We start from the raw sequence: 558645 nt of genomic DNA, 5'->3' as shown, positions 1-558645 counted from the left end.
ATAAAGAACAAAGTTGGTTTGAAAATTCCACTGAGATACCTACATTTGAAAACACAAACAAAAAGAAATGATTCATATGAAAAGAAGGAATGGAAATGAAAATAAGTCACATTAACACTGGAAACCATCTTTAAATGACTGCTGCCATATTTTATCACAGTAATTTTTAGTCAAATATGGTATTTGTAAATTTAAACTTTCTGTCATAGAAAGGGGGCCGGTACCTGTTAAAGCTTTATTGTATGCAATAATATAGTTGCTTATTATTTTGGCAATTAGAAGTAGACTCAAAAGAGATTCTGATTTGGTTGCTGGCAGCCATACTGGGTTTCTTGATTTCAGTGCTCCAAAGAATATGGTGGTCTCATGGAGTAGCTGACCACTAAGGAGGGGAGGATTAAAAGGGAATGACCTGTCAGTTTTCAGCATAGAATGCATCAAGAACAATCAATGGATAACTGACATATTTTTGTTGATAAGTGAACTGTATCATAGCTCACTACTGCCAGAGCAGCAACGATGTACAACAAAAGAAATGCAAAATTCAAAAGTCATTAAACCACCTGATTAAAAGAACAATCAGTACTTAAAGGCATTTAATACCTACTGAGTACAAATCTGAGGAGAAAAACCAATCTGTATTACCAAAAAAAAAAAAAAAATGTTTTCATTTTCTGTAAGATACAATGAACTGGTAAACAAACATTAAAAGTCAATTTTGTGTTACTGCAGTATCTTTTGATTCTTCTGAGTTGTAGAATCTTAGCTATTATTCTTCAGTGAAACTCTGTAAGTTACATCATTTCAAGAAAAGACATTTAACCCATTCTTGTTTTCATACATTTCAGTTCAAATTGTAAACACATAACATTTTCCATTTCCTATTATTTTTGCAAAGCTAAGGGGGGGAAGGTACATATCTATAATAATGATAAATCAGCAATAGTATGTCCCCAAATCTATTGGCTTTTTAAAAAATATTTTTATATAACTCAAATATTTTATTTTCTTCACCAGGTTAGCAATCGCAGAAATCTGTGGTATTGATTAAAATAATGTACTTGAGACACTTTATGACTTCAATTATTAGTACTGAATTAAAAGAAACACCTTTATTTTCATAGTAAAGTTTCTATACTCTAGCAACAAGGAATGTACTTTTCGATGTTTCCATCCCTTCCCTGAACTTTCAACATGGAAAATAGTTTCTGGAGAGTGCTAGTATATAGAAATAGATTCTTGGATACAGAGGCTGTTGCTGGTACAATGAATGACTTGAATTCAAACACACCCAAAATAGTTTGAGGCATTGACATTCAAATAGAAAAGAGCCCTTTAAAATTTTACCCCTATTTATGTGGAATACAATGAACAACCTTGGAAAAGAAAGTTCAAGGGTAAATATCAAATTACATAATCTTTAAGTGTTTAACTTCTGGCAGAGATGAAGGATATCATCTTCAACTTTGCCAGCAAATTTCATGTATGACTACTGCCCGGTCAAACACAAAGCCTGGTTGGTACTAGCATCGAAGGGTCCCATGGAATTCCATAGTACTTACATTAAAAACAAGTTAAACTGTTCACATGTGATGTCCTTAGTCCCCTACCAAGTGTTAACACCTCAAACTGAGACTATTCTGAAGTAAAAGGGACCCTGTCTACTATGGTCAGATATGTAAGGAGACTAAAAATAGTAAAAGGTTATGGGGTAGTATGAGGGAGCTACAGATGCACTAAGAAGAAACTGATACCAAAAGTATAAGAAAAGGATATTTCCTTTCCTGTCTCAATTTCTTGGGCTTTCTATTTAGAATTGCTTAGAGACACAGCTTAAGATGGCTCCGGAGTCTTTGCTTCTCTATAAGGTGATATATTTAGGAAACTGACATCAGGCTATGCACACCAATCTTAGGGAGGAAATTCACTGCACACAGTTTTTTTCACTAAAGAAGCTAACAAAGCTTATTTATTTTCTCTATATTTCTTTCAGGCCAATAAATTTTGTCACCTCCATAGCCACTCATCATCTTAAACAACTTGGGTCAGCCCAGAAGGTGATCCCATGTCTTTCTTGAAATCAACCAATTTTCCTTCTCCGTTTATCTCTGTCCACTGGGGCTGTTCAGTATCACATGCTTCAGCTATTAAAAGATGGCTCTTTATTTAGTTGTTATCTGACTACAGGCTGAGCTCTATTTATCTAGGGGAGTATTCCCAAGGTGTAGGAAAAAGCTCAGATTCTTCATTTACCTAACAAGAAAAGCTAGTGGCTATAACAACAAATGCAAGATTCTTGGATGACAAGGAATTCTAAGAATGTTTTCTTCTCATATTTTTCTTTCTAAGGAAAGGGCCCCATTGCCAGTTCTTCATCCTGCTTGAAATATCTGGGTTTTTAAAATTTGTTTGTTTTAAAATTTTTCTCCTTTTGATTTTGGTCAATGAAAATTCTACCTACCAAAACCTATATATATATATATAGACAGAGAGAGAGAGAGAGCACAAGCGAGAGAGCAAGAGCGCAGAAAAAGATAAAAATCAAGTGAGTTTGAGGTTTTAGAGTCTTTGAATGGCTCTTCTTTGAAGATGCTGAGAATCTTACATGTGAATCTAAAATGGAGCTTGCAGAATGAGTCTTTTACTATTTTGATAAATAAGCACATTTGTGTATAATGATTGCTGTGAGCCCAGAGAAAAGATGAATTAAGTCCTTACTCCATTGGAAGGTACTTATTCCTGTGAGGAGAGTCAAATTTCAAGTGGCTGAGAAGCAAATTCTGTTGTTTTAATAGGAATAATGTTTTTAAATCCAACCTTTAAGTTCAATGTACATGAAAATTTAGTAATCTGTTAAAGCAGTTGTATTCACATATTGCAATTACCTAGGGAACTTAAGAAAAACACTAAGATTTGCATCTCTCCCCAACAGATTATGGTGAAGGGTGCGGGAATTGCTTAGAGACACAGCTTAAGATGGACTTTGGGAATTTTTATTTTTAAGTTTTTTAATGTTTTATTTTTATTTATTTTTTAGAGACAGAAAGTGTGAGCTGGGGAAGGGCAAAGAGAGAGGGAGACATAGAATCCCAAGTAGGCTCCTTACTGTCAGAGTAGAGCCAGATGTGGGGCTCAAACTCAAGAACCATGAGATCATGACCTGGGCAGAAATCAGATAATCTACTGAGCCACCTAGGTGTCCCTGGACTTTGGGAATTTTTAAACCACTCCCCCCTCCCCCAAACCACAGTCAATTCTAATATGCAACCATGGTTGAGAACTACCAGTCTTAACCGATTAGGAAACTAAGCCATTCAAGTGATACATGGTTCAATTGATATTTATAACTCACAATTAAAAATTTTTAAACTAGTATAATTCAGTTGAATTTATTGAACTTAGAATATTCTTCAAATATAAATATTTTATTCATTAGATTTGCTCTTTGTCTTCCAATGTTAATTCCAATTATATCAGCAAATGTGTATCTAGTAAGCTATTTATCTGTCTGCCTGCCTGCCCTATTATTGTCGCTCCTTCTATAAAAACTAATTGAAGCCATTATATGTCATCCTGAAATCAAACTCTATCCTATTGAAAGTACTGGGCTATAACAATAACTGTGTAGAATATTTTGGGGACAAGAATTCAAACTCCACCCTGAAGTTGACAGCCTCTGAGATTTCAGTTGTATCTCAGGAAGAAAAAAAAAAAAAAAGATCTAAGCCCACTGTGAGCTTTACTTTACAAACATGGACACTTAGACAAAAAAAGAAAGAAAACAAAACAAAACAAAAGGAAAGAAAAAAGACAACACAATGCCAGTAAGAGAAAGAAGAGAATTGAGGGTACAGGGATGGAGGGGGCAGAGAATAAGTAAGATATAGGAAAGTGAGGAGAGAAGATAAAGAATTCTACCCCTGCCCTAAGTAAGGACATAAGGTTCAATTACTTGATAATTCAGTTATTTGATAAAGTACCAGAGACAACTGTTTACTTTTTTAAACTCTAAGGGTGCACATGGCATGCATTCCTTATCACATTACCACGAATTCACTTATCAAATGAAACATATTGGGCTACTTATAATTTGAAGACAGAGTTCAATACAGTGGTTAAAAGCACAGACACTAGAGCCAGGGTCCCTCAGTTCACATCTAGCTCTGCCACTACTGTTTCTCGGAAAGTCATCTTGGCGTTGATTTCCCCCATCTAACAGTACAGATATTAATGTTAATATTAATGATCTCATAAATGCCTGCCTCATAGGGTTATAGAATTTGATTGAGGGAATATATTTTGGTAATGGCTAACAAAATATACCACACTATATTGAAAGTATTTTACATATACAATCTGTTTAATTAACTTAACCTTATAATGATACATGTATTATTACCTACATTTTTACAAAGAGAAAATGGAGGTCCAGAGAGGTTAAATGACTTGCACAAAGTCACAGAGTTTCTTAGAACTAGCAAAAAAAGATGTAAATCAAGCAGATGATCCAAAGAGTCACCCTCTTAACCACTGTATCATACGTAACCTCATGGAAAATGATGGAACAGCTCCTGGCAAATTGTAAGCACTCTGTAAGTATTATGTATTATATTAGAATTTATACACAGACTCACAAATCAAATAGAAAAACAGGTCTCAGTTTCCTCATCTCAGAAAAAAGGTCACAATACCAGCATTACAACTTCTTTTTTCTCATAATTAAATGAGATTATCTAAAGGCATAAAGTTATTTATCACCCATCATTACATACTACCATGAAATATCTTTATTGTTCATTTTGTTACTATGGAAATTTTTAATATATAATTATTTAAATTTTTATTTGCATAACTCTTGGACAATATGCTACATTATAAGCTTCCAAAAGCAAGGACAATATAATGCTGTTTTAATAATAGTTCATCTCAAAGGCTAGTATTAGGTGTAAATTGATAATTAATGTCTTTATCATAAACTAATATGTACTGATAGTAAAAATTCCAGAAAATACAGATAAGCATCCAAACAATGAAGATCACTCATCCAAATACCCAGAGGGAGAAAACAAAATCACTGTTAAATTTTGCCTTATAGTATCGTATTTTCCATTGTATATGTCAATAGGTCATAATTTTTAATAAAATTAAATTATAGATTTTGTTTAAACACTTAATTGATTAATCAATTCTACAAAGTATAAAACATATAAACTATGTCATTAATAAATCTATTAAGTGATTTCCTAATTTGCCTATGGCTCTGGTACAGCTACTTGAATCTGCTACAACATACTCCAAGGCAAATGTAAGACACGAACAATGCATAGCTTGAAATTCCGTTAGCCACCCTTCAGCCTCCTTAATTCTATGGCTTCTGCAGAGCACAGAGGCCAACCATCTGACCCTGGCAGAGGGGATAAAGGCCTGCCCCTTCATCCCTAGCTTTAGACAAAAGAAAGGAAAGATTAATGGCTAAAGACATGAAGACTTCCTATCAGAATACTTCCTATATGAAAAAGAAAGAATAAATTTCTATTTTATATCCTCTCCACTGGGAAGAATAACTAAATTTCCAAGAAAAGAATGATAACCAATTACTTGGATGGATTAAAAATAATAAACGTTAATTAGAAAGGTACACTAACCATATGACAACAGTTAGTTGCCACCAAAAAGATACAGGAAACCACCAAAGTATGACATTCATTGAGAGGTGACTCCATATTAAAGGCTCAGTGGAGGAAATCCCAGGCATCGGTGTTTGGAGGGTTTGGCGGAACAACACTGTTCAGGATGGACTTTGGAAACAGAAACATTGAGCCAGCATATAGCTTCACAGCATCCAGAGACTGCTGCCTATGTTTTAAGAGTCCATGGAGGAAAGCTATCAGGTAACAATTGTTCTGCAGAAATACCCTCATCTCACAAGGTAAAGCTTTACTGCACAAGTCAGTTTTGATGTGTAATGTAAATAAACTCCCTCCAATCTATTTGAAATAATACAGAGATAAATAAAACAATGAAAATATAATTAAAGCTTACCTCTATCTATCTCTTCACATATAGAAACCTTCAAAAAACTCCAAAATTTACAAGCATACAGTATTGATCTGAGGCTATGAGAGTTCTTCACTTCTATTCAAGTAACAAAAATGTCGATTTAATAAAGTCTGTTGTCTTTATGATCTCAACTAGCTGCATGTCAGTTCACATGTCTAGTAAAACTACTTCTAAAGTTTCCACAGCAAAGATATATTATTCAAAAATTATTTAACAAAGTGACATGCCACAATTTTAGTGCATTGTCATTGGAGCCTAACAATTTCCCAAAAACCTGGAAAAACATTCAACATTTAATTCTACAAACTCCCCCCTCTCCAACCGCATCATCCTCTATGCCAGTTTTGCCACTGTAAAGCCACAAGGACCTGAATTACCTCCAGCATTTCTCAAGAAGGGCCATGGGCATTTTAGATAAAGTAATTCTTTACTGTATGGGATTATCTCACCTCTCAGGACACTTAACACCCCCCACTCTTTGAGGCACTCATTGCCAGAGATTACCCCCTTCCAATCATTGCAACAACTCAAAGCATACCACACATTTCCCTACATCCCCAAGGTAGGCAGTAGTTCCTTTCTAAAGAAATGCCTGCCTTTTTTATTGCAAGGTGGATGATCTGAGTAGAAGGGGGATTAAAGGAACTGTAATGTTCCCCAGTGGAGCTGTTCCATCTGCTAAATGACCACAACGAATCTCCTGCCTTAATGTCCACCAGAGCTGGATGGGAGTGCTCCTCCCTCAACCAGCCACCTCTCTGTGGCTCCGTCAAGGTTGACTGTCTCCAGGAAGCCCGTGGATATTTTACCCAACCCTCATCTTTTATCTGGGCAGTCCTTTTAGGAGTGCCTTCCATTATGAAAGAAATGAACTCATCTCAGCATTTATCCCATCGGTTAAGATTATTTGTTAATTAAATGAGTTAATGTGTAAGCGCCTCTAAAAATGCCTGGCACTACCAAATGTTCAATTAATGCTATTTTCATCGTCAATATCATCACCACCATCATCATCATTTGTGATTTCCTTTGCAGGCACAGTACATCAAGTAGCAATTTTTTCCCAAGGTCCAAGCCTTAAAGCTTAAAATGATTACCCTTCAGTCTACTATATGCCAAGCTGTGTACAAAGCAAGTTATTCCTTCTCCAATCTGGCAATGATCACCTTAAGACCTAAAACAGTTTTTGCCCAAAGGTCAAAATGTGAAACTTGCAAGTCGTACTCATATTTCTAATAGACCCAATGAATCTGGCTTTGGCAATATATTTTTCAAAAAAAGATCACGAAAATTCTTAATAAATACGTGTTTTTACCAACATGTACTGAATTGTGAAGCCAAATACAATGTCAAATTTGTATCAACCACGTGCTCTGAAAAATTTTCTCATGGTCTGACCTGGCTGAAGTTTCTTAAAATAAGAAACAAGTGACATTTGAACTGAAAATATTTTTTCCTGCTTTAGCAAATCCTCCTGTAGCAAGTGAAGCTTTTTTTCATTGACTAAAGATCCTCTCTCTGGGACTTAAAATTAGAATCAATGGTCTCAAAATTGTTTACTGTCAAAGACATTGCATGAAAAGTTTGAGATATCATTAAGTGATAATCCTGAGACATCTCTTGTCTCAGCCTGTGTCAGTCAAGACCTTAGAGGAGGTAAATGCAGTATAGGTAGTTAGTAGATTGATTTACAATGTATTTTACAGGTATGGTTTAATTTCAGGGAAAGAATTTTTCATTCAATTATTCACAAATGTTTGCATCCTTCTAGTTCTCTCTGAAGAAAAGACAACATCATGGAGCATAGTGCTCACATTTATTCATTAGTCCTTGCTAAGTATCTGTGCATAGTCTGGGTTGCCACATTTTACGTCCCAATTTAAAAGTCATTCAAGTTCAAATTCTTTTCAGTTGCAAATATGGTCAGGATCCCTGGGGTGTTTGTGACTGAACCAGATGGCTGGCAAATATGCAGAGTTCCACCTAACCTAACTTTTTATCTTGAAATAATTGAGTTTCTCCTCTTGATGTAGCCTTTAATGAAAATGAAATTGTGTAAGGGGGAAAATGTTATTGATGCTTGTTCAAGTTTTGTTGGGTGAGTTCATGTGAGTTAGTCTTGGTAAATAGGAGAAGAAATTAGGGTCATAAGATAAATTTCCAAGTCTGCAAGTGTTCCTCAGCTTGGTAAATACATGAGTAGAAGTGTATGTAACTTGTCCCAGTGGAACTTACAAAAGTCCACAAATTTTAAGAACAGACCAATTTTTCCAACTTGACTGAAATGTTTCCTGATTGGTCCAGTCTGACAATGTTATGTATTTCAGCAGTTCTCAAACTATTTTCTGTTACCTCATATACCACAAACAATCAAGAGTTTCGTGAAATGGTGCAATAAGATTTTGAAGTATCAGTTTGCATCTTTCTGCCGAAATACTCAATTTGTTCACTTACATCCCCCTAGTGTTTCTCACCCGAGTGCTCGGAGGCAGACACGAGTCACCAATGCAGAGCCTAAAAGAAAGCTAAGATACTCAACTCTCCAACAACGCTCTGGCCAAATAGGAGCTGAGAGCTTCAGATGGATGCTTGCAGAGAGGTTGCTCCCCAGGATTAGAAAAATGATGGAAGACAACGGATGAAGAAAAACAGGAAGGCTCTGGTCTGGGCAGAACCGATGCCACCAATCTGAATCATTCAGCCCACTGCCTAGCCATCAACCATCCACTATGGTTTGCACCCCAAGACTTCCCAGCCCCCTAACCATCCCATCCAGAACAGAGGAGATGTGTTGCACCTTGTGAAAGAGGGAAAGCCCCTTCCCAGAGCAAAGAGGGCTACCCAGAATGGGCTCTGAGGTGGAACACACAGCCCCCAACAAAATCTCTTTCTCAGGACACACATGGTGAACAAGCCACCACCAACAAAAACAGCCTGTGAACCATATGCTAATAGGGACAACCCAGAATGTAATGCATAATTATGGACTGCCAATGACCTCTACCCTGGAATTCAAAGAATACAGCACAAGTTTTGTTTTGCTTTTCTTCACAAATTCAACTAAGCCAGTGTTTTCTGCTCTTACGTGATATATCCACAGAGCACACTCACCTCCAGCCTGTATCTCGTCTTTTTCCACTATTGGTCTCAGCCGTTCTCACAGTTCTCCTTCACTCAGTGTGGGCCATTACTTCTTCCAAGCTTTTAAGAGCTGTCTTCAGAACGTGTTGCCACCATCCCCCAGGTCCGTGTCAGAGTGTTACTTCCTCTGTCACATACTGAAAAACTCCGCTTGTCCAACTTCACATTCTATTCCTGTGCTCCAGCACCCTCAGAATCTGGTCCAATCCATGGTCTCCCGTCTCCTGGTGGTATGTGTTGGCTAAGTCCTATAGCTTCTTCAAAGTACAGTGTCTTTCCTGCCTTCTTTGGCCTGGCACTTTCTGGCCAGGTTATATTGTGACTCAACTCTAGCAATTGATCTGGTTTTCACTAGCAGAGGTGGGGTTATATCCTAAATGAGGTGCTTGTTATCTTCCTGTGTGTCATCTCCAAAACAAGGTCAGAGCACTAGCCTCTTACGGGGAGGAGTGGGTCACTTCCACAGGCTCAGAGGGTTCAGACATTTAAGGTACTTCAGTGAACCAAATACAAGTCTCAGGGTCCGGTACTTTCCCTCTGGCAGCCCAGACCTTGACATACAGACTTGCTAGGGGTGGGATTTCCACATTCCTTCTCTGCAGCTTTGCTACTCTTCTAATTAAGTCCTGAGCCCAATCCTTCATGCTTCCAAAAACACCTTCTGACTCACACTTTGCCAATATGTGGTGATTAATCACCCTCAGCTTTTCTTTGTCTTTCTCTAATGTATCAGTGGCCAGTAGCAACAGTGATGCCATTCCACAGCCCTTATAATTATCATTTCTCCCCGAATCTCTGGAACTTTCAAGATATTGCACCCACAAGTGCATTTCCTTCGCCAAAGTCCATAATTCAACACCAGTGAAAGTCTTCCCAATTGCAACACCATAATAAGCCAAGGGCTCTACAAATTCTACCTGTAAGTGGAGGTTGGGTTTTAACTGCCAGCCAGCAGCCCAGGAAGAATTCAAGTCCAGCATTTCATTTTACAGTCCACTTCTGTGGATTAGTCCTGGCAGCAGCTGTCTCAGGTCTATTTCTCCTGGAACCATCCAGATTCTAAGATGCAAATTTGCACAGGAAATGGACAGAGCAGTGGTCTCAGGAATAACATTTATGAGGGAGCCACAGCAAGCAGAGCTGGACAGAAGGAGAAGCTGAACTGCTGGGTACTTGCAGCAGAGGCCTAGGCCAACCCCACAGACATTTAAGAGCTAGGATAGACCTTCCTGAATTAATGGCTTTCCCAAATTAAGAAAGGGGCAAGGTCAGGGGAGCCTAGGTGGCTCAGTTAGTTAAGCTTCCAACTTGGGTCAGGTCATGATTTTATGGTTTGTGAGCCTGCTCAGAATTTTCTCCCCCTCTCTCTCTGCCCCTCCCCTGAGTGCAAGTGCACACACGTGCTCTCTCTCTCGCTCTCTCTCTCTCTCTCAAAAATAAATAAACATTACAAAGAAAAAAAGGGGCAAGGTCTTTGTGTCCTTGAGCTGACCAGTTTTTGGATGCAGGCTGCTCCAAGGAGAAGTCCCTTCAGGAGAGATCAATTCCAAGGGAGGAGCTCAGATGTGAGTCTTCTGCAGCCAATGTGCCCAGTAGCTGAGAGAATGAGTGCCTCCCCAAACCAGGTTCTTTCCTCCCTGTCTGCAGACCATTAGTATCAATCCCCTTGGCTTTCTGCTTACAAGAATTGTGAAAGTCTTGCAAATCTTATGATGTCAGCTCTTTCCTCTCAAGTCACACTTTGGATCTGACCCAAAGGTGTCTGGGTGTTCTGGGACCTGACGGTAATTACAGGTTTGGAAAAACAAGAAATGGAAAGGGTCCGTGAGGGAGGCAGCTTCACCTTTGCAGGTTTCCAGGCAAGGCAGCACCAACTTCCCCAACAAGGAAGAAGGGGCTACTCTGCTGGCAGAGGAGACCCTGAGGGGACCAGGACGCTCAGCATCATTGAAACTGATACAGATGCTCCCTTTCCAGTCCCCTTGGTCTTCCTCCTTCCCAACCACAGACAAGAGATCCAGGAAGGCTGTAAATTCAACTTCTTCCATCATCGGCAAGTCTCAGGTCTTATTTTAGCTACGACAACCCTGTGGTAATGAAAGAAACATCAGTCTAAAATAATCCTGATCCTCTGACCGTGCCCTGAGCCAACAATTTAAAATTCTAGTTGATAATTTTTTTTTCCTTGTGGCCTTGCCGAGCACTTAGAAGCAGCCGACCTGTATCCCCATTTCTGCCAGAAGGAATTCTGTGCAGTGTCATCAAGGGGCCGCATCTGCACCATCACTGTTCACCAGAAACAAGCTGGAGAAAAGAGGGTTTTTGTGACCTCCAAAGTTAACTTACCTTCATATTTCATCTGGTGGATCAAATGACTGATTTTCAAGATTCTGATCTACGTTAGCCATGGTGATAAAATGCATTTTTAACAGCTCTTTTTTACATATTCTGTTTCAACAAAAAACTCAAGTTAAGGAATTGTGTCAATAGCATCAAAGAATGGTAATTACTTCAAAGAAATAAGCAGTTTAAGTAAACAGCTTCCCTATAAGCATTGAAAAGGAACTTAATTTTTTTTCCACCTATATACATTTTTTAAGTGTTGAGAAGAGGGAAGCTTTGTGAATTCAGAATAAATTCTATATTAGCTTTGGTGACAACCTCATGATAATATAGGACTAGTGCTGATCAGAATGCTGGAGAAATGGGATGAAGATTGGCAGAGATACAAAACAAACATGTTCAAGTAATTCAAGATTAGGCTAAGGAAGAAGAGAAAATTACACACACACACCAAGATGCATTGATTTATTTGCCTTTAAAAACATAACTCTTTGGGGGTGCCTGGGTGTCTCATTCGGTTCAGTGTCCAACTTTGCTCAGGTCATGATCTCACGGTTCATGAGTTCGACCCCAGCGTTGGGCTCTGTGCTGACGGCTCAGAGCCTGGAACTTGCTCTGGATCGTATGACCCGCTCTCTCTGCCCCTCCTCCATTCACACTCCGTCTCTCTCTGTCTCTCTCAAAATTAAACATTAAAAAAAAATTTTTAAAACGACTATTTGGATTATTTTTATTTGTTAGACTCATGTCGTGTTTACGTAAAAAACATTTAAGCATTGGAGCACCTGGGTGGCTCAGTCACTTAAGCGTCTGACTTCAGCTCAGGTTATGATCTCATGGTTCATGGATTCAAACCCCACATTGGGCTCTGTGCTGACAGCTCAGAGCCTGGAGCCGGCTTCAGATTCTGTGTCTCCCTCTCTCTCTGCCCCTGCCCCACTCACACTCTGTCTCTCTTTTCTCAAAAATAAATAAACATTAATAAATAAATAAGTAAATAAATAAATAAAATAACTGTGTTTTTAGATAAATAGTCCCTAGAGAAAAGCGTAAGTTGTGATTTCACATTTAAACAAGAGAAACCTTCAGAAAGAATTAAATTGCTAACTGGTAACATTTCTGGACAATATGTTTTTAGCTTACAATGTATACGCAAAAGATATATAAAGCTTTAGAAGTCACCATAGATTTCCGGCACCCAAAGTTAACCGGTTATGACAATTTGTCTAATTAGAAAAATAAATTGCTTTTTAAATAATAACAATCATAACTTGCCATAAAAGAGGTAGGATAAAGATACTTTAAGCCCCCAGATAAAATTACTTTTTAAATAGTTGAGACAGAATTTCAAGTGGGTTACCAAAAAATGGAAATAAATAGAAAAGCACAGTAGGAAACCACTTCTAACTATTGTTTAATTCTATAAAGGCCCTAGACATGCTGCATATATTAACATTCTGATTAACATTTTAACATTTTACAACTGTACTTAAAGGGGTGAAGATAGATGTCGGACATTGCACATATTTTTATTTTTATATTATTTGCATATGGCTCTGATGGCCAAAAAAAGAACTATCTTAGCAACAGCATAAAGCCTTGGAGTACCCAGCTGACTCCATTAACTGTCATTGTGAGCAAGGAAGAGACGTGTTGTGTGCAACATAAAATTTTAAATTGAATATTAGGAGTGCCTATGTTTAAATGTTATTTGTCATGTGTACCATACAACCATATCTCTGTTTCTCTTCCACTTATGTCTTCCTTCTCCCCAAATCCTAATGCACAGCCACTCCCCATCTCTTCATTCACCTCCATGCTCTCATCTTTCACCTGATCTATTACACAAATGATTTCCCTTTTCAAGGTACTTTTTTCTTTAACAGAAATTCCACTATGGGTGATTAAAATCTTTTCTTCAAACCACTACCCAAGCAAAAATCTAGAACCCATAGACAGATCTACCTAAGTGAGGTTCAAACAAGTACACATGCAAGAGATTACCGGTCTTCAAGGAGACAGGTTGGAGGAACGTTCTTCCCAGGGCTTCCTCTGTCCTGACTTTGTGATCTATCTTGTCTGCTTCTCCTCTTCTGTGTTCCAAATTGGCTAGCAATGAACGTATCACATCTTTGGGTTAGGGATAATATACCAACTATGGAGAAATATTTTTCGGCCATTATTAACATGGTTCAGTTTCTCTGGAAAGTGTCCGTATGCAATATGTCCAGAGTCCTGCAGAGCTGGACTCTGAGAGGTTCACTGTCTGCGAATTCCCATTTGCAAATGCACCCTGTAGGGAAGACTCAGGCAAGGATGCTTCTCTCCCTGTGGCTCTATTGGTCATGATTTCCATACACTGCTATAGACTTCGGTAAGAGGAGAGAAATTTTCAGGTGGATCCTTCTTCAGAAACCTCCCTTCACTTCCAGCAAATACTACACTCTGTACTATACCTGTAAAACATTATCATGCACCCTCCTGCTTGCAAACCCCTGGGGTTTCTTGATTTAAACCCATATCTTAGCAACATGCTTAGACAAGATCATCAAGGGTAACATTGGAAGAAATAGGCTTGTGTCATCAAGAAAGATAGCTAGTAGAAACTCCTTGGTGAGAAAACAAAACAAAACAAAATAACAGCCTATAAATTTTCTATTTTTTTTCCCACGGAAAAGGGCCTAAGCCCTTTTATCTAAATAAAAACCATTTTCAGAGCAAAAAGATCTTTCCAAGTTACTCTGCCCACTATATTTAAATCAAATATATTATCTCAGCACCTCCTCAAAAATACTTAAATTCTGCAAACTAAAACAATGAATCAAATATGGCCCCTTTAATAGTGATAACAGCCAAATTTCGCTTCTTCCACAAGCCAGTTCTCAGATACTTGCAACATTATCCTCAGGTTCTGATATATACAGTAAATTAAAAGCCCATTTAGTAACTTTATTTGACAGCTCAACTGTCTCTAAGCAGCCTTAGGCAAAGGATACAAATGTCTGGTTCTCTCACAGAGAGCCATAACTTACAAACAACCTTACAATGTTTAGTCTTACATTCTTTGCTCTATAGGCTCTGCCATTAGTAATGTGTTTATCAGTGAAAATATTATGTAGGCTTGTTTGCTAAGGCACTAAGGACATGTTCAGAATAAAATGTCCACGAACATGCTATTAAAATGCAAAAGAATTATGTGAAAGTCACCTTTTCAAAAATAGTCGTTTTACTTGTGACCTTTATAAGTGAATAATAGAGTTTCATTTGGAACATAATTGCGTGATCTAAACCATGTGCACTCTATACAATGCTGTCCACAAAAAGCCAAGATACTTCTTGATAAAGTAAGCTGTAAGTTCCTAGTTTAAATAGGCAAATGAGAAGTGTTTAAGGATCTATAGTCATTGGTGCCTTTTAAGTGCTCTTAGAATTAAAATTTTTTTTAATGTTATTTCTGAGAGAGAGACAGAGCATGAGCGGGGGAGGGGCAGAGAGAGAGGGAGACACAGAATCTGAAGCAGGCTCCAGGCTCCATCCGAGCTGTCAGCACAGAGCCCGTCGTGGGGCTCGAACCCACAGACCGAGAGATCATGACCTGAGCCAAAGTTGGACGCTCAACCAACTGAACCACCCAGGCGCCCCTAAAGTGCTCCTAGAATTAAATAGTGTTTATAGCAGCTTTGTCTTCTTTCTCTTGTGACAGATTTGAGTCCTTTATTCATGGCTCAGGGAACTGTCTCCCTATCTCCACCTCAAACCTGAGCCTTTCTAGGGCTCCGATGCTGGATGACTCTGTTTCCAAATGGTCTCTGTCTGCTCACCCTCTACTTCCTTATCTCCCACACCCTGGAAGTTCTGGACAACTGAGCTGATGTACATTTTCTCTAGATAGGCATGTATGTAAGGACACGCATACATGCACGTGGGCATACATACACATCTGTGATTTGACCTGAAATCCCATGTTGTTCACTTGAGATGGTTCACCTAACTCCAATGTCCCCTACCCACCAGTCACAGATTCTGCCATGCCTATTCACTCACCTCAGGCCCCAAGTATACCCAAACGAATCACTGTCCCCATTCCTGCCAAAAATGCCCATGCCCACTTGTCCCTATAAAAACTCCCCAAGGACTTTCAAGATTCTTTTTTTTTTTTTTAGATTTTATTTCTAAGTAATCTCTACACCTAGTGTAAGACTTGAATTTACAACCCCAAGAAGGAGAGTCACATTTTCTACTGAGCCAACCAGGCACCCCTCAAGATACATTTAAACATCACCTATTTCTACAGGTCTATCCTAACTCTCCCAGAAAGATTTTAAAACGTACTAGTTATTCTTCCCACAATTCCCCATAAGTAAGACTCTGTACTGCTGTGATTGGTGGTGCTTTTTTTTTCCCCAGTATATCTGCCTTCCTGTTATAAGCTCCTGGACAGCAAGAGCCAAACTGAATTATGTTTTGTGTCACCATGCATCCACATTGTTTGAAACCATCATTTTAATTGAAGTATCTTTATATAGGCCCAAACTGGGAGCCAATCTTCTGAAATAATAGTGGATAAGGGAGAAATATTTCTGCTTTGAGATCTGCAATGCCTAGAAAGAGTTATTAGTGTATAAAGAAAACATAAGTGCAATGAGAGAAGTGGAAACAAAGCAGAAATAAATGGAAATAAGCATTTGAGGGGGCACCTGGGTGCCTCCATTGGTTAAGTGTCTGACTCTTGGTTTCGGCTCAGGTCATGGTCTCATGGTTTGTGAGATCAAGCCCTGCATTGGGCATCGCACTGACAGTGTGGGGCCTCCTTGAGATTTCTCTCTCCCTCTCTCTCTGCCCCTCCCCTGCTTGCACTTTCTCTCTCAAAAAGTAAAAAACATTTTTTAAAAATGGAATTAAGTTTTTAAATAAACCATTAAAGACCTATAAATTTTGACTAATTTTGGATGGGTCTTTGGGATTTTATTAATAGATATGATCCTTTTCCCAGAAAATGCAACTGCTTGTGCACATGAACATATAAACACATACACACAGACAAACAGACAGGCAGATACACACACACACCTCCTGAAAATAGTTTAAAGGGTCTTTATACTTATAGGGTCATTTCCCCTTGAAATTATCCGTGGATTCCAGTGGTAAGCTTTTGTGCTAGAATCCTCAGCCCACAGATTAAGAACACCGAGCCTTTGAAAATGATGTGATTTGGCCCAGGTCATGATCCCGTGGTCTGTGAGTTGGAGCCCCACATCAGGCTCTGTGCTGACAGCTCAGAGCCTGGAACCTACTTCAGATTCTGTGTCTCCCTCTCTCTCTGCCCTTCCCCTGCTCATGCTCTGTCTCTCTCTGTGTCACTCAAAAATAAATCAACACTAAAAAAATTTTTTTAGAAAGAAAGAAAATGACATGAGAGGGCAGAGCCTTATAAGACAAGAAGGAAAGAGTGAGCTTTAGGAGAAAGTGGAAGAAAACCACAAGATAGGCAGTGTCCCTTTGGACCACTCTGGCTTAGAAAGCTTTTGCCTCAGTGTTTGAATTTTAAGTTGTATCCGCCTTATAATTGCAACTAGCTGTTGAAGGAGTGTAGTTTTGATGTTATTGTTGTTGTTTCCTTATGAAACAAAAAGATACCACTGATTAAAGGCCTCTACCCTTTTCACCTGTGGAGGTGAAAGCTGAGATCTTGAGGAGCAAGTCACTCTTGGGAGAAATGCCAAAGGCAAGGGTTAGGCCGCTGGAAGGAAGGAGGGTGATGGCTTGCAGAGAAGAGGGGTGGGTTGGTAAGCTTATTTTTGTCTTTTGAATTCAAGTTCGGAGGAGTTTTGCAGTCCTCAAATCTTCTTAATAGAAATAGGATTGAGTGGGAGCAAGAAAACAAGATGGAATATGGAAGAAAAAAGAAAAACAAAAAGGGGCATCTGGGTGGCTCAGTGGGTTAAGCATCTGACTTCGGCTCAGGTCATGATCTTGTGGTTTGTGAGTTCGAGCCCTGCGTCGGGCTCTGGGCTGACAGCTCGGAGCCTGCAGCCTGCTTCAGATTCTGTGTCTCTCTGCCCCTCCTCTGCTCATACTCTGTCTCTCAAAAATAAACAATTTTTTTTAAAAATTTTTAAAAAAAGAAAAACAAACTTCAGCAAATAAGATGTAGAAAAATGTTAAAATTATATGAAAGGTTTACCGTATGAAACTACTACTTAGGGGAAGTATGACATGTTAGCAGTTAGCAATCAAAATATGTTGTGTCTACAGACTACAGGAACCACTGCAGAAGTAGAATGATTTGATTCTTGGCGCTGTACTTTCAGCAAGCCCCATGGTCTCTTCTTGGTCCCATCTAGCTTGCCAGGAGACCTAATTTCTTGCTGGAGACTTCCGAGGATTCTATTTTCCCCATCTAGCAACATAAACAATAACAGGTTGTGATCATTTATTCAGCACTCGCGCTAGGCCAAATACTGAGCAGAGAGCTTTCTATAAACATGATTTCACTTAATCCTTGCAACCGTTCCATGAGGCAGGTGCTACTACGACCCTAGTTTGCAGATGAAAAATAAAAATGTAAGCTAAGAAAAGTGTTAACTCTCTCAAGGTCAAACAGCTAATAAATGCAAGGACAAAATTTCTTCTTCCAATACTCATTTTCCTGCAAGGCAGTTGCAGACCTTAATTAACTGGTCAGCTAGTTAGAACGAGACATGAAGTCTGGAGCGTAAAATGACTTTTCTAACACTATGGCAGACAAAGCATAGTCCAACACCCAAAAGAAATTTCACAGTAACTCAGATTCTTTATTTGAACAATGCTTCTTAAAATCTCATTTCTTCCCTGTCTCTTTCCTTACCCACCCACAGCTTCTCTGGTCCTTTCTCCCACTAACCACCATACAAACCTCTTTTCCCAGTAGTAGACATTCTCTCTCTACCCCCTTTCCTTCTCTTTTTAATTTTTTTTTAACGTTTATTTATTTTTGATACAGAGAGAGACAGAGCATGAACAGGGGAAGGGTCAGAGAGAGGGAGACACAGAATCCGAAACAGGCTCCAGGCTCTGAGCTGTCAGCACAGAGCCCGACGCAGGGCTTGAACTCACGGACCACAAGATCATGACCTGAGCCGAAGTCGGCTGCTTAACCGACTGAGCCACCCAGGCACCCCTTTCCTTCTCTTGTCTTGCCCAGACGTCATCTGTCCTCCCAACCGTAAATCACAAAAGCCAACTCTGCAGGGCTTCTGCGCGTGTAAGACAAACATGGTGCCAACGGCAAGCACATCTTGGGAGGCTGATTATGTGCTAAAGCTCAGGCCTGCTCTCCACTGCCCCAGGTACCTTTGGGCAGCCGTCCAACTATACCACCAGCCAGTGGCTGTGCACAGGACACTGGAAGAACTCTCCTCAAAAGGAAAAGGAAAAGAAAACTCTGAGCAGGGCAGAGCCAGACCACTCTTCAGTTGGCAGAGAGAAGAGAAGAAAATTTGAGAGTTCCCATATGTTAGTCATTTTGGTTCTGTGACATTTATTTGTATGTTTTTTTTTCCCTTCAACTAACCTTAAATGTCATGAGATTTGGGTTTACTTTATAGTAATAGGAAACCAGTGATGAGATTTGATGAAGTAAGTGGCTTAAACTTATCCATATATATACAAGATAGTCTGGCTAAAAGGTAAAGGATAGATTATAAAGAAAAGAAGGGTGACATATGGCAAAAGAGAATTTTCTTTCCTTTTTGTCCTCTTCTCCTAATCCCCTGGAAGGAGTCTTTGCAAAGACTCATATAAATCGGAGACTTGTTATGAAGCAATGCATAAAGTTTGCATTGGGTGGGGAAGTCACTATTAGCAAGAGAAATGTGTGTGTTCGTTCTGCTCTGTTTGCAGTCATGGCTAAGACACTCACTTGGAACTGTCAGACATACTTGGATGAGATTTCAGAGGTGCTAGCCCAGAGCCTGGCACATAGTAGTTAATATTTATTCATTGCATAAACAATTATTTATTACAGGAGTGCATGCAGAAATACATGGGTGTGGCAGTCCTGAGTAGGCAAGTGGAGACATGTACTAGAGACATTTAAATTATTACTGTTACATGACTTCATCTATCCCAATAGGTTGGTGGTTCCAGGAAAAGGAAAGTTTTGAATTAATACTTGTGAAAAATTCGAAGAAAATCAAGTTTGAGGGAGATGATAATGACATTGATTTAGGATGTTGGTTGAGCTTTAGGGCTAGAAGACTATTATCTCTGTAATAACCTGCTGCTCCCACATGTAAATAAAGAACAGAATTACTGTCTTTTATTGTTCAACTAAATATTATTGGTGACTACTTTGGCCAAGAATTATAATAGGGATCATACAGAGATGACAAAGAGGGAGCAAAAATCAGCCACACTTAAATTAGACATAGAGAACCCATGGTCTGGGGTAAACAGTATAATATGAGGTGATAGGTGCTATAATGAAGGTATATACTGAGTCAGAGTAGGCCAAGGTGGAAAGGAGTGTATGAGATATAGAGAAGCACTCCTCATGGAAGGAAGGAAGGAATATTTTGTCAAACTGACATTGTTTAGAGTTGCCAATGCATGGTGATAATAAAAAGCAGCTGACCTCTAGTCAGTTTTATTATTGTTTTTCAATTGTCCACAGACAGTGTATCCCCTCTATGCTTGCTCTCAGGGAAGATTTCTCTCCCTTCTCCCCCACCTACCATCCTTGGTATGACACTGATTCTAACTGCTGTGTGATCCAAGTGAAAGAAGAGACTGACTTTTTTATGAAGGACTTACAGAAAGAATAACAAGGCCAGTGACATTTTAACTGGACTTTGAAAAGGACAAAGAGTTCACCTAGTTATCTAGAATCAAATATCATAACATATCAATTCCCTGCAGGATTTTTGAACCCACTGCTCTGTGTGGGGTACCGCTATTCATTTACACTTGTAACCAGTATTATCTTCAGCTGTAATCAGCTGAGAAGTACCACTACTATTCTTCAATAGAACAAGTCAATTACTTTGCTCACTCTCCCATCTCACTCTTGGGAGTACCTAGTTTTGCTCCAGGATGGGAAAGAAACCCTATTTCCCATGCACATTGATACAGGTTAGGTTCTCCAAGAAGCTGACTCTGAGGCAGAGGTTCATGTGTAGTATGTTTATTAGGAAGTGCCTGTAGAAAGAGGAAGAAGCAGGATTAGTTGAGGGAGAAGACAAGCTGAGATGCAAGCCTAATAAAAGCAGCTTCAGCTGATCCTATGGGAAATTCTGGAATTAAAAGGGTCTTTCAGAGTTGTCCTACACTGCACTGAGCCTTTCTATACCAGATGATCCTTGGATGTGAACCATCCCAGGAAAGTATGCCCTTGGGCAAGGTGGCCACACCTACCTGTAACCAGTACCAGCCCTGAAATGCTTAGTCATTTCCCACCTTCATCATTCTAGAGAAAAGGACCATTTGACCTCATTGAACCACATTCTTGGCTCCTTAAACATTTGTTCCCAGTAAGAACCACACTAGATAAAGAGCCAGCCCACCTATCCCCACTTCCTTTGGTTTAGATATCTGACCATTGGACTGCTTGTTTTTTTCTCCCCCCTCTTCCTGTGCTTTAAATTCTTTCTCTAATGTTTTGAAATTCATAAATACAAAGTGAGCTCTCAAAACCGTAGGCTTCAATTCTCTACCCCCAAAAAGCAGAAACAGAGGCCCATACTCATTCTCTCCATCCACAAACTCGTGGTGTACCAACCTCTTATAAAAAAACTTCCTGATGGTTATTGCTGAAAGTATCTTGCAATCGTAATGAGAACCACAAGCGTGGGTCCAGCCACAACATTGGTTATTGATAGGCTGAGACTGGCACTGGTCAGTTCTTCCCAACTTGACCCAGAGTTTCAGAGCAATCCCAGTCAAAATCCCAACAAGTTATGATATGGACATTTACAAAATGAGTCTAAAGTTTTTATGGAGGGCAAAAGATCCAGAACAGCCAACACAGTATTGCAGGAGAAGAACAAAGTTAGACCAATGTCACCCAACTTCAAGACTTACTACGCAGCTAAAGTAATCAAGACAGTGTGGTGTTGGCAAAAGAATGGAAGTAAAGACCAATGAAACTGACTAGAGAGCCCAGAAATAGACATCTATAAAAATAGTCAACTGATCTTTGATAAAGGAGTAAGACAGTACAACAGTCCCCCCTTATCTATTAGGGATATATTCCAAGACCCTGGTGGATGCCTGAAACCACAGATAATACAAAACTCTATATATACTATGTTTTTTCCTGTATACACATACCTGTGACAAAGTTTAATTTATAAGTTAAGTAACAGTAAGAAATTAACAACAATAACAAATAATAAAATAGAAGAGTTATAACCATATACTGTAATAAAACTTATGTGAATGTAGTTTCTCTCTCTCTCTCAAAATACCATACCACACTTACTCATCTTCTTTTGGTGATAATGTGAGATAATAAAGAAACTTCATGATGAGATGAAGTGAGGTGAATGACATAGGCATTCTGACATGGAGTTAGGCTTCTAGGAAGTTAGACTTCAGAAGGAAGGTCATCTGTTTCTGGACTGTTTGATCACAGGCTGACTAACACCATACACTGTGAAACCAGACAAGGGGAAGGGAGGACTGCTGTACAGTATAGCAAAAGTAATTTCTTCAACAAATGGTGCTGGAACCATTGGCCATCAATATGCAAAAAGTGAATTAGACACAGACATTACAGCCCTTCACAAAATGGATCACAGACCTAATGTAACATGCAAAACTGTAATACTCTTAGTAGATAATATAGGAGAAAATCTAGATGACCTTTGGGATGGTGATGCCTTTTTAGATACAAAACCAAAGACATGATCTATGAAAAAAATAATTGCTAAGCTGGACTTCATTACAACTTAAAACATAGATTCTGTGAAAGACACATGTCAAGAGAATGAGAAGACAAGCCACAGACTGGAAAAATATTTACAAAAGATACATCTGATAAAAGACTTTTATTCAGAATATACAAAGAACACTTAAACTCAATAATGGGAAATCAGGGGCACCTGGGTGGCTCAGTTGGTTAAGCGTACAACTTTGGCTCATGTCATGATCTCACGGTTTGCGAATTTGAGCCCCGCATTGGGCTCTATGCTGACAGCTCAGAGCCTGGAGCCTGCTTCAGATTCTGTGTCTCCTTCTCTCTCTGCCCTTCCCTTGCTCATGCTCTGTCCCTCTCTCAAAAATAAATGGACATTAAAAAAAATAAAAAATAACCTGACTTAAAGTGGACCAAATAATTCCTTAACAGACTCCTTACCACAGAAGATATACAGATGGCAAATAAGCATAATGATGAATATACGTCACTATATATGTGTTCAAATCCATAGAATATACAACAACAGGAGTAAACCATAATGTAAACAGTGAACCTTTGGTGATAATTATGTGTCGATGTGGGTTCATCCTTGGTAAAAAAAAATGTACCACTCTGGTAAGTGATGTTGATATTGGGAGAGCCTATGTATGTGTGGGCAAGAGGTATTTGGGAAACTCTGTACCTTTCTCTCAATTTCACTATAAACTTAAAAGTACTCTAAAAAAATAAATCTGTTCAAAATATTTTATTTGGTTTTTACAGAAGGATAATAGTGCATCACCATCTCTCCTTGCAGGAGAAATCGCAGAGCAGAGCAGAACACTTCCCCATGTGTGACATCTAGTGGCTCTGCATCTGAATGACAACCTCTTAGAGAAGGAAAATCTGGCCAAGTCAATAGTGGCTGTGCCTGGGTTTCGCCAGTTCCTAAAAAAACACTAAAGCATTCCTAATTTCCCAGAAGAGCTCAACAGTGTTCCAGTTTAATAGCCAAGTAGATTAAAATATAAGGCATTTGTCTGTCTGCTGACTATTTATTTGGATTTAGGAAAGCACAAAAGACAAAATGCACCAGATCTAGAAAATAATATAGATAGGGAAGAATTGAAAACCTAGTTCCCATCCTCAAGCTATTCCGTAGCACAAGAAAAACGAGTAAGGAGCCAGCTACCCTCCGTAGCAGCAACTTACATAGCAGTGGGAAGCAATATACAGAATGGATCTTCAGGCTGGATAGCTGGTGTCTTCACAGATGCTGGCTCCTTAGGAAAGAACTGGGAAATCAACCCGGACTTCAATCGTCTCTGTGACCACGTTGACTTGGCTAGTTGGTATCGTCTTTGTGTTTTACATATGTTATCTCATTAAATTTAGACCCCACAACAACTCTAGAAGGTAGGTACTTTGCTTCCTTATTTTGGTGACAATACAAAGTCTCAGAGAGACTACGACTGGCCCTAGTTACAGTTAGGAAGGAGCATTGTTGATATCCAATCCCATGTCTCTTTGGCTTCAGGAGTATGTTCTTCTATACCACATTCATCCAGATGGCAGTTTTCATAAACTAATATTCTTTGCTTTTCCACCAGTATTTTCCACTTTTCTTGTCCCCCCCCCCCATGCATAACAAGTATTCTGGGTTTATTGACTCAGGGAAGGGACATGGCCAATGGCTGCAAAATATTTGGGTTTTGTATTCCATAAGTCTAAGTTGGGAAGTTGGAGGATTTGGGGCATAGAGAGAGAGTGTAGGAAGAGTGTCAATAATCAAGGTGGAGGGAACTGGATCTACTTCTTTTTCCACCAAAGAGGTGGGATAAATTTGCAAGAAAATAGGTGTGTTTTGGGAAGAGAGGCCTGCAGAGCCCTCATGACAAAGAAGAACTCACTGTGGAATTGTCCTTAACACCGCAACTAGGTGTACATGCGTGTAAATTGCCTGTCTGGGAATCTCATCCCCTGTGGTAGGTTGGAAGCTGCTGGAGCCATCCGATCTCTAGAGGCCATGGGCACAGAAACAAGGCATCACCAGACAACTGGGTTGCACTGACATGCATACATCATAGCTTAGACACAGCCCTGGGAGGTAGGGGAAGCTTAAATGGATTGGGCTTTACGTGCTTACCCCCTGGAAGTACTGAAGGACAAAATAAACCTCATGTTGAATTACACAAAAATAAAATTATATTTAATAGCCACATTGTATTAGCTTCCAAGGACTGCTGCAATGGATTACCACGAAGTGGGTGGCTCAAAACAACAGAAATGTATTCTCTCAGTTCTGGAGGCTAGAAGCACAAAATGATGGTGGCAGCAGGGCTGTGCTCCCCCCTGAAAACTGTAGAGGAAACTCTCTTTTTGCTTCTTCCTAGCTTCTGGTGGTTGCCAGTATACAGGAGGAAAATAATTTTCCCTTTATCCTTCTAGGTTCTTTGCTAAGGTCCACCTATGATAGAAGACAGATTAATAGGAGAGAATCAAACAGAAGTCTAATAACACATGTACATGGGAGATACCCAGGAAAACTAATTTCCCCAAACGGTCCAAGTCACCACCTTAAATACCATCTTCAGAAAAAGACAAAAGAAGATGCTGAGGGAGGGTAGTGATGGGATGTTACCAGGCAAAGCTCAACAAATGAGATCATGGCTGTGCAGGTTGAAGTCCTTGCTGCCTCCACTGGTCAGAGTTTCTAGAGATTTAGTCCTCTTCCTCTCTCCCTGGGAGAGAGGAAGACACCCTAAAATTGGAGATTTTTTTTATAAATGTAAATGTCTCTTACAAAAGGGTAACTTCTACTCAGTCTTCAAAGCATTCCTGTGCCTGCTACTTCTTAAACTTCATCGGCCTAAAATAATCCTTATGCCAAAGAGGTATATTTTGGGATGGTGTATTCAGCTCCCCTTCACCAACAATGCCTGAGGTCCTGTATCACTTCCGTCTCTGCCTCCATGTTCACAAAGCCTTCTGCCCTCTGTGCATGTCCCTTTACGTCTTCTCTTCTTCTCATAAGGATACCAGTCATTGGATTTAGGGCCCACCCTAATCCAATATGACTTTATTTTGATTACATCTGAAAAGACCTGATTTTCATATTCACAGATTCTAAGAGTTAGGACTTGAATATATCTTTATGGGGGGCACACTTCAGTACACTGCACACCTGAATCTGTGGTCTGGGATTCATACCTGCTACACACATGAGTTTGGTGTGAAATAGGTGTGTCAGGAAGGCTGGTCCTGGTCAAGTGTCGAGGTAACATAGGATCCTGAGCAAGGCAGTTAGCCTCTACTGGTCTTGATTTCCTCATCTCCATGGTGGAGACTCTTTCTAGTGCTGACCACTAACACAGTGTGGTTTAAGAGGTACCGCAAGACTCTACTGGTCTGAAAACACTACCCTGCCACCATATGACCCTTCCTTCCTGCCCTGCTTTTCTCACCATTAGAGTGACAAAGGTATTAAATGACAAATAAACAAATACATTGTCACTTGAGGGCCTCTGCAAGGACAATCTAGATTCTGGAAAACCAACAATTCTCTTGACAGCAGGATCCAGTTTTGAAATGCTGAAGCTACCGGGAGACCTGCTTGGTGGGGGCTCAAGCTACATGGTTGCCAAGGGAAACGAGGACATAATTCAGAGAAAACACTGGGCTTAGGGGCTGCATGATTTCTTTGTTATAATTGCAAATGCATTCTAAAAAGAAAGCAATGACAGAAGAGAGCCAAAAGCCAAGGAACGAAGCCCAGCCCAGGCTGCACTACTCATCTCCAGGAGAGCTAGAGAGCTGTTCAAGTGGGCTGGAATCCAGCCTGCACCAGGAGGCAGTGGCGACGTCTCACTCTGTTATGAGACAATCTCAGGGATTTGCACAGCCAAGCTGCAGACGTTTTCAGAGGCAGAGGCCTGGCTGAAATCTGGGCTGCTTTTCAATGCCTAAAAGCTCTGTAAGTAAAAAATAAGCAGCCCTGAGAAAGAATGAGGTGTCTGAGAGCTTTGAATTCTGGAACCAAAGATGCTGCCTGGATGCCACGTTTACTAGCTGTGTAACTTCAGGCAAGTTATTCTCTTCTCTAAACCTCAGATAAAATAAAGATTATTGTCCCACAACCTATCTAGACACATCGTTGTGCGATGATGTAGGTCAAGTGCTTCGCAGAAGCACAAGGGAAGTATCCCGTTAGTGTTACTTATTATGTTACAGATACAGAACCAAAGCTAAGGGATACTAAAAATTAAGTGGTGCTAAGGCCACAAGGCTAGACAAACACCTCTGAGGTGAGAATCCAGGGTTGCTGACACCTTATTTCTTCCACAAAATAATACAGAAATTAAAAAGGAAAAGCCAGGCATACTTTATTTAATTTATTTAACAGTTATCATCATGTTTACACTGTGCCAAGTGCTATTCTAGGCACTTTATAAATACAAAATCACTTGAACCTCATAACGACCAATGAGGCAGGCACTATTATCAATTTATAAATGAGGAAAGTAAAGACAGAGAAGGTAAATGACTTGCCTAAGGTCACCCAGGGTCAGTGGGTACTGTGCTATGTCTTGGGGTTCTGAAGCAAATTGTACAAAAATAAAGAGTATCAATATGTTTAGACCATCTCTCATTTACTAAAGTATACTATTCTTTTTAAGAAGTATTTTAACTTTCTAAGACATTTAGTAGACTAGATGGCAGGCATAAACCTAAAACTGCCAGCCATATATGAATAAAATGAGCCTAAAATTTCAACCTGTGGAACACAAATTCATAGTCCAACCAGCAAGTAGCTGCTATGAGATGGTAACTATCTTCCATGAGACAAGCCTTATAGAATTTACCTTATAACCCCTATCATTAGCTTCCAAATTTCTAAAGTCTCTCAGAAATTATTTAAACATTAATCACAAATGTTCTAAAAATCTAAAACCAAGCATAGCAAACATAAATTAATCTGTATTCGATGGTTTTGGCCTTGCCTATGAACTTAGGTACCTGTCCTCTGCTGTGATTTCAAAGTTCACAGCCCCTATACTCTCAAATACCCTAACAAAAAAGACTCTGATGGGAACTGTGTACTTGACCCAGAGCAGAGAAAGTAAAGTCCTCAGCCAGCAAAGAGATGAACTCTCACAAACTTGAAAGACTAAGGAAAAGATGAGCTACTGAAACCTGGTGTGTTGAAATGTGAGGGAAGAATCCAGGTTATTCCCAAGTGTCTGGCAAGGGTAACAGGCAGGGCAGGGAGGGTGTGGAGGATGATGATGTCCTTTACTGAGATAAAGAACTCGGGAAGAGGGGGAGGTCAGCATACAGCACAAAAGTAGTTCAGCTTTAGGCACACTAAATTTGGAAATCCTTGTGAGTCATCCGAGTCAAGATCTCTGGTAGGCTATTAGATCCAAGTTGTGAAGCTTAGAAAAGGGCCCTGGTCTGGGAATATAAATCTGACAGTTTCCACCATAGTGTGGCAGTCATCAGATTTGAATGAGATCATCTACAAAGGGCTGTGGAGGCAGACGCAAAGAGCACCTATCAGAGAGCCTGTGATGGGCCCCAACATTAAATGTTGGATAAAGGAGAGTTAAGTCTACAAAGAAGACTGAGGAAAATGGTCACAGAGGTAGAAGGAATTCCAAGAGTGTGTGACATGAAAGCCAAAGACAGAAAGGGGTCAACTGTGTCAAATGCTATTAAGAGAGAGAGTAGAATAAGGCCTGAGAAGAATGCCCCGGAGAAGCACCATGGAAGTTAGTGGTGACCCCAGCAAGAGCAGTTTCACAGGATGAGTGGGATGGAAATTGCCTTCCAGTGAGTTGAAGAGTAAAGGGGAGCTGGTTCCAGCCATGGAGGAGCATCTTGTATTGGATTCATGCTATGACTGGAACAGCAGTAAGAACTGGATAAGACATGCAAAACAAATCCATGAGCCAGCCAGCAATACGGGTGCTGTAAGCCTTCAGAGGAGAAAGCACAGAAAGTGAGCCCCCATGTCCTCTGGCTTTTTCTCTAAGATGTTTTTCCACATTCAAGCATGAGGAAATAGGGCCCACATAGCAAGTGGCTGTCTTGCAGGGGTGAGGCACTCCAGAAGCAAATTTGTGGATAGTGAAAGAAATTCAGAAAAGGAGCCCAGAAACCCATGTACATATACCCCACAAGCTGTTGGACAGTGTCTAAGCTGTGCATGAGTCGAGTGAGATTCTGCCAAACCAGATGAAAATAGCAGCTGGAGATCTAAAAATCTGATCACAGATTTCAGCAGCATGCCGTACTGAGAAAACAGAAGTTAGAATTTAAGCCTTACCAGAGAGGAGATGCATCAGTAAACACTATAAAATTTTAGTCAAGACTTCAGAAGGGGAATGCTTTAGTAGCAAGAGAAACCAACCAGAAATAAGGTCAAATAAGGTAAAAAATTTAACAGTCTGGCCTTAAGAAAGCCTAAAATCACACCTCAGCAGGCTCTGTCTGCCTGCCAAAAACAAACAAACAAACAAACAAAAAACTAGCTCTTTTTGAAAGAAATCACAGAACCTCTACAGTTCTTTTTTTAACCCACAATATCCAAATTTATGAAGCATGATAATACATAGGACACACGATGTTTGCTAACAACCAAGGGGAAAAAGAGATCCACAGGTGATCCACATATTAGAAGAAGTTGGTTGAATAGCAGAAAATATTGAGAATTAAGCAAAAAAAAAAAAAAAGGAATAAATAAAAAATCAAAAGGACATTTTAGAATGGAAAAACACAATACTTGAAATTAGGAAATTATCGGGTAGGTTTTACAGCAGACTGAACACAATATAAGCCAGGGCTGAGGAATGGAAGACAGGTAAATAAAAATAGGCAAAACAGAGGCATAAAAATCAAATAGAGTAAACAAAACAGAAAGTAAGAGACATGTAAGGCATAATCAAAAGGTGTAAATCTGTGTAACTGGAGTACTGGGAGGACAGGACTGAGGGAAGGGGACAGAGGCAATATTTAGAGAGAATAGTCAATGCAACAACATTTTCTCCCTTATTTCTGAAGTCATCATTGTATCCTGAAGTGACGATTTTTGCTGAAAGTCTGATAACTGGTAAACATTCTCTTGTATTTTTGAATGCCTGCTGTCTTAGTCAGCTTGGGCTGCTATAAAAAAATAACATGATTGAGTGGCTTACACAACACACATTTATTTCTCACAGTTGTGGAGGCTAGAAAATCCAAAATCATGGTGCCTGCAAATTCAGTTCCCACTAATGATCCTTTTCCTGGCTTGTAGATGTCTGTCTTCTTGCTGCGTCCTCCTATGGTAGAGAGAAAAGGAGAAAGCTCTGGTCTCTCTTTCTCTTCTCATAAGGACACTAATCCCATCATGGGGCCCCACCACCATGACCTCATCTAAACCTAATTACCTCCAAAAGGCCCCCACTTTCATAAACCATTGCATTGAGAGTTAGGGCTTCAACGTATGAATTTGAGCAGGGGGTAGGGGGAGGGCACAAACATTCAGTCCATAACACCTGCTATGTGCATAGTGCAAAGAGAAGAATTGAGCTTGAAGGACAGGTCTGTCCGATACCAGAGTTTTATGATTGCTCTTTGCGGGCACTGTGCTGCACCTCTCCTCACCCACTGGTCCCTACTCTAAAGCTAATATACCCTCTATATTCTATCATAAAGGTAAGCAAACTACAGCCTGTGGCCCAAATTTAGTCTGCCAGTCGGTTTTGTAAATAAATTTTTACTGGAACCAAGCTGTGTATCTTTGTTTACACTGTTATCTATTGCTGCTTTCACACCCCCATGGCAGTGCTGAGTATTTGCAACAGACACCATATATCAGAGAGGCTAAAAGTATTTACTCTCTGCCCCTTTACAGAAAAAAGGAAAACGCTTGTTGACTCACGTCCTAGCTCATGGTAAAAAGGAATTTGACTACGGTAATTTACAAAGCTATTACTGCTATTAATTTCTTCATTAACTGGCTAAGTACCGTAAACTTATCACTCCTGAATATAAAGTAAGTGATGATGTTGATGCTCTGGGAGACAAGATAGAGGTTGGTGCTCGGGATGGGAAGAAGTACAGCTTCAGCCATAATGACCAAAGTAGATAATTAATTTTAGACCTATAGAGCAAAAAGTGTCTCCTCCTTTAAGAATGGGGAGGTGATTCGAGTGACGCAGTGGATCCCCATATCTCTCAGAGTAAAACCCAAAAGTCTAGCTCTGTATTACCTATGATCTTTTTCCCAATACCCTACCCCCATCCCCATCCCCAACCCCACCCCTGGCTTGTTCATTCTACTCTGCGCATGCTAGCCTTCTTGCTGTTACCCACTGTCTTTCAAGGAATCTCCCATCTTAGAGCCTTTGCACTGACCACTCCCTCAGCTTGGAACACTATTTCTTCTGATATAATTTAGCTAAGTACCTCATCTCCTTCAAGTTTTTAATCAAAACATACTTTTTGCATGAGATATACCCAGACATCATTGACACTGCAGCCAGCTTGCCTGCCCCTACTTCACTTTCTATTATTTTCTCCAAAGTTCTCACTTTCTCTACTTTGTAATATACTCAGCTATTAAGTTTATGTTTATTGTGTGTTTGTCCTCTAATAGGACTTAAGCTCTATCAGGGCAGGAATTATAGGCATTTTTGTTTTTGTCTACTAATGTTCCCAAAATACCTAGGACAGTGACTGAAACATAGTTTGTGCCTATCGTATATATATATATATAGAGAGAGAGAGAGAGAGAGAGAATGAATGAATGTACATTCACATTTTGTTCCACTGTCCCAGAAAAACTTTTAGGTCAATTTAGAACTATCATTTTGGGATTTGTCCCTGTAATTTTGATTGAGAAAATCATTTTTTTCCTTTTGTTCCTTGTCATAATTCTCCTATTGTATCCTACCCAGTAATAGCAAGTGTCTCCTAGAGATTTCTGATGAACGAGATTTTCACAAGTCAGGTCTTCTAGGCAACTTATTAACCAAAATACTTTAATGAAGCCTTTAATCCAAGTTAGCACCTAAAATCTAGACACTGATATCAGGCCACTATGGTTAACCTAGTAGTATGGAACAGGAAATTTCAATATTTTATTTACATCTAAAATTCAAATTACATTATAAAAAACTCAGTAGTTGATATTCTCCATTTGTATTAGAATTGTTCAGTGTAAATTAGTGTTCTCCCCTCCTTCCAGGGTATCGTTATATGTAGGGTATATACAACTTCTTGGAGCCAGACTAGGTCTCCATACAGCAACTGGCATCATACATCAGAACAATTACCAACAGAAGGTCTTTTTCAAAGTTCTTTATGTATTTCCTTTTGATTACACAAAGAACTAAATATCAAACAGTTTTCAATGCTGTATTAAAATCACCCGTTTTCAGCCTTTTAACTGATGGAGAAAACTAGTTTCGTTCTGAATGAAAATAGAAAGTGTAAGTGTTAGTGGTTGAATTCATGTCTAATTATCCACTTCTTAGTTTGTAGAAAGGCAATTCCAGGATATTTAAGTTGAAATATTTTGCCTCGAAATCAATGCCATAGAAGCCTGATTTTCTATAGAAATATTTCTTTTTGTTTTGAACCATATTTCAAATTCCAAGTATAGATCTATTGAATAAGACTATTTAATTTTAGCATTTAAATATTTTTCCAGGGTGGGAGGTGGGGGCATGCTTCTTACAACAAAAACTTTGTGTTGACTCTCAAAACAATTAAATTCTTGAAGGTATCACCTCAGTGTGTTCCCTTTTCTAGCACTGTGTTTAGAAACAGTCTACCTGGTTTAGGGAAAAATCAGCAAGAATTGTTCAAAGCACCACATAGGGTCCAGTCACATGTTGGATTGCGGGTCTGCAGCATCTAATCTTGGATCTACCATGGTTCTTCAACACACAAGATCTGAAATAACAGAGATGAGTCCTAGGGAAAGAGCAAGGAAATGCTAAATAGACCCTTCTAAGTTTGTATTCATACATCTCCCAGTGACATGCATGGTATCCCAAGATAGTAGTGTATTGACTTAAGTATCAAGGACCTGGGATACAATCGAAAGGAAACACAATACTATACACGAATTGCTTTTATTGAGATGCTCTCCATTCATTAAGGTCCATACAAAGTACATCCATTTGGCGTCATGAAAATCATATATGTGGAAGTGTTTAGTTTCCACCAAGACAGAGAAATGGGAATCAGATTTATTCTTTGTTTTTAAACAACAATAACAGCAACAATGACAAAACAAATAAAACATATAAAACAATGGTTTTCAGATACTGAATGACAGGCAGTACCAGACAACAATCCCTGAGAGAGAAGAAACAAATGAGACAGCCAAAAACATGCCTTCCCATCTGTGCAGCTGAAAAGTGGAAATAATTCACAACCTCCAGGAAAATATCTTCAATCATTCTTCTTTCATTTCTCAGAATATGTAAAAGAATCCATTTATTCAACAAATAGGTATTGAGTCCCTAGTATATAATAGTTATAGGCTGTCACAACTAGTAAAGAAGACATGCAAGAAACAAGTAAACAATGAAATAATTAATGTAACTTCAGCTGAGAAAGAGTCTAAAGTAAAAAATAAAACAGTAAATGATTCATAGGGATGGAGGACAAAGTATCTCGCTGTTTATTTATTTGTTTAATTAAAAAAGGTTTTATTTTAGAGAGAGAGAGAGAGACAGTGGGGGAGGGGCAGAGGGAAAGAGAGAAAGAGAGAGAGAGAATCTTAAGCAGGCACCATGCTCAGTGCAGAGCCTGACTTGGGGCTCCATCCCACAACCTTGGCTGGGGTCATGACCTAAGCGGAAATCAAGAGTCAGATGCTCAACTGACTGAGCCCTCCATGTGCCCCAGTATGTGCCTGTTTAGATGCAACAATCCTGAAAGTCATTTTTAAGAGGTTATTTGAGCAGAGAGGTGAAAAGTGAGGAGTGGAGAGCTAGAGAACGCACCCGCTGGAGATGGAAAATGTGACACTGAAAGTCTAGGAGATGAAAATAAGATTGAGACAGAAAAACATAGTGAGTGAAGGGAACCTGGTAGAAAATGAGTCCGGAAGGGTAGGCAAAAGCCAGGTCATGGAGGGCCTTAAGGCCCATGGAAAAAAGCTTGGTATTTTATTCTAAGTGGATTTATTTTAAATCTAGGAATGTTTTGAGCAGATGAGTGGTATGATTAAATTTCAATAAAAAACAATTCTCCCTGATTTCTGTGTGGAGTATGGATTATACTGGCTTGTGAATACAAAGAGCCAAAATAGAAAGCAGTTTTTTAGGAATAGGGCAAGAAATGGTGGTGGACCAGAGTAGACGCTGCACATGTGGTGAGAAGAAATTGAATTCAGAATATATGTTCAAATTTATATTAAAATATATACTACATGGCAAATACTGTTCTGAGTACTTTCATGTAATGGCTCATTTGATAACCCAACAACTATATGAAGTGGGCACTAAAAATATGCCCATTTTACAGATGAGGAAACTAAGGCACAGAGTAGTTAAGTAACTTGTCAAATATGACAAGCCAAATAAAAGGCGAAGCCTGGATGTGACCTCTAATCTCTTTACGATTACATGACACTGTAGAACCTATAGGAACTGTCAATCTCTCACTTCAAACACATTGGCTTTCTTTTGGTTTCTCAAAGATGTCGTGGGTTTTTGTTTTTGTTTTTGTTTTTGTTTTTTTTTTTTTGCTTTTGTTTTTAATTCCCTTGGGTCCTTCATATGGGTTTGTTTGCTTTCCCTGAAATGCACCCCCTCCAGACTGTATGGGGTCTGCTTTACTTGTTCCTTCTCATCCTCTACACCTTCCCTCAGCTCTAATGTATACACTATAGTACTGTTTCCGCCCTCATAATCCTTTACTACCATTTATAGCTTAAATGTATTTGCATTATTTAGCCAGTGTCTTTCTCCAGCAACCGTATGACAGGCTCCATGATAGCATGGATAATGTTTGTTTCATTACAGTATTTTTCATCACCGAACACAGGGTCTGATACACAGCAGTCCCTCAGTAAGCAATGAACAAGAAAGCAAGAAAGAAAGTGGAAATCTAGCTTTTTGAACAGACAAGTAACAAGGAATAGGGAGAAAGAGTATATTAAGAAACAGTTCTGGGGGCACCTGGGTGGCTCAGTTAAGTATCTGACTCTTGATTTCTGCTCGGGCCATGATCTCATGGTTTGTGAGTGTGAGCTCCAGGCTGATACTGTGGATCCTGCTTGGGATTTTGTCTCTCTTCCTCTCTTTCTAACTCTCCCCTGTTCATGCACACTCTCTCTTTCTCTCTCTTGAATAAATAAATAAGTTAATTAATTAATTAATTTAAAAAAAAAGAAACAATTCTGTAAAACAGGCCACACATTGCTCAAATGTTCAATAAACGACTAATAGGCTAAAAGTAAAAAATAAATCAAAGAAGGAGGGCAAGAAGTGTTGAACAAGAGAGTTATAATTTTAAAGAGATGTTCAGGGAAGTCTTCACTGAAAAGGTAACATTTTAATAAAGATCGGAAAGAAGTGAGGGAACAAGGCAAGCAGGTATCTGGAGCCAGAGTGATCCAGGCAGACAAAGAAGCAAGTGGAAAGCATTTAGGTGGGAGTGAGTGTTAACTATGCTTTAAGGAACAGCAAGGAGACCCATATGTCTGGAGCAGATTGAGCATGAGGCGGAGCAGTAGAAAAAACAATTAGAGAGGTACTATGGAGCCAGGTGTACAAAGACCCCACACAATTTTGGTCCATTCGTGGCTTCCACTCTGAGAGAGACAGGGAGCCACTGGAGAATATTCAATAGTGGAATGACATGTTCTGGCTTAGGTTTTAACAGGGTCCCTCTAGCTGCTCTCATAAGAGTAAACCAAAGTGGAGCCAGGATGGACCTGTGAGTCTAGATAATAGGCCATTTCTTAATCCAGGTAAAAGATAACAGTGGCTTGGATCAGAGTGGTAGCAATGGATGTATTAAGATAGGAAAGACAATAGAGGGAGGAGGGAGGAGGGAAGAGCAGGAGTTTGTATTGGGACATGTTAAGTGTGAAATGCTTACTAACATTCAAGCGAAGATGTAGGGTAGGCGATTGGCTATGTGAGTTCGGAGTTCAAGGAAGACATCCAGGCTGTGTCATAAACATACATATGATATTTACAGTCACAAGAGACTGGATGAGATCAACAAGAGAGAGTATATAAACAGAAAAGATATGGATGAACTAACAAGGAAGGGAGATGACCAAAGAGTAAAACAAAAACAGGAGAATGTGATTCCTGGAAGCCAAATGCAAGACTGTTTACAGGGGAAGTTTAATTGAATGATCAACTGGGTCAAATGCTACGGACATAAAACATGGCCGTTGTGCCCTCCTTGGCGAGGGTTCCTTTGGACAACCTTGTCTTTCTCAATTTCTTGTTTGTTTTAAAATACTAGACTACAAAGATTATTTATCTATCATCTATCTATCTATCTATCTATTGATTTAGGATAGCCAACAAGAAGTATCAAAGATCAGAAAGATACATTGTTTCTACCCATATTAATAGCTGCAAATCTTTACAACTATGGTAAGTTTGTTTTCATTACAACTGTAATTAGCCTTATAGATTGCTGCTCTTGTAGGAAACTAAATACTAGAGGTTAGGGTTCTAAAGCCCCCATAAAGATGTTAAAGGTCCAGAATTGGTTTTTGCTACCAATCCCCCAATGCAGAGAGATGTCAGAGGAAGTTAGAGCTCTAATTTTCACAGCACTATGGCATATTTGTACTGGAAAAGCGCACACTACAGAATTCTGGAGTCTTTTCTATAACTCATAGATCTAAGTTTAGCACTAGCGATTACTTGGACTACACTTTTAGAAATCTACACTTTTTTTGTGCTCCTGTATAAGATGCATCATTAACAGCGATGCTACTGTAGGATCCAAGTTGTCAGATGGACAATTTCAGAAGCAAAAAAACCCAGGAAGGATATTATATAGATACAGCTATAGATATAGATAGATAAGTTTATGTATATACTATATATTATTTGTAGTTACATATTTGTAATTACATATATATAGTATACATATATACTATATATATTTGTAGTTACAGTGTGTACATGTATAAACAATTGGTGATATGTATTGTTCTAATTAGACATTTTTCCATTTAGAAAATAAGTGAGTGATCAAATTTTATAAGATAATAATATTCCATCTTAAACTAAAATCTGCTCTCATATTCTTTTAAAAGAGTCACTGTTTCCGCTGAGGTTTGTGTTGGCAACATCAGAGTGTTAATTCAGCAAAGAAGATTAAATATTAATACACGCATAGGATAGATCACTTTCGTTATTTCTTGGATTCAGAGCTTTGTTCTGCTTTTCATTCTGATTAAATGAGGTGAGTGCAGATAAAATAAAATTAAACATAATTTTAAATAAAGTTAATTTAAAATAAATGAAAATAGACATATTATCGTGCCATAATTAATACCGAATGACAAAAAATAATTTTTTCAGGCTAACTTGAAATGAGCTTTTTTGGACCCATGTTAATTATCTGTAGTCTCAATTTTATTTTTAACCACTAACTGCTGGGGCTGACTTCAATTGGCTTCGTTTGTGTTTTAAATAATTAGTATTTAATAATGTATTATGCATTACAGTGACATTCATAGAGAACCCACGTTTCAATTACCTGTCACTTCAAATTACAGGCTCCCAGTAATTAGCTTCTGCCACATAACCCATAATGAAACAGACTCAAGTTAATAGAAAGTGGGAGCAAAAATATATAGCCACTTTGGCATGAGTAGATTTCAAAACTAACCGATTTGTGTACCTTTTAATATATTTCTCTGCAGAAATTAACAAGTTGTCTGGCTAACCTGAGTCTCCTTCATTTGTAATAAAAGAGATAATAATGAAGACGGTAGCTGCCTCATAGGGATTATTTATTCACCTATCTAGATAAAGGTATAGTTTAGTTGTCAGGATTTCATCAGGTCTAGTACATCATATTATATTTCAAATAACATCTGAAGTCCTCATGTGACCTATGAAGCCTTTTATTGATGGTTCTCAAGCCTTACTGAGCAGTAGGATCAGCCAGGAGGGTTTAGATCAGATTCTGTAAGAACAGAGTATGGGGAGGTGAAAAGGCTAGACGGCGGGGAGGTGCCTAGCCTGAGTATGCTTTATAAGTGTGCCAGGTTTGGGCAGGTTTGAGAACCACTGTCCTCCATGATAGTGTCCTGAGCTACACTGCCTGCAAACTTATTAGAAAGAAACGCAAATTATCAGAACTGCACTAGACCTACTGGATCAGAAGCTAAGAGTGGGGCACAAATAACCTGTGTTTTAATAGACACTCCAGAAGATCATGATATGCATGAAACGATGAGAACCAGCACTCCAAGATCTTGCTATTCAAAGTGTGCTTTACCTTCCAGCAACATCAGCACCACCTGGGAGCTTGTGAGACATGCAGGATCTCAGACCTATCCCAGACATCCCGAAGCAGAATCTGCATTTTAACTAAATCCTCAGGTGATCAGTAGGCGCATTAAAGATCCAGAAGCACTACTTTCTCTAAGATAATGGTTCTTGATGTTGGCTGCAAACTGGAAGCGTTTTGATGAGCTGTAAAAATGACACATGCCTGGGAGGCCGAGCAGGGAGCTCCTGGTTCTCCTTTTTCAAGAGAGAGTTCTAGTTTTGTCATTTTGGAACAAGCTCTCATTGTAAGAAGGGTTCTATTACAGCTAAATGCTTTGGGCCTCATCTATCCCCTTTTCACTAGGACAGCCTCAAAGTGAATTACAATGGCTGAAATAGCTAAAGTAGTCCAACGCTTGACTCTGTCTATACTCGAAGGGCCTCACAGTATTCCCAGCTCCTAAAGCAGCTTCTGTTTTGTTGTTGTTGTTGTTGTTGTTGTTGTTTGGTAGGGGGGCTGTCTGGACATTCCCAGTAATGCCATGGTGTATTTCTTGAAGCCCACACTGTGTTGGAGGCACTTAATTTGCCCCACCCTTCTCCACCTACCTATAGGTCACATTCTGTCCCTTTTAGCCTAAAGCAACAGCACTGCATAAACCTTGGTTTCAGAGTCTCTCATAAAAATAGTTCCTTCAGCTTCAGTGGTAGACTTAGATGGGTAGGTCTCTGCCTTCTCACTGCCTCACCAGGAACAAAAAGGAAAAATACCTTTCCCTTTAGTTTTCAGTGAAATGAAAATTCTTGATTTCCAAGAATTATCCCTTCATGGGGCATCAGACACCATCAGATCCTAAACATAAGTTTAGGTCCTGGTAGGAGCCAGCTATGTTATGGGAGCAAACTGAACCTCATAGGAACCGAGGCTCAAGAAGCCCCTTATGTAATGGATGGAGATGTTGGGGGCCAAGATCTACACGTGCTGATTTCACCCACGTCGGCTTTCTGCCACTATTGCCTGTGGTCTGACAACCCCCCAATGCACCCTCTGCAGAATTAACTTAGGAACTTTCGGTGGTATTCCAGCTACACAGGGGATTTTCTCACCCGCTTGGATTATAAGTACATGCTTTCCAACTCCCAAGCAAGGAACCGGCAGAACTAAGTACAGAAAGTTGGGCCAAAACGTTATTTGGAACCGGGTCAGTACTTTGTAAATCTACTTGCAAGATGGCAGAAGACATGACTTTAAAAGAAACCTTTGAGGCAGTGTTTTCAAGAAGGTCCTTATTTACCACAAAATTATTACAAACTACTTGTTGCTTGAATACAAATCTTCCTTCCTCCCCTCAAATATTTGATTTCATTCTGGACTCACAGGCTATTTCTAGTTCCCAGCAAACTTTTGTTTTGTTCCAAAATATCTTTAATCCTGAAGGAGACAATATATATTTTTACTATGTCAGTATAGGTGTAGGATGTTCTCAAATCATTTCTGGGAAGTTGAAAACTTCCAAACTTTTCAGGAGCAACTACTGAAAACCAGAAGTACCTTGTTCTGTTGTTGTAATAAAGTCTGAAATGAATTGAAGAACTGAAATAGAATAGTTCCTGGGGTATAGTTCCTGCTCAAAAAATATTTATTGAATGCATGAAAAAAAAATAGTGCATGAATGAATCAATTTGTGCTTTTACATTTATAGTCTAAACCTAAAGAAATTTCTAAAGGTTATGAAAACTTGGAGCACATCATTTTCATAATTATTTTTGCTAAATTTTCTTTGAAGGAAAAAAGTTGGATTTTTTTTAATCTCTGTTTTTACTTAAAAAATTCACATATTCACATACTTACACCAACATTCTCAGGCTGCATGGTAAAAGTATAACAGTAATTCACTACTGTGATGTGGGCTGTATTTGCAAATTTCCTGCAATACTTTCTTGAGATCTTGGATCAAATTAAATGGCTGTGTAGAGATTTGCCCAGATCTTCCTGGAAAGCAACTTCTGGTTCTGTTCTAATGGCAAATCTTTACCTCGGTTAAATAGGCAAGAGTTAAAGTCACAACGTACTGACAACCAGCATAAAATAACACTAATATTCACTCTGACAACGTAGGCATATATAAACATAAATTGCACCTGTATCTTTCTAAGCATTCACTTGTGTGATATTCTAGAAATCCCAGTAGTTCGTATAATTCTCACCTCCTAAACCATTCAGCTACTACCTTAGGTGGCAGACAACTGTGGATGGCATATTTCTGGAGCAGAATATTGAGAGACAGAGACAAACAACTTCACATTTTTCTTTCTTTCTCTTTCTTTCTTTCTTTCTTTCTCTTCTTTTCTTTTCTTTAAAAAAACTTTTTTTTTGTCCTCAGCTTCTGAAGCTGCTGGTTAATAGAACTGCTCAGTGAATAAAACTTAAGTCTTTGATGGCACCTGTGGCAAGGAGGTAAGGGGCTTCTGTCTTAGTTTCAGTATGGTGTTACTAACATCATCCTACTGACCTTAATTTCAACAGGCTCCCCCTCTACCTAAGGAGTAAAAACCAAGTGTATTAATGAGCTCCAGAGTCAGACTTTCCGGGTGTACATCCTAGCTCATGCGCTAAGTGACTTGGGACTGCCACTGTAACCTCCCTGTGCCTCTGTTTCTCCATCAGTAAATAGGAATGACAGTAAAATTGATGTGAATATTGAGGGAGGTCATTCATTTAACAAATATTCATTCATTATATTCATTCATAAATTAGTCATTCATTTAACAAATATTTATTGAGTGCCCGCTGCAGGCCAGACACTATTGCAGGTGTTTGAAACATAGTGATGATCAAGACAGAAAAGAAAGTCCCTGCCCTCATGTTCTTGTGAGAAGAAACAGATGGAAATACACTTAGGAGAGTGAGTGGCACCCAATAAATAGTACCTTCTGCAGTTAGTTATTGAACACTCTTTGGGGCCATGTGCATTAAAAATAGTAACCTCAAGCAAATATTCTCTTGAACACTTTCTTTGTTATTTATGCTTTTCTGTATTTTTCCAACACATTTACAATGAGCACTGATTACATAGGTAGTAAATTAACAACAAAAGAGCAAAGACATATTTTAACAAATACCTCATGGTGTCTGCTGGAGAGAGTTAGGATTCTGGTAATGATTCCATGCATGTTCATTGCCCAGGCTCTTTGCAGCCCAGATGTAATTTCCAGCCCATTCCTTCTGTTACTTCAGCATCTGTCATCCTTTGGTCTAGTCTTTATCCTGAATCTCCTCCTTTGCAGATGGACAGGACTGTTATTTTTGTGTTTTCAAACCTGCATTTAATTAAAAAAAAAATCACTCCAAATTTTTTTTGTCCTTACACAACCAGAAACTCCCAAGCAACTATTTGTCTCATTGCTAGTAAGCTTCAACTATAGCTTGTTTTTTCAGGGCAATTGTCTTCTCTTTTTAGTCCAAATGCTTGATAGTATTTTTCTTTTCCCTAACTGTGGATGCTAAATGCTATAATTAATAATTTTTCTTCTTTCTATCTTTCATCATCAGGGCCTCACCAGATTCCAATGCCTACTTGTTAATGACATATTTTGGCCCTACCTAAAGTAGTACAACTTCTAAAATCTCTGCAAATAGTCTTTCTTTCCTAAATCCTTTTACAAAACCATGATATTGTTGTCTTACCCTCAATCTTCAGAAATTTTGCTGGATTACCTTTTTATCTTGCTTCTGATGTTCATTTTTAAATTCCCAAATTACACTTTTGCCTTACATATCCTTATACAAAATAAAAGTATCTGTTAATTTATGTCATATTTGAATGAGAAAAGACTCAAAGTTAAAAGTCCAAAGTACTGCCACATAGTAAGCATTGAAAATACTACTTATAAGAAAGCCTATGTAAAATAGATGCTCCTAAGCTTAGTTTTAAAAAATTGCACTTCCTTTTGGTGCTAATACAATATTCCTAAGACCACATGGTACTTGAAAAAAAATCTATATCTATATCATCTATATCTATATCTATATCATGTGTATATCTATATCATCTATATCTATATAAATTTTAGCAGAATCCTTTCCCCAAACATTCCTGGCACACTGGCCTGTTTCATAAATCTACTTTGTGTGTCACTGTGCCCCCAGCAATTCTGGTACCAAGCATATGGCGCCAGAGCACATCACACCATCTTTATGTGACCAGCTAGGACTATAGCTGATCTTTCCCCATCCCTCCCCAGCGACGATAAGGTCCATCCTTTGCTTCTGAAAAGGTCCCTTAAGCCTTAACAAAACTATCCTGAAGACTTGAGAACACGTAAAGAATTCTCACATAGTCAAGAAACCAAACTGTGTACTTTATTGGACTACTTCCATTGTTTATAGGCTCCTCCACCGATCTCTACTACAGGTTCCCTTAATTTCAGTACATCTGCCACCAGATTGCTGAAACCAACTTCCCTCTTCAACAGAGGAAGCCCTTCTGCCAATAATTTTCCACTCCTTGGAATCAGTACCCCAGAGAAAATAAACAGAATATTTCTTAATGTAAAAGTTTGCTCTAAAAATAGAACATTTTACAGAAGAAGAAAATAACATCATTTTTTTTAAATGCAGAGCAGCTCAGCTCCTCCTTTTTACCAATCCATTCCAAAGTAGGAACTTGTCCTGAACTCCTAGAACTCAAAGACCTACTGGAATGGGTCCTCCTAAATCAAAGGGGGAAAATAGTCTTCACTGAAAGATAAAGGCGTGCCTTTATCCAAGAAATAAAATGGGCTGGCAACTTTAAAATAACCTCCCTTCCCTACTCTTTCCACTTTCCCCATATATGGCCATAAGGCTTCAAAAATACTGGGGTGTAGTCTCAGAGAAAATTGTTATGCACATTTATAACGTGACTCCTATTCTATTCTTCACTCCCAACTATAAGACAAGCATTGAAAACCATACCTGATTGTGATTTCAAGCTGAGGAGTATCATTCTTCATTTTGGAAATATAAGGCAGAGAATACAACCTCAGGACCAATCAATTGCTGTGTGGCAATTTTTATGCACAGCTGAGGCACAAAAATGACTGGCAGTTGCGACAATCACGTGGTTAGTGTTTAGTGGTCCTAAGGAAGGAACTAAAGCTATAATCTCATAAAAGCATCTAATGAGATGCTACAGAAGAAACCCAAAGAAACCATCATATAGGTTTCCAGACTGTAATGTAGCATGCCCATCCTATGATTGATGTGAACTGGGTCACTTACATAATTTCCCTAAAGAGATACATCTAAAACACTCTGTCAGTCAGAAATCCAGTAGGAAACAGATGACACAATCAAATTGGATAAGTTATAGACAGTTGAATAAAGGGACTATTTCTAAAGGTGGGCAGCTTAAAGAAATCACAATTTATAGGGCAATACCCCTGGGCCAATAATAGTGGGGAGGTCTTACTCCTCTAGTCCTGACGGGTCAAGATGAGAGAACAGCTGGGAACGAGGAGGCAGAGAAGGGATGTGGAGATGGAGCCTGGTAGAAGCTAGTGACTTTATTGAGGAATAGAGGCAGCCTATGGCAATCCTACAGGGTTTAGAAGAAGCCAAGAAGAAACACACACTGAGGTCACCCTTCTGTTTCCCTCTGATCTCCTAACACTGCTCCTCATGGCGGAACCCAATGGGAGCAGTGTGTATAGTCAATTTCACAGGGCACAAAGCAGGAAGAGAAGGGTGGAGAGTGTATCTGGAGGGGCAAACCTATGTCCCACTAAGTCAGATAGCATTTTTAGTCTTCCATTCCTGCCTTGTGCACAACTAGTACAAGGGAAATCTGACTTTTTATCAGAGACTAAACAGGAGGCAAAACTGATGTAATAAAAAAAATAAAACTTAAATTTAATGATTGATTTACTTAAGATAAATATCAATTTTTCCATTCTTCTTAAGCACATAATACCTAGAACAGGGTTTTTTGTTTTGTTTTGTTTTGTTTTCCCAATGCATTTTTCTATGCATATAAAATTTGATTTTATTTTGTTGGTCATAGGTTCTGAAGAATTTTGAGCTGGAGAATGCCAAGCTCTTATTTGCATACATAAAAGAATATCATAGTTTAAAAGATGATTTTGAAAGAAATGCATCTAGAGACAATAATATATGAGGTATTGAGGACAGTTGGGGAAAAGAGGTGATGGATGTGAGAAACTTTCAGAGGTAACATTAATAGAACTCAATCCTTGAGTGAATATGAGCATTAGATTATGAGTGCATAGTAACTCTTAGACTCCTAGTTTAAAACAACAAAAATGTGCAGATGGTTAGTGGGAGGTGTGGACACTGGTTTAATTTGGGACATGTGGACATTACTGTACCTACAAAATCCAGCCAACTGGGTACATACCCATCACACAAAAGAAAGAGGTATGGAATTTACCATAATGTAGGACGTAGTTAAGATCGTGGTTATGAGTAGAATCAGGTAAAGATGGAAGGCAGAGCAAAGAGATGGCCATGAAAGGAGGCTTTGGCAACAGCATTTTGAGAAATCAGACCTCTTCCTGTTTTAATGCCATTGGTAATCTTTCCCATGACTGTAAGGTCTATAAAGGACAGAGACCTGACCTGTCTTGTTTGTTCCCAATATCTAGCATACTGCGTGGCACACGGGAAGGGCTTATACGTATTATTGAATGACTGGTGGGTTCAGTTTTGCTAAAGGGCAGGGGAGGGGTGATCTGATTTAGGAACTGGAGTTATTCAGAGATTAATTCAATCCCAATGATTGTCCCACGTATGCCTCTTTTAGGGCTCCCCAATGAATCTGAATTTCCTTTTCATGAATGACTGTTGCTGAGAAGTTACAATATATCTTCTTTGCTTCTATTTCTCAGTTTTTAAATCTGCCATCAGAATGATTCATTGAATAATGTAGTTTTTAATTCCTGCCTTTCAGGTTTTGTTTTAGGTCTATCCTTTAAGGAATGAATGTTTTAAATTATGCTGCTTTATTCAGGTTTTTTTTTTTCTTTTTCTTCAGAGAAAGGTTGTCTCACTTTTTCTTGTAAAACCAGAGGTCCATTCAAAGTTTGCATAGTAATCATCACCAGACTGGTAAGACATATATGCTCATAAATATGGATGGATAATGTACTAAAAATCTTCAAGTACTTGAAGGACTGTGTATCTTAAAGCAGTAGTCTCCAAACCAGGGTTGCTTACCCCAAGACTTCCCAAAGGGTACATGGGCACATAAAGGGAAGCAATTTCCAGAACTTGAATTATGATTTGGCCTCTTTCCTAAAATTCATCTGCCTAAGAAAGTGTCTGTGGTGGAGGCTGCTGGTTCTACTTTTGCATCTCCTTGATCTGTTCTCATAAATTTTAGAATGGATCAGAATCATCTGGTGTGCTTGTGAAATCCTACGTTGCTCTCCCCATTACCAAAATTTCTAAATCAGTAGGGCAGGGCCTGAGGATTTGCATTTCTTAAAAGTTTTTATGTGGTGCTAAAGGTGTTGTTTCAGGGACAAGCTTTGAGAATCAAAGGCTTCAGACAATTTACCTTTTCCCACATTATAGAAAACAACCACCACATCAAACCCAATTCTAATCCATCTTGAGTCTTAGGATGCATTTCCATGGAATGTAAAAACTATGAGCAAACAGAAGGTCAAATCAGAATAAATTGTTCTGATGATAATGTACAAATCAAATCATGTTTAAGTCTGGTGCTTACAAAAAAATAAATAATAAATAAGACGGGCACCTGGGTGGCTCAGTTGGTTAAGCATCCAACTTCCACTCAGGTCATGATCTCGTGGTCCATGGGATCAAGCCCCATGTCAGGCTCTGTGCTGATAGCTCATAGCCTGGAGCCTGCTTCGGATTCTGTGTCTCCCTCTCTCTCTCTGACATCCCCCAACTCATGCTCTGTCTCTCTCTCTCAAAAATAAATAAACGCTAAAAAAAAAAAAAATAGAAAAGAAAAAGAAAGACTTCATTGAGATGTCAGCTGAAGGGCAATTGAAAATAATTTTGATAGACCACTATGCAATTTTTGGCATATAATTCAGAAAGAGGTAAAAAAATAGTGAGTAGCATTGCATAATAAAATTATGATTTCTATCATTTCCTTCTATGACATCAAGTTTCTCAGTGTTTAAATCTATAAAAAATAAAATAGGAATAGAATTGATGCTAAGCCATGGCACATTCTAATTTTTAAGAATATTTACTCACAGAATGTGAACTGGGAAAAACAGCTCTGATAATCTCATTGAGATATATTTCTAATAAAATTCTACAACTTGTATAATTATCTTTTAAGTTTTGTAAGAGCATAATATTGTTTTGATCAATTGTATATAAGAAAATTATAATAATACAAGAGAAGATTTTAAACCTTTATACCTTTATGTTCACAAGAAAAATTAATTAACTTTTAAATATAAATTTTGATGTATATATGTTTGATAGCTAAGTCAGTAGAAGATTACCAAGCACATAAATATATAATTGGATAAAATTCCAAGGGGGAAACTGAAATAAGAAAACAAGTCCAAAAAGAAGAAAAGAAAAATATAAAATGCCTGATTGTTAAAAGCAATCTTCAAGCATGTTTTAAATGGATAATCATAGGTATGAAACCACTATGGTATTTAGATTCCACTAAATATATTTAAAAGACTAATGTTACTTGTTTATTTTAGAATTGCAATATTTAAAATATGCCAAATATAACATCCTTTACAACTATTTGACTTTATGATGAAAATGTTTTTGTTGACAACTTAAAATGTGATGGGGATATAAATTTTAAATTTTTATTTTAGAGTAAACACTATCAAAAATCATTTAAGACTTCCTGCTTTAAGGCAGTAAACTTTAATCTTCAGCAGGGATCATGTGATAGGCTTAGACAGAACTCTGCATTAAATTTTAACGAAAGCACAAGCTTTGCTTGTTCTGTAAACACCTCAACAAAACCCATTTCTGTTCTTGTTTGGCATTTGCTCTTTCTTGTCCAGCTGGGACCCAAACATACAGAAATGAGTGATAATGGGAAAAAGATTATACAATCTTGAGTGACTCACTCAACAACCTTTAAAAACTTTCTATTTAGACTTGTTTTACAATTTTTTAAGTGTTTATTTATTTTTGAGACAGAGAGACAGAGTATAAGCAGGGGAGGGGCAGAGAGAGGGAGACACAGAATCTGAAGCAGGCTCCAGGCTCTGAACTGTCAGCACAGAGCCTGACGTGGGGCTTGAACCCATGAACTGTGAGATCATGACCTGAGCCAATTTTGGAAGCCCAACAGACTGAGCCACCCAGGTGCCCCAGACTTGTTTTAGAACAGAATCATTTTGGTGAATTCTGTTTTGTTTAGCAAATGGAAATTGCAGCATAAGAAAGAAAGAAAGAAAGAAAGAAGTACAAATATCAGCATAAAACATTGCTGTGGGCATTTGTCTTCAAAAATGATTTCATTGCATTTATATTAGGAAACACAAAAAAGAAACACATTACAAAACATTGACATCGTTGAGTCTTTAGCCACTTGATAATGACATATTTGCCTTCTTCTAAAATATATACCCTGTTGTAGATCATTTCCTTGGGAGACATTCATGCTCAGGTTATGCATAAAATCTACTCAGAACCTATTACATTTGTTTTTCTATTTCCAAACTCCATAACTTTATTTTACATGATATATGGCTTTTGGACATTAGCTCAAGGCTAACCCAGTTCCTATTTCCTGTACTGTATTGAAAATTCACTTAAGATCAGAAAAGGTCTACTTTGTATCACATTAAAATGATATATCCCTCCCTATATAATCTCTTACTTCTTTTCCATTTCAGCTACTCTGGAAGACTACCTATTCTTAATAGCCCCCAGAGGTAGGGGCATATTCTTCCTCCTGATATGTAACCTAGACTTTAGAAACAGAAAACCACCTCTAGCTGACTTTGAGTGGTACAAATATCCTCAAAATTCCATCCAAGTATTCTGGGTAATTGAACATCCTACAGACTCCCTTATTTGCACCTAGATCAATAAAAATATACCCGATGGGCTTATAAACATCTAATAAGGGTGTACATGCACAAGTAATGCAAATTCATATCTACTCTCCAGGGTAATTTCTGTTTAAAGTTCTGGGTAAAAGATATGACAGACTGCATTGCACATTATAAGGACAAGATCAGAAAAGAGAAGAAGAGGTTCTATTCATGCCCAATTCCCATATATTTTTGACATTCCAAGAAAGAGACCTCAAAATAATTTTGAACTCACCTTTGCCCTTTCTGATATCTTCGCTACAACTGCAGAACATATCATGGATTTGTTCTTCCAAATTATCCATAAATTTATCGAATAGAACAAAGCTCTAAAATAATCCCCATGGGATGTACCCCGCATAAAAAACTTTATGTGGGCAGAGATCTGTCTAGTTCATTCACTGCTGAGTCTCCAGGGCCCAGGACAGTGCCTGACACATAGTGTCATAAGTGACATAAGTGTCAGTGCCTGACACTTAATAGTGAATGAATGAAAAATGAAGAAATGGATGGATGTCTGGGTGGATAGAAACTTGATGCTTTTGAAATCTTCTGATCACTTTTTAGATAGGATCTTCTAGCCAGTAATTTAGCCTCCTAAACATATAACAATTGGAACATAATATTTTACATTTTTCTTGAGAATATCATGCAGACTCTGGAAATGACCTGCATTCACTACAAATTAATTATGGGACTTTGGACAAAGGACTTGAGTTCTCTACGGCCGATCCCTCATTCATCAGACAGTAACAGCACTGCTCTCACAGGCTGCTGGGAGATGATGCACTTGGCCTGGTTCATAGGAAGCATTCTGTAAACATGAGCTATCACTTTTCCTATTGAATGCATCTTTCACATTTGAGATTAATGGGTAACTATGTAGATGTAAACACTATCAGCATTACTATCTGAATTTTCACAGGTACATATATAATCACTTCTCTGCTAGCCACAAAATCAGTTCATCCAAGCCAGCAGCTTGAACTTTGTGATGGAACTAGGGTGTAAAAATGTTGGTGCATTTAAAGTTGTAAATAACCAGACCAGTCACAATATAGTAAAAGAAGGATTTTAGGTTTCTTTGGTGAAACAAAAGCAGGTATAAAAAGTTACAAAGATTTTAGATTTTCATTCACAAAAAAAAAAAAAAGAAAGAAAGAAAGAAAAAAAAACAACAACAGTCATTCACATTTTACACTATACATATTATAATATAAATACAGGAACGTATTGTGTGCATTGCAAAGAAAAAGGAAAATTAAAACCTAATAGGTCGACACTGTCATTCTGTGCTCTGGAACACCTAAAGGTGGATCACACTTAGTGTGACAACCAAGGAACTTACTTAAAGCCACAGAGAATGATGGTAGCTACTGTTGTTCTTTCTGAGCCAAAGGAGGTTTCGCGAACAAGAATCCATGTTGGGTCTGCTTGTTTTGCATTTTATTTGTTGTCTATTCTCCTCAAGGTTGTTCTAACTGAAATTAGGGAATGGCTCCTAAATGCCTTCTTTCCACTACAGGTTTTTCTTTAAACATTAAATTAAGTGGATAATGATTCAAATTCATCTTCAGCAGTCACTTTATTCAAATAAAGGGGAGAAAACACAGTGGGAAGAAACAGGGAGAAATGTCAACATGTACACTCCACCTAATAGGAAGAAATGCCCACACTCTCTCTGTAGCTCCTTGCTTAGAATGGGCAAACACCATTTGCTGAAAGCTATACATTTTTCACTCTTTTCATAATAAACACTGGATGCATTCTATCCGTCACATTATTTAATCAGGGACAAAATACCTAGATTATATGGCCCCAAACTGTGTGAGGGAAGCATAAAGGCTAACACTGAAAAATAACTAGCACACTAATGTCAATTTTCAGGTTTGGGGGAAAATAACATCCAATAAATTAAATCAGTATGGCTTACTTCATTTATTTATGTATGCTTCACAGCTGCAGCATTCATACATGAACATTCAAAACTTTATAAAAGATTAAAATGGTTATATATACAAAATTTCTTTCTTTGAATGCGTGTTGTTGTTTTAACAATCCCCACCCCCCCTCCATAACCCTTAGGTCTGTATCCATTTGAAATGTGTTGATCTGTAACCTTGTAAGTTAGTGTTATGAAAGCCATTAAAAAGGAGACCTGGTTGAGTTAATAATTAGCACTTTGACCCCTAAAAAATGCTCTTGGTCCTAGAAAAGTCCTCCATTCAGGCCTTTCGTGTAAGTGAAGAGAAAGGAATGCAGCAAAGAGGAGTTCCACGGTGCAGTCCCTAGTTCTGTCAGGATCCTATTAGCCAGGCTTCAGCACCGCTTGGAAGCAAACTGCACTTCAGGCTGATGTGGTGCAGTGACCTATAAGACCTTGTGTTTGTTAGTTGTCTAGGAAAAGCCGTCCTCGGTCTTGCTGACAAAGGGCAAATGAAACCATTTCCAGCCTAAACAAACTACAAAAAGCAGCCGAACCAATGATTAAAGACCTCTGAGGCTCCATAATCATCATTAAATATGCCCAAACTCAGTGTGACTTTTTTATTTTATATACAGGATTAAAATCAACATTAAATCATCTTATTTACATTGCCATTGGTGCTGAAATTGAGCTTTTTAAATAGTACAGTATGCTGGTATACACTATAAAATGGTCTGCACTGGAGGCGAATAGAAAACTAAAGAAATTAGATAGGCTGGAAACGGTTACTTTCTGCCCTCATTTTCTTTCATGTTGTTAGCCTTCTTACTGAATGTCAATACTTTCATTTAAAATGTTTTGGGAGCGCAGCAACCCCAAATGACTGGACGGTGGTCCAAAAATCCAAACCAACTGATAATACTTCTCGAGGTGATAGGAAAGGCACAGGAAGTTAGGACTTTGGCTGCAATGATGAAAACACATGTTCGCCATTTGGGGGGTCAGCGCCTGGACTCCTGCCACCTCCGGCTCCAACGGTGATCATGTTTTGATGTATTTATTGAATTGTCCTTTGCTGATGAGGAATTTTTAAAGTATTTCTTAGAGTAAGTCCTTTGGTATGCAGATGCTACATGGAAGGAAAGAAAGAAAGAAAGAAAACACAACAATATTACTTGCTCCATACCCTAAACTACCAATACCGTAGCTGTAAAATGAGGGTGTCTAGTAGCTGTTAGAGCACGGTTGTCCATTCTTTCTAAAGTACCACTTACGGTTCATGCAGGTAATTTTAGGCATAGCCCATCTTCCATTTCCTAGGCAACGGATAGTTGGAAGGTGGCGTTGAATGAAACCATCTTTGCAGTGATATCTAATCAGGGAGTTGATTTCATAACGAGGTTTCATCTTTCCAAAGGTCTTGGCATTTTCTACAACAGGGGGCTGGCCGCAAGCAACTGAAGAAAAGTAAATTGGGTTATTGCCAAATAATCTAAATATTTCTATTAGTATGAATCTTTTGCTTTCTTTCCTTTTTTACGGTACCCAATCAAGCACCTTTAGCAAAGGCAATCATTTAGAATTGAAGAATTGAAATTTTTCAAGAGCAAAAGCTAAATACTGAGACTCTGTGCCTAGTTTCAATCTCAGATTATATCACCTTTAACTGTGTTTTAGTAAGGAACCACTAGGCTAAATGATCATATTCATCTACCCATCTGGAAGGGCCACTTCCAAATTAAAAAGCACCTGTCTCATGCCAACATGTGGCTTATTGGTGTTGTGTCCATCAGTATCTTAAAGTTTTTATTTATTATATGCCTTCAGTTGGAAAACTAATGGGTTTGTGAGGTTAAGATTAAAAACTATCAATTATATAATTCACTTACACTTGATTCTGTGGTATGCTGACAAATTCAAAGTTGTCATTGTCAATATACAGATTTCTTCCAAAGCTATTTATAGATGAGGACTTATAATATGGCTAAAATAATTCAATGAGTACGGTATTGGGAAGGACAGGCAAATAGACCAGAAATGGATCCACACATATAGGCTCGATACTTGACAGAAGCAACATGGCAGAACAGTGGAGAAAAGGTAGTTTTTTCACTTGGACATTGGGTATTCATATGGATAAAAATGAACTTCATTCCCTACCTCAGGGAATACATGGGAAATTAATTTTGGATGGTTTAAATACAAAAATATAAAAGGCAAAAACCTTAAAACATTTAGAAAACAGTGTAGACTATCTTTCTGACTTTAGGGTAGGTAAAGATTTCTTAAGACACAGAAAGTTTTGAACCATAAAGAAAAATGCAACAAAAGGAAGAATTCTGTTCATCAATAAATACCACAGGGTAGGAGTAAAAAACAGTCTACAAACTGGGAGAAGATATTTGCAACAGATAAAATTGCCAAGGGATTACAAAACAGGATATAAAAATGACTCCTATGAATCAATATAAAAAAGAGAAGCAATCAATTTTTAAAAATAAGGAACAAACATGAATAGAACCTTTACAAAAGAGCTATAAGTGAATGCCATATAAGTATATGAAATGATATTCAGGGAAAAGTATCCAAGTAAACACAAATTAAATCACAACAGATAACATTTTATACCCACCAGATTGGCAAAAATCTCAAAGTCCGATAATATCAAATGTTAAAGAAGATGTGGGGTAACAGGACCTCTCACATATTCCTGGTGGAAGGTGCAAATTGGAAAACTAGTTTGGAAAATAATTTGGCATTTTGTAATAAATGTGATGGCACATAAATCCTATGACTCAGCAATGTCACTCCTGGAAAAATACCCTATGGAAACTCAGAGGTCTACCTGGAACAAATTGAAGAATATTTATAGAAATGTTGTCTGTAATAGCAAAAACACTCAATATAACCTAAATGTCTACTGACAGGAGAACTGGTAAATAACATGTTATATAGTTAGTTATACATAAAATACTATAAGCAGCAAAATGAAGAAATACAGCTAAATGTATCAACATGGATAAATCTCACAAATAACGCTGAACAAAAAAAGCAAGTCACAAAATACGTACAATATGATTCCACTTGAAGTTCAAAAATGTGCAAAACTAAACAATTTGTCGTTTACAAATACGAGCATATGTGATAATACTAAAGAGGAAAATAAGAGAATGAAGTCATTATCTATGGTTGGAATTGGGAAGTAAACAGATGGGACTGTAAGGAATCTGCAAAATGATCCAAAGATGTGTGGATAGTATGCACTGAGGTGTTCTCTAAAAAGTGATGATTCCAAGAACAACTAGCATCTATTCAAGAACAAGACACTACTGAGAGAATCCTTGAACATGGAGGGGAGGCTAAAGCACTCCCCTGCAGCCCAGAGACGAAGACAGACTCCATTAGCAGGATAAGAGAATGGCTAACCATTGACCACTTTGCTCCTCCACCAGGAGTGTGCAGCATCATGCGAAGAGGTCTTCTCTGAGCCTCAGGTTCTTCCAGTTGGAAAAAAGGAACGCCAGGAAGAAAACCAGCTTCCCCAGCATTGTGGGATGCTTTGTGGGAGCCCTACTGTGCTGTTGTACCACAGGTATTACAGGGGAATCTTTGGGACTCAGCCACAGGGAATCTGACTATGACTCCAAAGAGGGGGAGGGGTCTGAAACAACCAGCACATGAATCTTCGTAGACCAAATTCATACCTGCAGTGCCTAAGTAGTAATCCCAGCCAGCAGCATTGCTTATCTGCAGAGCCAAGTCAGAAGTGCACTCTGACCAGGGAACATATCTGCCTGATTCAGATCCTCAAATGAGATTTGCCAGCTCTAGAGCTTGGTTTGCTCACACCCAGGCAAGGTGCTGAGTCACAGCCTCATCTGTTGCAGACAGTGTCTTCCAGCCCCTCAGACCAGAAGGGCAGCGGCAACTCCAAATAACCCAATTAAAAAATGGGCAAAGGGTCCAAAAAGACTTTCTTCAATGAATATACACAAAGGCCAAGAGGTACATGAAAAGATGTTCAAGATCAGTAGTCATTAGGGAAATGCAAATTAAAATCACAATGACGTATCACCTCACGCCTATTGGAAAGGCCATCATCAAAAAAAAAAAAAAAACAAGAGATAAATACTGGTGAGGATGTGGAGAAAGGGGAACCATTGCGGGATTGTAAATTAGTACAGCTACTAGAAAAGTAGCAGGGAAGTTTGAGGGATCCTTAAAAAATTAAAATAGAACTGCCATATATCCAGTAATTCTGCTTCTGGGAATATACCCACAGGTAACAAAAACACTAATTCAAAAAGATATCTGCACCCTCATGTTCATTGCAGTATTATTTACAATGGCCAAGACACAGAAACAACTGAGTGTCCATCAATGGATGAATAGATAAAGAAGTTGTGGGTATATAATGGAATATTATTCAGCCATAAAAAATGAGAAAATCCTACCATTGGAGACAACACGAATGGGCATTATACAAAGTAAAGTAATTCAGACAGAGAAAGACAAATACTTACATGTGGAATCTAAAGCAAATCTAAAATCTAACTCTAAATATGTGGAATCTAAAACAAAAAACCAAACAGACTCATAGAAAGTGGTCAAAATGTACGAACTTCCAGCTTTAAGATACATAAGTAATAGGATGTAATGTAACACAATGACTATGGCTAACAATGCTGTATGATATACAGGAAAGTTGACAGTAAATCATAATAGTTCTCATCACAAGGAAAAAAATGTTTTCCCTTTATTCTTTTTTCTTTCTTTTCTTTTTCTTTTATCTATGTGAGAAGATGAATGTTAGCTGAACCTACTGTGGCAATCATTTTCACAATTTATGTAAATCAAACCATCATGCTGTATGCCTTAAACTTATACAGTGATGTATGTCAGTTAACTCTCAGTAAAATTGGAAATAATGGCTTTTATATACACATATTATAATCCTCTTCACACGTATTTAATTAAAAGTATAATTATCTAGGTCTGTATGTTTAAGGATGTCTAAAACATGTGAAAGGAGAAATGAGTCTTTTATAAAAGTCTATAGACATTTATAAAATTCCCCAGAGTATTTGATTAACAAAGAGTTAAGTCTATATGAATAAAAATCAGACAAAAGAGTGACAAAATACAGGAACCTTTCTGTTTGGTTTGGTTTTCTCCCTTAATCAAGTAGAACCAACGTCTTACAAATCTTTTTCCCCATCTGGAAATGTAAACCAGGATGCTGTTTTTGTAAAGCCTGTGTAGCTATAGGGCAGTGGTCCTCAAACTGGGGCAGTTTTCTCTCTCTCCCTTCCTCCCCAGGGATAGGTGGCATGGTCTAGTGACGCTGATGGTTCTTACAAAACAAAGGAGGAGGATAGGGGGGTGGAGAAGAAAGTTCCAGGCATTCATTGCATGGAGGGCAAGAATGCTGCTACACATTTGCAATGCACAGGACAGCCCCCACAACTAAGCATTACCTGGGCCAAAATATTAACAGTGCTGCTGTTGAGAAACCCTGCTTTAGGAAAAAATAACATGGGGCATACAAGAATGCTTGGATCACAAAGGGAAAGGCATGACTCCAAGGAACATTTGGAGACTTAAGAAGGCAAACATGACATTCAGAGAAAGACAAACAGTTCATTAAAGACTTCTTACACTAGAAACAGGGAAAAGAGCAAATACCTGATTTGCTATTTTCACCAGTCCCATGGCAGAAGTGCTGAAGTAATGCACAAAGCCAGGGAAGCTGCTCAGACAGAAAGGATAGTCAGAATAAATTCGACTTTAGATAAGACAATAGCAAAGAGAGTGACAGGGCTGACAGCTAAGTTTCATCTGAGCTCTGTGTATCTCAGTGTTTTCTTTCTTCTGATAGAATTTCTTAGTATCGGGGTTTAAGTTGTTCCTAAAATATCTGCAGAGTGTGTACTTTTAGTTTACTACTTTTATATCCAAAGACAAATGAATCCAATGAATTTTATATTTTGCAATTGTACTCTTACTTGATGAAAAATTCTAGGTCTAGAGGCTAAATTTTCATATTCTAACACCATTATCAATTGTGAAAGTTTAAAAAATTTTTATGGAATTCCTGCTTTTTTAAAGGAGGACGTCTATACAGTGTGCCTCAGAAATTCAAACATATTGGTCAGTAATAAACACTTTCTAAAATCAGTGATCTTAATTTTATCTGTTTAATGTTGACTAAGCAATTCTTGCTACAGAGCTTACATCACAAATGTTTTTATTTTAGCAGACGTTGAAGGTATCCAACAAAGAGTGACGCTGTTTTTGTTCTATTGTTTATAAACACATAATGAGCTCCTACAGAAATGATTATAAACTTCAAATGCCTACAAAATGAGGGAACATCCCTAGTGAGGGAGGGCAATGGTTTTTAAGCCCCAGAACTTCAAACCGCTGACACGTTCCAACATGGACCAAATGGTACCAGTTCTTATTTTTCTACCAGAGTAAAAAAATCCAGATTATTTCATGATATAACCCGATTCTTAGATGTTGACTTTTTTTTTTTTTTTAAGTTCTCCTCATCAGAATAAACAGGTGGACAGACTCTTGGGCTGGTACTTTGTTTTTCTTAAAGATACTGCCAGGTAGTTTTTTGCAATACGAATATGATATTGTTATCTTAAGCATCTGAAATCTAAGGTAAAGACATTACTGAAAATGAATTTTGCAAATGTATTGGAGGAGTGAAATATTCCATAAGCAGCAAGAGATGCCATATATGACATCCAGTTTGTGTCTTGAACTAATGAAGTTTATTCATCTTGAATATGCTTGATAATTGAAATGCAGATTAGGTATGAGTTATTAATTGATCATTACCTGTTCCTTTCTTGCAGGTATAGGTGAGATGATAATTGCAGGGAACATCATTCCACTGGCCGTTCTCATGCCAAATGATTACAACACAATCTTCTCCAGCAGAAAAGAAGCTGTCTGGCTGGTTGGGCCTCCAGTTCTCATATTGCTATAAAAATGGAGGAAGAACAGAATTAACTACTTGATAGTCGAAAAGTAGCAAATGATAAGAGCAACAGAGCCATTACATTGCAATGTAATTAGAATGACTCAACAGTTTTTGTTGAACTATCTAACTGAAATTATTTTAATGATAAAGAAAAAAGCTTTTACACTCTGAGTGGAAAATATACGTATTTCAAAGTGTCTCTACAGCAAACGTGTATTTATTTTCCTTTGGCAATGAGATACGTCTGAGAAATTTTGTTCTAGATATCGTACACTTCTAAATATGTAATGAATGCTTAACTTAAGAAATTTGATCATGTTATTATTATTAAGTGTAACAATATTAATGGGAGTGGAAGTAGAGAAAAAAAAATCCATAATCTCATCACTCTGTCATGTTTTCTCCCAGCCCTTATGGGCACATGTAATTTTATGTAATTATAATGACAGTGCAATAAAATTTGTATTCTTTCTTTTACCTCTTTGCCACTATAAAGTATGTTTTCTTGCCTTATTTAATGTGATTGGTTTTATCTAAATTCATTTATTTGGTTAAGAAAAATTGAGACATTTGCTAATTTATTTTTTATACTTACCCAATATACATGTTTCCATCATTTCATATTCAACCTTCCTTAGTAATTTTGTTTTATTTTTTTATTAAAGTTCTTACTTATTCATTTATTTTTACTTATTTTGAGAGAGAGAGAGAGAGAGACAGAGACAGAGACAGAGAGGCAGGGAGAGAATCCTTAGTAGGCTGCACACTAACAGTGCGGAGTATGACGCACAGCTCATTCCTACAAACCATGAGATCATGACCTGAGCCAAAATCATGAGTCAGAAGCTTAACCAATAGAGGCACCTAGGTGAACCCTGAATAATTCTGCTTTAGATGTGATTCTTATATGCACTATACAGTTAAGTTTTGCTTTACAATATAAATCTGGAAGTTGTTTTCTCTCGATTGGAACACTGACCACATTTAAGCATATTGATACAAAAGACAAACTGTTAAAAATATACCTTGCTAGGAGCATCTGAGTGGCTCAGTCATTTAAGCATCTGGGTGGCTCAGTCATTTAAGTGTCTGACTTTGGCTCGGATCATGATCTCATGGTTAGTGGGTTTGAGCTCCTCATGGGGCTCTGCTTCATAGTCCGTGTCTCTCTGCCCCTCCCCCTCTTGTGCTGTCTCTCACTCTCAAAAATAAATAAACATTAAAAAATAATAAAAAGTCATATATATATCTTACTATAAAAATATATTTGTTTTTCTTTTATGTTTTTCTATTGATTTTCTTCTTTTTTAATTAAAAAATTATTTTTAATGTTTATTTTTTGAGAGACAGGGAGAGACAGAGCACGCGTGGGAGAGGGGCAGAGAGAGGGAGAGACAGAATCTGAAGCAGTCTTCAGGCTCTGAGCTGTCAGCACACAGCCCAACACGGGGCTCCAACTAGAGAACCATGAGATAATGACCTAAGTTGAAGTCAGACGCTTAAATGACTGAGACACCCAGATGCCCCTCTATTGGTTATCTTTATAACTGTATCTTTAGATGGTATCTTTTGATTTCCCAGTCTGGGCAATGAACTATAACCAGAATTATCTTTTGCTTTCCATCAGAATAACACCTGTCATTTATTCAGCACCTATAATGGATGAAGCCCTCTCCTAGGTACTTGGTATGCATTATCTCTTACAAGAATCCAGTAGGAAGGATTTGGAGAAACTTGGACTTTGAGATGTTAAGCACTCAGGGCTCTTGGGCTTACATTCAATTTCTTGTTACCTTAAAATGTTGTCTCCATCATCAATAATTGTATGAAAAACACAGTCCCTATGTCTGTTGAAAAATTATAAACTTCAGACTATAATTAAGAGAGCAATTTCCTAGCCTTGGGTCTCCTGATAACTAGAATGTGATATGGGACAAGTTTGTTCAGTATCTTTCTGGATCAACTTGAGAATCACTTTTTCAATATGCTTTGCCTGCTATCATGTTGTACATCACATCTAATGCTACCAAATCTGATAGAGTCAAACTTTCTTCACTTGGTAGAAGGACAGATTCAGATTTGTGTGCAATGGCTGATATGACTATCTTTCTTGGTCCTACAGATCTATGTCTTTTCTTGAATTAAATTTAAAATAAGTTTGTGGCTTGAATTAAGGGATTTTATTTGGGAAAGATAGAGAAAAAAGAGTTGTATGTAAGAGTAAAGCCGTTGTTTCCAACTCAGAACATGCCAAACAAACAAACAAACAAACCAATAGCACTGTGGCTACTTTGTACCTTTTAAAAATGTATAATAAGTATACTAGACAATATCTGATTTTTCTTCTCAGAAAAACAAATGGCTTTTAAAACTTTTAAGTATGGTAAAAACCTTGATCTTTGATAAAATAATTTGTGAGAAGATCTAAAGTTTGAAAGCCTCCAGATTAAGAGACCTGCTACTTTTCCTTCAACCTCTTTTCCTAGCTTTGTTTTAAAATCCTCCTCAATCATGCCAAAAATTAAGATCGAGATAAGGAGATCCCCACTATGTAAGAGTCTTTGAAAAGCGATAAAATTGCAAAGAACCAAGGGAAGCTTAATAAAGGTGTGGTTTGTGTTTGTTTGTTTGTTTGTTTTTGCCAAAACACAGAAGGGTGTTTTTATTTTTCTGGTGGAGATCCAGAAATTAAATGGATTGAAATCCAACTCTAGTAGCCTGAATGGTACCACTGAGTTACTGCCTTGATGGCCTTGGGAAGGAAGATCAGAGGATCCTTCGACTGGCAGGTCTCCCTGAAGCCAGGAACTGACATTTGCTCTAAAAGGGGTTGCTAATTATTTCTCTGTTTTCCTTTTCTTTGCTTACTTCCTTTCCCTTATCATCTCTCACCCTCCACCCATAAAGCCTTTTGTTGTTTTTGCTTTTGCTACTCTTTTAGATAGATAATAAACAAGGAAACAGGAAATGGAGCGACAAAGCAAAATAAAAGTCATATTCAACCTGTTGCTGATATGTAACTAAGTTGTCTTTAACAGACCTATTAAAGCAGCATCAAAATAAAAATTCAAATTAAATTAAATTAAATTAAATTAAATTAAATTAATAAGCAAAGGAATAGGACTTCCTTAAAACTAACAAAGATCTGTATTGGATATTTTCTATAGCCAAAGTTCCAGAGTTCCTCAAATACTTATGGATTTTGGAGTGCAATCATTTCTAGGTTACTTTCTAACTAACCTCTTACAGGAAACACGTAAAAAAGTCCTCAAAGGTGGAAAACTTTCCCACACATCCACAGGATATGCAAACTGTGTAATGCTCCCTGAGTCCTTGTCCCTACACACACTCCCAGATCTCTTGTTTTATTTGTCTTCATAATAATTAACTTCCGATGTCCTATATAATTTATTTATTGTATTTTTTTTTCTCCTTAATAAAATGTAAGCTCACTGAAGACAGGATCTTGGGGTTCTTTTGTTTACTACTTATCCTCATTGCCAGGAATTATGCCTGGCACACACTAGTATTGTTTAATAAATAATTTGATAGTTAGAAATAATGAACAACAGAGTGTGTTGCATTCTACCCTATCCACATCTACTTCTAACTGTTTCATTTCTTTTAGAGAGAGGGAGAGAGAGGCAGGGGCAGAGAGAGAGAGGGACAGAGGATCCGAAGTAGGCTCCACACTGACAGCACCAAGCCCTATGTGGGGCTTGAATTCAGGAGCCATGACTTCATGACCCTGAGCCAAAGTCAGATGCTCAACCGAGCCAATCAGGCACCCCCACATCTACTTCTAATCAAAGATGTTGCTCACTGTTGGCAAATGATACGTGAGACAGACAATAACCATCCTGGAAAACAGTTGGTGATAGACATCAAGAACCTCAAAAAGTTCCACCACTTACATCCCATAATTCCACTTCTAAAATTCTATCTTAAAAAAATAATCAGAGATGTGAACAATAGTTTATCTAAAATATTAATTATACTAGCAGCAAATGGGTAAAAATCTATAGAGTGAATATATATATATATATATATAGTCTGTATATCTTGTCTGTGAAGAATATATAGGGAAATAGAAAATACTAAAAGAAGTTTTAAGTTAAAATTAAAAAGCAAAATACAGAAAATATGCAATGAAAAGCAAAATACAAAAAAAACATGCAATGATCCAAATTTTACACATACTCTCAGATATCTAAGTTATATGAGGAGGTAATAGTATATTCTATATATTCTTATATATTTTCCACTTCCCTAACGACAGCGTGAATTATTTTTCTAATCAGCAAAAATGAACACTATAAGATGGTCTATGCAGTTATCAGAAAGAACTTATAAATTTCTTAGCTAACCTTTTTCTAATCTAACCTCAACAAATATCACTTCAAGTTACTAGTTCCTGGCCTGTCATGTATTTTGCAGCTGACTTTTCCTCCTGATCTGAACAATGACTGCCTCATTTTCACACTGAAATGAGATTCAGATTCCATGCCACTGAAGTGATTCTCAGGGCTTAGGCTGCCCAGACTCAGACCTCTGGTAAAAGATTTAATTGTTTTTGGTGGGAATTACATTTGGCTTGCAACAGTGATTGAAAACCTGCGTTCTGTGTTGTTGCTTGGCAGAACTGTGGCTTAATGGGGCAGGACCAAATTTTGGGTCTGTGGTTTTTACAAGAATGTTGGATACCCACAGGCATGTCACACTATTACCTCATATCTGATAGCTCCATTGTGCAGATTTATTTTGGCTAAGATGCTTTGATTTTGCTCCATGTTATTGCCAACCTAACTTTAGCAAAGGAAACTCCAGTTTTCTGAATAACTCTTTGTTTCCTCCTGAATTCTTTACAGCTTTATTTTTAATATCACTTGCAGGGTAAAGGGTATAAAAAAATAAATCATTGACTTCAGGTTTAATAATATATTTTTTCACTGAAGTTAAATATTAGAAAGAGATCTCTCCTCAGGAAATCAATTCCAAGTTCTAAGAATGTACTAGAGCCTCTTTCAAATGGACAGTGTCTTATACACACAGAAATGTAGATTCTCAGAATGGGCAGAGAAAAATGCCCTACTCCCATCTTGATTTTTTTCCTCCTCATTTGGAATCATAAGCAAACATCCTGGCTGATTTACCCTAGATCAACCCTCTTCTAGGGCTGGACAGGCAAACTGAGAAATATGCCAAAAAGCCAGCACAGTTTACGGAGAATTCATTTCAACACCATTGACAAAAATAAATGCTGATCAGACTTCTGCACATTTGTCTGTGTCTCCGAGACTCATGTTCTCCAACCCAAACCCCAAACTCTCGTTGCCTCCCCCAGGGAACAGAATAACATCAAGGCTATGTCTGAAAAGAGAACTCTAAATTACTTTGCATTTTCATTCTTTCCTGATGGCAGAGAAAATTAGGACATACAACTTAAGTAGTTGATATAGAGTAAAGCCACTTCAGATATAAAATTTTCTACGTGTTCTATAACAAACTTGCACTTTATTAAGAGATAATTATTTTGTATCCAGTATGAAACTGCTTAATGTTGCCTATTACATGGTAAAGTTGCTCCTAGAGTTCCCGTTAAATGACTGTTCTCTGTCTCTGTAAAAAACCAAAGTGCTAAAAGAGACAACTATTTCAATTAAACTGGATTTTGTAACTTTTCAGTTGTTTTCTCTTTCTTTTTCCCCCCAAATGGATTTGAATACATCAGCTGCCAAAGGCATAAAATGATTCAAAAAACCCTGGCCAAAACCCAAAAGCTATGCATGGTTCTCTCACATGAAAATTATCTCTACAAACCAGAGAACTCATTTGAACCAATCTTAATACTGAGAGGGAAAACTCAGAACTGAATTAAGTTACTCATCAAAATCTATCAAACCTAATAAATACTTAGCTTATTTTGTTCCAAATAATCTGTATTTTATTGTCAAGAATTTGTTTCTGTCTCACATTAACATAAAAGCAAAAAGTTAACCTGCAGGTCTTCTGGAGAACACAGGACCTCCCAGCCTGCCAAAATTCTTCACTCTCAGAGAGTGACCTCAATTCCACAGACCTAAGAGGGACTTGACTAATTTTTGTCAAGCAGCATAGCTAAGGAGCTCTTCTCTCTCCCCAGCTCTTTGCAAGTCTTCCCCTGGATTCCATAAACACACTGGGGGGGGGGAGGGTAGAGTGTGTGTGTGTTTGGGGGTGGGAATGAGGGTGGAGTGTCTGCTTTTGAAAGTTATCTTTCAAAAGTAATCTACTAAAGTTAGACAGAGTTTAACATTCTTTCAAGATGAATTTCTGATTATATATAGTTGGGACTCCTAGAGTCCCATTCAGAGATACCAGGGGATCTTTTATCTGTAAAATACACACCACAGGGCCTTAATCAATGGCGCTAACATCTCAGCAGATAACTAGTATCACAAGCACGAACAAAAGAAATTGATGGTAAAAATGTAATACGACTAACTGACATTTTCCTTACACAGAGATGAAAACTGCCTTTTTTCCAGGTTAAAAAGCCACTGTTTCAGAAATATAGAAGATTTAGAAATAAACTTTCTAAAAAAGCTTTGTTTTGCTTTAAAAAAGGAGTTTGCTTAGGTTCATGGCTCTCAGTTAAAGAAAAGAAACAGGATATCCAGTATTAATCAGTTACTGCTGTGACAGTCCTATCCCAGCTGGTCCTCTACTTGATACATATGTAAGCAAATCAATTTATGAAGAAAAATGCAAACAGCTAGGTGGTGAAAAGGAAAAACTGGAGTAAGGAAGGTTCCTCAACCACGGAATGACTTACTCTTACCCCTCTATGCAACATTCCAAATAGTATTTGTTTTTCTGTGTCAAAATTTTGTATAAATCTTGTAAATTTGATTCAAAAATGAAAACTTTGAAAATACAAGATTCAAAAATGAAAACTTTCTTTCAACTTCTAGTGGAGAAAGAATCCCCAGAACATTAAACTCCTGTTTTTAAATCTCTTTTATCAGCTTCTTGAAAGGGAGAAGTTTACAAAGCAACAGGTCCTATCAAAACTTAATTGATAATTAACTCTTCTCCATAATATTTGACCCATTTCAAATTCTTCTCGTTGATAGTTTACGATTTCTTAACTTGGTCAAATAACTATGAAGAATAATCACTGGGCACTAACTAGTTCTCCTAAAAAGTTAGATACTCTGTTCAGAATCTCTTGATTTCTTTTCATCTCTATTAAAAAGAAAACAGAATTTTCACAGACACTAGATAAAATTGCAGTTCATCTTTTTGTGAGACACAAATGTGATATTTACCACTATTACACACACACATACACACACACACACACACCTACAAATACAGAACTTCTTGGCACTAGGGAAGAATTATCTAAGATCTTTAGAAATGTCCCTATTCCCACACACCTGGTGGCAGATAGGTTCCCGCCATAAATACGATCCAAAATGGTTCAAAGTTTAGCAGAATAAACAGCAATAGACCTCTGGAAATGCAAAAACTGAGCTACCCACTAGACAGATTTGATAGCTAATCGAACAATTCTCACACACTAGCCAGCCACTAGGTACACTTCAAATTTGTACCTGAGAAAAAAAAGTACAAATTATTTCATCTTGTGGATCTTCAGGGTATCTCATGTGTAACTGAAACTGCAAAACTTGAAATCCTGAATCTGCAGCTGCCAAGGGCCTTCTTTCATCTATCTATATAACTATCATCTACCTATGCACACTTTTTGCTATAATTTTTCAGCTTAGATAGTCACTTTTTATTCTTTAAAATTCACTATAATTTAAATTATCTTAAATGGCCAATTAAAGTCTCTATGTTTCAGAACTATTATGGATTTTGCCAAGCACATTTAAATAATCACACACATTCCATTGGTAAAAACCATTCTTGACGTTTGCCCAGTGAAGCTGTCCTATGACATAATATTTTATTGTAATTGATGGGAGAACATACTAAATCTAACAGTCCAGTCGCTGCTTTCTATCTACTCTCCCTCCCCCCAAACACTGCTAATTTAATTCTCTGTGAAAAGCTTTCATAAGAAAACCAAAAATGTCCTCTAGGTTCACATACCAATGTAAGTTGCCAAGGAAAACTTTCCACTGTGTTCTATTACTGTGTAAAAAGTGAAGATATGAGAAACGTTGGCTCTAATATTTGCCTCAGTTGCTAGGATTTTACGAAGCATGTGACTCTGTGTGTTAACTTCACGCTGCGTTTGAAAAATTATCTAATTTCACATTTAACTTTCAGGTTCACAATAAGTATATAGTATATTTTAAACTCCAGACTAAAGGAACTTAATTCACCAGGAATACTATTCCTTCGTAGATCTAAGTGGAATTCTGGGTATGTGAAGTTTTGAAACACAAAATACAATATGACCACTAGGTGGTGATATCCATCCATTAATATATCATGAATTACCAACTAAGTTACTTAAAACAGAATTTACAATACCCCCCCCCCAAATCATGATTATTTACTTCATGTATCAAGATGAAATGATTATATGTGAAATGTTCTCTCAGTTTTGTGAGGGAAAGCATGAAGAGAACACTTTGCTAGAAGATGGACCTCAGCTAAACAGTATTTAACAATGTGATTGCATTCTGTTCCGTTACAGGTCATGGCAGCTATAATCCGAATTTTCGATCTGATTAGAATGTTATCTACAATAGTTTATTTTTCTCCATTTTTTCTTTTAAAATTATCAGATTATTTATTTATATTTACGTCAATGGTGAAACTGCCTCAGAAGCAAAGTCAAATCTATAATACCCACCTCAAATCCTTACAACAGGGCAGATTATAAACAAACACATATGTGCGCAAATTACTGCCCGCGGGGTGATTCACATTTAGGTTTTTTTTTAGGTAAAAACTTACCTAGACTAGCCATAAAATGTGGTACCTGTACTAAAAGCTGACTTCTGTGTGCAAACCCCTATCATCACCTGCAAAGGACAGTGCCATGGCCGTATTCTCAGAGCTACAAGTATTAGCCAAATGCCACCGATGCCAAGGGGAAACAGATAACCACAAAGTATAAAAGCCAACTCCACAAATAGAAACACTTTCCCAAGAGGACCGCTTACCAGTTTGAAACGTTTGAAACGTATGCTGATAAGAAACCACCTTTTCACAAAATAAAGAACTCAGAGTAACCATTCTGGGTTACCCTCAGCCTTTCAGAACATAGGTCAACCAGTTATCTGCAAGGAAGTGAGGAGCACTACTTATTACAGAAATCAAAACATTTGGTAACTTTAAAATGCCTTTTCTCCCCCTAGATGGCTGTGCTGCACAATAGGCGTTTGTTTTCGGTCTGCGGGGGGTACATTTAACTTTGCTTTATTCAACTCCTAGGGGGCAAATGACCTCCCTGCGAGGTAGAGATCTACCTCTTCTGATCCTTGTACTTGCTTAACGTTACTCCAGTCTGGGTCCTTATTTATTTATGTTTTAAGGGAGGTTATAGTCTTGCTGTTGTCTTTTAGTTGAACAACAAAAAGGAAAAGAGCAGCTTTGTTTTAAAGGAGAAAGAGACATTTGTTTTGTGTCACTGCCCTGGGCTGGTAGGCTGGAGTTGGATCCTACAAACATGAATATGCTGAAGGGAAGAAAAACTAACTTGGGGTCTCCTGATAGCTGTTAAAATGGCAATATGCCCATTATTTTCCTAGCTGGCAAGTCTCTGTGCGGGAGAGACAATCTGGCAGCTCTTGAGTACAGCACTAATCTCATGTAATAGCGTGAGCTCACTGCCCTACAAAGCTGTAATTATCAACAGCATTTTCTAAAGGATGTGAGTTCCTCCCACCGCGAGAGCACTTGGAATGGGGGAGGGGCAGGCAGAGCCCCACGGAGCCCTTTGCATTTAACCCCCACCTCGGAAGGAGCCAGTGGGTTCCCTCACCCCAAGCTTGTTTGCACAGGTCTTCAGGCAGGAAGCGCTAACGATCCAAATGCAGTGGGAAACTGCCAAAACCCATTCCACAGTTTTGTTTGCCTTTTCCATGAATTGCCTTAAAGTAATTAGCAATTAAATTTAAATATCTGTACGTGATTTTAGAGTTTCATAGAGCTGCTGGGAAAGCATCTGTGAGAAGGAATTGATATTTATTTTTTTTTAAGGAGAATCTTGTCAATTGTGAAATGATTTTCCAGTGATGGTAAGTGTTCTTCCAGCCCTGTCACCTATGTCTAGATATCTGCGCACAAGTAAAGGCAAGGCGGAGATGAGGGTTTTGTGTTCCAGAGCTTCTATGACTGGTTATATTTCACACGTAGAATCACAGGAACCAGTTCTTGGTTTCAAATCAAACTGAACTGCAACACAAGTAAAAATTTTTATTAAGAGCTGAATGGTCTTGGGCAGAACAGAAACTGAGAATTCTTCCACTCATGAGTAAGGATGAGGAAACAGCATATGTTTTCCTTGGCTTTTAGGTTAATATAATGAAGTCTGTGAAGTTTAACATAATTAAATTAATGTTGATATGCGGTGTGACTTGTTCACAGACAAGTGGCATCTGACTTGGATCCCAAACCACACCACAGCTGACACATATCCATCTGCAAACACTTTACAGAGCGTTTTCTAATGTTTTAGGTAGACAAAGTAAAACTTAAGTTTTCAGTTCGGGGGTTTTGTTTTGCACTGTTTTCTGCCAAATCATGGACAATCCTTTCAAATGAGCAGAAACCTACAAACGAGTTTAGAAAACACTGGGAATTAGCTCATACTCTTGATTCTCTTTTCAATGTCCAAGACATCTGGGAGAGGGAGGAGGAGAGGAACCTTTGTGTTTATAAAAGGGTAATAATGATACCTTCCTGTAGAAAAAAAATTAATGGTTTATGGCCTGCAACTTGTTACTCCTTTTCTCTGCCCCTTTTAAGTGTTTATTCCTGAGTTAAGGGCTATTTCTTCATTGTTTCTACCTTTTTTCAAAGCTGGTTTTTCTCACAATACTTTGCTTGACAGACTGATGAGTTTATTTATGAAAAAAGGAAAGGGGTCTCTATATTTAAAGTCAATCCACAAATCTGGCGATTCTCATGCATCAACCCTAACCAGGAGGGTGACTGGGTGTCCCAAATTCTAGGTATGCCAGCTTGCCAGTGCTGAACATGCTTACCAAGATGAGAACAAACAAAAAAGGCAAAATTCAGTTACCTTCCAGAAATATTTTTTCAAGTAGTATTTTTTTAAGTGCAAAAGGCTACCAATTAGCCTTTTGCAACCTCTGTCAGAACTATCGAGGGGCAAGATGAGCTGGTTAGAGCTAGAAAATAAGACCTTTATGGTTCTGTGAATTAGTAACTTGTTTGAGAACTTCCTGAAAAGATTTAGACAAGTGCAGAGGAGAGGAAGGTTTTCTGTTTCCTCTAATAGTACTGGACAGTGAGAAGAGGGCTGTGGCTACTTCCCAGGAAGCTGACAAGCCAGCAGCCCTTCAGGGCTTGCCTGAGTGTGGACAAAATAGAGAATGATAGAAGGAAAATGTGAAAGAGACATAGAAAGATTTTTGTTTGTTTGTTTGTTTCTGCTTTTTGTTTTGTTTCTGGTTTTTCATTTTGTTTTGTTTCTTGCCAAACAAATCAAACACTCCAAGGCTCCTCAACATTTTTAAAAGGAAACTGGGTTGTCAGTTCTATTCAATCCTCAACCTCTGCACAACACTATCGAAGGTGACATTTTCCTTTGAAGTAACTGCTTCTGATCCACTGAAGCGTCCAATCCCCAGTGGTGAGGGGTGAGCTTTAGTGGTGCTGCAAAAACTCACTAAAGAGAAGAGAGAAAGGACCAAATTCTCCCCTTGTGAGAATTTATGCCTGGGGGTCAGAGAGAGGAGGGAGCATGATGATAACAGCTTTAAATCTCTGAGGTCCAGGGGTTGAATTTAAACCAATTGTTTGGGAGATATGTTATAAAAAGTAGTGTCATGAAGGCACCTAACAGTTTCCAATGCCTGATTGTGCTCTCCATGGACAGTTGTCTGTAGTCTGTAGTTGTACAGAAAGTTGTGAAAATGATTTTGCTAGGAAATATATAGATAGGACAGTATAAATGATTCCATGCTGTTCTCTCATGTCTGGCTGCCTCTATGCTTGAAAGAACAGACTCAGATAGAGGATGAATAAATGAAGCTCTGTCCAGCCTTAGGCAACCAATTCATCCTTAGTCAACCAAACTATAAAAAATAAAATAACATTCAGGGATAAGATTTTCTTTTGTGTGTTCTACTACATTTTGGATTTGGATAATATGGGTTTTCTAAGTAATTTTTCTGCAGAAAGTATAATGACAGAATATGTGCCTATCTTGAAAAAAAATCCTCCTTCAAAGTTTTGAGTAATTGTTGGTTTCCTAAAGCTTCATGGAAAATCTGCCCTGATATAACTCAAACCTGCAGGGGTGGCAGAGGCTGAAAGGTTTGCTTTCCATTTTTTCTTCCCAGAGCTTATTGTAAATGTATTCTTGGGACAACCATGGACAAAACTGTCATCATTTCCAGTAGGCACATCTGTTTTCCTTTGGGTTAATAACTTCTCTAAGATGCAGTACACTCAGCCAAATATATATATATATATATATATATATATATATATATATATATATATATATTTGTTTTGGGGGAACTTTTTTTTTCACCATTTTTGAAATCTCATCTATTATGTTTTAATGTTTTTCATACTGGTACAACATTAAATTAAATATTTAACTTAGATAAACAAGAATTGTCACACAGTGATTCACCCAAAAGACTTAATTGGTCATTTCATGATTCAGAACATAACAGAATAAGATGATTGAGCAATGTATAAATATTAATTATCATTCAGGGGTGCCTGGGTGGCTCAGTCGGTTAAGAGTCCGACTTCAGCTCAGGTCATGATCTCATGGTTCATGAGTTTGAGCCCTGCGTTGGGCTTTGTGCTGTCAGCTCAGAGCCTGCTTCCCATCTTCTGTCCCCCTCTCTCTCTGCCCCTCCCTTGCTTGCCCACATTCTCCCCCGCCCCTCTGTCAAAAATAAACATTAAAAAATATTAATTAGCATTCAAAAAACATTAAGTATCTATTTTTGTCAACAATTCCACTAGGTGCTGAGAAAATAGAAATGAAGGTTAATCCCTGCCTCAGAAAGCTCAGTGTCAGGAAATTAGCCCCACAGAGGTCAGTGGTCAGATGCAAAGAGGACACAAGAGGCTTCTGGAACAAGTAGAGGAGCTCTTAGTCACAGTCAACTGGGAAGGCTTCCTGGAAGGAGACTCTTGCCTAAGCAAGGCATATGAACATTTATTAAATAAAATTATTCTAAGCACTAGGGCAAGAGTATGCAAAGTTCCTCAGGAGTTAGATGTCACGGCTTATTCCAGGAACTGTGAGTATTTTGAGATGATATTGCTTAGGAAGTGGCAGGTGGAATAGTGGGCTTGGTATGCCAGGCTCATAATTAGAATTTTATACTGAAGGCAAGAGGAAGATATTGCAGGATTTCAGGAAGAGAGTAACAAGAGTTCATAGTAAGGGAAAGGGCAGGTCATAGGCACTGGAAACATATCCGGGGGAAACACTTCAGACTAGTCATTCATTTAACAATTAGGTTAAAGAAAGAACTTAAAACTCAACTAAAAGTATGGAAGCTAGATAAGAAATGTTTGTTTAAGTTTGCCAGGTTTAATGTGTATTTAACTTGGATAGTTTAACTTAGTGTCTTTGAAGACATCACTTGGGTGACAAGTGAAGTTATTCATTACTGAAGTTATTTGTCTGAGTTTCTAATAAAGTACTTGGGGCATTTTGCTATTAAGAGATCAATAGTCAAGTTAAAGAACAACTCGTCAATAGAAAACTAAGACACGAAGTGTGACTGGTTATTAGAAAACCTAGTGAGAAAATAAAAACTGGAATGTGTTAAGAGAAAATAACCTTAATAAAAATCACAAAGGTTAAGGCTAGACCCAATTTTCCTCTGAGTACACTTTTGTGAAACTTACTGGGTAAACCCCCCAAATGATAATAAAAAAGATTTTGAAAATACAACAAAAGCAAGAATTTGGCATATTATCCACACCATATTACAGAGGCCAATAACGTGGAATGAATCAATCAGAATCTGAAGAACAAGGGCAATTTAGATAACTTGGCCAAATAACACTATTAATGTAGTACAAGCATATAAATAGACATCTCGCGATATAGCATAATCCTGTTAACTACGATATAATTATACTGCAAGTTTATTGAAGCAGAGCTTAATTATTTTAAGAAAAGAAATTATTGAGACAGAAAAACCTAATAGAAACTTGTTTGCTTTTACTGAATTGTAAGGCTGAATAACAGAAGATAATATACAGTAAATATCAAAGGTCCTTTTTGTTTTAATACTGCTCTACCTCCCAAGAAGAATAAGCTCTAATAAATCTTTCAAACAAAAAATGGGGGCAAAGGGGAGAAGGGAGAAATCACTCTAAAACATAAACAAAGTCCTTAAAATTGCACACAGTCAAGGTAACACCATTTCCAAGTGTAAGCGGATACTGCTTTCTCTGATGTAGAGTTTACTATTAGGGATCTTTTCAAAGGCAAGACATTTGGAGTAAACAGCGAAACAAAGAAGAACTATTTTATTCAAAGCCTGCAAACATATGGAACCTGTTAAGGGGATGGTGGCTGCAGAATGAACTACAAACGAGTTTAAGAGACACCTAGGCTGTGTCAGAAAGGAAGGGATAGAGGCGAGGGTGGTTACAAAAGCAGAGTGGGCCAGAGATCAGTCAGATGGGAGGGAGACAGGCTGTTGGGCAGATGGTCTTTTCTGTTTCAAAATGTTCAAAGTTAGGGACACTCCTTAGCACACTTTTATTTGACACAAAGAGGGAATTAAGAAGAAACCAAGGGTCTGTCAGAGTGCTTTCTAGATTTGCTTGTATTGTTTCTTTGATACGCTTTGCTTATTTATGTAATTCATCTGCTCACTTCTTCAAACCAAGACCCTCACTTGATGCTCTCTTCATAATCCTTAGGTTTCAATGTAAAAACGTGAACTCATTTAGGGTAAGTTTCTTGTTTACACTGTACAGTTACCTACATGAGGTCATGTTATCTTCCCCTGAAAATTTCCTAGGAAGATCAATATATTTCTCTCTTGCAAAGTGCAATTCTTGCTTACTTACCAAGTTTAGGACCAGTCTAGGCCATGGAAATGGCAATTAAGTTACTTTTATACAGTATTTTTCACAGTCCATTGAAACTTAATGGACACAGACCACAAGAAAAAAGAAAAAAAAAGTTGACTTGGCTTGCTTTGGCATAGTGGAATAATGACATCTGATGAATCAAGCTCACCTGAATGGCATTTGACAGGAAAGGAACATTCCCTAAGATGTTTTATAGACCTCACCCAGCTGCCAGCTAGAAGTCAAGATTCAGTGTCATTAACCAAGTTCATAGGTAGTATAAGGGCCTTGTCCTACACACCATAAATAGTAAAAAGCAGGCAAGAAAACTACTTCTTTGAAAAGCTGAACTGCTAATGACCAGAATAAACATGTTGTAACACACAAAAATGCTAAGAATGAAAACAGACAAATCAGTTCCATAGAACCAATGAGAAATTGAAGTTGGGGACTTGGCCTGATCAGGTCAGTATGTAGCAAATGGCAGACTTTACATATACCACACCTCGCCAAATGCCAGGCTCAGAGCGGGAACATAGAGGTACACTTTCAGATAAGCTGTGGTTAAGGTCTGCAAGGAACAAATAAGCACCAACCAGAGCCCTACCTGAGTTCTTGGAGTTCTAACTTCTGTAATACAGATGGGACCTCCTAGGACTTGTACTTTTCAGTGGGCTATGTGTAAAGGAACATGTGTGGGAGGAAGACTTAATGGTGGTTCTTAAGACTCAAGTTACCCCATAGGACTGAAGTATTCATTCAACAAAAGAAAACTCGTTAAATGCCTATACTGTATAAAATACATTTGCAAAATTATAAAAAGTCTTAACTATCTATAACATACATAAAAAATCCTTTAATTTTATATTCACATACACATTATAAGTAAAATCAAAATAGTTTATCTTCAATTATAATTCAAATACAGAAGGATTCACACCATACCCATCATCATTAGTCTAACTGACCAAAATTATCCTCCCTGAAATATTTATTTATTTTAGCAAAACAAAAATACACAGATGCAACTTTTGCAGATATACCATCCACTTTGGACAATGAGAGAACAAAGAGTATTGATCCAGAGGATATGGTTGATAGATCTTATTGGGAATATATTTTACAATCTACCTTCCCTATTTTTTCTGCATCTTGCCAAAGAACCTACTTATGAACCTGAATGGCAAATAGTGCTGATTAAACATAAGGAGTGATGACAGAGAGAGGGTAAGCCAGACTTTATTTTAGGGTTGCTCAAAGCAAAATGTAATAAGGCATACCTTTTCAAATCAAGGACGTGTCAGCCAGAATAAAGCATGGCTTTGGAGACAGGCCTGAGTTCACATCCTGACTTTGCCACTTAGTAGAATTGTGACTCTGGGCAAAAATCTCAACCTAACTGGCATTCCCTCTCTTTACCTGTAAAACACTTAATACCTCTCTTAGAGATTATTACGGGGGAATAAACACACGCAAAATGCTGAGTATGGCAACTGACACAGAGATGACCTGAGTGGTATGTCCACAAGAACACAGAAAAGCTTTCTCGAACAGAGTAGAACTTCCAAAAGCAGAGGTTATTTCGGCATCTGTTCTAGGACGAACTTTACGTTTGGCCAAACTCATTACATCCAGATGAGTAGCAGGTAATGAATGAAATTTAAACATAAGAGCTTAAAAATTATTTTTAATTTTTCCTGCTATTCATCTAATTTAGAACTGAATTTATACCTATCGTTTAGCCCAGTGGATCTCAACTTGTCTGCATTTTAGAATCACCTGGAGAGCACGTGGAAAATATAGCTGCCAGAGGTTTTGCTTTAATGAATGTGAGCTGATGCCTAGGCACCAGTTGTTAAATTATGTTCCCCAGGTGATTCCAATGAACAGCCAGTGCCTAGAACCACTAGTATAGCTAACCACACTTGAACTATTTCTAAAAAAATTACACTCACATGTATCTAGAATAGTGACTCAAAACAGGTTCAGCAGTCCTAAGAATCTCATTTCAGCCTACTCAAGGTTCTGGCCAGTATTACCAAGTCATTCTTTAAGAAGCAGAGAAAGCTCAAAACTATGTAATTAGCAGTTTGAGTGGAAGAAAATCCACAAGATCATAATTCAACAATCTTTCTTAAGATGAAAAAAATGAGCATTTTGGTTTGGATAAAAATGAGCCATGCCATATAGCAGATTTCCAGTGAAATTATGTAAGAGAGAAAGGTATTTTTTTAAAGGCCTTTTCTCTTACATTTATTCTTTCCCTTTTTCCTTTGAAGCTATAAAAAGCAAAGATAACCATCTGAAAGACAAACTTAAGGCAATTCTGCTGATTATGTGGTTTTCCAGTTCAACAGAGTCTGATGTGCCACTCTTTCAAAGAGAGCCACAGTGATGGGAGCACTGTTTGTGGATCAGTTAGCATGGAACTCCATTCTAACACTCATTTATTTCACTGAGTGACCCTGATCAAGTCACTTAATTGGTCTCCAGTCAAATACACCCTCTGTAACATGCAATCAGCACACAGTACCAAGGTCCTAGAATTGGTATCATTTTTCATGCACAGTCAACATTACCAGTGTGCTGCCATCGGTCCAACGGAAGTCATGTTCAAACATCTTGTCATTGAGGCCTATCCACTGATAATCATGGCCCACACCTAAGAGAGGGGAAACAACACAGATATTTTTACTACCTTTCCCATATATGGATGAAATGTATTAAAGAAAATTATTTTCAGAGTGAATCATGCATCCTCTTTCCTGGCTGGATTTTTGTTTAGTTGCTCATAAAAATCTCTCATAGTCTAACTATCTTTTGTTCTTCTGCCCAGTGTGCTTTAAACTAAAAAGCTAATTCACAAACATTGAGAAACATTAAAATATCAGACATAAGAAAATAATTTCCCTAGCAGTTTCCTATAATTAAATATTTTTTCCAGCCTTACTCATGATAAAAACTTTCCATTTTTTTATTAAGCTATGCCATTGGCAAAAATTCAGTGACCTGATAAAATGTGACAGATCATTCCCATACTAGCCTCCCTTTGGAAGCCACATGTTTTTTCTCAAAGCATTTCAAACAATGAATACCTAGACCAGATAGTCCTGCAAAATTATCCTCAAAAATAATTACTTTCATCATAGATGAGTCACTGGCAAGAATACCATGCAAAAAAGTTAAATGAACCTCCATCCAAATTGCAAATTAACTATCAAACTTCTAAAAGATAGCAGGCTTTATGAGAACATATTTAACAGAGCATCAAACAATGCTTCATAAGCAAAAAACTTCTACATATTCGCTACATAAAAGCAAGCTGCTCTCCTCTTTGTTCTAGTTTAAGGAGTTATTCAACAGCTCTGGTAGTAAGTTTCATTAGCTTTCAGTCTCCATTTGTTCATGCCCTTAACATGAAGCCCACTTTCTATGGCTTAAAACCATTAGCGGTGTGGATAAGAACCAATTTTGTGCCGAGGGTAGGATTAGGGTGCTATTACAAATTCAGATTTAATTGGTGGGATAAAAATAACTGGAAGCAATTTTGTCTTTCACTTTAGACAACATATGCACATCTTCAAAATAGAAACTACGACAGCAGCTGAGAAGAATGAGATGGAACCATAAGAAGGGGCCATTTTGGTAAGTCAAAAAATGATCAAATAGCAATTTCATGTGACTCAACCTACAGGGTGCTGTTTCACCTACTGCTGGCAGATCAGGAAATGCCTTCCTATGTGAGAGGTGAGTATTTCTCAAAGTAGGGGACTCATGTAGGAGAGAGGCTTTTAAGTAGTTCAGATGAGGGACTTAGTAAATCAAAATGCAACGGAGAATGCTACTTCTGTTCAGTTAGATGCAAAGAAAACTAAGATGGTGACACTGAGTGAGCTTCAAAACCTTAGTATGCTTGCTACATACGGTTCACAAACATCTGTTCTTCATGAGACAGGATGCTTGTAAGATGCGCGCCCTGCAGACGGCATTCCCTTTCAGCTGCATCCCATGTGCGCCGATGCGCGAAGTATTTGTAGCACTGCCCTTGGAATTTGTGCCAGCCATAGTCACACGTCTCTGTGTCTGGAAGAAACAAGGCAGGAGCTTATTAAACTCACCTATGTCATTCCATCTTGCCTCAGGGATCTAAGTGCTAGTAAGAAGACCTAAGCCAGTATCAATGCAATGTCCCTGAAATTACATATGAAGAAAATTTGATCACGATGATGAAGAAAGTATGATAATGATAGCCCAACTGATTCCTGCCTAGCGGGTGACTGTACATCTCTGGACTGAAAAGTCAGTATCTAACTGCAGTTTCCTTGATTAGAGCCAGTTTCAGCAGGAAAGAAAACTGGAAGAGGGGCCAGACAAAACTTCTTAGGCTGCAATGTCTACTGACTCATTTGTGAAGCAACTGGGGCTAAGTCCTTACCAACACAACTTTTCTGAAGAGAATCATTCAAGTGATAAGATAAGAATTCCGGCTAATAGGATTATGAATGCTCTATTTGAAGAAGGACTTCAAAGTCTCTGGAAGTAGTTCCTTTACCACTTCCCAAAGAGATAGCTGGGTGGCCACGGGATCTTGTCAAGTAAGATTTACAACGAGAGAAAAAAAAATTCTTCATCGGTAGGCAGCTTCTGGGATACAGCTAGGATGGGATACAGCTAGGATTGCGTGCCTTCTTCCCCAAAGGACAGGAAGTATAGGTAACTCCTTGTGCCAATGCATCATGATTTTAAGTTTCTTTAGAAAGAAATAGCAGAAGTCACATCCCATCACGCCACACATGCATATGCATATTTTTTTTCTCTTTTGTAACAAGCATACCATAACCAGTATCCTGGTGGGATGAGAACATTTTTCAAATATACCTAAATTTTAAACAGGCAGTAAGATGCAGCTATACCTTCTATAGAGATTCTAGATTGCCAGTTTTTTAAATATTTTCACAGGAAAGCAGCCTTGCTCATAGCACCGCCTTGTCACCGGCAACCTTCTCTCAGACCCATCCACTCACAGGTGGGGTTAAAGTGTATGTATTAAATGATGAGCAATGGAAATGACTTTGACTATCACAAAACATATCTCACAAACATACTGAACTAGTTACACAAAAGAACTAACAAAACTGCAATGTTTATGGAATTTTAGGTACCAGGAAAACTTCCCACATTACCTATTAACCCATCCCCCCATCCCCTAATCTTACTAGTTGATGAAGGAAACAAAATCCTACTAGATGAAATAAATGTTTGCTTTATAGGTCAGGCTTAGTGGCCAAATTGATAGTCAAATTGTCTCCTGACTCTCACACCATTTATTCCCCTTTCTATAATTGTGGGAAAGTATGAATTCTGAGAGATTTTAATGTTTTCCTGGCTCCAGGGATTTAGACGATAGTCATACAACAGATGCAGCTCATCTCTGGGAGCAGTCTGTATTTCAGTTTAGTCTATCCAGTCTTGTTAGTTACAGCCAGCTGACTAATTGGTTTAAATAAAGTGCACTGGAGGTTTTAAGTTTTATTCAAATGTTGTTTGGAGACCACCAAATCTCATAGGAAAGGACTAGAGACACAGTTAGATGGTTTGGTATAAAAGTAGCATTCAGCCCCGAAGAATGAAATGTAATTTGGCTACTTGGATGTAGCCATTTTCCTTTTGCAATATTCATGTGGAAGAATTTAGAGGTGAGGCAGGAGGGGTGGGGAGGAAACGAATCTTCATATAAGAGGGAGTTAGTTTATAGGGGAGGACAATTGGAAAGAATTTTAGAAAACTCTTACTGCCAAAGTCAATAATGTGATATTATAAAAGCATAGCTTTCCTTAACCATGGGAATTAATATTTATTTAAGACAGCTTAAAATTCTAGAGAATCCTTAACTTATTGAATAGGAAGTTTAAAACAATTCTTCTACACACTCATATCCTCTATTAACCCAATGGCTTTAGTCCAGTTTTCTTTCTTTATCTTTTATCATTAAAATAGGTTATCGTTACATATGTTTTCCCTTATACCAAAAATCCTAAATGATCATAAAATTTAGATGCACAACCACATCATTGCTACAACACCTTTCTCAGTTAACAGGTGAGTATATTTCTATCAGAACCCAGGTCCAAACTGGACGTTTGTTTGTATGTTTGTTTATGTACGTATATATGTATGTATGTATTTATTTTTTCATCTGTACTATTTTTTTTAATTTTTTTTTTAACATTTATTTATTTTTGAGAGACAGAAAGAGAGAGCATGAACAGGGGAGGGTCAGAGAAAGAGGGAGACACAGAATCTGAAACAGGCTCCAGGCTCTGAGCTGTCAGCACAGAGCCCGACGCGGGGCCCGAACCCACGGACCGCGAGATCATGACCTGAGCCGAAGTCGGCCGCTTAACCGACTGAGCCACCCAGGCGCCCCTCATCTGTACTATTGAAACCATAGATTTACAATCCTGATGATTATGAATATATGTGCAAATGCCACTCAATAAACTTTTTATTGAAAAAAAATCAAATGTCGATATGGATTTACATAACTTTTATTTATGCATTCAATAAATACGTAAGGAAGGACTAGGTGTCAAAGAGCATCTCCTAAGGATGCTATTCTGATAGGGGTTATTGGAAGCAGCCTGTTTGTTCTTCCAATCTCATCTAAAAATAACACGATACACATTTCATTTATTAAAAGAAACACATTTGGATATTTTCTTAAAAATCATACATATAGAAATTCTTCTTATGCTTTAAAACTACTATAACTCATAGATTACATGATGAAGACCCAGATTCAGTTTTGCCTGGGTGTGCTGGCTATGGTAAGGAAGGGTATGATAATTCTGGTTCATGGCTACAGAAGCCAAGACTATCACTTTAGAGCAATTTTACTAAAAATGTATTCTCTTTATGTCATGTAGGTAACATTTTCAACATCTGTGACATATAGCCGTCAAGCCTTAAGAAACTGTTAACATTTAGGCACTTCTTGCTGGCAAGCTGTATCAATGACTTTAGTGTGGGGCAATCTGTGTGTACAGAATTGTTTCCATATTGTTATAAGATCCCCTTCTAGAAACTTATTTCCATTATCACTCTACCAAAACATTTCCCCTATTCCAGAGTTACTGGGACTTGGGAAGTTACTAATGCAGAGAAGAAAGGGTCAGCTGAAGAAACAACATAGTCATCACTAAAATTTGGATAGAAAACTGTTTAGACAACAATGCTGCTGTTAATGAAAAAAATATTTGTTCTTAGGCAACCTGAAAAGAGGAGAAAAAAATCTTTCAGTGTCCTGGCAATAAATCACAGGAGCACAGCTGCAATCGGGTAAACAGACTGGGATAGCTGTTTCTCAGCAAATGATGTGGATGAAAGTACACTTGCTTTAAGACAAAATAGAATGTACCCGAAAGCTAGTGGCACCAGAAATGAGAGAAAAAAAAAGCAAAACCTTTTTAAGATAGACATAAATAAAATGCTTATCCATAAGAGTTCCTTTTGAAGTGTGAAGATATCAAGAAAAATCTGGGCTTTGTAAAGCAGCCTAGGTTCATTTTCCCCACTCTCTAATTTACTAGTTGTGTGACCTTGAACACATCACTTTTCCTTTCTGAGCCTCAATTTCTGGCCCGCTTCCCACAAAGAAGTACTGTCAACTAAACAAAATGATGTACCTGGAAACATCTGGTAAACTACAAGGCATTCAACAAATAACATCTCTTTTTATTCCCTGCCAAGAATTATACTGAGTCACCAAGATTGGGGACCTTGTCTGTTTTGCTCAAAGTTCTACTTCTAGTGCCCAGGACAGCACTTGGAAGATAGTAGGTGCTCAGTTAACATTTGTTGAATGAATGATTTTTTGAGTTGCTCCTTGGACTTGAACTAAGGGAAGCCAGAATCATTTTAAGATAGCTGATGTTTCATATATCTCACACTTTTGTTTTCTTCAAAAAATGGTATCTTTTTGAAGAAAACAGTAATGTTTTCTTTAAGAAAAGGATCTTGCTTAGTCAATTTGCATATTTACCTTTCAAATTTTAAAACAGATTCATCCTATGCAATAGAGAGAAAGGAAAAAAAAACACCTAAAAATGGAGCCATCACCCATCCTCTTCGGCAATTCAATACATGCTGCTTTCAGTTTTGTTCTAACTGTGGTGACGTCTGGATTAACATTGCAAAGCAGAATGTGGGGCCAGACCAATGTGTCTGAGCGTCTAATACATTTTCGTTCTGTCTGGTGGAACAGAAGTTTGGCACTAGGCACTTTGTTCAAAGCCAAACCACTGTATGACTTTAAGTAAAGGAAATAGACATTTCAAAGCTGAGGATGCAATGTGTTTCTGATTGATGACTAAGAAATGTTACCATTAACCACCTAAAATACACTCTCAGGTTGGCCATAAAATACAAATTACAGGGATCATGAGATTCAAGCAATCCTGAACATAGGCCTTTGTTTCATTCAGAAAAAGTAGATGCTTCTTTAGTAAGAAAACTCCGGGTTGAGCAGATTTATAATACCTTTTACATAATGTTTGCCAAGCCAAAGCTAATGTATTCTACAACTATAACAATTCATTCTCCAGAGGTGATTACCTATGAAAAATAAGCCCATTGACCTTCAAGTGCTTAGGAGAAGAAAATAAAGGCAACCAATATTGAATTCCATACTCCTTGGTACAAGCCACAAAGATGGATTAAGGTCAATGCCTAGTTTGTCCTCAGGAAGAATACTTACAACAACGTTCCTTTTGTTGGCTAGATGTTCTGAAATTCAGCTAAGTGTTCCTGTCTGCAATTCTATTTTATCAACAAAACATCAGTGACCGAGTCAACACTGTTTTTCAGGTGTTGTGAGCTACGTACAGACACGTAAGGAAACCTAACATAGTTAGGTAACCTGTGAATTTCCCCTGCAGGAAAAAATATGCCATATAGCCAACATTGCTAAAAACACCCAAATAATTATGACAAAAAGCTGTCTAGAAGTAACATTGGAAATGAAATATCAATAATTTTCATCCTCCAAATGTTGCAACAGCTCTTACCTTGTTCACAAAGTGCACCAACATAGCTTGGAAGGCAGAGGCACCTGAATGTATTAAAACCGTCAACACACGTGGCTCCATTGCGACAGGGGTTAGAGTGACATTCATCAAAATCTGAAATAAAATCATAAAAGGCCACAAAAGTATTTTCAGAAAAGGTCAAAGGATCCCATTTAGTATAAGGTTGCCAGATAAAGAACAGAACAGCCAATTAAATCTTAATTTCAGATTTAATAATAATTTTTAAGTATAAATACGCCCCATGCTATATTTAGGGCCTATTTACAATAAAAATTTATTCTTTTCTTTTTTTATCTGAAATTAAAATTTAACTGACCTTCCTGCGTTTCATTTGCCAAATGTGGCAACTCGGGGAAAATTTCAAAGTTATTCATAAGAGGGTCATTGTCTCCATTGCTTTTAGATGAGTCACATGAATGCTGAAACTGATAAAGAATTGTATGGGCTTCCCACACTCAATCCTGGCTCCTGCTTTGATTACCTCACCTGTGGAATACTAAAAATATGTAACTGGCCTTACCGCCCCTGGGCCTTTTCCTTTCCAGTACATCCTTCATTCTGATTGTCATCTCCTTCAAAAGCAGTCATGATAACTTACTCTTTGGCTTCCAAACCTTCCATAGATGCCAACCACCCAGGGCAGAGATCTTCTACATGTAGTCCCTGAACCAGCAGCATCAGCATCAACTGAAAATGTTAGAGATGCAGGTTCCCAGGCCCATCCCAGACCTACAGAATCAGACCCTGTGGGGGATGGGAACACCAATGATTGGTGTTGTAGAAGTCCCCCACATGATTTTGATGATGCTAAAGTCTAAGAATCACTCTACTAGAATAGGATGTAATCTCTTGGATTGAGAATCTTCTCAGAGGGATCCAGATCTAACCTCCTTTCAAGTATTTTCTTCTAATACGTTTCTCTCCCACAAACCCATAAATAGGCCTACGTCAATACTCGCACTCAAATGCATTCTGCAGTTTGCGGTGTCTGTACTTATGTTTGCTGTGTCTGTGTCTCCCCCACCAGCCATCAAAATCCTCCTAACTTTAAATGCAATACTGAATGCAACTTTTCTACCCAGACCCGTATGATCTCTGATGAAATTAATGCTTTATTCCCATACCATTTTCCAATTCCACTCAAGATTTAATTAATGTTTATATTAAATAAAAGAGTATTAAACTATATAAATATAAAAGTAAATTAAATTTCCAAGAGGTATATAATGTATTGGTACCTAAAGAAATGGCCTCAGTAATGATGATATCATATAGTAGTGATATCAAACACTTTTATGATGCTTGCTAAGTACCAGCCACTGTTCTAACGGCTTCACATATATTAACTCACTAAACTATTTTCAAGTGATTTTAATGTAAAACAAAATGGGAGCCAAATAGACGCTTTTATACATATATATGTAAATATGACATTTAAGATGTTAGTTATTCCTTAAATGCATTCTATTGCTACCTCTACATCCCTACTAATTAACACAGAAATAGAGTTTACCAGCTCTATTAACTTTTTTTTAAAGATAAGCACTCTTGGGGTGCCTGGGTGGCTCAGTTGGTTAAGCGTCCAACTTTGGCCAAGGTCATGGTCTCATGGTTCGTGGGTTCAAGTCCTGTGCTGGGGTCTGTTCTGACAGTTCAGAGCCTGGAGTCTGCTTCAGAATCTTTGTCTCTCTCTCTCTCTGCCCCTCCTCCGTTTGTACTCTGTCTCTCTCAAACATAAGTGAATAAACATTGAAGAAAACTTCACAAGACAAGCACTCTTTTAAAATGAGTGTTGAGAATTTTATCTCAGTATTTTTGTGTAATCTAAAGTGTTATCATGGGCTTTCTTTACTCAATTGTATGAGAAAATCTTTACGGTACCTCTAAAAGGATCACCTGTCCAATGTATTCCATCATCTCTTTTTTCAGAGGAAAGGTCTATATTTAGTCAAATCAGAACTGGAGTCTTTTTTTTTTTTAAAGAAAAGGAAACCAAAATAAGAATGACAGTGAAAGGAACTGATTTAGTAAAGAGACAATATACTTCTTGAAACCCAAAAAAGAGGAGGACAGAAACTTCACAACTTCTTGAGGTACAGGTGGGTTAGGCTAGCCTCTGGAGACCAAGGCCAATTCCACCCCAGAGGAACGAGTTAGCTCAAAACACAAAAGCTAAACCCCCTAATTTTTTAATGTTTATTTATTTTTGAGAAAGAGTGCAAGCAAGGGACGGGCAGAGAGAGAGGGGGACAGAGGATCCGAAGCAGGCTCCACACTGACAGCAGAAAACCCGATGCGGGCTTGATCTCAAAAACCATGAGATCATGACCTGAGCCAAAGTTGGACGCTCAGCTGGTTGAGTCACCCAGCCACCCCCAAACTCCCTAATTTTTAAATACAGCTTTCTAAAGTTATTTTGTATTTAAATTGATTATTGATATGTCAACTGAGGGAAATAGATTAAAGTATTTCCTTACTATTTATGCAACTTTCCATTTGTAAAGCCTACCTACAAAAACTATAAAAAGACACAAATCACCTCAGGTAGCTTCACTGAGTTTTGGGTATATTAACAAAATTCCGTAAACACCTGTCCCCATTTCCCAGACTCTACTTGAATTACTCTATGATTTTAACATCATTTAACAAATAATTCATCCACAAACGGGTTTTTATGAAATCCTTTGAGCAATATAAATTCTGCCCCAATATATCTTCTGGAAAAGCATCACACTCTTTCAGGCAAGAACATCTTACCCAGTTCACACTGGTCGCCACTGAATCCTGGCACACAGGTGCATACATAGGAAGTTTCAGTAGGATAACAGGTGCCTCCATTAAGGCACGGGTTCGTTTTGCAACGATCAGGTCCTACCATGTTCAGGAAAGTAAGAAAGGCAGTTAGGCTCATATCCAAGTTTCAGTGTATTTCAGCATAAATTGCCACTTATTGCTACCATAAATATAAGCTTTACCATAGCAATTTAGATACTACACACAAAAATTAGCATTAACTTTACTCTCTGGAGTGTTTCTTGGCATTATAACTAATTGTTACGAATTGCATCTATTCATTTCTGGGATTCAGTCATCATTATTTTTAAACAATATTTTGTACAGTATCTGGCAACTAACATATTCTACTGCAGATTTAGTCGGCATGATAATGGCAATTGATTTTAGTCAAAAATGATTACACATATGTGCACAGTGAATGGAAAATGTATTCTTTTAAACGAGGTTAGTTCATGTGAAATGGCTGGATACACAGAACATGCATTCTTTTTAGCAGTTTGGCTGGTTATCATCATTTGAATTATTATTGCCTTTTACCACTTAATGCTCAGAAACTGTTTTTCTTCGAAAGTGTGCACTGAAGTCTCTTCTGCTACATTAATATGCTTTTTCCAAAAACACGTTCCAAATGTACTCCTTTAAACTATACTTGAAGAAAAGCAACACATAAATTAAACTCTACTGTACAAAAACAAACCCAAAGACAAACACCTCACCTAAAATGAAACCCCCAATTTTTTTGAAACCCCAAAGTTTTATTACAGTTTTCTTATTAAAACACAAATAACATTGACACTCCTAGAAGATAAATGTAAAGGTGACAGACACAAATTTCTGAGAAGAAAAACCTTTAAAATATGCTTTCTAAATGCAAATACTTTTACATAGTTTGAACACGTATATTCTTCTGTAATATCGCTTGGATAATTGCATTTACATGAATCACTTATGTTTATTACTTTACTTTTTCAGGATCCCCTATGTTTCAAAATGTACAAAAATACAGATAAGAGTTGAAAGTTCTACAAAATAATTGAAATAGGATATATTTGGACGAAAAACTGTATTTTCAAGAATCTTGAGTCCCAAAACCCTGAAATAATTACACATGACAAAAGATGTCTAGTCATGAAACATAAACTTAGGAATATTTGAATAAGCAAGCACTGCTGTGGAAGACAACTGAGCCTTTCCATATGAGAACGTCAAACTCAAACTTTCTGAGTGTTAAGTAAATCCCAGACTATGAGAAAGACTTGACAGATAATACACTCGCCTCTGGGGGTTCAACATTATAATCAGATGCTTACACCTACTTCTCCAAAAATGACCCCAATTATTCTAAGACTCTTTCTCCTATAGTCCTAAAAATATGTAAAATCTCCCTAGCCATTTTAGCCTTCTGCCTCGGAAAGTACACTGCTTGTAGGTCAAGGATGCTGTCAACAACACATCTACGTGCTGCCCTCAGTGCAAAACCAGAGTGACACTTATGCGACAGCGCTTGCTAAAACTGTGCCGTGCCACACGACTATGAAATTCTGTTACTATTTCCACCACAGGCTCCAGACACCATGCTGAGAGTATGGGACAAGGACTTGGCAAGAAAGCGGGGGGCTTTCTGTGAACTGAAAGTAGTTGGGATTAGGAGAAAAGTTTTGTTTTGGCAAATTTTATTCTTCCCTAAACAGTTTGTATTACTCTTCGAAAGTTGAACCTGCAACCGATAGACCAGGCAATCCATTATGCGCTGCTGTTTACCAAATTTGCCTGAAGTGACAACTGGCTTCGCAGCGAAGACGCAGGCTCTAATTCTAGGTAAACATTGTGGGCTGCATCACTGGCACACATTTCTCACTCATTTGTCAAACCGAATTCTCTCTCTGTGATTTACCAATGATTTCTGTATTATATTTTCACCAACCTGAAGTATTTGCAGCGAAATTGCAAAAGAATAAATATTGGCCAGATTACTAGGTTATCATTTACAGACTAAATATAGAGTGACAGTGAAAAATTCCATCAACCACCTTTGATTAGTTTTCTTCAGAAAATACTTTGAGTCATTTATAAAAGTTGCACTTGACAATTATTTTACTCTATCCGAAGCACAACAAGCTGAAGCATTAACGGTAGGTACAAAAAGATAACATTGAAACGATCAGGAGAATAATTCTAAGTACAGCCATGCCGGAAAACATATTCATTAAAATAAAACATATTTTCAACAACACAGCCCTTGAGATACTGATTTTTTTTTTCCTTTTTCTAGGTAGTGGCTAGGTGGTAATGGACATTTGTGGATTCCACTGACATAGTTATTTAAATAACATTACTGGAAAATACCATTAGAGCAGGCTTTTCAATATTATCAAGATAGATTAAAAGGAAAATAAATTCTACAGAGTAAATATCCCAAGGTTTCTGGTTTACAAATAATTAAATACTGATTATTCATTGTTATACTATATTAATAGGAAACCAGCAAAGAGCAATGAGAAGACCATGGACTTTGGGGTGGTGTTGACCTGGGTTCAAATCCCACCTATGCCATGGCATGTGTGGCTATGCAATCCTGAGCAAATCACAGAACTTCTCTGAACATCCACCTCCCATGCATTTAAATAGGGATGATAATAATAAAGGGATGATGATAATAATAATACAGCATTTTTGTGAAGACCAAATGAGAGAGTTTATTGAACCAGCATCAAATTCATGCTTTCTATCCATTCAGTAAAAAAATAGAAATCTTCTTTTGACAGGCAGGGTGTAAATATATACCCACTCTGGCGAGGTACTGTGTTAAGAAGCATTATGCAGACTATCTGGAGCAAGGAAATTACATGAAAGTATGGACTGATAACTGATATTGCACAAACTACGTGAATGTTTATTAGAGTTATTTACTACTCTCAAATTTTAAAGGCCTGACAGATTTTGATATCGCCATAATAGCACCCATCAATGAGAGATTTTTAAAAATGAGATTTTTTTTTCCTGTTTTTAAACTAAGATGTATAACTACAGGGCATATGACAAGGCAATATTTTAGTTGTGAGTAAAACCAAATTAAATTTTTACACCATTAACAACTTCACATTTCCTAGGTCACAATTATATGTTGTTTCTAAAACCCAGAAAAATACAAAGAATATCTATAAAGCCCAGAAATAATATATACTTACTTTCTTTGCATCTAATTATGAACTCAATACTGTGGCCTGTCCTGGTGTTATGTGAATAATATAAAAATCTTCACTGATTTAATATCACAATAAAAATTATATACACATATATACATGTTAGGACCAAGGGACTGTTTCCGAGTTTGGAAACAGATTTATCAATGTTGCAACCTTACCTGGTAAATAGACTGCTGTGCCTTCCACTGACTCTTCATTAATGCCAATCAGGAAACTGGTTTCATTAGAAGTTTCCAGAAGGGAAAATGATGGTGTTGCAAGCTCAGTATTTAACTCTGCAATGCTTACTGTTGCCTGATTATTGGAATCAAGAATTCTTGCTGATACTTGCTGTTCTGATGTTGCTACTGTATGATCCTCCTCTCTGATCAAAGCTGTTTGTGTTTCAGGGTTTATTTCCAGAGACGAAGAAATGGTGGGCCTCTCAGAAACCTGTGGGCTGGGCTGAGGCACGACGTCTGCCTCAACTTCATACATTGCAGAAGCAGAAGTAGAATGTGGCCACAGTGTAGCACCTTCTAACTTAATTTCACCTGCAGTTGTGGCCACAGTCCCAGCCTCGGGTGTTCTAATACTGGGAAACACCTTGACCATTTCTCCAGAAAGCAGAGTGTTGGTTTTGTTTTGGGAATCTTGGAGAATCTCAGTTCCTTCTTCAGCAATCAGTTCTGTGGGAGAAGCTTCCATTTGTCCTAATAATTTACGATTAGTTTCATCTTCTGACGGTTCTAATCCAGTGTCAGAAGATAAGGATGGAGGCTCGGTTATGTGAACGAACTCTTCCCTCAATGATGTGAAAGGCACTTCAGTATCTGCAAGTTTTCCTGGAGACATTGGAGATGTGCCGACATCTGTGCCTGGCAGAGCACTTGCCTGGGGGCCCTCTGCATGTTCAGAGGCTCCACTGCCTAAGTAGACAGTAAGTGGAGATGATGGTGTCTGAGAGGACAACTTTGCAAAAGCGGTAAGTGCTGAGGTATCAGTGTAATCTGAGGGACTGGATCCTTCCATCACATTAGATGCCTCTGTTAAACTCTGAGCCATGAGGTGGATAGTACCGATACTTACATAGGGTGTAGGATCTATCAGTGCCTCCTCGGTTCCCGATGAGAATTCTGGCTGAAAAGAAGGACCTACGTATTTCTTTTCTTCATACTCATCTTGTGTCTCCATATGGCTCAATGTGGATATTACCTCACTTTGGTCTGCAATAGCTTGACCATCAGACAAAGTACTTGACTCAAAGATATCATCCACGGCTTTTGCTTCAATTTTTGGTTCTTCAATCTCTGGATTAACTGTGGCAGATGTACTAGGAATGGTCAGAGATGTCGCTGTGGGAAGCAAAATATCTAATTCTGTTTCAGGGATCCGAGCTGTGAAGAGAAAGCCCATGTGATCTAGGTGGCTTCTGTCTTCAGAAGTCATTGATTCATTATGTGTTGTCTGAGTGTAGTTAGCCAGAAGAATATCACCAGAGCCCTCAAAGTTTTCATCAGTTAAAGAAAGGTTAACAGCCGCCTCATACTTCTCTTGAACTTGAATGCTTTCTTCACTACTGCCGTGTGGTCCTGATAATGCCTCTGGATCTATGTCTGTTTGCATTCCAAGGATGTCTTCATATACAGGTTTAGTGTGATCTATATCTATGATAGTATTTTTATCTGATGTCAGCTCAGGGAGAATTTCAAGGATGGTACTCTCTGTAATTGTCAGTATTAAATCCTTGTCCTCTTTGTCCAGATCTATAATAATGTTTTCAGTGGCTTTTCTTCTGTTAGGTTTTATGGTGGAATCCTCAAATCCTCTGAAATGGTCTTGGAAACTATCTGCAGCACCTTCTGTGGACCTCTCATATGACACTGTATTTGACACTGTGCTAGTTGGATCAGGGGAGCTTTCATTCAGCTCTAAATGAAGAGGCAGCAACATTGAAACTGTTGGGAATCCATTAACAGTAACAGCTTTAGCACTTGGAACTGCAGGATGTTTTTCCAGGGATCTATCAGAAACAAATGTGGTGCTTCCTTGCCTGGTTGCCTGAGTAGTTCCAGAAGTGTGGACTAAATCAACCATATCCAATTCCCCAGATCCCTCTCCAGAATGTTCATAAAGCAAGTCAGATGGTTTTGGTGCTGATGTAACAAATCCTTTGGCCATTTGAAGACTGTAAGTTCTAGCCAGAAAATCAGAGGGAGGGGTTGCCGTGTCTTTTGTTTCTGCTGTTGAAGAATTCTCGTTAGAGACTTGTTCAGTCATCAGTTGAGGTCTACTGGTCTGGATTTCTTCTGCCCAAGTGTGAGTCTGACTCTGAGGATGTTCAGTATCTATGGAGAAAGTGAGAGGTGCCATAGAGGGTCCTTCAGTTCTGGTGTCCCTTAAAATTTCTAGTAAGGTTGTGCTGGATGCTGTCTCACTATTTTCAGAGAGGTTTTCTGTCTTAGAAATGAGTGGTCTAACTTCATTTGCTACATTTTCTCTTCCCTTATAGCCTTCACTTGTATCACTTATGAGGCTGGTTTCTAAATTCTCCATTTGAGAAGCGTGAGGATATAATGTGGTAACAATTTGTTCCATTTCAGTAAAACTCACTGATACTGCAGTAGCCAAGACTTCTTCTCCTGATCCCAGCCCAGAGAATAAAAGATCAGTATCTGACTCTTTAATTATTGGTCTCATAACTTCAGGAAAAGGTTTTACATTTTCCTCCTTTTTGATTGGTGAATCTGTAACTACACTTTCAGTGGATACAGATTCAGTCACTGAGGTAGTAGCTAAGAAAAAATGGGATTTTTCAGTAACTTCAGGGACAGCAGTGAAGGGTGCCAAGCCCTTTGCTTCTGGATCCGGAGTAGACACATCAACTAAAGAAATGTCTTCCTCCTCCATTTCCTCATCAGGATGGTACATTTTCTTTGTCGTTAGCGTAGGGGAATCTGTGGTGTGGAGTCCCAGTTCAGTAAATGTTTGTGAATAGAAAACTGTTTGTTCTGGTGCAACAGAACTTTGAGGGAATTCAAAAGATTTTTGCTCCTGAATCTTTTCCTCTGACACTGTCTCACTTTCAATTCCTTGTCTCACAGGGTTGACTTCTTGTGTGGACCATAATTTGGCTGGCGCCATAGTCTGGGGAAAGTTTGCTGAGACTGTGACAGCGACTTTCACTCCCCCCTTTTCTGTCGCAGCTTCAGTACCTTCAGTTTCTGATGTTGGTAAAATGGTGGATCTTGTATCAGTTTCATTAATAGCACCTTCTACTCCCAATCGTTGGTCAGGAAATGGGGGATCTGTACTAGAAACATTTCCCACAGCACTGGGAAACACTTGGTCCACGGAGCTGCTTACTGAGACCAACTGCTCACCTGAGCCCTCAGCTGAGGCTGTAAACTCTTCCCAAGGGAAGCCAGCAGTGCTGACCAAAGTGCCACTGGGTCCTTCTGAGTCGGCTCTGTGGTTGCTGTGATCTGAAGTAGGTATTACAGGTGATAGTGAAATCTGGGTATCCTTCAATGCTGCATCCCCAGAGCCTTCCATCATTACTCGTTCTTCTTTTGCTATGGGATAAGTTACCGTTGAGTATTCTCTCAAGTCACCACTGAAATCTTCTTCTAAAGGAAAATCTGTAGAAAAGCCCTTTATCTCTGCCCCATGGTGTTGTTCTCCTGAGACTTCTAAAACCAAGTTTTCTTTGGATGTTTGGCTTATAATTTCAGCAACCTCCCTGTCCATTACAGTAGTCAAAGCTAATTCTGTTGGCTCAGAAGGGAGTATAGTTTCCACATGGGGAGACAAAGTGCCAGCTGCTTCCTTTTTGGTTTGAATTTCAGACTCTAAATTTAATGAAAATGAAGAAACAGTGGTAGTTTCTGGGTCAGCAGCAGCTTCTCCAGAGCCCAGCTCCATGGAGAGAGAGGTGGGGCTACCTGGGACAGTGGACGGCCCTTCTTGAACCTCATGGTGACCGCTACTGCTGGGCTTAGCAGTCTGTGCCCCCAGACTGTCTAAAACATTTGTTTCTGTAAAGACAAGAGTAGACCTTGCCATTTCTTTTTCAGATTGTGTGGGTTTTGTCGAGGACATAAAACTGCTCCTGTCAGTAGATGCTGAACCACTAGATGTAGCTTCATTTGAGCTTTCTAATTCAGAGGGTAAAATCAATTGATCTGATATCTGTGTAGATGAGTGTACCTGAACTGTAGCAGATCCAACTGTAGATCCCACCTCCTCATCTTTTCTCTTCTTTCCTTCAAGAGATGTACTGAAAACCCACTCAGAAGTGTCTGTTTCCCCTGTAAATTTGGTTGGCACTACTTCTGCAGAAAGTTGTTGAGAGATCGAATAAGAGGTGGTTGCAGGAACACCAAAAAGACTTTCTGTGATCATGATCTTGCCAGTGTCTAAAGTAATGGATGTATCTGTAGTATTGCTCTGTGAGAAATCAGTTGTTATGGTGAACATTTTATCTTTATCTTCTTCTGCTTCCCCAGAGCCTTCTGGAATGGGAATTGAAGGACTGACTGAGAGCTCTGCATTTTCCCTAGGGGTTATTTCGGCCCAGCTTTCTACAGTGGACAAGCGGTCATCAGGGAGGGCATTTCCTGTGAAGGTAACGGAGACTTCCTCTGAAACATCTGCTGACACAGAAGTTGGAACTGTACTTGGAGTGTATGTGACAGAAGTGCTTTTTTCTGCCTCTTCACCAAATGTTACTTCAGTAGCCCTTGAAAATGCTATTTTTTGAGATTCTTGGTCAATGGAAGCATCTCCTGAAGACTCTTCAGAAAACAGAGGTACAGGTTCTATGTGCTCATGGACCAGATTATCAAATTCAGGCCCTCTCTCTGTGACTGATTCTCGCCCCTCTGTGGTTTCTCCCTCATGCAATGGGACTGTGGGCAACACATCAGGCTCACCACTTGAGAAATGTTCTGGTGTTTCTGGGTAAGTCTCAGGCCTCCACGTAAGTTCAAGTGACTCTGTTGTCTCTTTCGATTCATTAGGTTGCACAGCAGTAGACTGTCCAGTTTCAGCCATCACAAACTGATGCGTTTCACTTTCACTGCTGTCTGAAAAATTTTGAGAAGGTGCAACGCTCTCAAACTGGCCACGCCGAGCTTCTGCTGTTTCTGGGTCCTTGGGGACAGTGGTAACGAGCTGTTTCCCATTTATGTACTGCACTGACGGGGTGGTCGTGACGTCAGTAGCATTCGTACATTCTTCATCCTCCTCTTCGTCTTCTTCACTGTGGTACAGATCTATTTCAATTATTTCAGGTAAAATTTCAGCAATTAGATCGTGCTCTGGGTCTGTTTCTTCACTACAAGGTTCATCTTCTTTAGATTCTGAATCTATTGGATGACCAATTACACTCAAATCACTCATTCGACCTGAAAAAAACAAAGAGTTTTCACAACACTTGAATAGAAGATTTGGCAGTGTATGACAGAAGAAATCGATAGCAAGGCTGGCTGATTAAGCTCACACACACAAAGAAAGGATTCGAATCTTTTTACATAACAAGCAATCACCCTTCTACACAGGGTTCTCAGTTTCCAAATTTGTGGATTCACATTAACAACAAGAAAAATATATCCAATTTAAAGTGGTAGGAACAGGTTATGAAAACTCTTCAACACATTTAACAAAGCAATGTGCTTAAACTGAAACAAGGAATCACATATATACATTGTCTTAATGAAATGTGGGAATTCACATGTGTGTGAACTGAAAAAAAAAAGAAAAAGAAAAATTAAGACCATTTCACCAGATCATACAGAAAAAGTATGTGATTATTGTTTTCTGAAAGGGGATGTTTAGACACCTTCTAGTCAATAAGGAAATGAGAAGAGAGTCCTCTTGCCAAAATCTGTCCTAGAGAAGACTGTTTTTAGAAAAGTAAATAAGAGGTTTCTTTATAGTGCTTTCACAGTGCAACAACAACCTCCCCCCCCCCCCCGCCCCCGGTGTAACAGTGAGACAAGATTTAGCTGCACAGGCTGCAGCGACATCCCAGAGACAAGGGCAAGAAGCCCCGGATGGGGGGCCCTGCGCAGGATACGTCACTGAAAACACCAGGAAGGAAGAGCCCTCCATACTTTATACCTTTGTCCTTCGTGAGAGGTGATTTGGATTGGTTCTGTTATGGCTCTTCTTACTAACATATTCTCCAAAGGAAGTTCAGGGGTCGCATCTAAACATTTGGACGAGCATACTTCACATAAGACATATCCTCAGAACATTTCCCTTGATTGTAAATTGCTAAAAGGTACCAACCATTAAGCTCAATGGACTTTACTGCTTCCAGAAATACACCAGCAAAACTCTTTGCCCAGGCACGAGGAAAGAGTAAATCCTGGGCCCTCACCTTCATCAGAGTGGAATTCAGTTGTCCTAGGAGAGGATCCTGCCACTACAGCTGTCCTGGCCCCTGTGTCACGGCAGTGTGAAAAGGTGCCTGTGGGTGCAATGACCCATGAAGAAGACAAAGAGAAACATGCAGGATTGCAGAGTGCCTCGCTCTCCCACTCCAGGACACTGTTGTAGAATTAGTTTTCAGACTAGCCCCGATCCATGCCACATATGCTCAGGCTAAGCCTGAAAGCTTGCAGAAGGAATAATTATGACGGAGCCACCTCTGTCCCCCATCAATAGGGGGAACGTTCCTGTAGCAAGAAGCCACTCCCTCCCATGTATGAAAGGACCACCATCTAGCATTTACTGATAAGTCAGAAAAGAAAAATCCTTATTGAGAAAGAACGAGCAGTGCTTGTATTCTTTACGCACCAAAATAAATACAGAAGGATGTGAACTATCAATAAAAACTCTAAGACGCTCCTTCTATATTTTTAACTAAGCTTTGATAGAAAACCAAAGAAAACAAGACTTTTATGTAACTAGAAGACATATACAATTTTTACATTACCCCTTTCAACCTTATAAAAGCAAGAAAGAAAACCCTTCACTATACCCCGTCACATCTTCACCGTGTTATCTCTATAAAATATTACTGCATAGGGTTCGGTTGTTCCTACCCTAATCCTATATCCTATACCCAAATCTCCAACTCATTCCATTCCATGTACTCAGCCTTTCACCTGTGGAAACAAAGGCTTACGGGTATTCAAATGAATAAAATATTTCTACCATAAGAGAAGTGAGATCAATGCATAACTCTGGTATATTAAAAAATATAAAACAAATACATATGATTTCTGCCACAGATGTTGCAACAACTCTTAATTGCCAAGCAGGAAAATGACTAAATGTCTTACCTTTTTCCAAACAATATAACTAAAAACATAAGTTTGTTCAATATTAGATTACTGAAGTTGTTGCTGTGATCTTATAGTGTCTCATTTTATATAGGTTTTAAAAGAGAACTCAATAAGATCTTCAGATAATAACACCTTTTAATATGGCTTCCAGTGAAGCCCACATTTTGCTATTAGAAAAATTTTGAGATAATATATATGCATATGTACATATATGTATATGATAATACATTTTAAATGCTTTTTGTACAAATAAATCTTTTGAAACATCACATCAGTGGTTTTGCCTAATCACCATACTAAGAAGTCTCTCAGTGCCAATACCATTTTAATATAGTTGAGGTAAGCCAGACTCAGTTAAACTATTCTGTACATTAAAAAAAAATTTATGTTTATTTACTTTTGAGAGAAAGAAAGACAGAGGAGTGAGCAGGGGAAGGGCAGAGAGAGGGAGACACAGAATCTGAAGCAGGGTCCAGGCTCTGAGCTGTCAGCACAGAGCCCGATGTGGGGCTCAAACCCACAGACTGTGAGATCATGACCTGAGCTGAAGTTGGATGCTTAACCGACTGAGCCACCCAGGTGCCCCTCTGTACATTTTTATAGGATTTAACCAAAGCTTCAAAACTGTGCCTATCTTAAATTGCTAACACTCTCATTTTACATTGAATCTTTTGCACTAGGTTTCATTAGGTGTAAATAAAACTAGAATTCACATTAAGAAGCAGCACACACACGGATGCTAAATTCATACAACATCTTTGATTTAAATACAGAAAGAATTTTATTTTTTTATTAAGAAAAACTTTTCAGTTTATTTATTTTGAGAGAGAGCACGATATTGAGCTGGGGACAGATAGAGGAGGAGAGAAAGAATCCCAAGCAACCTCCTTATGTAAGCATGGAGCCTGATGTGAGGCTCAAACTCACAAACCATGAAATCATGACCTAAGCCAAAAGTCAGAGTCAGACCCTTAACTGACTGAGCCACCCAGGTGCCCCAACACAGAAAGTTTTAAATAAGAAACAGGTCTGTGTCAAGCATATGAAGAATCCCCACCACATTTTGTACCTTTTATAAATAACGGAGATAAAACTAACCGTTCAGCCAAAGTTCTCCTAGCAAACACAAGATAAATAAGGAAATAACTGCTTGATACTGTTTATTTATAAACACCTGGACCAGAAATAGAGTAAACAGCACTCACTGTCATTATAGATTTATATAGGTATCTGAATAAATTCCTTACTTAAAGAATAGTAATGAAAAACTGATATAAACATATCTCATGATCTTCAGAATGAACCTAAACGGAGGTTCCATCAATGTATGATGTCGGTAGCTCTAAAAATAAGTGGGGTGGAGAAAAATGGAGAGAGAGAAGACACTAAGGTAAGTCAGTGTGTCAACTGTCAATGTGTCAAAGGAACTGACATGTCTTGGTGTTCACTTAAATGTTTTACAAAGGGGTGAATAATTTAAAATAAAACATCTTTTTTTTCTAGGAAAGAAAACAAAGAACTGTAATTGTGAATCAAAAATTTATATAATAATTTCATTGACTATCAACTCTTATTAAATCTACTTAAATCAGTTAATAAAAGACCCTGGCATTCACTTTATATTCTCCAGTTTTAGTTCCAATGAACAAAGCATAACATTCTTTTTGTCTATTTTCCTCTTGGATAAGGAACTTTAACATTTTTTTATTTCACATGAATCTATGGGGACGTCCCTTAGCATTTTAGATGATCATATCAGAATATTTTACCAAAAGATTCAACTGTTAGATGCAGTATATTCCATTTTCTAGCCTAAATAAATACCACAGAATTTCAATCACAGCAATACAAACATAGCAGAGATGGCCTTTGTATGTTCTTCACAAACACAGTCGGTTTCATATTGGCTTTTGCACACAAAATTAAATTCACTACCACAACTATGCATGCCACCCAACCACGTTATCTTCCCAGAAGCCAACTGACTGCACAACATTTACTACCTATTATGTATCAGACTCTATTGCAAACCCTTGCTTACCAACTCTGTAGAGACCTAAGAGCCTCAAGAATATTTTCCAAGTCGTTTGACTGTCTGCCTACATGTCTCTCTCTTTGAAACAAATGCTCTCGCCAAGAGGTTAGTAAAATGGCCTTGCTAAACCCTTTTCTCCTTATTTTGAGTGTACACATTGCAAATGTACCGATCACTACATTTAATCCAGGATTCCTTCTTTCACCTGCCTCCCAAGTATCTGGTCTGACTTGCTTTCAGAATAGTAGAAAACACAGAAACATCTTAAGCTATTTTGTCTTAAGGTTCTCATTGTACCATGAAGCTGGTAACCACCAAAGAACTGTGGGCATGTCATGGTCAACAGGGACTGAGAAGATTTTAAAAAGTGCTCATTTGATATGTATTACAAAAGTGTTCTATTCAATGGGAATTCTTAAATAAAACAGATACAAATAAGACTTGAAACTATTGTTTCCTTTTTCTGAAAGAAATATTCTCACAATTATACAGAGACTAATATTCACTTTGTTTGAATAAGTTGTGTCAGCTTCCAAATGGTTTCATCAGACTTCTTAATATTGTTTTAAGAGTGAGGGAAATGTTCATTTTTTTTCTGCAACAGATTCCCTACAGATCAATCTACATTCTATTCTCTCCTTGTGGCTGGTTTGTTCCCATACTTTTAAAATCTCATGGAGTGGGGGGTGTGGGGCTATGAAATCTACCCAGTATGGATGGGAGGGTTCTTTCCCACAACCCCATTCCTCTGTCATTGCTACCTTACATCTCACCCATATTCCTATTTTCTCCTTTTTGTTATTCAGTCTTTGAAATTACTTCTTCATCCCTCTTTCTTACTACTACCCCACCCACCACACATGTTATTAGAGAATTGCAAGTACTATAATTATTGTAAACCATAGAAGTTTCTTTGCCGGGTGAGATGGGGGTGGACACCTGTGAGATTGTAAAAGCAGGTATCTCATTCCAAAGTCATGATCTGCTCCATTTTGTATTAACAGTGCAACCTGATGGAGTCATTAATGCTCCCAGTTCTTAGATGAACATGTCCTTAAAAAAGACTCTCTATGTTAGAATTTTATCCTAAGGATAATATAACTTTTATTTGGATTTCAAGGGTAGAACCACAGAAGTTTGCACACTGTGTGTATAATCTGTTCTATGTTTATACAAATGTATTTTAACACCTTGACTTGCATATACTAGTATCACAGTTAATAGATTTTTTGTAAAGGCACACAAAGCTTTATTGCGAGCTGACCTCACCATGTATTCACCATGTATTTTTAAGTACCTCATGGCGGAGTTCTGTGGACATAGCACAAGTGTTCCAGTTATGCTGTTAGCAGATACAAAACATAGTTGCTAAGATGCCCAGGCAGCTGGCTGAAGTTCACGTTCTCTTTAGGGAATTTTACAATTTAAGCTTAAGAGCTTTTAATTAAATATAAGTATATACCAGTTTACTCAGCAGAAGTATATTAGGATCACATTTATTTAGCAAAATGGATTTCACTTTAATGTGCAACAAAAAATATTTTGTTTCCTTATTTTAAAAATGTAATAGACAACCACAATGGAATGCTTGAGCAATCCTCAGAGAATTTAAATAGAGAAAGCTTGAAGTTCTTTAAGATGTTCACGTTTTCTCACACATACCTATAGGTCCATCGACCATACAGAAACAAGTGCCCCACTTTCATTCACGTTTGATATGTTCTTAATTAAAATAAAATGCTAATTGGCACCTCAGGAATCAAAGAAAATCACCTAATATAAATTTTAATCAGATTGTTTCAGATATCCTAAATTCCTCAATATTTTCAGAATCTGAGACATTAAACTAAAAATGGTGCCAACTCAGGGTATTTGAAACAAAATTGACATTAGTAATCAAGATATAAATACCCTCCCCAAATCTCATCAGATGTTTCTGCACCCTTAATGAATTACCTTAATAACTGAAAATCAGGTGATATTTATATCAACACTCAATCCTCCCAGAGATGAGAGAGATTAATCTAAAGGTTGGGAGATCAGCATTAGATTCTGTGACCCACATCTCCCTATTAACTCTGCCAGTGGAGGTTCATTTGGTGCACCTCCCAAGCATGTTACTTTATTCTGACAGTCTCCTCTTGCTGAGCAAGGAGCTCAATATTTCTCAATTCATGAATTTTACACCCAGAAAGGGTAATGTGTATGTATAAACAATGTAAGCATTTCTGATGGCCTCGCTTTTAAGAGACAGGCATGTTATGGGGATGATAAATGGGAATCATCTCTTTTCCCAACTTGAGATAATCCTCTAATAATGCTGTTCCCTCAAGCGGAAAGAACGTATTTAGATACAGTCATCTGGTCTAAGTGCGCGTAAGGAGATATGACCAAGTGTGGTCTCTTCTTACTTATAGAAAAGGCCCAGGAGAGTTGATAACTTCAAATTTTTAAAGAGCAGAGCTTGCCTGGAGAGCATAATCCAGTAAGTTTGGGACTTTCAAGCGCTTCTGAACAATAAGAGAAAAAGCTATATGACAGAGAAGTAAGCCAGGTTATTAAGATTTCAAAATGTTTGCTTAAAAATAGAACAGATAAACAAAAACCAACCATAGACAGCACATTTATTATCTTTTCTACTCTGGTACTCCCACACTGTCAAAGCCTTTGATAGATAGATAGGTACCAAATACCCAAACACCAGAAAAATGCTTTGGTCAGCATTAACGACTTAAAATTTAAGTAACAACTTTGAGTAAAGTAAAACAAAGGCCTCTCATAGATATAGATTTATACTTGCTTTCTACACCCTTAAATTAAAGCTACTGAGACAAACTTTAACAGACACCATTTTATTTTTAATTATGTTACTCTTTTCTTCCAAGGTCAATAGCAGTTTCCGCTCACCTCTTCCACCCGACCTCTTCAACAGGGTGTTTGAACAGCCCAATTGACTGTCCCCGTATTTACCCTCGCCTTCAGTTTTCTGTTAGAATTCTCTGCTTCTCTGCCTTGGAGACCAGCAACTCCATGTCCCTCTCTCGTTATCCTCCTCATTCCCGGCTCAGACTTCTACTCAAGCAGAGTCTTCTCACCCCCAACTTGGAACGCTTTGTAAATCCTCCTTTGAACTTCACCCATGCATTTATGAATGATCCAGCTAAAGCCCTCAGTTCTCCAGTGTCTTCTCTAAAACTCCTCACCCCAAACTGGTTGTATCTTTGATTTGTATGCCTTGGGACTTAGGTCATACTATTTCTTATGTCTAAATTCCTCAGCTGTTTTTATGTTTTTGTCTCCGCTCCCTTACGAAATTCTATATTCCACAGTTGAAGTGTAGGGATACTTATACTTTAAACATGAATGGTGTTCACACTCTTGCAACTCAGCCCCTCTTTGAGAATTTAGTTAGAAGAACATCTGCTCAGTTTTTTATCATCAAGAGTGAAAAAGTTTACATTCTAGTAGAATTTGATACTTCCTTTGAAAGATGTGAGTTTGGGGCTAAAGAGACATTGTCCTCTGATTACAGTAGCAGCTCAAATTTTGAGATACAACTAAAGAAACATACAGATAATGCAAACACTAAAGACTATACTGGATATAAAAATCTAGATTATCTGAAAATGCAGACAGAGCTTCCATTTTTTTTTTCATCATTCACCTTTTCAAATCCAGCATTCCATAGAAGGCTTCTATCAGGGTGGTAATCACTGTTTTTCTCAATGTAAATGTATAATGAACAAACTCACTTTGGTAGCATAAGTCAAAAGAATCCTTAAGCCATGTTGATAGAGACAAGGTAACATGGATACAGCAAAGTGAGGTATAAAATCTGGGTAATTCAAGATATACTTTCCACCCCTCACCATTACTTGTGATTTAATTACTATGTTTCATGAAACTTTAAAAAATATGTTTTAATGATATTTAATTCTACTTTCCTTTTTTTAAATTTTTATTAAAATGTTTTCAACATTTATTTATTATTGAGAGACAGAGCATGAGCATGGGAGGGGCAGAGAGAGAGGGGGAGACACAGAATGTGAAGCAAGCTCCAGGCTCTTGGCTATCAGCACAGAGCCCAACGCGGGGCTTGAACTCACAAACTGCGAGATCATGACCTGAGCTAACGTCAGATACTTAACCAACTGAGCCACCCAGGTGCCCCTAATTCTACTTTCTTCCTCACTTACAGATGCCAAGGTCCATTTAACACTTGTGACAAAATATGATCAAAGACCACCAAAAATATGATCAAAGACCACCATTTCATTCAGGGGAGATTGTATTAGACATATTCTTTATCTCCTTAAAATGGGGAAAGTACAGAGGCTTAAAGCATCCCCTTCCCCAGGAATGTCTATTTTAGCCAGCTGTGTGCAACTCAGAAAGCCTTCACTTTACCAGTAACGTTCAACTCTCACTGTGCATCAAAATCACATGAGATGCATTTAAAAATACAGATATCTAGTAACGAGAAATAAATAAATGAAGCAAATTTAAGAAAAAAAAAAACAAACAAAAAATACAAATGCCTGAGCCCCTTGACTAGGAATCCAGATTTAAGTTGTCTGATGAGGGATGAGGTAGTAGGTATTTTTATTTAGAGGCTCCCTGGTTATTCTAACATACAGCCAGTGTTGAGAAGCAGTGTGGGAAATATTTATGCACTGGACCATTTCCTGGTGTTTCTCAAAATCCCCTGCTCAGAATGGTGTCATGGTTGGTTAGCTGACTAGTGCCTGGTTGGTGTAGCTCTGGGCCCTCCTGGGTAAGCAGGGTGGTGGCTCACTGAGGCAATGAGTGCCCAGAGTTTACTGTGAGGCCAAATCTAAAGATGCTTCTTATATTAACTTATTTCATATTACTTCTATTTTTTTTTTACTACAGCAAGCAAATAGCCTTTATTATACATTTTTGCTTCCTAATTATTTCAAGTTGCCTTCTCTATTAAGCTATAGATTGTGTTATCTTCTTTTCTCCAGCCACATAATAGCTTGATTGAATGGCTTTATTTCAACATCTCCTGGAATTATTTCCTGGAATTGAGTGTGAAGAGATGAGAAGAGAATGTTTCATCTGCAGATAGTAAATGGCTTCCCTACAGAGCAGAGCAAGGTAAGACTGCACCATAGTGAAACAAGATGGCTATACTATATTCCATTATACTCTACAGAAATATACGATAATAATATATTTCCTTTTTCCTCCTGCAACTTAGAAAAAAACAAAATCTTCAGAAATTTACTATATGTAGAATATAGCCAAAGCAAATAAATCACTCCATGAGAAACTAAGAAGACTGTGGTACAAAGCCAACAGATGAAGCCAGTAGAAGCCAGTCAAGACAGCATGTACTAATGATACATGTGGGCAAGCAAGTCTAGGTATAATAGACATGATAGGTCAAATTTTCATAGACACAGATGCTGAGATATAATTAAACTTTTCCTCTCACTCCAGAGGTTCTTTCTTTCCTATTTAGACTTTCAATTATTTACGGAGAAATACTTTATACCTATCGCATTTATTCAAGCAAATATTTAGAAGGTTCGCCATAATTTATTTTCCTCCCAAGAACCAAATCATTCTTTTGAAGAACAATTACAGCCTTCTTGCCGATAGATAGGTGTGTTCCTCCTGATTCATACTCAAAAAGTCTAAACATTGGCATATCTAAGGAACACCACTTTTTAATACAATAAAGTACTCAGTTATCTACATGATATCCTGGGATGAAAGACCATTTCACATTTTCTGTCACCTCAGTTACGTTAAAAATTCAAAGTCCTTAAATACAAATGAAAATATATATATATACACAACAGTTTTTTACCAAACACATCCCCATCCTTGCTCCCCAGCCAGGGCCCCATTCTTGGAATCATTCTTCCAATGAAGCCACTGAATAACCAACCCTTCTTCTTGGACCTGACAAACTGACCTCACTGCCGTGTAATGTTATACACTTTGTAAACTGATAAAAAATAGGCAAGCCTTATTAAAAACATAACATTTTCAGCTTTACCTCATTAAAATGAAACCTCAGGGAGCATTTTTTCCCCTTTTCCTTTATCCCTCTTGCTCCTCTCACGATGCACGTCTCTCCCCTTGGCTACATCCCTCCCCTCAAAAACGTTCTGAACACTGTCTGGGCCCATGAATACATTTTTTATTCATTGCACAAATGAATGATCTAAGAGCTATTAAGAAAGAAGAATGTAATCCCTGTGTAGAGAACTGGGGGTTTCCTTGACAACAACAAAAAGACAGCAGGGAATGTCCATGCATTCCATGAATATGCAAGAAGAGACTAGGCCCAGTACCTGGACAATTTTATAAAGAATTTGTAAAAAGATCTTTTTCTTTGGAAAAAAAAATGGATTGGTAGTTATCAAAATCATAAGCCCAAGTTTTTTCACACACGAAAAAGAGCAGAAAGCTAAAGACTTCTACATATAGGTACTGTCGAATCAATACTATATTTAAATTTTAAATAAGGGTTGCAGCTGCTTCTGATTTGCACCCAAAATGGCATCACCCTAGACAAACACAATTCATAGAGGATTAAAATTTTAAAAAGCTCTTACAGTCACACAGATACTATGGTGTAATTACAATTGGCTCCCTGCGGTATAAATCCTGAATTTTAAGATAATTCCATTTTTTACCTATTTACAGTACAAAACCGTCTAAGTGTTCCTACATTTACAAGTGCAGAATAAAATAATTACTAAAGCAGAGACGGGATTAATTTGTACTAAGTAGTTCCCATGTGCCAGGCACTATGCTTGGTGCTTTGTTGTCATGAAATATTAACTCTATGATATCTCTACCACAGTGATGGGCAAACCCTTGAAGAGATCGCTTTATCCTTGAAGCAACCTAGTGAGTTTGTAGTATTGTTGTATGTTTTTAACATTATAACAACCGAGGCTTCTAGAGATAAAGCAATTTTTAAGGCCAAACAGAGTGAAATAACAATGCTGACAAAGAGCTCAGGACTGTTTCCAAGGCTCTTTACACTGTGTCAACTGTCTTTTCCGTGTATCCTATGAACGCAACAGACTATCTACCCATGTTCATTTAGAACGTCACAGAGCGTGCTCCAAAAATCCAGTTCTAGTGTAGTATCTTGTATATGGTAATTACCTGACTTGAGTAAAAGAGAAAAAAATATATTCGTATATTATATGTACAGGTGTGTATATATGTATGCATGTGTGTGTGTGTGTGTGTGTGTTTGTGTGCGTGTGTGTATAGGTAGGTGATCATTTTCCTTGTTTCATAATCTCTGTGGCTTGGAAAAGAGAGTATGGGTCAAAGTTTAGGTAATACTATTCCTTCTATACATAATAACCATTACATCTATTTTGCTGGCAAAACGTTCTGACAAAGAAATTAAGAAATTTCTGGGTCCACACCATGGATAAATAAAAGGACTGACTCCAGACTCTCCAATCTCTAGCACTTGTTTCTGTAATACTAGTGGTCAAAAATCACTTGAATTAGATGTTATAAACCTTTAACTCACCTTTTAGAGTACGTAGCCCACCCTTCGTAAAGTAGCTTTATGCCACTTAACATTAAAGGTGTGTCACTTTGAACCATGACATGGGAATACATTTTGGAAAGTTAAACATATTTAATCTACAGAAGATGCTACATTTGTCAAAAAAGCATGAATCACTGAAGGATAAGAAAGTAGTATGAGAACACTGCCTCCTGAAGAAGTTGGCTGAATATCTCTGGTTTCCACACACTGTGCAGGTTTCTAGGTGAATACTAAGAAGGCATTCATCTTCCAAAGCAGGCTGTGACCCTCTGTCATACTGGTGCTATTTAGAAAAGTGTCTGATTATATTTGTGGCTCCTTAGTCCCCACTGATGAGCCTCTGTTAGGCAGCAAAAGGTTAATAACTGGTTTCCAGTAATTTGTTTTTGATCTTCCTCTCCAACAAGGACCCAGCTGAAGCCTCATCCTTCTCACAGAATATTCTCTGACCTCTGTGCCTCCAGTGATTCCTTCATTCACTGACCCCAGCTGCCATTTATAGCTGGTACCACATCACCTTGTGTGTAACTATATGTTTCTGTACTGCAGTTATGTTTGATTGTGTTAATATTGGCTCCCCAGAAATGCTCTGTGCCTTTAAAGTCCTTGGAAGCAGGGTTTACGGTTTATGTTTATTCTGTGCCTCTTGTAATATCTGTCAAAGGACTAGGCATGTTGTAGCTTTGCCTTTACCAAGATAAACCTTGCTTGACTATGCTATGCTGGAAGACAGTGTGTGCCTTTCTCTCGAGTTCATTGCCAGTGACAGATAAGTGGTATTTGTCTTTAAATAAAGCCACACCTCAGTAGTAGTTGTGATAACACTAAGTTGTAATGGCAAATGCTATTTTCAGAAAGAATAGGCATCGGCTCATGTTAGGAAGATAATAAAGTTCTTTTTAGTTATCTATGGAACATGTCTTTTATTATTAAACTTTAACTTGTGAAGAAACAATTTCAGTTTTTTGAATTGTATCTCGAGGTGGGTGGGTTAATAAAACATTCATAGAGCATTTAAAGAAATTGACAGTCTACTATGTGTTTGTGTCTGCATGTCTATATGTGAGCAGTGTGTGAATGTATATGTTACACATACAAAATATTTCATTTAGAAGGACTTTCTAAAAAGGTAACCGCTGGTCTGTAATGTAGTGTTAAACTCACTAATAAATTTAGTAACACTAAGGTCAATTCTTTTCTTCGTAGTATAGAAACAAAGGGAAGAGAGTCTCTTCCCTTTTCATTATTTGACTATTAGAAGAGGAACTTGATCCTTTTCTAGATTTCAGGCAGCCAAGGAGAGATGGGGAAAGCCATCCTAATTCCCTCCAGAAAAAAGAGAAACTGCTTCTCTGGCAGGGAGCCATAGCTGGAGACCAGCAAAGGGAACCACTCATGTGTGCAAGCGCTGGCCCCATCCAATTTCAGGGATGTGTTCCGAAATTCTGAAGGGAAGAAGCAGCTCAGAACCAGCGCCACAAATTTCAGGATGCTGTTCTCTTGCCATGCCAGGTACTTGAATAGCATCCGCAGCCCCCAATGTTAGCAGCAAACTAAACACAAACCATGAGCCTCCATTCCCTATTTGCAGTACTTTCCCTAGTTGTCTCGCAAATTATCTCTGAAGTTCAAACATGAAAATATATGTATACCATGCCCCGAAAGTATTGAGCTCCAAGTGTGAGCTCGATGATGACTTAGCTCTGCACATACATGTGATGTTCTGAAATGTAACTACACATTACTTTGATTACGCACAGGCATTGGTAAGATTGAAACTAGACTTGCTTCATTTGCTTTATTCAGCAACACACAAAGTTATTTAAAGGTAAACATCAAGAAATGTATATTATGATGCTGAGATAAAAGTATTGATAATCAGACCAATTTAAAAATGTTCTCAAGTTAAATTAATTCATTCAGGAATGAATTATTATTGCTGCTTTCTTTTGAATTCGCTAGAAGTTATTATTCTTTTTCTAGCTGTGTTTTGAGGTACATGTTATTTTACTTTAAAAATTTTTTTAATGTTTTATTTATTTTTGAGAGAGAGAGAGAAAGACAGAGTGCGAGTGGGGGAGGGGCAAAGAGAGAAGGAGACACAGAATCTGAAGCTGGCTCCAGGCTCTGAGCTGTCAGCGCAGAGACCGACACAGGGCTTGAACTCACGGACCGCGAGCTCATGACCTGAGCTGCACTCAGACACTTAACCGACTGAGCCACCCAGGTGTCCCATGAGGTACATGTTATTTTAGAAACTGCCACAAAATAAGATCTGATTCCTGATCTCCTCTCAAATATGAACGTGAACGGTGCAGTGTTGGGGTATAGTGGGGAACAGAGCTGCCTTTCAAATATTAACCAGAAGAGCCACTCTTTCATGTGCTCAAAATATAGTGTCCCTAATAAGATTTTGTTTGGAGAAAGGAATCTGATATAATAAAAAATCTTAAAGTAATTTTTCTACATTATAAATGCTATAAAAATGAAAAATACATGATTTTTAAAAATTATATGAAGCTGGGGGACCTGGGTGGCTCAGTCGGTTAAGCATATGACTTTGGCTCAAGTGGTGATCTCGTGGTTCGTGGGTTCGAGTCCCACGTCAGGCTCTGTGCTAACAGCTCACAGTCTGGAGCTGCCTAGAATTCAGTCTCCCTCTTCCTTTGCCCCTCCCTCCTCTCACTCTGTCTCTCTCTCTCAAAAAAAAAAAAAAGTTATATGAAGCTATCTTGTATAAACGTTGCCTTTCAAAAAATGATGACTGCGCACCCAACGATACAAATATTGCCATTCGCCCAGACATCTATCTCCTGTTCCCAGAGCCAACATCCCTTGTCCTTCATCCTGTCCTCAGTGATATTAGCATTATGTACACTGCTCCAAAGTACAGATACAAATGCAGGAGGAATTGGTAATATGAGAGTTATTTCTGAATGATATAAGCAATAAGGTACCATAATTACCAATAAGGAAACCGAGCAAAATGAATTCTAATTTAGAGGCCAAAATTATCTTTCTCAAAATGTCACTAATTTTTAATACCATTACATTAATAATTTTATCAGTACCTTAATACTTATGTCATTTTAGTTTAATATTGGCCTTACACCTGCCTTATACTTAGATGTAAATTATAAAACTAGCAAAAAAAGACCACCTGACAAAACAAATAATATCAAGCTGGCCTGACAAATAGGATGTTGTACATACAAACACATTTAAAAAAAACAAACTAATAAGCCATCTATTTTAAGGTTATAACTATGATCATTTGCATAATAACACTCAAATTTAATATCTGCACATTTACAAATTATTCTTTGGTTTAAAGATAACAGTATACCAGTTTTTCAAAACATTCACAGTTCTGTCACCCCAACGTGTGACACTTCAGATGATACAGGGGAGCATTCTTTAAAAAAAAGAAAAAAAAAAGCCCAGAATTGAAAAAAACTTTCTACACCATTAAATCCTGTAGACTTCATACATGTTCACAAAGAAAAGCTTTCAATAATTTTTCAAAATGCAGGTGTGCAAATTACTCCTGAAGTAGACAGGAGTCATGTTTTCAGTGTCCCCCGAACCACTGTTAAACACACCCCATAGCATTTTTCAGCTCATAAAACTTTTATGAGCTGAAAAGTTCCTTCAGATTTTTTTAACTGCTAACTACAGTTGCCCTCCAGCAACAGCACCTTAAGCTGCTATTAAGATCCATTTCAGCAAATATAACATAAACGTGTCTTGAGTAGCATGTTTTGTTTCATAGTAGTAAAAAAAAAAATCGAGATTTACATGACTTGCTGAGCACAGCAAAAAATTATGAATGCCTTGGTTTAGTGTAGCACGGGTGGCATTTTTGCTTACTTGGGCATATAGTACATGTAGAGGGGGGTTCTATGTTTGTGAATAGATTTATACAAGTTCATACGTGAACCAAGGATTTTCCAATCTGGGAAAATGTGCCTTGATACATAAAAAGTTGGTTTCCAGGCACATGTGTATTTTTCCTTATTAATGTACACCTGCCTTAGAACTCATTAATTTAACATCTGCTTTAAGGTTTTCCGTTGCCAAAGTACAAGATGCTTAAAAAATTAACTTTCTCGTGTAAAAGAAGTAAAATTAGTAAAAGTCAGCAGTTGGAGCTGAGTAAACCTTGTTGTCTTATCAAGACAATAAACAACGCTTTTAGTCCTAGGGAGAATGGCCTCTTTCAAGTGTACAAAAATTATAGGTAGATGTAAGACAGAGAAAAAGGGAGACAGAGAGACGGGGGGGGGAGGGAACGAGATAACTACAGGCTATAGCTCTATCTCTTCCCCCGGCCCCCACCCTACTACCCACACACCGGAATCTCCTCCTGATGGAGAATCCCGACCATTCCCGTTGCAGACTTTTCTGACCTATTGTTATCAATGCTGAAGGAAAACTAGTATGAGAGAGAATCATGGCCCCATGTTTTCAAAGTGGAAGAAGGCAGAGGACACACCTAGGCATGTCTCCCAGACCAGCTGAATTAAGTTCACACCTCAAATATAAACATGCACCTTTGTATAAAACGGTTTCTGGGTTAGTTACTCAGAACCACCATTTTGAGTCACCATTTATAAACTTAGATTTTTTTTTTTTATGACTACCAATTTTTCCAGGAAGATAAAGTTTCACACTTTCTATTTTTTAACTCGATCACCCTAACCTTATCACACAGTTTCCCATTTAGAAAAGTTTTTAAGTGCAGAATGGTTTTACTGTTTCCTATATTATTTGATTCAGCGTAGAATCTACGTTAACATGAGAGTAATCTAAATTGGGAATAACTTCTGCATAGTCAGTCTTTCTAATCTTATTTTCAAAAGGTGGAAAGGGAATGTGAGAAACAGGAAACATGAGATAGTTTCCAAGAAACTATCATTAGCAGAACAATAATGTCCAATCCTGGCTTCTTTCAACTGTACTAGACAGTGGACATTACCTTCAATACTCTGAGAATGTATTCCTTTCTACTTACTGCTCTGCCAGAGGCTTTACACTGAGAAAATTCTAAATACTATGACTGTGAAGTTGCCACCTACAGCAATGGAAGCCAGCTGACCTGACGAATAGAGCGACCTGTTTGTTTCCAATAGGTACACTCCAATAGGTATCCTCTAATGAGGATAGCATCACTTTTAAGAAAATGACACCCTGAAGGGAATGTCTTACCAGCAAGAGAGAGAACCTGCTAAAAAAAAAAAAAAAATTCTTCTAGTCCAACCTCTCAGACCCCGGTAAAGGAAAAATCACTATTCTTTCAAATCACATATTTAAACTAGTATACAGCAATTTAACTAAAATCAGTGATCTTAACTTCTAAATTAAAAAGATACAAACCTGAATTGATCTATTAAACTGTATGCACTATGTGTTCTCAGCTCAGCTTACCAAATTCAAAAGATGGTGTGGTCTGACCTTTAGGAAGGAATAAGTTGCATTTGATAATGAAAATGGCAAGTATTATTCGATGTAAAGAAACTGCTTTTAGGAATTTTGCTGGAGAGATAAATAAAATATTTGAGCAGAATAGAAAGCATCATAAAAATTCCTAGAGATAAAAAAATGATATCATAAAATAAGTAACATTACAGCCTGTTTTTTAGGGAGCAGAGGTAATGCTGACATATCCATATCTGAAATTATATGTGACACAATGAATTATAGCATTTCCTAGAACTGAGCTAGATTGTATTTGTTGTAGATATTCAGAGCCTTATTAAAATACCCAAGAGACAACAGCTTAACAGTATGTTGAACTTTCATAAAATAACACTTAAACTACAAACCTGTTACCCACCCCACAAGCTGTACAACAAACCTACAAAATCCTGGGAGAGAAAACGCAAAGCACACCTGTAGACATCTTTCTATCAGCCTTAGACATGTGCCAATACAGTTTTAGCTGTCCACAATGTAAGTGCTGAAGGTTAATAGTTAAAGACCGATGGAATGTTAACACAGTCTAGTACTACACTTGAGTAGTAATGCATGGAAAGACACTGAAATTAAAACATTTTGTTCTGCATGTTCTGAAGTGATGTAACAGTGATGATTGGTTATATTAGATGACAAAGCAGGGCTTCTTAGAACTTTAAAAAACACACTCGTATCTAACATTCTTCCAAATAACATATTCTTCCAATTCTTGTACAAATATATGCAGCTAAAATACAGAAATTTTCACACTCCAGTTATCTTCTAATGGCAGCATTTGGTAGGTTGATTTTTTTTTTTCCAAAAGTAATTTTCAAGATAAAATGCAGATTGCCTTGACTGGTATGTCTAGAAAGCAAAGACTTACCTGTCTTGTTTTCTCTGACCTCAATAATATAAACATTTATGTCAGGGTGGAATTTTGTCCCTGCTGGGGGTTCTGGAGTAGAAAGCGCCTGAGGTCTGAAGGCCTCTTTGCCTTCCACAGTGGGTGGTCTTGTTGGCTGTGTAGCAGATGGAGTACTTGAAGTTGTGAAATACTCTCTATCAATATCAGTTTCTGTTTCCTTCACTACAACATCCTCGAGTGTAGTGGGAGGAACACGAGACGTTGATTCTCCAATGATTACCATGTCTCTGGTTGTTTCTTCTCCGGGTTCCCTGTCAATGAGAGGCGGTTTCTCAGTGGGTGCTGGAGACGGCTTGGATGAAGTCGTGTGGAGTCTTTCTACTGAACTGAAGGTGGCAGTGATATCACTTGGAACGGTGGCTTTAATTGTTGAAAATTCTGGTATTTCTGTGGCTTTGGGCTTTTCAAATAATCCTGAGCCTAAATCCATATAATCTAGAGATGTTTTCTCTCTTTTCTCAGTAGTGGTATCCTCTATAAGCTGGGTAACATGGGTGCCGAAAGGTGATACAAATCCCCCTGGACTAGTACTTTCTGTTTCATACTTTCGTTCAGGCTCTGGACTTAAAGACACCTCTGATCCTATGCTTGGCATTAGTGTTACTGCTTCATCAGTTTCTGCTTTGTGCTCAGTGACAGCACCAGGTGGATAAGACATACTATGCTCAATTTTTCCAACTGGAGTTGTTTCTAAAACTGGGACTCTCTCAGAACCTGTCACCAATCTGTCTTCAGAGACTGTGTATGCTGACCCATCACTCTCCTGTTCATCTAAAGGTGTTGCTGCCTCCTTGGCTGTGTCAACTGCAGAACGGAGAGTAGGAACTGGTTTCTCTGAAGTCTGTTCTTCCCAAGGGAATTCTTCTTGAGTTGTTCCCTGCGTGATTTTTGTTGTTGTTCTTAGACTCTCAGGAGAAAGAGTTGCTTCAAGATGAGTCTGATCAATGACATGTATGTCTTGAGAGGGTGCACCCAGAACTTCACCTTCTGAGGGAACAGAAGGTACCAACACTCCCCATTCTGTCTTGGGAATTACAGAAAGAGGAATGGTATGGGAAGTGTCTACATAAGTAGTAGATTCTTGGGTGCTACTATAATTAACAAATGCCAATCCTTCTACTTCCGAAGTCTGGGCAAATTGGGGGACAGTAGATACTGGCTTAGAGACATCCCTATATTCTCCTTCATCCAAAGCACTTCCTTCTATAGTTGCATAAACAACTTGGCCTTCCGTGCTTGTGACAAGTGGAACTCTTTGTTCGATTGTAGAATCTCTCAAAGTTGGCTTTTCTGCAATACCAGTTAACATAGTTGGCTGAAATCCAACTGTGAATTTCCCGTGGCCTGTTGTATCTTCCTCAGTTAACTCCTCTAATGGCTTTTGAGTACTATCTGGAAGAAGAGTAAATTCATCTCCTCCATCTTCAGTGAAACTTGGGATTTCTTTATCATTTCCACTCACTTCTGTAGTAGTGAGTAAGACAGGGGGGAATCTTGGAGGGCCTGCATGTTCTGTGAACTCTAAAGGCTTCGATGTTGTATTATCTTCATCCCATGCCCATTTTGATATAGTGACCACCTCCACATTTAAAGTGCTGTGGCTCAAATGTGTTGTCGTAATACCCTCATCATACTTTGTAGTTTCTTGATAGCCATCTGTTTCTAATTCAACTGGTGTTGTCATAAAGTCTTCCTCCACATCTCTTGCTTCTGGGGGCTTTGTTGTTGTCAGTGCTGGAGAATAAAAAGGTTTGGTCATTTCCACTGAATACTCTGTAAGATGAACTTGCTCTGAGGAAGTGGTCGAGAACTGCATTCCAGAGAAGTCTTCTTCCTCTATTTTTCCTAGAAATGGATCTTTTGTAATCTTTTCCTGTATCTCATCATCAGTGTAAGTATCTGTTTTCAACTCTGGACTTAGTGTTCCTGTTCTTTCTCTTCCTTGTGCCATTTCTGTTTGTGGAGAGGGGTAAATAACTGTGGATATTCCCTCGACTAATCTTTTATCACCAGAATAAGGAAACAATTCTACTTCTGTATGATGCTGTGATGGGAAAGGTGTAGTGGACACATACTGGCCAAAAAAATCTTCAGTTATCCTTCCATTAGTTTGTTTCTCTTCCCATTTGTCCGTAGATGATTCATTACTGTCAGGCAGAGTTACAGGTGAAATAATTGTTGAGGCTGAGACTGACGCCCTGTCCTCTAGTTGAGTGGAGGTGGTGTCTTCTGATGTTTTTGACACTGTAACAACTTCAGGTATTTGGCTAAAGACCAAGGTGCTCTGACCAGATCTAACTGTAAATGTTCTGTCTTCCCTGTCATCTTCTCCCACGGTGAATCCGTAGTGGCTTGTGGTCACAGATTCGGAAATAGCGCTTACTGCTTTCTTTTCAGTTTTGGATTCCAACGTCATTGTTGTAGATACAAATGGTGTTTCAGTTGCAGACAATTCCTTGGAAGGAATGTGCTTTGAGATTTCCATAGATGTTACCAAGGGACCCACTTCTATTTGTTCAATTTGGGTAACTGATTCTCGTGTTTGTATGTCTTCCCTGACACCATCCCATGAATCAGGAGCAGGACGGGGGATGACGGTTGTACTTTGGGGTGCTTCTTCCCTAATTTCAGATATGTCTGGCTCTCCAAGTGGTCCTGATGCAGAAGGTGAGTCGTAGTCCAAATCCCAAGGCTTTCTGGTACTCCCAGTAGGTGTGGATGATTCAGTGGCTACTCTGTGTGTGACAGCTTGAGACTGAACTGTGGTTTTCTGTTCAAAACTGACTATATTTCCCACAGGAGGGAACTTTGTTGTAATTATAGGTAAGTCAGTCATTAAAGGGATGACTGGTGTTGTTCTGTCAGGTACCATTTGTAGTTCTTCAGAAAAACTGGATGATGCAGTTTCTGCAAGGATATTCAGTTCGATGGTTGTAGCCTCTGATATATTCTGTTTAGCTAGAAAAATAATTTCAAAGAGTTGATTAGACAAGTCACTAATAAAAAGTTGTACGTCCAGTGTTTGTCAAGTGCTGCTGTGTACTTTGGGGTGACCCAAAAGCATTTGTGATGAAGGGAATCTAGAAACTATAATTAAATTAACTCAGACAATTGAACATTTTATAGTCACAAACTGATCACTTGTTTCATATCGTAAGGGTTATCACTGCTTTTACCCGTAAGTATGAATGACTGTTTTTGGTTAGGGAAAATGAATATTATGTATTTTAAGATAAAGAGAAGTCCAAAAAAATATGAATGTAGAGTTTGGAAACAGTGGATAGGTTACTTATCAGAAACTACAGCAGCAAATCAAAGCTTAGTAGGAAAACTTGGTAATACTACTCTCCTGAAGGGTTCCTGTGTACTCTGCCTCTATCTTTCTCCCTCCTTTTCAAGCTGCACTGTGTCTCAGGGGAGAGGGAGTGCCTCAGATTGCAAAACAACAAAAAAGCCACATCAAATGTACCCAAGATACATGTAAACTATTACATCGTCCATAATGTGGGGGGTTTCATAAAAACAGGATATTAAACATTTTAATACCACTCTTCACTTGATTCCAGGTGTTGAGACATTTGTCTTCATCTTCCTTTCCACTCTGCAGTGCAGCCTTGTTTCTAATAAACAATAAGATGTTTCTAGCAGAGGCTGCTTGGCATTTTTGGTACTTCTGTGTTTTGTTCTACGTTCCACACACTATGTTTGCAACTCTTAAGGGTCTTGGTTCTAGGCTTACTTTAGCATGAAATACGAACATAGACCAGGAAGTGAAGTACCCACATGATATATTTTAGGTTTGTAATTACAAATCACTGGAAACAACTCCGAGCATCAGAAAGAACGGTCTCAGGCAATAAAAAGTAACATGTCATCATAAAATGCTACATTATAATAACTCCAGATTTACAAAGAATGGCCTGTCCTGTTTAAAGAAATGTAAAATGTGTGTAAAAGTGACGGTGTTGTAGACGAGATTCCTTTTCAACATAGGGAACATGCAGCGGCTTAGTACACAAAGATTTTTGTTTCTTAAAAAAAATCGGATTTTCAAAAATCAAAAAGTAGTCACCACTAAATTCAGAAGGAACTGTTCTAAGGAAACACGTAGTCACTATTTCGCCACATCTTGTATGATTTAAAATAGTTGTATGCATATTGCCTGTCTCCCTGATAAGAGTTGCAATATCTGTAGTATTTGTAATACCTTGTGTTTCACTCTCAATAATCCCCAAACAGTTTTCCAAAGGGAAAACCAAAGTGGATATCTTTGAACTCCATCTACTCTGTCAAAATTTAATGATCTTTGGACACTGAAACTGCTGTGTATGATACTAGAATTGTAAATATATGTCATCACATATTTGTCCAAGCCCACAGAATGTACAACATAAAAGACGAGCCTTTATGTAAACTATGAACTTTGATTATGATAAGTCCACATGCATTCATCAATTGTAACAAATGTACCACTCTAGTGTGGGATGCTGACAATGGGGGAGGCTACGCACCAGAGGGGGCAGGAGGTAAATAGGAAACCTCTGCACTTTCCACTGACTTTCACTGTGAACCTAAAAACTAAAAACCAAAAGTACTCTAAAAACTAAAGTCTATTAGAAAATTTGAAGGTAGGATGATGTGACTTTGTTGTAAATCAGACTTGAATTGTAACATGTTGTTTATTTTTGTTTGCTATGAGCTGTTATTAGCTGTGGTCATTCTGCAGACCATTCTAAAGCTCAGATCCATGAATTTTATAATGAAAGCTTGCTGGTCATTTACAGTATGGTAACATTTAAATATTCCTCGAAGTCTGTCACTATTTACCCTTTTGTGTTGGAACAAAACTAAACAAAAACATACTAAATAATCTCTTTCTCTCTCTCTCTCTCTCTCTCTCTCTCTCCCTCTCTCTCTCTCTGTAAAGAAAAGCCTTTTCTATATTCATTTCCTGGAAGAGGCTTTGGTCTGTTTTGATTGACATGAACAACTAAAGGAGCCAAAGTGTGGTTGACTCTTTTTCTTCTAATTCAATTCTCTATCCTCTGAAATTCCATAACTGTTACCTCATTTTACTGCCAAATATCATGTTTGTCTTATAACAGCTTTCTTTTGGGAAACAGTAAAATATACATGCAGAAAAAGTTCCCATGGAAACATAACATAAACACTTATGACACTGCTTATTAGAGAAAAATTAATCGCATTATTGTTAATGACAGCAAGAGAGCTGATTTTGCTTTTCTCAGAGTATTTTCGTGGCTGATGAAATTAACTTAAAAGGCGATGATATGGCATTAGGGTCAAACAGAAGGCCTGTGGATCAGGTTGTCCTATGTGTCAATCCAAGTTCCGTGCTAGCAACTTTCTATGATGCTATGAAAATGCTTCTATAGTGTTCTAAAAATGAAGGACTCATATTTTAAAGATGAAACTGTATGTCACTGTTGATTATTACTGTACCATTTGGTGTTGCCTTCCTCTAGTCCTGGAGCATGGGAAAGCAACGGCACTACGTCTCAGAGAATCTCCCTTACAAAGCCAGGATTTCTGTGACTTTGTTTTCACAAACAAGGGTTTTCAATAATTTTAGAGCTCTGTTTAAAAGTCTGCTTATAATTTAATTAATTCTACTATTTGGAATGGAAAACCTCAGACTTCCTTTGGGGTTGGGTGGCTTTTTCGTCAGTTTAACAGCTGATTTCCATCCTAACTCAGAATATCTGATTATCTGTGCCATTTGCTTCAACCATTTCAAGAAGAGGAAATAATTTCAAAAACCACAAATATCTACAAAGAGGTATCTTAAGAATAAAGGCTGCTATATTAATGATGACTATCATAAAGGTGAAAATGCAACTCCAAATTATTCCAAAAGTGTCCTCCCAGAAGAATTCACATGGAGAGATCTCTGAACTGGAAAACTACCAGTGTCCTTTCAACTTCATTAATGAGAAAGCCAACAGAAATCAGCATACTTCTTTTCCCACAAAGCTCCCTTCCAACCTTTGCAGCTGTCTGCCATACAGATGTTTTGGATCACTGTACTTATATATTTTATGTCCTATGGGCTATCTTCTTTGTGCTTCTGTTATAAGACACGAGGCAGATTTTCCCAATAAAACATAAAGCCCCTATTAGCAGCACGACAGTTGATTTAACACACACCCAGGATGCGTACATTATATGAAAATTATTAATTTCAAATTAGTTCTTCTATATGAAAATGTCTTCTACGTGAATAACTGTAAACATGAGAATTCACAAATAGAGTGGATATTCAATAAGTTGATTCTGAGTTCATTGTTAAATAAAGCGTAAAGGTTGGAACAGTGGTATTAGAATTCAAACTATTTTTAAGAAGTTTTATGAGTGAGTGATTGAATGCTAACGGATTGAAGTTCAATAAACAGAAAACATATTTAAAATACCATTTAGGGAAAGATTAGTTGGGTGCCTATGATCAGATTATGATCGAGGGCACGAAGAGAATAAGAAGCACCCCAAAGGTTAGAAGGGTAGGGTACTTTTAAAAGTGAACAAATAGGTGAAAATGTAGCATATGAAGTGGTGAGAATTTATTTCCCCTTCTCTAAACCATAATTTCTAGCTCCCTAGCTTAATCAAACAGAGGGATATAAAAAATAATGAAGGTTCAAAGCAAGATCACATAGATGATCCAGGGGCTTAGAAATTAACATTTCAAAACAAGGACGTTGTTTCAGTTGAGGAAGATGCTTAGGGACAAATGAACAATTGTGTTCAGTAATAGATATGGCTGTTATTTAGATTTTGGTCTCCAAGTTAAAAAGGAAAAAAGGGCTCAACGTCTAATGCAATGAATTTAAATAGAAAAATTATCTGAGAATGATGGTAATGGGATATTAGAATGGTTTTTCTGGGAAACGTGCTGGAGATCATTAATGATATTACATGAGAGATTATCATGAGTCTTGAATGGCTTTGATTCACTCAAATTTGGGGATGTATGGGTGATTTTTCAAAGTCCTAAGTCTCCAACTTTGGAAAAAATCAAAAGTGCACAATTTAGTTTAATTGTCACAGGGAAATAACACAGGAAAATTTTATTTCACAAATGTATTAATTTCTTAGTTTTTTAAAATCAACTTGACATGAACAGATTCTAATTATGTTTGTCATCAGCCATTGTTAAATTTCTATTCAGTAATGTTCAAAGGAAAATAGAATTATAAATGCGGTTTTAGAATTGTTCATTCACCAGGAAGTGGCTTAAAAACACATCTACATTTGGTAAAAAGCAAACAAGAAAAATATGGTTATACTTCTAAATTCCCCTGCTTGACCAAAGAGCTATACATCTCTGGAATCACTTTTGGAACTGTTGCTAAGGTCACAACTCTTATAAACTTTACCCTAAAAACTTAGTCACACCTCAACTGTGTGGGAAAAGTGAACAGCAGTCAAGTCATTTTGAGAGTATTTTTTACATTGTTTAAAAAATATACATTAAAAGAATCCTTGAAAAAAGATTTAGCAATTTGGGGAAGCAGTTGGCACTGCATGTAGTTTAAGAAAGACTAAGAAAGATTTTTATGTTATGACTGAGCCTTCTAAATTTTGTATATGCCCAATCAATTTTGAATATAGTAGATTTTAGGAAAGAAATAAATAAGAATCTAACCCTTAGATTAGATTTGTATTAGATGAGATTACCCTTTGGTTTGGAAAAAAAAAACCAAAATTTGAATCATGATATTTGGAAGTTATATATTTCCAAGTTATATGAATTCAAATGAATTAGAGGGAAAAAAAAAAGGAAACTAGACCTGAATTTTCAAACTTTTCTCAGATTTTATGTAGATTTTTAGTAGGTAATTATTGTATTTGAATAGAAATATCTTATTTCATACATTCATGTGAATTCCTCATTTAAATAAATAATTTAAAACACATCAGGATGAATTATTTGTGGCTACAGACAGCCTTTGGTTTAAGTTTTACCCTAGGGGTGAAAAAAAAAGGTTGTTTAAAAGTTTTGTCTTGCCAGTTTTATATAAAGCAAGGGAAAATGCAATCTAACAAGATAGTCAGGTTGGATAATTCCACTTCTTCCCTAATTAAACATCCCAACAGCAATCTGATTTTAGTTCTTAATCATAGTCACTTAATGTAAAACTGATTTGAGAGCTTGAACTACTTGAAAGTTACTGTTAGGAGATTGTGGCTTAAAAAAAATGTATATCTTTCTACTTTTAGAGATAGGCTTTCCTTATTATTGTTTTAATTCCTCCCCCCCGCCCCCCAAAAAATAACTAAGGAAGACCTTTTCTATTGTTTCAGTCCAGGAACAAAAGTTAGTATTTTCAATGGCTTTGTATAGCCAGCTTGTACCATGCCAAAACACAAAACATGGCTTTCACACTCAGAGAGTTGAGTCAATGGGAGGAGATGTGGGCAAAGGCCCCTTAGCAGGGAGGCAGCAACATGTCAGTGCCTTTCCATTGCACTAACGTCTATTCTGTGGAATACTCAGACATCCTAGCATGACTTTTTGGTTGACAAAGAATGCCTGTGTGTTTCACTTTAGAAACCAATTACATAATAAGCTAGTGTATTTTCTACTCATTTCAGTTACACATAGCTAAAACAAGATATATTGGAAACTTAGTAAAAACCTTTCACTATATTTCAATATGACATGGCTCTACTTTGAATATACTCCCCCAAATTCTAGGAAATTTTTGTTTTGCTATCACAATACAGACCAGTAAAAGTCACAGTGAGACTCTAGACTACTTGCTTGTTTGACCAAGCAAATTCTACAAGCATACTGTGTGGCTACGACTGCTAAAATAACTTAAGGACATCTAATAATTTTAAATAAGTAAATCATGTATGGATAAATGTTACTTAAGATCAGTTTTAAGTAGCAAACCAAACTGAAAGGAGGCTATGTTACACCTTACAAACAACATATACTGCACATCAATATGTACTACAGAATTAATGATGAGAAGGCACGTATTTCCATGACCTGAAATAAAATAAGATAAATGGAGATTTTTATTTACAGCATGGTTCCTTGTTAGGAATTAATTGAACATTATGATTATCCATCTCGGTTCCAAGTACTCACCTGCAATTACTGAAATTTGAATTCTCCGCCATTTCAAAGAAAGACATACCAAAGACAAAAGAAGCAGAATTCAAGAATTCAACTCAGCTATAGTTGGCCTCAACATTATAGCACCAACACTCTAATTACATTTAAGGACTGCAATTAATGTTAAAAAAAAAAAAAAACTAATCAGAAATGTGTTCTGTGGTTCTAGGTGCAATGGAAGCACTGTTAAGACCTCAAATCGACATTTCCTTATCACTTCAAAAATAGCATTTGTCAAACTTCCTCCTGTTTTAACCATATTACTGCTGTTCCATTTATTTGCCTTCAGAAGTCATTGAACTGTTTCCATTCTGTGCACACACGGCAAGACATGGGATCTATTCCCATCAGTTGAACACCAATGCATGTCTTCGAAGTATGTTTTAAAAATCTGTAATTTTTAAAAAGGTAGCAAACACTTACGTTTAAAGCAGTAGGCATCAAATCTGCTATCAGGGGGAGGGAAGCCTGTCTGGTTCTCAAAACGATACAGGGTTCTCACCCCAAGTAAACCACCTCCACACTGGGCCCTGGCCACAGTCACAGGATGGCGAACGCTGGCATCCGACAGCCACCCATAATCGCACTGGTCAAAGCCATTCCTCCAAGCCGCTTGGAGTTCCCCCACTGTCGCCAGCCGGGCATCCTGGTTTTCACACTCTTCTTCAGCCTCCTCAAAGGTAAATTTATTGGGAGCAGTGATATGGAACACGTCACCTGGAATAAGAAGAGAGTAAAAACAAAACAAAACTCTAAGTTTTACGATTCATTCCTTTCCAGTTTATGGGTGGGTGGGGCGAGGTAGAAGGATACAATACTTTTTTCATGGTAAACTGGCAGCTTCTGATACTTTAAAGCAGTAAACATAACAATTACCCAATTTCGGTACTATTCATGTATAATAAGAAATAACACATACCAGAAAAGTTCATATATATTAACTTTATTATCAGATGACTGCTTTTATGGCCTACGGATATACAGAAGTAATCATTTGATAATAAGTTATGACAAATTCTTTAAAATGAACAGACCTTTCCAATGGATTCTTTGGATTACTATCTGGAAAATGAGTTTTCTCTTCAGTGAAAAAGCCTGCAATGTACTTAACAATGCATGCTGGAAAGGGAAACTGTATTGAAATGTCACCAAGGTTATTTCACTTTGGTCAACCTGAAAGCAAACAGTAGTTCTCAGACCTTCCTTCTCACATATCTCTACCATCAAAATGGATTCACTCCTATCAAATTAAACAACAAAACAAGAAAAATTACAAGGTTTGAAGGTAGGAAGAGACAGAAGCAAGATGGAATGCTGTTATATGTGAGGCCTGCTGGGCCTGTGTGATTGTTATGTCAGCCGGGGCTCAGAGTGAATGGAGGCCAACATCAGCTTCCACTCAACTGGTCAAAGTAACCAAAGTCCCCTGAAGGAAGGGGCACCTTTTTCTTTTCTACTTACTCTGTCCATGGTGAATACCTCTTGCAATCTGTCTGTCCTTTTTCCAGTTCTCACAAAGATAACTACATATGCTAGCAGGGGTGCTAACTAGGGTTGAGAAACTCCTACATTTGTTTATTGATTAACAAAGAAAGGCTGAACATTTACTTTGTTCATCACCAGGCCCAACTGGCAGAGAATATGTTCATTATAATTTAACATGTCACAATAAAATATTCCGGAAACGTCAGAGAGTTTGTTAAATTGGTACTTGGACAGCTAACAAAACAATTGGCTGAAATGAATTCAGTGCAAATCAAATGATACTTTTCACACTTGAGTACAAGTGGCTCAAAGACAGAGGCAGAAGTAGAGAATGCCTAAGCTAATCCATCAGGCAGGAGGAATATAAAATGTGGCAGAGAGGAAGAAGCTAAAATATCAATAGTCCATCACTGCAGCAGCCGCGGGTCCTGTTTCTGATTCTGTGATATATTAGACAACGGGGACTCTAGAGCTCTCATGATTCAGATCCTCACCTGACTAAATCCAGATGTAACCAGCATTTGTTAAAAATGAATGGAGCCATTACTCTCTCTGAGTGTGCGATAGCTTTCTAAAACAAGAAAAATTAGTCACGGGAAAAATGGCCAAATCACACATACCAAGTTTTGTCACTCTAAATCTAAAATTGCTGCTGAGGAAACTAGGCCAAATCCCTACAAGAGCTATTTGAAGAAGAGAGAGAAAATGACTTTTACCTGACTGAAAAGAGTAAGGTAGACCTGAGAATAGGTTTTTGTCCTTAATTGTCTAGGCTGGCAAGGTCAGTAATCTCAAATCCAAAAATACACTACAGCAACATAAGTTCCTCCTCCCCATTCCTGCACTACCTCCCTCCCTAACAAGCTGTAAAAGCATAAGAGTCACAGTACCAGTTACGTAGCATGTATCAATGATGCTTGTTAAGTGAACGGAATTTCAAGTTCTTGCTAAGAAACAAGGTGCTATTTTTCTTCCATCCTTCCCAAGCAGCACATTAAAAACAGCTCACTGAAGCAGACCTTTGGGTATAGCTGCTGTCCAGAACAGCTGATTCATCTCACCTATGGATTTGGCTTAAAGCAACACAGGGAAAGGCAGACAGACTGTGTCTGTGTCCTCCAGTGGCCTCATTCACTTCAAAGGAATGCAAGTGTGAACATGGGCTGCGTGCCAATTCGTTTTCCTCCAAGGTAGAACACTTGCATTTGTTATTACAGCTGGAATATCACTCTATTGCCTTAGTTTCCTACGTCTTGACGTACTTCGACTTGGAGGCAAAATTTACTGTTCTTTTAAAGTAATAAGAGCGATCAGCCAACCAGAGTAGGGCAAAGAAATGTAACCGGTTGAGTAAAACTCTGCTACTCCAAGCAGCAATGTTAGTCTATATGTTGGGGGAAATCAACTTCTCCAAAAATGGCCAGACCAAACGGCTAATGAAAAAAAAATAACAGCACGATTTCATGGGTAACTGGTTTCCCTGTTTTAAACCACAAACATGTCTGGGGTAATAAAAGAAAGAAAGGTTTCAGAAGATGCTGGTAGGTTACAAAGAGAATTCCCTTATTATTATTAAATTAATAAAGACCTACCCTTATAGAACTTTTCATATAGAAACTCTTGTTAAATCTGACGTTATATCACAATATCAATTATTTAATTCATTTGTAGGATACAATTTCCATCCATCTATCCAATACTCATAAAATAATTATTTTACTTATTTGATTAAATTCTATAATTCCTAAAGTCATCTATTTTCCTTTATATGTAGGAATTTTTCCAACACTACAAAAAAAAAAAATGTCGAAAAAGATATCACCATGAGGTTTCATTTAACTCAGTTGAAAATAAAAATAGTTAACTGGCATTGAGTTTAGTTTAAAGTGACAATCAAAATAATTCATTTATAAATATATATATGGCAAATTGTTTTATTTCAAGATGAGCAAAAGAAAAGAAAAATATTTATTTTAACTCATTTCTAAAAAGTAAATATTTAACACCTCCTAAATCACGATTTAACATGTTTATGTTATGTTATGTTAACATGTTAACATGTTCATGTTTAACATGAACATTATTTTGCCCACTTCAAAAATCTAATAATATAGTAAAGTATCCACACTACAGAATTATCTTACTGTATCTTGAAGCTGTTAGAATGAACAGTCAGTCTATACCAAAAGAGAGAAAAATTAACTTATTCAAACTTTTCCCTTCCTATGTATCAACCTCAAAATATTAGGGCCAGGACATCTTATACTTTTTAAAAATATTCCAGAATGTCCTAGCAACAGTTTTATATAGAAACCCAAACCAGAAAAAAAGAATAGGTGAGTCAAAGGGAACGCAGAGTAGTAATTGAACTAGTTCGTATTACTAAGTGTCTTTGATTCCTAACACACCTATAACTCCAGTCAAGTATTGTTGTATTCACTACATGCCTGTTTTGTTGTTTTTTTTTTTAGTTTTTTTCAATGTTTATTTAAGAGAGACAGAAGAGACAGAGCTTGAGTAGGGAAGGGGCAGAGAGAGAGAGAGACACAGAATCTGAAGCAGGCTCCAGGCTCCAAGCTGACAGCACAGAGCCCGATACGGGGCTCAAACTCACGAACCATGAGATCATGACCTAAGCTGAGGTCAGACACTTGAACTGACTGAGCCACCCACGCGCTCCTATATGCCTAGTGTTAATTAGACAATCCTTTAGCATTTCTAACATAATATAAGTGTAGGTAACTTGTTGTTTAAATCAGGATTAACCTTTTAAAAGCTTATTTTTTTAATGTTTATTTTTTTTTTTGAGAGAGAGACACAGAGAGAGCAAGTACAAGCAGGGAAGGAGCAGAGAGAGGGAGAGACACAGAATCCAAAGTAGGCTCCAGGCTCTGAGCTGTCAGCACAGAGCCTGATGTGGGGCTCAAACACACAAACCATGTGATCATGACCTGAGCTGAAGTCGGCCGCTTAACCAACTCAACCACCCAGGCAACCCTAAAAGTTTATTGTTGAAGATGTGGATCAGAAAGGCTGTTAACTTATGGTCCATGTTCAATGAACATAATTTCCCAAAATGTCTTGTGTCGAAAACTGGTGACCCCTGAGATGTGAGCAGGTGTTCTACAGAAAAGAGGTTGCAAGGACAACTGCACTTAGAAAACAAATACAATTCATATGACAGGTTTTTTCTATGCAAGACTTATCAGAGCATTTAGTATTATAGTATTTATTGATAGTCCCCACAAGGAAGTCATGATGTGTAAACCATTTGATTGGAGAACTTTCTTTTACTCAGAGAATACTAATTAAGTCCATGGATCTGTTTCACAGCATTGTTTTCCAAACTCAGCAAATCCACAGCAAGTATAACTTAGTGTTATGTTTCTGGTTGCCTATGTGTCAACCTGATTTAAGATAGAAGCGAAGTAAACCAGGTAACCAAACAGCATCAAAGCAGGAGCCAAAAAACTAGAGTACAAAGCAAAGGGCACATGAGGTTCATTGCCTTCCAGGGTTGCATCAAAGACTGCCAGTGAGCACAGGAGGCTGGGGAGAGCAGGGAGCCTTGATGAAGCGTCTAAGATGGTATTTAAAAGCTGAACACACAAATTCATTTCTTAAAAAAATATCTTTTGGTGGCACCTGGGTGGCTTAGTTGGTTAAACTTCTGACTCTTGATTTCAGCTCAGGTCACAATCTCACAGTTCATGGGATCGAGCTCCGTGTTGGGCTCTGTGCTAGACAGCAAGGAGTCTGCTTGGGATTCTCCCTCTCCTCTCTCTCGCCCCCTCTCCCTGCTCGTGCTCTTCTGTCTCTCTCTAAAAATAAATAAATAAACATTTTAAAAATATCTTTTTGAAAAAAAAGTAAACCAAGCAAGAGCTGATAAAAGGAACAGGCTTTCTCCTCAATAATAAATTGTAGGCACAGAGCTTTCCCACAGAAAGAAAGCATAGCCCATAGGAAAAAAGAACTGCAGATTCTAAGCTAAACATTGACCACTTTTACACTGAGAAAGCAGTCAAGATGTTAAGATTTTCAATGTCTCCACTGATCTACTTTCAGTTTTTAAAGCCATAGTCAGGAATTATTTATAGGTCAAATGATGTGTTCTAAACTATAACACAGTGGAATGAAATGAGACAGATATAAAGCCTGGACCAGTAAGAATAATGTAACTCCAGCCTTGGTCCAAAAATGAATGTTCATAAGAGGATGCACCAATACATAAAGTCTGAAGTTCAGAGGCAAAGGCAAATCCAGAACCAAGGAAACAAGACAAAGAGAAAGCAAACATGGGAAATCAAGCAAAGCAACTCAGTGCTTTTACTTAGTTTCTCTCTCTGCAACATGACTTAATTGGTCAGGTTGTAGAAGTTTCCACCCCGAAGGTATCCTAAAGGCACCCTTTTGCCTCTGATATAGGTAGTAAAATTTCCTTCTGAATCACAGCAGAATTTTGTGAGAGAAAATGCCTATCTTACGAACATAGGACAGGATTGTGTTCTATTTCTACACCTCAGTACTTATAACTGAGCCATCTAATGTACTTTAGATTTACTGGATAGTTGCCTTCCTGGAAGGCAAACATACTTGTATAAGTTGAGGATGAGTCAACTGTCTCACTTCTAGAAGTAGCCTCATCGAAGTAGCTACACCTAGAAGATGCTTACTATCAAATTTGTAACTAGAGCACAGATTTGGAAGGTGTTTCTAAATGTTATCCATCTATGAGAGAATACTTAATTTTTCTTGAAAGAGAGCAAATAAAACATCAAGAAAGAAATATACAAAATGTTTTACATACACAAAACAATACTTACCATAAAATGACAAGTTCATTTAAGTTAGTATAAGTAAGAATTCATTAAGGTGTGTATATATATATATATGCTCACATTAGCAACACATAAGATATAACGATGCAGAACAGAGGATTTCACACATAGTATAATTTACATATCCATTTGAAAAACACATATGCAGTATCTTAATGCATATTTTTCCAAAATCTCAACTTAAATGTTAACTTAAATTATTCCTGTTATTTTAACTTTCTAGGGATGTCCTAGAAGGAACTGGAAGACACTGCTTGTGAGACTTTAATATCTGGTGACATCCCACAAATTAAATTTACCTTAACTGTGGGAATTAACACCACCAGAAATATTGAGAAAATAAAATACTTTCATTTGATAACTAACTGCTACAAGACTCCCTGGAAATTGGACCATGAGTGTTCTTTTCCCACACTTCTGATTGCTAAATGGACAAGCGGCTTCTTGGCAGACTAAAGAATGACAAAGACTGAAAGGCAAGCAATGATGAAAACAAATCAAACGTTTAAAACGACCCACATCATTCAAAAGCTAGAGTTTATACCCAGGAGTAACTCAGAAAAATTATTAAAGAGCCGGACCTAGAGCAAAGCTACAATAAGAGTGTTCCCTCTTGCTGACAATTCCTTATGAACACCAAGGAGAAAAAGGGAATTTGCAGGGGCAGGTCATACTCAATTCTCTCCTGGACTAAGCCGACAGAGAGTCAAACCTGAGATCTCATCAATTTCCTCACTAGGTATGTTTTCTGGGTAGTGTGATAAATGTGGTTTTTTTTTCCTGTTTATTTGTGCTCATAACCCTTTTATTGTAAACTGTCCAGTCTGAAAATAAGTACTTATAAACGAATCATGATTCCCTTTACTCATTTGAAAACAGAACTCTCTGTCTTTCACTTTAAGGAAGGTTAAGATTTATCAATGTGACTATATTTCCTCGCTATTTAAGTGAAAATAAGTAATAAATGTATGCAAAGTAGCTACAGTGCGTGAGCTGGAAGTAGCCACATGGGATGAGCTTCTAAATACTGATATAATAAAACCACTTACGGCAAATTTCCTGGTGATGAGAGTAAGTCAGCACAATTATTATTAGCTTTGAAGTTTGGGATTTTTAAGTTTCAAAGGAGGTTTCTCTTTTCTTTTTCTTCCTCTGTCTCTCTCTTGCCCTCTTTCACTCTCTTATTCTTGCTCTTTTTTGCCTGTGTCTATATAGACATGATCAAAGCATCGAAGACTAATGCTCATTATTCTCTGGGTCACAAAATCCATTGGCTGTATATGCTTGATGAACAGCTAACGCACTGCTAAATAATCTTGACGACTGATATTTGAAGGTCATTCAAAGTCACGTCAATTCCCCTAAGATATGCTCTTTCACCTGCACAGAGACCACCCTTCTGTTAATAGTGACGAGCAAACCTCCAAGGCTGCCACCATCACCTCACTCCATTTCTAGTGGTAAGCAGGCATTATTTCTAATTTGGAGATAATGAGACTGGAAAGCCCGATCAGCACCTTTCAGATTTCTCACTTGTTTTTAGACTGAAGGAGAAACATGATGTGGCTTGAGATAAAGCTTTGAACTTTTTAACTTTTAATTAATTATTTTAAAAAATTGTCATCCTTTGACTGTGATCGTTAACATGCTCCAAATCAGATAACATTCATGAGACAAGGAATCTACATATATGTCAATGCATTATTATACAAGATTTCATGTATATCAATTTGAGACAGGAAGCCTCACTAAAATTTAAACATATTTTTATGGTTTTCAGGATGTCGGATCTCCTCATTCTTTCCTACTGACAGAGCAGTAAGATTTTAATTAGAGTGAGAAAGAGGTTCTGAAACATTTCTGGGTGTCTGAGTCTTCAAAATATATAAGAGATTGAATGTGCTATTCGATTTGACAGGCACAGTATGGCTGCAGGTCTACACAGGCAGATCAGCCTAGTTTGGCTTTTTTTTTTTTTTTTTAACTTTTCACAGCTGAAAGGTAAATGGTCACTGTATTTCCAAAGACATTCTTTTGATTCAGAACTCCAAGAGATCTTGACATCAAAACCTTATGGCAAATGACTGTCACATGCTTCAAGGGGTGTATGACATGACAAGTCTACTTCCTTATGATAAGATTACAAATGAAAGGGACTATATATAGAAAATCCTAAGGATTCTATTAAAAGGTTATTAAAACTGGGGCGCTGGGGTGGCTCAGTTGGTTAAGCGTCTGACTTCGGCTCAGGTCATGATCTCATGGTTCGTGGGTTTGAGCCCTGTGTTGGGCTCTGTGCTGACAACTTGGAGCCTGGAGCCGGCTTTGGATTCTATGTCTCCCTTTCTCTGCTCCCCCATCACTCATGCTCTTTCTTTCTCTCAAAAATAAATAAACATTAAAAAAAGTTATTAAAACTAATAAACAAGTTCAGCCAAGTTGCATGATACAAGATACATGACCAATATATAAAAATCAATTGCATTTATATATACTTCCAATAAACAATCAGAAAAAGGAGTAAAGAAAATTCCATTTTCATTTGCATCAAAAAGAATAAAATATTTAGGAGTAAGTTTGATAAAAGTACTGCAAAACTTATACTCTGAAAGCTATAAAGTGCTGTTGAAAGAAGTTAAAGAAGGTCTTAAGAAATGGAAAAGCATCCCATATTCATTGATCAGAAGATTTAATATGGTTTAAGATGGCAATATACCTCAAAGTGATCTAGAGATTCGATGCAATCTCCATCATAATCCCAGCTGGCTTCTTTGTAGAAACTGACAACCTCATCCTAAAATTCAGATGGGAACTCAAGGGACCCAAAATAACTAAAATAATTTTGAAAAAGAACATAGTTAGTGGTCCCTCACTTTCCAATTTCAAAATTTACTGCAAAGCAACTGTAACCAAGACAATGGGGTACTGACATAAGTACAGACATATAAATCAGTGGAATAGAATGGAAAGTCCAGAAATAAATCTGTATGTCTATGATCAGTTGATTTTCAAAAAGGTACCAAGGTCATTAAATGAAGGAAAGAATAGTCTTTTCAACAAATGATGCTGGGACAACTGGATATCTACAAATATAAGAATGAATTTGGACACTTATCTCGCACTACATATAAAAATTAACTCAAAATTGATCAAAATAAGCTTAAAACTTAAAACTTAGAAAACTCTTAGAAGAAAACACAGAAGCAACTCTACATGACTAAGGATTTGGCAGTGTCTTCCTTAGATATTACATTTACAGCACCAACAACAGAAGAAAAATAAATAAATTGGACTTTATTAAAACTGAAAATTTTTGTGCATCACAGGGCCCTACTGAGAAAGTAAAAAGACAACTCATGGAATGGGAAAAAATATGTGCAAACCTTCTGATAAGATATTTGAATCTAGAGTGTATAAATAACCCAACAACAAAAAGACACCCCAATTAAAAATGGGCAAAGGTTCTGAATAGACATTTTTTAAAATTGAGATTTAGCTGACATACATTATATTCATTTCAGGTGTACAACATCATGATTCACTCTTTGCACATATTGTGAAATGATCACCACAATAAGTCTAGGTAACATCCATCACCATACATAGTTACAGATATTTTTTCTTGTGAAGAGAATGTTTACGATTCACTGTCTTAGCAACTTTCAGACACGAAATATAATATTATTTACTATGGTTGTCATGCCGTACATTACACCCCATGACATTCATTTTCAGCTGGACTGAATAGACATTTCTGTAAGAAAATATATAAATGGCCAATAAGTACATGAAAAGTTGCTTAACATCATTAGCCATTAGGTAAATACAAATTAAACCCACAATGAGATATCACTGAATACCCATTAGGATGGCTATGATCAAAATTTCAGATAAAAATGAGTGTTGGCAAGAATGTGAAAGAATCAGGACCCTAATATAGTGCTGGTGAGAACTTAAAATGGTGTGGCCATATTGAAAACCAGTCTAACAGTTCCTCGAAAATTTAAAAATAGAGTTACCATTTAACCAAGCAGTTCTAATCATGACAACATAATCAGTAAACAAATCATCACTCAAATAAGAATTAAGATATTCTTATATGAGAAATCAGAGCTTTGCAGGAGCTTGGAGAGCACATCATCCCTTCTTTACTGGTAAGAGCACTGTTGCTCCGCTGGGGAATCTGTGGTTGGCCAAAAGAGTTTACTATAGTGGAATAGGAAACAGGGCATATCCAATTATTTAAACTTTCCTCATGGCAAACAGTAGGGTAAAGAAAAAAAAACAACAACAACAATAACTGTCTGACAACGATTTCATGAGGATTAACCTAAACAATAATACACCCATACAATAGTTTCCTTCCTTACCCTACCTATGGAGCTATTTCACAGTCAATCTATTGAAATCATTGTAGTGAATGGGGACATCATTTTCCAGAGGTGTTGCCAGTGTGCCATGCTTTGTCACTTTTTTCACTGGCTCTTAGCTATGCTATGCAAACACTTAAGCAGAAAGAACTTGAAGTTCAGTTTCAGGCCCTTAGCAAGACATGTTAATTTCCAAAGCCTATGTCAGAAGCCACAGCCCCAGCTATGATCTATGGTTCTGTGAGTTCTTCAGAGAATAAATGAAGTTTTCAGCATCTTCTAGCACCAAACCAAAGTAAACCAAAGTGAAGAGGTTCTGTAATCCAGAACCAATATTTGAACCATCCATTGAACCACAGTGTGCAGGAAGCTCTTCTAGCTGACATGGTACTTAAAATTAAAAAAAAAAAAAAAGTTTATTTATTTTGAGAGACAGAGAGAGAGGGAGAGAGGGCACACAAACAGGGGAGGGGCAGAGAGAGAGAGAGAGGGAGAGAATCCCAAGCAGGCTCTGCCCTGTCAATGCAGAGCCTGACACAGGGCTCAATCTCACAAACTCTGAGACCTGAATCAAAGTCAAGAGTCAGATGTTCAACCTACTGGGGTACCCAGGCACCCCATTGACATAGGACTTTTTAACTGAATAAGGCCAGTATCATGGATTCTTAGATAACTCCCGCCAGTGAAATATTTTGTAGATTACATGCTGTAAATTCCACTGAAATTAAAAGTCAATCTGAGAATCTGCCATCAGGAAATCACACAATTTCAAGATACGATATCTGATTTTTGTCCAATCAAAGCCTCCAAAAAAGTCTGAACTAAGATTTGCTCTAAGACCTGTTTAATGACATTTGGGTCTTTCCCTAAATTTTTAGCTTTGCATATCTAAAGGAGATCATATGATAACAAAAAGGAAAAGATTATTTTTTGGTTCTAGGCCAAACACAAGGATGACATAAAAGAATTAAACAAGTCATGGAGGTGACAGAACTATACTGGACTAAAAAGATTTTTGTATGTTTATTTTTTAGAGAGAGAGAGAGAGAGAGAGATAGCATGAACAGGGGAAGGGCAGAGAGAGAAAGGGACAGAGGATCCTAAGCAGGCTCTGTGTTGACAGCTGAGAGCCCTGTGTGGGACTCAAACTCACAAACTGTGAGATCATGACCTGAGCTGAAGTTGGACGCTTAACTGACTGAGCCACCCAGGTGCCCCAGAACTATACTGGACTTTGACATGAGGAAGCAATCTAAAAATGAGTGGGTACAAAGGAACCAATCCCAGACAGGATGATTGGCTGGGGTGGCAAGAAAGGGAAATTACTGTAAGAAGTTGAAGAAGAGAAAGTATTTCTAGGAAGGAATGCTTTCTAAGAGACCAGAGAGAAGTGTGAGAGGAACAGTTAGTATCGTGGTCGTCCAAAAGGATTAAAAAAACCCCACAAAAACATTCTTAGTAAATTTGGTGAACAAGGGGTGCCTGGGTGGCTCAGTTGGTTAAGTGTCAAACTTCGGCTCGGGTCATGATCTCACAGTTCGTGAGTTTGAGCCCTACCTCTGGCTCTGTGCTGACAGCTGGGAGCCTGAAGCCTGCTTCGGATTCTGTGTCTTCCTCTCTCTCTGCACCTCCCCGACTCATGCTCTGTTTCTCTCTCTCTCTCTCTCTCTCAAAAATAAATAAACATTAAAAAACTTTGGTGAACAAAGTGAAGCATTTTTTTCAAATACAGAAATGGAAAGGTGGTGGTAATTGTATTTGAGAAGAGACAAAATTGGAAGAAATAATGCAATCACCACCAAGTTATTTCTTAAGTAATTATTATGTATCAATTACTGGAATAGGTTCTTCATTGCAATTGAGAGAGGTATGGAAGATGTTTATGGCCTTATCTCTACCATGAGTTACAGAAGTTTTGCAGAAACAAAACTAACAGGTCACATTTTGTATTCACTGCCTATAAAGCAACTAGAGAACAATGAAATGCCAAGCATGTGGAACTATGAAAAGTGGGAATTGAGAGTAAGAAAATCACAGTGTGAGCACTGCACTTGGAAGCAGTAAGTTTTCCGGGCGTCTGGGCGGCTCAGTCAGTTAAGCATCTGACTTTGGCTCAGGTCATGATCTCACGGTTCATGGGTTCTAGCACCAAGTTTGGCTCTGTGCAGACAGCTCAGAGCCTGGAGCCTGCTTTGGATTCTGTGTTTCCCTCTCTCTCTGCCCCTCCCCTGCTTACGCGTGCACTCTCTCTCTCAAAAAAATGTAAAAAACGAAGAAGAAAAAGCAGTTAAGTTTTCAGGTACAGGGAAGAGTGGAAGAGCAGAGTGTCAGAAAGCTCATGTTCTCTGAGAGGGTCAAAGCACACCTATGGGTAGCAGCAAGCACAGGATCTTCAGAGGGCCTGTGCACACACCATGTTGGAAAGAGGGAAATAAGTTTGGATTGGTTGTTCTCCAGCCAGGTGGGAGGGCTTCATAGATCATGCAGAGTTTATACTTGAGGAGGAAGATGACAGAAAATTTACTACATGATGCTGAGTAGAAGACCAACATAGGAAGAACATGGCCATGGTGTTTGAGTACTTTGATGGTCATCAAACAGACCCCTTGAAGATCTGCTAAAGGCATAGGGATTATTTTTGAGAACCAATTAGATACAGGAATAATTTCACAAACTAGAAATAGGAGTATGGAATTCAGAAGAAAATTCAGGCCTAAACGAGCAAAACTAGAAACTAACATCTTCATTTTCACTTGTTATTTTGGTGTACTTTTGTGCCTCATTCATCCTACAAGGAATGTTTTATCTACAATAGAACAAATGTGAAATTAAATTAATGAGGAAATTGTAGCAATGAAAATTTGGGAACTAACTAGAATAATGCTAAAGCCTAGAGAGGCGTGAAGTTATTCAAGGGGGAAGTGCAAAGCACGGCGAGTCGAGTGAGCACTTCTGGTTTGGAGGTTAATTCAAGAATTCATACATTTATTAAACTCTGTCTATGGAGTCCCTACTATGTGCCAAGGACATAGTGGGGATATACATGGTTCCTTTCCTCCCAGAAGTCACAGTCTTACAGGAGAGAGAGAGGCATAAGCAAACATTGTGGGGGTGGAGGTGCTTATAGTCATACACTCAAGGTTTAGAGATATAAGGGTGATCAAGGTCAACTAGGACTTAGGAAGCAGATATGAGATTAAGGAGAGAGTCCATAAAAATGAAAGAGAACGTGAAATGTGAAAGACACATCAAAGTGCTGGGAACCTTGTGTGGAAGCCAGGAAATCAGAATAGTAGGGTAATAGTTATTTCAGGTAAAATAATAGCCAAATGGTAGGATTACAAAGAAAACATAGGCCATAGAAGGACAGGATGTAAGTCCCCAAGCAAGAAGATCATAGGTCAATAATTTGTGGAATGTATGGTTGAGACTGGAAGCATTGACTCAATTGCAAGGAAATTAAGTGGGGTCAACCTTGAAAATGAAAGTAGTTTGACCTCACCTACAACCCTATGATTTATCTGCCAGGAAAATTAAACACCTTTATAAAAGGAAACCTTTCTCACAAGGACCTGCTACCGTAAAGAAATCAAATAAACAGTCGATCTATTAATTTTATTAAAAAGCAAGCAAAGATTCCTTAAGTGGTTGAGTGGGGTTTTTAGATGAAATATTTACATTGTACTCCATTGTTTCCAACATTATCTTATCTAACTTATTTAGGAATTATTTTTTGCTACGATACAAATATTTCCTATCAAACTGCCAATCTTCAGCACAGAAATGCATTAATTCACAAAGCACTTTCAGAATTATTTAAATCTCCCACTAGCAAAGTAGACATGTTTATGCACCCATGACCTTCTGTGGGGAATCATATACCAGATTAATTCCTGAACACTGTGACTTAAGAAGCGAAAGTTCTAATCAGAGAATACTTGTTGTAAACAATTTAAGAGGAATAACATAGGAACTCTTTTTGCCACTGTACTAATTTTAATTCTTCACTAATGTTCAAGCAACTTATCATGTTCAAAATGACGACATGAAAGTCACCCTTCTTCATAAAGTGACCCATTTCCAGTTATTTTCTATATACCTCAAAGTACCATGGCTCTGACTTTGACAGAGCATTGCACTCAGAACATCTTAGGAAAATTCTAGTTTTAAGAAACTTCCAGAGAAGAAATTTTATAGTCTGTGAGGATTATTTCTGTATTTAGCAGTATTCATTGTCAGAAAAAAATGTCCTTACAGTGAACCTAATTCACAGAGTTGCAAACTTTTTATTTTTTTATGTTAGAAAAAGAGCACATGAGCAGGAAACAGTACATGAGCAGGGGAGAGTGGCGGGGCAGGGAGGAGAGAGAGAGAGAAAGAGATAATGTTAAGCAGTGTCTAAGGTCAGGGTGGAGCCCAACATGGGGCTTGATCCTACTACCCTGGGATCATGAATCAAGCCACAATCAAGAATCAGATGCTCAACCTCCTGAGCCACTCAGGTGCCTCTAAAGTTGCCATTTTAAAGTCATTTCTTCTTTTGATGAATTCAGTGGAAATAAAGAACATTTTGTATATCCATAAGCTATTATTTCTTGAGCACTTACTTTGTGACACACACTGTGATAAAAGCTTTACACACTAACTCACTTCATCTTCATACCATGATTAAAAGGTAAGTATTCTCATGGTCTCCATTTCAGAGAATAAACTGAAACAGAGGTGAAATCTTGTTCAGGATCTCACAACTAGTAAGTGATAGAGCTGGGATGAAGTGGAGGTCCTTCCCGTTCCTTTTTTTCTTTTAATCTTTATTTATTTTTAAAAGAGAGAGAGACAGAGTGCAAATGGGGGAGGAACAGAAAGAGAGGGAGACACAGTATCCAAAGCAGGCTCCAGGTTCTGAACTGTCAGCACAGAGTCTGACGAGGGGCTCAAACCCATGAACTGTGAGTGCATGACCTGAGCCTAAGTCATACACTTAACCGACTGAGCCACCCAGGTGCACCCCTGTTTTTTATTACGAGGACCTTAAGTACCTCCCAAGACTGCTCTCTCAGCATTCTAGATAACTCTAATCATTTACTTGATTTTCTGAACTGTATAATCATCTCAACTCTATTCTAAAGCCTCTCAAAATTTTCCAAACCTACATTTCCAGGAAACACAAATTAAACTTCCTAATAAGGAACCCTCTCAAGTTTCCAAATCTATTTCACCAGGAAACACAGATTAAACTTCCTAATAGATTGTTTTGTGGATCTTAATTTCTAGATTTCCTACTTTAGAATCTTAATTGCATTAATTTCTTAGTAACAGTGTTCTGTTATTGAATCATGGCTAATAAGCCAACACAGTGTCTAGACCATTTCCAAGAACACAACTAATACTGGAATCCTTGCTCATGGATATAGCTAATGTAATTGCTATTTTATATTTACTATGTTTTTTTAAAAAATAGAATTGAATATTATGTTCATATGTATAAGTGTGCTACAATCATCTTAGAGTAAGACCCAGAATAGTTTCTTCTCCCCCAAATAAGCCGGATTGAATAGAGTATGATTATTTGAATTTTTTAAGACACACATACATCAGAATGAATGTGAATTACAAAACAAGAAGAAAAAAAGAGGATTGACAATCCATCAACTAAATATCTCTCGCTTTAAATGACTAAATTAACACAAAATTAATTATCATTTTAAACTACACTTCATTTTATACTTAATTGACTTTTTCATTAGACCATCTGGAACAATTTGGCTTCTGATCTAAAGCTCCTGCACCTTAGTTCATAACTGGATGTATGTTCCATCACATGCATTCTGAATACATCAATATCTCTAATTTTTACTCCCTCTCGCACATATACTTTGCTGTCAAAAATACAATAAAATATAGGTAGTAATTATGATACCCATGAATACAATAATAAATTTCTCTTATGAGGAATTTTGGCTCACCTTCAAATAATCTTTTATCAATGTGGCAATTGAAACATCAGATGTAACTTTAAAGTCAGCTTTCTACACGAATTTTTATCAATTCAAAGTTTAGCCAATGGTCTTTACTTCAAAGAAAGGCATACACTTCAGTAAAAGAAGGAGAGAGGGGCGCCTGGGTGGCTCAGTCAGTTGAGGGTCCGACTTCAGCTCAGGTCATGATCTCACAGCTTGTGAGTTCAAGCCCTGCGTCGGGCTCTATGCTGACAGCTCGGAGCCTGGAGCCTGCTTCAGATTCTGTGCCTCCCTCTCTCTCTGCCCCAACCCATTCAAATTCTGTCTCTGTCTCTCTCAAAAATAAATAAACATTTAAAAAAATTTTTTAAAAAAAGGAGAGAGACCTTTACAAGAGTGATCTTGTGATCTTCCTCATACATCCTCACTCACAAAAGCCCTCTTTAACCTCCCCCTGCACACCAGTCCAATTTCAGGGCAAGAAGGAAAGTATCAGTGTGTAAAGATTTGCTAATTATTCCAAGGGACAACAAACAAGGAAGAAAAAATTTCTAGAACAATGTCACTGTAAAGATGCTGAATATCCTCCAGAACTGTCAAATTTCTTCTATAAAACAAATAAAAGCTTTATTACTCTACAGACAGAAATTTCAGCCAGTGCTTAAATTAGTATTTATACTGATTCTTTTGTCTTTCTCTTTCAACTTTGTGTACTAAAACAAAAACATTCAAATTCCATACACACACACACACACACACACACATCCATATTTTGTAATCAAAAGACAGATACTGTATGTATCTGTATGTATGTAATCAAAAGACAGATACATATACTCATATGTGGATCCTGAGAAACTTAACAGAAGACCATGGGGGAGTGGAATGGAAAAAAAAAAAGTTAGAGATGGAGGGAGCCAAATCATGAGAGACTCTTAAAAACAGAATAAACGGAGGGTTGATGGGGGTGGGAGGGAGAGGAAAGTGGGTGATGGGCATTGAGGAGGGCACCTGTTGGGATGAGCACTGGGTGTTGTATGGAAACCAATTTGACAATAAATTATATTTAATATAAAAAATTCAGTATATATATATAGCATATATATCCATAAAATCCAACCTATGAGATACATATACCTCATATATGTATCTCATATATGTATGAGATATATGTATCTCATAGGTTGGATTTTGTAGATGTTTTCCCTTTGTCCCTATACAAAAATGGAAATTGTTCAAATCCAAAGTTCTAATTTAGAAAATACATTTACCATTCTTAAATGGTAGTTATAATAAGAATGGTAAGATGCTAGAAAACCACACTTAAGCAGCCTTCTGGTAAGTTGGCCTTCTTATTCAAGTTTAGTCAGGGCATTAGGAAAATATAAGCTACTTAGTTTCTAGTTTTCAGTCTCTGAGCTTGTTTATTCAACTCACAGAAACACAGAATCATAGAATTTTAATGTTGGAAGGGACGAGGGAAACGATCTAGTCTAACCTCTTTATTCTACACATAAGAAAGCTGAGATTCTTCTTTTCACATGCACCCATCCAAAATTAAAAGTACAAGCCAATTCAATATTTAATTCACAGAAACTTCTATTCCATGTGTCTTACAGTAAAACTGCATTGTGCCCCTCTTGTGATTTTGCCACTACTGAACTCACACTGGCTTTTAAGAACCTCTGACTCATGCCTAGTGAGAAATGATAGTGCCATAATCAATCAGACTCAAAACATCTTTGAAGTAAGGTCTATATCTTATCTGGTTTCATATCCCTAATGACTAACAGAGTACCTATCATACAGTAGGTGGTTTTTTTAATGTGTTGATTGCTTGAATGAATGTATGATTGCTCTGAATATTAGTGTAGCAAAGTTACCACAAGAAGACGTAAAACATGAGAATCCCTCCTGGGCTAGTTTACACTATTTAGTTGAGCTCTGGGTGTTTATCAGCACTTGGATTCATAGTGGTTTGTCATCACAGCATTTTACCTGAAGTTCTCACAAGAATAGGTACCACCCTTACAGCTTTCTATTCTTAAGGCTCTAAAAGTGTATTGGAAACAGTCCAATAGCAGCATGCCTGAAAGAAAACCTGCCATTAACTAAAGAAATGTCTAACCTGCATAACCATTTGGACACTCCTCCTTCTCTTTCCACTTTAATTTAAGCTTATTTTACCACAATCATACGGTCATTTAAACTAAATGCTGCTGTTTGGAATCCAAACAAGCATGAAAATTTGCTCTATTCCTACGTGCTCCCAGTCCTTCTTCAATTTCCTTAGTTCCAATGAAGTTTTAGAAATTCAAACATCGTACCATCTAGATGGTCCACGTAGCAGTATACGTCGTAAGTTTCATGAGGCGAACGGAATCCATAGGTCCTGACTCCTTCCTTCCCCATCATATCTCCGTAACAGCCTTCCCGGGGAGCCCGGATGGGATATCTGGGGAAATAAAAGACTAGTAAGAAGTACTTTATTCTTACTCTCAAATTAATGAATTACAGCTTGTGGCCCCCAGACCTCTCACCTGACGGTCTGATCAGACAGCCAACCTGCATCACACTGTTCAAATCCATCTTCATAGGCGGCATGGAGCTGCTCTGGGGTTGCTATGACTGCCCCAATATCCACACAAGCCTTCTGTGCAGTCTCAAAATTCAGAGTATACCTGCTTGTCGCCGCTCTGTAGTGAAACACAACCCCTGCAAAGAGAGCCACAAGCAATTACTGGCATGTTCAAATATCCCACCATAATTTGCAAAGTTTCTCACTGATGTAATACATCAAATTAATTGCTCCCATGGTAATAACACCATGGTGATACTTTATTTTCATTTTATGTGGCATTACATAAAGTTATGGTGATGTGAGGAGCCCCAGAAATGCCGTTCACCCAGGTGTCCCATTGTGCTCCATTAGAAAGTTTCTTAACCAGGAATTTTCTATTCTCATGTCAACAATCTAAGAAAAAGATTTAGGCCACTAAAATTCCAAGGGGTGGACAGTTTCTCCAATTACAGGTGGTATTCACATTATCATGGGAACACTGGACAACTAAACAGAGTAGGTCCTGCAGGAGATACAAAGAGTTAAGGGGGCCATGAGGTCAACTTGCCCTATTTTACCTAGGCCCAACTGAATAGAAGCACATGGAACATTCACTAACCCCGCTTCCTCCAAACATAAAACATTGAGATATTTACTTCCAGAAACAATGTACTAAGAAGAAAAAGACAATGGACTATGTATGAGCGAGAAGACTTGTTCCAATTACTAATTTGTTCCTTAATCATATACTGAGTTAATCTCCACCCCCCACAATAAAGTGTACCTAACATTGCTTATGTTACCTGATATGAAAGTCAAATTAGGCAAAAGTTTTAAAAATGTTGTATAGGCTACTAACTCCCACCCACTGCTTATCATATTCACCATCTGACTAGCATAACTGAGGGTTTCCACTAAGACAAATAAAATGTACGATTTTTATCCCAAAGAAGGCTTGAAGTAAAGTTACCCAGATTCCCCTGAGTTGAAGCCAGGCATCTTGGTACTTGCCTCCAACTCCACTTTGCTGTATGTTAGGAGTTGCATAGTCTAGTGGTTCTAGAGCTGTTCTCCAGGGCTCAAGGAATTGTCAGAGGGCTGAGGGAAGAGTAACTGGGTGGGGATGAGGGTGGGGGTAGGAGTGAGGTTTTGGTCTTCTCCTCTTACTTCAACAAGAGCATCTCCATCTTTAATTGCACTAAATGTGGTGACTCGTTTCTGTAAGACTGCAAAGTGAATCAAGGTAAGGGGCCTGGGAAGTCACTAGAAAATAAAAGTTGGGGCAACTGGGTCTTATGGATGAGATTTTATTAGGGGTCAAATTGCCTAAGACCACTTTTTTTGTTATGCAGAATGAACTTTGGTTTCCAAGATATCTTCCACTGTTTTTTTATTCCTAGTAATTCCCTTGGGTTGACAACAGTCTATGTCCCACAGTCTGACTTCTAGTTATAAGACTGTCTTCCATATGCCCATCCTTAAAATGTCTCCTTCTTGCAAGACAGGTTATGTGCCAATAAAGTAAATACAGGGGAACAGACTAGCCATGTCATAGATGATCACATCTGATAAGTGTCAACACAAAAAGACCTGCACAGGCACCGAGTAGATGCAATGACAACTAACATTCATTTTCCCATTTCTGACAGTGCAATGAAAAATTCATCAAATGCCTTTCCAAAAATTTGTACCTTTATAGAAATACTCTAAAATCACCAGGAAGTGTGTATCATACTATCTGGTAAGTATGAGATAGTTTATAGTGATCTCTAAGGCTTAAGCAAGAATTTGAATGGTTTTAAATTAGTCTTATGTCGATCAAAGCTTCCAACAGTCCTCTTGATAATTAAAAATCTTCCATGTGCACTGAAGACTGTAAGGGGGCACAAAGGGGCCTCCAAGAGCAGGGCAGGGAATATCAGTTGGTATAAGTATCTGCAGTTGTTGGGATAATTTGAAGACCTCATGGGGCTAAGGAGATTAAGTGGAGGATTTTCATTGTTTCGCAGGGGCAAGGGGAAAATCCATCGCTAATTCTTTAATGGTGAAATTAGTAAGAAGTTGTTAAATTCCTTTAGAGATTTTAAAAATATATATAAATTTATACATAGTGTGCATATACCACTACTATATATTTATAATTTATTAATAATCTATTTATATAAGATATAAATATAATACACAAACACACACACAGATTAAAAAAAATATCAGTACAGCAAAACAATCCTAGGCTAACTAAAATAAATAATAAAAAGGTCAAAAGACTGAAGAGCCCAGGATATTTAGTGGATGCCTGCACAACGTAAAAATAGATTGACAGGAGACAGTAACAGAATCTGAACATAAAAGAATGTACAGTAAATTAATTCTCTGCATCTGAAATTCAAAGTATTTCCTTTTGGCTACAGAAGAAAGTTTTAATAAAACCCTCTGTATATATTTCTGAAAGGTAAATATTTTATAGGAAAATGGAGGGATGGAAGAAAAATCTGTTCTATCATGTCTGGGTATTAGAATCTTGCTTAATAACTTGCCAAAATATTCTGTTTCCAAGAGCTATGGTATTATGTGTGTACCCAATTAAAGCAATTTTTCTTTGCTTTGTCTCCTAACTTAAATTCAAATGACATACAAACCACCACTGAAAGAGGGCTAAAATGAAAATGCCTCATTGCAAGCCTTAATGTATAACAGTTAGTATATTGACCTTTAAAACAAAAAATTCACCGAGTTTTATTTTGATCCAATACAAATGTTTCTTAGGTCCTGGCCTTTCTAAGGCACTGTGACATGTACCATGATACTTATTAAATGCCCTATTTCTTCAATGTAAGTTAAGGTAGAATTTATATTTCTTAAAAAGAAACTCAAAGATTTTAATAATTATGCTAGGACAGTGAGAAAAAGGAGAAAAGGTGTGTGTGTGTGTGTGCGCACGCGCGTGTGTGTGCACATGTGTGTGTGCGTACACACATGTCGTAAAAATTAAAATAAAATGTAGATCAGCCTTTGTGGTCTTAAAAAGTAATCACACACAGGTAGGTCAAAGTAAGGAAATAATTAGTTCTTGAACTATTTATCATGTCTTGAGCTATTCATTAATTCCATTATACTGCACTTTCCTGAATCAGTGAAGGTGCTGTGCAAAATGTCACCTTCCTTGACCCTTAAAGAAATAACAGTTCATTTTTGGTGAAAGGCATGAACTGTTGAAATGACTGATGTTTCTTCCACTTGTCCAAACTCCGAACACCATTCACTTCAAGTACTGCTTCACAACACTTCTGAACCAGGTATCATGTCTTACAGATTTGGGAAGCCTTACCGTCCACCGCCAATGATACTGTGTCTTGTGTGTCTTCAATCCCGTACATGACATCGCAGCGGTAGAGGCCCGCGTCACTTGCGCGCAATTTGACCATGGTGAGCGAGGCATCCCCGACGACCTCAGAATGTGTAGGCACGGACACTCTCCCCTTATAGCCCTGACCAATCTTGATATTCCCATTTTGGGCTACAAGAACAGTAGTCTCCTTCAAATCTTTTCCACTCTTGTCCAATTCAATCTTAGACCATTTGATTCTGAGAAATTCGCTAGAGGTGTTGTAACTGGGTGGTAACGTAGGCATGGTTGAAAAATGACAAGGGAGATTGACTTTTCCAGAGAGGGAGCCCTTAACAGGTGGGCTTTTTTCCACTTTGACTAGGAGAAATAGAAAATACAAAATTAACAGTCCTAAAAAACTCAACCAAGTCTATTAAATAAGTGAGTGGCTAAGAAACCCTTACAAGTGGTTTGGTTACTTTTTCAATAGGTGAGATAATTAGAATGAGTTTATATACAAAGGCTAGTATACAGTTTTAACAATGTTTCACAACAAAGATATGGCTTAAAAATGCTCACCTTTATGTACTAAAAATATAGCATTCATTTTAAAGTATTTGTAACTTAGAGTTCAATATGTACAAAATAAGTAATAGAATAAGGCATGTATAGCAAGGTAAGCAATTAAGAGCAAAAGGAGACTAGAATTGGTAATGTGGGTAAAAGATTGGACCAATGTTAGGAACAGCAATTGAAAGAAGAATTTATATCTACCTGTCAGAAGAGGAAAATCATTTAAGATAACTGCCACATTACCTTAGAGGAAATGAAAATAAAATTCAAAGAGGAAGTGAAAATTAAAAAATATATATATTTCAGTAGACTGGAGCAGGAAGAAGTCTAACACTTGAAGGACCCTCATTTGGTTCAGCGTTTGAACCAAAGGCTTTCATCATAATAACAAATCCAGCTGCAATCACTTTGCAGTGAAACATTACCTCTTAATTATATCCTCTGGGGGGGGGTGGGGGGGGGTAGGATTTGGTCTGTTCACCTAACCCCCACCTAAAGTATTAATCTGCAGAATGTCTTTCTGTTTAAGCCCTTAAAATTTTAAGGAGAAAGAATACCTTGAGTGCAATTTAACAGTATCATATGCAAAATAAATGACATTTTATTCTTACAGGAATCCATAACCCTTTCCCACCACTTCCTCCCATTTTCCAGTCCTGACTAATTGGCTAGACAATGTGCTGGCAATAACGATAGATAGAAATTATATTCATACACAAGCAATCCTACTTCATGAAAATATGATGAACAAGTTAAAAGTAGCCTCTAGCTGGAGTGAAATAATAATTCTTAACAAAATGATGTGTATGTAACACTTAGTGTGTTAGTAGTCAAGGTACTGGGAACATATATCTCAATACAGACATGTATCAGAAATGATATAGCTGTCAACATAGCACTGTGGATTCAGTTGGGGATAAGTCATTTTGAAAATTTCAGGAAGATATGGAGATACTATGCACTTTAAGAAAAAAATGCTCTTTATTGTTAAAGATTGAAATTTAACTTCTTAAAGGCTGGACTATAAAATCTCTCATATGATACAAATAAATCTAAAATAACCAATACAGTATTATATTTACTGTATTTATGATAGAAATCAGTCATATATTTCTAATTTATAGTGGTCATAGCTGTCATACATTTCTTTATCATCTTACTAATCTATATATAACTTGCCCCAAAACAGGATTTAAGGCACTTAACAAAATTAAATAAAAATACACTATTAAATGCACTGTTAGTCTTTTAAATGTTACTAAGATCATAATCACCTTTAAATACAGTATCAAGGGAATAATTCCATTCTATTAAATTCTTGGCTTATAAAATAAATTGTCTTACTTAAAGCTCACCCTCAGAGTGAAACTAGTCCAATCCCTTACTAAGGATGCTCCACTGTGAGGAAGTGACATTTAAGATCCTAGCTGCCTGCTGACAGACCTGGGCCAGAACACAAGTCTCCTCACAACTAATCAAGGAATCTTTCAACTTTGGTACTTATTGGGTTCTTCCTCTGTCCCTTAAATTAGTGTTAGTTCCTTTGCAGAGTCTACACCCACTCTATTTCCATCTCATCCTATTTCTTTAATTGTTATCTGCACGGACAGCAGTTAGCAACTTGATCTTTTAAATAAATCTATAAAGTCCACAGGGGACTCCCTACCTGATTTATAATCCCTTGATTTGGCCCCCATTAGGAAGATGATGACAACACAAAGGTTGTTTGTTTGGGTTTTTTTTGCCAAGAATAGGAATTCTGAGAAGGAAAGGGCTAAGTATTCTATGATCTAAAAATCTCCATTTACGGTATGTTCTAGGAAAGCTCCTTTCCTTCCTAAAGAATTATTTAGATGATTAACAAAACCAAAGTATTGGTTTTTTAATGGAAAAAAAAAACAGCTTTACCATCAACCTCAATTATGATATAAATTATGAGATTCTTTATCATCTCCTTAAAAATGAGTTTAAGATAAGTGACATCCAATTCCTTAATATTTATTACTAAACTATCATTCTTTTCACAATTTTAGATGTGTAGAGGCACATATGAGATGGAATCCAATGTATCCAATTTTCTAAAACTCCAAGTATTGCTCAGTAACTGTGCTGTTATGTAAAAATATATTGGAACAAAATGATCTCAAAAGGCAAATTACCCAAGGGTTATTTATTGTTCTAGATGTTTACAGATACAAGGAAATCAAAAGCTTTGTTCAGATATAAATATATATTCATGTAGAATCTAGTCTTAACAACAGAATTAACAAAAAGCTGTGTGGTCAAGTCTTTTGTGTATAAAATCTTGAGATTTAATGCACTGGGTCATAAGAACTAAGCTCACTAAATCTAAATATTTTAAGGAAGAAACTAAGTAGTTCAGAGAATAATGTTTACAGACTATACATGTTTTTTTTTTAATGCTACCTGTAAGAACTTGTCTGAAACTGTGAACAATGCAAGTAGTAAAAAACGAAAATTAACGCAAAGTTCACTGTTCCCACCACATGGTTTGTGGTCTATATGAGTAGCGTAAGGGAGAAATCTCTAAATAACGAATGATCAATTGCCTTTCATTCTCTGTCGGTAAATTCTGTGGAGAAGAATGACATAAATTCCATCTATACAATTTGATCACATGCACACACACACACACACACACACACACACCCCTTGGCCAAATAAATGTCAGATTGAGAATATGAGAATTTATTACTCTCTAGGGTGATAAATTTCACTCTGTTGTTCATTCATTTGCTCATGACTGTGCAGAACTCATTTATTAATAGTAGAGGAATATCCAAATAACTAGGTAAGCACTAGATAATCAATAAAATAGGTATTGTTAAAGCACAGAACGCTTCATGCATTAAAATAAAGCCAATAACCAGTGGACAAGGTGTTCATTAATGTTAGTTATTGACCTTTTGAGTGCCTAGGAATAAACAGAGAAAAGCTTAAGATGAAAACACTTGTGTTAACTCCTAACAAGTTATTGCTGTGTATCCTACTATAAACTGGCAAATTTGTTTTATTTGGATCTTACGTTTTCAACTTTTGTGCCTCATATGAAAAAATTAAATTCTTCTGAAATTAGTCCCAACTAATTATATCTCTTAATCATGATCACAGATTTACAAAGAACTTGATTCTTGGAATAAAGTGTAATATAGTGGTTCATAGCATGGATTATGGAGCCCGCCTGCCTGGGTTCAACTCCAGGCTCTGTAACTAACTGCTATATAATCTTCTACATTAGGTAGGCCTCCAAACCTTGTGGTAGTGCAGTTTCTTCATCTGCCAAATGGGGAGAATAGAAGCATCTGCCTCATTGGAGAGTTAAGATTCAATAAATTAACTATGTAAAATACAGAAGACCTGGCATGTAGAAATTATTCAATATTGCTAGCTATTATTACTGTTATAAAATACTGTCAAGGAGCTATATCATAAGTGCTTTTGGTTTTTTCCCCATTGTTTATGTGAGTGCTTTCTTTGCCTTAAGCAGAAAGTCTAAACTCTGTTTTAAGTGTCCCTCAAGTTTCTCCCATTGTTTTCTCCCCTTCTGTTACTACCCATCTAAACCAACTCTCTTTTCTGTATTTCCTTTTTGTGTTCTCCCTTGTTACTGGGTGCTACTGTCCTTCCCTGTCTGTGACCTTCACCTGTATTTCCTGACTACACTGAAGGAAATAGCGCTTGGGCTGTTAACAGATTAGTGGAGCCTAAACTCCGACAGCCATCTTGGTCATTCATATCTCAGTTTAAATGTTACTTTCTCAAAGAGGCCGTCCCACCTTCCCCCTACTCAGGCACTTCTTTATCATATCACTAAGCTTTATTTTCATCAATCTGAAAATACCTGGGTTATGAGTTTATTTGTTTGTTGCCTATATCATATAACTAGGAGATTAAGTTTAATGAAATAGAGAAAGAAGAAAAGAAGAGAATAGAAAAGGAAGGGAAAGAGGGAAAGAAGGAAAGGAAAGGAAAGGAAAGGAAAGGAAAGGAAAGGAAAGGAAAGGAAACGAAAGGAAAGGAAACGAAAGGAAAGGAAAGGAAAAGGTAATATATGTGGAGGGTAAAATCCTGGCTGTAAGCCTGCTCTTTATCTTTTTGACTCTTCTCACACTCTAGCCTCCTGAGGGTTTGATAGTCTTTCTTTATAGGAAAGGCTTTGAGTATATTGAAGATGACAGATTTTAAAAAATACGTATATATGAGCACTTTTGCAATCTGAAAGTAATCTGGGAATTTACTGAAAACCCACTTGCTTCTTTAGCATCCTGTTCATTGTTTCATTTTATTTAAAACCATTTATTAAGTGAAAAATAATATTATTTCAGCTGAAAGTGTTCAGCACTATAAATCACTAAATAGATCAAAAACTAATTCTTTATTCTATTGACTCCATATGGCCATTCTGTGCTCTAGCACTTAAATTTTTATTTCACTAAACACCAAAAAAACTTAAACCACACTCACCTTTATGTAGTGCATGGGTTGCTATTAAGGTAGAGCACATCCATAAGATGCTCTTTATATTGATCAACATCTTGTCCTGGAAATGAAGAAAAACACAAAGGAAATCATAAGCATTCAGGTTTGCGGTGCGCCATAAGTCAACATGCTATTTTGTGCATTGTATATAGTAAGAGTACAAGGTACAGCTCCTCTTAGATTGTAGAAACAAGAGAGAATTCGTAATAGGAAAAGTCATCCCAACACTTTAATTATTAGTTCGACTCTCACCCAATGCAGTAGTTACCAAAATAATCCCAAAACCCAGTTTGGGAACATATAACAATATGGATGTGTGGGACAACCGCAACCCGGTGGGCTGGAGAAAGAACAATAAAGACCACAGCCGAAGTAACTAGTGGCTAGGAATGGGCACAAAGAGGGAGAGGTGACCACAATGTCTATTTAGAAACAGGAAGCTGGTCAAGGATGGAGCAAAAGAAGATGGGGAACCAATAGGGAGAGATGTTGAAAGAAAAGGATTCATATCAAATGTGAGGTGGGAAAGAACATGGTGGTGGCTCATGCACATGCTATCAAAACAGGCAATAAGGACTTCAGCAGGCTTTTTAAAGCACAGACTCAATTTAGTTTCTAGGAGGCTGAACAAACAAAACAAATGTATTATAAGGAGCTGTTAATTACAAAAAGACCAGGGCTTGCCATGAGTTTTAAAGCAGTTCCAACAGTTCTAAAGTCTGAAGGTGAAAAAAAATAAAGAAAACACTCTGTTCTGAGAGTCAAGAAACCCTGCCCTGGCTTTGCCATTAATTTATTGTGAGGCTTTGGGGAAGACATTTAACAGTCTGGGTCTCAGAATGGTCCCTTCCAGCTTGAATTTCTATGGAGCTGTAATTATGAGGCGGCTAAGTACCAGTGTTGGGGACCATCTGGAAAGCAAAGAGCCAATCTCAAAAGAACTGCAGATTACTTGATCCCCAGGGTTCTTCCCTCCTTAGCTGCATTTAGAACGATTCTACAACAGGCACTCTTGGTTGGGTAGTCAGTAGCCATTCTTCTTTCTCCTTTCCAACAATACTCTGATTCCATTCTAGTTATCTATCCTCTTTTACACAGCCATACACTTTAGAGGAGCCTGGGTCAAACCCAGCCAAAGGGAATGATGCTGATTATCCTAAGTCAGTCACACTGCTCCCATTCATTTTGCCAACGATTGGTTTTGGAATGAGTACATGATACAGTTTTTAACTAATGAGATGTGAGGGGATCTCAGCAGGATAGACGGGATGCTCCTGGGAAAGGTATATTCACCTTAAGAACAGGAAAAAAAGAAAGAGGTGGTTGCTTTTCTTCAGGGAATACTGTCACAATAGGTTACTTCTTCTCAAACTGGTGTAGCCTTCTTGTGTCCATGAGTGTATAAGATAGCCTCTGGCGACAAAGCTGAGAAAGAATCAGGACAGCTAGGTCTTAAGCCCTCAAACATTAGGCCAGAGTAAGCTGTCTCTTTGAACTTCTTTTTAAACAAAATAAATTCCTTTATTACATAAACCCAATAAAATCGGAGATTTTTGTTACTTGTAGCTGAAGGCATCATAACACATTTGAAATAATGTCCTAAATAACTTCCTAATATCCTCCTTAGAACATATATAAATTCAATATGAGTTAGGAAACCTAGACTGAAAAGACGTAAATGCTGTAAAATCCAAGTCCAATTTGAGTTCAAGTTTAATTTCATAATTATGACAGCTACTCCTTTTTCCTTGCTATTCGTTTCCCTTTAATTGTTTTATTTTATATATTGTGAAATAAGCATTGGAACCTCTCTATAACAAAATCCTAAAGAGCATCTTTTAAACCTAATAATTATATATATATATTTTTTTTTTCCCATCTATATAGGCTATTTGACAACTCACAATGAAAAGCATACAGTTGATAATCCTTGCTACAGATGATTAATCTTGATAATTAAGTTTATTATTTATCATATAACTAATGGAATATGTAGTAGACACTATTAAACACTAACTGCAAAATTTAGTTTCTACATTTCCATAGTTCTTATAAGCTACCATAGCAAGCAGAAAGTATTCACTTGTGTTTCAATGCTATTACAGTATTTCAGAAAAAAATAAAAATATCACTTCCACATATTCTATAGTTTAAAGCTGCAAAAGTGAAATTTAGGTTGTATTATTAAAATCTATTATGGGGCGCCTGGGTGGCTCAGTCAGTTAAGTGTCCGACTTCAGCTCAGGTCATGATCTCGCGGTCCATGAGTTCGAGCCCCGCATCGGGCTCTGTGCTGACAGCTCAGAGCCTGGAGCCTGCTTCCGATTCTGTGTCTCCCTCTCTCTCTGACCCTCCCCCATTCACGCTCTGTCTCTCTCTGTCTCAAAAATAAATAAACTTTAAAAAAATCTATTAAAGAAAATGAATTCCATAAGTATTAACTGAATTTAAGAAACATTTTTATAAAAATAAATAATTTCCTATCATCATGAAAGAAAAAAATTGAGAACAGTTTTTTCTTTCATGATGGTAGGAAATTATTTATTCAGGAAATTATTTATTTTTTCAGGAAACTTTTATTTTATAATCATAATGTTAAAAGTCTGGTCTCCATTTTCAAACAACCCTGAATTCAAGTTCTGAATCCTCTACTAATACTCTGTGATTTGGGATAAGTGACTCGCTCTCTTATTTTCAGTAACTTCTTAATTATGAAAAGTAGTACTTAACTGTTGGAGTGAACGTGAGGATTGATAAAATAATGCATACGAAATATAGGTCAGTGATACACTGTATTCAGTACTCAATATTTCTTATTAAAATTATTAATTCAGGTTTTCTATAGATGTTCTCTTTCTGTGTTCATATCACTAAGAGTAAAAAGAAAAGTATTTGAACCTGTTGGATATGAAAATTATAATCTAGGTTACCATTATAGAAGCAGTGTATAACTTTATGCTTAGAATAAATTGCCATATAACTTATTGCTATATGCTTTAAGTTATTACTTGTAAACTAACATGTTTTATCTCCTCTGTAAAACAGCTGTCTCTGTAGAACAGACCTAGTATCACGTTCAGCTTGCTAATTACCACAATATTCCACAGTGCCAGGTTCAGAGTAGATGCTTAAGAAAGGTTTATGGGCCAAATGCATGACCAATGCCTCTATTTACCAGTTCTGAAACACACTTTGAAGAGAAGTGCCAACAATCTCTTAAGAATGTGGGCATGTAGGGTAATTAACACCTGAAATGTATTTAAACCAGTCCAGTTGAATGTGTACCATGACACAATAATATCTGATGTTTGTCAATATTTGGAGTGTCAGATCTCCTAACAAAATCAGACAAGGAGTGACCTGGACCCAGGGATGGGTCTTTTGCATCCTAATTTTCTAAGACCGATACTCCAAGTCTAACGTTTTGTGCCATCCTTCACCCTTATAAAAGTGCCCTTTTTTATGGGAGGGAGGAAAATGGTCTTTCATCTACAGAACAAATGTACTCATTGCTTGCCTTAAAATTGCCCCAAGACAAATCTAGGGAAGGAAGCCAGTGCATTAAAAATACAAGGGAGAAATCAGCCATGTTAGAAATATATTTGTATAAATAGGTTTCAATAAATTCCCAGCATTTAAAAATTGGAGTTTTCACAATAAGTCTCAGATCTCTCTTGAAAAATCAGATCAAACAATTCTAGGTGCATATTCTTGCTGGCCAATAATCAGCACTAGGCAAGGAGCAGCCTCTCACCTTGGCTTCATGAACTCAAGGTTATCACTGGCCCCACTTGGTTTCTCATGCATTTCTACTCCATGCCTGTTCCCTGTAAGCACCTGAGCTTGCAACACTTGATTTAAAGAATGGCCATTTATCTCTTTAGTAAATATCTCAGAGTGCTTTTACTGACCTTAATTGCCTTAGAACTATATTTCTGTGGCCTCTTCCTGGGACTCTATGGGCATTCATTCCATTTCTCTAATTTTCTTAAGGCTATGTCCATGTTCACGGTTGTTAAGGCACACTGTTTACCTTCTGCATTTGATGTTGCTAAATAAGAAAAACTTTTAAGACCTTTCTTTCTTTTTTTTTTTTTTTTTAGCACTTTTCCAACACCCACTTCTATTCTTTTGCTCTTCGGTGTCTGTCTTGTAAGCATAATCTGCTAGTGATAACAAGTCTATCTGCAAAGAAAGACCTGAGAGATATGAAAGCCGGTGTCTATATTTAGCCTTCACTCCACTGTAGTCAATGAGAAGAGGAGAAAGTCACTGAACAATCAAGGCACAGCTGACTGAGGCTGTTTAATTGCCTGGGAGAACACAAGAGACAAGGTCAATAGGACTCCTACCATGAGACATGTCTTGCAGACAGGGTAAGAGCCATGCCCAGGATGGGTTGCCTTGAAGAAAGATAGCCAAGATGTTTAATATTCTCCCTTAATCTTGTGGAAGATCTGGTGAGCAAAGGGTGACTTAGGGACACAGACTTCTTGCCTTCTAGTCTTCAAATTAGTAAACCTAGACAACCAATTGTCCAGGACGTCTCAACCACAAGGTGGATATAATGAGTACTACCTATCATATTGCTCCTGGGTGATTTCTCACAGGAGGAATCACTGTAATGCAGAGAAAAATCTCATGGTTAAATAAGAAATCTTATTTAACTCTGAACTTACTTCAGAGGAGCAATGGCCCCATGTGAATTTATCATTAACCTCCAATTGGATTCCTGAAGCTGGACTTAACTAAGCTTTTTCATGTCATTGCCCCTTAGTGGTGATCTTTTCTCTGCCTAACTCCTTCCTCATTACTCTAAAACACTGCACTCTCTGTTCCCTTTCCCATGCTCTATTTTCACCAAAGCACATAGATGATAAGCCTTATGAGGAGCCTTTACAGTGTTTCCAAATTTTTGTATTAAACAATGCTGCAAAGGTTGTCCTTGTCCATTCATCTTGGGTGATATTTGTACCAATATCTATATGACAATATCTAGAATAAAAATTGCTGGGTCAAAGAGTATATGCAGTTTTAAATTTTTCTGATAGCTATTACCAAATTATTTTGTAAAGAAGATGGTCCTATTCATATTGCCACAGTAGTATGTGAGAGATCCAATTTCCCTACAACCTGGCCAAAACAAATTTTTATCAAACTTTTTAAATCTTTACTGCTGTGGTTGAAAAAATAATGCAGCATATCATTTTTAATTACTATTTCTTTAATTATGGATGAGGATGAGCAATTTCTCATATGACTAAAACACATTTCTTCTTCTGCCAACTGCCTACATATCACATGTGACAGTTTTTAGATAGACTGTGGTCTTTCACTGATTTGTAAAAGTTCTTGTTATATCCAAAGAGTTATTAGCTCTTTGTCTATCTTATGTTGCTGATGTTTGCCAAATGTGTTATTTGTTTTTGTGTAAATAATTTGTTATTTACTCATACTTACCAGTCTGTTCTAGTATGGCTTCTGGATCTTTTCCTTTTTTTAAAAAAATATTTTTTAAGCTTTCTTTATTATTTTGAGAGACACAAACACAGTGTGAGTGGGGGGAGGGGCAGAGAGAGAGAGAGAGAGAGAGAGAGAGAATCTCAAGCAGGCTACGCACTGTCAGCACAGAGCCCGACGTGGGGCTTGAACTCATGAAACCATGAGATCATGACCTGAGCTGAAACTGAGAGTCGGATGCTTAACTGACTGAACCACCTAGGTGCCCCTGGATCTTTACTTTTGCTTAAAACAGGTTTCTCTATTTCTATTTTATTATTTTAAAAATCCTATAATTTCCTCGTTATTTTTTATTTATTTGTTTTTAACATTTATTTATTTTTTGAGAGACAGAGAGAGACAGAGGGTCAGCGGGGGAGGGGCAGAGAGAGAGGGAGTCACAGAATCCGAAGCAGACTCCAGGCTCTGAGCTGTCAGCACAGAGCCTGACCTGACCCATGGGGCGGGGCAGGGGGGCGGGGTGGGCAGTTGAAACCACAAACTATGAGATCATGACCTGAGCTCAAGTCCGACACTTAACCCACTGAGCCACCCAGGCACCCCACCTCTAGTTATTTTTTAAATGTCATTCTCTACATTTCATACGTTCTCTATCTTAACTTTATTTGAGGATAAGAAATGAGGTAGAGGTTGACTCTTACTCTGAATGGACCAATCAGTTGTTTCCAAACCATTTGTTGAATAATCTTTCTTATCCACTGAATTTCCATGTCCATTTTAGTATATTTCTGGACTCTGTCTCCTGTTCAGTGAAACTAGACAATTTTTAAAGCAAAATGCTCCTATCTAACTCACTTTATGGATTTAGTAGGAAATATGTCATTTGGGTAATGGTGTTTTTATTAAGATTATAGAATATATCAGTATGAGTCCCATGGATGTAATATATTAACACCACTTATTTGTATAGTTTTTCATTTGCCAAAGTTTCCCAGAGATAGTCACCCTTTTGATGTGTATAACTATATATCCATTTAATAGATTTTGATATCAAGCTTTGTGATTCCAAGTCAAGTGATCATTCTACCACACCACAGGTGATAGCAACTCAGTAATTTAAAAATAAAAAGATTATAGCTTACATATTATGTATGTGTTTATAATAAGCTATGTAATCTCATTTTTATAAACATAAACACCCCTTAAAATTCTTAGAAGAAGAAAGTAGGATATATAGAGAGTGGCAGAAATCAGATAAATTTAAACATAGATCTGCATTTATGCCCTATTATAGATGACAGATCCATCCAGAGGAGTTTCAGGAAACATAACAGGCAAACACATTCAACAAAGATACTTTGCACTGACCAATGAAATACAACCACCCTGACACATTCAGGGATAAGAAGCCAGCAGTCAATATAAATCAATCAATCAATCAATCAATCAATTAATAAAACCAAAAAACCTGGAGAATACATATAAATACAATATAAATGCATAAATGTATATGTGTGCATATGTGTAGTTTACTAAACCTAGGCTGTCAGAGGAAGCTAGCAAAAATTCAGTAATTATCTCTACTTCCCTTTGTTCTGATTCCCAATCAGAGGGAGTACCAGCCTTGTGTTTTCTGGTAAAGTAGAGACCTATGCAACAATCAGCATGTTTTTTCAGACTACAGCAACTCACCCCCAACAATGAGTGTTTGTGAGTCCTAACTGGTTTCTCTAGGTGGGTGGTGAAATAATCGCCTAACTATATTCACTCATTCTTCTCCTCAAAAGAACCATGTGTCTTGAGAAGTTGGCCTCAGTCACAGGGTAATATCCCATTTTAAATACAGTTTCCAGGGAGGTCTGTCCATGAATGAAGTCAACAAAAAGGCTTAAACTGCACTAGGAAAGAAGAGCTTGGTTATATGACTACTGGGAGACGGCCTTGGTGGATCTCTGTGCTCTCAAGCTCAATTAGTAACCAATTATCAACCACAAAGTACTTATAATAATAAGGTGAGGAAAGAGAGAACAAAGACTATATCTTTTAACATTAATCATATTCAGCCTTAAGTTAGCTTTTTAGGTCCTTTCAAACAGAATTTCCAAGCATGCAGATATAGGTATCTTAGAATATCAGAGACATTCCCCTCCAGTTTGTAAGCACAGAGAATTAGAGGAAACCTACATGTGTAAACATTTAAATCTAGAGAGATTCTTTTCAAACTTCAGTTTTTTAAAGGAGGAAATACAATTTAGGAATAGCTTTTAGTTTATCTACTATGAAAAACAAAACAAAATTTGAGTTCTGACATAAATCCTCAGATTGTCTTAATCTCATCCCTCTTCCCACCCACCATAAGATTAAGGACTGTGGACTTCCTGCTGGAGGAAGTCATTGCTCAATCACTTTGGAATCCATTGGAACCCTTTGCAGTATTAGTTGGGACAGGCATACACAATTGTGAAATATTCCTTTCTTTATTGAGGAATCAGCACTACAAGTCAGTCCCTGAGACCTTCTGCTTGATATGCTCTTACCTCCAAGCTACATATTCTCCAAACAGGGAACAGATTTTATCTCAGGAAACTAGTTGTTGCTTCCACTAATGGTTTCCCATTTTTATATTAAACTCACAACATCCTATTTTAGGACTTCACATGAATATTTGCATGATAGGTTTGGCACAGCTGTCAAGCAGTGCTTAAAATAATTTAGGTCACAGCTTTTAGAAGGAGTCAAAAAGAAAGGGAACGTGAATCAATTAGATATGAAAATTTGAGATCTCAGAGACACTTAAAGTCCCGTTCTTCCGAGGCAAAGCGAGGAAGCAGGAGAGTTTAAAATGCAGCGTGTAAGTGGCAGCGTCTAGACTGTGCCCCATTCCCCCGGGGTTACTCGCTCAGTCGTTTCATAAACATGTGCTGAGTTCCCACTGTGGGCGGGACCGAGCTAAGGATCCTGATGCCCAGGGACCTGAGTTACACCCGCAGCCCCTTAATGTTTGCGCTCATTGGAATTCCATCAGTCCTGTAATTGACTAAAAATAGTCTTCAAACTGACTTGAACATATTTAAAAAGCCAATATATGGAGCACAGAATAAACTCATGCCATTTTTCTGCCAAAAAAAAAAAAAAAAAAGTCTGCTTGGAGTATATCTTTACTTTCTCCCTGTCAAAAGGCAAAAACTCCTCCTACCACTCCCAAGAAGCGAGAAAAATGTTTTTCAAACTGTTAATAAGAGCGTTTAGCACCTTCTGGACAGCAGTCGGGTACCCTGTAGCAGCAGACGGCGGCCTCAGCGCCTGGTGCGAGACCACGGAGCTCACATCAGTGAGCCCCGCCCCGCCCCGCCCCGCCTCGCCTCGCCTCGCCTCTCCCCGCCCCGCCCCCGCCCCCGCCCCCGCCCCCGCCCCCACCCCGCCCTCCGGAAAGAGCAAGGCCCCGCCCTTATTGGCCTCTAGGCGGGGACCCGAGGCGCCCCGCCAGCCTCAGGCTGGGCGGACAGCCGGTTCCGCGCAGCAGTTGTCTCTGAGCCCAAGTCACACCCGTCTCGGGCCGAGAGCTGAAGTCCCAGCCCACGTGGCGGCGGCTCGTGAACTCCGGCGCATCGAGGAGCGCCCGGCGCGGTTCCTACCTCCGCGCCCGCTGAGAGAGTGGGGGTCGGCTGGCGGCCCCAGCCCCTCTAAACGGCTAGCTTCCTTCCATCCTGGCATGCCTCTTCAGTCGCGTTTGTTGTCGCGTATGGGACTTAAAATATATCTCAAAAGGAGACGCGAAATTCAGCCTCAAACCTCGAAACGTACCCTACCGGCCTTCTCCAGGCTGTCTGCATGCTTCATCCATATCTCTGTTCCTTTCTTACACTTGTTCCACCGTCCCCTTCTTCTTCCCATCCCTTCTCTTCTTTTTCCTCCCGGGGCACTTCTTCCCCCCAAATTCCACGTTCGATTGTGTTTTGAAATTGAGTTAAGTTTAAACTTTGGATTAGGGGCCTTTCCTTTGCAATATCCTGAGGCAGGGCCCTAGCATTGGGTTCAAGTGGTGAAGGGCTTTAGTACAGTTTCCAAAAGTAAGGCATTCTGTACTATATTTCTGAAAGTAATACTTAAGACTGAACATCAAGCCCTCCAAAACTTGGATCCGCCCCAGGCCATGTGTCCTTCTCCACCAAGCTGCAGACTTGGCTGAGAGCAGTGAGCACATCCCCGCGGACTTGGGAGCAAGCGCGCTTCCGTACCTCACAAAGGCAAGGTCTCCATTCCTGGTCCTTCAAACCCCTAGATTTACGTCGCATATTCTTAAATTTAAAACTAACGACTAAAGGTTCTTCATCATTGAATGTATGGTTGTAAAAGTGGCTTCCTTGGTTTTTTTGGTGGGGGGGGCATCGGTTTCCTCCACCTGTGCTGAACTTGTCCATCAGGGGGCGCCCACATCCGCCACAAAACACCCTATTCCTAGACATCTGGGTTCTGCAAGCCCTTAGCACGCCAACTGGGGGCAGATCCGAGGGAGCTCCCAGCCTCTCTCGCTCCTCCCTCCTTGCCTGCTTCTGCCGATCGGGGAGGCAGGGATTTCACACTAGCCATTCATTTGTCAGCCGTGGGGGAGGGGACGTAGGAGCGCAAGAGACTGAGCAAAGGCTGGGAGAAGGGAAGGGAGGCAGAGAAGATGGAGCCAGAAGACGGAGAGACAAAGATGAGAAACGGGACATAGATAGCAAGACTGTCTTTCAGTCTGTGGGTGTGTGCACGGTGGGACAGCTCTCCCTAGGTTGCGTAGATTTCTCCTCCCTCCCGCTGTATCTCCCGGGGACAAGCAGGACTTGCTGGGGCGCAGCTGGATAGGAGAGCAAATAGTTTAAGCTATGACACTATTTTTCTACCTCGTTCTCCGCTGCCTAACACAGTGGCCGCTCCACGCCCAGTGACACAGACAGCGAGCCGGGACAACCCTGATGCCCCCATATCCGCGCGTACGAGGGATGTCGTCCGGAGGCGCCCACACCTCTGGGGCGTCCCCTGGGGCTCCCGGCACACGCTCTCCCTGGCCGCTCCGCTAGCCTGTAAAGTTGCTCAACTGGGGCCGAGAGCTGGGAGGGGGTGGGGAGACGGAAGAAAAAGGAGAACTGCTGTTTTCGGGGCGAGAGGGCTGGTCCTAGAGGCCCGAGATTCGGGTCCCCGCGCCACCTTTGTCTGGAGAGCGCTCTGAGCACGGGGTTTGTTCGTTGAGACCACAGTGGAAGGCTCCACTTCGCTCTTCTGGGTGAGATAAAATTCTTGCACATCTCTGATGATTCAAGTCAAGCTTTTCCCGCCCAGGAGCTTCCCAGACCTCCGCGGCACTCCAACAACCCCACCCCCATACCCTGCTCCCTCCCGGCCGTCCTCCGCGCTCCGCGCGCAGGACAAAAGAACCCTGGGGCACCGAGGAGGGCCTTGACAGCCCCCAAGTCCCCAAAGAGACGCAGCCGGGGGACCCTGCCCATCTCCCGGCCGGACCTCTCCCAGACTGCCTGCGGGCAGAGGGGGTCACGTCCGCCCAGGTCCCGGGCTGCTGGGGCGCAGGACCGTCCTGTCAGGAGCTGCCCTGGAACAGCATTCCAGGAACACCAGGTACTGACCACACACCAGGGGCCCGGGAGCCAGGTGGCCCGCACCAAGGCGGCTTCGGGGATTTGCAAGTGGGCAAGTCTCGGGAGTCCCCATTCAAACTTTTGCCTCGAGCAGGTTAACAAAAAACAACAAAAAACAAACAAAAGAAGACGAAGAAGAAAAAGAAGAAGAAGAAAGAAAGGAAAAAGAAAGAAAGGAAAAAGAAAAAGAAAAGAAAAAAAAGCTCAAGGTGCCATTGGTCCCTCCTGCTCTCCAGCTCAAGACCCCACGACTTTTCTAAGGGTTCGCTACAATTCTCTTCCCTCCCTTCCCCCAATTCCGTTAGTCCTTCTACCCCCACCCGATTCCGGACTTCTTTTGTCTGCATCTTTTCAGCACCACGGTCCCTCGGTATTCCTCTCTCCAAACGTCCTTCTGAAAGTTACCTGCATTTTTAAAGTGCATATATTTTCTTAACTTCGCCTTACAGCTAGTTCTCTTTGCTTTAATTAAAGTGTTCTACCAATTACAATGTACTTCGTTTTTCTAAGCTCGCTCGTCTTTTTTTTCCTTTTTTTTTTTTTTTTTTTTTTTAAGGGGAACAAAAGAAACGTGATTACCTTGAAAGGCGGCTTATTGCAGTTTGGGGGAAAAAATCACCGCAGCGCTGAGCGAGTGGGCTCGGTGTTGCCGGGGCGGGTCACATAGGAAGCGCGGTGGCCTGGGGAAGCGTGAGGAGGGTGCGGGACGGTGCTGAAGGATGCAGGAGGATGCGGGGCTGGCCGCAGATCCCGGTCCCAGCTCCTGTCCACAGCACCTAATGTTCGCGGCTGTTGCTCCCGCCCGCCTGGAGTTCTTCCCCAGAAAGGCTCGGGGCAGCTCGCCTGCAAGTTCAAATGCGGGTTGTGACACCCATCATCATTATATCACTGTACCGTCAGCACCGAGGAGGAGACTCAGCGAGGAGGAGGAGGAGGAAGAGGAGGAGGGTTCATTCACGGGCTCCTGAAGCGCTCCGCAGCTTCAGCCACTCCTAAGAGCCCAGGCTTGGAAAGCAGGCAGAGGGGCGGAAAGGCAGCTCCCCGCGCCTGCGGTAGGGACCGCCTGCCTCCCTCCCCAGGCACTCCCACCTCTCGGCGTTTCTTCCTGACAAGAAGTACCAATCGGCTTGGGGACAGCAACGCTCCCCATTCAGCGACTCACTAAGTAACATCGCGCTGTGTGCACAGAAACCACTGCCCTCCCACCCCTCCCCACCCCCACTTCTCCGCCCCCTGCGCTGCCAGTTCTGGGTTAGGGGAAAGGAGCCCCCAGGCTCTTGTGGGGCAGGCCAGCACTAGACAATTCAGCACCCTCAGTTCTTCTTGGGAGCTAATGAAACTCTGTAACAATCAGCAAAGAACTCGGTTACAGCGTGTTTACGCGGCCACAGAGCCTGCCTGTCCCATCTGAGGGAAGTGTCATTCTTGCGCCTTCTGCCAACCTGAAAGAGACATTGAGAAAATGAGATCCTTCTAAGACCTAGAGGAAAAGTGTAAGAACTGCCTTTCCCGGGAACTGCCCAAAGGGGAGCCCAACGTCACTGCACAATTTACAAAGACCCTGGTAATAAAGGGCTGGACAGGAAATTCCCCAAAGCAAATCCCTTGTTGGATTTAAACTCTTACTCTGCCACAAATGTACATAAGTCTCGATTCTGCTTTCTTCCTTCTTCCTTTCTCTCAATTTTTCAAAGTGTCCCTTATGGTAGAATATTTAATGATTTTTCTGAGTAACTGACTGCTTGGATGTACCAATCCCCTTCCTTGTGGTCAGGAAATGGGACCCTAATCTTTCATGAGTTTATGTGATTTTTGTTTTCAGCCAGGCCCACCAACTATGTAAACAACATCAACACAAGGAAGAGTCCTCTGCATTGTGTTACAAAAGATTTCCTATAGGACCTTAGAGAGCCAAGGGTCAACCAGTTGCACAAAGGATTTCTGCCCCTTAGAAAAGAGGGACTTTGTATTTTCCTTTTCTTTGAAGTCAAGTATGAGTTTATACAATGGGAAGAAAATAAGTCCAAGGTGCCTATCAGTTTAACACTGGGGACACTGGAATGGATAGCAAACGTTTCTTTCCACACAAACATGGAAGCATCCTCATAATTTTTCTCACTGATGTCTCTACTTAGAAAATTATATCAAACACAACAGTGAGGATTAAAGAAAAAAGTTGAGTTTCCCTCTGAATTTCTTTGAGTAGGTGGGCCTTACACTCACACTTTAAAACTTGTAGAAGCCTAGACTTCTGTACATGCACATCTACCATGTTTCTTTCCAAAGTTTCTTTTGCAGACTGTATGCATTCTGCATGATGCTACATTTTAAGTGATAAACAAGTCGAAGTTCTGTTAGAATTTCAGTTCTCAAAATGTGTGTTATCCATTTCTTCTCAGTTATATATTTATCAGCTCATGACACTAAATAATGTAACTATTAATTATAGGATTTAGGAATCAATTTTTTGTTTGTTTGATAATGACAATGATTTATTTATTCTTAGTATAGTTATCATACTACTATTCTTAACATTGAAGTTCTATTTCATTAAATATTTAGAATAACAGAGTCACAGAACAGAATCGGATTTCAACCTTTAGATTCAACAGATAAGCAAACTAAACCTCAGAAAGTGACTTTTCCTAAAATCACCCAATTAAAAGCAGAGCTGTTACCACAACACAATTCCTCACACTGGGTACAGTGGTCTTTTCAGAGCTCCTCAGAACAACTTTATAATCAAGATCACTTCATTCAAAAAGGGTGAAAAATGAAATTAAAGAATCTTTATTGGAATTTATACTGCAGGCATTAGGATAGACCTTTCTCTGAAACATTTCGAAGTATATACTATTGTTCTCATTCTTAAATTTGAGTAAATCTAGTAGAGTTCCTAAGAGTTTATATGTCTTGCCCAAGGGTACTTTCTAAGTGGTAGATCCGCCCATCTGAAAAGCTTATTATCTATTACCCTGCTCTCCCTTCATCATACAGCTAAGTAAAACATTCCTACAAAGGAAACCTAATAGCAGATTAATATCCATTTTCAAGGAAATGTTAATACATTAACAGTCACTATAAGTAATGCCATCTTTACATGATAAAACATGAAGAAAAATTAAGGGTCAGAGACTACTTACATCCTGAGATATTTTCCTTTATCTTGCCAAATGTATTCCTCTAGTCTTCTAACATTTATAGTTCCTTATAACGTCCATGGACATTACAACTCTTGGCCGAGGAGCAGTATTATTGGGCAAAGGTACTTTCTCAAGAAGACTTCACCCGTCAGAAGACGGACAATGTTGAAAAGCTTTATACCACACGTTTTCCCTTTAGTTTGGCTTGTAACGTTATTTAGAAAATTAAACACTTCTTCAGGCTGTCAAATAACTAAAATGAAGTGACACTCCTGAATATCAGCTTGATTTCTCCAAGGCAGATTTTCCCCTTCAGGTACCTATAATGGAGAGGGAGTAAAAAGGAAAACATAAAAGGTAGGTTCAGAATAGAGTCTACAGCTGTATTATTTATATTTAACTGTCCCTGAGGCCTTCTCCCTCTCTCTCTCTCTCTCTCCTTTCCCCCTCTCCCTCCTTCTTTCCCCCCTCTCTCCCTGTCTCCCTCTCTCTCTCTTCATGAAGACAAAGAGAATGACAGACCAGTTATTTCTGATTCTCCCATGTCTGAAAAAATATCACAAGGTTTTGAATGGGAAAGTGTGTCTTTGTAACTTTTATTTGTCCACTACACTAATTTGTAATGTAAAACTAATTTGTTCATTACACTCAAGTCTGAATCAAACAGCAGTTAAAATCTCATTCTGTGTATCCCCCTTTAAATCATGGCCTTATACTGGGGATGCTCTGTATGTAAATTCCATACTCTCAGGTAGTATAGATAAAGCAAGATCATCATTGCTAGCGCTGGTGTCTACAAGAAACCAGAAGCCAGAGTCTATGTGCCTTGCTTTGTTGCCTTGATCTTGTCTTCAGGAACTTGGCAGAAGTCAGGGGCATCCAGCCAATGACTTGAACAAGAAAGGTGTAGCTGGCAGGTTGGTCTCCAGGGAATTTCATTATCTCCATCTAAACCTCCCTCTGAGCTTTAGGATCACATTTCAGACTTCTCCTTTTTTATTGATCAGGTGAAGTGTTCTTAGACATGGTATCATCTTTTGCTTCATTGGGGATGACAAGTTTCCAGTCCCACTTAAGTTCAGAAAACAGGTTCACATTTCAAGTCCCTGGTCTGGCTGATCCTGGACACAATGGAGCAAATATCCTCTCTGGAGGGTGAAAAACTGTGACATTAAAAAAATTCACCTTTAGTGAATTTCACAGTGCCTAGAAAAAGGAAGCCAACCCCTAAAATTGCTTCATTATTTTGTTGTATTTCATTTTTTTTATAATTTAGGGACAGATATTTTACCCAACACTTTAAATGCTTTTTGCTTTTTTAGGAAATGCAGAAGTAATATGAGGTCTTTGCTGCCTTCTTTAAAAAATAAAAGAAACGCTACAAAAGGCAAAGTGATGGTGACGATCTCATTACTCTTTAGCCTGAAGTATATAAATTACTCAGAGAAATTAAACACGACAAATATCTTTAGAAAGCCATGAAAAATTTGATTTTTCCCAGGGTGAGACTTGGCTCCCCAGTCCCCAAATCAAAATGTTACAGTAAAATGTTGCTTCCAATAAAAGGTTTTTTTTTTTTTTCTTTGCTGTAAATGTCCTGTTCATGGTTGGGCAGATTATTCCAGAACTTAACTGGAAGACCATCTACATCACGATGGAACTATGCAAGCCAAAGCCAAGTCCCAACATGGAGTGATGGGAAAGGCTGGGCTTTCGAGAGGAGATGACTTCATTAGGGAGAAGAGAGGCTCTCTGAGTCGGTCCACAAGGCAGCCAAATGGCTCAGCACATCTGCACTCACCCCCGGGAGGCTCTGGAGCAGAGTAACAAAAATGTCATCATTTTTATAAAGAAAAAGATTAAGGCATAGATGAAGCAGTCCAGCTAAACTGAATCAGAGATAGTATCACCCTTACTCTCCTCCTTAGTCACTTTCTCAAAGTCTTTTCTTTCCTTTCCACAACCTGAGAAATATAGGTCATTTTTTATAAAGCATTTGGTCTCACTGAACCAAGATGAGCTGAAGAATTTGATTTCTGAACACAAGGAAGTGGTAGAAAGTTTACAGTCTATGTGGCAGGGCAGAGAACAACGCGGAGGTTTTCTTAAGAGGCAAAACTTTTGCAGGTGCTATTGATTTTCAGTGAATACCAGATTCCATTTATTTAATTAGAGTACAATGGGACCCAGAGACAAGAAGTTTAATGAAAGCACGATGGATGGAGCCAAAAGCCACCACAGCAGCATTACTGTCTCTGGTGAGCAAAGGTGGAAAGTGTGACTGGAAACAAAGGAAGTTCTAAGTAGTGAGAAGAATGTTTGGAGAACTCTAGTATGGGTATCAGAACAAGACACAGAAGTAACGAGCAGACATTCCATTTTAGTTTTTTCAGTAAAAAGTATTGCAGGACTAGTTGAATTCCAGAGGCTTTACGCTTTTGTCAAAAAATATGAATGATCCCATTTTAACCCTGAAATTCAAAGGACATCAAATATTTGCTATAACGCATCAAGAAAAAAATTAGAGAAGAATACCTATAAGACTCAGCAAATACTTATCACAAACAGACTGCTCTCAATTTCATTTCTATTATCTTTGTTCAATTCAACAAGCATTTACCAAACACTGTTAATGTGTACTGTTTTAGACCTTAGGCATTCAGGCATTACTCAAAAGGTAAGAATTGCTTCTCCGCCTAAAAAAGTTTGTAATCTCTACAGAAAAAAATAATTTCTTAGAGTAGCCTAGGTTATTTATCTATGTAATGACTAATGAAGTTAGAGGGAAAAAAAAACAACAACCATTTTTGTGTGTGTGTGCCCATTGGCTGGTCTAATCAGCCATCTTTTAAAAACATGTCACTGACTACAAATGAATCAGGGGAGAATGATAGCTCAACAAATCTCCCTTACTGGAAAATCACTTGCATGCACAATTCTATTGACATTGAATCCCAGGCATTAATCTTGTTGTATGCAGAGAAATTTGTGTTTCTTATTTTTCCATAATAAAAATAGTCCATTAGATGTCATGTACTTAGGGTGCATTTTAAGGGTTTTTTTTTTAATGTTTCTTTATTTTGAGAGAGAGACAGAGACAGAGTGACAGCAGGGGAGAGGCAGAGAGAGAGAGAGAGAGGGAGACACAAAATTCAAAGCAGGCTTCAGGCTCTGAAATGTCAGCACAGAGCTCAACATGGGGCTTGAACCCATGAACTGTGAGATCATGACCTGAGCTGAAGTCAGACGCATAACTGACCGAGCCACCTAGGCTCCCCAAAGTTTCTAAAGGTCTTCTAGAGTGAATAATTCAAACCAAAGTTGAATGGTGGAAGGAAAGCATTAAATATCCTAACAAGAAAAGGAAGTTCAGAGAAATTGATCACTCCAAGAATACAAGGGTCTCTGGCTGTTGGACATGAGTATTTAATGTAGGCATTAGAAAACAAGATAAAAGAACAAGGCAATAAAAATTCTTCTTAGTCATCACAAACCTGAAATAATTTGATTTTAAATATTGCATCGAATTTACAGGCATCCTCAAAAATCCAGTTCAGGGGTGCCTAGGTGGCTCAGTCAGTTGAGAGTCCAACTTCAGCTCAGGTCGTGATCTCACAGTTTGTGGGTTTGAGCCCCATGTCAGGCTCCGTGCTGACAGCTCAGAGCCTAGAGCCTGCTTTGGATTCTATGTCTCCCTCTCTCTGGCTCTTGCCTGCTTGCACTCTGTCTCTCTCTCTCTCAAAAATAATAACATTAAAAAAAATGGAGTTGAGTATGTGTAATAGCCCTTCGCATCCCCCATTTCTGCAACTCTTTTGGGAATGTTTGTCTCTTTTTCTCTCTGGAAGTAGCTACCTGTGACTGCCTCCTTTCCCCATATCATCTCACACAATATCTATCTCTCTTCTCTCCTGTTAACATATAGCATCATGTATGTTCAAGGTGTATAATGTGAGGACTTGATACTTGTATATACTGTGAAATATTTACCCCAATTAAATTGGTTAACACACCTTTTATCTCCATAATTACCATTTTGTTGTTGTTGTTATGGTGAAAACATTAAAGTTCTACTCTCATAGTGACTTTTAAATATGTAATACAGTACTGTTAACTACAGTCACTATGTTGTACATCAGATCCCCAGAACTTATTCATCTTATAACTGAAAGTTTTTATGCTTTGACCAACATCTCCCCATTTCCTCCAACCCTTAGGCCCCGGGTGACCACCATTCTACTCTCAATATGCTAAAAAGGCCCGCCATATATGACAAGCCCACAGCTAATATCATACTTAATGGTGAAAGGTTGAAAGCTTTTTCTCTAAGGTCATGAAAAAGACAAAGGTGTCCATTCTCACCACTCTTGTTTAGCCCAGTACTGGATGTCTTAGCTAGAGCAATTAGTCAAGAAAAAGAAATAAAAGGCATCTAAATCAGAAAGGAAGAAGTAAAATTGTCCCTGTTGATGAAACAATCTTGCATACAGAAAATCCTAAAAACATCACCAAGAAACTCTCAGATGTAATAAACCAATTCAGTAAAGTTTCAGTAAAAGTCAACATAAAAAATCAGTTGCATTTCTATATAGTAACAACTACCTGAAAAAAAATAAAGAAAACAGTCCCATGTGCAGTGGCATCAAAAACAATACCATACTTAAGTATAAATTTAACCAAAGACGTGAAAGATCTATGCACTGAAGACTATAAGACCTTGAGGAAAAAACTGAAGACCCAAATAAATGGAAAGATATCTTGGAAAAGTTAAAATTGTGAAAATGTCCATACTATCCAAAGCTATCTATAGATTCTATGCAATCCCTATCAAAATTCCAATGTAATTTGACACAGAAATTTAAAAGGAAAAACAAAAAAAACCACAGTATCTGTCTTAGTTTGGGTGGCCACAGAGCCAAGACTCCTCATTTAGGAGTCAAGACCAAGAAACACTTACAGAGAAGATGCAATGAGACAGGGAAGGAAAAGAGGCTAGTGGAGGCATCTCAAGCAGGTTGTCACTACAGGGAATTGGAGCTGATTCTCACTGAAGAATGCTGAGAAACAATAGAGAACATGCACGGCCCCCCTTCTGGGAGATTTATAACCAACTTGCTATTGGCTGAAGGCTTTTCCAAAAAGTGTTAATCCCCTGCCACTTCTGTGTGAGTGCAGGCAGACTGGGCTCTGGTGGCCAGAGAAGGCTCTTTTTGTTTTGTTTTGTTTTGTTTTGTTTTGTTTTGTTTTGTTTTAAAGATTATTTATTTATACTGAGAGAGAGAGAGAGAGAGAGAGAGAGGGAATGTGGGTGGGGGAGGGGCAGAGAGAGAGGGAGAGAGAGAGAATCCCAAGCAGGCTCTGTGCTGCCATGAACCATGAGATCATGACCTGAGTCAAAACCAAAAGAATCAGATGCTTAACTGACTGAACCACTCAGGCACCCCCAGAGAAGTCTCTTAAAGCTAAAAGATCTAGGGACTGTGATGAGAAATTGGGCCAGTTGGCATGGAAATGATAAAGGTGAGGGATACAGTAGGGGTACCAATCACATTTGCTATAATTCTCAATATTCTAATCACCACTTGGCTGGCTAGAATCCCAGAACTAGCCACACTGGTTTCCTGCCTTGGTGGGGGCAAGATGAAGCTGTAAGTTTTCAGAGACCAGGGAGGCGTGTGAATACATCCATGGCTCCTTCCTTTTAGCTGTCTTCCTCCCATGCCAAGATCACATCATGGCTACTTTCTTATATCCAGTGCTGCCTCATTTGCAGGATCCCTAGTCTGAATCTTAGTGCCTCTTCTCCCTCTCACAGATCTAGTGTGTAAATTCACCTAATGCAAAGTCTTCTTCTTTAGACATGTAGTCACTGGTGGAAGCCCTGTTGAGAGTAAGGTCTTTATATGTCAGGTTCACATTATATACAGTTCCTTACCACCACGCCCGGCCCACAGTAGGTGCTCCATATATATGTGTAAAATAGATGTGGAATGAATACAACTGTTGAGAATGTTCTATGTCCTAAGAACAATCATTAGAGAATAGAAATGAAAATAGGAATACAACATACTCTCTGCCTCAAATAACACTGAAAACTCAAATGCTTTACCAAGGCCATGAGGACACCACAAATGAATGAAGTTGAACACAGAAGTGAACAATAGTGAATGGTGAGAAATGTAGAAGGAAGAGAGCCTATTCCTACTTAGTGGAAGTCAAATGGAATGTAGGACTGTTAATTCAGTGCTTCCAGATCTTTACACACTAGAAAGGCCCAAAGAAATTGGTCTTTGGACAGATCCCACCTGAAGGATCCTAACATTGTGACCACAAGTTGATTTTATTTTATTTTTTAATGTTTATTTTTTAGAGAGAGGGTAGGGGGTTGGGGAGGGGCAGAAAGAACGGGAGGCACAGAATCTGAAGCAGGCTCCAGGCTCTGAGCTGTCAGCACAGAGCCCGATGCAGGGCTCGAACTCGCAAACCACAAGATCGTGACCTGAGCTGAACTCAGACCCTTAACCAACTGAGCCACCCGGGCACCCCAATAAGTTTAAATGATCAAAGGGAAGGCTGATGGGAGGCTGGCAGACGGTAGTACTCATTTTATTCCCTTTGTCTACTCTCTCCTTTTCTTTCTTTGCTCACCCCCTCCCCTAGAGTAAACACCCTTATGAATCCCCAAGAGGCCAGTGTGTTCTACAGAGGCTAAGAAAGGGAAGAAGCGATGGCAGAGAGATTCCAAGGAAGGAAGGGGATCAATATACAATGATTTCTGAAGAAACAAGGAAGGCCAAAACCGAAATGTGGCAGGTAGAAAAGATGCCCCCTCTGCACCCAGCTCCCTCTCTTTCCGCCATCTGGCCTCACTATGTGTGACCAACACCCATGACTTCATGTGAGCTCCCATTCTAGGGGCCAAGAAAGTTCCTTTTCCTCTTGTAGTTGAGGGATACAATTATCCAGCAACCCAAATGGTAATAAAGCATTTTCCCAAGGGGGTCTTAAACGAGAATATCATTAATTCTGTACTCTTCAGTGTAAATTCTTGACTTTGTATCTTTGAGGCAATGTATTCTGAGGTCTAAAGGCACAATTTTACAGTATTCATAAAGAGGGGCATGTAGCACATGAGGCTGTCAACAAAATAGGAAAGAATACCTACTCTGATAAAGACTATTGCATTTTGGAGGGGGAAGCAGATTTCAAGAGAGTGCTCACACCTGAGGACTAAGCTGGAAACTGGATTATAATTGGGAATTGTTTCCTAAAATGGCCCAGATATGCCTAATAGAGATGGTAGATACAGATGGCAAACAAAAGAACCTGAGAGAGGAGAGTGTTAATCTGGAAACAGATGAATGGCTGGTGTTTAGAAAACAGTGGGAGCGGGAACAGTAAAAAGCAAAGGTGAATGAAAAATTAGGTTGCTTGAAACCAGGTTGTTTGGCAGATTCCAGGTCAAAAAATAAAAACCCGAACGCTACTGTTTTTGTTTCCATTCACTGCCCAGACTGCTATGTCAAATGTCTCCTTCCATTGGGAGTAAGGTTCCATAACTATCTGCACACTTTTCATTAATGTACGCCTATTTTTATGTATTTCAAAATGCTCATCCCATATACTAATTAAGGCTTTCTTTCCACCAAAACTTCTATGCCTATGGCTCAAGAGACATGAATTGGGGAGGGCGGATGTCCGTGTTTTTACTCTTCCTGCTCCTGCCTGACAGGGGCATGGGGCAGGGCTGGGCAGGCTGCTCTGGGATCTCCGTACTTGCTCTCTTCTAGGCTTTAGCATTTCTGCCATGAAGAGACAGAAGTGAGGGTGAAGGAAAGGGACAAGTCCCTCTTAGTTACCGGCTGCTATAATAATCCTCTTTGGGATCATTAAAGCTTCCCTGGATAACAGTGACTGACAGCCGATGCTCTTGGTGTGTCAGGTGTCCCAGTGCTGGCCACCTAGGGGACACGAGTGCACTTTCCCGGAGTCTTTAAAGGACACCCTCCCTGGGCAATTCCCTGCCCTAGGGGGGTGCATGCAACTGTGCTTCTTCTTTCACTCACCTCAACTCAATCTCCATTGATAAGCCCCATATCACCTGCTGCTGTCGTCCCCTAGTCTGACAGGACACTCTTGGGGACGCCAGCAAAGCAGCTTGACTGCAACTACTTCCTGCTCTATCATTTAGTTCATAAAAAACAAAAACAAACAAACAAAAAAATCCCCAAATCCTAGTCTTTGCCAGACCAAACAGTGGGAGGGCAGGCTACCCATGCCCTATCTCCTTCCAATTACTTCTCACCAAATACTTTTGCTCCTGTAGAGTAGGCACAAGGCTGATCAACAAATTCCTTTTCTGAATGGATGTATTAAGCTCCACTTCTTAGAAACATCCTCAATTTCTGTGACTTCTTGTCTTAGAGTCTCCCCCTCACCTCTCCCTTGAGGAGAAGAGAAGAAACAGTGCTATCTACAAAAAAATAGTGGCATATAGTTTGATGGAAGGCAGTGTGAGAGATGCTAGTGAGGAGAAAAATGGGCTATCAGGTTGTCTAAAAATGCAGCAAGATGTATCTTACTGGTGAAAATGGGTTTGTCCAGCAAGAAAGAATTTACAAAAGGCTTTCCCTCCAGTCTCCTCTGCCATTGCCCCTTGGCTTTCTATCTGCGCCCTTATGTAACTATATGTGTGCATGTCTTCATACCCTAGAGTTTTATATCTCATTTGAATAAAAAGCTTCTAGGCATTCCGGTGATAAGGCAATTCCATACCAAATTCCAGGATTTCTTCTGATTCATAGCATTTTGGCAACTGCATTATGGAAGAGGAGATCTGGCTATCGTTCAGCAATAAGGGGAAAGAAACACTGCCAAGCCTCTGGAAGTCCTAAATTCAAAAGGCCAGGTGTTTGATATAGGGAAGCAATGGGAAGGAAGTAGTAATGTGAGTACAGACTCCAGCAAGGTAAATAGGTTCCCAACATGTCTGGCAGTTCCTGATCTGGTTTCAGATGGAGGAATTTCATAAGCTTTAAGGTCTTAAAACCTGAGTGACAAACAGAATACCAAAAGTGGCACAGTGGAAAGCCTTTTAGAACTGAAGTCATAGGATGGGGGCATAAATCTCAGGTCTGCTACTTACTAGTTTTGTGAATCGGAGCAAGCCAACTGACCTGCCGGAGTTTCCCCACTGGCAAAAGAGTGGTAACAATACCCATACAACAGAGTTAACAGCAAGATTTGACGAGGTAACAAAATAAAGCACCTAGGAAAGTGGCCAGGGCCACCATGTAAGGCTCTGGAGTCTTTGCACTATACAAGTGTCCAGCCAAGCAAATGAGCAGGGGTTGAAAGAGCATCCAAGCTCTGCTAGTTAAGCCATTGACCCAGCACAGGTCTATAATAGACAGGAGCAAGGGGCAAATTTTCCTCCACCTCTGACACAACCTACCAAGACTTGTATCAGGGGACTCTATCTTCCCACAGCTGGCACCTCTTTCTAATTTTCACAATGCCTGCAACGCTTGGATAGCCACTAGATGAATAAATAAATGGAAGGCAGTGTCTTGTTACTGGGGCATGGCTTAGGCTAATCTTTCTACAGAGGATAGCTCTCAATAAATCCACAAGAGCAGGTTCCAAATGAATGAACTGGTCCAAGTCAAGGACCATCTGCAACTAGATCAGCATTTTTCAATGTATACCTTGTGCTACTGTAGAAAAGAGTTTGTATTTTATAGCTGTGACACCAAAGTCACAAGCAATAGAGGGAAGAATTTAAAAATGGGACTTCATCACAACTAAAAACATTCATGGTGCCAAAGGACACCATCAAGAAGGTGAAAAGACAACCCAGAAAATATAGGACACAATTTTTTCAAATCATATATCTGAGAAGAAACTTTGATCTAGAAGAGATATAGAACGGTTCCAACTCAATAACGAAAAGACAACCTAATTTTTAAAAATGAACAAAGTGTATAAATGTGCATTTCTCCAAAGAAGATGTACAAATAAGCAGTAAACACATGAAAGGTGCTCAATGTCATTAGCCATCTGGAAAATACAATTCAAAACCATGATGAGATAGATACCACTTCACACCCACTAAGATGGCTACAATCAATTTTTTTTTAATGTTTATTTATTTTTGAGACAGGGATTGACAGAGTATGAACGGGGGAGGGTCAGAGAGAGAGGGAGACACAGAATCTGAAACAGGCTCCAGGCTCTGAGCAGTCAGCACAGAGCCCAACGCGGGGCTCGAACTCACAGACCGTGAGATCATGACCTGAGCCGAAGTCGGCCGCTTAACTGACTGAGCCACCCAGGTGCCCCAAGATGGCTAGAATCAAAATGTCAGATAACAACAAACGTTGGTGAGAATATGCAGAGTTTAGAAACCTATACACTGTTGGTGGGAATGTAAGATGGTGCAGCCACTTTGGAAAATGGTCTGGTAGTTTCTCAAAGTTACCCATTTGCCCTAGCAATTCCACTCTTAGATATATATCTGAGAGAAATGAAAACATGTGTCAACATAAAAACGTGCACACAGATGTTCCTAGTAGCACTGTTCCAAAAATGGGAACAACTTTTATGTCTATCAGCTGATGAAAGAATAAACAAATAATGGTATATCCATGCAAGGGAATATTATTCAGCAATAAAAAGGAGTGAAGTACCGAGACATGCTACAACATTGATGAACCTGACACAAAAGACCACATAAGAGAAAAAAGCCTGACACAAAAGACCACATATTGTATGATTCCACTTATATGAAATGTCCAGAAAAGGCAAATCTATAGAAACAGAAGGTAGATTAATAGGGCTACCTAGGGCTATGGGGTATGGTCTAGGAGTAAGGGGATATGGGGTTGACTGCTAATGGGTGTGGTATTTCTTTTTGTGGTAATAAAAGTGGTCTGGATTATGTTAGTGTTGGTGGATGCATAACTCTGTGAATATAATAAAAAGCATGTAACATAAATAGGTGAATTGTATGGTATGCGAATTATTATCTCAAAGGCATTACCAAAGAAATGTAAATGTATATTTAAAAAAACTTACTGGTGATGCTTGTAAAAATGCAGATGACTGAGCCCTTCCTCACACTTACTAAATTAGAATTTTCTGTGACTGAAACCCAGGAATGTGTAATATAAAAAAGTCCACTAGTCATTCTCATAGGCAGTAAGTTTGTTGACCACATGACCACTTACGTCATATGAATTAATTGTATTATATTTTTTGTTACAGTTTTTACTGGGAGATTTTTCCTTGTAATAAGTGTGGCATTTGAAGTTCAACAGCTGAGAAATAGTTTGGATAAGACAAAACTCTCTTTTCAGTGTTAATACTTACAGGCAACAAAGTGGAAGAATCTATCTTTTCAGTTTTCCCACTTGGGTGCTCAATGATAAAAATTAAAGGTAGTAAAAATGAAAACCAAGTAAAATTTTGTAATTCATGGTAGAAATTTCCACCATCAATACCATCAACCAAATAAAGACAAGAAGACTGGAAAGTTTCTAAAACTTGGGGGATCTAGTTTCTATTTGCCCCTTTGCCACCAACTACTGGGATGAGATTTCATCATTCATATCTCCAACCCTGGCCATTCCTCTGACAGTGTTTACTAAATCTGAATAAAAGTTTGAGATGAAGGTTATTATTTCAACAGCATGACACAATTAATGTTAAAAAGCTAAATATTCCTATTCAAGATATTTTTACTCTTGGATTGAATAACTGTCTTTATATTTGTACAGAATGTTGGTATTTACAAAGTTACAAAGTTAGTATTCACTAGACACTTAATCCTGGAACAATCACTGTGCAGTATCTGTGGAAGATTATAATAGGCCTTCTGACAGAGACTTCTAGTTGTTCCCCAAGTTGGAAATGTACCCAGCGTTTGTTTTCATTAGATATTGTAAGACATCAGATATGGGAATGATCATCATGAAGGAAGTAGTCTGCATTCACAGATCTCTAGAAATAGATGGATTGCATGTCACAAAGGGCCACACGGAGAAGGACAGGAACGGTCAGGAGCCAGGAGTGAAAACAGAGCATGGCCCAAAGTCTATTATTAGATTTTACTTTATTTTATTTTATTTTATTTTATTTTATTTTATTTTATGCGTGGCAAGTTATGGGCGAGACAGGGTAGCTACACTGAAAACTTTAGGATTGGATAGTTTGAATGGTTTTGGCAGTCTTTGGGCTACAGAGATGGTCTCTAGTAGTCTGGTACCTGGCCCTGGGGAGTTCTGGGGCGGGTACTGGCTTGGTGTATGAGCTTGATAAAGGAGTTGGTTGGGGGTGTGGGCTCTGGATTGGTGGGTTTGTATATCGACAGCACACTCCCAGGAGAGTTGTTCGCTATTTCTAAGAATTAGCTAGCTCCAGGAAGGGTAGTCTCTTGATTAAGGCTCTAAATGTCAGTGCATCAGGAATATAGAAAATAAGGAAATATAATCAATATACTTCCCCCAACTACATGTCTGCTCACTATGTCACATATCCGTCCTAGAATGCTTGAATCATCACTACTGGAAAAATGACAACATTTCCCAGATTCTCCTGCAGGCAGGAAAGACCACATGATTCATTTCTTGCCAACAAGACAGGGGAGGAAATGATGTGAACAACTTCTAGGACATGTCCTTCAAGGATGGCAACATGGTCCCTCTTCCCTTCTTCCCTCATCCTGCTGCCTAAAATGTCGATGTGCCAGGTGGCTTTCTTGGATCATGTGTATAAGGGCAATAGCAGAGGGATGGCAGAAAAGCAAGAGAGAGGGAGTACTCACGGGCACTGAATGTTTGCCATGCCAATGTTGACCTGTTGATCTGCTTACATTTAATCAGATTGTTTTATGAGAGAGAAATAAACTTACAGCTTGTTAAGTCACTCTAATTTTGAGCCTCTGTTACAAAGAGAAGACCTATATCTTAACTGATAGAGCTGAGCTATTGTGTAGAGTTGTGCAAGCATCTTTCGCACTGCACGGTGGACAGCCTCTGTTCTGTCCATGGCAGCCATGAATGTGTACCATTTCTCAGATGAGGACAGGGAGTGTCAAGAAGGTTAGGACATCCTTTTAGTAAATCATAGTAAATCTGAAGCCCTACAAGGATTATAGAACCCAAGGGAGATAATACACCAGTTTTACTATAAAATGAAATACAGTAATATATCAACATTCTCAGGCAAAAGGTAAAAAAAATGTTAAGTACCCACATTCAATATTTGCTTACTTAGAAATGAACGTAAGAGATTTAAACAAAAATAGAATTGGAGAGAATTCTGCTGAATGTTGTTCAACATGCTCAGAGGAATAGGATATCTCTTTAAATTCAAAAGCCAAAGTGACAGGCTGTGCGTAGGGGCAGTTATAATGCCTGTGTGTGTGGGTCTATCATTTGCATGCATTACGATGGAAATTGAGCATCCATATTTTACTTACATGTGCCAGTGAAGTGATTGCACTTCCCAGATCCCTTTGTACACATAATTACTTGATTTGTGAGCCAAATGTGTGGTTTAAGGATGGAAATAGGTACACAGCAACTCCATTTGGAAGGTCCAATTTTGACTTAAATGACTAGAAACTTTTTTTTTTTAATGAAAGAAAGATTAGATATAGGGTTTAAATTTAGTTTGTTTAAAACACTTGATATTTAGGGATTCATTTTTTTTGAAGGGTTCACTTCAAATTAAAATTGCACTTAAATTGGGAGATATAGTTAAGTGATGATTAGATAATTAATCTGTAAGAAGAAAACAATCAGAAAGTATTATTTTATCAGTAGGCTATACATATATCAGCTCTGCAGCTTTAAGAAAAATAGTGTCAACATTTTATATTTAAATGATTCGCAAAAACATCCTGCAATTATCTGCCAGTTGTTCTAAAACACACGTCATAATACTAGCAATTGCAAAACTGAATTTTGTCTCCACACATCTAAGAGATACTTTTCTAAAAACACCCTGGGATTTATAGTTTAATATTCTCAAAAGTTTTCCACTTCCTTGAAAAGTCAATTTTTTTCCTTTTGTGCAAGTATGTTCCATAGGAAATGGAATAGTCTTTAAAAAATTTTTTTAATGTTTTATTTATTTTTGAGAGAGAGAGAAAGAGTGTGAGCAGGGGAGGGGCAGAGAGAGCGGGAGACACAGAGTAGGAAGCAGGCTCCAAGCTCTGAGTTGTCAGCACAGAGCCCCATGAGGGCTTGAACCTGAGCTGAAGTTGTACATTTAACGGATGGAGCCACCCAGGTGCCCTGGAAACGGAATAGTCTTATAGCAAGCATTCTTTACTGATTTAGAAGTTTCCCTACCCATACCTATTGCTGTATTAATTAATATAAACAAAACATTACAGTATCTACTATATCCCAAGTTGTAATTAGTAAAAGTGCAGGAGGACTTGGGGCCTCAGGCAAAGATCCCTGGGGGTGCTGGACTCCCTTGGCTGCTGGTGGCTGGCATGGGGCAGTGCTGGTAGCCATCTTGAAGTAATAGTTTTACAACAATTTTAACCTAAAATGCTGGGTAAAGTTACACTCAAAAAGTTTGCAGCCAATGGTAGTTTCTAAATTGAATAGGACAACCACCGTTAAATTTTAAAAAGGATGTTGTCGTTGGTTAAAGTAAATGCACAGTGCTGGCATTAATTTTTAACTTCTATTTTGGTGACAAATCTAATCATTATACTGTCCCCCTGTTATGGAAACCAAAATATTTTGCTTCCAGGGTAGTATTGGTCCAAAAGATACCATAATCTCAGATGAACTCTAAATTTCTCTATTTCATTTTCCAAATACGATTATACTAGTAATAAAAATAATAATGACAACAACAAAAATAATAGTCATAATAGCCACCAATCATTGAGCACCTAATGTAGGCCAAGCATATCTTCATGATAACTTTGAAAAGGAGGTATTATTATTCTAGTTTCACAGAAGAGAAAAGTAAAATTCAGAGAGGAAGGATAGTACCTCAAGCAGCCAAAATATAACTGATTCCTCCACTGCTACTTTTCCATGTACCACATACCTTCTATGTCTCTATATAATCATATATTCCCATGATAGGCTGCAACTGAATTTCCAAAGAATATTGTAACTTTCCCAGGAAGTTGTTACTATTTAGATAGGGGCCCATTTATTACTACTATTTTCTTTCTTCTTTACTAAACTGAAGCTGAACAGAACAAGAACTGCCCTGCTCCCACCCTCCTTAAAAAAAAAAAAAAAAAGGGAGGGAGGGGGAAGTGTGTGGCAAAACTACTTACCACATTTGTGTGGCCTCGGACTTAAAGTGCTCTGTAAATCCTTGCCATCCTGGACATTCTGATAAATTCAGTTCTGGGGACATATTATTTTTATTTTGATAATTTGTCTTCAACCTCATTCCGTTTTACGCAAGAACACAGAGAAATCAATTGGTGTTTTGTTTCATTGCTTTTATTCCATTAAATGCTTCCTTTTACCTCCCCCCCCCCCCCCCCCACCATGCTTCAAACTTAACAACATGATAGCATCAGCCTTGGGTATTAGCCCTCACAGATAGTAATGTTCTTGAAATAAGTTCAGTGGGACATTTTGTAATAACGTTACCCATGTTCTCAGACTCCTATCAGTCTCAGAGGTAGTCATAATAAACACAAAGTGAAACCTCAAAATCTTGAGGAAATTCTGGCCTTAAAAAAAAAAACTGTCTTTGGAGGTCTCTCTAAAGTTAACGTAATGTTTACAAATTGGGTCAATAATCTATAAAAACAAAAACAGCAATCATTTGAGAAGATAACTGAGAAACCCCTGTTTATATGGTACTAAAAAATACAAACCTAAAATTTTCCAACAAAAGCAAGGCAGTGATTTCATAAGAATAGGACTCCGGAAGAGGAAACTGATCAGTAAAAGTTTTGGCATTTCAAGTGCTCCATTTCCTTAAATAAAGAGAAATTGGGATTTTGAAAACCGGTTTTGTGGCATTTTCATGAAAGTCTAAAGTTTGTAAAGCATGTTTAATGAACATCAGTTCATTTGTTAAAATAGCTTTGAGGCAGTCTTGTTGCCATGTAAAATCTAGTCCTGACTCCAAGTGTTTTCATCCTACTGATATAGCACTTAGAGATACCATGCACTTAGCAATCCTAGGTCACACATCGTGACCTGAAGTGTATATCACAGAGAGCCTCCTCAAGTTCATCTATTTTTGTTACCTCTTGGCCACAAAGCACAACGTGTTTCAGTTTTAATTATTTCTGGAAATTACCATAGCCTGATGAGCTCATAATGAACACTTTGCACATTCCAGAAATTTCCAACTCAAATACTGATGATTTTCCTTACAACAAATCATCTTAAAAGTTAATTCCCCTGTGGCTTCTACCTTTGAAAACATCTGCTCTTTCAGAACATCTTCTTGCCTTCATATTTTTCATTTCTGTAACTTGCAAACTTCTTTCCCTGTCTCCCACCTTTGTTTATCTAGAAAAAAAGGAACAACATTTCAAGACATGGATTAAATGTACAGTAGTCCATGAAGATTTTCTGAAGTGACTCCCCTGCTTAGACCCCAACCCCTGCTCCAGCTGCCTGTCAAAATAGCTACTGTAAATTGTGTGCCTTTGCACGGTTACATGTATCCCAGAATTGCTACAATTCATGGACTCCATGAGACTTCACAGGGGCCATGTTTGTACTTGTATCCCAGTTTCTGGAGCAGGGCTTGACACCTACACATCCTGAAACTTATTAGGTGAAAATGAATGATGAGAAAGAACACGGGCTGGTTTAGATTTTTAGATACTTTTGTTTCCTTCTCAGTCCTCACAATGAAGTAAAATCATTAGTGCACCTATTTTGTCATCATTGAAAAATGAGCCACGGACACAGGGAGCTGAGATAGCAAGGGACTGCCTGGCTTTGAAACGGCTTCACCGGTTTCCTGGCTAAACAAACTTAGAAAAGTAACTTCATTCATTCTTCTCCCCAAAAAGAATTCCTGGGTCCATTCATGTGTAAAATAGGTATTGTAACACTGTTTACACCTCACAGGATTCTTGTGAGGACTAGAGGATGTCAGATGCACAGGAGGCTTTGCCCAAGGCCCTGAGGTGCAATCTGCCGTTATACATGACAAATAATTAGGCTAGTGTCTCATAAACTATTTGCTATTTATTTATTTTGGGGCGAGCACAAGCTGGGGAAGAGCACAGAGAGGGGGACAGAGGATCCGAAGCAGGCTGCAGGCTAACAGGCTGACAGCAGTGAGCCTTATGTGGGGTTGGAACTCACCAACTGTGAGATCATGATCTGAGCTGAAGTTGGAGGCTCAAATAACTGAGCCATCCAGGAGCCCCTCTAGCTAAAAAAAAATTGTCACTTTGTGGTGGCTTCTCCTTCTCCTGCTCCTCTTCTCCCCCCCAGCATCTTTATTGAGATATGAGTGACACATAATAATGTGTCCAGAGTTGGAAGATGAAAAAAATTCTGGTGATGGTTGCGACAAACAACATGAATGTACTTAATGTCAGTGAACTGTACAGTTAAAAATGATCAAAATGGTAAATTTTCCATCGTGTATCTTTTACCACAATAGCAAACATTTAAAACATACTTTAAAGTGACACACAATAAACTTCACATATTAAAAGTGTACAATATTTTTGGCTACTTTTGACATATGCATACACCTGTGACACCACTGCCCCAGGAAAAACAATGAACATATTCATCATCTCCAAAATATTCCTTGTGTCACTGTGTCATCTGCCCCTCCTCCACCTCTGCCCCCAGTCACAGCCAACCACTGATATTCTTTCTATCAGTAATCTATAGATTACTATATATTTTCAGGGTGCCTGGGTGGCTCAGTGGCTTAAGCATCTGACTTTGGCTCAGGTCATGATCTCGTGGCTTGTGGGTTCCAGCACTGTGTTGGGCTCTGTGCTGACAACTCACAGCCTGGAGCCTGCGTCAGATTCTGTGTCTCTCTCTTCTGTCCCTCTCTCAAAAATAAATAAATACACATTTAAAAAATTAAATAAAAAAATATGGGTTTTCCAGAATTTTATATAAGGGGAGTATGTACTGTATTTAGTCTGGCTTCTTTCTCTGAGACTTATCCATGCTGTTGTAAGTATCAACAGATTATTCCTTTTAATTGTTGAGTAGAATTCTGTTGTATGTATTTTATCAGTGTGTTATCCATTCATCTCTTGATGGACATTTGGTTGGTGTCCAGTTTTTTAGCGATTGCAAATAAAGATGCTATGAGTAGTCACATACAAATCTAAGGACATATGCTTTCATTCTATTGGGCAAATAAGAGTAAAAGGACTGGATCTCATGGTATGTATATGTTTAACTTCTTAAAGAAACTGTTAAATTGTCCAAAGTCACTGAGCCCTTTATATGACCACCAGCAGTGACTGAGAGCTTCAGTTCATCCATGGCTTGGACATATGGCACTATGGCCTGGAAACTTTCTTGGCAGTAAATTGGGACAACGGTGGGGCTCACCTTGTTTATTTCCTGTCAGGTATCTCTTATGTTTTCTCACCTGACTTCCAGGTACTTTAAAGCCATTGTTTAATACACTTTGTCCAATTTTCCAGTAATTTCTGGTAAGGGGATAGATCTAGACTCTTTCATTCTACCTTGGTCACAAGTGTAACTCTTACATGCCTTCATTCTTATGATGTGAACACTTTAAATTACCAAGGAAACTAAGAAAGAAGTGACCATTAAATGAAATGACAGTCATATCTCATGCTTCCTAATATTTCAGTTTATAGTGGATGCCAAATAATTAGTCTATTATTTATATTGTGTGACATTTGGATTTGGATCTTTATTATCAAGTAGGTTGAACATAAGAAAATGCAATTTCTCACCAATTTATCTAGGGAGAAGAGGAGCAAAAGGGATATATCACTCTATCTTGGCCAGTTAGTTGCTTTTATGCTATTTCATACTAGCATCAGAAAAGAAAAAGGACTATGGAGTTGCTCAGTTCTGAACCTGATCAACTGTAAGAACATAATAAATGAAGACTGTTATTGATTTGTTTTGGGTAGCTCAGAAACACAGTTATATATCAGCTGAACTGCAAGAGATACTTCTAAGGAATGTTCACTTATCCTACTTTATCTCTCCTTTGGTTGATCAGGCAATTCTCATCAAATAGGTTTTGTAAAGAACCCACTTGCCTTAGGTGCTCTGGTGGCTGATGAATAGATACCACGTTATGCTTTGCATTTTTTCTGGTGTCAACAGAACACTTCATCTGTTAAGAGAATATTTCCTGGCTTTGGGGAGTTAGTCTAAGCTAAATGCAGCCCTCCAATGAACCAAAAGGAACGTCAGCCCCTGAGACACTTGATCTGAGTCACTGGTTATTATTTCAGGGGAAGTCAGAGACAGGAGAGGTCGTGTGCTTCTGGATATGAAGCGTTCTAATTAGTGCACATTTTAGGATCCGGTTCCCTCATGTAACCCTTCCATCTTTGATTTGTTTAGAATGAAGGCCAATTTAGATGAGAAAACTATTGTAGACTCCAGGTGGAATAGCTGACATGTATACATTGAGGTGGTGGGGGTGGAAAGTGACAAACCTTCAGGAGAAGTGAAATGGTTCCCAGAAGGTTGAGTAATCTTTGGGGGAGCCTCTCACAGGTGGTGAGTGTCCCGAGGCAAAGAGGAGGCCCTGACTACTAGGTGTTCGTTGGTAATAAATCCCTTCAATGCAGGTTCAGACTGGGGATGGCAATGGGGAAGTAAAATACTGTCACTATGTATAAAAGGGCTGCAAATAAATGCACTCGCTTTTCAAGAGCTTCAAACATTAACTTTTTTTGGTGCCAGAAGCCCTGAAGTGAGGCAAAACAAAAACAGTGGTAAAGAGTAAAGGGTGAGAAAGAACAGAAAGCTTAAGTGGTATAGGCTGAAGTCTTTAACAACTACGAAGTCAATGTTCTACCATAATTTTTGAAAAATCATTTTTACCTTTTCTCCCCAGTTTTTGGATCGTGGCAAAATGCAGATAACATAAGTACACTATTTTAAATAACCATTTTTAAGTGTACAGCTCAGTGATATTCAGTACATTCGTACTGTTGTGCAAACATCACCACCACCCATCTCCAGAGCTCTTTTCATATTGAAAAAATGAAATTCAATAGCCATTAAACACTAACTCCTCATTCCCCTGTCCCCTCAGCCCCTGGCAACCATCACTTCACTTTCTGTCTCAATAGTTTCGACTATTCCATGCACTTTACAGAGTGAAATGTCTGTCTTTCTGTCAGTACCACACTGTTTTGATTACTATAGCCTTGTGGTAAGCTTTGAAATCAGAAAGTATGAGTTCTCCAGCTTTGTTCTTTTTCAGTACTTTTTTTGGCTATTCTAGGTTCCTTGAGATTTTTCTCTTTCTGTAAAAAACGTCATTGGGATTTTGAGAGAAGTTGCATTAAATCTACAGAGCACTTTGGCTAGCACGACCACTGTAACAATATTAAATCTTCTGTGTCTTCTTTAATTATTTCAGCAATGTTTTGTCATTTTTATTGCACGAGTCCTTCACCTTCTTGGCTATATTAATTCCTAAGTATTTTACTCTTTCTAATGCTGTGGTATATATAATTGTTTTCTTAACTTTGAAGAAGTTCCAGTTTAAGGAGAAAACATTAGAGCAAAATAGTTACGGTCAAAATTTAAAGGTAAGTCGGTATTATAATGTATATCTGAGAATCCTTTCTTAAAATAAAAAAAAATACGAACACAACTACATGATAGACATTCTATAAATGACAGACATTGATAAAATATGTAATAACAACATGACTGAACAGCTTTAAATGGTTTTATATTTTCTTAATCACAGTGGTCATATATATGTACAAGCCCTACTAACTACTGAGACTAGATGAGCCATAGATACCCTCCAATATCTCTGTAATCCACAAATTGGTTACCATTATTATATATGGTGTCTGACAAAGTCAGGAAACATAAGAGAAATTTTTGTTTGAACAGTCAATATTTACATTTTCAAATGAAATGCATAATATTTTGTCTTCAACCTCTAGCCAATTTGTCAGGTGCAATATCTCTAAATGTTTATTTATTTTTGCAAGAGACAGAGTGCAAGAAGGGGAGGGGCAGAGAGGGAGGAAGACACAGAATCTGAAGCAGACTCCAGGCTCTGAGCTGTCAGCACAGAGCCCAACGCGGGGCTCAAACTCACCAACTGGGAGATTATGACCTGAGCCGAAGTCGGTTGCTTAACTGACTGAGCCACCCAGGCGCCCCTCAGGTGCAGTATCTCTAAATTTAAACAATAGTTCCTATTGCTAATCTGTAAAAGAAGTCTCCATACACTATACTCTCTAGATCTCCAGACTCAAGGATATTGAAAGATCTGGAAATCCTTCAGCTAAATGCACATATATATATACACACACACCTACATACAATAGCCCTACCAAGAAGGTTTTATCTCAATTAACCTAGCATTTCCCAAACTTAACATCTTGATGGTCAGCTCCCTGAGGTCATAGACAGTGTATCTCTAGCACCTATTAAAGTACCTGACACACAGAGATGTCAACCCAGATCAGGTGAATGAATGAATGAATGAATGAATGAGTAAAGTTTGGGAAACCAATAACTAAACCTGTTTGGTGCTTCCATAGGCCAGAGATCATAAAAAATGTAATTCCAAAGTTAAATCTGTTTTGACACCTGAAACAATCCAGTAACACTATCACTATCCTTTGTAGCCTTTAAGGTCTGGTGTAAGTCTCACTACTTCTAAGACTCTTTCTCTTATTACTGCAGTCGTCATCAATCTTCTTCTCTGAAATTTTATAGCACTTTTAGTCTTTACCACATAATTTATACCCTATCTTGTAGAATTCACTATGGCATGTTTGATTTATGGCTATTTGACTTCTGGCTATGCACATTTCTGGTGCTCTGTGAGTTATAACTCTCATACGATAACAAGCATGCAGCACACCAATAAACCTCTTATTGTACAATTAATACTTTTGTACTTATTGTACAATTAATAACTTTACAGCCCTTTATATCAATAAGGTTCATTTAAAACTATTGTCTCATTTGATTTCACAAGAGTGGTGCAGTGGATATTAGTGCAATTATTCCCTTTTTGTAGATGGTGCAACTAAGAACCGAAGAAGTTAAATAATGTTTCGGTGATTAGATATTTGTTAGGTTATGGACTAAACCCAGCATGTATGATATCCAAAGCCCATTTATTTGCCTCCCTGTCTGTTTTCTGACCGAAAACAGAAGTAAGCCTTGCTCTGACATTCAGAATACATACAATTCTCCAGTCTTTCTGCCCTTTACAACTTTTATCCCAGAAACTAGTTTCTAGACAATCAGTGATTCAAGAGGCTGAAAGGAGAGAGAGAAAGAAAGAGGAAGTAGAGAGAAGTCCAAGGGAAGGAAAGAAAGGAAAAGATACTAAGAAGTACAGACCCAGACTGGAAGACTCTAGGCCTATCTGGCCAGCAGATGTGTTTTGTTTGGCCACCACAGAGCGTTTTTTAAAAGAGTGAGTTCATTGCCAACTTTTAAAATGGCAAGTGTTCTCATCTATATTTCTGGCTTCTCTTGAAAATATGAAATGAAAGGCAGATTAGTCTCAAATTTCTGCATGGTGATAATTTGCTCGAGCTGAGTAGTGGCTGCTCCGTCAAGACAGAGAGTGCACCTTCCAGTCCCAACCCTGTCTCTGGTTTAACTCCAGGTAGCATCACTCTTCCAGCCTCTCCACGGACTTGCAGCTGTTTCTTCTGCATAAAGAAATACAATGGGCTTTATTTTATGCCCGTCTCTGACTTTCTATAGATATCTTCAGCTTTAATTTATTTATTTTAATTACCCACATCCTGATCAGAGGGCTACCTGAAGTCACACGCTTTCTTAGCCAAATAAATTCATGCATTGAACAAATATTTACTGAGTGCCTACTATGTACCCAGAATTGCTTAGGAATCAATTTCATTAATTCAAAGTCATACCTTAGGTTTCCTCTGAGAGGACTAATGATTACAAACAATTACTACCTGGTAATGAGTCAGTCTTATGGCTAAAATACAAACACTTTTAATTATGCATATTCAGGATCAAGTTTTGACAATGATTTGGCCATAAAATCCAAGCATAGCTTTAAGGATTCTAAAACGATCAAGTAACACTGGAGTAGATCAAGGTGCCCCAAAGGATTGGTTTGGATATTCTAAAGATTTGTGATTTTGTTTCTGAACTGTGCTACATGTAAGAAAAACAATACAAGTTTTTAATTGGGTTTTCCTCAAGAAGCCAGACAGACTTTGGTTTGAAGACAACAGATGAACCAAAGCTTATTCCCTAATTCCTTAATGTGTTACCTAAAACTTTGAATAAATGGAAAGGTGAGAGCAAAGCAGGTACACAGGGATAAATGTCTCTAAATCTTATTTTCATCCCCAGACATCTCTTCAAAGCTGCTATCACACTCTATGTAGAAACTCTGCTGAATTTAATTAATCCTATATGGCTCTACCTTTAATTTCTGATTTATTACAGGAAAGGTAAGGCAAGAAACTATGGTAAGTAAGATGAGACCATCAAAAAGATCTCATGTAGGGGCGCCTGGGTGGCTCAGTCGGTTGAGTGTCTGACTTCGGCTCAGGTCATGATCTCACAGCTCATGAGTTCGAGCCCCGCGTTGGGCTCGGTGCTGACAGCTCGGAGCCTGGAGCCTGCTTCGGATTCTGTGTCTCCCTCTCTCTCTGCCCCTAACCCACTCACATTCTGTCTCTGTCTCTCTCAAAAATAAATAGACATCCAAAAAAAAATTAAAAAAAAAAAAAGACCTCATGTAACTAATCACCATGTGTATTTGTATCTTGTGGCTGCCATAACCAGTTAATAGAAACATAATAGTTTAGAACAACAGAAACTTATCTTCCTAGTTACGGACTAGAAGTCTACACCCAGAAGTCAAGGTGTTGGCAATGCCACTCTCCCTCTGAAAGCTCTAGTGGAGAACATCCCTTGCCCCTCCCAAATTCTTATGGTTCTAGGGGTTCCTTGGTTTATGGCTACAAAATTCAAATATCTGCTTCTGTCTTCACATGACCTTTTCCTTTGTGTCTGTGTCTCTTCCTCTGTCTCTTAAAAAGACACTTGTCATGAGATTATCAGGGTAAACCAGGATAATCTCATTTTAAAACCATTAACTTAATTACATGTTCAAAGACCCTTTTTTCTAAATAAGGTCACATTCATAGGTTCCAGGGGTTAAGATATGGACATATTTGTTTTTGTCTGTTCACTGTTTGGACTGACTATACTATGTTTGAGCTCTTGATGAACCTTTTAGGAACATTTATACCATACAGAAGTACTATTAAACTCAATTCAATGTAATGCTCGTGGTTAATTCTATAAAGGGTTTACCATCAAGTCCTTGGTCAACAACACAAGCTTTAATTCCACCATTATTTCTATAGAAAAATTAGATGTGATTTATGACATGCCTGCTTATCTGTTTCTTGTAAATATTTAAATGTAAGTTTTGCCAAACAATGTGAGCTCTGAGAATACAAGAATTGTGCCTTATATTTATTTCTATTTTCTACTCAACACTGAAGATAGTCTAATGTATATAGGTAGATATTTATTATATGCTTATTGATTAGTACATTAATTTGAAATTAGTCTTTGTGGTCTCTTTAGAGATTTTGCTAAGGGTATGAATGTACTCGAGGAACAAGGACAGCTTCTGTATGACAGAATATTTTCCTTGGGGTCAGGGGGAAGCATGATCAAGGCTAGCTCTAGGTGTATAATTTCATTTTTTCCCCAATGGGTCCTTCTTATTTGGCTGTTTGCATCGACCTACATACCAGCTTCCAGAAGGTACAGGTAAGAAGAGCAAGCCTATAAAGTCTGTTCAAGAGCAGAGATACAAGAGTATGGCCTAGAAATCTTCACAGAATCCTTTGAATGATTTAGTTAGGACTGAGGCTCTACAGAACTGGCACTGGGAAATATGTCTATAGAACTCAGGGAGAGTGTATTAGTATTTTAGTTGGAACTGCTCTGAACAACTTTCTTGGAAGGAAGGAAAAAAGGGAGGGGGGAAGGAGGGAGGGTTGGAGAGAACTTGTGTGAATAGATATTAGAATCAATAGAAGAGTTATTTTTAGGTTCAGAGAATTTCAAAAGTTTTTTTAGACATAGTAAGAGATTTCAGAGAAAGACTAATTAAAAGTCTGTAGAGAAGTGAAGAAATTTTGCACTGGGTTGGAAGGGTAGCACACAGAAATTAAAATATCAGAATGTCATGAGCTGGCTAGAGGTACTTAGTAGCAGAGAAAAACTGATGAAAAAGGAAAAAAATAAATGATTGTGGAGAAGGCTGGAGAAATATAGTGCCTCAGTGTTGCAATTACTAAAGGAGTAGCTGGCCAGTATGGGGTTGCTGGAAGGAATCATTAGTGCTGGTTAAATGAATAAATTCTTGCACTAGAATAATAAAGTACCTTAGAGGCATCAGAAGTTGGGCTGAAGATTTGCAGCAATCCGCTTGATATTTCATTCATTAACCCAGAATATCTTCTCCTAAGCTTCTTTGAACTTCCATTGACAGAACATAGGGACATTTTTTTCCACATTGGAGAAAGAAAACCTACTACAATCATATCCTTTTGTTCATTTTAAGTAGAGGTCTCTTAGATTTCCTTAAGCTCAGTAAAAACATTATCCAGGCGAAGATTCCACTTTACACGGAAATAACTACTAATCCAAAGCCCTAGATTAGCGTCTAAATGGTTTTCCTTTAAACTAGGAAAATTGTAAAACTCTGAACATTTGGTGAGGAACTGGATGAAAGGCTGGGCTCTCTAGACAGTTGTGCTTGGGAGACATGTGAACTCTACTATCCCTTTTCTGTCTGTCTAGCCAAGGCGTCTCTGAATGCTCAAGGATTGTTTTCAAACCAGATTGATAAGAGGCTAAAAAGACCCAGTCTAAGTTTGCTGGACCTTATCTTTTTCTCCTGAAAATGCCTACTGCACTGTGAATGTGAAACACAACTAGGTAAAAATGAAATCAAATGTGGTCAAAATAAACATGTTTTCCCTTACCAAGATGAATATTACTGTGATTTTTTAGTAGCAGAAGCAATGACAAAGTTGAGATGTGCATCAGGTGGACGAAGGAGAAACGATGGGTAAGACCCATGGGCTACAGAGAGAGAACAAAGCTCCCTCTTGTTCCAGAGGGGAGGGCACTGCCTAGGGACATGTCCACTAGGTGGCGATTCATCTCTTATATTCATCCTAAAATTGAAGGCCTGATCTGCTAAACATTATAATGGGCGTGAGAAAGGAAAATATGGATCATTTACTTTAAAAATCACTTTTCTCTGAAAATCAGTTTTGAATAACGGTGAGAACTATCCAGATACCTCTTTTAGGGTGAAAATTGAGTCCTACCATTTTGGAAGATTTCATAATCAAGGTTCTGAGTATTAGAGTTGAAGAACTTTGAAGCCGAAAGCAATCTTAGAAGTCATCCCAACAATTATCCTTGCTTTGCAAATGAAAACACCGAGGACCAAAAATATCAAATCATTTGCCTAAGATTACAGTATTACACAGTAAGAAAACCAGAATTAGACTCTATATCACTTGAGTCATCCTGGTCCAGGTTAAAAGCCTTTGTCAATAAAGGTGCCTATATGTCTGTTAAATTCTAGGCACAGTCCTAGATTCTAGGGATGCAAAAATAGCACTCGTCTTCAATCACCCCTTATAGTATGGTTAGAGAAACAAAGAATTGAATAGGCAATAGCAATGCAGAGTGCATTAAATAAGGGCTGGTGATGGTGTCTGCCTGGTTCCAGAGCAGAATGTGTCATAGGACAAAGAAGCACAGGACCTTAGAAAAGAGAGGCAACACTCAGTGTTTGGGAGAGGAGGTGACTTCAGAAGCTGGCTAGAGACTCTAACAAAGGCAAAGGTTAGGTATCACAAGCCAGCGGTTTGATGAGAAGTAAGACACATAGTGCCAGTGGTTAACCACAGGCGGTGCCATAATCCCTAGCTCCAGGACCGAGGTTGGAGTCAGGTTGCCTCACAAATCACAAGCCCAGGCAAGTGGGTAGAGACCAGAAGATAGGCAGGATGCAGTAAGCCAGAGGGCCAGGCAAAGTAGTGAGGAAAACACCTTGATAAGGAAGCTGAACAGCAGTTGATCAGATAACAGAGTAAGGATACAAGAATCTGGTGTGCATGTCGATTTTGTACTAGTCAAGAAGCTTCTGATACACATTTTGCTGGGACAAGAAAAAGTTCCAAGACATGAGCAGCTCAGAATCTGTTGGCAAGTTCTACACAAGTAGAACTCCATTCATTCTTTCTGTTTCTCTTGATAAAGGTATACAGAGAGAGATTCCATTTACTCACCTGGCAAGAGCACCCAGCCATGGCATTATTCTCATCAAAAGCTTAACGAAACCAGTATGCAAGATCTCAAAAACTCATGCCCATCTTAAAACATATTTAGGAAGGCTGATGAAAGGGAGAGGAGGGAAGGTATTAGATAGAGTAGGTACCTGGCCCCTTTTGAAAAGAAACTGTCTTGGAGTCCATTTATGGAGAATCTCTAGCTGTGCAAAACTTACCACATACATGCGGCCAGAAACAGTTTCCAATCGAGAGGAAGCACTGGGTCCTGGGAAAGACAGAAGCAAAACCGTGGAGTAAATTGTGTGTGAGGAAGACAAGTTCTTCCTTTATCCCAGAAAATGAATGCCAACTCAGGCCAAGAGTAACCCACTCCTGCACACATTGTGCCTGTGGATGTTGCAATATTTGCCTGTTTTCTCTTTCAGGGAATGAGCTTTTCAGACTCCAAAGAGATGCCCCAAAGAGATGTTCAGTCTCAAATCTGAACAGTGTAAACATGGTGAAGCAAGGCACCACTGGGGCAAAACAGAATTTTCTGTTGGATGCTGACTATATTCATTATCTCTAACTTTTGTCTTGAAATGTTTCACTCAAACCAAATATAAATCTTGGCTGGTTGTTGGTTTGAATTTACCAGGACTGTTCAAATTTGTCTGGAATATGCCATTTACTTAGAATATTAATTTCTGAAGATATGATTTACTATGTCCTTATCCTCCAAAAACACTATGGGATTATTTTATTATTATTATTAAGTTTATTTATTGATTTTGAGAGTGAGAACACAAATGGGGGAGGAGCAGAGAGAAGGAGAGACAGAATTCCAAGAAGGCTCTATGCCGTCAGGACAGAGTCCGATGCGGGGCTCAAACTCACAAACTGTGAGATCATGACCTGAGCCAAGATCAAGAATTGGACGTTTAACTGACTGAGACACCCAGGTGCCCCTGGGATCATTTTAATGAATAACTCAATATGTCATGGGTCTTGGGAAGGGCTCATGTGTTGCTGACCCTTCTAAATTTTTTTTAATGTTTATTTATTTTTTTGAGGGAGACAGAGACAGAATGTGAGTGGGTTAGGGGCAGAGAGAGAGAGGGAGACACAGAATTTGAAGCAGGCTCCAGGCTCCAAGCCATCAGCACGGAGCCCAATGCGGGGCTCGAACTCACAGAGCTGTGAGATCATGACCTGAGCTGAAGTCAGACGCTCAACCGACTGAGCCACCCAGGCGCCCCAATGACACTTCTATTTCTTTATCGATATAAGATACGATATTTTGTCTTATAATCACTCATTAGTTTTATGTTTTATACTTTTCTTCATTACATTTCACAATACCAAAAAAAAAAAAAAGGGTTTAAAAAATGTTATGGTCTATGTTTTTAAATCTGTGAGCCCCTTCAAAAAACTCAGTGAAGTGCTAGCAAACTCAATAGTGGTATTCCATGAGATTCACTGGCAATGAAAAACTAGTTTTCAACTATGCAATAATTTCTTTTTTTAGTTACATTTTAAAGGTAAAATATTTTAATGTATATTTCCACTGTCTCTGTTTAGTGACTTGAAAATACTGCACAAATATATTTTTGCTTTCCCTAGACTCCTGACACCCAGGTGAGCCCAGTTAACCATATCATATAAATTAAGACAATGGGAATTTTGAAATTATTTTTTTCATGTTTAAACTCTACCTTTTGATCTCTCATTTCTTAGTTTTGGACTTTCTCTCTGAGGAATGTGTTCCTGGCATAGTGCTATCTGCCATTCATTCATTTCAGAAAAGTTAGTTGATTTCTCCAAAAGCATTTATCTTCTGTTAACCTACTCCAGGTCTGTTAGTGACAGACCATGAGACTCGGGAGCTCCAGATCCGTATTCGCTACACCAGATCTGAGTTTTTAATCCTTTCCTGAATGTTCTGCTAGTTTAAACTGGTTTCCCCGTCTCCCTTTGTTAGACTGTGTATGTATCTCCTCTATACAATACCAGAAACAATCCATGCGAGTCTTACACTGCCAAGTTTAGATTCAATCAAAATTTGTGGTTTTTGTTTCAAACCAACTTGAACCTTTGGTGTTTGGGACTGTTTAATGTTGGCACAGTTTTCTTCCTGTTTCCAAGAATGACCTATTATTAGGCTCAAAGTCTTCTTGCCTATCTAGCAAGTTCTTAGAAAGCAAATTATCATTGAGTGTGTGAATTTAGTAGGTTAAACATTCAGGATAATGAAATAAAGTGTGGAAGAATCTAGTAAGGAACACAAAGAAAATGTACTTGAGAAAAATCATTTGTATTTAACAAAAGTCCAAAATATCCAGAAATAGCTTAAAATTTTATATATTTAAAATACTAAAGAGAAAAAAACCTAGTCCTTTTTTAAAATAACTTTTTTAATGTTTTTATTTATTTTTGAGAGAGAGAGAGAGGGAGAGGGAGAGAGACAGAGAATCTGAAGCAGGCTTTGTGGTGTCAGTGCAAAGCTTGACATGGGGCTCAGACCCACAAACCATGACATCATGACCTGAACCCAAGTCAGATGCTCAACCAACTGAGCCATCCAGGTGCTCAAAACCTAGCCCTTAAAATTGACCTCAAAGGGTTTTACTGTCAGGGAAAGTCTGAAATAATTTTATTTAGTTTATTGAGAAAAAAAAGGTCAGGTTAGAAATCAGGATATACAAATGAAAATTTTCCCTGCTAATAACCAACTACTATATACAAGTTTTTAACCTTTGCTACTAATTTAACATTTTTTAATAGATAAGTTAATTAGTTAGTTCATTTGTTTGTTTATTTATATATTTTGAGAGAGGGGGGTGCAAGTGAGTGACGGTCAGAGACAGAGAGAGAAAATTCCAGGAGGGGCAGAGTGGGAGAGAAGGAGAGAGAGAGAGAGAGAGAAAAGAAATGGGACTCACCTGAAGCAGGGTTCAGGTTCACCTGAAGTGGGGCTCATGCTCACCCAAAGCAGGGCTTGACCTCACCCAATGTAGGGCTCCTACTCACAAACTATGAGATCATGACCTGAGCCAAAGTCAGATGCTTAATGGCTGAGCCACCCAAGGCGCCCTGAGTACCTTTTACTTTTTAATACCAAAATACTTTATTGAATGGAATGGTGCAAATGTAGGAAGAAAGCAGAGGTGCATATTTTGGTGACGCGTGCAGGTGGCACGTGTGAGTACACTGCATTACTCACCGTGAGGAGTTCTTCCCATGGCCTGTAAGGAGGCCTCATGGAGGCTTTACCTCTACTCTCACTGCCTCCCAGCGTGTGCTTGTCAGAGACATATGTGATGTCAGATTTTGAACCCGTGTCTTGCATAAGTTCATGACACAATCATCCATCTTTAAAATTTAGATAACGCGTCTCAAGGAAGTCAAACAAACTATCAGTAGATAGTTTTACGACTGCAGCAGTAACAGATTCACACATTAACTAGGTATTGCACACATCCCATTGCAGTCAGCCTGCTTTCCCATTATTAGGGTCAGCTTTATTTATATTCTGAAGCAACTTCATCTACATTTTCAGTACTGTGGTCCTGGTAGTGGTTTTGGGGCACCTGCAAGGAGGTTGTGGTCATCATGCCAGGTACATGAGAAGAGGTGGCAGCTGCCTGGTATTGGACTGCTGGGGACTTTGTGAGAATTTGAGCACAAGACGTGGTAGTCAAGTGAGGGCATGGCTATGAGCGGCTGATCAGGTGCAAGGTTCGGGGTTCTGGCCAAGCACAGCTGAAGAAGGAAACTCCAGTCATTCTCTGCATGTAGCATCTACCCACTCACTAAAATTTTTATGCTGGTTTCAACTGTCAGAAGACAATAACAGACTTGTGTTTCTGGTGATAATGGAGAAACAGGAACAAGATAAATCCCTTTCTCTAAAACAATTAGAAGACCTAACAAAATATGTGAAACAATAATTATAAGACCTTGGACAACAAAAGTCACAGGATCATTATCTCATAGAAGGGCACAGAGTGGGGGACTTATTGCCTGGAGGTAGTTTACAGGCCACAGACGAGGACAGTGTGAAATGTACAAAGAACACTGGTTTTACTGACTTGAGGTAGAGAGATCAGAGTTTAGTAACGCCAAGAAAGTTAAAATTCATGGGACAGAGTACCAGAGGAAGGAAATGCACACAGAGAGAGGGAGAAGAAGAGAGAAAGTGAGAGGAGAGGGAGAGGGAGAGGGAGAGGGAGAGGGAGAGGGAGAGAGAGAGAGATGCAGAGAGTGAGTGAACTCTCTAGAGATCAATAGAGGGGTCCCCTGGAGTCTTGATCTGAGTCTACACAACTATTCAGGAAAACAAGACAGGGAAAGAATCTCCAGGAAGCAGTAAGCTAAACAGCTGCCTGAGCTCACACAAGGCTGGGAACATTTCTAGTTTTTACCAGTTAGGGGAGAATGATCTTGTAGTACACAGAGACTTGGGTACAGTCCTTGAAGAGTATTGCCTTAGTCCTGGGGCTACATTAGCCCTACACTAAAGGTTGCTCTAGACATGCCCTAACAAAGCTTAAAAGCAAGAAAAGAAAGGATTCAGCCAATTTTCAGCATCTTGACTGCATGCCAGAAAAATGCTCCTTAGAGGGAAACAACAAAATCGAGCAAACAGTGATGTGAATTTCATAACAACTGCTACCCAATCAAAATTTACCAGTCATGAAAAGAAGCAGAGAAATATTATTAAAAGCTAGGAGAAAATTAATTATGGGCACAAACACATATGTAATGGAGATGATGGAATTAATATACAAACCAGGCCATTAAAACAGCATCATCAATACCCTTTCAGATTCAACAAGGTGAAGGAAACGTGAACATGAGGATGAGAGAAAAAGAAGTTATAAAAATTCTCAACTAGCCTGCCTACAGATGAAAACTGGAGTATTAGAAATTAAAAAAAAAATCATGGGTGGGATTAATGGTTGATTAGATACTGTAGAAGAAAATCTCAGCAAGCTTGAACTGGCAGTAATGGAAAGCATCCTAAGTGAAGCAGACAGGAAGAGCTAAAACAATCTCACTGAGCTGTGGGACACTATCAATAGGTCAAATGTACACAGAATTACAGCTCCAGGCAAAGGGGAGAAAAGAGAACAAAAAAATATTTTAAGAAATAAATATAACATTTTTCAAATGTGTTGAAACTATAATCCCACAGATCAAAGAATCTAATTACCTCCAAGCAGGAAAAACAAGGAAAATCCAATCAAGGGATCTCATAATCAAATGCTGATAATCAATGAGAAAGAGAAAACGTTCAAAGAATCTAGAGAGAATGACATATGGCAGAAAAACAATATAAAGGATCACAGATTTCCCAGCAGAAACCACAAATTCCATAAGACAGACACACTTCTCTAAACTGCTAAAAGGCAAAAAAACAAAACTAAACAAAAACAAAAACCAAAAACAAACAAACAAAAAAACACATTATAGACAGAGGTATAAAGATAAGCAGACTTCTTGTCAGAAACTATGCAAGCCAGTAAACAAAGTGGCTATAACCTGTAAAGTCCTGGAAGAAAGAACTATCAACATAGAATTAATTCTACATCCAGTGAAAATATATTTCAAAAAGCAAGGTTAAATAAAGACTGTTTTCAAACAAATAAATGTTGAGAGAATTCATTATCAGTAGACCCAAAACAAAACAAATATGTTACAGGAAGTTCTTCAGACAGAAGGAAAATGATATCAAAATAAAATCTGGATCTGTACAAAGGAATGAGGACTGTCAGGAATAGTGAATATAAAATATGTTTTTTTCTCATTTCTCACATGTTAAGACAATGAAATGTTTAAAGCAAAAGTAATAGCAATGTATTGTGGAGTTTAGAATATATAGAGAATATCTACAACACGTATAAATGACAGAATGATCTGTTTGCAGAATATAGGAATCATTCCTATGAATTAATAAAAACATTAAATTTCTCACAAAAGAGAGAACACAATTGGTCCATGAGCATTCGAAAAGATTCCCAAGAGAAAATAGAGAAATGCAGCTCAATATCATGATGGGATTTTAAAATCCCATAGTGGGAACCTAAAATCCACCAGTTGGCTAAAATTAGAAAGTTTGACAACATTTGGTGTTGGTGACAATATATAGAAATAGAGACGGCTGGTTTAAGTACTGTGGGGGAAAATGCATGGACTAGTAAAATTCTACTCATAAGTATCGTCTGTAAAGAAATTCTTGAGTGTGTATACTGGGAGATCTATACAAGAACATGCGTTATGACAATCTCTGTAGTACTAAAAACTTAGAAACTGAAATGTATGCTGACAATCAAATGGAAAAATTAATTACAGTATAGTCTTACAATGATACCCTGTACACCACTGGGGGGGGGGGGAACAATTTATAGTTACATGCAACAGTGTGAATAAATCACAGAACCATAACTTTAAACAGAAATAGTAAGTCACCTACTGTTTATCATTTATATGATACAATGCCAAAACCAGGACAAACTAAATAAAATATTATTGTCTTTCCACTAGATTCTTCAGTATATTTATCACAGCAATACTAAAGTCCCTATGTGATATATCTTACATTTGGCTGTCTCTGCATCTGATTCTGTTGACCATCTGATTCTTTTCTCCTGTTGACTGTGGCCCCAATATTTTTACCACTTGGCATAACCCAAGTTGTGTGCCCAGTATTGTGCGCACAAGAAACTGCACAAGAAGAATATTTGCCTCTAGCATAAGGCCTGCCCTATTACCATCATGGCACCAATATAAACACTGAGTCAATATTCTCTACAGATCAGCTGGGTCTTGGCTTTGTTACAGTTTTAGTTATTTAGTTCACCATTGGATTCAAGTGACTTGATGGAGGAATCAGGACCTTCCATTAGGTAGGACCTCAGATCTGAGCAGTTACATTATTCCAGAGCTCTTTGTACACTAGAGCCCAGTCTCCAGTTCTTTGAATGTGGGATTTATCTCTTTGCTTTACAGCTTGTGAAAGTCAGATTTTCAGGATTCTAAAGAGTTCCCTTTGCTCTCTAGGGCTGTGATTCGCCTTCTGTGTCTGGCCCTAGCCTTGAGAAGGCTGAGATGATGCATTTAGTGCAGGCCTTAGCAGTCTTGAAGAGCTTTCACACTCCTGCCAGGCTCCCAACCTTCACAGATACTACCTTGCTCTCAAGGAGGGCCTGGAGATCCCCAGAGGCTTTTCTCTTCATTCTCCTGGCCTGACTCCAGCCTTCAGCAGTTTACCCAGTGCACTCAGGGAAGCCCAGGGGAAAGAGTTGGTGGGTAGGTGGAGACTTGCTCTGGGTTTGGACTCCTTGAGATCTTAAACTGTTCAACCGGATCACCTGCAGCTGTTTTTTTGTTACTCCCTTCTGTGACAGATTTCTCCTCCCATTGTGCAATAGACATTAAAGTAGCCACAGATCTCTTGTTTCCTGAAAACGGCTAATTACCTCCTGGATTGTAGTCCACTGAGCTTTCTGAAATCTTCAGAACTCTGATTAGTTTTAAATACCCAAACTGTGTAAGTTATCTGAGCTGTTCTCATCATTAGGTAGGAATGACAAACTTAGGACTTACTAAATTGTAAGTGGAAGCGAAACATGAAGTTTAAGTTTTGAAAAGGATTTGCACACGGCCCCTTTAAAAAACTGCATGTTTTGTTACTGAATTAAAAAGTATTGCACAATCATTATGAAAACTCAAATTATATGAAATTTACAAAAATCTCAGATACATAAATATTGAACATTTCTTAGATGCACCCTCCAGACTAATTGTATGTAAGAGTTCGTTGTAGTACTACTCTAAATAGTGAACACAATTTCTAATTGCAAAAACTATGTGATTCACCAAGACTGATTTTAAACACAACTGTGTAAGTTCCTTGAGGTGAGTTAACACTATTCATTCCTATATGCAATTAGGATAGATGGTGTCTCCAAACAAAAGCACTGCTCTAAACATTTATGAACAGCACATAATAACTTTTCTATTCTCTTTTCTCAGCAAGTCTTGACCCTAGCTTAATCTTATGATAACAACATTTCATGACAGCAAAATAATAATGTACACGTTCACTGAAGATCTGCACACATCAAAGAGAAACAGGTTTAGCCAAAAGAAAATTGTAATCAAATTAATGTGTATGTTTGACGGATGCTGTGTTGAAAGAATCTGTGGAAGTTAATACCATTGGTCTGTCTTGTTAATGCAGAGATTGGCATGTATTAGAGTTCTCTAGAGAAATAAAACCACTAGGACATATGTATGTAGGAACTGACTCATGCTGTTCTGGAGGTCAATAAGACACAAAAATTGCTCTCTGTAAGCTGGAAACCCAGGAAAGGTGGTGGTGTCATTCAGTCTGACTTTGAAGGCCTGAGAACCCAGGGAGCTGATGGTCTAAGTGGTTCTAGAGGCCAAAGGGCTGAGAACAGCAGGGAGGGGAGTTGCTTTTGTAAGTCCCAGAGTCCAAAGGCTATAGAACAAGGGGCCCCAATGTCTGAGGACAGGAGATAAGGGATGTCCCAACTCAAGAAGAGAGAATTTTCCCTTCCTCTGCTTTTTAGTTTTAGGTCCTAAAAAGTTTGGATGATGCCTAACCACATTGGCTGGACCTTCTTTACTTAGCCTAGCGATTCAAATGCTAATCTCTTCCAAAACACCCTCACAGACACACCTGAAAATAATGTTTTATCAGCTATTTGCTAGGAAGCCCAGTTAAACTGACATATAAAATTAACCATCACAGAGCATGACTGAGGCTGAGAAAAGAGAAAGCCATTCACTTCTCTGAAAAAACTGTAGATATAAAAATATCATCCTTGCTTTGTCCACTTTTGTTGACAACTTAAACATTAGTTTATGAACCTATTTGAAGACAACATTTTTTTCCTGAGGAATTCAAATGAATAATAAGTTTAGCATATTTCAGGAACTCTAAGAAAAATTATAAACAATGCTTGGGACACTGGGTGGTTCAGTGGTTAAGGTCTGGCTCTTGATTTCAACTCAGATCATGATCACATGGGTATGGGCTTCTGAGATCAAGCCTTGCTGGCCTGCTCGCACTGTTGGGATTCTCTCCCTCTCTCTCTGCCCCACCCACATGCTTTCTCTATCTCCCTTAAAATAAATAAATAAACTTAAAAAAAAAAAAAAGAAACAATACTCATGATTAAAAGACAAAGTTTGTGGTTGTGTGATGGCACACCCCAATATATATTTTAGGTTTGGTGACCCATAAGTCACAAAAGCACATTGCTTTTCTTAAGGAAGCAGTTTAGCTCCTAAAAGATTGTCTCAGTGTATGTCTATTTCATTGCTTATTCCATTGAATTGTACAGCAAACCTTAACAGCTTATGTTACTGAATCACTTACAAACATGCAGATAACCACTCTTTACCATACTAGGTGTTGTGCTAAGTGCTGTGGGTGGTGGGATAGGAAAGTGAATAAAATCAAATGCAATTCTTGCCCTTATGTTGTTTATACATTACTTGGAAAGATAGATACTGTTCCAATAATCACAATGAATAATGAAAAATTACAAGTGGAGATAAGTACTCTCCTAAAAAGGAATGTGTTTTATAAAGACATGTTATAGGAGAATCTGACCTAGACTGAGATTCTCAGAAAGGGATTCTTTGAATCTGAGATCTAAAGCATGAATGGGAGTTAACTAACTGAGTGGAAGATATCTGGTTTAGATGAAGCATAGGTAAAGGCTACGTGTTCAGTATTGCTTTAGGGACTTAAGACTAGTATACCTGAGAGGCATAAACTGAGGGAGATGATGGCTTGAGATGGGGCAGTGAGGCATGCAGAGGTCTGACCATGTAGAGCTTTAAGAGATTTAAATGTTCTAGTCTTTATCCTAAGAAAAACAAGAAGCAATTAGAGGGGGGTTGGGGCAGTATGGGGGAAAGAATTTGGAGTGACTTGACTAGAATAACATTTCAAAAATATCACCCTATTTTCAATATGGAGAAAGTCTGCAAGGTGTCAGCATGAATGTAGGGAGACCAGGTAATAAATTTTGCCAGGTAGACTTGGTGGAATAGTCTTTTACCACAATCTTAACAATCAAGAATGAAGCAAATAAGCTATGATTTGAGACATTTAAGAGGCACAGTTGATATAACTTGATGATGGATTTGAATTGGGGAGATAAAGAAGAAGGAAACATTAAGGATCACTTTTAGAATTTGATTGGATGGTAAAGCCATTAGCTGAGATGGGAAACACCATAATAGTCCTTAGCAGAAGATCACAAATTTGATCTCAGATATTTTAAGTATGTAAAGTATTTTAAGTAAGTTGTCAAATAAGCAATTATATTTATAGGTCTGGAGTTTAGAGGAAATGTTCTGACTAAATACAGAGTAGTAAGATGGATATCTAAAGTATGAAGAAGGAGGAAGTTACAGAGTATAGGGTGATAAGAAAACAAAACACGACAAGACAAGACAAAACTATGGCCATACACTGTTTTCCAAAAGTGCAGTGTCTCCCTCCTGACATGATGTCCTGAGAAGGACACATCACTTCTGTGAGATTTCTCCCCCAAAGCATTACCTGATTCTAATCATAAGGAAACAAGAGATGACCAAAAGTAAGGGACATTCTACAAAATCATGGGCTTATATTTTTCTTTTTTTTTAAATATTCTTTTTTCTTAATTTTTTAAATGATAATTTATTTTTGAGAGAGACAGAGCACAAGCAGGGGATGCACAGAGAGAGAGGTACACAGAAGCTGAAGCAGGCTCCAGGTTTTGAGCTGTCAGCACAGAGCCCGATGTGGGGCTCAAACTTACGAACCGTGAGATCATGACCTGAGGTGAAGTTGGACACTTAACCAAGTGAGCCACCCAGGCGCCCCATTTGAAGACTCAAGGTCAAAAAAAGTAAAGGAAGCAGAAAGAACTGTTCCAGATTAAATAAGTCTAAAGAGACATGAAAACTAAATGCAGTAAATGATGCTGAATTGTATCCTGGACCTCTGTAGTGGTACAAGGGAAAGTGGTGATAAAATCTCACGGCATAAATAGCCAATCATTCACCACTTTATTCACCACTCAAACTTATTCATTACTGTACACTTAGTGACTATCAGCCAAAGTGCTTTACATACATAGGTACTTAAATATTTTCTAAAATAAGGAATGCATGAATAAAAAGTGTATTTTTGGTGAATTTTTACATCTATTTGTTGCTATCTCATTTTCTGAATTTGGTTGGTTTTTCAGACAGTTGCTATTTCCATTTCCTGAGCTAATTGGTTCCTATACAATTTTAAGTGGGGAGACGGTGTACTTGACTATTGCTAATCCTCCCACTGTCCCCTACTTCCTCTCCCCTGATGACTAAGCCAATGACTTTCAAACCCATAGTCACCCCATGGGCACACTCATAAGATTGAGAAATTCAGTAAAGTTCACAACCAGGAGAAAGTGTGTAATCCAGCAAGAGCTGGGTTTTTGTTGTTGTTGTTTGTTTGTTTGTTTGTTTCCCATTGAGTCACTATAGGTATTATTGCTCCAAATTCCAGTAGGCTTTCATAACCTTAACCTGGAGAGCTGCATAATAACTTTTGTTAAAAATAAGCTAGCTTGTTCGTACCTGATAAGGGCTGTCGTTTTCTATAGGTAGTGGGACCATTTTGATTGATCTGAGTATCCCCTACCAGCATTGAACACAGTATCTTACACATGGTAGAATCTGTATTATAAACACACACACACACACACACACACACACACACACACACACGCACACACACGCACGCACCAGAGAATACATTTACTGTCCATGCACCACACATGACAATAAAGACATCAACTGATCTCGTAGGTTTCCTTTCTGCAAAACAGAAGGTGGTTGGGTTGATTAGTAGAAACCTTCACTATGTTTTATTTAATTGTGCCACAGTAAAGGGGTCTGTATCTCCAATTGAACAGACAATTTACGCTTCATTAAATTCTCCTCTCATTTCTGCACTTCAGGTACTTCAATTAGATGGCAGCTCTATTTTGAATGACTCGTTCAAGCGTGACAAGATGCCAGTGAGGATCTGGAGAAGCAACAGAATTAAAAGCACCCTTTACATCTGGAAGACACTACCTCTCACTTCGTATAATGCTCAATTGAACCCTATGGCTCATAAATATTCATAAGCCTGAAAAAATATCTTAGATAAATGAACAGACATCACAGAATTCCTTGATGGGAAGTTCAACTAATGCTTCAAAATTAGAAATTTATTTTTACAGAAGTGAAATGTTTGCCTCATCTGGCACAGTTGGGGACTAAGTGGCCTAGAGATCTATTTATTTTTAATTACAGTATGCATAGAATATTAACCCTTTGGTGATTAAATATGACCCATCAGTATGTAAAGCTTGCAAGATATAAAGCTTAAGATTTTTTATTTTCTGACATTGAATGATATACTATATATATGAATATTTTTTTGAAATAAGTTTAATTTCATTCCAAATATGATCTATGTTTTTACATTTATATATAAACTTAAATTTACACAAATAAGGAAGGTTGAAATATGCAGGGATATGATTTTATGTAAGCTCCTTTACTATTATCATAACTTCATAGAGAATCAAATAGTCTGTAATTTCACTGGTGAAAAGCTGAGAATCTTAATTTTTTTTCTTTGAAGATAAATATGAAAAATATTACTACCTTCTTTTAAGGGAAGCATTTACGGTATTTTTATTTATTTTCATGAGTCAACAAAGTCACACAAAATGATTCTTCTCATTTCAGTAGACATAATCATTTTCCAAAATATAGCCTTGATGACTGGATGTTTGTACTCCTTAAAAAAGAAAGTTTCCCTTTTCTCTGGGGTTTCTTCATCACTTTGCGTATTGTGTAGTCAAATACCTTCCCCAGTTCATTCTTTAACTTGCTGACATCCAGATTCTCTGGAAATGGAGCTAGTAACTATGACACTCTTTGTATTTATATTTTCTCTTTCAAGATGGAAACTAGGGGTTTTAAAAAGCAATTTAAACGCATTTCTTGGTAGCACGGGTTAATTCCAGGAGAAATTCCACGGAAACACGGAGGCTTTCAGAGAAAGATGGAGAAACACAGAGAAGCCAGCTGAGATGGGTATCAGTGATGCTCATGGATTGAACCGTAGCTGATGGAAATTATTCAGCAGCAACCTTAAATTGCACTTTCCTCTATGGATAGGGAAACATTTTTTTTTAAATGACAATTGCCTCTTTAGTTTATGTACTATCTGGCATACATGAAGCCACTGAACTGCACGTTTTCTTTCATCCTGTGTCCTCTGGTTTGCAGGAGCCATTGCTCTCCCCCCTTCCTGCCCCGCATGTACTTTCTTCAAACATCTTTTTTTTTCCCTTAAGCAAAGAAAATCTCCCTGCTCTCCATTTTTGCTTGGCCTCCCCCACACGCTGTTAACCGTTCCCCAAACATAGATGGCAGACAGGCTTGGAATCTCCAACTGGTGCTTTCTCACAAGATCTCTTCTCTTTAAATATTGTGATTTATTCTTCTGAAGAGAAATTGTCCCTTTCTGGGGCTTTTCCTCTTACTAGTGACTGGTTATTTTTGAAACTTGCCATTTTGGCAGTAATAGTCTCCAGTGATAAAGTATACATTGATGGAATGGCCAAGTGTACAGTTAAAAAAAAAAGCCTCACAATTTATGTTTCTCTCATGTGGCTTCCTTTAAGTGAAGAGAAAAGGGTCAAAGATGTAAAGAAACAAAAAGCAAACTCACCAATAACCTCTGACTGAAGGAAGGTAGCATATGTGAAGAGGAATACAACAATTTCTTCAATTCTTTATCACGCACAATTTCCTTGCTTTGCCACTAAGCCAAGAAAGGTGTGGCCAGGGTTGTTCTCAGGTGTAGGAGTATTTCAGACTACGGTTTGGCCTTGTGCATGCAGGCATGGAGTAAGGACACTGAAAATTCATAATGCCTTTTGAAAATCAAGAAGTTTGGGGTGCCTGTGTGACTCAGTAGATTTAGCATCAGAATCTTGATTTCAGGACAGGTCATGATCTGAAGGTCATGAGACAGTTCCCCACATTGGGCTCCATGCTAGATTCTCTCCCTCTCCCTCTCCCTAGTCGCCACCCCGCTCTCATGCATGTGCTCTAAATAAATAAATAAATAAATAAATAAATAAATAAATAAATACAATAACAACAAAAGAAAACAAGAACGTTCTTTACCGTGTGTGTGTGTGCGTGTGTGTGTGTGTGTGTGTGTGGTGGGGGTGGTGATGCGGTGGACTTCCCTTTGTCACAGGAGCAACTATTTCCAACATGAGATCATATAAAAAATAATCTAGCATGATTTCAAAATTATATAAGGCTTTTACTTAAAAAAGAAAAAACTTTTAATATAGAGGACGAAGTACACGATGGAGAGATTATCCAGAAACTATAAAAACCTCACACTTTGGATCTGTCACTATTAACTGCACCTTTTTCTTTTTCTTTTAAGTTTTTAATATTTATTCATTTTTGAGAGACAGAGACAGAGTGTAAGTGGGGCAGGGACAGAAAGAGAGGGAGACACAGAATTCAAAGCAGGCTCCAGGCTCTGAGGTGTCAGCACAGAACCCAACACGGGGCTTGAACTCACAGACTCTGAGATCATGACCTGAGCCAAAGTTGGACACTTAACTGACTGAGCCACTCAGGTGCTCGCTCCTAACCACACCTTTCTTTATACAATATGTTTCCTTAGAATGAAGTGTAGTTTTCCTTCTAATACTAGTATTTTTCATTAGATAGATAGATCTATATAGAGATATCTATTATGTGTTTATATATATGGAATTCCATATAGGATAAGATTCTCTCTACATATATACATGTAATAGAGCTTTCTATGTAACTATGTTATAGAGATATCTACACAACTATATATATATATATATATATATATATATATATATATATATATATATCTAGAGAGAGGAGGGAATCAATAAACAAATTTTCACAGATATGGATTCTAATTAATTTCTTCTTGAACTAGCTTTCTATACACGTGTGTGTGTGAGCACATTTGTACACCCTGCCTTTATTAACACTGGTGTTCACCAAAGGTTTTTGATTTCCTTCTTGCAGGCACAAGGAAGGATAGCACTTCTCTGCCCCTTTGAAGTAAGATGAGGCCACGTGACTTGCTTGGCGGGTGAAATGTGAGCACAAGTGGGATGTTTCACACCAAAGTGGAAATTTGAAGAGCCAGTGTTCGTCTTATCATGTTTCCTTTCCGTCCGTCACTGTGCCATAATGACATGGAGTCTCTGTCAGTCTGGGCTCCTGAATCATCTGGATAAGCAGAGACTCCTGGCAGCCTTTGTTGGGCATACAGTATTACCAAGAAACATATTTTTTGGCAAAACCACTGAGATACAGACTTTGTTTGTTACCACAACATAATCTAGTCCAGGGGTTTGCATAATTTTTCATAACGGGTCAGATAGTAAATATTCCTATTTTTATTTTTTTAACAAACCTTAAAAAAATTCTTCATTTCCAGATCATATAAAAACAAGCTGCAGACCAGATTTGGCTTGTGGGCCTTAGTTTTCCAATGCCCTAATCTCATTTATGCTGACTGTAAAAGGCATTCACCTTCTCTCTGCATCATTTTCTTGCTGCAAAATAGAACACAAGTGTCCTAATTATACTCTCTGTGTTTCCCTGAGAGTAAAAGAAGAAATGTAGACAAAATTATTTAGAAAAAAGGTAATGCGGGGCACCTGGGTGGCTCAGTCTGTTAAGCGTCCGACTTTGGCTCAGGTCATGATCTCACAGCTAGTGACTTTGAGCCCCGCGTCGGGCTCTGTGCTGACAGCTCAGAGCCTGGAGCCTGCTTCGGATTCTGTGTCTCCCTCTCTCTCTCTCACTCTGCTCCTCCCCCCGCTCGCACTCTCTCTCTCTCAAAAAATAAACATTAAAAAAATTTGTTTTAACAAAAAAGTAATGTTATATGCTATGTGAAATGTTATTATTTCACCATAAATAATGATACAGAACAATACTTCCAAACAAAAAAGTTAGAGAGAAACCAATTTTCTCCATTGTATTCTATTTGTTATAATGTAGATAGCCTATTTCAAACAGAACCTCTGCCATGCCACAGCCCAACACTTCCCAAGGTGTGCTTTGTAGATTACCCATCCTCTAGGATGGTACACACACACACACACACACACACACACGGTTCTTTATATGCATAAATTCAGGCAATTCTATGTACTTTTTAATATAGTATCTATCAATATCCATCGGAATTTCTCTTCAACCCAAGACACTTCGGGCAGGCTTGCATTGCCTCTACTTGGTACTGAGCTCCTTGAAGTTAAGTCACTGCTAGCTTAGCTAGTCAACTTATCCTCTTCCTCCAAGTTCTGCATTTGCCCAGTTTTATGAGCCAGCTCTTGGTTGACAACATCTCTGGACATGCATGGAGCTTTTGGGCCTGAGCACCAGTTGTCGGCAATGGTAAAAATTAATTTCATGCTGAGGTATGTAACTGCCACAGAGGTAAGTTCTCTGGCTTTAAAATGGAACACTTGGGGGGAAAACACTATATGAGAAAGGCAGAAGAAATGTTTTTGGTTATTTGAGTTCTTACCTTTCTAGACCAATTGTTCCATAAGAATCAAGAGCATTTGCAGTAGCACTCTCTAAAGAGCTTCAGGCTTTAAAAAGCAACAAATCAAGCCCTAGAGAGACCTGGTCGTCTATGATTGACATTATGTTACATTGGATTGCTTCACTTTCATGTGTGATAATCATCTTGATTTGCTATGTTATCCAAACCTAATTCAGTATGCAGCCCTAGAATGAGTAACAAATGTTTCCCATTTAGAACTGCATTAGAATGTTTTACATCAGCAAATCCAAGAAAGGGGGAATTATGAGACAATAAAGAAATTAAAAGCTAAATTAAATATGCTTCAGATTTATATCTACATATATTTATATTACATATATTTTTCATATATAGCTATACATAATTTTATTATGTGGCTGGAAAGAAACTTGAGAAATGTGTTAACTATGCCAGAATAGATATTTCTACTTCAATTTACATGGAATTATAAAATGTTATACTTATTATGATTTTGGTGATTTTCCACAAGATATAATATGGGGAAAAAGTGATACAGCATAATGTTTAAGGTGAGCAGTAATGGTCTATTCCATGAATAGATATTGCCTCCAAATGAAATGTTCTGAAGTCCTTCATGCATTCCCATCCTTCCTGCCCTGAATCACCCAAATCAAAGTACCAGGGTAATAGCACCTGATCTCAAGTAACAATTTTCCACCAAGTAACACTGAGATTCGAGGGAAGTTACTTAACCACAATGAACCTCATTCACCTAGAAAATGTGGTTATCCCTCTCCCTGAACCCGATGTGAAGGTACTTCTAGATAATGTATATGTAAGCTCCTACATGAGGACTGGCATGAGTTACATTACATGCTTAATAAATGTGGATACCAATTTGGGTCAGTCATATGTTTGAACCGAATTATCAGTAATTCAAAATGCACAAAATAATTGCCCCTTTAAAACCAGGACCATAGAGCCGGTGCTAAGGAGTGAAAATGTGTTTCCTGGCCATGCTTGAGCTGCAAATGAACAGAAAGCCAGACTCAAACAAACTTAAACTCTGATAAAAATGTATTTCCCCCTACCTCAAGTGGCAGTTAAAGGTAGTTGGGCTTTCAGGTCTGGTCATCATACATCGAGGTTCTTTCCTTTCTCCTCTGTTGTCTACAACCTTAACTTTATCTCAAGTCTCCTTCTGCAGTGACAGTGAAAGTAGCTCCTTGCAACCATATGATTAAATCTCTCCACTGAGTCTGACTGGGCCAATTTAGGTTATGGATTGCAGAGCAAATGACAGCCAGGGGAATGTTGTATTCCGATTGGCTTAAACACTGGTGCCCCAAGCAATGCTAGCAAGGAAGGTAGAATCATTGTAATAGGCTGGGTCAAATCAGAAGCTGCCTCTAGAAGTAGGGTCACCTCCCAAACCACATGGCTGCTGCCTGTGAGGGCATCAACCATAATATCCCTGTAGCCACTTTTCTCTAGAAGACTTATAGAGATCTTTTAAAATAATCCAATAGTCACCATGTCACTTTCAAAAACCAAGAACTCATTCAATTTTGAGTCAGAAGCTTATAATTTAAAAAGTTATATTCTCTTACCTGATTTATCCAAACTAATCATGCAAATTAGTCCAGACCATGCAAATGGAAAGAGATATAGCTCATTTTGAGAGAAACCAGGCATTAGGAGAGAAGGTGGGTTTTTTTGTTTGTTTGTTTGTTTGTCTTTTGTTTTTCCTTGTTAGGAATTACATGTAGTACTGTAGCCCAAAACAGAGGTTTTCATCACCCACTGAAGTGCCATAAATTTGATGTTGACCAATAGGAAAAAGCTCTGGCTATGTAACAATTTTGGTCAGATAACCTGATGCTTGAGTCCTGTACTTGAGTCCTGCTTGAGTCTTGTACTTGCTGCCTGTGCGACCTCAGCAAGTTACTCCACTGCTCTGCAGTTCAATTCTCTGCAGTGTAAAATGGAGATAAAAATAGTACCTAGCTTATAGGGTTGATATGGGGATTAAATGACTTAATATGTGCAAAGGGCTTATTACATGGCAGGATGTGGAAAGTACTGGCTGTTATTGTCATATTACTACCAGTATTTTTTTCTTCTACTTCAAGATGGTGAGCTGTCTTTTGAAGAATGTTTGAGACTAGACAAGAACAGAAGTGGAGATACTTTTTAAATGTATTTTCAAGATTATTACTAAGAATTTGCTTTTAACTAAACTATATTGCATTTTAGATGATTGTGAGAAACACAAATCTGGAAAGACATAGTTCAGGCAAAATGATGAAAATTCAGCACCTCGTTTTGTATGCACCACGTGGCTATAAAACTCCTCAGGACATACGCATGCCAAGTCCCCAAATGTAAGAAAGAATCCAGTTTGTTTTAAATAGCATTTGGGTGCAATTTCAATTGCTAGTTGTTCATGAATTTAATTTGACTCTGAAAGTACAAAATTAACTTTAAAAGCCTACCTATTATAAAATGACTATGCTTAAGTGATTGTTATTTTTGGAATATCCTTTTTAATTCCAATAGTTTAGAAAGACTATGAGTGGTTTATGTTGTTCACCAATAATATGATTCCAAATGTTATTAAAACTGTTAAAATAACACTTAATCCAATTAATGATCTATTAATAAAACAACTAGGACATTAACATAGGCTACTTTGTATAGTTGGCTAGAAGGTTGAGTGAATGAGGCCAAAGTTATAGATTGTATTTAAGTATGATATGGTCTAGTTTCAAAAGCTCTCTTCTATAACCAGTGCACTTCCAGGCAGCCCCCTCAGACTGCAGGCTCTGAGGACATAAGAGAGACGAGGCAAGCGCAGAAAGGGAACAGCTTGCATGTATACAGCTGTTAGAAAATAATCCAGAGCTGTGTCTCGCAGATAGTAGTGAGCAGCATTATGAGTAACAATAATCCTAAAAATTGCAGTTTATTGAGGATTTATACATTGAGCATATAAATACATGCTTAGACTTGTTGAAAAATGTTTTATAAAGTTATTTTCATTTGACTCCATCTTGGCACCAACACAATGAAGGAGGTATGACCACGCCCTTTCTAAAGATAAAGAACACGAAGCTTAGAGAGTTAAGGAAGCCTGCTCAAAGTGACGCAACTAATAACACAACAAAATAACGCAACTAATAGCACTACACGCCAGAAATGCTCTTCTTCAAAGAAAGGTGATCGGGGATGGGCTTGCAGAGCAGTTGATGGGGCTGCTGAGCTTACAAACGCATTGATGTGCTTTCCAATATTTTTTGAGCTATACTCTATAGTTGCCGTTTTCAGACAGCTGCATCAAAAGGGAAAAAAAAAGTGCAAAAAATATCTCTTCCCAACTTTTTCCTTGGAGGAGGAAGACTAGATAATGATGGTGATTATGATAATGATAATAGATATTACTGAATATTTACCATGGGCCAAACACTTTTTAAGCACATTTAATCCTCCCAACAAACTCAAGTGTAAGATAGATACCATTTTACTCTCATTCTACAGATAAAGTAAATGAGGGTAAAAAGCTAAATAATATCCTCTTTGACCACACAACTACCAAAACAAAGAACTGAAACTTAAGTAATCTCCATATAAGGTCAAAGCCCATGCTCTGAGATATTATACTGACAAAAATAAACAGCAAATAAATGTTTATATAATTTGGTAGATCAGTGATAAAAATTATATACCAGGGCACTTGGGTGGCTCAGTTGGTTAAGCGTCCAACTCTTGATTTTGGTTCAGGTCACGATCTCATGGTTTGTTGAGTTTGAGTCCTGTGTCAGGCTCTGCAGTGTGTCAGCACAGAACCTGCTTGGGATTCTCTCTCCACCCACCCCCCCACCCCCCGCCTCTCTCTCTCTGCTCCTACCCTGCATGCTCTCTCTCTCGTGAAAATAAATAAACTTAATTTTTTAAAAATTGTACTTAACTTCTTATTATTCCATCTAGATTTATCCTCCCCAATTTAGCTCTCAATGATTCATCAATTATTTCATGGCATAACACATTATGCCTGTAATGAAAGCCTCTTCCAGAAACATACATATTTCCTGGGAGACAAAAATGCAGGGAATGGAACGTACAGGTTCTTCACACATTTTGAATGAGATGCAGTTTCTTATTTAACTTCTCTTTCATCTAGTTGGTGAAAAGTCATAATTGTGTTGACACTTCCCTAAGGTACCTATGATCTGTATAAAATGCTTAAATTTACTTACACCATGTGTGCATTCGGCCATAAAAACAAAACGGAGAACAATTCAAATTAAATTTCATCATTTGTTCAAATACATGTCTCTTTGGTCACACCTTCTTAATGAATGGTAGCAGACAAGCAACACAGCTAATAAGTTATTTTAATAGGGTGATGTAACGGCGTGTGAACTGTTACCTCCTGGGAGAGTAAGTGACAGATTCCAGTTCTCATTACTGTGTAGATTAGTCTCAGAGAATTCATTAGTGCCCAGTGTGGCAGCTCTGCTGAGTGCCCTTAATTTGGAAAAAGAGACAGGAGGCCTATGTGCCCAAGAAACTCTAAAGACAGATGAGCTGGAATTGAAGGCTTTTAGGGCAAAGGGCTCTCTTGAGAAGATGGCAATTATTCCCCCAGCTTTTCAGGCACTGGTGACAGCTCTCTTCCCTTTAGTCTGTGTCAGTACGTACACTAGAAACAACAGCAGACTCCTGGGTTTCCCTACACCTCGGAGGAGGCAGCTTTCATGCAGAATGTTCCAAAGGACCCTACATCTATGTGACTTATGTCCATTATAAATGGCTTTTTTATTTTACAGAATGACAGTGAGCAGAAGTAGCACAGAAAAGAATGCAATCTGTCAATAACCCTATTTTATTTCCTAGGTAATGGTTTTAATCATCTCCACTAAACCACCAAGCAAGCTTGGCGTGGACTGATTTAAAAATCCTGTATGTGCCATTTCGGCCACTTGCCGGTAAAGATATTATAAAGACAATAGTAGTTATCAAACACAAAGTTCTTCTTAACAAACACAAAGTTCTTCTTAACAAACACAAAGTTCTGATCTGGACAATTACAATAGCAATATAGCACTACCTACATACTTAAAGAGCTTTCAAACTTTTTTGGCTGAAATCCTTAGTAAGAAATAAGTTTCACACACAACCAATACCCATATACATATAGGTATTTATATGGGTGAAATTAATGTTTCAGTACATGTGATGCACTCTTATCTGTATTGTTCTATTTTAATCTCTTCATTTAGTTTGTATTACTCTACTGTAGCCTGTTCTATTTTTTTTAAATGTTGGTTTTTAAAAATGTTGCTTCTTTTAAAAAACTGATTTTATCACTTACTAATATATCAAGATCTATAGTTTAAAAAACTATATGAAAGAACCATATCTCAATACAAAGACCTTTTGCTATTAGTTTTTGTAAGAATTACAACTTATTTATGAGTACTTATTATCAGTCAGGCTCTATGCCATTCCTTCATAAAATTTCTAAGTTAATTTATTCTCCATAGCAAAGACAGATATTCCACTTCTCAGATGAAGAAAATCAAGCTCAGAGAGTTAAAGAAAGTTGCTCCAGCACACACAGCTAGTAGGTGGGAGAGCTACAATACTGCCATACGGTAAGGACATAATAAGCATTGGATGGACAGATGGACGGATGAGGCACAAGCCTGCTGATGACTGGATGTGTTAACAACTAATTTGTGTTGCAGCATTTCTTTCTGGACCACAGTCTATGGTTTTCAACTATCTCAAAACAGAAATAATAGTTTTTAGCTTAAAATGTAAAAGTGCTTCCTCTCCTCTCCTCTCCTCTCCCCTTCCTTCCCATCCTCTCCCCTCACCCCTCTCCTCCAATCACCTTTCCTTTCCTTCCCTTCTTTTTTAAATTTTAGAGACAGAGAGGACATGCAAGAAGGGGAGAGGGGCAGAGGCAGAGAGAGAATCTTAAGCAGGCTCCACTCTAAGTGTGGAGCCTGACAGGTGCTTGATCCCACAACCCTGGGATCACGACCTGAGCTGAAATCAAAAGTTGGATGCTCAATGGACTGAGCTACCCAGGTGCCCCGCAAAAGTTCTTTCTTAATTGGGAGCAGTGAGTATAATGATGATGATGATGATGATGATGATGATTGTGGCTAATACTTATTGATTAGTTAATATGTACCAAGACTACTCTAAATTTTTTATGTGTATCAATATAAAATAGTAGTAGCCAACTGAAAACATTATTACGAGGATTAAATTCATTTAATACGTTCATCAACCCTATGTGGTAATTACTGTTATTATCTCTGTTTATAGTTGAGGTTAAGTTACTTGCCCAAGGACACACAGCTAGTGAAACCCAAGACCTCTGTCTCAGAGCCTAAACTTTTAACCTTTACTTCTGACTAGTTTCATTAGAAATCAGCCAAATTTTTCTTTTAACACTAAAAGCAAGGTTGTGCTCCCAAAGAAAGCACGGTAAAATTGATAAATGCTTTGCTGGAGTGACCCATCCATGATAAGCCATTTAGTTCTCTTAACATGCTCATGGGGTTCTTTAGAGCATTTTTCTGAGGGTTTGGATATAGATTATATTACCCAACACAAATACTGAAGATTATGATTTCAATCTTGTATTTCTGTGTCTCAGTATTTTATAAAGTTAGTGTTAAAACACACCTTTTAAGAAATTAGTGATGAGGGGCACCTGGTGGCTCAGGTGGTTAAGCATCAACTCTTGATTTAGGCTCAGGTCATGATCTCCTGGTTTGTGAGTTCGAGCCCCGCAGCGGGCTCTGCACTCATAGTGCGTGGCCTGCTTAGGACTCTCTCCCTCTGTCTCTGTCCCACTTGCTCTCTGTCTCTCTTAAAATAAATAAATAAAACTAAAAAAAAAAAAATTAGTCATGATTTTATTTTTAATAAAATCAAATTAAGAACTATTTGCATAGTTAATAGCAATTCTATTAACTTAGAATTCAATTTGCATAGTCAATTCTAGTAACTAATTCAATTTGCATAGTCAATAGCAATAACTATTGTTAATAGCAATAGTTATAGCAATAGCAATTCACTCTGCTAGTGTTGGGGAGACAAAGAAGTACATTCTCAAGTATAATCACGAGTACTTTAGGGGTCAGGAGAGCTATGGTGGGATATTTCCTGGACAGAATTAAAAGGATTAGCACGAGAGCTTGAAGATGAGGCTGATTTAAAGCCAGGAGCCAGGTTTACCAGCCAAGCTCATGAGGAAGCAAAATCATAGCAAAGAGGCCTGGCAAGAAGACACGTGAGTATAGCAGAGTCCTACAAGCTAATTTGCAAGAGACTTTCTCCCTTTGGACCCAGGTTATCTCCTATATTTATTGATGCCTATAAGCCCTACCACAAAAATACAGTGGATGAAATTGGTTATAGTTTTTGTAGCAGAGAAGGCCACTGCCCAAAGACACACATGACTTTCCTTTTCTACCTAGGGCCAGCACTCAATCACATTTGCTAGCCTCTTAACATTCTTACCAATGAAATGCGGGTAGAAGCGACGTGCTTCATCTCTTAACAACCTCTCTTGGGATCCTCTATTCTCTCTTTCCTTACCCACCTACTTGATGACACAAGACAATATCGTGTTAAAGAAGAAAGCAAATTATGTTCTCGAATGACTGGATGGGCCAGAGCCACCCTGACAACTCTCATTAGAGAGTGACAAAAGCGAGAAATAAACTTGTATTAGGCCACTGAGATTTTTATAGCAGCTAACATTACTTAACTAAAGCAGTGCTAGAATATGAACACTGGTGCGAATGTTGTTTTAAATAAAAGATTACAATTGGTATTTGGCGTTATAAATTGGGAACATGGGTGTGTTATTCGCACATGTGGCTCTATCTTCTCTTGTGAGCCATGACTACTCCCAGAAACCACTCTGGCACAGTAGTACATGCAGTCACATGGTTCTCTCTTCAGAAAACCTGCTGGAACTGCTGAGGGCTCTGCTGCCTTCCCCTTGACTAATCAGACTCATATACACACATACCCACATATGTAAGCATGTATTATACATATTTATTTATGTATCTCTTTGTGTGTGTGTGTGTGTGTATATATATATATATATATATATATATATGCAAATATGTATTTAAATATCTATGCTCACTCTATCTATCCACTTACTATCAAAACAAACATGCTTCATTCTGATCTCTCAGACACTAATCCAGCATGGCCGCTTTCATTCTAGACTTCATTCCTTTATCTGCAACTTCTTTCCCTGAAGGTAAGAACGCTCACTCTCAATATTACAATGTACTTACTTATCTGTTAATCCCTAATAATATACACATGCTAAGAATTGCAAAAGTCCCCTGTGAGGAATAAATTGACCAACTAGAACACAGTACCAATGTACTTCACGCAGCCATAAAAAGAGAAAGAGGGGGTGCTACTAGAGACAACATCAATGGACCCAGAAGATCTTATGCATAAGACTGAAAAAGACAAATGCCATATGATTTCACTTATAACTGGAATATAAAAAACAAAAACAAAAACAAAAAAAATACACAACAAAAAGCAGAATCAGACCTATAAATACAGAGAACAAACCAATGGTTGCCAGAGGGGAGGGAAGTGGGACGGTGGGCAAAATGAGTGGAGGATAGTGGGAGAGACAGGTTTCCAGTTATGGATTGAATAAGTCATGGCAATAAAAGTCACAGCATAAGGAATACAGTCAATGATATGCTAATAGCAAAGAATGGGGACAGATGGTAGCTACAGTTGTCATGAGCATAGCATAATATATAAGCTTGTCAAATCACGATATTATACACCTGAAACTAATGTAACATTGTGTAGCAACTATACTCAACTGAAAATTATAAAAATTAAAAAATAAAATCAAACATGTTTTTATTCATGAAGAAAAATAAAAAAACATGAGGACAAAGGTAAAACTCTGAATAAGATTAATGAATTCATTGTGCCTCAATAAAGATTGGCTCAGAGAGCTGGCCTATTTAGCTTTTTTTTTTTTTTCCCTGAAGCTAGTTGACAATTCTATTGGCCAAACTATGACTGTTTTCACTGTAATGTCAGGAAGAAAGCTTCAACTGAGAATGGAGTTTAAGGTTTAGATGCAGAGAGCTGATCTTGTGCCAGAAATGTTTGTCTCTCTTCCTTTACTTAGTGATGTGTAATTAACACATTAATGATTTCAAGGGGAAAATCATGGTCAGTCATCTCTCTCTGCCCTGAGAAACAAAATTTGATGAACATTTCCTCATTCAACAAAAGAATCTGATTGAAGATCCACTGAATATGCCATATAAAGTAGAATTAGACTGGTCATTGAAAGGGATACAGTTTGTGGCATCTAAAATTTCTATCAGAAACAGTCTTTTAAAAAAGGAATCTGGGGGCGCCTGGGAGGCTCAGTCAGTTGAGCGTCCGACTTCAGCTCAGGTCATGATCTCGCAGTCAATGAGTTCGAGCCCCGAGTCGGGCTCTGTGCTGACAGCTCAGAGCCTGGAGCCTACTTTGGATTCTGTGTCTTGATCTCTCTCTGCCCCACCCCTGCTCACGCTCTGTCTCTCTCTGTCTCAAAATAAATAAAACATTAAAAAAAATTTTTTTAAAAGAAAAATAAAGTTGGAGGCATCACAATTCGAGATTTCAAGTTATACTACAAGGCTGTAGTAATCAAAACAGTATGGTACTGGCACAAAAATAGACACATGGATCAATGAAAGAGGATAGAAAAACCAGAAGCAGGGGTGTCTGGGTGGCTCAGTCGGTTAAGAGTCCGACCTCAGCTCAGGTCATGATCTCATGGTTTGTAAGTTGGAGCCCCACGTCGGGCTCTGTGCTGACAGCTCAGAGGCTGGAGCCTGCTTCAGATTCTGTGTCTCCTTCTCTCTGCCCCTCCCCCAGCCATGCTCTGTTTCTCTCTTTCTCTCTCTGTGAAAAATAAATAAACTTAAAAAAATTTAAAAAAAAATCTGAAAATGTTGTCACTCTGGCCAGCAATTTGGCCAACTTTCTTTGCCACTGCCATTGGTAATTGCCTACTTATGTGATTCCAGATACTTAGAACACTATGACACCAAGACAAAAAAACATAGGCTGAAGCTGCATATAAGCTTCCCCTGCCCTACATCTCCTTTACCAATACTGTTTACAACCCCTGTGGTATATATACTATTAGTATCCACATTGTATAGATGAGGAGAATTAGGCCCACAAAGGCTAAGTAACTGCCTAGGGTCATATATCTGGTAAGCGGGCATGAGCTAGGATGAAAGCAGATCTACTTGATCCCACAATCTGCGGTACTCATGAACAGTTTGCTATTTTTTTTCAACCTTGGAATGCCATTTGTCAATCTTTTTAATAACTGTGTAGCCATCCACTACACATTCATAATTGGCTTAACGTCTAACCAAGTTGCCCTGAGGCTGTTGCCAGTTTTTTACCATTATGCAAAAATTGCAACAGTTAAATCCTTACAGGAACTTCTTTTCCCATTTGTGCAAATGTGTTTGCAGGAAAAATTCCTATGTACTGTAATTGATTTTTAAATTTGTACATAATAAAAATATTTAATCTGTTGATATAAAACCCAATATATCATGAGAGCCTTAATTCTTCTAGAATTACTAAAGCATAGTTTTTCTTTTTTGTTTTTCAATATATGAAATTTATTGTCACATTGGTTTCCATACAACACCCAGTGCTCATCCCAAAAGGTGCCCGTCACCCACCCTTCCCCCCCCCCCCATCAACCCTCAGTTTGTTCTCAGTTTTTAACAGTCTCTTATGCTTTGGCTCTCTCCCACTCTAACCCCCCTTTTTTTTTCCTTCCCCTCCCCCATGGGTTTCTGTTAAGTTTCTCAGGATCCACATAAGAGTGAAAACACATGGTATCTGTCTTTCTCTGTATGGTTTGTATCACTTAGCATAACACTCTCCATTTCCATCCATGTTGCTACAAATGGCCATATTTCGTTCTTTCTCATTGCCACGTAGTACTCCATTGTGTATATAAACCACAATTTCGTTATCCATTCATCAGTTGATGGACATTGAGGCTCTTTCCATAGTTTGGCTATTGTTGAAAGTGCTGCTATAAACACTGGGGTACAAGTGCCCCTATGCATCAGTACTCCTGTATCCCTTGGGTAAGTTCCTAGCAGCGCTTCTGCTGGGTCATAGGGTAGGTCTATTTTTAATTTTTTGAAGAACCCCCACACTGTTTTCCAGAGCAGCTGCCCCAGTTTGCATTCCCACCAACAGTGCATTTCTCCACATCCTCTCCAGCATCTATAGTCTCCTGATTTGTTCATTTTAGCCACTCTGACTGGTGTGAGATCGTATCTCAGTGTGGTTTTGATTTGTATTTCCCTGATGAGGAGTGATGTTGAGCATCTTTTCATGGGCCTGGTGGCCATCTGAATGTCTTCTTTAGAGAAGTGTCTATTCATGTTTTCTGCCCATTTCTTCACTGGATTATTTGGTTTTTAGGTGTGGAGTTTGGTGAGCTCTTTATAGATTTTGGATACTAGCCCTTTGTCCGATATGTCATTTGGAAATATCTTTTCCCATTCCATTGGTTGCCTTTTAGTTTTGTTGATTGTTTCCTTGGCTGTGCAGAAGCTTTATAGTTTTTCTTTTCTTTGTAGCTACAGTCTATCAATGATCATAGGGACCATAAAGTCAGCATGAAAACACAGTACATTGAGAGACAGGTACACAGTTGTTAAAATATGTATATTCTGGGCCAGGATGATGTGAATTTTAACTTAGGCACCATCATTTATTAGCTGTAACCTTGAAGGCATTACTGTTTTCTGGGCCATAGTTTCTCATGTGAGATAGCCTAATCACTATTTTCTATAAGACTATTTAGATCATTATATAAGAAAATGCATGCAAAGCACTTAGTAGAATGCCTAACAAATAAAAAAATGGTCAATAAACATTCATTACCAATGTATCTATTAGTTCTGTACCTTTGTCTTTTGTGTGTGACTGACATCACTTTTATTATCCAAATTTCCACATGAGTTAATATATTATTGTTATTATCTTAATATATTATTATTTCTTTAATTCATTCATTCAACCATATTTACTGACCACTTACTATGTACCAGGCACTGTTCTAGGTAATGGGAATACAGTGGGCCCACAGAAAAATGATTCATATTTCACAGACATCAAAGTTCTCTAGCAATCAGTGTTTTAATGTATTTTAACTTAAAAAAATAATATTGGTTAAAATAATATCCCATGAAACATAATTTAGGACACTTAATTATAACTCTAAAGATTTGGTGTTATTTTAAATTGATTTTGATACTTTTCTAAAAAAGAAAAATGACACCACTGTTTATGGGTCAGTGGCTAGTGGGAATTCTTTTTACAGCTGCCTTGTGTCATTTATCTTGATCAGACACTAAAGAAGCCATTTCTGGGTAATTTACAAGATCATTGCGTCTTTTATACCCAGGCTTCCGGATCAGCAAAGAATACAGCTTAACCTTTATTTTCATCTATCCGTGGAAAAAAATAATATATAACAAGGTCTCAAATTCTACATTTCAATTCACCTGCTTTTAAAATACAAGTTGAACAAAACTATCAACTGGTAACAACTGCAGAAAGAGGAAACTTAATACACAATTTGAAAATTCAATACTTTAGTATCAAATAAAATATACTTTATTTTTGGTGTATTTCTAACCCTTCTGTAGGTCTATTCATTATTATGCATATATAAATCTACACATATAAAAATGTATAAAGATGTGTATTTACATGTATGCATATAGGTGTATACTTTTTTTGTTTTTTTAACCACCACCAAGCAGTGGTATTCTGTGGATAAGTAAGCAATCTTCTTATCGTTATTTAAGTCTATGTGTATGGTTTGGAAAAGTTAGTAAGGGATCAAAGTCTGACCAGAATGATGTCATAACAAGGTAATATGGAATCTGATTATGTGAAAAGCTGGATATTTACACAAAGAGGTCAGAAACCAGCTGGCTACATATAAACTATAGAAAAACCAACAAACGTCCTAAGACAGTTCTTATTCTTGATCTGCTATGGACTTGCAAGCTTAGCATAATTTTTAAAGACCCAGATATTGAGAATGTTTTCTAACTCAGCACAAATCCACTCGAAAATTTTGTGTGGCTTGCTACCCAAATTATACTGGAGGCAATGAGAAAATGGGTTTAGTTTTCCTTTGTGTGGAATTATTTAAAAATTATAATATCAGTTTGAAAAACTGTAGCAACACTTTACCTCTATGATTTAGGAAAAACATCCTTACAGATTATATAAAACAACTTGAGGCTCTTTTTATCTGTATTGTATTTTTATTTTATAGATCTGAACATTCATTCCAATTGGGTTTGGGGTAGACACTCAATTGAATTGTCTGAACCATTGCCTATATTGAACTTATCTGAAAAGTTAGCTCTATGATTGTTTGCCTTCATTTCTTCTTTCTTCCTTCTTTCCCTCCTTTCTTTCCCTCTCTTTCTCTCACTAAGTTTTGTAAATTGTCCTTTTGCCTGACTCTAAAATATTAACAACCAGTGTCATAAAAGATTATGTGAGTAGGTAAAAACTTGGGTCACTTACAGTGTAAAAAACATTACTAAATTATTAAACTATTTTACCTTCACCGAATATTTTCATTCTCTTCAAAGGATAGAAGATGTATTCTAAATTGAGGAATGACTGATTACAGAAAGGAAAAGAGGGACCAGGAATGTGGTATTTCAGGATTATTCCATAAAAAAAATGATGACAAACCAAAGTTCTCCACTCAGGCCTAATAACAAGAAGAGAAATAGTCCAGGATCACAATTCCAACATTAGATTAAAGATAAGATTTGTTAAATTCTTTGGTGCTCTGCTGAACAGAATGAAGAACTGGTCGGTTCATTCTGTGATACCTTTAATAACTTTTGTGTTTTTTAGACCCCTGATTGCCAAGATTATTGCCATGCCATCTAACTTTCGTGAGGTTAAAAAGCACTCAACATGGATGTATGGAGCCATTCTTATTAGAAGAGTTAGATAACACAAAAGAATTCCCATACAAGCATGATCCATGGATTTGCTGATCGCAATGTACATTAGCTTATTGATGGACTTAAGTATCTGGTAGAATCTAAAAGCTTTACAGAGCCACAGAGATATTTTGACATTAACAGTGAAACTCCTTTTTTGAACATTTGGTTTTAATAATCTTAAAGATCTTCTGGTTTAACTCTTTTTTTTCACTTTTATAGATATTTCATTAGGCCAGGCTTTGAAATTAAAAGAAAAATGGTTAATGACGCCGTCTCAGCACAATACAGCATTAGCAATGGACCACAAGTGTCAAACGTGCAAACACAAATAATCGTAAAACAATTGTGATGTAATGACCCACATTTTTGTCACTGTGACTCAGGATACCCAGAGAGGGTCAAGAGAAAACAGTGGTAACACAGAGCTAAAATGTCAACATACACTTGGGCTGGGCAGTTCTGTCCAGAGCAATTAACTCCTCCATGCCCCTTCCTCCTCTCATTTTTCCCAATGTCCGCTCTGCTTTACTATTCCTTGAAGCTAAAGGAATTCATGAGACAAAATCTGTCCTATGACGTTAACCAGTTTTTCTGCTTCATGTGTAAAAGGGCTACTTAGTTTTTGCTTCTTTTCCCCAAGACTAGAGAGAATATTCAGAAGTCCCAGAAGATCCAGACACTGCACAACCATTTCCTAAAGGGATGTGAAGCCTTGAATTCCTCAGGAGAATGTAATTGCTTCTTTGGCAAATAAGGGAGAGCAGTATATGAGTCATTCAGTCATTGTAAACTCCAATGAAAGTTTGGTTTTACATTGTTCAAAGTGGAAACAGCTTCTTCTTTTTCCCCTTAATTATAACAATACTTTGTGCTTACTCTTAAAATAGCAAAGAATCTAGAAAGTGAAGAGAAGCAGTCTCAATTGTAGCTTTGCAAGCCATACAACCACTTTGTTGCATAATCTACTACAATTTTTACTATACATTCAAACATACACAGAGTTGTTTAACAAAATACACACTTTTTAAAAATTATTGGGGTAAAAAACACATAAAATTTACCATCTTAAGTATACAGTTCAGCAGTGTTGACTTTATTCACATTGTTCTCAAACCAATCTCTAGCACTTTTTCACCTTATAGAACTGAAACTCTAAATCCATTAAACAACAGCTGTCCCTCAGCCCCTGGTAACTACCATTCTGCTCTATGAGTGTAAATATTTTAGATACCTTATACTAGTGAATCGTGCAATCTTTGTCTCTTTGTGAATGGCTCAATTTACTTAGCATGGTATCTCCAAGATTCATCCATGTCATAGCATGGACAGTTTCTTTCCCTTTTAAGGCTGAATAAAATATAATTGTCTGCATACATCACATTATGTTTATCTGTTCATTCACCAATGGACATTTGGGTTGCTTCTCTGTCTTGGCTATTGTGAATAATGTTGTGAAAAACATGGTTGTGCAGGTATCACTTTTTTAAGTGAACACTTAATTGTTTATAATTCTTAAAATTATGAACATAAATATTTGTGTAATATATAAATTATTTTCTTAAAAACATTCCTATAAGTAGAATTTCTGAGTGGAAGGCTATATGCTTAAAAAGAAACCTATATTTCAAGTAACACATGTGTAAGATACAGATCAAATATTGTAACATTTCTTATTAAAAAATGTTTTTTCTTTTCTTTTCGAGTATAGTTGACACACAGTATTATGTTAGTTCCCAGTGTACAACGTAGTGATTCAGAGAAGTTTATATATTATGCTCTGCTCACAATATGTGTAGCTACCATCTGTCCCATTACATCACTATTACAATACCATTGACTGTATTCCTTATGCTGTGCACAACTTCTCGACTTACCCATCTCATAACTGGAAGCCTGTGTCTCCCTCTTCCCTTCACCCATTTTGCCCAACCCCTCACGTTCCTTCCCTCTGGCAGCCATCAGTTTGTTCTCTGTATTTATAGTTCTGATTCTGCTTTTTGTTTGTTTGTTTATTCATTTAAAACAAGTCTTTTCCACACTTCCTCATCCTCAGCCCAATGCCCTGACAGATCCAGAAACAAAATTAAAATATTTTTGTCTTCATTCTCTTTGTCACTTACCATAGTTCTTCTAGATCACTGGTTCTCAACCATGACTACACATTGGAACTACCTCAGAAGCTGTTAAGAAGAAATACTGATTTCTGTACACTATCCCTTTTAAAGCATCATCTCTTAAAGTGGGGGCCTGGGCTTTGCCCCTTTCTAAATGATGTATTTTTAAAAGTTTTGCAGGCAATTCTAATAATGCATGGCCAAAATTAAGAAGTACTGTTTTAAAGGAGTGCTATTCAAATTTAACGTGCAGATGAAACACTGATGGATCTTGTTAAAATGCAGATTCCATTTCAGGAGTTCTGCAGTAGGCAGGGTGGGGGGAGGGGGCGGGCTGAGACAGGGTTTTTCCAACAGGTGACGTTAATACCTCATTTTTGTGTATGAAGGATCTAGATTAATACATGTACTCTTCTATCCAACTACTTTAGACAATATGTAGTGACTCCTCAAGATGAAGACAGGGATTTGCTCATGTTCGTTATCTCCTTCCACCTGAATATTTATTATATTACTTTTAGTTTTACTATTGGTTCCTTTTAGGTTATAAAACTAAATTCTCATTTTTTTCCAATTTTGACCGTGTTTCTTGGTCTTGACCACCCCTTAAAACTTGAGAAAGTCTTCCATTTTTTTTCCGTATTTCCCCCCAGAAAGTTTTGGTGCCATCTTTTGTTAGTTTTGCTTTGACATGTAGTCCAAGTAGCCAATAGTTCTGTTCTCTGCTGAGAACAGCAGATACAAACAAACCTTTCATGTTATGTCATTAGGTTGTCTCTTAATAGAAATCCAACCAACTGATTTGCCAGTGTTAATTCTTTAATACAAAAACAGATATACACCATGCCAATTGATGCACTAGGCTTCCAGTGCTTTTTCCATGGGCCCTTGTACAGAAATCTAAGCCACCCAAAGAATTTTGTTTCTAGAATGAAGGTCTATGGATTCCTTAAAATCAAGGCATTAGTTTTTGTCACATTTTGATCAAAAGCGTGTAGTATAACCTTTCCTCTGGAATTTTTATTACTTCCTACTCCCATCCCTTTTGCTATTTGCCCTTTATTTTTTCCACATTCTAAGCCATATTAGTTATTCCGTAAGGCACAGACTGTCCCTGAAGTCTCCCCCTGGGGTGTACTGTCTCATTCTCCTCAGGACCGGTGGCTCTGAGGCCTGTGACAACCTGGAACATCCCTTTATCCCTTTACTGGGTCAGAACTACTGTTCCTGCCTTCCTTGGTTACTGATCTTCTATGCTGAGGACACTCAAGTAGCTTCATGAGAGATGACACATAGGTGATAAATGTACTAAGTCCTTGTATTTTTGAAATGCAGTTTCAAATATATATATTTCAAATATAGAAAATTCTGGGTAAAAAGTTTTACCTCAGAACTTTAAATGTTATCAGTCTGAGTCTCTCTCCTTTGTGAATTGTGGCTTTTTTTCTTCCTAGAGGCTTGTAAGGTTTTCTTTTTAATTATGTTGTTCTGATACTTCCCATACAATGTGTCCAGGTGGGGGGTCTGTTTCCATTCATTGGGTTGGACACTCGGTGAGCCATTGTAAACCAAAGAGTCTTACCCTTCTTTAGCTGTAGCACGTATCTTTTTACTATCTGGTTGAATAATTTAAACACTTTGCCTCTTTCTCTCTTTCTGAGGTTTTTATTAGTTGAATATAGGTCCTCTGAGTTCATTCTCATATCTTCCATCTTTTGCTCTTTGATTAATGTTTGTAGAGATATCTTTGATTTTGTTGTTTTCTAGTATTTCTACCAAATTTTTTATTTTGGCAATTATATTTTAAATCTCTAAGAGTGCTTTCTCATTCTCTCATTCTCCTATTTGTTTTATAGAGGTAGTATTTTCTTGAACCTTTTTGCAAATATTTCTAAGGATGATTTTTTTGTTCCCTGAATCATTTCAACTCCCTCCAAGATTGTTTTTTGTTTGTTTGTTTGTTTGTTTTTTAGAATTTCGTACTTTTCTTTTTATACTGCTAGTTCTCCTCATATTCTAGTGGCTTCTCTCTGTTACTAAGAAAGCAGGCCGGGTAGATGGAATAGATATTCTGGTTTTGTAGTGGTAGAAGACTGTTCTCCCAGCAGGCCCCTCCCCTTCTTCTGAAACTGTTTCCTGGGTTGCGCCAGGCAGTGTGGGCCAGTAAACTTTGCGGATCAATGGGAGTGGTAACTGGCTCCCAGGCTGAGTGCCTGCACAGTGCCGAAATGATAATGGCTTCCCTCTGAGGCATCAGCAAATGTAGAAATGTTATCTTTTCCCAGTTTGCCCAATTACTTTAGAAAGGAGTCACCGTATATTTTGACTGGGAGTATAATGCCAACTGCCCGCTTACTGTGTTTATATATGTTGGAGATAGGGTGCTGACTGAAGAATTCTGGATACACTCAGACCTTTGAGGCATCTCTCTCTGTTTAGCTCCATCTTTCACTCTCCCCTCTGTTGTGTCTGCTGACTCTATACCCAAGGCATGTCAGGGGTTCCACAGGGCAGATTAGCTTTCTTCCTTTACAGAGCTGTCAAAGTGTATTCTAGGCTGGCAATTGCTCTGCCCTTTTCTTCTACCTAATGGCTCTCATCTACTTTTTGTATCCCAGTAATTTATTAAATAGCTCAATCTTTAGTGACATACACACTTCCCATTCTCTCTTGTCTGTTGTTCCAGGCAGTTGCTTTTTTACTTTTAGTCATTACTCAACATATCCCTGCTCTGTTCCCGATCACAGAGCAGTGACCAGCTCCTGTAAATGACATTTCCATGCCAACTGGCTTCCATGGAGGTTCAGCCAGTGGGAAGCACTGGTAGGATATTGGAGAGAGAAGAAGGAAGAAGGCAATATATTTCTCCCTTCTCTTTCTGCCATTGGCAGCATCTCTAGAAGTGGTTTCTTCTTTTTTGTCCAACACCTCCTGACTCCAGGCAGCCCCGTTCTCATGGTTCAACCTCTCACCATGAAGGGCCTTGAGCTCTAGCAATATAATTTTTTCTTTGGTCCCTCCAGTCCACTGGAGGCAGTAGCCCCTGATGTTGCAAATCCATCTGGCTTTTTAGATGTTCCTACACTTTCATAAATAGGTGCCTACATTGAGCTCTCTCTATTGAACTAATTGTTCCATCTTCCTTACTGAACTTGAGAGATACAGGTATAAGGGAGATTTTATTCTACATTTCTATACTTTTAATTCAGTAAATAAGGTTTTGGAAGTAATGAGAGGCCAATGCATGTGGTCAGTCTGCCATCTTGAATTGGAGAATATATACATTTTGAGGCTTCTGATACACATTGTCAAATTGCCTACTGGAATGTTTCTAACAAATTATATTTCCACTAACAGTGTGATGCTATCCATATCCCATCACCCTCCAAACACAGGGGATTGATACTTCTTTTTAATCATTGCATCTAATCTTTGTATGGGGATCTAATGAAAACTTCAAGTTTTCCTGGCTCAGAAGATTTCATATTTGTGTTGTTCTAACAGCTGGAAATGATCTATGAGGAGATAGAGCCAATAGCACTCGCCTAACATTTGATTCAAGACAGTTGGCCAAGTTACTAAGGAGCCCAGAATCCTAACAGTATGAAAACGACACAGAAAGCAGCTTTTCCAGTGTCTGCTTCTGATATCTAAAAGAGGAATTATTCTGGTTGTCCAGAAAAGTAAAATTCCCCAAGATAAATAAAGTCATTGCTGAGATCCAAATTATTAAAGCATGACTCAAAGATGAGAGTGTCTCACAAAAGACTGAGTCAAAATCGACTCCTAAGAGTCCCAGCTTCCTAGCTTAGAAATTCAATGGGAAAAGTTAATACCCGTCTCCATGAGGATCTCACACAGATTTCCAACTAGAGAACTAACCACAGAATAAGGGTATTGGAAATAAGGAATTTCCAATTTCGCCTTATGAAGTAGTGTCATAAATGCAGCCCTCACCGAAATCATGCAGAAATGTCAATCAGGAGTCTTGATTAGCCACATCTGGCCACATCTGGCCATGACTCAGTCCATTTTATGGTGGCTTTGCCCAACAATTACTTTCTCTGCAATATTGCTTTTGATACTCATCACCTTATCAACTGCTAGTAGTCATTTCGCCCACTCAAGACCTCCTCTGTGCCTTCCATTTGCACAGAGAGTATACAGAGATCTGCTTTTTCACCAACTAATTGCACTCTAAAGCACATAATTTGCACTCTTTGGCCTCAGTTTTTTTAATCTATATCTATCAAATGAGGCTAAATGATCCTGGAACTTCCATTCAGCCCTGAGCAGGAGCTATGATGATTGGGAGCTAGGTGTCTTTAGTAAAACCATTTAGCTAGGGCTGTTATAATCACAAACAGCCTCAAATCTGGCCATTTGATCTTGTCTTCCAGAAAGGTTATTTTATATTTCATGTGTTTAAAGCATGATTTTAAGCACTTAAAATGTGCTACACTTTATTTCTATGCTGTTCTGGAGTTTTTCCTCTTCTCCTCTTTTTGTTTTAATACTCCAGGAGCCTTAAGAAATGGAAGGTTCTCAGATCTCTTTTGACATCTGAGAGGGCCAGGCCCTATTATTCAGTGAGTCTATTCACATCTCTCTCACTCTCCCTACGGTCTATGAACAGGTTACTGTGGGATGGAGAAGAGCTTTGGTTTTATGAAGTGATGAATTGGTATTCTGACTAAACCCAAATGTTTTGGTGACTGTTCGGGTGGAACCCAATAATTCTGCCAAGTTGGGATTAGCACCAATGCTACTTCCCCCTTGGTGGAGATTCAGCTCAGAATCACGGTTAAAGAGAAAGAAAGGAAATCCAGTATGAAAGTGGACTTCCATTACAATAACCACCAAAAGATTTTTTTTTTAAAGCTTCAAAGAAAGAAAAATGGAAAACCTAATCACGCACATAACACACCACTTGTAATTTGCGTAATGGTTATCTTTGTTGAAAACTATTTTTTTTATTTCTTTTTAACGTTTGTTTCTTATTGAGAGACAGAGCATGAGCATGGGAGGGGCAGAGAGAGGAGGAGACATGAAATGTGAAGCAGGCTCCAGGCTCTGAGCTGTCAGCACATAGCCTGATGCGGGGCTCGAACCCACAAACCCCAGGATCATGACCTGAGCTGAAGTTGGATGCTTAACTGACTGAGCCACCCAGGTGCCCCTGTTGAAAACTATTTCTAATGAGATGGATGAAAAGCTAAAATGGTCAACAGATTTGGTCAAATCAGACACAAAAAATGTCCCTGAGGCTTTTCAATCTTCAACACATATTGGTTCTTATCAGTCTTCTCAACCATAATTTGTTCCTTTGAAACTTCAGAATCAAGGTAAGGTTCAAAAACCACTTTACAAAATAATCATTTATCTCTACAGTCTCAAAAGTTGTAAAATATATTGAATACATGTTTTACTTCATATCTGAAGAATTTAAATTTAATCTAGTTAGTTCCTTATTAGAGATGGAACATCAAAGAATTCAGAAGGACTTAAAACATTCTGTGTATGTTGTGCTTTTATTCATGCATAGGTTAACTTTTGGAAGTCAATTTGCTTTTTTAGTTCATGAGAGTCTGCAGAGAAGAAATAACTAGCAGGAGTCAACAATACATGATACAGGGTTCCAGAAAACTGGGTCCCTTTTGCTCTGTGCTAACTGCTTGGGTCAAGTACACAAACTAATTTGCCCACACAAGATATCTCTTAGTATTCCTTACTGTTCAGCAAATACCTATTCTAACTGAACCCAGTTCTTTGGTAATGGTGGAGGCAATAGATAAGTGTTATCTATACATATCCAAGACTAAATTTTGCTATCTTTTCTCAGCCCAAGTAAATACATGAATATGTCTTCTCTATATTACAGGAGATGTCAAAAAAAGAGCATGTTTTATGGAAAACAAATGGCATCTCTGTTTTATAAAAACTACTTCTCTGGAAAGTAAGGTGGATATTTCGAGTCTTCTGTAGATACCTGGAAAATCAGAAAACTAAAAAACTAAAAATACATACACGCAAAATACAACTAAAAGCAAATAAAAAACTGAAAAATTTCCCATTAAACGATACCCACCAACAGGGAGATATGAAGAAAAACAAGTCAACTTTTTCTACAAGTATATCAAGGTTCATGATTAAAATAAGTCCATAACCAGGGAAAGGCCTGGTCTTTAGTACAAGGACGGGCCTTTTATTTGGCTGTCGCCTTTGACACTGGTGGACAGCATATGAAATTTAGTAATTTAAGAAATCCTGGGGTGGGGGAGAAGCCCTTCCGGAAAGCACTTTTACATTGTGGATTAAGCTGTGGCTACTGCCTCTGTACATTATCTGCCTTATCTGGTGCTTAGACAAGAAGTACACGTGAGCTGGTCTCATTTGTGAGGAAGCTGACTTCAAAAGAGAGGTTAAGTGGCTGGCTTGAGAGAAGAGAGTTAGGCAGTGGGAGATCCAGGATTGGAACGTCAAAGTTAGTGACTCCAGCCCACTTTATCCTGCTGTGACGCTATCTCTACTTGGCTGAAAAAAAAAAAAAAGTGTCACTGGAATTATCTATCAATGGAACAGACATTTGTGCTATTTGCAGTCATTTGGGGAAATGCTTCTGGTTAACAGTAAGAAACGTTTGCTTCTCCTGTTTCCGAGGTCATCATGAATGGGGTAGGTATGGGATTAATTCTTTTTGGCAGCCATGTCCTGGAGGGAAAGGGAGAGCCAGAATTATCTCACAGACAAATAGAAAGAAACAGCAAGTTTTACACCCACTAGCTTTAAAACGACAGCCAGTTCCCCTTGTGACGTCTGCCTCGAGCTGAGTAGTGCACTTGAGAACTGTTTTGCCAGCCTCTCAGGGCGTAATCTTTAACCCCTTTTATTAATGGATTCTGTGACACTGTGCAGCAGAAAAATGATAAACGTCCAGGTTAAAAACAAGCAAATTTATTTTTTTCACATTCTTCTTCACATTCAAAGATGTTGAAGCCGATGCTATTGGTAACCATATATAATAGTGTATGGTGGAAAATGTCAAGTCAAAACTCTAACTCACACATGCCTACTCACTTCTGTATGGCCATAACATTAACCTCTTATTTACAATGTTGTGTGATGACTAGCTTTTCTGCCTTGATAAAATATTTAGTGCTCACAGGTTATTATTCCATGTTTCCCAATAATCTATTTGCTTTATAATAAAGCAGGAGCTCCCAAACTTCGTTCTTAAGTAACTCACATGGTTTCGGCTGTACTATCAAATCGGTATCTATGTAATATTTTTCTTTAACCGGACTCACTCTATTATTTTACAAGATTATATCACTACCGTAGATGGAAAAAGAATCTACTGTTTGCCTTAAATAGATGGAAGCTACACGATATATATACAATGAATAAAAAAAATGCTTTAAAACTTATGTAAACATTGCTACCTTGTGCTAAAGGCTCTGAATGTGAGACCTAGACACTCTCTCTGTTAAAAAATAAATGAAAAATGGAGGGAGCGTGGGGACCTGTAAGAAGTGTTAAATATACGCCAACACTAAATTAAGGTTTCTTCTTTTATGTGATCATAAACATTGAAAGAAAACTGATAAATAAATCAACTTTTCATTATGGGAATCAGAGTAACGGTGTTGGGTCATGTGCCATCTTATGTGCTGTCTCACTGTGGAAAACATTTCAGTGAAGAGTTTTTGTAAAACATGTCTGAATATCAAAGAGCATTTCTATTGCTCACTTAGACACTAGCGAGAGAGAGAACTGAGACAAGGGTGAGAGTTTCTTTTCCTCCACAGTCAATTCCATTCAACATAAAATACAAATTAAGTGCTTAGATATTTCAGTTTATTATCTTATTTGTGAGAAGAGACAAATACATTGGAAATAAATGATTACCAAACAAATCGACACTCTTAAGGGTGCATGCTGAGTATCTAGGCAGGTAAGAGCACACGAGGGGCCTTTGGGTTCCTCTGCATGAATAAAGCACAAAACGGCACTCATTATAGGTGGACAAATTAGAAATGGGCCACATGTGGATGGAAGCACCCCAGGGGAACTCAAAGCATGTGGAACAGAAGACAAGAAGAAAAAACTGGGATTTCTGGTCTCACTCCACCCCTGCCCATCGCCCCATCCAGGGGAGAACTATCAAGTGTTGAAAGGAGGGAGAGAAACCCTACTCAGACTCCTACAAGATTGATCCTTAGATGCTTTTTTTCTTTTTCTTTCTTGAGAAAGAGAGGGTGTGTGGGCAGTGGAGGGGCAGAGAGAGAGAGAGAGAGAGAGAGAGAGAGAGAATCCCAAGCAGGTGGGTGCCCTGTCAGTGCAGAGCCTGATGTGGGGCTCAATCCCTCAACCCTGGGATCATGATCTTAGCCAAAATTGGAAGTCAGACACTTAACCAACTGAGCCACCCAGGCACCCCTTAGATACTCTATTTCATTTTCCAAGATCTGATGGTGTTTGTTGTGTGACGTATGGACTAAGGAGGGTGTTAGCATAAAGGCATCCTGCAAAGACAAAGAGTGTATACAATAGTTTGTTTATGGAAACCTTTGGTAATGCAAATAATTAGTGAAACATTAAAGAAAACGTTTTGCCTCTTGTTTAATTCATCATCCAGTGGCTTTATACATGTTTTCTAGTAAATAACAATGGCAATAGTCCAATCTCTTTTGAGTATGAGGACTGTATCATGCTAGACATTATACTTTCAATGTCTATAGACTGAGAAAATACATAATGATCAAAGGCTTCTATTAATTCAGTGAACCAAGTAAGTGAATTTATATTTTATTCATCACCTCACCTATAGACATTTAAAAAATAGTCCTGTGTGTGTGTGTGTGTGTGTGTGTGACATATTATTTATTTAGTCTAGTCATACTGAATGTGCATATGGATTTACAGACCCCTCACAATAAATTCTGCTACCCCCAGGGGTCCAAGACCTAGTGGTTGGAACTGTGGAATAGGACAGGCTTATGATTGATGACAGTGAGGAGGCACTGGGGCACATCTGTGGGTCCTCCATTGCTTTTGTCATCATGACCCTCACACTTTCTTCCTGAAACTCTGCACTCTTCTTTGTTTACTGAAAATATTTTCTGTATAAACTTCAACAGGTTGGTTTTCCATAGTGGAAACATTTTTTTTTCAGGCTAAAAAATTAATCTGTGCCTTAACTGGAGACCTGTACAACTGGGATAAAAGTCATTTTAAATTCAAGATGCACCAGGTCTTCTGCTGTATTTAATAAAATGTTAGTCCTGAAGGTAGGTTGTGAGTACACGGTTATTTGCTGTGCGACTCCTCATACCCTTGTGACGTCCATATTGAATAATAAACGAAAGCATAAACATTCTCTGCATCTCACTTACAGCTCTTTTCCTTTATGTGGTTATCACAACAAGCCAACAAAAGCTACCAATAAAGTTATTACGTGCTGCACAAAGCAGTGAAGCAACATTGTAAACTTACTTCCTGAGTGTTTTCTGGAATTTTAACTCCTTTGTCCTAGCACATTTTATCCGAATCTGAGATTCAAAATGTGCTCATGAGCTTTTGCCAAAATAGGCATTCCTTCTTTTGGGTCTGCCTTTTGTGTGACCCTAAGGACAACTGTGACTTTCTTAACAAGCAGTGTCTTTAATCGTTCACGTAATATGTCCCTGCAGTCATGCCCTCTCTCTCCTGCAGCAGCGCTGTCTTCCTCTTACCATGGCACATCTCACAGTAAACTTGTCTACATTTGCTGTCTACATGTACTAACGTCGTAGGCAGTTTCAACACACTCCACTCCACTCTACTCTGTTACATCTCAGAGAGTGCTCTTATCACAGTCACAAACCACTTTCACATGGGGCCAAAGGTCATTCTCTGGCTCTCAGCTCATTTGCTCTCTCAGATGCATCTGACATGTTGACACTCCTTTAAATACTTTCTCACGTTTGCTTCCATTATACTCATTTATGTATTCAGGAAGACCTACTCTGGGTACAAAGAATTGAACAGTGAAAAAGATTGGCTTCTTGTCTTTATGAATGACTGTGACAGAGACAGAGAAGCAAACATGCAGTTACAAGGGCCATGTGGACTAAATGTGCTAAATGCTATATGGTGGGGGGAATATGGTGTGGACACAGGATCTATGAAGAATGCCTAATCAGGATTTACATGGTCAGGGAAAGCTTTCTGAGGAAGTGACATTCAACTCAAGACTTAAAAGATGAATAGGAATTAGTCAAAGAATGGAGACAGCATAGTGAGAAAGGGTATTCAGGACAAAGGGAAGAGCATATTCAAGGACTTGGAAGGGAAGGGAGAGCACGGAAAGATGTAGTGCCAATATGTACAGGGTTGGTTTTTTTTTTTTTTTTTTGGTGGAGGGGAGGAAAGAGTAGCAAAAGAAAGAATGATAAAAATGTCACTGAAGTAAGGAGGCATCATATCAGACAGGCCTTATAAGACACTTTAAGAATACTGGACATTTTTTATTGAAGGCAGTAGGGAGCAATTAAGGAAAGTGGAGCTGGAAAATGACTGAACCAGGAGAAGGATTGAGAAGGGGCAAGGTTAAAGGGCAAGACTCACTAGAAATCTGTGACACAGATCCAGGCAATAGTAGTAGTTCTGTTAGTGGCAGTAGTGTTGGTGATGGTAGAGAAAATTGGCCATTATAGAGGAAGAAGTAACAAAATTTTGTGATTTGATGGAAGAAAATGTCTGGTCAGGAGATGGAAGAGTCAGTGATAACAACCACGATAAGGTTGGTGCCTTTCACCAATTTGGAAAGCACCAAAATAGGAACGAGATGTGGCTAAAGATAGAAGGGAGATGATGAGTTCAGTTGGAGCTTACTGACACTTCAAAAGCAGAGATGCACTCGGAAGATAGGGGGGACTCTAAAAGGGACTGGCCCTCCTCTCTCTCCCAGAGATAACGAATGAGGAAATAATGATGATTTCCCTGTTCCTGAGAGCTTTCTCAGGGAGCATGTTTGAGTGACCCATAACACAAGATGTGGAGCGTGGGAGTCACATGCTTCTCGCACGGAATCTACTTTTCTCCTAAGCAGTTTTCTCCCTACTTTTCTCTCTACTTTTCTCCCACTACAGACAGACAACAGCCACAGCTCCGGATCCACAGCTTTGAGAACTGAGGCATCAGGGAATCTATAACAAGAATCAGACACGTAGTGACAAAGGACACATGCCCTCATTGCCAAGTTCTTGGTAATATCCTTTAAAAGGCCTCAGTGGTGATAGAGGGGAAGTTTAGGGAAAGCAGAAGTAGCCCTGAAATAGCTAAAACCTGAGTTGGGGGCTCCTGTCCCTTCTCAGCATCCTGACAAGGTCTTAGTAATATATCCAGATTTGTGATCAGCAAATTAGGCCAAGTTGGAATGAGTATAGGCAAATGAAACATAAGGGGAAAAAAATACAAGTTTTTTTTTTAAATCTCAGCTTTGTTGGCTTGTGTGTTTTATTTCGTATTTTAACGGTGCATATCATTTTCAGTTGAGGTCTTGTTTCTTGCAAGGTCATTGCTTTTGCAATCCTATCTGGAGCAATATGTAAAAAGGATGTGTATATAAAATGAGGAAGCATATTTCAGTCCCTTCTAAGAAACCATTTAAACTGTTAGACATTTGTTTCATGCCTATACCTTTCTAACACTCTTAGCTGAAATATTGTGCTTCTCTGTGCTATTAGCAGTACAAAAATTAAAGAATTCAGATGCTGTGGTCCAAGGGAACCATTTTACTGTTTCCATCAAAATATGAGTTTTCCAGGTTTTATTCCCATTACTTATCTATCAAGGACTATGTCTCTCCCCATGCTAAACTGTAGATACCAATACAGTCTGCCTCATCAAAGGCTATTAGGACACTATTCATGGAGTGTATTTTGCTTTAGGAAGTTGGCTGGGAATTCCCCCAAAATTGTATTTAGCATATGTTAATGGTTGACGTGTATTCTACAAATGAGTGAATTTCTTCTAAGTTAGAACTATGGCAGGAGTGACATGGATTAGAGCTTGGCAGTGACCTGAATTTCTGTAAGCAGAGCATAGTCAACTTCCCAACTGTGCCTTGCACAAGGGTGGCCAACTCCCTTCTGCTGTATTAGTCATCATTAGCCACACTAGGGAGTGGTTTAACTAATTTACAAAACAGCGATTGTTCTGCTACCCTCAGGAGAGTGTTCGGTCATGGGCAACAGCTCTATTGCATGGGGCATCATACTGCACTCATCTGTCCTAATAGTTTTGGTTAAAACGGAAGTGGCAGCAGACTAACACTAACCATCCCGCACCTTTAACACGGCTCTTCTTGGGCACCAGGCACTGTGCTAAGTGCCGTTTTACATGATCTCATTTAATCTTCAGAACCACCTGTGATGAGATTATTGGCTGTATTTTAGAAATGACAAAAGTGAAGTGCAGGGAGAGGAAGACATTTCCCAAGAGTCACCCAGAACAAGGGTTTGAATTCAACTGTTTGACTCCTGAATCTGTTCTCTTAATCTGAATCTCTTAATCACTGGACCAAAGGCTTGTAAATTTTTTCCCAAAGGATAAGGCGGACCGAACTCTTGGATCCTACTCCAACTCTTCTTTTGTTGCTTTCTATATTGAGGTTCAGCGTAGACCTCACTGTAGTAAGGAACCAGAGCCATGTTTTTTTTTTTTTGTTTTTTAATTTTTTTTAACGTTTATTTATTTTTGAGACAGAGAGAGACAGAGCATGAACGGAGGAGGGGCAGAGAGAGAGGGAGACACAGAATCCGAAGCAGGCTCCAGGCTCTGAGCCATCAGCCCTAGAGCCCGACGCGGGGCTCGAACTCACGGACTGCAAGATCTTGACCTGAGCTGAAGTCGGACGCTTAACCGACTGAGCCACCCAGACGCCCCCAGAGCCATGTTTTAAGAACAGTTTGACCTTGCATCATTTGCTCCGACGTCTCTGTGCATCTGAACCAACTCAATACTGGACATGGAATCCAGAACTGCCTGCTTCATATACTCTAGTGACTGATTAAAAGAAAAGCCTCACTGAGTGGCTACAGAAAACAAACAAACAAACAAAAAAGAAACCTTATGTCAAAAATTCTGAGTTAGCTCAATGAAGGCCTGTCAAATGGAACATATAACAAGACAAAAGGTAGCCAGTCCAGGTTAACTGTCCTTTATCTATGGCATCAATTTATTAGCTACCTTGTCATGCAGGAATATCCCAGGATAAGAGACTTGGGCAGATATATTTTCTTAGTGGGAAGGTTGGAAACAGAACAGTGGGGACCCAATGAAGGGATCATGAGAGATCAAGGGGAAAAGATGGAGAAAGAGCAATTTTTCTCCCATGGACTAGTCCCATGTAGCAGAAATTTAAAAAGCGGGGGTGGAGGGTGGGAATGGGTTTTGTTCATTGCATATTTAAAGGGAAATTAATCAGATTTAACTTATTATAGGCCACTCTAGGAAACCACATGCAGAGTCTCCTTACAATTTTTCCTAATGACAGTCTGACAGAAAAACATCACTGTATTCTAGAGACAGCTATCATTTCACAATTCAGAAAAGATGTGAGAATTTATTATATGGCATGAAAACCAATGATTTTGATTTTGGAATCAAAGTATTATTATTATCTAATAGGTAAAGTTAGCCCAGATTATAGAGGAGGAATGTGTACCAACCCAAACACTCAACACATCATATGCAAGAGCTTTCCTGCATTGGATGCCCTTTAGAAGTTTTTGGACACCAAAAGGTGAAAGTAAGGAATTTGCCATTTTGATGCAGCCTTTTTAATCTGGGAAAAACAACCCAATGTGCCTTTCAGTTCTAAATAATAAAGAAAGTAAATATCTCTATTCTTGAGGCCGAAATAACAACCTGGATTGAGGCCCTTTAGGTCCAGAGGATGGGTCTTCCATTTAGTCACATAAATCAAATATGTTTTCACACAGTTCTTTTTCTCTGCAGATAGTTTTTGGGGTAGAGGAGAGCAGAGTCCAGGGCAGAAAACTTTTTTTTTGTCTTTATATGGATTTATGCTTTATAATAGCATATTACTGTTTATTGTTAAGAAGACCATCTCAGAGCATACAGGTCAATGGTGTGTGTGTATGTGTGTACAATAAATACATGTGTTCATGATATTGTTCCCATATGTCAAGATCTTGGTATCAGGGAATCTGAAGACTAAAGAAAGTTGGGTATGTTTGAACTTGATTGGGCTTGGTGCAGCTTAGAATGGATTGCAGATGTCCCATACTTAGTGTATGAATGGTTCAATGGCTCTAGTTTGGGGGAAATACACTGATAGTGAACCATTTGCCTGTTTAAGGATACAGGTTAAGACTGACCCACAGGCAAGGTGTGGAGCTTTCCTTGGAGAACTTACAAAATCATTTTGGAAGGAGACAGAGATCCTGGGATTCACGATGGTCCAGGAGGCAGAATTTAGGATACAAAGAGGAGGGAATTTTTCCTTTGAGCTCATGACTAGGTTTGGAGGGGAGATATGGCAGAGGAGAATCCCAGTGAGGGGTGTACATATGTGTGTGCTGGATGGTGCATGTTGATAAGCTGGTTGCTTGCAACATGGCCATGTTACTGGTGACTCCTTATGGGTCTAGCTACAGTAAATTAAATTAGTCAGTGTGGTGAACTTTCCTTGTATTAGTCCCAAATTTTCATGTTTTCAAGTGACCAGTGTGAACAAAGTGATGACTGCAGAAATGACCACAAAACTTAGCAATATGTGGATCCTGAGAAACTTAATAGAAGACCATGGGGGAGGGGAAGGAAAAAAAAAGTTAGAGAGGGAGGGAGCCAAACCATAAGAGACTCTTAAAAACTGAGAATAAACTGAGGGTTGATTGGGGGTGGGTGGGAAGGGGGGGGTGGGTGATGGGCATTGAGGAGCGTACCTGTTGGGATGAGCACTGGGTGTTGTATGGAAACCAATTTGACAATAAATTTCCTATTAAAAAAAAGCTTAGCAATATGGAGGTCAGTGTAGAACTTGATATGGTTTTATTAAAAGTAAATAAGGTTGGTCTCTTGTGCTGCAGAGAATCAAAGAAGGCTTGCTGCCCCACTTTGGGAAGCAGTTCAGTGGAGCAGCAGCAGCTTAAAGAAACCTATTCCAGGGAGATAAAGGAGTGAGCAGTGGCCCACAAAAGGAGCAGAGACCCAAGCTCTAAGCCAGATGCTTGGCTGAAATGATAAACAATGACCAAGACCCACTTGCAGAGAGAACTCAACAGTCATGTGGAGTGAAGACTCAGGTCTTTGTTTTGGATATATAAAGTTAATAAAAACATGCGAGTGTAAATATCTTTTCAGAATAATGATTTCTTTTCCTTTCAATATATACCCAGAAGTGGGATAGCTGGATCACATGGTAGTTCTATTTATAATTTTTTGAGGAACTTCCACATTATTTTCCATAATGGACATTCTCACCAACAGTGTGCAAAAGTTTCCTTTTCTCCACATCCTCACCAAAGCCTATTATCTTTGGACTTTTTGGTGGTAGCCAATCTAAGAAGTATGAGGTGATATCTCATTATGGTTTTGATTTTCATTTTTTCTGATGATTAGTGATGTCAACTACCTCTTCATACACTTGTTGAGCATTTGCATGTCTTCTTGAAAAAATGTCTATTCAGGTCCTTTTCACATTTTAAAATCGAGTTATTTGTTGTTCTGGTATTGAGGTGTATAAAATTCTTATATATCTTGGATATTAATTCCTTGTTAGATATGTGATTTGCAAATATTTTCTCCCATTCCATAGGTTGCCTTCGTATGTTGTTGATGGTTTCCTTTGTTGTGCAGGAACTTTCAAATTTTACTGTAGTCTCATTTATTTATTTTTGCTTTTGTTGCCTCTGCTTTGGTATCAATTCCAAAAAATCATTTCCAAGACCAATGTCAAGGAGCTGACCCTTATGTTTTCTTCTAGGAGTTTTATGGTTTTAGGGCTTACATTTAAGTCTTTAATTCATGTTGAGTTGATTTTTAGGTATGGTGTAAGACAAAGTATCCCATTTCATTGTTTTGCATGTGGCAATCCAGGTTTTCTAAGACCATTTATTGAAGAGACTATCCTTTTCTTATGGAGTATTCTTGGTTCCTTTGTCAAAAATTAGTTCATTGCAGCATTATTATTCACAGCAGCCAAGATAGAGAAATGAGTTGAATGAATAACCAAAATGTGGTATAAATACACAATGGACTATTATTCAGCCTTTAAAAAGAAGGAAATCCTGCCATATGCAATAATATGTATGAAACTGGAGTACATTATGTTAAGTAAAATAAGCCAGATACAGAAAGATAAATATCATATGATTTCAATTAAATGTTCAATCTTAAAAAAAAAAAGTCAAACTTATAGTAACACAGAGTGGAATAATGGTTATCAGAAGCAGAGGGATGGAGGAAAAGGGGAAATACTGATCAAAGGTCACAAACTTTCAATTACAAGATGAAGGAGTTCTAGAGATCCAACATACAGCATGGGGACTGTATCAGTAATGTTTTGTAGACCTGAAATTTGCTAAGAGCGTAGATCTTAAATGTCCTCACCATACACACACAAAAGAGTCTAACTATGGGAGGTGATAAATAAGTTGGTTAGTTTGATTGTGGTGATCATTTCACAGTATACACACATATATCAAACAATGTATTATAAAAAAAACACATTATACTGTACACCTTCAATATACACAAAGTTTGTCAAAAATAAATAAACAAAACTCAGAAAAAAATAGTAAAATTAATATGATCTCATTTTGAGCCTTAATATTGTTGGGACTTGGACATATGATTTGTACATAGAAATGTAAACTCTTGAACACTATAAATGCTAAGAGAGTCTGATATAATTTAGACCAAGCTTTCATGTCAGATTCAGTAGAGGGTTTGTTCTAGTAACAAGTCAGTGGGCCTAATCAACAAAACTTCCCATGCCTTATTGCTCTTATAGTTACTGTGATAAAAATTTAAATCATTAACCCAGAAAAATCTATTAAGTATCTATGTGCACAAAGCAGCACTCTAGGCAAAGGAGATTATAGGAGAGTACAAAAGAGACTAAGTCCCTCTTCTAATGGTGTTTGTAGTAGGGTGAGGGGAGACAGACAACAAACAAATGAACACATATAATATGCCAGGTCTGAAACTGATGTGGAAAATGATGAATGAGAGCAAGAGAAACAATGGTGTGGCAGGTAATGCTAGAAGGGTGCTATTTTACATAGGATGGTCAGGGAAGGCCTCCCCAATAACATGGAATCTGAATAGAAACATGAAAAAAGTAAGGGAGTGACTATGTAGCTAATCTGAAGGGAAGAGCATTCTAGCCAGAGAAATAGCACATTCAAGGCACCGTACTGACATGACTGTGGCTGGAAAAGGGATAGGGCAAAAAAAAAAAAAAAAAAAGGCGGGGGGAGGGCTGGAGGTAAAGCCACAGAAATGGAGCTGGGAGCAGATCGCTAGTACGTTATAATTAGAGATTAGAGATTATGGACTATAGATTACAATTGGAGATTAGAGAGAAATGGATGAATCAAGGATGTCTCCAAAAGTTTTTGCCTGGGCAACTGGTTGAATAGAATTGTTATTTATGAAATGGAAAAGGCTGGTAAATAAGTATGTTTGAAGACACAATAAAGAATTTAATGTTAGAGTTACCATGTCATTTGTACATCCAAGAAGAGAGGCCAGGAGGCAGTTGGCATTCTTCATCATGTAAAGTTACTTAAAGTCATGGACTAAATGAGACCACTTAGCCAATAATGTAAAGAAAAGAGATCTGAGTACAGATCCCTTTATAGAGACTGAGAAAATTAGGAGGAAGCAAAAAAGTCATAAAGAAGGAATAGCCAGTAGAAGAGGAAGATAACCAAGAGACAACAATGAATCAGAGATCAAGTATGTTAAGTTATCAGTGTTTCAGTGTGACTAAGATGAGGCTAGAAATGACCAATGACTTTAGCAACTTGAAGATCCTTTGTGACTTGATAAGAACTCTTCGGTGGAGTGGTGGACATGATGGCTACTGGAGCGGGTTTCAAGACAGGATTACAGGGAGGGAGGCAAACCACAAGAGACTCTTAAATATAGAGAACAAACTGAGGGTGAGTGGGGGAGAGAGGAAAATGGGTGGTGGTCATTGAGGAGGGCACTTGTTGGGATGAGCACTGGGTGTTGTATGTAAGCCAACTGGACAATAAATTACGTTAAAAAAAAGACAGGATAAGAAATGTATCTATAGCACAGTTTAATTAAGACTGTGATTTGAAGATTTAGACACATTCTAAATCTAGAATGGTTCATTCATGATGTAGAATAATCACCTATGTATAAGTCAACTCACGGTGAGAATTAGTGGGCCTATTTAGAAAAATCATCAAAGATGCCATAGTTAGTTCCAAGTCATGGGATGAAGACACATCACCAACAGCAACAGAGGGCATAAGCTGAGGAGTGATCTGTCTACGGGGTTTCATTCAATTACTCTTTGAAGCTCCTTCTAGAAAAGTGTAAAGTTGTTTTATAGTTCTGAGAACTGAGGGAGGACACCCAGTAAATCTGTTGATATAGTCTCAAGCACTGAGGCCATCAGAAAGACCATCTCAATGACTATTTTTCTTAAGTTGCAGTTATACGGGATCAATTTACTTAGTTTTATCCTATTTAGATTTTTGTTCTTACCTTGGCACTCTGGGGTAACATTTCTGAGCGCAACTAGTAGTGAGTTTGTTCTTGATGGGCACATTTCTCTAGTTTGTGAATTATGGGCCAAGAATGGAATGGTAGCTCTGAAAATAAAAGCCAGGCACAAAGAGGTTTGTTGTTAACCTTCATGAAGGGCCTTATAGCAGTTTAAGTATCTCACCCTTCTGGGACTAAAGACATCATGCTTTCCCATGACCTGAAATGGAAAATCATTCCACTGTTTCTGGGACGGCACAGAACACACACCATGTGAAGCAGTCATAAAATATTTTACTTGTTTTATCTTACTTTTTCCTCTTGCTAGTTCCCTTTATTTTGGCAGGAGGTGGGATGTGATGACCTAAATTAGGCTTTTCCACATCTAATTTCCAGATTCTGGGACCTAAGTTTTACTTTCCTATTTAAAAACATATGAACTTCCAGAAGTTATCCAGAAAGAGTCCCACTGAAGGCAAATGTCCTATCAGTTTTAGCCTGGTCTGAAACAAATTTACTGGAATGGGATTTCCATTACCTCTCGAGCAGATTGGTCACATGAAGCAAATTTACAGTACAGTAAGTGGTATTTCCTGAGGTGATGGATCTCCCATCTAATAGCCTCCGAGTGCAAGTCTCATGAACCATAATGCTTTTTGCATACAAGCCTGTAAATGCCCACTGCAGATTTTCCCACATAAGCGTCTTCTGCATACAAGGTTCTAAAAGTCTATGGCAGGCAATTCAAACAAAATTGTGTTCACTTCTCCTCACTTTTTTCCTAAGCTTACACCCCTGGGTTTTTGTTAACATTTAAAAAAGATATTTAAAACTGCACTTCAGCCACCTTGTAAAATGAAAGAGTACATTGTACAGGCACCAAAGGTACACGTCAGTGCTTTTATCAAATTCAGGGTCCTGCTCTGCCGCACTAATTGGAACCATGTGTTGAAAATGCAAGACAGGATTTTTTCAGCTGTTCTTTAATTAAATGGAATAAAATGAGGACTAAACCTCACATTGCTTCATCAAGAGAGGCTGCCGGGTTGTGCTACTAGACAGGACTGATAGAGGATCCTGAGTGGGGATGCTGGCACCCGTGTCAGGGCTCCAGGGACAATGGTGATTACTTTAATATTGAAGATATTCTCAATGATTCTATGATACGATTTAGCCACATTCACAGAATGCCTGGTTGCAAATGCTTCTCTGATAAGGAGAGGAAGGCAAGTGATAGCAAGCCTAATTATTTTCAAGTGCACTGGAAGAGTGACTCATGAAGATTTTGTAAAATATTTTCATAAAGTTCGGTCACTGCAAAAATCATCAGTAAGGTGGAAAAAGTGCCTCCTCATGCACTTGCCCACTGAAATCTGTGGAGAAATAGTGGCCAACAATGTGTGTGTCTACTAGAAAGACAGTGGAAAATACAGTCTCAAGTTTTCTGTTGAAACTTGAAAACAAATGTAATTTGATTTTTTTAAAAGTGTGATTTCTGCCACTTTGTTTTGAGGAAAAGGATACTCTATACCTTTTAATTGTCCTGGGATCAAAATCCCCGGGAAGAAAAGGTTAGTTCACAATGTCTCCTTTCAGGATTGAAGCCCGTCTTTCACGATGCTTTATGTTATTTAACATCCATTGAATGGCACCAGTGTATTGAACTCTACTCCCTCCTTCCTGTACAAGTTCTGGATCCAGAATGGGTACCTTTGCATAAAGTATTGAAGCTTTAGGAAAGAAATGTGGATATTGCTTCCAACAGCACAGTCGCACCTACGGCCTCCAGAAAGAGGTGTCAGAAGTGAATTAAAGAGGACAGCAACAGCAATTCCCCTAAAGGTGTATATAAGCAGCATTCTGCAGGACATGGGAATGTCAAAGCAGGGCTGAGAATGTTCAAGGAAGAAAGCCAATTCCACAAAAGGTTAAAAAACCCTGAGATCACTCTTAAAGGAAATGATGAAACCACCCCTGCTTGTATCAAAGCCCAAGGCCTGGGCACTAGAAAGGGGTCTCTCTGCTGTGGGCTGGTTGTGTCACTCTACCATCAGGAGTCTCTCAACTTGCAAAGACTGTTGGCAAGGTTTAATCAGTGGATACTGCTTGGTCTGAAGCAGAGTTTGACAGTTTTCCAGACAGGCTGGGAACAGCATCAGAGAGTTACACAACCTGCAAAGAAGTGGGAGACGTCTGGGTGCATGTGGTTGTGCCCTTAGATGGCCTTCGGATTGCCCTTTCAAAAGCACAAACTGAATCAGGTCACTCCCTTTCTTCTCTTAAGATCATTCTATAGTTGTTCATTCACATAATCAGTGGGGAGCCTACACTGCCTTCTCAGGCTCTCACTGCATCTTTTTCCCCTCCCTTCGCTCCAGCCACAAAACACTGAAGATGCCACACTCGCCCATTTCCCTAAAGTGCATCTCAGCCACCTGGCAAATCCTCAATCATCCCAGAAGTTCAGCTCAAACTTCATCCATCTCCTCTCTGAGGTTTCCCTTGGCCATAACCTCTTCTTCCTATACTCTCCCAATAAAGTCAGAGCAGGATGATTCTCTTTTGTGCCCCCTGAACTTCCGGGGCTCCTCTCTTAGAGCACTTACCAAACATTTGATTGTGTACAGGTCTGCCTCCTTCCTTAGTCTAGACTTCCAGGCACCATGAGACAAGATGGTGTTACTCATCTTTATATCTCCAGTGCCTGGCAGAGTGCTTGGCACAAAGTGTTCACCAAACACGCGATGACTGAATAAACACATACACATGTGGACTTGTGTTCTTCTAAACATAGTTGAGAATTGTGTGTAAGCTCAAGGGCACAGGGCAGATTCCGGTGTCCTTGCACACAGCCTGAATTTCAAATTCTTGAGATGAATGATTACTGACACAAAGGACAGTGACAGTGAAACACACACTGAGTTATTATCGCTGACAAACTTGTAACATTTGCCAAATGTAGGCAATTATGAAAGTTACTGATATCGTATATGACAGATTAGGGCTACAATGGAAAAATCAAACAAAGATAAAAATGCTCTTCAGGAAAGGCATTATTTTATATAGAATTCCTCAAGAAAATACTAGGATTTGTTTTATTATATAGTTTCTTTCCTCTCTCACCTTCCTCAAATGTCATAATTCTTGCAGAAAAAATCTTGTTAAAGAAGCATAGACTTTGGATGACATATTATTGAGTCTGAAAATCTATCTCCAAGTCAGAAGTAACTACACTTTGAGATTCCAAATCATATAAAAGATAACCAATTGTGGCCCATAAAGAGCTGCAATTTCATCATTTGAGGGAAATTATGAATAAATAAATGGGTGGGTGAATACATAAACATATTTAAAGCTCTGGGATAGATTTTTCTTTTCCCTAGGTAGCATTTGGACTATCTTCCAATGTTTAGACAGACACACAATGTTTTCCTCTGGAGTTCGTCATTTTTTATACTTTGGTGGCAAATGTGCCTCCCCTGATAGTCATTATCATTTCTTTAGATAAGTCAATACATTGAATTAGATCTTGCTTTGCTTAGAAGTCATGCCATCTTTTTAACATGACATTGCATAAATGGTGAGGGACAGACACCGCCATTTATAAATGCATTATTTTAACATTTAACACTAGGGAAAATGTTACATGGAGATACGTTGCATGACTACTGGTAAACACATGGGATGATCAGAATAAAGAGACAGAGAAAGTTCTTTATGAGAAAATAACAGCAATTGGGGGAAAGCTGAGAGCAGAGGAAAGAGGGAGATGAGAGCAAAGGGATGGACGTCATAGCAGGAAGCTGGACTCTTAAGGTGACAAGTTGCCAGTGGAAAGTTCATACAGTAGGAAAGCCAGAGGCTTTAAAGAATAGAGTTATGGCAAAAATGGAATATAAATCGCTCATTTTCTTTGAGGTAAACTACCTCTCTCTGATCCAAACCTTCCACAAATTCTGCTACACACAGACATTTCTCAGTGCTTTTGTCACGGAATTCAGAGGAAAGGAGGGAAGTTTCATGGCTGAGTTAGCATGGAGCAGAGAAAGAAGAAAATCAGTTTTATTATAAAACATAAGTGAGACTCAGAGCCCAGTGGAAGCAGGAATTCAGAGCAGAAATGGCCACGAAAATAAACTGCACAAGAATTCGTAAAAGTCTCGGGAAAAGCGCGAGACTTTAGAAAGGAGCAAGGATAGGGAGCTTGAGCTAATAAATCTCAGAGAGAGGGTCATCTGATCAGAGCAGCTGATCATCTGGCTTTACAGAACCGCGTGCTGATCCACTGTATGCTGATTTGATAGTGCAGTAGTAACACTCATGGTAAGGGCTTCTATACATGCTCTACTTACTGTGTAGCAGACATTGTGTTAAGTGCTTTATCTGCATTATCTTATTTAATTCCCATTGCATGGATGAGAAAACACAAGTTCAGAGAAAATAAGTATGTTGCCCAGAGTGAGATAGTTAACAGCTGGCAGTGTAGAAACTTGGCTTACTCTCGTCCCCAAATCCACACTTGTAATTCCTACTTATTCTATTATCAAATTCCAGCTAGAAGACACCAGATTTTTATGCCATGTACATATTAACAGCTACTACAAATGTAAAGGTGTCACTGTATGTTATTCTATATGAGTAACTATATTGGTCAGCTATTGTCAAAATACCGTGATATAACAAACTACAGCAAACCTTAGTGGCTGTGAGTAGTAAGCAATTGTTCTCACGCTCATGGTCAGCATGGTTGACTGTAGTTCAGTCTATCTGGATTGGGCTCAGATGGATCGCTCTTCTAAAGGTTTCAGGGTAGTGAGCTCGGCTCCAGTTTAGGACTGAGTTCATTTCTGCTCCATGATCTCATCAGAGGCCCAGGCAGCACGGGCTGCAGCTACCTGGGGCATGTTCCTCTCACAGCAGAGATCAGAAGCTCTCAGAAGAAAAAGCAGAAACACATAATGCTTCTTAACTTCTGGGCACAAAAACTGGAATATTTTTATTTCATCCACATTTTATAGTCCAAAGCAAGTCAATGGAGCAGTGATAGTGGAGAGTAAATATTTACTGACAATAATTTAATCTTCCATAGTAATGTAATTACTTCTCTGTAAACATAGTTCTTGAGAGAAATATACTATATTATATCTCTCAAAGGAGCAAAGCAAGATTGTTTCCAATATTACTCAACAGGGGCTCTGGAATATTTCAGATGAACTCCCTAAATGTTTGCAAAGCACAATGACAAAGCATATTTCTCCCATCATCACTACCAGCATCTTGTCCTAATAGGGATCCAAAAGTTTCACAAAGTCTTCTTTCTTTCTTTTTGTAAGTTTTTTTTAAGTTTATGTATTTATTTTGAGAGAGAGAGAGAGAGAGAGAGAGCGCGCATAAGTGGGGTAGGGGCAGAAAGAGAGGGAGAGACAATTCCAAGCAGGTTCCATGCTGTCAGCACAGAGCCCTATGTTGGGCTTGAACTCACGAACTGTGAGATCATGACCTGAGCTGAGACAAAAAGCAGGACACTTAACCAACTGAGCCACCCAGGCACCCCTCTCACAAAGTTTTCAATCAGATCATAATTGAGAGAGCAGAGAGAGAGAGAAAGGGAACCCTTGTCATCACATAAAAACACTACAATTTGATAGAGTTCCTTTTACTATTTGGTAAAATCAAGAAAAAATATATTGCTTTGTATTCTTTAAAGGATTAGCATAGGTATTAATCTACCAATGATGGCAACTTTGTGACACCTTACACTTAAAATTCATTCCTAAGTAAAATTTATAGTACTATCCTATGTTGCCAAAGATCATAGACATTTCATACTACCATTCAGATCCATCAATACTTTAAAGACACATCTAATGTAGGTAAGATCTTAGCTATATATAATGGCATTTTAATGAGTTTTAAAGTTTTATTATAAAAATTATGTAAATTTTAATTATAAAAGCGGTTTTACTTTCCCCTCTTATTCAAGTTTGCCTATACCAATCTAGATGAAAACTCTCCTGAAATGTTCTATTAGTGGTAGAGTTAACTACTGACAACTTGTTAACTGAAGATAATAAAAATTGATTAAAATGTCCAATGGAGAATATATTTGATTTCCTTATTAATTGGGTACTTTCTGCTTTGCTTTATGGAACCATTTCACTGGTAAGTCCTCAGAAAAGGGAGCAGTGAAGTTTAGACATATGTCTGCACTGAAACAGGCTCTGAACTACAGAATGACCTGCATCTACTCCAGGCACCGGCTACTCTCCCAATCAGTCTCAAGGGTCACAGGGCACCTCTGCTCCATTGTGCTCTGCAGCCTTCTCTTTCTTCCAGTCAGTCTCTGTGCCAACTTACACACTGGCTTTTTCAGGGAACTCAAGTTCAGCCACGCAGTGAGAGTCACATTTCTTTCCCTGGCCTAATCAGCTATGGCTAGGGTTGGGGACGTGGAGCAGGGGCATGTGCATAAAACATGGGTTCTATATTGGACACCCCTTGTATACCACCTCAAAATCCTCAATAGTAGCCATTTCTTTGGCAATCAGTTCCAGGCAGGCTTTGCTCTACTTCAGGCACGTAAAATTGGTACCTGTGCTCCTCTTCTTTCCTGTCCAGGGCTTCTCTGAGACTGCAGCTTTGGTCACCTGCAGGGACCCCGCTACATACTAAACAGGGGCGAAGTGAGGTATGTGGGAACAATGCTTCCAGGCCACTCTTGACCAATGGGAAACAGCAACCCATGGACAAATGCTTCTCCCTTTTGCCCCCAGATGTATTGTTCTGAGGTGACTTTCAGAAGGTACCTCAGAACATCCTGGTGGGGTGGAGCATATCACCCACAGGGCGGGCTGCCTTGATAAGGCATCCTTGCACTCATTTTTCCTCCTTTCCTTCTAAGTGCTTCCAGTCTAGCACTCCTGCTCCCTAGCATCATATTCCCAAATAAATTGCCTGTATGCAAGCCCTTCAGAGGAATGCAGAGTATGACAGATTCCTAGAAGGGTCTTGTATGAGCAGGTTCCAAAAAAATTATCTAATCCACCTACATATACTTGACTGGCTGTGTTATTTCTAAGATTGTAATTAAGCTGGAGACTGTCTTTAAACCAAAAGTAAGTAGTTCAGGTGTAGCCTATATTCCACTTACTGGAACAGTAGCCACAAAAATTGCTCCTGCCCTTGATAAGACCATCCACTATCAAGATAGGTGTAGGCTCCAATCACTCTCTCCTGTCCTGAAAAATCAAGAACTTTTAGGGACAAAGAGACCCTCACTGAGAAAATACAGTTCTCTGTGAGATTTTGAGATGAGAGTTTAGGACAAAGAACCTCCAAAAGAGGGAAGAAAAATCAACATATAAACAACAAAATTCATATTACAGAGGAAAATCAGAAAGTAGTAATAACAGTTGGTGAATAACATGACATGTGGATAACTGAAAGGAAGAAAGTAAGTACAAAGTACACTGGTGAGTGTGTTTCCGGGTGAGTAGATCAGAGAGGTGGAAATTAGGACAGGAGACGGATGGTCAGTTAGGAAGCAACCATGAAGTTCTTGGCATGTATGTGTCAAAGTATCCTTTCCCAGTTATTAATATATGGAGAAAATCACAGCAGGCTTGCTCACAGAACACTTGCAAATGAAATCTGCCCTCCTGAAAAGCATTCACCAGGAGTTTTCAGAACACCAGTGAAAATTTTTAATTCAGACAATAGGTAGAAACGGATAAATAGTGACTATCATTCTCCCTTACCAAATGTGTTAACTACTTATTTTTTTTTAATTTGCTGATGTATAGGTAAATTCATGAAGTCTTTCATGAATTTCGAGGTCACCTATTTAATTTTATTTTATTACAAATGGATTCTATAAATTATACTAAGTGTAAGACTGAGAGACACAAAGGGATGAGGGTTGGCTACTTCTGCAAAGTATCTGTCAAGGGACCCACTGACTCGTTCTCCTTTCTCAATCCCAGATGCCTAAGAAGGGCCCCACGACCTGAAGATTTCTGGCAGTATATATCTTCCCGTGGAAGTGCCAGTCTGAAATGTGGAGAACAATTCTTGTTATATCTTTATTACAAAAATTAGCTTCATATTCTAAATCCACCTGGCCAACATTCCTCCTGGAAAGCCTTCTAACTTGTTTCCTTCATTCTGATGATTCACAATTACAAACTTGAACAGTAACCCCAAGCCCCTACCCCCAGCACCTTCTGCACTCTCCTCTGATCTGGCATACAGTTTCATTCACAGCATACGTTCCTCAACCCTACTGATTTCTCTTAGCCTCCCAGTAGGATTTTTTTTTTAATTTTCTGTGGATCTTCACCCATAAACTTTTTGTTCTTTTCTTTATGACACTTACGCTACCACTCCTTGATATGATAGTTTATCAGATACTGATTTTGGGCCCCAATGTCAACTCCCTTCCATATACTTCACTCTTTGAGAGCAGGCCCAAATTTCACTTACTAGAATATAAGCTCCACAGCAACAAACCACACATATTATTCACTGCTGCATCTAGTGCCCAAAACAGAGACTGACACAAATGCTTAACAGATATTTGGTGAATGGATGGAATTATCCGTAAATTCTCCACATGGCCCAGTTCTGGTTTTTTTTTTTTTTTTTTTTTGTGTGTGCATAACGGATCCTTTATAAACATTTATTGAGTCAAATTTACCCAATAAACAGCTGTTTGGCTCCAAAACACAGGGTCTAGTATTTTATAAATTTGAGTTATATGCCATTAAGAAAAACTTGTCTAAAGTAGTTTCCTGACCTTTTAAAACTACATAATAAAGACATCTCTTCCTGAGATGGGACTTTTTCTTCCATGAACTTCCCTAATGAGGCCTAAGTCATACCATCTGATCCCAGGGCCAAGAATTATAAAATTTTAAGCTGAAAAAAAAAAAAAATGTCACCTTGTTTTATAACAAAGGTCAAAAAAGTAAAAAACCAAACAAAATTCATGCTGCATTATAACTTAATTCTTGTGCCTTCAATTTCAGTGTTTTTCTGTAACAATCTGTTTTTGAATATAAACAATGGAAAAATGTGAGCAAAAATCATGGCATAGAATGACTAGAGCTGCACATCTTAACACCACATCTATAGATATCTGTCTACGCGGAGCACAAAATGTAAAAATAGCCCTTCAAATTCTCCATGCTCGATATAAAAGAGGGAACCATAACTATGTACTACTTATGCTTTGTTCTAACCAGCTGAATCAATCTGACACAAAACAATGGTGGAAAAGATACACTGCTCTGGAAAAATCTAATCAAAATCTTGTAAATATGAGCTTTATAGATTCTGTTGTTACGATTACTTAGGAAACATTTTCTGTACATCATCCCTCTCTCACCACTAGTGGGTTAATAGCCAAAATTCTGTTTTTCTTCTTCTCTTTCACTTAAAAAAAAAAAAAAAACTTTATATGCAAGTATACACACACACAATAGTTGTATATTAATTTTGGTTATTCAGAAGAGATAACATTATTTTGATATTCTAGTACTTTATGTACAAAATCCCCTTGGAAAGGTCCAAGGCAAATCTTAGATTATCTGAGATTCATAGTATAGTGAAGTTTCTATGTAACTGAGCAGAATTTTAGACTTTATAATTATGTTTATTGTATGTATGTGTGTATTTATTTATTGAATTTTAGAGAGAGAGAGCATGAGTGGGGGAGAGAGGCTGAAGGGAAGAGGGGGAAGGAGGGAGGGAGGCAGGGAGTGGGAGTGGGAGAGAGAGAGAGAATATGAATCTTAAGCAGGTTCTACACTGAGCATAAAGCCCGATGTGGGGCTTGATCCCACAACCCTGGGGTCGAGACCTGAGCTGAAATCAAGAGTTGGCTGCTCAAGTGACTGAGCCTCTCAGGCACCCCTATATTTTCATATTTCACATATTTGTATCTACATTTATTTTAAAGTTTTCCTTCTTAAATGGATGCCACCATGGAAATAAAAATGTGGTAAATTTCTTTTTAAAGAATTTTGTTGTTCCATTGACTGAATAGAATCTTGTTCTGATATAAACAATAAAGTGTAATTTCTTTCTGATTCTCTCTCTGTAGTCAAGCCTACATGCATAAATGTATATGTATATATTATTTATAATTAAGCACAAAAGGTACTTGAAGCTTTCTAAACAATTATTTCTCTGTGTCAAATCAACTAAGTTTCAACCTTTTCCTAAGTTTCTTTCAAAACAGTTTAATAACTTACAGAAACATTTGAGTGGCTGTTTTGTGGAAGACATGCATTTATTCATTCAACAAATGCTTAGTAAGCCTTTGTGAATCTAGCCCTGTTGTATGAATTGGAAGATAGATAAAACAGATGGCCATGCCTCTGCTATGATGGGGCTAACTTTCTATTAGGAGACAGGCAGATAGAGAGAGAGAGAGAGAGAGATGAAAAAAATAATTCTGTGTGGTGATATGCACAGTGAAAAAATGGGACAGTGACTGGGAGTGTGTACATCTTTAGAAAGGGCATTTCAGGGAAAGTACCTCTGAGGAGGTGACATATGATTCTAGACCTGAAAGATGAGAAGAAACCAACCATATGAAGATGAACATTCTGACCAATACAATCGTTGTGAGATCTGACCTACTTGAGGGACAGTAAGGAGCAAGGCAAGCAAAGAGAAAAGAGCAGGAAACCAAGGGTAGAGATAGGTAGGGGCCAGATCATATCAAATCTTGTAAGCTGTGGTACGGAGTGTGAACTTTACCCAAAGACCAGTGGCTTTAGATGTGCTTAAACATCCAAATAATCATCCAACGCAGGTAGATGTAGTCAGATTTTTAAGAACCTCCTTTTGCAAAAAATTAATGATAAATTATACAGCTGACCCTTGAACAACAGGGGTGTGAACCATGCAGGTCCACTTATACACACATTTTTTATCGTACAGTACTATAAATGTATTGTCTCTTCCCTATGATTTCTTAGTAACATTTTCTTTTCACTAGCTTACTTTATTGTGAGAATACAATATATAATACATATAAATGCAAAATATGTATTGACTATATTTTCAGTAAGCCTTCTAGTCAATAGTAGTCTCTTAGTCGTTAAGTTCTTGGAGAGTCAAAAATTATACGAAGATTTTTGACTACACAGGGCACCAGTGCCCCAACCCCAGCACTGTTCAAAGGTCAACTGACTCTACACATATATGACTGTGGAAACAGAACTATTCTAATTTTGGAGATAGTAGCATGCAAATGGTACTTAAAATCACAGAAATACTATAGACAAGGTAGGTAGTGAAAAGAAGAAGGCTGAAGAATAAACCTGAGGCACTAAAACACTTAACTCTGGGCCAAAGAGCCTCCGTGTACAAAAAGAAAGAGAAAACAAACAACATATGTCAATGCAAAAGTCAGGTGAAGAAAATGTTTACTGAGAAGTGACCGACTATGTCAGGTGTGTAGCTGAGAGGCTTAGTAAGAGGAGGACTGAGAATGCACCAACTGTTGAATTTATCAACATGATGGTCGCTGTTAACTTTGAAACCATGGAGAAAAGGGATGTTCAACTGGACAGAAGTGAAGACAGAATGAGAGGGTAGGAGGTAGAAACAGTAACTATGTTTTTAAAAAATTGTGCTAGATGTTATCGACGATTGATAAGTAAATATGACATGGTCATTATTTTTAAAGAGGGTCCTTAATGTGTAAGAAGTCTTTTATCAACAATCTCTGAAAAGAACATGTTTTTTTTAAATATGAAATTTATTGTCAAATTGGTTTCCATACAACACCCAGTGCTCATCCCAATAGGTGCCCTCCTCAATGCCTATCACCCACTTTCCCCTCTCCCCCACCCCCCATCAACCCTCAGTTTGTTCTCAGTTTTTAAGAGTCTCTTATGGTTTTCCTCCCTCCCTAACTTTTTTTTCCCCCTTTCCTTCCCCCATGGTCTTCTGTTAAGTTTCTCAGGATCCACATAATAATGAAAACATATAGTATCTTTCTTTCTCTGTATGGCTTATTTCACTTAGCATAATACTCTCCAGTTCTACCCACATTGCTACAAAAAGGCCATATTTCATTCTTTCTCATTGCCAAGTAGTATTCCATTGTATATATAAACCACAACTTCTTTATCCATTCATCAGTTAATGGACATTTAGGCTCTTTCCATAATTTGGCTACTGTTGAAAGTGCTGCTATAAACACTGGGGTACAAGTGCCCCTATGCATTAGCACTCCTGTGTCCCTTGGGTAAATTCCTAGCAGTGCTACTGCTGGGTCATAGGGTAGATCTATTTTTAATTTTTTGAGGAACCTCCACACTGTTTTCCAGAGGCTGCACCAGTTGGCATTCCCACCAACAGTGCAAGAGGGTTCCCGAAAAAACATGTTTTTGATACAAAAAGGGGTTACATTTATATCAATAAGCACCTTATAAAGTCTGCTACTATAATAAAGGAAAAAGGTAAGCTAAATAACATATTTTATTAGGAACATAAATCCTCAATGTATCAAAAATTTTATCATCAGATTTTGAGGTTGCTTGTGTATGAACTAAAAATAAATTTTATACATCATTTCACAAATTAAAATGTTCAAGCATCATTGTTCAGAACATGACTATTCAAAAAAGAACTGTAGACATTTTGTTTGTCCTTTTTCCAAAATCTTCCTAGACAGGATGTTAGACAGCTACCACATATAATATGTGTGAACTGAATACGATAAATGTGTCCTTTGCAATACAAAGTCTGAGATTTTATGTAATTATAGGCATGGGAATGAATAGTTTAGAATAATGTACCACTGTCATCAAATCATATCTTCATATACATGCATAATCCATTTTGCACAATGGTTTCGATTCAGTGTGTATGTAATTAAATTGTAGGGTACAGTAATCGCTGCTGCTGAGTTGAAATCTTGCTTTCTTAGTTTAAAGAAATGAATAGAAAACATAGTCTAGTGAACATCAAAGTACCTTTTGAGACAGTTAAATCTCATCAAAGAGGTCTTCTGAACTACTGTTTCTTAGAGTTTCTAAAGACATGTTTTCAGTTGAGCTGTGCTCCTTTTTCAACTTCTCAGGTTGTGGAGGATCAAGCCTAGAGAAAAAAGAAAATCAAGATAATTTTAGTCTAAAAAATGCCATTTAGAGAAAAAGAAAAATAAGAGATATGTAAGCAAAATAAAAAGTTAAATTCTATTTCAGAATTGGTTTAGAGACTTACTTCCCTATGCTGCGTTAACATAAAAAAAAAAAAAAGAGATGAAGAGAATCTAATTACTTTAACTGCTTTTAGAATTAATCCGTCTCTATTCTGAGCTAACAAAAAATCAAGGGCCTACAACAATACTCAAAATTAAGGTCAAGAAATAAAATATCTTCTATGTTGTCTTTTTATGCCAAGACACGAAGGTTCTCAAGCCATTTCTTCAGTAATCCCATCACAATTTACAATTCCTTAGACTCCTTTAAAATCTACCTATTAACATGCATTTTAATCTCTTAACATCAGAAGGTTCTGCTTACATGAATTTCTTTTAGTGGTCTTTTGACTGTTAGTGTGTCTATAATAGTGACTTCACATTTTAGCAGTGCTGAAATGCTGTTGGTCCACACTCATTTACTGAATCTATATATCTTTATTTAGTAACTAGATTTTATTCAGTGTCAGTACTGGAGTTACCACATCAATGGAATGACCTCTGTATTTATGTAAATATTCTCTCTGAGACCTAGGATAAAAAGAATGATGATCACTGACTGTTAAACAGATTTATAAAAAGGTAAGCTGGTAGGTAACAGAGCTCAATCAGAAGGGCCCCTGTATAAATGGTGTCAGTGGTTCTTTATGAACCTAAATAAATTATGATATTGAAAAATTAACATTGACAATCAGAGTGGCTTCTGGGGCAGTAATGACTAAGATGAGTCAACACAGTAAAACTCAGTAATGCCACCACATTTCCAACCTCGAAGGCAGAGGAGGAGTCATAGCAGATGGGTATAGATGAAAGAGAATGGGACTTGAGGTCAGAAACAGATTTGGATCTAGGAGCATTTCTTATTAGCGATATGACTTCAGACAAGTCATTTAACCTAACTGGATTCTGTTTTCTCACCTGTAAATATGAGGTGACATCTGCCTCGGAGGTGGTCTGAAAATGAAATGAAGTGTTGTATATGAAAATGCTTTTAAATTTCCACAAAAAATTTGGAAACTATTATTATTAGCTGCTAATGCTGCATGAACAAAAAGCTCCTGCTAATCACGTCTTTAATTTAAAAGAATAACCACTGAAAAATCCCCAAACATTGAGTATGTTTAGATAACGAGTATTTCAGAAATCCAGCACCCACTGTTTTTTGTCTTCGTTTTTTTTGTGTGTGTTTTTGTTTTTTCTTGCACAGAGAACTAAAAATTAATCTGCCACAGGGTCCTCTTTTGCCTCCTGACTGCATACAATCAACCGTGGTTGGCTGCCACTAAACCTGGGATGTGTTCTGTCTTATCCTGAGCAAGCCAAGTTCAGACAACATTATGCTCACAGGAATGCCAAGGTGCTAGGCATGGATGCATTATGAAGATGACAAGACCTCCCTCTGGGAACTTTAATGTTAAAATTAACAGTAAATATGGACACAATTATTGTGACATAAAATTAAATAACTAAAAATATACTCTATAGAAGGAGAAACTGTTACAGTACAGAACAAAAGGATAATTATTACTGGCCCTAAATGTCTTAGAGTTGCTTTTTCTCCTCCTGGCAAGATAGAAAACTGAATTTTTTTCAACTTAAATTTTTTCAGACTTTGAAAAGTCTCTAATTTTGTTTGTAGTTTACAACCAGAACACAAAGATCAATCAATTCAGCTTTTAAAAACTGTCATAATACAAAAGGACCACTGTGAAGTGACAAATCTGAAGGAAATAGATTCCTAGTGGTCCATTTATGATTTCCATCTCCTTCTAAAGTCACGAGAAGCTAACAAATTATATTTTGACTCTTTTGGCCTTAGTGTCCAGGGCATAACACATGTTCAATACAAGTTGTTGAATGAATTGAAATCATTGTTCTATAGCTTTCATATCTGTCGTAAGTCAACAGGGTAAATTTAGAATTCTTCCCATAGCCAAAAGAAAAGTTTGATCATTTTTATAAGTAATAAATGTTTATTGTACGACTTGTGAATTAAAGAAGAATGGCTAATGATAATAAGAAACCACCTTTGTAGATTTCGGTGCTGAAGAAGAGGACTTTTTCAAATAAAGGGAGTAAGTGAAACTAGATGATGACAGCTTTACTAAAAGATGAGTTATGTTCTCAGTAATGTAATTGCAGAAAGTTCTGTTTTATTAGTTTGATTCCACACTATATTACAGCACACACATGCACATAACACACACAGGAACTACAACCCAAATCAGAACTGCACTACCACCATCTAATTAACAGCGAATAATGTAGATCAAAAGTTAGAATTGTCAAAAGATGTATCTCATCCTGGGAAAGTTTCTCTAAAATTTTAGAAGGAAGATTGGCTTCTCTTTTAACTTTCTGGGAGTTGAATGACCAACATCTTTTAAAATGTTATTCCAGCTACTGGCTCCTTTTGTAAGGACATTTTCTCAGCCGAGTTTCATATTGGTATTACCTTGGATGGAGTATCAACCGTTTCTTATTCAAATGAGAAACATTAGTATTGCTTGGAGTGAATTATGTGCATTTTGTAGCATATTCTGAGAATAGTATTTCTGAAACATGTCAAGGTGCCAATCTGAGCAAAGTTAGAGATCCAGGAAAATGTGCAATGATTGATGGCACTTTGACACTTGAAAAATCATGCTTATTTGACCATGACACAAACAATGGTTCTGACATCAAAAATCAAAAGTCAGTTTTTATGTAGTTTAACTGTATCTCTATCCACACAATACACATAAAATTTAGGACAATGTCTTTAGGATCTTAGGATAGAGATATTTATTTTTGGTTTTGGTTTTTTTTTAAAGCAGAAAATGAAACCATAAAGACTGATAAGTTCAATTACATTGGAAGCATTAGAAGTAAGTACTGGTAGGGGTGCCTGGTGGCTCAGTCGGATAAGCGTGTGACTTCAGCTCAGGTCGTGATCTTGTGGTTTGTGAGTCTGAGCCCTACATCAGGCTCTGGGATGACAGCTCAGAGCCTGGAGCCTGCTATGGATTCTGTGTTTCCTTCTGTCTCTACCCCTCCCCCACTCACACTCTGTCTCTCTCTGTCTCTGTTTCTCTCTCTCTCTCTCTCAAAAATAAATAAAACATCTAACAAAATGTGGGAAAAAAAGAAGTACTTCTATTCACACTTAGAGAAAATGAAAAGATAAGTTACAAACTGAAACGAGATATTGCAACATATGCTACTAATAGAGGATTACTATCTAGAACTCCTATAAACATTTAAAAAATCCAACATAATTTAAAAATGTATGCCAAAGACCAGAGGAACTTCCAAAAGGAGGGAACAGTGGGGTCAAAAAGCATACGATAATAATAAGTTCAACTTGAAGGAAATGAAAACTAGCATGAAATATTTTACAAATGCAAAAATGAAAATGTCTAACAGCAAAGATCATGAAGGACACGGAATATAACAAGATAAATTACTATTGGCTAGAGTATAAACACCAAAGCCATTCTGCACAACAATTTGGAAACAACTGCCCAGGTATATGGAGGTGTATATATCTATACCCAGGAATTCTACTCCCATGCTACACACTCTAGAGAAACACTTGCATATTTATGTCAGAAGATACGTGCACAGATGTCCACCAGTGCATTGTTTGTATGCACTATGTTTGTTATAGTGAAAAACTGAAAACTACCCAAATGTCTTTCCACGTGAAAATGGGCAAATAAGTCCTAGAATTTTCACATGATGGACTACAATACAGCTATACACATGCATGAATCTCAGTGTTGAACAAAAGAGCATGGCACAAAAGAATACACATTATATGATTCTAATATTTAAAATTCAAAACTATGTAAAATTATGCAATAATCCTCTGTGAATACCAGTGTGTGTGTGTGTGTGTGTGTGTGTGTGTGTGTGCGCGCGCGCGCGCACGCGTGCGGTGTCAGTGCATTTGTGTAAGTACATAATAGTTCTGGATCTTATTTGGTCTTCCATGACAATGCTCTCAGATTTCTAGGTTTTGTAAGTTTGGCTTCCATGAAGATGGTGATACAGAGGAGGGCAAGTTTAGTATGGGCGTAAGGGTTTGGTTTTAAACTTAAATAGGTGAGTCTTAAGTGCCTGCAAGATATATGAATGGGGATAGATAGTAAACAGGTAAACCATTACATAGATGGAGAGCTCAGGGGAGAATACTGGACTATGTGTAGAAAGACAGCACTCATGCTGTATTCCTGGCGCTAAAGGCAAATGAGCTGAAGAGATCACCCAGAAGGAGTCTCCCAGAGAAAACAGTTTAGTATAGAAACCCAGAGAATATTAAAATTACAGGGGCAGACAGAAATGATTAAAAGAGATTCAAAGGAATGATGTGAAAGATATGGGGAGAATCAGGGAGAAGTGCTACACAATGAGGGCCAAGTTTATTTTGTGAGCCCACAGCTTATGGTATTTCCACATGCTACCCAAAAGCTGGCTTTCTGTACAACTTTGCTGAATCTATAAACTCACATTTTCACCCACTACCAATTATCTGGAATTGAGAAAAATAGCTTGGAACGATGCCACTATGCTTGAGATTTATTACAGAAAAGAACAGACAATGTTTTCTTTTGGAAAGAAGGAAGTCTTAAACTCTTGGACCGTAGCAGTCACAGCAAAAATCTAGCAAAATGGTCAGTTCCTGCCTGGCCACCAAAGCAGGTCATTCTAAAGTAGCTGTTTCTCTCACATTGTGTGTGTGTGTGTGTGTGTGTGTGTGTGTGTGTTTGTGTATACTAACAACTTCCCTGGCATCCACCCACCACATGTCTGACTTCCTCTGGGATTGGGGTGAAAGTCAGATGTGGGACAAGGGTGAAGAGGAGAGCTGAGGTGGGGGCAATGTATTGGGAGAGAATCAGACCTGAGCACTGGCAATGAGATATATGATTTGCTAATAATAGAAACCACATATCAAATGATTTGTCTTTTAAGATGTGACAAATCAAACTTTCATTAAAATGACCACAAAAAAACCCCCACTAAATCAAAGTATTAGGCATTTGATACTATTAAATTACTAGGCAGCTATCATACTGACCTTAACAGAGTTCCCGTTATGAAATAAACTCAATTACAGAGACATTTTTTAAATGGACAAGTTTTAGATGTATGCTTAAAGAGTCAACACCACCAAAGTTACCATAGTGGTTTTCAAATTAAATTTCAGTATTAAAAAAATATTTAATGTTAAAATAAGTGGGAAAAGTAGCTTCAAATTTCTAGTTGACCTTATAAAAACCAAAAGCATATCCTAAATAAATTAACAGACTGAAGTCATCAGGATTCAGTATAACAAGTGTTGAATGCTGTCTGGAATTCAGTAGGCCTAGACAACATTTTATTGGCCGGAGAAAATGAAAGAAGAGAAGAAATGAAGAAGAGAAACTTTCTGGCAATCAAAATGGCAATTAAAGAAACTGTGTTAGTTATTTCCACTTAAAATTCTAAAGTTATCTTTTTCTAAAGAATATGAATTTCCTGTTCAAAGTTATTAAGACCAAGAAGAAATTAGAAATAGGCTTTTGAAATAAGTAATTGTGATTTAAACAAAGAAAGGAGAATTATGAAGAGTGATGACCCTTAATGCTAAAATGACCACCAGGGGTGCCTGGGTGGCTCAGCTGGTTAAACACCAGTCTCTTGATATCTTGGTTTCAGCTAAGGTCATGATCTCACAGTTCGTGAGACTGAGACCCCTGTCAGGCTCTGCATTGACAGTGGGGAGACCGCTTGGGATTTGCTCTCTCCCTCTCTTTCTGCCCCTCCCCTGCTCACAGGCAAGCGTGAGTGCACACGCTCTATCTCAAAATAAACAAACATTTTAAAAAATGCACTTATGTGCTTTATACAATGGAAAAAAATGTTAATTCTAAAATTTCCCTGTAAAACATATACATTATGGATTTGAAAAAAAAGATTCTGTGGTTGTATATAATTCAATGTTTACAGTGATAAACATTAAAACATATATGTCCATAATCCACAAGGATGCCAAAATTTATGCAGGAATTTCATAATCAATTAGAAGATTTTGTTACTCTTATTGTACTTTATTCAGATAAATAATGTTACCCTGGTAACTCATCAGGTGATTAATATCAGAGTCAATACATGCTTTAAAAAATCAATACCTGAAGACACTATATAAACCTCATTTCTTCCTGCATTCTTTGCAAGTTTTGAAATGGTGTAAGTGACATTTGTTACTGTTGATCTAGGCCTATGAAAGTAGAAAACCAGAAAGCAGAAATCTTGGCAGAAAATGATTCTCCACAACCTTAATTTTAAGACAGGCCACTGCTTACTGCTGATTTGTGTGCTACAAATGAAACCTCTCTCATTAGACTAGAAAGCTTCTCAGGTGGAGAGACTGCTTTATTTTACCCAGCTCATGAATGTTCTAATAATTGCATGTATTAACTAATGAACGAGTGACTGAATAAATGAGGTAGACCACATTAACAAGAAAGTCTCAATAAAGTTTAACAACCTGCCCAAAGCCACACAGCCAGTTAGCATGAAAGGGAGCAAGCAGGAAAGTCAACCACAGAGCCAGGACAGTAGCCTGTCACTCTAAACCCAAAATCCCTCCCAAATCCATACCTGTCATGCTACACTGGTGTATGGGGGTCACTAATTCTTACTTACTAATTCTTACTAGTCCAGAGGAAGGCAGCTTGGTGTTAAGCAGTGTGTCTCAAAAAGTAGTTCTATCAGACACTCTTAAAGAGTGACATTTGTGGTCCAAAATATTTGGAAAATATGTTATTTTTCCTCCATGAAGAGCTCTGAGTGTTGTATGTGCACATTATACATTAAAAACTATGGAAATTCTTCCATAAATAAATGTGTTAATTAATTCATCAAGGAAAACAAAAACAAAGGTACAGAAGAGTATGTGTAGATAATTAGTGTATGTGAGTTTATATGTATACAGGAGAGTTCTGGAAGAATTCACAGGAAACTAGTAATGGCTGAAAGGAACTTGGGCTGAAGGACAGGCATACTTTTTGCTGGATACTCTCTTAAACAGTTAAGATTTTTTACAACCTTATACATAGAACATATCCTTATAAAGTGCTTAAAGAAAAAAGAAGCTTGCTTAACCTGGGTTTTAGAAGTGAATTTGGAAGTGGAAGCTTTTTTTTTTTTTTTTTTTTTTACTGTCTCTCAACTATTAACATCCCAAGAAAGCAGTGCACTCTGGAACTGGTGGCATTTCTTGCTTCCCTGAGAATACAACTACTAGCACGAACGCCAAAACTTAGTGGTCTAATGAAGGCAAATAAAAATACACAAAGAAAGAGAGCTCTACTTTTGGTTACCAAGAGAAATGTAAAAAACCTGGGCAGACAATAATACCCAGCCATGGAAGTTAGTGATTTCTAATGAACCAGGAACCAGGACTGATAGTTTCACCGTAGTGCGGAACCAGCTGTTTGAGTTTCCTGCTGCTGCTGTAACAAATTACCATAACGTAATGGCTTAAAACAACACAAATTCATTCTTTTACAGTTCTGGAGATCTGCTGTCTGACCCAGATTTCACTGGACTAAAATCATGGTGTTGGCAGAGCTGTGTTCTTCTCTGGAGGCCCTAGCAGATAATTTATTTCCTTACCTTTTCCAGGTTCCAGAGCTACCCCCTTCCTCCATCTTTAAACCCAGCAAGGACAGAAGGACCCCATTTCACAGCACATCACTCTGACCTTGCTTCCTTCATCACATTTCTTTCTCTGCCTCTCTTCTCTGTCACTCCCATTTAAGAGTCTGGTGATGCACTGGGCCTGCCCGGATAACCCAGGATATTTAGCTACTTTAAAGGTCAGCTGATTAGCAACTTTAATTCATCTGCATCCCCTTTGCCATGTGATCTAACATAGGCTCAGGTTCCAGGAATTAAGACATAGACATCTTTGAAAGGGGGTGGCCATTCTTCTGCCTACTCCAGCCTTAACTTGGTTAGGGCTCAAGTGTTATTGTAATCTGTTAGCTTAACTATGTTTCAGAATAACTGAATAGACAAACACGTTTTGTAAGCAGACATGCAAGGCCCAGAGCTAAAGGAAACCCTCAACCCGGCTGGAGGAGGCATCTGCAAGGTGTGAGTAATGTGAACTAAAACTCCAAACAACCCACATTGGGTCCTCTTATCCAGAGATAAACGGAACCAGATTCCCTGAGAAGGGCTGGCAACTACTATTATCCATTACCTACCCATCCACTATTTATTGAGTGCTTACCATGGGTCAGAAACTCATGAGACTGTGCTACATGCTTAGGATACAAAGGTGAGCATACAAACAATCTAAGGCAGAAGCAGCACTGAGCTGCTAAGCGCCCCTGAAATTATACTTACAGTAGCCTTTGTCTGGGCTGTGTTTAGAGACTTGTCTACAGTACTGTGTTTTATTATGACAGTTCTAAAGAGGAAGGCTGTAAAAGAACCACAGAAATGCCACCCTCATGGGAATGTGACATGTGCTGTCAGTCACACAAGGCCACTGGTATAGATGGTCTTCATCCCTGACTTAATGTCCTGCTATTACTATCTTGAAATTGTTAAATTTTGAACAAAGGGGCTCTGCATTTTTATTTGCACTGAGCCTGCAAATTACTGTAGTTTGTCCTGACCACGAATTTTGAGTGACCTCAGCACACCAGTCCCAAAATGAACCTAACCAATTGCTCAAACATCTGGACCAATAAACAATGGGACTTTTTTTTTTTTTTAACCAATTATGTACTGATGTATGGACTCATTCTGTCCTAACCATAATCTAGTTTTGATCCTTAATTAGCATAACCGCCAGTAAACCCCATTTCTAACATTTATAACACACTTTTTCTCTCCTGGGAAATGCTTGATTTCTTTTTTTTTTTTTTTTTGCCTGCAAAAAAATAAGAATGTATTTTCCTGATAAATAAATGCTCTGCTTCATTAGGCTTTTCCTTCTCCTGCCTTTCTCTACCTTTTTTCTGTTGAAAGCTCCACTGTCCTTTGTTTTATAGTAAGAGAGCTCAATTTCTATTTTAATTAACAGATTTCCCCATTATATTAATCCTTGCTAGTGGGCTTCATTCTTAGTGTTCTTAAAATTATCCGGTATAATTAATTCCTTTACTCACAAAGCAGCAAACATCATCAGTGCCATCCTATGCTATGGCTTACCTATCTCCTTCCCTTTGGATTTAATGATTATCAGTGTGCTCCAAATTCTTCCTGAATGTTTTCTAGGCTTTTCATGGAATAAGTGACTAAGGATGATTATGCAGTCAGACTTTTTAAAAAAGTCAGACTCTTTTTGTAACATCACTAACATCATAACAACTTTTATACAAAATGAGTAGAGTACCATAATAACTGATGAGTGATATAAACAACCAAAAAACCACTTCTTCACCAAGTATATTAATTCAACTTGGTACTATGGGTGAAATGTAGAGAGTCAGTGATCAAAATCTGGGAGATGTCTGTTTACAGAAACATGTCAGAAAGGAATCAGAGCACTGGAAGAAGGCAGATGCAAAAAATCTACAAAATTATGTGGATTTTGATTTTGAATTAAAAAGATTAAACTTTTCAGATGTTTAAAAAAATAACCAAATTGCATAGTAAAACCAAGTTGTATAGGGAGGCAGGGTGTTTTAAAGACAACTGTCTCCCACAATTGGTAGCAATTCCCGGTGTAGATAAGGCAGTACAAAGCATGTAGGATGCAGTCTACAGACTCAGAGTGACCGAAGAAAGACCTATCTGCCCTTTGACCCTAGAAAAATTTATTACATGAATGGTGTTATGATTCCAGCAAAAGTTCAAATGTCACTAAACTTTTATTTATCACATTAAAAATACATGGAATAAATGCAAATGTTATTTAAAAGTCAATCAAATCCACACACAAAGCTGTTGACTACAGTTGTGTTTTACGTTTACATAATTATATTTACTAAATGAATCATATACATTTTCTCATTTTAGCATCTTTATGACTACATAAATTACCATTTTTTTTCAAGATTTCTGTTCATAATGTTTATTTCAGGGAAGCAGAGTAAGTATGACAAATGGGCCTATTAATGCATTAAATGATGCAATTCGGTCTCATTTGTTTTGAATGTCCCAGTGTAATCGATGCCTTAAGAAAAATATAAAAATAGCATTATTTAATAATAATTCTCCAAAACGCATAGTGGAGGAAGTTTTCACAAAGCGCTCAGAAATATCACTAACACATTTAATTCAGTCAAATGTTTTGTAAAGGCATTGGTCGGATTTGCCAAAAAGCAGGACTGGCTGTAGCATTTAATTAAGCCTTGAACAGAAAAATTTCGTAAATAATCTATTCACAATTCAAACATCCGCTATCACCTAACTGATCTTATTCAGCTATTATAAGAAAGCTATCTATCTCAGCCTTGATTGTGTGCCATCTGAACTATGTATTTTTCCTCTTTGCCTTTTCATTTTTCTCCTTCAGCCCACCTTCCAACTGTTGCTAATTAGTTATCTATGACACAAGTCTGATTATTATCTTCCACGCTTACAATGCTGTAGCTGAAACTCCCTTGGCATAGCAAAAAGAAAAACAAAAAAGCACCAAAGAAGGAAATGTCTGCATAAGTTCTAGATGCCTGGCTTCTTTTCCAGCTCTAACTCTCTGATGCTCTTCTACACTAAACTTCTTTTCATCCACCAAACACACCATTCTTTCGCCACCATACTTTTCCACATATTTCCCTCAGTTTGAGGTCCCTTTCTCCTACCTTCTTTACTTAGCAGTCTCCTACTCATCATTAAAGGCCAAATTCAGATGTCACTGCTCCTGGGAAGCCTTGTATATTTTCCTAGGTAGAGAAACTAATTATCTCCTATTCTCACATAGTGTATCCTAAATCAAGTCAGTTATCGCTCTGTAACAAACCACCCTACACTTAGCAACCCCAAACAATAACCACTGTATTCTGCTCATACCTTCTATAAATCAGGAATCTGGACAGGGCACAGTGCAGGATGGCTTGTTTTTGTGCCACAGCATCAGGGCATTAGCCAGAACTACTGGAGAACTGGGCTGACCTATTGACCGGGAACTAGAATCCTCTGAAAGCTCAGTTAGTCATATCTGGTGTTTGGACTAGGAGTCTCAAAGATTAGCACTGGCTACTGGAGAGTCTTCAGTGTCTTGGCTTCCTCACTCTTGCCTTCCAGAATGGCAGCCTGGAGTACTCAGCCTTCATTTAAAAATGTTTAGGGGGCCCAAGGCGGCTAAGTGCCTGACTCTTGGTTTCTGCTCAGGTGGTGATCTCACAGTTTCATGAGTTCAAGACTCGCACCAGCTCCACATTGACTGTGTGGAGCCTGTTTAGGATGCTCTCTTCTTGCTCTCTGCCTCTCCCCTACTCGTGCTGTCTTCCCTCTCTCAAAATAAATAAACAAACCCTAAAGAACAAAAAAAAAAGGGGGGGGGCACAAGGTTGCCTTTTCTGACCTAGTCTCTGGAAATTACCTAACATCACTTTTCCTGCATTTTGCTGTTACAAATGAGTTAAAAGCCCACCCAGATTGAAGGGGAGGAGCCATAGAAACTACCTCTCAATGGAAGAAGTATCAACCACAGACTTTAATTCTATACATCTTTGTCACTTACATTGTAACCAACTGAAGAACAGGAACTATGATTTAGAATAAGTGTTTCATTCAGAATTTGGCGCAGTTCCTAGAATAAAGAACTATGTGTGCTGAAACTGACTAAAAATGTCTTTTTGAGTACATCTGCCTTTTTTCTCTTTGAGTTGAGTATGAAAAAAGCTATAGCTACATTCATATATAATTTACAGAGAATAAAAACCATTCCAGAGGAGAATGGTACTGATACTGACGTTTTAGAAATCCCGCCACATAAAATCACTTCAAACCTCATTTACAGGTTCAACAAGGAAATTTTAATTCCTGACAACTACTGCTGGCTAGTAGCTAGCTTATTTTCCATTATGAAGTAACTTAAATTATTTATTTTTTCCAAGTAGTTTTGGCTGTTTATAAATCTAACTGCTTACACGTTCATAATGCCACTAGTGTAGTTCTATTCCACTTTACTGGAATGTTTGGGAAGAGAAAGTTGTGGTTAAATTAATGATGTTTCAATCTTCATGGCTAAAAGCCTCCCTAGCAAATGCTGGGCAACTTCTAAGTAAACACATACTCAGAACTATATAACAACTACTGGAAGACACTATAGTTTCTTGAATTTTCTGTTAACTTTCATTAAGTTGTCGTTGTTGTTGCTGTTACTATTATTATTACTTAAGCTTTAGGAATTTAAGACAATCTAAACCTTTTCTATCTGGCTATTGAGAAATAAGCAATCATAGTTTCCTTTAAAAATGTAAGTAAAATTCAAAGATAAAATAAAATCTTCAGTCCTATACATCCTTTATTCTGAGAAGAAATGTGACCCCTGTTAGCAATAGGGAGTTATCACCATCAATCTCACCACAGATAAGCAATGAAGAAGGAGAATCAGATTTCATATACCAGAAACCATAAACAGAATTTTAAATGTTGAACCAAGAAATTCTAACACTTGTTTGGAATTAGGAAAGCTGTCATCCATAAATTCACATGCAGCCCCAAAATATAAGCATGAAAATTGAACAGGCTACAAACATGCATGGAAAACATTCAGCTAGATTCTACAGTCTGATCATGATTTCCCTTAAAATATATATAACCCCCCAATTCTCCTCAAAATGTTATTGGGCTTCTGTGGTTTGGTAAACAGAAAATTTTAAATTAATTCATTTAAAATGCTGTCTACAATGCATTCTTTTATCGTTGCTGTAAAAATAGGCTATTTGTCATACTGTAAAAGAAAAAAAGATGTTTGATACTTCCTATTTTATCACTGGACAGTTTTCTGTAACTAAGAAATTTGGAAGTGACTAGAAAGAGCAATTAAAAACCCTATTTGTAAGATTACAAGTTTCTGGAAGGCACGAACTACAGTTATCTATGTATGGTTTAACCACATACAGGACATTTGCAACTAAGAGTTGTTTTTTTTTTTTTTTAAGTTTGTTTTTAAACTTAAACTCAGGACACAATTTTTAGAAATGTTACAAATAACAGATTTTCCACTAAGACCACTTAGCCTATTATATAAACAAACTATTAGAAAGGATTAATCATGAGAACAGTCAACACAATTATAAAAATCCATTTTTTATACATTTCTTACTTCAATCAGTATTTTCTCAATGTAAGGCATTGTGCTAGTCTCTGATATGAATAAGTAAAACATAACTCCAAACTCTGAAAATGTCTAGTGAGCAAAAAAGTTTAAAGAATTATATTTAATATACTGTGATGAAATACATAAAAGTATTGATTTGTAAGATTAAAAAATATTTTAAGTTTCAGGGGCGCCTGGGTGGCTCAGTCGGTTAAGCGTCCGACGTCGGCTCAGGTCATGATTTCAGTTTGTGAGTTCAAGCCCCGCATCGGGCTCTGTGCTGACAGCTCAGAGCCTGGAGCCTGCTTCACATTCTGTGTCTCCCTCTCTCTCTGCCCCCTCTGTGCTCATGCTCTGTCTCTCTCTGTCTCAAAAATAAATAAACATTAAAAAAAATATTTTAAGTTTCAAATCTGGATTTCAGGAAAACATCTCCTTACAGAAGGCTTATCTGTATTTGCAGTTATATGTAAACATGTTACACAAAAAATGCGATTTGATTACTACATGGTAATTTCCCATAACTCTTGAAGAGATACTTGGCTGTTAATGATTAAACGCAATTCTTATTCCTAGTAGCCATAACTGTTTTCTTTCCTTAAGCGACTTTTCTCATAAAGAAATGGAATTGAATGCTGTATCAGAAGACTGAATACTTAAGGAAAACATTTAAATTCACGGGAATTTCATTAAAACAACAATAATTGCTATTAGACACCTAGACAAACCCAATCCGAATATCCAACAGTTAGGTGGGGTGGGGTTAAAAAAGGCAACTCTATGTCTGAATGTCTGAAGGTCCAAAATATCAGTATTGTATTTTTAGGATAGAAGACTTTTAGGTTTCATCCAAAGTTATGAACCTAAATTTTCTGTATTACCTCCTCTCCTTATTTTGGGTGTTGAATCTTCATCAAATAAATATTCCTTATAGTGAAATAGTTATTACTTAAAATAAACATTTGGTAAGAAGAAATTATGAATTTCCCAAATGAGTTTTTAAGATGACTTGGGTTTCAAATTCAGAAATTCTAATTCCTATAATTAATATAGTGGATGCAAGCAGCAACAAAAAATATTTATTTTTTTGGTATATAAAGTAGTATATGCACATTATAAACACTTCAAAAACTTCAGAAAAATATAATAAAAATAAAAATTATCCTGTCCCTTCACCTGTTGATATTTTAGTGTATATACTTTAATTTATATATATATATATACACACACACAATATATACACATATACAGTCTTCTAAAAATAATTATACTATAAAAATATTTTATATCATATTTCTCTTAATAATTTTTGGGGTATTACTTTTCTGTGTCAATAATTATCGCTCCATGGGGCACCTGGGTGGCTCAGCAGGTTAACGATCTGACTCTTGATTTTGGCTCAGGTCATGATCTCAGGGCTCACTGACAGGGCAGAGCCTGTTTAGGATTCTCTTTCTCCCTCTCTCTCTGCCCCCCCCCCCCAATTTGCACTTGTGCTCTCTGTCTCTCTCTCAAACCAAAGAAATAAACTTAAAAAATAATTATGACTCTCCATACTCATTATTTAATGGCCTCATTGTCTATTCCATTACACTGAGGTATCTTAAAAATACAACTGGCTCTCCGTTCATAGTCCAAAATTATAAACAATTTAAACACCTATTGTAAATCACATTTCAATGAACATCTTGAATATATTCCTTCTAGGTAATGTTCTTAAGGTAACAGTTCTATTTAATTCTAATTGAAAATGGTTTGCTATATAACACTATAGTTCCTGACAGTTACTACTCTTAGGAATGCTAAAGGGAGAAGTACAGCTTAAGTCCAAGAGAGTAGCTAGCATGTATGTTTTTTAACTACCTGAAAATTAAATCAGTTTTTTAATGAAAATTCTATTTTGAAATTATGTGGATTTTGCCATAGAAAAAGTACTACATTAAAGTAGTACATTAAAGTACTATATAGAGATAAAAGAATTAATGGGAGCAACAACCAAAGTAACTACCCATATAAACCAGGGAAATAAAGTGATTAAAACCTTTGGAAGTGAAGAGAGTACTCATTAAAATATTTGTGTATTACCAAACACAAAAAAGATCAGACGTTCTTTAGGTTCCTCTCTGAAGACTACCCCACCCCTTGCTTTCCAGTAATAAAAAGTTTTGATATTATACATCAGAGGTGGGCCTCATACACATTATACACTACGATTTTTGTCCACTTTTCTTGGGGACATTACGTTAGGTCAGTGACCCATTACAGGAGTGTCTTGTGTCTGTTTGTCAAGGTGTGGGCCAAACTCTCTCCTATACATTAAATGGTTATTACTAACTTGGAAATAAGGCAAAGAGGGGTGCTTCACAGGATTCGGGAAGAGTCAGAGCTGACAATGATTCTGAACTTAGTGTGCAGATAAGTAAAAGGATTCAAAGATAAAGATAACACATTCATTGAAAAGTACCTTATTCACTGTGATGTTGATATTTTAATCCAGGTATAAATGACTATACTCTGATGTCACTTTGCCACACATACAATTGAAGAGAATAATTTAAAATGGATACAGATGCCTTTTTAAAAGGAGGATCCTGAACTTTCTTGATGCAAATAAGAATTCTAACTGGAAGTTTTAGATCTTCACACATAGCGTGGAGCTGTCCTCCATAGTTTCTCGTGTGTGTGTGTGTGTGTGTGTGTGTGTTTTAATTCAATATTCAAAATTCTGTTTAAACTCTATTCAGGTTGTGCATCTGTCACCGAGACTAACAGCTAACATTTATTAAATATTCTCCTTACACCAGGTACTATGTTAACTCCTTATTCGTGTAATTGTCACAATAACCCTATGTCTGGTTATGGTCTCTATTTTCCAAATGAGAAACCAAAACCTTAGATATATGACCCACTCAACCAAGTTCTCACAATTTATAAGTGGCTAAGGAAGGACTTAAACTCAGTTCTGCTGGCCTCCATGCTCTGAACCAATGCCTCTTTCCCTTTTTCCTTTTGCCTGAAGTATCTCTTCCATCATTATTATATGTGCAAATTCTATCTACCCTAAAAGGCTCAGCTAAAATGCTACATCCTTCATGAAACCTGCCTTGAATTCAGCCTCTTTAAAATCTCTTATCACACATCACTAGAGAATTATTCTAACACAAAATAAATGAATTCTGTTCAAAACAACGTAGCTTTATGTGTTACCTGCCTAATTATAATGTGTGAAATTAAAAGTAGGGTCATTTCCAGCAAATATTTCCTGAAGTACAAAAGGTGTTTATAGGCAGATTAGAAGTTCTATTTTTCCTTAAAGTCATTAATGTCACCTTCTTGACTGACAAATACTTAGCAAGCATTTGCAAGTGACTTATGCTTACTGGACATTGTCTGCATAACAATAAATTGTCATGATCACTGCCCTCTTTGAGCTTACAATCTAAAACAGATGTCATGTTGTAAACAAACATAAAAAAAGATAAAGGTGTTTACATACAACTGTTTCAACAATTGAGATATACTACATGCATGAAATGTTTATATTATATGCCAGTCACAGTGCAGCATTGTGTGTGTGTGTGTGTGTGTGTGTGTGTGCGCGTGCGCGCACGTGCACATGCAGAAGACTGAAATGTCATATACAGGGTCAAGATAAGGATTTTTCAAATTCAGGTTTTGTCTATGTAAAAAAGGGGGCAGCAGCTTACATCTGTGCAACTAGGACTTTATTAGGAGAATACAGATGTCAATCACCACAGACTAACCACTGTACACATGTGAACCAGATGCTTCCATGTAAAATAACCCAGGGTGTTTCACAGATGAATCACTGAAAACGTAATTACATATCAGTCCTAGTTTATTAGTAACAGGTCCACTTATGTGGAAGCCATATGGTACTATCCATCCTGAAGTAGTGGAAAATACAAAAATGCGTACTTTGAGATCTTCAAATATAAACTCTTCTTTTGTTGGTTTGCTATATTACTCTTGCGGCAAGGTAAGTGGTGACTGTATGTTTTCAGTCAAATGCCTTTGGGACAGAGGTCCGTTGCTGCCTCTTACTACTGAAGACTGGGTCAATAAAGTTTATATTCTATCCTTTCCCCTTCAAAGGATTTTACTTCAACAAAAAATAAAATGTTTTAGGGACCATACAACTTTTATATATCTAATTAATGACTGTCAGGGTAAATACAACACCTAGAATGTATGCTGAGCACTAAAGTATTACCAATGTTTTCTCTTGCATACAATTTAATGTTGATTCGATATATATGGATTCACTGCAGATAAACAAAGCCCATATAAAAGTTGTCAGAAAGCATCTAAGTTTTACAACATCGATTCTCTGAGCTCCAAGGGTCACTAGTCTGTGTTTCATAAAGCTGTCAACCTATTTACATAATCAATTTGCTTGTTTTCCTCACGTGTCGGACAAATAGCAATGAAACTCTTCAGTGAAGAGCAAAGCCCTTTAAGAGGAGATTAAATTTTTGCTTCAAAGAGACTCTTTAAAACAAAAAAAATAAGCACACCAAAGACAACTTCTCTGAAGCACTTTGGTTACGAAACTATACCAGGAGGGCACACAGCATCAATGGTGTCTAGATTACCCTGAGAAAACCTCAAGGTTTTCTTTTGTTTACTCTTTGACCACAGGGGCAAAAATGTCCTGGCAGGTTGATTTGCTGTCTTCCCCTTTCTCTCCAGTCTTAAAGTGTTTTTTTTTCAATTATTTAAACAAATTGTATTTAATATTTGATTTATATAATCTTTGTATAACATATAAATACACAGAAATTATAAAGCATAATAGTAAGTCTGACTCCTGCAGTGCTACTACTTAAGAAGACAAAATTACCAATATGGTTACACCCAACATGCTCCACTCTCGAACCTTCTCTCTTTGCCTCCCATAAGGTATAATTCTATCCTATGTTGTGCATTAATCATTTCTTTGCCTTAAAAAGGAAAGTTATATTACACATATACGTATTCCTAACATTTTGTTTAAATGCTGCTTTCTTGTGAGGGGATGGAGAACTATTTATCATGCTACTAGAAATCAAAAGAAAGCTGGAGTAGCCATACTTATATCAGACAAACTAAACTTTAAATTAAAGGCTGTAACAAGAGATAAAGAAGGGCATTATATAATAATTACAGGGTCTATCCATCAAGAAGAACTAACAATTATAAATGTCTATGCACCGAATACGGGAACCCCCAAATACATGAAACAATTACTCACAAACATAAGCAACCTTATTGATAAGAATGTGGTAATTGCAGGGGACTTTAACACTCCACTTACAGAAATGGATAGATCATCTAGACACACGGTCAATAAAGAAACAAGGGCCCTGAATGATACATTGGATCAGATGGACTGGACAGATATATTTAGAACTCTGAATCCCAAAGCAACAGAATATACTTCCTTCTCGAGTGCAAATGGAACATCCTCCAAGATAGGTCACATACTGGGTCACAAAACAGCCCTTCATAAGTATACAAGAAGTGAGATCATACCATGCATGCTTTCAGACCACAATGCTATGAAGCTTGAAATCAACCAGGAAAAAGTTTGGAAAACCTCTAAAAGCATGGAGGTTAAAGAACACCCTACTAAAGAATGAATGGGTCAACCAGGCAATTAGAGAAGAAATTAAATATATGGAAACAAATGAAAATGAAAATACAACAATCCAAACGCTTTGGGACGCAGCGAAGGCAGTCCTGAGAGGACAATACATTGCAATCCAGGCCTATCTCAAGAAACAAGCAAAATCCCAAATACAAAATCTAACAGCACACCTAAAGGAAATAGAAGCAGAACAGCAAAGACAGCCTAAACCCAGCAGAAGAAGAGAAATAATAAAGATCAGAGCAGAAATAAACAATATAGAATCTAAAAAAAACTGTAGAGCAGATCAATGAAACCAAGAGTTGGTTTCTTGAAAAAATAAACAAAATTGATAAACCTCTAGCCAGGCTTCTCAAAAAGAAAAGGGAGATGACCCAAATAGATAAAATCATGAATGAAAATGGAATTATTACAACCAATCCCTCAGAGATACAAGCAATTATCAGGGAATACTATGAAAAATTATATGCCAAAAACTGGACAACCTGGAAGAAATGGACAAATTCCTAAACACCCACACTCTTCCAAAACTCAATCAGGAGGAAATAGAAAGCTTGAACAGACCCATAACCAGCAAAGAAATTGAATCAGTTATCAAAAATCTCCCAACAAATAAGAGTCCAGGACCAGATGGCTTCCCAAGGGAGTACTACCAGACGTTTAAAGCAGAAATAATACCTATGCTTCTCAAGCTATTCCAAAAAAAGAAAGGGAAGGAAAACTTCCAGACTCATTCTATGAAGCCAGTATTACTTTGATTCCTAAACCAGACAGAGACCCAGTAAAAAAAGAGAACTACAGGCCAATGTCCCTGATGAATATGGATGCAAAAATTCTCAATAAGATACTAACAAATGGAATTCAACAGCATATAAAAAGAATTATTCACCATGATCAAGTGGGATTCATTCCAGGGATGCAGGGTTGGTTCAACATTCGCAAATCAATCAACGTGATACATCACATTATTAAAAAAAAAGATACAAACCATATGATCCTGTCAATCGATGCAGAAAAGGCATTTGACAAAATTCAGCATCTTTTCTTAATAAAAACCTCAAGAAAGTCAGGATAGAAGGAACATACTTAAACATCATAAAAGCCATTTATGAAAAGCCCACAGCAAACATCATCCTCAATAGGGAAAAACTGAGAGCTTTTTCCCTGAGATCAGGAACATGACAGGGATGTCCACTCTCACCGCTGTTGTTTAACATAGTGTTGGAAGTTCTAGCATCAGCAATCAGACAACAAAAGGAAATCAAAGGCATCAAAATTGGCAAAGATGAAGTCAAGCTTCCACTTTTTGCAGATGACATGATATTATACGTGGAAAACCCAACAGACTCCACCAAAAGTCTGCTAGAACTGATACATGACTTCAGCAAAGTTGCAGGATACAAAATCAATGTACAGAAATAAGTTGCATTCTTATACACTAATAATGAAGCAGCAGAAAGACAAATAAAGAAACTGATCCCATTCACAATTGCACCAAGAAGCATAAAATACCTAGGGATAAATCTAACCAAAGATGTAAAAGATCTGTATGCTGAAACTATAGAAAGCTTATGAACGAAATTGAAGAAGATATAAAGAAATGGAAAAACATTCCGTGCTCATGGATTGGAAGAATAAATATTGTCAAAATGTCAATACTACCCAAAGCTATCTACACATTCAATGCAATCCCAATCAAAATTGCACCAGCCTTCTTCTTGAACCTAGAACAAGCAATCCTAAAATTCATACGGAACCACAAAAGGCCCCAAATAGCCAAAGTAATTTTGAAGAAGACCAAAGCAGGAGGCATCACAATCCCAGACTTTAGCCTCTACTACAAACTGTAATCATCAAGACAGCATGGTATTGGCACAAAAACAGACACATAGACCAATAGAATAGAATAGAAACCCCAGAACTAGACCCACAAATGTATGGCCAACTCATCTTTCACAAAGCAGGAAAGAACATCCAATGGGAAAAAGACAGTCTCTTTAACAAATGGTGCTGGGAGAACTGGAAAGCAACATGCAGAAGGTTGAAACTAGACCACTTTCTCACACCATTCCCAAAAATAAACTCAAAATGGATAAAGGACCTGAATGTGAGACAGGAAACCATCAAAACCCTAGAGGAGAAAGCAGGAAAAGACCTCTCTGACCTCAGTTGTACCAATTTCTTACTTGACACATCCCCAAGGGCAAGGGAATTAAAAGCAAAAATGAACTACTGGGACCTCATGAAGAAAAAAAGCTTCTGCACAGCAAAGGAAACAACCAAGAAAACTAAAAGGCAACCAACGGAATGGGAAAAGATATTTGCAAATGACATATCAAACAAAGGGCTAGTATCCAAAATCTATAAAGAGCTCACCAAACTCCATACCCGAAAAACAAACAACCCAGTGAAGAAATGGGCAGAAAACATGAATAGACACTTCTCTGAAGAATACATCCGGATGGCCAACAGACACATGAAAAGATGTTCAACGTCGCTCCTCATCAGGGAAATACAAATCAAAACCACACTCAGATATCACCTCACACCAGTCAGAGTGGCCAAAATGAATAAATCGGGAGAGTATAGATGCTGGAGAGGATGTGGAGAAACGGGAGCCCTCTTGCACTGTTGGTGGGAATGCCAACTGGTGCAGCCACTCTGGAAAACAGTGTGGAGGTTCCTCAAGAAATTAAAAATAGACCTACCCTATGACCCAGCATAGCACTGCTAGGAATTTGCCCAAGGGATACAGGAGTACTGATGCATAGGGGCACTTGTACAATGTTTATAGGAGCACTCTCAACAATAGGAGCACTCTCAACAACAGGAGCACTCTCAACAATAGCCAAATTATGTAAAGAGCCTAAATGTCCAGCAAGTGATGAATGGGTAAAGAAATTGTGGTTTATATACACAATGGAGTACTACGTGGCAATGAGAAAGAATGAAATACGGCCCTTTGTAGCAACATGGATGGAACTGGAGAGTGTGATGCTAAGTGAAATAAGCCATACAGAGAAAGACAGATACCATATGTTTTCACTCTTATGTGGATCCTGAGAAACTTAACAGAAACCCATGGGGGAGGGGAAGGGGAAAAAAAAAAAAGAGGTTAGAGTGGGAGAGAGCCAAAGCATAAAAGACTCAAAAACTGAGAACAAACTGAGGGTTGATGGGGGGTGGGAGGGAGGGGAGGGTGGGTGATGGGTATTGTGGAGGGCACCTTTTGGGATGAGCACTGGTTGTTGTATGGAAACCAATTTGACAATAAATTTCAAAAAAAATAAAATAAAATCAGGAAGCAAAAAATATATATATAAAAAAATAAATGCTGCTTTCTTTTTAAGTTTTATAAAAACAAAATCACACCATATCTAGCTTTCTATGACTTGCATCTTTTATTCAACATTAAGTAACTATGATTCATCTATCTCATTTATATTCTCTGCTGTGAAAAATTATATTTTGTGATTTTATATGCCTAAGTACATATTATATAAAATACTATATACATACATACATATATATGTATAAAACAAACAACACTGCTATGAACAGTCTTATATAAAATGTTTAGAGCACATATACCAGACTTTCTCTTCGGTAATATGCCGAGGATTTGGACTTTGGGGTCATTCTGTACATGAATGTTTGAGTTGTTGTTGTTTTTAAAAACAACAAGGCCAAATAGTTTTTCGAAGGGTTTGAACTCTTCTACTACCATTAGCAATGTTTATGGTTCCTGTTGATCAATTCTTCTTCAAAATTTGATACTGTCAGAATTTTACATTTTTGCTAAAACAAAATTTATTGGTATCTCTGTAGCATTTTTGTTAAAGCTTACTCTTGGGGCTCCTGGGTGGCTCAGTCAGTTAAGCATCCGAATTTGGCTCAGGTCATGATCCTGCAATTTGTGGGTTCAAGCCCCACATCAGGCTCTCTGCTGTCAGTGCAGAGCTTCCTTCAGATCCTCTGTCTCCCTCTCTCTGCCCTTCCTCTCCTTGTGCATGCTCTCTCTCTCTCATTTAAAAAAAAAAAAAAATGCACCGGTAGATTTAGTTTTCTTAATGCTGTTCAGGATTTTTACACCTATGTTCAGGAATAAGATTGGTCTGTAATATTCTTTGCCAAACTCTTGCTCTTTGGGAGAAGATTGTAGAATCGAGGTTATGTTACCTTATAGACTAAGTAGGGAGTGTTTTCCCATTTACTCTGCCAAAAATGTTTGATAATATTAAAATAACCTGTTCTTTGAAAAACCTGAGGACTTGCCTCCAGAGTGGATTTGTGTTTATTTCTACTGAGAGCAAGGTGGGTGTACTACCCAAGGGTACTTGGGGTCGAAGGTAGTCTTCCAGTGACTGTGCTTAATCAGCATTTTTATCTCAGGACAGCCCTACTTTTGGGTTTATTTACTTCTCATAGCAAAGTGCCTGCTTTGGCTTTGGCTTATTGTTGCTTTGCTATTAAATCTTTCTCATAGTTTTAAATTCATTTTTGTGTGTACTAGAAAAAATAAATATACATCTAATTTATGTAGCATTTTCTTGTATTTTAGCAGAAACGTTCCTCTAAGTGTCCAGCTTGTCATATTGTCAGAGGGATTCAGTGGTTTGGATTTAATAAGAAGTAGTATCTTGTCACGTTTGGAGTCAGATAAGGCTAGGTTAAAATCTTGGATCTGTCACTTTAGTGATCACATGATTTTAAGGAAGTCTGAATTTTTGAGCCTATTTCTTATTTAAGATGGGGATACTAACTTCTACTCTTATGGCTATTCGAAAGTATATAACAAAATATAACTGACATTTACTGAACTTGAGTGCCAGACACTGTTATAAGTATTTAGAGATATTAATCCATTCAATCTCATAAAAGCCCTATGTGATAGAGATTATCATCTCCTTTACACATTTGTATAAAACTAGAGAATGTTAAGTAACTTGCCTGAGGTTATAAAACTAATAAGCAGAGGAGATGGGATTCAGACTTAAAGTCTGGCTCTGCTGTTAAAAAATACTATGTTACGATTTACAGCACTAAGTCCTTTCAGTTATGTAAATGTCTACCAAAGTACCTGGCACATAGTAAGTGCTTTTAAATAATAGCTACATTTTAATAATAATAACATAATTATCAATAGTGAAAGAATTTATAAGGTAAGTAGATAAATGTAATATATCTACACCTGGAGTATGCTCATTAAAAACAATGAAACAGTGCCACAGTTCTGCATGGAAGAATCTTAAGGGCATTATGCTACAAGAAAGAAGTTAGATTCAAAATGGCTACAAACTATATGATTTGATATAACATCATAAAGAAAACTATTGGGACAGATCAGCAGTTGCCAGGTCTGGGAGTGGGAAGACTGGACTGACTGGGAACAGGCATAAAGAACCTTTCTGGGGATGACAGAAATAGCCTGATTATATGTTTGCCAAAAGTCACAGAACTATACACTTAAGAATCTCGAATTTTATTTATCTCCATGAACAAAACAAATAAAAAATAGGGAGCAATCTTTCCCCTGAAAGAGTATTTTCCAGCTATATTCATGAACTTTTGTCTTTGATTAACCTACAGAATTATGCTAATAATTTCTAAAATCTACTGATTTTAAAAACACAGTGTATTATTAATTATGAAATATATAGATCCATGGAACAGTGCTAAGAGTTCCTTACCAATCCTGTGGGAATGGAGGGAAGCAATTAAGGAAGAGGGCTTGCTAGTTTCAAACTATCAAGGGATGCTTACTTAAGATACTTCTTTAGATTTTCTATTTCTTTCTATACTCTTTAAGAAATAGATTACAACATGCTTTCTGGCAAGAATTACAAGCTATATGACAAAAAGAAATGTAAGTGCATAGTACTAAAAACTCACATTATGCAAAGACAAAATTACACTTGTCAAAGCAAAACTTCAAGAAATAAACCGTACTGTAGTTCAAAATGGAAGAGTGGAAAATGTGATGTTAGTAAAATATATAGATCCAAAACGGATTTTTGTATAAAGAGTATGAAATGTGAAATCATTCAAACTTGGTTAGAAGGATTATTTAAATTTTTTTCAGTTATCCTTAAAAACTTAGAGACAGATTCTATAATGAAGAATAACTAAATAAAATGAAATTTGGAGGAAAACTTCCTATTAGTAATAAGAGAATCTGGCTGAAGGCAGTCAGAGTTACAATTCCTAAAAGCACAATATGGTCAAATACATGATAGCTTGGATTATGAGGCAGAAACATTTCCAGTTTCACTACAAAAGGGCAATGTTGACTTTGGAATTCAGTCACAGTAGGGAATAGAATAGGAAAGGTATGTACACCAAAAAAAAGACTCTTCTGCTCTACATTGTTCTAAGAAGCAACTTCAGTAAAAAATCACTTAACAGGTTCCCACTCCATCTGTAAAAGTAGCAGGAAGTAAAAAAGATCTCATTCTACATGATTGCCCAAGACTCAGACAATCTTCTGAGTTCCCAATGAGTTTATTTTCAAATGATTTTTTATCTGCTTTTTACAAGACTGTGTTTGTTTTTTAACTTAGATGGTGATAATAGTTGTATTACTATGTCAGTCAAAATCTTTACTAAGGTGACTACCTAATGTCAAATATGTCCCAACCTTAGGGAAGTCTTATAGCTAATTAAGAGCATATTCTTTTCTTTTTGGAATAATTAAAACTGCATTTTCTTTCTTCCACATGCATGTGCACGTGCACACACACACACACACACACACACACACACACACCTACACACAGAGCTGCAGAAAAAAAAAAAAAAAAAAAAAAAAAGCCAGTCCCAACTTATGTACTTAAAAAAAAAGCAATGATGCAGACATTCGACCGTTTACCTCCTATCTTGTTAGGTTGAAGCAAGGATAAGATTTGTTGAAATTCTAAATAAATTAACACGGTATCCCAAGTACAATTGTGACTTTTGCAAAATCCCCACTGGTATACTGGCTGATTAAACTGGTAGTTACTTTTCAGTCTAATTTTCCTATTATTGTCAGGGCTGACAAACAGAAGTAATTCATTGTCTAGAGACTAGCAGACCAAAAAATTTTGGAATGACTGAACTTCCCAGGCTTAGGCTGGCATGGGTAAAAACCAGGCAGACAGTGACAGCATAGAACTATATTTTTTGTCAACAAAATAGTTAAAGGACACAGCTTATTAAAAAAAAAACTTGAAAATTAATAGTGAGGCATACATTACCAAAGTACATGAAGTATTTGGATATCTGATGAGAAAACAAAGAGAAACATATATTTTTAAGATAGTCATGGAAGTCTTCAGTTTTACAATAAAATGAGAAGTAGAAATTATAAATTATTTAAAAGAAATTTTTCTGTAAGTGAATATTACATATGTATTGTTCCTATGGGTGACTATACTATTCTATCAGTTATTTTTATAGGTATCAACTGATATACACAGGGTCAAACAGAAACTAGGCTTACAGGAGTAATGAGAGAGAGATTTTCCCAAACTATGGGCCATCCATCGTTTAAGCATAATTACTGTGTGTGAATAAAATATTTTTAAAAGTTTTATCAATAGCAAAGGTCTCCTGAACCACTCATAAAAACAAGCAGAATATTGCCATTTGTGTAATGAATTCAAATCTCCCTCTCAGTTTCATGTCTATTTGCATTAATAGCCAAGTTTTTTAGACTGTACTGGAGGCAGTTATCTCAGAAAACCCTCTGTCAAAATAATACATGAAGTGAGACCTCCCTGACTGGCTGAGTTTGCAAAACTATTTTTTTTAAATTTTTTTAAAGTTTTTTTCATTTTTCAGAGACAGACACAGCGTGGGCGGGGGAGGGTCAGAGAGAGGGAGACACAGAATCCAAAGCAGGCTCCAGGCTCTGAGCTGTCAGCATGGAACGTGATGCAGGGCTCCAGCTCACGGAAGGCGAGATCATGACATGAGCTGAAGTCGGACGCTCAACCGACTAAACCACCCAGGCGCCCGCAAAACTATTTTTAACTGGAGTGTAGACAGACCTCATTCAACATACTGTGTTTGGGCCAGAAGCCAGGAGGGTCTGAGGAGGGGGTGTGTGAGCTGCATGGCTCTCAGGTGAGCTGGAGACGCTGAGGAAGGGAGCAAGTGTTGGGCTTCCATAGGAAGCTTAATGAATATGGCTAAAACATCATTTAAACACTTATTCCCTGGTGCTTTGGGAAGTGCCAGTATTTGGCCTCTTCCTTACAGACCTGAAGTTTGATAATGCCTAATGCTGTGAAAAGTGTAGGAATGAACTTCTCAGTATCTAGTCATCAGTTAATCCAGTTTCTTGGCTCTAGGAAAAGAACTTAAAGCAATAGCTCTACCTTTTTTACTTTTACTTTTATTGTGATCCCTGGATAATCAAACTGTTTTTTATATTACAACTTATTTGTCTTTCCCTCTTTGTTCTCACAGCCAAATCACTGAGAGCTGATGCACACCATAGTAAGTCTCCATTTGGCAGATAGCAGCTTTTCTTTATTATTTTCTCTTAAATATCCAAATCAACTTTGCAAACAGATTTCAAAACTCATCCAAATTCTGTCCAGTCAGCAAAATTTCTAGGCCCCAAACAGCATCAGATGTTTTGTTCAGCGCCCTTACTACTTCTACTGTTTAATTTTGACAAGAGAACACAGACAAATAACCTCTATTTTTCAATTGGCCAAAACTTTTAGGCAAAGTTCTTACTAATCCAAATAAAATGGAAAAAGAGAAGAGAAATATTTTTATTAAAACTGTTGATTTGAGGGGCTGGTAATTATTTGTATAACTAGAATAAATGATCTCTCTTTCTCCAACTGACTAAACTATGGCACTGTTGAGATCTTCTAATCAAAATTTCCATGTGATAATTTCTCTCAGCTATTTTCAATGTCAGGAAATAATAATTACTCTTTACTTCTAGAATTGCAATATTCTTTTACCTTATTTTAGTAGATATGATATTACTCTTTCCAAGAATGCTTCACAGCCCTATACTCTTTTTTCCTCAAACACTCTTATTATTTAAAAAACTGAATATTTCAATTAGAGTTGTCATATTAGTTTCAGATGTACAACACAGTGATACAACGATGTTAATAAACACAATGCCCACCATGATAAGTGTAGTTACCATCTGCCACCCAACAATATTACAGAACTACTGACTATATTCCCCATGCTGTATTTTTTCATCCCTGCGACTCACCTATGTCTTGTATTCTTCTTTGATAAACATAACAAGTCAAATTTAAAACACCAATGAAAATGATTTTAGGGCTTAATATTTCCTGAGATAGAATATACATTTCAAAGTACAGTTTTGTATTAGAAAACTCACCACACTTTTTGTTTGTTTCTGCATTTTTGCACTCTCTTGTTTGAAAAACACTTATTTTTACTTCAAGCCTCAGTTCACATCTTTTAAGTAGCTTTACAGAACCCGATCTGCCAGAGTTAATGCTCCACCCCCACCCCAGCACTCCCCCTTCCTTTCCTGCATACCTCTGATGGGGCTCTCACTGCCCCATAATTATTAGTTTTTGCATGTGTCTCTTTCACTAAATGTTGAGTACGCCAGCATATCCATTTCCTATGGCTGCCACAACAAATTACTACAAACTTCGTGACTGAAAACAACACACATTTATTCTCTCACAGTTCTGGAGTCCAGAAGTCTGAAATAAGTATAACTGGGCCAAAATCAAAGGATTTGCAGGGCTCAATTCCTTCTGTATGCACTACAGAAGAATCTTTTCCTTCTTCCAGTTCCTGGCGATTGCCATATTCCCTGCCCTGGAGTCACATCACTCCAATCACTGCCTCCATTATCACAATGTCTTCTCCTCTTATGTCTGTGTCAAATCGCTCTACACCTGCATCTTATAAGGATACACATAATTGCATGTGGATTCACCTCAATACTCCAAAATAGTCCCAGGATATTCCCAGGCTGCTTAACTTGATCACATTTACAAAGTCTTTAACCATTTATGTGAACATTCACATATTTCAGAGATTAGCACACGGACCTCTTAGGGGACAATTATCAAGGCTACCATACTTAGTGAGGAACAAGTATCTTATTCATGTTGACACCCTCAGTCCTTAGAATGGCAGAGAACAGAAGCTATAAGAATTGTTGATAAATATATACATAATTTCACTGAGGTTTTAAATGCTTATAAATTCACGCAAAATTGTGAGTTTACAGTGTTCATTAGAATTTACTATTGAGAAAAACTGACTAGAGGCTTTAACAGGATAATCGTAATGTTTTTAGTGGCCATATATAGTGAATAACTAAATTTGTTTTATAATTGGGTTCTCATTTAACACCTAACAATATTCAAGAATTACACAGACATCAAATAAGAAAAAATTCTCCACCTAGCACAATTTACAATTAAGTAATTCTTAAGTGTGAAAGCATACAACGTAAAATAAGAAACAGCTTATGAGTACAAACTCATTATTTTTCCAATTAGAAATATAATTCACATATTTGCAATTACTAGCTTTAAAAGGGTTGTTTTATTTAAAAATCATAGATACTAGATAATGAAATATTCACTAACTCATAGAAATCAACTGGACCTCTCGAAGATGAAATATAAATGCCTCTGGAGAAATGTCTAGCTGGTTTCCTGGTCTTTGTACCATTTTGGTGTGACTTAATCAGGGTAATGAGGGACAGTATCACAACACATTACAACTTCTCTGCAGCTTGATCATGGATAATAAATGGCTTGGCAGAGGCCACTCTTTGGGGAACACTGTATCTCTGCAATTATATTATGTTCCTTCCCTGTATTCTGCAATTCCAATTAATGCTATGGAATAAGCTCTCTATGCCTGTGCCTGTAAGATAGACAAATCTAACTCACCTGTATGCTTTGTTTTATGAGATATCAATTTGTTGGTAAGTTGGTTCTCCCAACATTGACACTAATTTGAAAAAAAAAAAAGTTAACATATTAACCTTATTAATAAATATTTGCTGTGGCTTAATAAAATATACAAGGCTACCAAGAAAATAATTTAATCTAAGTTTTTTATCTTAATAACAACAAATGCTTCCATGAGGGGGAGAGATCTAAAAGCTCTGAAAACACTTATTGCCAGAAGAGTTGGAGATTTTCCTGATGCAGTCTGCTATGTCACTTCAAATGATCTGATGAAATTTGTGGCAAATTTTGCAATAACAAAAAACTGAAGTGAAACTAATATATTTTTATGCAGTCATAATGCTCAAAACTATTACTTATTGAATACTGAAACAATGCTGTCTACTGAAAGCTCTTATCATCTACGTTGTGTAAATAACTATTTCTATCAATTTTGGGTACAGAGAATCTAAACTACTACACGTAACAATTTCACTTAGAATTAGAACTTTTTTTGTGCAATCAAATGGTTTTCTCTCACTAGGCCATGTATTACCTTAAAATGGTGTTAAAGAATAATCATGAAAGTAGAGGAAAACATTACTTTTATACCTTTATTAGAACAAGGGGTAGGATTTACTTATCTAATAAAGAGTTGTTTTTTTTTTTTAACTGGTGTCTAGCATGTGCTATGATTATGATTTCTTCTTTTTTAAGTCTTATTTATTTAAGTAATCTTTAAACTCAACATAGGGCTCAAACTCACAACCCTGAGATCAGAAGTCGCATGCTCTCCCAACTAACCCAGCCAGGCACCCCTTGATTATGCTTTTATTTTATTTTTTTGAGTTTATTTATTTTGAGACAGAGTGAGCAGGGGAGGGGCCTAGAGATAAGGAGAGATAGAGAATCGTAAGGAGGCTCCACCCTGCCAGAGCAGACCCTGATGCAGGGCACAAACTCACAAACAGTGAGATCATGACCTGAGCTGAGATCAAGAGTCAAATGCTTAACCGACTGTGCCACCCAGGCACCCCTTATTATGCTTTTTAAAGGAATATGCATTTAAGTAACATTTACTAAGGGAAAAGCCTATGGTTTTAGGAGATATTTGAGAATCAAAAGGGAAGTATCTAGAGTATGGATGTGATTAAACAATAATTAAATAATATTGATGGGGAAGACAATTTTCTTTAGGGTTATATATTTGTCTGAACATAAAATGTCTAGCAACTCTTAAAATTTTTATAAATGTTTATTTATTTTTGAGACACAGAGTATGAGTGGGGGAGTGGCAGAGAGAGAGGGAGACAAAGAATCCAAAGCAGGCTCCAGGCTCAGAACTGTCAGCACAGAACCTGACATGGGGCTTGAACCCACTAACCACGAGATCATGACCTGCGCCGAAGTTGGACACTTAACCAACTTCGCCATCTAGGTGCCCCAACAACTCTTTACTCATAAAGGTATCTGTGACAATTAAATAAAACAAAAAAAATTACTCTCATTATGAAACATGTGTCAGTGAAAAAAGAGACAAAATAAATTGGTACATAGTATTTTAGAAAATGAAACGTTCTATGGAGAACAATTTTAAAAAGGAAGTAGACTGGGAGTAGGATGGGATTATGATATTGAATAGTGTGATCAAACATGGAGAAGTCTAAAGGTGAGCGAAGGTGTGAAGAAGGGAGCAAACCAACACCTAAAGGAAGAGCATTCTGCAGGAATACTACTCTTGTGTTTGAAGAACAGGCAGGAGTCTGGTGTGGTTGGAACTGAGTGAGCACAGAGAGAAAAGTGGGTGAGCTCAGAGAGGTAAATGAGCAGACAGGTAAAAAGTCCAGCATCAATATCCTATAGCAGTAGACGGATTACATGTATCATGGGAAAGCTGTACAACAAGATACTGTGGAGCCATTACCGAGAATGTGTTGATATTAAAAGAACTCAATGGATGGGGTAAGTGCTCTGCATATGCTGTGATTCCATTTTGTACATGAATATGTGATCTTTACACCAGAAATATGCCGTTTCCAAAAGGACACCTAAGAACAAGTCAATAGCAATAATCTTTAGACAGAAGGTAAGGGGGTGTATGAGACAGGCTTTTATTTTTCATTTTATACTGTCCTGTACTATCTTTTTAAACCATCTCTCTATATAAATTGTACTTTAAAAAGACAAGAAAGAGAGCGGCTTGTATATCTGTGGCATGGTGTCTTTTCAGTCAAACCTCATCAGCAGTTGATGAAAGCGTTGCCTTTTGCCCTTTGGATGCCATTTCAGCATCATGAAATAAACGTTGCAAGTTTTGTTTCCTAACTTCCTTTCTCAGAGCTTATCCCAATGATCTTACTAAGTCATAACAACTTCACTAGAAAAATTAGTTCCTCAATTTGAGCCTCCTAGCTACTTAGCAACTACATCAACCTTAGCACTTTCCTCCCCATAACTTCTCTACACTGACTCAGGTAGCAACCAGTCAGAATTACTCATGTGACTATATTTCCTCCTGCCTCCACCCTGCACATAAGTTGTGTCCTCCCACATCCAGAAATGCATTTCCTACTCTTCTCAGAGAAACAGTCTCTTCTTTCAAAACTCTCTTCCCAAATGAAGAATCTGAATTCATTTCCAACTTACTTTTATCATTCAGAACTTTCAAACATACTTTAACCTATATTAACCATATGCACATAGTAGATACATTTTACATTAACCATACATTCTCTGTCAGAAGAGAGACCAAGTTTTTCCTTTCTTTAGTATTATCCCATCTTGACCTTATATGATGCTCCACAAACAACAGGTGTTCTATCCACGTTGTTGCATTAACAGACTTAATTTTATTAACTCCTATTGCTTAAACAGTAATTCTATAAAAACATAGGGAATGATGGAGCCAAGCACAGTCTCTAAGTAACCTCAAACGCTTTGTGGTAAATTCTGTAGATTTTTCCGTTTGCCTTTCTGGGTTAAATTTTCACTAGTGTAAAAAGTGCAAAGCTAAAAACTCGCTTCTGTAAAATTGGTTGAGGTATCTGGAAAGTGAAAATGCAGCAAAGAACATTTTCTTGACTCGTTTTATTGTTTTCCTCCCTCCTCCGACAGCAAGCAATGTTTTAATGGAGAATAAAAGGCTTTTCTAAGCAGAGTCTTTTGCCTATTTTTCAGCTTTTTGTCTGTCAAGAGGCAGCTGTTCTAGTTGTTCCTAACAGAGGAGACGCCAGAATCCATATTATTATGGCCATTCACCAATTCTGAGGCTGTCATGTAGCAGAGTTTCCTGGCAACTGGCTTAGAGTTACGGTAGTAGCTTCCTGGGTTCTGATGGCTGCCTGAAGTCGATCATCCCTAGAGGCCCACTACGGCGCAGTCCAGGCTTTCCGATGACTTTATGAGCACCTAAGGCCTTATGTGTATTAATTTTCTGTGGTTAATGACAACAAGCTTTTTGCCTTTCACAACAGAAATTTATTCCCTTACAGTCTGGAGGCCACAAGTCTGAAATGAGTGTAAAGGGGCTCCAGCCAAGGTGCTAGCAGGGCGATTTTCCCTCTGGAAGCTCTAGAGCCTATCTATTTCCTTGCTTTTTTCAGTGTCTAGGGCTGCATTTCTTTCATTCCTTGACTCATACCCCCTTCCTGTGTGGTCAAAGTCAGCAGCTTAGCATCTTTTCTCTCTGACTCTTCTTCCATCACATAGCCTCTTTGTCCTCTGTCTAAAATCGCCCTCTTCCTCCTTCTAATAAGGACACTTGCAACTGCTTATAGGTCTCATGTGGATGATCCAGGATAATTTCTGTATCTCCACACTCCTAATTTAATCACAACTGCAACATCTATTTGCCATATAATGCAACATTCATAAGGCAAGGTTGTGACCTGGATATATCTTTGGAAATTATTATTCAGCCTACTACACAACGCCTTCCTTTCACCTGTCACCATATAAGGTAACATGTTCACAGGTTCCAGGTATTAGGAAGTTGACATCTTGGGAGGGGAGGGGTGCATTACTCTGCCAGCCACAGAGATACTTAGAATAAATGTGAAAACATGATAAAAAATAATGAGACTTCTAGTGCTGCTAGTTTTTCTTTATCACCTTCCCTACATCTGGCCCATCCTTCCCATTTAGCTTTAACTCTCGCTGCTTTCCTAAGTGAGCCTCCTGCTAGAGCCATTCAGGTCTCAACAAGTGACCACAGTAGAAGATATATATAAAAGCCCCTGTTAGTTTGAAATATTTCATTTAAAAAATACAACTAGATATATATATTGGAAAATATATATTAAATAAGAATCTTTTTTCTATTTGGTAAAGAATGTCCCAAATATTACAAGTACTTACATTTTTTTTTTAGAACGGAAAGAGTCAATATTTTTCAACAGAGCTTTTGAATTAAGGAGAAAAAATATGTTCAGAAGTATGGAGGACTTTGATTGACCTTTCTAAGGAAACCAGGAAACTAGTTTGTAAATGCCAGTATCCATGTATTAAACAAGATTTTTCTTTTCTCCAAAATATAAATGGTTAAAACTTGCCTGTTTCTATAATACACTAACTTAATCTCATACACACATTTTCCATTAAAATATCCCACACCATGTGCCTATGCTTCTATCCATTCATCTATCCACAATATTTATGTCATAGCATTAAAAGAAATGGCCTCCTACCATAAGTTAATGCTTTCTTAGTAATACAACTACACAAGAATTTTGCACTAGACCCACATTTCATTTTATTGGTGAAACTCCCTTTTTTTACATGAACTTTTGTAGAAATCATCTAACAAACCAGATAGTAAAAAGTTGAAATGCTGCAGAATGAGGGAGAAGATACAGGAGGAAGACCCTCTTATTTACCATCAGCTCTTTTGGTCCTCCAAAATACATTTAACAATTTTAGGGCTTCATGAAACATAGTGTGGAAAAGGGCAAGATATAATACACGTTAATAAGACACAGAGTATACTGCATGCTTCATAAAAACTTCCTTTACAGAAGCTGAATATAAGGTTCAATTATTTAGTATTAACTCTAAGTTATCTGATCTAAAATTTTCTATCTAGAATTCCATATGGTTGTAGACAGCCAATCTTACACAGTGTGTCACGTATACGTAAGAGTCGTAAACACAACCACAACATGCCTCCTGGCTTTCAGCTTACCTTTGAAGCGCTCTCTCTTCAACCTTCCCACTATGTCCTACACTACAACTAAAAAAGAACTGCTTTCTGTTCCCAAGCATAGTTTGTGTTTTCCTTTTTCTGTGTTTCTGAATCTGTCACTCTCTGTTAGGATTCTGCCTTGCCTTCACTGTTCACACATCCAGCCCTTTATCACATTGGTATAAAGCTTCCTGATAGTCATGATTGAGTATGCTCTCCGTCCCAGTCTATGATACTCTGTTTATGATTAAAACAATTAAAACAATTAAAAACACTCTATAGTTTTTTTAAGACATTCTATTTTGTCTTAAAAGTATGGATTTTGTGCATTTGTTCATTCCTCAGCTAAAATAAATAAATAAATAAATTAATTAATTAATTAATTAATTCAGGGAGTTACATTAGGGAGAGCTGGTAGCCCCTCAGCAGTGAATATAGTGTAAAATCTTCTATTTTTTACTGTAAAAATTTTTTTAAACATTTATTTATTTTTGAGAGATAGAACATGAGCAGGGGAGGGGTAGAGTGAGAGAGAGACACGGAATCTGAAGCAGGCTACAGGCTCTGAGCTGTCAGCACAGAGCCCGATGCGGGGCTCGAACTCACAAACCAAGAGATCATGACCTGAGCCGAAGTCGGACGCTTAACCGACTAAGCCACCCAGGCACACTGTAAAATCTTTTAAAATTGCTACCACTTTCTCCTGTCCCCAAACCCCAAACAACTGGCAGAAACAATGTATAACTACTTTTGAGAACAAATCAGTAAACATTACTAGTCTGGATTAATGACATCAAAAATCAGAATTCCTTATCCAAATTCCTTGAACACTTTTAGAATTCTTCTATTAGCAACAAAGTGTGCTGGACTAAAATATTCTGGGAAAAAAAGTCTTATACCTCTTTTTAATATTTGGCCCGGGTGAGCCTAGAATAACAAGGGGACAGGGAACAAAATTAAGCAGGCCGTCCCTCTGGCATAGTAAAAGTCGGTATCCCAAGTAAAAGCAATTCTGACTACTTATTCCCACAAAAATAAGGTCTGTCCAAAGAGTGAAACACTGAAGTATGTCAGAGAGTTACAAAATTTCCCTTCTTCCTTTCTCCCCTTATTTGGCATGTTCCGTTCTCTGTTCTGCATTTTATGCCTCGTGAGGGAAGAAAAGAGGCCACAAAGATGAGTAAGGGTTTCCAGCCTCTAACAGAGACACTGCCCCAGCTGAAGCACTTCAATGATGCAGATTGCTGTTGCCTAATCAACAGTCCTTTGAGGGAGGTGGGAGGGATACTGCCGCTGTGGCTTTGTTCCCATCACCCACAGTCCATCAATGCCATGTACTGCTTACTTAATCTGAAAATGCCAAACTACGCAAAGTATCAAACGACAACGGCTCAGAACTGGATCATCCCGCTTCCATGATACTGACACTCCCTGTTGACTATATAATTATTCTTGTTAACACAAAGTCTTAATCATTTGGCCCTTAAAAAAGTCGATCTTAAGAGTCTACAATCTTAAGAGATTTACCTGATTACTTGAAAGCTTTCATTAAGTTTGGCCCTGCTTTAAAACATAACTCTCAAGTCTAACATGGAATTTAATAATGATCTGTGATTTCATGTACTGAAATGTTTTTCTTTCCAAGTCTAAAATGAGATGAACATAGAAATGACTACTTAATCTTGAGTAAGTTTTAATGTGATGACAAATTCTATGGCTTTTAATAACTATCCACTTTCCTGCTTCTTAATCCTCATGCATATTTATTAATATATATACATAAGCACTGATTACGCATTTGCCCATATAGGTACCATATCAGCACTTGATGAGGACCACATGGTTTCTACTCTCTAGGAAGATGCAAACTTCAGAAGAAAATTCACTGGAATGTTCAGGTATAAAATTGGTATCAAGTGGCAAAACTGATTTGGGTTTGGTTTCTGGATGGCTGAACACTCATGAAAAATGATGTCACCTGAAAACTGCAAAATGCAATCTTCTACTTTCCTGACTTAATTAATAGAGGCTGCAGATCGAAATTGAACATCTCCTTTGGGAGATCATCCTGAGAATCAGTTCTCGTTGTGTTATGATTCTGAAATTCCTTGGATGTTATTGTTATTTTTTAAATTCTTAAATATCATCTTTCTTTTAATTAATTCTGTCTCAATTTCTGATTATTGAGGCTGTGTATAATGAAGCTGTGGCTACAGCCAGGGAGCATAATATTCACAAGAAGTACCAAAGAGCAGGGTCAAGAGACTGGAGCTGAGAGTGTTCTGAGTAACCTAGACAACACCACTAGGCTGCTGCATCCATCCCCTGCTTTGTAAAGTGGCGTCAGTGATAAATCCATGCTACATACTTCCCAAGACTACTGGAAGGGTAAAATAATGATAATTATGATAATGATATTAACAATAAAAATATGTGGGAAAAAATAAGTAAAAAGAGGTTAATAGTTTAGTTTTGTAAATCAGAATAATATGCTACAGTATAGGCTCCTGTAGCCAAGTATTTTACAATTTATTTGGATAGACATTTCCCAGTGAAACAGCTGAGAAAGTTGCTTTTGTACTGAGGCTAAATTATGATGAATCCCTCTTTGTAGAACATATTGTTTAATGAACCCTTACACTTTGATGGTCTTGGGAAAATTTGGGTTAATTTCTCCAGAAAAACCAACTTTTAAAAACATATTTTTATATTAAACCAAAAACTATAGTCAATCAAACATACTACACTATTCATTCTATTAAATTACAGACATGGATTTTTTTTAAGTTCATTTATTTATTTATTTATTTTTTTGAAATTCATTTACTTATTTTGAGGGGCGGTGGAAAGAATCCCAATCCCAAGCAGGCTGTGGGCTGTCAGTGTGGAGCCTGATATGGGGCTCAATCCCACAAACCTGACCTGAGTTGATATTCTGACCTGAGTTGGAATCAAGACTGGGACGTTTAACCAACTAAGTCACCCAGGTGCCCCAAGACATGCATGCCTTCTGAATATAATTTTCTGATTTCTTATTGTGAACTTACCTAGGAACATCTTGTATTGGTTATTTTCTAAAATATTCTTATACTGATAATTTTATGTTAAACAATTTATCAACTCATATTTGAGGATAGAGTATAGGCATATGATTTCAGTTACTAGCAACAATGTTTTATTGTTGTGGACATACACCATAACAATCATGGTAGGAAAATCCATATTTGCACAGTCAATAATTTTTTTCCAGGATATGCTGAATTATAGAGTAATCCAATTTATACCATTTTGTTAGTTTTTGAAGAAGTAATACATGCACTTGACACAAAAATTTTAAAGGTACATAATAGTCCATAAGAAATAGATTCTACTTTCATCCTTACACCCTTAGCCAATAGTTACCTCTAGGAACTAAGCACTGTTATCAATTTCTCAGCCGTACTTTCAGAGATGATGCTAATGAAACGAGTTTTCATGCTTTCAGATCTATATTAAGTGCAATTTATGTGATAGGCCATAGTGTAGGACAGAATTTTTCAAAGAGTGTTCCCTCAGAGTCTAAGTCCTTTGAAATGTTCAGTTACCCAATAATTTTGGAAAATACAACATATTCCTAACTCCACTTAGAGATTCCAATTACTTACCTTAAGAACTCTGAGTTCTTCAGGTCGGAAATATGTCTAACTTTGTTTAACTTAGCATTTAAGCTTATTTTATCACAAAACACTTTCTTCCTCCTTACTCAAGCACACTAATAAGCAGCCTGTGAAATTAATTTATATTAGAACTAAAGAGTAACTATCTGAGTAAATAATGGACTTAAAACGTATCGACGTTGGTTTACTAACTATAATGAATGTACCACACCAATACAAAGTATAAATAATAGAGAAAAGCTGAGTGTGGTGTATACGGTAATATTATTATCTTTTCAATTTTTCTGTATATCTAAAACTATTCTGAAAAATGAAGCCTAGCATAAAAAAAGTTAATTTGGGAGCTGCAAATGGAACATGAAATAACACAAAAAGGCACATTAAGAAACCAACTTCTAGATTCAGTTCAAGAGAGTCAGGTGTCAGGAGGCCTTGGTAAGCTCACTATATTGGTTTTCTTGGTTGCAAACTGATCGCTAATGTTTGTTTTTTTCCTAAACACTATAAAATGTTTCTAAGATATGAAAGACGTACAATCAGTTTTTTTTCTATGTTTATTTGTTTTTGGTATGTTTTTTTGTTTGTCTCTCTGTTTGTTTGTCATAGAAACAGAGAATGCAAGGGGGAAAGAGACAGAAGGAGAGAGAGAGGGGAAGGGAGAGAGAGAAAGAGAATCTCAAGCAGGCTCCACACTCAGCATGCAGGCAATGTGGGGCTTGATCCCATGACCCTGGATCAAGAGTCAGATGCTCAATAGACTGAGCCACCCAGGCACCCCTATATTTATTTGTTTTTAATTCAGAAATTCAGCTTCTGTCCACTAATTCAATTTAAGGCATATTTATAGGTAGCTATTTCATACCAAGCAATCTGAGCATGTGTCTTTAAAAAGAAATGTAAAAGTTATTGTTCTCTGAAGCAAATGAAACATTATTCCCAGAGTCTTACTTAAATATCAGTTCATGCACAGTGTATGTGAAAATTTTATTGAAGCAAAGCAAAAGTAAACTTCCTCTAGAGATTATTTAAATGACTACATATTTGGGAGGGCACTCAACTCTTGGTTATCTGGCAGACAATAACTGAAGTTATAATTAACCATAGAGAGTGTATGTGTGAAGAAATTAAATTCCTATAAACCAATAAAAAAACTAGATACCAAAAGAGATTTTGTAGTATATAATCAATGGTAACCTGCCCCATTCCTCAGCCCATAGAGCGGTACTGTGGTATATTCTAATACTGAAGAGCAGGGACTTTGGTTGAACCAAGGTAAAGGTGAGCAATGGAAGAGAAAAGAGGCATATGTCTGCTTAATTCAAGTCTCATGAATACAAGGGATCTTCACTAAGAAGTTGTTGAACAGCCCATTCTCTTTTTTGGCAGACACTTTATGTGGCCTTAAAGCACATGTATAACTTTTACACTTTTGGATAATATCTGTGGACTGTGTTCTGAAATACTAGTTTACTGAAAAAAATCATTTCATGTCACATTGTTATTAGTTTTGTAGTTTTGTTTAACCCACAATTCTGGGTAATCTGTGGTTTCCTTTCAATCTATTCATCACTCCAATTATTCCAGTTAATCAAGGGTTGACTGTAGTCGAGTTCAAAGTAATTAGTTTTACTATATTCTCAAATTGTTTCCTTATTTGCCATGCGTCATCTGCAAATATTATCAAAGTTTTCCCTAATTCTATTTGTAGTCATTTTCTTGTACTTGAAATTGTACTCATTTGAATCATTACCTCAAATCCTTCATTCTCAAACAGTTTACTCCACATATTAACTAAACATAAGTAGGCTATGTGGTGTTCTTTGTCTCTCTAATTGAATTTTCTATTGTGTTATTTGCAGGGTTTTTTGCTAGGTTATATTTGATTTTCACAAGTTATTGTAGTATACAATTAGGGATATTTTAATTGGCCCATTTTTAAAGGTTTGCCATAAAAGCAACCTCTCGTTTTTATAGTTTAGAAGTATTGTGAATTATTTCTGGTACTTATTTTCCTTATACTTTATTATTTTATTACTATAATTATAATTAAAGCTTCCTCGTAATAAAAATATTTGGTCATCAACCAACATTTACGTGACATTTCCTATACTATATAATAATTGTTCTAATAAATGCAGGCTTTGCTTCAGTTTTTTCTTGAATGAGATATATCTGAAATTTTTCTTTGTGCATAAATAATCCTTCATTTTTCCTTTACTGCCAGGGCAACAATATAGTATATACCATGGACTTTAGATTGTTATTACCCAAGTATGATTTTCTTTTACACCACTGATTATGTGACCTTTTTTTTAAGTTTATTTATTTTGAGAGAGAGAGAGAGAGAGAGAGAGAGAGAGTGTGTGTGTGTGTGTGTGTGTGTGTGTGTGTGTGCGTGTGTGTGCGTGTGTGTGTGTGCATGAGTGGGGGCAAGGCAGAGAGAGAGAAACAGAGAGAGAGAACCCCAAGCAGGCCCCACACTGTCAGCACAAAGCCCGATGCAAGGTTCAGTCTAACGAACCGTGAGATCATGACCTGAGCCCAAACCAATAGTCTGACATTCAACAGACTGAGCCACCCAGGCACCCCCCTCTGTGACTCTTTGTAGCTCAGTTCCCTCATTATAAGATGAGGATAAAAATACTAGTTATCTCATAGAATTAGTGGAAGGATTAATTGAAATAATGCACACGAAGCCCTTTGAAAAACTGTTGTTAAGTCTTTAATAGTATTAGTGATCATTATTTTTGTTGGTGTTGTTATTTTTCACCATTCCAAGAAAGCTTACAAACTATTTCTCCTTGAATTAGGTCTTCCATAATTAGTTTGCTATTAAACACGAAATATGTGTATCACAACAAGCTGTTTTCTAGCCACTCTGATGAAAAGTTATTTTACTTATACCTGTAGTACAGTTCTTGCTAAGTTGTAAGCTTCTGAATTTGAATGCTTGTCTCTAATACTTGAAAGGCTAGGTGTCTACATAATATCTATTGCTTTAAATGAACTAAAAAAACTAAAATGTGTGTCTACACATGTGAATGTGTACGTACATACATACTTTTTTCCCCCTTAATAGCACTGTACAGATAATAAAGTATGGAAATTATTAGATGAAAAACTAAGAGAAAGCAGGATCCTAGAAAGGGAAGGAGCACTGAAACTATGTTTACTTGAGGACATTTACTGGAACTTAGTGAATTTAAGGTGCAGTTTGTACAGAGCTGTTGAACCTAGGGCTTGCCCAAAGCAGAGATCCTCCTCCATAAAGGTGGGATGCCACAGATTCACTTAGTAACTACAGACCTGTCCATGGGTATATTTGCAGCCCAAATTGATGCGATTTGGGTAATTAAAAAAACAAAGAACAAAAACCCCAGTGAAGGTGTGTTAACTCATTTGTGGGAACCCTGTCTCAATGTATATGTACATCAAATCATATTGTGCACTTTGAATATATTACAGTTTTATTTGACAATTATAACTAAATAAAGCTAAAAAAGAAACAAGAAACACTCAAACTATGTAGTTTAAAATAGCTGAAGAGCCTTAGGGCCCATGGGTGGCAGAAACAATGACAAATATTTTTTCAGGAAAAACACCTCCACAGGAGGCCTCAAAGAATTTCCACAAGTAATTTTCCAACAAAAATGAAAATCATAGTAAATGATTACTTCACTCATAAGGAAAAAAGGATCATGAGTGCGAATAGCAGAAATAAAAGCAAGAGATACTGGTCATGAAGATTTCAAATATAACTAACAGCAATAAAATAACAATACTTCCTCCAATTCAAGAAATAAACAATACTCTTAAGAATGGTCAGAGGTATCTGGGTGGCTCAGCCAGTTATCCAAGTGTCTGACTCTTCGTCTCAGCTCAGATCATGATCTCTTGGTCCCTGGGATTGAGTCCTGCATCTGGCCCTGTGCCAACAGTGTGGAGCCTGCTTGGGATCCTCTCTCTCTCTGTCTCTGCCCCTCTCCTGCACTTTCTCACTCTCTCTCAAAATAAATAAATAAACTTAAAAAAAAAAAAGAATGGGAAGAGAAAACAAAGTGCAAAGCAGATTTAAAAAATGTATCATTTGTAAAAATAAAAATTATAATACCTGAAATACAAAATTCAATAGCCAGCTTCACAGAGTTTAGTCTGTTATACCTGAAGAGTGAATTAGTGAACTGAAACATAGATTACAATAGAAAGTCTGACAAATAGTATAAGAGACATTAAGAGATATGAAAAATAGAGTGAGCTGATCTAACTTAAGTGTAATATGAGCTCCAAAAGGAAAGGACAGAGATAATGGGATGAAGAGATATTTGATAAAATCATGGCTGAGAAAGTGACTGTTATCTTAAAAATGAAAAATCACAAATAAAATAACCAAAAAGAAAGCCACACTTGAATATATCATAGTAACATTTCAGACCGAAGACAAAGAGGCAATCTTAAAAACAGCCAGTGAGAAAAGGAAGGTTAATCCCAAACACTGTCAGACAACTCTCAACTTCCGGTGAGATGAAATCTAGAGTATGCTGAAAGCTGAAAGAAAGTAACTGCTAACCCCAAATTCCAACACCAGTAGAATTTTTTCAAGAACAAAAGTGAAATAAAAATATTTTCTTTCATTTATTTATTTTTACTTGAGAGAGACAGAAAGAGAGACAGAGATCTCTGAGAGAGAGAGAGAGAGAGAGAGAGAGAGAAGGTGAGCGTGAGTCAGGGAGAGGGGCAGAGGAAGAGAGACAGAATCCCAAGCAGGCTCCAGGCTCAGTGAGGAACCCGACGCGGGGCTACGTCCCATGACCTTGGGATCATGACCTGAGCCAAAATCAAGAGTCGGATGCTCAATTAACTGAGCCACCCAGTTTCCCCAAAATAAAAATATTTTTAACCCCCTAAAATAGAAAACGTTGGCCTCTAGTAGAGCTTCATAAAAGGAAATTCTAAAGATTGAATTTAGATAATAGAAAATAATCTCAGCAGTTCTAAAATGCAAGAAGGAAAACAAGAAAATGAAAGTTATAAATCTGTAGATAAATTTAAATGAGCACTGAACAGTAACAACAACAACAAAAAGACCATTAAACTATCCCCCAAATACAAAAATAACATATAGAGATGGTAGGATTTTGGAATTGAAGAAATTTAGAGGAATTAAAGTCTAAATCCTTGTGTGGTATAAGAACAAATGGACACTGATTGACCTTATGCTTTCTCTTTCTTTTTTTCCATTTATTTAGTTTATTTATTTATTGAGAAAGAGAGAGAGTGCAAGCAAGGTAGAGGCAGATAGAGAGAGTGGGAGAGAGCGAGCATCCCAAGCAGGCTCCACACCATCAGAGCCTGATGCAGGGCTTGAACTCACGAACCGTGAGATCATCACCTGAGCTGAGACCAAAAGTCTGTTGCCTAAGTAACTGAGCCACCCAGATACCCCAACCTTCTACTTTCACAAGTTAAGAAAGTATGTTGGAATTAGCCACTAAAAGAAGAAAACAATGTATTTCCTCCAAAATAGTAAAATATAAAAGTTGAAAGACAAAAACTGTCAGGACTCAAAAAGAAATCCATCTAAATGCAATATGCCAGAGAGATTTCCAAAATGTAAGGATACATAAAGGTAGAAACTAATAAGGATGGAAAAAATAGGTAAGTTCTAACCAAAAGAAACCTCATGTGGTTATACTAATATCTTTTATTGACATAAAACCATTACTAGAAATGAGAGCCATTTTAATAATAATAAAAGATTCCATTCTTCCAGAAGATAAAACTATTATATCTAATAATATGGCCTTAGATAGACAAGCACAAGACAAAGATACATTTATCATAGTGGGAGACTGGAACACATCTCTTTTCAGAGAATAATCAGAGGAAAATGGATATGGATACAGAAGATTTTAATAACAAGACTAACAAATCTGGCCCAATGAACACTTATACAACACTTCACCCAACAACTGAAGACACATTTATCTCCAGCACATATGGAAGATTTTTGGTGCCATCAGAAAACATTCAACAAACTTCACAGGACTGAATTAATACAGTATTTGTCACCTAAACTCTGCCACTTAGTAGCTTTGTAACCTTGCTGAAGTTAACCTCTCTGAGCTTCAGTCTCCTAACTTCAAAATGGCGATGACAGTGTGTTTCTGCTATGTAAGCAGAGACATAAAGAAATAATGAATTAAGGGATCCTGCAGGCAATGAGAAAAAGTATGGGTTTTTATACTAATCAATTTAAACAAGTAATAGCATGATTAAATCTGTTTTAATTAAGATAATTTTGGCAGCAAGGTGGAAATGGTGGCAAGAAAGTGAAAACTGGAAGCAAAAGGATGGAATAGGAAGAAATTATAATAAATCAGATAAGAAATAATGAGGGTGCGAAGAGCATGTGAAAGGATTTAGCTTTACCAATATTCATGTTCCTACCTAACAATTTCAGTCCTGAAGAGAACTAACAGAAACTAGGCACACTAAACATATGGCCATTGCTTTACAATTCTTTGGTGAATAACTAAGGACACTAAAGCATGTAACTTTTTCATCCCTTAGAAATAGACAATCTAAGAACCTATCTGTAAGGTGAATGTCTCTATGGCCTATAAGAAAAAGGAGTATCTTGTTTTTTGCATATATATATATATATATATATATATATATATATATATATATACATTCCTTAAGTCTATTTTTAAAGCAGTCTATGATCTTATTCTCTAATACTGTCTAAAGTTTAAGAATCCTCACTGCTTGGAATCTCTTCTTCACAGCCAATCCCCAAAAGCAAAAACATTGCCTATTTCTGTTACCTGCTATTAAGACGTACTAAACAACACTTACATACTGGTGTGTTTACTAAATAATTTTAGAAAACTCAAGTGTTTCTAAGCATAGGGTTTTGAGGAAGTTCACTTCATAAATGCAAATGAGGCAAATACAAACTTTCTATTTTCTTTGCAATTTCCATTTAGATGGAATTTAGCAAACATATAAAAGTGCATGTAGTTTAAATGTGAATAAGTGAAGTTAAAAATAATCTGCATGATACTTCTATATAGCACAAGAATTCTATAGGGAAGAGATTCCTTCAGAACTTAGTTTTTTTTGTTTTTTGTTTTTTTAATCATAGACTCAAAGCTCATAAGTGGTATGAAGCATGACTGAAATTTAAATTTAGGAGGAATAACACCTCACTAGTATAAATGACAGTAATAAGGACAGCTACTGCAGAGAATGCCATGGTGGCATATCTGTGCCCAAAGAGTTATTTTTCATAATACCAATTGAGTTTTCATTTACATGTCCTTTACAAAAGTGTCATAATTAAGGTGAAAGCAAATGAGGTTCATTCTAAGTAAAAGGGTATGCTGAAATAAAGTGTCAAAGGACGAAGAATAGAACAGGCAAAGGGGAGACATGACTCCAAGAGACTTTACACATTATCTCTGTCAGTCATTTTGGAAATCTTCCAAACATTAAATCAAATAAAGTCAAACTCAAGAGAGATCTGAATTCATATAGTTTATACTTTGGCATAAAGCAATGCTAAATAAATACTTGAGCTATTTGGAAAGGAGAGCAGAGGGGAAAAAAAAAAAGATTAAGGTCATCCTTATTCGCTGCTTTTCTCTTTTCTCCCACTGGAAAGCATCACACTCTATATCGAACCTGACAACACATCATCCCTTGCATCTCTCATCTGGATTAACAACAGCCTCCTAACTGGTCTTCCAGAGCTCCACTTTTGCCCACTTTTCAATCAATCCACCACAGCACAGGAAAAGTGATCTTCTCACAGTGTAAATCAAATAACAAAATTCAATCTTTAAAACACTGCAAAAGCTTCCCAAAGTACATAGAATGAAATCCAAGCTCCCTTGCTTTGGCCTTCAGGTTCTGCATGATCTGGCTTCTGCCTACATCTCCATGCTACATTCACCCCACCCAACCAACCACATGTGCACGTGTGTGTGTGTGTGTGTGTGTGTGTGTGTGTGTGTCTGTGTGTGCATCTGTTCCTGTGTATATTATCACCTAGCCATGCTAAGTTTCTTCCCACCTTAGAGACTTTGTATAGGCCATTCTTTCTTCATGGAATGCCTCACTTCTAAAAGTATAGCTCTTCCTGTTTACATGCATATTAAATATTACCTGCCTGGATTCCTTCCTGACTACCTATTTCAACTACCTGTTTGTTTCCTTTCTAGCATATATCACTGTGTACAATTATTTTTTTTTTGTATTTGTCAGCTTTTTATAAAGTTACTTATCTGACATGTAAGCTCTATGATTTCAGAGAGGTCTTTTCTGATGGCATCGTTTTACATACAACTTTTTATGACAGAAAGGTAAGGTGGATTATTCTACATACTCATCATTTTTCACCCTCTTTGAAACAATAGGACAGTGTTTCAGAAAACATGCACCATACTAATGCATGACGTTGGATGAAAGAGTAGTTCTACAGTTAAACAATTCTTTGCAAATGCTACCCACTATATGTTCCTCTTAAAGGTCAATGAGGCACATTAGGATATGGAAAGCTTTGAAAGTGTATAAATCCTTTTACTTTCATTCAATCCATTGATTTCTGTATTTGGAGATTTTGCAAACTCCTTCATTTCCTTATTTAGCATGTACTAATCTGCTGAGGTACTAGTGTTCAACATAAGAAACTTTGAGAAATAATGCTACAGATTTCCAGGGAAGAACTAATTGTTGACTTTTCTATTTACCTACCTAAATGGATTCAAGGATTTCATCATAGCACCAAAGAGTGTTCCCCAAAAACCCTCTTGTTCTATATAAAACTAACTTTAAATTGTTCTTAAAAAAAAGTGTTAACAATATCTAAAATGATTTAAAAGATTCCAGTGCCAGAATAAAAGCATTATCATTAAAGTTAAGTAAATTGGTGTGAACTAGTAATCGTTCGTAATAATTTATGCAGACCTAAAATTCAGGCTTCAACCCTTGTTTTGTATCTGGTGTGTTTACTTTTTGATACCTGGTCCTTTAACTCTAACTACACTACTTTTGTTGTCACTGTTGTTGTTGTTGTTATTTGTTTATTTTTGCTTATGATCTAATAATAAGGCAACCTGAAATCTTAATTAATCCTACAAAACTATTCAGATAGAATTTGCTGCTAACGGTAATCTCTGTCAATGGTTTTTATAGGCCACATATATTCTCTGAAGTAATGGAGTATTACTTGGATATACACTGCTCCCAGTGTATATTTTTATTTAGCCAGTTCAAGAAGTTTCACTGATAGTCATGAACACTTGGGGCACATGTCTGATACAGTGAAGATAATTTTCCACTGGTAAAACTATTTGGTTACTCTATCTTTGAACCACTTCATAACTTTGCATTTTTTCTTCAAAACACCAAAAATTTAGACCTTAAAATCCAATAATACTAAATCTTTGTTTTTGTTGCCTCTGTTACCTTTTGAATGTATGTCTTCGGCACAAAATCCTATTTGGGCAGAAGAAGGTCTCTAAGTGCCCCCTATGCGCTTGAGAACTTCTGTATTTATACACACCATTGGTTAGAGCATAAGTGTATCTGCCTACAACAGATGGTACTAATGGGTTAGTCCTGCTCATTTTTTATCAAATTTTACTCTTTAGTCCACAGAGCATTTAAAGTACTGTTTATACCTATTTATGATGAAAAGAGAAAAAGACAAACACCTTTGGACATTTTGGAAAAAAGATTTAAAGAGCTAGATAATACTGGTATTAAATGTCCACAAGTTTTTAAGTGAAACCAATGGTAAAAATACCTATATATTAGTGGTTTTAGAGTGTTAATTTAAGATTTGTTTTCAACCTACTCTGTTCTAAATTTTTTCTTAGGTAATGTGAGGTAAAAACACACTCATTCACTCATTTATTAATTTAGCAAATATTTTCTGCATGTCTAAAAAATGTACAAGTATCTTGCTAAGTGCCATGGAATACAGAAGATGCAGGTGTCCTATCTCGGCGTTCAAACAGCACATAAGCTAAGAATGGAGGTAAAGCATGTACATAAATAACAGGCAAAATGGTATCATGGCTGATGATGTGCTCAACAGCCTACTAGTTCAAAGAGGATAGATTGTTCTCATGATTTCCAGAAGTGGCATTTAAAGGATATGACTATGAAAGAAGAAGGGAGTATGAATTTTCAAGCAGAGACATAGTTTAGGAAAGAAAAAAAAACAGGAAAGAAAGGATTCCTGTGCATTGGGTTCAGTGGAATGTTAACTAGTCTGTAAGAAAGAGAATAAAAGTACTGCTGTGTTTAACTTACAGAACTATAACTCAATTTTATCTATAAAAAGAAATTCAATCATTTCATTAATTTTGAAAATATGGTACTATTCAAAATGTCATTTATATGAAATAAAGTAATGTCATTTCATTACCAAAAGGCAAACAGTGGGAAAGTGAAATGCATATTTAAAGATTTGCTTCAAATTAGATTTTGGAGCTTAAGTTTTTGGGTAATGAATACCATGAAACACCGACTTTTTCAGCAAAAAAATTTCAGTCAATCTCAATTATTCTGGGGGGATACTTACTAGAGGTAGTAATAATTGTAATCAGAAACTTCTCTGGGAAAGTGTTTTTCAAAATCCCATGAGACACTGCAGTAAAAGGTGTTCTAAATTCAAACACATTTGGAAATGTTGGTTCACCAAAGCTAACGGGCAATGCATCCTGTTAATCTTAGAAAGGGTTATATAGCCTGCAAAGTTTTCTAAAAGCATATGACTAGAGAACTTGTTATTTGCCAGACATTTTACCATTTCAAGGAACAACTCTGAGATGCTGTTCTAAGGAGAAATTATGAAAGTCATTTTTCTGTATAAACTTGACTAGTTTTGCTTTGCCTTTCTTTACATAGTATTCACAGGGTGTCCTTTCTTTACATATTATTCACAGGGTGTCCTAAAGTCCTGCACCGTGTCCTGCATGACCCCCCCCCAACAACATATATAGTGTACACACACACATATATATATATATAATCTATTGAACAATAAATTGATCAAAATTTACCCTTCCTGGGTAGTGCCTCAGGATCCAGCTGTTTTCTCCCTCTATCTTTCCCAAATCAAAAGTCTTAACACATAGTGTTTCCATATCAGCTGTCACAGAGGAACACACCTAATAAGTTAAGATGATTTGGCAGATAAAGGTGGTAAGTAACCAGGTGTATACAAATTTTAAAAGAATAGGTTTGGCTGTGACCCAAAGAAATAAATCACAAACAATAAAGTAGTACAAGAATAGCTATAGTCTGAGGGAAATTGTTCTATTCTACTGGCCCAAGAACTATTCTACATACGTGTCTATCCCTCTGGCTTAAATTTAAGTCCAGTAATAAGTTTTTATCCAAGGACAGCTTTGTGATTATACCTAGGGGAACATATTTAATTTTTTTGTTATTCTTTCATCCTTCCCAACACAAAATTAAAATGTATATATACAGGAAGAAAACTTAGGCAAATTTTATAGGAAAATGACATACCTTAAAAAAATATTTTACAATTTTCTTAATTGTATAATCTTGGTGTGGACTACTTGTGTTTTACATATTTAATGTTTAGAGAAAGGAAATGCTGCCAGTAATGTTTATTTATTTTCTACCTGAATTTATTCATATTCACCTGCTGATTTTAAAGTCTTAAAAACACATGTATAATCTACTTAAAACCAAAAAAATACAAAGCCCAACAAAGTAATGATTATGTGACTTCTCCTTGCAAAAGTCACATTGTTTATTATTACACCTAAGGAAGAGTATTTTTACCTGCCAATACTCATTCTTGAAGGTGGTAATTTTGTAGCATTTGCAAATCTCTGAATTTTGAATACTGACAAAAGAATAAAACTGTATTTAGATTAGAGAAAAGAAAATTGTGAAGAACTTAGACTTCCTTATACTAACTTAACTCCCTGAGCTCTCTAAATTACTACATGAGATCTTGAACAAGATGTCACAAATAATGAAAATTTTCCCTTTGTGTAAATATAAAGTGCAACAGATTTTTTCCAATTATTTTTCAGTTAAGAAACTGTTAGCTTGAGCATTAATAATATGTTTTATAAAGTTCCAAATAATGACGATTAATTTTTAGAAGAATCCTTGTAGTCACATGGTACAGAATATAATCACAATACTCGAAATGTAATAATCATGTAATTAATATTTACAAGATGAATAAAATATAGATATTTAACCTTTGATTTTCTTAAACAGAATTAATAAAAGTACCCACTTTATATACAAGTTCATATAATATATAATTCCATTTTTATGATTTTTTAATTGTAAAAATTGAATTGAGTCAAAATAACATTTCAGCTCTCCATTTGTTTATGGATTAAGTAAACTTATTACATGAGGGGGGTCCAGTTTCACTTCTCATATGTAAAGAGCTTGGAAAACATCACCCCTTATCCTTGTAAGAAAAAGGTGAACAAACTGAAAATCAGTAACTTGTCTTGGACCTTTCAGATAATGAAAATTGCAGGGTAAACTACCACCCCAAATCTGTAGAGACAGGTCAGTTCAGAGTTATTGAGATCTACTTACCTGGAGTTGAGGCTTCTGGAGCCATAAATTGGTAGTAATACTTAAGCGAGAATTTCAATGAAACACTGGAGACTGAGTGTAGCTTGAGAGTGAGAAACTCCTGTGGGTACAGTCTTGCAGAATCCCCGCCCTTTTCTGGATTTTACTTCCAGGAGCTCTAACAGGTTCTCCTGCTGAAGAAAGATCCCCTTTAGGGGTGCCTGTATGGCTGAGTCCATTAAGCGGTTAAGCATCTGACTCTTGGTTTCAGCTCGGGTCATGATCTCACAGTTCCTGGGGATCAAGCCCCATTTCAGGCTTGCACTGTTGGCCAAGAGCCTGCTTGGGATTTTCTCTCTTCCTGTCTCCTGTCCCTCCCCTGCTGTGCAGGAGGATGCACGCACGCTCTCTCCCTCTCTCTCTAAACAAATTAAAAAAAAAAAAAAAATCCCTTCCAGATTCTGGGAAAGGGAAAGAGTCATCACTGTGAAATACACCCTGAGACTTTCCATGGCAAAGGCCTAATCTCCAGAGGAAAAAACTACCTGAGTCCTACCCTTACCTGGGGTAAGGATAGTTCTCATGCTCCAGCCTCCTCTACCCTTCTTATCTCACTTAACAGGAGACGGGGGAAAAAAAAATGTAACACCAGAGAAACACTTAGGATTATCATAGTCTTAAGACACAAGCCCAATAAAATGAGATTTAATCATAAAAATATACCACCATAGACCCGACCAACAGGATTTTGGTAAAACAACAGTGAATTATATTTGGAAGAGCTGGAAGAGGTAGACTCTCTGACAAGAAGTACTCATAGAAGTCTAAAGATAAGAGGGGAGACAAAAACAAGGACACCACGGGAATCTGAAGCTCCTGATACTTAAAGGTAGAATAAACATTAAATATAGCACAATTCTTAGTCTATATTGACATAAATCCTCACATTAATGACCTCTTAACTCTAGCTGCTATTACTCAATACAAATTGTCAGCTTTCAACAAAAAAAATTAAGGCATACCAGGCAGCAAGGAAAAAAAAAAAAAAACTATCTCAAGAGTAAAAGCAAATGTCAGAACAAGAATCAGATATAGAATAGATGTTGGAATTAACACACAAGTAATTTAAAATAATGACGAGGGGCGCCTGGGTGGCTCAGTCGGTTAAGTGTCCGACTTCAGCTCAGGTCATGATCTCACGGTTTGTGGGTTCGAGCCCTGTGTCGGGCTCTGTACTGACAGCTCAGACCCTGGAGCCTGTTTCAGATTCTGTGTCTCCCTCTCTCTGCCCCTCCCCTGTTCACGCTCTGTCTCTGCCTCACGAATAAACATTAAAAAATTTTTTTTAAATAATGATAAATATGTTAAAGGTGCTAATGGAAAAAGTAGACCATTTTCAAGAACTGATGGGTAATGTAAACACAAAGATGGAAACTCCAAGAAAGAATCAAAATGAAATGCTAGAAATTAAAAAGCAGTATCAGAGAAATGGAGAATAAATTTGATGGTATCATCAACAGACTGGACACAGTCATAGAAAAAAATCAATGCACTTGAAATTAGGTCAATAGAAATGACCAAAACTGAAACGTAAGGTACTAAATGAATGAAAAACAGAACAAAGAATTGTGAGACAACTCCAGAAGGTATAACATAGGTGTAATTGGAATGCCACAAGAAGAAAAGGAAATAGAGTAGAAGGAATAATTTGAAACAATGCTGCCTGAGAAGGTTCCAAAATTAATGACAGACACAAGGCCACATATCCAGGAAGGTCATAGTGCACCAAGCCATATAAACACCAGAAGAAAGAAACAAACAACATACACCTAGGCAAGTCGTATTCAAATTGCAGAAAACTAAAGACAAAGAGAAAATCTTAAAAGAAGAAAGAGAGATATGCTATCTTTTCCTTGTTGCCCTAGGATGGTGGGTTGTAAACTCTTTCTAAACACAGATTTCCTTATCAGATGGATGAGCCTCAGCCAATGATTTTGCACTGAAGATTTTTCTCTTTTTTTCTCATATTACCCCTGAAAACTTAAGAAGGGACAGAATACCAATTCTACTGACAATCATTTCAGTATGCATGCCCTTCTTTTTCAATCTCCTATCTAAGAATATTTTCACTAGAACTGTGAAAATGTGGGGTAAAGAAGGCAGGAGAATGGGGGTGAAGAAGAGTCACCAAAAATCTGCATTATTACTCCCTGGCAGCATAAAAAATCTAAACATGTAACATAACATATAACAATGATATTGGTATAATCATACACAGGCCAGTCTAGGATGCAGACATCCTAACAGTAACAGCCTTTTGCAACCGATTACATAACCTGTCCAAATGGTGACCACGCACCATGAACTCTACGTCTTTCATACTGTTTCTATCTGTGCCACAATTTTCATCTAGTCTTCAATGATCTGTAACTAGGCTAGAGTACCCAGTTACATAGTCAAACACTAACCTGTGTCTTGCTGTGAGGGTGTTCTGTAGATGTGATTACTATTTTCAATCAACTGACTCTCAGTAAAGGTGACTGCCATTGGTAATATGGGCAGGCCTTATCCAATCAGTGGAAGGCCTTCATGTAAAACCTGAAGTTTCTCAGAGAAGAGTTCTGCCTCAAACCTGCAGCATTAACTCTTATCTGAGTTTCCAGCCTGCTTGCCATACATATTTCAGACTTGCCAGTCCTCAGAACTAGATCAATCAATTCCTTAAATAAAACACTATGTGTATATGTTTATGTGTATGTATATGCACACACACACACCCATCATCGGTTCTTTTATCTGGAGAACCCTGACACACACATCTCTATTTGTTCTTTTCTGCCTTAAGCTTCCTACTGACACTTACATAATACTCAGGTCTTTGACATTCACGACCAAAGAGATAGTTCATGTTGCCAGAATAATGATGTTCAATAACCTTTTTTTTTTTATCTGATCTAAGCAGCAATGGAAAAAATACATTTTTGGATGATTAAAGTTGCAAACAATAAATTCTGTCCTTCATTATATTTGTACTACCATTAAGACATTTTTAAGGAATCCTTTTTACAAGGGCTTCAAAATATATACTACACATTAGTATGCATTTGAAATCTAGCTAAGAATGAAAAACATTCACCAAAACCTTTAATTGTGTTATGATCTACATCAATACATTCTACAGAGTGTCAAATGTATTGTCACTATGTTATATAACCACAATTTAAAAGTTATTTTCATATAAAAATTACATTAATAATAAAAAAATATTACCATTAGACACACACTATGTTATGTATTGCATGTGGGTTATCTTATTCATCACTAAAACAAGATTCAACAACCAAACACTATCAGCTAAGACCTCTCATTGTCCTTTAACAGAGGACGAAAATGAAGTTTAGTGATATGAAGTAATTTGTCTAAGGTCAAACTAATTAGTAGGTAGTACAGCTCATGATTCTAAAGCCTATATTCTAAACTGTTATTTAGCTAAGATACGATTTTGACTGAATAAAACTCATTCCTCTTTTCCAAACTGGTGGGTATATACTGACATTGTTTTAGTTATTGATGAAGAGAGGCCAGTGGTAAATAATTTATCTGAACCATTTCTAAGATAGAATAATTATGTAGCTTTAGCAGATCATCAGATTATGATGACAGCCTTTAATAGCATTTGAGGCAACAAAATGCCAAGAAAAATAATAGCAACTACCTTTCAATAATTTAACTCATATTTAATTTACAGTCAACATCAGAATTAACAGGAAAACTGTGATGCTGTATACAGAACTGATTCTGATAGCAATATGTGCTCACTGGAACCTCACAGTTACCACTAGAGAGTGAGATGTGCAATTCAGCAGGCTTATTTTGGGGCATGTTATTTAGACAGGGGTCTATGTCCTTACTTTGTCATAAATCTTTGGGAAAGCTCCCTGTGCCTCAGTTTCTCCATGTGTCATGTGTCAAATGGGGATAATAAGACCTATCTGGCAAGACTCTAATAAAGAGTAGAGAGGGTAAAGGGTAAGCACTGTGGTAAAGAGGAAAAAGAATTTGTAGTATAATGGTGGAAATACAGCAGGTGCTAAATAAATGGTGGCTACTGTTATTATTGCTGTCATTATTAATGTTATCAGAAATGTAGAGGGTCACCTGTATCATAAAAAGTACATCTTAAAGAATCACTTCAGAGAGCCACTTAGTGAGGCTGAGGACCACTGATGGTTGCTTTGGGCAGTGCATAAAGGTGACAAGTTGTCAGACAGCAAACGTGAGTCAGAAAGGTCAGAGAAGAACTATAAAGGGAGCTTCTGCACTCATTTCAGACATGAAGTCGATTAGTTGAGAAAGGAAACTGCACGTCACACAGACAGACCAATTCACAGTCCACTGGTCCCAAGAGTCACATTTAGATTTCAGTCAGAGATGTGTTGTGCAAAATTATTCCATCTCTGGAACCTCACCCAGCAATGGATATTATCTTACTAACCAGGAATTAAGGGCTGGATCGTCTGGCTTTTCTAAATAAATACATGCCAAGGGCAGGGGTATCTTAGACTAATCCCACTTCTGATTCGAACAGACTGAAAAAAGGAATAACAAGCTCCTGTAAAAAGCCATGTTTTTTTTCATTTTTGTAAATCAGATGTTACATTCCAGAAGAGGGTGGAGTGAAAGCGGAGGTAATCACAGTCCCTGCCTCCGCCCCTCTCAACAAAGCCCAAAGGAATTACCAACAGGGCCAAATAAATAAATAAATAAATAATAAAAATTATACAGCACAGAATTACAAGAACATACTCACAGCTTTCAACTAAATTTATTACTTTTAATTTACCAAGGCTATTGTGATGAAACAAACACCCCTCTTTGATTGATACAAATTTGTTACACAATATAGCATCACAGCTGACTTCTCTTTGATTGCTGAGTGTTTCCCAAAACTATGAACAAATTAGAATGATTCTGAAAAGATGCTGACTTTCAATTCTTTTGTCTTCATCAACCAACAGGTCAAAATAAGCTATGAAAAACATTAGAGAGGTTCCAAAGATAGTGTAATGACCTGTTTTGTTTGTTTCACAAAACAGCAGAGACTTCCCCATTTACCTCTCTATCCATCCTTTGTCCTTCTTGGTCTAGTTCAGTAACACCCAGAATCCAACTGTTCAGTCTTTGAAGTTTTTAAAAATTATTTTTAATTCCACAAGTCACACATGAACATATTTAGACTGCACCTCAATAAGGCTAAGATCTTTGAGACACTTATGCTCCCCGCCCCACACACCACTGCCAATTCCACCACTCAGCTACATCAGAGGTGGCTATCATCAATAGTTTAAAGGTAACTTTCAGAGCTTTTATGTACCAATAGAAAACATTTGCCATTTTTCAGTTCTGTTTTTTTTAAATAATTTACATTATATGTACAACGTTCCAACTTGCTTTTATTAAGCTGTAAGAAATCCTATGGTACCCATATTCATTTATAGAGGCTAAAAGGTTCATGGACATAATGCTGGGAAGCTAGTAGGAAATAAAATAATGTAGCAGGTTCTAGCCTTGTGCGTAGCCATGAAATTCTGGGTATGTCACTAATCTCACTATCCTCATTTTTGAATAATCTTCCCATATCCCTCTTTCACAGGGTTTGAGTAAAAACTAAATGAAGTAATACACATGTGTGTGTTTGAAAGGTTGTATGGTGTTATATATAAACAAAAAATTATTTCTCAAATATTATCTGGAAAATGACATCAGATAGTGTTCCTATTCTCAAAGAGTATATACTACAGGTATGTAACCTAAAATTTTAATCAGGAAGTGTCATAAGAATATTTCAATACTTAAATTTTTAGCTAGTGGCATAGCATTCCTAGCTTTGAACGCTTCATTGGAAATACTGTGATATCTGATATCAAAGGTTTAACCATGAGAAAATATCTCTGCGTGTAAGTCCATGTTATTAAATTGATTATTTACCAATCTTATTTCATCTTTACATCTGTGAATTTCTGTGCTTGATTCTCAGAGTAAATGAAGAGCAGCCCTACCGTGTTAAAATAACTAGAATAACTAAATCAGAAAAGAGTTTACAAAACTATGACATTTAAAAATATTTAAAATTTACCCCAAATCTACTACATGTGATATTCAAAGGAATTATTTTAGTAAAAGCAACTGTATAAATGATTTCACTTTTAAGTTATAATTCTTTTAAGCAAACTATTCTTTATATGATACAAGCCTCAAAGTTTTGCATTTTAATTAAGATGTCAAGATAACTTGGAGGGGGGAAATGGTTAAAAAAGAATGTTCCTCAAAGCCCCTCATTTCTAGGGTTTTTCATAAACAGGATCATCAATAACAAAAACCACCTTAAATAAAGATCTCCATGTATTTGTTCTGTTCTGATTGCTTTTCATTATGAATTAGTCTTTTTTTTTTTTTTTTTCCTTTGGCTGGAGGTTGGTAGGGGGTTTGGGAGAGTGACTGATGTTTCTGAACCTTCCCATTTTTCTTTATTTGAAACACATTACCTCACACTGTTTATTCAGAGTCTCCAGGGTCAACTGGCTACCCAGTTTTTACCTCTCAGCATTAATACAAAAAAGAACCATGGGACAGTGCTGATATATGTATATGTAAAAAATATCACACAAAGTCATTACAGTTGGGGGGAAAGGGGTCAGTGCACTCATAGCAAGATAACTTAGAGATGAATTAAGGTCCAGAAATACAAGTAAAGCAGAGTCCTTCCCAAGTACATTCATGTCTGAGAAGGAAGGTGGAGCAGACGGAACATGTATCTAATGTCTACCTTTTAGATGCCAAAAGTGAGGGCAAATTACCTGAGGTCAATCCAGTCTAACACCAAATTATAAATCTGAATGAACATACACATTTAATGAATTAGTGGAATAAAGTAAATTAGAAAACTCTAATTGTGTAAATCAGAACACTGAGTCATATGACAGTTTCAGGATGGTTTAATGTCCTAGTTTGTGCCAGTTTTTCTAAATAGAAAAATTTTGACCACTGGAACTTCAAAAAAATTAATTTTTACTCATAGGAAAAAGCAAGAAATAACACAATGATAGATCTTCCAATTAAGTAGACATAAATGAGAGACATGAAAATCATGATTATTTATAAATTGTGTGGACAGCAGAAAAAGCACAAGGCATCAGAAGATCAGTGCTTCCAGATCTAGCTTCCATATACCGAAATGTTTTGGATCATAGTTTCTTCAAATATAAAATGAAGGAACTGTACTGTATCTTCAGTGTTCTCAACAGCCTATATTTCATGGAAAAAAAATTCAAAACGGTAGGAGGTTTATAAAACCTATGATTTGAATGCCAAAAACGGTAAATTGGGAACTTTTCAGTGGCTTGTGGACTAGTTATTGCTGTCAACTAATTTTTTTTTCAAGAATCATTTTTTGTTTGGTTACAGAAATAATTACATGTTATCTGTAGACAATGTGGAAAAGAGAGACAAATCCAAGTAAGAAAAATAAATGACCTATAGTCATTACCCAAAGATAATCTAAACTGTTAACACATATTTCCTTATGTATTGTTGTCTAATATTACTATGACTTATTGAATATGGTGGTTTTCAAATTTTTATTTTTATGAGAATTTGTTTTTTCTAAAGAAAATTTCACATGTAACCTTAATACCTACAATAAATAAAAGTGAAACTATCCTGCCTGAAGTGATGATACAGGACTGGGTTTTTCTGAGATTACCCAGAATCTCAGATGTAGGGCTGAGATTAGCACAGTCCTACAAAGGCAACACTCTAAGAAGTACTGTGTTAAAACCACTCCTTGACTTAAAGAATTTCCTAATGTTGGACACCTATTTTTTTTTCCTTTTTGTTGTTGTTAATGATAGATAATGTTCAGATCTTTGTATACATTCATGGTTGTTTTTTTTAGGTTGGATTCCTAGAGGCAGAATTTCTGGGTCAAATAGTTTCAAGGCATTCATTGTCATGCTGACCTTGATAACCATCTCCTCCCAAATCATTTGCCACTGGCAGGAAATACTCATCTTCCATTCTGCTTTTTTTCATGGCCACTAAGCCCAAGTGGAGTATTGGAATCAGATTTAATTTCTGCCTAATATATTTCCTCCTCTTTCCTTTCTCTTCCTCATGATGCCAAGTAGGTTGCTATTAAGGTTAAACAGATGCCCTCTTTGGAGCACCAATAATTCCTTCTGTTAAATGTAGTCAGATACCTAATGGATTAGTCTTTTGCTGCCTTTTGACAATGATCTGTCAGTCAGCTTCTATGTAGGAATGACTAACCAAAGTATATGGTCCTTTTGGAGAGAAATACCTTCATTATTTGGCACTTTAGGACACCACATGCCTTAATCCCCTTAAGTCTTATTTAGTATATATCTGAGCTTTGGTTAAAATCTGTTCAAAGCAGCCTTTGACCCCAGATTCCCAAAAAGGAACAACAGACAGCAGACTTTCAAATAAGAAGAACCCCTGAAGGTCATCTGATCTCCTTTGTGAGCACGGCTCATCATTTTATAAACAATGACACTGAGGCCAATAATGGCTCCTTTGAGCTCAAACTGTAACACAAAAATAAATTATACACTGTCTATGCCCCTAAAAGACTTTACCACCTAATGAGGAAATCAGACAAATAAATCAACAAATACTACACAATGGGACAGGTAGAATAAGGCCGATGCAGGTACATCAGAAGGGAAGGTGGGGTGAGTTTTTCAAAGAAGTCAACAAGTGTCCTGAACTTTCAAAGTAGTGAATGGGTCAGTGAGATAAAGAAATGGAAGGAGAGGAGGACACCCCAGGATAGAGTAAGCATAAACCTTTGAAAGAACCTGGTATATATAATTCAGTGCTATAAGAAAGGAACATTAAAGAATGGCTGGAGGGAGGCCAGAGGGGGGATGCAAACTCAAATGCCCACAAGTTACATAAAGGGGTGAAACGTCAGTGGGTGAGGATTGTGGTAAATCAGAGAGGGACTGTCCTCCCTAAAGACACCTTTACTGTAAGCAAAGCAGAATAAACCACTGCTTAGCTACATTTTTACAAAGTTAAAAATATCTAACATATTTCTAAATGTTACAGTTTGGAAGCTTTGTAGTCTCTCAATACCAGTGTAATTGTATAATATAAAAACTAGGAAAACTAAATTCCTCAATGAATGGCAAACAAATGAATACCTTTTAAAAAAGAAAAAATAGCATTTTCAGGTTTTTCTCAAGCAGGTAGTAGGAATCGATTTTATTATTCACAAAGCTATTTAACAAATGCTCTTTTATAAGCTCATCTTGTGCCAATCAGACAAATGGAGTCCAGCTCCCATTTAGAAGGTTAAGAGAAAAAACACTAAAGAGAACAGTCGGAATAGCCAAATGCCAACGTGCGAGAGGATAATCTTCTAATTTCAAGAGAAGTCAGCAATCTCTCAATTTGTAATTTAACGTTCATGCCATATTTTTAAGAAAACATGGTACAAAACAGACCAAACATACATGAGCTGAATTCTGCTCACAGCCTGCCAGTTTACAACCTCAGGGCCAGAGGTAGGCAAGGGGCAGCTCGTGAAAAGCTTTGTGCACAACACTAAGAGATTTAGACTTTATCCTGAAAACTATAGGGACTCATTAACAGACTTGAAGTGATTAACATCTTAGAAGGGTCACTCAGGCAGCTGTGTGAAGTCTGGAAGGGAGCTATGTAACAAGGTCTTAAACCAAAGCAGTGACAGGGACATGGAAAGGAGGAGACAGATTTGAAAGATGTTAAACAAAGCATACAATTTAGTAAAAGACACAGTTAAAACTTAGACCCAGATCTCCTACTTTCTTACTTAATATTCTTATAATTTTACCAGTATTGTAACATTTCTTTTTAAGTACAATAGTTTAGTTGGCAGTTAATAAGGTACAGGGGAGATGCTTGGCAAACATTAACTTGAAACACCAGATTTTTTTCCTTAGATGCTATTAGCGTAGTGTAAGCAAACACTACACCAAAACAAACTCCAGGAAAGGTGACATATAGACAAATTATGAGGACACAGACACTGTGCATAGACACTGACCATGAAGTCCTAGCTTGCTTCATTTGGCTAATATTCTATGCCAGTTTACAACTAAACAATGGATAAAGATATCATTAATTATTTGGTAAAAGAACAGAAAAGCCTATCTTACTCTATTTCCACCTTAAAAATTCTATGACTAAAAATTACTCAATTTATGAGTTTTTGGATCATCTGCATTGTGGTTAATCTCCACATACTTGGTGGGAGTGAAGACTACAGCTTTAATTTGGATAGTACATTTTTTAGTTCAGTAAATAACAAAAAGCAAGTCAAATGGAAAGTGAAGTCATTAGGTGGGGTGGAGTGATGTCAAATCTCTGAGTGTTTTCTCTCTTAACCTTCTAAATGGGAGCTGGACTCCATTCGTCTGACTGGCACAAGACGAGCTTATAAAAGAGCATTTGTTAAATAGTTTTGTGAATAATAAAATCGATTCCTACTACCTGCTTGAGAAAAACCTGAAAATGCTATTTTTTCCTTTTTTTAAAAAAGGTATTCCTTTGTTTGCCGAATCGTTGAAGAATTTAGTTTCCTAAAGTTTCTATATTATACAATTACACTGGAATTAAGAGAATATGTAACTTCCAAATTGTAACATTTAGAAACACGTTAGATATTTTGAACTTTGTAAAAATGTAGCTAGGCAGTGGTTTGTTCTCCTTTGCTTATGGTAAAGGTGTCCATATTCACTTCATGGCATTGGTAGTGAACTTTCAACCAATGTTGTCTTATGGTTCATGATTTTTGAAACAGTAGTGTGATGGTGCTAAGAATATGCTCTATCTGGACAAGTCTCTGTATTCCAGTGCTCAGGTTCAACCTAACTGATAATTGAGTAGCAAGTACCCCAACATCTCAGTGACATAAAACAACAAAGCTTTAATTTCTCATTCATGCAGTTCTGTCTCATTCAACATTTCTCATATGTCCATCAGGAGTGGCCTGGGGGCTCCATTCTGTGCTGTCCTCATTCCAAGACCTAGGATGACAGGGCAGCTACCAACACTGCCAATCATTATGGCAGAAGGAAAGAAAGCGCTCTGGCTTGGAAATTACACATGACACTTTTAATCAAAACTTGCTGGTAAGACCTAGTCTCATGGCCTCACTCAACTATAGCTATTGAAGTGCAATTTTACCATGTGCCCGGGAGGCAGAGAGCTGGAAATATTTGGTGAACAGAACTAATGACTATCACAGTCACCCAAATAATTGCTCTATTATAGTTTCATGTATCTGTTTTTTCTACTTGCCTGGACTATGAAGTTGGAATCTATGACTTAAAAGGTTCCCAACAAATTCTTTTGATTCAACCATTATACAGGAAGAGAACAGTTCAGTATAAAGTGTGATTTGGAACTTTTCCCCCTATACTACATATAATTTAAAATCCAATTGATATAATATTAAAGTTGTCAGGAACAGATACTACAATTGTTCAGATGAGTTGAGAGCCCAGAAAGAAATCAGCCGGCCATAAAATCCATGTAGGATCCATAAAATAATTTAAAAAAAAAAAAAAAAAGAACTGAATTTATTTTCCTACAGCTGTTATAATCTATCAAAGAACAAAGCATGGAACTCTGGCACTACCAATAGTATCTCCTTTACCTTTACTCTATTTGTTGCTTAAAGCTCCACATTAGGAACTACTCAAGAATTACTGAAGAGAAACATCTACCTATACTGACTGTTCTCACTACAAAATCATAACCGTACATCCCAAATGTTTAGGTCTCTCAAATCTTTAGCTCTAGACCTCACTTCTCCCAGGAACTCCAGATTCCTATATCTTGATATATCTGCTTTGATGTCTGTTAAGTATTTTAAATATAATCTAGCCAAAACAGAATGTTTCAATTTTCTTCTCTGCAAACTTATAAAAAATTTTTTACATATGTATGTATGTATTTTTAAAGAGAGTGCAAGTGGGGGAGGAGGCAGAGGGAGAGAAAAAGGGAATCTTAAGCAGGCTTCATGCTTAGCACAGAGCCTGACACAGTGCTCAATCTCACAACTGTGAGATCATGACCTGAGCCAACACCAACAGTGGGATGCTTAACTGAACAGCCACCCAGGTGCCCCTGCAAAGCTGCTTCTTTTTCAGTCTATCCCTCATCTGAAAACTGCACCACTCACTTAAGTTTCTCAAGCCAAAAGCATATGAATTTCAGAGGATAAACATTATTTCATTGTAATTTATTAAAAATCATAAAATAGAATTAGATGCTTTGATAATATCATTTTACCATAAGTAAATAACTTGCCTTGGAGGACAATCTGCATTAAACTTAAACAGCTGGACAATGCAAGGGAAAATTAAGATGAACAAGAACTACAGTAATAACCAACACTGAACATTTACCATATGCTTAGCACATTGTATTTGTCATCTCATTAATTTGAGGGAGGTAGGTAGCACTGCTCCCATTTTAGAAGTAACAAAATTGAGGCTCAGAGTGGGTAAGTAACTTGATCCAAATTACACAGCACCTGTCTGTTAAGATGTAGATAAATCTGTATCTAACTCCTTATTCTATGGCCTGCCCTCAGAAGATGGTAACATGGTGAGTAACGATGTAGCAGCAGCTATTACAACTATAAAATTAGTGATCTCTCTCTAAAGGGGATGTCTTTTAGATGGCAGTGTGTCTTTTAATAGAGAGAATCATACTTAGGTACAGAGTCTTGAGGTAAGAATATAATAGTTGATTGCATTTGTTAATTTTATAATGTATTAAAACTTACCTTCACCTTCAGGTAAGACTGATTTTCCATTTAAGAATGTACAGCTTTGGAGCACCTGGCTGGCTCAGTCGGTTAAGCGCCCAACTCTTGATTTAGGGTCAGGTCATGATCTCATGGTTTGCGAGTTTGAGCCCCACATGGGGATCTACACTGACAACACGGAGCCTCCTTAGGATTCTCTGTCTCCCTCTCTCTGCCCCTTCCCCACTCGCACTTGCTCTCTCTCAAAATAAATAAATAAACATAAAAAAAAGAATGTGAGGCTTCTTCTTTCAATAAACTTATTTAATTTAAAACATAATTTAGTAGATAATTAACTCACAGTGGAAGTCTTAGTAAGAAGGGGTAAACACTGTGGAAATGGGTGGTGAAACAGACACAACAAAAATCCAAATGGTGGCCTACGTATGACTACAGTTTGAGAAACTCAGGACCATTGTACTTATCTTTTTAGGTAGGCTTAAAAAAATAGTGATACCTCAGGAATGAAAAGTGTAACAGCTGGGGAACATCTCACATTAATACAAGTGTGGTGTCCCATCATTCTCGGTATAGATCACACCACATCTGAGATTATAAACAGGCTCTGGGACTGCTTCCATTCTGTGTCTCCCCCTCTCTCTGCCCCTCCCCCGTTCATGCTCTGTCTCTCTCTGTCTCAAAAATAAATAAAACATTAAAAAAAAATTTTTTTTAAACAGGCTCTGGGAAAACAACTTCAATGGAACACTAGCAAACCATGTGTATTCAGTGAAAGGCAACTCCGACCAAGAGAATAACCACATGAAAAGCATGTTATATTCAGAGAATATTGATAAATTCAGGTTCTGTAGCTCACAGTAGAAAAACTCAGAGGATGTAATGGTCTCCATATTAAATGGGTTTCTATTTTATTTAGGGGTTGGGTTCTAACTAAAACTCACAGTAAGAGTCATAATGTGAAAATTACATTATCCTGAAAAATCGTTACGAAAATATTACCCTGGCATGATATACTAGTTTCAAGTAGTCCAGCACTATAGTTTTCCTTCCATTCTGATAAATGGCAATTTATTTTCCATCCAGCAGTAGAAAATGTAAAGTAGGTGCCTTGTGTTTAATGGCCATGTTAATGAAAAAGGTTTATTTTTAAATGTGCTATTCCAGTTATATAAGGATCATAGAAACTCAGACAGATAGGGGGAAAGGAGATCTGTTTCCCACTTGATACCCACTCCTGGCATATGTGTGAATAGAATGTCCAGAACTATTTAAAATGTTCTTTCTCCTATGTCTCTCCCCTGCCCCTCTTTATGGTCAAAGGAGAGGAAAGAGAGTTGAATATGTATATGTTGTATGCACTTATAACATGACTCCACTCTACATGAGTGACTTTCGTGCAGAAAATTTATCTGATTCGACAAAGAAGGCAGATCTAGGGCCTTTACCATGGACATTACCAGGTGAAAATGGCTTTCACTGACACAGTAAGCCTTTTGTCCCACAAAACATTCATGTAAACGTTATGTGGCCGTATATTTTTTATTAGATAATCAATAAATTCCATTATAATACTAATAAATTAATTATCTGAAACAAGTGGACAAAATAAAAATACAATACACCATCTTATTACTCAGTAAGAATACTGAGATCTTCATTTGTCTTACTTAAACATATAGCAGTTAAGCACAAATGAAATGTTTTCTTTACCAGTTTTTAGGCCTTATGTGGCACCATTTATTGCCAAAAATAAACCTCAGTAAATAAATATTATTTTCATGGTTTCCTTGAAATAGGGATATATAGGCCTATTTAGTTTTATAACATTATCTCTTAACTTCATTGGTTTGTAAAATTTACTCATGAATACAACTCCTGTATTAACCCTTAGAGCCTGGAAATTTCTAGAATGTCATACATGTTGGCCCAAGTCAAAACACTTTATAAAATCAGTACTATATCCATAAAGGACTATAAAGCAAAAAGTTATTTTTTTCTTGTAGTCCATAAGTAGAATGTCATATCTCTCTAAGCAAGAGAAACCCATTAACTTCAGATTGAAATGAAAATACATGATACATGTCCAGACGGAATATTTCCTGTGGTTGGAGCTAACAAGAACCCCTTCATCAAGAAACATTTTTGGAGACTACAGCACACCTTCCACAGTGACAATGTTTCTTAAAGTATGATTTGAAGATAGCTTACCGATTAACATACTTACCGATATGCTTAATTAAGTTTAAAATATCAAATAAATGAAGAAGTAAAATAGTATAAAATTAATGTAGTATATACCTATATACGTGAGTATATAAATATGCCAATCTGGAAAAGGAAATTTTTCCAGCCTTTCCAGAAGTCAATGCCAAGACCACCAAGTTCTGATTATCCAGCTTTTGGGGTAGGTTGATTTCTGAAGTAAGAAAAATGACTTACTCTGATAAAGACCAAGTCTAACAAATAGCTTTCAATACTGATGAGGCTTCCAAGGTCTTTGGTAATAAGAAGCCAGCAATCTTAAGTGTTTCTCAATTCATCTCTTCCTTTCCTTTCCAATCAAACTCACACTTAAAATCACTATCCTTCTTCAGACTAACTCTTCCTGAACTACTGTAATATCCTCCTATCTTCACAGCTGATCTATAAACATTCCCCCCATCAAATATATGATTTCCAGCGAAATTTCTGTAAAGCACTATTCCTTATGCCATTCTTTGCCTCAAAACCTTTAACAGTTCCCAGTTGCATTCATAAAAGAAATCCAAATAAATCAGCTTAGCATTAAAGTCCCTTTGTGATCTGAGATCCATCTAATTTGCCAGCTTTATTCACATGTCTATGCACCTCATTATATGGTCACTGGTCCCCTATGTTCCAGACTCTCCCTCCATGTATTTAGTTTATTGCATTCTATTCCTCTGACAGTAACACCCTTCTTTTTAGTTAGGGGATATCTCAAGTTCCTGTAACAAAAGGATGCAAAAAGCACCATAACTCAATCAAGCTACACATTTATTTTTCTCTCACAGAATAGTCTATAGGTAGGTTGGGTATTCCTCAGCAGATATGCTGCTCTGCTCCACGAGAATGTCCAGGGGCTATGATTCTTCCTTTCTTATTTCCCTGCCATCTCCTAGAATATCCTCCTAACATGCTAGGCAGAAGATGAACTGAGAAGGAAGAAATGGAAGAATGTATACCCATTCATTTTAAGGGCAAGATCCCCAAATTGCACATATTATCTCCATTCACATCCCATTGTCAAGGACTTTGTCACATGGCCGTACTTCGCTGCCAATGAAGTTGAGAAATGTCGCCTCTAGTTTGGTAGCCACATGCTTTGTTAAAACTTATGGATACACGGATGTTGGAAGAGGGTTCTATTCCTAAAAAAACAAAAGAAAGGGAGTCCCACAACTATACAGTCAACTAATCTTTGACAAAGCAGGAAAGAATATCTAATGGAAAAAAGATAATCTCTTCAACAAATGGTGGAGGCATCACAATTCTGGACTTCAACAAAGCTGTAATCATCAAGACAGTATGGTACTAGCACTAAAACAGGCACATAGATCAATGAAACAGAATAAAGAACCCAGAAATGGACCCACAAACTGTTGGCCAACTGATCTTCAACAAAGCAGGAAAGAATATCCAATGGACAAAAGAAAGTCTCTTCAGCAAACGGTATTGGGAAAATTGGACAGTGACATGCAGAAGAATGAACCTGGACCACTTTCTTACACCATAGACAAAAATAAATTCAAAACGGATGAAAGACTTAAATGTAAGACAGAACCATCAAAATCCTAGAGGAAAAACAGGCAGAAATTTCTATGACCTAGGCTAGAGCAACTTCTTACTAGACATGTCTCCTGAGGCAAGATAAATCAAAGCTAAAGTGAACTACTGGGACCTCATCAAGATAAAAATCTTCTGCACAGAGAAAGAAACAATCCACAAAACTAAAAAACAGCTAGCATAATGGAAGAAGATATTTTCAAAAGACATGTATGGTAAAGGGTTGTATCCAAAATCTATAAAGAACTTATCAAACTCAATGCTCAAAAAACAAATAATTCAGTGAGGAAATGGGCAAAAGACATGAAGAAGATACTTTTCAAAAGAAGACATCCAGATGGCTAACAGACATATGAAAAGATGCTCAACATCACTCATCATAAGGGAAATACAAATTAAAATGACAATCAGATATCATCTCATGCCTGTCAGAATGGCCAAAGTTAACACCACAAAAAACAAAAGGTGTTAACAAGGATGCAGGGGAAAGGGGAAACACCTTGTACTGTTGGTGGGATTGCAAACTGGTGCAGCCATTCTTGAGAACACTATGGAGTGTCTTCAAGAAACTAAAACTAAAACTATCCTATGACCCAGATTGCACTATTAGGTATTTACCCAAAGGATACAAAAACACAGATTTGAAGGGTATGAGCAACATTATCAACAATAGCCAGACTATGGAGAGGCGCCCCCCCAATGTCCATCGACTGATGAATGGATGAAGAAGATGTAATATATATACACAATGGAATATTACTCAGCCATGAGAAGAAAGAAATCTTGCCATTTGCAATGATGTGGATAGATCTAGAAAGTATGCTAAACAAAATAAGCTAGAGAAACACTAATACCATATGATTTCACTTATATGTGGAGTATTTAAGAAACAAAACAGGTGAACTTATGGGAAGTGGAGGGAGGGAAACAAGCTACAAGAGACTCTTAACGATAGAGAACAAACTGAGGGTTAATGGAAGGAGGTGGGTGGGAGATGCACTAGATTCATGATGGGTATTAAGGAGGGCAGATGTTGTGATGAGCACTGGGTGTTTTATGTAAGTGATAAATCACTGAATTCTACTCCTGAAACTAATATTGTACTGTATGCTAACTAAAATTTAAATTAAAAAAATATTTATATATATGTATACATATATACATATATGTCTGTGTGAATATGTGTGTGTGTATATGTGTGTGTGTGTAAATACACACATATATACATTACGCGTATATATACGTATATACGTATATATACGCGTATATGTATATGCATGTGTATACACACAAACAGAATAGGAATGAGGAGGCTGGCTTCAATATTCATCTCTGCAATATCTTTCTTCAGTTTATCTCTCTAGAAATATCCATTCCTCTACAAAGCCAAACTGAGCAATACCTTCTAGTCTGTCTTCTCCGACTTTATCACATCTCCCTATTTTACAGCCTGCAGATGTGATTATCAACTCTCCCTCCTCTGAAATTTCATAATTCTTGTATCTATTATGGAATTTGGCACATTTTAGTCATATACATATTAAAGACAGTTTGTCACAAAAGATAAATGTGTGCTACTGATTAATCTTCCTTCATTGTTTTATATCATATACAAAGATTTTTGCAGAAATAGCCTGCACCAGCCTCTTTATTCTGAATTTCTAGAAGTGGTAACGTGCAGGATAAAGCACTCAATAATGCTGGTAATGATAACACGGCCTTATTCAATACACATAATTTATCCTCATTTATTATAAAAATAATATTTAAAAAAATAACATGTAAGTTTGCTCTAGAGAAATTATTATTTTTTAGGAACTGTTTAGAAATGAAATTATTATAAGATTTTTAACTAAACAAAGTATATGTCCTAAAATTTTACTAAAAATATTTTTAACAATGATGTTTAAACAAAGCATTTCGGTGCTCTTTGTCCTTTAGTAATGATTTACCAATAACAAGCAAAATCCCTGAATAATATTTATGAACTATGATATATTTTTAATTCCTTTATTTCAGTTTTTGTTTGTTGTTCTTTATCCTCATATTTTATTTTCTTCTTCCATTTGCTATCATCTCAGTTACTTGCAGAGTTTACATCTTCTTGTTTTGACATAATTAGCTTGTAGTTTCAGATAAGCTTTGAACATGAAACGTTCAGTTCTATTGTGATGAAACATTTTATATCATTTCATGATGTTTTAATACAAGCCCAATACCTTTTTAACATTTAGTTACATATCATAGTAAATGATTCAAGTTATAGAATTTCACTGTTAAAGTGTATATATTTTGAATATGGTACACCAAATAATAAAGAATACATGTACCTATTTTTCTTTCAATATTGAATAATAAATTATGAACAGGGAGTCAATTCTTTTGATTAATAACTCCTCTGACCAGTATAATGAATATTTACACATTATTCCACGTTGATAGAGCACTTAAAATGCCTGAAACAATAACTATGTTCATGCCAAATTTAGAGAAATTTGATGTAAAAAAGTCTTTCGAATGTGAGCATAATATATATGAAGTATATGATAAATTCCCTTTACCTAAAACACAGAAAGATTATAACAACTTCCAATTAAAAATTATTTTAAACAGAAACTCAAGTCTGTCAGTAATTTGAAGTCTAAATGCATATAATAGCCAAAGGGAATAGTAGGAAAGGTTGTTCCCAGGGTTAGTTATAAACAAGGAAATACTTTATATAAACATCTATGTAATCTCCAATGAAACATATTATTTTGAAATTACGTTAAAACAGAACTCGAAATACATGCACTTAGAAGACTAAATCTCTGATACATTTAATCAATATGCTTTAAAAGGGCATAAGGCCATCGTTAATACTGAATATATATATTTTTAATATTAATATTTTGTCCTTTCTGTACAGTTACAAAAATCCACTCAGGGAAACTTTATCTTAAAATATAACTGCTGATTTTATTGGCAAACCTATAATAATACCTATGATCAATCTTTACATAATTATTTTGAGCTGCAAACACAATTAATAAATCATGTTTGAAGTGCACTGACCATAATCAGTATATTCTGGAACAAGTCCAGAGGGTCATTAATCAAAACATGCGGCAAGGAAAGTGAGAGCCGCAGCCTGAACAGTTAGGTAAACACAGAGTGAAGCTAATAAAAACCTATCTTGCTTTAAAACCACCACTGTGTTTACTTTTGCAACTAAGATAAACATTATGATAAAATTAAAACTTGTATAAAAAAAAATGAGGTTTGCTCACAATGACCAAAGTAAATATATAGCAATTGCACATTCAGTTTATGTCTCTAATTTGACACTAAGGAACTTTTAAAGTTCATTTACCAAAATTCTTCAAGAACTAGAAATTTGAATCTGATGAATTATATTCGCAAGAAAAATCAAACACACACACACATACACACACACACACAAATTTCATATACATTGAGGTTTACACTAGAAAAAACAGCAATAAGTTCTCAGGAATTGTTAAGAGTTAAGATACAAACATGAAAGCAGATCCTTTCTGAAAAAGTAACATGGCCAACTACCATATTTTAATTGGCAGATGGAAATGATCAAACAGTAACAAAAAATAAGTAAATAACTTGAGTAAGTGGAAAATTAAATCTTAAATGATTAATAATATAATATAGAATACAAATGCATATATATGCATCTGAAATCAATCAAAGTGTTTTTAAAACATGGAACATGGTCTTCCAATTGTATTATTTTCCTGCAACATTATCTTCTTGATTGCCAAATGAAGGAGGAAAATTTGCTAGGCTAACACATAGAGAGTTATGGGTAATCCTCAATTCCATAAGAGTTATGAGAAAAGCAAACACTCCAGGTTTGAAAAGCGCATAAACACAGTTTCCTTGCCAGGAATAGATTTCCAAGATTTAGCTGAAAACCCAGGGATAATAGTGCCTTAAAAAATAATGGTGCATCATATTCCTAGAGTATCCAACCTAGACAGTATTTTCATAAACATGATCTCATGTGACCTTGATATTCATATTGAAAGGCAAGCAGGAGGTCTTATTAACCCAATCTTTGCCCTCACGGACCTTAGTTTTATTTCTACTATGTTACTGTAGAAATTTTGAACAAGCAGTTAAATCTCACTGAAATTCACCTCAATTTAACTTTTCATAAACACGGTTATAAATAGAGCCCTAATTCAGAGTTGTCGTGAGAATTAAGTTGATGGAATTTAAGTGTTTAACTCATCACCTGGTATATAGTAATCAGATACATATTAGTTATTATTTTTGAGCAGGAAAATAAAGTAGCTTCAAGGAATTTTCTTTGGAATAAGATGATTCTAGATTCAAAATCAAATTTTGGGGGCAAGTTATCTAATCTGTCTAGGTCTGAGCTTCCTGATCTATGAAATGGGCATAGTTAAATGAGATAATGCATATGAAGAATTTAGTACAGGACCTAGGACATCATAAATATTCAATTAATATTAAATATTATCATTATTATGTATGGATTGATCTAATAACTTATGCAAATACAAATGTCATTAACAAAAATTAAAGGGCAAATGATTGGCTGGGAAAAACAAAGATTAATATATTTAGATATAAGAAGTTCTCATAAAACAATCGGAGACAAAGACCTCCACTGAAAATCAGCTTAGGTTATGAACACATAGTAGACAAAAGATAAAATGCGAATAATTGGTAAATACCAGAAAAACTCCAGACTTCTCTAACAGTTAAATACAAAAATTAAGCAATGAGGTAGTCATCATTGATTAAATAATTAAAATGATCTGGCAATGATCAAAATGAACTGGAGAACAAAAGGCAAACACTGCTTGTGAGGGTACAGACTGTTAAAGCCTTCTGGAGGAATTCTGACAAAACATAACAAAAGGACTAACAAGTACATATGCCCTCTGACCTAGTAACTTCACTTTTGGGAATTCACTCTAAAATAATAATCAGTCCTATGTGCAAATTTATGTACAAGTATATATGGAACTTTTTGTAATAACACAAATGTGGATAAGGCCTAAATGTACAGTTTGGGAATTGGTTAAAGAATTATGGTACATTTATGCAATGGAATACTAGAAATATAAAATGATGTGGAAGCAATGTATTTACTAAAGAGGAAAATGTTTATAGTTAAATTTAAAAATAGCAGGCTACATCATAAATGGTAGGAGCCTTGTTTTGCAAATAAAGTACAGAAGAGATCTGCAAATATAGAGCATCATGGTATTACTGAAAAATAAATGGATTCCTTTAGTAAGTGGATAAACTGTGGCACATCCAGACAATGAAATATTATTCAATGCTAGAAATAAATCAGCTATCGAGTCATGAAAACACATAGAGGCACCTTAAATGCATATTGTGAAGTGAAAGAAACCAATCTGAAAAGGCTACATACCGTCTGGTTCCAACTATATAATATTCTAGAAAAGGCAAAACTATGAGGAAGGAAAGATGAACTGGTGAAGTACATAGGATTTTTAAGGTAGTGAAACTACTAAGTACTACAATAGTGTATACTTGTAATTATACATATATATATATATATATATATATATATATATATATATATATGTCCAAATCTTATAGAATGTATAACAAACAGCAAGAAAGATCTCTAATGCAAACTACGGACTCTGAGTGAGAAAGGTGTGTCAGTGTAAGTTTATCAGTTTAACAAATGTATCGCTCTGTTGGGGGATGTTGATGGTGGAGGAGACTGTACATGTGTGGGGACCAGGGATACACAGGAACTCTTTGTACTTCCTGCTCAATTTTGCTGTGAACTTAAAAATACTCCTAAAAAAAGTTTATTCATAAATAAATGGATCAACACTGGGCTCTTCCCCTCCTTACTATTAGGTTTTATTATTTTTTAATAACCCATGACACTGACAAGAAACATAGAAAGAAATGTATCAGAAGGCAAACAAGTAAGTTTCTTCAAAACTCCACCATAAGAAGAATCTCACTTATAGTAAATATTTTATTTCAAACTCTATTTGACCATAACTAGGTCACTATGCAGAACTGGGCTCTCTAGGACCCTGAAAAGCTTTGAAAGACATAACTTCACTTTAGTAAGTAAGGAAGACTGACGTATGCAATCATTACTCTAAACAAAAGTGCATGTATTGTGCAATTTCATCCAGGATGATGCTGTAAGATTCTAGAATTAAAAAGGAAAGAACTGAGCTTTCCTGGGTCCAGAAAGACCATGTGTTAGACGAACTATCTCAGTGGTGGCTGTGTTAGCACCTAAACCCACTCAACGAGGTATGAAAATACTGTGCTAAAATATGCTGCATCTTTTGCTGGTCCCTGTAGCTATGTAGACTTTAATAAGATTGTATAACCTTGGCCAATTAAACCATAAGCTTAATCTGAAGAGGGTGTTTGCTGATCTACCACCTACCACTAATCTAAATTATTACAGCTACACAATTACTTAGTGGGACCACTACAGGTTGATTCAGAACACACAGTTAAAATTTTTCACTACAGTCCAAGGAGCAACATCTGTGAAAAGTTATAATTTAGTAATATTTTTAAGGTTGTTTGGAACATGTTAGAACCCTTTGTTTTCAGAAGATACTCATCACATAGAAGCCTAAAGCATATCTGACCCTTGCGTGACATGTGTGAACCTATATATTTTTACTTGTCAGCATGCAGAAACAAAGACTATATAAAAGTATCTAAGGACTACACAAATATTTATTTGTATTTTTGGACCAAATTATGTTAATGCTTTTACCCTGCAGGTGAGATAATGTTGAACTGCTCCTTTTATGGATATAAAAATGTGTTCTAATCACTAGAAATCTCTTAGAAAATGATCCTGTTGCTCCCAGCAGGTCCATATGTTGGACAAGCAGTATGTTTCCAAGGTAGGAGGATTGTGGGGAGTGGCAGAAGAAAGTCCCACATATGCACCAATTTTCCTGTGAAGTCCCCCACTATTTTTTTTCTTGAGATACACTCAATGGCTAGCATTCTATAATTATGGTTTAAGGTTCTTATATTTCTAAAATCATTGATTTGGGGGAATTTTGAGAGTTCATAACCCAAACTAGGGCCCTGCAAAATATTATTCCTTGGACTGTTAACTGTTGCTAAACCATTTTGGGGAGGGGAGAGGCAGATTGCATGAGGGTGCTATGCTTAAGTACATTTCAAAGGTGACTACAACATCAAATGAATTATTTACTATGGGTTTCTCAGAGCCTTTAAAAAATGTATCTCCAAGTTCTATGGGTTGGATCACATGGAAGTGTGGAAGCTGTGGCAGACAGCCGTTTAAAAACTTATTTGAATCTGGAACCTCTTACAGATTACCTGTTAAGATCTCCTTTAGATATTCTACAGAATCAAGTCTGTTAATGTTACTGTAAAGAATAAATTATGGACTCATCATCAACTAAATTCAATACACATCTTGAATTTCTTCCCACCAAATCTCAGAGATAGAGGCTTTTTGTTCTATCTGATCCATACATTTAGCTCTTGTGACCACAGGGACTAATATTTTTTTTCTAGTTAAGGACCGCTTAAAGAGTTCAAAGTTAATTTGGCAGTTGCTTCTGATAAGAACAATACGAACTTTTTATTCCAGTTCTGGTATTGTTACCAGAAGGTCTGTACAGTGTATCCTTGTGTTTGATGCCCTGTCTAGATCTCCAGCATAATCCTCACTTGGTTGCATATGGGTCTGGTTCTTCCTGGTCACCTCTCCTTAGGGTTAGAGCCTTGATTCTTAGGCAAAGTTTTCATTTCTAGGTCCCTTGTTCAAGTTCTAACTTCATTATCTTTTAAAACCAGTTTGCTTTCAAGAAAGAAAATCTATAGAGTTAAGAAAGAGAACACCTAGAAAAAAGTTAAGCAGAATTGGGGAAAAAAGAGGTTGAAACAGCTCAAGATGTGACAAGCATTAAAGTATTAATTAAATAATCTAATGTGACAATTTTGTTCGTTGATTGATTTAATTCACTTGTTGCTAATTTCAGTAAGACTGATACACTGACTCAATGTTGCCAAATAAGTAAATAATGAATGAAATACTTAATCAATTTGTTAAGGTCATCCCACAAGTCTACCTGGTCATCAGTGACTTCAAGGCATACCAACAGAATGCTACTAAAAGACTTTAATTACATTCACTCTTTTAGGATGTTGGAAGAATTAAGAGCTCCTAAATTTTAAAGAATTTTAAATGAAACATTCTTCCTTGTTTATTATGTTGTATTATAAAGCATGACCTCATTAAAAATTTAAGCTCAGTACCTAATAAAGCCTGAACATGGTGACATTTCATTTTAGATACATATCGTGCCCTTATATATTTATAGAGTAATTTCACAATATTTTTGTTTACACTATTTTACCTGATATTAATAAAGTACATAAATATGAAAGTAATTTTATAATTTCTGTGGTCTTTTACAGCTGGTTCATTTTAATACACAGGATTAAAAAGTCACACCAAGCAACTCTATAAATCACAATTTCAACTGATGTAAGATAGTAAATAGCAAGGAATGTACAGCATATGGTTATGTTGAATAATAACTCTTAAGTGTTGATGCTAGTTGACAGAACAGGATGAATGTACCCCAAGAATAATCATATTGTGTGGATTAGTCACACTAAATTTTTTTAATGAATATTTATCAATATATAACACATTCAAGGATTTCAGAGTTTTACTAGAAGTAGGAACTCTTCAAAGATCTAAAAATATTCCTGAAAAAAAGTATTAATATTTACCATAAAAAGGCAAAATAGCAGTACAATCCTGCACCTCAGTCAGGACTGCTAACACATGCCAATTTAAGCTATTATCCCTGGGAGCACTCTACATAAGTTTCGGTATGTTTTCAATTTTCTTGTTTCCTGTGTTTCAAGAGAATGAAAGTTGTTATTGGGAATCCAAAATTGTACAACATTAAGCAGTTTGAAAGTAGCGTTAAAAAAGAAGAAAAAGAAATTAAGTACAATAGCTTTAGATAATTTTAAGTGATCATATCTAAGAAGATGTAATAAGGATGAAAATATCAGAGTTTTCTAGTCAATATGGTACTTTATAACTCTTATGAGCATGAGTTTAAAACCAGTATTAAAAAGTAGGGAAAACAGAAGAAAAGTCTCCTGTGATATGAGAAACAAAAATGCTAATATGTATACAAGGAAAGGATGAATTTTTATTAAGAAGCTCACAGCCAGCTTGGTGTGGCCTCTGAGCAGTCCTGTCTCATCACACTTCCTCCCTTCTGGCTCCCTCCACGCCATCGCTTATGCATTACACCTGGGTCATGCTCACAGGCTGTTACCTCTGGATTTTAAGCACTCTGCTCTCTACTCCACCATTGCATTCCTCTTTATCCTTCAGATTACAGCTCAAATGATTCCTCAAGCCACAAGCTCCCCTTGCCATGTTTCCCCTAAATCCTGAAATACTTCAAAAGTTTGCAATTATATATTGATTTAATGTTATAATTAAGGCTTGTCTTCTCTCATATAGACTAAGCTTTTTGAGATCAGGGCCTCTCTCAGTAGTATGTCCCTAGTGCTCTGTAAAATGAAGGAAGGGTGAATGAATGAATGAATGAATGAATGAATGAATGAATGAATGAATGAATGGGTGAGTGAGTGTATGAATGAGGGAAAGCAACAGAATTCTTTTCTTCTCAACAAACAGCATCTACTGTGTATTTCTATTGTCAATGTAAAATCATGTAATAGTCATACAATGAATATAAACCACTCAGAGGCTACCGCAGAGAATACAGAGGAGATAAAATCGGGAGGGACTTACAAAAACAACTGAAAGCCAGCATATTCTTAGCACTGAAAACAAGTAATGAAGTCAAACTTCCCAGGTAAATGTAATGCTATATAATGGTTAAAATGCTATGGTAATGTAAACTATAAACTCAAACTTTCTGTGCAATTTTTCCTCACTGAGAAGTATAAAAAATTTTACAATACATTCATTCTCAGTTTAACTTTTTTCTAATTAAACATGGCTAAGAATACAAAGAAAAACAATATGGTAGAATAACTTTGTTTACATATAAAATTCATTAACTATTCAGACTTCTGAAAACTTTTGATACTGGTCATCTAGGAGTTACCTCTATTGAATGTCCGTAGAACATACACTTAAGGAGATGTACAACCAAATATTTCATGTACTTTTACCATGTAGTACAGGTTTATAAGCAGGCAATACTTAAGTTAGCAGAGTAAAGTGCAAGAAAACACCATTGGTCAAACAACTGCATTACCTATAGTGACTGGTTGATGCAGAACCAACAGTTTAATTTAGTAACAATAACAGTAACAGTAATAGGATGATAATAATAATTAAACTGGTTTTATGGATAAATTTAGCAATTGGAATTACTCATGCATGAAAAGACAGTCTCTCACTCTTTTATGAAAAATGGAGAATGTGTTATTCAATGATCCACAAAATAATTGTTTAAAATCACTCACTGTGTGACCTTGGATCAGTTACTTAAATTTTCTGTACCTTTGTGCAACAGAGTTTTTGCATTATGTGACAGAATTTGGTTAATGATTCCATAGTACATAGCTCCCACTTGACACGGTATTATTATTTTTTACAGTAAACTCAAGGACTTAGAAAATTACATTTGTCTTGGGTTACAAAATATTTTGAAGATATTGGGAGTGACGCATTTTTTTTTTAGAACTTTCAAAACATACCACAATACTTAATTATAAAAGCTGTGACCATTACAAATGCCATTATAGCTTACTATTTTTTAATAGTTGATATTTTCTTATATGGCTACATAATTATTTTCACATAAGGATGGATTTTTACTTTGATACAGCGATAACATTAGATAATCTGTTGAGAAATTATCTTCATTATAGGTTTTACATTTATTGACAAATTAATATGCTAACTTTTCCTGTGTGAAAGTTATCTAGCTGTTCACTAATCATGCTGCTATTCACTCATTAAATGGTGTTTTAGAGACCAGACACTGAGAAGTCACCTTTGCTTTGCCTGGTTCTTTATACCCGTCTGAAGAAAAACCTGCTGTGTTTCTATCTAGAAAGGAGCTAAGAGAGGGTCAGAATGAAGAAATTGAACAGACTTGAGTCATCTTTATGTGGTTTCACTATTTAGTATTATCTTATTCCTGAAATTTTATATATATATATATAATTTTTTTTATTATTATTTTTTTAATCAAAAGCAACTAGGGTGCCTGGGTGGCTCAGTCAGTTAAGTGTCTGACTTTGGCTCAGGTCATGATCTCATGGTTTGTGAGTTCAAGCCCCACATCAGGCTCTGTGCTTACAGCTTGGAGCCTGGAGCCTGCTTCGGATTCTGTGTCTCCCTCTCTCTCTGCCCCTACCTTTGCACTCTCTCTCTCAAAAATAAATAAACATTTAAAATTAAAAAAAAAAAAAGGCAAATATATGAGGCTTGACTTCACTTTTCCATCTTTAGTATAACATAAACAGTATACTTTAATATTATCTTGTAGAAGACGGTAAACATTTCCATAGTACCTCTCACTCACATTTTCTGATAAAAACTGTATTGTGTATTTTACTATTTAGTATTTTTATTGGTACAAATAACTTTACTACAAAGTCTTCTTTTGTAGACTTCTATAGACTTATTATGTATTTAATATTCATAATGTGCCCATAAATTTTAAAAGTTTATTTACAAATTGATTTACTTCTCTCAGTTGAAAAATAATGCAATTGGTATCAAACACAGCTAAATTACAATTTCATAACTTTCTAAACACCTTTTTCTCTGACAACTTCACATGGACATTAGTTAATCCAGATGTGGGTATTTACTACTGAGGGCTGAAAAGAAAGTGGCCCATAATTCTAAACTTCTTGTGTCCTAAACCCTCTTTGAAAAATTCTAGGGCCTCTACTCCTTTCAAATATTCCCACTGGGCATGTTCCACATTTATTCCTTGACTTCCCTTGGTTTCTCCTGGTCTGCATTTCAAAAACAAAGTGGAGGAAGGGATGATCATAGGTACTCCGACTTAATTTAAAATTTTATTATGTCTACTGGAGTTTATGCAAGTCATTTCCTCTTTCTGGAACTTAGTTTTCTATTTGCAAAATGAAAGGATCAAACCAGATGATCTGTAAACTTTCCCACTATCTATAATTTTATTATGCTTTTAACTATGCACTACTTTCAAAACATAAATATGAGTTAGCAATAAATTATTTACACATTTATTAGGTATTAGCAATTAAAATTCATGAAAAAAGGGGGGGCACCTGGGTGACTCATGGTTCATGAGTTGAAGCCCCGTGTCGGGCTCTGTGCTGACAGCTCAGAGCCCAGAGCCTGCTTCGGATTCTGTCTCTCTCCCTCTTTCTGCCTCACCCTGCTTGAGCTCTGTCTCTCTATCTCTCAAAAATGAATACACATTAAAAAAAAATTTTAAATTCATGAAAAAAGTAAGGTTAAAAAATGCAGGATGTTGATGAATGAGAAAATTATTTTTTTTAATTTTTTTTTAACCTGTATTTATTTTTGAGACAGAGAGAGACAGAGCATGAACAGGGGAGGGGCAGAGAGAGAGGGAGACACAGAATTGGAAGCAGGCTCCAGGCTCTGAGCCATCAGCCCAGAGCCCGACGCAGGGCTCGAACTCACGGACCGCAAGATCGTGACCTGAGCTGAAGTCGGACGCTTAACCGACTGAGCCACCCAGGCGCCTCGAGAAAATTATTTTTTAAATTGATGTATTTATAAGTATTTCACATTATAAAATTTTTACTGTATTTCTAAATACCATGGGTTACTCTGTACTCTTAAAAAAACTAAATACTAATGTATGCTAATCTGTGTATATACTAATCTATACTAATACTAATCCATAACACAAAATCATGGTAACTTTTAAATTTATTTAAGCATTTATTGTGATATTGTCACAATAAATTGGTATAGTGTCAAGGTATGAGAGAAGAGAGAGATACAAAATATATACAAAATATATAAGAATTGTGATAAATTTTTTATATGTGACCTCTTATTTACATCTTACACAAACCCTACAAGGTAGATATTAATTTACCCTTCTTACAGATGAAAACAACTCAGACACAGACTTATATAATTATTTTTCCAGAGCAGCACAACGAATATTTTGTTGCAAAGCCCATGCTTGGTTCACTGCCTGAAGGGGCTTATAATCTACTGAGAAACAGGAATATACACAATTAATCTTGTGACTGCAAGGACAGAGTGAGGGGATAACACCAGCCTTAAGGTTCTAGATTGGAATCTTTAGAATTATACTCAAAATTTTTAAGTTATATCCTAAATGGGAGTGGTTTTAGGGCATTTTATGTGAAATCTGAGATCTACGTTTGATCTGTGTTAAAGAGGTATGTTTAGAACTAATGGATGGGGTCTCTAATCCCATTTCACCAGCATGGCAATATTAGAAAGTCAGAATATGTTACTTGTGTATCATATTTAAATTGTGTTCATGGTTAAAAAGTATAATAACCTAGCTCCTTATGAGTGAATAAGACAGCATTATGAAGTGGTAATTTTAACTTAGGTAGTAGTTTTAATTTAAAAACATAAAATAAGGGTTAATCATGACTATTTGAGAATAAGTTATTTTAAGTTCTCTTTACAGTTAATAGCTTGTTTTTTGTTTTGTTTTGTTTCATTGAAGCTTTCTACTGTTTTTGATTAAAAAAATGGGAAAGAACGAGCACTTGAAACTTTAAGAGCCATAAAATTTGTCTTCTGTATTCAAAATGGAAGAAAAACCCAAATGTATAAAAAAATAAAATTAAATAACAAAATATATACTTTTTCTCTCTGCTTTACTTGGGCAGAGCAAGAGGAATTGTAGAGCAGGGTATCAATCACTCAACACATGATTGATAAGTGTTACACTAAATTTTCTTCAATCTTTAAAATTCTTCCTGACATCTAACATATGTTTTCCATTTCTTCTTAGGACCAGTTGAGCCTTAAGGTCTAAAATAATAAAATTAGCAGACAATTCAAAGAAGCTGATATGGTTTTGTATCAACTTTTAAAGTAGTGAAAATATACAAAATAAGTACTAACATTATCAAAATATAGAAAAGGAAAACATGAATTGCATATAATTGGTAGAAGCAAACACATTGCCTTTATTAAAAATCCTGAATAACATATTTAGTCTTGATTCAGATCTAAACTTCTTTCATCTCTGTACCATGTGTACTGGAAACCTGTTCAAGCAATATCATGTAATCAGAAAACGTTAGTAACCTCAAAACCTTGTATATGCTTCACACGCATAATGAAAAGAACTAAGGTGCAGCTCTCTAACATAAAACCAGTACATTTCATTCTTCCCCCAGACCCTGAAATCTTCATCAGACAAAACAACTGAACCAAAAGTTCCATGAAGACAGAGGCTGTCTGTTTTCTACTCTCCTGAATCCCCAACATCTAGTTTCTGTCTAGCACACAACTGATACTCATTGCTCATTTGCCTACAGAGTGACTGAATGAAGTACAGAGCTTGAATACTTCAAACTGCTTGTAATTTTATTTTTTCCTATAATGATCTATAGGAATAGTCTGGCTACTCTAATATTTGCAAATTGGAAATATTTTTGGTTCGTTATTTAAAAGAGATAATACATGGGTGGCTCAGTTGCTTAAGCGTCTGACTCTTTGATTTCAGCTTAGGCGGTGATCTCACAGTTGTGAAATCAAGTCCCACATTGGGCTCCACATTGACTGTGGAGCCTGCTTAAGATTCTCTCTCCCTCTCCTTCTGCCCCCTCCCCGGCCCATGCTCTCTCTCTCTCAAAATGATAATAATAATAATAATAATAATAATAATAATAAATAAAAGAGATAATACAATACCTTTGAATTCTATGAAGCCAGAGGTTTATGAGCTAATGAATAAATTCAGAAGCTGAGTACAAACCAGTAAGAGTTTAATGTACACTGGGTTTTTGTATGTATTGTCTGGAGACATAAGGGTATAAAGACCTAATGCATTTTCAATACCAGTAAATCAGGCCAATGGTGGAGAGAATAAAAACCCAATAATAAATAGACAAACAAAACAATTTCACTCTTAACTGTACAATGCTTACTTTTATACCATAAACTCAAAAACTCCCTTCTGTCAGGCTGTCGGTTTCCTGAAGGCTTGGACTGTGTCTGTCTTGGCATCCTCAATGTCTACAACAAAACTCTAAAACGTTTTGCTCTCAGGAACAAAAACTTTTATACTTTTAAAAGTGTAAAAAAAAAAAACTTTTTGACTTTTGAAAGTTCTTGAGAATCTCAAGAGCTTTTGTTTACATGTATTATATTTATCATATTCAAAATTAAAAACCCGGGACATTTTTAAATCTTTATTAATTCATTAAAAAAAAATAAACCTAGTATATGTCAACATGAATATGATATTCTTTATGAAAGATCATTATATTTCAACAAAAAATCTTGTGAGGGCTATGTTTATACTTTGTAAATCTGTTTCATGGCTGGCCTGAATGAAAAGAGTTGGATTCTCATAAGCTTCCACATTTAATCAGATGTGACATGTTATTCTGAGTGAAATATATGAAGAGACTGGCTTCACACAGGTATGGAACTGAAGAAGAGATGAGCTTGGGGACTGTCCTAGGGGGTCATCATTCCACACTGTGAAACCACTGATCTGTAATATCATTTGTCATATGGCTATTGTTCATTAACTATTTGCTAAATTAATAAAAAGTTTAGGGAAAAAGAAATAAACTCTCAGGGCACAGAGATAGAGACAGAGATAGAGATAGAGATAGAGATAGAGATAGAGATAGAGAGATACACAAATGATTGGTACATTCATTTAGGATTCAACTGATAATTATTCTTTATAAATGCTATTTTGCTGAAATAAAATGTTAATTATCCCAACTCCTCAATTCACTACAACTAAATTGGGATGCATATCAAAAGAGGGTATCTGAATGAAAGAGTGAAAATCTGTAAAATTAAAGCATGTAATCAAAATTTTAATAGAGAGATAGAGATGACTAGGAAGAGACATTTCACTTGAAAAAATTCCAAGCATAACCAAATCAGGTAGCTAATTCAAATGCTGTATGAGTCTGCTTAAAGCAGTAAATCAGATTGAAACACTACTGAACACAAGCTGGATTCTAATATTTTTAGTGTCTACATGCCATTTCTAATCAATCTATAAAAACCACAAGAAAAAACATTTTGATTATATTTTTAGCACTTCTACTTTCAATATTAAAAGAATTAACCAAATACCAGAGAAAAGACATTGATTTGAACATTTTACAATTTCCAAAATCACAATTTTTGTTGTTTAAAAACAGCCTTAAGTAAATTCAGAGTTTTAAGTAAATAAAATTCTTGAGATCAGGTATTAGATTTTTAAAATAATATCTCATCATGTGGCAATAAATAAATAAATAAATGAATAAATAAATAAAATTACTTACTTTTCCTTTTCTTGAGGCTGAGTCACCTGAGAAGCCATTTTAGGTTCTGTTCCAAGATTTTTTTGCATCCGCTGCCTCCTCTTTCTACTTGGTGCAATATCGGTGACATCAGGACTTGAAATGATGGAATCATCTCTAGAAGTAGCTAAAATAAAATGATATGAAAATGTGACCCAATGAAATTATGCATATAATTTGTAAGAACTTGCTGCTTTAGCACTGATATGAAGTGGCACAATTAAAATATGGCACAACTCCTTTTTTTGTTTTAATTCATGAAGATTCGGTAAAGCGAACCAGCTAGATTGTAATACTTTAATATAAAACATAAAGTTTACTGTATACATGGAATAACTTGATCAAAACGGTCTCTGCCTATCTTGCACAACAACCTTCCCAAATACATGATAGGCAGTTTGATCTCTCAGTGCTAGAATTAGATAGAAGTGCCTTAGAGGCACCTCTAAAAGGCGTCTGGGGGGAAAACACTGCTATAGGAATAGGATAAATCAAATTGATAGTAAACAGTAATTATGAACAGGAATGGGGACTTTTGCTAGTGATCCAGAGATAATTTCATACTCTTCAGCCAACCGTGGGGAATAAGCACAAGAGAAATGTAAGAAAACTCAAACAAATGTCTCTACTGAAGCTAACCCATTAAACTACCCCTAAAAGTACTTATACACCTGAAACAGAAGCAAGAAAAGAAACATGTTTGATTTATATTCCTTATTCTCTATAAACAACTTAGTTCCAAAGAGCTTTAGGGAAGTTCAGAATTCTTTCATCTAATATAGTATACTCCATTCTAATACATATTTATATAAAAGAGCCCCTTTGCCATTGGTAAATAATGAACAATACCAACATAATTTAGACTTTGGGTATCTTGCTGCTTCATAGGATTTTTTTCTAGCATGTTGACATTTTATAGTGATCAGAAGCAAGTTTTCCCCCCAATTAAAGAGAAAGTCTTAACAACGTGTAAAGTCCTAAAAAAGTGCAAATGAGCGGCTAAAAATCCTGTACAGGTCAATTCCTTTAGTATACATAGGGGCTAGTTTAGTGGATTCAAGAACCCTACACTTTACAACAGTTAAGCTTTCTGTTCAAGAAAGAAGCTGTGAACATGTTTCTCCCTGTAGCTTGAATCAGATGTTCAATTTTGATGAAAAGTACCGGAATCAAATGCACTCAGTAACTGCCATCTCCTTGATTTGAGGGAAAATGTGATGCAAATGGTTAGCTGACTGTGATGTTAGGTGAAAATGTTGGCAGAGAGTTAGTGGAGTTAATATTTTCATTATGTTTGTAACCAAAGAACTAACAACAACAATGTAAAGCTGCATAGATTTTGAGTGGTATGCCTAAAATTAATTTCCCCCATAAGCTCATTTTCAGTGCACAATTCTGCAGAATGAGTGGTTTATCAGGCACACATGTATCACATTCTAGAAGAAAAGTCTGTATTTTGAGTTCTCACTTGGTGTACCCCATGCTTCTCTGGGTGGCCTGAAATTACTTGAATTTTGTTGACCACTCTCTTGAAAGTGTTTTGTTTTTATTTGTGTTCTTAAAATGCCTACTATTTTTCAGAACGTATCGGTAGACACTTCGCTAGAACTTAATACTGTTACCTTCATCTTACTTATAAAGAAACCACAGCTTTAGAGAGCTTAAGTAACTTGACCTCACACAGCCTTTGAGTTGATATTTTATCACATAACAACTAAAACATATTCCTCCCTAATGGATAAAGTATTCCTTGATAAATATTAACTGAATAACAATCTGAAGCTGTGTAAGTTATTACGGCACAGAATTTCCACTAGGTTTCTTATACTTTATTTTACTAATCCCTACAAATGAGTTAGAGAAGAGTAGACAACAAAGGGAGTTTCTCTGAACACAAGCTGAATAACTTCCTTAATTTATTAGGCTATGAGAGGACTATGGAAGATACCTGATTTCCTGATTTCTTTCCCAGTTTGCTCTCACCTAGGAATTACTCAAGTCACATAAGCAATAAACAAAGTACAGACTTGTCTATGAACAAATCTAGTAAGAGTGTCAGAGTTATTTCAATTGCTGATAGACTTGAAAAATGAAAAAAAATGCATTTAATGACATGTTGGACATCCAGAAGGTAATAATATTAAATTTGTTTAAATTAAATGTTAAGGTAAAATTAAAAAAAAAATTACCAAGAAGTTCTGATATTCAAATCAAAACTGCCAATAATGACTTAACACATTGGTACCAAAGAGGATGTTTTACATGCAATATGGTTACACTATGTTGTAAGCTTTAGGATTTACTTTAAAATACAATGCATATTAAATGTGGGTTGTTAGGGTGAGCTATATCCCTGGTGCTGCTAGCATCTACTGAAAGATGCACAGCTCAGGAGCAGATTGTTGGGATTCAAAGCCCATACACTTGAGGGAGCTACTAGAGGCACTTTTGTTATTTGTATATAAATGAATAATAGTTTATTAATTAATATACTGAATGACAAAAATGTGTATCACTTGGTGAACACAAGGCACGAAAACAAGCAAGAGGAATATTGCATATAGGCTCTCATGAGTGAAATTAAATGTATTCCAGATACACAAATTGACTAAAATATTTTAGAGGTACTCTCCACTACTTTATGAAGAGAGTATAATCCACTGAGGTCTGTTTAATCTTGGAGATGATACTCTCTGCTAAATTTTTAAGTGGTTCTGGGTCCACTTGTGAACTCTGGACAATTGTGGTCACCTGATACCAGAAAGAATCATCACTCTTGCCTCAGGAATCACTGTATTTGCCAAAAGTAATCTTCTTATATGAGAGTGTGACTGAGACCCCTAAAAAGACAGATAGCTGGAATTTCTTCAAGTTTATGTAACCGGTTCATAAATTATTTTGTGCTTACTTGTTAGTAAATATTGAGAATTGTATGTGTGTTGGGGGGAACTTAATCTGATAATTTACTATTATCCTCATACTTCAATCTTCTTAATATCTTTCCTTATTTACCACAAAGAACCTAAAAGTTGTGTATAACCAAGTGTTTCTGGTCAGTTCACCGCACATTTTTATTCCTTTTTCTTGAAAATTACAGGGTAGCCTATCTATAATGTGGTCATGAGGGAAAAGGGCTAGCATGTAAGTTAATTACTATTTAAATGGAATATATCTTTTTTGGTTTTGTTTTTTTACTATGGGAAACAGTTTTCCTTCAGTTTATTCTACACATGTAATAGAAAACTGTATTATAATAGATTTTCTTAATTCATATATTCCTTTAAAATAAAGTTTTGGTTGGGGCACCTGGGTGGCTCGGTCGGTTAAGTGTCCGACTTTGGCTCAGGTCATGATTTCACGGTTGATGGGTTCAAGCCTTGCGTCGGGCCCTGTGCTGACTGCTCAGAGCCTGGAGCCTGCTTCAGATTCTGTCTCCACCTCTCTGCCTCTCCCCTGCTTGTGCTCTGTCTCTCTGTCTCTCTCACATATAAAAAAATAAATAAGAAATAAATAAAATAAAAAATAGTAAAATAAAATAAAGTTCTGGTAATGTTTACATAGTCTTTAATGAAAGGGAAAAGGTTCCATTCTATTCTTTCCTCTCCATCAATGCCAGAAACCAGAAAGAAGAGGCACAAGTTCCACACCTGGTACCTAAGTGTTAAATTTTTTTTAATGTTTATTTATTTTTGAAGGAGAGAGAGAGAGACAGAGTGCAAGTGGGGGAGGGGCAGAGACAGAGGGAGACACAATCTGAAGCAGGCTCCAGGCTCTGAGCTGGCACAGATCCTGATGCGAGGCTTGAACCCTGAGACTACAATATCATAATCTGAGCAGAAGTCGGATGCTTAACTGACTGAGCCACCCAAGGCGCCCCTGGTATACACACACACACACACACACACCACACACACACACACACACACACACACACACACACACACACACAAATGAAGTCAAATATGGGACTTCCAAGTCTGTATTATTCATAACCTTACATATTTTTAAGGGCAACAACGGAAGTTTTCACTTTCAAGTACTGCATCCCATTTTTAAGGAAAAAATCAATTCTTACTAACTTTACCAGATTGTATACACTTATTTTACATATGAAAAATAACTTGAAAAGAGATGGACAAAAATGGCAACTGTTCAAAGATAACGAGAAGAAATGTAGTCTGGTTGGAGTAGTGTCCATGAAAGATGCAGAAAATGACTAGATAAGTAAGGACAGCAAGGAAGGAGGGGAGGGAAAAAGGAGATCCTAAATAAATATGCTAAATAAACTTGCTACCTTTCAAATCTAGGCAGAGAAGTATGAATTTAATATTGAATGTTTTTTTTTTTCCCCTGAGATTTCACCTCCAGAATTCTCAGTTTCTACTATTATCATCAGCCTCTATCATGACAATTTGTCTTTCACCATTTCCAGGATTTTGTTTCAAAGAGAAAACAAAAGAAAAGAAAAAAAAAAAAAAAACTATTGCCAATGAACTTACTACAGCTGAAACACTGATGGGCAGAGCTGTGGGATGAATTTCAAGTTCCCATTAGGTTCACTGAATCCAGAAAATGGAGAATCTTTACACAAGCCTTGTTATTGTGAAAGGTGGCTCCAGAGAAAGCCACACTTCTTCTCATCTGACAGAAGAACTGCAGGAGTTTGGCAGGAGTAGTTCAGACATGAGAGGCAGTGTTGGCCTCCCTGGGTACTCTCCACGTCTCAATGTCCAGACGAAAGGACACTGTTGGCTAAACTGCCAGCCATCTGCATAAATCTCATAAATTTACCTGGTAAACTACCCGCTCAACTGTGTACTCTCTTCCAGCACAGCCCAATTCAGTCACTTCGGTCACGCTAGTAGCTCCAATCCACAGCAATCTCTCCTTTCTCTGTAAGTTTCACACACACTTCACTACACACACACTGTCATATACTGTTACTCTTTTTGTGGATACCTCTTGTTTCTCCAGTTAGATCATGAACACCCTCCAGCCAACGGCCACGCCTTACACTTTGCTATATCCCTAATGTATTACCCACTAGTAATGTATAACCCACTCTATAATGATCCTGAAATCACTGTTTCACTGTATGCTAATTTGGATGTAAATTTTAAGAAGTAAAAAAAAAAAAAATACTGTTATAATGAGAAATGTGAAGACTTGAACCCTGTATATTTTATTTTTAAATCAAAACTTACTCATTGACGGCCCTCTAGATGAGCTGTAGGGAAAAGCAGAATCAGAAGATCTGGGTCTGGGTCTCTAATTCTGCCATTTACTTTGACCATATTACAGAATTTAAATTCCTAAGATGAGAAGCATATTTTAAACATGATTTCTGACATGATTAAATGAGATAAAATGTTTTATAAATTTTTATTTAGTTTATAAATACCAGTATTTAAATATTTTTAACAAAATTTGTATGTCCTTATAAAAGATCAAGTTGAGATTAATTTAGATGACTCTGAGGAACTTTTAGGCTATCATCCATAGCTTAAGAGAGACATAAAAGAAAAAAAAACAAAGTAAGATGAATTTATGGTTTTCCAAATTCAAAATTACCCAATTGTCATAGAACTATTATCTGTTATAAATATACGGTAGTCAGTCTGCTGTGGCTGCTTTCACTATTTTATTCATTTACTCATTTCACAAATATTTTTCGTGTTTACATTCAATAAGTCATTTTGTTTTATTTCAAAACACATAAAATATTGACAGGAAACCCCAAAATCCAAACCTTAAGACACTACCCTATGTAAATCTGAAACTTCAAAAAACACTATTTCTTTCACTAGGGCAAACAACCAACCAGTGACTTGGGCTACTTCATGTTTCTGTAGTTTCTCTTACTGACAGGTATAAAGATAAGTAAAAAAGAAGCTGAGATAAGGTAGGTCACACCATTCTTCAATGACCAGTATCTTAAAGTGGCCTATCTTGAGGTAGTAAATTTCTAATCTGACCAAAGAAGCAAACATTATTTTCCCTCACCATTCATCAAAGAGCCCTTTTTCAAATCTGTAATCAGTTGCTACCCAGTTTTCACAATCTAATCTGAATAAATGATGACCACCTTACACAAAAGGTCAATGGTTTAACTTATTAATCAATAATGACCAAGTAAACTGATAATTAACATCACACTAAACACTTAAAAGAGTGTGTGTGTGTCTGTGTGTGTGTCCACATATAAATACTTTTCCAAAAACCAGCCTCCTCTTTTAGCCGGCACAGCTGGAAGTGAGACTTAATGACAAATACCTACTGACATTGGGGTAATGGAAGAGGTCATCTTTGGAAATCCAATACACTCAATGTCAGAGGCAGGGTGGGCTACTAAAGATGAAGTACAGACTCCAGAAGTATTCACAGCAAAAAAAAAAAGATAATTTGAATATATTAAGTATTGTTCTGCACCTACAAAACAATGCGATTGTTTAAAAAACTGAATGAACTCATTTCTTCAAGTCGTAAAGATTCAGTCATTCCTTTACTTTATTCAACATGTATTTATTAAGTGTTTTCTATATGTCAAGGACTATCCAGAAGATACCACTACCAGGTATTCAAAAAGATTACAGTTAGGTAGAGAGGAAGAACACTACTATTTGCAAGAAAACCATAAGTCACATAAGCAATTATAAAGGAACTACTTAAAAGTTCTAAGGTGCAGCTTTCCAACCTTTTACTATTTTTTCCAAATTAATCTGTGAAGATTTTTCTTTTCATTATTAAGCACTAATTATAACTTGATTTCTCACATTACTTTTCTTCTTATATGAATATTTCTTTTGAAAGCATAATCATCAGTACCAGATGGCTCTGAGGTAGACTTCCCAAAAGAGAAAATTTAAAAGGCTAGCTCACTTTGAGTAAACTGACAAGAAAAGATTGGGTTTTAAAATTAAGTTTTGGGGTGCCTGGGTGGCTCAGCTGGTTGAGTCCAACTCCGCCTAAGGTCATGACCTTCCGGTTCATGGGTTTGAGCACCACATCAGTCTCTGTGCTGACAGCTCAGAGCCTGGAGCCTGCTTCTGATTCTGGGCCTCTCTCTTTCTCTGCCCTTCCCCCACTTGAGCCGGCTCTCTCACCCTCTCTCCCTCAAAAATAAATAAACGTTAATTTAAAGCAGAGACAATACCTATCCTTCTCAAGCTTTTCCAAAAAATAGAAAGGGAAGGAAAACTTCCAGACTCATTCTATGAAGCCAGCATTACTTTGATTCCTAAACAAGAGACCCAGTAAAAAAAGAGAACTACAGGCCAATATCCCTGATGAATATGGATGCAAAAATTCTCAAAAAGATACTAGCAAATCGAATTCAACAGCATATAAAAAGAATTATTCACCATGATCAAGTGGGATTCATTCCTGGGCTGCAGGGTTGGTTCAACATTCGCAAATCAATCAATGTGATACATCACATTAATAAAAGAAAAAAAGAACCATATGATCCTGTCAATCGATGCAGAAAAAGCATTTGACAAAATTCAGCATCCTTTCTTAATAAAAACCCTCAAGAAAGTCAGGATAGAAGGAACATACTTCAACATCATAAAAGCCATTTATGAAAAGCCCACAGCTAACATCATCCTCAATGGGGAAAAACTGAGAGCTTTCCCCCTGAGATCAGGAACATGACAGGGATGTCCACTCTCACTGCTGTTGTTTAACATAGTGTTGGAAGTGCTAGCATCAGCAATCAGACAACAAAAGGAAATCAAAGGCATCAAAATTGGCAAAGATGAAGTCAAGCTTTCACTTTTTGCAGATATCATATTATACATGGAAAACCCGATAGACTCCACCAAAAGTCTGCCAGAACTGATACATGAATTCAGCAAAGTCGCAGGATACAAAATCAATGTACAGAAATCAGTTGCATTCTTATATACTAATAATGAAGCAACAGAAAGACAAATAAAGAAACTGATCCCATTCACAATTGCACCAAGAATCATAAAATACCTAGGAATAAACCTAACCAAAGATGTAAAAGATTGGTATGCTGAAAACTATAGAAAGCTTATGAAGGAAATTGAAAATATAAACAAACGGAAACACATTCCGTGCTCATGGATTGGAGGAATAAATATTGTTAAAATGTCAATACTACCCAAAGCAATCTACACCTTCAATGCAATCCCAATCAAAATTGCACCAGCCTTCTTCTTGAAGCTAAAACAAGCAATCCTAAAATTTGTGCGGAACCACAAAAGACCCCAAATAGCCAAAGTAATATTGAAGGAGAAAACCAAAGCGGAAGGCATCACAAACCCAGACTTTAGCCTCTACTACAAAGCTGTAATCATCAAGACAGCATGGTATTGGCACAAAAACAGACACATACACCAATGGAATAGAATAGAGACTCCAGAATTGGACCCACAAAAGTATGGCCAACTAATGTTTGACAAAGCAGGAAAGAATATCCAATGGAAGAAAGACAGTCTCTTCAACAAATGGTGCTGGGAGAACTGGACAGCAACATGCAGAAGAATGAAACTAGACCACTTTTTTACACCATTCACAAAAATAAACTCAAAATGGATACAGGACCTGAATGTGAGACAGGAAACTATCAAAACCCTAGAGGAGAAAACTGGAAAACACCTCTCTGACCTCAGCCGCAGCAATTTCTTACTTGACACATCTCCAAAGGCAAGGGAACTAAAAGCAAAAATAAACTATTGGGACCTCATGAAGATAAAATCTTCTGCACTGCAAAGGAAACAATCAGCAAAACTAAAAGGCAACCAACGGAATGGGAAAAGATATTTGCAAATGACATATTGCACAAAGGGCTAGTATCCAAAATCTATACAGAACTCACCAAACTCCACACCCAAAAAAACAAATAATCCAGTGAAGAAATGGGCAGAAAACACGAATAGACACTTCTCTAAAGAAGACATGCAGATGGCCAACAGGGGCGTGAAAAGATGCTCAATGTCGCTCCTTATCAGGGAAATATAAATCAAAACCAAACTCAGATACCACGTCACTCCAGTCAGAGTGACTAAAATGAACAAATCAGGAGACTATAGATGCTGGAGAGGATGCGGAGAAATGGGAACTCTCTTGCACTGCTGGTGGGAATGCAAACTGGTGCAGCCACTCCGGAAAACAGTGTGGAGGTTCTTCAAAAAAATTAAAAATAGATCTATCCTATGACCCAGCAATAGCACTGCTAGAAATTTACCCAAGGGATACAGGAGTGCTGATGCATAGGAGCACTTGTACCCCAATGTTTATAGCAGCACTCTCAACAATAGCCAAATTATGGAAAGAGCCTAACTGTCCATCAACTGAGGAATGGATAAAGAAATTGTGGTTTATATACACAATCGAATACTATGTGGCAAAGAGAAAGAATGAAATATGGCTTTTGTAGCAACGTGGATGGAACCAGAGAGTGTTATGCTAAGTGAAATAAGTCATACAAAGAAAGACAGATACCATATGTTTTCATTATTATGTGGATCGTGAGAAACTTAAAAGACCATGGGGGAGGGGAAGAAAGAAAAAAAAGAGAGGGAGGGAGCCAAACCATAAGAGACTCTTAAAAACTGAGAACAAACTGAGGGTTGATGGGGGGTGGGAAAGAGGGGAGAGTGGGTGATGGGTATTGAAGAGGGTACCTGTTGGGATGAACACTGGGTGTTGCATGGAAACCAATTTTACAATAAATTTCATATTAAAAAAGAAAACGTTAAAAAAATTTTTTAAATAAAAATTAAGTTTTAAGCATCTATAAGGGTCAACTTAAAAAGCATTTCTTAACTGAAGTTATACCATCACCTTTTGGACAGTCCTTTGTATGGTGCCACAACACTCTTAGATTTCATCATGCTATAATAATTTATCTAATATTTGTAAGCTCTATGAAGGCAGGGGTTGTGTTTATCTTATTCACTGTTGTTATAAGACAGACTAGCTGGGTTCTAAACACACAGTAATCCCTCAATGAATATTAGTTGATTAACTGATATAAATGCTTAAACACTAACAAAGTTAACAAATAACTTCTTAAAAATTATTTTGTATCCACGTAAAATACTATACTACTGTTTAGCTATGTGAGCTGCGGCTAGTCTAGTTAACGTTAAGAAAAGGAAAATATTGGGGCGCCTCGGTGGCTCAGTCAGTTAAGCGTCCGACTTTGGCTCAGGTCATGATCTCGCGGTTCGTGAGTTCAAGCCCCGCGTCGGGCTCTGTGCTGACAGCTCAGAGCCTGGGGCCTGTTTCAGATTCTGTGTCTCCCTCTCTCTCTCTGACCCTCCCCTGTTCATGCTCTGTCTCTCTGTCTCAAAAATAAATAAATGTTAACAAAATTAAAAAAAAAAAAAAAAGAAAGAAAAGGAAAATATCAGTGAGGAAAAGCAGTTTATGAAACAGCAACATTAGCTTTCAATTTATATCATTTGGTAGTTAAAAATAACAAACACTGGAAAGCAGTTCTAATGGTTAATGAGTTTTCTGAAAACAAAACTACAATTTTTAAGCTTTCAACAGCTTTGTAAAGTGGCCTCTGCCTGTGACCTGTGTCATGAAATGTTTGGACTGAACATAAAGCTTTCATTGTTGTACATGAGACAGGTATGGTTTGCTGTCAATGTAAGGCAATTTTTAACATTTTATTCATAGAGATTGAAAGGTTTTTAAAATTTTCATTTTTTAAAATTTTGGTCAACTTTTAATAAAACCTAGGTTTTTTACAGAGCTTAGGATTTCACTGAGGTAATATGAATGAAAACTTTGGATACAAAATGAAACATAAACCCGTTTTAAAGAAATGATATATGAAATCTTTCAGTTTTGTTTTATTTTAAATAATGTATTTTTAAAAATGTTTTTTTTTTTTTTTTTTTTTTTAAACAGAGAGAAAGCAAGAGCAGGGAAGGGGCAGAGAGTATGAGAGAATCCCAAGCAGGCTCCATGCAGCCAGTGCACAGCCCCATGTAGGGCTCTATCTCATGAACCATAAGATCATGACCTGAGCTGAAAGCATGAGTTGCATGTTTAACCAACTGAGCAAGCCAGGTGCCCCTGTTTTAAATAATGTATTACCAGACTCTGGGTAACTTGGTTAGAAGGAGGACAAGATCACTAGTTTAACTAGCAAGTCAAAATCAGAATAGGATTAAAGTGGCAAAAGTTGGGGCCCTTGGGTGACTCTCTCTCTCTCTCTACCCCTCTCCCGCTTGCACGCGTGCTTTCTTTCTGTCAAAATAAAAAATAAAATGTGGCAAAAGTGAAGAGCTGCATAATTATATGGTAAACTAGGTAGATAAGAATCATCTTATGTCACCTAAAGACCTCCTCTTTTAGGTGACAGACACTTTCTTTGTGACTTTTAAGTCACAGACCTTTTCTTTTTTAGCAGGAAGGACTTGACTCAGGTTACATGACATGATGTACTTTTCCACTTTATTTTGCCAGTATCTGTTTAAACTTTGAAAATTTTAGAATAATTTTGATACATTAAGAAAAAGTAGTCTATTTTATTTGCACTTCTTTAAACCCCTGTGTAATAAGATTAATGCCTTTGTGATATAATTTAGCGATATCATAGTGGTTCTGTAAAGAGGCAAATATGAGGCTAAATTTCAGAGGCTTCCCTTGAAAACTGTGCAAAGATTTTCAAAAAGATCTGCAATGCTATACATGTTCCAACTAGCCTTCAAACCAAATGTGATTAAAGCAATACTTTTACTAAGGATTAAAAAATAATTCTCTGCCAAATAGTCAAATAACTAAGATAATGTTTATACTGAGTTAATAAAATACTTCAGAATAATCCTAAGCCTTACAGTTAATCACTGACAAAATGGCTATAGGTAATTCTGTAAAGGTTTTTGTTTTAATATGTAAAATTAGGTTTGGAGAAGTAAGACCAAACAGTTACCTGTGTTATAAAAAATGCCCTAAAATACATGGTTCTGGGAGAACAGGAGAGCTACATGTAAAAGAATGAAACTGGACAACTTTTAACACTATACATAAAAATAAGCTTACATTAGATTAAAGACCTAGATGTGAGATCTGAAACCACAAAAATCCTAAAGGAGAATGTAGGCAGTAATTTCTCTGCCACTGGCCACAGCAACATTTTTCTGGATACTTCTTCTAAGGCAAGGGAAACATAAGCAAAAATGGACTATTTGGATTAAATTAAAAAATAAAAAAAAGCTTTTGCATTTGAAAAGAAACTATCAATAAAACAAAAAGACAACCTACAGAATGGAAGAAGATATTTGCAAATGATGTATCTGTTAAGTCACAAGAATAAAAAGCACAGCATAAGGAACACAATGATATTATAATAGCGATGTAATAGGGCAGATAGTAGCTGCACTTGTGGTGAACACAGCATAAGGTATGAACTTGTCAAATCACTGTGTTGTACACCTGAAACTAATGTAACATTGTGTGTCAACTATACAAAAAGAGGAAAAAAAGGCAAAACAAAGCCCTGATTCTATAATTCATCATGCTTTTTAAAACTTATTATCTTATATTATCTGAATTTGATAAGAAAAACTAAATGTACTCTAAGGCCATTTTTAGGCACTTTAAGGTGCATATTGGGTTACATGTCTTGCGCAAACAAGAAAGCTTTTCTTCAGAAACTTTATTTCCAAACATCCACATGCTTTTCTTTACATTAAACTTTAGTTTTTATTTGTTTTTAATTGTTTTAAACATGTTATTTAATTTTGAGAGACAGAGAGACACAGTGTGAGTGGGAAAGGGGCAGAGAGAAAGAGGGAGACACACAATCTAAGGCAGGCTCCCGGCTCTGAGCTGTCAGCACAGAGCCAGACAGAGGGCTTGAACTCATGGACTGCAAGATCATGACCTGAGCTCAAGTTGGACACTTAGCCAACTGAGCCACCCAGGCACCCCAAACTTTTGTTTTTAATGGGCAACTTAAGGAATTTTTGTTTGTAGATTTTTTATTTTCCAATAAAAACTCTGTAATGTTTTTATTCTAAAACAAATTATTGTATATCCTTTTGCCTTAATACTCAAAATTAGACAAACAACATCGAAATAATTTTAAGCACTGATTTGACAAAAGTAACAGTGGGAATTTATTACAGTTTATTATGAATATACAGTTTCCATTAGATCTATTTATGAATCTTGTTTAGCAATCACTGTTGGCAAAGCCTGTAAAATGCCACTATCCCATAACTTGCCAAAAACCAAACTGGGAATCCTACTTGATGCCTTCTAAAACTTCATCTTGCACATCCTATCAGCACCTTGTAAAAGGTTCTTAAAGTTGTCCAATAATTCTCTGCATCCGGAGTATTCCACAATCCTTTCCCTAGATTATTGCTATATCTTATAAATAGCCAAGTGGTCACAATTCATTCCCTAGAAAACATTGAGGGGAATTTTTCTAAAACTGCAAATCTAATCAAGTCTTGTCCTTTTTCAATGCCTTGAAAGCAAAGGTAAAACTCTCTAATGCACTTAATATCTCTTTCTTCTCTTGGTTCAACTAACTTTTACAGTCTTACTGAATTTTGCCTGATGCATCTATCAATCATTCTCTCTCTCTCTCTCTCTCTCTCTCTCTCTCTCACTCACTCACTCCCTCCTTGGATTTTGCACATACAATTTTCTTAAGATATAGTGTTTTCCATCTATCGTTCAACTGGCTCTCACTCATCCTTATTATCTCAGAAAAGATACTATGTTAGGAAGCCTCAGACGTCTCGGTTAAATGTCCCTCCTCTGGGTTCCCATAGTATCTTTTACTACTCTTATCACTGTAGTATAGAGTGGGAAGGTCACAGACTTAGAAAAATGAAGTCTGGAAAAACTGTTTTGGGTCTCCTAGGGAGCCATATATACAGTGGGGTTGAATCTTATTGTACAGTCAGTGCACGTGGCAAACAATCACAATTAATCAAAGCTACCCTTAAAGATTCCTTAAGTTCCATTAAATACAGTCATATGTAGTATGTATAATTCTGTATATTTGTCCATAAATATTTCATAACTACCATGGTGTGCAGTTTTGTAGAGACATTGTATTTTGAAAAAAAAATTACTCAAGGCCTTCAATAACCTAAACACATCATCAATATGGAAACACTTGACTTGCTAGCTCTCCTGGTTTAAAGTCATTATTTTATTTTATTTTATTTTATTTTATTTTATTTTATTTATTTATTTTTTCAATATATGAAATTTATTGCAAATTAGTTTCCATACAACACCCAGTGCTCATCCCAAAAGATGCCCTCATTTTAATCTTCTGTGGAAGATGTTATCAGTTCCTCTAATGCTTCCCTAGGCAGATTTCTCTATGGTTCCCAATTAATTTTTCATTGTTTTCTTTCATGGATGAAGATATCACCTTACTTGCTTGGCTACCTAAGCAGTGCTTACCATTTCTTTGTCAACAGCCTCACACCTTAAAGTTACTCACACTTGTTCATAAGTTTTTCCTACTGGTATTAACTCTTGTCAGGCTTGATTCCTTTCATTACTGATGGACATACATTTGTTAAGTGGAATAGTAGGCAAGTGGCAGAACTATTTAAAAATAAAAGTTTTTTAACTCCTGGTAAAATTATATTTGCCTAGAAAATACAGTTAAGGAAGGTTAAATTAAATATATATTAATAAATATATAATTTTTACATTAATATATAACATATATATAAAAGGCTACTGCACTATAATTCATAAATGAATGACTAATAAGTCCAAATTTCAATTTTTAAAGTATTTTAATTTTTTTAATGTTTATTTTTTTAGAGAAAGAGACAGAGAGAGAGAGAAAGAGAGAGGGAGGTCGGGGAGGGACAGATGGAACGGGAGGCACAGAATCTGAAGCAGGCTCCAGGCTCTGAGCTGTAAGCACAGAGCCCAATGCAGGGCTCAAACTTGTGAACCACAAGATCATGACCTGAGCCAAAGTCAGATGCTCAACCGAGGCTCAACTGAGCCACCCAGGTGCCCCAATTTTAATTAAGGTATTTTAATCATGAAATGGGAAGTGGGGATATCACAGCATAGTAGGCCTCACAGAATTATCATCTTACTCTCCCTGAAATTTATAAGTTTTTTCACCTATACATTTACCATAATACTTCGTCATAAGTTAAAAAGGACAAACTGTTACTATAAAGAGCTAGAATTTTTAGACATTATAATTTTGTATAAAATGGGAAAAAAGATAAGGCTACCAATATAAGAAAAGTCTTTTCAACGAAGTAGGTGCTACATGTATCCCTGCATTTTGGTATTTATAATTATTCCATAATTAACTGAAATTTAGGAAAAAAGGTCCATCATATTGCCTACAATACTGCTGGTGTTCAAAATATTTTAAATGAAAATAGCAAGAAAAATACTGAAGATTTTATAAATAAAATAAAATCTAAAAGATGGCAAAACTTTTGTAATTAAATACAAACTTAAACAAAAATAAGTTTGATTTGTTTATCTATAAACATAACTTCTAAAAAAAAAAGAAGCCAATAATATTCATTATAAAGCAAACACTGAATTCAAAGCCTAATACATTAAATTAGAGTTGTCATTTAAAATGCTCTTATGGAGAATATTCTGACCTTGTACAAAGGAGTATATTATTTGTAAATAATGGTTACCAGATATCTTAGCCAAAAAACACAGTTACACAGGAGAAGTTATCATAACACAGCTGGGAAAATACAGAAGCAGAAAAAAATGTCTGTAAGTGTGTTCACATAGACAAATAGATCTATACCTATACACATACATGTCTCTAAATAAATCGGAAAATAAAAAACTATAAGTGTTCTAAATAAAAGTGAGAAGTACTATTGCTAACTAAGACCAAAAATAGGGGTAAAAAATAACTGGGAAGAAACTAGGATAAATAACTTGATTGAGAAAATACAGAAACATGAGGGGAAAAAACAGGGATCTTCAAGAATCAGTATTCAACAGACAAATAACACACTTCCTGGAGGTCACAGGATTGTTGTGGATACCTATGTAACATGTTTTAAACTCACTGTCTCCATAATTGCCGTTGGATTTATTTGACCAATTTGAATTGCAGAGGAAAAAGGTAAATTTAATGAGTTCATAAATCATTCTGAGTAAAGCTGATGTTATTTTCTTAGAGTGGAATCAGCACAAAATTTTTGCCTAACTTTGTGATTCAGGGACTGAGTCAATAGAAACAGAAAAGAATACCCACATTCTTTTGGATATCATCTTTAATGCCAACTGTAATAATTTAGATACCTCCTCTTTATAAAATTTTATAAAACTGCCCTTTAAAAAATTAATAGACACAAGCTCTACTCATAAAGGTATAATAATACAGAAACAACAATTAAATGGAAAATACATAGATTAAAAAAAATCACTGCCCTTGAACATGTGGTACCTTTTTTAACAGGGTTAGGTGGCAATTAAAAATTTTGTAAAACATTGTATGTTGCCAAGACGTATGTAACAATAACACTAAATATAATCATGCAAGGTTTAAGACCTTCCCAAGAGCTAGACCTTGGCTAACAGTAGCTTAGATATCAAGCCCATCATGACATGCCAACAACTGGCTTGAATCCTAAATTGATGGAAGCAGAAAGAGTACAACTAAGCAGTAAGCAATTCAATCATAAACGATCAAGGTGGGCAAGAGGATGGTATGAATACATCTTACTACCATGACTCTAAAGCTATAGAAAATGAGGGTATAGAGACAAGTATCCAGATAAACAAATGCCATCTCTCACAAAAGTAACTCAAATCTCTGAGTTATCCAGATAACTAAGAACTATGTCACTACTTTGGGAGACCTAGCCTCAAATTTTCTTCTTTAGATCACAATAATATACAATAATATTAGATCTAAATTTGTTTTTAAATAGAAAAAGAAAACAGGTAGGAAGAGAGAGAGAGAGAGAGGATAAAGAGGGGAGAGAGAGAGGGAAAGAGAGGGTGAAAAGAAGGAAATTTTAACCAAACTGTTATCTAAAATTAATTTGTATTTTTTCTTCTCTGATCAAATGATATATCTTAAAATATCTTTCAAACAATTATTTACTTTATCTATATTCATTTTCTAGATAAACAATTATTCTTCCTTAATGCAGATATCAAATGAACATTTTAAAACTGAAAATTTAAATAAACTCACATGTTTACAGTCATGAAAAAAATCTTACACAATTATTCACAAAATAATTTGTCACTAACTTTTCCTCATTTACCTTATATGTATTAATGTGTTACTTCTATGATGCCAATAAAATTATATTCCTAGGTTTCCAGTAACCACATGTTTCTGCTTTGTTTTTAGACAATAAATTATTTTAAAATCTACTAACTCTAAATTGTTACACTAACCAGGATAAGTCTAAAAATTAATAAGGCCACTTCCTAGACTTCCTTCTTCAAGTCTATATGGCAACAGATTTTTTCAAAATCTCTTGTTTCAGTAATTATAATAAAGAAAATAAGGGACCCTAATGATTTAAGCCATGAATAGTTTTTTATTACCAAAACACCTGTTGCTATTTCAAAACCTATTTTCATTAAATACAGAAGAATGTTGATTTTGTTACCCGAGGACATCAAAAGCTAAGAAAACAAACTTTCTTTAATGTTAGAACCATTCTCAGAACACTTTTCCCAACCTAAGTGATTTTAACATGCTGCTCCTTCTCAGGATGGGGTTTTTATAAAGTATTTTACATTAATGTTTCAAGCTGGTGTGACTTATCTTTGTTATGTTGCTAATATATAGCAATGTTTAACTTCTTCAAAACAGCTCTGTTAGTATGAATATGTAAAACTGACCTCAGCAGAAAGCAACCTCTAGAAAGCTGAATTTAATTTTATCAAAACTCATGTTAAAGATGTTTTCATCTTCTCAACAAGAATTTATTGGTTTTCAACAGTGGACAACAGTCAGTATAGGACTATGAATACAGAAAGAAGGGAAATACAAGAGGTGAGTTCAGGATCACTCTGTGTTTCTGACTGGTGGCATTTTCTGGACCTCAGTACAGGGAGGTAGATGGAGCCCTAGTAGAATACAATGATTTCACTCAATTGTGTTGAGGCAGAAATTAGAATTTGGTACTATTGAAATAGTTGGAACCTGCAGTGCAAAACACTGGACAACAGATAACTGTAAACAAAAATGGTCCCCAAAAGGGGACATCTCAAATTGTTAGATGAATAATAAACTGCACATGCACTGAGCAAGACTGTAAGGCCCAGTAGAAAATAGCCAGAGCTGTCACCTGAATAAAAATTCCAAATGTTAAAGGGGTGCCTGGGTGGCTCAGTTGGTTCAGTGTCCAACGCTTGATTTTGGCTCAGGTCGTGATCTCACAGTCATGACATAGAGCGCTGCATTGGGCTCCACACCCAGCATGGAGACTGCTGAAGATTCTTCCTCCTCCTCTGCCACATGTGCTCTCTTTCTCTCTCTCAAAAAAAAAAAAAAAAAAAAAATCACAAATGTGACATATACTATGAGATGCAGAGCATCTCACTGGTACAGTAAAATACCACACTGAAAATGCTAAGTATTCAGGAGAGCCACCCCAATTAAGCTTGGAAAAAAGGATCAAGTTTATTTGCCAGTAAATTAACTACCTGCCAGGGCAAAACTCAACATTCGTTAAAAGAAGACCACAGATTCCAGACTCTCAACAACATAAATTATAATAAAAAAATTACTGGACATGTAGAATAGGAAAATGTGATCCATAATAAGGAAGAAGTCGCTAATACTTTGAGTACATAATGAGGAGAGTTATATTCACTACACTCACCATTATAAAATAGTACAGCTCTTAGAATTGTAGAAACATTACATGTTTAAATTAGTATACCCCTTCAATTCTAAAAACATTATCTCAAAAAGATATGCTCTAAGAGCCTGCCTTCATCTGCCACATCCCCACTATTGCTTATTCCGCTCTCCATTAATTCAAGTCTTTCTGAGCAACAGGTACACAGCAAAGAAATAAGCTATTCAGAGCCCTGAACATCAACTTTTGGCTTATATATAAGGAGGGTGGGTAGGTCATCAAATCTAGCACATTATTCTTTCTTGCCCTTCCTTCCTACACATCATTAAAATGTGCTTCCAATTTCCTCATCTATTGCCTCCTTTATCCTGCTGATGTCAGTATTCAGGATCAATGCTCTGTTGATATCTTTCTGCTAGCTCTCATTTTCATTAAATTGACCCACAGTCCTTTCCAGGGTAATTGTGTGCAACTGACTGCCTTTTTCATGGTTAAGAAACTCCTTGTTCAAAACTGAACTGTGTCTCCCCAAGATTCATGTATTAAAGACCTAACCCCCAATGTACCTCAGAATATGACTATATTTACAGATATAGTCTTTAAGAGGTAATTAAGGTTAAGTCAGGTTATATGAGTGGACTCTGTTCTGATATGATTGGTATACATATAAGAAGAGAGACACCAGAAATGCTCACATACAAATAAAAAGCCACGAGAGGACACAGCAAAAAGCACAACGATCTGCAGATGGAGAGAGAGGCCTCATGAAAAACTATACCTGCCAACACCTTGATCTTGGATTTCCAGCCTCAAGAATTGTGAGAAAATAGATTTCTGTCATTTAAGCCACCCAGGCTATGGTATTTTTTTTTATTATGGCAACCCTAGCAAACCAATATATCCATAAATACATTTTCATTTTTGCTGGGCATTCAACCAACCTCCTCATCATTGTGAAATGCCACCACATCCCTTAAGACATCATTCTTATCCCATGAAGTAAGACGAGCACATAGCCAGACCACTTACCAATCACTACTACTTCTACATTATTATTCCAATATTACATGTCAGTCTTTAAGGATGATAAGTTTGATTTTAAACGGAAATGATACATCAGGAGGAGGGGGGTGTAAATATATCTTGGTTGAAAAACACAAACAGCACGGTGGTGTTACATAAATTTGTCTAAGAGAGAGTTATATATGACACCTGGATTTGAAGCCCAGTTTCCCTGCTTATTATCTGTGTAACCTTGAGCAAGCTACTGAATCTCAATGTGGATAATAATAGTACCTACTTTATGCTGTTGTATGTTGAATATGTTAATATTTGTAAAGTACTTAGCCTGGCACATTAACTGTTATATAAGTGATTTGCTATTATCGAGGGAAGTGATTTTGGATGAGATTGCTAAGTGAGTGCAGGGAAAAGGACCAAGGTGACAGGAAGGCTGAAGTAGCAAGTGTTGATTATATATTAGAAATTTGAAGGTAAATGAAGGTTAGATTCAATAATAATTTTAAAAATGAGTAGAACAAGAGAGAAAAGTTTTTTTTTTTTATTTTAGGATAAAGGAGAATTGAATACATTTACAATTTCACAGATGAGACTCCTTGAAGGTGAGAGAATAGGCATTAATAAAGCAAAACACTGAAAAGAGATTAAGGAGGTCAAATACTGTCTGGAGCAGGTCAGGGCCCATTAATAAGTTATAAATTAAGAGGATGGTAACCAGATTTTCAAAACCAAAATATCTTAGAGAACATTAGAATTCAAGAGATGTAACAGTGTGAGTAGTGTCTCATGAAATGAAATGTGTCAGCTTTATATACACATATAAATGTGTATACTCGGCTGAAATATGCAATATATTCTTACTGTGGGTCTCAGTTGAAAACGTTCTTACCTTAGAGTATAAGGCACTTTTGAAAGAGATTTTTCTTCTGATGTGAGAAGAAAAAAGTATCAGTGAACTGGGATTGGAAACGTATTATTCAATTTAACAAAATTAATTCACCTATCCATTACATTCATTACAAAAGAAACTAGTATAAAATTATGTTGTGCTTCTTGGATTTTAAACTAAATGAGTGAAATGATTTACCAAATGTATTAACTTAAAAGTCTTACAACTTAATTTTCTTATTTATTTTGTTTTACTGAATATTTAACACAGTGAATGAATCACTCTTTCAAAGTCTTGTGGGCTATTCATTAGATGCCAATTATATATAAAGACTGGTTTTCATTCACCTGTATTACTTATTTTGCATTCTAAGAAACACCTCAAAACTAATCTTTGCCCTTCTTCTTTTTTTAATGTTTATTTATGTTTGAGAGAGAGAGAGAGACAGAAAGAGAGAGAGAGACAGAGAGAGAGAACAAGCAGGGGAGGGGCAGAGAGACAGGGAGACACAGAATCCAAAGCAGGCTCCAGGCTCTGAGCTGTCAGCACAGAGCCCAACACGGGGCTCAAACTCATGGACCATGAGATCATAACCTGAGCCAAAGTCAGCTGCTTAGCCAACTGAGCCACCCAGATGCCCTACTTTTGCTCTTCTTGACAGTGCTTGTAGAGGACAAGGTTCAGGACTCCCAGGATCTCATGCAGCTGGCTCTCCCGGGTGATTCTGCCCACTTTTCCCAGCTTCGGCTGTCATCTACAGAATATGGAGACTGCCCTTGTGTGCTTCCCTTGCTCTGGACACACAGCTCCAACTATTTCTGGGACATTTTTTTTTTTAATCTGAGATTCCTAAAGCACAAATTCAATATCTGAAAATTTTAAATTTTAAAAATTTAAATCATTCATTTTGATCACTAGCCTTACCATCAACCTACTAGTTTAAGGTAGAAATGTAAAAGTCAGAATGTTCTCATCCTTCTGCAATAAATCATCAAGTTCTGTCAATCCTGTCTCCAAATAGCTCTCCGTGTCTCCCCCTCCATCTCAGAGGACATTATTTTCTCTCATTTTAATTCAAAGCCCTTTTAATTCATCTCCACCTTCTTGTTTTTCTCTTTCTGGTTAGTCTTCCACACTCAAATCAGTTACCTTTCCAAAATGTCAGTGTATTATATTCTAGAAATCCAGCTTATCTCTCCCCATTCTTCCATGCCATCTGCACTTTTAGCCAGTCACATACAACTTGTGTCTCTTCCTTGAATATGTCCTATTCTTTCATACTTTTTTTTAAAAAAACACCTTCATACTTTTGCATATGGTATTTTTTCTCCACTTGGAATGTTCTGGGCTGCCTTCTCAACCTGCTTACTCTTTAGCTCTACTACTCTTCAATATACACTTCAAACATCAACAACTGACATTCCTTTTTCTTTACCTTCTCAGACTTTCTACACAGCATTGGAAACATTCATTCATTAATCACTCATTCACTTAATCATATACTGAGTACCTTCCATGACCCTATACTTGTTATTTTGCATTGTAATTAATTGTTTTGATGTTTCTTTCCCCAACTAGAGAGGGAAATCCTAAAAGACAGAGACAACATCTGATTTAATGTGGCTTCCCTGAAGTCAGACTTCAGGCCCACTACCTAAAAGGCATTTAACAAATGTTGGCATAAATTAATCTGATGCTTTCTAACATGTTATTTTCTTCTACCCTCCAATTATTTCTCTTTTCTCCAACAAACTTTAAAATTCTGTGAGAACAGAATCATCAGGCATTTAATTATTAATGGCATAGTCTGGGGTGAACAGGATTAAACATCTTTTCTAAAGAGATACAAGCCTACTTGAAAGCTGCCTGAAACTTGGAATCATTAGCACCGATTTGTGGTCTCCTAGCAACTAACCATTTCTTAAAGAAAAAGTTAAAACTATTTTGCCTAGTTCCTTAGGCTTCAAAAATTCAGTATCTTAAAAACCTTTACATTTCCTGAGAAAATGGTTTAAATTTTTATTACTGATGAACCTGAAAACCATATAGCTAAAAGGTATGACCTAAGCTTCTTTCTTTTATGAAAAATAAATTGCTTCATGGAAAAGTCAGACTTACTTTAACATCAACAAAATCACTTGGGCAAATACAGTGCTCTCATTTGCTCATTTATACACAAAGATGAACACTTTGTGTCTATTAGTATTTATTACTGTTTATTATTATATTTTTTCTACCTCATTCTTTAATGTTTATTTTTGTGTTATTGAAAAACAGCCTGCAAATTAGAGAATTTCCTAAAGAAAGGGCTTTGTGTGCATTTAATAACATTTACTGACCCAAATAAGCACTAAAAGAATCTTTAGAGCACAGCAGTTTTGTCCAAATTTTGAAAGTGCCCAGGGGTATGAAAGCTCACTGTTTATCCTAACAACTCACATTCTCTAAAGCCTGGCAGATCCTTTCCCCAAACCAAAAGTATTTGTTCAAGAGGCAAGATCTTACGTTCTGAGGACCATCACTATATCTCTTCATAAATCTATTACCAAATTCCAGGAATTTTTTTTAAATATTTGAATTACTAGAAATTTAGACTACTAGCATATTTTCTTTAAATATTTTTTGAAAATTTACATAAAATAGCAGTATGTTATTGCATTTAACAGTGGTATTGACCATCACCTCCACCACAAATAGTAACAGTAATATTAATAACAATGCTAAATCAGCTCATTTTTATTAAGTATGTGACAGGTACTGTATTAAACTATATATTTATGTAATAATAAATATATAAATATACATATTTAAAGGGGTTTAAATTTTAACCTATTTAATTTAAAAAGAAATTTAATGTTTATTTATTTTTGAGAGACAGGGGGGTAGAGGCAGAGAGAGAGGGAGATACAGAATCTGAGGCAGGCTCTAGGCTGAGCCATCAGCCCAGAGCCCAACATGGGGCTTGAACTCAGGAACCGTGATATGATGACCTGAGTCAGAGTCGCACGCTTAAGCCAGGCACCCCAAATTTAAACCCCTTTAAACCTACAGTAGCCTCCATTAATACAGTCTCCTCCACCATTTAGAAGACTAATTCTTTTCAGAATTATTGGGATGGCAATAGGTACAAGAAAACTTAGGAACATTTTTCTACCTACCAAGCAACATTACAGTTATCTCCTGGCACACTGCTGACTTTCCCTGACCTTCTTACAGAACAAAAAGTACCCTTTAAGTACATTGGGAAATTACAAATTTAGAGCTGATTGAACTTCACAGATTATCAAATTTTCTTCTTACACTTTACAGATAAGAAAAATGAGATGCAGATAGATTGGTCAAAAAAAAAAATGCCTTGATCAGAATGGTTATTGGTAGATCTACAACTGAAGCCTAGATTTTCATAGCGCTACAAATAATTGTGGTGTAAATCACTCAGTAATTATTGCTGTTAACTAAAATTTTTAAAGAAAAGAAGTGGTGGGAAGGAAAGGTTTCTAATACATAAAACTCAAGAGAGATCTGTTCTTTTCTGAGGAAGAATAGGTTCCCCCTAATGAGGCAATCAGTAAACAAAAGATCAACTTACATTATTCTAACTTGAAACTGCATCAGTAATGCAGCTGATTAGTAACAACAGTAACCTCCTCTAGAGTGCCTTAGGAAAGAGTAGAGGAGGCTCTGATTCTCTCTTCTGGACTCATTTCCAGAGAAAATCAGAATCAGTCGAGTATTTCCATTTGCCAATTGGACACAGGAACACGTGGTTATCCAAGTCAAAGTTAGAGAAATAAGATTTATATTGATCTCAGATCGATCCTTTCTGTGCATTCAAATGAATGTTAAATAATGTCTTAGTAACTATTTTCCAGTATAATAAATGACAAAAAAAAAGCTGTTTTACTTCATTTTTACACTAAATCTTGCCAGTTGACCTATATAAAATAGTTAAGATTTAACAACCAAATCTAGTTATTAATTAATAATATAAGAACCTGAAAAACAGAGTGGGTAATTAAACAGCATGGGCTTTACCATCACCCACAAGTGAGTTCAAATTTTGGCTGCTTCTCCTACTAGTTGTGTGACCTTGGACAAATTACTTAATCTCTCTTTAGAATTGAGAGCTAGAAGGCCCGATATTGATTGTGGTCAAGATGAAATGAGATACATTATGCAAGGCACCTAGCACAGCATCCCACACGGAGCAGCATAAAATCAATGTTGATTCACTTTTCCATTATTCTTTTTGACTAGAAACTTAGCAGACTCAATGACCTTGGTCTGAACAAAATTTGATTACAGTAATCCTAGGCACCCTAATTTTGATATTGTTTTGAAAGGGTAGACATACTCAAACAAAACTCCACATATTCAGTTCTCCCCAAACTGAAAAAAGTTTCCAGTGAAAGTCCTATTGCTTTAACACCTGGTCTTTTGCCCAGCCACCTGAGAATTATGTGACAGGCTGAGCCCCTGTTCATGATTTTTTGGCTTTAGGTAACAGTTCTACTAGAGACCTTTGTGGAGCAGTCACTAGTAAGACTTTTCATAATTTTTTTATGCAAATATTATGACAATTCAATTGAAAAAACAAAAAAACAAAAACGTGGCTATCCATTAAATGCAAAGCACCGTGCTGATGCTGAGTAGCAAAGATGAGTAAACCATGGTGTTATCCGTTTTCTTTAGAAGTTCACCATCAGGCAAGTGCACAACTATGTTGATGATGTTTCTTGTGCATTTAAAAATTGTTCAGGAATGTAACAAATGTAAAAGGTGACTTTGATGAAAAGGCTGATGTAGAATACTGTAAATGCTTATTTTTGTGAAAATATTTAATGGAGGCATAATTAGAAAGCCCTCTGGCTTTTAAAATATTCTAGGATATGGTTTCATGGAAAGAAAAGTATAATGGGGGATAAAAGTTTTCTTTAGAGTAGTGTCCAACAAAATAGAGATTTAAACCAGGCTAGTCTGCAGATAAAAGGAGTGCATTTTGCAATGAAAGTCATTAAAAACACCTTATTACATGTTGTAAAGTCGAACAGCAGAGGGAATTGTGACTCATTTAAACTCTAACAAATGACCAATCCATGTAAGTGGGTCTCAGAGGCAGTTTATAATCAATCATAGTCAATGAATCTGTGAGTAAGTGGCATACCAGCCAGAGAACAGAGAATGAATGGAGTCTTTTAGGCTTATTTGGTATAACACAATGTTTAAATAAGTGTTATGAAGCTTAGGGAAAAACAACTAGTATAAATTATACTTTATCCTTCTGAAATAGGTAGGAAATTGTGCCAAACAAAAGTCATAACTGCTGGGCTTTGTTTAGCAATACGATGATGCTAAAATAAACTCTGAGGCAGTTCTGATGCTATGCCAGATAACGATAGAAGTCCAAACGTGTCAACTTCTTACTAATAGTGTTCAAACAAGATGGCAGGTAAGATGAGTTAAAAATTATAATCCAATTAAAATTGTATTTATTGTGTTCATCTCAAAGATATTAAATTATACTGTGAAGGAACCATTTACTACTTAATGAACAAATGTTAGAAATCCTACTGTGTGTAAGGCACTATGATTGGTGAGGTAGAAACAACACTTTTTTTAGAACACAGAGAACAAAGAGTATGGGAAACAAGGAAAACTCTATCTATAAAGTTCTTTGAAATCCATATATCCCTAAATTAAAGAATAACATTGATTAGAATAATACTAGTCTGTGTAACCTACAGAGTGCAAATACTTTCACATATATTATTGATACATGGCTTCCAGAATCCCTGCCTGAGATAGAGGTAAGAAAAAGGTATTCTATCCACAATAATAAAGAGAAGATTAGACATGAGCTCTCAGCTCATTCTAAATCTTTCCATTAAAATAGGCTATGCTAGCTCTCCTTACAGACATACACTTTATTTTCATGATGCTAACGTTCAAATAAGGAAGCAGGATTAGAATGTGGTACCATCTAAATCACGTGAGTTATTACAATTTATGTGACATTTAAACAAGCAATTCTAGGCCAAAAGGAATTCTTACAAAAAGGTAACTTTTCCTCCCCATAATTCCAAAGAGCTAGTGATTCAACAGATGTCAAAATTTCCTTCCAAGACAGAATGCAGGTTAGTTCTTAAAGTATTTAATTTTTTGTTTTTAAATTTTTGTCCCTAAATAAGCATGAGGTGAAGCAACAGAAAGATACTAATAAAGTAATGGCACCTTCATTTTATGTTTTTGAAACAATTCACTTCTTATTCTGAGTTTCTGCTGATCATACTCTTTGTAACCTGAGCTATGACAACTTGGCTTTGAAAATAAAGTCTTTGACTGACAGCATGTCTATGGGAAGTTCTCCATATAATTATCAGATGCTATTTTTTGTTTGTTTCTTTTGTTTATCTTTGGGTTTAAACAAAAGGTGGTCACTTAAAAAGCAATTAAATTTTTAAAAGAAATGGTTCATTATTCCTGATTTCTTTTGTAATGGAAATTACAGCAAGTATATAATAGTCTGTACACACAATGTCTTAAAGATATTATTCATGTGAATTCTGACTCTAATGGTAACAAAATCTAAATTATTTTACCTTGAAAAGCTATACACCATAATACAGCAGAGAAAGAGCTTGATCTGTAGGTGGAAAATCAGGAAAAGAAACCTGAAGAGTTTTTACAAAGAAAGTCAACAATAATTACCCTTTGAAATTTGTATTTTTTTAATAAGGAGAGTGCCAAGAATTTTGCCAGGTAAACTCAACCTATGTATTTTTTTTAAATCTCTCAAAAATCGATACTAGTACAATTTTTATTTCAAAATGTATTATCACCTAACTTCATCATTTTGTACTTCCAAATTAAGGATGCCACAAACATCTCTGAAACAGAATAACCAATGAAAGGGAATAAAGACAAATGCACAGAGCTGTGTAAGGGAGCCTCTATTTCAGCAAACATTGTTTATTAAAGACCTAGCTTAATATCAATGAAATTAACTGCAGGATAGAAGGCCAAATTAAAAAGTAAAGTATATCAAATATTGTTATATGCTTTATTTAATTTTCAATAATCTCACGTTCTGTTGGAAATAAATTAACTTTCTAATAATGCAAATGTTGAACTGTGGAAAATGGTACATGGTGTAGTACTCACTTAACAAGATTGAAAATGCATACTAATTAGCATATTAAAGACTGACCTATTTAGAAGTAAGGAAATATGTTTAATTTTTATTAACTCAGTGTTTTCCAAACTTACTTGGTCACAAAACATTTTTAGCAAAGAAAATTTTTAACGTTTATCTCCTGGAATATAGGTTTAATGGAATGAAGATCATGTCTAAGAAAATATTTTTCTAGTTCAAAGTTTTCTTCCTATTAGTACTCAATTTTAACTATTTTTTTTTTAAATGAAAACCAATGGAAAGCAGTGCCTATAGCATCTTTTTCAGAATCCATTCTTGGTTTCTTAACAATAATAGAATCATCCCTGATACCCCATCATCACTGTCACCACTATTGGCCCCTGCAGTTTTAATAACCTTTGGGTCACCAAAGTCACATCACAATGGCGGCCATCATAATGTCTGAGAGTATTACAGTGTATGCCAAAGACTAATATCTCAAGACCAACTCACACAATACATTTTTTTAAAGTTCCCATTCATACTGCAACACCATTTCCAGTCCTTCTGAATAGCATAAAACTTGCCTCCAAGGACAAGCACTAGAGCATCAGATCAAGAGAGATGGAAAATGTAAACTACAGTGCTTAAATTCTAGAGTTGTTTCTGTTGATTTTAATCACCTTTTGGTGGGATTTAGTGATGGTGCTAATTTGTGTTAGGCAAGTCGTCTCCAAATCAAGGTGGTCACTATTTCTCTGCACCAAGCAAACCAAATATTAGGTTGAAACACATGAAATTGCCAACATTTGGCCATTATTGATGCACAAAGATCTCAAATTGCAAATAAAGAGACATTTAGGGGCACTGCCTCTAATTATATCTTAATTAAAAAAAATAGGAAACTGTGAATTTTTATGATGAAACAAAAAAAGAAGGATATCACAAAAGGCCTTATGGAAGAGAATATACCCAAAACTGGTGAAGCGAGTTTATACTTAAAAATCAGCATCCAGCATACTCCACCTTAGTTTTGAACATTATGGGAAAATTTTGTTTTCTTTTAATGAAGGAGATTTACCAGCAAGATTACGTTACAAATAAAAACACAACAACAACAACAAATGTTTCAAAGCAGTGTTTTTGAAAATTGTGAAACCTCTATACCTATTGTGAATGGATGCTTATTCATTATGGGCCAACTTCTAAAATCTTATATGTGGACTCAAATTTTGCAGGAACTGTGCACTGTTGAGTTTATTATAGGAATTCTTGAAAACATTCATTTCCAGGGAGCCTGGGTCGTTTAAGTGTGATAGTGATGATAGATATGATCATCTGAGTTCTTGATGACATTGTGAGGATACTGACTTATTCAACAATGGAAATGCTTTATGTTCACACTTGATATGTGAGATAATAAAGTCATTATCATTACCTATACCTGAGTGTTAACTGCAGCTGAAATCATCCCAACTCAAAAACAAGCTAATGACTCTTTAGACAACAATTCTGAAAATGCATGTCATAGAGTACAGCATGCAAACCAGAGAGAAGCATGTAGATAATTTAAGACAACTGTTTACTAATTACACAAACAGTTTACTATAGCCCCACTTTGTACATGACTACATAATGCTCAATACTAGCTTAGGCACTTTTATATATTTTGAAACATTTCACCAATGGGGGTAAAAACACTTTCAAAGCATTTAACATACATTTTCCATCAAAAAAAAAAAACAATATGGAGAACACACACAAATTGTATTCACTAGATGAATTTTTTTTTGAAAAAATTTATTACATTCCTTTTCAATGCATGACACTGAATGAACCAGGTACTGAGGGAGTACCACCTTCAAGCAGCTAACTACCCAATGTAAAGAAACATATCTTCATACTTTATCAAAACTCCGACATACGGAAAAAATCTAATATAGATGTAACTGGAATCTGAGAAAAGGATAAGAGAAAGAACAGGATAGAATCTCCTTAACCTGAAGAAAAGAAGCCAGGGGGTGCCTGGGTTTGGCTGAGCATCAGACTTTGGCTCAGATCATCATCTCACAGTGTGCGAGTCTGAGCCCCACATAGGGCGCTAGGCTGACAGCTCAGAGCCCAGAGCCTGCTTCAGATTCTGTGTCAGATTCTGTGTGTGTCTCTCTCTCTGCTCTTCCCCCGCTCATGCTCTGTCTCTCTCTCTCTCTCTCTCAAAAATAAAAAAATAAACATAAAAAATTTTTTTAATAAATAAACAGAAAAGAAGCCAGAAGACAATGCAGTGGCATCCTCAATGTGCTTAAAACAGACAAACAAAACAATCAAACAAAAAACTGCCAACCTACAGATCTATACCTGCAAAAATTCCTTTCAAAATGGAAGGATTTCAAAGAAACCAAAACCCAAAGAATTTAAGAGCTAAGGTGCACTAAAAGAAATATTAAAGGGAATTCTTTAGGTTGAAGAAAAATGACTTTCAATGAAAACATATAAATGCAAAAAGAAATAAAAGAAATAAGGAACAAGGTAAAAGCTAAAGAGAAATGAATAATGGCTTTTCAATACTACAATAATAATCCTTTATGAGGTCTAAAATAAATGGCAAATTGGAATATATGTTACAATAATGCAAAAAGTTAAGTGGAGTTAAAGCGTCCATTATCTAGGGAGTAGGAAAGTTAAATTAATGTCAGACTATAATAGGTCATGGATATATGTTGCCATCTCTAGGATAGTCACTAAAGCAAAAATATAAGAGTTGGTAAGTAACAAATTAATAAAAGGAAAAAAATAGAATAATGAGAATAAATAAAAGAGTACATTAGCAGATCTAGATCTAAATATGTAAATAACTATATGAACTATTAGTGGAATAAACTCTCCAATTAAAAAGAAAGATTATTAGACTGGGTTTAAAAAACAAGTATGGGGCGCCTGGATGGCTCAGTTGGTTGAGCATCTGACTTCAGCTCAGGTCATGATCGGTGGTTTGTGAGTTCAAGCCCCGCACTGGGCTCTGTGCTGACCGCTCAGAGCCTGGAGCCTGTTTCAGATTCTGTGTCCCCCTCTCTCTCCGCCCCACCCCTGCTTGTGCTCTGTCTTTCAAAAATGAATAAACATTAAAAAATTAAAAAAAAAACAACTATAGATTTTAAATATATAAAAGATTGAAAGTGAAAGAGTAAAAAGAGATGAAAAAGATATATCATGTAAACATCAAGGAAAAAAAGTTGTTATAGCTATACTATTATCAGACAAAGAACTTTAAGGGAAAGAAGCAGTACTAGACCAACAAGAGAGATTTCATAATAATAAAAAAAGTCAATTCCCAAAAAGATACAGGAATTCTAAATTTATATCCACCACATAATATATAAATAGTATACAGTCTAAGTCTATATTTAAAACTACGTCTGTATATTTTTAAATGTCTACATGGACATTTGGTAGTATTATTTAATATTTATTTCCAAGCCTTTTATTCAAGGACTAAGTATAAATCACTGTTCTGCTACCTTATTTGCTTTGCCATCAAATCATAATAGAATATCCAAGAAGGATATGAACATTCACATTCATCTTCACAGTGCATTAATGTCACCAAACTATATCTTTTTCCACTTAAATGTGTGCCCACTCCATTGAGTCAGAAATCAAGGAGGCCATATACTCCACCCTTCCTTTATTAGGAGCCTTAAATTGTTTTATAAAAATGAAGGCATCAAATACACTTAAATTTAAAATATAAAATCAAACTCTCCGAACTCTTAGATTTTAATAGAGTGTTCTACTAAATGAAAACAAGGAACGTTAGCACAGGAAGGGTTCTCAGAGATAAGTTCTGTAGTTAGACTTTCTGGGTTAGAATCCCAGTTCTATACTTTACTAGCTGCATTGCCTTAGAAGTTTTCTAATCTTACTGTGCCTCAATTCTCTTGACTGTAAAATAACAGTATATACTTCGTATGATTGTTGTTGCATGTAAATAAAGTAATGCATATAAGAAAACTAGAATACATTCTGGCACCCATATAAATGTTTAAGTCTGTAGCAGTTGTGGTGGTGGTAATGAAGTTACAGTAATAGAGGTAATGGAACCATAATAGAAGAGTAATAGCAACAACAATAGCAATATTAATAGTAAAGAAGTAGAAAAAGGGGGAGGAACAATAATTGTAGTAGAAGAATCAGAATTAGAAGAACTAGTCACAGTAGTTACCAGTGTCAGAATAACTGTAATTTTCCAGGGTTCACAAACTCAAATACTTCCAGAAATCATGCCAATGATATCAATGAATAAAGTGAACCAGATTAAATATAAAAGCCCTTTCTGTGTTAAGGACTATAGAAAACTAGGGAATCTATGTCTTTTTTAAATGCATTCAGATTTATTATTTGGAAGACTCATGTTACCAAGGGGAAAAAAAAAGTATATGACCTAGGTCATACCAAAGACCAACAGTCACAATCTCTGATACAGTCTCAAGTTATTCATTTATATTAAAAAAATATATATGATTGTTAATATGGCTACCCATTATGCTTGAGAAATAACAGGGCTAGCAGTACTCGAAGTTCTTTTTTTTTTGTTCCACCATTCCCCAAATTACAACTCTCCCCACAAAACCCTGAGTGCCACAGATACATGTCTGCAACTACTATTTCTCATTACCAGTGAGTTTTACCTCAAAGCTTGAAATTGGCACTAAGGATCTCATGTTGAGTCCTTCTTCGGCCCACCCCACTTGTAACTGTTCCCTTTCACTACATCTTGTATTCAGACTCGGCTTAGCAAGCCTGCTGATATCCATCCTTCACACATACCCAGCCCCCCCCCCCCCCCCCCCCCCCCGCCAAATGAAGCTGCAGCAAGTATCATGTCAATGCTGGTGGGCTGGCAACATTCCAGAACCTCATCACTGGTAACCTTCCTATCCCTTTGATCTAAAATATGGCTTATAAATGATGTTGATGAGCTGGTTCAAGGAACCAGATGCGCTGTTTGTGCTGGAGATCCCTGTCACAATCACAAAGAGGCAAGAATCCTTTATACTACATTATGGACATTCAGCTGATTTAGAGAGGATCGCTACATTACCCCCCCTTTTGTCTCAACCGGATCATGGTTGCAGTTACACAGGATCAGTAAAAATGTTTAGCTTCATTTTCCAAGGACAAAAATGACCCAGGCTTTCTTAAGTCTGTTTTACAATGAATCAAAAAACAATAAATAAATAAATAAGACAGTGTAACCCCTTTAGCATTTCTTATATATAAATATTCAATCACACCCATAGTCATCTACATCCACCTAAAGATCTCACACCCTTACATTAACAGCTTCATAAAAACTTGGTAGTACAATCTGATTTAATTTTCACAATGATACACAGCTATTACAGAACCACAAAATCAACGCAAGATGGAACTTTTTAGAACACCAAGATCCGTATGTCAAACAAATAGAAATATATGAGTCACATACAGAATTTTAAATTTCCCATTAAACACATTTTAAGAAGTAAAAAAGAAGTAAATGAAGTTAATAGTAATAATATATTTAACTCAATATATACAAAATAATTATTTCAAGATTTAATTAATACACAAATGCATTAATGAGACATATTACTTCTTTTCTCATACTACATTTCTGAAATCCAATGTGTAGTCTATACTTCGATCACATTTCAATTTGGACTAGCCACATTTCCAGTGTCCAACAGTCTCAGGTAGCTGGTGGCTACCTTACTGAACAGTGCAGTGCACAGCCAGAAAAATGACGGTCCGATGAACTGACAGACTGTGATTTACCTTCTGTTTGAATGCTATTTTCTCTTCTTCCCATCTTGTCATGTAGTCTAAATTGCAGTTTCCTTTTAACATATCTTATTCCATCTTTTCTCATTTAAATACCATTCTCCTAGGTCAATGATTCTGAATCATGTTTGGAATATAGTCCCCATTGAAAATACATTAAAAATTTGATCCTTGCTCTAGAAGAATGTACATTTGCATTGTTAAGAGTTGAACTGCCCACCCACCACCACCAAAAGGCATTTTGGAGTCTTACTCCCTGGTATCTAAGAATGTGATTTTATTTGGAGACAGAGTATTCACTGAGGTAACACACAGGAGAACCTTTCTAAGCCTCAGTTTCCTCACTGGAAAAATGACGGGCTTGAACTAGAAGATCTAGATTACTGAAGTACATAATATCTTTCCTCAGCAATTATGTATAAGAACCCATGATTGCTAGGAAATATACTCAAACTGAACTTCCTGTTTTGTGACAGGTTTTACTAAATCAAGCTTTTTATTTAGAATTTATAAATAAATGAGCCTATGATAAACAAGCTGGATAAGATTAAGGGAATAATCTGTGATTCTAAAGTTGAATTTCTGACTAATCTCTTTGGCAGTACATGTTGTTACCCCTCTGTGAGTAGACATTCACTGTTTGAAGCAACGAGCTCTTTGATACTTAGAGATTTTGGATTCTGTTCTATTTTTAAAAGCTACTATATCAGTATTCATCAACTGTTTGACATAGCCATTCATTTATTTTCTAAAAGGCTATTCTATAATCACACTTCCTTTCAGGAAGCCCACCAACTAAGTAGAAGCCTAAATTACTGATAGCAGTTATACAGGGACCTTCCTGTTGGTTAAGAATCAAGACTAATTAAACTAATGTGCTAAATCGCGGGCTAATAATTATGCAGAAAAGTGGTAAGAAAGCTTATTTTATTTGTTTTAGTGGTTGTGTACCTTTAAAATAAAGCTAAGAAGAATAAAACATTCTAGAATAAGTATTTTTCTTATTTATACTTTTAGTAAAGTTGATTTAATTGGTCTCTAATTTTAAGAAATCTTGTCAATTTCTGCTAAGAGAAATAATTATAATTTAAAAATATTGATTATCTTAATAATTTAAAATAAATAATTAAAAACAATTAATGAGACATTAAAATAATTCCTCTCGTAAAGGCTGCTTAGGAGCCAATTAAGCATAAGTTTTCAAAATGCTTTATAAGAAAAAGCCTTTTTCTATGAAAGAAGCCCAATCTTTCCAATAATTATTCACACACATTTTGAATTATGTTAACATTAAGAAATGTTTTGTAATAATGGTTAAAATTCTTAGACTATTCATATACATTTTAAAATTATTTTCTCATGTAATTTTACTATTATTACAGGTCAAAATGGCTATATATATGAAAAACTGCAAAACCATAAATTATTTTTTAGTTTATATCAGACATTATTGAGGCCAATGAAAGCCCACCTGCAGTACTCAGATGCTATACTAATTACACTCTGATCTCTTTGTATTTTGGTGAGGTTCTGTTATTCAGGAGACCTACTCAACCTCAAGTTTCTCTGCAGACATGGACATCAGGTGTTATCTTGCTCTGTACCCAACAAACAGATTTCCGGTAGGAAAGGTCGTTTCACTATAACTATAGTAAATAATGTATAGTAAATAAATCTATAGTAAGTAACCCAACAGGTTATTTTTCCATTGAATTAAAAAACAAAAACAACATAAACATTAAAAAAAAAAAAAAAGATCAGATTCTGTGTCTCCCTCTCTCTCTGCATCTCCCTGGCTGCATTCTGTCTCTCTCTCTCTCTCAAAAATAAACATAAAAACAAAACAAAACACTGTAGGTAGGATGAGTCCAGACTAAGCAGGAAGTCCTTTAAAACCACGAGGAGTTAATACAGACTAGGGGAGAGTGAAAGTGACCCATTCCATCCTCCTTTGTAATCCAGAGGCTGAGCTATAAATAGAGATCACTGCAACCAGTTTATAGATCATAATCTTAATCTGAAAGAAAGCAAAATACCCATGAACTCTAGGGCTTTACTATGCAGTTTAGTTTACTTCTTAAACTAAGGCTGTAATACCGTTGCTACCTACCTAGAAACTCTACAAATTAAGACCTAGAAACAGTAAACCTTGCTTTATATTTTTACAGAAAATTATAAAATGTAGTTGTAGGGTGGTATAGACTGTGACATTCAAGATTCAGAATTCTTCCAAGATCTTTTAGCTAACAAACTTTTAAATGTTTTTAAAGGGTTTTCATACTATATGGTATCATACACATAAGCATGATATACTTTATTACATTGGAGTACTGTCATCAGTTATTTCCTCAACAATCCTAATGATGGGAGGGAATTTAAAACTTTGGAGAAAAAAAGTAATAAAATAGATTGCCTATGCATAAAACTGTTACCTATCAGTTTTCTGTAAACTACAATATCCCTATTGTACTTCTGGATATATATATACATATACATGTATATATTTATGTATATATATATCTCCAAATAAAATATATATATATATCTCCAAAAAAAAAAAATATATATATATATATAACAGACCTTTTCCTTGAATGAATACTGTGAATCACCAAGTGTCTTGGTCTCACTAAACTTATATTATGCAGGAATAGGGTAAAAAAAAAAAGGGAACAACTCATGAGGAAATTTGGTGGTTTCAATAATAATGAAAATACATTTGCATAATACAAATGACTACCAAGTTAAACATTTAGCCATTTAAAAAAATGCCTTTCTGTAAGAGTTAAATGTATTAAATCCCATCAACTGCTTTCCTCTTGTTCTTACTGGAGGGAAAGTGTACATGAAACTGCACTACCTACAATAAATTCAAATATTTACTTGTACAATAAGAATAGGTAATTTATTACCAAGATGGCAGAATAAGTCCAGGAAAAAAACTTTCACTGCTCTGGTCCAAATACATAGTAATAATATACAAAATACCAAAAGACAAAGCTATGATTAAATATATATTCATATATCCCATGGACTACTAGTATATTTTGTCTCTGTAAAATGGCATATATAAGGAAAGTTATTTTTTGTGTAATACATATAATATTTTTCCTCAGATGTATGGAATCTAGTTCTTAATTCCAGATGAAGCATTTTATATCTGAGGTTCTTTTTTTTTTATCCCTAACCTTAAGTTTCCTGAATAATTCTTACTGAAGCAGAAGGAAAAGAACAGCTAAAATTTAAAATGAAAGTGCTCTTAATTCTTTTTTTCATGCTCTTAATTCTTGACATCAAAACCTGCCAAAAGCAAGTTAAATGCAATAAATAAATAAATAAATAAATAAATAAATAAATAAATCAAACAAACAAACAGGATTGGATGCCTATAAGTCAAATGAACTACATTTGAATTAAAGAAAATATGCCATGTAAAACATAGAAAAAATGTACAATGAACTAAATGTTTTTTGAAGAGAAGAGAAATTCTGCCAAATTTAAAATAGTACTATTATAGTAAAGCTTTGCTTAAAACAGACTGAACACATAAAGGACCCCATTCTCATATACCCATTATTTAACCACACATTTTCTCTTCAAAAATAATTTCCATCTACTTCAAAGGTTGGTGAGATACTCTGAATAAGGAACAAAATCAAAGACCATTGTACTCAATAAAAATTCTGAACATTTAAGTTGGAAAGAGTACAGATTCCCTTTTTAGTGAACTTTCAATTACATGTGATTATTAAAGAATGACTTCATTTTTTATTGGGTCACTAGTGTAAAACAAGCATGCCCTCCAAATAAAAGGAAATTTAACTCTGATGTGCGAAAGTGAGAGTGTGTTTGAATGTGTGATCCAATTCAAATCTAATTAGAATCAGATTAATCAACCAACTTATTGAATCAATATCAGTAAATTTCCATGGCTGCAATTAGATATCTTCCTGTGTCTTTGTCCATTTATTCTGCTTTCTTTCCTGTCAGTAAGCAAAGCTCCCATGTTCCAAGCTAAACAAATCCTGTCACTTGTCCATCTGATCCCATCTTCGCCCATGTACTCAGAGACACTACTCCAGCAACTGTGGCAACATTTGCCCCCCTTCCTTCCTTAATCCCATAAATATGCAAACATGATGTTATTTCTGTCATCTAAGAAAACAACAACAGCAATTCTTGACTCCACGTGCCCCTCCAGCAGCTAGCCAGATCTTTCCTTTTCGTTACAGTGAAACTTGTTACAAGTGTTGCCTAGGCTTGTTGTTTCTTTTCCAATTATATTGTCTCATTCTTTGTGAATTTCCTCTGCTTGCTATTCCACTGAAAACGTTTTATTAAGATCCCCAATTTGTGTTGCCAAATCCATCAGTCAGTCAGTCAGTCCTTGATCCTCATCTTCTTACCCAGTCTGTAGCATTCAACTCAGTTTATCTCTAGCTCCTCCTTGAAATACTTCCTTGACTTGCTCTCCAGGATAACACTCCTACAGTTTCCCTGCTACCTCCAGGCTGCTCCCTCAGCCTTCTCTGCTGGTCTCCTCATCTTACTGACCTCTACACATCCAAGTGTATGTACTAAGGTGGAGTCCTTGGATCACAGCCCTTTTCTGACTTCTCAAACTCCCCTGACAGCTCAGCCAGCTTTAAATATCTCCTTACTTAGCCTTCCCCCAAACTCCAAATTTGTATATCCAACTCCATACTCAGCATCTCAGACTTAATGTTTGTAAAACTCAGTTCCTAACCTTCCTCTTGTAGATTCCCCTAATTCAGTAAGTCAACTGCATGCCTTCAGTATTCAGTCTAAAAAACTTACCACGATTAGTGTCTTTCTCTCAGGAGCCATACCCAGTTCCTCAACAAATATGCTGCCTCTAGACATACCTAGAATCTGCCTGTTGCTTATCATCTTCACTGCTACCACTCTGGTCTGAGCCACTCACATCCTTCACTCATTGTTGAAACAGTGTCCCACTGCTATATCTTCTTGTAAGCTTATCACACTATGTATACTCTATTCTCAGCACAACAGCCAGATTAATCCTGCTAAAACTGTAAGTAGGATCCCATCACATGTTTGCAACCCTCCAACAATGTCCAATGTAATTCAAAGCAAAACTTGAAGTCCTTACAATAGCCTGTAAGGCCCTACACATGATCTGTCCTCTCTCTACCTCATATCATCATTCTTCCTATCTTCATCTTCCTACTTTATCCATACCTCCCTCCATTCTATTGCTTGAATATATCAATAAAAAGTTAATAAAAACTCCTGCATCAAGACCTTTGTACTACCTGATTTTTTCTGCCTGGCATGCTTACCCCACAGACAAACTTGTCACATTCTCACCAAGGCCTTTTCTGGTGCCCTGGCTAAAATCATGACCTTTGTCCTACTTCCATCCTGACATTTTCTATCATCCTTTCCTGGTTTAGTTTTCTCTTCAGCATTTGTAACTATCTACAACAGTTTATACTCAATTTATGCATCTTGTTATTGTCTATTTCCCTGACTAGAATTTATAAACTCCATGAAAGTAGACATTTTTGTGTTTTGCTCTCTACTGCATGGAATAGTTCCTCGTACATAATAGGCACTCAAAAGGTATTTGCTAAATAAATGAATCAAACATTTATTTTGAGAATATGGGGCTTCTGTCAGAAACGTAAGTGTAAGATGTGTTCAGAGGCTCTTGCCTCTAGGAAAGGTTTAAATCTCTAGAAAAATCATCCATGGGTTTAAATCTGAGGGACTGAGTGAGGCTCAGGTACTTTAACTTAAACTGTCATTTTTCCCCTTCTTTTCCCCTGTAACCCATCTCCCCCATTACAATTTCTTTTCTGAAGAGCGAGAGAAGACTCAACCTCAAGATAATGTGAAACATTCTACATCCCCCTGCTTACCCACCAATAGCTCTAGCTAGGTGATCTCAAATGTTACAGGCAGCCAGCTTCAAGCTGGAGATAACTAGCATGAACACGTATCTTGCTTATTCCTTATGCACCCTTGTAATAAGGAATAGTATGACTTGGAGAGTGTGTATGTGTGTACGTTTGCCTATTTTGTTGCTAATGAGCTGTTGCATATTATAATAAATATTATTTTCAACATTAAGTACTTGAGGTTTTAGACTAAAAACCCTAAAAGAAGTTTTGTAGAAAAGAGTTTTTACTTTTTGTTCTTTTAATGTTTATTTATTAGAAAGTGGAGGAGGGGCAGAGACAGACAGGGACAGAGGATCCTAAGTAGGCTCTGCACTGACAGCAGAAAGCCTAATGTGGGGTTCGAACTCTTAACCCTGAGATCATGACCTAAGCTGAAGTCAGATGCTTAACTGACTGAGCCACTCAGGTGTCCTGAAAAGATTTTTTTCATAACATTTTTCATTACAGTTTATTATCATTAGAGTAATAAGCCAAGTGAAATATTCCACAAAGGTAATACATGTATATCTCTTACCTGGAGCTAACACAGAGGGATCAGGCAGGTTCTCACTTTCTTCATCAGTACTTTCATCGTAGACTGCATCTCTATCAGCAGTCATTTCAGAACATGTTGTGGCTTCCCTAGAAATAGAGCAAGGTAGAAGTATAAAGTATTGGCTCACCCTTGGTTAGGTATCAAATTCACCAGTAAGATATTATAAAAAATGTCCCTGAAAAAATACTGTAGTTAAACAAACATATATTGAAACATATGTGATCAAGATGAAAGCACTTTAAAGACTATCTGTTAACTCTCTTAAGAACAAGCTTCTCGGGGCGCCTGGGTGGCACAGTCGGTTAAGCGTCCGACTTCAGCCAGGTCACGATCTCACGGTCCGGGAGTTCGAGCCCCGTGTCAGGCTCTGGGCTGATGGCTCAGAGCCTGGAGCGTGTTTCCGATTCTGTGTCTCCCTCTCTCTCTGCCCCTCCCCCGTTCATGCTCTGTCTCTCTCTGTCCCAAAAATAAATAAACGTTAAAAAAAAAAAAAGAACAAGCTTCTCTTCTACATAATCTAAATGTGGCTAATGTTCACTGTAATTAACTCCTGAATCAGTTTCTTATCACATCATTCATCTATCAAAATACTATTCCTCCAAATTACCTTCTGTGGACCACACAGTGTTAAGTGTTTTACTGATCTCGAAGCAGTCTGCCTTGCATTTGATTGCCCCAAACTTCTGAGACAGGTACCTTTATTCTTATTATGAAGATACCAAGTAAGACACAGAGTTTAAAGTATTTGCCCAAAGTCATGTACTAATAGATATCAGTTTCAGACCAGCACCTGAACTAGGAACATCTGACATCAAATGTTATATTCTTTATATGATGACATTACTAAACCTGTGCTTTCTCTCAGTTTCAAGGCAATAGATCTAAGCCTGTATCCACTAAAATAAAGTGGATAAATGATAAATAAAACAATAAAACAATAAAAATCAGACTAAAATAATTATAGTTGTCCAAACCATACCAGCTGTAAATCCCCTGTGACTTTTCCTTAAAAATCAAGTACACATCCACTCTCAGCCACCTGATTCCAAGATTAACCACTGCTTAGACACCAAAATGATAAATGTGTATTCAACTCTGCAGTTTTGCAGAAGATAAAAGTTTTTAATTAATATATTTTTAATGATGTCTAAGAATTAAACAAATAATACTTACTTAAACCATGTGACAGTTTTAGGATTTAAGTACAGCTATGACAGTGGGGAGACATGGAGAGATCATGCTGAGAATTCTCCAGCCCACTGATTCCAACAGCCAGAGCATCTCACCTCAGACTAGCAAATGATCTCCTAGGCTACAAAGTTGGCACCTAACTTCCATTAAGTTTGGGAAGAAATTCCATTTAAATTTATGTATCTGTCATCTCAAAACAGACACTCCAAATACCTTTCACGCTGAATGTTCCTTTCTGGTTCTTGAACTTCATTTAACAATTTATGCAAGCTTCTGATCTTTGCTTTCTTCTCATTCAGCACTAGAATAAACCGCTTATAAAGATCAGTCTCCAAAGCTTCCTTAGCACTCACACATTTTTCAAATCTAAAATGTAAATAAACAAATAAATAAATCACGCAGTTTTCTTTAACATTAATATTATTTAACCCAATAGTGAAGATGATTTCAAGAAAACTTTTTAAGGAAAGTATAATTAAAAGTCACTTTTATGGGTTTCCATTGATTTAAAGTTTTATATAGATAATTAAGCAAATAATGAGAATTGATTGTTTATTAATGTTAGTAATTTATGTAGTGAGATAAGGATCAAAATTGGAAAATGATACCAAAAAGGTTCAAAACATCTAAATGCTTAAATGTTAATAATTTATTCACATCTACAATTTATTTCCAAAAGGATATTTTTTATGGGAGAAATTTCACACCAGAGTAATTATAGCCTACATTTCCTGTATTTTGCTAATATTACTATAATATTAACTGTGATAGTGTTTTGTGATTAAATGATTTACCTAATATGTTTTCCCTAAAGAGATAATGAATTGCTCCACAGCAAGAACATGACTTGTAGAGTTGTGTCTTCAGCACCAGGCATACTCACTCACATATGCACGTATATAATGAATGCAAGTATTTAATCTGAAATTCCTAGAAATGTGAAACACTATGTATCTCCAATTTTAGATACATAAACATAAAATTTTCTGTCATTTATAATTCTTTCTACAATGTTCAAATAAGTGGACAAAAGACTATACTAATTTTAATCTCCCAGATGTAAGAAAGCTAGTAAGCAGAGACTGCATATGTAAGATTTGTGCATACACACAAACCATGAACACACCTGTATTTTAAAGATTCAATTTCATGTAAAATATTCTTGTAAACGTAGTCTTGCTCTGCCTAGTTTTCTCTTCATTATTTATTTATACTTTTGTTGTTCTATACAGGTATTCTAGTATTTTCATGATATCTGTATTTATGTGTATATATTTCAGATATTTACAATATATAATTTCTTCAGTGAAAACTTAGAAACAAAAATGTCAAAATTTGACACCTTTGATATATATGTCCTTATGCTTTCAACAACCTACCTATCTAGAGATGTAAAGAATTAGGGCCTCTTATGGAATGAAAAGGAACAAAAAGTAGTATAATTTCTGGGAGTAATTATAGCACTCTTACAGTATAGTCATTGCCAAGGCTGTCAACTCCATAAAGGCAGGGTGCAGGTGTGTTTTATTGACTGCTTTATCCTCAGTGCCTAACACAGTGTTTGGCATTCGAGAGATGAGCAGCAGCTATCAGAAAAATGAATAAAGTAAGGGAGTTACTATGGACATCTTATAAGGAAATGAAGAACCAGTGATTCTGAAGTTATTTTTCACTCTTTAACAGCTATTCACCACTGTAATAGTAACATTTTTGATCTGCTTCAGCTTCTAAAAAATCTGCGGTAAATATTAATACAACAGTACTCCTTTTACCAAGCAAAGCTCTTTGAGAAAGATGTATACCAAAAGGTGTAGGGAAAAAAACAGAGCCAAAGCTGAAGAGGAGCTGGTAATACTGATGGCTTATTTTAAGCAGGGATATGTCAATGCATTTTTATTTCATATGCAAAGCATTATATAAACATTATACATAATTTTCTTGAACTACTTTCTAATGTAACATAACAAAAATTTTAAGAGACGAGTAGAATATATGTACCACTAAAATACTTGAGTATATTATAAAATACTTTAAACAAAGGCAAAGTAAAAATCAATTATAAGAATGTACAATAAAAATCTTGTATATTATATAAAGTTTTAGGAACAGTAATCAATTAGTTATTTACCTGATTTAAATGCATACTTAATCTCCATATAAGTCACTTCAATAATTCTTAATTGAAAGATTCTGTGCATGTAACAATTATCAAGCACATTTCAAAACCTTTATTAAAATTAATATTTAGTATAACATACGGATTAAAATGAAAATATCAAAATAAAATATCATATAATCTGTGTAAAGAATACCATCAATCCTAATGAGTAGCATCACAACTACACTGTCCAAGTTAACATGTCTGTGATGGGAGAGCACACAATAGAATAAATGGCACCCCATGACTTCACTTCGCTTGGTTTTAGAAAACCTTAAGGATTTTCTGGCAACTAAACTTCTGATTATCAAACTGGATGTCACTTCCTAGACAAAACTAGGAAGTGGGGGTTGACTAGGAGAGAGTATTAATGTGAACAGTTTCAGGACATAAATTTACTCTTAATTATTAATTTATCAACAAATTTAGAGAACACTATCCTTCTATTCAATATTCAGTAACTAAGAGGTATATACCATCTGCCCCATCCCATTTTCAATGCCAATTCTCTCTTACAGCATTATGATGTTACGATGCCTTCCATGTTACTTGCCTCCTGTCAACCTTCCACAGAAAGAACTAGACAGGTATTAGAACATGAGGCCATTTAGTGCAGGAGAGACATGGGATTCATTGCTAAGTCAGTGATACTAAAGGAGAACTCACATACAACTAGATTCCAACTAGATCTCTAAGAAAAAGCCAAACCTAATGAAACCAAAGACAATATCAAACAGCAAAGGACTAATGATGCTTCATCCTTTCAACAGTGACTAGGACAACAGAACAATAATGCTAAGGTTAATTATTACCCTAGGACTGAAATATCTATAAATGTAGTCAAAAAACAGTTATCAAAAAAAATAAAAAAATAAAGACATCTGGGGAAAATACTGAATATTCAAAATAAAATATTTCTGCACAGGAAGACAAAGAATCTAAGAAGAACATCAAAACATAACAAAAATAAGAGCAAAAACAAGGGAATTTCATGCAAAAACAAAATCCAAAATAAAACAGATTAAATGATAACCCAAAATAAAACAACAGCCACATAAATGTGAACATGTGGTATTCAAAAATAGTGCAGTAACTCTTGTATTTCCAATTAGCTCTGGCCAAATTTATATCTAGGTCAGGGTTGTACAGCAAAAGAAAATGTGAATAGAGTTCGGAGGACAAAGAATACTAAAAAGAACTGGAAAAGAAAGCAGTGGTAAAGAGATTTAATAAGCCTTTAAGTACTGAAGAAGATGGTAAACAGCTGTTCCTCATCCTTTCTGACGACAGAACAAGAGGAAATGGCCTTCAACTATACCATGAAGGACTCAGATTACCAAGAGATGGAAGGAAGAATTTTCTGACTGTGACTGTTCTTAAACATTATAATGGGCTACCAAGGGGAGTTGAAGCTATCTCCTGAGGTGTTTAAAAATCAGACTGAATTCATCTGGATATAATGTGATCCTAGCTTGAAGGCAGAGAGTTAAAGTAAAAGAGCTTTCAAGGTCTCTTCTATTCTAATGATTCCATGAATGTCAACCCCATTCAATCTGCTGAGAACTGCCTCCAATTATAGGTTTAATAACTGTAACTCAGAATAAAGCTGGAGAGTTTCTAACTTGATGCCTGAATGCAAACAAAAGACCTATTCAGTAATATAGAGCTTGAGAGTTGTATTTGAAATTAAATAGGAAAAACAAGTGAACTAATTACAGCTAATAACCCAAGGACTGGCATATAATATTTCTAATGTTTTCTCCTTTATCTAAACTATACAAAATTAAATTGATCCAGTAATGTCACTTGCTCAAAATGGAGCTAAGACTGCAATTAGTAAACAGTTAATAAAAAATAATAGCAAATATATATGTTAAAAGTCTGTACATTAAAGCTCATTCTTTTTACTCATACTGTAATTCCTCATTCCTTATTCAAATTTCATTTATTCTCTACTGTCATCCCAAATGGAAATAGCTTTAGAGTTGGTTCTGATTATAATTATACATTTTTAAATAACAAAATATATGCAAAAAAATCCCCACAAAGTAAAAAAAGAAATTCAATCCACAATTCCAGACATACACTATTAAGATTTAATTTTCTCCCTCTACATATTTTCTATCTAAAGATATACTTTGAAAAAACTGGCACTCTATTCCTCCTTTTGGTAACTCACATTTCTCTTCTTAACATGTCATTAACATTTTCCATGGTACAAGCACATGTGTATATGACTGCCTTTTGCTCATATTAATATCCTATTGTGTATTAAATTTATTTCAGACCTATCTACCATAGCCTCTAAGGGAATTCTTAGCATCTATTTTGTGCTGCTCATCCCCTTAGCTCTCCCATGCATACACAGTCTGAAACAATGATGGGGAAGAAATGATTGGAACATGGATGGACACTGATATAAGAGTATCAGAGGCCACCCAGAAAACTGAACTGTGTCCAGGCCTAACACAACAGTCCCCACTCTAATGATTCTCTAGTTTCTATGTCTTCAGTTACCTAACTTAGTATGTTCACAACCTATTTCTAATTTCTCTAAAGACTCTTGATCAGTACCACTGCTTTATGAAAGCTGGAGACGTAAGTCCTTTGTTCATTTTCCACTGTACTAAGGCTCTAGAGAGAGAACACTTAAGAAAGTACTGCATGGCCAAAACCATGATATATTTATAGCTCCTTAAAATGGCCACTTTCTCCTCCGATAGAAAATAAAACCTTTTGAGAAATTTGGGAAATAGATAAAGCTACTAATCTGATATCTGGAAATAGATAAAGCTACTAATCTAATCTAATAATCAAGAGCCTAGAATTCTCTGGAGCAGGCTAACTTTCCTCTGCTTGAGGGGGAGGAGGGCACCCCAATGACACATATCTTCAACCCCTGAGGAAAATATGTGACCCAGTATTTACACAAAAAGAAGAGCCGGAACGTAATAAGACTGGTGATGAGAGATATGGTTGTGCTTTTGATCAAATGGGAAACCTTTTGCCACAATAATGCAAAAGCACTTTCTGGGTAGTTCAAAAATAGCAAATCAAGCATCTGTGGGCTACATGTTGTATACACCCCTCCCCCACTGTCTTACAGCACAGGGTGCATTTGTCTCCACTGTCTCATCTTTGTTCCCTGCTGCTTTCCAGTGTATGGCAGTGTGTTGAATACTGATGAGATAATACCTCTTTCAACCTCTGGCAGACATTTTAAAGCAATTTGTTCAAGTACCAAGTACCCAGTCTGCATTTTTGTGAGCAATTTGTGGATCAAATTTCCTATCATCCTGAGGGTATTCTGAGTTTTAAATACAATGGCTTATCACAACCATAGTACATCTCCTTTAATTTATTTTGTATGTAAAATAGAAAAGCATATCCAAACTATAGATATAGACTCCAAAACGTGATTTCTAGCACAGATATATGATAGTGATTCATACTAACATGATTTTAAGGAGATAAGGAAGATCAAAATTAACTTATTTTTCCATTTGGTTTCTTAATATTTACAATTTTTTTGGTCCCATTTTTATGTAATTGGAGATAATACAGTATTAATTCAGAGATAAAAGAAAAAAAGATACTTTCTTAATATAATAACTGAGAGCCAAATATAACCAAGTCTTAGGTGTTAAGTTTACATATCCTGCATTACTCGAATGTGTAGAAACATAATTTCATCTAGTCAACATCCTTTTCACAAACATACACTGACAGTAGTAAACCCTTCACATTTTTAATGTACTCTCACATTTACTTACCAATGTCCCCATAAAACAATCTTAGGGGTTGTCCTGAAAAGACTCTAAGTTAGCAAATTGTTCTTATGTTTTAGAGCTACTGGTTTGAATGAAAGATAAAAAATCATCTACTGGATATAATGGGTGTAATGATAATATTCATTATTATATACATTCCATAAAACTCTTTCAGATGTCACCATGTATATATGTACAGACACATGCATATGATAATGTCTCCGTAGACATACCAATGTTCACAACATACATTTTATTTCCTTCAAACATCTTTTACATAACAGAGTAATAAAAATAATACCTCTGGAGCAGCCTAGATTATGAATGTTATACTTGAAAAAATGCATAGAGAAGAAAAGTGACTTTTTTCATTGTTTAAAAACTAAGAGGCAAAATCAGGAAAATAATATATTCCAAAGGTCTTATCTTGCATCTTTTTAAAATGTCAGTAGTATGAATTTTCAGTGAGCAAAATAAGTCTCTATCAGGAGCCAAAGTGCACAGCATCTGAAATAGTTACCATTTGTGTAGACATTCCAATAAGAAACCAATTGTGCATACTGACACTTCATGTCTCTTTTATATTCATTATGAATCCTATAATTTGAAATAAATCTCAAATACCAACATCCTAAATTTTGATTAATATTAATGGATTCTGATTCTCACTGCCTGATTACCACTTACTGTTTGTTAGTGTGCTGGTGCCACCAAGTACTAATGACCAGAAAGTGTTAATGTACTACTATAATGTACAGTAATAACCAATAGTTTGGTGTAATCATATTAAGTAAAGGGTTTATTCTAAATACAGGCTAGTCTACATATATTATAAGCTTACAAATCATTAACATAAAGCTATAGCAATATAAAGAGCTTAGTATTTTTATAATACAAGAATATTAGCACACACCGTCCTTGAATATCATTCCAATCTCTCAGAAGCCTTTCATTTTCCTTCTGCAGGTGCTCATTTTTGGCTTGGTTTTCCGCAATGGTGTCCAGGCAATCACAAATAAGTTTCCTAATGACCTCAGCTGGACTTGCAACTCTCTCTAGATTGAAGGAACCAAGTCTAAACTAGAACACAAAGAAAACATTATTAGTTTGGGGAGAAGATCAAAATCAAGCAACGCAGTTTTAAATATACATCATTTCTTCTGAGGGGGAAGAAAGTGTAAGATTCAAATACAGTGCATTTATCAAATATAAATATAGTGAAGAAAAACTGGCCAATTTCCTACCTTCTTACTGAAATTTATCATAAAAAACAACATATAACCCAAGAATAACTTGTATAAGTGGTAAATCACTCTCCCACCTCCTACTAGAAAACAACTGAGTACATATAAGCATACAACCATTTGTTTGCTACAACTTAATTTAAGTCCCTACTCGAAGTAAGAAAAGGAATTGTACACAGATTTATACTGTAGTTTCTGTTAATAGCAATGATAACAGAATAACTGACATAATCTATTTCTAAATAAAGAGCAAAATTTTAGTAATAGTTAAGAGACATGCAGGGTTTCAGGAAAACTGATAAACCCAGTACTTACTTATGTATCAAAAACCAATAATGTGTTACTATAAATTACAAACAATAATATCAAATGTCAAGTTTGTGTATTTCTTCATAAAGGTAAGACTTGTGAAGATATATTCTCTACTGAAAGGCACATAATAAAATAGTATTAATACAGTTTCATTATATATATATGGAATTTAGGAGGGAAAACAGCTTCTTCTCATTTGGTAGATAAAGATCCTGAAATATAGTGATTTAATCAGAAATATTCTTACTAGTAAAATTAAAATTATTGTAACAACTAAAATAAGATTTTAAAAATAATAATTACTATATAGTTACTATGCCCTGAAGCTGAAATTTAACTCAAGCATAACACAAATACAAACTCCTCTAATCATCACCAAAACAAAACTATTATGGTCCACATTACAGATTAGTAAACTGAGGTTCAGAGCAGTAATCTAATATACTGAAGGAATAAAGTCACAATCATACTATGCAATGCTGTTACGCTGTTTCCTGACATTAAAGGATATCCTAATTAACAAACTAGTAAGAGCAAGAATTAGGTTCAGAAACCACACATAACTCTGAAGAGAGATTCTAACGGGATGGAGTTTGGGGCAGAAGTGGGAATGAAACTGAGGGTTTTTAGTTGTTTTTGGTATTTTTTGAGTTCCTAGATCAGTAATTTCTACTATGACACTCATCTATAGGAACGTTTCTAAAATGTCTCGCTTTTCAAAAGATTGTTTCTATAAACGTGTTATATTCAAACTGAGAAATATTTAACAGTGATTGATAATTCTGAGAAAAAAATCCTTATTATTCAATGTACAAATAAAGCTGCAAGTCAGTAAAGTGAATATCCAATATTTATAATAGGTAGCATTTTATAAGACATTTCAGTTAATTTATATGATTTAGGAATATTTAGGGCCATTTAGGAATTTTTAGGATCATTTAGAAATAATTTAGGAACATTCAGGTGTTTAACTCCACAAAGTAAACTGTTATGGATAAATTGTGCTTACTAATTTGCTTTCAATTTTCAGATAGAAAGCATAAATAGATGTCTTAATACCACAGAAAATCTGCCAGAAGGCTTAAATACTGATAATTCCTAGTTGTTGAAAAGCATTCATTTATAGTCACTTAAAATGTAAAGAAAAACAAAGAATATTAATATTCTTCAGTATTATACTACATTTGAAAGGACTAAGTAGTACTGTGGTAGCTACAAAAAAAAAAAAAAAAGTGTGTATGTATTTGTATGTGTTTTTGAGACCCAAGCAGATCAGACACATCTGCTTAATTCTTCAATTTGTTTCATCTCACCTTTTCCTGTTTCCTAACAAAAGAAGGTAAGTCAGATTAAGAAAAACTCTTTATTTCAATGAGTACAGGCAGTTGTAATAGGCTTATATATGTAAGCAAAATTAAGCAATTGAAGTAATGTTTACCAAAAGAGACCTAGAAAAGGTTAAGAATTTTTATTTATTCAGTTGAAATTATTTCAGACTATTTGTCACATCTGATTTATTTATTTCTCATACACTTAGAATCAAATGGCCTAAAAACATTTGCAGTTTTCGCATATGAGTCCTTTTATAAGCAGAGGAATTTAAATTAAAAAGTTTTATGTGTGTGAAGCATACATAAATTGAAAGTAGATTTGAGGGCAAAAAAAGAAAATAAATTTTAGCATTTACTTTTTGAAGCATCTGCTAGTATAAACAAACCTAAAAAAATAAAGATAAAGATAACCTATAGAATATAACTTTTTGAGTTGATACAAAACAGAAGAAAAGTTAAGCTTACTGTTAGGTAATAGATTACATTATCAGTAAAGCGTAAACCCACAAACTAACTCTGTATTTCCTCATTATCAAAATTGTCAGCTAGCTTTGACTAAGATGGACATTTTTAGAAGGGGAGAGTTTTTCATCATTTGAAAGTTTCAACAATGACAAAGGGATAATGAATTCATGCCACACGTTGATCCTGAATAAAGTTAATTGGTAAAATACAAATGCACAAATAAACATAGGCCCAACCCCCTAATCTTCTATCTTAGAGAAGGAAGAAGGGACAAATTCTAAATGACTAATAACAAGCAACTTCTTTCAAAATACCATTTACGCTTATATATTCAAATTCCAAAAGAGAACTCTTAAATCTTTTCTTAGTTATTCACTTTAGTATAAACCTAAAATGTCATTTCTTCTTAGGAATAAGTAACTATTTTCTGTTTCTACTTTCTAATTATATTCACTAGTTTTTGGACCTTTAAATGGTGTGAACATGTTATTCTAAACAATGGAAATATACAAGAAGTATCTAGAAATTCAATCCAAGAAGAGAAATGTACTTGAAATATTCAAGTTATTTCTTAGAAGAAAAGTTATACACTCAGAGTTCAGGTTCTTTCCAGTGGCCAGATGAAAGAGAATATATAACATTAGTAAAATATACAAAATAAATACTGTGAATAACTACTAACCAATTCCTGGGGAATCGTTTGTGGCTACTGTGAATGTTTCTGGGGAGAGGAGAGTTGTCAAGGTGTGAGTTGATATTCTGCTTAGAATACATCAATTAAAGAATCTGAGCTTTGATACATTATCAAAGTAGTCTAAGTTATCTTGCAGAAGTAATCTTTGCTACTCTCCCAGGAACCAAAATATAAAGCTAAAGGAAAAGGAGGAAAAAAGATACTTGATGTTATTGCTAGGCAAATAAATGATGGTCAGATAGGACCTCATTTCTTTTCAGTATGTGTTTTTAAATTTATTCCTATCAGAGAAAAGTTTAACTGTATCTAGATATATATACAGTAAAAAAGTAAAGCTTGCCCATTATAGTTTATAATACAGAATGTTTTGACTATTTTAGACAAATACATAGTCTCCAAAAACACCTCCTGCAGGTCCAGGCCCTGGACAGTGTATGACCCCTTTTTAACACAGCAGAACTTGCAGGGGCAAGACACATAACAAGTTAGTAAAACAAGTAAAAGACAAATACACAGTTACATATATGTAGCTTTGATAATACAAAGTTGCAAAATCCAGTAATACAGGAAATCAGTCAAGTTAAATAAAAAAGAAGCTGAACTGTATTACTTTGGTCTACTTATGTTAATTATCACTTGCTCATATTTTGGATCAAATATATTTTTACAAAGATTTGTAACATGAACCCTTTGGTTTAGTGGACTGTTGAAATGTTTACTTTGTATTTAAATAAACAACATTACAAATGTACTTCCTAAAGCAGTAACATGTCTAAGTTGACAATTGGTCAGATTTCTCTTCTAAACTCTCTAGAACTTAGAAAAGAATACCAATAAGGGCTTCTTCTAAAAAGGTAAGACAGTTATATATACCATGAGACCACTAATCTCACATTTCCAACTATTTTCTTGTAATTTCTTACAGCTCATTAAAAAAAATGTTTAAATGTCTGAAGATGATTGTATGATCAAGCAAGCCTCTGCATATTTTAGATCCCATAGGTTCTTACAATCAAAATGCAATAATCTAAAAGTGAGAAATATGCTGAACTCAAATTCTAGTGTTGCAAAATTATTAGAATTCTAAGGTCATGCTATATGCTTTCATAATCTAAGAAGTCTTATTTTGGTCTTCATAACTGAAAAAATCATTGGTGGACGTTAGAGAATCCCTGACAACAAAAACCCCAAAAGCGTGTGTAGTAAGAAAATCTCAGAAGTTACTTCTACTTTGAATGATTATAAATGTTCACTCCACTGCTGTCTTAAACCAGATGATGAGTCTTTTAGTTCATGGGAAATACAGTAAAATCTAGATTTATCTCAGCCTAATTAAGACTTAATATTAACAATGAAAAATTATACCACACATGGTTTTAGAATCAACTGAAAATCTTTTTACAGTAACTGAATTGGGGAGAGGGGTTGAGGGCAGGAGTTGTCTATTATTTGCCTGTTACTTTATTTTTGGTATTAGGTGCTAATACATCGTGCCTTGGATTCCCTGACAGTCTTTTAATCTCATAATATTTATCTAATCACATGTGTGTGGTATGTTTTTCTATCCTCCACTCAGACGTGAAATTGTAATATTTCTTGGCATGGTCTCTTGACCTACTTTTCTTTTTTCTCCATAGTTATAGGGTTATCCACAACCGCAACTTCCATTATTACAGATAAACTGAAAACTGCCAAATGTGTATCTGTAGATGGGGGCCTATCCTAAATCCCAGACTTATATACACAGTTAACTCCCTTTTGGAAGGGTGACAGCAGGATGACCTACACAAACTTCAAACTTCAAATGCCAAAACAGAATTCATTGTCCATCCCTCTCACTACTCAACTAGCTCCTCCCTGCATTTTCCAATAGACATTCACCATTCACTCAGCTATACTTGGGTGGTCTCGTGAGTGAGTATGGACATCTATCATAGCACTACAGTATTTACTCTTTTTCTTTTTTGTAGTAGGCTAAAAGCTGCAAAGGAATAGCAGCTACATATTACTCAGGTTAGTATCCCCATTCTTATACAGTGAAACACAGAATACTTCAGACTTTTTGGTACTATGTACAAGGCATTGGAGACATTGATGTGAGAAAGGAAAACAATGTCTGCTCTCTTGGAGCTTTTCAATGGAAAGGGTTGGTGGTACACAATGATTATAATTTCACACAGCTGTAGAATCAATGAAGAAAATAAAACAGGTAATGAGGTTGCGACTAGAGGGCAGAATATCTTTAAATACGGAAGTCAGGAATTAAGACCTTGCAAAAACTTAGGGGGAGAACACAGGAGATGGGATGGAAAAGGTACAGGAGGCTAGATCACATAGAGCTTTTTAGGCTGCAGCACGAAGTTGAGAATTCTAACTAACAAAAAGCCACTGGAAGATTATAGGAAGGATAATGACTACTTAAATACTACACAGGATTTCCTCTAAGACTGCCCCTGATTATCTCAAACTCTTAGTACTCATACTGTGTAATCCTTTCCCCTTGAGTGCGGGCAGGTCTGTGTCTTACTTCTAATAAACGGAATACAGCAAAGGTGACACACATCACTTCAATGATTAATTTATATAAGATTGTAAAAGCTATCTTGCTAAGGGACTCTTTCCTTGTTGGCTTTATGATGCTAGTAGCCATGCTGGAGAAGCCCATGCAGCAGGAAACCAAGAGTGACAGCTGGCAAATAATCATTTAAAAACCAAGGGAGGCCTCTGACCAACAGCCAGTGTATTAGATGGGTTCTCTATAGACACTGAAACAATAAGACGTTTATACATATAAGAAGAGACTAATTCTAAGTAATTGGCTGACATGATTATGAATGCTGGCAAGTCCAAAATCTGCTGGGTGAACCAGCAGGCTGAAAGTCTAGGAAGACTCAATGAAATCTGTTGGCAGATTTCCCTCTTGTTTTGGCGAAGTCAGTCTTTTGTGCTATTCGGGCCTTTAACTGATTGACTGTAGCCCTCCCTTATTTGGAGGGCACTCTGCTTTATCCTAAGTACACTAATTTAAATGTTAACCTCATCCAAAAACCTCCTCACAGAAACATCCAGAATAATGTTTGACCACACATCTAGGCACCCTAGCCCATCCAAGTTAACACATAAAATTAACCACCACAGCCAGCAAGGAACTGAGGCCCTCAATCCAACAGGTTACGAGGAATTGAATCGTGCTACCATCCATATGACCTTAAAAACAGACCCTTCAGCTTAAGATGAGACTCCAGCTCTGGCCAAAACCTTGATTGATTGCAGTTTTCATACGTCCTAACAAAGCCTTGCCTGAATTTCTAACCCATGGAAACCATGAGTTAATAAATGTGTATAGCTTCAAGCTGCCAAGTTTGTGATAACCTGTTACTCAACAACACGTAGTACAAATATGCTTTAATATTACCAGTCTAAAAACAAAAGCAAAACAAAACAAAACCTTCTTAATGCCGTATGTCTCTGATTCTAGCTACTGTTCATTTGTTTCTGTCATAGCACAGTTTCTCCAAAAATATATGTAGTATCTGTCCTGCTTCCAACAGTTACTACCTACACATGGGCTATGAAAGTTTAAATTGACTAGAATTAAAAACTGAGCTTCTCAGTAACACAAGCCACATTTTATTGCTCAATAGCCACATGGGGCTAGTAGTTGCTGTATTAGATAGCACAGATCTAGATTCTATCATCCCAGAAAGCTCTTTAGCATAGCATCGATCTGTTTCCTCATTTTATTACATCCCATTTTCTCTTTAAATACTCCAATGTATAAAAAGGCTTTTTATAATCTGGCCCATGACTACCTAATTGCAGCTCTCACCATTCCCCTAACTTTGCTATTGCTAGCCACTTGCTTTCTTTATATACTTGACCAGGTCAATTATTCCCATAGGTAATAGACAGCTTCTCCGAAATGTAATGGTGCTCCTCCCAAATGTCTGTCTACACCCTACTTCCTACAACTTGTGAATATGTTACTTTCTACATGAAAAGAAACTTTGAAAATGTGTTAAGGACATAGACCTGGAGATGAGGAGACTATTGTGGATTATCTGGGTCAGCTCTATCTATTCACATAAATCTTTAAAATCAGAGAACTCCCTTTCTCAGGTACCATCAGAAGGACATGTAATTTGAAAAGAGGCACAGAAAGATGCAAAATTTCTGGCTTTTAAGACAGAAGGACACCATGAACCAAAAAGTGGGTGGATCCTAGAAGATGGAAAAAGGTAAGGCAATGGGGTTCTTCTATAGAACTTCCAGAAAGAAATACAGTCCTGAAGACACATGGATTTTAGCTGAGATTACCTGTTTTGGACCTTTAATCTACAGAAACATGGGATAGTGAATTTATGATGTTTAAGCTATTGTTTGTGGTTATGTGTTACCATAGCAATGAAAAATGAATATAGTGTATCAGGGTCTGGTAGGATGAATAATTGCCACCCCGTGACACCCACATCCGAATGCCCAGAATCTGTGAATATTACTTTATATGGAAAATTGCAGATGTGATGAAATCAAGGATCCTGAGATGGGGCTATTATCATGGATTATCCAGGTGGCTCAATGTAATCACCAGGGTGCTAATAAGGGGAAAGTAGGAGATAAGACTGAACAAAGACTGTGATGATAAAAACAGACTCTGGAGTGATGTGGACAAAGGCAAAGGAATGCTGACAGCCTCTGGATGCTGGGGAAAAAAAAAAAAAAAAAGGAAACCACAAAGTTTGTGGTACTTTGTTACAACAGTAACAGGAAACTAACAGTCTTTGCATGTTCCTCGAGAATGTTCTTGTACCTGAATTTTATATGGCTTCCTCCTATATTTTATTCAAGTCTCCGTTCAATGTTACCTCTAGAGACTTTCTTGACTACCCTAACTATGATATAAGCATTCCAGAATCCTCCAAATAGTCCTACAAAGAAATGCCAACAGTACAGGTATTAAGAAACAATATTTTATAATCTCTACAGCAGTTCTCATCATCTTACATCATTTTATTTATACATGGTTATTGTCTCCTTTCCCCATGCTCACAACAGGGATTCAAAATTTGTTCATTAACTGAGTGAATACTTGGTAACAATGCTGCAAATATTTTTTTGGTTTGGAATATTACTTGTGTAAGTAATGCTCTATAGCATTTACATTTTAATGTATTTAAAATCTAAAATCAGTTTCCTTTGGGGTGCCTGGCTGGCTCAGTTGGTACAGCATGCAACTCTTGACTCTAGGTTGTAGGTTCAAGCCCTACACTGGATAAGTTTACTTAAAAAATAAAATCTTAAAAAAAAAAAGTTTCGTATTAAGGTCTTTACAAATCAGAGAAGTAACTATTCACCTATATTTTAATTTTTAATTTCTCCAAATACATTAGCAATGTTTTCTCACCATTTATTCAGTGATCTATTCTCTCCCTATAGATATAAAATGCCACCATTATTAGAAACTACATATTTACTGGGGCACCTGGGTGGCTCAGTGGGTTAAGCATCCAACCCTTGGCTTTGGCTCAGGTCATGATCTCACAGTTTTGTGAGCTCGATCCCCATGTCAGGCTCTGTGCTGGCAAGTAGATCCTGCTTGGGATTCTCTCTCTCCAGCCCTCCCCCACTCATGCTATCTCTGTCTCTCTCAAAATAAACAAATAAACCTTAAAAAATGTTGAAAAACAGAAAATACATATTTATGTATAGTTAAATGAGTTTCCTATTCAGTCTCATCAGTCACTATTCTTTTACTAGTGATAGAATGCTCTTTTAATTATCATAGCTTTATAATAGGTTTTATTATTAAAGACAGTAAGTTCCATCGCACAATTCCTTTTCAGCATTGTATTGTCTAGTTTGCCAAATATGTCCCAAGAGTTTTGACTGTGAATTTCAGACAAGGCAAAAAACAAACGAAAAAAGCAACTAAAAATTACTAGGAACTTTGCTTGGAATTACATTCATTTTCAAATTATTTTATAAGGAATGAACTTATTTCCAATATGAATTAACAGTGCAATTCCTCCATTTAGGACCATTATGTTTCTCTATCTAATCACTGGTTATTTTTATGTCCTTTGGTTAAGTTTCTCATTGTTTATTTGGGGTTTTATGTTTGTTTGTTTGTTTTATTTTTAATCAGACTCCCTACACTCCAGCTGATAAGATCATCAAATAATCCATAGGTAAAAATAGAAATTCAACTGCTTACTCAGTCTTATTTTTTATTATTTTTGATACTTTTGTCACATCAAAACAATTATACGGTATATGGGAACCTTAAAATCTCTATTTTAAAAGTTTGGTTTTTTTTTTAATGTTTATTTACTCTTGAGAGAGACAGAGACAGAGCATGAGTGTGGGAGGGGAAAAGAGAGAGGGAGACACAGAATCGGAAACAGGTTCCAGGCTCTGAGCCTTCAGCATAGAGCCCGACACGGGCTCGCACTCAGGGACCGTGAGATCATGACCCAAGCCGATGTCAGATGGCCAACCGACTAAGCCACCCAAGCACCCCAGAAATCTCTTCTTTAAAATCCCAATACTGAAATTTATTTTCAGTGGGTCCAGCACAAGCAATGGTGATTGCTGTATGCAAAATAATGACTTCTCCTATAGAAGATTTTATATATCTAAACACTGATCATGAAGGATTTTGCAAATGAACCACAATAGAAAGAGCACGTAAGGGCACAAAAACCTCCGTTCTCTTAAGTCAGTAAGAATTTGATTTGTCTTCTAAAAACAAGTGATTACTTTTACCCAGTAGCATTCCAGAGCGACTACTGACAGAGAAAAATCTCACTGGGGCTGGGATCACTGCTGTCACTTTGCTTTCGAGACCTCACAGAAACAGTAAGCAAGAGAACACTGGACAAAACTTACGATAAAATATCATGCTATGGGACGCTTCGGAAATGTAACTGTTAATAAACCATAGTATAAAATGTCATAGATCATTTATTTCTGAACTTAAATCAGTTTATCCTGTTAAGGAACAATTGTTCAGGTCTCTCATAACATTCTCCAGGAAAATTAAAACAGTAGAATCTTATATATTTTTTTCTGATTATAAAATTCTGGCCTTTTGTCGTTTAAAAATTTCAGAAACTTAAGGTCAACCAACCCTCCCTATCCTGCCCCCAAAGCACTGAACTATAGTTTTTTGATGAAATAGCATGACTGGTTAAAAGTCATTATATTGACATCGGAAACTTTTTAGACACAAAATATTTTCATAAAAACTTATCGTGTTAACTATAACTCCAATATCCTTAAAATCAATTATCATAAACTAATATACTCAAACTAGTGATCCTTAAAAAAATCACAGAAGTATCAAGTATCTTTAAATTCTCAATTTAAATAAAATGATACAATATGACATAAAAGACAAAATACACTCATTTTTCTGTATGGTTTATAAATTTATTTCAAACTATTTTTAAAGTTCAATAATTATCTTTTTAAACCATGGATTAAAAGTTCTTCTGCAACATTTTTTTCATTCAAAAATATTTACTAAGAATCCTAAAAATACTTTACTTATAGTAATTCAATGGCAGATCTCTAGCAAATAAATTTCTATCCAAAATATTTATACAGAAAAGTAATAATATTTACTTTGATCTATTCCCTTATATATCTAGAGACAAGATAAAAACAAATTATTGGGCTAAATAACATTTTTAAATTTTCAAGGTTTTTTTTTTAAGTGAATAATCAATAGGAAAGCAGCCTATAGGGTGCAAAAATTATTATCTTTTGTACTTGAGAAGTGAAGGGCACAATGGATGGGAACACAATATTTAACTGAATTTTCTTGCAAAGAAAAATGTAATTAAGAATTAACATTAAGGTAGTTCCAATTCAGGTAATGGCAAAGTAAGTTGTATGAGACTAACCCTCCTGGAGGGTTTAACTTTGAACCCAAAACCAAAAAACAAAACCTATCAAGGGATCGGAGAATGACTGAAAGCAGACAGCAACCAGAAGGTACTCCAACAAGGTGAGACCTATGTTTCCTTGGGGTCCTCACAGGGCACTCTCTCCTGTAGTAGAGCTCATATAAAACAAGAAGAAACCATAATACTGACTTGAGGTATCAAGGAATAAAATTCATATAACACACACACACACATACACATACACACACACACACACACACAAATAAATAGATGGAAAATAAGAGAAAATATAAGAAAATTAGAGGAAAAGTACAGTACAGGATCAGTTAAAATCCACATAATAGAGTTAGCCAAAAGAGAAAACAAAACAGAAAAAGAATTTAAAAAGCAGAAGAAATACATGAACTGAAATATTTAGATTTCCAGATAGAAAGTTCACTAAGGCCCCAATACACTGGGTTTTTTAAAAAGACTCATATCAAGATGTAACATTAAATTTTGGAACATTTGGGACAAAAAGAGAATACTAAAAGATTCCAGAGCAATAAAAAAAGTTACATGTGAATGATCAGGAAGTGAAATGGCACTGGATTTCTATAGCAATGCTGGATACCAAAAATCAACATTTTTATGTCTCCCAAATAATAAAGAAATATTCAGAGAATATCTTCCATCAATGTGATGAAATAAACCAAATTATATCAAAACATTTTTTAATAATAATAAGTGACATTTATTGAGTACTTAGTATGTTACCGACATTATATCAGTTAACAGAAAAGTCTCTCTGGGGCCAATAGTAATAAATTCAGATTTTGGGCTTGGCTCTAAGACTAAAAGAGCATAAGAAATATATGAAGTATATAGTCAGTAAATTTCTATAGAATCCTATGGGAAAACTTGAAATTCAATGAAATATTCTTTCGTTAGTTTCTACTATGTCTATGTACAAGGCAATCTACGTTATACAAAGATAAGCCAAAAAGATTATCTGCTTTACATAAATGTAAAGAGAGTAGTATTTTTTAAATTTTTTATATGTTTTTATTTACTTTCAAGAGAGACAGAAACAGCACAAGTAGGGGAGGGGCAGAGAGAGGGGGAGGCACAGAATCTGAAGCAGGCTCTAGGCTCTGTGCTGACAGAGGGGCTTGAGCTCATGAGCCATGAGATCATGACCGGAGCCATAAGTTGGACGCTTAACCAAATGAGCCACTGAGGCGCCCTGAGAATAGTAGTATTGTATAAGACCTACAATGTTAATAGATTAATTTCAGAAAACTCTAGGGTCATCTGGGTGGCTCAGCTGGTGGAGAGTCAGACTCTTGATTTCGGTTCTGGTCACGATCTCAGTCATGAGACTGAACCCCACTGCAGGCTCCACACCAAGCATGGAGCCTGCTTAAGATTCTCCCTCTCTCTCCTTCTGCCCCTCTCCCCGCTTCATTCTCTCTCTCTCTCTCTCTCAAATAAAATTAATTAATTAATTAAAGGGGTACCTGGGTGGCTCAGTCGGTTAAGCACTCGACACTTGGTTTCAGCTCAGGTCATGATCTCAAGGTTTAGTGAGTTCAAGCCCCGCACTGGGCTCTGTGCTGACAGTGCAGAGCCTGCCTGGGATTCTCTTCCTCTCCCTCTCTCTGCCCCTCCCCCATTCATGTTGTCTCTGTCTCTCTCAAAATAAATGAATGAACTTAAAAAAATTAATTTATTATAAAAAGAAAAATCTATATAAACCATCATACTCAACCATGAATTTTGAGCTTTTAAAAGCTCAAGGTAAAAATGTAGCCAGACAAAAATTGTGAAATACTGCAGTACTAAAATTAGTTTCAATGAAATAATGTCACTATTGCATGAAATACCAAATGTTTTGTGGTAACTATGTAAATAAGTCATGTTACATAGAATAGCACCTTGCTGTTAAGCAAATATTAAAAGCAGAAACCTAGTTTTAGTTAAATCCAAAAGAAATCAGTTGTTTTGGCATACTGTTGTTGCATTTCTGTGACCTACTTCTTAAAAAGTAGCTCTCAAATGAGAATACTTACTCATTGCCAAAAATGTCCAAATGGTATAGCAGTTACTGTATTTTGACAATATAATAATTTCAATTTATTCCATGGGGTGCTAAGGGATAAATCCCTAAAACTAAAGTGAGGGTGCAGTGGAAGAAAGGGTAGCAATCTGAAAACAGAGTATACAGTGAGATACAGAGTTATATGAAGAGTTATAGCCATGGGGAAATAATGTCAGATGCAAAATGAGTATTTCATACTTTTAAAAGGATAATTTTTCTCTGACTGTATGACTCAAAAGGTCAGATCAAAGACGTATGTTCAACTATGAGAAATGTTTTGCCACTGTCAAGGTTATAATTTATTAAGGGAGAAAAAAGCATTCCCCTTAATAGTTCAGAAAACTGTAGAATGTAGACTCTTTAAAAATTACAATGATTTTATAAATCAGTGTTTGGCTATAAACTGAAGAAGGAGGCCACAATGCCTGGTGTGCCTGTCACATACAGAGCTCCTTTTGGGAAAGGCAGCTCCAAAGAGTTTATTTTTAAACAGGTGGGTGAGCTTCAAGTTTATGGCAGTCTTTTATAAATTAATGCTTTGGATAAACTCAAATTTGCTACCCAAGCATTACTAACTGGATCAAGGCACAAGCCAAAAAAAAGAAAAAATTACATAAGGATTGATTATGAGGATGGCTTTTGAAATAAACTCTTCCCAAAGGGATTCTATGTATTAAAGGACAGTAAATGTCATATTCCATGTCCCCTTAGAATTACCAAAGTGGTGATTTTAAGCAAGCAAAACAAAGACATTCCCATGAGGTTAGGTTGCTTTCCTAAACTGGACAGAGCTAAGATTTCAGTTCATCATACAGCAGTCACAGGAGCTAGAAACCAGGCATTACTGAGTGGCCAAAAGAGGTGGTTTTCCAATCTGTACCTACCTTCCCCTTAACCCAATACTCTCATTTCTATGGTTATTCCTAACATACCTCTGTCCTCAAATCTGTATACACTTCCTCTTACTGATCTTAAGAAAACTGACCAATTTGGCTCTACAATCTAGAAATATTTTCCGCAGTTGAATATCTATTAGACTGGCTACCTCAAAAACAAATTATTTAACATATGTTTAACTGAGATTTTCATTTTTAACAACTATAGATCTTAGCAACATCTGTGCTTAATGAGCATAAATTCAAAGTCTACTTTAAATTCTGAGGTTGTCAATGTAACAATTAAATTGGCTGTAAGAGTCAATACCTAGACCTAAATGTCTATGGAAGACTGACAATCAGATTTAAATTCTGATTGTTCTTCATCCATGTCTTTCTTCCTATGCATATCTTCCTCTTAGCTAAAGCTAAAAATAGGAAGAAAAATAGAATATGTTCTAAAATACCCTAAAAATTTCAGATTTCCTTCCATATTTTATCCACATTCTTTGTACTTAAATGGAAAACAAGATATACATGAGATAAATACTATAGTCTAGATGAAGTTCCCTTACCAACAAGCAGTGACTAATCTTTGAACTTCAAAATCTTGGGACAATGCTACTGCCCAATCTATCTATCCTAGTTCACAGGTATTATATAGATGGTATTTAAGAAGATAGACTACCATATAGCCTCAAGGAACCGTTCTTTCTTATAATTTAATTCAACCAACGTTTTTGAGGAACTTTTCATGAAATACTAATACACACATCAAAGCAACAAAGAGGAATAAAGCAATGTCCACCTCTGCAAAGAGATTTATACGCAGGAGACTTATAGGATATACCCATTATTTATGATGAGAAGTGTTATAAAACTGTGCTCATTAGTATAGTATTCAATATTTTTCACAAGGACATCAATCCCAGGATAAGTATATTTTCAGGCTAATAGTAGCAGCACGAAATATGATCAAAATACCAACATATAGGACCATATTCAGACTCTCACCCCCATGTGAGAGTCCCCCAGCCCCCACCACGGGTATGGACTGAACATTGCAAATAACAAAAGAAAGAAATACTAGAACAAAATCTAAAAATAAAACCAGAAAGTACTGAAAATAATGACTATAGTTGGAACATATACACAAAACAATTTCTTGCAGACAACTAACATCATCACTATTAACTATCAATGAGAAAAGATCAGCCCAGAATGTTTTGAACCTGTGAGATCAACACAAAAACAAGATCACAAAAAGAATTTGTTCACAATTTAACAGAGAGCAAGAAAGAGCAATGATGCAAATTTTTCCATTGTTATTGTCTCATCAGTGAGTAACCTAGAGGAACCACCCTGTCTTGGATTAAATACGATTTCTTTCTCATTGCCAACAACAATCTATGATCCTTTTTAACATGAGTAGCAGCTACCTCTATTTCATGCAAAAATACTTTTGTGTGATATTGTGTATGTGTGTGTGTGTGTTTAATTAGTTCAATATAACATTTCTGAAAAAGAGAACTAAAATATGCAGAAGAAAGGCCATCCTCAAACCCTAACAGGACAATTTAATTACAAAGAACACTATAAACTTTTCCTCCTAGATTTAGATATATTCAATAAGCCCATTTATACTGTCATGTTTTAATCCAACCATAAAGAAATACAATAAAAGTTCCATTAATCATCAACACAGATGAATTAAATACATAATTAAATACATAATTCTCCAATAACCAAAGCCACCATTCTCAAAAACACCTTAAAGACTCACAGTGTAGACACGCCTAGGTAGTTTAGTCAGTTAAGTGTCCCACTCTTGATTTCAGCTCAGGTCATGATCTCAGGTTGCATGAGATCAAGCCCTGTGTTAGTGTCAGGCTTGGTGATGACAGAGCAGATCCTGCTTCGGATTCTCTTCTCACCCCATGCTCACATGCATTCTCTCTCTCTCTCTCTCAAAATAAATACATAAACATTAAAAAAGAAATCACAGTTTAAGATGCTCATTAATGACCAGCAATGGTTAGGATATCTGTTTAGAAAATTTATTAATATTTACTGATGGATGGATACCCACAAACAAAAAGCCTTTCAGTATCTTGGAAAGAAAAGAATTAGAGCCAATTGGAAGCCCTACTTTCCCTCTGTTCTCCAGAACACTGAACATATAACCTTGTCAGGGCAGTCCCAATTTTCACACTCCCATGAAAGAATGGAAGGATCAAGACACTGAAAATGTTGAAGGAATTCCACAACTACTATATACCATCATAGTACTACAATGGATTATTTGGAAACCAAAATAACTCTAGTGATTCATTTGTGGTAGAGAATAAAGTTTTAAGATTTTTCAATAGAGCTGAGAGTTGATACTTTCATCTGTATTGCCTTTTGAGCAAGTCTACGGACACATAAAAATTGGTGTGAGGGTACAATAAACACCATTCAAATCAATTTCAAAGAGTGCCTAATATGTGTTAGAAATTGTGTTTGAGTGGGGGGGGGGGGCGGTGCCTGGGTGGCTCAGTGGACTGACTCTTGATTTAGGCTCAGGTCATGATCTCATGGTTCATAGGATAGAGCCCTGCATCAGGCTCTGCACTGACAGTGTGGAGCCTACTTGGGATTCTCTCTCTGCCCCTCTCCGGCCCTGTCTCTCTCTCTCTCTCTCTCTCCCTCTCACTCTCTCAAAATAAATAGAAAGAAAGAAAGAAAGAAAAAGAAAGAAAGAAAGAAAGAAAGAAAGAAAGAAAGAAAGAAAGAAAAAGAAAGAAAGAAAGAAAGAAAGAAAGAAAGAAAGAAAGAAAGAAAGAAAGAAAGAAAGAAAGAAGCAATTGTGTTAGAGACTGAGAATGAAAGTATAAACCAAAAATACTTCCTGTCCTTAGGAAATCACAATTTGGTAGAAAGAAATGAAATGTAATCATCCAAATAAAATACAACAATTTTGAAAAGAATTAATGGGAGGAAGTTAGGAAAATTATGAACCGTCATGCTAAGAGCTAAGACCTTCAGCCTTTATTCTCAAGGTCAGGGCTTGAGAATCAACTGTCTTTAGAAGCCGGGAAGGTAAAGTAAAAGAATAAAGCTTATGGGCTGGCAAACTACAGGAAGCATTTCCCTTCTACAGGGGGAGCTACTAGGTAGTAGTAGTAGATTGTTGCCTGGTGGAAATGTGGGCCAGATTACTCAGATTTTTTAATTTTTCAAGAAAGACTAGAAATGTAGATTTTTATATATAAGCTCCTGATTTTGATAGTTAGAAACTCGTGTTAAATTTTTTCTAGATGTAAGTGCGAAACATAACATGTCTATAGGCCATATTTGGCCTTCTGCTAAAGACAACAAAGGGGGGCTTCCAATGACTTTTAAGCAAAATAATGTGATTAGATTTGCATTTTAGAAATGTCTCTCTGGCAGTAGATGAGAGTAGGGAGGGCCAGAGAAGGAAGATCACCTATTTGCAAAAAAGATAGTAGACTTAAACCTGAGCCACAGAAAAAGGCACACAGATTCACTTCAGTGATAAGACCTGAGGACTAGGCCACATGTAAATTGCAGGGAAGGAGCAAGGAAATAGAGGAAAATGAAAATACAAGAGTGTGAGTGGGGGCACACACAGGTCTAATAGAGTGAATTCAAAGAGGGGTTGGAAGGACCTGATGGAAAAACTTAAGCTTAGAACAGAATATTCTTCCTTTTATGAAACTAAAGAAGGAATGACTACAGACATATATGAAGATGGAAAAAACAAACTGAAATAACACATATCTAATAGTCTTCTATTATTTTACAGGTAGGCACTAAGATGACCCTCAAGAATTCCAACCTCCAGAGCACATGCCCTGTATAATCCTCTGCTTTTGCATATGGGTGAGAACTTGTAGATTTAATGAGATATTCATTCCCATTAGGTTAGGTATATGGCAAGGCTGACTTAAAAAAAAGATTATTCTGGTTGAGCCTGATCGAATTAAGTGAGCCCTTAAAATGGATTGAGATCTTCTTCAAGAGCAGGGATTCGACTTGAATGAAATTCCTGTTGTGGGATTTAAGAGGGAGGGTGTCATGAAAATGGCTTCTAGGAGAAAGGACTACCTTTGGCTAAAAGCCAGCAAGGAAATGAATGCTTGCCAACAACCACCACGTGAGCTTGGAGGCGGAATCTGAGCTCCAGGTGAGAATACAGTCTGGCTGACACTCTGATTCCAGCTTTGTGAGACCCTCAGCAGAGAACCCAATTGTGCCACAACAGTAAACTAATACACTTAGTGAACAGAAAATCATTTTTTGAATGAAACAAGTCATTGTTTTAAGATACAGCTGGTAGAACTTCCATGAATTAGTGTCGGGCTGAATACATTTTCTAGCAACTTTGGTCTCATCAAGTTTTATCCAAGTGTCACATCAGGTACAAAATGATTCACTAGAAAGAGAAATAGCTGCTTGTGTTACATAAAATATTGAGTTCAATACTAAAGGAGGTGGACACTTCCAACTAGGTTTTCAGAGTATACTTCCATGAAAAGACTATAGAGGAAAGTAGCCACAAGCAGCAAACACACAAGATGCCAAGTCACTGCTCCCCTGGTAGTCTACAAACATGAAAAATGTTATCAAGTAATTCCTGACAATTTAACACCTTCAGAAAGTTCTAGTCATCATAATTGCTATAAACAGAATATATTCAAGTTTCTCCATTTAGTAAAATAAATAGTAAAAATTTCTACTAAAATTCTAAAAACAAAAATCATGTATGCATGCCAAAAGACTAACATATATATCATAAAATTATTTCAGAAAGGAACGCCTGGGTGGCTCAGTGGGTTGAGCGCCTTACTTGGGCTCAGGTCATGATCTCGCAGTCTATGAGTTCCAGCCCCACTTCGGGCTCTGTGCTGACAGCTCAGAGACTGGAACCTGCTTCAGATTCTGTGTCTCCCTCTCCCTCTCTGACCCTGCTCCACTCATACTCTGTCTCTGTCTCTCTCTCAAAAGTAAACATTAAAAAAAAAAATTAATTATTTAGAAAGCGTTTCAAAAATTATGGTAGAAATAAAAGCTATGAAAGAATAATAGTATTACTGCAGTCCTCTTGGCATTTAATCAGTTAGTCTTTTGAAATCATTCTGTTTACAGTCATACTTGCTTTCTGGTTTCCACAGTAATAAACACACAGTCTGTTTATTTTAAATATTCTATCCCGAAATAAGAAGCTTTTTTTTCCTCAAAATCATACTTCACACTAACCAAGCTCCCAAGCCAAAAAGAACACAGGAGACCAAATGTGTAAAAGACAAGTAAGCTCCAGAATGAACATTATCCAGTCTTTAGACTTAGAGAAGAAAAATGTCAAACTCCAGCTGTTCTAACTTAATAGGAGAGCCCAGATTGGCCTAGTCTTGTCTCTTGAGGGAGACAAGCAGTCCATGACATAATGTGTCCGTTTTGTTCATTTTACGTTAGCAAGCACTGCATTGGCTTCATGTTTCATCTCTTGTCAACTTTCAACTCTCTTTCCCTAAAGAGAACAAAGAAAGTTCTCTTTACATTAAAATAAACGTCTATTCCAAATCAAGGGATATAAGAAAATCAACCATTGAGAAAACACAATTGAAAATTTAGAGTTGTCTCCAAATAAATACATTCAAGGAGGTATTCTTTGTATGGTATGCTATATCCAATCAGCATATATTCTAAACAGAACAAAAGTACTTCCCTTTAAATCTGGAAAAAAAATTTATGAAGTGATACACAATTTTAAAAAGGAAATAAACTATGAAAAAATAACTTTTTCAAGAAATAAGAAAATAAATCTGAAACATATTCCTTTTAAAATAAAAGCATAAAAGAGATGGAAAATGAGAATGGGGAAAATATTAAAAACAATTTTTGTTCAACAAACTTCAACTCTAACTCTTAACAATCCAACACATCAAATAATCACCACCATCAACCACCACCCCCCTTAAATTCAGACCTCCTGGCCCTCTCACCCACCCCTGCTCCAAGATGGACTGACAGTCTCTAAGTCCACTCTATGTGGTCATCCTGGATCTCCCTGTGGCAACATCATAAGGATTCTCTTGGTTGTACCCGTCTGTTGTTGTTGTTGTTGTTTTTTCAAGGAATCAACTTCTTCCAAATTCTTCTTAATGTTATTTTGACCTCTTCCCATGAATCACCAATATTCTTTTTTTTTTTTAATGCTTCTTTATTTTCAGAGAGAGAGAGAGAGAGAGAGATATTGCATGTGGGGAAGGGGCAAAGAGAGACACAGAGAGAGAGAGAATCCCAAGCAGGCTCCACACTGTCCGTGCAGAGCTTGACGCAGGGCTCAAACCCATGAACCATGAGATCATGATCTGAGCCAAGACCAAGAATCAGATGCCCAACTGACTGAGCCACCCAGGCGCCCCCATACACCCTGTTCCTTACATCACATAGCATGAGATAAAAGCTTGCCTCATCAATTTTCAATCATTGCTAAAATACACATTTAAAACTAGGCTGACTCTTCAGCTTCAAGTTATGATCTGCAATGTTTGAGCTGGTGTTTAATTCTAAATATTTCATAATCTTTCTTTAATTTTCTTCTTTGGCCCATTAATTTTCTTATATGTGTGTGTTTTACATTTGTGGGAGCAACAATCTTTTTGTAATTAAGTGTTATAGAAATATTGAATTCTGTTTATTCTCCAGTTGAGAAGTCTTTTGTGGCCTAGTGCATAAATATTGTCGTGTTTTAGTATGCTTGAAAAAAATGTATATTCTCTAATTGTTGAAGGAATATCTTTATGTATCTATCCATCTACCAATCCATCCATCCATCCAAGTAACCTTGTTAAAGTATACTGTTCAAGGTTGGTTTTTTTTTTTTTTTGCTGTTTTCTTATCTGCTTAATATGTTGGTTTTTGAGACATGTGTTTTTAAGTTTCAATATGATTTTGGATTTTTAAATTTCAGTGTGTAATTGAGCCAAGTTTTGCTTTATATATTTTGAGGTCACGCTGTCAGAATGACATCTTTCAGTAACATCATTTGGTCTTCCCTATTCCTAGTAACAGTTAGTGCCTTTAAGTGTTATTTTTTGTATGATAATAGAATTCCCTCACAAGTTATATTTTGATTAATATTTTTCTCATGTATTATTTCCCTTTCTTTCAACCTTTATGATCCTTATGTTCTAGATGTATTTCTTATAAACAACATGAAGTTATATTTTGCATTTTATAGAATCTAGAATCTTTCAACAGAAAAGCTTATATTAACATAATTGATTTACTGACTTATTTCTACCATCTTATGGTTTCCTTTTTTCTATGTATTTGTTTTTCCTTTGCTCCATTTTATTATGTTTCATATTCATTTACAATCTGCTTAATCACTTAAAATATACTTATTTCATATGAGATGTTTCATTACATATTTCATATTTCATTACATTTTTCATTACATTTCATTACATATTTCATTACATTTTTTACAGTATTTTATGTTTTGTGGCAATAATCCTTTTTATTGTGTTTGCTAACTATATCATGTTATTCACGTTAGATATTTCATATAGTTGCCACTTTTTTCATTTTGAACTTACCTTCAGAGGGGACACTCTTCCCATAAGATGCCCATCAGTGTGAGCTTTGCATTTATTTCTAAATAACTTAGCATTTGCTTTTGCAAGAGTTTCAGAAATTAGAGCAGTCTCTTGGCTTGGGATCCCTCTGCTATGGGGACAGTATGTAATTCTGACTCCATTCAGAGGCTCCTTCCCCTCTCATTCCCTAACCCTAATATCCTATCACCACATAGCCATTAAACTCAAGCCCAAAAAACTTATAAACAGGCCAAATGACCTCTCTGACCAATGCAACATAACTCGGGCTTCGAGTTATCCTTTTACTTCTGTACCCTGGAGATTTCCCCCTTCTTTCCTTGCCTCAAAATTTCTATGTACCTGGAATGGAATAATCACGTCACAAGTCAGTCCCAGAAATCGATAGAACACTGTTGTAAACATTCACTTTACTTCCATGAATATCATCAGTATTTATTGAGTGCTCGCTTAGCACAAACATGAATGACAAAAAAGTCACGTTCCCTGTGGACTTGAGTTTACAAAAGGCCTAAGGATTATTCATCAAGGTCCTCAGGATTTGAGCATGCACTATTAGCACTATACCAGTTTTCTATCCAAGATGTAAAATCTTGTAATTCCACAGTATCTTTTTAATAATAATTTTAAGTTAAATCTAGTATAAGTCAATTAGGTCTAGGGGTTACCCTAATCCAGACATATTTATCACCACAAGAATTACTAAGAAATTTTTCAGAAAGAATATCTCCTTACAGAAACTAATTTTACTCTTATAGGTTATGTTTATTTAGATAAAAGGGTTATTTCATTATGCCTGGGATCAGGAAAATTTTGCATTTGTTTTCATTTTGAATTAAAAACTGATAACTAATGCTGCACGTTTGTTCAAAGCTGTCAAGCTCCAGGATGCTATTTTATAATGGGATTATCTCAAATCTTTACCTACTCAGACAATAATTTACCATTTCACATTATGTGGAGACTTGAGAGAAAAGACATTTTAATTATTTAAAATAAAATAAAATAAAATAAACATACCAAATGAAACAAAATCATAACTTATGCCATCCACAAAACAATTTCATATTCCTAACTGGTTTTTATATTGTACTCCCAATAATTTCTTAAAGTCTTTAACAAAATGAAATCAATGCGATTCATAGAGGCATTCTTATTTAACCTAAGTATGAAAGATTGAAATTTTTTTTTACCTGAAGATACTTTCATGCAATATGTTACATACCCAAAATATATACCAAATTGTAAAATTGTTAAAATTTCCTGTTTTAGATCTTAATAATGTCTAAAGAGTAATGGTTTTCAACTTTTTAAATTAGAATGGTTTATTGAAATATTCTGTAACACATGTAACTATGTGAAATTCACTTATAGGCTGTGCTGATGTAATAAATTATTATATATTCTATTTTAAATTTCATAGTGATTTAGATAGTACAAAGCTGAAAGTTGTTTTCTATTTAGTAGACTGTTATATAGACAGCAGACATCATTGTGGTGGATCAGACTTCTTAATAAACCAAATTTCATTCCAAAAACTATGTTATTTTTAAGAAATTATCCTTTAAGTTAACAACCAATAATGTTTTTTCATTTTTGTTTTTGTTCTGTTTTGTGTAAGGACCTTAATGTGCTCTCTTATAGCATTTCTTTAAAAATTCCATACAGAAAATCTTTGATATGCTGGCTAGATTTTCTAAGACCTTAGGAATTCTGCACATTTACAAAAACATAAACTATTCTACCAGCTCCTAGCATTTTCAAAGCCATATCGCTCTCAGGAGACATGTTTCTAATGTGTTTTGCTACAAGTCAAGAGCATTTTCAATATTCACTAAAATTTTCCTTCTCAATTGGTGACTATTTCTCCACAAAGACACAATGTTTTGAATATTTCAAAGGTTACTGTAGTGACAGCACAGTACGAAAGCTTATATGTGGATAAATAGGCAACACTCCCACCTAAGAATCTGTGGTTCAAAATTAAAATTCATAACCACATAAATTTACAGATCATTTCATGTCATAGACACAGGAATTGCTCATAATTTGGATATTAAATCCACGATTTAAATTTTTATATTTGGTCTTCTCCATGAATTAATCTAAACTATAATGCTTTACATTGCTTTATACTACTCTGTTAACAGGTATACAAGTAGAGAAATGTGTTCATTAAGATAGATGCATTAATGAAGACTGATTCCCAAATGTGGCAAAACTGATGACTAAAGAGATATCAATCAACATTAATAATTCAGTTTGAACAACTATAGGACAATCTGAAAGAAGGGTACCCTTATTTCAGACATTTCCTCAATCTTATTTATTCAGAATTATTTTTGTTTTTTTTTTCAGACCAATAAATAACTGAGAAACCCAATGCCTTAAAAACAAGCTACTGTCAAGAGAACTGACCAGACCTAAGAGACTCCAAAAGAGCAGCAAGGCCTTTTTCAAATAGCCACAGATGTCCACCACATGATAGCTAACATGCTGATCATGAGGGACACGATGAAAGTCCTCTGTCTCCATTGTATTTGTCTTAAGGTGTGACCAGCCATCTGTTCTTTATTTATGTTTCTAGAAACCCAACAACTTTTGAGATGCATTGACTTGGAAAAAAAACACGTATTAAAAACAAAAAGGAGACAGTTATGAAATGACTCAGTGGCAAAATCTGTGAGACATTTTAGCGGGTATATAATAAAAGTTCATCAAAAGCCTTACAAAATCATCTCTTCCTTCATAAATAAGCAAACCCGCTGAAGAGGCAGGCAGGAACTTACTGAAACTGAACTCTCATAGCCATTATTACAAACCGATTGTCATTAAAATAGAAATCCAAAGATGGGGAGAAAATAAAATGCAATTTATCAACCAAACAAAGTTAAGAAAGTTCATAAATATCTAGTTACAATAATAAGAACGGGCAGGGTAACCCAACATATGAGGGAATTAGCATCTTCACTGCAGAAAATAAATGAATTTAAATTTTACATATGTATTTGGTTTCAATAGCTACTCAAAAAGACTGAATAAAACTTTAAAGGCATGTGCCAAACCAGAATTTAAGATTAACAGTACCAAACAATTGTTGGTATCAGTAAGTCAAAAGTTTTTGTACCAAATTCACTTCTAATCATAGGTCCAGATTTAAGGACAAGATAGGAAATATATTTTAGCCTATTTATTAAAGTTCTTCATACTCTAACAAACAAGACAAACAAATATGCTGAGTGGAGGTACGACATGAGTAACCTTCATGAGTCTTTTATTAGCACCTATTTTTTTGAGGTTAAAAAATAGCCAAATACAACTGATTTAAATTAAATTAAGATAATTGAGTATATTAATAAATATTAAGGGATTCCCTGGACTTCTTCAATCAGATATTGTTTTTATTCTTTTAAAAGTTAAAACTTAGAGTTATGATTTATAATGACAGGTCCTCTTTTAATGTAAAAAATTCTGATAATGCATCTAATAGGAATAAAAAAAAACTGAGACGACTATGGTCACACTAGCTATATGCCTGTGTATCAATTTGCACATCTGTAAAATGGGAATGATCATAGTATCAATCTCACATAGTTGTTATTATTATTATATTAGCTTAATATTTGCAAAGCACTTAGAACAGTCTTGGCTCATTCAGCGCCTAAAAAAATGATAAATTATAAAATATCATATGACAAACTTAAAAAGGAATTATTACCAGGTAATCAAATTTAAATTGGTCCTTCTTAAGTGGAAAAGTTTAAAAAAATAAATACATAAAAGAAAAAATAAGTAGGGGTCTGTACCATCTCTTACAGCACAAAGTGATAGCAGTCTATAAACAATCAAAAGATAAGTCATGGAAATACACTGAGAAGAAGAAAAGCAGGAACATCCTAATCAGAAGCAATTGGAACTGACTTCCTTTGTGAAAGCACAATCTGATTAGAATCCTGAAAGAACACTTTCTGAAGTAAGAATAAAGAATTTCACAGAATAATGCAAACAAAGGGAGATCGGTCATCCTCTATGGTATAATGGTGACATCTGCGCACGCACGCATGCACGCACACACACACACACACACAACCTCACTTTGGAGTATAAAACATTTAAACCTTGGAACAAACAGGTTATTACCATAAATATCTAGCACACTTCAAGGAAAATATTAATAAATGAAGCAGAATTGATGAGACTATTTATTTTCCAATTAGACACTGTACCTACATAATTGTAATAAATAATGGATGCATCAGATGGTGATAAAATATTATCGATATATTTGATCACAAAGTTGAAAGCTGACTGCTGTACAATCCCCTGCATAGACTACTTGAACTGTTCCCTCTTTTTGTTCCCTCAAACAATTTAATATTCTCTGACTGATGCAATTCAAATGGCATATCCTATCAATCAAAGTTCTCTTAATAAGGCTTTCAGAAATGTAATTGTTTGATGAATTTAGTTTTTCTTAAATTTCAAAAAAGGATAAAGTTTGCCAGATAAGATTTATTCAGAACTATTTTCATTTCTTTTTATTTTTAATTTTTTATCTCATCATAATGAAAGTGAGAAATATCAATCAGGGTCTTAAAACTCAGGAACTCTTCTAAGTGTTTACATTTAACAAATTATTGATTTAACATAAATTATATGCATTTACAACCGTGGTTAATGTAAAATTTTTGCATTTATGATAATAAACAGAAGCTCCAAAAATATTCATAGCACAATATATATGACATGATGATCTAATTACAGGACTCAAATTTTAAGTGGTAAAGATAAAAGAATATATTTTTTCATCCTATCAGGGTATCTCTGAAACTGCAGGTAAACTCTTACTTAGAAATAACATCAAAAAGCCAAAGTTTGAAGCCTCTCACAAATGTGAATTCTGACAACAAAAATGTTTCAATGAATTGCTCCAGAAAATTTATTATTCTCCATTTTTATTTCAATTTTCTGAGATTTTCTACATTTTCCCCCAAACTGTCATAACTACAAAATCGCCCCCCCCCCATATTTCCCATATAGGAAGATATCAGTAAAATTTAAAAAGTGATTAAACCTTCATGAAAAGGTCAAGGGAGGGCCCTGGTTTTGGTTTCTTCACCTGTCATCAGAGCAAAAAGTCTTTTGCATAAACACACTATACCTTGGTCAGGCCATAAATACATTATAATTGCATCTTCACCAAATCTCCTAAACTCAAACATTTCTTCTTTCAGTATGTCCAATTGTTCCTGCTACATGGCAGAACTCTAGAACATTCATGGATGCTTTTTAAATTGCATAAACTAGCACTTTGGGTCAAACACTCCCAAAGCCGTCAAATTTTCTTACACTCTCCAAATACCTTATCTCAGTAACTGACAGTTCTACTAGATTATAAATTCTCAGAGAAAGGGAATTATGTCTTGCAAGCATATCAAAATGTTTGGCAATATAAGCAATAAAATGAATAATCATTATTTTTTCAAATTATAAAATGTGGAAGAATTTTAATAATTTTGAGAGGCTTTAAAACATTTCATTAAATTAAAATTATTTTTTTCATATTTTCCACATAAGCCTCCAATACATTTCTTACTATCTATGTAACAATCTCAAAATCATGTGCTAACAAACATTTCATAAAACTTAAGAAGTTATAGGAGTTTAATTTCCAATATATTTCTTCTCTAATTTGTATGGCTGGGGTATAGAACAGCTTAGGTTGATACTCATGTCGTGTCATAGCATGTATCTCTTGAAGAAGTAAAGTAATTTGGTGAGTAGTGTAAGACAAGAACTATAAAAGGAATTAACAGAACTATACCAATTAGAAAAAATAGATATTTTGTACTCTTTGCTCAATGTTTTGCGCACAAGATCAGTTCTTTGTGACTATCGTACTTTCTATTTCATAATTAAAGAAAAAAGCAGTTTCCTTTCAGCTAAACTGGGCAACATTCCCTTCTGACTCGTACAATTAAAATTGTTTACAGTTCTCCAGGAAAATATGTAACAGACTTATGAGGGAAAAAAATTAATATTTATTATGAATCATAAAAGGCAAATATCAAATTGTCTTTGCCCATCCATAAATTACTCCCCCCTTACTTTCTTCTTTTTTCTCAAAAGTCATCATGACTTTACACTATTTGATATTACTATCATCTTTACATGAAATAACTTTTGTGTATATTAGGTGGATTTTATTTATTTTTTAAAATACAGTCAAGATAAGCTCTCTCATGGTTGATAATGATCTTACATTCATTATCAATATAAAATCTTTTTATATTGGTAGTGGAATATAGACAATGATTCTTTCACAATCTAAAAAGAGATCTAATCCCTGTCATAAAATGTCTTATGTGGAGTGGTTGATTTTCTGAATTATATAAAAAGAAAACAAGAATTATTTTTAAATGGAAAAATAACTATTATATCCTCTAATCCATCTGCTATCATATACTTCTTCCTAGCATGGAAGCATAACAGACCACTACGGAAAATGAGTCCTTTACTTGGTAGAAATCCCATGGCTTCACAAGTTTAAAGTTAATGAATGTAGCCAGCTTTTCTCAAATTGTTTCCAAAAGATAAAATCCCACAGAAGTATTCAGATTTAGGAATTGCTTCCTCATACAAAGAGATAATCATAAAACAGTCATATCCATATTTATAAAAGCTTCCAAAAATGACAGTTGAGTAAACAAGCTCTTCACCATGTAATGTACCATCCACCTAAATGCAGATTTTTTTTATGTGGAGAGAGAGAGAGAGAGAGACAGAGAGAGAGAGAGTAAGGAGGGAGAGCACAAGCAGGGGAGAAAGGGGCAGAGGGAAAGAGAGAGAGCATGACAAAGGGCTTGATCCCACGACCCTGGGATCATGACCGGAGTCGAAATCAAGAGTCAGACATTTAACCAACTGAGCCACCCAGGTTCCCCAAAATGTAGATTCCTGATAAACAGCTAATTGGATGGACAACAAATTTCAAAATAAGGATAGGTGTTTTCAATCACAGTGTATCCAAAGTTTTGAGGCACTGGTTTTGTTTTGATAATTTTTCATTCAGCAAGCAGTGCCTATAATCATACCTTCTTCTTTATCAAATAGACCTATAATCATACTTTCCTATTTATGTTCTTAAATGTTCACAGCATTGTTTGATGCAATTAAAAAAAAAACTCAAATCCATTATTTTTCAAAGTGGGTTTTATATCCTGTTAGAAGCATGTGGCCATGAGCCAAGAAGTAGGCAAAGAAATACACATAATCAACCCAGCACATCAAGCGAATATTTAACTAAAGCATTTTGAGAGTTGGAAACTTTTCTTAATAAAACAACCACAAGTATAAAAGGGAAGAGAATACCAAAGTCACAAGCATATTTTAGTTCCATCTTTAACCAAAATAATGCATATTGGTAGTTTAAAAATCAAAGTGTTCTACAAGATTCATCATGAAAAAAAGCTCCATCCCACTCCTGCCACCCAGATTCCATCTCACATAAGCAGACCCTTTCACCACTTGTGGCTACTTTTCACAACTTGTCAATTTTAGCCATTCACTACTGATTTCCTTTAGTCTTTCTTCAATCTACTCACCATGCAAGATGTGGATTTAACTCTTTCACCATTCCTTCCTCCAATTCACTTCCTCTGCTTCCATTCACATGTATATATATGAGCAGATTTACGAGACAAGAACTAAAAAAACTGATTGTAAACTCTGTGTGGGAGTCATGCAGTATAATATGGAAGTGCAGAGATACCATATTCTTAGATTCTATACCTGCCTATATCTGAGAGTCTTTTTTCTTGATTAGCTCATTCTTGTACTTAGGAATTATAAGGCTGGCTGCTACTATTCTTGCAATCAAACAAGGAAAGGTAGCCTGCTCCCATTGTTAATTATATAGACTTTCACTTAATCCTCATGTTTTTAGTACAGTCCTTCACTTTTTCCTCAGCTGTGTTTGGTTTCTGTAAACCTAGATTTTTTTTCTGGGAACAAAAAGAAAATTAGGCTCATGGCTACCTGGGGGGTCGAAGTCCCTCATTATAATGCCTTAAACAAATCATAGTTTCAACACTGTTCTGTACTGTCACCTTTGGAAGAAACTGGTACCTCCAATTTCTGAGGCTTTCTGCTTAAGAATTAGTCTGGTTTTGTAACAATCTAAAAGAATTAGACTCTTTCTCCATTCCACTTACTGAGTTACAAATCATTTCATTTGTCTTCTACCTTCAAAAATTGTATAGATACTTCTTAGATGCCTCTAGTATTCTTCTTGGGTTTGTGAATTTATACTGGGTTTCAGCCACGTTAACAGAAAGCCTCATATAAAATATTTAAAGCAATAAAAGACACTTCAAAGAAATTCTGCATTTATGCTAGCTAACAGGCCATGCATCGAGTTCATTCCCCTTAGCTAAAAGGGATGGTTGAACGGAAAATTTTGAGAAATGAACATCGTCTAAATAAACAGTCTTTGATTTTCAAAAACTAACAACACTTATATTTGACAAAGGAGCAAAGGCAATACAATAGAGCAAAGATAGTTGATTTAACAAATGGTGTTGAAATAATTGGACATCCACAGCCAAAACAAACAAAACAAAAACAACAACAAAAAGGAATGCAGACCCAAACCTTATGGCCTTCAAAAAAAATTAACTCAAAATGGATCGTAGACTAAAATGGAAAACACAAAACTAAAAACTCCTAAAAGATAACATAAGAGAAAACCTACATGATCTTGGGTATGGCAGTGAGTTTTTAAACACAACACCAAAGGCACGATTTACCAAGAAGTAACTGATAAGCTGGAGTTCACTAAAATGAAAAACTTCAGGAGCTCTCTTCTATTTGCTAAATGTATACTGCCTGATTCATGAATCCTTAAATAAAACTAATGAGATCTTTAAATTTACCCAGATAATATTAAAAACCTTCTCTGCAAAAGACAATGCTAAGAGAATGAGAAAAGAAGCCACAGACTGGGACAAGATATCTGCAAAAGACCTACCTGATAAAGGACTGTTATCCAAAATATACAAAGAACTCTCAGAACTCAACCTAAGAAAACAAACAACATGATTTAAAAATGAGGCACAACCCTTAACAGACACCTCACCAAAGAAGATACAAAGATGGTAATAGAACATATGATACAATGATCCACATCATATGTCATCAGGGAAATGCAAAATAAAATAACAAGATACCACAACACACCTACCAGAAAGCCCGAATTCTACAATTACTGACGACACTGTATGCTGACAAGGGTGTGGAGCACCAGGAAGTCACTTTTGTTGCTGGTGGGATTGCAAAAGGGTATAGCCACTTTGGAAATGGCTTGGGGACTTCTTATCAAACTAAACATACTCTTAAGATCATAATATCCAGCAAATGAACTCCTTGGTAGTGCAAAGGAGTTGACATTTATCCGTGGGAGTTGAAAACTTGTATCTACACACAAACCTACAGCTTTATTTATAACTTCCCAAACTTGGAAGCAACAAAGATGTCTTTCAGCAGGTGAATGGACAACTTGTTAAATCCAGAAAACAAAATATTATTTAGCACTAGAAAGATATGAGCTATCAAACCATGCAAGACATAGAGAAACCTTAAATGCATATTAGTAAATGAAAAAAGCAAATCTAAAATGCTATATCCTGTATGGTTCCAACTATATGGCACTCTGGAAAAGGCAAAACTATGCAGATGGTAAAAAGGACAATGGTTCCCAGGGTTTGAGGCCAGAGAGAAGGATAAGTAGGCCGAGCACGGAGAATTTTTAGGGTAGTGAAAATACTCTGTATTAAACCACAATGATGGATACATGTCATTAGACATTTGTCCATACCCAAAGAACATACATCACCAAGCCTGAACACTAACATAAACTATGGAGTTTGGGTGATAATGATGGATCAAGTATAACAATTCACCATTCTGATCGGGGTAATGTTGATAATGGGGGAGGCTGTCTGGGAATATATGAGAAATCTCTGTACCTTCTTCTTAATTTCGCTGTGAACCTATAATTGGTCTAAAAACATTGTGCAAAAAAAAAAAAAGTATAATAAAAACTCTACTTGCAAATGTAACTGTAAAAGTCCATCAAGTGATTAATGGATAATCAACTTGTGGTTGATCAGTGTAAAATAATACTGTTCAACAATGAGAAGGGATGAAATACTGATACAGGCACCAACATGAATGAATCTCACAGATGTTGATGCTGAGCAAAAGAAGCTGCTCATATAAAATTACATACTGTATGACTGTATTTACATAAAGTGCAAGAACTGGCAAAATTAGTCTATCATGAGGAAAATTAGAAAAGTGGTTGTCTATGGGGGATGGAGACTGGCTGGGTAAGGACACAAGGTAACATTCTGAAGTGATACAAAGCTTCTAGATCTTGACTGAGGTGGTAGTTACAAGGGAAGATACATCTTCAAAATGCATCAAACTGTACATTAAAGATCAGTGCATCTCACTGACTATAAATTTACAGAAGTGGGAGACAGAAAGAGAGATGAAAGAAATATATATGTATATGCATATCTCCAACTAAGTGACCACAAGTTTTGCCATAAGATCAGTGACATATTTAATATTGAAGGCTGCAGATACCTTAGAAAACTTTTTTTTGCAATAATTAACTGTATCAAATAAATATTGATGATTTCAGTTTTGAGTTGTTTAAGTCATAGATCTGATACTACCTAGTTTCAAGATTTTTTTCTCAACTAATAAGAACTATTTTTTTAGTAAGATTCATTGATCTCTTGGACCTCTTCCCTTTCTAAAAATACCATCTCACTAAGAAACTTAATTTGATTTGTGCATTAGTATTTCTTATGATTAGTTTTGATTATTTTTAAAGTATATCACTGAGAACATTTTAAAGCTTAAGAAATACTATAACCTTTTAAAATATAACTACCATATCCTAGTTAATAAATGGTATGCCTAGGACGCCTGAGTGGCTCAGTTAGTTGAGTGTCTGACTCTTGATTTCAGCTCAGGTCATCACCTCACGGTTTGTGAGATGGAGCTCGGGACACACTCTGCTGACAGTGCGAAGCCTGCATGGGGTTCTCCCTCTCAGCCTCTCCCCTGCTTGTGCTTGTGTATATATATATATATACACACACACACATATATATATATATATACACATACATATATATATGTATATATATATGTATGTATATGTGTATATGTGTGTATATATATTTATGTATACATATAAAAATTGCATGTTCACCTCATAGTATTCAATTTGCTTAATTTTTAAGCTTTTTATATTTTATATGTTGTTTCTTAATGCTAGTTTATCAATAGCACATTTTTTTCTTGTGGATAACCAGCTTCACAAAGAAATAGTTTGATTCATAATAGTTTTTGTATATAATACGGTGGGTTGTAAAAAAAATCTATTTTGAGATATCAATTTATCAATTTTGTTATCTCACTTAGGAAGTGACTTAACTACTACAGAATATCCTTTGTGATATACAGAATTTAATTTTGGGGGCACCTGGGTGATTCAGTCAATTAAGCGACTGACTCAATTTCACTTCAAGTCCTGATTTCACGGTTTGTGAGATCGAGTCCTGCACAACATCTGTGTGGAGCCTGCTTGGGATTTTCTCTCTCCCTCTCTGTCCCTTCCCAACTCACGCTCCCTCACTTACTCACGCACACTCACTCTCTCTCAAAATAAATAAACTGAAAAAAAAAGAATTTAATTTTGTGCTTAAAAATTAAAAAGTAAAAAAAAATTAAGTTACATCACAAACTTGGGCAGTACACCAATGTAAAATTCTTGAATGACAAGAACATACTGAGAATCATAGATCTTTACTCTTTTAATTTTATCATTTAGTTTTAATGTTTTCATTAAGTTTTTTCCAATGACACTAAAAACACATGAAAAATACTAACATAATAGAATGTGCTATTAGTTTTTAAAGAAACTCTACTTTTACCCCATATTATCAGAAAGACGAGACAAAAAGGAAACAAAGATAACAGCATAAAACTCAGCCAGAAATGAGCTATTACACAAAATACATCTATAAAGACGTATATGGTAAGTGGAAGTGAGATGTCTGTTATATAACTATTATTTACTCAACTACATGAAATCTAATCTATTACAAACGAAAATACAATCTTTTTTATATTTATTAATTTGTTTCAGATAATATTGGCACAAATTCCTAATATAATTACCTAATTATATAACAGTAATATGATTTCACAATATATACTCAAAATTAAATAGCATTATGTATGCCTGATAGGAACCTTTCAGCAATTCTGCTAGAGTTCCCTTCTCTTCCATGTTTACATTCCATGCCTCAAAATAAGAGACGTATGAATATTCCTAAATATAAATGGTTCAAATCTTTCAAAATAAAAACTCTTTATTGAAAAAAATAGTTGAAATGGTTTATGAAAAACACTATAATTTAAAAGCAATATTAAGTATAAATTACTATTACTAGCATTTAGGTCTTCTAGAAACCTAAATTCGCTCCCTAAGACTCACATATACTGTGTGCATCATTCCATGAAAGACTGCTTTCTATACAATAAATGAATCACCCTGAAACAAATATTAATATAGCAGTGAGAGGAAAGAAGAGGATGAGTAAAGGGGGAAAAAAAGGTGGTAAAAAGGTCAGGACCATAATAACGGTACAAATCTGAACAAAGTGAAACATTTTCTTAAAGTGAAGTCTATTAAATGATGAAATAAGCTCTGTAGGAATGCAATAAAAGCCCCATCACTTAGGTTAAGAACTAGCCCAGACAAAGCACTTGAGAAAATCCCATGGGTACAGACTAGTATTGGCAGGGGAGATTGCTTTGATGAATGTCTTAAATTTTCAACTGTATTTGTCATTCAAAAGACAAAGAAGATTGGTTACATTCCCTGAAGAATATATCTGTAAATAAATGATGCATGAAGACCTCACTTTAAAATGAAATGTTATGTTCTTTCAGCTTGTCCTTCTAAAAGTAAAATAATTAATAGTTCTTTTGCACTGAACATATTTCATTCAAAACTGACTTACCAGTTACAATTTGTTTTATTTCCTCTGCTTTTAAGCTACCAATTTCCAGAAAATATTTAACTAGTGAGAGTAATATTATCACGTAAAAATATAGATTATAGTTCATATTGCCTATGTAAAACTAGAGAAAAAAGAAGAACTAAAATAACAAAACATGTAAACAAAATTTCCTAGATGTACCTGGTTTTAAAATTATTTTTGAAAGAACTCATTCTTTTAAACGGGATTTTTTCGTCAGTTTTATGTTGGTACCAAAATTAACACTGACATTCAAATTGTATAAATATTATCACTGTATTCCATTTGTTATATTTCAATTAATCATATTCTAGTCATATCTGTTCTTACAATTTTAACAGTATTTTTACGTGTACTTTTATGTATTGGAAAAATGTCTAAACCATGATCATCTAAGTTGTTTTCTCACTTAAACTTTGTATCACTCTACTACAGGCTAGTCTAAGACAAATGCTGGAATAAAATCCATCAAGGCCAGAATTCAAGATTCAATTAATATATATTTTGTACTTTACATATAACTAATCAGCTTCCAATTTCATATCATGTAGGATCACATAAAATCAATGCCTGCAAACCTCTTTTAACCTGGTGAAATACTGGATTAGTATATACGGAGCAATTAGTTTGTACACTACTTGTTTGATTGAGTATAGGGACTGAGGGAAAGCTTCCTAAAGGGGACAAAAGGAGTATTTTCTTCTAGTATTTTAATCCTTCCTCACGTTAGAAATACATCAAAGTTTTCATCAAAGAGTCTGAACACTCCACCAATAAGGTCTGATCAAGAATCCTATCTTGACTATATTCTAGCAGATAAGGTTATGACAAGCTTGGTTTTTAGTAATTTAAATGTTAAGACTTAATATTTTAGAACAATTTTAGCAGAATTGAGAAAAAGTGCAGAATTTTCCATATATGCTACACATACACAGCCTCCCCCATTACCAACATACTTCATTGTCACAGGTACCATCGCTTATTTATCCATTCAAGGTAATAATAACATAGCAAGAATACGGTATAGAAAAAATTCTGGGGAGAAACTAAAAACCACATGTGTGAGCCTGCATACATAAATATCCATAAGCCTGGGAATGATAAGACATGAAAGCAGATAAAGACACAGGCCAGGGGCACCTGGGTGGCTCAGTCGGTTGAGCGTCCAACTTCGCTCAGGTCACGATCTCACGGTCCGTGAGTTCGAGCCCCGCATCAGGCTCTGTGCCGACAGCTCAGAGCCTGGAGCCTGCTTCAGATTCTGTGTCTCCCTCTCTCTCTGGCCCTCCCCCCATTCATGCTCTGTCTCTCTCTGTCTCAAAAATAAATAAATGTTAAAAAAAAAAATTAAAAAAAAAAAAAAAGACACAGGCCAGTTAATGGGTGCCTTATAGGCTACGTGAAAAAGCTTGATCCATACCTATAGGGGACCAAAGAGGCACCTTGTAGTTACTTTCTGATTTGTCCAGTGGATTTGTAAAGTTCATATGTAAAGAAGCCTAAAAATAACTCCATATATTGGTTATAATTAAATATTTAATGACTGACAGGCTGAAAGAATACAGTGACAGGCTGAAATACATTCACTTTCTAATCCCCAGACCCTGTAAACATTAGCTTATATGAGAAAAGATGTGATTAAGCTAAGGATCTTGAGAGAAAGAGCTTATTCCAGAGAGTCAGAGTTCCCTCTCTCTATCTGTCTGTCTCTCTCTCTCTCTCTCACACACACACACACACGAACAAATATAGACACACTGTATGTACACTCTCTGTATGTACAGAGAGTGATGTAAAGATTAAGGCAGAAATAAGTGATGTAGACACAAGCCAAGAAACAGCAGCTATAAAAGCTAGAAAGGCAAATACATCAATGTGAATGTATGTGAACATCAGCAAATTGCACACTTCAAAACATGATGGTAAATTTTATGAGTATTTCAACACAATTTTTTTAAGCTGGCAGGACAGCAGGAAGGGAGAGTGGAGACACCTGGACAAGGCAAGGAACAGATTCTTCCCCCATAGTCTCTGAAGGAAGTGTGGCTCTCTCTACAAAGAAACCTTGATTTGGGGTATCTGGCCTCCAAAAACTATGAGAAAAATTTCTGGGTTTTTAAAAAAAAATTTTAATGTTTATTTACTTGTGAGAGAGAGACAGACAGGCAGAGAGAGTGTGAGTGGGGGAGGGGCAGAGAGAGAGGGAGACACAGAATCTGAAGCTGGCTCCAGACTCTGAGCTGTCAGCACAGAGCCCGATGCAGGGCTCGAACTCACGAACGGTGAGATTATGACCTGAGCGGAAGTCAGACGCTTAAACAACTTTCCCACCCAGGCACCCCAAGGATAAACTTCTGTTTTAAACCATTCAGCTTGTGGTAATTTGTTACAGCAGCTATAGAAAATTAATAATTACATATACATGAAAACCATGTATGTTAAAATACCAAGGAGAGATGTATAAGGATTTATACTTATATAAATTTTAGATGTGGGTAAATATATTATGGGAAAATTAGCAACTATCCTTAAAAATTAAAATAGAGTCATTAATGTGTATTCTACTTAAAAATGTAATATTTAAAAATTTTATTCTTAGCTCTATGGAAAACACATACCATAAAAATGACAGTATTTTCTTCACAGGACAGCCTTTTATAAGAATAATATACACCAATGACTGTCACAACTGTAGGAAATAAGATGAGGAACCAGAATATTTCCTATGCAGGTGGCTTTCCTCCTAGTATTCTAGGCTTACATACTGTCAGAAAAGTGACATATCAAGAACAAGAACTGCCACTGAACTGAATCCAAGAAAGTTTATAGGTGCAAGAAAGTTTATAGGTGATCCCATCCATGAAAAGTTTATATATGTATATGTATACATACATACATATATATATATATATACACACACACACATACATACACATATATATATATGTTTTTTATCAGGCTCGAAAACCTGAAGAATAGAATTATTTCCATGAAAGCTATAAAAGGTTTAGTTAATACAAATATGAAGGAAGCTACCTCAGTTTAGTTGTGGCTGTGTTAACAGTAAAAAATAGTTCATTCGAAACCGGTAATACGTTTTTCTATTTTGGTTACCAGGGCTGTATGCACTATTATTTTTTGATAAACATATTTGTGCTGAAATTGCACCACTAGGGAAGAGTCTGGAATGGAGTGGAAAGACAAATTATATATCAATAAATAATAATACTACCTGAATATGTGGTTTGATGTCAAATAAAGAGTTATGTTTTATAATATAGATTCAGTTCAGCAGAGGTTATTCAAAACCACACATAATTAAAATATTTTCTATATGCATTGCTTTCTTTCCTAAAGCACTTTGTCACTACAGTCCTAGGACTGATTCCAAGCAGTACTTCACACTGGAGTTAGTTACCCAGATGTTTGTAGAACTACTTACAAATCCAAAAGCATGTCTTAAAGTTATTATTTTCTAGACCTATATAATATGAAACATACTAACTCATAACTATTATTTTATAGAAATCCAAAAATGAAATAAGTTATATTTCTCAGTAACTAAAGCACTGAATTAGCTGTTACCAAACTATAAAAGATTTAAAAAATTTAATTCAATCGCTGTCAATAGTAGTTTAATAGTGATTCCTGATTTTTTAAATTATTGAACTTGGTTTTAATCAGGGATATAAAAATAAAATTAAAGGACTACGAGTCTCCTCTTCCTGATTTAAACTTAATACCTAAAAATAACTGTATATATACACACAATTGTTGTAGGACCTCAGATATATTTACTTTAAAGAGCTGTTTTAAGTTTGAAAGACTATTCTGGAAAGATTCATGTTCTTTTCTTATTAAACTTTTAATGTTGAAATAACTGTATACCCACGCAGTTGTAGAAGTAGTACTAAGAGATCCTGTGTAGATTTCACCCAGTTTTCCAAATGGTAAATTCTTGCAGAACTATAGTACAAAGTCCCAACCAGGAAATTGACATTGATACAATCTACCCATTTCATCCAGATTTCCTCATTTTTATATATATTCATTTATGTGTATGTGTATGAAGTTCTATGTAACTATATTTCATGTGTAGCTTCCTGTATCCATCACTAGAGCCAAGAACACATTATGTTGTAAGTTCTATCACCCTATCCCTAACCCCTGGCAACCATTAACCTGTTGTCCAACTCTGTAATTTCAAAAATTTTGTGATATAAATGGAATTATTTTGGGACTGGCTTTCTTTGGTCAGTGTAATTACCTTGACATTCAACCAAGTTGTATGTAAGACGAAGTCATTGCTTTTAGTGTTGATAACGTTCCATTTTATGTGTACCACACTTTGTTCAACCATTTACCAGCTACAGAACGTATCAGTTATTTCCAGTTTTTGGCTTCTAAGAATAAATCTGCTGCTATGAACACTATTGAATAGTTTTTATGTGAACATAAGTTTTCACCTCTCCAGGATAAATGTCCAAGAGTTTGATTGTTAGGTAATATGATGAGTGTGTGCTCAGTTTTATAAGAACCAGCCAAATTGTTTTCCAGAGTGACTGTGACATTTCCCATTTCCACCAGCAATGCATTTATGATACAGTTTATCCATGTCCTCCCCAGCACTGTCATTACTTTTTATTTGAGTCATTCTCATAGGTGGTAGTGATATTTCATTGTGGTTTTAATTTACATTTCCCTAATGGCTAACAATGAGCATCATTTCATGAGCTTATCTGCCAAGTAACTATTCTCTCCAGTGAAATGTCTGTTCATGACTTTTGCCCAGTTTTCTAATTGTATCATTTGACTTTTTATTGTTGTGTTTTTATTGTATTTTTACTGTGATATTTTAAGTCTCAAAATACATTAGACACTAATCTTCTATTGGATATGCGGTTTGCAAAGATTTTCCCCAGTCTGCAACTTGTCTTTTCATCCTCTCACATATCTTTTGTGCAGCAAAAGTTTCTAAGTTTTTTGGTTGCATTTTATCAATTTTTCCTTTTATGAGCCATGATTTCAATGTCAAGTCTAAAAACATTTCACCTATACCTGGATCCGAAAAATATCCCAAAGATTTTTCCTTATGTTTGCCCTCCTAAACGTTATATAGTCTTATGTTTTACATTTAAATCTGGAATCCATTTCAGTTAATTTTTATATAAAGCATAAGCTTTAGGTCAAGCTTTATTTTCTTGCTGTGGATGCTCCACTACCATTTGTTGAAAAAGCTATCCTTCATTGAATTGCTTTTGCACTTTTACCAAAATCAGTTGGGGAGCAGGGGGAAGATGTAGGAGCAGTCCCAGGTGGCTACAGTCTTTTTCCACTTCACTACCCTTCATCTTCTTCTCCAAGGAGAGCCACTTGCAACTAAAAAGTCTGTCATGTAATTTTAGATTGGCATAAATCTTAAACAATGATGCAAAGTAAAACAGGACCATGATAATTATGATGTTTGTCTCAGGTATTTCCTGGTTCTTTGACACACAGTTGACCATTGCCTGGTAATTACTGCTTTAAGACTTCATATCTACTTTGACAATAATACTTCAATGAATTAAACTGACTTCTTGAAAGCATCAATTATGCATATTTGTATGGGTGCACTTCAGTGGTTTTCAATTCTGTTCCAGTGATCTGTGTCTATGCCTCGCCGATACCATATTGTCTTGACTAGTATAGCTAATAAACAGCAACCTTCATATAGAGTAGTGATCCTTCCCACTTTATTCTTCCTCACCAAGACTGTTTTAGCTATGCTAGGGTCAGTGCCTTTTCACCTGAATAAAAATTAGAACAATTTTGAATATGTCTACAGAAAATCTCACTGTTATTTGACAGAAATTGAATTAAATCCATGAATCAATCTGAGGAGAAATGAAATCTTGACTATGTTCAGTCTTCCAATCCATGAACACAATAGATTTTTCCATTGATTTAGCTCTTCTTTGATTTCTGATGCAGATTCTGTACATGTTTTATTAAGTTTATATCGGAGTATTTCATTTTCTTTGGAGCAACAGTCAATAGCATTACTTTGTATTTTTGTTGCTACATGTTTGTTTTTTAAGGTATTTTTAAATACTTTACATATACTTACCTTTAATAGGGAAAATTGTTAACGATATTGAAACAGGGAAAAAGCTCTGAGTGTCTTTTCAATAGGATACTGGATGGCCTCTAGAGAGACTCCCATGTTACCTGATTCTATGGAAGCATACAAATACAACTATTTTTGACTAGGTTCTTTTATAACTTTGTAAGCCAGAGAAAACTAACAGTAATTATAATGATTTTACCCAAAGAAATTAATTTTGTCTGATATAAATACACTAATTTCCACCCATAGAAAATAGGATTCCAAACCTTACAATGTCCTATAGAATATTTTACCCAATTTTACGTGGATTACTAATTATATACATATCTCATTCTCATTTGAAACAGTTTTACTATCTCACAGGTAACCTCATTAATTAAGAAGATGAAGCATCTTAAAGGTTCATTTTATATTTAGATGAGAGTCATGATTTTACTTTTTTGAAATTATACTTTAATAGATTTGATAAAAACTAAAAGTTAGTTTTGTTTTACTGACCTGCATCTGGAGGAGTACCTCCCTTGTTAGGATATGTAGACAAGACTTTCTCAATCCACAACTGTCAAACTGTAAAACTGGCAATATCTAATGCAAAAGCCAGCAAAATTTTTCTGTTAAGGGTCAAACAGTAAATATTTCAGGCTTTTACAAAAAAATGTTAATGTTTATTTATTTTTGAGAGACAGAGCATGACTGGAAGAGGGGCAAAGAGAAAGGGAGACACAGAATCTAAAGCAGGCTCCAAGCTATGAGCTGTCAGAACAGAGCCTGACACGGGGCTCGAGCCCACAAACTGCAAAATCATGACCTGAGCCAAAGTCAGACGTTTGACCGACTGAGCCACCCAGGCACCCCTAGACTTTGAAGTCCACATAGCTCTCTGCTGCAAAGATTCACCTCTGACCATGTTGCAAAAAAGTACTCATAGTCAATATGTAAAGGCATGAGTGTGGCTATGTTCCAAAAAAAAAAAAAAAAAAACTATTTATAAAAACAGAAGGCAGGCTGAATTTGGCCCACTGACTGTAGTTTGCCAACCCATGGCCTAATGTTTTGCTGTTTTGGAAAAATAGTTCTCAATCTTTTTCTAAAATAACACCCACATTTACAAGCAAAGCACTCCCAGAGGTCTATCAAGGATGGAATGGTTGTCCCCTGGTCATAGCACTGCCAGCTGCTTCCATGCAGTGTCCAGTGAGTTAATTCTATCTCCACCATTTCTCACAACTCCTTCTGACCAGTGTGTCTGGATGATCTGACAAAGATCTACTACTAATGATAATTATTTTTCCTTCTAAAAGAGTGATTAATCCTTTGAGTAAAGACATTTTCAAACTTACAGTACTGTTCATGGGAAACAACTATTTATCAAAAAGCAAACATAATTTATAACATAAAAATATGATGCGGTTGGAAACTTGGCTGTCCACGAAAATATTCTCAGTTTAGTATGCAACTAAAAACTGAGAATCTCAAAAACTAACCCAGAGGAACATGGCAGTACACACTCATATAAACCTTTTTCTGTTTTTCAAAAATTTCACACTTTGATTGAGCCAAACATTGATCAAGGACCTCATGCATTTATACTAAGTACTTTGTATGTATAGTACTCAAATAAAGTAAAGCACAGCACTTAAGAGAAGTGGGTTAAATGATTATAATACCTATGTCAATATACAGGGTTCAAAGAATTTAAATACACAGAAAAAATACACAGAAACCAGACATGGGAGAGAAGGTGAGGTGAGAGTGAGGATGGCTAGAGAAACCAAGATGTGTATATGTGTGTTGATTACCGAGCCAAGACTCAAACTACTAGGAGTTAGGTAAGAATATAGAGAGAACTAACAACACCCTTACTCAGAATTTCTTTTCTTTTGTAAAGTTTACTTATTTATTTTGGGATAGAAAGAGAGAACACAAGCAGGTGAGAGGCAGAGAGAAGGAGACACAGAATCCCAAGCAGGCTCTGTGCTGATGGCACAGAGCCTGATATGGGGCTTGAACCCACAAATTGTGACACAAGATAATGATCTGAGCCAAGATCAAGAGTCATGACCTGAGTGAAGATCAAGTCAGATGCTTAACCAATTGAGCCACCCAGGTGTCCCCCTCACAAAGAATTTCTTGGTGGAAGTACGCAGGGAAAGGAAGGGAAAACTAGATCATACATGGCCTTACACTACATGCTAAAAAGTTTAATTTTATCAGAAAGCTTTTGAACAATGTCAAAATATTTTTAACAGATGGATATGGAATGTGTTATGTCCAGTAACATGTTATTATGCTTAAATAATTCTTTACAAATTTACACATTTTAAATAACTGGCATAATTCTAGTTACTTTTCAAAAGTATTTGTAGTTGCATTCATGGTGAGATAGAAAAGGAAAACAGAAATATAGTGATGCCAAATTATTACGAGGCCATTTTCACACACCATCAGAGATATGTTACTATTCCCATTACAAGTGAGCTGAGGCATAGAGGATTAGTAAAATGCCTTACTAAGTGAAAGGGCTGAGTGAAAAGGCTGGATTCAAACCAGGAGTTACCCATCACCAAAGCCCATGCTCTTCTGATTATGTATTTTGTCAAGATTGTAAATACTTGCGTTAGGCTATCACAAGTAATGCAGTGAAGTTATATCATACTTAAGATACACAAAATCAACTGTATGTGCTAATGAAAAAAAATTCAAACAAATATTTTTATTCAACATAGCACCTAGATTAAAGGAAACTTTTTTACCTGGTCATCAATGAAAGAACAAGAAATGTCTTTAATCACTAGAGGAGAAACTGCCTATGCTGGACTTATTGGTAGGTAGTGTCATGGATATTATACTTAATGACAATTAAAGGACCTTCAAGAGTAAATCTGACTATATTCAATTTTTACCTTAGGCACAGACTTTAAAAGTTAGCCTTCATTCAAGACTCTTCTATAATTGTAACAATCCACCATGATTTACACTAACTCATTTTCACTTAATCTACCACTCTCTATGTTAAGGGCCATAGACAAACCACTTAAAAAGTGCTATATGCTTATGTTTATACAAGAATGTTTATAAAGGAATTTTGTTTTTATTTTAAATAAACCTATTTTAAAACTTGCTATGATAAACACACACACACACACACACACACACACACACACACAAGCTCTATTTATGTTCCAATATGACATCCTCCTGACCAGCAAACAAATTATACAAATATGCAATTCCCTAAAAATCAGGTTTATCTTTGTTATGGAGGTAATGATTCTAGACAAGGTAAATCCTAGAAATCATTCACAAAATAAATTTTCAAAAAGTTAGAATATATTTTTTGGAATAATTTCATATCACACAAGGCCAATAATCTTTCTCATTGTTCATGTAACAACCATGCGAGGACTTTTATGTTTGTATATGTCTGTGTGTGTGTATTTATGGTGAACCCTCAGTAAGCAGCTAATACCAAATTAAGTGCTCACTATACCTATATTTTTTGTTACCACTGAAAGCATTACCTTTTTTTCCCCCTTAATTGAGCAGTTAGTTAAATTCCTGGGAAACACTCTGAACTCAAAGCTATCCAAACACTACATCACCAGACCACAGATATATTACTACTCAAACCTTGATCGACCGAATCATGCTTAGAAAGCTTTTAACACCAAGAGGCTTCCCCTGCAAAGTAAAACACATACTTCATTATAACAGATTGCTATTAATGTGCATCACTCAAGGATATCAAACAAAATTGTTATCACAATGGTATTTGCTTTTTTAATAGTCCCAAAACACAGAGTGGCAAACACAGAGAAAGGTAATACAAATATCTTATGAAGAATGATACTGTTGCACAGAAAACTATTTAGACATTATTTACAGTAAGATGTGATGCATAAAAATTAAATTTTATAATTTAATGATTTTTAGAAAATTCACTTTAATTTTACATATTAAATTTACATCAAAGAAGATTCTTCTTTTTATTATTTTTATTATTTTTTAATATAGAATCTCAACAGCTCAGATACTTGGAAAGATTCATTTCTAATTTAAATCAAGCACGAAATCACAAGATCAGCAATAGTAATTGTTCAGGTGGTAGCGGTTTAGTAAGTCTCCACTGGACTCTGTGGGTGGCCCATTTTGGTGTTGCAGCTGGCTTAGCACACAGTATACCAAACAAGTTGTTATTTTAATAGGAATAAACAACACCCCCTGCTCTCACTACTCAAAACCCTAAAAGAGTACTCCCATAAAGAATATTTACAATCTGTCAGATAGCAGCTTAGTGGAGCAGCATTATCAATACATTTATAAATCAGTGCTAATGACACCATCTCTTTTGATAAAATGCTACTTTAGTTGGGGGTAAATATTTCAAAACACTGAGTCACACAGAAATGTAACTTCTTTAATCACTGCTGCAAGAGAGTAAAAGGAGTGCAATAATTATAATTAAGAATGCTAGAAGTATTTGGAGTTTCTTGTGTTGAATGAATTACTCATTTAACTTTAAAGCTGCATTTAATCATTATGCTACTATTACAGTATACAATGTATAACATGTAATGACATATCCATTACATATATTTCCTATATTTCAAAAAAAACAAAATACTGTAGACCAGAAAAAAGATAATGCATCACACTTCAAGGTAGTTCAGCCATTTGAAAAACACATGCTAACTAAATTGCTAACTAAATGCTAATTAAAAGAATCCCTAACTACCTTAAATACTACTGATTAACAAAAGAGAAGCCCAACATAACCTCTGTAAACAGAATACCATGCAAAGAGGAGACTTTTCTCACATTTTAAGACCCATCAAAAAGAACCATCAATAGATTGGGGTACCTGGCTGGATCAGTCAGAGGAGCAGGTGACTCCTGATCTTGGGTTTTGAGGTCAGGCCCCACAGTGAGTGCAGAAATTATTTAAAAGAAATAAATAAACTTAAAAAGAAATCATCAATAGATTTATCCAAATCTCTGCATGGCTGCAGAAACCATTAGAAAGTGAAAATATAAATCAATATGGTCATATTAACTATCAATGATATGATCTGATAATTAAATATAAAATGTACCGTGGATTTTGATTTAATAACTTTAATAATATTTTGATTTAATATTTTGATTTCATAATCAGTATTTTGATTTAATATAAAGTTCTTGTTTTGGATTGAGCTATTCACTGTACAATGTTGCAAAAATACTATATCAAAAACTCTTATTTTTGCAAGTAGAAGCTAAAGTTCTTTACAGCTTATTAAATACTCTGTTAAAAAGCATATTTCTTCATTTGGAGTACATTTGATACAATTTCTTAACTATTTTCTTTACTACAACTTATTACTATTATAATGAATGTCCTAAGTAAGCTCTCTCTTTCAGGAAAAGAATCCAGGAAAGGTATCACTCACTTGAACTTTCACATATCCAAAGGAAACACCTAACACAAATCTCTTACATAAAGTGAACACTCAGTAAATACTTGTTTTAAAAAAATGTGAAGTTACATGAGTATGTCCTTAAGAATTTATTTTATATCCTCATTTATTGAAAGATGAAAACTGAGGCCATGAACAGGTAAGTGATGTCAAATCTGGTTCATAGACTCCTATCATTACAGGATATATTTCAGTGAACCATGGAAGTAACCCAAGAGTACTTTGAAGAACAGCCCTCCAAGAAAAGCTCCCACCAATCAGAGATGGCACAAGAAAGAGACTCTGAGTAAATTCAACTCTTCCAAGTATAAACAACTTAACTGAGAATCAAAGGTTAAGCCAAAAGGTTCAAAATCACATGGCAAGTAATTGTTCCTATGTTAAAATATAAAATTATCCAAAAAGCAAGAAGGAAGAAATTATAAAGATTAAGATGAACAGAAAAACTACCATAAAATACCAGCTATCTTTTATTGAGTGTCTACTGCATATCTGGTATGATGCTACACAATTTTATATACTAATCTCGTTTTAAACTCACATCTGCCAAAAGAAATAGGTACTAATTACCCACACTTTTTAAAGATGATACAACTAAAAGAAAGATTAAGGAAGCTTTCAAAGGTCACAAAACAAGCATAATACGTAGCCAGAATCAAAATCAGGACCACTGGACTTAAGACCTTGTGCTGTTAACCACTTTAATATTCTCTCTTCTGGCAAATGATTGTGGTATCGTTTTTCTGTAGTGAATTCCAGTTATGACAAAATGAAATCTTTTCATTCTTTCCTCTGACCAAAACTACAGAGAACACCTAAACACCTTAAATTCAGGATTCTGGAGTGAGGGGGAAAGAGAAATATAGATAATAAGAGAGGGATGCCTGGGTGGCTCAGTCAGTTAAGCATGTGACTCTTGATTTCAGGTCATGTCATGATCTTGGGGTCGTTAGATCAAATCCCAAGTGGGATTCCACGGTGGGTGAAGAGCCTGCTTGAGATTCTCTCTCTCCCTCTCTCTTTCTCTGCCTCTCCCTCTTGGATGCTTCCTCACGCTTTCTCAAAAAAAAAAAAAAAAAAACAAAAAAAAAAAAACAAAAAACCAGAGAGAAAGAAAATAAGAGAAATAATGGAAAACATCAACCTTAACTGTCTCTTTCAATAACTGACATCCACTGGAAGAGTATGTTGCTTTTTAGCAAAGTGTAATAAAAGTACAAGGAATACTAACACTTACTGGGTATTAGGGATACCAGACACTGGGCATTAGAAATATAATGATAAGAGAGTTCAAGTCCCTGCCATCAGGGAATTATATAAAGAACATATAAAAATGAGTACCATATTTTTTCTTCCTTTCCATAAAATTTTTTACTATCAATTATAAATTTTCTAAAGGAATCCACTTTCTTACTCCAAATCAGAGACTCATATTAATAATGTAAAACCTAAAGGGCTTTCCTGCTAATGACCACACAGTCAAATAGCCACTGGGAAAGTTGATTATGAGATCATACAAACTGTCCATCTGCCAATACAAGACCTGGGCTTATTACTTGTTTTTCCTCTGACTTTTCCAATTTAGTCTGAAAAAGCTCAGAGAAAGTCCCCTTGCCAGATTGTTTAGTCTCACGAATCTCACCATTAGATACTTTTTCCTGAGGATCAGACTAACTGGCCCTTTGCTTACTTTCATTGCATAAAACTCCTTTGAGTGTCAATACCAGCTGCTCACTTTCCCTGGAAATTTTCCACTTTTCAAATACAGGCATGACTTTAATTAGACAAGGCATAAACTAGGACAGCAGAAAGACTGATTTTAAGAAATCAGGCCAGAGCACCAATTTCTGAACAGGCCAAAAGATCTGAACAGGCTGAAAGGACAATATAAACATGCTTTTGTTGAAATATGGAGAAGAGCCACAAGACCACAGTGCCTGGGGAGCTCAAAAGCTAAGTGTAGACCTCTGCTTCTAGTCATCATTAGATAGTTCCCATAGGACCAACCGTCCCAGAGGTAACAATTACAGACTATGAACAAATATTTTAGAACAAGGAGAAGGAGGAAAAGGAGAAGGAGGAAAAGGAGAAGGAGGAAAAGAAGGAGAAGAAGACTTGAGGGCAGAGGAAAGTGAACCAAAGCAGCCTGAATCAGAAAAAAAAGGGACATACACTGAACAAGATTCCCATTTTTATGGGTTTTAGCCAATCCTGGCCATGAAGAGCAGTTAAAATTTAATAGAAACCAGTAGTCTTAATTCTGTTATAGAATTTGAAGACAGAGTCCAGGAAAACCAAAGCAAGAAAGTGAAGGGGAGAATTCTAGAAAGGAGAGAACCAGTGAAGGGAAACTCTAAACTCCATAGATAAATTGCTCAAGTCTCTTGCTAATCCCCAAATCAAGTATGTGAGAGACAGATTCCAAGCAGCCTTCCTAAGGTTAAAAGAACTGGCTTGAAATTTCAGCTAACACCCACCAAGTGGGAAACAGAATTTGAAGCTGGAGTATAGCCAAGCTAACTGACTTAAAAAATAAACAAAGGGGCACCTGGGTGGCTCAGTTGGTTGAGCATACGACCTAGGCTCAGGTAATGATCTCAGAGCTCATGGGTTTGAGCCCCGCGTTGGGCTCTATGCTGACAGCTCAGAGCCTGGAGCCTGTTTCAGATTCTGTGTCTCCCTCTCTCTCTCTGCCCCTAAGCCAATCTCATTCTGTCTCTGTCTCTCTCAAAAATAAATAAACATTAAAAAAAACCTAAAAAAACAGACAAAAAAAAATCAATAGTCTTCAAATGAGTCTAACAGAATGCACTGTCTATAATAAATCATTCACAATATCCAGGACAAAAATCTGTAAGTTCTCAACAAATGAAGAAACAAAAACATATTAAAGATATAATACATACAATCAGTGGAGACTGACATAAGTTTATCCGGATATTAGAATAAGAAGAAAAATATTTTAAATCAGCTCATGTAATTATAATCAAGGGTTTAAAGTTAAATATGATCGGTGTGACTGACTTCACAGTTTGAGAGACTGAGACCCATGGTGAGCTCTGCATTGACAATGAGGAGCCTGTTTGGAATTCTCTCTCTCCCTCTCTCTCTCTACCCCTCCTCTGCTCACGCTTTCTATCTCTCAAAATACATACACACTTAAAAAGATAAAGTAAAATATGATCATAATAAATGAAAAGATAGAAAATCTCTGTAGAAAAATAAGTTCTAAAGAACAAAATAGAAATATTAAAAACCGACAAATATTAGAGGTGTCTGTTTTGTTTTCTTTTTTTTTAATGTTTATTTATTTTTGAGAGACAGAGAGAGAGAGAACAGGGGAGGAGCAGAGAGAGAGAGAGAGAGAGACAGACAGACAGACAGACAGAGGAACCAAAGTGGGCTATCCACTGACAGCAGAATGCCTGACACAGGGCTTGAACTCAAGAATTGCAAGATCATGATCTGACCCAACATTGGAGGCTCAACTGACCCAGCCACCCAGGTACCCCAGAAAAAATATTAGACTTTTAAAAAATCACTGGATTGAGATTTAAAAAAAAGAGACAATGAACTTAAAGGAAGCCAATATAAATGATCTAATCTGAAGACCTGAGAGAAAAAGGAATTTGAAAATAAATCGAGTCTAAAGGACCTTTAATTGAAGCCTGAGAATGGGAATGGGGGGGGGGGGGCGAGGGTGGGGGATAAATAAATAAATTATATATATATATATACACACACACACACACACACACACACACACATATACACACATATACATACATACATATATATATATATAACTAATGGCAAAGGATTTCCCAATTTTAGAGATAAATTTACAGATTCAAGAAACTCAGAAACCTCTAGGAAAAGATATTTTTTAAAGCCCACTCCTAGACATATCCACTCCTAGACATATCCTATATATATCTTAAAATGGTCAAATTGTTGAAAAAGAAAGATAAAAAATATTAATATCAACCTTCAAAAAGTATTCTTTCACTGGTAACTCTTTAAAACTCTCTATATAAGTAGCATCAAATGTACAAGATCACCTGACACAATCAAAATTGTATCATAAGCACTGTATCCCAAACTGACATGCAAAACCATTGACAAACATTTATGCTAATCAAAGTCTTGTGAAAATTATTCAAACAATTTTTCTGAAGGAAATTTTAACAATGTCTAACATGTAGCACTCGGAACTAAAATGACAGAATTAATTTTATTAATTAGAATAATTAGAATTATTATTCTAATATTAGAATTAATGATTTTTTTCCCTTTTACCTCAGCTCCTTTGGCCAAGGTCCCCCCCAACTTTACACCTGGAATGTCGTGAATGCCACAGAATTTTATTTTGCCATAGAACTTTTATAGATGAATCCATTAAAAATTTGAGCACAGTAACTACATACAAAATTAATGGGCATTATATACAGAATGGTAATAATTAGCCCCAAATGCTTTGAAGTCACACCACCTGTGTTCAATCCTAGCTCTGCCACTCACAAGTTATTTGGCTTTGGAGAAGTTATATACCAGTGAACTCTAGTTTCCTTATCAATAATATTAAAATGATAACAGAACCTATTTCAAAAAAATCATCAGGGTTGCAGGTAGTATAATGTATAATGTAGGGCACATAGTTGTCACTCCCACTATAAAGCACAGTAAAGGAGGAAAACATGACAATGGCAAGGTCCCAGATCTCAGGTAGCAGTAATAGCTAAACACAACTCAATGTAAATAGAATTATGAAATACATAAAACTTACAGGAATACCAAGAAAGGCAGGAACAGTTTTGAATAAAAGCAGAGGGTGAGTGCAAACTTCTTAAAAGATCAGGCATTTCCACAAACCCACAGAAATGTGCACTTTCCTTAGGACAGTATAAATGAAAGATATTTAGAGAATAACATGAACCATACAGAGGTGACAAAAAGTAGGATTCATTTTCTGTCACAAAGAGATTGACATAGCATTTTTTTTTTCAGTACAAGATGATTTATCTAGAATATCTGAGACATAACTTGTTCCAGATTAGTATTTTGGGAAGTTTACTAACAAACAAGCATGCTGAATGAATAAATCTCAGTGCAATAAGTAATACCCACACAAAGAGCTAATGTCTCTAACATATAAAGAACTCTTAAAATTTGAGGGGCACCTGCGTGGCTGTAAGTTAAGCATCTGACTTCAGCTCAGGTCATGATCTCACAGTTCGTGAGTTGGAGCCCCACAATGGGCTCTGTGCTGACAGCTCGGAGCCTGGAGCCTGCTTCAGATTCTATGTCTCCCTCTCTCTCTGCCTCTCCCCTGCTCGTGCTCTGTCTCTCCCCCTCAAAAATAAATAAACATCAAGTTTTTTTTTTAATTTTTTTAAAAAGAACTCTTAAAATTTGAGAAAGGACCAAAACCAATAGAAAAAAAACTGAAAAAGACGGGACTAAAAAGAAATCTAAAAATGATCCTTAAACATATGTAAAGGTGTTCAGATTCACTCAGAATCACAGAAATGCAAATTAAAACAACATGGGACACATTTCATGCCTATCAGATTGGAGAAAATTAAAAAGTGTAACAGCGTGTTCTGTTAGTGAGGCTGTGGGGAGCTAGACAATTTCATATGCTGCTGGTGGAAATGCAAATTGGTCCAACTCTTCTGAAAGGGAATTTGGTGACATCTAAGAAAACAATATATGCACTGATTTTCTAGCAATCACACATCTAGGAGTTTATCCTGAAGATAAACTTCCAAAAACATACAGAGATAATTCACTGCAGCATTGTTTGAATTTGCAAAATACTGGAAACTTATATACATAAGTAACATCCTATGCTCATATACATGCATAACATCCTATGCTCATACATAGGAGAATGGTTGACAAACTGATATACACAATGAGAGTATGAAGTCCTTACAAAAATAAAAGACAAAAATCTTTATGAATTGACACGGTGCAATTTCCAGGAGATGCTATGTAAAAAGATCAAAACGTAAAAAAAAAGTGTTCATAATATACTACCATTCCCATAAGAAAAACAGAATATAAGAAATATATGTGCTCATGTGTACAAAAGACAGAACCCATAAACCAGAAACTTATGAGCTTAATTAATTATCTAGAGGAGGTGGCTGGAATGTAATGAAAAAAGTATAGACATGGGAACAGAGCAGTGGGGATAAGGGAAAAGTGACCCTTCTCTGAAATCACCTTTGTATATAGCTTTGATTCTTGATAACTGTTCACATAGCAAAAAAAATCAACATCAACCATAATGTGAGATGAACCCCAAAAGGAACAGGGACACCAAAACGGATGGTAAGGCACAGTACTAATTTAAGACATTTTGGCAAATCATATTTTGAATGTATATTACAAGGACAAAGACAAATTGATTTGTCTATTGTACTATATTTAGAAAATTTGTTTTTCACAAAGGTATGTATTAGCATTTCTAAAACTACTTTACATGTATAGTAGGACTGAGTAAATAAGTAAACATATTGTGGAAAATGAAAGCTAGATTTTCACCATAAGAGAAAGTTACAAAAAGAAAGTAGGGAAGGATAAACACTGGATTAACTAACAATGACTCTTAACATATGTACTGATGGAGATATGCAGATGTGTGCACATATATGTGTAGGTATGCAGATATATTTGCTACCTCTGTTAGTCTGCTGAGAGGACCCAGACCAATAATACCTCAGTAGAAATGAGCATGCCTAACACCCAGATATTGATTACACAATGCAGCCTTGAATAAAAGGAACTGTGGCTCTTATGAATAAATGGTTGATTCTATGGCTGGGTCAGGAAACACAAGATGACCCTGTGGTACCAAAAAGCAAGGAAGGGCTCAAAGTAATGAAGACATATCTTTTTTTTTTCTAATAAAATGGTTTTTATTTTTATTTCTCTTATATAATTTATTGTCATTAGCTAACATACAGTGTACACAGTGTGCTCTTGGCTTCGAGGGTACAGTCCCATGATTCATCACTTACATACAACATCCACTGCTCATTCCAACAAGTGCCTTCGTCAATGCCCATCACCCATTTTCCCTGCCCCCCCCCCGCCCCGCACCCCCCATCAACCCTGGTCTTATATTAAGTTTCTCAGGTTCCACATATGAGTGAAAACATATATCTGTCTTTCTCTCACTGACTTATTTCACTTAGCATGATACCCTCTAGTTCCATCCACGTTGTTGCAAATGGCAAGATTTCATTCTTTTTTGTTGCCGAGCAGTATTCCATTATACTATTACTATTATATACACATACACACACACACCCCGCATCTTCTTTATCCATTCATCAGTTGATGGACATTTGAGCTCTTTCCATAATTTGTCTACTGTTGATAGCACTGCTATAAACATTGGGGTACATGTGCCCCTATGAATCAGCATTCCTGTATTCTATAGGTAAGTTCCTAGTAGTCCTATTGCTGGGTCATAGGGTAATTCTATTTTTAATTTTTTGAGGAACCTCCACACTGTTTGCATTCCCACTAACAATGCAAGAGCATTCCCTTTGCTCCAGATCCTCACCAACATCTATTGTTTCCAGAGTTGTTAATTTTAGCCACTCTGACCTGTGTGAGGTGGTATCTCAATGTGGTTTGGATTTGTATTTCCCTGATGATGAGCAATGTTGAACATCTTTTCATGTGTCTGTTACCCATTTGGAGGTCTTCCTTGGAAACGTGTCTATTCATATCTTTTGCCCATTTCTTCACTGGATTATTTGTTTTTGGGGTGTTGAGTTTGGTAAGTTCTTTATAGATTTTGGATATTACACCTTTATCCAATATGTCATTTGCAAATATCTTAATGGAGACATATCTTAAAGACACAGTTGTCAAGTTGAAGAAGTTCCCAGTGGCCAAATCTAGCACAATTTGAGCAACAAAATAATGAAAGAAATTTAACCCATAGAACAAAATAAATGTTCTCATGAGAGTACATGCTGATATAAATAAATAAGTGAAAAAAATAAATGAAGGAGAAGATACAGTTTTACCTTACAGTAGGATTCCAATTAATAAAATAAAGAAATAATGAAAATAGAAAATCATAGGTATATCATAGTAATAACTATTGGAGAAAAAAATCACCAATGGGTGCTGAAATTAGTAAGTAAAAGTATAGGTAAAAACAGGGTATTTGTATACCTTCCAAAATATCTCTGCATAAGATACTTATTAATAACAACAAAACAAAACAAAAAAACAGCAAGTTTACAGCAGAGAAACTTGGCAGGTACCACCTTAACCAAGTATTCAAATTTAACATCACCAGTCGTAGTGCATATGGATATCATGTCCCTCCCAATATGTTCCACTGAGAAGGGTAGAAGATCATTTCTGTGTAGAAGATCATTTCTTGACCTCCTATGAGGTCAAGGGAGGTCCAAGCTACACACAATTATTTAGTTTCCAGATATATTAAAAGTCAAAACTAGTTTATAAAAATAGTATTGACATATTTAAATTGATGTTATTCGAAATATACTTCAAGCAGTATGGTTTGTATCACACAATTTTAAACTGGTATAAAAAAGTCTGCTACAACCATGTGTATAAATTCATTCACAGATAATATTACAAGTATATGATTGAAGCCCTTCTGAATGCAACTCAATGGCTTCCTGAGACAGACCACATGGTATACCAATTTACAGTTTACAAAACATTTGCACACACATCAATCTGAGTGCCAATAAGCATAAACACTATGAGTTGGCATTATTACTCTATTTGAACTCAGTTTTTTCATCAAAAACATAAATTATTTGCTAAAACCCATATAATTAGAAATAGATTTAAGATTCAAACCAACATCTTAAGTTATTTCCACTATGCTACATTTCCTCTCAACAGAAGGCCATCCCCAAAACATCTGCATTTGCTGGAATTTCAAGTTCATTTAAGACATGGTCACTTCCCTCAAGGAATTTACTATATAATGGAAAAGACACTCAAGTAAATAATTAATAACAACAAACACTTATGAAATGCTTACTATAAAAAAGGACTGTTTTAGAAAAAATATGCCCACACACACATCTATACACTAATTTATTAAATCCTTACAACCACCCTGTGCTTAACTATTAGTATTATTTCCAAAGTAAACTAAAAACTGAGGAAAAACAATTGAACAAGCTGCCCACAGTCACACCTAGTAAATCCAGGGCTGAGAAGTTAAAAGTCAACTTTTAAAAGTTAAAAACTAAAACCAAAAATAATAAAATGTTATAGAGTTTATAACCTACATATAAGTAAAATGCATGATCACAGTAGCCTAACACCCAGAAGTGATATTCAAATATATTGTTGTAGATTCTTAAACTATCTGTGAAGTAGTATATTACTTCAAGGTAGACTGTAATAAGGTAAAGATGTATACTATAAACCCTAGAGCAGGCAAGAAAATAGCATAAAAATGAGTTAAATAAGCCAATCAAAACATAAAATAGAATCATAAAAAATAATTCGTCCAAAAGAAGGCAGAAGAGACAGCAAAAAGGAAATAAAAATGAGACAGATTTTAAAACTATCATTATCAATAATCACATAAAATGTAAATGGTCTAAAAACCCCAATTAAAAGACAGAGATTGACAAGCTGAATATAAAAAAGCAAAATCCAACTATATGCTTCTTCAAAGAAACCGAATATAAGTAAAAACAAACATAGTCAAAAGCAAAAGGATGGAAAAAAGATCACGCTAACCCCTATCAAAAATTAAAAAAAAAAGAAAAAAAAAGAATAGGAGTACTAATGTTTTAAGTAGATTTTAGTTCAAAGAATATTAATGGTTTGAAGGTCACTTCATAATGATAAAAGGGTCAAATCATCAAGAGGACATGACAAACCATTAAGGTTTGAACCTTCAAACAAAGATTCAAAATACATGAAGCAAGGGGTGCCTGGGTGGCTCAGTCGGTTAGGCGGCCGACTTCGGCTCAGGTCATGATCTCGCGGTCCGTGAGTTCGAGCCCCGCGTCGGGCTCTGTGCTGACAGCTCAGAGCCTGGAGCCTGTTTCAGATTCTGTGTCTCCCTCTCTCTGACCCTCCCCTGTTCATGCTCTGTCTCTCCCTGTCTCAAAAATAAATAAAATGTCAAAATACATGAAGCAAGACTTGATAGTACTGCAAGGGGAAATAAACAAATCCATATTTACAATTGTAGATTTGAACATGTTTTCAGTCATTGATAGAACAATTAAATAGAAAGTAACCAAGGAAACAGAAAACTTAAACAAGATTAAGCACACTGACCTGACATTTAAGGAACAATCCACCCAACAACAGCGGAATATTTCCTTCAAGTGCACTCAGATCACTGAACAAGAGAGACCAGATTCAGGGCCTTACTACACATCCAAGTAAACTTAAAGGCTTCAAGTCATATTATGTTTGCTAACAACAATGGACCTAAATTAAAAACCAGTAACAGAAAAATATCTGGAATATTAAACAACATCAACAACAACAACGAAAACCCAAATTGGAACTAAATTATGAACTTCCAAATAATTCATGAGTGGAAAATGAAATCAAAAGGAAAACTGGTAAATTTTCCTTTATTTAAACGAAATAAAAACAAAACCATGACATACCAAAATTTGTGAAATGCAGTTAAAGCAGGACTTGGTAGGAAAGTGCCATTTAGATCCTGAAATGCCTATATTAGTAAGAAGAAAGATCTCAAGTCAGTGACCTAGGGTTCTATATCGGAATGACAAACTGATAACAGATTTACAAGACCTACACTTTGAAAACTACAAACGGCCAAGGGATTAAGGAATACTAAATCAGTATTTCTCAACTTTGACACTAATGATGTTTTGGACCAGGTATTTCTTTGTTGTAGAAGCCTGTTCCTCTGCATTGCAGGATGTTTAGCAGCATCCCTGTCTTCTACTCACCTGATGCCAGTAGCAGCTGCTAACTGTGGCAATTAAAAATGTCTCCAGATATTGCCAAATGTCCCTGGTAGAGCAAAATCTCCCCCAGGTGAGAACCACTAACCTAAATAAATGGAGAAAAAGATCTGTTCACAAGATAGAAGACTCAATATTGTTAAGATGTGAGCTCTGCAGATTCAAGTATTCCCCATCAAGATTTCAGCAAACTTATTTGCAGAAACTGACAGACTGATTCTACATCTCATAAGAAAATTTGAAGTATATACAAATTATCCAAAACAACTTTGAAAAAGAACAAAGTTGAAGGACATACACTACCTGATTACAAGAACTATTCAAAACAATTTAGGGTTTGTACAGAGATAAATCAATAGATCAATGGAGCAGACCAGAATCCAGATACAGTCCTATTCATACATGATCAAGTGGTTCTCAAACAAAGTAGAAGAAAATTCAGTGGAGAATTCAACAAATGATGCTACAACAACTAAATATCCATAGGCAAAAGATGAGCTTCAATCCATATCCTGCACTATAAACAAAAATTAACTCAAAATGTATCACAGACTCTAAATGTAAAACCTAAAATTATAAAACTCATACACAAGAGCTCAAGAGAAAAATCTATGATCTGAAGGTAGGCAAATATTTATTAGACATGGTATCAAAACCATGATCCATAAAAGGAAAAAATTCAACTTCCTTAAAAATAAGAATTTTTCCTCCTCTCCAACAAACAAGAATAGGTATTCCCAAATCATGTATCTGTTAAAGAACTAGAATGTAGAACATATAGAGAACTCTTCAAAACTCAGTAAAACAAGAAACCCAGTAAAAAAATAGGATCTGAATAAATATGTCACTAAAAAAATTATATTGATGGCAAATATCATTAGACATTAGGGAAATGCAAATGAAATACAATTAAATACTATCACATACTCAATAGAATACCTAAAATTAAAAATATGAACTGGAATTTTTCACATCTTGCTGGTGGGATTACAAAATACTACAACCACTATGGAAAACTGTTTATTGGTTTTTTTAAATAGTAAAGATTCACCTGCCATTTAACTCAACTATTCTTTTTTTTTTTTTAAGTTTATTTATTTTAAGAGAGAGATAGCATGAGTGGGGTAGGGGCAGAGAGAGGGAGAAAGAGAGAATCCAAAGCAGGCTCCACACTGTCAGTGCAGAGCCCCAGGTCAGGCTTGAACTCAGGAACCATGAGATCATGACCTGAGCCAAAATCTAAAGTTAGACACTTAACCAGTGGAGCCACCCAGGCGCCCCTTAAGTCAACTATTCTACTCCTAAGTATTATCCAAGAAAAATGAAACATTTCCACACAAAGATCACTACACAAATATTCATGGAGCTTCATTTCTTATAGTCCAAAACTAGAAATCACCCAAATGACCATCAACTGGTGAATGCATAAATTGGGGTATACTCATAAAATGCAATACTACTCAGTATTAAAAAAAAAAAAGGGAAGAAAGAAAGAAAGAAAGAAAGAAAGAAAGAAAGAAAGAAAGAGGAATGAACAATTCACATAATAACCTGGAAGAATCTCAAAATAATTACGCTGAGTGAGTGAAGTCAGACCAAGGTGGGGGGGGGGGGGACTACCTACTGTGAGATTATATTTATATGAAATTCTAGAAAATGTACAATAATCTATGGTAACAGAAAGTGACAGAAAGCGGTTCTATGGAGACTGACTGGGGGACAAGCAGGTGTGGGAGGGGAGAATGACAAAGGTAAACAAAACAGTCTGCTGGGGAAGGAGGATATCATTACCTTGACTGTGGTCAAAGCTTGTTAAAATGTATCAAAATGTGTACTTTCTATATGTACATTATATATCAATAAAGCTGTTATAAAAAACATACCCACAAAAAGATTGACACATCAAAGTATACAGCTGCTTTACTCACAGTAGCTGACTACTGGAAACCAACCACACACACACATCTAAAAGTGAATGTGGTATATCTGCACAAGAGAATACTGCTCAAAAATCAAAAGAAGTGAGTTGCTGATATACAACACATTATGATGAATCTCAAAAACATTATACCATGTAAAGTTACATAAAAGAGTTCATAATGTATAGTTCCATTTATATGAAATTCTAAAACAGGCAAAGCTAATTTGTAATGACAGAGAACAGTGGTTGCCTGGGGCCTGGAGGGTAGGCAGGGTTTAGGGAGAAAAGGGGTGTAATTGGGGACTGACTGAAAAGAGGCATAAAGGAACTGTCTGGAGTGATGAAAAACATACATTTAACAGAAAGTACATTTTATCATATGTACATTATACATAAACTAAATTAAAAAAAATTTTTTTTCGGGTATTTAAGACAGAAGCTTAGGGGTACCTGGGTGACTCAATCATTTAAGCGTCAGACTTTGGCTCAGGTAATCATCTCAGGGCTTGTGTATTCAAGCCCTGCGTCCAGCTCTGCGCTGACAGCTCAGAGCCTGGAACCTGCTTCGGATTCTGTGCCTCCCTCTCTCTCTGTCCCTCTCCAGCTCACACATTGTCTTTCTCTCTCTCTCTCTCTCTCTTTCTCTGTCTCTCTCTCAAAGATAAATATTTTTAAAAATTTTGTTTTAATTAAAAAAAAAAAGACAGAGGCCTAGATTCTATCCTAACTCAATACTTACTGCTTTTCTTAGGAACTTGTTTAAGCCTTCAGCATCTGTTTTCTCACATATAAACAATAACAAGGTGAAGTGAGTACATGTTAAAGGAAACTGACTGACAAGTAAGAAGCAATATTAATATTATAAGTACTCAAAAGTCCTTCTAGAGCATAATTTTTCCATGTTATTTTCTACTTCTGTCTTTAGTTTGTTTCATTCCTGAACTACAGAAGAAAAAACTAAAATACAATGACTTTGAGATGAAGGCAAGAAAAAGCAAAAGTTCTCAAAGACGAAATAGTATAACTGAAAATTAATAATCTTCTTAAAGTAAAAATTCTATTGTCTCTTTTATGGCTTGACTAGAGAGTACATACTTTGAGCAGGATTTCTGTACCACTTAGATTACTGATTTAGTTCCCACATTCCAATGAAGTAGGAAAATTATGAAGTCTTTAATATATAAATGGTAGATGTGTACAAATATTTCTATCACAGAAATAAAGAATACTATTATTTTTTTTCAGGCATTCAAAGAACACATTTCCAACCCATACTCTCACAAACCTGAAAGCAATTACAGTTTTGACAAAGTCTTTGGCAGAATATCATATAAAGGCTCAAATTCTGATATTTCATCTGGAAATACCCATTTGAATCCAAAGTCCCCAAACCACAGGGACACATGACAATTATACAGGATTTTAGACTGATGTTTTTACAAACCACTTTGGCTGCTTTGGGCGAACTTATTGTACTTCATTTTTATATATCTGAAAATGAAAATTAAATAGCTATAGGGAAGTTGTGTGACGTTAGAATGCATTTTTTAATTTAAAAAGTTACAACATATAGCAAGATACAAATTAGCCTGTACCTTGCTACATCTTGCAACATTTTTTGAACTAAAACATGACTGAAACAATTTTTTATAATGAAAATGCTACAGAAATAACCCTGTAACAATAAAAGTGAAACCGTCTAAATGACACATCAATCTCTCATAAATGTTAACATGCAGAAATTGTTAGTTGCCCCTCTATCTCTACCTTCCCCTTTTTACACGGTAATGGAAATTACTGGGCATAGAACACATCTGATGATCACATTTCACAGATTTCCTTGCAGTGAGATGAAGCTTTGTGACTTAGTTCTGGACAATGGATGTAAGCAAAAGTAATGTATGCAACTTTAGGTCATGGCCTTAAAGAAAATACACAACGCTCTTTATTTTCTCCTTAACTCAGTCCTATTGCCTAAAAGGTGAACATAACAGCAAAGCTACAGCAGCCTTCTTGGACCAGTAGATAAAAACTGTCTGTTAAAAATGGCAAGGCGGGGAACGCCTGGGTGGCTCAGTTGGTACCTCAGTGGGTCCAGAGTCTCTCTCTGCCTCTCCCCAACTCGCTCATGCTCGCTCTCTCTCTCTCTCTCTCTCTCTCAAAAACAAACAAAAAATAAAAATAAATAAATAAGTAAAAATGTCAAGGCAACAGGATTTAAAAAAGACTGGGCCTCCAACATCATAAAGCCATTATATTAACCCACAACTGCCCATCTGTATTTTTAAATCAAAGAAAAACAAACCTCGAAGGTACTTAAGTTGTCAAATTTTCAGCCTAAACTGTATCCCAGCTTCTGATAATGGGGGCAGTGGAGACAAAGAAAAAGGAATAAAAAATAAACTTTACTATAATTCTAAAAGAGACCCGTAGCTAATTCTCTTTTGTGTGTGTGTGTGTGTGTGTGTGTGTGTGTGTGTGTGCGCGCGCGCGCGTACACGCGCATGTGTGTATTATGTTTAATTGTGCTTCAAACCTCATGGCTTTCCTTCATTAGGGCTATTTTTAGAGCTATAAAACCACAGTATGTTAGATGACCTGTAATGAACTCAAGAAATCACTTTAAACCTTTATAGATGAGAAAACAGAAGTATGAGCAAACAAATAATGAGCCCAAGGTTATTCTTATCAAAAATTATTAGATCTTTTTTTTGTGGCTCATAAACAAGTTTTTTCTGAAGAAAAAGAGCAAGTTATGAAAGGAAAAAAGGAAAACATTATTAACTAAGATGTATTGTTTGCATGACAAAGAATATACTGCAAAATCAGGAATTGCAAATGGCAAGAAAATAACAATGACTTATGAAGTATAAGAAAAATCTCTCCTGAATGGGGGTTACTACTTATAATGAAGAGATGAGTTCTAAATACTTGCATAATATGTTTTCATCTAGAATAATCTACTGCCAACAGAAAAATATTGGTGATAGGGCAGGAAGGGTACCAGAGGTTTGTACTGTGTGGAGAAAGGTAATGTCTAGCTGGTCATTCAACATTTATTCCAATGGCAATTAAGTTAAAATAAAAACACCTATGTTATCTTTAAAGAAAAACTAATTACAGCATAAATGAAATTTTGGGTGTTATGAGCTCAAAAGGAATCTCATGACAATTATGTACACAGTCCCTACAAAAAAGGTATATAACATCCACATTATACATTTTTAAATATTTCATTGCTTTGGATTGACAATTATTTCACTCTGATAAAACACAAGATAGTATTTTCAAAAACTCACATATTTTTGAATACAAAAATCAGCCATTACTTTCTTTAAAAAATTTCCCTCTAAAAAGATTTTTGTAAAAGAATATTTTATATAAATTTCAAGTCTTATATGACTGAATACCCAAAATGTTCAAATTATGCACTGATCTCCAGCACAGAATTAAAAACATAAAACTTATTGAACTGATGGCAACAAATGACTAAAAACCATGACCCTGAGAGGTATAAAACTGGTAGTAACTGTACTTAGGACTCATGGGATATCCTTTGCACTGGGAGAGTAACCTTATGACAACAAACGACAGGATTCACTACAACTCTCTGGACGGAATCTACATTCATTCTTTTCTTCTAAGTATAAGAAGATTTTGGCCACAATCGGATGTCTGTGTCCATCAAGCAAAGGATTACAAATTCCTTTTAAATTTTTACATCATCCAAAGCACTATAACCCTTAAGAAGGATTCTGCCATGTGTCCAATTGTCCGCATATTTTTGCCAGCAGATGAATTTATAAGATATTGTCACTATGAAATTCAATTTCAGAAACACATCCTGAAGCACTGGGAGATTCCCATGGCAGTTTGGCCAAATGAACTTGTAATTTTCATCTGCATCCATAAGGCTGACCACAGCACCACAAACTGAAAGCTACACTTCACTCAAATATCCAAAAATATCTTTCCAGTATGCCAACTCATGAAAAAACTCATGAAACTCTTCTGAGAGCACCATTTCTTTTTCTCATAAGCAAATTAATAGATGAAAAATAAGGAAGCAGTTATCTACACTACAGTGTAGTGCTCTAAGACATATCCTGGGACATACTGGGAATCACTTATTCTGTTTCCATTTCTTGAGAAAACCTGTTGAAAAGTAGCATTTCAAGGTTTTCTTTCTCTCAATAAAGTTGATTATATCCAAGGTGGTAAGCAAGACACCTTTTAGGATAATTGTCACAGTTTTTAATGCTGATTCATGCCAAGCCAATTGTAAAAGACATAGATCATGAATCCTTGAAGTTCTTTCTTCACAAAAGCAGCAAAATCAGATGTACTTCCAAGTACTCCATCCAAATCCAAGCAAACCCCCCCAAGTCAAATACAGCAAAAGCCTTTCAGGCTTCCAATAGGTAACTCACAACCTTGGAATTTCTCACGCATCAGTGTACATAAAACACATAAAAACCAGAAACTAGCTACATGAAATAATGTCAGTCATTACACATGAATGCTTGTTGAATGGGAAATGGTACTACTTCCAATTTGATGATAATCTGCTTCAAAGTATCAGAAGAAAAAGTCGAGAGCTCTTTTGAACATAACATCATTTGATTGTGCTTCGGTCATAGGAAAGAACACTTTGCAATAAATAACAAAATTTCAGTAGTCAGTTCAGACCTTACCTAACCTATTTTAGATTATCATTTTAAGGACCTCAGCATGTTGAAACTTACATAAATTGGATAAGTAGAAAAAGTATGTATCTTCTAAACAGAAATAATTACTGAAGCCAGTCTCTGTGTTATTCTCTATAGGTTAACATACATTTCAAAATAATGATTCCATCTGTTGCTTTACATGTTTCTCTAATTGGTGAAATCCCTTTAATCATTCTGAATTAAAGAGTCATTTTAAAGGAATTTTTTTAACTCAATTCAGTTCCAGCACAAATTGCCAATAACTGTCTCTAAACATAATGGGCTAAAAATTTCCCTCCCTGTATTCTACTATAGACGTCGTATCAGAATGATAAACCACTGGTCAAAAGCAAATAATTCAATCTCTGATTATACCATAAACTTAGCTAAAATATATAAACAGTACATTTTGATGCATATGTTTGATACAGAAACCACCCACTTTGATCTGAATTGGTATAGGAACTAAAGAGGACAAGTAGCAAATATTCTTGTCTGTAAAGCATGTAAGCCTTGAAAAACTTGGGTTGAAATTTATTCCTATTTTAGTATTTCTAAGTTTGATACATAAATAAAATACCTTAATTCCCAAGGACATGTCTTACTGAACTTAATTTTTTCGATTTGTAATTTCAAATACATTCTAATGAAGTCGAGAATAAGTCATCATTATTAAATATTATTGGAAAATATATATTCTTTCTTAAAATCAGTATTTTCCAAAACGTATTACAATAAACTTTGCCTCAATGGTCCAAAGCTTCTGACCCCACTTTTCAGAACTATTGATTCATGTAATTATCTCTATTATCCTTATTTTTAAACCATTAGCAACTAAATACATTTCCTAATAATTATTTTTCACAATTAACTAATATGAAGCATTTAATGACTATAATGTTGAATGAAGCATTCTTCCAACTTGGAAACAGAGTACTTTTCAAACTTTGATTTCCTAGGTATTCTGGTAATAAGCTAGTTACTTAGAAAATTCCTCAATAAATGCTCTGACATTTTACCACTTACAGTATTATGGAAAGTTTTACTTACTGAAACATCTTTCAGGTTTTTCTCAAAGGAGAAATGACAAGACTCTTTAGAAAAATCAAACTTGTATGCATCAGCTGGTCCTCCTCCTGATATCAATACTTTCCTCAGTTCATCAACATATTTCTCTTTTTCCATTGCCATGTCATCAGCTTCTTGAGAAATCTCTGATTCAGAAACTATGGGGGACAAAAATAAGTTTCAAAATGAAAAATAGATTCCTAAACATGAGAACATACTTGATTACCTGTTGCTACTAATTTATCACTTATGTTACAGAAATTTAAACAAAAGGTAAAACCAATCCTCATATCACACGTTTTTAAGTAAAATTATACCATTTAACTGAATTAGCAATTTTTTAAAATGTTATTATTTACTTTTGAGAGAGAGAGAGTGTGTGTGAACAGGGGAGGGGCAGAGAGAGAGGGGCACAGAGCATCTGAAGCAGGCTCTGAACTGACAGCAGACAGAGCCCAATGCGGGGCTCGAACTCACGAACCATGAGATCATGACCTGAGCCTAAGTCAGACGCTTAATTGAGCCACCCAGGTGCACCTGAACCTAGTAGTTTTTAAGAAACTAAATGTTAATTTAGCCTCAAATCTCATCTGAAAAACATTAGACTCCTTGCATTTTTTTCTGCCCTCAAATGAAATACATGCATTGTAACTTACTAGAAAAACTACCATCTTGTATACCTGCTCCTATGTCAAAGTCAGATAAATTGTTCCTTATGATGATTAATACGCTCAGTATTTTACAACATCTTTCTTGTCTCAATTATTAAAGAGATAAAATAGTCTATAGCCTATTTTTCACTCACATGGGCTGAGTCAAATTAAAGTAAAAATGGAGTTCATTCTTCTCATCTCATTATGTGCCAACAATAAAGAAAGTGGATGAGGCAAGTGATGAGGAAGAAAAGAGAAGGGAATTAATATTTATTGAGTGTCGCCTGTGTGACATACAGTATATTACAGATCCGGCTTCCAATTCTCTCACCTAGGTATATTGAAAGCTGATGCTCTATTCATCTATAGAAATTGTTACTTCAACAATTATATTCTCAATTCTAGATATTCTCTTTCTTTTTCATAATATCCTGTTCCACACCCTTCCTTTAAATATTGGAAGGCTTTAAATATACTTAAAATCTCTTTCAGATTGGTCTCCATGCAGGGTTCTTAGAGTATTAATTCCATTTCTACTACCTGCTGACACATTCTCATTCTGGTTTTTGCCTTTCAAGCTTTGCAATGTTTGAACAAGACTCTCCTCTAGCCAGAGTTTCATCTGATCTGGGAAACAGAGGTGGCCTTAAATGAAGGTTGCTAGTTTAACTTTCTTGGAGTCTCTATAGGCCTTAACAGCTCCGGACCAGTTTTGAAAGTTACCTTCTTCACTTGTTTTTTTACATCTGAAGCAGAGAGTTCAAAGGTAAATCCCCCAGCCCTCATTCATACGTAACACAGGCTTAGGGATCTGATTTTTGTGGATTTTTTTTAAGTTTATTATTTATTTTGAGAGAGAGAGTGGAGGGAGGGGAAGAGAGAAAGAAAGAGAGAGACTCCTAAGCAAGGTCTGTGCTCAAAGTGCAGCCCCAGTGGAGCTCAACCTCACAAAATCAAGAGTCCGGAGGCTTAACTGACTGAGCCACCCAGGCGCCCCTGATTTTCGTTCACGCTTTTATTCACTCATAGCTCTTAGTGACTGGTCTGATTCTATGTTGCATCTTCAAACCAGAGAGTAGGTTTTGTTTTTGTTCTGTTTTTCTTTTTTAGGATGATTTCATTCACAGGATAACTTTTCAGTTTCCTTTCTTGACATTGAGAGCGAGTTCCAGTTCCTTGAGAGGCCTGCACTCTCAACATTCCGCCCCACTCAGGTAGTGCAGTCACAGTCATTTAGACACACATCTAGTTCAGATATTCCATGGACCTATAGTTAAGTTCTAGTTCCCATTAACCACTTTGGTTTCCCGATACCTTTTCGTAGATGGCACCGGGGATTTCCCTTTATTACATTCTAAAGCTGCAACGTGTCTTTTTGCTTTTCAAATTACAAGATTTAACCTAACATTTGTTTGAAACGTGTGTGGTTGGATGGTTTCCTGTGTCAATTCAGGCTACTGCAATGATGAAAGACTCATGTGGTCCCATCTTTTTATATTCAAAGGTTACATTTATCCATTTTATTCCTTATAACACTGATAGACATTTTCATTTCTCAAATGCTAAAATTGAGGCTCAGAGCAAGTAATGGTCTATGAACACAGAGTAGATACATGGTCAAACTGGGGTTCATACTTACCGTCTCTCTGCTTGTTTTGTTTTGTGGTAAGGCAGATACGGGACACTGGAAAAACTATTTCTTTCCATGATATTAAAAAAATACATTAGTATGATAAACTACAGAATATACTACAATGGAATCTTTACTAAAGAATCTCCAAAAATTTAACATGGATTTTCATTCCACTGGTCTGAATCCTATCAAGTGTGTCTGGAAGCCTCATGACAGGCAATGAAGAAAAGGGTTTGAAATATCTCCATATATTTTTCATTACCGTTTTTTGGTAAGTTCTGATATTAAAATATGAATGTTAACACAGACTTTGAAAAGAGGTAAGAATAAAGATATTTTATATTCTTTTTAAAAATATTTTATGTTCTTTACATGATTTTACAGCTTCTAAAATACTTTCATATATTTTGTCTATCTCTGAAGCAGAGGCAGATTTAAGATGATCACCACTATGAAATCTAACTGACCTTCTAAATACCCTATTGGTGCTTCTGAAAAAAAAAAACAAAAACATAAAAATAAGAAGACAAATGCTTCCTTTTAAGGAATAATTTCATATTTTATAATTTTGAAGTTATAAAGACCTAGGAAGAGAAAATATTTCACAGAGAAATAGGAAATATATCTGTAGAAACCATCTTTAATGCCACTACAGAAAAAAATTATAAGAAAACACAAAAGAAAATTATGTCTACTGATGAAACATCCAGTAAAAAGCATTCTAAATTTCATTAAAATGAAAAGATACCTACCTGAAAATATTTCAGGGAATTTATTCATTCAACTCTCTTATTCAAAACAATACTTAATCAGCATCTACTATGTGCCAGGTAACATTCTATGCACCAGGGATACAAGTTTAACAGACAGAGAAAAATGCCAGCCTTATGCAGCCTAGATTCAAGTGCTAACATCTTAGGTATTCTCTTCGATATTCTCTGATGTTATGCCATCTGTGAAATGCTGTGATGATTATTGTTATGGAACATGCCATTTTTGAGAAAAAAAAAAAACATGAAAGGAAATTTTCTATTTACACTTCCCCCTTTAAAAACTGTGAGAAGAAAATTCAGAAAAAAATGTACTTGAACATTTCCATTAATGGTAAATGTGAAATTTTGACTGCCTATTTAAAACTTCAATCCCGGAAAAACTTGGTCACCAGTTTTGAATTTTGTGCTAAGAACATCTGGAAGAAGCACAGCTGTAAGCATTCAATGTTCCAAAACCTTTGGTGAACAAAAATAAAAGCCATGGAAATAATAAAATTCAGCAAGGATACAGCTGAACCGCATAATAATGGCATAAAAAGGGAGCAGGCCAACATGACCAAAAACCAAGGAATTGTTCTCAGACATGTAGGAATCAAGAAAGCATCATTTTAACACTATTTGTGGCTAGATGAAGATGTAAATAAGGAACGAAGATTTTTTTCTTTTGGATACTTATGCATAAGGAACTGAAGACCGTGCATATCCTAGGTTTGTGTCAGTGCTTCGAAGACCACCTTATTATCCCATTAGGGATCTTGCTGTTTTGATGTTCATTTATTTGAGAGAGAGAGAGAAAGAGAGAGCACATGCGAGCAGGGGAGGGACAGAGAGAGAGACAGGATCCCAAGGAGGATCCCAAGCACGCTCTGCATTGTGAGTTGTAGAGCCTGAAGTGGGACTCGATCTCACAAACTGTGAGATCCTGACCTGAGCAAAAATCAAGAGGCAGACGCTTAACCAACTGAGCTTCCCAGGCACCCCCTATTAAGGATCTTTGATGATATCACATCATGGACCTACTCTACTACCTTTATTAAAAATCCTTTGTCCACTGAACCCTGTCATATAATCTCCAAATAGGTCACTAAATATCAATGCTTAGGCCACATACAAGTAGATATAATTATGTGACAATAAATGTGTTAATAAAGTTTAATTTACTTTTCAATGAACTTTAAACTACTCTAGAGATGGGTAATATACGTTTCTCTTCACTGACTGAAATTCTTATAAAGGTCACATAATAGTCATCAATCATTAACCTACTTTGTGACTTAACTCTGCGATATAACCCTCCATAATGTTGAAGTGATGACAGACCACATGATAATTAGACCTCAAAACATTCATTAGATAAAACATTACTAATGGAAAAGAAATCAGTGAATTTAGTGTGTGGGAGATTAAAAGGAACCCCACATCCTTTTAATTTCACTCAAATGAAAAGAGAAAAAAAATTATCCAAATTGAAGGTTGCAGCAATCAAAAAATTGTACAAAAAAACAGGATGAGGTATAGGAAGGAAATCCATTTTCATGTTTCAATTATGTAATTGTTTCAATGTTCTTAATCATGTTATTGTCTATCTATAAAGTGCCAAACCAAATCATATTTATGTAATAAGCCTTAACTAAACATGGAAACAATGTTATATTATTTGGCTTGATACTTTGTCCCTGAAATGTACACAAGAAAATAGAAATGAATAATGAAAGATATAAAACATTTGTGAGATTAAAACTTAAATATTTTTGAAAATAAAATGACCATATATGGTGCATTATAAAATGTTCTGCTTGAAAGCCTGTTTAGTAAGGAAGCCAAAATGTTAACAATTCACCAAGGATACAGAAATCATACATCACATTTTTCTCACACTATTCATTAGCTGGAAAACAAACGTCAAAATATACTACATTTACGACTAATGTCAACATTAAATAAATATACAACTGGAGTTTTCATTAAAAAACATGCTAACTCTAAAATAAATGGTTCTCTTTCTTTTCTTTCCTAGCAAGTTTTATGTATTTGAGGCATCTTTTCATTCTCTCTTCCAAAGAATATCTATTGAGCATGTATTTTCTAGGCACTGGTCTAGATACTTCTAAACAATAACTGATGAATCACATGCATTCCTTGCTCCTAATTAATCTAGCCTAGGGAAACAATATTCATAATAATAGTATTAAGAACAACTGCCAGCACATTCTGTTTGACATACACAAAATGTTCCATAAATGTAAATTCAACTTAAATTTCCGGTTAAATCAAGATTTAACAGTTAATCGGAGTACTCGTTCATTACCAATCCTTAGTAATAAAAAAAAAAATTAAAACAACATTTTATTGTTCTTTGCTTTGATGAATGAAGTTTACTAACTAGATTACAATTTATATTTTCTTTTGATAATTACATCTCTTAAAGCATCTCAAAGTCATCTGTCTAATCATAATTTATTATACAGAATAAGCCATTTGTCAACTGTCAATATCTATGTTATAAAGAAAGTATTCAGTATTCCCTACATACAAGCAACCACTTCACCTAGGACCCGTATCCTGGGCTGTGCAGTTGAAACTGCTCTCTCTCCAGATAACTGGCATTAACCTACTGCCATGATCTTCAACCCTATGCACCTCCTTTTCAAAACAGAGCTATTGTCACCTGGGTACACCTTTACCAGCATACACAGAACTAACCTGACAAGTTCTGACTCATAAAAGGCAACAACTGATTTCTCTTACATAGAAATTTACAGCTGGGGCAACTGGGTGGCTTAGCTGGTTGATCATCTGACTCTTGATTTCAGCTCAAGTCATGATCTCAGGGTCATGAGATGAAGCCTTACATCAGGCTCCATGCTAAGCTTAAGATTCTCTCTCTCTCTCTCCCTCTCTCTCTCTCTCTCTCTCTCCCCCCTCTGTCCCTCTCCCCTGCTTGTGCTCTTAAAAAAAAAAAAAAAAAAAGGAAATTTACAGCTTAAACAGAGACCATAACAGGTACTGCAAACATTATCCTTGAAAACTCTTTATTTTAATAATACTTACATCAGCATTCCTTGCTGTCAAAAAAGGAGAATTAAAATAAATAAATAAATAAACTCTGCAAGTATAAATTCAGTTTGACTGCACTGTGTAACAGAATTTTTAACATCCAAGAAAGAACACTTTACCATGTAATTTTAAAAGACGATATAATAATTACAGTAACAAGTTTTAGGGAAATATTTCAAAATTGATAGAAGATACAAATGGTATATAAATTAACATGACAAATTTATTTTACCTAAAACATTATTTACAACATAACTCTAGAAATGACTGTTACATAACTGCGTAAATACTTTTTCAAATCTTTCAATAAAATACTTTAATAGAGTATAAAAACTGCTATATGAGCAAAAGATAATTCCATGTATTTTCACTTTAGACCTGCCATGTTCCACAAATAATAATTAATTGCAGGGGCATCAGACTTTTTAAAAGATCACTGCCAAACATAAATTAAAAGTCTATTTCATGAAGTAATAGCGAAAATACCACATACAGTTTGAACCTTGATTTACAAAATTTTACACCATGGATTCTGTTTTGTTTTTGTTACATATGTAATGCATGTATACTAGAAAATAATTCAAACAATATAAGTGTGTGAAATAAAAAGCAAATCACTACCACCCCACTCCTCCAAGCCAACACAATCCCTTGGCCCAGCCAACCCACCTTCTTATGCCTCCCAGTATTTTCCCTGGGGTCCTGAAAATACATATATGTATAAAGTACTATTTATGTTTTGTATAAAGACATCATTTAAAAACCCTGACCAACTCTAAGTATTAAGACTAAACTACTAACCAGAATTTACTGGGTTACATGCTAATTTATCTATCCTTCTATTAATTATATAAAATGGCATTCAATCTTAACAAATCTACACGTAAATCAGACAGCAATAACAAGTAAAAGCAATCATGCTCATTTTACCCAGTACCTACTAAAGAAACACTTTAATATGAAGTATCACTGAGGACTAAAAAACAGCACATTACTGAAATTTCACCTTTAAAAAACTTGTTTTGAATATTACCTGTTCCGGTCCATGCTGACTGACCATCAGTAAGTGTAATAACAAAACCAGATGCTAACGTTCTCTCCCAAGCAATTTGTAGAAAATGAATTATATCTGGTTCAGAAGCAAAACAAATTCTGCTTACTTTTCTTTCCATTTCTGGTCACCTGTTATAAAATAATTAAATTAATATTTTTGTAAGAAACTTTGGCTATCAAATAATAATGTTTTCTTTTTTTCTTAATTTTTTAATGTTTATTTATTTTTGAGAGACAGAGAGAGACAGAACATGAGTGGGGGAGGAGCAGAGAGAGACAGGTAGATACAGAATCTGAAGCAGGCTCCAGGCTCTGAGCTGTCAGCAAAGAGCCCGAAGCAGGGTTCAAACTCACAAACCGTAAGATCATGACCTGAGCCAAAGTGGACATTTAGCTAACTGAGCCACCCAGGCACCCTAAATAATAATGTTTTCTATATTGGTCTCTCAGCTACACAAAGCACCAAAGAAATATTAGTAAAATAGAACACTGTACAATAGTTAACCAAGCATCAAACAGTAAATCATAGTTCTATTCAATATTGGTTTATAATTTTTACAGATAAAACAGAAGCCCGTAAGTGCCAAACGAGTTGCCCAAGTTGTGTGCTGAAAAAAAAAACTATGCTCACCAATATGAAGAATAAAGACTTTTCTTACTAATCCCGCTTTCATTTCTAATGATTAGAGGTTCTTTTTCTATGAATTCAAAAACCATTCTTCTGCTAATTTACTCTAGAATCTTGCCCAAACTGACCTCAAACTTACCAAGCTGTGGTATGACACATATTTGATTCAAAGCAAATAACTGTATTCCTTCTAATACTGGAATATCCCTTGACCATGTGAACTTCATTAAGAGAGGCTGAAAGGGGCACTTTGGTGGCTCAGTCGGGTAAGCATCTGACTTCGGCTCAGGTCATGATCTCATACACAGTTCATGAGTTCAAGCCCCACAATGGGCTTGATGCTGACAACTCAGACTATGGAGTCTGCTTCAGACTCTGTGTCTCCCTCTCTCCCTTCCCCTCCCCCACTCGCACTCGATCTCTCACTCTCTCAAAAACAAACGTTGAAAAATTTTATAAAAAAAAGAGAGATACTTAAGCTGTAGAAACCAACATCCAAAACAAAAACTACCCTAAAAATTACAAATATACAAAGAAAAAAACATTACAAAAAGAAAAAAAAAAAACATTACAAAAAGTCAAAACCAGGAACAAAGCACACAAATTGCCAAAGATAAAAAACTAGAATTATTCTTTAATCACAAAGCATGAATCTCTTGCTAGATGATCCCTAAAAAGCTAGAAAGAATTCTTGGGGTGCCTGGGTGGCTCAGTCGGTTGAGCATCCAACAGCTCAGGTCATGATCTTGCGGTCTGTGAGCTCGAGCCCCGTGTCAGGCTCTGTGCTGACCGCTCAGAGCCTGGAGCTGCTTCAGATTCTGTGTCTCCCTCTCTCTCTGTCCCTCCCCCGCTCATGCTCTATGTCTCTCTGTGTCAAAAATAAATAAACATTAAAAAAAAATTTTGTTAATAAAAAAAAAAGCTAAAAAGAATTCTTTAATCTTTTATTCAGGGAGAAGGTACAAAATTTCTTCTGTTTTTATGAACAAAATGTATAACATGCTGTAAAAATCCAAAGTAAATTGTTAACTGACACTTGACTGACAACTGATTAGTAAGTTTTAACAAGAGCAAAATCTTAAAGCAGTTTTAATTCACTTTCTCAATTTAAAACTACTATATTCTTGGGGCGCCTGGGTGGCTCAGTCGTTTGAGCGTCAGAGTTCGGCTCAGGTCATGATCTTAACGGTTTGTGAGTTCAAGCCCTACATCGAGCTCTTTGCTGACAGCTCAGAGCCTGGAGCCTGCTTTGGATTCTGTGTGTGTGTCTCTCTCTCTACCCCTCCCCCGCTTGTACTCTGTCTCTCCCTCTCAAAAATAAACATTAACAATTTTTTTAAATTTTTTAATTAAAAAACTATTACATTCTCATAAAGCATATTATTTTTCTCAATTAACAATTGCATATGAGAATACCAACAACTGAAATATGAAGAAACGCCCCTTGTCAGCTCTTTACACAATTGAATATGAAAATAAAAACAACTCACTTTGTCAGCTCTTCACAAAACCAATTTTACTACAAATCTCTATCTTCTGGGAGTGGAGGAGATGCTTAATTATAGAATGCTAGAGCTATTCTATCTTACAGTAAAAAGCGTAAGGAAGCAGGGCAATTTCCAGAATAAAAGAAAGAGTATCTAAAATTAAGAATGTAAGATACCTCTAAATTGATAAATTAACAATAATTCTAACTGCTACCTAAAGTGTACTCAGAGGAATGTTTATTCTTCTTCCCAGTAAGAGACAAAGTTTTAAAATAACCATACTTGAAGCCACATCAATTAAGCATGTTTGTGTTAAAAATATACAAATCTGTAGACTTGACTATAACATAATCACTGAAAAAATATAATTCTTTTTAAATATTTCATTTAGTCAAAAATTTTCCTACACTGAGGTTTTTTGTTTTGTTTTGTTTTTTGGGGTTTTTTTGTTTGTTTTGTTTTGTTTTTTGCCTAGATGTGCTTACTTCTGAAATGCTTTATTCATTTGGGAATATTTTCTTTTAAATCAATTAGTCAAAACCACTTACCATGCAGCTAATTACCCACATGCTCTGTAATCCTTAAATTTGAAAATTACTGGAAAATGCATATTGCTGTTTTTCTATGCCATTCATTGAAAAAGACACATAGCTAAGAGCCTTACATAATTCTCATAGGCCTCAAATCCACAACTTTGGTTGGGGGAGGGTAATAGAAACTACTTATGAAGGCCACTTTTTGCCTCTAGAATTTATATACAAACACACAGATATACAAACTGACACTGATTATTTCATCTTAAATAAGCCTCAAGAACATGGCCATTGTTAGCAATTAATGTAACTTTGTGAAAAAGAAAACTCAGCACTTAGAACTGCTGATAAAAAGCAACTGGTTTCACTGATATTTTTACCCTAGGGGGGCCAAAAGACAAATTAATTATTGACACAAAGTAGTCTAAAATTGATTATTTCAGATACTTCATCCTACTTTCACAATGATATACAGGGCTTTAACCTCAATAATGTTAAAAAGACATTTAGGGATCAGATTTGTTTTAACATCTTTGAATTATTCATTTTTCAAATATTTTCCAATGTCTGGTCAACTCTAGGTTTTTATAGCTAAAACTAAATCAAATTATTTTAAAGATTCCATTATTTTATTGTACTCAGATTTGAAACTGTGGATGCTGTGAGTTATGTTTAAGCACTTGCATATTAATAGCACAAGTCAGTATCCTGTAAATACTTTGTAGTGAGTGCCTCAGTAGCCTCAGATATGTCTTCTATCAACCGAGTTTTAATTTCCTGATAATATACTATTTGAACCACTTTTGAAAGAAATGCATTCTTTACTTACTGAGGTCACCCCCTCATTAAATATCAAATACAAATTATCTAAGAACCAACCACAAAGCAGAAGAAAGGATGACTTGCCATGTCTTTTAAGATTCTTAAGGGCAAACCAATGATGTCTTTGCTTTCGCCAGCCCCATAAATGGGAATACTCAGCCATAGTTTTTCTGCCCCAAGAATACTTCAAGAAAGGGGTGGAATCCTCTTCAGAAGGACTGATTGATTAGGGCCATAAGAAAACCTATGTTTTGTTTTCTAAGGGCACTAAAGGTCGCACTGGTATCAGCACCTCTCCCAGCCAGAGCCAAGGATCTAAGACATGCCTGCAGGTGGAAACGGTTGGGTCCCACCCCAATTTGTACATCAGTAGCTTTATTGAGAGCTTAGAACAGTTGAGAATTGAGAAGCTTATCTTTAGTACTTTGTGTCTCTGATACTTGGCTTCCTTCTTAGGAGAGAAATAAGTTGTTGGCTGGTATGCAGTTGATGTGATCTACACTCTGAACAAATACCATTCACAGTTGCCTCTGAATAAACAAGACGCTTTTTAAATTAGTTTACAAAGAATTTTGTATGCCCTTTTGGATGCTGATAAGAAGCAGTGCAGAAGCCAACTCTCTTAGGTCAGCTCAAGTTAGTGACAACACTGTATCATTGATAACACCATTTTGAACTTGAGCTTCTTTTATTTTCCTTTATAGTTAAATTACAGCTTCTTTTCAAGCTGCTTGGGCTGCAGGTGTTCAAACTTCTGCAGCTATGCCAGATCAGAAGAGACTAAATGCATGTTTCTAATGAAGCAATTAACTTAAGTGCCCCCTTGTTGAGAAAAGTAGGCTGATACCTAAAGTGAGTTCAGAATAAAGATTAGCACAGAGCACACTGCCACTAAGAGTCTGTAATTAGATTCCTGATCATGTTATTTTGTTTAACCTTATTTTTTTCTTAAGGAGGAAAAGAAAAAAAAATGTAAATTGTAAACCGAAAGCACAGTAATAATTTTTTTTTTAAGTTCTATCATATTATAAAAATTCAAGGACAGGACCAAATATATTACTCAATAAAAAGGAAAGAAAGGTTTATGTCACAAACACTGGGCTATTTACTTTTAATAATACAAACGTCACACAATTCAGGAAAACTAAATGCAAAGAGGATGACTATTTTCCCATTTGTTTAGTATTTTTTTTAAAAGCATTGATTATCCATACTAATCTTAACAGAATTCCCAATTGAAGACTTTTTTTTAATTAATAATTCATTCCTAGAATTTTCATTATTTTTTTCCTATAATTTTAATTAATAGCATGCCAGCACCTACCTAAAGGGTAAATTCAGTTTTTTTTAAATCAATTTACCTTTAAATTTCCAAGGCAATTAAAAATATTAAGCTAACTTTCTATAGAAGAAATCGTTTCTTGAAACAATGTTTTCACGTTCCAGTTTCCTAAACTTTAATGATAAAAAACATAATATTATTCAATATTTTTCTAATCATGTCAATATTATCCCCATTCTAGTAATTTAGGAATGAAAGTAAAGTGACCAGCGATCCAGGTTTGTCTGAGATTTTCCTGGTTTCAACGCGGAAAGTCCACGTACAGTAACCCTCTTAACCCCAGGCAAATTAGGATGGACGGTTCCCCAAGGTAAGAGTAAAATATAGCTAAAACTGTTGGCATAATCTTGTTCAAAAACTTGTAAAATACAGCTAAGTTCAAGTTACACATTAATAGTCTGATGCTTCAGAAATAAAGCATTAGAACTATAAAATAAGTCTAAAAATTAAGGCATCTTTGCCATGGTCATAGTCCATTCTCAATTACCTCTCTTATAACTGTGGAATGCCAGCTGCTGCCATTCCAAATATCGTATTACTGCTCATTTCCTCTGCTTATCTTTTACAAACACCATTAATAATCATTAGTTTCAGTGATTCATTTAAAGTTCACTTCCTCTCCTTTTTTCTTTACCCAATGAACTAAGTATTTAAAAACAATAAAAGGCCTGAATAAATTTCCCACATAAAATCTAACACCTCGATCCGAAATGCCCTGAAAATTGGACCCACAGTTCCAGAACTTCCTTTATCTTCATCAAATGGACACTCTCAATTACAAATAAACTTGGCAGAAAGGACGAGAGTACACTTATCATTTTGGAAACTTTCTAAACTTTCACAAGAACACTTCAGTCCTAATTGCAGAGTTTCATGTGAGAATGACACTTAACAGAACTGAAGAGATAAGATAATACCTGAAATACAGCATTAGCTAAACAACAGTCATTTTTTCATTAAGAACTTAGTAATTATGATTTCTTAAGCCTTGAAATTCTGACACCTCTCTTGTATTTTAATTTCAGAAGAGTGAGGGTGTCCCTATGAAATACCATCAGTTAAGCATATATACAGTCTATCCTACTTGAAAAATGTGCTGCCCAGAAATGAAATCAAACTAAACACACTTTCTGGAAAAGAAATAGGACTTGCACTGTCCTTTTTCCCCCATTCACAAACCCACCATTTACTTACAACTGTACCCATTTATCTGCCTACTTCCAATGGCAACCAGACGATGAATAATAAGATTGGGGTACAAATCAGAGTTAAACCTGAAAAAAAGATCCCTACAACATATCCTCAACTGGTGACACTACCTAATTCAGCCATACACAACTATTCAGGAACTATATGAAATTGCCAGTATTTAACAATTTTTAACCTACACACACACACACACACACAAAATGACTTCACATGGTTCAAATGATAGTAAGTTATAAACAACCCATTCCTAATTGGATGAATAATTACATATTTATTTTCAAGATAAAAACAAAAGAGCAAAAGATGAACTAAGCTCATAATTGTTGTGCTAGGTGATGGGTACACAGGGATCTATTACTCTCTCAAAATCATTCTCTCAAAATTTTTAAATTTTTTCACAGTAAAATGTTTAAAAAGAAGAGGGTTCAGTAAGTATTAGTTGACCATCACGTTGATTACGTTGTGAAAGAGTACTTTTGTAAAAAGAGAAAACATCATCTATTAGAAAGATATTCTTAAATATACAACTTAAATATGTAATTTAACACTTCAAAACTTAGGACCCTATTTAAGAAGCAGTGAACTCAGTGTTGACTCTTTAGTAACAGTCTTTATGTGATAAGCATTACACCAGAAATACTGGTATGTCATGCACCTTTGACTAACTTAGAGATGAGCACATGATTCAAGTCAGGACCACAAAGACCAGTGAAGCTCAATTCCAGGACTTTGGATATACATTCTTCTCTACTGGACTTGATGTTCTAACACTGCGAGCTTGAAGCCGCTGACAACAAAACCAACAGAACAGAAAGTGAAACTGAGGTGTGGGGAGCAGCTCAGATCTGATTCCAGGGGTACCAAAATCTAGATCTAACTATAGATGGTTCAGGTATGAGGCCAAGAACGTTGTTTTAGGCTTTGGAATCAGTCAGACTTCAGTATGAATCCTCACTGTCATGCCTTGGTTGTGTAGACTTCAGCAAATCATTTAATTCTCTAAACTTCAATTATCTCATACCTCAATTATCTCATACCTGCAAAATAGCTGTAAGTCAGCAAACTGTATATTCCATCAGTGACAGGAGTACCAAACTTTGGGAAACATTAAACTTACAATATTCAACATCAAACACCAAGTTTTACACTTTCAGCTTAATACGCTTACACTCTCATCACATCTAAAACACATGACATTTTGAAAAGACTGGGCAACTTTGTTATCACTACATGATAAATAATCGGTAACAAATGATTCAAGAAGACAACTGGTCAAGGAGCCAACTTTGCATAATGGTCATATTCCTAATGATTCGGCAGGGGGGAAGTATATTCAAAACAAAGGTTCAAGTCTTGGTGACACTGCAAAAATACATTTTCCAAGTTTTAAAAATCACTAATTAATAAGTTTAATGCTTTCTCCTTAAAACTCAACAGCTTACCTCAAAGTATCGACAAATGATCTCGGCAAGAGGGATCAAAACAATTTAAATTTTAAAATTTTTTCTCTTCCATCTTTACTACACTGAAAAGAATAGATTAAAAGACTTTTATGGACCTCTAAATACAATTTTCTTTTTTATGTTTATAAGATCTTTATAGAAATAAATGTAACTCCTGGCAAAATATACAACCTCAATTATACTTTGCATCCATTCTTCACAATATAAAGATAACAGTGTGATGCGGTTAAATGATTCAATTACTATATAAAAGTCATCAATCTCTGTTATAAGAAAAGCAACAAGAGGGTCAGTCTTGATACCCATAGTTAAAGCTCTTCTAGGACTGTTTTAGGACTATCATTCAAAGAATGCTCAGTTTAACCTTTTTCTAGACGTCTGCAAAACAGATGGAAGATTGTTTGTATGGTTCCAATGACTTGGAAAGCTTCAAATGTCTCTTTACTTTACATCAAATGTTCTATTACAGTGATATTCATATGAGAACAGTAGTGAACTATGACATTCAACCAAACATATCAACTTTACTTGCTCTGAATATTCTCATTTTTCTTCTGAGACATAGTTGTCAAATAATAACAGAACAAATTTTCTCATCACATTTAAACTTCTATTGCTAAATTCTCAGAGCATAAACTTCCCAAAAGTAATAGCTAAGTCTTGACTTGAGCCAATTTTTATAAGAATAATGTGCAAGATGATGAGGTTGGTTCCCAAACACAGTATTAAGGCAAGAAATTTTGATTCAATTTATAGATGAGTATCATTGCACAACTAATTTATAAAATTATAAATTGCAACTATGCTGTCATTTTTTAAAAACATAAGTTAAGCCCAAATATGACATTATATCAGTATACTATTTTATATACCTACTATTTATATACCTACTATTTGATATCTACCTACAAATTACCAAAGAATTGTCAATATATTTTTTTTTAATTTAACTTTAAGTGCCCCAAAGTTTACACAGATGTTATCCTACTTTCTCTCAGCAGCTGTTCATTGGACATGTCCCTTATTTATTGATATACTGTGTTCAATGCTAGGGTCACATTTCTTAAACAGGAACTTGGCAACTTCCAAACTCTATGGTAAATATTGACATATCTCAGCATGTCAATATTTATACTGTCAGGACTCTGACGAGTCTCCTCAACAATGGGAGCATCTTAATTTCTAAGCAGCAGCTTGCTTCTGTTCCAATTGAGCAAGGTCTTACATTATTCAATATCATTCTCACTAACTATTTGGATAAAATTATAAGTAAGCTAATAGTATCCTCTAACATAAAGACCAGATTGAATTCCTTGCTGATTTCAACATTTTGGACACTTACAGGGTTAGTAAAGTTCAAAGAAGGCACAAAATCAGGAATGCCTTCCAAGGAATATTTGTTTTTGATTACTTAATCCCAAGCCTAATCATTATTTTCATCCTCATTAATGGGGCTGAAAGCTGCTGAAGCCTTTTCAGAATTTATAGAGTTAAATTATCTCCTCTTGTGTTAGTACTAAAGGCTAGGCAACATCACAAAAAGATTGGCTTACAGACTACAACAATGATAAAAATATTCAGAGGAGAGTTTAAATTCAGAATGTTTACCATAAAAGGTAGTTGGAAGTCTAGCTCATTATCTAAGATTATATAGCATTTTAAATGCAAAATTAATTTACCTAATATGGGGGCCAACTATCAGAAATCATGTTAACAAACTAATCATTTTTAACTCAATCTTAACAGCAATTTCCATATCAGTGGAAGAAAATCTCTGCAATATCTTGAAAATAGCCTGGGATTTCCCAATGGCACACAAACAAAAGTTTAATTTAAAGCTATTGGCAGGGGGCGCCTGGGTGGTGCAGTCGGTTAAGCGTCCGACTTCAGCAAGGTCACGATCTCGCGGTCCGTGAGTTCGAGCCCCGCGTCGGGCTCTGGGCTGATGGCTCGGAGCCTGGAGCCTGTTTCCGATTCTGTGTCTCCCTCTCTCTCTGTCCCTCCCCCGTTCATGCTCTGTCTCTCTCTGTCCCAAAAATAAATTTAAAAAGTTGAAAAAAAAAATAAAGCTATTGGCAGTGCAGGCGTCTAGCAAAAGCATGAATGCCTCATGAGCAGTTTGGAATTCTAGCATTCCCCTTTGAGGCAACAAAAATCTCAACAGTGTTATCCCAACAAGAGCCCAGTTTCATCAAAATTAAAAATTGCTGACTATAATAACCCTCTGTTCATCTATTTCAGCCAGTGTCTTAGAAAAAAAAAGCACAACTCATGTTCTCATCAGCACTGGCAGCTTCACAAATGACAAGAAGCAAATTGCCCAGGACTATAAAATGCATTAACTACCTCCTACCTGTATAAAAAGAACTATTTTTCTATTATTTTAAGGACAGCCACCTTTTCCTAGAAAACACAGTTTAGCAAATAGAGTTAAATTTTATGCTCAGAAGATTCGGATTGAAATCACAATTCTACTGCTCCAAAGCTCAGTGACTTTGGTCACGTCATTATTATATTAAAACATTCACTGAATGCTCCCTATGTACCAAGCTTAGATATTCCCAAAATGAGTAAGACACATTCCCAACTCTCTAGTGAAATAAAAAAACCCAAAAGGAATTATTTTACAAGTTTGTAAAGTGCAGAGACAGGGTGGTACCTCCTCTCAAGAGTACATGTAAGCCAGCCTGACATTTCAAGGAAGGCTTCCTTGAATTACACCTGATATGAATCTTAAAAACTGAAAAAGGAAAAAAGGATAAGAAAAGGCATTCCAAGCACAAGAACTTGCTTGAGCAAAGGCTTGGAGGCAAGAAACAACATGATATATGAAAATGATCAACAATTCAGTGTTTCATGATGACTACAAATCAAGGATGACTAAATTCAAATAACCAGTCAAGTCCATTCATTTAACCAAAACATGCACATTTGTATGCATCAGACAGTGTTTTAGAATTTGGCATAAGGAAGCAAAACAGATAACAATTCTTGCCTTTTTAAAACTTACGGTTTAATAGGAGACAAACGATTAAAAACAATAAAAAACACGTAAAATATACAATATGGTGATAAGCTATAGCAAAAGGAGAGGATAAAACAAGAGAAAACTGGGAGTATAGAGGCCAGTAGGGGAAAGGGGGATAGTTACAAAACCTCAATTTTAAAGGTTTTATTTTCATTATTTTTTTTTTTTTATTTGAGAGAGAGAATGCGAGCATAAGCAGGAGAGAGGGGTACAGGAGCAGAAGGAGAGAAAGAGAATCCTAAACTGACTACACGCTCAGCACAGAGCCCAACCCCAAGACCTGGGGTTATGACCTGATGCGAAATCAAGAGTAAGATGTTCAACCAAATGAGCCACCCAGGAGCCCCAGCTTTTTTTTAAATTTTTTCTTTCTTTTTTTTTTTTTTAATTTTAAAGAGGCAAAGTTGCAATTTTTTAAAGGAAGTTGAGGTAGGCTTTCTTGAAAGGGGGATATGTGAGCACATACATAAAGGAGATGAAAGATTTAGTTGTTTGGATGTTTGGGAAAAAGCATTCCAAGCAGATGAAGCAGTTGGTGGAAAGGCCCTAAGGTAGCCGTGGGCTTGGTATACTGAAGAAACAAGGCAGCCAATATGGCTGAGACAGAGTGAGGCGAGGAGAGAATACCAAGAGTGATGGGAAACCAGATCATGTAGAGTTTTGTAGGCCAATGTCAGGATGTTAGCTTTTACTGTGAATCAAATGAGAAGTCATGAAACGTTTTCAAGCAAAGAAGTAATTTCACATTCCTTCTAATAAACTTTCTATTTTGGAGTAATACTGAATTTACACAAAAGTTGCAAAATAACACAGAGTTCCCATATACACCTGCCCCAGTTTCCTCTAATATTAACATCTTATATTACCATGGTGCATTCATTAAAACAAAGAAAGCAACATTGGTGCATCACTACTAACTGAACTCTAGACTATTTGGATTTTACCATTTTTTTCCTCTAATATCTTTTACCTGTTCCAGGATCCAATCTAAGATAACACATTGCATTTAGAATCTCACATTTTAATACAATTTCTCACCTATATTTTAAAAGTATCATTCTGGCTATTGCGTGCGAATAGATTGCAAAGAAGCAAGGAATGAAGAAAGCAGAGAGACCAGCTAGAACTATTACTGTTAATCCAAGCAACAAATCATAATGACTAATAACAGACATCCAAGGAAGAGATGATCAATGTGCTAACAGCAGAAATAGTAGGAAATGGTTAAATTCTAGATATATTTTATGGAGAGAGTCAACAAAAGACTCACTGATGGATTTGATGGACTAGAAGACAAAGCAGGGTCAAGAACGACTCCAAATACTTAACTTTGAGCAACTGGCTGAACAGAGTTGCCATCAACTGAGGTGAGAAAGACTGGAACAGGTTTTGGAGGAAAAGGAGTTCAGTTTGTAACATGTAAGTTTGCAATACCTTTAAAGAATCCTGTTGTAGACAACAGGATACTTGAGTCTGGAGTTCAGAAGGGGGGGGGGGGGACTAGGAATATGAATTTGGGAGTCTTCAGTATACAGATAGTATTTGAAGTCATTAAGACTTGATATCATCAAAAAAAAAAAAAAAATGTAGGAAGAGGAAAAGAACAGAACCAAAGAGTGAGCCTTAGAACACTTCAACAATATGAGATCAGGAAGAGTAGAAGGAAGACAGAAAGAACAACCAATAAGGTAGAAAGAAAACCAAAAGAGTGGGATGTCCTGGAAATCAAGTGAAAGAAAATATGTATCATGGAGAAGGAAGTGATTAATTGTGTTAAAGGTTGCTGATAGGTCTAATACAATAAAGACTGCGAATGATCAACACCTGGAGATCACTGGTGACAATAACAAAAGCATTTGGGGGAAGAATGGGAGTAAAAGCTACACTTTTAAAAAGAGCACTTCGGATTTAGAACATAAAGAAGTCTTTGGAGGATTTTTGTTCAGAAGAGAAATAAATAGGGTTAGAAGTGGAGAAAGGTTAAGAGAAGCATTTCTTAAAGTAAAGTAAAGGAAATAACATACAAGTCAAACATGGGTCTTAAACTAAGGGCCATGGGGAAAGAATATAAAAAAGACGGGGGTGGGGGGAGAAGGACAAAAATAAACAGAACACAAAGAACCTTAATCTTAAATTAGGAAGGCTATTGAGGGTTAGAGAAAACAAGCAGTTAAGTAAAACCTCGGTCTTTTAACATACGCAACTACCAGTGTATTTTAAAAGGAAATCATACAAAAGGAAATCATTAACATCAATACTAGATACAACATAAAAAGGAGTGGGGGGGGGCAGCCTAGTGGTAAAAAGCAATACCAATTTAATTCAAAAACCTTTATTGAGTTTCCAAGAACTATGCAACCTGAACACTTCAAAACACCTGTTTCTTTACCTAGACTATGCAAAGACAAAAACGGAGGGATAATAAAGCCTCATCAAATGGGATTATCAAAACTAGAAGAAGCTAGGGGCGCCTGAGTGGCTCAGCGGGTTAAGCGTCCAATTTCGGTTCTGGGTTCAAGGGTTTGAGCCCCGCTTCAGGCTCTGTGCTGGCAGCTCAGAGCCTGCAGCCAGTTTAGGATTCTCTCCCTCTCTCTCTCTCTGCCCCTCCCCTGTTCATGCTCTCTCTCTCTCAAAAAATAAACATTATTAAAAATTTAAAAAAAAAAAACTGAAGCTAAATAATACTACTGATTAAAAGAGAGTACCAAAGAACTACTGAACTCAGGAAAGGGCAGTTCCTTTCCATTTGTTACTACAGAAATTTCTTTCCTGACCCAAAGGGACTAGTACACTTCGGTCCCAGGTGAAACCCATGGACAGTTTACAAAGAGCTGGGAATTGGGAGACAGAGAGAGACGCGGCCAGCGTTAGAAAAACGTCCAACAGCCTACTTAACACAATACTCCAGATTCAAGTGTTTTCCTAATCCCACAACCAATACAAGGCTTTTCCAAGGCGCTCTTAACTCTAAAGAATCCCTGAGGTGCAAAGGAAGAAACTGAAAAGAGAGCGTGGCAGATGCACGCCCTGCGCCCAAGTTTAGGGAACCCAGGCGTCCCCCAAGAGTCCGTAAACCGAAGTCTCAGGAGCATACAGTGAGAGGTATCCGAGCTGGGAAAAATCCAAACACCGAGTTCTACAGGGAAATAACAGACAACTAAAAATAAAAAAGAAAGCGAAACAAAAAAAGGACAGGACTACAGATTACTATTACTAAAATACGCAGCCCCCACTTCCGGACACTACCTCTCATTCGCTCCACTTCCGGTCTCCTCCAAAAGGCCCGCTCCTACAGACAGACGACCCGCAGCCAATGAGAGTGTCGTCCTCTTCCGCAGAAGCGCATGACGTCTCTTAACTCCTGCCTTTTCCGGTTGCGAGGAACCTATCCTAGTGTCGGGGTCGCGCGGCTCAGAAGGAGGTGCCCTGACAGGCCCAACCGAACGCGGGGAGGGAACTAGAAGGGCAAGTGGGGTGGGCACGCCTCTTCCGCCCTGCGCCCGGAAGGGTGATGTGGCTGGGGCTTCGCCGGCCTCACTATGGTAAGAATTGGGGCTGTGGGGTCGCAGCTGAGCTTTGTGAAGGGGTAGTGGGGGCGAGCTAGGGCCGGAGGGTTGGACGGCGGCCCTGGGTGTGCGGGCCAGGGAGTTCAGTCACTAGCTTGATTCTGCCGGGCTCGGAAGATGCACAGGCCCGGGAACCATGTGGCCCCTGCAAGCCCAACACGGAGAACCGGGGCCCACCGCCCAAGAAAGACCCCGCGGCCGCCGGTCCCAGCCTCTCCCGCAGAGTCCACTTTTCTGACTTGGTTCAAAGGAATTCGCTGGTCTGGCTTAACCCAATCATTTAAATGTACTCTTTGTGGTCAGTGACTCTAGGAGACATGGAGCTTCTCAACTTCGCGCTTGTTATTTTGCGTCCTCTAATGCCCCACGGGCCTGGCCCACACCTTAATTTTTGTCTGTTGGGTTAGTGACCTTTCAGGCCCCTTTTACTCCATTCTTTCAGTCTTAACGATACTCTTTTATAAACAGTAGATTTTAAATGATTGGCGATCTCTGCAGAAGCAGTTTTTCGCAGGAATGTACTTGAGGTAGTGCCTGGCCTGGGATCTTCTTCCCCACACCTTTTTAAAGTTTTATGTATTATTTTGTGTTATTACAGATTCCTTTGATAGTTTGGGCCTCTTAGGAAAGCTTAAAACGAGTCATGAAAGTTTGCAAAAGAAATGCTTACATCTCCAGGCAGAGAAAAAGAGTTAAAGCCAGCATGGCGGGAGGAAAGATGTAGTAGTAATAGTGAAATCTCTCAAGCTATATCTGAAGCCATTTTACTTTTGTTATAGTCAATGCCAGCAGCTTCTACACCAGGACCTCATGGTGCACTTAATTAAATCCACAGGCCAAATGTTGCATTTATGAGCATACTTCTGGGGAAAGGATGCATGTCTTTGATTATAGTATCAAAAGAAACCATGACTCAAAAAAAGCTATTGTGGGGTGAAAATTGCTGAGCTTATGTTCCAGAAGTTCCTGCAGAAACCCATACAATACTAAACCCTTAGACACTTAATCGAAAATTCGTTAATTGTTTCTTGCTTTACTCCAACTACTTTGATTATAGATGGGGCATAAATCACAGGGTCTTGCCTGGAGAACATTACCACTTACAGAGGAGATGGCAGTTTATTGGGAGGTTATTCATTCCTGAGCCAAGAATTTACTCCAGCTTCTTTCCCTCTGTACCACACAATCGGATGAATACACTTGCTCTTTTTTTTTTTTTTAATTTTTTAAAAATTACTTACTTATTTTGAGAGCATGAGAGAGGATCCCAAGCAGGCTCTGTGCTGTTGGCGCAGAGCTGGACGAAGGGCTTGAACTCACAAACCCTGGGATCATAACCTAAGCCGAAATCGAGATTCAGAGTCTTAACCGGCTGAGCCACCCAGGTGGCCCTACAGTTGCTCTTAAAGATTGCCATTAGTGAACTGTTGCTGAACTTAGAAAATCTTCATTTTTTCAATTTAAAAATGGTAGAGTCTGTTACCCTTTTAAGTACTCTCTACCCCCAATGCGGGGTAGACCCAGAGAGCAAGTCACATGCTCTACCTACTGAATCAGCCAAGTGGCCCTAGAGACAGTTACTCTTAATTCTTGCATAGCTTCATAGATGTTAAGGTTGAGTTATTTTACTCTTAGTACAAGTCAAAGATCTATTATTTTCATCATCTTAGTGTCTTATGATCTAGCTAATAGCAAGACAGATAATGTGTTTAAGATCATCAGTATTTAAACTGTCTAGCCATACTTGTTTTTTCAAAAGTAACAAGAATAGCTCTCGTTAGCACTTGCTGTATGCCAGGCTGTGTTCAAAAAATCAACTTATAAGCACTGTCTTATTTCAAGCCTATAATGTCTGAGTAGATGTTTACAGGTGAAGGAAGTCAAACACAAGGAGACTGACCTGCTTGGGATTGTACACTTAGTAGTTAGTAGAGCCAGGACTCAAATTTATTTTAATATCCAGATGCCAGAAATCTTCATGCTGTTGGTAATAAAAACAACATAATGGAAGATAAAGTATGTCTTAGTGATTTGTTGCTCTCAAGTATGCCAATCTTACATGGATGGATAATAGAAACAACTGCCAGGTGGTTAGTATTTCTTTCCTGCTCTGTTCCTCTGAGCTTAGAATGTCAGCATTTTTGAGAAAGCAAGTACCCTGTAGTTCGAAGAGCTACACAATGAAGTTCCTTTTTGAATTTGCACCTCAACTCGTGTATTCGTGAGGTAACTCAGTGATCATGACTTAAATTTGAATTACTGTATTTTAATGAATCCATTTTTAAAATGCAATTTCACAGCCATAAAAGGTTTATCAGCCATAATTATTTACAACTACTAGAACACAATCTGATAACTATATCACTTATGAATGAATACTTTTAAGAACTTCAGAATGCCTTGTTCTCCCTAGCTCTTAACATCCTTCAAGATGTATCTCAAGTTTCATCTTTTCATAAGAAACCTTCCCTTCTTCTGTTTTCTCTTGGATCTCATTTGGGGTCTATAGTCCTTTATATTATCTCCAGTATCCCTCCAGCGTAGCAGAAAACAGCAATACCTTGTGACCTTTATTTCTTTCTAGCTAGAGTTTCTGAAGTAGATAACCAGGTCTTTTGATATCTACATCACAATGGCAGTTAGCTAGTCCTCAAATGATTGCAAGTCTGAGGATACAAAGTCTTGCCCGGTGTCTTAAAGGAGTTCACAGTCCACTGGGGGAGATTATTAAATAAGCAAATTCAATGTGTTGTCAGAGATGATAAAGAGAAATAACGTGTAGTGGAAAGGACTTTGAGAAATTCAATGCCCAACCAATTCAGTCCAAATCTGGGCATTGATAGTCTTTAAAAGCTCCAAGTGATTCTTATGAACAGCCAAGCTTCATGCCACATTTCCGATTTCATGGTCAGAACACTTTTCTTCATAACAAGAGTTGCACTTTGTCCTTTGGAATACTTTTGTCTTATCAAATTATCGACAACATGTGAAGTATTTTTTGCTTTATTTTTTTTAAGCCTACTGCTCACCAAGTTATGTATGCTTTCTCCTATTAACACCTTTGATCCCCTTGTTGCTTTATATTTAGATCTGTGGCGTTCATAAAATCGCTCGGAAACTAAACAATACAAACACAGTAAATGCATTATAGGTACCATGACAGTGAGATGAAACTAAGTGCAAATGACCATCTGTGTTGCCAATGGAGAACAGAATTGAGGTGCTTTTCTCTGGACTGTAGCTTTCCTCACAGCCATGAAAGTTCTTAATTTTAAGTGGAAAGTGGAAGTAGGAAAGGTCTCTCTCTACCATTTGAAAGAGGACCAGTAAGATCAAATGGCTATTTACTCTAGCTCCTCATTTTACAATTGAAATTAAACTGCTATGTAGAGGTAATGGATTTATCCAAGAACAAACTTATATACTTGGATAATTTCCTAAATAATCCAAATGTTTAGTAGGCACTCATGTTGAGAGACCGTTATTTAACATTAAAACATTAAGCAATCCTGGTTTCTTGGTTTCATCTGAAACCAAGATAATTTGTGTATTTGGTACAATTTCAGTGCTGCCTTACAGTAAGCAACAAAGATTATTCTTAGGTGCTAACAACACCAAAAGAAAATGTTAATATTTCTGTGTGTTAATGGATGTTAGTAATCACCTGTGGTCACCTGTGTGGGGCAAGTGTTTGCACATTTACATACAGGCTTCATTTATTCCTGCATTTCCATGTCTTCTATTCTAAGAGCAAATAGTGTTACCTATAAATTTACAAGTAGAAACTAGTTAGAAAATGCTGGCCTGACCTAGAATTGTAAATGATAAAATGCTGACCCACTTTTGCAGTGCTGTATAATTTTTATCACAATTAGGTCAAATATCATTTCTGGGGTCTCCTTCCACCTCTGAAGAAGGATAAATCACTACTTTTGTGTAAAAGCAGTAAGTATTAAAACAATTAAAATTATTATTATTTGGACTTGTAACAGTTTAAGTCTTTGGTATTCAGTTCTTGTTTTAAAGTGAATTTCAGTAAAACTGGAAGAATTAATATGTCAGTCACTTACCACATAAGAGGCAATCAACATTTGAAGCCCCCAGACAGTGTTATAAGGAAGGCCCTTAATCAATAAATTGGTTAAACAATTTGTTTTGATAATGATAAAAATAAATATGCTACAAGGAGCTCAAGTGATCCAGGACTAATGAAAATACTGTAGGCTTAGGCAGTCTTTTCTAGAGATTAAGTACAGTTAGCAACCAGTCATTGAGCACACCAAAGAACTGTTCAGCCTATTAATATGTATATTTCTGCTGCTTTTCTCATTGCTTCTTTGTGCCTTTTTACTGCTGGGATCTTTTCTCCTATTTTTCCCTCTATTCCTAATGTTTTGGGTGGTTTCTTAGACTATTTTTATATATACATCTAAAAGCAAAACCTTACACTGAACTCTTCCCTTTATATACAAACCTAATGAAGACAGTTTTAATATTCAGGAATGACAAAATAAGAAATTGTATCTTCATAGATAAAATGATAAAAATTGAATCTGAAATAAATATTCCTAACTTTTTAAATTGACTTGAGAGTAGGGAGTTTTTAAAAGATGTGTTAACATCACAAGTAATTTTTTGTTTGAGCACTAAGCTTTGTATCAAACATTCTGCATCAATTCACTGATAAATTTTTTTCGTTAGTGGTGGCCAGATGAAAGTCTGGATTATTTTCATTATTTCAGATTGCTTAACAAATTGTGATTTACTTCAGAATGGTTATACAAAGTGACTTGTTGAGTTTATTTCCTTCACATTTGGATAATTTGATTTAGTACAATAGCACTAATTATTTGAAGCATATCAGAAGGTCTGATCAGCTGTGAGTAGTAGATAGGGCTACTATCTACTACTGTGGAGGGATAATAAAAGGCGCCTTCGGAGAAACATATTTTAGGATCTCTACCGTATCATTTCGAAGAATAAACACAACTCTCAGACTAATGGTCAAAGGCAAGGCTGCTGTGATCCACAACCCCAAGTATTACTGTCCTGGTTGTATTTGAGGTTATGCTCCAGAGAGTGTCATAGGTAGCCCTGAGTTGAGGGAATGTTATTGGATGCCTCTTAATAAAAAATATTTGTTCGGTATGATAGACAAAATGCCCTCCACCACTTCAAAAACAAAACAAAACAAAAAAACAAACCCTGTAAATATGGTATCTTATTAAGCAAAAGAGAACTGGCATATGGGATTAAGCTAAACATTCTCGAATGGGAAGATTATCTGGAATTATGGGGACAGAGAGAAATTTAATCATAAGATTTCCTTTAAGAAGTAAGTAGTAGGGTGGCTCAGTCGGTTGAGCGTCCCAATTCTTGACCTTGGCTCAGATCATGATCTCAAAGTTTGTGAGTTTGAGCTCCGCATCTGTGCTGCCAGCTCAGAGCCTGGACCCTGCTTTGGATTCTGCGTCTCCTCTTTCTGCCCCTCCCCTGCTCATGCTCTGTCTCTCAAAAATAAAATAAACGTTAAAAAAAAAAAATAAGCAGTCGGGTCATAGTCACAAAAGAAGTATCAAGGTCCCTGTGATGATTCAGTAGCCAAGAATTGTAGAAAGCCTCTAGAAACTGGAGAAGGCCAGAAAACTTTTTTTTTCCTAGAGCCTCCAAAAGGAATGATTTATAACTCCTTAGTTGCAACGTGAATTATTTGATGTTTAATAGCTGATTTGTTAAACTGGGTAGCATACCATTGTATAACTCCCTGGTGTTGTCTGACTGAAAATTATGTAAATAAGCCTTAGACTTGAGAATTATCTGAGGTTCTAGAATTTTCTGCCAGCCAGCTAGCGTACTCCGTCATCCAGGGAGAGTCAGAAGAACACTCATTGTCCCATATGCAAGTACTTTGAAGCTGGCTTCTTGGTAGGACTTTCTTTGAATTCCAGTTGGTGACCAAACAAAGTTTAGATACTGGGAGGGAATTAACCTTGGGCCTTGATTTTACCCTATACCCTGGGCCCTTAACATAAACGTAAGGGTATTGCTTCTTCCATTTGCATTTTCCAAAATACCATTGATAGGTAAATATAAATGCAGAGCAGTGCATGGCAGTTTTTCTGGAATAGTTAACAAAATATTCAACAGTCTAATCTACGCTTTTTTTAATAGAATACACTGTTGATTTGGCATTTAAATATGCTCTTGAATTTGTTAAAATTGTTATTTTGCAGTTTTCAAGTTGCTGTTCATTCAGCATTTTTCAGTGACTTCTGTGCACTATTCTGTTTAATAGGCACAAGGGGTTGATAAGGACCTCAATAAAATAGAGGAGACCATTACAGTTTGATGGGTGCTATCATATATATATACACCTGCACAATTATCTCAACCTCTGCTTGGTGTAGCAAGTGGGGACAGGGAAGACTTCACAGAGGGGATTCAAGTTGAAACCAGAAGTTTGAGTCAGTTCACCATGCAGGCAAAAATAGTCTGCAAAAACACAGAGCACCTTGAAAAAGATGTCATGATCTGAACAAAACAGTAAATTAACTTTATTTCCCTTATCACCTTTTTTAAAATCTTTTCTATTTTGTAATCTTAGCTTCTTCCTTTTTAATAACATTTTTATAACTTTATACATTTTAATAACATTTTAATTTTATAACATTTTAAACAAATCCTAATCATTTTGCTACAAGAACAGGAACATCTGTTTCCTTTAAACCTTAGACTAAAATTTTGTGTCGGCAGACAACAGATGCTAAGCTTTAAAAGGAATGCTTAGGTACAGTAAGCAGTGGTAAGCTAATGTCTGGATGTTTGAAACATTGTTTTTTGGTCAGTCTGAGTACATGTAAAAGACTATATACCACCTAAGATTATTTGTTTAAATCTTAGGGTCTATAAACCCTAGAAACAAAGTTGTCTGTATCTTATATTGCACACTTGTAACTGGTTTTCATTTATAAATTGTTTCACACACAAATGTATACATACACATTCCAATTCGTTAATAACAGGCATGTCTCTAAGTGCCCCTTAAATTCTTTTACTATATAAAAATTCAAACATACAAAGGTAGGAAGAAGAGTATAATGAAGCCTCAAATACTCAGCATTTCATCATCAACCACACTCCTCCCATCACACAAAATGGATTATTTAGAAACCAGTCCCAGACATCCTATCATTTAAGCATTTTTTTTAACTAGACATTTAGGGAAGGAAAAAGTACACATTGCAAAATTGGGAGATTTAGATACTCCATTAGGAATGCGATAAACCTATGTGGCAAACTGATTTCCCAGCCAGTTTACTGCATAGGTCCTTTGCTTAATACAGTAAGTCTGCTCATTATTCCCTGAACATGCAAGTTCTCGATTCTATGGGGATATTTTCCATGCTCTCGTCTCTTCTGGAGCCTGCTCTCTATTTGCCAATCCAAATGTGCCCTTTCATGATTTGACTTCAGTCCTTGCTTTCTTCTTGAAGCTTTTCCTGACTTTTCTTTATGAAAACAGCATTTTTTTTGTCCACATGGCTTAGTAACTAACCACTTACTTACGCTACAAGGAGTTGCTGTTTACTTGTTAAAAATACATGACCTGTTCTAACTTGATTGTAAATGCTGCATGCCTCAGTTGTCTCATGTATAAAATAAAGGTATTAGTAACACCTACCTCAAATATACCAGGATAAACAAGATAATCCAAAAGAAGCTCTCAGTGAATATCAGTTATCATTAGCTGTAAACTCCTGAAGGGAAGGAATCCTGCTGTGTCTTTTTTAATCCTGTGTCTAGCCTCATGCCTCAGACACCATAGATACTAAATACATGTTTAGTTACTTTGGCTGGAAAGAAATCTGTGCTTTATATTTCATGAGGTTGTTATCAAATACTATATCAATAAATTGATAATACATGTTCAAATACGGTCTTTAAAAGACAAGCATTGTGAAATACTGTGTTTTCTATATAAAATTTGTCTTTAGAGTTCATTTATTGATTTAAGTTATAAAATTTGTATCACTTGTTTTCACAGATGTAAAATTAAAATCCAGTTCAGAAAAAAACAAGCCATATTAAACTTTACCTTTGTGTATCCATTAAGAAATGATTTGCAAGCAAAACAACTATTAATAATGCAAGTCATTTTTTATCTTTTTCAGACTATAAATATAACACTTAGGAAATTACAGAAATCCAGAAAAGTTGAGAATTGGGTTAAAAACCTTCCAGAGATAATCACTGCATTCGCCCCTCTTGCTTGTATAAGGTTTACATAGCTAAAGATACACTGATTATGGAATTTTGTGTGTTTTCCCCACTGTTTGTCATTGTACATAAGCATTTTTTGTCCTTAATATTGGCAAATAACGTAATTATCTTAATGTTTTAAATAGTTTGTACATATTTGCCATAAAAACATATAAGAGGTTAAAAAATATTGATAACTTCTGACATGTCTAGTTCTTTTAGGATTCTTCTGGCTATTCTTGCTTTATTTTTCCATATGAACTTCAAAGTCAGTTGTCTATTTTGAAAATAACTGGTTGGTGTTGAGTACACTGTAAACTTACAGATTAGCTTTATGATGTTACCTTCCAGTGTAAGAACCTCACATACCACTCCATTCTAATTTTATGTTTTTCGGTATGTTTAAAGGTTTTGTCAATTTTGTTCTTTAATGCCAGTACTGCATTTTTTGTTAGGCTTATTCCTGGATATTTCAGCTTTTTATTCTAGTTGCTGTTACAAATAGAGACTTTTTTTTCCATTATGTCTTTCAACCAGTTGGTAATACAGTCATGAAGCTACTGATTTAAATATTTAAGTTGTGTACCCAGCCACACCCAATTCCCTTATTGTCTGTAATTGTTTTTCACTAAATTCTTTTGGGCTTTTCAGGTAGCACTTAACATTTACAAGTAACAATTTTGCCTTTCTCAAAAAATTTTTATAACTCCTATTCTTTAACTTCTGACACTATGGGAGGTGCCTTTGGGTTTAGTAATTAAGCGTGTTGCTAGCTGCTGTGTAAGATTGATGTATTTTATCTACCTGTGTAAAATGGAAACAATTTTTCTTTATTATTTATATAGTGGTATTCTTGCACCTTCAAAAATTTGTTTTATTTATTCAGCCATTACTTCTTGGTCTGCTCTGTGGTAGGTGCCTTGTCAGGTGCTGGAGTTCAGAGTCTGATAAGGCAATGTCCACTTTCAGGGATGAGTATTATAAAATGTGTAACAGTTTGTGTGGGAACAGAAAGGAGAGTTTTTTATGAAATAGGAGAGGGGAGGCAGATAGGTCCAAAGAAACTTCCCGGAAAAGATGATGTTTGAGCTGAATTTTGAGTAGACTAAGCCCACCTCCATTTTACTTTGACTGAAAAACTGTGATTTCCAATCATTCCTGTGTTAAATTATTTCAATAACTTTTAAAGAACCAACAGTGAAAGAGCAAGTGGTTTTCTTTCACCAAAACCTAATAGCCTAGTATTAGTCAATGCATGGAACATGATTGCTTAAATTTAAAACATTCTTACTCTAAAAGAATTTAAGAATTGAAAGAAACTTGAGCCAACATTTAGTCTATATCCCCGCTGTCCACCAAGGTTTACAGATGTGAAAGACAGCCTTAGGTCAGTGATTCAACTGAAGTCCTATGGCCAGCTACAGGCAGAGCATGGAGACTCTCTGTCCTGCCTCATAGTCTGGGTTCCTAGAACGTCTGTATTAATTACATAAAGATTGAGTTTTGGTGAGTTCCTTGGATTCATGACATTTTTGGTAATGTTTTCAAATTCTTGAATTTAGAATTTTTGTTGCATCTTCTGCATTCCTTAGCCCAAAGAATGGAGAGGAAAGTACACTCTCTGAATACCTTATGATTTGGGGTTTTAAGTATTCTCAGACATGTCATTCTGTTTGCCTTTTTTGAAGAACAAAACTATGATTCTTAATATGGAATTGTCTGGCAGTTTTTACCTATGCAGTTTTTCTTGTGATATTAATTTTTCTTTTTCTCTTTTTTAGTCTGCCATTTTCAATTTTCAGAGTCTGTTGACTGTAATCTTGCTGCTTATATGTACCTGTGCTTATATCCGATCTTTGGCACCCAGCCTCCTGGACAGAAATAAAACTGGGTATGTTACTAATGATATCTAATCACCCATATTAGTTCTTATAGACATTGAGGGTAAATTACCATAAAAGTCATTAAATATTTTAATGCCTATATATAAATTATTTTTATAATAACTTTTTACATTATTTTCTCCTCTGTTTTTCAAAATCTGAAAACTTTGGGGATAGCTGCGTGGCCCAGTGGGTTAAGTGTCCAACTCTTGGTTCCAGCTCAGGTCATGATCCCATGGCTCATAGGTTCGAGCCTCATGCCAGGCCCCACACTGACAGTACAGGACCTACTTGAGATTCCCTTTCCCTTTCTCTCTGCCTCTCCCCTGCTCAAGTTTTCCCCTCTCTCTCTCTCAAAATAAATGAATAAATAAACTTTAACAAAATATATTTTTTAAAAACGGAAAACTTTCTATTCATAGAATCTTACTAAATAAAAAGATAAATACCAGAAGTAACCTGAAATGTGTTCAACTAAAAAAAAAAAAGTGTATTTAAAAAAAGATGGAGTTGTGTTTTTTTCTGGGATTAGAAATACAGTTTAGTACTTTCAAAGACAGTATTTCACCTTACTTTTTATAGAATAATTGGTAAAGTTGGTATTAAAAACAAAGTTATGTTTTTGAAGCATTTAACAGTTTGCAAGCACTATGTCCATAAAAATAATAATGTAGACATTCCCTCTCCAGTGTAAGACTGCTCTAATCATATGAGCTCCCTGTCAGTATCGTAAAGCAAACATCTTTAGAGAAATTTATGTAGCTAACTTAACACAGTAATAAAAATTAAGTCTTGGGCATGTCACATCTGTTTTATTATATGTTCATACCCTGAAAAAAATCTGAGCTTAATATGATACACAGAATTAAAATTTTTAAGTGCCATATTCACAATACAGAAATATGGGGCAACTGGATGGCTCAGTCAGTTAAGCGTCCAACTCTTGATTTTGGCTCAGGTCATGATCTCACAGTTCCTGAGATGGAGTCTAGTTTGGGCTCATGCTCACAGCACGGAGCCTGTTTGGGATTTTCTCTGTCCCTCTGTCTCTGCTTGTCCCCCATACATGCACACGGGTGCATACACTCTCTTTCTCCCTCTCAAAATAAGTAAGCTTTAAAAAAAGAAAAAAAACATAATACAGAAATACATGTTGAATTAAACCAAAAGGAAGAGTATATTAAAAAACAGAGACCATGTGGTGGGAGCTGTATACATTTTATTTGCCTTGCATATTTATTAATTTATGTGAATACTTTTCTTAATCGTTTTTTTTTTACTTTATTTTGAGAGAGAGAGGGAGAGCACATGAGCATGTGAGCAGGGGAGAGGCAGAGAAACGGGAGAGAGGGGAGAGAGGGAACGAATCCCAAGTAGGTTCCATGCTGCCAGCACAGAGCCCAACATGGGACTCAAACTCCTTTCTTGATAAAAAGCCTATATCTGTTTAATCCTTTTAAGAAATAAAAGCTGAAAGAATACTTCACATTGGAATAATTGTCTCCAAACCTGTATCAGGCCAGATTAGGATCCTGCAAAGTCAAATTTTGCTTTTCCACTAATAAAAATCTACAAGAGGCAAGGTGGTAGATACTCAACTGTGAAAGTAATCATTTCTGCTTCTCTTTCCTTTACTTCCATTTTATCTTTGAGGTCATAATTAGCATTTATCCAAACATTCCATTATCTAAATTATTTGGTTTTTGTTAACATTTCTTCCTTTTTATTTATTAGGGTTGTTCAGACATGTGTAAAGGAATAAGTAGAAGCTCTAATCAGTTGTGAATATTGAAAATCTCGTGATCCTGTTCCAATAAACTGATAATCTATTGCTAGGTAAAATAGCAATACTGAGGTTATTTGTCCATCAGTCTTTATGACAATCCCCCTCTTCCTTCATAGACATTGATTTCTCTTCACTCCACCTTTTTTCCTCTGAAGTCCTCTTGCACTAAGTCTTTATTCATTTTAATCCTTTGTCCATTTGTTGAAATTATATAGTACTATGTCAGTTTGTTGGAAGTTGTATAGTCTTATGTGTTGCTTAGTTGTGCATGAAGCCTTTCCTCTCCTGACGATTAACTTAAAGCATATGTTAGAAACCAATAAACATTCTCATTGATCTGTTCCTTGGTATTGGAATATAATACATAACACCTACCTAATAACATATTTATTTATTTCATTAAAAAATAATCACAGGGCACCTGCGTGGCTCAGTTGGTTGAAAATCCAACTCTTAATTTTGGCTCACATCATGTTCCTAGGATCTTGGGATCCTGCCTTATGTCGGGCTCCTGTGGAGCCTGCTTAAGATTCTCCCTTTTCCTTTCTTTCCCCTGTTAATGTGCACACTCTCTCTCTAGAAATAAAATAATAATCATAGTATTTCATTAAAAAATAGTCACAATACTTAGCTTTCCAATACAGTTATGGAGAAAGTAGATGGCATGTGGAAATGTCTGCTCCTCATTCCTTTGGGAGCAGGAAGACATCCATTACATGCTACATTGAAAAAGGAGTTCTCAGGGCTGCCAGCCTTACAGTAGAGGCTGAGTAGTAGTATATTTCTCCTACATAGAAGACCAAAGAAATGGCATGCTTCTGTTTGTACTGTAAAGCATATACTGGTCCATTCAGCTCTTAAAAGGCTTTTTTTTTTTTTAAACTTTGTTTCTGTTTCTATAAATGTTAGGCCCCATTTTATTTTGACTTGTATATAAGAAATATTTTCTCCAGGAGAAATTTTTACAGGCCATTGTCCTTTTGTTACAATATGCGTTTTTATGAGATTCATAATAAACTGCCCTTTCTTTACAGTGAGTATTCCATGTTTAAGTAACGATGTATAGAGACCAGTTGGATAAAGCAGGTTCTTGATGACTTCACTATTGAAAATAACAACTTAATTTTTTACTGCTTCAAATAATAAATACAGAACTAAAAAGCAGCAATAAAAGATTGCTACTTTTCTCATTGCCTATTATCATAGACCTGATTAGTTCTATCACCAGATATATTTGCTGGCTTACAGCCATAGAAACCAAGCAGCATAATTGTATTGGTTTTTACTAACTAATAAAGTTTCTGTGTTAAATAAATAGCATTTGTTTATTAATTAATAAATAGCATATTACAGAAATGTGTCTAGGTAGGGAAATACATGGGAAAGGCCAAAGTGATACTGATAAATCTCTAAGTTGCCCGAGTTAGGAAACTTTTCATGTATCTAGCTTTTAATATGCCGTGTTATCACAATTTCCTAATGATGCTTTGAGTTATTTCTAGGTTAGCAAACCTGAAATCACCCTGATTGTGATATGATTTTAGATTATGTTCTTTGGGACTATAAGCTTCTCATGCAGGAGCTTCAGGTATCCTGCCTCTGAATCCTTCAGCCAGAGTAGCTTTAAATCCACAGTGCATGTTCCACTCAGTAGATTTTTACAGTCAAAGAACCATGGCATTGCATGTCACTAACCAGTTGCCTTCCATTTTTTGGTGAAATGTAAGCCAATTTTAAGTGATATCTGAAGTTACTGTCACATGTGCCTTTAACCTGTCTTTAACTGAACACAGAACATGTTAGTCACTAGTCTGAAGAGTTTCTGTGTAATAACTCATTTAATCCTTATAACAACCCTATGAGGGTGAGTGTTATTAAAGAGAAAATAACTTGTTCAGAGTTAATGCAACAATTAAGTAGAATTAAACTTAAGCACAATCTGACCCTTATATTATCCTACATTATTTCCAAGAATATGGTTGATTTTTGTCCTTTTATTCCTATAGGAAAGTTGCCTCACCTGTCAGAATATCCATCCTTCAAAATAAACATCTATGTTTGCCCATTTCGTATCATCTGAACTAAGAGACATTCTGCTTTGAGGTCAGGAAGTTACACTTCAGAGGAGGAATGCATATAGAACTTACTTGAAGCAGTATTTTCTTTCAGTCTTAACCACTCAGATACAATAATTCATCAGCCAGCCATCTCTTTTGGCAAAAAGTATATCAATTTACCTGAAATTTAAGTATTTTGATATTGTTACACCAGTCCTAACCCACTGCAATAAGTACTGCTGATCTGTCTTGACTTTTAGCGATGTATAATACCATTTGTAATTCTGTTCTTTCGTCAAAACAACAAAATAGTTGCCTACAATGTTTTATATCTTTTAGCTACCTCTATTCATTGAATGATTCGGTTGCTTTTCTTTTAAAGGCAGTACTTTTTATACATGCCAAAGAAGTGAAATACACATAATTTGTATTCAACTCACAGTTTATTCATTCATAGAATTGAAATGAACATTTTCATTGTAATTCTTATTTCCAGAATGTATGTATTTTAATTGCCATATTTAACTCATATAGTGTTCCCAAACTAGGATTTTGCATTAATATTGAAAACATAGCTACATATTTTTATATTCTGTCTTACTGAATGACATAGCTATGCAAATGCTATCATTGGAGTTCATGGCTATAAGGTATTTAAATATAGAACTACATTCTGTAAAAAGTAATTTCTTTAGTGTGAAAGTTTTATTTTTAAATGTCAAAATCCTACCAAACCAACCAAATGTTCGTTTACCATTTTTTCAAATTAATGTTTATGCAAATTGGCATATGTATTTTCTACTTTTAAAAGTAAAGCAACTGAAGTTGACTGAATTAATTCTACAAAAAAACCCTGTGCCAATTTTTGCCAGTCATATTAATTTACTGTGTGTTTAACCTAGGATACTGCATATATCCCAGTTTATGACAATTTATGTACACTAACAGTTGATAAGTTCATGTGGCCTCCTTTCCTACAAAGATGGTGGCTCAATATCAAATAAATTTCAGTTTTTGAAGCAAAGTATCAAAAGAGAAAATGCCAGTGTATAATGAATTCTCTATATGATACTGAGAGAATGATTTACTTTTCCCACTAAACAGTAGCTACTTTTTCCTTTTTTTACTCTATGCAGATTGTTGGGTATATTTTGGAAGTGCGCCAGAATTGGTAAGTGTCCTATAACTTCCACATCATCAGCTGTAAGTTTATAGAGTTCTACCAAACTTTTTCTTGTGCTAAAACTAGACATGGTGGATACCTCATAATACTTCATACACAGGGAAATGGAAAATACAAGAAAAAATCTTAATTCAGATATCAAATACTATGCTTTGCTGGTGTTGAGATTTCAGACAAACATTTATAGTTTTATGCACACATGCATATAGTATACAATATGCTGCTCTGTATAATTTGTACTGTTTTGGTCACTAAGGATGAATTTCCCATCTAATGAAAGGCTTGCTAACCAACTGTCTAAACATAATCATTTTACTGCCTTATGCTAAGTCCTAGAATGTTGTTTTTAGAAAGCAATAACTGTTTCACCTGTCAAATTCATGTGATCATAGCTGAGTTTTGTTCTGATTAAAGTTAAATGTGATTATCTTCTAACTTTTCATAATAAAATTTGTGGTGTTTTTGTGTTTATGTTTAGATAGTAATATACCCTTGTCTCATCCCTGTGTGTATATGACATTTAGCACAGTGCCTAGCTCATAGTAGACTCTCAAGTGATTGGCAAGTGAATAATGTATTTTACTGATACAGTTTACCAGTATTCCTGAATAATAGAGTATACCCTTTTTAACATCGCTGGTTCCAAAACACTTCAGAGCGTTTGTACTTGTTCCACTTGGACTGAAAATGAATATTTCTTCTCCACCTTGGAATTATTTACATGACCCCCTCAAAAAAAAAGGCTGATTTTAATATTTTCCCAATATTTAATTTGTATATAACTACTTTTTTCTTTTATAAAGTTATGAGACTTCAAAGACAAATTTTCCTACATTTGACATTTACTCTAGTTAGCCAACCTGACAACAGCCTGAATTACCCCAACGAGTCACTTTGAATAGAGAAAAATTAGGAGTTATGTCCCTTAGACAATGTGTGTTCTATTTAGAGTATTAGGTTTTATTTTGGATTCACTTCTCAGAAATGTGGAAAATTTAAAAGATGGTTCATAACAGGAAACAAAATTGATTAAAGATTGAAAACTACAAACTAAGTTCTTATAATATCTAGACATTTTTCTAAAGAATACCTGAGAATGGGTGTAATATATCTGAAGATATTATAGGTATAACCTAGTCTCAACTAAGGACTAAATATTAATTGTGACAGTTTCTAATTCTTTAGCATCTTCTAAGATTCATATGTTGTTAGCCACTGAAATAAATAATTATGAGAGAGCAAGTTTTCTTCCCTTGAGCTTTTAGTGATAGGCAAGAACCATTAACAGGAGAACTTGTAAGCATCCTACTAAATTATATAGAAATCCTTTTAAAATCTGCTATGATGAGATTATAAGATTCCTTAGCCAGATTTCTTGCCAGAAAATGACAGTAGTGTATAGAGGCACCTAAACTACTTCCTTCAAGGCCCTCATTCTAATGTATTGACTACTGAAGCAGGCGTCCTTTTGAGAATTCACTGTGCTTTTAACATGTTAAACTGTCCTTCCTCAGTGTTCTTTGTCATACTTTATTATCTCTTAGAGTGACAGACATGAGAATTCTTCTTTTATAGGAAGAAAATTGACTTCAGAGAGGTAAAGCACAGATAAAGCCTAGCTAAGTAGTTATCAGGACATTTAAACCCACCCCCCCCAAGACATTTTTGATTGTCATAACTAGATGGGGGAGGAACGTATACTGAGTATAGGTCATTGATATTGCTACATATCCTACGATGCACTGAGCAGCCCCTCGCAGAGGATTAGCCCAAAATGTCAGTAGTACCAGAGTTGAGAGGGCCCAACCTAGATTTGCAGAGATTTGTGGTGCAGCCTTACCTGACATCTAGTGCGACTCAACAGCACAAAGCCTGAAATAACAGTAGAAATCTTAATCACTTGAAAAATAACAAAGGGAGAGACAAAGAGAAGAACACCCTTGATGGCTAATGCTGATTGATAGAGAGTAGCAAATGTAAATATATGCAAATTAATGTAGTTTCAAAGCCAAGTTACCCAGAAAAAGAAACAATATTGTCAAGGACAGAGTCGAAAGAAATCCTCAAGGAAACTGCGAACAGAGAACATAATGGAAGAACAAAACAGTCCTAATAGAGTCATAGTCTCTGTCAAAGTAATACTGAAAGTTCATTGGTAAAAATAAAAAGTCTGCAGTGAGGGGGCAGAGCTTTCACCTCAATATGATGAAGTTGCTAAGTCACAAATAAAAGTTCTTTAAGGTATTAAATTAAGTATCAAGCTATTTTAAATCCATTTTATATAATAAGTTAGAGAAGTCTGTACAGCTTCATTCAGTAGCCGACCCAGGTGACACTTTGCACAATGGTTACTTCGAAGTATAACTGAAAATTTAAGGCGTTTAGTTTGTAGCTTTCGTAATGATTGCCTTCAGTATCATCCATTGTTATTGTCTGATTATAAACTGCCTTTTCTTTTTGCTTGGTCAGTTATTGTCTTCATTGTTTCTCTTAACAGTATGAATGCCATAGGTTAAATGGTTCAGTTAAACTATGCATTCTTGCCACTTATGTGTAAGCATGAGCTTTTCATTTTGGCAAAATGGCTCAAAAAATGTTAATGCTGATATACTCCTCTCTTATCTTGACACAGAATATATCCACCAAGAAGGGATACAGTTTTAATGGGAAAAGGCCCAGCCAAATCATCTTATCATGTTACACATCACGTTACAGCAACTGTTTCACATTCACTTAGACAGACCTAAGACCAGACGAGAAGTAACATTCTTACACAAGTTCAACCAAAGATGTTTAGCTCTACCACATGGCAATCTCTTTTAAGAAAATTAAAAACAGGAAAATGAAACCCATATGTAAATTATAGCATTCTGAGTTGGAAGATGAGGAAGAGAAGAACTTCCTCAAAAATTAATCTCCAGCAGATGGAAAATTCAGGGCAATTTAATTTCTTCTCTTAGGTGTTTAATAAGACTATATTAGACAATGAGATTATCTAGCCCTAACTAGAGTGACTGGCTTGCTTATGAAATCCACTTGAAAACTATGTCTAGAATAGTTTGGTTTTGTTTGATAATTTGGGTGTTGCCTCAAAAGAATTAACATTGTTTAAAAATGATGTCCCAAGTTATTTTCTAGTTTTAAAAGATTTTTTTTTTTCCAATTGAGATAGTGGCATTGTGAAAATGCTGTTGTCTCACTTTTTAGAATTTCCTTTAGCTCGAAAGCAGTCCCCTAAATGTCTCTGGATAGAAAAACACCAAATGTTTCTTTTATTTGTATGTGTGTAATATCTTCTGTGAACACTGTCATTGAGCAAACACAAAGATATAAAGTTAGTAACAATATGACTGTGAGCTCTTTGAGGAAGCTCTGAAAATGAAAATGACTTTGAGCATTTTAGTTGATGAGAATGGTCAAGATTGGCATTTGCCAGAGGTAGTTAACTTACCAAATGAAATGGTTTGTCACCAAAGGAACTTAGTTACTGGGAGGGAGCTGATTTTAAACACCATAGAAAAGCACAAGTGAGGGGAGCATACACAATCTCTACTACAGGACACCAGGTATATGCCATGATTATTTCTAGAAATAGCATGTCACTCCCTCTTCCTTCTTCCTTTCTTTCACACCTTCAGAGCAGCAGAAATGTCTGGTGCTTTGTGGAACTGTACAGCCATTCAATTAATGAACAAACAGGAAAAGAAGCTGACGTTGGGATAACTCAATCACAGAATCTCTAATCTGTTTGCAAGACAGTTTCACAAGCCACCTCCATTCTGCTTCATGGGAGGGAAGTTCTCCAAATACAAACACTTTTTAAACACATGTGAGAATTGACTCCTATAAAAGTGGTTGTTTTAAGTTCTACATTCCTAACCCAAGAGCTACACTATAAATCATTTCATATGAAATCCAGGTCAGAAATAGTTTTTTCTAAAATGTTTCTTTATGAAGCATTTTATACCCTTTCTTTCTAAGGTTTTTATTTAAATTCCAGTTGACATACAGTGTAATAGTAGTTTCAGGTATAACAGTATGATGATTCAGCACTTCCATATGCCACCCAATGCTCATCACAGGTGCCCTCCTTAATCCCCATCACCTATTTCACGCATTCCCTGCTCACTCCCCCTCAACCATCAGTTCTCTGTCGATAAGTCTTTCTTGGTTTGTATTTTATGTCTGCTTTCTTACATGAAGTTTTATTGATCACTCTCGTGTTTAAACTGTGACCAATCAAGAAAAAAATATATAGCTGAAAATTGTATGTCAAATTTCTTTTCATAGGTAGAAATTTCCTTTTTTAAAGGAAAAAATAAGCGATTTTTTTTGGCCTTAATTGAGCTGTTTGAGATAGTTTCTCTTGAATCTCTGTCCTACATTCTGTGTTGTATTTTGTCAATATCTGGGTTTATGCAGTGGCATAGGGATGGTGCATTAAGGGTTTTCTAAACACATGAAAAGGAGGTGATCTTAGAAATAAATCCATGTAATGTAGCTCATTCTGTGTTGTACTGCTTTTATGTTATATCTAGTTCTTGTTTTGGCCATCCCCCCAAATGTGTGGGCCTTCTAGGCAAGAACTTTATCTTGATTCTTCTATATCCCTCTCCCATAATAAGTAATAACCTTATCATATCCATGTTAACCACTCAGTGAATCAACATGAATATCTTCCTTTTTTCCAACAGGTGAACGGAAGAGTCCTTACGTTGCAGTGTGCTGTATAGTGATGGCTTTCAGCATTCTCTTCATACAGTAGCTCGGAAAAATATCAGAATTTAATTGCCATTGGATTACAGTATGAAAAAAGGACTTATCTATAGAAAATAATGGAAAGAATGGTTAACCCTTTTATCTCTGAACATTGAATGAGATAAATTTCCAGCTGCTGTTATCTATTTTTGTTATTGGACCAATGTTCTATGTAAATAGGATGTAACCATTTAATACGCAGAGTTTAATATGTCTGTAACAATCAACCTCTGTACTCTCACTACAATATTACATTCTGCAAATGTTATTCTGTTATGTCGGATACCAGTTTTTAGTGAGGTATCTCTTAAGACATAGAATAGAAAACAAAATTGGTAAATTACTCCACTTCCTTTCACTGTGATTTGGAAATGATTAATCTTTATAGAATGAGACGTTTTTCTGGGCTAGCTTTTTTACTGGGAAAAAAAAAAAGGTTCAATTTGTGTTGGTAAGGATTGCATTCATATTTAATAATGCTTGCTTTTCCTGTGGCCACACCAGACCATTAACAGAGTACATCTAAGCAAACTATATAGTGTACTACAGGCATTTCAACTATTTAAAACAAGCCTGTGTGGTTCTTAAGGTAAATGAGATGTGACTTAAGAGTACTATTGAGAAAATGTCCATATGTAACATAAAGTTTAGAATAGATGACTGGTCCAGTAGCCTCTGAAAACTCTAGATAAGTATGGATAAATATCTTACGAATAAATTGACCAGCTGTCGTTCTCTGAATAAGACTACATTCTTAGAGTGAAAAGAGCAAAATAGAACAATTCAGAATGATAATCCTGTATGTGTCTTTCTTTTTAGTGTCAGGTCTCCAGTTTTAATTGCCCCAAAATGCAAACTGAATTTTTTTGTTTTTAAATACAGCACTTTAAATCTAGTTTACTTTTTGTGTGTCATCTTGAACTGGAATCTGCTGTGTAACTCAGTAGGCGATGATAAACAGTTTTCAAATCTGCTTGTCTGTATACCTTGGCATAAGTGTCTTTGAGTTTTGATAATAAAGACCTTCAATAACCTTCATCAAAGCAAGAGAAACATTTGGAATATGACATAAATTTTGCAGTAGAGCAGTTAGTAAAAGGTCATAGGTTCCTTTTTTTTTAAGGTTTAACTGAAATTCTGTTAGAATTTCAAAGCTAGGGGGAACTTAAATATCTTAGCTAAAAATTGCCCATCATAGGTAGTACTAATTAGATATTATCCTTAGCTATTAATTCCTTTTCTCTTTTTAAGAAAAGAAAATTATTTAGAATTATTTGAAAATGAGTCTGCCACTAGCTCTTTCTGCAGAAACAAAGTATGGAATTGAAAGCCATCTTTTTTAAAGACCACTTTAAAGTACTTGAAAAGAATTCTAGGAAACGTGTAAGAAAAGCTTGTGATGCATTGCCTGCTTTTTTTGCAAAAGATAAAAGCTGCTGTAGGCTGTCTATATATTTATTTTACAATTTTGGCCTAAGTAACTGGTAAAAAGTTGTCTGTTTTGCTTTAGACCAGGAATCAGGCTATGGTCATTGTGTGTACTCTGAACTGTCTTTCTCCTGGGCTTTGCACTAGGTCAAGAATTTTCCAGGTGTCCTAAAAATAGGACTCTTATCAGCATATACATGTGGAGCATGTCACCTTTCTGAGGCTGGTTTCTGAGTGGCCATCTGTTGTCCAACTCTGCTGCAAGCTAGACTTTTCCAACTCTGCTGCAAGCTAGACTTTCCAAAAAGCTATGTCAACTGATCTTTTTATGTGCTAACACAAATCCAAATCCAATATGAGTGGTATGAATAAAGGGAAGAATATTCTAGATAATCAGTTCTAAGACATTTCTGAAATTTTGACATTTCAGAGGAGGTAGGTGGAAAGTGGAGGAAGAAATAATTTCTTTGAAAAATGTGTGGTAGCATATAAAACTTAGTGTTGTGTGTATATGCTTAACAGAGTGGGAAGCAGCTCATTTCTGACCCCAGACATTGTGACTCTTTGGGAAGTTAGGGACATACAGGATTCTGTAAAGAAAAGCAATTAGCACTTTCCTTAATGTATTTTTTTCAAAGAGTTACCACAATCCTGTTCTCTAGCCCAAAGGGCCATGTCGGTAGTTTTAGGTCCACTTAGTATTCAGATATTCCCATTGCGGTCTTGGTGGGGTGGTCGGATACAGAAGAGGATTAAGGATCAATTTTGCATCAGGTGGCTGCCTCTGTCACGTGGTCTTACTACAGAGCTGGATGGGATGGTGGGCACTTAAGTCCATGTGTTGCAAGGCTTGAATACTCTCCCTAACCTACTTCCTGGCTCTAGAATCTTGATTCCATCTCTCGTGGAAACTGTTCTGTGCTGATACTAAGTTCCTGATTGGCCTCAGTTATGCCCATGTCAGGAGGACTTCGTTCTAAGCAGTCTTAAAAGATGGCCAATTAAAAGGACCCTTAGTCAACTGAATTCCCTCTGTGACTTAAAAAAATTTGGATTCAAGTCCAGTGTCCTGTTAATGTCCACTGTGCCAGGCACTCTCCATGTTCAAGTTAAAAAATTAGCCCTTTCACACTGGGGATAATAGCAATACATAATTTGTAACAGATTCCTTTATCGTGAATATGCACATTAGTTTTATCTTAGGACAGAGGTCAGAATAAAGTGACTTCTCCAGGTATACAAAGTGAGAAACGAACAGGTCTCTGCCTAGTTTTCTGGGAAAAACCTAGCACTTGTAAATAGAATGTATCACCATTCTTTCAAGAAGCATTTATGGAGTGCATACAGTACATTATCACTGAAGACAGAAAAACCAGTACACAATTTCTGCCTTCTGATAGTTCCTAATGCAGTGGATGGGAGAGATTATTTATACAAAAGTGTAATGTGATAGCATTTGTAACAGATAATGCCAGGATTCTAGGAGAAAATAAGGGTGACACCGTAGAGGTAAGAATTTCCTTCCCAAGAAGCAGTGCTTACACTGAATGAAGAGCAGTATGCAAAAGCACCAGTGGTATATTTATGGACTCTAAGTCCCTAGCTTGTGCCACATGAGGCGTATTAAGACATAAGCCTAAAAAGGTGGACAGAGGTTAGATCCTAGGGGGTCTTCTATTTTTTTTCTCACTTCTGTCTGTTACCTACCTCAAAATTAGCTACATGTATTTTCCCTCCTACCTGACAAAAAACCTTCAAAAAAAAAGTTCTTCCTTTGGTGTATGTGTAAACACGGTTAAATACATCCATGCCAGCCTTAATTTGGACCAGGAATACAATACTATACTATACTCTCCAGACACTCTCCTGCATAGTATATAAAGCCAAGGTAACACTAGTCAGGTCAAATAATTTTAGGAACTCTTAGTGGCTCATACTCCATCGATGCCCAAAGCAGCCGTGATTCTAAGAAGCAGAAGTGGTTTCACTGTCTACATTTCCCAGGTGCACAGAAAAGATTTCTAATAAGCAAGAACTTGTACTCTTTTCGAAGCCTTTGGGGAACTTCCTGGACCATAGGAAGCTGCAAAGAATGGAAGATTCTTAGGGACCACTTTTCACACACATCCGGTAAAGGGTAGGTGTTCAAAATATAAGCAACTGAGTAATATCAGCATTGTTTATACAGCCTTGTTAGTCTCAATCAGCAAGTTACTACTAGCTTCATAATAATGTCATTTAGCTTCATAATAATGTCATTTATACACTGCCTTCCATGATTTCTTTTACTTTACCCTAAAGTAATCCCAAAATAATCTGAAATGCAGCTCTAATATCAGGAAAAAGGGGGGAGGTGGAAATACTATTTCCTGTGATTTTAAGAGAACAGAATCATCCTACTCTGGTTAGTGAATATGTCTGTGGTATGTAATAAAAATCAAAATGAACTCTCAGCCTCCCAATTTTGTCTTACTGTCAGATGGGTGAGAACAGTTTCTTTAGAGGTTAAATGATTGAAATTGGCACCTTCTGAGTGAGATGGGAATAGAGAAATGTTTCTGTTCATTTTACCTGCATTTTAATTAATGGCTGGTCAAGATTCTTTTGGAGAAGTTTTTATGTTTTTTTGCATCTTAAAGCTGTTCTATTGCTGTTTCTCTGAGTGAACTTTCAAGAGCCTAAATTACTCTCTTTAGATATGAAGTCATTAATTCCCCCCAGATATGGGAGAAATTGGATTCTGAATGAGAGTGACAGATTGTTGACAATTACTTTCAACTTTGTCCTCCACCATGAGCCTTCAGATACCCAAACATTTGGTCCAAAATCTACCTGTGAGCAATGTCCATCAGAGTCAATTATTCAGCCAATTTATACCATTTATTGAGAAATACAAAAAAGCTTATATGTACTATGTGCCTTGCTTTGCGTGGCATGGACTTTCTGTTATCTTCCCAGCACCGAATTCACACAGATAAACTTTTATTATACCTATAACTAGAAAGGATTTGCTTAACCAAATGAATTGGTGCAACTATATTTTTTAGTTGAACTTTTAACTCAACAAGCATTTAGATAGGAATAGAAAAACAGTATCTTAAGTTAGTTCCAACAATATATATTAACCTCCCTCACTGCTTAATCACAACTACCAGTTGATCTGACACTTTATAGAGAAAAATCACTAAATTTCTGATTTCTAACTCAGGACAAAACTATTCACAATGGCTTTGAGACCATTGAATTTAACAATGGGAAAGCAAAATCTGTTTTCAATTCAGAGGGTTTGTCTTAATATCCTTAACCATAACAGATTTATTGGGGGGGGGGAGCATAAATATTGGGAATAAGGGTAAATCACATACATTATGTGGCGGATGAGACCACTTGAGAACTGCAAAATACCCAGACACCACTACTGGTTGAGCTTTATTTGATATGGGAAGTAACCTACGAGCAAATGCATAGTGACTGAAGGTTTGTAGCCAAATTGCCAAAACATGTAATTTATGAGTCACTTCAACATTTTTGATCAAGTAGTACATCTAGACTAAATGTTGGAAAAAATGTGCAAGGATACTGTTTAAAAAGAAATAAGAAATCATTATGGCATGAAGGATTTCAAGAAGGCCAGCACTGAAGAATTATTTCCAGTATTGAAGTGTTAAAGAAAAGTGACCTGCAGGCTCAGGGTAACACTAAAAATATTTGACCTTGGAAATTGAAAATTATAAAGATAGAATAATCTAAATAATATTTCATTTAGATTCCTAAAAAACACAAGATAGCATTTTTCTTCTGATATTATTTAATAAAGTTGGCTTGCTTTTTTAATCAATGTGTTATTCACAAATTGAACCTTTATTAAATCTTGAAAACTAATGAGAGTTCTTTGACTTGTAAAATAATGTTTAAGAAGTCTGCAATATGAAATTAAGAGAGCTATAGAACACAATATAGGGTCACATTCTTAGCCCTAAGTGAATCAAGGCCAAAAAACATACAGTGACTTAATTCTAAACCCACAATGTAAAATTGCATTCATACTATGGCAGTTCCAATACTAGTTGAAGTATTAACTATCACAAGCATCTTTTCAAAGAAGTGTAGTTGAATCTGTTAACACTTAGAAATTGGATGTAGGAACTACTGAGATGGTTCCTGAATCCCTAGGCAGTTAGTTCAACCTTGCATGAAGAAAAGAAATAGGGGTGGAACTCAGGATGATCTGTATGTCCCCAAGGAATAGAAAATTAATCCCTTTGACATTCCTACCCTACAAAGTAAGGTCTTCCATATCGCCCTTTCTATTCCTAAAACAATTCTTGGAGAACTGGCTGTGTGCCAGCCACAGTGCTAGGGTCAGGGTTATCCAGTGTGGAACAAGACAGATACATCTATCATGGAACCTAGATTGTAATGAAGACCAGCTAACCAAAAAATTAATTACATAAGCAAACAATCTCTAGTAAGGACTCTGAGGAAAACAAAGGATGATTTAGATGGAGTGGTCAGAGAAGACCAGTCCATGGAGTCAATGGGAAAGAACTTTGAAGATTGAAGTGGTGAAGAAATTGATAGGACACTAGAATGAGGAATATTACTGAGACAAAGAATGGTGTAAATTGGCTACAAAAACAGACCAAATCATGCAGTTCTGTGAACCCCAGAAAAGGCCAGCCAACTCATACAAAGGGTCTGACCTTACACAATTGGAGCAGGTATAGTAGTTTAGTCCCTGTAAGGCTACTGTATTTGTGATATTAGAACTGAAAACCCACAGGGCAGATAGTCAAGAAGGGAAGGCTAGAAGCTTTAGGATGGGCTGAAACTCATGTCAGTTGTTACTCTGATCTTGGTGCTGTGGATATGCTGCAGAAAGAAGCCAGTGACCTTCATCTTGGAACTAAAAAATACACATCTGGCACAGGAGTCAGAGAAGCTGAAGGAAAAGGTAAGAGTAGCTGTAGACCCAGCTGTGACTTCATGCTAACAAGTTAATCAGCACATCTGTTACAACATGTATGAGCTAATAAAATGGCTACTGCTTTGCCTCTGCCCTCCTCATTTCAACAAGACTCTCCCATGGTCCATTCTAACGGGAACCTTAAAGGGAAAGGAATTCTCGGAGATGTAGGTCAGCCTAACCAAGCTGACACATCATTAGGTCATCGTGCCCCCTAAGACCCTTCCACCTGGATCTCTTCCCAGCAACTCGCAACTTCATATGACAAACAAAGCTTTGTCTTCCCTTCTCAACCTCCTCCTTCTTTGCTGGGTTTCCCTAATTTTGTAAATAGTACAACTTTTCTTCTATGACCAAGACTTTCTAATCCCCCAAACCCTTTTTTTCTCTCTAATCCCCATCTTGCTCCTACCAATGTGTAACTTAGTTCTATCGTTTTTACCTCTGCAGTACTTACCCCAGGTGTATGAGTTCAAACTCACCAGGTGACTATACAAATCCCACACACAGATTTCACCTTTAGTTTGCTATCAGTCCCATTTTGGAACCCCAGAAGTACAGCAAGGGCAGCTCTCGCCCCCAAAGACATGTACTAGCGAATGAGTTATGGTGGAGGACTAGCATGCTGTTATCATTATTTAAACCAAGAAAAACATACTGTAGACAAGATGAAAGATCTAATAAAAATGTGTTCTTATTCCTGATTCTAAAACTTTAACAGCTGGGCTTTCCCATGTGGAATAATGTTACATAAATAACTCAGCCAGGAAGCAGAGGGGCTGTGAAGAAGTCCAGCAAAATGACAGATGATCTTAGACACCCTGAATATCACACCCAATGGAGTTACAAGGAAATAAGTGGTCATTGGAAGGTACTGGTGAGCTGATGCTGGTATGGTCAGCCGAGTTTACAAAACCTGAGTTGTGTATCACTAATTCTACAGAAGTTTCCTTTCTACTTAAGCATATTAACACTCTCTAATCTATTCCATAGGGACTTTTTCTGCTCCGTCCAAATTTCTCATCCTTTAATCAGTCATGGAAATCTACAGAAATTGGCTCTCAGAAAATAAAGTTGTTGAGATTGAAGACAAGCACACTCAATTCTTATGTTTAGTTTCCTTTTAAAGAGGACAAAGATCATCAAAGACATCCTATGGATTATTCTTGTCCACATAATGTAGGTATGGGTCATGTTACATTTCCTACTCCCACTTTTTCCTTCCACTCAAATATATATAGTTGCAGTTATGGCACAAATGGCAAAAGGCCTTATGAGAAAATATGAGTGAGGAATAGAACTCCAGCCTCAGAAATTTCGTGCTCTTCCGCCTTTCCATTTACCTCATGGGAAAGTGGTGGGAGTATGATAGATACAGAAATTTGGGGCAAGTCTCATTTCCCTTGGGTTTGGGTTAGAAGATTCCTGAAAGCCTTTCCAGCTCTAAAAACAGATGACTGTCCTGTGTTTATAGTACAGCGAACGTATTCTTCACTGGCCCCTACTTCTGTTTCTCAGTAGTTGTTTAAACATCGACAAAGAGCTTTTAGAGAATGAAAATTCACTTGTTTGGGTTTTTTTTGTTTTGTTTTTTGGGTTTGTTGGTTGGTTGGTTGGTTGGTTGGTTGGTTGGTTGGTTTAAAGGCGTGTTCTTGGAAATCCCACTGTGGTTGGAATTTCTACTTTGTGAAGTGTACCCAGGACTTCACCTTGCCAGAAATTACGTGAGGGCTCACTTCAGTCTTTTTGAAGAGTTACAGGAAACACTGTGTGATAACAAGAGGGCTTACTTCAGTAGGAGACATTCAGGGGGCATGTGCTGGTTACTCCTTTCTTTCCCCAATCCTGAGATTAACCTTATCTATGAATATCAGCAAGAATCAACTCACCCACTGGCTACACCATGCACAGGGAGATATCCACATCAATCTGCAGGGGAAAAAAAAGGAGTAAAAGTAGAAAATTACTTCTAGGCTTTTAATTGCTTGTCATTTCCCCCTATTCTCTGCTCTGCATAAGTTTTTACTCATTATGATCCAAGGCAATATGCTAATGTAGCTGCCCCTCACCTCTAATCATGCTAGCACACTATGAGTCACTAAGCAAGAGATGCTTCTCTTTTCCACTATTTTTATTCTTTCTTCTAAGAGGATGTTGACCTCCAAATGACAAGCCCTGTGCTTAAGAAATGGTATAATGAACCCGTTCAGAATCATATGGGAGACAGAATTCCATAGCACTTTTCATCTTGTATCTAGATAATTAAAAATGGTTTTTTTCTCATTACAAAATTTAAATCTTTGAATTAAAGAAAATTTAGAATGTTCAAATACACAAGAAATAAATTTTTCCAGTAATCTTACCAGTCCAAAACAACGATTGTTAATGATTCATGTAAAGATATTGATGTAAAGATAAAATATACATAATTATTTTTACAAAGTGGGATAAAATAGTACACACTATTTTACAGCCTCCAATTTAACATGAACATATTTACACAAATTATAGATTTTTGCAATACCATTTTTTAATAATTGGAGAGTATCCCACTAGAGAATACAACATAATTTATTTAACCAATAGCCTGTTATTGCACAACTATTTTGTTTTCTCTTCAGGAACGATATATTTAAAGGACAGCACAGCACAAGTCACATCAGTGTCTTCTAAGATTACATTTTTTTAAGTGAAATGGATATCCCAAGTTTCGACTTAGCCTGCACAAGTCTTTTGTTTAGGATATGAAGCATATGTAGGCACAAGAGGTGACTGCTCACTGCTGATTATTTCAGGGGTACTTGGAAATTTCTCTCCACTCCGCCTCTACTTGCAAACTGAAATCATACCCTTAAAAAAGCTTCACATTCAAATTTTATCAACTTTTAAGACAGTCGGGCACAGGGCATTTGAAGTCATTCCCTCCCGGCCACCAAGAGTCTTCAATTAAGTACCTGTGTCTATTGGGTGGGGGAACAGTGCTGAAGTACCACATTTGAATCCAGTTCTATTAAACATTGCAAGACACTGAGCAAAATAGAGACCTTCCCCAGGCTGGCCAAAAGAAATGAAGCATCTGAGAGAATAATAGCAGGCACAGGAACTTGAAAAGTGAGCTGAGGCCTTGGGCATGTTATAGAACAATCCAATTTAGCAAAGCACCTCTATGCAACAGCCTGATGTCATGAGGCCATCTTGCCTCCTGACACACTTGCTTCTACAGGTTTTCCACCATTCAGGGTGCACTGGGGCTATAGCTTCATTTTAATAATAGAAGTAGTGGGAGAGAAATTTACGGAAAATTTTTGTAGAATTCATTTATTTGTTTATTCTACAAAGTGAAATGTTTATACAGCCATTAAATGTATATTGAGTATATTTTTGACATGAAAGGATGCACACAACATATTAAGTGGTGAAACCATGTTACACTTTATAAAATGTGATTCATTGGTATAAAAATCCTGTACTTGTGTGCACACACACACACATTTGTAAATACCAGCTATAAAAAATGCATACCAACATGATAATAACGGCTTTCTCTAGGAGGTAGGAATACAATGGTTTTTCTTCCCTTTTATTTTTTTAAATTTGGATTTTTATGGTGAACACCTATGATAAAATAAATGCTAAGTATAGACATTTGAATTTCATGCTCTACTTTTCCTTCATGCTTGTTATTTTCAGACGATCAGACTCTTGATGCAACTTGCTTTATTGATTTTTTTCCTCTTTGTTTCATTCCCTTGAGAATATGAAAGGTCTTTGTCGTTTTATCTCTGAATCCAATTCTCTATCTCCCCATTCTCCCACTTGCTTCCTCAAACTAGATGTTTCATATGAACTTAAAGTATTTAAGGTTGGTCACTCTTATTTGCCTTTGGAAAGCCAGAATGTGAACAGTATTTAGTAAACTTTCATCTATCATGTAAATTCTTAATTCTTTGAAGAAGCACAAATGGACTGATTTACCTCCTAATGCCCTGACTTCAACATTTTTAAGCATCAAGAAAGTAAATAATTTAAATTTAGAACTGACAAAAAACAGACTCCATTATCTCTAACATATATGCATTAAGAACAGTCTGTCAAGGGTTTTGTGTAGAGGCTAAAGATAATAAACTTAAAATGTATATATTAGTCAGTGAATATTTTACATATACATTAGAGTCAGTGTGATCCAAGTTCCAGAATTAAATGTCTTGGGTTGAATATAAAACTAATGCCAAGTAAATGAGTTTATTTTCTGCGTGACAAAACTCAATTCTCTTCTACCTTAAATGAAATGAAATGCATCTATCTGAGATTACATGGCACAAGGACATCATCTTCTTAAATATTCCTTATTCTCTGGTTTATGACAATAATGGCAAACATATATCCATTCACTTTACATACCTTATAATATACTGGAGAATTTGGTATCTATTCCACTATTCAATTATGTATACTTTGAGGCTTTAGAAAAAATGAAGTATTTGACAAGGCTTAGAAAAAAAATAAAAAACACCGTGCATGAATGATTTTGTAGTTGTATATGGCTTGAACATTTAATTTTTTTTTCTGTAATAAAACCAGGTTAATGAATGGACAATGTGTTGAAGAAGACTATTACATAGGAGTTGTGACTAGGAACTCCTCACTAGGAGTTCTTAGCATATCAAAATGATGTCTAAGTTTTAACAATTAGATAAGGAATAGAAGTGTCAAGTGTCCATGAGGCATAATTCATTAGTTTTAGAATTGTGGATGGATGGAACTCACTGAGTGAAAAACTTTGATCCTTTTGAAAGACAGCCTACTGACCAACCCCATTACTCATGTGCTCTGTGAGGAAGTAGGAACTGTTGAACATTCTCAAAGGCATAAAATAAAAATCCTGCCTCACACTGTACAGAGAGTCTCCCCTACACCATGCCATCAGAATTGTGGACTCAGGGACTAATGTCCCTGCTTCCTCCACTGCTGGCCCATTTCACTCTGCTTTTCCAAATCTTTCATTTCCATGAAACATAAGGGCTGATCAGACAGAGTTCTTATTTGCAAATAACACTGACTCAGACCAAATTAAGCAGAAAATAAATTTATTGGAAGGATATTTGTTATCTCAAAAGGATATTAGTTATCTAATGGAATAACCCAGAAAGCTGGTATACCAGGGAAGAAAATGAAACAAGAACATAGGGCAGCTGGGGAGCTGAAACCTCAGCCAAACTGATGCCACTACTGAATGCTGTGCCTTGTCATTAGCCCTCTGTCATGTGTTCCTAAATGTGGTATCTCCATAGGCAATATAAACTCTTCACTTTCTCTGCTCCCATGCAACATGTTCTACAAGTTCAAAATCCCCAGATTAAATGTACTGGTCAACTGCTACCACAGTGGAGCTGCATAGCAAAACTACTCCAAAATTCAATGACTTAAAATAACGATTTTTATTTGTATGTGGATCAGCTGAGGGTTAACTGATCTAAGCTGTGCTTGGCTGTGCTTGGCTCTGCTTGGCTCTGCTTGGCTCCAAACTTCAGGTTGGGTTCTTTGTGAACTCCTTAGCTCCTATTCTTATTGGATCAATGGGCTGCCTGACATTTCTTCTCATGGTAATGGCAGAAATTCAAGATAGCAAGCCAAAATGTATAAATACATTTCAAACCTCTGCAACACCAAATCTACCTACACTCCATTGGCAAATACAAATTATATGGCAAGCCCAAAGCCAAGAGGCCAGTGCAAAACATTCCACCTCCAATGAGAAAAGTGTCAAGTCATATAGCAAAAGTCATTGAAACAGACTGTGATGAAGAATTGGGGCTAATGTATTAATTTATTCTAGTGATAATTCCTATTGGTCAAGTTCAAGACTTGTGATAGTGTCCTCGCTGCCAAGGGGATGAATAGATCAAGAATCTGATCCTTTCTACTCCTATAGGGAAGAAAGGATTCTACTGTAAGTGTTCAAATGCTGAGCAGACATCAAATCACCAAACACACATCAAAAGTGCCCAATCATGCTTTCCTATTCCCTTCAATAAAGTTCCAAGAGATAATAAAGAAGTGGCATACCTGGGAAGTGGAAATTAAGAATAGGAATTTGGAGACTTAGGCTACATAGCAAGAAAAGAGGAGGAAACATCATTTTTCCCAAATAATGGCAATGAGATGATCACACTTGTAAGACCTTTGCTCTGGCTCTACACAGAACCCTGAGTCAATATGCTATTCTCTCATCCTCAGACCCCAAAAGATACGCTGGAATCAAATATATGTGAAATGGAAAGAAAGGGACGCTTATATGTATGAAGATGTTCAATCCCCTGTGCACTCACACCCCATAAGCAGGAGATTAAACTCCTTTAAACCAGAACAAAAGAAACAGAGAAATCTGCCAAACACCACTTTTTTTTTCTCTTGAGAATTTTAACAACCATTACTCTGACACCTCTGTATTCCCAAAAACAGAAATTTGGGGCAAATCTGCCTCTAGTAGATTCTACCTCTATCTCTACTCCTTTAATCTTCCTAAATGTGACATTAGGCATAGATATGTGTTGGGCCAGAAAGTCCAGAATTTAACATGAGTGGCATGACTCGATGATGATGAGAATGTGGAGGCAAAAAAGTGAGCTGGTCCATGGGTAACTACTTACTCCATATTCTCCAGATGGGCATGGCTGGGCTGGTGCGGAGCTAATACATGGGGCTGTGCACCAGGAAAGCGACCTCGCCCCCTGTTACTCTTCCTTTTTATAAGTCAGGTATGAAAGCAACAATGGTTAGGAGGAATAAATGTTTTGGACACAGGCGTCAAGCAAAATAAGCCATTACTTGTTTAGGGCAATAATAGGAGTTACCAGCTGCCTCAGCACCTAAAGACTTTAGGGATCCAAGTTCCCATGGGAAACTGAGTTCAGCTGTATCTCCTCCCTCCACCAGTGGAATGGGTCCACCTCGCTTATTGCTGGACAGAGTTCCAGGGTCATTCACTGGAAAATCTTAACAGGCTTAATAATGGGCCAGTTATTATATTGCTACTGGTATGGCAGAAGAGATTCAGGGGTAGGTCAGTTTTGTAAATAAGCAGCAGTTGCAACTGTTATTGGTGATCATACGTTATACTGATTTCTCTAGATAAGAAACGGGCTCCAACTCGACCTGCTTGAAAGTCACTGAGTATCTATCATTAACAGCACCAGTCCCTAAAGAACATCTTAAACAGCTCCCATCTTCCTGCCAGTTCAGTAAATATAAGGTACTGAACATCAAGGTGCTGTGGCATCTGGTATGCCTGATCATCAAAATGCAGATGTACACTTAGTACTGAATTTTCCCTTAGCAAAAAAAAAAAAAAAAAAAAAAAAAAAAAAAAAAAAAATATATATATATATATATATATATATATATGTATTAGTCTGTTTGCATTCAACAAAAAATAGACTTCTTCCTTCCTTCTGTGAAACTTAGATTCTTGCCCTCAACTCTGGCCCTTGCACAGAGATCATGTGTGTTTGAGTGATGTGGAGTTGGCACGTGTTTCCCGAACAGGATCCTTTTGGAGTGCCAACCCAATTTAACTTTCCTGCTTTCCTGAAAACAGCCCTGCATGGGGCTGATTCTTCTGGGTATGGGTGACACCTGGCCAATGTAGACAATCATATTCTTTCCCCCAGGTATTTAAAATTTGGTTCGGAGAGATAGTGATACTTGAAGTAAGAGGAGTTAAGGTGCATTAATGGTAGCATTCTGATGAGATGCTCATGAAAACCCTCAGAAGCTTTCCAGTAACTTTGCTACTCCTTTCTTTCCTTTTTCTTTTCCTTTTTCTTATTTTGCTTAAGTTAGCTAAATTTTGTTTCTGTTATTTGAAACTAAAGTAACTATTCCAGACACACTCCTTCTGGAGGGCAAACCAGGGTTCAAGGACATGCAAGCTATCTAGAGAACATCACAGACAAAATTGTTTCCCACTGGAGAATCTCAGAAGGGCTCACTGTCAAGCACCCCTCCTAATAACATCCTCCAGAACAGGTGGCCGGCTGAATGCTTCATATCTTCTATCTAGGACAGGGACTAGATGAAGTTGGGCAACAGCTAAGCGATGCTTTGAAACCCTGGAAAACTCCATAAGACATGACTAAAGTGCCATCTAATTTACTTATGACTCTAGTTATAATTATGCTTATTTGCCAAGCACTTCCAGTGTATTCAAGTCTTTTAATAAGGAGAGAGTTCTTGGAAGATTCTTTCAAAGGATCTAGATGTTTCTATATAAGTGATAGGTCATCTTTCTAAAATGAGATGCAGTATACAAAAGGAAATCAAAGGATGCTTATAATTCCTGCCAGCTTGCCTTGACAATCCATCCACTCCCTGAAACAGCCTTTTGATATAATAGACTGGCAGAAACCATTTTATTCTGCCACAACAAAGATTCATTAAATTAATGGTAATTAAGATCATACCAATAACTTAATTACTTGTTTTTTTATTCCTTACTCCTGGGTGTAACACCTAATTGGAATGTGTCTCCTCAGAGAAAAGAGGAAGGAAGAAAAATTTATGAAGCTTTTTGATGACTGCTTAAATCAAATAATTTTATAAGACCCTTCATTACAGTTAACATTTGAGTACTTATAGTGCCAGGCACTGTGCTGGGGACTTTCAATGCACTTTCCTAGTCTTGGAAACCACCCAAAGAGAGAGGTGCTCTTATTATCACATTTACAGATTAAAAAAAAAAAAATGAAGTGTAGAGAGTTTTTAGTAATTTACCTATGGTCACACAGTGGATGAATTTAGCAGTTTGGGTTGGAACTCATGTTTCCTGCACATCAGACCTGTGTTTGGGAGTCTAATTCCAGCCTCCAGATCACTACTTCCAGTTATTTTCAAACTGTGGTCCTCAAAACATAATTTTTAAAGTTTCCTTGAAGTCACAGGAGGAAGGAAACGGTGAGCACGCTGGGATCCTGTTAGGATAGCAATTCTTTGGATTCTGCATAAGACTTCATTTGAGGAAAGGGCTTCAGTCAGAAAATATTTAAAAACCACTAATTTAATCCATCCCCTCATTTGACCTGAGGGCCCAGACTATTTCAGAGATGTAGTTAATAAGTTGTCAATCTGAAACAAGAATATGAGCATCCTGATTCTTCTCTATTTTTCTCTTCCATTGAGTTAATTCCAGATTTCACTAACTCCATTTGTTAAGTTGACTTCACGTTCAAGAGAAACATTACTTTTTAATCTTTTCATCAGTAAAAGGGAATATCTTGACTCAAATAACTGAATAGTCCTGAGCAATCCAATAGATTCAGGTATGGCTTTATCTAGAGGTGTGATCTAGAACTGTGACTAAAACCCTAATTGTGTCTTCATAGTTTTCTCAGCTCGACCCTTCGTATTTTTCCCTTTGTCTCAACCTTATTTCTTTCATCATAGCAATAATGCCTGCAGCCATTCCAGAATTTGCTCCCTCAGCATACAGTACACAGCAAAAGAAAAGGTCTCTTTCTTAGCTGCTGATGAAAAACAGGTAAACTCCTTTTCCATAATTTTCCAGCAAAAAATCCCTTCACATTTCATTGGCCTGAACAAGGTCTTGTTCTTATTCCTCAACCAATGACTGTCACCACGGAAAATCAGATGCTCTGATTAACCTAACCAACCCAAACCACAGGGCCACTACCAGTGGAGGAAAATAAGGTCTCCAAAGGAAAACAGTGGACACTGGCCAGAAGAAGGAAGGACATTGATGCTGAAGAGACAACTACCAGAGCATATGCTCTAAGAGAGGTTGAAGCTGAAGCTTAAAAGCCAGAATAACAGGAACAGCACTTTCTAGGAGTGACAGTAACAAGCAGGTTGGCTCACCAGTAATTCCGACAAGCTCCTTTTAAGACTCCTACTGACAGTGAATAAACCACTAGGCTCAGGCTGAGCCAGGCAGGAAGATAGATGACCATGCCTCAATCTGGGCAGGTGAGAATCACCTGAGTCTCCATAGAATAGGAATTGACAAACTATGACCCACAGCCTGTTTCTACATGACCCACAAGTTAAGAATGGTTTTTATATGTTTTAATGGTTAAAACATATTAAAAATACTTAATGATGTGAAAATTATATAAAATTCAGATATTGGTGCATATAAATAGACTTTGACCAAAACACAGCCACGCTCATGTGTCTACATATTGTCCAGGGCTGCCTTTGAAATATTCCCTATGTGATGCTTCATGGAAAAAGTTTGCCAACCTTGATTTAGGACATCGGTGCTCAAAGTATGATCCCTGACTAGCAGCATCATTACCATCTGAAAACATGTTAGAAATGCTATCTTGGGCCCACCCCAGACTTTTGAATCAGAAACTCTGGGAACGGAGTCCAGTAATCTGTGTCTTTTTCAAGCCATTGAGGTGACGCTGATGCAGGCAAAAGTTTGAGAACCACAAGCACAGAAGAATGTTAAGATGAAAAAGGTCTGGGCGCCTGGGTGGCGCAGTCGGTTAAGCATCTGACTTGAGCCAGGTCACAATCTCCCGGTCCATGAGTTCGAGCCCCGCGTCAGGCTCTGGGCTGATGGCTCGGAGCCTGGAGCCTGTTTCTGATTCTGTGTCTCCCTCTCTCTCTGCCCCTCCCCCGTTCATGCTCTGTCTCTCTCTGTCCCAAAAATAAATAAATAAGAAAAACAAATAAATAAAATTAAAAAAAAAAACAAAAAAAGATGAAAAAGGTCTGAAGCTGCAACCCCAAGAAGAGGGGCAGTGTAGAGAATTTTCTGGCACCAGAGCTGAAGTCATAGAGCTTAGTAATGATAAAAATAACAATACTAACAATTGTAATGTTTATGGCAAACAAAGTGTGTCAGACATTTTGTTTTACGTTGACTATCTTATTAAAACCCCACCAGAAGTGTAGGAAGGAGTTACTATTATTATGCCCATTATGTAGTAAATAAATTGAAGTTCATGGGACTGACTAGTTAGTGTTAGTAAGTGGTGGCTCCTGGCTAAGACCTAGATGGTTTGACACCAGGGTCAGACCTCTTCATGTCATAGACCTCTGAGTTATGTAAGCTAGATAAACGGAAATGTTACTGAAAAAAGAAAGTGACACATGAATACCATCAGTTTTGAAATAAATTTTATACGTTTATATGAATTAAGATGCACTTATAACTCCCATTTTCTTCGGGCTGGGGAACTAGTTTCAACTAAACTAGACATGTAGCCTTTCTTGAATAGATTTGGAGGAAAGTCTACCACCATGTGTGGTCTCCTACTAAAATCTATTTCTTTTCCTCCTACATTTTACATAAATTTGAAAAGTAAGATTTTTCCTCTTCATTTGACTGGGAGTCGCTGACTTTTGCTTTATTATTTAGATTACAATTACTTAATGCTTTTGTTGTTTTCCACATGAATGTTAGAATAGTATACTTTTGTCTACTTTTTCATGGCATAACAAGTTTTGGTTTCTTTTTCTGGTCAGGAAGGCTGAGCAGGAAGGGGAGAGGGAGGTGGGGGAAGATGAGAAGTAAACCAACACCAGGAGAAATAGAAGTGGAAAAACAAAGCTAAAAAAAAAAGATTCTTGGTACTGTAGGATGTCAAGTCTAGGCAAAGGACACCTAAGAGCAGTGATCTGACCTTTTTATATTAGAAAAACAAGACCATGTTGAGATGTGAGAGACACTTGAAAGGTACAATTTGAATTTTGAACAATGTTTTCCATATGGTGCACGTGTCATCAATAATCTTTACAGGTTCGGTTGACTCTTCAATGAAATTCACATTTCCGGTTTCAGTTTATAAAAAGTAGGGATTATATAGCTCTGCACACTTTAAAAATGCACTGAAAAATATATAAAAACTAATTTTTGAGTATATTTTACATGTGGAATAGTCAATAAAACCCAGGTTTGATTTCTGAAGAATGAAAATGTTCATGCTGATCTATATGGCTATAATAAAGCAATTGACCTAAGAGACCAAGGGCTAATTAGAGAAAACTTTGCTTTGTGTTGCAAAGTTTCAGACTCTGTCCATTAAATACACCACATGTGGACAATGTCACATAATACTAGTTGACTGTAGGCAGAATGATCATCAATTGATGGATTAACCTAGAACATTAGAAAAAATACAGCCTTATTACATAGCAAGTTCTTGAAGAGATGGAGATGAACTATATTAATAATTTTTACATTTCCTTGGATCATCAATCTCTTAGGAAAACTGATAAAACCTAAGAATTCTCTTCCTATAAGTATGTGCATACCTATAAACAATTATGCTTATTAATTCCTAACCTAGGTTTTGAACCCTAGGTTACAAATTTCCAAACAGTATGCGTTTTGGGGTTTCTTCTGATCCAAAAGATCTGAGATGATATGATTCCATTGTTTAAATCATCTGAATTAATATCACTTAGAATCAGGTGATGGTTTTCACATAGCTCACAGAACTCTGGGGAACCAGGATATGGGTGATCTTGGTGGAAAGCCGCTGAAATCCACTTTTCTACAGACTGAACACTGATCATTTGCAGGCTATTTTGAACTTTTAACTAATAGCAACTTGTATTTTTTTAGTTTCTTGAACAAGGTACGGTTAGTTAAAAGTAATGAATTAACTGACCTTGGCTTTCATGTGCTAGCGTAATGCTTAATTTCTGACTAGCTTCAGAAGATGCCTTGTAGAAACTTTATCGGTCCTATCTACAGTCCACAGAGACACGGAGCCCTTTAAAGTTATCAAATATAAATCCCTTTTGTGCTGTGCCATAGGCAAAGTTGGCTCATCAAATTCACTTCCCATTGAGGGGAAAAGACAATAAACAAAGTGACAACGATATTCAAGGGAATTTGGTTTAATTCAAGATGAATGGCGTCCGGGCATACTTGTGCTAATTGCCTGGTACTAGAACTACGGTTCTAGTCCTTTGGTTTCTGAAGGATCTGATCTTGGGGGGGGTGAGGGGGGGGGTTTGTTTTATTTTTTATTTTGTTGCTGCTTAGTCTTCGTTTTCCACGAGGGGTTTCCCTTACAGAAATATTCTGAAAGTACAAAAACAAAACAAAACAAAAAGATAGCAGGAAAGTATAAAGCCCATAGGGGAAATAAACAGTACAATTATATATGACACTAAAATAAATGAAGGCTTACCTTCTTCCAACCCTGCTTCCTCCTAATGACTGTGATAACTGAAGTGTTGGGTTTTATTAAATAGAGCAGCAGTGAACTCTCTGGAGATGAAAGCAGCTAGTGAAATTCATACCTGCTGAAACAGAAGGAGTCTCCTCCCTTTTGTAGCTGACAGATCCATAATGAGCACATTTTGTAGCTGGAGAGAAAGAAAAGATGAAAGAAAAATCTTTTGAAGACTAGGAAAAAAAAGGGAAAATCCCACTAATATAGTGAAACCCCTTAAATTGTTTTGCGAGAGACAGAAAAAAGAATACTATTTAAAAGGTCACATTGGTTGTTTGAATTAGTTTGGCTTCGAGGAGATAAATATTGTGTACGGGAATATAAGAATGAATGCTAGAAATCACTTTCACACAGTGAACAAAGGAATCATCCCTAATATGTGATTAACTGATGTTCCCTGTTCACCACAAATGTTGGCTTTCAAATACTTCAAGTGCAGGGGCTCTTTGTTAATTGGCTCAAGCATCCCTGAGGACTTCTAAGATATTAAGACCACAGGATGATTCAAGGTTCTTTCTTTCTTGAAAAAACATGCGTACAGAGTTTTAAAACATGGTGACTGCCATAGCACTGCCATCTATTTTAAATGACAAAATGAACCTATTGTTAGTACTCCAAAACTTTTCCGCAACATGCCATATTAGCTCAATGTCTATCAAATAACAATTTTATTTTTTTCTTGTACCTTCAAAAAAACGTCTGTGATAAAATTCGCTCTCCAACCCAAACAGGTTCTGTGACTTTAAATGCAAATTACCAAACTGTTCCTGAGGCAAGTGAAAAGGAAGATTGCATCCATCATGCTGTTATTTAAAATGAATTTTAACCCCTTAGGCGGACAACAAACACAAACCCAGATTGCCACGAACAGAAGCCTGGGGGTCTGTTCAGATAAGAGCTGCCATTTCCAAAAAAAAAAAGTGCTGCAATAATGCCACAGTGAGCAGGACTTGATGTTGAAACCATGAGCCTGATCTAGATAAGGCTAAGGGTGAAAAACTAGGGAGGACATAAATGACATTTTACATTGGGTAGAGGTGATTTGAGGTGCTTCACACACTGCTGAGGCAGCCAATGTCTCATAGACTCTGGGTCCCATACATGCTCCAATCCATTGACTGTCTTGTTTGGAATGATTGATGTCCCTTTGGCTCCAGGGATCTGACATCCTGGGATGTGACAGGATATGGTGAATTGTTTATTCATAATTTAATCAGAAAACCGACTGATCTCCACAATCCATGTATTTAAAACTGGGTCTCAATTAGAAGCCACCCTAAGCTATTGCTCTAAATCCTGCACTGCTTATTATAATGTGTGTATTTAGAACTTCATATTTTATCATTGGTTCTATAATTCTTTAAATAAATCATTCCCTGTATCCTTGTAGTTGCTAATGGCTCAATTCTTTAACACTGTTAATGGTTCAGGCTAGTTCATAGTAGTGACTTGTTACAGGGGCTGTGTATCTGTGCTGTCCCAGCCCTCACCAGTCCTGCTCTCTCTGAAATGTGGCTGGGTGCCCAGAGAATGAACTAGCTACTGCCTGATAGAGAGGAGAATCAAAGACTGGTACTTGGCAGGGGCCTCTGCTCTTGCAGCTGCTGAGTGCTAAATTATTACTGATGTGCTTCTCCAGCCGTGCACAGCAGGGCTGGCCTAATGCAACAGTGAGCCTCTCCTCTGGCCCTTAACACCGGACTTGGGTTTCAGAGTGGGAATAAAGGGGGCAAACTGAGCTGGCTCCTGCCCAGGGCAGAGCCTGTCTGTCCTGCACAGACTGAAATGCCGTGGACACGTTTCATGCTCTTCATGTGCACAAATAAGAACTTGTGTAGACTCCAATTGTGAGCCTAATGTGATTGCTGGAGAGAACCTTGGTAGGTTTTGCATAGGTGTATGAGTTCATCAAACAGAACTTCTGGGGCAAAGTAACACCATTCAGAGTTTTCATAATGCTGAGGAAGCAGAGTCTCAGCAGGAGACACCAGTGAAGGAGGGAGGCAGCTTTTCTTCTACTGTTTAAAGAAAATCACATGCCCATCTATCTACCTGTGCTTTGCCAACAGGTGTTTTTAAACTGACATTAGGTGTCCTGTAGTCTTCCAGTACCCTGGTGAGGTGTGTCTGCCCACTGGTATGGTATTTGTAAAGGAGACAGGGAAGAAAAGAACATAGAAAGAACCTAGGGTCACAGAACCCCCGTCCAGGACCCCCTGCAAATAACTTGGGCTTTCTCCATTTTCACATCTATTACCTGTGTGTACTCCTAGATTGCTAGTCCTGGTTATTTCCTACACTTTTAGGCTGAATCTCCTGGAATGCCAATGCAAATGGGATTGAATGAAGAGTCAAATTGTACATTACAACATACATTACATTTTTATACTGTCCCTTCCCCACATCCCACACTCAATTCAACCCATCAAAATGGGGGCAAACTCCACACAGAGCCCTTTCCCCCAAGGCTTGTATACATGAGATAAACAGAGTTTTATCTCTTTTCAGATAATTTCCTTCTAAGAGCCCATCAGCAGAGGGTAACAGTAATTGTTGGCAATTGATTTCTCTTGCTTACAGTGACAAACTTTAGTAAAGTTTTAAGATCAGATGTACCTCTGTTGCTTGTATAAGACTGAAACATTCAGTGTGACTTTTATTACTCTTTCTTCTCAAGGTAATGAACTCAAGGAAGTATAATTAAAAAGCCAAAATTTTGTTCAAAATAAACAAGCACACACACATTTTCCCCACATACCAGCTGAAACCTGTTCTCCACTCATCTTTCAAGAGAAAATTTAAATTTAGCGAACAAGGCATCTCCTGTTAATTGCTCATGTTGGTTGTCTGACAGCTTCTAGAGCCCAAACAACTGAGATGTTAACATTTTGTTTTTCCACCCATTGCTTTGCTCTAAAGTGGATATGGCCTTAGAATATTTTCATGCTTTTACAAATGTTGTTCCAAATGGAATGTGAAAGAAGCTACAATTCCACCTCAACGGCAAACCCACAGGAAATGTGGTATTAGAAGAGACATGCTCTATATAGTGGCACATATTTCGTTATACATTTTCATTTTCTCATTGACAAATCCTTCAAGAAGTAGCTCTCCAACATTCCTTCTTATGTGTAATCTTCGAAGAAAACAGGGAACAAAGTCAAGAAAGCCTCTTGTCTTTGTAGGTGATTTTACATAGTGCCAAAAATCATCTCAGGGAAATTGCCTTAATACTGCAAAATTCAAGCTATTCGTGGTGGGGGCCCAGAAGTCCACAACAGTTTGACACTTTCAGGGAAGGACCCTGTTTGCTTTTGAGAGGTCCTTGAACTCTTTCAGGCTCCTGGGATCCATTTCATCCAGCACTGTCCAATAGAGATGTAACATGAGCCACGTATGTAATTTTAAGTTTTCTATTGGTCGTACTAGAATAAATAAAATGAAACAAGTGAACTAAATTATAATGATATATTTAACTTAACCCCCTATATCCAAAACATCACTTTAACATATAAGCAGTATAAAAATTATTAATGAAATGTTTTGCATTCTTTTTGTTGACATCAAGTCTTCAAAATACAGTGTATATTTTGTTGTGACAGCATATCTCCGTTTAGTCCAGACACATTTCACATGCTCAGTTGTCACATGAGGCTAATAAATAGTTAGGGTATTAGACAAAGCAGATTGAAGTCATTGCTCTTTACCAGAACATGTAATGGTGTCTGAGGGACCAGAAGGAATTGATGTGGCTCCAAACCATGAGCAGATTATCACCTTTGGTTTCTACCAAACCTTTTTCAAAAAGCCGTATAGCAAAGTGGGCTCTCTGATGCATTGAATCATATAACCATTCGTTCCTTCAGTATTTAGTGGTTACTGGGCACTGAGCTTGCTTGACCTCACAACTTTGAAAGGTGAATAACTGAATAACTGAATTTCTACTGACAGTATCCCATATTTAGATTTCTTTTAATACGGTTTTATTCTAGAATAGTTTTAGATTTATAGAAAATCTTGAAGATAGGTCAGAGATCTCCTTATGCCTCCTTCCCAGTTTTCCCAAATATTAATATCTTACATTAGTATGGTACATTTGTCACAATGAGCCAACACTGATACATGGTTAAGTAAAGTCCATGCTTTATTCATATTTTCTTGGTTTTTAACCAGTTTCCTTTTTGTGTTCCAGGATGTGACATCACATTTAGTCTTCATGACTCCTTTTGCTCCTCTTGGCTGTGACAGTCTCCCAGATAGACTTTCCTTATTTTTAATAACTTCAGCAGTTTGGTGGAGTATTGGTCAGGCATTTTGTAGAATGACTCTCAGTTGGGATTTGTTTGGTTGCTTTTTTTCATGATTAGATTGAGGTTATGAGTTTGGGGGAGGAAGTGCATTGAAGTAAACTGCCATTCTCATCACATACCATGTATATGATTTATGACTGCAATATTAACCTGGATCACTTGGTTAAGGTAGTGTTTGTCAGGTGTCTATACTCTAAAGCCACTCTTTTGTGTCTTTTCCATCTTCTACTCTTGGAAAAGAGGTCACTGTGTGTAGTTTGGACTATAAGAGTTATGTTTCACCTCCTTAAGGGCAGAATATGCACATATGTTATTTGGAATTCTTTTTTCATGAAAGATTTACTTATTGCCCCAATACATTTATTTTTTTATTTATTTATTTATTTATTTTGAGAGAGAGAGAGAGAGAGAATAAGAGGCAGAGAGAGAAGCAGATAGAATCTCAGCCAGGCTCCACACTGCTGGTGCAGAGTCTGACATGGGGCTTGAACTAAAAAACCACGAGATCATGACCTGAGTTGAAATCAAGAATCGGTCGCTTAACCGACTGAGCCACCCAGGCACCCCTCCCCAATTTACTTTTTAAAAAAAGTCATGTTTTTTTATATCAGTTTGAGCTCGTGGATATTTATTTTATACTTCAGTTATTATCCAATATAACTTTATTTACTTTGTTGCTCAAATCATTTCAGCTTTGGCTGAGCCATTGGGAGCACTTTTAGTTGGCTCCTGTGTCTTAACATGTCCCCATCGCTGTGAGTTTTTGAGTTCTTTTGTTTTGTCGTTTTGCTTTGTTTTGTTTTTGAGAACCTCCTTACTCCAGGATCCTTTTGTATTCTTTTTGCCATAGGTCTGGCATCAGATGTTTCTCCAAGGATATCCTAGTTCCTTTTATTGGAAAATGGTTAAAAACAAACAAACAACAATACAAAAACAACAAAAAAGAAACAAGATGAGTGCTAGATATTTAACATTTTGTAGAGCATTATTAGTAATTTATAAATAGTGTTCCCCGGGGAAAAAATGAGGAAAATATAGTTTCCTGAACATTTTCCAAAGGACACATTTACACATTGTAAAAATTGAAGAGCTTCTGAAATCTCTATCCTAGTGCAATATTACCAAGGCATTCTTGTCAATGACAATCAGGTGTAAGAAAGAAAATGTGCCTAAGTCAGGTAAATTAAGACTTTTCATAATCTTTTTTTGTGAGTTATATATGAAACATGACAAGCAATTGGAATATTCTATTCTATTCTATTCTATGACACCTGGGAAAAAAAATCACCTCAGTGAAACAGTAAAGAAAATGCATTGGCCCAAAGAGAGATGAAAGACTATTGAAAAATAGAAAAAGGATTAAAATTATACAATTGAGCTTGAGTGTGTGTTCATGAAGTTGTAAGATCTTTAAAGACTGTTTTTAATGACTTATTATAAGCACAGTGACTGGTATATAGCCTAACATTTCTTAAACATCTAAACTGAATTATAATTAGATATTTAAATATTGCTTCTTAACTTTATAAAAACCATACAGTTTCATAATACTCAAATAAAAAAAGAATTTAGAGGATATTTTCTGTTCTTAAAGTACAGAAGCTCACTTTGAATAATATTATACTCTGGTCAGCTCAGTTGCTAAATCCTTTATCCTGTTCCTTCCTTGCCCTACCTGCCCCAGTACCACAAAATCATTCACAACTTTTTTCTAAGAAGTCATGGAGTGATCATTTCTTAAGGTAAAGTTGGACTAGACCAAGTGAATATTTCATCAAAACATTCTACTGGAGCAAAAAAGGGAATAAAAAAGGGCAACACTCTTTCCAACTATGGAAACACTAATGCAAACCAGTTCTGGTGTTTGGTTTGATTCTTCTGCTTCTAATTCAATAGTGCAGTGACCTCATTCTAGCCCTTCCTCATGCTGGTCTGGTAATCCTACTGTCTTCATTTTGGCCATCCCAGCATTTTCTACAGCTAGCTGTTCTCCACATCCCCTTCCCTCTGTCTATACCTGGACAGTATATTCAGTCTTCATGTGCATCTTGCTCCCACTTGTGCTTGACCCTGCAGACATACCCATTAACTCCTCAGTTTGAGGTCAATTTGGTATGAGGAAGAGTAAACACACATCCCTGGTAAGCCCCAAGATAATGATTTAAGCCTATATTACTTCAGATTTTTAGTGACTTTTTGAAACAAAGTGTAAAAAGTGATGAACTGCTCAACTACATGTGCTTAAGGTTCTATATTAAACCTGTATTTAACAGTTCCATAATCCTGCCAAACGACATTTTGAAAAAACTAAAACCTGTGTTCTCAATTGTTCTCTTTCCCTAGACAACATATTTGGATTAATATGCATTCTCTCTCAGACTCTCTCCCTCCCTCTCTCTTCCATTCAAACATCTTTATCGTCCTGAACTCACTTCTTTGTGAAGCTTACTGTCTCATTTTTGGACAGGTCAATTTGTGGAAAGCTGTCTTTCATAGTGAACTGAAATTTACCTTATCATCTGCACCTATCATTCCTGGAATCAAATGGGATTCTAAATGTAGAAACATTTTGAAACAGCAAAGTACTGAATAAATATATATATATCAATTCCACCATGTAGAGTTTGAAAATTTGACAAGTGTACTGTCCTATCCAAGTCACTGGAATAGATGAATCTGAGAATAGGACATGAAAGATAAACCCTGTATAGATTTCCATACAGTTCCTTCCAGGTTAATATTACTCCATTAATCCGTGTTCTTGAAATAGTTCTACTTAAGCAATGAGAGACAAGGACCAGGCTAAGACAAATGCTAGAAAATAGTTTTTAAAAGCCCAAATAGGAGAAAACCGGGACTGAAGAACTAAGGCTGATCAAGGTCCAGAAGGAGCTGGAATAGGTTGGTGCGACAGAATCTCTGAATCTCGCTGCTGCTTAGGACACTTAAGTTTTTGCAGTTAGTGGAAGCAGTGGTTTCATGTCTTTCATTTCTTGCTTCTCTCCTCATGGTCTATGACAACCTCAGAATATTTAAGAAACTGTTCCAATTCTGGGCCCACCAAATAAAAAAAAGCACTGGTTTGCAAAAGAGTACCAGATGAAAGCCTGAAAGGATTCCCAAACTTACTCTGAAAACATTGTTTGGGGAACATTTCTCAAGGCTTAACTGGGTGAGCTCAGCTTCCAAGCTGAGCTATGGGTGAACTGCCAAGAGTTCTGGATTTGAGGGTCAAAAAAGGGCAAGAAGAGAACAGGACCAGACCTCATGTGTACAGGTGTCCGCTGGACAAATTTGACAAGGACTCCCACTTCCAAACTCCCACCCATGGTCAGAAATCACATGAAGCTATGTGATATTTCAAAGGCTGTAAATAGAGCACTTTGATTCAAGTAACACAGAATACTTGGATATACACGAGAGAGCCTTTGGGGGAATTTCAACTCATAAAATGTATGAGGCAGCTCTCACAGAGGGTGAGACATGGGTTCAATATAAAACATAAATGACTAAATATGAGCAACTTCTAGATCCTTTGGAATTAAAAATAGTACTATATATCACTTGGAACATAAACTCAGAGTTCATGGTAAGGTCTAGGATATGCAACATGACCTTATACCATGATAATTAGACCCTTATCCCCAGTGACCTTTACAGAGACAGAGTCTTTAAATATCTTATTAATCATCATGGTCCTTTCATAAATGGTAGCTTTGACAGCAGTCTTAACTTTTAGATAAGAGGCCTAAAGTCTAGAAAATTTCTAAGGTATTTATTGTACACAATACTGCTCAATTTAATGAGTATATATCTGTAAACTGCTCTAGGCCCAATCAAAAGATCATACCAACAAATTTCCATCAAAGAATATTAATAATAAATAGTAAAAACCCTGTCCTGACTATTTAGCCAACATTAAGAGTTATGTCTTAGGGATTTTATATAGAATTGTACCTCTTGGAATATAACACAAAAAAATGCTAAGTGGAAGTATATTAGGCATTCTTTTTATTATTCTTTCTTCAGCTTTATTGAGGTATAATTAACTTAAAATTGTATATATTTAAGGTGTGCAACCTACTGTTTTGATAAACATATACATTGTGAAACGATTACCACAATTAATCAAAGTAGTTAAATACCCAGCACTTCACATTGTTATCTTTTGTTAGTGTGTGAGAAAGATTAAGATCTACTATCTTCCAGCATACAATACAGTATTATCAACTATAGTTACCATGCTTTACATTAGATCTTTAGAACTTATTTACCCTGCCTAACTGAAACTTGATATTCTCTGACCTACATCGCCCTGTTTCTATCCCCCTCATTCCCTGGTAACCACCATTCCAATTTCTGTTTCTAACAGTTCAACCTTTAGATCATGCAGCATTTGTGTGTTTGGCTTATTGCACTGTGCATAATGTCATACAGGGTCATCTATGTTGCAAATGATAGGATTTCTTTATTTTTTAAGGCTGAATAATATCTTCTTGTGTAAACACCTCACATTTTCCTTATCCATTTATCTGTTTATGTACACTTAGGTTGTTTCCATATGTTGGCTACTATAAATAATGCGGCAGTGAACAGGGGAGCACAAATATCTCTTTGCTATTCTGACTTCATTTCCTCCAGATATATACCCAAAAGTGGGAGTTATGGATCATATGGTAGTTCTATTTTAAGTGGAGGAATCTCCATACTGTTTTCCATAGCGGCTGTACCAATGTATATTCTCACCAACAGTGTACCAAAGCTCCTTTTCCTCCACATTTATCACCAACACTTATTATCTTTTGTCTTTTTGATGACAGACATCCTAACAGGTGTGAGGTGATAGCTCATTGTGGTTTTTATTTGCATTTCCCTGATGATTAGTGATGTTGAGTGCCTTTTCATTGGCTATCCGCACATCTACTTTTGAGAAATGTCTATTTGGGTTCTTTGTCCACTTACTTGTTTTGGGTTTTTTTTTTTTTGTTTTCTTGCAATTGACCTGTTTGAGTCCCTTTCATATTCTAGACATTAACCCCTTATTGGATAGATGGCTAAAAATATTTTCTCCCATTCTGTAGACTGCCTTTTTTAGTCTGTTGATTGTTTCCTTCACTGGGCAGAAGCTTTTTAGTTTGACGCAATCCACTTGTTTACTTTTGCTTTTGTTTGCCTGTGCTTTAGGAATTATATTTTTAAAAATCATTGCCCAGAGGCACCCAGGTGGCTCAGTTGGTTGAGCGTCCGACTTTGGCTCAGGTCATGATCTCACAGTTCGTGAGTTCGAGCCCCGCGTCCGGCTCTGTGTTGACAGCTCAGAACCTGGAGCCTGCTTCAGATTCTGTGTCTCCCTCTCTCTCTGCCACATCTCCACTCATGCTCTGTCTCTGTGTGTCTTTTTTTTTTTTAAATTTTTTTTTTCAACGTTTATTTATTTTTGGGACAGAGAGAGACAGAGCATGAATGGGGGAGGGGCAGAGAGAGAGGGAGACACAGAATCGGAAACAGACTCCAGGCTCTGAGCCATCAGCCCAGAGCCTGACGTGGGGCTCGAACTCACGGACCGCGAGATCATGACCTGGCCGAAGTCGGACACTTAACCGACTGTGCCACCCAGGCACCCCTCTCTGTGTGTCTTAAAAAAAGAAATAAAACATTAAAAAAAATTTAAAAAAAAAATCATTGCCCAGACTAATGTCAAGTTAGTCTGTTACAGTTTTCAGGGCTCATGTTTAAGTCTTAGTCACTTTTGAGTTGACGTCGAATATGGCATGAGATAAGGGTCCAATTTCATTCTTCTGCATGGGGATATCCATTTCTCTCAACACCTTATATCAAAGAGGCTATCTTTTCCCAACTGTGTGTTCTTGGCATCTTTGCCAAAGATCTATTGACTATAAATGCTTGGGTTTATTTCTGGAATCTCTATACTATACTATTGGTATATATGTCTGTTTTTAGGTCAGTACTATATTATACTATAGCTTTGTAGTATATTTTGAAATCAGGTAGTGTGATAGCTTTAGCTTTATTTTTCTTGATTGCTTTAATCTTTATTTGAAGATTACTTTAGCTATGTAGGGTCTTTTGTGGTTCCATATGAATTTTAAGACTTTTGTATTTCTGTAAAAAATCCATTAGAATTTGACAGGAACTACATTGAATCTGTCAATCACCTTGGGTAGTATGGACATTTTAACAATATTAAGTCTTCTATTCCAGGAACACAGGATATTTTTCCATTTATTTGTGCCTTCTTCAAGTTTTTTCACCAATGTTTTATAGTTTTCAGTGCTCAGATCTTTTACTACCTTGGCTAAATATATTCTTAAGTATTTTGATGCTGTTTTTTGATGCTATTTTTTTATTTTTATTTTTTTGTTTGTCCTGTTGATGCTATTTTAAATGGGATTATTTTCTTAATTTCTTTTTCAGATAGTTCATGGTTTGTGTATAGTAACATAGTTAATTTCATGTGTCGATTTTGCGTTCTGCATCTTTACTGAATTCATTTATTACTGAACAGATTTTTGGTGGAATCTTTGGAGTCTTCTACATCATCAGGTGATCATATCATCTGCAAACACAGACAATTTGACTTCTTCCTTTCCAACTTAATGTTTCTTTTTCTTTCTGTCTTTCTCTCTCTCTCTTTTTTTTTCGTCCTGATTGATCTGGGTAGGACTTCTAGTATTATGCTGCATAGCAGTGGTGATAGTGAGCATTCTTTATTGTTCCTGATCTTAGAAGAAAAGCTTTTGGCATTTCAATGTTGTGTATGATACTAGCTATGGGCTTTCCATAATGACTTTTATTATGTTGAGGTAGTTTCCTTCTGTTCCTAGTTTGTTGAGGATTTTTATCATGAAAGGGTTTTGAATCTTATTATCTTGTCAGATGCTTTTTCTGCAAGTATTGAGATAATTATATGATATTTTATTAAGAATTCTTGAATGATACCATTTAGTACACAGAAAAACTATCTCAGTGTATAATTTAAGGATTAAAATTTTAGACTAAAAATTAAGATCCACCCTTCATGAGAAAATTTGACCACAATACTGAAGTGACAGTGTGTATATCAGGTTCCAAGTTTCCTTTAATTATCTCTACCTTTTTTTTTTTTTAAACAAGAGAAAGTAGGGGGTGCTTAATGATATTCTTGTTAGCTAAATTGACACAAAGTATTAGAATCAACTTGATCTCTGCCTGTTAAGGCTTTTTAAGCACCCTCCACCGTAATCTGGATTTGGTTCAAGCAGATGAACTTCCTTTTTTCTCATAATACAGAGCATAACAGACATATACAATTGAACTAGCTACTTAAAAATCCTTTCTGTGGAGGATGATGTAAAGAAAAACCTTTCATCATACCCACCTACTTGCAGACTAATTTTTTCCCCCTTTCAAATAAACCTCCCAAGAAGCTTGCCCTGAGTGCCTAACACTCCTGAAGTACATCCATTGACTACCAGAGACAGAATTGGAGGGCAGACTTTAAAGGTCACATAGTTCAGCCACCCTCAGAAACACTCTCACTTCCGTGCTTCTACTGGGTTAGGTCACCTCCCCAGCTCCCAATGGAATGAGACGTTTAATTTACAACAGCCCATTGAGAAACACAGAGCAGGTGCCCATTTGACTTGGTCTCAGTATTTGCATTTGAGAAAGGGTCCTGGCTGTCTGGTTGACTTCAGAAAAATATTATAGATGATGCAGTTGAGTCATGTGACACATGGTTAAAAAAATAAACAGCCCTCTTGTTGACACAGGACCTACAACTAAGACAGAGGCTTTAGTTCATGTGATGAAATATTTGGCACTGAGGAAATGTCACTAGCTTTGTTTTTCTTAGCATGGAAAACCAATTCATATTTTCATATTAGGCTGACTCTCAACTGTTTCAGCCTTGTGTTATCTCAATAAATTGGACTACTCAAGAGCTGCTTTCTGCACAGCAAAAACAAGTTACAAAAACTTTTTGAAATGAGAGACTTTAGAAGCCATTCTCTATCCTTTCCGTGCTTTCCCTGGTTGCTGGCTTGCTGACCTGGAGCTTTTTACCTGGTGGTCTGATGAGTCATGGCATTAGGGAAAAACAAAAAAAAGAAGAAGAAGAGAAAGATAACAAGGCTATTTGGCTGGTTAAATATAGAAGCAATTAAAAACCTGCTGGGTGGGCTCTTTTCCTGTAAGGCCTGGATGCTGATTTGCAAGACAACAGTGGATTCTCTTCGTGGTACCTACAAATATTCTAGAAAATGTAGTAGGAAAGGAATGTGAAGACAGACTCAGCAGAACGGACAGTCCGTAAATTCTTAGTCTTCAAGTATTTTACAGTCTTTGACAGATCTCCAGGTAGGTTACTTTAAAAAAACAAAATCCAGCTGCAAAATTGACTTGGAAGAACAATCTGGACACAAGCAAGCTTGATCACAATGCTAACTGTGTCCAGTGGTGGGTAGTTTGTCTCTTAAACCAGCTCCTCCTGTGTTCCCTCCCTCTCTGTGCTGAGCAGCCACTAACAGCCAACCAAACCAAAGACTTTGGAATACCTCTATCTCACCTCCCTCATCTACACTCATGGTAAGTTTCTTCTCAAATACTCTTGTCTCCTCCTTTTACTACTGCCACCATACAAATTGAGGGCCTCATCTTCTCACTTTGGGGTCATGACCTGATCTTTGAACTCTCTCCATTCTAGACTATATGCCAGAATGATCTTTCTAAGATCAAGTCCAAATGCACCCCAGCTTAAAAACCTTCTTGATGATGATCACCTCATGAAGATCAAGTTCAGATTTTTAGTGAGGGAGGCATAAAATGGAGGTTTGCAAGCCAACCCAACCTACATTTGGGAGGCATATAACTTCAGAGTGGAGGTTCTGGAGTGTGGGTGGGAATATTGCTGATCCCTTTACCAGTTGTATGATTTTAGGGAATTAAACTCTCTGAACTAAAGTCACTTCATTTGTAAAATAGGGATAGTAACATCTACTTCACAGAATTGTTGTGGGAATTAAATTAATAATGCAAAATATACTTGACGTGGAATCTGGCAGATAGCTACTGCTCATTGCTAACAAAATATTATTATTGTTTTTGTTCTTGTTTTTACTTTTCTGTTTCTAGTATTTGCTGCTTTTTCCCCAAACCTCCATCTTTTTCAGCCATTTTCAACTGTTGTCTGTACATGAACAATACCCTGTGATTTCCCACCAGTGTTTTTAAGCTTTGCCCAGGAGGATGAGGCAGATTTGATAGAGAAATGCCTAAAGGAACTGCGGATCATTGGAAGGTACTAGACTTTGGGTTGAACGAGGGTGGTGTAACTCAAGAATCCTCCATTAATATACAGAGAGATATATTGTTCATGTCAAGGTGTAAGACAGATTGGTTCCTTTATTAAGCCAACTGGGAGGAGACAGGTCATACAAAAGCTGATAAAAACTGGTGTTTCAAGAAGAAAAGTTAAGCAAAACTGAGTGTGCAATGAAAAATTCTATACTGTGGGATGCATCGCATTCTGCCAGAGGGGATAGAACCTTGAAAGTGCCACACCAGGTTGGGCAACTCCCTTCTTTCCCTGAATTTCCCTTCTTTGCCTTCTTTGCTGATTCATTTTCATCTTCAATGGTTATTTCAATTATCCCTTTCTCTATTAGCCTCCCCTAACTTCGTCAGTGTTACCTACCCCCCCCCCGAAGTAAGCAAAATTTCTTGCTTTTTATTAAGCACATACTATGTACACTGTAGTCATTGATTGACTTACTCTAGGTCTTCTATATGAGGTAGTAAGTATTTTGATCATTGTCAGATACACGGTAGCAATCAAGTGAGTATTTGTTAAATGACAGTTCACAAAGCAAATTTTCCCCCTAATATATGTTTTTGACTTGTCTGAATTTTATTTCCACTCTTTGAATTTCTCTTAGACACAGGATACTTTGAAAGGAAGAAAATTTTATAGGACCTTTGACTAACAATCTAAAAGACAAAAACAAAAACAAAACAAAATTGTGTAAAGAAACCAGTACTTGAATTCAAGATTAATGGAAAATAGAAATTTAACTGGAAATAATTGGTCACAGGTAGAAGGCACGCTACCACATCAGTAAAGTAGAAACAGATTAGGATAACCCATAGGAAAGCATGTCAGGGTTCTTAGAAAAAATACAGGAAATAGAAAGCTAGTGGTTCTGGCTGACCTGAATGCATAGCGTTCCATTAATTTTTTCAGGCAAATCCTTTCCTGCCTTCTCTGGCTCTTCTTCTTACCAACTGTATCATCTTGAGGAGCTTAGACTCTCTGAATCTCAAATTTCTAATATGTAAAATGGAGTGGGGGAGAGGATGGGAATGACTATTCTGCCCACTTTATGGGATTGGAAACTATGGTTAAACTGGAACTCATTATTGAGATAGTCGCTTCGTGCTTTCAATGGAAAATTAAAAATTACCTAAAATATTGAATGAATGCTTTCTTTATCAAAATTCTAAAGCTATTTTACTCTACTAGTCCAATTGAGAAATGCAATTACACAAGTCATTACAGTTTGGATTTGGAGATTAGAATTCATCCTACAAGTAGTTTGCTAGAAGGCACATCACACACAAAACACCAGAATTACAGAACATTTTAAAGTAAAATAAATGGCAGAACTAAATGGATTTATTTATACTCTCACCTTTTGGTGCTTGATGTTGTAAATCTGTAGTTTAATTGAGTGATATTAATATACTGTAAGTGACTTTATAGAAATTTGATTGCTATTATAACTACAATTATAAACAGTAATAGACCAGGTTATAAAGAAATCTTGTGGGACCAACTTTCTTTATAATAAGTGAATAAGAATGACTGGTAATTCACTGGGTATAATTTAGTAATAATGTATAATGGTAACCTGCAAGTAACTGGATTGAAACAGCTTTGACTGGATTGAAACAGCTTTTGCCTCATTTAATATTAGTGATTGAGAAATGTTTCCTGGCTCTGTAATAGATATATGCATGATATTTATTATATTTCTGAAGGTATATGAGTTATTGTAACATCTTAAACTCTTTGCTCATAATTTTATTTATACCTTTTATTTTCTTTAATCAGGTATATAAAGTTTGTTAAAAAAAGGTAAACTTCCCCTTCCTCTCCTAATGAAATCATATGAGCGAGGACTCCATTTAAAGTTATTTGTAGAAAAAGGTGTGAATGGCTACCTCTATAAATAAGGGTTATGTATATTTTGAAATAGGATATGATGCCTTCAAAAATCACAAGAACTGTCTGGAAATGTTAGGAATTTTTAAACAAGCAACTACTTGTTTTACAAAGTTCCCTCAAATGTCATTCAACCTTTCTTCATCTCTTTATGAAGAAGCATAGCTGCTGTGCAATTTTCTGCAGAGCCCTTCCAGCTAATATTAAATTGTAACTGCAGAACTAAAATAAATTTGTTTACGTTGTCAGCTTTGGGTACCTGGTGTTTTAAACCCAGAGTTCTAATTGGAAATATGATATCAATATGCTTTCTTTAGGTGCTTGACTGTAATACTTGTTTTATGAAAAAAGAAATAATCATAAAATTATTAGCTCTTTTAATCAACAACCATTTGAATACTCATAAAGATATTTAGATGTCAAGGCAATAAAGCCTAGGAAATGAAATGGACCAGATAACTATTTAAAAGAATTCTCAGGTGTCAAGTTTCATAAAAAACATAGTCTAGAAGTGAGGATTAATTTTCTCTCAGATAACATGTTATCTTGTTTTAATGTGATTAAAAATCTCCACTGGGTCTGATGCTAATCTCTCCTCCAAAGGCTTGGATCTTATCAAGCTTAGGAGCTACTTGATACCCTCAAGAGCCAGTATCAGTTTTTATAATCTCTTCTGGGCTAATGAGACAGTGGTTAAGTTTACACAGATTATCACTTGTGGCTGTCTCATCAACTTGACATTATACAGAAGAACTCAACCCTCAAGGAGGCTCAGACAAGTTCACATGGGTAGAAACTGAGAAACCATATTTACTGATTTGCCTTAAAATGCTTTAGCCTTTTTGGTTTTATTTGTTTATCTTATCTTCTCCTTCTGATGTGTCTAAAATTTATCTTTTTAGCCCAAAGGCTTACATTGTATACAGAGTTCTTGATTTTTTTTTTAAAATTTTTTTTAACGTTTATTTATTTTTGAGACAGAGAGAGACACAGCATGAACGGGGGAGGAGCAGAGAGAGAGGGAGACACAGAATCGGAAGCAGGCTCCAGGCTCTGAGCCATCAGCCCAGAGCCCGATGTGGGGCTCGAACTCGCGGACCGCGAGATCGTGACCTGAGCTGAAGTCAGACGCTTAACCAACTGAGCCACCCAGGCGCCCCAGAGTTCTTGATTTTTAAATATATTATTCACCCAACAAACATTTATTGTGTGTTATGTGCCAGTTACCATGCTAGGAGGCTGGGATGTCACATATGATCCCTGAATGTTTCTTTCCCCCTTAAATGCTCTTTCACTGTGGCTTTCTGTAATAAAACTACTTGTAGGTTATGTCCAAGTCCTCCTGTCACTTTATGTTTGAATATAATACATATTCATCCATCCTTTCATTCATTATTCTTTCAACAAATATCATTTGAGTGACTCTATCATCTTTCTAACAATTGGGTGATAGAAAGATGAATTAGTTCTGCCCTCAAGCAACTTATGGTCTAGTGTAGGTGGTAATATACATACTACATGATTGTGAAGATGTCACTCAATAAGGGATAAGGAAGTTCAGATAAAGAAGGAATTACTTCAGTTGACAGGATCAGGGCTGACTCTGGATGAAGAGGCTATAATGGGACCTTACGATTAGTGAGGCTATACACACATGGCAAAAGGAGGATATCCCAGGTAAAGGACAGAAAAACAAAGGCATAGAGCTGGGAGCTCAGAAAGAATTAACACGCAAGAGAAGTGTTCAGTTTGGCTCATTTCAGTTTTGCTGGGTAGGTCAGGGAGGGTGAGGAGATAAAAGAGGAATGTTAAAAGCAGCTAATAGATGCTTGTTGCCAAGGACCACCACAGAATCTTCATATATTTGGAAACCCTTTGATGAGGCAGACTTTGAAATTTAGGGTGCTCTACAACCAATCCACCCCATGATGCTGGTTCTCTAAATTGCCATTCTCTTACATTATCTAGTTGTTCAGGAATTCACAACATTAAACACAATAGATTCCGGGGCCAAATAATCAACAATAGTTGGAAACTTATAACTTAGAAAGACATGTCCTCATTTTGAAATTGAATCCCAGACATGATTTCTGGAATTTCAGGTTTGGTTAGGAACAATGAACTTGGACAAAGTTCACCAAAGTTCACTTCTAGGGGGCCTGGAGAAAGTTGGGCATAACTCAGAACCAGCCAATGTGGTGGCCTGCAAACATGCATTCATAGGTATAGACAGACATGCCCCAGTCCCTCAGGTGGAAACCATTTGAAATGCCATGGTATTGAACTGGCCAGCTCAGTGCCTTCCACCAGTTCTCTCCCAGTGGTTTTATTTCCATCTGATCCCGAGCTTACTGCAGGGTGCCTATCATGACCACAGAAAATAAGAAGCTTGAAGAAATAGGCAAGCCCAACCTATTGGACTGCCCTCACTATCCAAACCTTTCCTATAAAATTCATGACATATGTGATCACCCCATATTTCCATGCAAATTAGAGCATGAAAGGAGAAGTTTAACTTGCCTGGGCTCCCACTATTGGATTTTTCCAGTTGGCATCAACTTGTGTTCCTAGATGGAATTACAGGAAAAAATAGGAGAGAATATGTCTTACCTTACTTCAACAGGACTGCTTTATTGCATATTATCAATTATGAAGCATTTTGATTCACCCATACAATGCATCCATCTATCACAACTTTGAATTGTGAGTGGTACTTAACTTACAAAAGAATAAAAGCCATGATGACAAATGCTTTTTTAGTGTACTTTCTTGGTTAAAAAAAAAAATCTTAAGGAAGTTCAGCATTGCCGCTACTGGGACTTTTCTCTACTATAAAAACTAAAGATGCAAACTTTAGAACCAAATAGATGAGGGGTGCCTGGGTGGCGCAGTCGGTTAAGCGTCCGACTTCAGCCAGGTCACGATCTCGCGGTCCGTGAGTTCGAGCCCCGCGTCAGGCTCTGGGCTGATGGCTCAGAGCCTGGAGCCTGTTTCCGATTCTGTGTCTCCCTCTCTCTCTGCCCCTCTCCCGTTCATGCTCTGTCTCTCTCTGTCCCAAAAATAAATAAACGTTGAAAAAAAAAATTAGAACCAAAGAGATGAGAAAGAGATTCCTATTTGAATCTGCTTGAATAACTGAGGTGATGCTTTGGTGCTTTGTTTAGAAGCTTTAGACAGAAAGTCATGTGTAATATGGTTTAATGTATATTTATTACATCAACTTAAAACATACCTGAACTCTCTGTCTTCACTTCCCTTCATAGTACCATAAAAAGTTACTTAGGTCCTAAAATGGTGCTCAAAAAAATTTAAAAAGCACTTTCTATGTCACATGAATAAAATATACAAATGAAGACAATGTGTTTTGATGTTGTAAAATAAGTTTGAAAGGCAGGCATCAAAATGAATCTATTTTTAAAGGTCTGCATTTCATACGGAGTGGTAATGTGTGTTTTATTGTTCTTCTGCAAGGTCTAATACAAAGGAATACAATATCCCCCATCCACGAGGCTGCAACAATCCATTAAACTTCAGACATTTTGCTTCCAATTGGAAAGAGGGAAAAGTTTCCTCTTATGTGTTCTAATATATGTTATTTCAATATCTAAGATGTCTACCACTATAAAAACAAAGTATACATTTTTTTTTCCCAAAGGCTTGCCTTCTTAGTTTAAACCATTGAGTTAAAAATAGGGAATAAATACGACAAAGAAAGAAAGGTGTAATCACTGATTTTTTCTTGCAATGTTCCGCAGGAAAGTGGCACCACTGAGTGATATATGCACCCCAGGGCTAGCAGCTGGAGGGCAAAAACCACTTTTTATCCATGATTGACAAATAATACATAATGAGAAGAGAGAGGCAATTCAAGTTTTAAATTTCACTCTTTCTTTGGCTTTTCAGGGCAGCTGGGCACTGCTGTTCTCACTTGGTAACCTTTGAGGTGCTGCCAGGAAAGGGGACCCAAGTGACAATTGTTTCTCTCCTCCTACAATCCCCCAAAGCCTCAATAAACATGTGTGCTTCATTCTTTCAAAGAGGATCCAGCTGCTAACAATGCTGCCATTTCTCCATGGAATGAAAATCCTGGAGGCCTGGAAATGTACTGCATGGTTATAATGACCAGCATAGAGTAAAGCTGAGATTTAAAATCCCTAAAAGTGGCATCCATCAGTGGGGAGTCAGTTGGTAGCCGATAAGTAAGCAGTTGGAGAGACAGTAGAGAGTCTTTAAGAAGAGAAATCAAATCAGAGCTCCGTCACAAGTGAGCTTTATAAAGTAGTGTTGTAGATATTAAACATTTTTATATTTCATAAAATTAAGACATGTTTAATGTAAATAAGTTAGGAAACTCAGGTAAGAAAAAAATCACCAATGAACTAAAAAACTAGAGATAGCTAATTTAACATTTTTGGTCTCTTTTAGATTCTTTCTACATTTCTGAAACTCTGTCTCTATATTTTGTCTATGTCAATACTCATATCCAGATCTTCATCTCTCTGTAACTATGTCCAAATATATCACATGTCCTTATATCCTTGCATACATATCCTTATTTACATCACATGTTCTTATGCACATCCAACAACCTAAGTGTCATCTGATGCTGTCTTCCTAATCCCTCTGCCTTGAACCAAAATTGTCCCCCCCCCCCCGCCCCGTGTTTCCCATCACAACTACAAATGACAACTGATCAGGGCTAAAATCTTAGATTCAACCTCTACTCCTCTTTTTTTCTCATACTCTGCTCTAATGCATTAGCAATACCTACTGATTCTACCTTACATATTTACTCAGAATCCATCCAGTTCTCCTTTCCTCCATCCCACCACCCTGTCCAACTATCGTCATCTCCTGCATGAATTATTGTGACAACTTCTTAACTGGTCTCTGTGCTATGCATTGGTCTCCTTTCCCTCCAGCACAATGGCAAGGCTAAGACTTAATAAATATAAATTAGACCATTCACTCTTCTGCATTAATGGCTCTAATGGCTTCTCAATATTCAGAGTAAAATCCAGGGTTTATATAAATGGCTTAATGGTCTCTTAAAGAGGATGATGTTGGCATTTTATGCAAAACAGTTTTTCACTGTACAAAATATCTTGGAGATCACAAAATCTTTGGTATAACTTTTTCTACCTAAGTGCCAGTAGAGTCCCAGAGTCATTGTGATAACCAAAAAATCTCTTACCCCAACATTTCCAAGTGCACTTTGAGGGGGCAACTCTTTCTCTGTTCCCGTTGGAGAACCATTATAGCATCCCTACTCACACTTCTCCCTTAATTCATCTCCGCCCACTTGCCTTGGCTCATCCTGTCACAGACTTGCTGTTTATTGGGTAGACTAAGAATCTTGCTGTCCAGGTGTCTTGTACTTGCTGTTATCTCTACCTGGAACCTTCTCCCCCAAGTTACCTTAGTTCTTATAGGTCTTTACACAAATGTCATCTTTTCAGGGAGGGCAGCCTTCTCACCCAACACTTCGTATCCCCTCTCTCTGCTTTATTTTTGTTCCCCAGCACTTTTTGCTATTAAACATACTATTTCTTCATTAATCTCAGTCATTGTGGTCTAGTGTTCTGCCTTATTAGAATATAAACTCCAGGAGGCAGAGTCTTGGTCTATTTGTTCATGACTATATCCTCAATCTCCAGAGCATTCCTGGGACATAATAGGCACTCAAGAAATAAGGATCACTAAAGATTTAAAAAATAGAATTATTTTTATGTATTGCATATCAGGATAACTTACTAAGTTAATGGTCTTAATCTTTCTTTCTTTCTTTTTTTTTTTTTATATTAGGAAACTTTCTGAAAACACAGTGGAAGCTATGAATCCTCTCCCAAAGAAAATGCATATTTGTGTCTATGCACTTGCATGTGAAGAATCCAACAATTTTCTTCCCCCAGAACCTTGGAGACAAGACGATATAATTAACAACTGAGTTGGGTAGATCAGTGACCAGTAAATTACTATCCTTAAAAAAATATTCAGGGAGGAGGGAGCCAAGATGGCGGAACAGCATGGAAGTTTTTTGTGTGTCTCGCATCCATGAAATATAGCCAGACCAACACTTAACCATCCTGCACACCTAGAAAACTGACCTGAGGATTAGCACAACAATCTGCACAACCTGAACCACAGAATTCAGCAGGTATGTGGCGCAGAGAGGTCAACTTGGGGGGAGAGAAGCCACGAAGGGCAGGGAGCCACTTTTGCGTGTGAAGGGAGGAAAGAGATGGGGTGGGGGTGGGGTGGAGAATACAGGAAAAGCACCCCTCCCCAAAAGCAGCTGGAGAGAAAGTAGAAAATTGGAAACAGCCACAGGGACTAAACTAAAAAGGGAGAAAGGAGAAAGGAGAGGGTTTATATTCTATTTAGACTGTAAACAAGGGGAGTGCAGAGTCTGTAACTCTGCAGCTCAATACCTGGCAGTGTTCTGGTGGGAAGGGCGAATCCCCAGGAGCAGAGTGGGGTCCCAGAGGTTATCAGGCCACATGGGGAAAAGTGGTTCCACTGCTGGAAGGACACTTGGTACAGACTGTTGAGGCCACTTGGTCCCAGCAGACCCCAGAGAATGGCCACATGCGCTGGTGCTAGAACAAGGTCGTTAAGAGTGAAGTCTGGTGTCAGATGTGTTGTGATTTTCCAAAATCCCTGAAATGCTGCTGCTACACTATCTCACGAACTTTTTCTAGGGCGGGCTGGCACCTGGACACAGGCTCTGGGCATTGGCAGGAGCATGGTCCCGCAAGTGTTCCTGGGTGTGGCCAGCATTCAGCCATTGCTCAGTGAGACCCTCCACAGAGGGGTAGAACGGGTCAAAGCTACAGTTCCTCAGAAGCAAGGGACGGGGAAAAACAGCTGCATCTGAGATAAAACTCAGGAGAGAGGTACCACCGGGGCTTGGTCACGGACAGTGTAAAAGCGGGGAGTGGATGAAAGCTGAAGACAAAGGGCGGGTGCATGATCGCTGATCGGGGAGAACAGAGTTCCAATACTAGAGACTGAGTAGCTGGGTGATGCCATTTTCACAGCTCCCGCGCAAACTCACTCGCACCTACGAGTGCCACAACAACCCACCCCAGTAGGCTAGCAGCGCCATCTAGTGGAGAACGAAGCCCTTACCCTAAGTCCTGCCCAATTGGGCCAACCTCGCTCTTCAAGAACACAAGTCTCACCACCTCCTTAGTTTATGGACTATAAAGCGCTTCATAGTCTGACTTCTAGGGGAAAACGAAGTAATTTCAGTCGTATTTCAGTCTGTTAGCAGGTCCATCTATTCAATTTTCTTTCTTTTTTTCCCCTGTTTTTCATTTCTTTTTCTTGAATACAGAAAGAGAAAAAATTCATTTTTATTTTCAATTTTTATCAAAAATATTTTTCTTTAACTTTTTACTATATTTTTTACTTTTGTGCAAATTTTTTCAAGTTCTATTTTACTTCCACCATTTTATTTTAGTCTACTTCAGTGTATTCACTTTTTCAAAATTTCAAACTATTTCCTTTTTTTCCCTCTTTTTCATTTCTTTTCTTTTTCTTGAATACAGAAAGAGAAAAAATTCATTTTGATTTTCAATTTTTATTAAAAATATTTTTATTTTTTTGTACTATATTCTTTACTTTGGTGTAATTTCTTTCAAATTCTATTTTACTTCCATCATTTCATTTTAGTCTACTTCAGTGTATTCATTTTTTCAAACTTTCAATTTCCTTCTTTTATCTTTCTTTTCCCTCTAATCTATCAAACCACTTTCAACACCCAGACCAAAACACACCTAGGATCTAGCACTATTTATTCATTTTTATTGTGTGAGTTTTAAATTTTTTAATATTCATATTTTAATTTTAATTTTTTAATTTTAATTTTTTCTACCTCATTAACTCCTTTTCTCCCTTCAAATTGATGAAATTAAGGAATTCACCCCAAAAGAAAGAGCAGGAAGAAATGACAGCCAGGGACTTAACCAACACAGATACAAACAAGATGTCTGAACCAGAATTTAGAATCACAATAACCAGAATTTAAAATCACTCCAGCTAGTAAGCTGGAGTTGAAAATAGATTAGAATCCCTTTCTGCGGAGATAAAAAGAAGTAAAAACTAGTCAGGATGAAATAAAAAATGTTATAACTGAACTGCAATCATGGATGGATGCCATGGCAGTAAGGATGAATGAGGCAGAATAGAGAATCAGCGATATACAGGACAAACTTATGGAGAATAATGAAGCAGAAAAAAAAGGGAGATTAAGGCAAAAGACCACGATTTAAGAATTAGAGAAAGCAGTGAGTCATTAAAAAGGAACAACATCAAAAAAAAAAAGGAACAACATCAGAATCATAGGGGTCCTAGAAGAAGAAGAGAGAGAAATACGGGTTGAAGGGTTATGTGAGCAAATCATAGTGGAAAACTTTCCTAACCTAGGGAAAGACACAGACATCAAAATCTAGGAAACACAGAGGACTCCCATTAGGTTCCACAAAAACTGACCATCAACAAGGCATATCATAGTCAAATTCACAAAATATTCAGGCAAGGAGAGAATCATGAAAGCAGCAAGTGAAAAAAGTCCTTAACCTCCAAGGGAAGTCAGATCAGGTTTGCATCAGATGTATCCACGGATACTTGGCAGGCCAGAAAAGAGTGGCGGATATATTCAATGTACCGAATCAGAAAAATATGCAGCCAAGAATTCTTTATCCAGCAAGGCTGTTCATTCAAAATAAAAGGAGAGATAAAAAGTTTCCCAAACAAAAATAAAGGAGTTTGTGACCACTAAACCAGCCCTGCAAGAAATTTTAAGGGGGACTCTCTGAGGGGAAGAAAGATGAAAATATAAATGAATACATACATACATACATACATAAACAAACAAACAAACAAACACAAAAAGCAACAAGGACTAAAAAGGAACAGAGAACACCACCAGAAACTCCAACTCTACAAGCAACATAATGGCAAGAAATTCATATCTTTCAGTACTTACTCTAAAAGTCAAAGGACTCAATGCTCCAATTTAAAGACATAGGGTAACAGAATGGATAAGAAAACAAGATCCATCTATATGCTGTTTACAAGAGACCCACTTTAGACCTAAAGACACCTTCAGATTGAAAGTAAGGGGATGGAGAACCATCTATCATGCTAATGGACAACAAAAGAAAGCCGGCGTAGCCATAATTATGTCAGATAATCTAGACTAAAATAAAGACTGTATCAAGAGATGCAGAAGGGCATTATATCATAATCAAGGGGTCTATCCACCAGGAAGACCTAACAATTGTAAACATTTATGCACCAAACGGGTAGCACCCAAATATATAAATCAATGAATCACAAACATAAAAAAACTCATTGATACTAATACCATAAGAGTAGGAGACTTCAACACCCTACTCACAGCAATGGACAGATCATCTAATCAAAAATCAACAAGGAAACAATGGCTTTGAATGACACACTGGACCAGATGGACTTAACATATATGTTTAGAACATTTCATCCTAAAGCAGCAGAATATGCATTCTTCTCCAGTGCACATGGAACATTCTCCAGAATAGAGCACATACTGGGACACAAATAAGCCCTCAGCAAGTACAAAAATATTGAGATCATACCATGCATATTTTCAGATCACAATGCTATGAAACTTGAAATCAACCACAAGAAAAAACTTGGAAAGGTAACAAAAACTTGGAGACTGAAGAACATCCTACTAAAAAATGAATGGGCTATCCAAGAAGTTAAGGAAGAAATTAATAGTATATGGGAGTCAATTAAAATGATAACACCACAACCCAAAACCTCTGGGACACAGCAACGGCAGTCATAAGAGGAAAGTTTATAGTAACCCAGGCCTTCCTAAAGAAGAAGAAGAAAGATCTCAGATACACAACCTAACCTAATGCCTTAACAAGCTGGAAAAAGAACAGCAAATAAAACTCCAAACCAGCAGAAGGCAGGAAATAATAAAGATCAGAGCAGAAATTAATGCTACCAAAACCAAAAAAACAGTAGAACAGATCAATGAAACCAGAATCTGGTTCTTCGAAAGAATGAACAAAACTGATAAACCACTAGCCAGTTTGATCAAAAAGAAAAAGGAAAGGACCCAACTAAATAAAGTCAAGAATGAAAGAGGAGAGATCACAAGAAATACAGCAGAAATAAAAACAATAATAAGAGAATATTATGAGCAATTATATGCCAATAAAATGGGAAATCTGGAAGAAATGGACAAATTCCTAGAAACATATACACTACCAAAACAGAAACAGGAAGAAATAGAAAATTTGAATGGACTCAAAACCAGTAAGAAAATCAAATTAGTACTCAAAAGTCTGCCAAAAAACAAGAGTCCAGGGTCAGATGGCTTTCCAGGAGAATTCTACCAAACATTTAAGGAAGAGTTAACACCCATTCTCTTGAAGCTGTTCCAAAAGATAGAAATGGAAGAAAAACTTCCAAACTCATTCTATGAAGCCAGCATTACCTTGATCCCAAAACTAGACAGAGACCCCACTAAAAAGGAGAACTATAGACCAATTTCCCTGATGAACATGGATGCAAAAATCCTCAACAAGATATTAGCCAACCGGATCCAACAATACATTAAAAAAATTATTCACCATGACCAAGCAGGATTTATACCTGGGATGCAGGGCTGGTTCAATAGCCGCAAAACAATTAATGTGATTCCTCACATCAATAAAAGAAAGGACAAGAACCATATTATCCTCTCAATTGATGCAGAGAAAGCATTCAACAAAATACAGCATCCTTTCTTGATAAAAACCCTCAAGAAAGTAGGGATAGAAGGAGCATACCTCCAGATCATAGAAGCCTTATATGAACGACCCAATGCTAGTGTCATCCTCATTGGGGAAAAACTGACAGCTTTCCCCTTAAGGTCAGGAACAAGACAGGGATGTCCACTCTCGCCACTGTTATTCAACATAGTATTGGAAGTCTTAGCCTCTGCAATCAGACAACACAAAGAAATAAAAGGCATCCAAATCGGCCAGGAGGAGGTCAAACTTTCACTCTTCACAGATGACATGATACTCTATATGGAAAACCCAAAAGATCCCACCAAAAAACTGCTAGAACTGATTCCTGAGTTCAGCAAAGTTTCAGGTTATAAAATCAATGCACAGAAATCGGTTGCACTCTTATACACCAACAATGAGCAATAGAAAGAAAAATCAAAGAATCGATCCCATTAACAATTGCACCAAAAACCATAAAATACCTAGGAATAAACATAATGAAAGTGGTGAAAAATCTAACACTGAAAACTAAAGAAAGCTAGCGAAAAAAATTGAAGCAGGCACACACACACACAAAACGGAAAAAGATTCCATGCTCCTGGGTAGGAAGAACAATTATTGTTAAAATGTCGATACTACCCAAAGCAAACTACATATTCAATGCAATCCTTATAAAAATAACACCAGCATTCTCCACAGAGCTAGAACAAATAATCTTAAAATTTGTATGGAACTGGAAAAGACCCCGAATAGCCAAAGCGATCTTGAAAAAGAAAACCAAAGCAGGAGGCATCACAATCCTGGACCTCAAGCTATACAACAAAGCTGTAATCATCAAGACAGTATGGTACTGGCACAAGAACAGACACTCAGATCCATGGAACAGAATAGGGAACCCAGAAATGGACCCACAAACATATGGCCAACTAATCTTTGACAAAGCCGGAAAGAATATCCAATGGAATAAAGACAGTCTCTTCAGCAAGAAGAGGGAAAACAGGACAGAGACATGCAGAAGAATGAACTTGGACCACTTTCTTACACCATACACAAAAATAAACTCAAAATGGATGAAAGACCTCAATGTAAGACAGGAAGCCATCAAAATCCTCAAGGAGAAAGCAGGCAAAAACCTCTTTGATCTTGGCTGCAGGAACTTCTTACTCAACATGTCTCTGGAGGCAAGGGAAACAAAAGCAAAAATGAACTACTGGGACCTCATCAAAAGAAAAAGCTTCTGCATAGTGAAGGAAACAATCAGCAAAACTAAAAAGCAACTGACAGAATGGGAGAAGATATTTTCAAATGACACATCAAATAAAGGGTTAGTATCCAAAATCTATAAGGAACTTATCAAACTCAACATCCAAGAAATAAATAATTCAGTGAAGAAATGGGCAAAAGACATGAATAGATACTTCTCCAAAGAAGACATCCAGATGGCCAACTGACACATGAAACAATGCTCCACATCAGTCATCATCAGGAAAATACAAATCAAAACTGCAATGAGATACCACCTTACACCTGTCAGAATGACTAACATTAACAACTCAGGCAACAGCAGATGTTGGCGAGGATGCTGAGAAAGAGGATCTCTTTTGCATTGTTGGTGGCAATGCAAGCTGGTGCAGCCACTCTGGAAAACAGTATGGAGGTTCCTCAAAAAACTAAAAATAGAACTATCCTACAACCCAGCAGTTGCACTACTAGGTATCTATCCAAGTGATACAGGTATGCTATTTCAAAGGGGCACATACACCCCAGTGTTTATAGCAGCACTATCAACAATAGCCAAAGTATGGAAAAAGCCCAAATGTCTATCAATGGATGAATGGATAAAGAAGATTTGGTATATATATACAATGGAGTATTACTCAGTGATCAAAAAGAATGAAATCTTGCCATTTGCACCAACATGGATAGAACTGGAGGGTATTATGCTAAGTGAAATTAGTCAGAGAAAGACAAAAATCATATGATTTCACTCATATGAGGACTTTAAGAGACAAAGCAGATGAACATAAGGGAAGGGAAACAAAAATAATATAAAAACAGGAAGGGGACAAAACACAAGAGACTCAAAAATATGGAGAATGAACTCCATTACTAGAGGGGGTGTGAGAGGGGGGATGGGCTAAATGGGTAAGGAGCACTAAGGAATCTACTCCTGAAATCATTGTTGCCCTATATGCTAACTAATTTGGATGTAAATTTAAAAACAAACAAACAAAATATTCAGGGACGAGCTTTACTCTGGAAACCAAGAGGGAGGACTTAAGTCAGGTCTTTTCCCGTTCTGCATGTTTTCTAGCGGCCTGGAGGAAAGATTTAACTACATACACATCAAATTCACAGAGACAGAAATCAAGAAGGGAGAATTCCCAAATAAAATCCCAAAAGACTTTGACGGTTGAAACAATGGGCCAATATAAACATGCTGAGATTTAATGGGCATAAATTAGAAGCCCAAAAATCCAACTGTGGAAGCACATGATGGTGAAGATGAGCTTTAAGAAAACTTGGGCGTTCCAGTTGACTGCAATCACAATGTGAGTCAACAGAGATTTGAAGCTGACAAAACAACTAATTAAATTTTGAGGCTGCATAAATAAAGTTATAGTAATGATATGATTCAATACAGTTCTGCTATGTTTTGTTGGACCAGACAATACCTGTAAAGCTATGTCTAGTTTGGGTTGCCAAAAATCTTGATGGAATGTAACAAACCAGAGAAGAATTAACTAGCAGTTGTGAGGGCGTTACTAACCAGAAACCTTAGGTATTTCACCTGAAGAATTGAAGACTTTGAAGTAACAAGGTCATAGTCCTTTAATAAAGGCTTTCTCCTGTGATTCTTGTTGTTCCAGAGGGGAAATGAAGGACCAGTGGGGGAAAGTTATAGTAACTTTCAGGTCATCTTTCCTTACACATGAGAGACAATGCTTGTGCAGCACAAAATGTGAGAATTAAAATGGGCTTGCCCTCATTGGAGAGCTGAAGATTTTAGAAATCAACTTGGTAGGAATGTCATAGAAGTAATTAAAGCACTGGATTGTATTGTCCTTGTTTAGATCCATTCTGGCCCTGAGTCTGTCACCTTCCCTGCATTTTATCCCCAGCGCCCCCCCCGCCCCCCCCACCCCCCCGCCCCACCCCCCTCCCCCGCCTTGTGGGACACCAGTAGGTAGCTTCACTGGCAGGGTCTGAATGTGAAATCCTGTGGTTCAAATGACAGTTTTCTTTCTGTGTATAGAATTTCCCTGTATTTCCATTAACATTGCTGAATGTAACAAGTGGCTTCACTTCCGCTTAAGGTTTTCTGCATGAAGAGGGTGAGTTACTCTTTCAAAGATGATTGAGAAAATTGCTTTCACCAGGCCATTGTTAAACTGGGCATAAAGCTCTGGGAACAGAAGATGAATCTTGGGGATTTCTTTTTCTGAAAGAAAAAGGATCATCATTTCTAGTAGGAATTGCAAGTGTAAATGTATAGCATCCAACAGATATTACAAATCAGTATAGCCAGCCAGGTATAGGACAGCAGTGAATGGTGGGCAGCCTGTGCCTCATTAAAAATGGACAGGTATTACCAACTCCAGCCAACTTTGTCACGTGGTAGGGCAGACTCAGTGTTGCTAGATTTTCCCATTTGTAAGAAAACCTATGAATCCAGATTTTTACATGAAATCATCTGATTTAAATTTTTTTATGTTTATTTATTTTTGAGAGAGAGAGCGACAGAGTGTGAACGGGGGAAGGGGAGAGAGAGAGGAGACACAGGATCTGAAGCAGGCTCCAGGCTCTGAGCTGTCAACACAGAGCCCGTCGCGGGGCTTGAACCCATGGACAAAGAGATTATGACCTGAGCTGAAGTCAGACCTTAGCTGACTGAACCACTCAGGTCCCCCAAATCTCCTGATTTTAAATGCTGGAAAATAATTCAAATTAAAAACTAAATCATGAAAAGAAACAAACATTGTGCTAGCAAAATACACATGTATTTTAGAGACGCCTGGGTGGCTCAGTTGGTTGAGCGTCTGACTTCGACTCAGGTCATGATCTCACAATCTGTGGGTTTGAGCCCCACGTCGGGCTCTGTGCCGACAGCTCAGAGCCTGGAGCCTGCTTTGGATTCTGTGTCTCCCCTCTCTCTCTGTCCCCTCCCCTTCTCATGCTCTGTCTCAAAAATAAATAAATTTTTTTTTTTAAATACACATGTATTTTAGAGAGTGACACAAAATACGAGTTTGTGATCTCAGTTGTAAAATGAGTTTCTGGGATCTCTCCAAAATTCACTTCATCTTATAGTATACCTTTGGTGTCCCAGAAAATCAATTCTCAAATAGAATTAAATAAGTATTTTTGAGCCCTTGATAAAAGACACATAGTTTGCTAGATATTTGGAAAATATGAACTTAGATAGCTACGATCTTTGTTCCCAGAGTTGACACCTTTGCACTACGTTAAGAGAAAACAATTCAACTATAATTTAAGATTAACACGCACTTTTATGAGTGGTACAAATATAGTACTGGGAAGGGAAACGTTGGAACAATGGAAGAATCAGAGGGAGTTGCATTAAAGAGGACCATTCGTGGTTTGCCATGGAAGATTTTCGTAAGTGATGAATGAAGTGGGGAGACATACTCATGGGGAAGAGAGGACACGGGAGAGGTACAGTGATAGGAAGATGAGATATTTCAAAACCTAGCTTTCAGGTAGTTTAGGAACAAAGGATAAGTGTTGGGGATTTGTATGAGAAAACTTCTAAGGAAGGTAATAGATCAAAGGCAGGCTAAAGAGTCTGATTTAATTCAATAAGCAATGTGTGAGAGGCAGCAGAATATCACAGAAAGGGGCAGGTATTCCATGCTGAAGTCCCAGCAGTAATGCCAGCTGGCGGTGTGGCCCTGAACAAACCTTTTAAATTCACTACATGCCATTTTACTACTTGTCATATAAGGTGTAACCTATTTCAAAATGTGTGTGAAATATAAACTATATCAGTAAGTCATTTCTTACAAGCCTTGTAAATTAGCTATTATTAATGATGGGCAACCTCTAAAGGTTTTAGACTAGAGGTGGGATGTGAGGGGGGAACCATGCTTTGGGGAAAATTAACTGGCAATTATGCTCTGAATGCATCATGAAACAGGCAAAAAGGCCAGTAGAAAGTGAAGTCATTTGCAATACACATATTTGTGAGTACCTAAACAAAACATGTAGAGTCTTCTAAATTGAAAAAGGACAAAGGATTGGTCATGGAAAGTAAGTCTCCTCTCTTTGAAAGTCCTCTGAACACCGAGGTATCTTTCTCAGAGTCAATCACAATGACCAGCTTTTATGTTTTCTCCCAGAGATTACCCACATATTTATAAACGCGCATGAAGGAACTACTTCAATTTTGGAGCTACTTTCATTCCCAGTAGGAGGAGAATTTTAGCTCTGACACGGTGTGTGTCTGCATTCTCTTTCAAGCTGTCGTGGCAATGCTAGACTGCAAAATGTGTGGAATGTGCAAGAGCAGCCCTGGGAGGTCACCTGGGGCTGCAGGATTTCCAGGTCACCAGAATGTCTCTCCCTTTCTCCCTGGGGTAGTCTGACCCAGGATTTGAAAAGTATTAACCTTTCAGCTATTAAGAACACTTCTTCACTTTCGTGTTTAATCTAAGTGTCTGAAAAGATGTTGGGTGGTCTCCAGTGATTCACTTCAAGTCCTCTGGAGTTTGAAGATTACAGTTGAGGATGAGAAAGAGAGGAGATGATTTTGAAGTTATCTTCTAGTGAGCAATTGTTTTGCAAAACTCCTCAATGGCTTTATTAACCTCTATAGTTCAACTCCACTGGATTGGTGCAATCTTTTCCTCAACTTTGACCTTGTCCAAACTTTGGACTCAATCTGGGCAGTTTCTTTAAGGGTCCAGGATATACTATGGACACTCTGGCAACTATGCTTTTACTCATGCTGGTGTCCCTGCCTAAAATACCCTTCTCTGTCCTCCTTGATTAAGGACTGCTAAATCTGCAAAGTGCTCCTCAAGTGTGTTTTATTCCAGGAAGGCACAATACAGCAGTAACACTGTAGGATTTAACTATATGAGCTCAATGCCTAATTCTGCTTTTCACTAACTTTCCACTTTGGGCAAAATAATCTCTCAAAGCTTCGATTTCTTTGTATAATATCGATGCTAATGATTGTAATTTATAATGTTTTTGTGAGATTAAATGATATATTATTAAATATATTGGGTATATGGGGAGTGTTCAACAGCTGTTAATGTGATGGTAAAGATTCTGTAATTTCTCTGAAATGCATGATTTTCCTCCTCTGGTCTTTTCTACATCAACATGCCCTGAGACAAAATTTAGTGGTTAATCAAATGCTATTTTTTTATTATTTACTAATTGTTTCTATATATTTTTTGGATTGATGACCTCAACTAGATTTTAAATTCTTTAGGACAGGAATTATCCATTATAATTCTTTCTGAGTATATAGTACCTGTTCTATAATATTTAAATAATCAATTAATATAAATAGTCATTTTTCAAACTAACATTAGTTTTAGAGAAAAATCCAATTCCTTCTTTGGGATAAAGATTTGAAAGCACATCAAGAACAACTATAGGGCAGTGAACAAAAAGAAATCCTAAATAAAAAGAATATTTCCTACTTTGATGCAGTCATCAAGGTCCAAAATAGCATTTCCAGAAAGGCTCTATTTTGCTCTTGGAGCCATGACAGCTCTGAAAATTCTAATTTTTCATTTTTTAAAAATTGTGGTGAATATTACCAGTTGTATATAAATCTACTTGTAAGTAAAATCTCATTTCCAGTAGAGTTCTTTTTGTTACTGGGTTCTGGACCGATCACTGGCTGAAATCAATCCATAGATCATAGTAAAACTGGCATTATAGAAATCTTAATACCATGCCACTCCTGCACGCCTATCCTAAAGCTGAATGCTTTCCATGGGAAACCTCATTTTTCTTGTTTAATATTAGTTTGCATGAAATCTTCTGGTTCCTATTTTTAAGAGGCAATATGCACCATTATATGTGCATGAAACATATTTGCACAGGCCTGTTTTCCTACACTTGGACTTATCCCAGCCATTAAATTTAAAGTTTAATCTTGTCCATGCCATGTGACATGGATGCTTGCCAACAGTGTAAGAATTTCGTAGCTGAAGCCAACTTATTTAATACTTAAAACATTCATACTTTTCTTCCAAGGGCATATCAGGAGTATTTATTTGTGCTTTAGGATCTTAAAATTCAGTTAATACATCTTAGAAAAATGAATGGGTAGACATTGGAAGAGGCAAAGAACACTGATGGTTCCCTACACAGAAGTATGTGTTCTCCACTTTTCCTCCCCAAGAGAATCCCAATTTTGTTTTATTCATCACCCTTTTACTATGCAGCCAAGTACCACAGGTAAAACTTACCTTGGGTGGCCACAATTCCACAACTCTACTGTCTCAAGCGTTGCTACACAAGTGGGCATGCAACCCAGTTTTAACCAAAGACACATAATGGGGAGCTTGCTAGGGAATTCGGGAAGTTTTCTCTCTTTTATGAGAAAGTTCTGAAAGCTACTTTTTATTCTCATGTATATGGTCATTTGTTTTTGCAGGGTTTGTATCTTCTGAAGCCATCCTGATCCATCTCAAGGACCATACCCTGAGCTGGACAGAGCTGAGAGAACTGTAGGGGAATTCGACCAGAACCATTGGATACTGCCTCCTATGAAATTTACTTTACCTTTGAACTTCCAGCTATGCAAATCAATAATTTCCTTAATGTTTCATCCATTTTGAGTTTTCTATTCGTTGTTACTGAGAGCATGCTAAAATGATACAGAAATATTCTGAATTTATGCATATAAGAATGTTGCTGAAGTCATCACCACCTAATATAAAGACTTTAGGGTGTCTTTGAATGAATCCCTTGGAATTACAAATGAGTTTCTTACATGCATTTGCTACTACTGCATTTCAATCCTACAATTTTGGATGAAAACAAAATTAAAAGGAGACGAGGAAAAAACAGAGCATTAATTGTTAATGATGGGGGTTGCCTGGGTGGCTCAGTCGGTTAAGTGTCGGACTCTTCATTTTGGCTCAGGTCATTATCTCACAGTGCATGAGATCAAGTCTCGTGCTGGGCTCTGCACTGAGAGTGCACAGCCTGCTTGGGATTTTCTCTCTCCAATCTCTCTGCCCCTTCCCTGCTCATGTGTACACATTCTGTCTCTCTCTCTCTCCTTCTCTCTCAAATACACTTTAAAATTGTTAATGACAATTATTTAAATAAACATTATCTTGATTTAGTTGTTGGTATATATTTAGTTGTAGGAAATGGATCCAACCCAAAAATGAAAAGGAATCCTCTAGCCTCTAAGAATCCATATCAAATTGGGCCACCTGATTTTAGAGATATGTACAAATTCAGGTTGATTGAGGTTTGAAAGTAACATTGATTCCTATCCCTTTTGAATAATGTCAAATATTTTCACAAAGCAATGCTTTCCTACTTCATCTATAAGGATACTCATAACCATGTGTTGATCCAGAAAATTTATAATAGAATTCAATAAATAATTTTAGTAAATTTTAAATTTTATTATGAGATCAAAAACCTAGAGATTAAAAAGATGGAGTCATATAGCTATATAAGACATATTGTTTATCCAGTTCAAAGAAATGCTTCATGTATGTCTGGATTCAACAACCCTACAATAATTCCAAGGTGTCGAAGGGGTAGAATGCAAGTGCCCAGAGGAAAGGTTTCCATATATGTTCAACATTTTGTGTGTAATGAAACCTATATATTGGTTTTCATTTTCTTTCCTCCAAGAAACTTCGATATACATATTATCACTTGCTGAGCATTACTGGGAGAAGAGAAATCAGGATAAGGTAAAATACTAGTAGCAATGATTTATGCAACACATATATTGTGGCCAAGAATTTTACATTTGTTACCTTATGTAAGTTTCATAACAACCGTTGTTTTACAAATGAGCAAACTGAGGCTTAGAGAAACTAACTTGCTGAAGCTCATCAAACTAGTAAGTGGAGGAATGGAGCTGTAAGCCAGGTCTGGATGCCTCTAGAGTCCATGCTTAACTATGAGGTCATGCTAATTGGAGAGTACTAAATCAGGCTAGATGTGGTAGAGACAGGAATTCAGAGCTCTTGAATTTCAAACTGGTCCATACTTGTCTCACCTGTCTATTCAAACTGAATTTAGCTTCTGAATTAGAGAATTTGATAGAGTGCCCCTTTGCAAATTCACAGTAGAGTACAGATGCATGGGTTCTTACTACAACTCTGCCATTTACTGTCCGTGGAACCTTGTCTGAGCCCTTATTCTATTTCTTTAACATGGAAAGAATACAAATTTCACTCCTTATGTCATAGGTTTTGAGGACTAAGCCAAATTACATATACTGTAAGGTGTAAAAAAGTATGCATTATCATTATTTTGCGACTTTCTCATCGCATCTACTGCTTTTTCACACTTGGTAATACTAAATTATTATACTGGAGACATCTATTGCTATTACTGCTGCTGGTACTGTTGTTGTTAATCCTATATAAAGAGACAGGATTGATTATCCATTAACTGGGGAAGGAGTAAGAAAAAGGAAAAAGGTTCCAGGGCTCATGCTCACTTTGGAACACATGATAATCTAGTACTAGAATGAGACTTTGGAACTGACTTCAACAGAATAGTCAAAGGGCTGTTCCACCGTGAAACTTAGAAAACCCTATTTTAAAAAAGGAAACACTCTATTTCAATTTTCTCATTTGTAAGATGTAGAGCAGATTTTAAAAGATGACTTTCCATCCGCCATCAAAAAAATGAAAATAAATCTTATTAATGTAGCATATGTATTAGACAATTTAATTCTCTTTCAGCATTTAAATGAGTAAAGGACTTATTTTTATGACCACAGAATTCCTTGAAAAGGAAAGATTATGGAGAAATTTACATGTAAAACAATTAAAAATGTACAAAATGAAACCATACTTACCAAGCCAATTAGAAAAATCCATTAATAAAGATTTCTCATCAAAGTAATGAGTTCCAGATTTAATGGGTTCCTTACCACAAAGATAGTCCAAGTGCAATATATATACGTATGTATATATATACATACATATATATGTATATATATATATGTATACATATATATGTATATATATATATACATACATATATATATATTTTTTTAAATGTTTATTTATTTTTGAGAACGAGAAAGAAAGAGTGCTAGTGGGGGAGGGGCAAAGAGACAGAGGGAGACACAGAATCTGAAGCAGGCTCCAGGCTCTGAGCTGTCAGTACAGAGACTGACGTGGGGCTTGAACTTGTGAACCATGAGCTGAAGTCAGACGCTTTGATGACTGAGCCACCCAGGTGCCCTAATATATATTTTTTAAGAACCACAAATTGGCTTTAGGCCCTTTTATTTATTTTTTTAAGTTTATTTATTTATTTATTTATTTGAGAGAGAAAGAGAGAAAGAGAGAGAGAGAGAGAGAGAGAGAGGAGAGAGAGGATCCCAAGTAGGGTACTCACAGGCAGCGCAAAGCCCAAAGCAGGGCTCAATCTCACTAACTGTGAGATCATTACCTGAGTCAAAACCAAGGGTCAGACACTTAACTGACTTAGCCACCCAGGTGCCTATATATATATATATATATATATATATATATATATATATATATACATACACACACACACATATACATATACACATATACATATATGTATATATATGTATGTGTGTGTGTGTGTGTATATATATATATATGTATATATATGTATGTGTGTGTGTGTGTGTGTGTGTGTGTATATATATATATATATATATATATATATATATATATATATTTAATGCTAATGTTTCACCCAGGTGGATTTTTTTCTAGGATTGAGGGCAGTTACAGTCTAGTACCAGCCAATTACTGATTCAGTTTTTGGTTTTTCATCATGCAAAATAATAACATGAAATAACAGAAAAAGCTCTGATCTAAGATACAGAAGTTCTAGGTTCTAATACTTAATGGCTTCATGAAAGTAACTATGTAACATACTACGTTTGCAGATTTCAATTTTACCATCTGTTGCATGGAAAAATATGTGTTTGGTTCACTTTAAGGTTATTATAAGTGCGAAATAAAATGGGCTCCATAGTGCTTCGTAAATGATAAATACCAACTAAGAATTCTATTAATTACCTTCCCACAAGTTTCTGTGTATATCTTGACTAGTGAAGTTTTAAGAAAACAAAAACTCTAGTTGCTCTTTTATGATGGCATTCTGAATGGGATGTTTACTAACACATAACACGAGCAAATCAAACGGTATTTGCTCTCTCAGTTTTTGTTTAGGAACCCATATAACATAAATTATTTGGAAAACTGGTTTTAGAATCAATCTGTAAGCAGTTTATACTGTTTGGCTATTGCTACTTAGAGGAGACCCTTAAGCAAATCCTCTGAATGTGAGTTGGAATTGTGCTAGCTATATCTAAAATTTACATTAATTATAATATATATATATATTTATTTATTCATGGATAACTATTTCAGGTGTTTTTTTGAAAAAAGACTCATAACTACTTTCAGCATTAAAATGTTTCTATTATTTCTTCAAAAACAAAACAAAAATAAATTAGTAAACTTTTCCCTTTCACCATTCTGGCAGGCTAATCATATGAACTGAAAAAAACGGATAAGGGAGCATATCTGGTTCTAATTTCTGAACTCAACTCCAGATGTTTTCAAGGTTTGCCTTTTTTTTAAAGCTATCTCAGCCCAAAGGGTGAAAAATCACTGCAAACTAAAACTTTTAATTTTATATTTTACTATTAAACCATGCTTATGAGGGAAGAACATCTCCAGTAAATGATCCATAATGACCAAAGAGACCCTTTCCATATAAATATATTATACAGATCTTCCTTGACCTATGATGGGGTTACATCCTGGTAAATCCATCATAAATTGAAAATATTGTAAGTCGCAAATGCATTTAATATACCGATACTACCAAATATCATAGCTTAGCTCAACTTACCCTTAAAGCTGCTTAGAACACTTACATTACCCTACAGTTGGGCAAAATAATCTAACACAAAGTTTATTTTATAATAAAATGTTGGATATCTCATGTAATTTATTGAATACTGTAGAAAGTGAACAACAGATAGGTGTATGGGTACAGAATGATTACAAGTGTACTGATTATTACCCTTATGGTCACATGGCTAACTGGGAGCTACAACTCACTGCCTCTGCCCAGCATCACGAGGGAGTATTGTACCACATCTCGTTAGCCCAGCAAAAGATCAAAATTCAAAACTCTAAGCATGATTTCTACTGAATGCATATCACTTTCACACCATCGTAAAGCAAAAGAATTGTTAAGTTGAACCATCGTAACTTGGGGATTGTCTGTATACAATGCTCATGTATTGTCAGACATAGAGTATGGGATGAGAAGTTTGCCCCAAATGGAAACACTGTGTGGTTTTCTTTTTTTTAAATTTTTAATGCTTATTTATTTTTGAAGGAGAAAGAGACAGAGCCTAAATGGGGGAGGGGCAGAGGAGAGGGAGACACAGAATCTGAAGCGGGTTCCAGGTTCTGAGCTGTCAGCACAGAGCCTGATTTGAGGATCAAACTCATGTATCGCAAGATTATGACCTTAGCTGAAGTCGGAAACTAAAATGACTGAGCCACCCAGACACCCCAAGAAACACTGTGTTCCTTATGGAGCTCCTCCATATTGCAGGGGTAGAGAGAGGAACTTGGGAAGAGTTTGTATCACTGGAGCCTTGTGAGATACTCAGTTTTGTGGTCTGTATTTGTTCTGAAAGCGTGTGCTGGGGACAAAAGTGAGTCATGTGTTGCTGGTGAGGATGGGGAAGCCCCAACCATTCACAAAATTAAAAAAAAAAAGTTTACCTTTTAAACAATCATTTCCAATTGTTTCTGAAAGGTGTTTTCAGCTTTTTTGTAATTGAAAGAAAATATAATTTTTGACAACTGCAAGTAGGTTATTAGCCCAAACAGAATTACTAAATGTTGAAATACCTCTAGTTATTCCCAAAGTAATGGGAAAAACCTATGATATACTACTGTCACTTTCTTTAAAATAAATTTTATGGGTATGTTTTTACTCATTTGTGTTAAAATGACATTTCATGAGCATATCTTATTTGAATTTAAAAAAGCTATATCTTATTTGAATGTAAATGACATTTCATGAGCTATACCTTATTTGAGGATTGTGAATAGTGTGGTATATAAACTAAAAGAGTATCTCTTAACAATTCAACCAACATGTATGAGGGCTCAATGTATACCAAGCACATGGCCATGGAGTTCTAAGATGTACATGTAAAACTCAGAATTTATAAATAAAGATAAAGAAGCATGAAATAATTGCAATGACATGTCATTAGAATTCAGAGACTTGAGGGGACTTAACATTCATTTTTTGTTCATCTAGCCTTGTTTGTTGATTACTTATATACTAGGGTTCAGAGATATCATGTGAAAGATGAACAAGACTGACAGAGACCGTCCCTCTTAGAAAGACCTTTACCAGTTGTCCACATGACAACCCAGATGTTCCACCAGCACATCAAAACCAACTCATGTAAAATTGAACTTATTGTTTCTACCCTGAAGTCAGCTCTTCCTCTGGCATCCTTTCTTCTGCTAATGGCACTTCCATCACTTCCATTTCTGAGACCTCAAACATCAAATTGCCAACTCTTTTCCTTTGCTTCTCCCAATGGTTCTGTTGATTCTGCTTTCCAAATATTTTGGCATCTTCTCTTTTCTATCCTCACTCTCTCCTTTTAGTATTCCTCCTCACTACTTTTCACCTGGCATGTTGCAATGCCTCCTATATGATTTCACTTGTCTTCTATTTTTGTCCTCTTTCATGTATATGAATAAAGCTATCAAATGATTCTTCCTAGAGAAGAATACTAATCGCCTCACCACCTTGTTCAGGAGTCCCAAAGCGTCCCTAGTCCTTGTCTAATTAAGCAAAATCTCTCTAGTCTGTCATTTATGCCTAACCTAAAAGCTGTGACCCCACTAATCAATGAATATAAATGAATATAAATCACATTTATGTCCAAATTACAATGGTGCTCATCTACCCCCCTGTAGAGAATATCCCTTTAACTTCCGGTTCTGATGATCTAACTTTGTGTTGGTTTTAATATAAGGCAGGCAGGCAGACAAGTTTTCAGCTTGTATATATATATATATATATATATATATATATATATATATATATATATATATATATTTTCCCAAAGATCGTTGCATTTAATTACATTTCAATAACAATGGCATGGGCCTTCTAGGCGCCTGGGTGGTTCAGTCAGTTAAGCATCTGACTTCAGCTCAGGTCATGATCCCACATTCCATGAGTTCGAGCCCCGCGTCGGGCTCTGTGCTGACAGCTCAGAGCCTGGAGCCTGCTTCAGATTCTGTGTCTTCCCCTCTCTCTGCCCCTCCCCTGCTCATGCTCTGTCTCTCTCCATCTCAAAAATAAATAAAAACGTTAAAAAAATTTTAAACAATGGCATGGGCCTTCTGCCTTTGGCCGTTTTTGTTTTTGTTTCAGTTTGGTCTATTTTTCATTGTTTTTTCTTTTTTTTGTTTCAATTTTTATTTAAATTTTCATTAGTTACATATAGTGTAATATTAGTTTCAGGAGAATTTAGTGATTCATCACTTACATATAATGCTCATCACAACAAGGGCCCTCCTTAATACCCATCTCCCACCCACCTACCTCCATCAACCCTGTTTGTTCTCTATAGTTAAGAGTCTATTTTATGGTTTGCCTCTCTTTTTTCCCATGTTCATCTGTTCCGTTTCTTAAATTCCATATATGAGTGAAATCATATGGCATTTGTTTTTCTGACTTATTTCACTTAGCATAATACACTGTAGCTCCATCCACATTGTTTCAAACAGCAAGATTTCACTCTTTTTTATGGCTAAGTAATATTCCATTGTGTGTGTGTGTGTGTGTGTGTGTGTGTGTGTGTATAGATACAGACATATAGATACGTAGATATATAGGTATACAGATAACACAACTTCTTTATCCATTCATCTGTCAATGGACATTTGGGCTCTCTCCATAGTTTGGCTATTGTTGATAATGTTGCTATAAACATCAGGGTGCAGGTGCCCCTTTGAATCTGTATTTTTGGAATCTTTGGGTAAATACTTAGTAGTGAAAATGCTGCATCATAGGGCAGTTCTATTTTTAGTTTCTTGAGGAACCTCCACACTATTCTCCAGAGTGGCTGCACCAGTTTGTATTCCTACCAGCAGTATAAGAGCATTCCCCTTACTCCACATCCTTGCCATCATCTGTTGTTTTTTGTGTTGTTAATTTTAGTCATTCTAACAGGTGTCAGGTGGTATCCCACCACAGTTTTGATTTGTATTTTCCTGACGATGAGTGACGCTGAACATCTTTTCATTTTTCATTCTTGATTGTGAGAACCAAAAGAATGAAGCTGACAAGGCAGGACCCTCCAATACAGGTGGAGAAAAGAAAGAAATGGTACATAATTGTCAGAGCCAGTAAGTGGATGGGGAAGACTGGAAACAGTCATCCGTTAGTAATTTTGGGCTCAGTCACACCCATTTGCCAGCTGTAGTCAACATTTGGCATCCTCCACCTTCTCCTTTTCTACTTTCCACTTGTCAACACCCACCACATAAAAAGTTCCTTGCAGGAGCCTGACCACTGTTCCAGCATGAGGACATCAACACTTATGCCAAGAGCTGGATCCTAAAGCTGACTTCTTTACCTGGCCCTCCAGAAGAATGAGGCCATAGCTTCCTCACCAAACATACTCTGAATTTTTGTCTTCATGTCTTCCCTCTTTCTGAAATGATCATTTTGGCCTATTATAGTCCTGTCATCAAGGTCTGTATCTCATGCCAACTACTCTATGACATTTTTCTCAATTTCTTTAAATCATCGTCTTTGCCAAAGAAGTATTCCTGGTCACTTTGAATAAAGGGCCTAATTCAAGACTAATTTTCCCATGTGAATCAAAAAGGGTGACATACCGCCCCCCCACCCACAAAAAGGGTGACAAATACTTCTATTTTATCAGCTAAAATAGGATTGTCATGTGATAATAGCATAAAGATAATTTATAATTCATCTTTATATCTTGAAAATATGTAATTCATGACAACTTTTATTTTGAGAGAGGTATATTATTTTGAAACCTGTACATAAAAAGTCACTTGGAATACCTCTATTTGTCCATAGTCAACTGAGCTATGAGAAGAATATTTAGAATTATAGGCATAAGAGGTAAGTCTATATGATATAAAAATATTCAGTAAAAAATGTTAATATAAACTTTTCATCTAGGACAAACAGCAATAAATATTATCCCCCAAGAGACATTTTCATATATGGGACTAGTATGTTCAAGAATGTCACTATGCTATGTTCAGAAAGGTCTGGAAAAACCTTATGTAACCCATTTCCATTTGGGGCCTTTTCTCCTCTTGAATTATTAGTAAAACTTGACTCAAATCTCCTAAAATTTACAGCCCACTTTCCTTTCTGTCTACTTCATCTCTCTACTAAATCCTACAGTCCTTACCACCTGTTTTAGTTTCTAAGTAAACAAGTGAATAAATTGAAGATCTTAGGGGAATTGAGTCTTACTGTGGAGTGGCAGGTTTGCGTCATCTCTTTTTTTCTCCTCTCCTTTCATGACCCTTTAATTCCACTCCTGTCTATACCTCTCTGATATGACCAGGAAATTTTTTCACTTTGTCTGGCAAGACAGTTTGAAGAACAGTCTTATTTTTACCTTTACTCTCAAGTGTCTGCGAATTATTTTCTGAAGAATTTCAATGTCCTCCCTGAAAGGAATTCTGGTTAACACAATTTGTTTTTGCTTTAGTTTTATACTAACACAGTTTAGAAATCAGGACTTATTCAAGACAAAACACGTGTTGGCGAGGATGTGGAAAAAAAATAAACTCTTGTGCACTGTTGGTGGGAATGCAAGTTGGTGCCGCCACTGTGGAAAACCGTATGGAGTTTCCTCAAAAAACTAAAATACAGCTACTCTATGATCCAGTAATCACACTACTGGGTACATACCCAAGTAGTATGAAAATATTAATTTGAAGTCATACATGTACCCCTATGTTTATTGCAGCATTATTTATAACAGCCAAATTATGGAAACAGCCCAAGTGCCCATTGATAGATGAATAAAGGTACCATCTCATAACACCTAATAAAAAAGAATGAAATCTTGCCATTTGCAACAACATGAATAAATCTAGAGAGTATAGTGCTAAGCAAAATAAGCCAATCAGAGAAAGACAAATACCAACCATATGATTTCATCATATGTGGAATTTAAGAGACAAAACAAATAAACAGGGGTTTAAAAAAAAAGACAAACCAAAAAATAGATTCTAATTATAGAGAACAAATAAACGGTTACTAGAGAAGAGGTGGGTGTGGAGATGAGTGAAATAGGTGATGGAGATGAAGAGTACATTCTCATTATGATGAACACTGAGTAATGTACAGAATTGTTGAATCACTATATTGTACATGTTAAATTAATATAACACTGTTAAGTATACTGGAAGTAAAATTTAAAAAAGAAAGAAATCAGGACTTAAGTCACAGTGATGGAATTAACACATATTATATGCATTGATATGAAGATATAATGAGTTTTATTTTTGAAGCTTATAACATGAAGAGATTATGGGCTTGATTGTGTGGTGCCAAATACGGTACGATAAAATGAAAGTTTGGGTTTTACTTTGTAATCAAAGAAAATGCTATGGATAAGATTAATTATTAATTCAGATATCAGACACAGCAGTTACTTCTGTGAATGTGCTCTATATTCTAGAAATTATCCATTGCAGTGACTAGGCAAGCCTGTTTGTTAGCATATGTTTTAAAACATGAGCTCAATATATGTTAAAAGTTTTCAGAAGAGTGAGTCAATAGGTCAAGGCACATAAATTACCTCCCTGAGTTTTTACAAAGTAATAACATTTATCACTAACTTCCATAATAAAATTATAGTGAAACATTTCCATGGGCATTGTTCTTACCTGAAAGGAAAGGCTGAAAGTGCTAGGTGTTTGATGTGCCAGAAAATTTCAAAGTCTCACACCAATACTGCCAGTCGTCTGCAGGAAAATGGCTCTAAACTGACATCCAATTACTGTATATACTGGGTAAGGTTTTCTAACTAAATTTGGAATATGAAAAAAAAAAAACCTTGAGTCTCAATTTTGTGCCATGTTTTTTAAAAAAGCAAGAAACAGAAGATATTATACTGGAAAGGACTGAAAAAGAGTCCATGTACTTCTCAAGAAATTTAAAATTTGTCTTTGGGGCACCTGGGTAGCTCAATCGGCTAGGCATCTGACTCTTGGTTTCAGCTCAGATCATGATCTCACGTTTGGAGTCATGAGACTGAACCCTTCATTGGGCTCTGCACTGACAGGGTGGAGCCTGCTTGGGATTCTCTCTCTCCCTCTCTCTGCCCCTCCTCTGCTCTCTAAATAAATAAATAAATAAATAAATAAATAAATAAATAAATAAATAAAAATTTTTCTTTATTAAATGTTATCTTTTTTTAAGAATTTATAAAAAAGGAATATACAGAGTTTATTAGTAGTACCATAAAAAGAAGATAATATATGAATCATAAAGACATGAAATCAATAAAACAATGTCTATTTTCTACTTTGAACAAAAGACTATTTTAGTTGCCAGAGTAAGTGCATGAATAAAAAAAAAAAATTCTGATGTAAACAATAAGAAGCCTTTTGAGTGCTTTTGGGGTGATAATTTTGGGGGTGTTGATTCAAATACTACCTGCTGACTATGTCTACTCAATCTTCAAATACTCAAAACACTTCCATGGCAATTTTGTAGTGAAGGCCTTTGTAGTTAAGGCCTGTGGGGCAGTCAGGTTGGTGACATTTACCAAAAATGTTCCTTAGTTTACACATTTGTTTTGACTTTGAAAACTTCCAGTTAGCCCTGAGTTCATGGGCTAACCACATCTGTTTACCTCTGTCTCCTTCCTAGTGTTTGCACCTCATTTCTGTTTTAAGAACAAAGACACAACTTTCACAGAGACTCATAGATGCAGAAGGTGAAAATCCCTAATGAATTGCAATCAGGGGATCAAGAAGATTGTTCTTCATGTTCTCTCCATTTCCTCATGGTGATGCAGCTAACTTTCTGTTTTCTTAGCTTTGGTTGCTGTTTACCTTCTCCATAGCATCTACAATATTTCTTTGATAAAATGAATACTATTCTGAACATTGTTGTGATTTGAGACTTCTTGTTCCTTTACTTAAGATGAGTTAACTGACAAATACACTCTGGGAAATTCTTGTGATAAATACTATATAGATCCTTTGAGAAGGGCAAACTAGTATTTATACCTACTTAGTCTGGATGACTTAGAGGACTGTAAATCACTGGGTTTTCCTTAAGAAGTCAAATTGCAAATGAATTTTATCTCTTAAAAAAATCACCATATGAAAACAATGTAATACACTATATGTGAGTATAATAATATACTATATGCTATATTTACTAGACAGATATACCCATTTATGTTCACAGAGGCATATATGTTTAAATGCAGATGGGTTTGATTTTAGTGGTTCCCCATGTCATTGTTTACCTTTGGAAGAAACAGAATTAGCCAGGAGCGACTCGGTACCTACACACACAACCCTTTCATGAGACAAATATTAATCTGCGTGAGAATGTAGGAGGATCTCACTCATCCCAAGGTTTGCCTTTATTTTTTAACACAAGTCCATTTAAAAAGTAAGTTTAACTTTCTGGTAAACATTTCTTCACACCTATTTTCCTTCTTTAAAGTTTTATCCATTAGGGGAGCCTGGGTGCCTCAGTAGGGTAAATGTCCAACTTTGTCTCAGGTCATGATCTCATGGTTCGTGGGTTTGAGCCCCACATTGGGCTCTGT

General features: G+C 36.6%; 3 protein-coding genes and 1 non-coding gene across 14 annotated transcripts; 2 read left to right on the top strand and 2 right to left on the bottom strand.

The window, feature by feature from the left end:
• Positions 1-49025: 49025 nt before the first annotated feature.
• VCAN (versican) lies at positions 49026-159415 on the bottom strand. Of its 4 annotated transcripts, XM_027038829.2 has the most exons (15): positions 158879-159406; positions 147189-147264; positions 142131-142508; positions 138783-138957; positions 138570-138697; positions 120010-120303; positions 110400-113399; positions 87351-92579; positions 83948-84061; positions 81170-81283; positions 76029-76187; positions 74684-74766; positions 56744-56888; positions 51166-51348; positions 49026-51020 (listed from the first exon to the last, which is right to left on the bottom strand). In XM_027038829.2, exons 2-15 carry the CDS (start codon positions 147256-147258, stop codon positions 50893-50895), a joined length of 10200 nt encoding a protein of 3399 aa, XP_026894630.1. In that variant the 5' UTR covers positions 147259-147264; positions 158879-159406; the 3' UTR covers positions 49026-50892. The 4 variants fall into 4 exon arrangements, with proteins under 4 accessions (XP_026894630.1, XP_053080594.1, XP_026894637.1 ...); XM_053224619.1 differs by lacking the exon at positions 87351-92579 and having other exon boundaries at positions 158879-159415; XM_027038836.2 differs by lacking the exon at positions 110400-113399 and having other exon boundaries at positions 158879-159390.
• A 15634-nt stretch (positions 159416-175049) lies between these two features.
• XRCC4 (X-ray repair cross complementing 4) lies at positions 175050-472549 on the bottom strand. 8 transcript variants are annotated; one of them, XR_003413807.2, is made up of 12 exons: positions 472394-472548; positions 458616-458764; positions 451449-451624; positions 386475-386641; positions 379847-379999; positions 378422-378528; positions 338275-338419; positions 253608-253731; positions 189187-189236; positions 177862-177959; positions 176759-176831; positions 175050-175067 (listed from the first exon to the last, which is right to left on the bottom strand). XR_003413807.2 is itself a non-coding variant. In XM_053224611.1 (9 exons), the coding sequence occupies exons 2-8, from the start codon at positions 458752-458754 to the stop codon at positions 253620-253622; spliced, it is 999 nt and encodes a 332-aa protein (XP_053080586.1). In that variant the 5' UTR covers positions 458755-458764; positions 472394-472548; the 3' UTR covers positions 188937-189236; positions 253608-253619. The 8 variants fall into 8 exon arrangements, 5 of the variants coding, with proteins under 5 accessions (XP_053080586.1, XP_014930402.1, XP_053080578.1 ...); XR_008299483.1 differs by lacking the exons at positions 175050-175067; positions 176759-176831; positions 177862-177959 and adding an exon at positions 240616-240722 and having other exon boundaries at positions 188918-189236; XR_003413805.2 differs by lacking the exons at positions 175050-175067; positions 176759-176831; positions 177862-177959; positions 189187-189236 and adding exons at positions 227049-228570; positions 240616-240722.
• TMEM167A (transmembrane protein 167A) lies at positions 472532-493674 on the top strand. Its single transcript, XM_027038871.2, has 4 exons — positions 472532-472689; positions 482754-482863; positions 487835-487869; positions 492576-493674. Exons 1-4 carry the CDS (start codon positions 472687-472689, stop codon positions 492644-492646), a joined length of 219 nt encoding a protein of 72 aa, XP_026894672.1. The 5' UTR covers positions 472532-472686; the 3' UTR covers positions 492647-493674.
• On the top strand, positions 485302-485436 carry LOC113594926 (small nucleolar RNA U109). The gene has a single exon (XR_003415418.1). It is a non-coding gene; the product is annotated as a small nucleolar RNA U109 (small nucleolar RNA).
• Positions 493675-558645: the final 64971 nt, after the last annotated feature.

The sequence above is a fragment of the Acinonyx jubatus genome, chromosome A1 (assembly GCF_027475565.1).
Source record: "Acinonyx jubatus isolate Ajub_Pintada_27869175 chromosome A1, VMU_Ajub_asm_v1.0, whole genome shotgun sequence".
Lineage (NCBI taxonomy): Eukaryota > Metazoa > Chordata > Mammalia > Carnivora > Felidae > Acinonyx > Acinonyx jubatus.
Note: the sequence above shows the minus strand (reverse complement) of the source record. Positions and strands in the feature narration are given on the sequence as shown.

What these genes read in the sequence shown, in the direction of transcription:
- VCAN (XM_027038829.2), bottom strand. Translation starts at nt 147,258, where the DNA reads ATGTTGATCAATATAAAGAGCATCTTATGGATGTGCTCTACCTTAATA. An exon ending in GGTCAGAGAAAACAAGACAG is followed by an intron (nt 92,580 to 110,399) that starts GTAAGTCTTTGC and finishes TGTTTTTTTCAG; the next exon opens with GTCGAATGAGTGATTTGAGT. An exon ending in TGGTGCACTTTGTGAACAAG is followed by an intron (nt 76,188 to 81,169) that starts GTAAGAGCTGTT and finishes TGTTTCTTCCAG; the next exon opens with ACACAGAGACGTGTGACTAT.
- XRCC4 (XM_053224611.1), bottom strand. Translation starts at nt 458,754, where the DNA reads ATGGAAAGAAAAGTAAGCAGAATTTGTTTTGCTTCTGAACCAGATATA. An exon ending in AAAACCTGAAAGATGTTTCA is followed by an intron (nt 386,642 to 451,448) that starts GTAAGTAAAACT and finishes TTTGTGTTCTAG; the next exon opens with TTTAGACTTGGTTCCTTCAA. An exon ending in TCCCTCTGTGTTAGCTCCAG is followed by an intron (nt 338,420 to 378,421) that starts GTAAGAGATATA and finishes ATTTTATTTTAG; the next exon opens with CTACTTCTAGAGATGATTCC.
- TMEM167A (XM_027038871.2), top strand. An exon ending in CTGGACAGAAATAAAACTGG is followed by an intron (nt 482,864 to 487,834) that starts GTATGTTACTAA and finishes TACTCTATGCAG; the next exon opens with ATTGTTGGGTATATTTTGGA. An exon ending in TTGGAAGTGCGCCAGAATTG is followed by an intron (nt 487,870 to 492,575) that starts GTAAGTGTCCTA and finishes TTTTTCCAACAG; the next exon opens with GTGAACGGAAGAGTCCTTAC.